The sequence below is a fragment of the Canis lupus genome, chromosome 1 (genome assembly GCF_003254725.2).
Source record: "Canis lupus dingo isolate Sandy chromosome 1, ASM325472v2, whole genome shotgun sequence".
Taxonomy (NCBI): Eukaryota; Metazoa; Chordata; class Mammalia; order Carnivora; family Canidae; genus Canis; species Canis lupus.
This window is the reverse complement of record NC_064243.1, coordinates 75,806,706-76,335,489: the sequence shown is the minus strand read 5'-3', so window position 1 is coordinate 76,335,489 and position 528,784 is coordinate 75,806,706. Positions and strand designations below refer to the sequence as shown.

Sequence of the window (528,784 nt, the reverse complement as noted above, 5' to 3'; positions counted from 1 at the left end):
CATCTAAATCAGGGAGCAGGGATGCCTGAGGGGCTCAGTGGTTGAGCATCTGCCTTCGTGATACCGGGGTCCTGGGATCCAGTCCCGTGTTGGGCTCCCCACAGGGAGCCTGCTTCTCCCTCTGCCTATGTTTCTGCTTCTCTCTCTGTGTTTCTCAGGAATAAATAAATATATGATCTTTAAAAAAAATGAAAAATAGATCAGGGAGCAAAAGAGGCAGTGACAGGACAACACCATCAAGAGCTGACCCTGGATTAAGGACTCAGAAAGTAGCATGAAGGTGGACAGGTCTTTCTGGAACTGAAGATCCAAAGGAAAGAAAGAGCCGCTAAGACCCTGGAGTTGGCAAGAGGGAGGCCAAGATATAGTCACATGACCCATATGGGAGGCGGCAGAGAAATGGGCAGGGAAAATGCCTCCCTAGTTCCCAGACCTGGAGGTGGACTGAGAACCAGCCACAGCTTAGTGCACTTGCGGGGAACTGATAACTGCACATAACACAATCACAACGGACATGGAACCCGGTACCGCTGCCAAAGACTGAGCCAGACCTGACTATTGCTATGGAAAGCCCTCCAAGCTGTGCTTAAGTAAGCAGACAGTGTGCTCTTTAGTGACGGTGTTTGTGATCACTTGTTAAGGATGCACATGCACACATATGTACCACACAGATGCATGAAAGGCTTCCAAAACCACTCACGCACACACAACCAAGAAGGCTTCCCGTCAGGGCCTTTGCACTTGTTGCTTATTGTCGTGATCTTCAGGAGGGGAGGGATGTTTTTGTCTGTTTTGTTTACTACATCCCAGTTCCTGAGGCAGTGTTTGCTGGTAACAGGATCTCAGGAAATTTGTTACATGAATTAGTTAAGTCAAGATGTTCCCTTTGTTGGGTCACCTGAGTGGCTCAGTGGTTGAGCATCTGCCTTCGTTCTGCTCAGGGTATGATCCCAGGGTCCTGGGATTGAGTCCCACATCAGGCTCCCCACAGGGAATCTGCTCCCTCTGCCTATGTCTCTGCCTTGCTATGTGTGTGTCTCATGAATAAATAAATAAAATCTTTAAAAAAATAGATGTTCCCTGAAGCATGAAGAGCTAGAAGTTACTTACAGTTACCAACGGAACGAGACAAAGGTGAAGCGGCTGCCGTGGACAGGATCTCTTGCTGACCTCTAGAATCCAAGAATCAATCAATTCTGTTGGGCCTTAGACTCTGGGCCTTTGTACCTCAAGGCTTTCACTCTCTGGAATATGTTTGAGGCAAACTTCTAACAGGGGAATGTAGCTACTCATAGACTTTTTAAAAAGACTTATTTACTTATTCATGAGAGACACAGAGAGAGAGGCAGAGACACAGGCAGAGGGAGAAGCAGGCTTCCTGCGGGGAGCCCCATGCAAGACTCGATCCCAGAACCTCGGGATCATGCCCTGAGCCAAAGGCAGATGCTCACCCACTGAGCCACCCAGGTGCCCCCACTCATACTTTGATGGAAAGATGGCCCTCCTCTTACTAGGAAGGTCATCTACTTCAGTCAATGCCACAGGTTTGGGAGAATCCTGGAGAAGGTGGAAAAGAAGGACACCTGCCTGGTAAGTCAAACCAGCCGACTGTACCCTGGCTTTGAAGGAATGGCAACTACCCTCATGTCTATCTGGAATGAAGTTCTCCTCCACCTAGCCTGCTTCATCCAGTCTCAGAATGCACCAAAAAGATACAGCAGAATGCCAAGAAACGGTCCATCCAAGGTTCTCAGCAGGGAGGGGAGGGACAAATCCTCCTATCATGGTATCTTGCTGAGGAATTGTCACAGCTTGGGTATTCTCTTTGCAGAGGTCTTGCTAATGGAGACACCTCCAAATACTAATTAGATTCTTGGGGGGGAGGGGGCGATTCCTTAAGCAATCTAGCCCCTGAAATGGGCTAGAAAAAAATTGTGAAATCAATGTTTTTAAGAAAAATTGTGCGAAATGTTTTTGGAATAAAATGTGTTGACATGTGGGCCAGTATATAGCAGTTGGGCTAACTGTAAATATTACTGGGACGTTTTTTCTACCTTTTCATTCCTAACTACAACTTAGTTACCTCCTGAAGATCTAGCTCTACTTAGTATGTAGATAGGGAAAATTACTTGGTGCAATTTCATGCTTGGTTTGTGTTCTCTTCAGTTCTATTTATCAAGTAGTTTGCATTCTATTTTAAATGCTTTAGCTACTAAATGCATGAATAAATATGGTAATATCTTTCTTCCCAGATTATCAGACCTGGGACTATTTCAAGCATCCAAAAGCCAGCTCAGGACATAGATGAGTGAAACTAAAATAACTCTGCATCATAGAACCATGCACTTTGCTCCTTAGGCTTTCATTCAAAGGCTTATTAACTCTTATTTAACACACAAGCTTAACAAGTATGTTTAATTAATTTCTAGATCTAAAGCAGATTGGAAGGAAAATAAGGCTAGGAAAAAGACATAATAGTAAGGCAGTTCAAGTGACTCAGCAACAAGAAAGATGATAATGATAAAAGGGCAAACAGAACTTGAGAGAAAGAGCACATGTTGGGGCGGGGGGCACAGAGGGAGAGGGAGAGAGACTCCTCAAGCAGACTCCCCACCCCAGAGTGCAGACCCTGACATGGAGCTGGAGATCCTGAGATCAAGACCTGAGCTGAAATCAAGAGTCGGACGCCTAACTGACTGAGCCACCCAGGTGCCCCTATTTCATTACATTTTAGATTAAGTTCCTAGAAAGAAGAAAATGGGTGCCTTGAGAGCAAATAGATGAATAGACGAGATCTAGTCTGAGAGTGGCAAGGTGTGGAGCTCCCATGGGGCTCTAAGCTCAGCTCTGGAGTGGTCAGCCCTTAAGTAGGTCAGCCCCTAAGTAGCCCTTATAACCAGTAAGTTGCTGGTGGTGGGGGGAGGGACTCCCAGCAGGGGAACAGCAAGTGTAAAGGTTTGGGGACAGGAGAGCATGCACTGTGGCCAGGGCCTGAAGAAGTCCCTGTGGGCTGCAGTGAGGAGGGCACCAGGCAGGGTGGAACCATCCTGAGCTCAGAGCATATGTTAGTACAGATCGTCTTCACTCTAAGGCAATAGCAGTCCACTGCAGTGACCTTTTAGGATGGTTGGAAAAAACCCCTTTGATGGCAGTATGAGGATCAAATCAAAGTAGAGGCCAGAGCATTTAAGGAGAACAAGGTAGGAGATTACCATAGTCTTCCTGGGAGATTACCAAAGTCTCACCACCCCTGGAGGATGAAAGTATGAGCATGAAGAGAAATAGCTGGAGTCAAAAATATTCAGAAGGCAAAAATAGCAGGATTTGGGATGGACCAAAATGGAAGGTAAGGAAGAGGGTGGAGTCAGGACTGCCCTCAGGATTCTGACCTGGACAGTGGGGTGTACACAGGTGCCAGCCACTAATGGAAGACACTACAGAGAAGCAGGGGTATTATGGGATGGGGAACAGGGACTCCGGGATGTAGTTTTGTACCTGCCTACTGTGGAGCTCCAGTGAAACATTCAGATGGGCAGATCAGTCAGGAGGGTGTATATTTGTGTCTGGAGTCCAGAACCCGGTCTGGGTGTAAGATAAAATCTTCAAGCCCCGCACTTCCACTGGTTATGGGTCATATGAACTTAGGGGAACCCCAGATTTTATTGCCAAACTAGCTACCAGAATAGAACTGAAAGTTCCCAAGGAAAAAGTTTGAGTGCTTTTGATACATTTGACTTCAGGAATTAAACCGCTTGCACTTTCCAAAGACATTGGATGAAGCAAGAAAAACGGTTTCCACGTCAGAAAGCTCAAATAAGACATGGGAGCATAGAATCTAATAGTGCGTGGTGGCTGTAATTTAACCTGAGGATATATCAACATGGCACAACATGCAGATGTCTTCATAGCAAACTATACTCAACCAAAAGTTCAAAATCACAGTCTAGGAGTGGCTTTCAGAACAACTGGAAACCGGAAGAGATTACTGCAGACTCCTTCCTATAGGAGTTTAAAGCTGTGGTGGCATGGGCATACACAGTAAGAAATGTGTGTTAATGATCTACAGGACTATAGAAAATCAGTCTGCAGAAAAAGGGGTTCAAAGCAAGAGTTCTCAAACTGGTTTCGCTGCCACTTACTAACCAGGTGACCCTGGCCGAGATCCTCACCTCTCTAATCTCAGTGACCTCTTCTGCAAAATGAACTGCTGGGAGGAATAAATGAGACACTGCATGAAACACGCTTGGCACACACAAAGTAAGTACTTTATAAAAATTCACTGTTTTGGTGATGAAGAGGAGGACTATTAAAATAGTCATGGGCTATTTTATAAAAGGGGTATAAACATATACTGAAAAGATATGTTCTAGGAGAAGTTGGGATTTATCAAATAGACGTACTATTAAAATTACTTTTACTAATCATATCTTACGTGTACGTAGCACTTTATAATTTTCAAAGTGCTTCCATATACTTTATTCAATTAACTTTTACAATAATCCTTCAAATAGGTAGGATAAATATCATGCCCACTATATAGGTGATGAAACTGACTCTCAAAGAGTTTTAGTAACTCAACAAAACCACTCAGTCAACAAGTGGCAAGGCCATAGTTCATATGCAAGTCTTTGACTTCAACTTCTATATTCTGGCACTGGTTAAAGGTCACAAAACAAGTGAGGAACCCTTTGGAGAAGACTACCTCCACACAATTTTGCCCCATAGCCAGATGTAATAGGAAAACGCATGAGGGTTCTTGCCATCTTGGAAGCAAAGCCAAGAAATGGGAAGAGGTTGAATGCTGATGTCATTGTGTGGAATTGCTAGATGAAACCATAAAAAATCCTCAAGTAAGCAAATACATTTTTTGTTACCCCACTAGTTTGAGCAGTGTTTCCATCACTTGCAACCAAAATAATCCTAATACATCCAATGCATTAGAAAACTCGTTGCTCCTTTAAAAAAAAAAAAAATCCAGGTATCTTACCTCTTTGTACTCATGCTATTTCCACAAACTATTATTCTTTCTCTTCCTTCCTTCCTTTCTTCCTTTCTCTCTTTCCACCTTTCTTTCTTTCTTTCTTTCTTTCTTTCTTTCTTTCTTTCTTTCTTTCTTTCTTTCTTTCTTTTTCTTTCTTTCTTTCTTTCTTTCTTCTTTCTTTCTTCTTTCTCTTTCTTCTTTCTTTCTTTCTTTCTTTCTTTCTTTCTTTCTTCTCTTTCTTTCTTTCTTTTTTTTTTTTTTGAGATGGAGAAAAATGATAGGGGAGGGGCAGAGAGAGAGGGAGAAAGAGAATCTTAAGCAGGCTCCATGCTGGGGATGTGGGGCTCAATCCCACAGCCCTGAGATCCTGACCTGAGCCAAAATTAAGAGTCAGACACTCAACCAACTGAGTCACCCAGGTATCCATGGTATTCCTTTTCTTACCTGTTGAACTCCTATCCATCCTTCAAGGCCTCTCTGAAAATCAACTAAATTATTCCTTTTCTGATTCCACCAGCATAACTTTTCCTTTTGCTCTCCAAGCATTTTATTTGCATTTTTTCTTAGAGAACTTCATACTCTGGAGTAACAGTCTCTTCTTCCCTTTTGTGTCCATTATAGCACCCTATATCTTGCCATGGTAGACTGTCAATACATAACTGATTTTACACTGTATCTTGCCATGGTTGACCTCCAACACAATTTTAACAAAGAGTTTACCACATTGTATAAACTAGCATATTAACTAATTTCTCAGAAGACTGCCAATATTGATACTTAGCTATTTAAAATATTAATATTATGTGACAGAAGAGAAGTCAAGGCTTGGCTTCACATTTCTTTGTGTATGAGATGAACATGCAGTATTAGATATATCCTGATATCTCCCATAGCTGGTCATTCTGGATGTCATTTTGGGTGAAGCAGAACACAACCTCCCTAAAAGTATAAAACAAAAAGTTACAAACCCATCACATTTCATATTAAGCATAGATTGTATTTTACAGATGCACTCTGTAATCTGCGCTGCGGCAAGTTATGCCACTCAGCTTCCCAGATCTTATGAGAATATTATAAGCATACTTGAATAATATGTATCTTCTACCATTTTAGCTGTATCTCAAAATAGCTTGAGTATTCTATTGTACTATTATTTATAACCAATCATGTAACTTTGTTCAAAAAAAAAAAAAGAATGAATTCAAGTAAGATTTTTTTTGCATAAAGGTCTAGCAAGGTGTTGTGAATTCCTAATCTGAATTTCTTCTATGAAATGAAAATGCATTAATCAGTTTCTATCTACACAGCACTCAAATTGAAGAGGCAGATTCTATTTTCTAATGCTTGGTTATTAAAATGTATTTTACATGAAAGGCATAAAATGCTTATTTCCACACAAATTACTAGACAGCAAAATGAATAGAATCATCCTGCTCATGAAAAATGCAGGCACCTAAGAGAGATAGCTCTCCCGCCAAGAGAATGCTGTAGCTTTGCTCTTTCCAAATAATTATTTTCCGAGATTATTTTTAATGAGCTAGTGGTTTTTGGTCTGCCAAAATAAAGCTAATATCTGCATAGTATCTTCACAGTTTATATTTTGACAGCTGTCCCTGATATGGACTGAATGCCTGTGTCCTCCCAAAATTCAGATGTTGAGACCCAGCCCCCCACCCCATGTGATAGTATTGGGAGGTCATTAGGGTTAGATGAGGTTATGGGAGGTCATGATGGGATTAGCACCCTTATAGGAGCCACAAGAGATCTTGCTTCCCCTTTCTGCTTCGCTGATGTTGAGAACATAGCAAGGAGACAGGAAGAGGCCCTCACTAGGACACTGGATTTGTGGCAACTTGATCTAGGACTTCCCAGCCTCTGGAACTATGAGACAGAAATGTTTGTTGTTTAAACCCCTCCCAGTCTATGGGACTTTTGTTACAGCAGCCCAGAGGGGCCAAGATAATCCCTATTTTATATTTATGGAAAACGAAGCTGAGAGGTAATACATTAATACACCAAATACACTGATGAAGCCAGAAGCTTGTGTCTTATCCCCAGTGGCCACATGACGTGTTATATAAGTGTCCATAAATTTGCTGCTCATGAAACCCTTTTCTCCAGCTCAGAGGAGGAATGTTTATATGGAATCAGTTTACAGGGATCCCTAAGTGAACCCCACATTATCTGATTCCTTCCTCCTTCCATTGGAGCTGTGACTGGGGTTCATACTTGAACCACCCCCACCCCCAGGCAGTCTCTAGATGGGATCTTCACCTCCGGAACTGTGAGCCTTGAACTGCACTGTGACATCTTTGGTGGTCCTCAGAGGGGACTCCTCTAGTCCTCTGCACGCCTTCTCAACTTTAACCTGCAGGGGTGCATCCCCAGGGAAGGAAGTACCACTTAGCACTGTGGTTTTCAACACTAGCATGCTGCCACTTGTGAGAGACAAGGCAATTCCTGAGAACCCTCTATACTTCCTGCCTAGAACACACCCTCTAGGTGTTTCTTTATTTTCTCCAGTTCCACATAAACATTCCTCCTCTGAGCTGGGCTCTGTCTGGTTTCCTCTAAAACCTTACTTCCTACACAGCATGACTGAGTTGTGGCTGGGGCCCTAGCCTCTCAGGAAATGTCTCATCCTCACTGGAGTCTGAATATAACCACCTCCCACTCTGGAATACTTTTGTTGAGCAGAACCTTCCTCCTGAAGACTGTCAGGTGGGCACTCAGCAGCTTTTCCCTCCCCCTCATTCCTGACTGTAGTCTCTTGCCACTCTTACCACTGCCAGGAAATCCTTCCTCAAGAAGGATCTTGGAAATTCTGAGGACAAGTCCACTTCTGACCAGTTATTTCAAGGGCTTAAAGAGTATCTGTGAACGTCTGGACTGGTCTTCTCTGAGCAGGCGTGGGGAATCAGAGGACCCCAGATGGGCATTTTTTCTTATTTCCTAGAGCTTTTGAACTTTGGCAAGGGTTAGACTGTGGGAATCCTAGAGAAGCTGTGGGACTCTTCAGTTGGTCTCTTCTGGAAGGTTGGAAAATAACTTCTTTTTTTAAAGATTTTATTTATTTATTCATGAAAGACAGAGAGAGAGAGAAACATAGGTAGAGGGAGAAGCAGGCTCCCTGCAGGAAGCCTGATGTGGGACTCAATCCCAGGCCCCCAGGATCATGACCTGAGCTAAAGGCAGATGCTCAACCACTGAGCCACCCAGATGTCTCTGAGCCCAATTCATAACATTTTGCAACTTCTTTGTCTCAGGGACCAAGGCATCGGCCAGCAGCTGGACCCAGTTCTGCTGAGTGGTTCTTTCTCCTGGCCCTTCCTGGGCCCTCTGGTCCTGATCCTACTCTGCTTCTTCAGGAACCACTTTGGACACTTCCTGGAAGAGAAGTTTCCTTCCAATTGCTAAACAACACCATGACATCTGCAGGCCTCTCAGCCCAAAGGTTTGATTTTCTGAGAAATTCACTCTGGTGTCTTGGGAAGCTGACCGCACTGGTTGGCTGCTATTTCTGGAAGCGTCAGCTATGATCATCCCAAAGCTTTCAAAGTGAGCCACATTCTTGACTCGTAAGTGCTTTAGGTCATGAGTTCAAGGAGTGTCTGCCTCTTTCCACGGAGAATCTCTAGTCAGTGTAAGGGGTACGGAACCCATCTGCAAATAAAAAGACAGAGACAATTAAAAAAATAAAAGAAAACTAATTGATGATTCTTCTACCTACAATGTGGCCCTACTGTATTCACTAACATCCTACAACACAACTAACATTTTTATAAGAATTTGAGGGCAAGTTTTGTAACTATAGGAACAAGGCAACTAATATATTAAGAGAACGTAAGAAAAATTTCACCGCTAGTATTTACCATAGTCAGTCATGCTATGGGTCTTAGTCACTGAATGAGAAAGGTTCGTTTGTTTTTTTGAGGGAATATATGCCAATTAAGTGAATATAAAATAGAAGATGATTTTTAAATAAAGGTAGCCTGGTAGATTTCACTGGTTTTCTACAGTTTAATTTTTTTTTTTTTTACCAAGTATATAAGTTCTTTTGATTTGTATAAATTCCCTAAGAATTTAAAAAGAACCAAAGAGAAGGGATCCCTGGGTGGCGCAGCGGTTTGGCGCCTGCCTTTGGCCCAGGGCGCGATCCTGGAGACCCGGGATCGAATCCCACGTCGGGCTCCCGGTGCATGGAGCCTGCTTCTCCTTCTGCCTATGTCTCTGCCTCTCTCTCTCTCTCTCTCTGTGACTATCATAAATAAATAAAAATTAAAAAAAAAAAAAGAACCAAAGAGAAAAGTCTAAAAAGGGGAGGAAGTAGGAAGAGGATAAGACAGATAAAGAACACTTATTCAGACCCACTCAGTACAACCATCTCATACCAATTTAACCTTCCTACATACCTGGCCAACCCAGGCTGGGGCAGGGAGACACACAGGTTGATGAAGATGAGACAGAAATGCTCCAGGTCAAGCAAAAAAGCCAGCAAGTCACAAGTTCACCTGTCAATCAAATATGCTACTCACCAAAACTGGACTCCTAACAAACTCCCACTTAAGAAAAAATTAAATCATTGCAGCCCTTTATTCCTAATATAAGGCAAATTTTATAAAATAAAACTTCTTCTTCCTCTCTTCTCTGCCTAATTTGCCAGTTTCCCTTGAGGCAGCTCCAGTAATTTGAAAATTATTGATAAAAAAAAATACTTTTCAAAAAATACTATGCATAAGGTTCTTCAATATCTTTGTTATACAAGGTCAGCCCCGGGAAACTTCTGAATGAATGGATAAAGCAGTGAATGCAAGCATGGCAGACACTGATAATTTAGAGATGTGACAGCACTGAATGCAGGGCCATGCTCCACAGGTCCCTCCTTGATTGTCAACAATGATCCTTAGAGCACTTCAGGTGTTGGTAAGTGAGGTGCAAGGGTGTCGGTCATTTGTTGAGACACAGATTCACACCTGCTAAGCAAAGACCAGAAGGCACATCATCTGGTCCCATCCAAGGTACTCAGTGGTTAAGAACTCCCTGTGGGACCCAGGAAATTTAACGAAAATCCCCTACCCTGGGCAAGCAGAGCAGGACTGATTCCATTTTGTGCTACACCCGCCACCTCCCGTCTGACCCCCACAGGACCTGCTTATTGCTTAAGGCGCTGCCCCACCCTAGTCAGGCCGCTGGGCACACCCTAATCGGACATCGGCTCATAACAATGTAACCCCGCCTTGTGCCCGCCAAAACTGCGCGCCGATTCTGACCTAAGTGATAGGCCAGCTCAAAGGGACACTATAGGGTAAGGTGTAATTCAATCGGCCACATGCGTGTGGACCGACACGACTGTGCAACTTTCTGTGTATCCCATGGGCCACTGGCCCCTATAAAGGTAGGCCTCTTAGTCTCGGGGTCCAAGTCCCTGCTCCGCTGTGTCGTGTACACTTGGACCCAAGCTCGAGCTTGTAAATAAACCCTCGTGTGTTTGCATCGGTGTCGGCTCCTCGGTGGTTTCTCGGATTGGCGATCTTGGGCACAACACTCCCCACTCCCCACTCTGAGGGCAGGACCACCTGTGCTGCGAGAACCCCAGAGAACCAGGACATTTTGTATTTTCTTTTAATTTTTTTAAAATTTATTTATGATAGTCACAGAGAGAGAGAGAGAGGGAGAGACACAGGCAGAGGGAGAAGCAGGCTCCATGCAGGGAGCCCGACGTGGGATTCAATCCCGGGTCTCCAGGATCGCGCCCTGGGCCAAAGGCAGGCGCTAAATGGCTGAACCACCCAGGGATCCCAACCAGGACATTTTGAAGGGCCTTTTGATGTTTAAAAACAAACAAACAAACAAAAAATAACAACAAAATACATTTAAAAAATTACCAAGGACTGTGTGAAATAAACATCTCTGAATTTCTCATCATGCTTGCTCCCAGGCTGGTCATGACTCTGAATTGAGGAAAGTGTCTGTCCCAGACATTTTTTAAGTACCCATTCAACCTTGTCAAAATGGTCCCAATTTCAAAATGTTACTTGAAATATTTGGTACCCACTCCATTCTCTGATCTAGAACCAAGGTTCTTAATTCAGCTGACTTCTTTTTTTTTTTAAAGAGTTTATTTATTTATTCATGAGAGACACACAGAGAGAGGCAGAGACATAGGCAGGGGGAGAAGCAGGCTCCCTGTAGGGATCCTGATGTGGGACTCGATCCCAGGATCCCAGGATCATGACCAGAGCCAATGGCAGACGCTCAACCACGGAACCACCTTGGCATCCAATTCAGCTGACTTTTTACTGAGGGTCTATTATGTGATACCATAGGAGGAACAATGCTTACATACTTAGAGTCTAGAGAGATAAGCAAACAGATATCTGATGTATGGCTGTTTCCTCAAACATGCTGGTGATTCTACTTTGGCCCCATGTCAATCAGTACACAGAACTTGGTCCCTCCCTTTTTTTTTTTTTCTATTAAAAAAATCTAAGCACATCAAGTACTTGTTGGTTTGTATAACCTTTCCAATTTCCCAGAAGCGACAGGCTACATGACCCAGAGATACAACTCCATAAAATCCTGTTCAACATGAAGTACCCCTGAGTTCCAATCAATAGGGTCTTCTCCTTACCTCTCCACCATTCCCCAAGAGGGACATCATCCCAGCTAATCACAGTTGCTCAGGACGCTGGGGTGCCATTGGAGAGGCATATCAACAGACTTCTGGTGAGATAATATCTCAGTTGAGACCTGAAGACTGTACCAAGTTAGCCTAGTCAAGAGAAGGGAGTGAAGAATGTTCCAAGCAGACAGAACAGTTGATGGGGAGGTTTCCAGGTAAAAGAAAATTTACTCAGAAGGCTCTTGGCCCAAGCCAAGGACTGCAGATCCCTGGAAGTGGGGTGAGTCACAGTGACTCCAAGTAGTTGCAGAATCTTTATGTGACCTTGTATGAGAATGGCCAGGATAGTAAACAAATAACCCTGGAATTCATAAAATACATATTCACAAAAACAACTTCTGAACTCAGAGAAGTATTTTGACATTGTGATTTTTCTTAATCTCTATACTAGAAATATAATGACTGTCATGTTGTCTTTGGAGAAAAACATTTCCAGTTGGAACCAAGACCTTATATTCAAAAAGTCATGTTCAATGACCTAGACTTCACCTCTACCTTCCGCTTCTCCAACCCCGGTAAGTGTCTGCAGGCTGATCTGACTCTCTGCCCAATAGGAAATCAATCTCATAAATAAATGCATTCCTAGGTGTTACTAAATGACAAATTATACTGCCATACAAATAATGCTGATACTAAATAGTACTAAATGGACACTTTCTCTTAAATACGCATTTATGCACTTTGACAAATAATTCCTGAAGATGCCATGTCTATCCTGCAAGAAACAGATAGTGGCATCATGAAATGTTCCAGGGGAAAGGGGCGCATCCATCTTAGGAGGCAAGGAAACCGCTGTACCGTTTTCCATAGCGGCTGCACAAATTTCCATTCCCACCAGCCGTGCACAAGGGTTCTCCTCACACCTTCCCCATCTTTTGTTTTTTTAACAATAGCCATCTGAACAGGTGTGAGGTGACATCTCATTTGGTTTTGATTTTATTTCCCTGATGATGAGTGGCATTGAACATCTTTTCATATACTGCATGTCTTCTCTGAAGAGATGTCTACTCAGATCTTCTGCCCGTTTTTAAGCAGGTTATTTTAATGTTATTTTTTGCTATTGACTGCACCCTGTGGTCACTCAGCTTGAGACTGCAGGGTGCAGGCTCCAGTGCACGCAGGGTGCATGTGGGGCAAGAGAGGAGCTCTCAGGCTGCAGCACCCTGCCGGCCCTCCCTCTCCCGGAGTGCCATCACCTGCCTCTGACCCGCCCAGCTTACCCTGATCACTTCCACCAACTACACAGCTTCCTGTCTGTACTATTGCTTGGAAACTAATCATGTACTGCTTCTTCCCCCCCTTTTTTAAAGAATTTATTTATTTATTCATGAGAGACCCAGAGAGAGGCAGAGTCATAGGCAGAGGGAGAAGCAGGCTCCCTGCGGGGACCCCAATGTGGGACTGGACCTCAGGATCCCGGGATCACACCCTGAGCCGGAGGCAGATGCTCAATCGCTGAGCCACCCAGGTGCCTCCATGTACTGCTTCTTTAACCATGCTTGTATGGGTCACTTAAGTTATTATTACTTCAATTATTTTAATTTTTACCAATTTTTTAAACGTTTACTTCTCTTTAGAAGTCAAGAACATGTTTATTCTAGGCTGACCTCACAAGCCCTGGCAGCACTGGACTAACTGATCAAGGACTGAGATCCTTGGACTAAGGAAATTAGTCAGAAGGACATTTACAGTCTCAACTTTTCACCCATTTCTAATTATATTGCATGTTGCCTTGAATTGAACTTATTTTTGCCATGATGCAGATTAGAGAGTCATTAGGGCCACAGTGGGGTAAAGATAACTTGGCTCTTGCCCAGGCCAGTGGTGCATCTCATTTATTAGAGATGGACACTCAAATCCAGGGAGAATAGGACCACAGCTATGCCCACAGGGCCAAGTTGCAAGAGAGGGGCGAAGTTTCAAGGGAACCTATGGTTTCTGAAAGCCCAGTGCTCTTTCCACAGTTTTTTTGACCATAAACAATGATGGCATGAAGACCACTGTCAGGAAGTTACATGTCAATTACATCAGAAATCCAGAAACCAATAACTTAAAAGGGGGAAAAAAATCTTTGGATGTGTGTTATATCCATCTCTATATCTATAATCATCAGTCCAGGGTATCTATGGACAACTGTGTAATCACAATAACAATAATTGCTTATATGTGTCACTTAATGCTTTGAAAATAGAGGTACAGAGAACCTAAGTAACTTGCCCAAGGTCCCACAGCTCAGAGGTGGGAGGGCCAGAGTTCTTGCTCTTCACTCTTGGATTATACTACCTCCCACTTAATTACTTACTTGGCTCTTCATTGACATAACCAGTGAATAGCCCGGATTGACAGGTGATTAATTCAAATACAGACTGGCCTGCTCATGAAAAAGAAAATAACTGAGGCTAAATAGAATAAAACAAATGTTATAAAATCATGGCTGGCAATGACTCAAGAGCGTGGTACAGAACAGACAGTGGCAGTACATGCAGATCACAGATGTCTACTTAATAGGCTTGTTTCTCATTCCTTGGTAAATGTCAAGCTTTCTTTCTAGACTTCAGGGCTTCATTGTTTCAATACTGTCTCTTGCAATCCACTGAAATCTGAAATTTTGGCCCTACTGCCCAACCCCTCCACTAACTGCAGTCTACACATGCCACCTACAGGCATAAGAGGATGCTGGTTTTCTCCAGGGCAGCCAACAGGATTGCTTAACTGAATCCCATTCCCAAAGCCCCCAGGAGGCAGAGCGGAAGCCGAGGAAAAGGCAGGGAGGGGATGCTTAGCACAACAGCCAGCAACATTAAGAAAGCCAGCAGAGGAAAATAAAGGAAATGACAACCAAATGGGAAATGGGAGGGAAGGACACAAAAATGTTAAATACATTAAATTAATGGCTGGGAAAAGTAGAAGAGTGTATCAGTTACAGACCAGAAACGGAGCTTGGCTTTCACCACTAGCCAAACCACATGCATCCCGGTAAGTGATTAGAAGGCAAAAGAGAACCTTCTAGGAAGATAAACCTGGAAACACAACACAAACTTTAAAGATACTCCACAACAAGCCTTCTCCCCACAAGTCCATCAGAACCCACTGCTCTGTTTCTGGAGCTTATACAACATCTTCTTAGTTTAAAATAAAACAAAATAACCTGCAATTCTAATCTCAGGCCATCCTATGATGGAAGGAGCTGATAGATAAAACACTTCTATTCCCAGCTCCTATTTTCATGTGGAAGCTTCAGGATTCTCTAAGCCAGACCCAAGGAAACAGCAGTATAAGAGGAGCTCTCCTGCCCTCAGCACTTTGCTATTATTTACATGCTTTCTCTCTCTCGCCATGCATGTGCTTATCAACTGGCTAAAGAATAATACATCCACAGTCAAATTTTCATTTTTCAGTTGTCACTTAGGAAAAAACCTCTACCTTCACCTTGGCCACTACTACATCATTCTAGATGCTCCAGGAGGCAGTGTGGTATGTGCGAAAACTGCAGATTTTGGATTCTGGCAAACAATCCAGAGTTTAAATCCTAGCTCCAAAAGTGATCAGTGTCTCCTAATCCTACTTTCCTCATTCATAAAAAAAAGAGAGAAAAACAGTACCTATCTCATGGTGTAGAAATAAGTGAGGATAAAATATCCTAGGTGCCTAGTCCAGGAAAGGTAATTATAAATCTGTTATGTTTTCTGCTTCTCCTAATTTATGCAACAAATGCAAAATCTCTGAAGTGCTCATTCTCTTTGTTCTTTATTCATTGACAAACTTTCCTAGGAGACTTCTGTAGGACAAACTTACCATGGATGTGGTTGTCTCTGTCCCCATGGAACTACTGTGAAGGGGAAGGGGGGAGCAATGAAACAGCTCACTGTTAAATGAGGGATGAATTTGCTTGAATTAATGAGGGGGTGTGGCTTGAATTAAACCCCATTAGGGCCAATAAAGATGAACCCAAATTTAGAGGACTGAGTGAGTGTGAGCTTATAAGTCAGAGTGGGTTTAATTCTGGACTCCACCACTAGGCAAGTTTCCGAAATTCTCTATGCTTCACTTTTGTTGCAGGGTTCTTGTCTCACTGAGTCAAAGAATGAATCTCCCCTACAAGAGGGTGAAGTGAAATGAAGTGAAAGCTTATTAAATGAAGGAGAACAGTAAGGAAAGTAAAAGAGCGCTCTATGGTGAAAAGAGTCCCAAATAGGTTGCTGCTGAGGGCTTTTATGGTCAGGACTTTTTCTATTTTATAGAAAACTGACCTGTAAGTATCTTGTCTGTAACACTTAAACAAGGGGGATTTGTAAATACTATGAAAATATTTCTTCCATATTTAGAGTAAACCAGGTGGATTTATTATGTTCCCTTCTCACTGGTTAATATCTTGCCTATGTCATCTCCCCACATCTGGGATTTCTGTGAGCCAGGTTATTGGCCGCCTTGGGAGCCTAGTCACCTAGCCCGCTACTCTGTCTCTCCCTACTTAGCCCTGCCTGTTCCTTGCTTTCATCTTTGCTAAACTGGAGAGAATAATTCCAAATGGGTGACTGAGAAAAGTGAAAGCAACACCGCTCCCTAGAGTTCCCCACTTCTCCCGTTTGGCACTCACTCAGCGAATCAACTGGCTTCCTGGGATACCTAGATTTCTATTTAGCTTCCATGCATCTTGAAATGCCCCAAGGAACCATTTCAGAGGTGGTCCAGGGATCATTATCAATAACCAATAATAAAAGCTGACACCTACCCCACCCACTCCAGGCCCCATGGTAGGACCAGACTAGCTGAAATGTGCAGACTAGCAACTTATGGCAGCTTTAGAGGGTTTGCTCAGGCCTAAGGGTTGACAGCAGAAAACCCAGCACTTCTTGAAGCTAGACCCTCTCCAAAGGGAAACTGACTGGAATGAGCTGGGGATCATTGATTAGAATTAATCAGGCTCAACCCAGATGTATCTGATTTTACAGTTGTCTTTGCTACCCTACCATCCTGAGAAACTGATTTCTGCCATCTGGTTCAGCTGAGTCAGCAGCCCTTGAAAAGAAAGGTAGGGGGGATCCCTGGGTGGCATAGCGGTTTGGCGCCTGCCTTTGGCCCAGGGCATGATCCTGGAGACCCGGGATCGAATCCCACGTCGGGCTCCCGGTGCATGGAGCCTGCTTCTCCCTCTGCCTGTGTCTCTGCCTCTCTCTCTCTCTCTCTCTCTCTCTCTCTCACTGTGTGCCTATCATAAATAAATTAAAAAAAAAAAAGAAAGGTAGGATTGAAAGGCACAGGAAGTCCACAGTCTGGGAATCACCACCTCGGTGAGGCCGGTTACTGGCACAAATGGATAAACCACATGCCTGAGTGTCCTCCTGCATCACAGGAGCACCGTGCAAAGGTAAATCACTAGGACATGTAGAAATCATAGATTCTTGCAGCCAGGGAGTCAGTCTGTCCCAAGCATTTGAACTGAAGGTGAAATTTACATTAAGGTGCCAGAAAAGCATGTATTCCTCTTCCCCATCCCTCTCAAACAAAAAACTCTTAAAGCTCATTTTAAATAAGCATAGGCACAAAACTACTCAGCTCAATAATAGTAATGATGACGATGATGATTGATTTAGGTTTTAGCCTGGCTGTTCTGGACCAGAATCTCCTTTTCAGTAGGGTGCTGGGCGCTGGGGCAGACAGGTGGAACCTGACGTGGTCCTAAGGAAGCAGCTCTCTGCGCGGGCCTGGGTCTCCATGGAAACCGCCCGCGGGGAGGGGGTCGGGCTGTGGCTGCGGAGATGCAGAGGTTAGAAAGCTCCTGACTTCTGGTTCCCTTGACCTTCAAGAGCTGGGCCTCTCCCCGAGCCCCGGAAGCAGAATTTGCTTCTCATCGCAGAATGTCCAAATTTGCCAGATGATTAGAATCACCCGATTAGAAACTAGAATCACACAGGTTAGAAACCCAGACCCCCGCCTCCACTCCTGGCCTGCAAATCACAATCTCCGCAGCGAGGACCTGGAATCTGGATTTAACCAGGGGCTTACATAAGGTAGGGAGGTTGGGACACGCTGGGTTCGCCTAATTTTTTCTCCACGCCCGCCCCCAGCCGGACACACACACACCACCCCGGTGGTTAAAGAATCTGCACCCAGGGAAGCCCCGGTGGCTCAGCGGTTTAGCGCCGCCCTCAGCCCAGGGCCTGATCCTGGAGGCCCCAGATCGAGTCCCACATCGAGTCCCACATCGGGCTCCCTGCATGGGGCCTGCTTCTGCCTCTCTCTCTCTCTCTCATTAATAAATAAGTTGAATTAAAAAAAAAAAAAAAAGAATCTGCACTCAGTTTTCTCCCCAGCGGCTCGCCGGGTTGGGAGGGAGTCCTAGGAGCTGGAAATGCAGAGCCCTTGTTCCTTGAACTAAAGCCTAAACTGATAGGAAGCGTTGCTGCTCTTTGTGGGTTTTCCACTTGGGGGCAGCCTCGTCCTTTGCTCTGTTCATTCCTCAAAACAGCAGCCCACGTGTTCCAGTTTATTTCTGCTGCAGCCACCTTAATGTATGCTGTTCTAGAAAGCTGAGTTTGGATGCAGGGAGAAATGTCTCCCTAGGAGGAATGGGGCAGTAGCCGGGCCTAGGAGTCTAAATGTATGAAGCTCTTGGCTTCATTTGCTGGTTTACATGTAGGGTTCAGACCAAAGAATCTATTTTTATAAAGCAATGTTCTCCTTGAGCATAATGCCCTGCACTGGACGTCAGATTTCTTAACTCTTTGAGCCCTGTCTTTTATTGCACAACAGAATGAGACCTCAGGATTGATGCCAGCCTTAGGCCTGGACTCTGCAACCATGTACCTCACCTGCCCACTTTCAGGAAGTGGCATGGGGGTGAAATGGGAGAAGGGGCTTGTTTCTGCACCAACGGGATCCCCAGTGTCATCATCCCTGAGGACCAAAGTGGGAACTGTAACATTTGCAGAAGTCCGGGGAGGCTCAGCTCCATGGAGGGGGAGTTATCTATGGGTCTCCAGGGCCCTATGCATTTGCCATGCCTTATGATGATAACCTGTTCATAGATCTGATTTCTGTTGCATGCATGGCATATAAAGGCAGATTGTTCCAGATTCACTTAGAATGTACTTCCTTCAATTCAAACTTTCAAATCAGAACTATTGCTAAATGAGTATGATGGGGCTGGGATGATCAAGGCCAATGAGAAGACCACAATATGTCCCTTGGGATAATAAAAGATGTTTTATGCAAGAAAAGGGCTTTCCTGATCCAGTGTCTTCTGTGATTTTTTTCAAGATAAAGCTCCAGCAATGCAGCATTTCTTATTTCTCATGGTACCCTTTTTCTAGGAGTGACTTGCAGAGCAACTATGCTTGCAGAACACCCCCAACTAGAGGAACAATGTGGTGACCTCCCCACAAAGTTTGGGTAAGGTAGGATGGTACAGAGCTGTTGGACACTTCTAGTTTTCAGCATGGCGATGGCAAAATAGATTAGGGCTGCCTTCTTCAGGCGAGGGATAGGAGAGGTCATTTGAAAGAGAGGGGATAAAGAGCTAAATTGCTGGGGGACACGCTAATGGGTATGTTTCAGGTGCTTGATATTTTTTATTCCTCGCAAGCACTCTCTGAGAAATTGGTTGATCCCCATTTTAGAGACAAATTGACACAAGTTACTCCAAAGACCTATCCAACCTTAAGGAGGCAAGAGGGGATGGGGCTGATATTCAGAGGCAGAGCTTCCTTAGTACATGGCGGAACCCAGGCCTAGCTCCACAGTAGCTAGCAGGACTTGGGGAGGACAACAGGTTTTATTTCCACGGTCAGCTAAGTAATTCATGGTGAAAAGTAGAAGTAGAGAACAATCGGCTCTAAAATAGTGAGCTCCCAATGTAGGCTTGTGATAGCGGGTCGGAGATAATTTTTCAAAATATAGTTAGGTAAATTAGAAAACTTGTTGGAATAGCATCAAAGCAGTGACTTCATGACTAACAGAATTTTCATAGAGTCAAAGTGGAAAGTTTGAATTTCCTGATTTCACTGAATGGGAGAAGGTAATGCCATTAGGCTTAGCATGGAAGGAGAACAAGGATTTTTTTTTTTTATTATACATTTGTTTTGTTTTGCTTTTTCAAAATTTACTTATTTCAAGGGAGAGAGGAGGGAGAGACTCTCAAGCTGATCTCCCTCCCCTCCCCCCCCAGTGTGAAGCCTGACTCTGGGCTTGATCTCAGAACACATGAGATTACGACCTGAGTAGAAATCAAGAGTCTGACGCTTAACCAATTGAGCCACCCAGGTGCCCCTTGTTTTGCTTTTTCAATTTTGTTTTCATGGAATGAGAATGAGTTAGCCTCAGATAGCATGAACCCAAACCCAAAGAACCTGTGGAATACTTAGGTGGACCACACAAGTGTGAAAGTGGGTCTTGATTCCGGATTATACTAATTTGGATTGCAGGTGCTAGTTAAAATTATTGGCACAATAGTATCAGCTGCAGAGAAAGTGTTTTGGGGAGTAAAGAGAACAGACATTTTTCAGGACCCCTGAAAAAAGAGATTTTGAGGGTGACACCGATGGGCCTGTGAACTTTTTCTCAGTTTCCAATCTTTTTGCCATCCTCTACCCAGACACAAAAGCTATTTTATCTGCAAAAGAGAATCTAAATGGCAGAAATACAGAGGGATTTCTTCATGCTAAGACTCGGTTTCTGGAAAGCATTAGGACTTTTTAGAAGCCTAAGAAATTCTTCTCTTTCAGGTTTTAGATTCAGTCAAAGAGAAAGGCTGAATCCCTGAAGTGAATGAATCAAAAGTTAAAAATAACATAAAAGTCTGTACGTTGAGCTTGCTCTTAAATGTTTGCTGTCGTGTGTACTCCTGCAGGGCTCAAATGGAGAGCCCATTCAAGCACAACAGAGATGCTCTGGAGCTCGGGAGGCTGCCGGGTCAGCTGGTACCGAGTTCCTGCTGGAGGGCTCCTCCTATCCTCAGGCACGGCCAGAGTGTCTTTCAGCCCATAGAGTTAGCCGGGCTCAAAGCACACATGTGCAGGGAAAGAGAGAGAGTGAGCCAGCAGTCCACGTCACTGTGTGAAACCGAGTAAGAAGTACAGCTGAAACGTGAGGATCAAAGCTTAGAAGCTGGCCAAGGCTCATACTCCCAGCTGCTGAAAGAAAGGGCCTGGGGCTTGCCTCTTTCAGTTAGTCATTTTACAATGATTAACTAGCAGGTATCAGAAAAGACCTGGCAGCTCTTAGGCTTCAGTAACTCTGATAACAGGCAGTACTCCGTGTTCAAAAAAATTTATTCCCAAAGTCATTTGTATGTCAGCTGTTTGAACCTGACGATGCTTGATTCTCAGGACAGGTCCTCAAAATTCTTTACCCTGGTAGGCATTCATTCATTCTGTGGTCACCAGCGGGTATTTAATAAGCTCCTACTGTGTGCCCGGTAGAGGGTGAAACATACAGCGGTGAACAAGCAGATGAAAATCCTAGCTAGCATGGAGCTTCTATTCTAGTGAGAGGGGACAGGCAAGAAATAAATATGTAAGAAAAGTGTGTTGTATATTAAAATAGTGACAGATACAAAAGATAAAGGGCAAGCAGGGGTGGGGATAGAAGTGTTGGGGCATGTGGCCTCACTGAAAGGGGGACATTGGAGCATGGACCCTGGCAATTAGAGAAGCTAATTATGTAGTATGTGGAGGATTGGCATTCAGAGCTGAGGAGAAAGCAAGTGCAAAGGCCCTGTGGTGAGAACATGAGAGCATGGTTGAAGAGCAGAAGTGTGGCTGGAGCTGACTGAGCAGGTAGGAGAGTGATAGGAGGTGAGGTCAGAGAAGCAGTGGGGAATCTGACTTTACAGAGCTTTGTATTCCTTTGACTTTTTCTCTGAGATATGAGGCTGTTGGAGAGTTTTGAGAAGAATGGTGTGATCTGACTTACTTTTTAAAGTATTGAGATATAATTCACATACCATTAAATTCACCCAAAGTATGCATCTTAGCGGTTTTAGCCTATTCAGAGTTGTGCAATCCCCAGTGCTATAAGTTCCAGAACATTTTCATCCTCCCAAAAGAAGCTCTGTGCCTATTAGCAGTCGCTCCCCATTCTCCCCTCCCCCAGGTCCCTGGAAGTGACTATCTGCTTTCTTCTCTGTCAACTTGCCAATTCAGGACATTTACAAAATTAAATCTTATGTGGACTCTCATGTCTGGTTTTTCTTTCACCTAGCACATTTTCAGGATTCATTCATATTGTACCATGCATCAGTACCTTATTCTTTTTCATGGTTGAATGATAGTACTTTATATGGCTATACCACATCTGTTTCTCCATTCATCAGTTGATGAACATTTGAGTACTTTCCACTTTAGGGCTTTTACAAATAATGCTATTATAAATACTCATGTGCAGATTTTTATAAGTATGTGAACATGTTTTTAATTCTCTTGGGTATGTACCTAGTAGGACAATTGCTGGGTTATATGGTAACTGTGTGCTTAACTTTTTGAGGAATCTACTAAACTTTTTCAGACAATGTAACTCAGCAATGCATTAAGGGTTCCAATTTCTCCATATCCTCACCATCTGTTTGGTTGTTTTTTTGTTTGTTTGTTTGTTTTGTTTTTGTTTTGTTTTTTTTTTGGTAGGGTGTGAGGTGGTATCCCATTGTGTGTTTGATTTGCATTTCCTAAAGACTAATGATGCTGAGCATCTTCTTATGTGCTTATTAGATATTTGGAGCTCTTTGGAGAAATATTCATATCAGTTATCTTAAAATCGGGTTATTTATGTTCTTATTATTGAATTGAAAACTTTTTCATATATTTTAGATACTAGATTCTTATCAGTTGTATGATTTGAAAATATTTTCTCCCATTCTGTGGGTTATCTCTTTTACTTGATGGAGTCCTTTGAAGCATAGAAGTGTTTAATTTTGATGAGATCCAACTTACCCATTTTTTATTTTGTTGGTAACACATTTAGTGTTATATTTAAAAACCAATGCTTAGTCAAGGTCACTAAGATTTACACCTATGTTTTATTTTAAGAGTTTTATGGTTTTGGCTCTTACATCTGGGTCTTTGATCCATTTTGAGTTAATTTTTTTTTTTTTTTTTACATGCTGTGAGGAATGAGTCCAACTTCTTTATTTTGTATGTGGATATCTGTGATCCTAGTACCATTTGTCAAAGACAAATTTCCACCCATCTTTGAATTGTTTGGGTACCTTTTTTGAAACTCTATTGTTCATAAATGTATGGGTTTATCTCTGGAGCCTCAGTAACATTCTATAGATCAATCTGTTCTTATGCCAGTGCACACTGTCTTGATTACTGTAGCTTTTTTGTATTAAGTTTTGCAATCCAGAAATGTGAGAATCCAGTTTTGTTTTCAAAATTGTTTTGGCCATTCTGAATCACTTGCATTTTCATATGCAAAACAGGCAGCTGAGATTGCCTTGAATCTGGAAATCAATTTGGGTGGTATTGCCATCTTACTACTAAATCTTCTATCCCAAGAACACGCAGTGTCTTTCCATTTACTTAGGCCTTTAATTTCCTTCAATGATGCTTTGTTATTTATAGCATACAAGACTTGTACTTCTTTTGTTAACTTTATTATTGAGTATTTTACTCTTGTATATTGTAATTAGAACCGTTTTCCTGATTTCATTTTTGAATTGTTCATTGCTAGTATGTAGAAATACAATACATTTTTTGTGTATTGATCCTGTATCCTATAACTTTGTTGAACTCCTCTATTAGCTCTAATATTTTTTGTGTATTTTTTTGTGTATTTTTGTAGGATTTTCTATATATAAGATCATATCATATAAAAACGGAAATAGTTTTAATTCTTTCCAATTTATATGCCTATTATTTTATTTCCTTGCTCAATTCCCCTGGCTAGAACCTCTAGTACAATGTTGAATAGAAATGGCAAGAGAGAACACATTCTTGTTTCCAATCTTTGAGGGAAATTTTTCAGTTTTTACTGATTGTTATATTAGCTGTGGGTTTTTCTAAGATGCTCTTGACAAAGCTAAAAAATTTCTTTTTCAGGCACCTGGGTGGCTCAGTCAGTTAGATATCTCCCTTCGGCTCAGGTCACAATCCTAAGGTCTTAAGGATTGAGTCCTAAATTGGGTTCTGTGATCAGAGGGAAGTCTACCCCTCCCCTCTGCTCATTCTCTCTCTCAGATAAATAAAATCTAAAAAAAAATTTTTTTTAATTTATTTTCCTAGAGGTTGTGTGTTTCTATCATAAAAAGATGTTGCATTTTGTCAAATACTTTACTAAAATGACCACATGGGTCTTTTGTCCTGTATTTTATTAATATTTTGTATTACATTGATTTTTCATATGTTAAATCAACATTGCATTCCTGGGATAAATCTAACTTGGTCAGAGTGTATAATCCCTCCTCTATGTTGCTGGAGTCAGTTTGTTTATATTTTACTGAGGATTTTTGTGTCTATATTCATAAGTGATATTAATCTATAGTTTTCTTGTGATATATTTATCTGTTTTGGTAGCAGGGTAATGAGTTGGGAAGTGTGACTCCCTCAGATATTTTTTGCAAGAGTTTTTTAAGGATTGGTATTAATTCCTTTTTACTGTTTGGAAGAATTCACCAGTGAAGCCATCTGGTCCTGGACTTTTCTTCATGGGAAGTTTTGTTTGTTTGTTTGTTGTTGTTTTAAGATTTTATTTATTTGAGAGAGACAGAGATAGCTATAGAGATAGCAAGAAAGAGCAGGAGCAGGAAGGAGAACAAGCAGCTCCCTGTCGAGCAGGGAGCCTGACATAGAGCTCCATCCCAGGACCCCAAGATCATAATCTGAGCTGAAGGCAGATGCTTAACCAACTGAGCCACCCAAGTACCCATTTCATGGGAAGTTTTTGATTATTAATTCAATCTCTTTATTTGTCACAGGCCTATTCATATATTCTATTTCTTCTTGATTCAGTTTTGGCACCTTATGACTTCCTAGAAATTTATCAATTTCATCTACATTATCTAATCTAATGGCACATAATTGTTTATAGTATTCCCTTCTAGTCTTTTTTATGTTTTTAAGGTTAGAAGTGGTTATTTTTCATACCTATTTTTAGTAATTTGAGTTTTTCTGTGTTTTTTTTTATGTATGCCTACCTACGAATTTGTCACTTTAGTTTTATCTTTTCAAAGGAGCAAATTTTGTTTTTTGTTAGTTTTTCTCTATTATCTATCCTCTATTTAATTAATTTCTGATCTAATATTTATTATATCCTCAATTCTGCCTGCTTTTGGTTGAATTCTACTTTTTCTAGTTTCCTAAGGTAGAAGGTTAGGTTATTGGTTTGAGATCTTTTTTTTAAAACAGGCATTTATAACTTTTAATTTCCCTCTGAGTACTGCTTTTGTTGCATCTATAAGCTTTGGCATGTTCTGTTTTTGTTTATATTCATCTCAATGTATTTTCTCATTTCCTCTCTCCTTTTTTTTTTGATATAATAGAACAATTGCTAGCCTGTTTAAAATTTCATACTAGGTTTGATCCTGTATATTTTTCTAGAGTTTTACTATTAGTGTACATATCTATTTTTATGAATCTAATTTTTCCAACTAGGGATCCCTGGGTGGCGCAGCGGTTTGGCGCCTGCCTTTGGCCCAGGGCGCGATCCTGGAGACCCGGGATCGAATCCCACGTCGGGCTCCCGGTGCATGGAGCCTGCTTCTCCCTCTGCCTGTGTCTCTGCCTCTCTCTCTCTCTCTCTCTGTGACTATCATAAATAAATAAAATTAAAAAAAAGAAGATCTAATTTTTCCAACTATTTGGAATATTTTAAAGAAGAGAAATGTCTATTCCTCTTTCCACATTGAATAGCACTAGAGTAATGGCAAGGTGTGTGTTCACCTGCTCATTCTCTAGGTATTTTATGCCACCATTCATACCAGAATGCAGTTATATCAGGGTCTTAAATGAAGCAGGGAAAAAAAAAGATGAATTGGTTTAGGCACTAATTTCATCTTTTATATCCATTGAAAGTGCCTTAACTAACAAGATCACAATTTTAAGTAATTTCATTATTCATTTGCAATCCATAGGAGAGAGAAAATTGCTGAAATGCTCACCATTTTCTGAGCATGGGATGGTGCATGTTTCATTGTCCATTATTAAGCTAACAGAACCTTGACCTTACTCACTGAACATGGCCTCCCCTGGGTAATTTGCACTGTTGCTTATTTATCATGGAAAAAGAGTTACAATAAGAAATGTAAGAAATAATTGATAATTATTTATGTATGCCTACCTAAAAATTTGTCACTTTTGTCTATCTGTAGCTGGCCAAAAATTATGTTTTATTGTTTTATGAACACTATTAGTAATCTGTTAAGATTTTCTCATTTTTCAGTCTTGATTCAGTCTTGGTAGGTTGTAGACTTCTAGGAATTTATCTATTTCTTCTAGGTGGTCCAGTTTGTTGGCATATCATTGTTCATGTGGATCTCTTTTGGTTCATCCCTATTTGGAAATCTCTAGGCTTCCAGAGTCTGGATGCCTGTTTCTTTCCCTAGGTTAAGAAAGTTTTCAGCTATTTTTTCTTCAGATAAGTTTCTGCCCCTTTTCTCTCTCTTCTGGGAGTCCTTTAATGCAAATGTTTGTCTGTTTAATGTTGTCCTATAAGTTTCCTAGCCTGTCTTCACTTTTTCATTTTTTTTTCTTTTCCTGCTCTGATGGGGTGAGTTCTACTGCCATCTGCTAGAGTTCATAGAGTTTTTCTTCTGCTTCATCTCCCCTGCTGTTGAACTCCTCTATGGTATTTCTCAGTTCAGTTATCATATTCTTCATCTCTGTAACTTCTCTTTGGTACTTTCTTAATATTTTCTATCTCTTTGTTGAACTTCTCACTTAATTCATCTGTTCTTCTCCTGAGCTTGGTGAGCATGATTATGGCCATTTTTTTTTAATTCTTTATAGGCAAACCACTTATCTTCATTTTATGAAAGTCTTTTTTTAAATAAGATTTTATCTTTTTCATTTGGGACATATTTCTCTGTTCTTCATTTTCCTTGACTCTCTGTGTTGTATGTGTTTTTTTTAACATATTTGAGAGACAGAGCATGAGTAGAGGGAAGGGGCAGAGGTAGAGGGAGAAGCCCCAATGTGGGGCTTGATCCCAGGACCTTGGGATTATGAGATGGGCTGAAGTCAGATGCTTAACCGACTGAGCCACCCAGGCATCCCTCTGTGTTGGTTTCTATGCATTATATAAAATAGCCACCTTTCCCAGTCTTGAGCGAGTGGCCTTGTGTTGGAGGTGAATGTTCAACCCTTCTCTAGCTCTTGGTTGTCTCTCAAAACTTTTTGATTTTCCTAAGCAGCCTATTTTATTCTTAGTGACTCCCAGTAGTTGATGGTGGGCCAAGACTTGTCAGTGTCTCAAAAGGGAGTATCTTAGTTAGCACCTACATTCAGGCTGCTTGGAAGCAAGACCCTCAGGCAGAAACTTTTAAAGTATACAAATATACTTCTTTCAGGGGAAGAATGGGAAATGGATGTTTCTGTGAGCTCCCTCTGCACTGAGCCCTGGGGCAATAGCTAGTTAAGAACTGTTTCTTTGCTATTATTCCATTGAATTGGTGCACACAAGCTCTGCTGGCTCCCAGAGCCAGGCAATTAAAGGGTGCCCCCTGGGTGACAGCCTCAAAAACTGTGACAGCAGACACATGCATAAGCTATTTCTGGGAGTTACCAGCAACCTGGAGGGAGGCAGAGGGAGAGCCTGAAGGCAGCACCCACTTTCCCTCCATGCTGATAAACTAAGAGGCCTCCTTCACCAAATACTAGGCAGCTCAGTCTTTGCCCCTCTGCTGTGCTCTGGGGTGTAGCTGGTTAAGAACTCTTTCTCCATTTGCTGTAATCCCTATGGGACCCCTGAACATAAGCCTACTGGCTATGTGTCCATGAGCAGTAGCTACAAAAACCTGCCTGATTTCTTTTTTGAAAATATAAGCACCTATGATTTTCTTCTTTGACCCACTGGTTGCTTAAAAGTATGTTTCTTTACCATATAATTGTGAATTTCTCATATTTCATTCAATAATTGATTTTTAATTGTGATTGAGGAACAAATTTTGTATAAATTTACTGAGTCTTGTTTTATGAACGGACATGTGATCTATCCTGGAGGATGATGTATTTTTAAAAAAAAATCTATTCTGCTATCACTGGTTATAGGCCTCTCTAAATGTCTTATGGTCTATTTGGTTGATAGCAGTATTCATTTCCTTGTTAATCCTCTGTTACTGGTTTAGCCATTATATAGGTAGAGATATGGAGGTTCCCAATTACTATCTTTGAATTTTCTTTTTCTTTTTTTTAAGATTTTATTTATTTATTTGAGAGAGAGAGAGAGAGAGAGAGAGCGCAAAGGTGGGGGGGGGGAGAGGAACAGAGGGAGAGGGAGAAGTAAAAGCAGATTCCTTGCCTAGCAGGGAGCCTGATGTACACTAGCTACCCTGACTGCTATGCGGTGATACCTCATTGTAGTTTTGATTTGTGTTTCCCTAATAATTAGTGATATTGAGCATCTTTATGTTTCTCTTGGCCATCTATATGTCTTCTTTGGAGAATGTCTGTTCAAGTACTCTGCCCATTTTCTAATTGGACTTACTTTATATTAAGTTATGGGAGTTCTTTATTTTGGACATTAAGCCCTTATCAGTTACAGCATTTGCAAATATTTTCTCCAATTCTATATGTTGTCTTTTTCTTTTTTTTAAGATTTTATTTATTTATTCATGAGAGACACACACAGAGAGAGGCAGAGACACAGGCAGGGGGAGAAGCAGACTCCACCCAGGGAGCCTGACATGGGACTCAATCCTGGGACTCCAGGAGCATGCCCTGGGCCAAAGGCAGGTGCTAAACTGCTGAGCAACCCAGGGATCCCATCTTTTTCTTTTGTTAATGGTCTTCTTCACTGTGCAAAAAAAGCCTTTTAGTTTAATGTAGTCCTATTTACTTATTTTTCTTTAGTTGTCCTTGCCTGAAGAGACAAACTCAAAAAAATATTGCCAAGACCCATGTCCAAGAGCTTACTATCTATATTTTCTTCAAGAAGTTTTATGGTTTCCAATCTTACATTGAAGTCTTTAACCCATTTTTTAGTTTATTTTTGTGTATGGTATAAGAAAATGATCTAGTTTCATTCTTTTGCATATAGCTGTCCCATTTTCCCAACACCATTTGTTGAAAAAAGTCTATCTTTTCCACATCATATGTTCCTGCCTCCTTGTTGAAAATTAACTGACCATATGAGTGTGGTTTTATTTCTGGAATCTATTCCATTCCATTGATCAGTCTGGGTTTTTTTGCCAATATCCTACTCTTTTGATTTCCATACCTTTCAGTATAGTTTGAAACCAGGGAGCATGATTCTTCAAACTTTATTCTTTCTCAAGATTGCTTTGGCTACCTTGGGGTTTTTTGTGGTTCTGTATAAATTTTAGATTTTTTTTTTTTGTTCTAGTTCTGTGAAAAATGACATTGGTATTTTGATAGGGATAAAATTGATTCCATAGATTGCTTTGGGTAGTATGGGCTTTTTAACAGTATTAATACTTCCAATCCATGAGCACAGTATATCTTCACATTAATTTGCATCATCTCTAATTTCTTTCATCAAACTGTATACTTTTCAAAGTACTGGTCTTTTATCTCCTTGGTTAAATTTATTCCTAGGTATTTTATTTTTGATACAATTATAATAACTATTATATTCATTATTAGCATATAGATGCAACAGATTTTATATATTAAATTTTTATCTTTACTGAGTTCATTTATTAGTTCTAATAGTTTTTTTGGTGATATCTTTAGGGATTTCTTATATAGTATGCCATCTGAAAATAGTGACAGTTTAACTTTTCCAATTTGGATGCCTTTTCTTTTTTTTTCTTTTTCTTTCTTTTTTAGTGGTGTCTGATTGTTGTGGTTAAGATTTCCAGTACTATGTAAATAAAAGTGGTGAGAGTGGGCTTTGTCTTATTCCTGATCTTAGAAAATCTTTGAGCTTTTCACCATTGAATATGATGTTAGCTCTGTGTTTGTCATTATGGCTTTTACTATGTTGAGGTATGTTCCTTCTATACCCCATGTTGCGAGTTTTTATCATAATGGATATCAAATTTTATCATATGATTTTTCTAAATCTATTGAGATGATTATATTCTTTTTATCATTTTGTTAGTGTGATGCATCACCTTAATTAATTTGTGGATATTGAACTCTCCTTGCATCCCTGAAATAAATGCCACTTGGTCATGATGTATGATCCCTTTAATGTATTGCTAAAGTAGGTTTACTAATATTTTGTTGAATTTTGCATCAGTGTTCATCAGGGATATTTTTCTGTAATATTCTTTTTTTGTAATGTCTGTGTCTATTTTTGGTATCAGGATAAAGCTGGACTCCTAGAATGAGTTCAGAAGCATTCTTGGCTCTTCAATTTCTGGAACAGTTTCAGAAGGATAGTTATTAATTCATCTTTAAATGTTTGGTAGAATTTATCTGTGAAGCCATCTGCTTCTGGGCTTTTATTTGTTGGGAATTTTATGATTACTGACTCAATTTCATGAGTAGTAATTGGTCTGTTCAATTTTCTATTTCTTTTTGATTCAGTTCTGAGAGATTGTATGTTTCCAGTAATTTGTCCATTTCTTCTAGGTGGTCCTATTTATTGGTATATATATATATGTTCCTAGTAGTCTCATGATCTTTTCTATTTCTGGGCTGTTAATTATAACTTCTTTCATTTATGATTTTATTTAGGCCTTCTTTCTTTATTTTTTTTTAATGAGCCTGGATAAAGGTTTATTATTTTATCTTTTCTAAGTAGCAGCTCTTAGTTTCATTCATTTTTTCATTGTTATTTATACTTTATTTCATTTATTTCCATTTTCATGTTTATTATTTCCTTCCTTCTACTAACATTAGGCTTGATTTTCCCCCCCTATTTCCTTTAGGTGTAAACTTAGATTAAAAAATTTTTTTGTTGTTTCTTGAGGTGGACCTGTCTCACCATAAATTTCTTAAAACTGCTTTCCCTGCATCCATGACATATTAGACTATTTGTTTTCCCTTAAATTTATCTGAAGGTATTTTTTTAAATTTCCTAGTTTTCATCATTGACTCATTGGTTATTTGGTAGCATGTTGTTTGGTCTCCACATTTGTATTTTTTCCAGTTTTCCTCTTGTAATTGATTTCTAATTTCATACTATTGTAATCATAAAATATATGATTTCAATCTTCATAAATTTACTGAGGCTTATTTTGTCCTAACATGGTATTTATCCTGAGAATGTTCCATGCACACTTGAAAAGAATATGTATTCTGTTATTTTTGGATAAAATATTCTACATGCATTTATTAAGTCCATATAGTTCAATGTGTCACTTAATGTTTATGATTCTGTATTGATTTTCTGCCTGAATGATCTATCCATTGATGTATGGTATTAAAATCTACTGTGTGAAAACTGTACAACTACATGCAAAAATGAAACTAGACCACTTCCTCACCCCATACACAAAAATAAACTCAAAATGGAGTAAAGACCTAAATGTGAGACATGAAACCATAAAAATCTTAGAAGAAAACATAGGCAATAATCTTTTTGACATTGGCCCTAGCAACATTTTTCTAGACAGGTCTCTTCAGGCAAGGGAAACAGAAGAAAAAATAAACTATTGGTATTACACAAAATTAAAAAGCTTTTGAACATTGAAGGAAACCATCAACAAAACAAAAAGGCTACCTACTGAATAAGAGAAAGTATTTGCAAATGATATATAAAATAAGTGATTAATATCTAAAATATATAAACAATATCCCAAATATGTAAACAACCCATACAACACAACACAGCCCTCCAAATAATCCAATTAAAAATGGGCAGAGGACCTGAATAGTGATTTTTTTTCCCAAAGAAGACATACTGATGGCCAAGAAATTAAAGATGCTTCAAAGCATCTTTAAAAAGATGCTTGATATCATTAATCATCAGGGAAATGCAAATCAAAACTACAATGAGATATATTGTACCTATCAGAATGGTAGTCTCAAAGAAGAAACAAGTGTTGGTGAAGGTGTGGAGGAAAAGAAACCTTTATGCTCTATTGGTAGAAATGTAAATTGGAGGCAGCCCCGGTGGCACAGCGGTTTAGCGCCGCCTGAAGCCCCAGGCGTGATCTGGAGACCCTGGATCGAGTCCCACATCAGGCTCTCTGCATGGAGCCTGCTTCTCCCTCTGCCTGTGTCTCTGCCTCTCTCTCTCTCTCTCTGCATCTCTATGAATAAAAAAATTAAAAAAATGTATAAAAAAAGAAATGTAAATTGGCGCACCCACTGTGGAAAGCAGTATGGAGGTTCCTCAAAAGATTAAAAATAGAACTACTATACAATCCAGTGATTCCACTACTGGATATTTACTCCAAAAAGCTAGCACACTAACTTAAAAAGACATATGCACCCCTATATTTATTAAAGCACAATTTACAATAGCCAAGATATGAAAGAAACTATTTTCTCCATCACATATGCTTCTTTTGTCAAAGATTAACTAGCTGTATAAGTATGGGTTCATTTATGGTCTCTCTATTCAGTTCTGTTGATCTATGTGTCTGTTTTTGTGCCAGTACCATACTGTTCTGATTACTGTGGCTTTGCAGTATATCTTGACATCTGGAATTGAGATAACATCCAGATTTGTTCTTCTTTCTTAAGATTGCTTTAGCTATTCAAGGTCTTTTGTGGTCTCGTGCAAATTTTAGGAAAAATTTTGTGAAAAATATTGATATTTTGGTAGGGATTGCATTGAGTCTGGAGATTGCTTTGGGTAGTATGGACATTTTAACAATACTAATTCTTTCCATGAGCATAGTATATCTTCCCATTTGTTTGTATTGTCTTCAATTTATTTAATCAGTGTTTTATAGTTTTTAGAGTATAGGTCTTTTATTTCTCTGGTTAAGTTTATTCCTAGTTATTTTATTCTTTTTGGTGCAATTATAAATGGAATTATTTTTTAAACTTCTGCTACCTGTGATTAGTGTATAGAAAGACAGCTGATTTCTGTGTATTTATATTATATCCTGAAACCTTACTGAATTCATTTATTCTAATAGTTTTTGGTAGAGTGTTTATGGTTTTCTATATATAATATCATGTCATCTGTAAATGGTGACAGTTTAACTTCTTCCATTTCAATATATATGCCTTTTGTTTTTCTTTTGTGATTGCCATGGCTAGGATTTCCAGTACTTTACTGAAGAAAAATGTTGAGAGTGGACACCCTTGTCTCATTCCCAATCTTAGAAAAACAGATCTCAGATTTTAATCGAGTATGATGTTAGCTACGTTTATGTGTATATATATATATATATACACACACACATATATACATTATATATACATATATACATTATATACATATATATACATTATATATATATATGTATATAATGTAGCCTTTCTTATATTTAGGTATATTACCTCTAAACACACCTTATTGAGAGTTTTTATCAGGATTGAATGTTGAATTTCGTCAAATGCTTTTTCTGCATCTATTGAGATGACCATATGATTTTTATCCTTCATTCTGTTAATGTGCTGTAATATTGATTTGAGGATATCAAACCATAGCTGCATCCTCAGAATAAATCCCACCTGATCGCGGTGAGTGAGGCTTTTCATGTGTTGTCAAATGTGATTGGCTTGCTAATAACATTTTTGATAATTATTGCATCTATGTTTATCTGGGATATTGATCTGTAGTTTTCTTTTTTTTGTAGTGTCTTTATTTGGTTTTGGTATCAGGGTAAGGTTGGCCTCTGAATATATTTGGAAGTTTTCCTTTTTTATTTTTTGGAATAGTCTGAAGAGAACAGGTGTTAACTCTTTTTTCAAAGTTTGGTAGAGTTCACTCATGTAGCCATCTGCTCCTGCACTTTTATTTTTTTGAAAGTTTTTTTTTTTTTAATTGCCAACTCAAACTCAGTCTCATTCCTAGTAATCAGTCTTTCATATCTATTTCTTTCTGATTCAGTTATAGAGGATTGTGCGTTTCTAGGAATTTATTTCTTCTACATTGTCCAATTTGTTGGCATATTACTTTTTTGTAGTAGTCTCTATAATCCTTTATATTTCTGTGGTGTAAGTTGTTACTTCTCTTTTATTTCTGGTTTTATTTATTTGGATGCTCTTTTTTTCTTGATGAGTCTGACTAAATCTTTATTAAAATTTGTTAAAGTGGTTTATCTTTTCAAAGAACCAGCTCTTGGTTTCATTGCTATTTTCTTTTTATGTTGTTATTGTTTCTATTTCATTTATTTCCATTCTGATCTATATTATTTCCTTCTTCTAACTTTGGGCTTTTTTTTTCTGGTTACTTTAGGTGGATAGTAAGGTTGAGATTTTTCTTGTGTTCTGTGGTAGGCTTGTATTACTATGAATCCCACTTAAAATTATTTTTGCTGCAGCCCAAAGATTTTGGACCTTTGGCTTTTCATTTTTATTTGTCTCGAGGTATTTTTTCCTCTTTTATTTTTTTCATTGACTCACTGATTGTTAGTAGCATATTGTTTAGCCTCCAAGTATTTGTGGTTTTTTTCCCCTTATAATTGAGTTTTAATCTTGCATTGTAGTCAGAAAAGGTACATACTAGGATTTTAGTCTTTCTAAATTTATTGAGACTGGATTTGTGGCTTAACATGGAATCTTCCTTGCACTTAAAATGAATGTGTATTCTGTCGTTTTGGACAGAATGTTCTGTATATGTCTAAGTCTGTGTTGTCTAATGTGTTGTTTAAATACACTACTTCCTTATATATCTTTTGGATGAATCTAATCCACTGATGTATATGGGGTATTAAAGTTCTTGACTATTATTATATTATTGTCAATTTTATCTTTGTGTTTTTGTTAATATTTGTTTTATATATTTAGATGCTCCAGTGTAGCATGCATACACATTCATACTTGTTATAGCCTCTTGTTCAATTGATCCTTTTTACCATTCTGTAATCCTTTCTTTGTCTTTCATTATATAGTCTTTGCTTTAAAGTCTCTTGTGTCTGATATAAGTACCATTACCTCAGCTTTTTTCCCCCACTTCTATTAGCATTGGAGTATCTTTTTTCTATTTTTTCACTTTCAGGCTGTATGTATGTATCTTTAGGTCTGAATTGAGTCTCTTGTAGGCAGCATACAGATGGGTCTTGTTTTGTTTGTTTTTTACTCATCTTCACACCCTAAGTCTTTTTATTGGAGCATTTACACTATTTACATTTAAAGTAATTTGAGTGCCAAGGAAAAACCAGCACACAAGAGTTACAACTCCAGCTGGTCAGCCAAAGTCAACAAGCACACAGAGTTTACACAGGGGATGACCATACACAAGACCATCCCTTCAAATTTAGGAGAATTAGCTGTTCTGACTAATTTATAGAAATAAAGAAAGTCAAGAAAAATGAGGAGAAAAAAAGAATATTCTCCAAACAAAGAATGAAACAAAAACAAAAAGAACTTATAAGAAAGATATAAACAATCTGCCCAATAAAGAGCTTGAAGTAACGGTCAGAGGAATGCTCACTGGAATGGAGGGAAGTGTGCATCAACTCAGTGAGAACCTAAATAAGGAGAAAATAGAAAAAAAGAATGAAAGTTGAAGAATAACTGAAATGAAAAATACACCAGAGGAAATCAACAGATTAGAGATGCACAAGAATGGATCAGTGATCTGGAAGATAAGGTTCAGCACTAAAGATGAACAGCAAAAAGAAAAAAAGAATTTTAAAAAATGAGGATAGTTTTAAAGGACTTCTTGGACAACATCAAGCAAGCAATCACATTACAGGGCCTGAGAAGGAGGAGAGAGAAGGGGACAAAAAATGTATTTGAAGAAATACTAGCTGAAAACTCCCCTAACCTAGGGAAGGAAACAGACATCCAAGTTCAGAAAGTACAGAGAGTTCCAAACAAGATTAACCAAAGGAGGTGCACATCTGACACATGAAAATTAAAATGTCACAGATTAAAGATGAAGACAGAACTTTAAAAGCAACAAGAGAAGTGTCTAGTTATAAACAAGGGAAACCCCATAAAGCTATTAGTTAATTTTTTGGTAGAAACCTGGGAAGCCACAAGGGAGTAGTATGATATATTCAAAGTACTGAAGGGTAGGGGGATCTACACCCAAGAATACTCTATCCAAAAAGTTTATGAATCAGAATTGACGAAGAGATAAACAATTCTTCAAACGAATTAAAGGATTTCATCACCACTAAACTGGCCTGACGAGAAATGTGAAAGGAACTTCTTTAAGTTGAAAGGAAACAGTTATAATTAGGACAAAACTATGAAAGAAAAAGTTCATGGGTTAAAGCAAACATACAGTACAAGTAGTAGATCAAACACTTATAAAGCTAGTATGAAGATTAAAAGTCAAAGTAGTAAAATAAATTATATCTAAAGAATTAGTTAAGGGTACTCACAAATAAAAAAGATGTAAAATATAACAACATATACATAAAATGGGGAGAGTAAAAATAAATATTTTTGAATGTGCTTAAACTTAAGTGACTTCAAAATATATACTACTACATATTTAGGGTGTTGCCAATGAACCTCATGTAACTATAAACTAAAAATCTTTAATAGACTAAGAAAAAAAAAAAAAAAGGCAGCCAGGTGGCTCAACGGTTTAGTGCCCCCTTCAACCCAGGCTGTAATCCTGGAGTCCCGGGATCCAGTCCCCAGTCCCACGTCGAGCTCCCTGCATGGAGCCTGCTTCTCCTTCTGCCTGTGTCTCTGCCTCTGTCTCTCTCTGTGTCTCATGAATAAATAAATAAATTAAAATAAAAGAACACTAAAAACAGTTATCAATCATGAGGAAAAAGAGCAAAGGAAGAAAAAAGGAACAGAATGACAAAAATAAGAAAATTAATAATTATAATAAAAATTTAATTATTAAAAATAAGAAAATAATTAATAATTATAATAAAAATAATTAATAAAATAGCAATAAGCATATACCTATCAATAATTACTTTAAAAAATATTTTATTTATCTCTTCGTCAATTCTGATTCATAAACTTTTTGGATAGAGTATTCTTGGGTGTAGATCCCCCTACCCTTCAGTACTTTGAATATATCATACTACTCCCTTGTGGCTTCCCAGGTTTCTACCAAAAAATTAACTAATAGCTTTATGGGGTTTCCCTTGTTTATAACTAGACACTTCTCTTGTTGCTTTTAAAGTTCTGTCTTCATCTTTAATCTGTGACATTTTAATTTTCATGTGTCAGATGTGCACCTCCTTTGGTTAATCTTGTTTGGAACTCTCTGTACTTTCTGAACTTGGATGTCTGTTTCCTTCCCTAGGTTAGGGGAGTTTTCAGCTAGTATTTCTTCAAATACATTTTTTGTCCCCTTCTCTCTCCTCCTTCTCAGGCCCTGTAATGTGATTGCTTGCTTGATGTTGTCCAAGAAGTCCTTTAAAACTATCCTCATTTTTTAAAATTCTTTTTTTCTTTTTGCTGTTCATCTTTAGTGCTGAACCTTATCTTCCAGATCACTGATCCATTCTTGTGCATCTCTAATCTGTTGGTTTCCTCTGGTGTATTTTTCATTTCAGTTATTCTTCAACTTTCATTCTTTTTTTCTATTTTCTCCTTATTTAGGTTCTCACTGAGTTGATGCACACTTCCCTCCATTCCAGTGAGCATTCCTCTGACCGTTACTTCAAGCTCTTTATTGGGCAGATTGTTTATATCTTTCTTATAAGTTCTTTTTGTTTTTGTTTCATTCTTTGTTTGGAGAATATTCTTTTTTTCTCCTCATTTTTCTTGACTTTCTTTATTTCTATAAATTAGTCAGAACAGCTAATTCTCCTAAATTTGAAGGGATGGTCTTGTGTATGGTCATCCCCTGTGTAAACTCTGTGTGCTTGTTGACTTTGGCTGACCAGCTGGAGTTGTAACTCTTGTGTGCTGGTTTTTCCTTGGCACTCCAAGTTGGAGCCATCTTGATGGATGGTCAGAGCTGAAATGGGCACAAACTGAGGCAGTCCCAGGCCTTGCTGTGTAGAGGGTGCCCTAGCAGTACAACTGAAGCAAAAGTGGGCATGGGCTAGAGTGGTACTGTAGTTCTTTATTCGGAAAGTACTCTGGCAGGATAGTTGAAGCCTTACTGTGTGCAACTTGGGCAGCCCCAAGGTTTTCTGTGCAAAGTGCATCCTGGCAGGATGAAAGAAGCTGAAGTGGTACAAACTGGAGTGTCCCAGGGAGCTCCACATGTGGGCACCCTGTCAGGCCAGCTGGGGTAGAAATTAGCATGGACCAGGTGGTTCTGGAGCAGTTTGCACAGCACATCTTCTTGTAGGGCAGCTAGAGCCAAGGTAGAGCCAAATGCAGTGGTTTGGGATGCTCTGCACAGGGGCACCCTCATGGGGTGGCTGGAGCCAAGGCAGGTGCATTCCAGGGTGTTCTGGGGCACTCTGCACAGCATATATCCTGGCAGTACAGCCTTTGTTTTGATGTCTATTCTGTCTGATATAAGTATTGCTACCTCAACTTTCTTTTCATTTCCATTTCCATGGAATATGTTTTCCATCCCTTTGCTTTCAGAGTGTATATCTTTAGATCTGAAAGGAGTCTCTTGTGGGTAGCATATATATGAGTCTTTTTTAATACATTCAGATGCCTTATGTCTTTTGATTGGAGCATTTAGTCCATTTATATTTAAAGTAATTATTGATCTGTACTTACTGCCCTTATACTTTGGTGACTTTTAGTGTTGTTTGTATCACTTTATTTCTTCTACATCTATTATACATATTTGTTTTGTGATATCATGAAGTTCATATATAACATCCTATGTATATAGCCATCTGTTTTATGTTGACGATTACTTAAGTTCAAGTGTGTTCTAAAAGCACAACACTTTTACTCCCTGCCTCTCCTTTTTAAGTTTTTGACATATTTTTGACATCCTATTTTACAACTTATTATTTTGTGTATCCCTTTACTAATTATTTTAGGTGTAGGAGTGTTTACTCTTTTTTCCTTTTAACCTTTATACTAACTATATGGGTGGTTCATCTACTCCCTTTACTATATGTTTACCTTTTCCAGGATTTTAAATTTTCATATTTCTAGTAATGGCCTTTCCTTTTCCATTTAAAGAAGTTCCCTTAACATTTCTTGTAAGACCTATTTGGTTTTGATGAACTTTTTAAGCTTTTTCTTGTCTGGGAAACTCCTCCTCAATCCTTGAGTTCTGAGTGGTAACTTTGCCAGTTGGAGAATGCTTGATTGTAAGTTTTTTTTTTTCCTTTTAGCACCTTGAATATATTGTGCCACTCCTTTCTGGCCTGTAAAGATTCTGCTAAAAAAATCAGTTGATAGTCTTATGGGTGTTTCCTTGCATGAAACTAGTTGTTTTTCTCTTGCTGCTTTTTTTTCTCTTCTCATCCTTGACTGTTGGCATTTTGTTTATAATGTGTCTTGATATGAGTCTCTTGGTTCATCTTACGGGAGACTCCCTGTATAATTCCTAGGCTTGGATGTCTGTTTCCTTCACCAGGTTAGGAAAGATTTTAGCCATTATTCCTTCAAATAGACTTTGTATCCCTTTATCTCTCTCTTTTCTTACTGAGACCCCATATAATGTGAATGTTAGTACACTTGTCCTAGAGGTCCTTTAAATTATATTCATTTGTTCATTCTTCTTTTTGCTGTTCTGATTGGCTAATTTCCTCTACCCTGTCTTCCAGATTGCTGATTTGTCCTCTACATCATCTAATTTGCTGTTCAGTCCCTCTAGTGTATTTTATCTCAGTTATTGTATTCTTCAGCTCTAATGATTCTCTTTTATAGTTTCTATCTCATTGATGAAGTTCTCACTGTGTTCACCCATTCTTATGTTTGGTGAACATTTTTATGACCATGACTTTGAACTCATTATTGGTAGGTTGCTTATCTCTGTTTCATTTCATTCTTTTCCCTGAGATATATCTTGTTCTTTAGTTTGGAACAAATTCTTCTGTTTCCTCATTTTTCATAAGTCTCTCTTTCTAGATGTTGGGTAGATCAGTTATGTCTCCCTGTCTTGAAGGAGTGGTTTTATGCAGAAGGTGTCCTGTGGGGCCCTGTACCTCCTTATCACTAGAGCCAGGTTCCGTAAGGATGATGCCTGTATGAGCTGTACAGGCAGGATCACAACTGGTGTGGAGTTGCTGATGTGCAGGACTGCCTCCCTATGTGGTTGGTTGTGTGCCAGGTTTGCTAAGAGCATGCTGGTGAGCAATGCTTGTCCTCTTTTTGTCTAGCTGTGAGGCCTGACTGTGACAGCTTTGGACATGCTGGTGGGTGGGGCAAACCTTAGGTGCAGCTTGCTGCAAGGTCTAGAGCTACAACTGTTATAGGTGGTCTGGTTCGCCAGGTTAGCCCCCCTGGTGGGGGCAATTGGGAGAGATTTTCACCCTAGCCAGTAGCAGTTTCTGAGAGTAGTCAAGCAGGGAGCCATTTAGGGGTCTTTGTCTTGGTTAAGGGTACCCCTTGAGGGCATCTACCAGGTGTGACATTTTTGGAAGCCACTAGAGAGGGGATCCAGCCAGGTGGGCAGGTTGAGTAAGGGGAGTCCACAGGGAAATGCTGGGACAGAGTGAGAAGTAACAGAAGAGTAGATGGAGAGCATCAGAAATGTTACTAGGCCACCTAGATGGGCCAGGGAAGGGAAGGAAAGAGAGAAAAAGTGAAAAAAAAATGGTGCCCACTAATGCTTCCACCCCATGAGACCATTCCAACAGATCCCTATTCCTGTAGTATATGCCCTAAAATTAGTGGATCTCCTTTACATGTAACCTAGGGTCTTGTCAAATTGCTGCCTTTGTGCTGGGATTTAGTGCAAATGAGATTGTGCACACACCCTTTAAGAATGGAGTCTCAATATCCTACTGCTTTCTGGCTCTCCCATACATAATACCCTTTAGTTTTCACAGCCGGAGGTTATAGGGTTCATCTTCCTGGTATAGGCCCCTCTGGCTCTAGAGCCCAACATGGGGCTCAGAACCCTTGTTCAGGGAGGGCCTCTGAAGTTGTGATATCCCTCCTTCATGTGGGTCACTACTCCCAAGGGTGTGAGTCCTGACTAACCCATGTTTCCACTCTTTCTGCCCACCTGGATATAGATTTTTCTTTATATCCTTAGTTGTGTATGATCTCCTCCTGTCCTAGGTTTTGTGTATGTAGTTGTAGATTTTGATATATCTGTGAGAAGAGATGAGCCTAGGATATTCCTATTCTGCCATCTTGATCCTGCCCCTCTACTTTTTAATTAATGTTTTAGTGTACTTACACTTAATATAATTACTGATAACTTTCTTGTCTACTATTTTCCTAGGGTTTTTTTCTACATATTTTATAATTTTTGTTTTTCTCTTCCTCCTTTATTATGCTATTTCATCCTGAATATATATTTTCTAGTGTACAATTTTAGTTGCCTGTAATTTCTTTTCCTATATATCTTTTGAGTTATTTTCTTAATGTTTGCCCAGGGTGTTACAATTAACATCTAGTTATAATAATCTGGTTCATATTAATAGAAAGATGTGAAAAACAGTATATTTACATCTAATATTTATGTTTGGTGATTATCAGAGTTCTCATGTACATTGGAATATCATCTCGTGTATTTTCATTTCAATATAAGGGATGCCCTTTAGTATTTCTTTCAGGGCTATTTTGTTGGTAACAGATTCTCTGTTATGGAATGATTTAATTTCTTCATTTTGAAGGTAGTTTTGCTGAATATAGAAATCTTGGTTTATACCTTGAATATGGCATCCCACTGCATTCTGACTTCCATGTGTTCTAATGAGAAATCAGATATTAATCTTAAAAATCCTTAAACCTCATGAGTCACCTTCTCTTGTTACCTTTAAGACTCTCTTTTTAACTTTGTCTTTCATGATTTTGATTATGATATATCTAAATGTGGATTTCTTTGCATTTATCCTACTTGGGCTGGTAGAACTTTTTGGATGATTAATGCTTTTCATCAAATTTAGGATGTTTTGTCATTTCTTCAAGTAGTCTTTCTGCTTTTTTTCAGTTATTTCCTTCTGGATCTCCCATTATGTTTATGTTGATATGCTCAATGGTGTCTCACAGATCTTTTAGACTATATTCATGATTCTTCATTCTTTTTATTTCTCTTTCTCAGACTGGATAATCTCAATCAGCCTATCTTCAAGTTCACTATTTCTTGCTGCTAGTTCAGATCTGCTGTTGAACCTTTCTAGTGAATTTGTCATTTCTGTTATTGTAATTTTTAAATCCAAAGTTTTGTTTGTTTTTTAATTTGTATCTCTACTGGCATTATTTATTTGATGAGACAGTACTCCTATATTCCTAATTTTTTAGACATGATATAGACATTTAAAGTAGCTGATTTAAAGTCTTTATCTAGCAAGTCTAATATCTGACTTCCCCTAGGGTCAGCTTTTATTAATTCCTTTCCTCCTTTGTTTATGGGCTATATTTCTTTCTCTGCTCTTAGAATGTCTTGTTAAAAAAACTAGACATTTCAAATAATATATTGTGGAATCTGTGGAATTCAGATTTTCGTCCCCCTCAGGGTTTATTGTTGCTTTTTGTTGTTTATTTAGTGACTTTTCTGAACTAATTATGTTATTTGTATTCTTTGTCATGTGTGGCTACTGAAATTTTTGCTTGCTTAGATTAGTGCTCAGCTAATGATTGGGCAGACATTTATATAAATTTTGGGAAACAGTAAATTTCTCAGTTTTTACCAATGGTGAGGGGTGTGTGCATGTGTGTATTGGAGCATATGGTACATTCAGCCAGGAAGTTGAAAACTCTGCATTAATGTTTACTTCTTGCTTTCCAAGGGCTTAAAGTGGTTTTCTTAGATCTTTCTGAAACATGGGCACAGCCCTATATATACTTGTAGCTTTCTAGATTAATAGCAATTTGTCAAGCTTTTTGAAGGCCCTTTGGGTGTCTCATTCCGCACATTTTCCTTTTAAGCTTTTAATAAGCCTATTTCTTGCCACAATGGTTGTCCACTGCTTTGGGCAACCCTGAAGTTAAACAATTGAGTCTAAATATGTTAGACAAGTGTCCCTGGAGAAGAGGCTTTTTTTTTTTTTTTTTTTTCAGTCAATGAAAACTGAGTCAGGGAAAGTAGAGACAGCATTTCAAGTGAAGTCTTCTGACAATTCTTTGAGAATGAGGCTTGGAAGAAGCTCTACCCATGTTCCGCCCTCCTATGGCTTCTAGGCTGCTGATTTTCATCATAATTTAAAGCTGTTGGGATGCCTGGGTGGCTCAGCAGTTGAGCATCTGCCTTTGGCCTAGGGCATGATCCCGGGATCTGGGATGGAGTCCCACATCAGGCTATGATAGAGCCAGAGAAAGAAGGATGGGATTAGGGGAAGTTAAAACACCACACACCTTCTTACTCTCACCTAAATTGAATTGTTTTTTCTGGAATAAATGCTCCCCAAATTGCTGCAATTCTTTGGTTACTCTCCAGAGTTTTGGAAGAATTGATTCTGACAATTTTTGTTAAATTTTTTTTGGTTTTATGGTGGAGAGAATTTTAAGAGGTCATTATTCTACCATTATCACCTGTCCATTTAGAAGTTTCTTTTTAGTTTTTCCTGTCAAACAGAAACTATTTGATGCCTTTCTCTTCCATAACATTTACCCTAGTGTCCTTACTTGTTTCCTTATCTGTGTTTTTACTCAGACAGTGGGCTTTTGAGGGGAGAGACTGTGCACTAGTCTTCTCTACATCCCAAGGGCCTGGTAGAATGCCCAGAATATAGTAGAACTAATAAATATTTGTCAAATAATTGAGTAGTAGCTATCCTGTGTTGTGGAACAGAGGTTAAGGAAAGCATGAGAAATAGGCAGAAACCTGAGGGCCTGGGTGAGGAATCAGGAGAAGATCAGGGAAACAAGTACCTTTTGCTGAGATCTCTTCCTTTCTTCCTTGACTGAATTATAGGGAGTCAGAACAACCAGAACCTCCTAGCTTTACTTTTCCTACCACTTTCCAAAAAAGATACCAATTTTTGGGATTTTTCTCAGAGTGCTACTTTTGGAAACCAACAGAGATTTTTTTTTTTCCTTTCCCTTTCCTTCTTTTTTTCTGCTTAGGTTCTATTTAGGCCATAGATACTAATGAAGCATATTTCTACATGTGGGAGGGGGAAACGCCTCAAATTTATGAGAAAACTGGAGAGTTAGAATCTTCTGGGTTGGGTCTGGGGGAGAAACATGGAGTGAAGAGTAGGATGGAGCCAGAACAGGGACAGGAAGGAGATGAGTGGTATGCGAGAAGCTGTGATAGCTGGATAGGTCTTCTAGTTATAGACTAGGGACAGGTGGAGTGTGGGGAGGAAGTACAGAGCAATCCTTGGGCCTTCCAGTTTTTAGATCTATCCCCTGAGCCACAGCTATAGAACTTAACTTGCTTCTGGACCTAGAACTTAGGAGCAGAGAACAGATAAAGGATAGCGAAGCCATCCGAAGGCAGGGAGGAAGGCCCAATGTAGGGCATCAACATAGGACAAGGAAACTCCAATAGCCCCCTATTCCATTCCTCCATGCTGCTGACAGTGTGACCAGGATGGTTCCTGGAAGGCTAATGCTGGCCCCAGAGATTCAGTTAGCAATGGATCCTAGGAGAAACATTGTATACAGAAGTCTCTCTGCTTTCAACAAGGAACCTGGTAAAAGATATTTTTGAAGAGAGAAAGTAGCCTTGGGTATAAGGGACTCCAGAGAAGGATGGAATTTAGGGGATTAAATACTATATATAGTCAAATTTAGCTTCTGTATCTTGGTTGTGTGAGTTGGTTCCTATGAATTGGAGAAGTTACCTAGAAAAGTGTAGCCATTGCCACCTTTAAGTACTTCTCCCTGTAAGTACTTTTAGGAGGGTCCAGCTGGCTGCAAAATTTCCTTTCTCTTCGTTGGGGTAGTTTCTTTAGGTTGTGCTGAATGTTCCTTGCTTCTTTGTTTTCTATCTCTATAAAAAAAAAAAAAAAAAAAAAAAAAAAAAAGGCCAGGCATTTCTATCACTCATTCTCTAAACTTCACTTATTTTGGATCTATTATTACAAAAGACATTCTGTGTTCTTTCCAATTAAAATCATTGATAGAAAAAGAATTCCAATCCACGACAGTAAGCTTGAAAAAGAATATTACACAGAATAAAATTTTGAAATTACCCATGTTATTACTCTAAAATAACTCTACTCCACAGGAATATGCAATATTAACTTTGGATTTTTATTTTTTCAGAATTAGAATAATGCTAAATCCTTCAATGTGGGGCAAAGGGACCAAGCAGAGGGTCTTTTAAAGTGTTATATTTTATAGTTTCTCACAATAAAAATACCCTTCTGCCTTTATCCTAAGTTTTCTGCCTCTATCATCTGTCCCACCCCTACGCTTCCCTATGATAGCACTAGCCTCTCATTTTGGGATATCCTTTTCCTGACTGCATGACTTCTTTCCCTTCTATTCTTGCATATCACATAGTTGGCTCCAAGCATCCAGTTCTTCTGATAAACAGCTTTGCATGTAGTCCTGTCCTTGATCAGCTGCTGGCTATCCTAGAGGCCCTTTGGCCTAGTCCATTGCTTTGGCCCAACAACATTAGATGTCAGTTTTCTTTTCAGTCACATTCATTTTTGGCTTCTCTAAACAGCATGGCTATTAGATCTCTGGGCTCCAGCCCACAGGTCATGCCAGAGGATTAAGTTTCCACAAGTTTGGCCTGTGATATCCAGATCAAATTTAAATTGGGTGCAAACTGCTCCCTTTGCTAGAGTCCCCATGGGATGCCCCTGCTCCTTCCCCAAAAGTAGATCTCTAACCTTGGTTAAATATTTTTGCAGACAGGCTAATTCTAGCTTGAAGGATTCTGTGTTCTTCCAGGGGAGAATTCCATAAATAGTGTCATCATCTGCTCCAAAGTTCAGAGGAAGGCATGCATTCTATACTCTTCTTAGACATTCCTTTCCATGTAAGGAGGACTAGGCCTCCTTTGATCTCTGCTTCTTTGCTTGACTAAGAATTTCCTTTATTTGCAATTCAGCTTCTAACAAATTGATTTCCCAGTTTTTCCTGACTGTATATCTTTTGAAGAAGGATTACCTCATTAATCAAAAGCTGACACTGAAGGCTTTCTTCTGCTCTTTGATGTCTGACTGCTCTCTACTCCCACTTTTCACCATTACTTACTCAGATGACTATAAAAATGAAACCTATTGTTCTCCCCACCCCCTTGCTGTGCCTGGGTCTGGGTCAGCCATGAACTGAGGATGATCTGTCTCCAAATAGCCCTATCAATTCCTGGATATGTGAGCTTGGATATTTGAGTAATTCGTGTGTATCCGTTTCTTTTGTTTATGACACAAAAAAATACCAGAAAGGACAGAGTTGCACAGGAAGAGAAATCTGAGATCTGTAGAGGGTCCTTCTCAAGTATGCAGCAGAGTAATGATCAACACATGTATATAACGAAGCTACTTGATAACCAAGAAAGAATTAACCAAAGTAATTAGAAGAAATAGTGTCTGGCTCTGGCACTCACATAGAGAATAGTGCCTGTTCCCATCAGCAGTGCTGATAAGTTCCTAAATCTTGGGGCTTTCATTAGAATACACAGACGATTCTTGCCTCAGAAGTGGGAAGTTATTAGCCCTACAATAATTTCTGCTCCCCTCTTCCCTAACAAATCTTAAAAGCAAGACCCGAAGGCTCAAACTATTTCTAAGAAACCTAGACATACCTCAGAATAAGCAAAAGAAAATTTATAGGAATGCAAAAGTATCTAGCACCCAACAAAGTAAAATTCACATTATTATCCAATAAAATGTTATTTAAAAAGTTACCATGCATATAAAGAAGCAGGAAAATATGACACGTAATGAGAAGAAAATAAACTCAGAGCTGGCAAAAATGTTATAACTAAAAGCTAAGACTATTAAACATGTTCTGTATGTTCAAAAGTTAACTAGAGATAGGAAAGATAAATTTTTAAAATTTTTCTAGGGGCACCTGGATGGCTTGGTCAGTTAAGTAAGCATCTGACTCTTGATTTCTACTTAGGTGGTAATCTCAAGGTCATGAAATTGAGACCTGCATCACACTCCACACTCAGCGGGGAACCTGCTTGGGATTCTCTCTCTCTCCCTCTCCCTCTCCCTCTGCTTCTCCTTACTGCTTGTGTACTCTCTCTAAAATAAATAAGTAAATCTTTAAAATAAATAAATAAAGTTTCTGGAGATGAAAATGACATTGTGTGAGATAAAGCATAGATATACCCTTGATAGGACTAATAGCTCATCATATGTTACAGAACACAATTTAGTGAACTTGAAGACCCAACAATAGAAACTCTCCAAAAGGAAACACAAAGAGAAAAAAAAAGAATTTAAATAAAAGAGCATGAGTGGTACTATACTTGCAACTAGAGTCCCCAAGAAGAGAAAAGAAGGCAGGAAAAGTGGACCTCGGAAGAAAATGTATAACCCAAAATAATAAAATATCAAGAAGAAAACATAAGAGCAGATATTTCTGTCCTTCAGTTAGGGGAAGACCTCTTTGCTGTAACACCAAAAGTATGAGCCATTAAAAAAAAAAATCAATAAATTGTGCTTCATCAAAATTTAAAACTTATACTCTTCAGAAAGTACTGTTAAGAGAACAAAAAGACAAGCCACAGACTGGGAGAAAACATTTGCAATGTGTATGTGATAAGTAATTCTATCCAAACTATATGAAGAACTCTCAAAATTCAAAGTAAGAAAACAAACAACCTGGTACAAACTGAGTGAAAAATTTGAATACACACTGCATCAGAAAATATCTGTGAATGGCAAGCAAACCATAAAAATATCCTCAATATCCTTATTCATTAGGAAAATGAAAAATGAAGGAGGCACCTGGGTGGCTCAATGGGTTGGGCACTCAACTCTTGATTTAGGCTCAGGTCATAATCTCAGGGTTGTGAGATCAAGCCCTGAGTTGGGGTTCTTCTGAGCATGGAGTCTGCTTGAGATTCTTTCTCTCCCTCTGTCCCAACCCTCTGCTCACATGCATGCTCCCTCTCTTTTTCTCTCTCTCTCTCTAAAAAAAAAAATCATTTAAGAAAATGAAAAATGGGGATCCCTGGGTGGCGCAGTGGTTTAGCGCTTGCCTTTGGCCCAGGGCGCGATCCTGGAGACCCGGGATCGAATCCCACGTCAGGCTCCCGGTGCATGGAGCCTGCTTCTCCCTCTGCCTGTGTCTCTGCCTCTCTCTCTCTCTCTGTGACTATCATAAATAAATAAAAATTAAAAAAAAAAAGAAAATGAAAAATGAAACCACTATGAGATACCACTGTCCACTATTAGAATGACTAAAATTGGAAGGATTGACCATACCAGCTGGTGTCTAAGATATTGAGGAATTAAAACTTTTCCTTGTATTTCTTTTTCTCTTCCTCTTCCTCCCTTTTCCCCCTTCTTCTCCCTTCCCCTTTCCTTTTTTTATGAGCTGAGTTTCTTTCACTTCTGATTATAAGCAAATGAAGTGTAGATACACATTTGTCTAAGAAATTCTGCACAATGTGGATTTTATCATAGGTATCATGCACAAGATTAAAATAAGACCAAAAAGTGGAATGACCCATCAGGAACCGAGGTTATGGGGCCAACCACCCTGGAACATGCAGAGGTAAGTGAATCTGGAGTCACAGCTGAGATCTGTGTGCCTGTGGACATACATGGGTAGAACTGTGGACATACACTGGTAGGAATGGTCATTTTGACAAATTGTCCAGGTTCAGTGTGGACAAAATCACCTTGAGGAACTCCAGGCCCTGCTCAGGGGAGTTCTCATGCTTCCATGGGTTTTACCTCCACGAATGTCATCAGGTCCTCATGATGAAGAACCTAGAAAGGTCTCTAAGGATGGGAGGGGAAGAGTAAACATTGGGAAATACAACAGGAGCATTCTCTATAGCAAAGGCTTACTCTAGCAGGAAAGAACTACTTCACCAGAGCCTTTCCCAGGTGGTAAAAAGCATTCCTCCCACATCATCCCTCTCTAGCCTTCTCATCTAAGGAAGAAAAGAGCTAAGGAACATCATGGCCCAGGAACAGAGGCCCACAGAAAACCTGAAATTTAACCATAATATTGTAGAATGCTTCCCCTCCCTAGTATCGCACCACCACAAAAACAGGACACCAGTATAATAATAGTGAATTACAACAGTAAGAGAGGTGTTTAGCGAAATCCACTACAAACAGGTGTGGTAAAAACAAGGACACTGGAAGAGGTGAATCTTCTGGCGCCTGCAGCTACAGCAACCATCAAATCCAGCCAACTGTCAGGCAGATTACTGTAAAAACTCACACCAAAGATCTACTTGCAACATTTCTTATTATCTGATCTGTTACATCTGACTTTGAACAAAAAACCTTAAAGTATGATAAAAATTCTCTACAAAACATAGTCTGATGAGTTTAAAGCACAGTCTAAAGCAGGCATTAGAATCAGACTAAGACAGGGCACACATGTTATAATAATTGGACAGGGAATTTAATGATTCCCTGATTCTTGATTAATATGTCAAGGGCTCTACTAGAAAAAGTAAATGACATGCAAGAACAGATGGGTGATGTAAGCAAGTGGAAGATATTGTTGGGAGGATTTAAAAAGAAATGTTAAAAGGGCAGCACCCTGTAAGGGAAGTGAAGAATGACTTGATGGGCTCATCAGTAGACTAGACACAGCCCAGGAAAGCATCAGGGAACTCCAACAGAGGCCAGTAGAACCTTTCCAAACTAAAATGCAAAAAGAAAAAAGGAAAAAGCCAACACCCCAGAACAACAATGGACAGGAAGGAGGGATTGGGAATACTGTTATAAGGTACCTGTACTGTTCATGAAGTGGTATATTGTTGTTTGAAAGTTTTTTTTAAAGATTTTATTTATTTGAGAGAAAACAAGAGACAAAGCATGAGGTGAGGGAGAGGAACAGAGGGCGAGGGAGAAGCAGACTTCCTGCTGAGCAGGGAGCCCAACATGGGGCTCTATCCCAGGACTCTAGCATCATGACCTGAGCTGAAAACAGGCATCCCTGTTATTTGAAATTTGACTTAGATTAGTAATAAATATATACTACAAACATTAGAAGAACTACTAAAAAATTGTTTAAAGGAAGTACAGTTGCTATGCTAAGAGAGGCGAAAAATGGAATTATGAAATCTATAAAGTCTTCAAGAGATTCCTAACTGTGGGAAATGAACAAGGGGTAGTGGAAGGGAAGGTGGGCAGGGGGATGGGGTGACTGGGTGATGGGCACTGAGGGAGGGGCACTTGATGGGATGAGCACTAGGTGTTATATGTTCGCAAATCAAACTCCAATAAAATAGGAAGGAAAAAGGAATGGGAGAAAAAAAATAAAACTAGGGAATGTAGAAAAAGGAGGAAAGATAAAAAAAACAAGTGCAACAAATAGAAAACAGTTATAAATATGGTAGGTATGAATCTAGCTATATCAATATCCTCATCCTTGGCCCCCTGACATCAATTTGAACATTAGCCTATCTCCAACACACACCATTGCCCACGTGAATAAAGACTTCAGCATCTCTTTTCATCCCTCTGAAAGAATGCACAGTTGCACACTATCTTTTAATAAGGCTTCTGTAGGGGCACTTGGGTGGCTCCATTGGTTAGGTGTCTGACTCTTGGTTTCACCTCAGATCATGATCTCAGGGTTCTGAGATGGAGCCCCGCGTTCGGATCCCCACTGAACACACAGTCTGCTTGAGATTTTTCTGTCTCCCTTTCTATCTGTCTCTCCCTCCACTTATAGTCACTCTCTCTCTAAAATAAATAAAATCTTTTTAAAAAAATGATTCTTTAGTGCAGACTAATAGGAGCTGATATCATATGACCCAAAGAGAAAAATTATAAATTTATATTAATGTTTCTTTTCTGCAGATTTTCCATTTGGCCATTCTGTTACTTAGATTTTAGTTTTTGCTTCCTTTCTTGCCCTTTCTCTTTTGTGAAACTGTATTTTGCTTCTCTTATTTTTCACTTTTCTTTCTGGTTCATGGTACCGCATCAAGTCCCTCTGACTTTTCTCTCTACATTCCCTGAGTTTCTGGACCCCCACCTGCAACTCTATTACTTTCTACTTTACTGTGCAGGGTAGTTTAGATCTGACCCAGTTTCTACCCCAAACTTTGGGTGAACAGAAACTAAGAGCTCCAGCAGCAGGACAGCCTCTTACTTAGGAGACAGTTTATACTCCCATTTGTAACATGACCTTACATTTTGTAATATACTCCCTGCCCCAAAACAACTTATCCAAGCAGTTTTCTTATTTTTTTTCTTCCTGAAAGGAATTTTGATGTGTTACTTCTTCTCCATCTTGTACATTAATATTCCACAGGGATCCAGAATCTAGGGTAGTTTCCCTTATTCTTGACATGTTCCACACTGAAATTGCAGAAGTACCATGCTTTTGGACCATGTGGCTGTAGACACCTTCTTAGCACTTTAACTTTGAGCAGAATTAAAACAATTTTGGATGCTTTTGCACTTTACAGGTCACAGTATGTGTGGTTTATAGGTGAAGATAGAAGAAAAACAGATGTTTGTGTTTAAAAAGCAAATTCTGATTCTTGTTATATCTTTCTCTGCAGCTTCCACATCCAATTTTGTTATTTTTGTTTCAAGGATGCTATTTCTTTGGTAAAACAGAAGGTTCTAGATAACTGACAAGACTACCATGAGTCTGCAATGCCCTGGTGGTACAGGACTGTACACCCCAACTGCTAATACTTCTAGAACAGTTACTATGTGTCCAGTGCTCTTTTAAAGGATTTACAAATAGGAACTGGATTAAACCTCATAACAACTCTAAGATAAGTGCTATAAATCATGTCATTTTTAAGGTGAGGAAATCAAGACAGAAAGATGAAACCACTTGCCCAAGGTCATGCCTTAGAAGAGCAAAGCTGAGATTAGAAGCCAGGCCATTTGTCTCAGAGCCCAAGTTCTTCATCATTATGCTACGATGATTTCTTTTCCAGGTATACCAGATGCTTTATTACTGCCTTCTAGGAACCATTTTTATACTCTGGTCTTTTGTCATTATTACAAAAGTGTGAAATCACCATCATCATCATTATCACATTATTCAAATTGCAATATTTTATTTTACTTATTATTTTTTAGGTTTTATTTAAATTCCAGTTAACATACACTGTAATATTAGTTTCATGTATACAATATTGTGGCTCAAAATTTTATACAACACCAGTGCTCGTCGTAACAGCTACATTCCTTAATTCCCAATACCTATTTCACCCATCCCCCAGCCTACCTCTCCTCTGATAACCGTCAGTTTGTTCTCTATAATTAAGAGTCTGTTTCTTGGTCTGCCTCCTTCTCTTTTTTTCTACCTTTGCCTGTTTGTTTTGTTTCTTAAATTCTTAATCGTTTCTTAAATTCCACATGTGAGTGAAATCATATGGTATTTGTCTTTCTCTGACTTATTTCACTTGGCATTATACTCTCTAGCTCCATCTATGTCCTTGCAAATGGCAAGATTTCATTCTTTTTTTATGGCTGAGCAATATATATATATATATAATCTCAAACATCTTCTTTATCCACCATTCATCAGTAAATGAGACTTGGGCTATTTCCATAATTTGGCTATTTAGATAATGCTGCCACAAACATCAGGGTGCATGTGCCCCATTCGTATTTTTGTATACTCTGGGTCAATACCTAGTAGTGTAATTGTTGGATCATAGAGTAGTTCTATTTCTAACATTTTGATGAACCTCCATCTGTTTTCCAGAATATCTGTACCAGTTTGCTTTTCCACCAGCAGTGTAAGAGGGTTCCCCTTTCTTGCATCCTTGCCAACACCTGTTGTTTATTTTGTTGTTGATTTTAGCCATTCTGACAGGTATGAGGTGATACCTTACCGTAGTTCTGATTTGCATTTCCCTGATTATCAGCGATTTTGAGCATCCTTTCATGTGTCTGTTGGTCATCTGTATGTCTACCTTGGAAAAAGGTCTATTCATATCTTCTGCCCGTTTTTTAATTGGATTGTTCACTTTTGGGGTGTTGAGTTTTACAAGTTCTTTATATATTTTGCATACTAACCCTTTATCAAATACGTCATTTGCAAATATCTTCTCCCATTCTGTAGGTTGCCTTTTAGTTTTGTTGATTGTTTCCTTTACTGTGCAGAAGCTTTTTATTTGGGTAAAATAGTTCATTTTTGCTTTTGTTTCCCTTGCCTTAGAAGACCTATCTAGTAAGAAGTTGCTATAACCAATGTCAAAGAGGTTACTGCCTGTGCTCTCCTCTAGGATTTTTATGGTTTCAAATCTACATTTAGGTCTTTAAACTATTTTGAATTTATTTTTGTGTATGGTGTAAGAAAGTGGTCCAGTTTCATTCTTTTGCATGTTGGTGTCCAATTTTCCCAACACCATTTGTTGAAGAGACCATCTTTCTTCCATTGGATATTATTTCCTGCTTTGTGTAAGATTAATTGACCGTATAGTTGTGGGTCCATTTCTGGGTTTTCTATTCTGTTGTTCTGTGTCTATTTTTGTGTCAGTTCCATTCTGTTTGATCACTACAGATTTGTAATATAACTTGAAGTATGAAATCATGATGCCTCCAGGCTTGCTTTTCTTTTTCAAGGTTGTTTTGGCTATTCGAGGTCTTTTGCGGTTCCATACACATTTTAGGATTGTTTTTTCTAGCTCTGTGAAAAAATGCTGTTGGTATTTTGGTAGGGATTGCATTAAATGTATAGATTGCTTTGGGTAGGATAGACATTTTAACAATATTTGTCCTTCCAACCCTTCAGCATGAAATGTTTTTCCATTTCTTTGTATCATCTTCATCAGTGTTTTATAGTTTTCAGAGTATGAGTCCTTTACCTCTTTGGTTAGGTTTATTCCTAGGTATTGTATGACTTTTGATGCAATTACAAATGGGATTGATTCCTTGATTTCTCTTTCTACTGCTTCATTGTTAGTACCTAGAAATGCAACAGGTTTCTGTACATTGATTTTTGTATCCTGTGACTTTACTGAATTCATTTATCAGTCCTAGCTGTTTTTTGGTAGTCTTTCAGATTTTCTATATATAAAATCATGTCATCCGCAAATAAGGAAATTTTTACTTTTTCTTGCTGATTTAGATGCTTTTATTTCCTTTTGTGGCTAGGACTTCCAGTACAATGTTAAATAACAGTGGACATAGTTAGTGGACACCCCTGTTTTGTTCCTGAAGGTAGAGAAAAAGCGCTCAGTTTTTCCCCATTGAGGATGACATTAGCTGTAGGTTTTTCATAGATAGTCTTTATTATGTTGAGGTATAGTTTTTTCTATCCCTACTTTGTGGAGGGTTTTTATCATGAATTGATGTACTTTGTCAAATGCCTTTTCTATGTCTATCGAAATGATCATATGGTTCTTATCCTTTCTTTTACTAATATGATGTATCACATTGATTGATTTGTGAAAATTGAACCACCCTTGCAACCCAGGAATAAATCCCACTTGATTGCGGTGAATGATTTTTTTAAATGTATTATTGGATTTAGTTTGTGAGTATTTTATTGCATCCATGTTTATCAGGAGTATATTAAGTAATTACTAAAATATTAAAATAGTTGAATTTACTAATAAAAAGATAAAATTTTATTAGAAATCATCGCTTAGTGTTACAAGTGAGATTATTCTTTATTCTATATCCATTGAGAAATACCACTATTGCTAAAGCACATCTGGGTTCAGTATCAATATTTCTCATTTCGATAGAATTAAGTGCTGAGAAAACTGCTGACAAGTAGATGTAAAGGAAAGATGTGGTTATAGTATTGCTGCTCAATTATGAACCCTTTATAAAATGTTACAAAAATAACAGGGAACTATAAACAAATGTAATTTTTATAACAACTTTATTAAGACATTCATATACCATTAAATCACCAATTTAAGTATATGATTCATTGGTTTTTAGTCTATTCACAATTGTATAAGTGTCCCTATCACCACTACATAATTTTAGAACATTTTCATCATCTGAAAACTGTACCTGTTAGTGTCACTCCACCTCCTCCCTTCCTGTAGCCCCTAGAAACCTGTAATCTACTTTATGTCTTTATAGATTTGCCTATTCTGGACATTTAATATCAATGGAATTCTATAATATACATAATGTTTTCAGAGTCATGTTATACTATGTATCAATACTTCATTCATTTTTATGGTATGGATAGATCATATTTTGTTTATGAGTAGATGGATATTTGGATTGTTTCCATCTTCTGTTAGCATGAAAAATGCTGCTATGAACATCTGTGTTCCAGTTTTTGTGTGAGTATGTGTTTTCTGTTCTTGTGGGTATATACCTGAGAGGAATTGCTGGCTCATTTATTAACTTTACCCTTAACTTTTTTGTAGAACCAACAAATAGTTTTCCAAGGTAGACGCACAATTTTATGTTCCCACTAGCAATGTGGGAGGGTTCCAATTTCTCTACATCTTCTCCAGCACCTGTTTTTTATTATAGCCATTCTCATGGGTGTGAAGTGTTATCTCACTGTGGTTTTGATTTGCATTTCTTTAATGATGTGAAACATCTTTCATGTATTTGCTATTTGTATATTTTCTTTGGAGAAATGACTATTGTGATCTTTTGCTTATTTAAAAAATTGAGTCGTCTGGTGGGTTTTTTTTGTTTGTTTTTGTTTGTTTTTGTTTTTTGTTTTTTTGAGAGAGAGAAAGCATGTGTGTGCATGGGTGGCAGGGGCAGGAGCAGAGGGAGAGAGAGAATCTTAAGTAGGCTCCACACTCAGCATGGAACCCAATGTTGGGCTCAATCTCACAACCCTGAGATCATGACCTGAGCGAAATCTAGAGTCAGATGCTTAACTGAATGAGCCACTCAGGCACCCAGGTTGTCTTTTTATTATTGAGTTGTAGGTGTTCTTTATTATAAATATAAAACCCTTATCACGTATATGATTTGTAATTATTTTTTTCCATTTGTTGGGTTTCTTGTCACTTTTTTGATTTTGTGTCAATTGAAGCACACAAGTTTTTAACATACTACCATCCAGTTTACCTAGGCTCTAGTGCTTTTTCTGTCATATATAAAGAAATCCTTGCCTAACCAAAGGTCATAGGTTTTTCTAGTTTTAGCTCTTAGACTTAGATCTTTGATATTTTAAAATACTTTTTATATGTGGTATAAGGTTATGGGTCTAAAGCATTGTTTTTCATGTAGATATTCAGTTATTACAAATATTATCCTTTCCCAATTGAATTATCTTGGCACTCTTGTCAAAAATCAATTGTATGTATACAATATATGACTTTATTTCTGGATTCACAATTATATTCCATGGATCTATCATTATACCAATACCACACTCTCTTGATTAACAGATTTGTATTAAGTTTTGAAATCAGGAAATATGTATCCTCCAACTTTGTTGTTCTTTTTCAAGATCAACTTGTCAATTTCTGCAAAAGAGGCAGCAGGGATTTTGATAAGGATTATCTCGAATCTGGAAATCAATTTAGGAAGTATTTCTTTCTTAATAGTACTCAATCTTCTGGTATTTTTTTCATTGTTTTAGGCTGTCTTTCATTTTTTTACCATGATGTTTGTTGTTTACAGTGTGTAAGATTTGTATTTACTTTGTTAAATTGCCAAATATCTTATTCTTTCTAATGATATTATAAATTGAATTATTTTTAATTTCATTTTTGGACTATTTATTAATAGTGTATAAAATTTGATTTTGTGTGATCTTATATACTATAACTTTATTTATTTATTTATTTTTTAAACCATATACTATAACTTTAAATTTGTTTGTTAGGTTAATAGGATTTTGTGAATTCCTTAGATTTTCTATATTAAAACATCACTTACCTCCCAATCTGAATGCCTTTTCTTTTTCTTGCCCAATTGCTCTGGCTAGAACTTACAATACAATGTTGAATAGAGGTAGTGAGAGAGACCTCCTTGTCTTGTTCTAGCTTTGGGAGAAATCAGAGTTTTGTTTTGTTTTGTTTGCCTTTTTTTTCACATGCTCATTGGATAATAGCACAATCCCAAGAAAAGAATGGTTGAAATAATTCAGTTTTTGACCATGGAATATGATGTTAGCTGTGGATTTTTTCATAGATAGTCTTGATCAGGTTGAGGAGCATTTTTTTCATTTCCTAGTTTATTGAGTATTTATGATTATGAAAGTATGCTAAGTTTTTTTCAAATATCCTCTCTGTCTATTGAACATGCAGTTTCTATACTTTATTCTATTAATATCATGTATTACATTTATTGATTTTTAATATGTTAAGCAACTTTGAATTCTTGGGATGAATCCTACTAAGTCATGGTATATAATTTTTTCTATATGTTTGCTAGGTTCAGTTTGCTTGTAATATTCTTTATGATATTTTATCTTATGAGATATATTAGTCTATGCTTTTCCTGCCTTGCAATGTCTTTGCCTTATTTTCAAGTTAGAGTAATACTGACCTTAGAATGAATTGGGAAGTGTTTTATACTCTTTTGTTTTTTGAAAGATATTTCCAAGTATTGGTGTTTTTTCTTAAAACTTTGGTAGAGTTGATCAATATAGCTATCAGGTTCCACATTTTTTTATTGTGGGGTAATATTTTATTACTAATTCAATATTTTTACTTATTACAGATCTATTGAGATTTCCCATTTTTTCCTAAGTTTGTGCAGTTTGTGTCTTTCTTGAAATTTGTCCATTTTATCTATGCTAGTTAAATTGTTGGCATACTTCGGTTCATAGCATTCCTTTAAATTCCTTTTTTATTTCTGTAAGGTCTATAGTGACATCCTCCATTGTGTTCTTGATTTTAGTAATTGGAAGTTTCTTTTTATTTTGATTAGTCTAACTAAAAGTTTTTCACTTTTGTTGACATTTTGGAAAGAACTAATTTCTGGTTTCATTGATTGTTTTCTATTGTTTTTTCCTATCTCTGTTACATTTATTTCTATTCTGATCTTGATTTTTCCCTTAAAGCTCTTTTATTGAAGTTTAGTTTATTCTTTTTCATAGTTTCTTATGGAGGATGGTTTTTGATTAGAGATCTTTTTTAATAAGGGTACTTACAACCATTAATTTCCCCCTCATCACTGTTTTAACTGCATGTTATAAGTTTTGGTATGTTGTGTTTTCATTTTCATTCATTTCAGCATATCTTTTTACTTTTTCTTATGATTTCTTCTTGACCCATTGGTTATTTAGGGATATGTTATGTTAATTTCTCCAGGTTTATTGAAGTACAATTGACAAATAAAATTGAAAGACATTTCAAGTGTAGAACATTATTTTTTAGATATACATATACATTGTGAGAGGATGCTCCCGCCCATCATGTTAATCAGCATATCCATCATTTCACACTTTTACTCTATTTTTTTGGGGGGGGTGAGAACATTTAAGTTCTACACTCTTAGCAAATCACAATTGTACAATACAGGGTTATCATCTGTAACTAGCATGTTGTACATTAGATCTCAGAACTTATTTATTTTATACTGAAAGTTTGTACCCTCTTAGCAAACTCCCTATTTTCTCCACCTCCTCTGATCATGGCAGTCATCTTCCTACTGTATGTTTCTATAAGTCTGACTTTTTAAAAAATGTTTCACATATAAGTAAGTAATACCAGGCAGGCAGTATTTCACTTAACATAATGCCTTCCATGTTCATCCATGTTGTCACAGAAGACAGCATTTCCTTCTTCTTTTTCTTCTTCTTTTTTTTTTTTTTTTAGATTTTACTTATTCATGAGAGACACAGAGAGGCAGAGACATAGGCAGAGGGAGAAGCAGGCTCCTTGAGGGGAGCCCGATGTGGGACTTGACCCCAGGACTCTGGAACCACACCCTGAGCCGAAGGCAGATGCTGAATCACTGAGCCACCCAGGAATCCTCATTTCCTTCTTTTTAAAGACTGAAAAATTCCTCTGTGTGTGTGTGTGTGTGTGTGTGTGTGTGTGTGTGTGTATACACCATATTTCCTTCTGTTTATCCACAGGTGGACTCTTACATTGTTTCCATATGCTGGCTACTGTGAATAATGCTGCAGTGAATTTGGAAGTAAGTATCTCTTAAAGAAAATGATTTCCCTTAAAGAAATGGTATATCTAGATCATATGGTAGTTCTATTTTTAATTTCTTGCTGAACCTCCATACTATTTTGCTTGGTGGCTGTATCAGTTTATATTCCTACCAACAGTGCACAAGGGTTCCATTTTCTCCGCATCCTCCCTCACTAACACTTGCGATCCCTTGTCTTTTTGGTAACAGCCATCCTAACAGGCGTGAGGTGATATTTCATTTTGGTTTTGATTTGTGTTTCCCTAATAATTAGTGATGTTGAGCATCTTTCCATGTACTTGCTGGCAATTTCTGTCATCTTTGGAAAAAATGTCTATTCTAGTCCTTTGCCCATTTTTTTAACTGGATGATTTTGTTTTACTTTTTTATTTGCTTTTGAGTTATAAAATTTCCTTGTATGTTTTTGATCTTATCCCCTTATTGAATATGTGGGTTGCAAATATTTTCTCCCATTCCACAAGTTGACTTTTCATTTTCTTTCTTCCTTTTCTTCTTCTTCTTTTTTTTTTTTTTTTTTTTGGTTGCCTTTTCATTTTCTTGACAGTTTCCTTTCTTAGGAGAAGCTTTTTAGTTTGAAGTAGTCCATTTGCTTTTGTTACCTTTCCTTTTGTATCAAGTTCAAAAAATATTATTGTAAGACCAGTATTAGAAGCTTCCTCCCTATGTTTTCTTTAGATATTTTTCACTTTTAGGTCTTCCATTCAAGTTTTTAATCCACTTTGTTTTGATTTCTATGTATGATGTAAGGTGAGGGTCCAGTTTCATTTGTTTGCACCTAGCTGTCCTGCTTTCCCAACATGGTTTATTGAAGAGGCTATCCTTCCCCCATTGTAAATTAGTTGATCACATATTCATGAGTTTATTTCTGCGCCCTATCCTGTTCCTGTTGATCTATTTGTTTATTTTTATGCCTATAGTATACTATTTTCATTATTATGGCTTTGTAACATAATTTGAAATTGGATGTTTGATGCCTACAGCTTTGTTCTTCTTTCGCAATGCTGCTTTGGCTATTTTGGAGTCTTGTGATTCCATACCAATCTTAGAATTATTTCCTCTAGTTCTATGAAAAATGCCATTGGAATTTTGACAGGGTTTCATTGAATCTGTAGATCATTTTGGGTACTATGGATATTTTAATATTAATTTTTCCAGTCTGTGAACATGAAATATCTTTCCATTTATTTATGTCTTCTTCATTTCTTTTATTAATGCTTATGGTCTTTAGCATATAGATCTTTCACCTCCTTAGTTAAATATATTTCTAATTATTTTATTCTTTTTTATTCAATTTTATATGGGATTTTCCTTAATTTCTCTTTCTCGACTGGTGTAGTTGACACATGTTACATTAGTTTCAGGTGTACACCATAGTGATTTGTCAACTCTATACATTATGTTATGTTCAACAGAAGTGCAACTACTTTCTGTCACCATACAATGTTATTACAGTACCATTGGCTAAATTCCCTATGCTGTATCTTTCATCCCCATGATTTACACATTCCATAACTGAAAGCCTGTACCTCCCATTCCCCATTGCCTATTTTGGCCATCCCCAACTCCTCCCCTCTGGGAACCATGAGTTTCTTCTCTGATTTATGGACCTGTTTCTGCTTTTTTTGTTTGTTTGTTTGGTTTGTTTTTATATTCCATTCCACATACAAGTGAAATCCTATAGTATTTATTTTTCTCTTTCTGACTTACTTCGCTTAGCATACTACCTTCTAGGTCCACCCATGTTGTTGCCAAATGACAAGACCAAATTCTTTCTTATGGCTGTGTTATATTCCACTGTGTGTATATATATATATGCCACTTCTTTATCCATTCATCTATCAGTAGACACTTGGGTTGCTTCCAGATCTTGCCTATTGTGAATAATGCTACAGGAAACATAAGGGTGCATTTGTCTTTTAGAATTAGTGTGTTTGTTTTCTTTGGGGAAAAAAACCCATTATTGGAATTACTGGATTTTATACTATTTCTATTTTTAATTTTTTAAAGAAACTCCATACTGTCCACCACAGTGTTTTTCCAGTTTATATTCCCACCAACAGAGCTTGAGAAGTTCCTTTTCTCCATATCCTTGTCAACACTTATTATTTCTTATCTTCCTGATACTAGCCATTCTGACAAATGTAAGGTAATATTTCATTGTGGTTTTGATTTGCATTTTCCTGATGATATTGAACATCTTTTTATGCATTTGTTGTCATGTGTCTGGCCATCTTATGTATTCTTTGGGAAAATGTCTATTCAAGTCATCTGCCCATTTTCTATCAAATTATTTTAAAAACATTTTTTTTGTTGTTGAGTTGTATGAGCTCTTTCTATAGTTTGGATATTAACCCCTTGCCAGATATATTATTTGCAAACATATCTCCCATTCAGTAGATTGCCTTTTCATTTTGTTGATGGTTTCCTTCATTGTGAGAAAACTTTTTATTTTGGTGCCATCCCAATAGTTTGTTTTTGCTTTTGTTTCCCTTGCCATAGGAGACATATCTAGAGAAATGTTGCTAAGGCTGAGGTAAAAGAGATTATTGTTCATGTTTTTTCTAAGAGTTTTATGGTTTTGGGTCTGACATTTAGGTCTTTAATCCATTTTGAGATTATTTGTGTGTATGGTGTAAGGAAGTGGTCCAGTTTCATTCTTTTTCATATAGCTGTTGTTTTCCCAAAACTGTTTGTTGAACACTCTTTTCCCGATTGTATATTCTTGCCTTCTTTGTAATATATTAAGAGCATATTAGTGTGGCTTTATTTCTGGGCTCTTTATTTTACTTCCTTGGTCTATGTGTCTATTTTCGTACTATTACCATACTATTTTGATTACTACAGCTCTGTAGTGTATCTTCAAATCTTGGATTTTGAGACCTCCAGCTTTATTCTTCTTTCTCAACATGTCTGGTTATTTAGGGCCTTTGCAGTTCCATACAAATTTTAGGATATTTGCTTTAGTTTTTACAAAAATTCTATTGGTATTTTGATAGAGATTGCATTGAATCTCTAGATTGCTTTGGGTAGTATGGACATGCTACTAATATTAACTCTTCCGATCCCTGAGTGAGGTATATCTTTCCATCTATTTGTGCAATCTCAATTTTTTTTATTAATGTTTTATAGTTTTCATAGTACAGGTCTTTTACCTCCTTGGTTAAATATTCCTGGGTATTTTATTCTGTTCCATGCAATTGTAGAAGGAATTGTTTGCTTAATTTCTCTTTCTGTTATTTCACTATTAATGTAATTTCTGTCTATTAATTTTGTATCTTGAAACTTTATTGAATTCATTTAATTTTTTCTAAAGTCTTTATGTTTTTTTCTACACATAGTATCATATTATCTGCAAATAGTGAGGGTTTTAATTTTTTCCTTACTGATTTGAATATCTTTTATCTTTTTTTCTTTCCTGGTTGCTATGGCTAGGACTTCTAATACTATGTTGAATAACAGCAGTAAGAGTGGATATCCTTGTCTTTATTGTGATCTTAGAGGAACAGCTCTGTTTTTCACTGTTGAGAATAATATAACCTGCGGGTTTATTTATGGCCCATACAATGTTGAGGTACGTTCCCTCTAAACTCATTTGGTTGAGAATTTTATCATGAACAGATGTTGAATTTTGTCATATGTTTTTTTCTGCATCTATTGAGATGATCAGGATTTTTATCCTTCATTTTGTTAATGTGTTGTATCGCTTTGATCGAACCATCCTTGCATCCATGGAGTAAATCCCACTTGATCATGATGAGTGACTCTTAATTCATTGTTGAATGTGTTTTACTGATATTGTGTTGAGGATTTTTAAAAAGATTTTATTTATTTACTTATTCATGAAAGACACACAGAGAGAGACAGAGACATACAGCGAGGGAGAACCAGGCTCCTCACAGGGAGCCCAACATGGTACTTGATCCCTGGACCAGGATCATGCCCTGAGATGAAGGCAGATGCTCAACTACTGAGTCATCCAGGTGTCCCTGTGTTGAGGATTTTTGTATCTATGTTCATCAGGTATATTGGTCTGTAGTTTTCTTTTTTTATTTCTTTTTCTTTCTTTCTTTCTTCTTCTTTTTCTTCTTTTTATTTTTTTTTGTTAGTGTTTTTGTCTGGGCTTGGTATGGGGGAAATTCTGGCCTCAGAGAGTTTATTTAGAAGCTTTTATTCCTCTTCCTTTTTTTTTAGAATAGTCTGAGAAGAATAGGTATTAACTGTCCTTTAAATGTTTAGTAGAATTCACCTGGACTTTTGTTTGGGTTTTTTTTTTAATCACTTATTCAATATTGCCACTAGTGATGTTGGTTTTACCTTTCCATTTCTTTCTGATTCAGCTTTGGAAGGTGTATTTTTCTAGGTACTTATCCATTTCTTCTAGGATGTCCAGTTTGGTGGCATATAATCATGTAGTCCCTTATAATCCTTTACATATCTCTGATGTTGGTTGTTATTTCTTTCAGTTTAGGTTTTGCTTAATTCCTCTCTCTGTTTTCTTGATGAATTGGGCTAAAGGTTTGTTAACTTTGTTTATCTTTTTGAAGAACCAATGTTGGTTTCATTAACTTTTTTCTATTGTTTTTTAAGTCTCAATTTCATTTATTTTCACTCTTATGTTTAGGGTTTCTTTCCTTCTACTAATTTAGGGCTTGTTTGTTTTTCTATTTCCTATAGGTGTAATGTTAGATTGTTTACTTGACAATAGCCAGTATTGCTATAAATTTCCCTCTTAGGACTGCTTTCACTGTGTACCAAAGATTTTGGACTGTTGTTTTTTCATTTTCATTTGTTTCAAGGTATTTTTATTTCCTCTTTGATTTCTCCACTGACCTTTTCATTTTTCAATAGCATGTTGTTTAGCCTCCATGTGTTAAGGCTTTTTTCTAGTTTTTTTTTCCTTGTAATTGATTTCTAGTTTCATACCATTGTGGTTGCAAAAGATGCTTGATATGATTTCTATCTTTTTACACTTATTGAGACTTGTTTGTGGCCTATATGTAATCTGTCCTAGAGAATGTTCCATCTGAACTTGAAAAGAATGTGTATCCTTTTGTTTTTAAATGGAATATTCTGTTCAATACCTTTGGTCTAATGTCTCATTCAAAGCTACTGTTTCTTTATTGATTTTCTGCCTGGATGATCTATCTGCTGATAAAAATGGAGTGTTAACTCTCCCTACTATTAGTATTACTCTCAGTTTCTCCCTTTGTGTCTATTATTTTATTCATGTTAGATGCTCCAATGTTGAGTACATAGTTATAATTGTTTTATCTTTTTGTTGGCTTGAGCTCTTTATCTTTTTAAAAAAGATCTTATTTATTTATTCATGAGAGTCACAGAGAGAGAGAGAGAGACAGAGGCAGAGGGAAAAGCAGGCTCCATGCAGGGAGCGCGACCCGGGCTCGATCCCGGGTCTCCAGGATCACGTCCTGGGCTGAAGGTGGCGCTAAACCGCTGAGCCACCCGGGCTGCCCCAGAGTGCAGTATTCTTGGTTGTGGTATTTTCCTTTCAGCACTTCATAGGCCAGAGGAAGTGGCATTATATATTCAAAGTTTCTGCTGAAAAATCAGCTGATAGACTAATGAGGTTTCCCTTGTATGTAACTAGTTGCTTCTGTATTGTGGATTTTAAAATTCTAGTTTCATCTTTCATCTTTGACCTTTTAATTATGTATTTTGGTGTGGACATCCCTTGAGTTCATCTTTTTAGAACTCTCTGTGTTTTCTGAATCTGGATGTGTTTCTTTCCTCAGGTTAGGGAAGTTTTCACCTATTATTTCTTCAAATAACCTTTCTTCCCCTTTCTCTCTATATATAATTTCTGGGATCCCTATAATGTGAATGTTTCTTTGTATGATATTGTTCAAGAGATCTCTTCACCTATCCTCATTTAATTTTTTTTTCTTTTTGCTGTTCAGCTGGGAGCTTTCCAGTACTGTCTTCTAGACTGCCAATCTGTTTTTCTGCATCCTCTAATCTGGTAATTCCTTCTAATGTATTTTTCATTTCAGTTATTGTATTCAACTCTGGTTCTTTTTAATATTTTTTATCTCTGCTGAAGTTCTCACAGAATTTACCTACATATTAGTCCACTGGGCATCTTTATGACCATTACTTTCAGCTCTTTATCAAGTAGTTTAGTTATCTCCATTTCATTTAATTCCCACCCCACCCCAAGATTTTGTCTTGAGCTTTCATTTGGAGCATATTCCTGTGTCTCATTTTGTTTGATTATCAGTGTTTATCTGAATTAAGTGGGACATTATTTCTTCTAAACTTGAAGGAATTACCTTGTATGTGATTGACCCCTGGGTAGACCATGTGTGTCTGGTGACTTTGGCTGGCTGGCTCATTCTGCAGCTGGTATGGGCTTGGTGTCCCTGGGAACTGTGTGCTGGGGCTTCCCAGTAGGATGGCCTGAGTGAATTGAGCATGGGCTGGGGAATTCCTGGAGCTCTCCATATAGAGAGTGCCCTGAAAGGACAGCTGAGCTAAAGCAGGTACGTACTGGTGGGCTCCAAGATTCTCTGTACAGAAATTACCTTGGTAGGACTGTTGAAATTGAAGTGGGCATGGGCAGGAGTGGTCTTATGACTCTCCACCTTGAAACTGCTCTGGCAGGACAGTGAAGCTGAAATAGGTACATGCTAGGATTGGGGGTCTCAGGGCTCTCAACTTAAAGTGTGTCCTAAGACAACTGAAGCTGGGTGCAAGCTAGGGTATCCTGGTGTACTCCATATGAAGAGTTAGTTCCCTGGTGAGTTGCCTGGAGCTGAGGCAGGTAAGCCTGGGATGTCCCAGGGCACCCTGTGCTGGGAACACCCTGGCAAGTCATTTAGAGACAAAGTGGTACAGGCATGGTGTTTTCTGGGATGCTTTGTGCACATATCACCTTGGCAAAACAGCTAGAGTTGTAATGAGCACTGACTAGGCCTGTCCTAGTGTACACTGTGCTGGGGACAGTGTGGGCTAGGGACTTGGGGCTCACTTAGGCATGGTAGTAGGCCAGCTATTGGACCCAGACCCTGCTCCTGTCTGTGCTGTCAAGGTAGAGTTGGAAAGTAAATTCTGGTGCTCACCAGCCCCTCTGACTGGAGAGATTTTCAGCAATTCCCCTGCCATTTGGTGTTCTATGGTTCGATCCTTTATATTCTAGTTTCTCTTTTAAATCATGACTTTCTTCCTAGGCTGCAGGAAGTACCTGAGTCTAGTGTGGGCTAAATGCGTGGGGCTTATTGAGTTGGCAGGCCAGCTGTGGCATCCGGGACCCTGCTCCTGTGTGCACTATTAAGTGGAAGGGGAATGTAAAGAGTGATACTGGCCAACCCACCTGACCAGACAGAATTCCAGCAGCTCTCCCGATGTATGGCAGGATTATAGGGCTGGTTTCTTCATTTTTTAGTTCCCCTTTTAAGCCATGGCTTTTTTTTTCCTCTGCCTCAGCGCAGACAAATCAGCAGTTGGCAGTGTCAGGGCTCTCCTTATCACCATGTCTCCATCCCTCTTGCTGTTTCCTATGTGTTTTTTTGTTGTATAGAAGCTACTCATCAGCCCTCAGTTATTCGTCAGGAGGAATGACTCTAAATAGGGGTATATCTGGTATGTCTGAGAAGGAAGTGAGTTCAGGGTTTTCCTACATTGCCATCTTGGAATGGAACTGTTTTTTTTTTCTCTTCCTGAGAGTTCACTGTTACATAAAAACAGCTTATTTCTGTATGTTTACTTTGTATTCTGTAACTGTACTGAATTTGTTGATTAATTCTAATAGTTTGTGGTGATTTTTTTGTGGGGTGGTGGTGTGTGTTTGTGTGTGTAGTCTTTAGGATTTTCTATGTATCATATCATCCACAAAGACTGTTTTACTTATTATTTTGCAGTTCAGGTGACTTTTATTTTTTTCTTGCCTGATTACTCTGGGTAGGACGTCTGTACTATGTTGAATAGGAGTGGTTAGAATAGGCACCCCTGTCTCATTTCTGATCTTAGATGAAAAGCTTTTAACCTCTCACCATTATGTTAGCTGTGGGCATGTTATATATGTCCTTATTATGTTGAGGTATGTTCCTTTTAAACTACATTTGTTGAGGGTTTATCCTGAAAAATGGATTTTATCAAATGCTTCTTTGACACCTATTGAAATCACCATATGGTTTTTTTTAATCTTTCTATTAATGTGATGTATCACATTTATTGATTTGCACATGTTGAATCATCCTCGCATCCCAGGATAAATTCAGCTTGATCCTGATGTATGATCCTTTTAATGTGTTGAATTTGGTTGGCTCATCATATTATGTTGAGAATTTTTACACCTATATTCATCAGGGATATTGGTCTGTAGTTCTTACCTTATAGTGTCATTAACTGGTTTTGGAACAGGATAATTCTGATCTCATAAAAGGAGTTTGAAAGTGTTTGTCTTCTGTTCTTTGGAAGAACTTGAAAAAATGGCATTAATTATTTAAATGTTTCACCGAATTCACCAGTGAGACCGTTTGGTCCTTGGCTTTTCTGTGTTGGAAGATTACTGATTCAATCTTCTTGCTTATTATTGTTCTGTTCATATATCTTCATGATTCAGTCTTGGAAAGTTGTATATTTCTAGCAATTTATCCATTTCTTCTAGATTATCCAGTTTGTTGGTGTATAATTGTTCATCGTAGTCTCTCATGATCTTTGGGGTTTTTGTGACACCAGTTGTAATGTGTAACTTCCCTCCTAGAACTGCTTTTGCAGCATCCCAGAAGTGTTGGTATTGTTGTATTTCCATTTTCATTTGTTTTAAGGTGTTCTTTTTTTTTCCTGTTGATTTCTTCTTTAGCTATTCAGGAATGCATTTAATTTTTTCATGTCTGTAATTTTTCCTTATTTCCTCCTGTTACTGATTTCTAGTTTCATACAATTGTGGTTAGAAAAATTACTTGGTATTATTTCAGTCTTCTTAAATTTGCAAAGCCATGTTTGTGACCTGTTGTATGATCTTTTCTGGAAAATGTTCCATATGCGGTTGAGAAAAATATTCTGCTGCTGTTGGATGAGATATATTCTACATACAATAGGCACTTTGTGTCTGTTCTACAGATATTTTCTTTATGGTTACCATTGCAATTACATAAAACATCTTAAAGTTATAACAGTCTATTTAAAACTGATTGCTATTTAACTTTAATCACATATAAAAACTCTAACATCTGCATCTCACTCATTTTATGTTGACACAAATTACCTTTTTATATTGCATATCCCTTAACATAGATTTATAATTACTTTTATGCTTTTTAAAAGTTGTATGGTAGGTTTTTAAATTACTTATATACCTACATTATGATATTTCAGGATTCTATACTTGCCTATGTATTTACCTTTATCAGAGATTTTTATATTTTTATATGGTTCTGTGTTGCTTTTATCATCCTTTCACTTCAACTTAAAGGACTCCCTTCAGTACTCCTTGTAGGGCAGGCCTAGTGATGATTAGCTTCTTCAGCTTTTGTTTATCTAGAAACTTTTCATTTCTCCTTTGTTTTTGAAGGACAGTTTTTCCATGTATAGTATCTTTGGTTAATAGTTTTCTCCCCCCAGCATTTTGAATATGTCATCCCACTCTATCCTAACCTGCAAGTTTTCTGCTGACAAGTTGCTAATAAACTACTAGGAGCTCTTTTGTATATGATTAGTCACTTTTCTCTTGCTACTTTCAAAATTCTTTGTAAATTCTGACAGTTTGATTATTATGTGGTATAGTATAGAACTCTGTAGATTTTCCTAGAGTTCTTTGAGCTTCTTGGATTTGTATGCCTATGTCCATCCTCACATTTGGCAAATTTATCCATTATTTTTCAAATAGGCTCTCTGCCCCTTTCTTCCTCTCCTGGAACTCCCATAATGTATATGTTTTTCTGCTTCTGACGTTCTGTAAGTCTCTTAGACTATCTTTACTTTTCTTCATTCTTTTTCCCTTTGCTCCTGGCCTTGGTAATTCTGAATGTTCTGTCTTTGAGTTCACAGATTCTTTCTCATGCCTGATCAAGTCTTCTGTTGAGTCCCTCACGTGAATTTTTCAATTCAGTTATTGAATTCTTTAGTTCCAAAATTCCTTTTTGGTTCTTTTTCATAGTGTCTATCTCTTTTTTGATTTTGCTTCTTTTTCCTGATTTTGTTTAGTCGTCTGTGGTTTCTTTTCATCACTGCTCATAGTTATGGTGAATATTTTCAATACTTTCTTTTGTAATTCATATATCTCTGTTTCTTTAGCATTAGTGTCTGGAGATTTCATTTGTCTTTGGGGATGCATTTCTTTGTTCTTTATATGCTTTTTTTTAAATCTTATATTAGTTTCAAATTTATAAAATCTTCCACCTTTTTCACACTTTGCATTTTTATTTTGTACAGGGAGGACATTCTCCAATCACCCTGGTTAGAAGTTCTAGAGACCTCTGAATCATCCCTTTCTGAAATGTGTCCTCTCTGGGCAGCCTGGGTGGCTCAGCGGTTTAGCGCCACCTTCAGCCCAGGGCGTGTGATACTGGAGACCCAGGACTGAGTCCCGCGTCAGGCTCCCTGCGTGGAGCCTGCTTCTCCCTCTGCCTGTGTTTCTGCCTCTCTCTGTCTCTCTCTGTGTCTCTCATGAATAAACAAATAAAATCTTTAAAAAAAAATGAAATGTGTCCTCCCTGGGCATTTTTGTGTAATCTCCTAATTAAAGAATTTTGCCAGTTTCTACTGAGGAGCTTCCCCTAATGTCTTCCTCTTTTTTTTTTTTTTTAATTTATTTATGATAGTCACAGAGAGAGAGAGAGAGGCAGAGACACAGGCAGAGGGAGAAGCAGGCTCCATGCACCGGGAGCCCGACGTGGGATTCGATCCCGGGTCTCCAGGATCGTGCCCTGGGCCAAAGGCAGGCGCCAAACCGCTGCGCCACCCAGGGATCCCATGTCTTCCTCTTATACTACGGTCTTTCTGATGATACCAAAAGCTGTGATACTGGATCTCTACCCAGTGTATGTATGTGGTACTGTGCTCTGGTGCACATTGATTGTCTTTGTTCTCAACTTCCCCCTACCTGTTCCTGTCAATACTTAGATTCAAGCAACACAGAAACAAGCCCCTTTGATAGTTTCATGAAAAGTCAGAACATTGGATTTATGTTCTACTCTTCTCTTTCTCTCTCAAAGGTCAAGAATTGGGAGTTTTCTTCCAATTATGTCACATACTAAAGGGAGGGCCTCTGGTAAGTGATTACAACAAATTTTCCTACAGAGCTTCATTGTAGTTGACATCCTTCTCACCTGAGATACAGATGCTTCTTAACTGGTTTTTTGATTGCTCACAAAGGTGACTGGTTCAGGTATTATTGGTAAGTCAGTCACTACATGAGAGGACGGTCTGGGGTTTCTGGTTTCAATATCTTACTCTGCCACTCTTCTTTGTTAAGTTCTTTTTAGACTCATCTTGGATTATCACCTCAGGCAGCTGCTAAATTAATCCATTGCCACTAGCTGTTTTTCAAGAAGTGCTGTGGGAGAGCTGGGAGCACAGATGGAGCTTTGGGTAAAGTCAAATAAAGAGAAGTTTGAGAATGGATCCTTTCAGGGAACTGCCATACAGGTTGAACACTTCCTTGTAGGTGGGGCTATTGGGGAACTCACACCCATTCTATCCCCTTCAGTGGCTACAATTCTGCTATTTTTCATAGCTTTCATAGTTGTAAGGCTGTTGGTTTTCAAGGATATTGTAGGGCTGGCTAGGAGATGTGAATAGGGCAGGTTAAAATGCCACAAAGCTCACTGATCTTATTAATACTCAGCAGGTTTTCCTTGAATAAATTGTCTTAGTTATTGGAAGCTTGTGGTTAATTTCCAGAGTTCTGGAAAAGTTGATTTTCACAATTTTTGCCACTGTTCTCATTACTATTATGGAGGAAAGGATTTTTTGAAGTCTACTCCAGCACTCTAGTAGTTTTCCATAAAATAGAATTTTAATGATCACATAACTATTCTAGTTGTTTTTACATTTTATTGAAAGAAAAAAATTGGTAAAGACCTGATCTGAAAAAGGATGTGTCATACTCATTAGGATCATTCACTTCCTCAGTTATACAGAATTATATACCAAAAAGGCTTTACCAAATTCTAGATGCTGAAATTAATTTTTATCCATTCTTTCACTTATAGGTACCTTGTTTAACCTAATTTAATCACTAGAGTTTGAGAAAATCGAATTATTCACAAAAAGATAATTCCCCCACTTATTGTTTTCATATAGAAAGTAAAATATTTTTATATATAGACACTTTATCATTATTTAGGTGGTTTTAAATTCTTCAAAGAAAGAAAAATTAGCCATATGCATTTAGCTTTTACCCTCAAATCTTCAATTCTGATCACCAAAATATTCATTTCCAATGCTCTGTCTCTCCATTCTTGTAAGCCAGTCAGGATCAGTGACATAATTTGCATGACCCAGAGCAAAATGAAAATGTGGAGCTTTTTGTTCAAAATGCAGTGGAAAAGTACAGGTAAAAGTATAAAAAGTTTTTCTTTTAAAAATATTTTGTTACTTATAAAAGGGTGATAGTAATACATGAGTAATGATATTTATGTTACAAATTACAAAGAACAATATTTTAATCCCATAATTATGTGTAATAAAATAATGATTACTTGTTATATTAATATATATCAATATATAAGTATCTTGATCATAACATTTTTAGGGTTCATTTTTCTGCAAATTCATTTATTAAGTCATCAAAACAATATTTTAAAACTCCGTTTTTCAATTAAAGTAACAGTCACTCTTGATAAATGTAAGATCACAAATAAGTTTTGATGATTTTTAAAGAAGGGTCTGCTTATACAACTGTTACTGGTACTGTTAAGAATATTTTATAGACCTTAACAATATTCAGATAAAGTTCTGATAAATTATTTTGAAATACAAATTTTAGTACATCCAGCCTTGGTTATTCTTGCAGAATAATTTTTCTAAAAGATTAATTTTTTCTAAGTCTGAATTTAGGTTTAAATGTTAGTCTAATGGCATTTTAATGTTTCCTCTAATCTTTGCTGTAACTTGTAGAGGTTGTACAAGAAGCTTAAAGTTGGTTTCATGATTTATATCTAATTTAAAATACTATTTATGAATTCTAATGCTATGTCTTCAATCACAAGGGAAAACTATTTTAAAATTGTCTATTAGTTAATAATTGGTCCATGAAAGTTTTTATATGAAAATAGCTGGGGGTGGATAGTTTCTGTGGGATGTGAGGATCTTTAATTTCTATTTCCAAGCCAATGGATATTTGCTTTGCAGTGTTGCACTGTTTTTCAAAATCAGAAATGCTAAATCTCTGAAGAATTCTAATGACTCTCTGGTATAGTTTGTTATAATGTCTATGTGTACACTTTTATGTTGTGATAAATTACTAACAGTTTACTGCCTAAGTGGTGACAGATATTGTTCCAGTGCTCAGGGCAGAGTCGATATCCATGCAGATGCTCCAGGGATGGATTCCAGGGATTGATGGGCAAGCTGGCCTCCCACCACGGGTTCCAGAACCATCTATATATGGAGTACCTCCTATCTCCAGGGCTGGATTTTGCTGCAGCTGCCTCCTTTGCCATTAATCTGGGCTCAGATTCTGGTGCAGGAAGTCCCCTCAGGGACTGCTGGTACCCTAGACTGCCCCATTTATGTATGTGTGCATGCCTGTACCCAGGCCAACGGTACCATATGGGAGTGCTTATTGTTGCCTGACTGATCTCTTTCAAATTTCATTGTCCCATTGGACTTCACTTATAAAACAACTTCAAAGATAAAATTATTAAAAATTTCAAGATGGTGATAGCAGAGCATTAAACCAAACCTTTGAAAGCCGGGTTATTTATAGGTTCACAGGTCACATGCCCATGAAATCAGTCCTGAATGCAGTAGTTCTCAACCAGGAGTGAGTTTGCCCATCAAGGAGGGCTACCTTGGGTTCTAATAATGGACTATTCCAATTGAGCCCCTGAAAGCAAAAGTGATAAGACACATTAGCACCAAATGTAGGGCCCCCACCCAGGTTTGGCACTCTCAAGTGCAGAAGGGTATCTCCTCCCCTCTGTAGAGTGGTTCTCTGACAGAATCTTCTCAGAGACTCCAGTGCTGGGGAGTTCCAACACCTGTTTTCATCTGTACTCTCCTTCACTTGGTGAGACAGCAAACTGGAATAGTAGGAGGAGTGGTAGCAACAATGGACTTAGAAATTCCCCAGTTGGGACTTTGTTGGTCAAGTGCTCCAAGACAGGCTTGATTTAGGGTGAAGTGGGAGGTGCTCTGCTGCACACAGTCATTCAAGCATCCAAGTTGTTGGCAGCTCTAATATCCTCAACTGGTGGCGTCAAGGTCACCGCAGGTGCTAATACCCAGTGACAAAAGGAAGGCCTACACCAAATCTAGGGCTTGGAAGTGATATAGATCACTTCCTATCCAAATTCCATTGGCCAAAACTCAGGAATACAGCATACCCAAGTACACAAGGGCTGAGAAATGTAGTCTAATTCCATGCACAAGATGAAGAGGAAACTGTTTTGGTGTTCAGCTGCCAGTCTCTGCCACAAGAAATTTATAAAATGGGAGATTTGTAGTAAAATGTGTATAATGTGTCCCCAGGCCTCCTAAGATAGGCCTGTCCCTGGGAACATCTGGTGTGTTGAGGCAGACTGCCTTGAAAGGCAGCTTTCCAGCCATGATTCCTTGTGCTTGATAATGTTTGGTTCATATTACAGCTTATGTTCTGGGAAAAGCACACATGGAGCATTGAGCATCAAACAAGTGTCAAGCTGGCTGACATTTCTCAGTATAAATGATTGAGTTGGCTTGTGTGTACCTGGTGTGAATGGTTATTCACAATTAAACTGATCATCAGTGTTCTGTATCAGTGTTCTGTACAGATCAGAAATGTCAAAATCAGGGCTATGGAAGTAAAAGGAGCATTGAGATCATTCTAACCTTCTACCTGCCTCACATTAAGCAAGAAATTTAACGTTATAAATGGTGAGTAATTTGAGTGTGTAACATTAAAGATTCAGTGCCAGAGGCTCATTTAAAATGATCTGTGTAATTTGTAGTCTTAGACCAAACCACATGATATGACTATTTTTGGTAAATTTCAAGCAGTATTTTGTGGCAAGGATGAGAATATGAGTAACAGGCAATAATCCTTCTCTAACTTTGTCAAGAGCTTTATTTTAGAGAAAGAACCTGGAGCAGTTTTTGAAAGAGGGCACCTAGCTATTGAGCAAAAAAGCCTTACAGGTAGAGTATCTGGAGCCATCCTAGTTAATACCTGATGTTGTGACATAATCACTAAAAATACCCCCTTTCACTCTCCAAAGAGTTCTGGAAAATAAATTACATAGGAACCCTAAGACCAGGGAGCAGTATGTTTATGTGGCCACCACTGTTCAAGGTCTGGTTTGCAACTTTGCAGAACCAGCAGTTCAGGATTGTTGGGACACTTGGGCTGATCCAGGATGGGAGGCAGTTGATTCTCACCAAGTAAATTACAGGAGATTGATGCTGAAACCAGAATGCTGAATTTTTAAATTATGAAAACTGTCAAGCAGAGTGAAAATTCACACAGGTTTGTTAGTACGTTCTCTCCCCTGAGAGGCTTGAAGGCTAGTCTCAGAAAGCCAATTTTCGTAATCCTTATTCTTGTGGATGAGGAGTTTCAAAGTGACCAGGGTTAGCTGGAAGAGCTGCTGTAATTCATAAGACATGTTTCAATACTTAGTACTCACCTAAAGTATATCCTTTGTCTTTGTAGGAGTTTTCCTTTACAACCAGAAAAGTGGCCTTGGTTCTCTTTCCAAGGAGATATGTGGGGTAAGCATCAGCTCTAGATTAACAGGGATGTGGGGTTCCAACCAACCCTCTTTTCCTTTACTAATATTGACTCTCAAGTTCCCTCAGCCACTTGCAAGGCCAGTCAGGTCTGGTGGCAGACAACCCCTGGTACCTGAAGTTCAGCCAGAGCAGACTTCTCGTTTCTTTCCTTGCTGGCAACATTGGAGGTTGCAGAGACCCTAAATATTCTTGAGTGTCCTTAGTGCAAATCTTGTCCCCACCCAACACCCTGGTTCCCAGTAGACAATAGACACAAGGGTCAGGAGAGGAGTAAAATCAGTTTTATTAATTGATTAGACAACACAGCTGGAATCTGAGACCCAAGTGAGGCTTCTTTCGTCCTCTTGGAAGTGATGACCGCTGAGCCCACTGGGCAGTGCTCGCCAAACTTACCCACCCCATCACAGACCGAGGCTGGAATGTGGAGAGCCGAGTCCTGGCTGGGCCCACCACGGGCAGGTCCTGCTGGGTCTGTTTACTGCATGTAGACTGGAAGCCCAAAAGCAGGTCCGAGAGAGAGAGAGAGAGAGAGAGAGAGAGAGAGAGAAAGAGAGAGAGAGAGAGAGAGAGAGAAGAAGCAGGAGGACAAGTAAGCAGGGACTTTTAGTACATTATCTCCACCCAGTAGAGAAAGATGGCCCAAAGAGGCTCACATTCATCAACCACAACCATCCCCAGAGATGGAAGCTTCTCCCCAGTACTTTCCTTCCAGGCTGGAGTGTGGTTAGATCTTTTCCCTGTTTGGCTAAGCAAAGAATGGAGGAATAAGGAAAACGGTTTCTCCTAAGAGGTGAGGTTGGGTCAAGAGCCTGGACTGCTCAAGGAATAAGTAGCCGAGGGTCACTTTGTATGAACCTTCCAGTCTGCAGACACTAAGCCAAACAAAGGTGCTGGCTACAGCCACTGGAGCTGGGACTGTAGGTCCCTAAGTCACCTCATACCTGAAGAATAGCCACACAATTCTTTTTCTTGCCTGTACTCTATAACCTGGGCCTCTGATGACTGCTGTAAGAACCTGACAGATCTTCCCTAGCCACTCCCTACCCCCCAGGTGGGCGAAATGGATGAAGATGATCAAAAGGTTCAAACTTCCAGATAGAAGTTCTGTCTGGAGATGTAATATACAACATGGGGACTCTGGCTAACAATACTGTATTGTATTGAAAGTTGCTAAGAGATCTGCTCACAGATGAAAGTTCTCATCACAAAAAAAATTTGTAATTCTGTGAGGTGTTGGAGGTTGACCAAGCTTCTTGGGCAATCATCTCACAACATATACATATATCAAATCATTATATTGTATACCTAAAACTCCTAGAATTTTGTATATCAATTATCTCCGTAAAACCAAGATTGACAGGACTTAAGGGGCCACCACAGCTGAGGTAAATTTGGCTTGACATTATGGTGTTCCTATTGTATAGAGAGCCCCTTCTGCTTCATTCACAGTAACACCTTCTGATCTAGCGGTCAGGCATGGAGTTGTTAGCTTTGTGTTAAACAAAAGCAGTGGGCCTTCTAGGCCATGCTGTATGGAGGGGAAGACCAGAATAGAAGAGTAAGGTTCTTCCAGGGTCCATGAACAGATTCAAGTTTCATGGCAAGTGTTGGAGAGTTGAGTCTGACGTAGTTCTCTCTGGCATAGGAAAGCACCCTTTTCTGTCAGAACTGAGGACCTACTAATTTTTATCAGTCTGAAATCCTTCCTCCTATGTGCAATGAAGAACACCTCTCTGTTTTTCCATGCTTTGCTATTTCTCTAGTTAGCTATAGTTTAGTTAATGAAATTAAGATATCTTTTATGTTTGGGTCCATTTTCAGTACACTCAATATTCCTGGTTTTAGCCTGAGTGATTTCTTTTCTTTTCTTTTCTTTTTTTTTTTTTTTTTTTTTTTTTTTTTTAGCCTGAGTGATTTCTGCAAAGGACTAATCCCATCAATTACCTGTGATTTTTTTTTTTTTTCAGACTATCACCATTCAAGGGTGACCTACCTTTCTGTAGTTTCAACAGGCTATTAATGCAACTTTACTTTGAATAAAACTAAATGATTGCAGAAACATTTTTCCCCAGAGTATTTTTATTAGGGATTCCTGCCACCATATTAACATATAAAACAATCTGGATGTTGACATAGAAATGCAGATTTCACTATACAAAGATAAGGCTCCAATCACAGGTAACATGGCCCCCGTATCTCTAGTATTTCAATGAAATCAACTTTTGAATTCTTCCCAGAGTTGTCTTTATAAGTATTAGACAAACCACAAAATATATTCCAAATACATAACATTTTACAGTATGCTCCAAGCACAGACAGAAATACACGATACTTTACCTACATTTTTTTCATGATCCAACTTGCATTAGCACTAAAGACAAGATTGTGTGTGTATATGTATGTGCCATATATGTGTGTATATAAAACCACAAATGTACACACAGTTTTCATGGAAAATTGAAACCTTTGAGACTGTGGGTTTTATCCCATGGTATCTGAGAGGGAAAAGGATAACAACATGTCACAAACTCCTCAATTGGGGAAAAATAAATACAACTATGTATGAGGGGCATATCAGTTGTGTGTATACAAATACACACATATATACAGATTCATATATAAACACATCTATACCAATAATATGGAATATACATATACTCACACACTTGCTTTGAATTCTGTATCTCTCACTATATTATATATTCTCCATCTTTGGAAGCACTTTTCTCCTCATTAGATTCAGGCAGCTGGTGACTGTCTCTTAACAAAACTGAAGTGGATATTTCTAAAATGCTGATTCTATTCTGACAAATGGCATTTCAGGATCCCAGTTTTACATTTAGTAGCTATTGCTTAAATTCAGCAAGCCCTATTCTGTTAACTCCTTTGCTTAAAAACATTTCTATTAATGTCTTTGCCCAAAAGAGATGTTACCTGGAAATGTTAAAATATGTTGATTACTCCCTAACATAAATCTGCATGGTTGGATTATGTGTGGTATTTATCCTGTCAGTATTTTTCAGTGTTGTATGATGGGCAATATATTACTTCCATAATTAAAAAAAATATTTAATGTTACTTTTAAAGGGCAAGGACTAGGCTTGTTATGGTTAGAACTTCAAAGGAAATGATAGGAAGCATGATTACAAGGGGGACTAATTTTGTGCAGACTACACTGGGGTAGCCTTTTGTCAGAAAGTATGACTTGGAAATCATTAACAAAGAGGTAAAAAAAAAAAAAAAAACAACCTTCAATGTCAATGCTGGCCATTTGAAAACTTCCAAAATAAACCATAGAAAATATATTCTATGTTGGTATCAAATTTCAGGTACTAAATATTCTTCAATAAAAAGCAAAATAAGTTATGAAAGCACAAGAGAGAACACCCTACAAACTTAATAGCAAATGTATATTATAGTTTGCTCAACTGAATTCTTTGAAAGCTAACTCTTAAAACTTATTTTAAAACAGATGTCTAAAAAAAAAAATAAATAAAAAATAAAACAGATGTCTAATAGAGCACTCAGAGCTCCATAAATGAGTAGGACAGGCATGGCCAATTTAGAAAGGATGCTAATAATAGAGCTGGAGCATCTATTACAGCTAAGGAGAGACTAAAGGTGCCCAATTTCTTTGTAAATGAAGGTAATGGAATATTCTCAGTCCATGGAGAAATCCCAGTGCACTATCCTAAGCTCCATACTCTTTTCTTTCTTAATTATACCACAGTATCGGTAAGTACTCTGCATGGGGAGGCATCAATCATTTATTGTGGATTTTATGGTATGAAGGAAGGTTCTAGAACATTTGTCCCCTCTGCTATCTGGTTAGGGAGTCATTTTACTGTTTAATCCAACCTGAAATGCTAGATCATCTAATGAGTCTCTTCTACTCTCTTAATGGGAGCCCCAATCAGGAATGAGTTAAGATCTTTAAAAATCTGAGAAAGAAAAAGAGTATAAGGGCCACCACAAAGGAAAATCATCAGCATTTATCAAAAAGCCAAATTCCATTCTTTTCATATCCTCTCTGTCTCTCTCATTCTCTCTCACACAACTTTCTTTTGAAATTTCTCCCACCGAATCCAATGAATGGCATGAGGGACCCAAAAAATTATGCCTTAAAGTTTCTCCACTTTTATTTAGATCCATTTACACATATTCGTGTCAACTCAGACAGCAAGTGCACATTCTTTACATCATCCAATACCATGCATCTCCACCACTTTCATAAAAGATGGTTTGTCTGCCACCCCTAGCCTCACCAGAACTCCTGTTTTGCTACTTGCCCAGTTCCCATCTGCTTCCACTCTTGGGTTAATGTACGATAATATGCAATTAACTAGCATACCTTTTAACCTTTTTCCTTTAAGGTTTCACTTTCTTTTAAAAACATTCTGTTTCCCCAACCAAAATATATGAACATAATGCAAATGAAAGTAGTAACTCATCTTGTCCAAATACTCTGAAAAAATGGACCATCCTGTGTCCGCTTGAGTATTGTTTCTACATCCTCCAGTTCCATCATCCATTTCAAGAGCTTACTTACTACAGTGTCTTTCTACCTATTTTCTATCTTATATGCAGGTAACAACAAATTATGCAATTGGTTCAGCCAAAAATATTTTAAAAAACAAACCAGTGCCAAAACATTAAAAAAAATTCCTGACATACCCTTTGTGCATTAATCTTACAATCTGTACACTTAAATAACTCCAGGAGGCTTCTTTTTTTGCTAAAAATTTACCAAAATATTTTGAACACATAAAAATATTTTTAAAAAAACAGAAAACAAAAGCCCAGCATAAATTTAGTTGTATAGGCATCGGTTAGAGGACATTGTTTTCACTAAGGATTATATTCAAAAACTCTCTTGGGTTTTTACTAAAATTCTGATTCTGAACCTTATAATGGTGCTATTAAAAAAGGGGAAATCTAATTCAGCTCAATGTATTATGTATTATGATAAAGAGTATGTCTGTAGTATAATAAAAAATAAATACATTTTTGGTTATTGAAAGGCCATCTTCCTGACCTGTAACTAAAATAACTATTTGACGTGAACTTATTTAACTGTAGTGAATTATGGAAAGCTAACTTAAAATTTTCAATAATCAGTTATAAGTAAGGAACACCTGTTCATGGCCCTGTGACCATTCAGAACTAGGCATTTGCTGAAAAAAAAAAAAACTAAAACAACAAAAACAAATCACTAGTATTGAATATAGCCCTTAGTCATATGAGTCACGACCTTTATGAGCAACCCAGCATGTAGAGGATGAGGTTTACTTTGCCAGCCACCCACTCCTTTAGAGGGCAGTAGTATTCATAGTGAAACTGCTCAAACTCTGGCGTCTGGCGGATTTCACATAAGAAGGAAAGATCAATACCTGACTCCAAAAGGAGGAGGAGCAGGGGGAATACAAAGAACAGCAGCCCCAGGCCCACCACAAGGAGCCTGGAAAAACTCTTGACCAGTGGGTTCACCCGAATATGGCCGCTCAGAATGTCATAGCTCCACGACAAAGCTTGGTGAGCCTCTTTCAGCTCTTCTTCTTCGGCCATCAAAAAGGCATTTTCATCTGCTTCCAGTTCCTCAAATGAATCTGTGTCTTCTCTTTCCAACTCCAGCCTGGATGGACAGTCAAAGAGCATGTCAATCTCATCATCATCAACAGGGGTGGGGAGCAGGCTGGCGCTTGGGTTGTACGCCAGTTCAGAGATAGTCAGGGGCTCTTCTTTTATTTTATCTTCCTCTTCACTTGGGGGGCTTTCATACTCCCGGGCTTCCTTCACTGGTGAGCTAGAGATCAGAGGGGCAGAAATGTCTTCTTTGGGTAATGGAACACCTGTAAAGAGACATTTTTTCCCCTTAATTTTAGGTTTCAGGTTGTTTTTTTTTATTCCCACAAAGATCTATAGATGGACACTAACAAAACAAAACCCCCCAAAAAAATGGAATTCAAGGAATCCATGAAATTATTCTATGGAATCCTAACTTTTAACAGTCATTTTAATAAAAGACCCTAACGTCAATATGCTAAACCTAAAATAAGCAACACACCTCAAATGGTTGACAATATTTACAATATTTATGTGTACAATCATGGTCTGCAAACCTCCAACTTTGGTCATGTCTGCAATAATAAGATGACAGTAAACCACTATTCTAATTCTGAGTGAACACTTACTGTATTACTTCATTGGATGACAAATTACAGAATCTACTATCCAGTGATAGTCTACTTTTATGTATTCCAGTCTTCATTCTAGGCACAAGCTAGTTTTCTAGTTTTATATAACTGCAATCATGTATGCATAAACTTGTATCTTGCTCCCTCCATTTAATGTTTTAACTTAGACATTCTCTATTTGAAATGAACTCCAATAGCATTATTTATAACAGTTGCCAAGTTCTCTAATACAATAAATTAATTGCCTACTGGCAAAGATTTAGATTGCTTTGTATTTGTAAAAAAAAGGTGGGGGGGGAGATGTTAGGAGACATCTTTACGTATAAAAGCTTTTTTACCCTCTCATTTGAGTTCATTTGCCACAATTATCTAAAAGGAAAATTGCTTGGTCAAAGAGTATGCAACTTATTTCTTAAAGTTTATCAGAGGAGAAGTGTTTCTCAACTCTTCGTGTTAACAGATGGAAAATGAAGTTGCGTAAAGCCAGCTTTCCTCATTTTGAGTCTTGGGTTCTTAGTGGGAAATGAAGGTCTGGCTTTATTAAAGCCATGTTCCTCAGGGTGGATCTACAAGGCAATAAAGTGGTAGTGAGGTGCATTAGTCACTATAAACCAGCTTTTAATTAATACATTTCAGGATTTCTAAGATGTGTGAGAAGTGATATCACCAAGATGCCGACATTGGTCATACCTGACTTAGTTGTTTGCTTCCCCTCATAAGAAACAGCTATTTCTGGACAAGACACCAATGAGAGAATCCTAGAACATGAGAGTGAGGCTGAAGCAGCCCACTGCACCACAGAGAACAGACCGACCACACTAGAAGGGTGGAGGAATGGCTACATGCAGACCATATTGCCCCTTCCCTGGCCAGTGCAGCACCATGCTGGGAAGTCTCCCCCGAGCTGATACACACTCCAGAAAAGAGAGACCAGAGGTGATATCCAGGATTGTGGGTTGCTTCAAGGGAGCTGGTTTTGCCCCGTGGGGATCATAGGGGGCTCTGTGGGGCTCAAAAACTGGGAATCTGTGACAGAAGAGCAGAGGAGGACTTCCCACAAGCAGCACTTGGATCTCGGGAGAGCTAGCGCGTACCTGCAGCGCCTAAGTAGTAATCCCAACCAGTGGCTCTGTTCATTTGCAGAACCAAGTCAGGGATACACTCTGGGAATGCTGCAGGGTTCAGGTCTGCTTGATTTGGGTTCTCAGATGAGTTTTATCATCCCTGGAGCCTGGTCTGACCCTTCTTCCCTGGTCAGAAAAATAGTCATAGCCTCACACTCTGTAGAACCTGGCTCCTGGCCCCTCTCAACCAGAAAGCCTGATGGGAAAATTTAAAAGTTGCCTGAAGGGGGCCCTCCCAGGCAAAAGAGTTGAGTCACAGCTAGCAGCTATGGAATTTTCCCCAGAAAACTGTTTCCCCAGAATGTGATAGGAAGGGCTGGTGAGAACACCTGAAAGCTACATTAGACCACCTGGGCAACACTCAGCCTGAGGGATAAGTGGGCAGAGCTGACTGAGCAAAGTAAGGGTCCTCAGAGCAAAGTAAGGGTCCTGTTTGGCCAGAAAATCTGTGGCATGAGTCCACTGGAGTAAGAACAACCAAGAGCCTTACTGGTCTCTGAGCTGCTTCTCCTGCGGGGAGAACTAAGTCACAGTGCTTCTCATTGCTGAATAGGCTTCAGCCCCCCCCCGACCAAGGAACCTCATGAGAACACATCAGAAACTGCTTAGCCCTTCCAACAGCCCTGCTCACAGTGGCACTTTGCAGAGCAAAACTGGTAGCCTCACCTGCCCAGGGTATCCTTGCTTGATTCAGGTCCCCAGACAACAAAGAACACAAGGGTCCTAAGTCCTGTCCTGCTGCCCTGGCAGGACAGGGAAACTAATCCATAATCCCACTTTAACTGCTAAGCATAGCACCCAGGCCTGACCATCTAGTAAGACTACCCAGAGAATCTAGACAACTGTGATGCCCACCCTACAGCCTCACTTGGGCAAGTACCAAGCCAGCAGTCCCATCCAGCTATTCTCAGTGGCATACCCACCCACCCATGACCTCAGAGTTTATATACGTGCCATGCCCCAAAATAGCCCCTAATAGCAGGCCCACCTGCCCAATGATGTTACCAGTAGCCAGATCCAGAAACCCAAACCAAGCTGTTGAAGAACCCTCTCTGCCAAAATGAACCTGCAAAATCTGGGAGAGGAGATCACTTACAATTTGCAGATAACAAAGTATCTCACTGGTGATCAATAATCACAACAAGTCAGGTAAATATGACCTGTCCAACAGAAACTAATTAAGGCATTAATAACTAACCCTAAAGAGAGAGAGAGATCTGTGAACTGTTGAAAAATTAAAAATAATCCTTCTAAAGAAGTTTGGTGAATTACAGGAACACATAGGTGATGAAACAAAATTAGGAAAATGCAAAACTGAACAAAATGAATGCAACCAAGAAATAGAAACCATCAAAAAAAATTCTAGAGCTGAAAAATACAATAACTGAACTGAAGAATTCAATAGAGTGCTTCCACCACACATTCGACTAAGCAGAAGAAAAAAATCAGCAACCTGGATGATTGGACATTTCAAATTATCCAGGCAGAGAAACAAAATGAAAAAATGAAAAAAAAAAAAAAAGGGAGGTTAGCTTACAGAACTTATGAGACACAATGAAAAGAAACAATATTGGCATTATGGAAATTCAAGAAGGAAAGGTGGGGGAAGGATAGAAGGTATATTTAAAGCAACAATGGCTGGGCTTCTGGTCTGAGCAATATAGGGAGCCCCTGAACTCACTTCCTCCATATACACACCAAATCTATAGCTAGTAACAGAGCAGTTCCTCCTGAAGAACTGAGGTCTGAACGAACAGCTTCTGTACATGATAGAACACAGAGAACGGCAAGAGAGGTGGAAACATTGTAATGAAGGAAATCCCTTTCCCCTGATACTGCAAACTGCACAGGGGAGGAACAGTACTGAGGGACTGTGAGCATACTCATTGCTCTGGAGCACAGAAAACAAGCTACGATTAAAAGACCAATTAGAATAAGCCCTAGAACTCTGCCAGATGGCAAGAGAACTGCTGAAACTCTTGGGTCAGAGGGACTGGCAAGTGCCATGGTTTACATTCGCCCTCCACCTTGATAGCACAGATGGGAGCAGGGTCTGGACAGAATAGCCAGCCTGCCACCCTAGCAAGCTCTGAGCACCCAGCCCCTACTCATCCTGGATGCCCTGGGACACACAGAGAGAGCTATGGTTTAAAAGAGCAGCAAGGATATAAAGGATCCAGCCCTAGAATTCTGCCAAATGTCAGGAGAGCTGCTGGAACTGTCTCTAGGCCAAAGGGGCTGGTGACCACTATAGTTTACGGTCTCCCTCTGTCTTGATAGCATGGACAGGAGCGGGAGCTGAGAGCCCTAGTTTACTGCCTCAGTGAGGTCTTGGGATGCTAGCCTACACCACCCCCAACTGTCCAAAGTGGCCCTGGCACAGCACACTCTGAGACTTGCCTGATCGATGCTCACTATACCTCCAGCTGTCTCACCAAGGTATCACAGGAGCAAAGCAACCTGGAACCCTTCAGGCCCATACTACTTCAGCTCCAGATGACTTGTGAGGGCATCTTGACTAACACCTGCTTTGGGTCCAGCCACTCCACTCAGGGAACTCCCTGTACAAAGCATCCTGAGAAAACCCTGCTAGTACCTGCCTCAGTTTCAGCCACCCACCAGGGTGCCCCCTGTGTGAGCACCTCAGGATCCACTGGCTTGTACCCACTTTAGCTTCAGCTGTTCTGCCAAGGTGCCCTCAGCAGAGAGAGCTCTGGAACCCCAGCCTACACCAGCCACAGAGTGAGCCAGCCAAAGCAACCAGGAACACACAGTTTACACAGGGGATGATCAGATATAAGACCATTCCTTTGTGTTTGGAAGGAGCAATTGTTCCATCTAATTCACAGAGACAAACACAGAAAGTCAAAATAAGGAGGCTTATTTTGAATTTCATTTAAATGAAACTTATTCATTTAAATGAATTTAAATTTATTCATTTAAATGAAATTTAAAAAGTAAGAGAACTATGAAAGAAAACAATCTTCTAACCAAAAACAAAAATTCAGTAAAGGGAGTAGAATGAACACTTATTAAGCTTAAAAAAATGTTAAAAGAAATAAAATCAATTATATCTTCAAAGTTAAGGGAACTCACAAAATAAAAGGATGTAAAATATGACAACATATATGTAAAAAAGTGGAGGAGGTAGTAAAAATGAAGTTCTTTTAGGCTATGTTCAAACTTAATATTGGTTGCTATACATGATATATTATATATGAGCCTACTGGTAACCACAAATTAAAAATCTGGTATAGATACACAAAAAATAAAAAGAAAGGTATCGAAACCATAAAACTAAAGAATGTCATCAATTACAAGGGGAGAGAACAAGAGAAAAAAGGGAGAACTACAAAACAACCAGAAAGCAATTAATAAAATGTCAGTAAGTATATACTATCAGTAATTATTTTAAATGTAAATGGGCAAAATGCTCCAGTCAAAAGACATCAGGTGGTAGGATGAATAATGAAAACAACAAAAACCCAACCCATTTATATGCTGCCTACAAGAGACTCACTTTAGACCTAAAGATACATAACAGACAAAGTGAAAGGATGGAAAAAAATTATATGCAAATGGAAGTTAAATAGAAGGTGAGAGTAGCAATACTTAGACCAGAGATGTTAAAACAAAGACTGTAATGAGACAAAAAAGGGCATTACAAACGATAAAGGGATCCACAAGAGGATATAACAACTGTAAATATACATGCAACCAATGTTGGAACACCTAATATACAAAGCAAAGATGAACAGACACAAAGGGAGAAACTGACAATAATAAAACAGTAGTACAGAACTTTGACACCGCATTTCCATCAATGGATAGATAATCCAGGCGGACTATCAATAAGGAAACTATGTCTTTGAACAACACATAAGTCCATCTGGTCTAAACAGATATATACAGAACAGAATATACAATTCTTTAGAGTACACATAGAACATTACATGAAATAGATCACATGTTAAGCCACCAAGCAAGCCTCAATAAATTTAAGAAGGCTGAAATCATCTTGTATCTTTTCTAACTACAGAGGTATGAAACTAAAAATCACAAGAAAAAAAGCTGGTGGAAAAAAAATAAAAACATGGAGGCTGATCAACATGCTCCTAAACCAATGGGTCAATGAAGAAATAAGAGGAAATTTAAAAATACATCAAGACAAATTAAAATGAGAACACAAAGTTTCAAAATCTTTGGGACACAGGAAAAGCAGTTGTAAGAGGGAAAGTTCTAGCAATACAGGCCTATCTTAAATAACAAGAAAAATCTCAATCTAACCTCATATCTAAAGGAATTAGGAAAAGTACAAATGCCAAAGTTAGTTGAATTAATTAAATAATAAAGGTAAGAGCACAAATAAGTGAAAGAGAGACAAAATGACAAAAAAACAGAAAAAAATCAATGAAACCAAGAGCTGGTTCTTCAAAAAGATAAACAAAATTGATAAACCTTTAGACTTATTTAAAAAAAGAGGAACCAAATAAAATTCAGAAATGAAAGATGAGAAGTAACAACTAACACCACAGAAATACAAAGGATTCGAGACAATCACAAAAATTATATGCCCACAAATTAGACAATATAGGAGGAATGGATAATTTCTTAGAAACCTACAATCTTCGAAATATGAATTAGAAAGAAATAGAAAATCTGAACAGACCAATTACAAGTAATGCAATGGAATTGATTGTCAAAAAACTCCTGACAAAAGCCCAGGACCAGATGGATTCACAGGTGATTTCTTCCAAACATTTAAAGAAGAATTTATACCCATTCTCCTCAAATTATTTTTAAAAAATTGGGAGAGAAGGAAAGTTTCCAAATATATTCTACAAGGCCAGTATTGTCCTCATACCAAAACCAGACAGACACCATGCACAGATGGATGGATGGATGGATGGATGGATGGATGGATGGATGGATAGACGGATGGAAGGAAGGAAAAAAGAAAAAAGTACAGGCCAATTTTCCTGATGAATACAGATACAAAAATCCTCAACAAAATATTAGCAAACCACATTCAACAATACATTAAAAAGATCATCCACTACAATCCAGTGGGATTTATTCTGGGGATTTATTCAGTATTCACAAATCAATGTGAAACAACACATTAAGAAAATGAAGGATAAAACTCATATGGTCATCTCAATAGATACAGATAAAGCATTTGATAAAATTCAACATCACTTATGATAAAAACTCTCAACAAAGTTGGTTTAGAGGCAACATACCTCAACATAATAAAAGTCATTTATGAAAACCCACAGGTAACATTGTATTCAATAGTGAAAAACTGAAAGCGTTTGCTCTAAGATCAGGAACAAGAGAAAAATGTCCACTCTCCCCACTTTTATTCAATGTAGTGCTGGAAGTCCTAGCCACAGCAATCAGACAAGAAGAAGAAATAAAATGCAAGGAAGAAGTAAAACTTCCACTGTTTACAGATGACATGACACTATCCACAGAAAACCCTAAAGCCTCCACCCAAAACAGAATATATGAATTCAGTAAAGTTGCAGGACACAAAAGTAATATACAGAAATTGGTTGTTGCTATACACTAATAATGAAATAACAGAACACAATTCCATTTACTATGTGCACTAAATACCATTTACAGCTGCACCAAAATGAATAAAATACCTACAAGTAAACTTAACCAAGTAGATAAAAGACCTGTATTCTGAAAACTACCAAACACTGATACAAGAAATTGAACACAACACAAACAAATGGAAAGACATCATGTGCTCATGGATTGGAAGAATATCATTAAAATGTCCATACTATCCAAAGTAATCTACAGATCCAATACAATCCCTATTAAAATACAAACAGTATTTTTCACAGAACTAGAGCAAATAATCCTAAAATTTGCATGGAACCACAAAAGACTCCAAATAGCCAAAGCAATCTTAATGAAGGGACAAAGCTGAAGTTATCACAATTCCAGATTTCAAAATATAATATAAAGCTGTGGTAATCTGGCACAAAAACAGACACATGGATCAACGAAACAAAATAGAGAGCCCAGAAATAAACCCACACTTAAATGGTCAATTAATCATCGATAAGGGAGGCAAGATACACAACAGAGAAAAAACAGTCTCTTCAATAAATGGTGCTGGTAAAACTGGACATGCAAAATAATGAAACTGGACCACTTTCTTATACCACACGCAATATAAACTCAAAATTGATTAACAACCTAAATGTAAGAACTATAACCATAAAACTCCTATGCCTTAACATTTTACTAGGTATGTCTTCTGAGGCAAGGGAAACAAAAGCAAAAATAAACTGTTAGGTCTACATCAAAATGAAAAGTTTTTGCACAGCAAAGGAAAACATCAACAGAAGGAAAAGGCAACCTACTGGAATGTGAAAAGATATTTGCAAATATCTGCTTCTCCTTTTCCCTCTGCCTGCCTTGCAATCTCACTCACTCACTCTCTCTCTCTAATAAATAAATGAAAATCTTTAAAAAAAAAAAAGAAAGGCTAATGGAGGGTCTTTTAGTGGAAATAAAAGGATTCTAATTAACATTAAGAGGGCAGTGTAAAACTCACTGGTAGTGGTAAAATATAGTCAAAGTTAGATTGTGTAGTATGGTAAAGGTGGTACATAAGTCACTTAAAACTTTAAAAAATTAAAAAACAGTTAAAATAATCATAACTAAAATAATCTATTACACAATATAAAAATATGTAATTATAATTAAAATATGTATCATAATGATAACTTAAAATGTAAGGGAAAGAAGTCAAAGTGTAAAGCTTAGAAATTTTATTAAAGTTAAATTGTTTCCCTTTATTCCCTTTCACTAATTTTTATATTCACCAAATGAATGAGATCATATGTTTGTCCTTTTCCGATTAACTTATTTCACTCAGCATAATACCTTCCAGGGAAAGGAGAGAAAATGAGTGAAAATATCACTGAGGGTGACAAAACATGAGAGACACCTAACTTTGGGAAATGAACAAGGGGTAGTGGAAGGGGAGGTGGGCAGGGGGTTGGGTTGACTGGTGATGGGCACTGAGGGGGACACTTGGCGGGATGAGCACGGGATGTTATGCTATATCTTGGCAAATTGAACTCCAATAAAAAAATTGTTTTTTAAAGTTAAATTGTTATTACTTTCAAATAAGATGCTATAATTTTAAGATGTTTTATGTAAGTGGGGCACCTGGGTAGCTCGATCAGCTAAGCGGCTGACTCTTGATTTCAGCTCAAGTCAGGATCTTGGTGTCCAAGGATCCAGTCCTGCATCAGGCTCCAGATTTAGTGTGGAGTCTGCTTCAGAATTCTCTCTCTCTGCCCTCCCCCACCACTCTCTGTCTCTAAAATAAATAAATCTTTTTTAAAAAGATATTTTATGTAAACTTCATGGTAACCACAAAGGAAAAATCTGTAGCAATCACACAAAAGAACATGATAAAGAAGTCAAAGCTTGCTGATACCACAAGATACCAAAAATAAGGAACAATGAACAAAATGGCAATAGTAAGCTCTTCCTTAGCAACAATTACTTTAAACATAAGCAGATTAAATTCTCCAATCAAAAGACATAGAATGGTTGAGTGTATTTTTAAAAAATCCAACAATACGCTGCCTATAGGATGTTCACTTTAGCATTACAGACACACATAGATGGAGAGGACAGGATGGAAAAAGATATTTCAAGCAAATGGTAACAAAAAGAAAGCAGGGGTAACTATTCTTACATGAGACAGAATAGTCTTGTATGATCCTTTGTATTTCTGTGGTATGGGTTGTAATGCTTCCTTTTATAAAGCTGACATTTCCCTGTTAACAAAGCCAGAAAAGGACACTGCCAGAAAACTACAGACTAACATCCCTGATGAATTTAGATACTAAAACTCTTAGTAAAATAAGAGCAAACCAAATTCAGCAGTACATTAAAATGATCATTCACCATGATCAAGTGGGAGTTATACCTGGGATGTAGGGATGGTTCAACCTGGGATGCAAATCAATCAGTGATATATTACATTAACAGAATGAAGAAATCATATGGTTATTTCAATAGCTACAGAAAAGTATCTGACAAAATTCAATATCCACTTATGATAAAAACTCTTAACAAATTAGGTTTTGAAGGAATGTACCTCAACATAATAAAGATCATGTATGATAAGCCCACAGTTAACATCATACTCAATGATGATTGCTTTCCCTCTAAGATCAGGAACCAAGATAAAGGTGCCCATTCTCACCACTTCTACCCAACATAGTGCTGGAAGGAAGTCCTTGCCAGAGGGACTGGACAAGAAAAACAAATAAAAGGCATAAGAATTGGAAAGGAAGAAATAAACCTGTCTCTATTTACAGATGATGTGATTTTATAAACAGAAAATTCTAAAGACTCAACTAGAAAACTGTTAATAAATTCAGTAAAGTTGCAGGATATAAAATTAACACGCAAAAATTAGTAGTATTTCAATACAGTGAGTTATCTGTCAAAGAAATAAAAAATCCCTTTTACAGTAGCATCAAAAACAAGTATGCTAAAGGAAAGAAGACAGACACAAAAGGTTACATAATGTATGATTCCATTTATCTGAAATATCCAGAATAGGTTAGTCCATAAAGACAGAGAGCAACAGGTGGTTGCCAGGGGCTGAGGGAAGAGAGGAATGGCGAATGACTACTTAATAGGCTTCATCATCCTTTTGGGGTGATGAAAATGTTTTGAAACTAGTCAGAGGTGTTAGTTGCAAAACACTGTGAATTTACTAAACACTACTGCGTTGTTCACTTTAAAACGGTTTTATGTTACATGAATTTTGATTCAATAAAAATTTAAAAAATAAATGTAAGCCATAGTTTTTCTTCTACCGTATAATACTCCATGAAGCCTGAAGGGTGAAAATATTCACCGTGTTGGAAGAGGATGACAAGAGTTCTGACTCTGTGAAAAGCTAAATCCCAGGATGCCTTGGTGGCTCAGTTAAGTGTCTTCTTTTGGCTCAGGTCATGCTCTTGGTATCCTGGGATCAAGTCCTGCTTTGGGCTCCCTGCTCAATGGGGAGGCTGCTTCTTCATCTCCCTCTGCCCTTCCCCACCACTTGTGCTCTCTCATGCTTGCTCTCTCAAATAAATAAAATCTTTAAGAAAAAAAATCTAAATCCTTACATATCTGGTATTCCATATCCCCAGAATGTACTTTCTTCTTCAGGAAAATAGTGAAAATAATATACATGAGTGGTACTACTGCTCTAGAAAGACCATCCCCATCCTCTGGCTATTTTCTTTGCTCTTGTGGTCACACAGATCTCCCATGCTTTTTGTTCTAGCAGCATTTCCCATGTATGGCTTTTCCTAAGACACAACCTGTTCTCCTCTGTCTTATACTTCCAACATCCTTCTCCTGTAATGAGGATAAGGGAAATCTCACGTTTCCACACGCAGTATTTTGTTGACGGCAACTCCATTCTTCCAGTTGTTCAGGCCAAAAGCCTTGACTTTCCTCTGCTCACACCCACACTACACCTGTCAGCAACTTCTAGATCTCTACATTCAAACCTCTCCATAATCAGACTATTGCTTGCTACCTCCACTGCTACCACTCTGGTCCAAGCTGCCATCCTTCCTCACCTATGTTACCTCAATAACATCTTACCTGGTCTCCCTGCTTCATCCTGTGCCTGTGTTAGGGCCACTGTCAACAGAGCAGCTGAAGTGATCCTTTGAAAACAGGTGGATTCTGCCATTCTGTTCTGCTTGCTCCAGTGGCTTCATCTTACTCAGAGTACAAGCCAAGTCCTTGCAGGAGTGTCTATGGCCCTCCTCAGTGTGTTGCCTCCTTCCCTCCTAATCTCTCTGACCTTGTCCTCCTATGGCTCTCTCCTTTGTTCACTCCATTTCAGCCACAGAGATGCCCCATTGTTCCTCAAATACGCCAGTCATGCTCCCACTGATGGGCCTTTGCACTCACTGTTCCCTCTGCTTAGAACTCTTCCTCCAGACTGGTTCACACTCTCTCCCTCTTTGCAGGTCTTTAAACAAATCTCACTTTCTCAATGAGACCCTTCCTAGCCACATTAGGTAAAATTTCAATCCCTATTCCCATTGCTCCCTATTTCCCTTCCCTCATTTATTTATCCTCTGAGAAGTATAAGATATAAGGAGAAAAAATAGAGCATAAGCAAAAGGTAAAGCCATTAGCTTCTGGGGAAGACATAAGTACAGTAATTAACACAGGGTCAAAAGGCAGTACCTCCACAGCCCAGACAGGTACTTAATGTGAAGGAGTATGGGACAATAGGGAGTGGTGGGGACCGGGGAAAATTGACCAGATTGAGCTCCATCTGAAAGCTTTAAAACTCAAATTTAAAAAAATACCCATTCAGCTCACACAAAATGTGCTTGCAGGTCTTTTTAGGCATACAGGCTGCTAGTCTATAAATGCTGCTGTGATAAAATGAGTGAAATTGCTGATGTTTCAAAGTCACCCAAGTATTCTAGAACTTTCATCTCAATAACAGAAATATTCACTTATTTTCCTGGAAAGGAGGAAGTAGGCAAGGAAATAAGTGCTTTCTTTCCTTTCATAGTTTTTCTAGTCACTTCATATTATTTTCCCCTCATTTTTATGTTCAAACTAAGTAAGGCAACTGGGGTAGAGTGGTAAGGACACCAGACAAATATTAGAAAACCCTGGGTTTAAGTGTTATATTAGCTATATAAGCTATATTAGTTTGTAGCTTACTTATAAGACTTTAGTTATTAAGTAACTTCAATTAAAAGCTAATATTCTGAGAGTGTTTGGGTGGTGTAGTCAGTTAAGCGTCCAACTGTTGGTTTTGGCTGCGGTTGTGGTCTTGGGATCATGAAACTGAGGCCCATGTCCAGACCTGGTGCAGAGTCTGCTTAGACTGACTCTCTCTCTCTCTCTCTCTCTCTCAAATGAATAATTTTTTTAAAGCTAATATTCTTGGAACTCAAGATGCTTCTCTAGAACACAGGCTGCTTCCTTAGAATACCTCATAAGGCTAAAGTGATGGTTAAATAAAATGATGGATGCACAAGTTTTCTCTATGGCAAAAAAAAAAGCTATAGAAATTAGATATTACTATCTTAGCAAAAATCTGATCTACTATGAAGCAATATCATCTTATCAACACGTAGATCAGTTTTCTAACAAGTCTACTATTTATAGTACAAGGAGAATAACATTATAGTTGGTTATCCGTATTTTCTCAGTGTTCTTTATATGATAGATACTTAAAGTTTCCCACACACCTATTCTGGTGAATTCTAACAAGAATATCCAAAGAGACCAGAAAAATTAAGTTAGTTAGATTTACCTACACTGATTTATTACATTTGTTTTTACTTTATCCATACATGAGAAGCCGCCTGAATATAGTCACAAAGCTCAATGATGGACAAAATCTTTAGAAATGAAATGATAGTAATACAGGAAAAGGAAATAGCTTTCAAATTTATATAACTATGCAGCCCGAGTTAAAATTACATAATAGCTGTAAAGTTTCTAACATAGAAGAAATGCTCAATAAGTTTAACTATTATAATTATATATTAGTACAATAACATAACTGTTTTAATGCCATTATTGTCATCATTCAGTTTGAAGAAATACTCTATGAAGTGAAACAGCAAGAATCAAAAGATACCAATGGAAAAGACTGGCCACTGATGATGGATAGGCAATGCACCTGCCACGTACAGTCAGGCAGGTTGCACACTGCCTAATCCATCTAACACGATTCACACAATTCCCAGTATGATGGTGCTCCTGAAAGATACACCATGCACCACAAAACAACCCATGCAGCAGGATTCTGACAGATGGTATCACTGAAAATGTTCTTTATCTCAGTGCTGAAGTGAGAATACAGAGATCTTTTAAGTACACAGCAAAATTAGTGGCAGGTAAAAATGGAATAAGTATTGCCCACATTTACATTCAGAAATCAGCCCCTCTATTAACTAAACATATAACAGAATCAGCTAAGCTGATTCTAAGCTACAGCTAAGATCACCAGCAGCCTGTGTGTGTACAAAACAGCTAGAGACTGCTAATGCTCTTTATCTAATTTGCCTGCGTGTGATGATGTTTGTGAATGAAGCAATATAGTAACAATTGTCACCAGACTAAATCTCTTAAAATGAAGATAACAGTGACCCTAATTATCTCAGGAGTTTGCAGAAAGGTTCAAAAGTGTGTAGGGGAAAAAAATGTGAGAAAGCACTTTAGGGAAAATATCATAACTGTCATTTGCATTTATCTACACTAACCTCATTAACAAAGACTGTAGTGTTTGGATTACTTGGAGGAACTTTAAACCCAGTTGGCAATAACTTTTCTATTTAGAATCTGCCAATGCAATTGCTGTCATTGGCTGAAATCAAACCAGCTTGCTTTGCAGGAGATACTCCTGCAGGCTCACTCCTCGCTCCTCCTGCCGTTGGCCTTGGCACTCACCCTGTGAGCAACATGCCTTTCTTGGTGTGGGCTTTGGGAAATGGCACCATTGGAAACCACCACTCTGGTTCCCTGTAAGGCACCCCAAGTCACCCTTGTGCTGATTTCCAACTACAGAATGCCCCTGAAACTATGCAGAGGTGGGGTACACAGAAAGTGGTATGGCCACTTGTCAGAAAGGAGGGTAGTTAGAAAATCATAGAGGCTAGTTTTGGAAGTCACAATGACTAGAGGGGCCAGCATCACTCAGTGGGTGAGGGTCAGAAGTGACAGATATCCTAGACTATGCAGGATGGTCCCACAAAATGAACACTTATTGTGCATCCCACACAACTTTCAGATGCCCTATCACATATTACCCATCTAGCAAAAACTTACAATGATCTGAAACTATAACCTGTCTCTATTTTTCATTTAAACTTAAGGCGTCTGGGTAGGATAAACATAATTTGAATTTTTCAGGCATCTAACCACTGGAGGTTTTTGGTTTGTGTGGGGGTTTTGCCAAGAGTTATTTACCTGTTCAGAGTATCACATGGCTGCCAACCAAGATACCTACATAGTAGCACACATCCTTGTGTCTATGAGTAGTGTCCTTGATGCCCGTGTCCTACCACTGTGTGTACATAGGGACCAGCATCCCACTCCATTCTGCCCCCCGTTGAGTCATATTTCAGACAAACCTTTGGAAAGACTTAGTATTTTATTATAAATTACTTCTAATTTTTCCTAATATTACCATTAAAGCATTAATTTGACTTTTAAAGGTGTGTGTGAGTAGACTGTTTTCTGAGTGTTTCATCTCAGGATGGTAGAGAGAGAGTCACAAAATCTTTGTGACTAAATGGGAACACTGGATCTGAAAGGGTTGACCACCACAGGTTAGACACACACGAAACTGACAGGTCCTCATGGAGGTTGCATATTTGTGGCCTAATGACCAGAACCACCATCCTTTTGAGGGGAGCTAACTTCTAATTAATCTCCTTATGCTGATGGACATAGCCATACTGGCTCTGGGAAGTGTGCCTTATTTACTCTTAAACTGAGGGCAAGGGCAAGAAGAGTGAAGGAAGAGGGGGAGAGGATAAGGGAACAGGTCATCACTCCACCTTTAGGAAATATGACGGAGTGGGAAGAACAACGGCCTGGGATTCTGGCGACCTGGATTCAGTTCGCAGCTGAGCTGGAACGCTGTGTGTCCTTAGACACACCTCAGTTCTCTCTGTCTTGGACTTTTTATCTGCAAAGTGGACCAAATCCTTTCTGGTTCCAGTGTTGTGTGGCTCTTTCTTAGTCTATGTCTATCAAAATGTCCCACTGAAAACTACATATACACTTTCCCTAAAAGCACCAATCACCTATATGTAATAAGCAAAGCTATTTCTCCTTTAACTATTGAAAAATGTGGGAGGCGGAGAAAAGACAAGGTGCTTAGAGTTTTAAAAAACTTTGACAGGGCTGGACATTCTAAGTACATGATCATGTGACATGCCTAAAAGGAGAGGAGGAGACAGACTCAGGTTAAGTAACTTGGCCAAAGTCAGGAGGCCAGGAAGCAACAGAGCAGAGTTAGTACCCAAGCCTGTCTGACCCAAAGTTTGTTCCAAACAATGAGAAAAGGGGATCTGAGAGGCCCCAAGAGACTCTTACTTTGTAATGAAGAAGGAGGAGTCTTCTTTGTTACTGGCCCAATTTCATTTGCTAAAACCAGTGTCATCATATGTAGGGGGATCATTCTGGGATCTGCCCAGAACAGTCCTATTGTATGCTGTTGTCCTAGCAGCATTATGTTAAAAGATCTATTTATTTATTTGAGAGATAAAGTAGAGAGAGGGGCACAAGGAGAGGGAGAGAAATCTCAAGCAGATTCCCCACCACGCGCAGAGCCCAATGTCCTTGGGCTCTAGCTACCAAACCTGAGATCATGACCTGAGCCAAGACTAAGAGTCACATGCTTAACTGGTTGAGCCATGCAGGGACTGCCTAGAAGCATTATTAAAGTTCCCTTTCACTCTGAAAAGATTTGCCTAATAAATTTTACAGTCACTTAATTATATTTCAGATCTGTGACTGTATCATGACCAGGATAGAAGCCAAGAGAAAAAAAAAAAAATCACTTCCTGTTGTGAGGATTAACAGTTTGGGTTAGAGATAAAATAAACTTTAAAACTTACTACATTCTGCATGTGCATTATCAGTTCTTAAAATGTTTTCTATCCACATTCAGCAGGATGTAGCCTTCTAAAATGTGGTAAGACAGTAAACCACTAACCTCCTATGTGAATCTTTTATCTTTCCTTTGTTAGGGATAAAGTTTAATTCTTCAAGTAAGCTCATGTCCCACGGGTTTAAAGAAAAGATCCTAAGAATGATGTTACTTTTTCAGATGAGGGTTTTTACTTTCATACATGGAATTGCAAAATATCTCATAGAGAAATGTACCTAATGCCTCTGAGTATCCTTGGGAGGCTGCCCATTCATTCTATTTAAAACCCATGAAGAGTCATCCCAGTGACTCAGGAAAGTATAGATGACTAGAAACTTACACACACACACACACACACACACACACACACACGCAGAAATCCCAATGTTTTTCCCATCTAGGCATCCCAGTTTTACTTCTACATATGGTCATTATCTACGAACCTCCTGGTCATGTCTCTAAGAGTAGCTGAAATTTTGACACTCTGTCAAATTGTACCACCATTTTGGGCAACTTCCATATCTAAAATTCAAGATGATTCACTCAGTCCTTGTTCTTCTGTTGTAGCAGTCAGCTGTCCCCCCCACCCCAGCCCACTGAAATTGGCTCTTACCAGAATTGTCAATGACAACCATATTGCTAAAGACAATGTGTGTTCTTTTTTGCCCTCCTATTGACCACTTGATCTCTGAGACTCCACAAAATCTTGGTTTTCATCCAATGATTCGGAGTTACCTCTGTCTTCTTCAAAATCTCACCCTTTCATGAGCAAGAGCCCTCTGATTTTCTCATTCTGTACTCTCTCCCTTAAGAGTCTCAACCATATATGCATGGTTCCAATATGCTACTGCACCTCTGCTCAACATAGCTCTGTGCATCACTAGTGTCCCTTATAGTTCTGACAGTTTTTTTTCAAGAGTGTTCTATGGGGCATTGGGTGGCTCAGTGGTTAAGCATCTGTCTTTGGCTCAGGTCCTGATCCCAGGGTCCTAGGATTGAGTCCCTCATTGGGCTCCCTGCAGGGAGTCTGCTTCTCCCTCTGCCCCTGTGTCTCTGCCTCTCTCTCTGTATCTCTCATGAATAAATAAATAAAATCTTTATTTATTTTTTATTTTTTTTTATTGGAGTTCAATTTTCCAACATGTAGCATAACACCCAGTGCTCAGCCCATCAAGTGCCCCCCTGAGTGCCCGTCACCCAGTCACCCCCACCCCCCACCCACCTCCCTTTCCATCACCCCTTGTTCGTTTCCCAGAGTTAGGAGTCTCTCATGTCCTGTCTCCCTCTCTGATATGTCCTACTCATTTTCTCTCCTGTATATGTATACAATGGAATATTCCTCAGCCATTAGAAATGACAAATATCTACCATTTGCTTCGACATGGATGGAACTGGAGGGTATTATGCTGAGTGAAATAAGTCAATCAAAGAAGGACAAACATTATATAGTCTCATTCATTTGGGGAATATATAAAAAATAAATTTTTTTTAAAAGAAAAGAGTGTTCTATGGACTTAATAGTTTGAGAAACTGTGCACACAACCCTTTTAGACATTATCATCAAGGTTAGAAGTACAATGTCATATGGTTATTAACCAAACTAGAAGATATGGTAATGGAAGTCATCCAAGCTGCACAGCAAAAAGAAAAAAGAATTTTAAAAAGGAGTACGGGAGATCCCTGGGTGGCTCAGCGGTTGAGCATCTGCCTTCAGCTCAGGGCATGATCCTGGGGTCCTGGAATTGAGTCCCACATCGGCTCCTTGTGGGGAGCCTGCTTCTCCCTCTACCTATGTCTCTGTCTCTGTCTCTGTCACTCTCTGTGTCTCTCATGAATAAATAAATAGAATCTCTTAAAAATAAATTAAAAAAATAAGTAAAAAGGAGGACGGGGCACCTGTGTGGCTCAGTTGGCTAAGTGTCCAACTCAAATCCAGCTCAGGTCATGATCTCAGGGTCATAATATCGAGCCCTGTTTCAGGCTCTACACTGGGCATGGGGCCTGTTTAATATTCTCTCTCTCCCTCTCCTTCTGCCTTTCCCCACCCCCTGCTTGCACGCTCATGTGCTCTCTATCTCTCTTTAAAAAAAAAAAAATGAGAACAGATTAAGGGACTTCTGGGACAACATCAAGTAAGCTAACACTCATATTGTGGGGCTCCCAGAAGGAGAACAAAGGGAGAAAGGGGCAAAAAACTTATTTGAAAAAAAAAAAACTTATTTGAAGAAATAAATAATAGCTGAAAATTCCCCTAACCTGGGGAAGGAATCAGACATTCAAGTCCAGGAAACACAGAGATCCTCAAATAAGATGAGCTCAAAGAGGTCTACACCAAGACAATTAATAATTGAAATGTCAAAAAGAAAACAAACAAAAAAAAAAGATAATCTTAAAAGCAGGGAAAAAAAGCAACTAGCTATTTACACTAGTAAATAACACTCCATAAGTCTAGCCACTGATTTTTCAGCAGAAACTTTGCAGGCCAGAAAAGAGTGACAAGATATATTCAAAATGCTGAAAGGAAAAAATCTGTAACCAAGAATACCCTACTCAGCAAGGTAATCATTAAGAATTAAAAGAGATACAGTTTCCAAAACAGAAGTTAAAAGTTAATCACCACTAAACCAGCCTCACAAGAAATGTTGAAGAGACTTCTTTAAATGGAAATGAAAATTCCATAACTAGAAGATAAAAATTATGAAAGAAAAAAATACAAAATTCAGTTAAGGGTTTCACAAAATTTAAAAAAAAAAAGAGTAAAATAAGACATCATACACATAAAACACAGAAAGAATAGAAATGTAGTGCTTTTATAATGTGTTCAAACTTAAGTGACCATCAACTTAAAATAGACTGCTATATATATAGGGCACTGTGTATGAACCTCATCATGACCAAAACCCTATAATAGGTAGAAAAAAAATTAAAGAGAAAAAAATACAAACATAACACTAAAGAAGTCACCATTTTACAAGAGAAGAGAGCTAGTGAAAAAAGAAAGGAATAGGGGAAGAACTCCAAAAACAGAAAACAATTAGAATGGCAGTAAGTATAGGCATGCCTGGTACCTCAGTCAGTTGGGCAGCTGACTCTTGGCTTTGGCTCTGGTAGTGTCTCAAGGTCATGGGATGGAGTCCCATGTTGGGCTCTGCACTCTGTGTGCAGTCCACCTGTCCCTCTCTCTGACCGCCCTTTGCCTGTGTGCTCTCTCTCTAAATTAAATAAATTAATTCAAAAACTTAAAAACTGGTAATAAGTATATACCTATCAATAATTACTTTAAATATAAATGGTCTAAATGCTCCAATCAAAAACACAGGGTGACAGAAAGGATAACAAAAGAAGACCATCTATATATTACCTACAAGAGACTCACATCTGACCTGAAGACACATTCAGACCAAAAGCGAAGGGATGCAAAAAGATATTTCATGCAAATGGAAGCAAACAAATGCTGAGATTTTTTAACCTTAAGAGTAACATGTAAATTCAAGTGAACTAAAACATATACCTTTTCTATTTTATTACTTTCTCCTCACCTTCATGAACTTAGTACACCATTGGTCATTAAATAGGCAATTGAAAAAAAAAAGGCTTGGATAGCAATACTTAGGCAAAATAGTCTTTAAAAGAAAGACTGTAATAAGAGACAAAAAAGAGCATTACATAATGATAAAGTGATCAATCCAGCAAGAGGATATAACAATAATAAATACCTAAGCACCAACATAGAAGCACCTAATATGTAAAGCAAATATTAATAGACATAAATTCTTTTAAAGATTTTGTTTATTTATTCATGAGAGACAGAGAGAGAGAGACAGAGAGACAGAGAGAGAGAGAGAGAGAGGCAGAGACATAGGCAGAGGGAGAATCAGGCTCCATACAGGGAGCCTGATGTGGAATTTGATCCCAGGACTCCAGGATCATGCCCTGGGCTGAAGACAGGTGCCTAACTGATGAGCCACCCAGGCATCCCTTTTTTTTGTTTTTTAACTTAACAGACATAAATTGACAGTAATGAGTAATAAGGGGGATTTTACTACCCCAGTGGGATCAATGGACAGATCATCCAGAGGAAATCAATCAGAAAACAGTGGCTTTCAACAACACATTAGACCAGATGGATGTAACAGATAAATACAGAATATTCCATCTCAAAACAGAACATACATTCTTTTCAAGTACACATCAAACATTCTCTAGCTTAGACCACAATGTATTTTAAAAGACTGAAATCCTGTCAAGCATCTCTTTGGACCACAAACCATGAAACCAGAAATCAATTACAAGAAAAAAAAAAACTAGACAAAAACACAAACACGGGCAGGCTAAACAACATGTTACTAAACAACTAATGGGTCAATGATGAAATCAAAGACAAAATTAAAAAATACATGGAGACAAATGGAATGGATACACAGTGTTCCAAAAAATCTCTGGGATGCAGCAAAAATAGTTCTAAGGAGGAAATTTATAGTGATACAAGGTCTACTTCAAGAAACAAGAAAATCTCAATCAGACCTTATACCTAAAAGAACTAGAAAAAGAACAAGGCCCAGTTAGAAAGAAGGAAATAATAAACATCAGAGCAGGAATAAATTAAATAGAGACCCCTCCCCCAAAAATAAAAAAGATCAATGTAACTAAGAAGTGGACCTTTGAAAAAAGATAAACAATACTGATAAAACCTTAAGTCAAAGTCAAACTCATCAAGAAAAATGAGAGGACTCAAATCAATAAAATCAGAAATGAAAGAGAAGTTACAACTGATATCACAAAAATACAAAGAGTCATAAAATACTACCAAAAAATTTACACCAGCAAGTTGGACAACCTAGAAGAAATGGTAAATGCCTAGAAAAGTATAATCTTCCAAGACCAAATTAGGAAAGAAAAATCTGAACAGACTGATTACTAATAACAATATGAAATCAGTAATTAAAAAAAATGTTCAGAACTAGAAACTGAAATCTACCAAGCATTTAAAGAAGAGTTAATACATATTTTGCTCAAACTATTCCAAAAATCAAAACAGAAAATTTCCAAATATATTCTATAAGGCCAGAATTACTTTGATACCAGAAAACAGATAGATACTAAAAACAACAACAACAAAATTACAGGCCAACACCCTGATTAATATAGATATAAAAATCCTCAACAAAGTATTAGCAAACCAAATTCAATAATACATTAAAAGGATCATTCATGGTAATAGAGTGGGATTTATTTCAAGAATGTAAGGATAGTTTAATACCCACAAATTAATGAGCTACATCCCATTAACAAAATGAAGGATAAAAATCTTTTGATTATCTCAATAGATGCAGAAAAAGCATTTGGCAAAATTGAACTTCTGTTCATGATAAAACCCAACAAAGTGAGTATGGGGGGAACATACCTCCACGTAATAACAGCCATATATGAAAAGTCCAGAGTTAAATGTCATACTCAATGGTGAAAATCTGAAAGCTTTTCCTCTAAGATCAGGAACAAGACAAGAATGTCAACTCACCACTTTTATTCAATGCAATGCTGAAAGTCCTATCTATAGCAATGAGACAAGGAAAGAAATAAAAGGCATCTAAATTGGTAAGGAATAAGTAAAATGGTCACAACTGGCAGCTGACATGATACCATATGTAGAAATCCTAAAAATTCCCAACAAAAAAACTATTAGAACTAATAAATGAATTCAGTAAAGTTGCAGGATACAAAATTAATATTTGGTAATGTGTTGCATTTCTACACACTAATAATGAATTATTAGAAAGAGAAATTAAGAAAGCAATCCCATTTACAACTGCATCAAAAATAATAAAATACCTAGGAATAAATTTGACCAAGGAGGTTAAAGACTGAGACTCTGAAAACTATCACACACTGATGAAAGAAAATGAAGATGACACAAACAAATGGAAAGATATACCACGGTCATGATTTGGAAGAATATTGTTAAAATGTCTATACTACTCAAAGTAATCTACAGATCCAATGCAATCCCTATCAAAATAACAATAGCAGTTTTCATAGAACTAGAACAAACAATTTTAAAATTTGTATAGAACCACAAAAGACTCCAAATAACTAAAGCAATCTTAATAAAGAAGAACAAAGCTGGAGTTATCACAATTCTAAATTTCAAATTATACTGCAATCTGGCCAACCAGCAAGAGCAGTGCAGAGAGATTAAATGAACCTCGGCTCTCAATCCAGGAATCCTCCCTGACTCTGGACTTCGTGATAATAAATTACCTTATTATTTAAACTAGTGTTTGTTAGAGCTCTCTATCACTTGCTGCTGATGGCATCCTCGCTGATGCAGCTGTCACCCCATCTCTTGAATCTCTCTGTCATCACAATCAATCATCACACAGCAACGTGACAAAAAACCCTTGCTACTCTTCAGTCTTCTGGTAGCCCTCAACAACACAACATGATAAAGACAAAAAATACTGTATTGTTAATATCTGAAAGGAAGGCACGAAACTATCACTCTTTTCACGTGACACTATTATCCACAAGAAAGGGCAAATGTTTCAAAAGAGAAGCTATGGAAACTAATGAGAATTCAGTGAGGTGTTCAAATGCAAGATCAAAGCAGGTGGTTTACTTCACACAAGCCAAGACCACATAAAAATATGATAATGGAAAATCTCATTCACAATAGCTAAATACACAAATTAGCCATATAATATTCAGAAATATCAGTAAGAAATATCGAGTATTTGCACGAGAAGAGTATTAAAACATAGCTGAATAATAAAAAAAGAAAATCTGAAGAAAATGAAGAAACATAATCATGTTTCTGAATAAACGAACTCAATATTTTAAAGATCCATATCTTTTCTAATTAAACCAAAATTCACTGCAATTCCAGCACAAATCTCAACACGTTTTCATAAATGGCAAACAGAAAAAGTACACATGACCGTCAAGAAATTTTGGATAAAAAAAATATTCATGTGGGGGGAACTTGACCTGACATTGAAACTGTTTAAGCTTCTTCATTAATCATAAAGAAGAAAACACTTTTTATAATCTTGGAATGAGGAAAACTAACATTAATAAAAGAGGTGGACTTAGACCACAGAACATTGGAATTATCTGCACTTGTAGAAGTCCTCTGTGCACATGAACAGTCCCGGTCCCTCAAAGTCAGCATTAAAATAAATTGAAAGCTAAGAAGAAATTGGGAGAAACAGTGAATATCTACAAAAGGCCAAGGATTAATATGCAGATTACAAGAGAGTTTCTACAATCTGTAAGGAAAGGATGAAAAGAAAACAGAAATGTCCAAAGTAAACAAGCAATTCCTAGGAGGAATGGAAATGAAACTTTGCCTTTGAAAAGATGCTCACCCTCACTAATAAAAAGGGACATGTAAATCAAAGCAATAAGATCTCATTTTTCTTTTAACCATTTTTGCAAAAGAAACTGGTTACATCAGGGTTAGTGGTTATGTAGGGGAGTAGACATTCTCATTGCACACATTATGAGTGAATGTTAGTTTAAGAGTATAATTTGCCCGTTTCCGTCAAAATTTAAAACGTGTGTATCTTTCAACCCAACAATTACACTTTGATGAAACTATCATAGGAAATGCCTGTGTGTGCACAATCATTGCAGCAATTTTTGTTAAGGCCAATAAATACCCCTTTCCAACAATAATTTGGAGATTAAATAATTATGGTTACACTACGTAATATTCTTCAGCCTTTTAAAAAGATATAGATTAATACGTATTGATATGGAAAGTATCACATCATGATAAAGTGAAAAAACTATATCGTGAAATAATACAGAACAGTTCCATTCATGAAAAAAAAAAATTCTGTATCACGCATGTCAAAATGCACTGATTGGCGACTGGGAGTATTGGGGCCAAGGCAAACATCCTGTGTCATTGTACTTCTAAGGCTCATTTATGGTAAGTACACATCACCTACGTCATTACACAAATTCAAATTAATTTCAATTCACTTAGAATTCAGCTCCACATGTGTGTATGAGGTATGGCCAGTTCTAGACAGGGCTCAGGATTTCTTTTGTTCTAATTAATTGGTGAAAGCCACATATCTGTATCTAACAGCATCTTCTTTTCTACTGATTTAAGTTCTGAGTTTTTAAATTCCTCTTTCCCCCAAGGACCACAAAATAAGACACAGAATATATTTTCAATGAGAAGGAAATTGACAGAACAGCTCCCAATTCTTTAACTGATCTCGCATTTCAGTAACGCCCTGCTTTGAAGATAAAGGGGGAGTTATGCCTCACCCAGGAAAGCACCCTTGAAGGTTTTATCCTTTAAACAGTGAAAGGAGTGGGGAGCACATTGGGTCATCTAGTCTGCCTTCTCCATAATCTTCCATCCTTCTCGAGCAATCTGCGTGGGACACACGACCACGGTCTCCTCTCTGAGGCTGCCAGCGGGAGTGTGATGTATTAGCCTCTATGACTTCACACCATTTTCAGGCAACAAGAGTCAGGACCCCCACTGCAGGCCCTCCCGTTTTCCCTTTGCTCTTGCTTGCTCGGTCTGCCTTTCTCTCTGCCTCCTTCTCTCCCGAACAGGAGGTTCACCCTTGGCTTCTCTGCCAGCTGCTAGGGGTGAGCAGGAAGCTGGAAGCCCATACCTTCCCCAGGCACGGAATGCCAGCCCAGGGCAGGGCACATACCGGCATTTCTAGCTGTGATCTTGGAGCTGTGTCTCAGCAGGCGGACAAACACGTTGCTGTTACAGTGGTTCACCATTTGCAAGCGGAGGCCCCTCCGAGTCTGGATCTTGACCAAGCATTTTGCCATAGTTGTTCTGCAGCTTCCCTCTGTTCTCCTCTGCCTGTTAGGGCCCGGGGTGGCCACCACCAACCATAGTGGCTTTGACCTTCCACTAACTCTCCATTCTGTTTTAAAGGACTGAGGCAGGGCCCACTCAATGAATCAAATGTCAGGTTCCTAATGCAGCCAACAGAAATAACTCAGGAGGGATCAGCATGGGGCCAGCGGAGGGAGGGGGGGTGCTATTTATAAACTCTTCACTCACTCTCCTAACAAACAATGAAATATTATGCATCATCCCTCCCCCAGCCTCTTCTAAACCATCAGATGAGAGCCCCCCCAATGCCTTACAGCAGCTTAAGAGCCAAATGCCCCCAGGGGATAAAACAAGTGGGCTACTGCATAAAGGAGAAACACAACTGTCTTGATTTCTGTTTACAATTTTTTTTTAATTGGGCCTTTATTTTGTTTGAGAGCAGCTCTGCCCAGTAAAAATATAATGCAAGCCACATTTAAAAAGGAAAAAGACACAAACAGTAAAACTATATTAATCAGAATAGTGTCTTTTATCTGAAGCCAAGGTATCCAAAATATGATCATTTCACCATATAATAAAATAGAAATTAATAGTTTTGGTTCTTTTTTGATACTACATCTTTGAAACTGGTGTGCCTTTTGCACACTCAGAGCACACCTCCGTTCAGACGAGACACATTTCAAGTGCTTCAAGTGTCATCACGTGGGGCTGCCTTACCAGACGGATAGCACAGCTATGAATGGAGTGGTGAGCTCCTCTGAGCATTTTCTGCATCCTTACAACGCCAATATTTTTTTCATCTTATAGAGAAGGAAACAGAGTAACCGATCTGACCACATTCACAGTAAGTGACAAAGCCCTGCTTTGAACCTGGGCTCCAATTAACATCAGTTGACTACAAAAACAGTTCTCTGGCCTGAGAGCTATTAATGGTACCACCTCTCACCAAATGTTTTAAATGCAGCATCCAAACGTCACACTGTAACTCTCAGCACTTGGAAAGTCCTATACTTGTACATCTGTGGCATAAAAGGTGCTTGCACCCCAGTTTAAGTGCTCAGGGAGTAACTGATTTTCAGATTGAACAAATCTCAACTGATAATATTAACTGTGACCCACATACTCTTCCTGGTATATTTCCATTATTTTTTCCTTCACACACCTACAATTTCATCATGTGTACATGCATTTTTCTACTTTAAATAGTGACTGTGGCCAAAAGATAATTTTCTAATAAAAATGCTCTATTTTTTTCTTTCCTGGCAAAGCATTACATTCAGGGCAGTCGGCTGAAATTCTGCATTGTTACACTTCACTGTGGGACTATAAATTGAGCATTTCTGGAAAGAAGTTTAACAAAATACATTGAGTTTTATAGGTGGTATATTCTTTGACCTAGAAATACCACCTTTAGGAATTTATTCTGAAGAAATAATTGGAAAGGTTGACAAAGACTTTTGAACTAAGATGTTCATCAGAGTTATCACTTGTTACAGCCACACACATACACACACACACACACACAATATATATATATATGTTTCCTCTGGGAAAATGATTAAACACATGTGATGGGACATGTTTAGGAATTACATTTAGGAATTTAATAATGTAGGGGAAGACTTGCATATATCAGTAAGTGAAAAAAGCAGTTTATGTGCAATAGGGCCTCAACTATGTAAAATCCTACATTATAGGCCAGACTATAAATCTTGAAAGGACAGAAAGGTGGCAGCCAGCTGTGCACCGTGAGCAGAGGTCACCTCCACAGGCCACCCAGGGGGTCTCTGGCAGCCTCCTCCCAGGGTACCAATTCTAGAAAGAGTAGGGGGTTAGTCAATTTCCAAATTTGAATCTTGAAAGGAAAACACCACTAAAAATTCACCCTTGTGAATTTTTCAACCCTTTGCAGCTCCATTTGTGATATAATTCAGAGCAAAATCCCCATATATAAAACAGATACACTACACAAAAGTGGGGCCCTGGGATAGAACCTACTAGGCCTCTCCTCACTAGCCACCAACAATGAATCTTAAGGAATTGCTGAAAATCTTTAGGATACTAAAGAACAAATAGAAAATCCCTGTTCTCAATAAATCAATCCTTTGTAGCGACACAGATGAAGAGTTTCAATAATTCATGTGGGTTCATTTGCATGGTAGTGGTCCAGGCTCAAATAACAAGAAAATCCCCCTTGCCTATAGATAAATCCATGTGCCTGTCATTCTGTTAATACAACATGTGACCTGATCCAATAGCACACTGTAAACAAACAGACCTTCCCCCACAAAGAAGGCAATGAGAAAACCTGAAACAACACACTGTACTTTATTTCTGGTTTTGTTTTGTTTTGTTTTGTTTTGTTTTGTTTTTTCCCACCAAGAGTTACTCTCCCTTGATTCTCAGGCTTCAAATCTCACCAGTTCTGAAATGTCTCCTCCTTTCATTAACTACAACTAGTCACAATATTCTGCGTTTCAGACATTTAAAATTTTTCCCTCTCTTGTATTTGTTCTCTCTTGATGCTACTTTTTCAGAGATCTGAAATAGATTCTTTAATCCTCTTTCTGCTGGAGAACTTCTTTTATTTAGACAGAGAGAGAACCCAGTGGGACCAGCATTCCATATTGTCCTAGCATTTCTCTCAACCCTTGCCCAACTCTACCCAAAGGCTCAGCAGCATTTCAAGAGGGAGAAGCAAAGAAGCGCGGGGATGCAGATCTAGCTTGAAGATTCTGCTAGGTACCACACAGGGAGGGTTGTTCTTGGCCAAGGTGCTCTGCTCAGAAGAGCAGTATCAACAGCACAGCATTTGGACGCCCTTGAATACTCTTCCTGGTCAGATCCATCTGTTTGAAGACTCGGGAGTGTATGTCTGAGCAGTGACAAGAGGCTAAAGAAAGTTGAGGATATGTGAAGAGGAGAATCGATTTTCCATAATGAGATGCCAGAAGCACTGATAAATCAAGCAGAAGCCAAAGTGGAGGGAGAAGGCTCAACAATAAGAGCTGTTCACAGGCCTGAATTCCATGTCTACTTTAGTGACAAACTTCCTGACACAGATTTGGCATAAAGGAACAAGCTTGCCTCTGCTGTGGGTGACTGAGAACTACTGGGTAAGCTGGAGTCCGGTGCAAGTGTAACATGGAGACAGTGCTCCTCTCCTGGTTGTTCAGACCATGAGATCATGCATAGCAGCTGCCTGGTATAGTGCTGGTTCCTGGTCAATGAACTGGAACTTTTTATGCATTTGTAGAAAGCAAGGTTTAAAGCACAGGCTCTGGGTTCTAATCCTGACAGGACTGTTCATTACTTCTGAGCCTCAGTTTCCATGCCTGTAAAATAAGCAAAAGCAGTACCTACCTCTGAGGGTTGTTGCGAGGATTAAGGTGGCAAGCTGAGATCAGTGCCTGACATAGAATTATTCAAGAAGTATTAGTAATTTTTTCCCCAATGGTGGGTGCTCATTCCTTTCTCTCCCTTAACTACTCAAGGGGAAGACAGTGAGGATTTTAAACAGTCTGGATTCTCTTCCTTCTGTCAACCATCTGTCTCGAGCATTTCTAGTTCATTCTCCCCAAAAAGTAGGGAAGCAGTATTGTTGGTTGTTAGAGTTTACCTGACCATACCTGTAACTGTGGGAAAGTTATACAAGCTTATTGAAATACATTTGTTTTCAGCTTTGTAAAATGATGGTGATGTCGGCACTTATGCAACTGGGTGCCTGATAAGTAGTAAGTACTTAATAAATGCTAACTATTCTACTCTGTCATCATCAATGCGTGAGTACCTTAGCTGTTTTGATAACACAAGCATAGTGGATTTGGCTATTAGTTGGTCACGTATCATCAATACGTGAGTACCTTAGCTGTTTTTTTTTTAATTGTTTTTTATTTATGATAGTCACACAGAGAGAGAGAGAGAGGCAGAGATATAGGCAGAGGGAGAAGCAGGCTCCATGCACCGGGAGCCCGACATGGGACTCGATCCGGGTCTCCAGGATCACGCCCTGGGCCAAAGGCAGGTGCTAAACTGCTGCGCCACCCAGGGATCCCCGACCTTAGCTGTTTTGATTTCACAAGCATAGTGGATTTGGCTATTAGTTAAAATAGTTGTAGAGATTCACTAAAATTGTAGCTGTTAACTCCAATTAAAAAGATAATTAAAGGGATCCCTGGGTGGCGCAGCGGTTTGGCGCCTGCCTTTGGCCCAGGGAGCGATCCTGGAGACCCGGGATCGAGTCCCACATCGGGCTCCCGGTGCATGGAGCCTGCTTCTCCCTGTGCCTGTGTCTCTGCCTCTCTCTCTCTCTCTCTCTGTGACTATCATAAATAAATAAAAATTTAAAAAATATATTAAAAAAAAAGATAATTAAAAAGTATTACATAATTAAAAAAAAAAGTATTACATAATTTAAATGTACTTTGTCAGAAATTTAGACTTTACCCATAATTAAGAGTCCTTGGGATTATTACATACCATAGAGAACTTTTCTAATATTTTTTGACATAATAACAATATAATAATGATATAAAATATTTTAATAGTTTATTTGTGATATGATGAGTATATTCTTGGGTGTACAGTAAGGAGAAATGGAGGCACTTCCCACCACTGGAACAGAGCTATTTGGCTAGATAGTCAATTACTGTAGAATTCAATTTCCTCATTTGTAAAGTGAGGCAACCATGTCTGTCCTATCCATTTGAAAGAAAAAATCATGAGTGTCAAATTATGATAATTGACATGAAAAAACTCTGAATATATATAAGATGCTTTGGCATATTGGATACTCATAGATTTATTGTTCCCCTTATCAGATAGAGGCAGTCACTGAATGTTTCCTGCCTATAAAATGAGAACACTGCTCGGTGGGGCCAGGCATTGCCATGTAGTGGCAGGAGAAAAGCCAAATGAAAACCCTCTGGAGAATTATAGTTGCAAACAGAACAGAATTCAAGCCGTGCAGCTGGGCTCTCCACAGCACCCATGTGGGGAAAGAGAATACTCTCTGCAGGAACTCCATGGCTGCAGAACGTTCGAGCAGAAGGGCTCATCCATCTGTTTTCCTGGCGGTCTCATACACTGAGAAGCATGGCATCTCTAAATAAGCAGCTGATGCAAGCTATGCCTAAGGGAGCAGGAGAGAGGCAGAGAGGCAGAGCCCTCTGTCTGTCTGTTGGGGCTGCTGGTGATGATTTCTAAATAAAGGTAGAAAATCCAAGACAGAGAGATCAGGGAAGAACCCATCAGATACTGCTCTGCTCTCACTTCCTTTATCAATATGGAATAGACTGCTATGTTCTGAGCAAGAGAAACGGGGTCCTGAAACGAAGCTGTAGCAGCAGGCTGGAGAGCTGGGGGCAAATGGAATGGATTCTGCAATGGAATGGATTCTGGTGACTGTGTGGATGGGAGCACAGGAAGGGGTAAAGGGGCAAGGCCGGCTTCCAGGTATCTGGCTGGGAAACTGTGTCAATGGTAATGTCACTAACCAAGTCAGAGCAGGAATAGCTTTGAGTTTGGGACTTGAGGAAGGAAGAGAACATGAGCACAGTTATGCATCCATTAAGTTGGATGTATCTGGTGTGAGCTGTTGTGTGGCTTCCAGGCAGAGGTGACCAATAACCAGCTGACAGTTCAGGATGGCAGTGTGGGACCGAGCACTTGTCTCTCTCCAAACAGTAGTGAGTAAGGGACAGGTAGGGCTAGGTAGGGAGAGATAGATAGGGGGCTATGTGATCAGGCTCACAGAAATCCCAAAAATGCTGACATGTACAGAAATCAGAGATAAGGGAATACACCAGACCACCTGATCCTGGATGTTAGGAAGCATTTTTCTTTGGCAGCTACAATGTAATAAGAGAAAATGATCAGACCACAAAGAAGTCAGTCATTAAGGGTGTTATCAATAGTCCTTACTCAAACCAAGACATAAGAATCTCAAGGCCACAAGCTTTCCAGTCAGTTCTCAATAAAAGACTGCCACTAAAAGCCCTCAGTGGTAACCCTGTCAGGATCCCTCTCACTCCTGAGAGCTTTTTCTGTATCCTTGCTTAATAAGCTTCTATCGCTTTACTCACTCTCCTTTGCCCACGAGATTCATTCTCTGACTCTGAGACAAGAACCTAGCTCTCCCACTTCACTAGCAAAGAGTAAGCTTTACTGTCTCTAATCAGGTTAAGATAATATTCTGAAATGTTCATTGATGGGTTTCTCCTTCCACTCAGAATTCCTGAAGGCCTTTTCTTTATCCTCAGCCCAGAGAGCACAGCTAACCCATCCATCAATAAAACAATGACCATGAATGCTTGACCATTCATTTCACAAACCATAAATTCAAGACAGAAAGACCTTCCCCACCTGCAGATGGACAAAAGAATCCATATTCTGAGTAAAGGAGAATTGAAGGGGCCATGGAGAGGGTGACAATAGGGACCAAAACCTTCAATCAGTATCAGCTGCTGACAGCACCAAGGGGCTTCATGGGAGTCATTACCCAGCAAGCCAACCATAGATTGTGCAGCAACATAACTCTCCATCCCCTGTCTGACTTATCTATTCTAAGAGACACACTAATTCTCCAGCCCAAGGCACTCTTAGAACCTATGATTAGGGGCACCTGGGTGGCCCACTCAGGCATCTGACTTTTGATTTCAATTCAGGTCATGATCTTGGGGTCTCGAGATCAGGCCCCATATCAGCTCCATGCTGAGAAAGGAACCTCCTTGAGATTCTACCCCTTCCCACCCTGCTTGCATGCTCTCTCTCTCCTTAAACATAAATAAAAGTTAGCTTTTAAAACAACAACAGCAACAAAAACCCTATGGTGGTACCTGGGTGGCTCAGTGGTTGAGCGGCTGCCTTCAGCTCAGGTCACCATCCTGGGGTCCTGGGATCAAGTTCTGCATCAGGCTCCCCACAAGGAGCCTGCTTCTCCCTCTGCCTGTGTCTCTGCCTCACTCTGCATCTCTCATGAATAAATAAATAAAATCTTTAAAAAAAAACCAACCCTATGAATAAAGACAGGACCTGAATACCTGTAGTTCCCCCACTATATGGGGTTGAGTAACATAAAGGGGAAACTTCCCTAGCTGTCCATAGATGAAACCAGCAAAAATCTCCCACAGAAGTTGGACAGGGACTAGAAATTTTACAACTTCACTGCATTTTTCAGAAGCAGACATGACGATCTCCCTTACAGAATTCAAACTATTTGGCTGACCAAGGCTACCTATAATTCAGATTCTTCCTTTCATATAAACACAGCATTTTCCCTCTATCCTAGTTGAACCTCGGGCTTAAACGTTCTTTGATGTTCTATGACTTAGATATAGCAAGGCAATCTATTGGATAGTGCACTTTATCAGATGCCAGTTCAGTACCCAGAGATTTCCCTGGAAGAAATGGGTGACAACAGTGCCCCTACCACCTCCAAACAGAACAGCCTCCTTTGGTCTGTGTTTAGTACTTTCTACCAAGAATCTAGTTTCTTTGTCTCTGGACAGAATGAATTTGTTTTCTCACCACTTCTACTTTATTATTTCACTCCCTCCAGGCACAAGTCACCATTACAGATAAGCCTTTTTTTTTGGGGGGGGGGAGTAAAGGAAATTAAACTCAGCTGCATTAATAAATGGAGCTCTAACTTTTTTGTTCCATTTTTCCCCCAACAGCTTTGCAGACGGTATTCAGGAACAAGGCATCTGTATCTCCCTGTGGGGAAAAAAAACAAAAAAGCAAAAAACCCAGGCTCTTCTGGAACCATGGGCTCCCTGTGTAGCTGCTGTGTAATCAAGAAGCTAGAGGTACCAAGACCCAATACACCTTGAGCCCAATACACCTTCTGCCCAATACACCTTCTGCCCAATACACCTTGAGCCAAGAGCCTCTTTCATACACATTCTAGTTACACGCTCAAAGGGAAACACATTTGTTATTGGTCAACAAATAAAAGAAAAATGTCTGGCCACCCTAAGTTTTTACCTTTCACATTATCAAAGATTTTTAAAAAGTGTTATACTTGGTATAAGGATATGTTAAGACATTCATATATAATTTGGTGGGAGGTGAGGGAGTAAGATATTTTTGTATATTTATGTGATTGAATAATGTATGTCCATTAAAATTGAAACTGAGGAAGAATATTTAATGTCATAAGGAATACTCCTCTGATATTAATGAAAAAGCAGATTACAAAATAATATCTCTAGTGTAAGTCTGTGTTTCTGAAACATATACGGATGGATTATACACAGGAAACCACAGTTTGAACATAAAAGATGGCACATACTTTTAAACTTTTTTTTGTAGTTCTGTATTTTCCAAATTTTCTACCATGACTGTGGTATGGCTTTTAATTTTAGATTAAAAAGGGCATCTGGGTGGCTCAGTGGATGAGCATCTGCCTTTGGCCCAGGTCATGATCCCGGGATCCTGGGATTGAGTCCCACATTGGGCTCCCCACAGGGAGCCTGCTTCTCCCTCTGCACATCTCTCATGAATAAATAAATAAAAATTTTAAACATTTTTAGATTAAAAAAGCAAAACAAAGTGGAACATTTTGCTGGAACATTCTCCTGGTAATACTAGTCCCAGGAGAATAGCCTCCTTACATGCTTTCTCTTATATAAAGAAAAGCTGTCCTGGTTGTAGTTAGAAATCGTACATTCATGCATTTGCTTATTTGCCAAGTATTAATTTAGTCCCTACTATGTATCAGAACATCTCTAAGTGCTGGTGATAATGTGGGGGGTGAGGGAAGAGGCACCAAAGTCTGCTTTCATGGAGCAGACATTTTAGTCAAGGGAGACAGTCAACAAACAGGACAACTAATCAACAAGTGTTCGACAGTGCTAACCACTTTAACAAAACTCAAACAGGGTGATGGCATGGGAGAGAACAAATGGGTGGGTTGGGAAAACTAACAGAATTGGGTAGTTAGGGAAGCTGAAATCTGAGCTAAGGTTTAAAAGAAACAGCCAGTCTTATGAAGATCAGAGGAAAACCTCTTCTAGTTAGCTGAAAAAGCTTGTGCAAAGGTCCTGAGGTAGCAATGAGCTCAGCATAGTTGAGGGAGAACGGGAAGACCTGTATGATAGGAAAACAGAGATTCAAAAGGAGAGTAGGAAATGGTCTAAGGGTATGTAGGGGACAAAGTGTAGCCCAGAGCAAGGAGCTTGATTTTATCACAATTAAATCTGAGTTCCATTTATAAAAAATCACTTGCCTGCTGTGTATGAAGTATGGGTGGGGGAACTACGGGATTGGAATAGAAGCAGAGATACTACTGTCTATTTAAAAAATAAAATAAAATTGATTCCTCTACTCAAGATGGGGCAAGCACCAGGAAACGTGGAATGTGGCCCTAACAGAAGACAGGAAGGGAGATCCGTGCAGGCTGTTAATCCAAAGAACAGGGCGGGGCTGCTGCCAGCAGGGTCAGGGTTGGGAGTATGGCCCAGCCCTAGGGAGAGGGGCCATTAAGGTCCTAGAGGGACAGAGCACCCGGGGCAGCACCAGAGCAGAGACTCAGGAAAAGGAACAAGGCTGGCATGAGGACCAGAAGAAGACGGGGCAAAGTAACAGCAAGACTAGAAGCCTGATCCAAAGCACTAGGCTTTGGCTTCTCAGTTCCCTCCCAGGTCAGGACATGGTTGGCTCTCGGGTCAGAGCAAGGCTGAGCCTGTATTTAGGGGCAAAATCATGCAGCTGTGGCAGAAGGGCTCAGGCAAGGAGTGAGAAGCCCATAGATCACAAGGGACACTTTATTATTTAAATATGGATACTCCTTCCTTTAACTACAAAATCCAGTCTACATTCAGATAATCAAGTGCGTCATCATGAAATCCCTATTTATTTCTCTTTCAGCCAAAGCATCTGCCCATTTTCACATTTCCTATGCTGAAGTGGAGATTTGGGGGTTAAAAAGCTTCCAAATTGGACTTCTCTTCTAAAAGGAGACATTAAAGGATGTGAGAGTTCTTTCAAGTGGGGAAATACTTATTTTCTATTCCCTTTTAAACTAGCTGCTATTAATTTTCAATTTTATGCTGGCAATTTGCAACTCACAGAATGAAAGGGGGAAAAAAACGTAACTCTGCTTTTATAGATGATTGTGCCCCATGCTTACTGTTTCGTTAGCCACATCTGAGAAGATGTGTATAGTTTGTTTCCCAAGGTATGGACAGATGATCCAAAAGCACATTTTTAAGAACAGCAATTTTGGGGGAGAATTATGAAAGAACAATCAGGGTGGTGAGGAAAAATCATCTCATCTTGTTTTATAAAAGAGGAATTAAGATCCAAGTGATATTAGTCTCCAGCATGTACCAGATAAGCAGTAAATGTTTATTGAATGAATGAACAAAAGAATGAACGAATGATGCAAGCCCTCTCTCTCTCTCTCTTTATCCAGTAATATCTCCACCACCACTCCACTAAGACTGTGTCCTGTGCCCACTCACAAAGTGGAGACTGGCACCCTTGTAAGTCAGGGACATGGGGCTTCCACAGAACACTTCAGGGGGAGTGACACAGCACCTGCCATGTGGCTTGGCAAAGGCCTGGCCTGTGCTTGGGTGACTCACCCTGGTTTGCCAGTGCGAAACACCAAAAGCGTGTAACATGGCATGTCACCACCGTAACTAGAGCAGATAGATTTCACATCTATTTTAGGAATCTGGGGGTTTGGCATGAACAGGGATTTCAGAGGTTCAAAACATGCCCTGCCTTTTCTTGTTTGTAGACTCATCTGGAAGATCTGCTGCAGATGTATCTGGACCTATTTAGCTGGGAGCAGGCGGGGGGGCAGTGGGGACAGGAGAATGCTTGTACATATTTATGAATGAATGCATATTTGTTTATAAATTAGATACATAGGGTATCCCTGGATGGCTCAGTGGTTTAATGCCTGCCTTTGGCCCAGGGTGTGGTCCTGGAGTCCTGGGATCGAGTCCCACATCGGGCTCCCTGCATGGAGCCTGCTTCTCCCTCTGCCTGTGTCTCTGCCTTTCTCTCTCTCTCTCTCTGTGTCTCTCATGAATAAATAAATAAATAAATCTAAAAAAAATTAAATATATATACAGTTGTCTTCATATATTATGGCCATTATAAAAGATATTAATAGAAGCTTCATAAGGTGATACAAGGAAAATACCAATAGAAGTCTGAATAGTTTCTCCATCCCAGTGGATGATGGTATGCATCCATGGTATATGCACCCTACTCTGGAAGCCATCACTCTAGGGCCTCCAATTCACCATTTGCCAAACCAAGCAAGAGGCTGTACCCCACTGTAGATGACATTGGATGCACCCCAGTGGACACGCCAACATTCATTCTGTGCCAACTGAACAGAGCCTCTTCTTTCTTTTGTTTTAGTTACACATTTATTACTATTTGGTAGAATCTAGAAACTTCTGAGATTATAAAATCAACCTAGAATATGTTATTCTAGGGCACCTGGGTGGCTCAGTTGGTAAAGCCTCTGCCTTGGGCTCAGGTCATGATCCCAAGGTCCTGGGATGGAGCCCTGCATTGGGTTCCTTGCTCAGCGGGGCGCCTGCTTCTCCCTCCCCCTCTCCCTACTTGTGCACGATCTCTCTCTCTGTCAAATAAATAAAAGCTTTTTTAAAAAAAGAGCATGTTATTCTTGCCATTCTGTGAACATATTATAATTTCCTTATGTAACTACCTTCCTCTGTTTAACTGTGGCAACACAGACCATTCCTGCAGACACTAAATATTGTAATGTGTGCAAAATGTTAAAACTATTTTAAAATAAAACATTTGGAGCCTCTTTTCCAAACCCTGCCCACACTGCTCATATTGCCATGGACCTACCATTACAGGTAGGTCTTGTAGGTCTCCCTACAAGAGTGGATCTAGCCCAACACTTTTTTCCACTAATTCTGGGTTGTGACAGAAGAGCAGGAAGGGAGATCCTACCTCAAGCTAAGCCTGGGTATCACAGAGTAGGTTGATTTCATTCTACCAACCCACTACCAAAAACACTAGAAAACAGAACCCCATGCTGATTCTGGAATGCATCTAAAATTCAGAGGATTATAGCCTCTGCTTCCTAATGACAATGGTTTAGTAATATTTTCACTTTTCCCCTTCTGCGGTTTCTTAGAGATGTGATGGGAGTGTTTACTTGCCTAAGTGCCAAACAAAATGTCTCTCCACCACAGACCACACTCTGGCTGTCACAACTACTCACACTTACACTCTTCCCCTGGCTCACATCCCAACCCTCAGAGACCATGACCGGATTACTTCATGGGACGCTTGACTGACACATTTTTTTCCACCCCAGCTGAATCCTTTAAAGCAATTAATTGTTACTACTTAAGTACAGCAGCAAAGTGCCAACCTGAGCAGGAGCCGGGATTTGGGAAATTCTGAAGTGAAGGGCTTTCACTAATGAAACAAAGATCCGGGATCCCTGGGTGGCGCAGCAGTTTGGCGCCTGCCTTTGGCCCAGGGCGCGATCCTGGAGACCCGGGATCGAATCCCACATCGGGCTCCCGGTGCATGGAGCCTGCTTCTCCCTCTGCCTGTGTCTCTGCCTCTCTCTCTCTCTGTGTGACTATCATAAATAAATAAAAATAAAAAAAAAATGAAACAAAGATCCTTAACAGAGAGTAATGAACAAATGAGTAATTAGAACTTGGCCCAAAGTGAGCCATTCCTTATTTAACAAATTCAACTTTAAAATCAGAGTGGGATTCCCAGAGGGCAACACACTTAATGTTCAAAGTCTTGGGGTTTCCCCTGCAACTGGGCTCTACTAGGAATTTTTCCTGGTGTGGCACAGTCTGTCCACATTCCAAGGTGAGGTGACACTGCAGTGTGCTGGAAGTCTCCGAGGGGTCACTAGGTCCTGGCATGCTGTGATTGAAAACCAAAGGCTCAAATCGTGCCCCAACCATGCAGCAGCTCTTCTCACTGAATCATAGATTCCCTAAATTTACAAAAGTCATCTCTTTTCACAATTTATTTGATATAATTGAAAAATAAATGCAGTTCTTCAGTTACTGGTTCTGTTTTAGCCAAAAGATACTGAGCCATTTTAGGTGTGTTTGATGTCATCTAAGATACCTGGGCCAGAAATTAGACAACCAGGACCTGATCCCAACCCAAGTACTTACCCAGCTAGTGACTTTGGACAAACTATTTCCCCTCTCTTGGCTTTGTCTTTGTAGAATACCAAAGGAGTAAGGAGTGCTAGGCCAGGGACTGGCAAGCTTGTCCTCTAAAGGCCCAGAGAGCAAATCTGAGGTTTGCAGGCCAAGAGGTAAAATCAAGGATATTATGTAGGTACTTATATAATCATTTAAAATGTAACCATTAACTCTTGGGTCAGGAAAAAAAATGGGCACAGGCCATAGTTTGCTGACAACTGTGTTAGACCATCCTCAAAATCCCCTATAGCCCCCAAAAGCTGTGAAAAACCTTCCTATCTCCAAGTTCCCATTCTCATTATAAAAGACAGCAAGCCATAGTCTTGGAATTTGACATTGATATTAAGCAAAAGAATTGAGTTTAGAGCCAGAATGTTTTTGAGAGGTATTCAAGTCCACTCTTCTTATCTTATGGCCAAGGAGAATGAGGCTCCAAAAGGTAGAACATCCTGTCTGTGGTCACCTACCTGCCTGGTGGAGGTGCTAAGACCAGAGTTCATATTTCCCCACTTCACCAAGGTGTCAGTGCAGAAACAGAGCAGCTCCCTAAAGCATTGCTATGTTTACACTGATGAATACAGTATTTCATAAAATGAATAGTTAATGGGACTTAGCCAACTTTAGAACTGCAATGGTGCACACTGTTTGTGTCCTATGATGTAACATATAAAATCTTTGCAAGATAAAAATGCATGTAAATTGCATCAGAAATAAGGCATTCAGCTTCCTTACAGTAGAAATTTTAAATACTTAAAATTTCAAAGACCTCCTTCAAGGGAACAAACTTAAGAGTACTTGAGTAGCCAGTAAATACCAGAAACCACAGTTCCAACTTATGAAACAAATCCCAAAGAAAAGCACAAAAAGGGACAGTGAAAAGCTTTTGAAAAGCTCACAAATGTGAACTTGCAGAGCTCGTTCAGGCCTTTATCTTGGCCCTTGACTTGTTCTTGGTATCTCCTACCCTAGGGGAATCGTGACCCCAAACCATGGTTCTTTCTTCCAGAATTCAATAGATATTACAAATTATGAATTTTGACTTTGCTGATCCAACACTACAGTTATAAATAAACCCAGATTCTATCCTCTGCTCTGTGGAGGCTCCTAGCTCCTACAGAAGCATGTTTGGCTGCTGTGTATCTATCATCAGTGGAAAACTATGGATGTTATTAAATGAAAAAGTTCAGGAGAGCGTACACTTGTGCAATGCTGATGATACTTGAAAGAGCCTTTTTAGGAGTGCCTGCTTATTCAGAATATTAATCCATTTATTTGCATTTGTGTTAAATATGTTACCAATTCATTGTTTGACCTATAGTTCAATTTATGATATATCTTCAGCCACTAATGTTTTCAATACCAAGAAAACAAAGCAGGAATTTCAAAAACCATATACACAAGTTAATTGCATGGCATTATAATGCATAGGGAAGGAAACTGCTAACACATTAATACTGATTGCTTCTAAGAACTGGGACAATCCGGGAGATGATTTTTTTTCTGTCCTATTACTTTCTACATTTTCTAGATCACAATCAGTTTTATAATAAAAAATATAACATAGTAACCACAAACCCTGTGGCAGGGACAAGTACAATCAGAGTTGGGACTATCACCAGACAGCAGTAACCACAAGGGAAAAGGTGGTTCCACAAGATTTATGAACATCTCCTACTGCTTAATGAAACACAACATAAAAGAAATCTCCTAAAGACCAGTGCAGTACTCCTAATATACATCTTGACCTGCCCTAAACCAAGGGAAGAAATTACTTAGCACAAGGTTGAAAATAGCAAGGAAGAAAGACACTGAAGCCATAAGATGAGGGTACATTTGTCTGAGACATAGCCATGGTATTCCACAAGGGAAGAAAAGAGACAGAATTGTCATATCTGATCATCAGGAAGTGGACCATACTCAGTGGAGAGTGGAAAAAAGAATTCAGAAGTAGCATAACCATAGCAGCCCTGAGTTGTTAAAGACTTCACCACTGATGTGACTGGAGTAACTGTGTTAGTGTATGTCTGGCTCTGCCTTGTATGATGTTGAAAGACTCACACATGGAGCAGAATGGAAAAAAAAATCCATCTGCATGTTGTCTACAAGAGACTCACCTTGGGCCTAATAACACATGCAGACTGAAAGTGAAGGGATGGAAACACATTTACCAGACAAATGAAAAACATGCTGAGGTAATAATGCTTACATCAGACAAAATGGACTTTAAAACAAAGACCATGTAAGCAACAAGGGCATTACATAATGATAAAAAATGATATTCAACAAGAGGATATGATAAGGTAAATACATATGCACCCAATATTGGAGCACCTAAATATATAAAGTAAATATTAACAGACTTTAAGAGAGAAATTTATGGTAATATAAGAATAGTAGGGGTCTTTGAATATCCCACTTACATCAACGGATAGATCATCCAGACAGAAAATCAGCATCTTTGAATGACATTAGACCAAACAGACATAATATATGCACAGAACATTCCACCCCAAAGCAGAAGAATACACATTCTTTCCAAGTGCACATGAAACAGGTTAGATCACATGTTAGGCCACAAAACAAGTCTCAATAAATTTAAGAATATTGAAATCATGCCACATATCTCTTCTGACCACAATGGTATGAAACTAGGAATCAATAAAAAAAAAAAAAAAAACTGGAAAAAAACCCACAAACATGTGGAAGCTAAACAACATGATACTAAATCACCATTGGGCCAAGAAAACAATCAAAGAAATTTTAAAAAGAGATAAATGAAAATGAAAACACAACAGTCTAAATTGTGGAAATGCAGTGAAAGCAATTCTAAGAGGGAAATAAAATGATAATAGGCCTACTTCAAGAAACAAGAAAATCCTCAAACAATCTAACTTTACACTTAAAGCAACTAGAAAAAGAAGAACAAATAAGCCCTTGCTAAGTAAAAGAAATAATAAAGATGAGAGAATAACAAATTACTGACTCTTGATTCCATCTTAGGTCATGATCTCAGGGTCCTGGAGCAAGCCCTATGTCAGGCTCCTGATCAGCGGAGAGTCTGCTTAAAGATTCTCTCTCTCTCTCTCTCTCTGCCTTTCTCCCTGTTATTTATCTCTAAAATAAAAAAATAAATCTTTTTAAAAAATGCATCTATACTGCTAAAGAAAAGTTATGCTGTCACTGTTTGCAGATGACATGATACTATACATTGAAAACCCTGAAGCCTCCAAAAATATACAAAAAGTAATAAATGAATTCAAGAAAATTACAGGATACAAAATTAATATCCAGGTATTAATATCCAGATGATAAAGTACCTAATCAGTACTAATTAGGTACTAATAACAAAGTAGCAGAAAGAGAAATTAAGAAAACAGTTACAATTATACCAAAAAAGATAAAATTCCTAGAAATAAACTTAGCAAAAGAGATGAAAGACCTATACCCTGAAAACTATAAAATGCTAATGACAGAAACTGAAGATGACACAAACAAATGGAAAGATATCCCATGTTCATGGATTGGAAGAATTAATATTGTTACAATGTCCATACTACCCAAAGCAATCTACAGATTAAATGCAATCCTTATCAGATAACCAACAGCATTTTTCACAAAACTAGAATAAATAATAATATAGATTAATAAAGCAATCTTGAGAAAGAGGAACAAAGCTGGAGTATCACAATTCCAGATTTTAAGATCTACTATAAAGCTACAATAATCAAAACAGAATGGTATGGGCACAAAAATAGTCACATAAATCACAGAATAGAATAGAGACCCCAGATATAAACCCATGATTATATGGTCAACTAATCTATGGCAAAGGAGGCACGAATATCCAATAGATAGCCTCTTCAACAAAAGCCATTAGGAAAGCTGGACAGTGACATGCAGAAGAATGAAATTGGACTACTTTCTTACACCATACACAAAAATAAACAAAATGGATAAGAGACCTAAGTGTGAGACCTGAAACCATAAAAATCCTTAAGGAGAACACAGGCAGTAATTTCTCTGACATAGGCAATAACAACATTTTTCTAGACATGTCTCCTACTAAGGCAAGCAAAACACAAACAAAAGCAAAAATAAACTGTTGGAATGACATCAAAATAAAAGGCTTTTGCACAGGGAAGGAAACTATTAACAAAAAGAAAAGGCAATTTACTGAATGAGAGAAGATATTTACAAATGATATATCTGATAAAAGGTTAGTATCTAAAATGTATAAGGAACTTACATAACTCAACACCAAAAAACCCAAACAATCCAATTAAAAAATGGGCAAAGGACTTGAATAGACTTTTTTTCCAAAGAAGATATACAGATGGCCAACAGGCATATGAAAAGATACTCAACATCACTAATCATCAGGAAAATACAAATCAAAACCACAGGAAGATATCACCTCATACCTATCAGAATGGCTAAAATAAAAAAGAAATAACAAGTGTTGGTGAGTATGCAGAGAAAAAGAAACCCTTCTAAACTGTTGATGAGAATGTAAATTGGTGCAGCCACTATGGAAAACAATATGGAAATTCCTCAAAAATTAAAAATAGAAATACTATATAAATAAGTAGCTTCACCACTGGATGTTTACCCAGTAGAAATAAAAACACTAATTAAGGAAAATATATGCTCTATGTTTATTGCAGCATTATTTACAATATCCAAGATAGATACAAAGGCAAGCTAAGTGTCCACCAGCAAATGAATGGATAAGGAAGATGTTGTATGTACATATACTATGCACCCATAAAAAAGGATGAAACTGTGCCATTTCTGACAACATGGACAGACCCGAGGTATTATGCTAAGTGAAATAAGTCAGACTGAGAAAAACAATTACCATATGATTTCATTCACATGTGGAATCTAAAAAATAAACGAGCAAACAAACCAACATAAAGTAAAATCAGACTTAGAAATACAGAGAAAAAACTGATGGTTGCCAGAGGCTTGGGGGGAGGTATGAGCAAAACAGATGAAGGGGAGTGGGAGATTCAGGCTTCCAGTTATGGAATGTATAAGTCAGGAAGTATAATGCACAGCATAAAGTCAATGATAATGTAATAGTGTTGCAAGGTGATGGCAGCTATGCTTGTGGTGAGTGTAGCATAATGTACAGATTTGTCAAATCACTATGTTCTACATCTGAAATAATGTAACATGGTGTGTCAATTATATTCAAATAAAAATAAAAGAAAGACAGACCTCAAGATGGAAAAATACAGTAGGCCCCACAGGTCACCTGTTATGTGTTGGGTTGGAGGGGGTGAGGTCAAGGTTATGGCTTGCTTGATGAGCAGGACAATACTCCTTTTATATGCTCAAAATGCTTTCACAGGTTCACATACAGACTTTCTAGAATTTCAATGATATCATCTTAAGCAACCTATGGTTAGGACTAGACACTGTAAACAACCCTTTAAACACACCCTCACCCCTCCACACACAGAGCCACACCCATGACACATCCACACACTAGAAAACATACAAATATGTACAGGGACACACACAGAAACAGCTAAATGGTGTCACAGGAGAGCTAGTTTTACCATACTCTCCTTAATTTCCATCTATTCTATTTCATCTATTCCATCATCTCTTTAATTTTCCAACTATTCAACAGGTATAGGCACATTCTCAATCATATGCAAATCCAAGCCACCCTCAATCCAACCACATTGACACCCTGAAGACACTCCTTTATGGAACTTCTGGTGTCTCCACTGTGCTTTCACTTTGCTAACAGGAGGGTGTCAAACACTTGGAACTTTTACTTAGTTTTTTCTACCAAGGGGAAGAAAGCATTGTTTCCTGCCTGTTTATTTATGCCAGACTGCACCATTGCCCTGGTAGACAAGAATTATGTTCACTGGGTGGCAGTAATTGCCAGCTGTGAAGTCCCACATGATTGATGTTTTTCACTTTCTCTACCATAGTCCAGCACTTTTCCATAACAAAAAATACACTCCACCAAGCATTTTGCTGTTTACACAATGGAGACTCTACCTTCCATAGTGCATGTGATTTTACTCAGATTATTGACTCCTTAAAATGTCATTTTTACCCAGAACAATTTCCACTTTCAATTTTTTCTTCTCCCAAAATTCTCATAAGCTCCACATGACACTTTGCAAATGGTCTGCTGTTCTCATAGAAGGTTTTCCATAGTGCTAATCAAGTTGGATCCTGTAACTGAGCAACTTTAGGGTAATAATGAAAACTTCTCCTGTTGCTTAGTGGTGCCTAGGAGCTGATTTTGTTTTTTCTCTACCCAGACACAGCCAACTTCAGAGCTAATCCTCCAGCTGTCATTTGAATGAATGGGGTCACATGTTCTCCCAGAGAGCCACTGCGCTAATATGGGCAGTGATGATCTCCACAGCTGTCTCTGAGAAACATGAAGCTCTAGGAAGAATAAAGAGCTTATCAGACAAATGAGTTGTTATAACCCCATAGAGTCATGATGGCAGCACAGATGCCACCACCACAGCACCCATGTGAGACTCAGGTGCCAGGATCTTCCCAGGACTTCACTGAGATTGTGTCTCCAAGAGTTAGGAGTTAGGACCTTCTCTCCTCCCAACCTGATTTTTAAGAAATAACCAGACAAGTCTTTTAACAGAACTCAGGCTGCGGACCTTGACCTGTTCATGGGTCAAGTTCCAAAATGTTTGATTTGAAACTCCCTAAAATAAGAATCTGAACCATTATACAGAGTTGGGGAATAGTGTCCAAGTGTCCTCCACTCCCTATCTGAAGCTCAGCAAAGCAATGCACAGTATGTAACTCTCTCAATGTCTCCAATGTTTAAATGAAATCATTTTTGCCATTGACTCCCTGTGTGATACTGACATGTCATGTAAGCCTTCCTGTGCCTCAACCATGTCATCTTTAAAGAGGCTGAAATCAGGACACCTGGGTGGCTCAGTGGTTGAGCATCTGCCTTTGGCTCAGGGCATGATCCTGGGGTCCCAAGATTGAGCCCCACAGCAGACTCCCCATAGGAAGCTTGCTTCTCCCTCTGCCTATGTCTCTGCCTCTCTCTGTGTGTCTCTCACGAATAAATAAAATCTTTAAAAACATATAAAAAACAAAGAAAAATAAAGAGGCTGAACTCTTTTCACTCTCAGAGTCTCTTACCAAGAAACACAGTCTGTTCACAAAAGTGGAGATATCTTTGTTTAAACCTGTGTTCTCTGCCTCTCTTCTCTTTATATACCAGAGAAATACCAATCGATAAAATAAGTATTTATCCCTATGGATTGTCTAAATCTCATTGCATGATACTCAAAGACAAGACACATGGAGCAGAATCAGACTTTAAAATAGTAACAGAGATATATTGGTATCAAGAACACAGAGCTACGTTCACTATAGGAATCATAACTTTGAATTTCATGGGACCTAAAATGATTTTGTTCTCTTTCTCTAGATTGAGAAGGTCATTCCATCTACTGGACATTTAATAATACTGTCATTTTTACTTCTTTTCCTTTTAAGTTGATTCTATATCCTGGAGATTAATAGGATTTTCCCGAGCTTCGAAACCCACAAGATGTCCCATAAGGGGATTGTCTAATAAAAAAATTTTATTAGACATTTATAGAGCCATTTTGGATTTTTTAAGAGAGTAACTTATCAGTTTGACTTTATAGCTTGTGAAAGAATTTAAGATTCTTCTTTAAAGTAACTGGAAACATTGAGAAGGTGGCTTATGGGTTCTTATCACATATCATGAACATTTTTATTTTTATTGCAATTAATTATAATGTATGAGTCTCTTGTCCACAGCATTCATGTTAAAGTCAGGGCTAGGATTTAGCCATGGAATGTCATTATAGAAAATGGAGCAAAATGGAAGCCTTTATTTGAATGAGGTAAAGGGTCCAGGGGAAAGCTTGTCTAGTTACCTGTTATATCCTGCGGATGACACCTGGAGCCACAGTGGCCTGACTTCCATATTCCCCATGGAATCTTCATTCCCAACTAGATTTCCATCTTTCTAGACAAGACACAGTTACAACTTTTCCTTTCCTTTCTCCATTCAATCTTGGGAGAATTGTGATCTCCAGAAAAGGCAATTTCCACTAAACCAAATATTCCAGGTATATGAGCGGGTAGAGGTCCATGGTAAGCCACCCAAAATGTATCACGTTGCATTTTATTTTGAATTGAAGCTACTTGGGAAGCAGCTAGTGCAAGGACACTCAGACCCTCCTCTGTCCCCCTGTGAGCAGGAAACAAATCTCCCTTATGAAAAACACCCTCCCTATAATGAGAAGTAAAAGATATCCTTATCACCAGAGATGGGGACTTCAAAGCTGAGAAAGCTGTAGGAACAAACCTTGTTGTTTTTCTAATCTTTTTTTAAAGATTTTATTTATTTATTCATGAGAAACACAGAGAAAGAGGCAGAGGCACAAGCAGAAGGAGAAGCAGGCTTTTCATAGTGAGCCTGATGTAGGACTCGATCCCAAAACCCAGGATCACACCCTGAGCCAAAGGCAGATGCTCAACCACGGACACCCAGGCATCCCATTTTTTTTCTAATCTACTAGACCTTAGCCTAAAGTTTGCTTGGAATTCCCTATTAATTAAAGCTCCCAAACACCTGTTTTCTTTACCCTGTCACTTCCTCCTCAATTTATTGTCTCTTTGTCTAAGATGTATACAAACTGCCTGCCTTCATCATTTCTTTAGGTCTCAGTTTTATTGGGGGGCCTCGTGCGCACATAATGAAACTTGAGATATTTTTCTCCAGTTAATTTGTCTTATATAAATTAAATCTTGGTCCAGCTGAACGACATTGAAGGGGAAAACTTTTTCCTTCTCTACAAGAGGAAGCCCAGAAAAATCACTGGGGATCAGAAATGAAAGCTACTTTTATTATACTTGAAAAACATACAAAAACAGAGAGGGTACTAGAAAACGTAGACAAGCAACATGGGCCCAGAAACCCTTGGGCTAAGAAGACTAACTTCAGTATGGAACTTAGAGAGTTTGTTGTTAAGGCCATGATTACACTAAGACCATCCTCATTGTCATCATCTTATAACTCAGCTAGGGATAAAGGCATCTCCTAAGGCCCCACCCTTTCTGTTTTGCATGCTTTCCTTCTACTCATGGAATTTGGGGCATCTACCTGTCCAGTTCTCCTTTAAAAAAAATTAAACTTCCTTTCAGTGCTAATGGCACAAAAACAGACACATAGATCAATGGAAAGAACAGAGAACCCAGAAATGGACCCCCAACTCTATGGTCAACTAATATTCAACAAAGCAGGAAAGACTATCCACTGGAAAAAAGACAGTCTCTTCAATAAATGGTGCTGAGAAAACTGGACAGCCACAAGCAGAAGAATGAAACTAGACCCTTCTATTACACCATACACAAAGATAAACTCAAAATGGATGAAAGATCTAAATGTGAGACAAGAATCCATCCAAATCCTAGAGAAGAACACAGGCAACACCCTTTTTGAACTTGGCCACAGCAACTTCTTGCAAGATACATCTATGAAGGCAAGGGAAATAAAAGCAAAAATGAATTATTGGGACTTCATCAAGATAAAAAGCTTCTGCACAGCAAAAGAAACAGTCAACAAAACTAAAAGACAACCTACAGAATGGGAGAAGATATTTGCAAATGACATAGCAGCTAAAGGGCTAGTATCCAAGATCTATAAAGAACTTATTAAACTCAACAGCAAAGAAACAATCCAATCATGAAATGGGCAAAAGACATGAACAGAAATTTCACCAAAGAAGACCTACACATGGCCAACAAGCACATGAGAAAATGCTCCACATCCCTGGCCATCAGGGAAATACAAATCAAAACCACAATGAGATACCACCTCACACCAGTGAGAATGGGGAAAATTAACAAGGCAGGAAACAACAAATGTTGGAGAGGATGCGGAGAAAAGGGAACCCTCTTACACTGTTGGTGGGAATGTGAACTGGTGCAGCCACTCTGGAAAACTGTGTGGAGGTTCCTCAAAGAGTTAAAAATAGACTTGCCCTATGACCCAGCAATTGCACTGCTGGGGATTTACCCCAAAGATACAGATGCAGTGAAAGAACGAGACACCTGCACCCCAATGTTTATAGCAGCAATGTCCACAATAGCCAAACTGTGGAAGGAGCCTCAGTGTCCCTCAAAAGATGAATGGATAAAGAAGATGTGGTCTATGTGTACAATGGAATATTACTCAGCCATTAGAAAAGACAAATACAAAAAAAAAAAAAAAAAGACAAATACCCACCATTTGCTTCAACGTGCATGGAACCAGAGGGTATTATGCTGAGTGAAATAAGTCAATCAGAGAAGGACAAACATTATATGGTCTCATTCATTTGGGGAATATAAAAAATAGTGAAAGGAATCAAAGGGGAAAGGGGAGAAAATGAGTGGAAATATCAGAGAGGGAGACAGAACATGAGAGACTCCTAACTCCGGGAAACAAACTAAGGGTTGTGGAAGGGGACGTGGGCAGGGGGATGGGGTGACTGGGTGACAGGCACTGAGGGGGGTGACATTCACGGACGGGATGAGCACTGGGTGTTATGCTGTATGTTGGCAAATTGAACTCCAATAAAAAAATATACCAAAAATAAATAAATAAAAATAAACTTCCTTTCAGAAAAAGATTTACTAAAATCATTTACACTTCAGTGTGAAGTAGCTGCTGCTTCTCCCAAGGATATCTACATTCTAAGCCATATTTTCATTACAAGCTGAAGGGTTTTCCCCTATAGACAAAATTCTTCAATTGAAGCTGCAGGTGAAAGAGATCTTTTGGAGACAGACAGACCTGCACTCTTGGAACTGCCCAGTACCCAAAGTCTAAAAGATGAAACCAAAGTCATTTAAAGTTAAGGAAAGCATGTTATATTTGTGTTCAGGGTTCCAAGAACTTTGAGTGCATTTTCAAATATACTTTGAAATTCATGTGTGAGATTACTTCCCGAGGTGTCTATAACAAGCAGTGTGGGAAGATTCTTCCCTGAAGTAAGTCCTTAAAAGCAAAAAGCTTTTGCTTTTTGTACAGTTGTACAGTCCTTAAAAATACAACTTTTGGGTTGAAGTGGACTATGTGTATTTTAGCTTGTATTAAAACTATCAGAGAAAGGCCTCTGGAAAAAGGGAATATAAGTAGAAGAAATATTCAGGCAGAGCAGAATGACCAGTATAAAGATACTTAGGAAAAATTCTTTACAATCACTAATTTAATTATAATAAAAACTTACCACTCAGTAGAACTTTCTATAGTGATGAAAAAGTTCTTGGTCTGATCTTTACATAATGGTAGCCATTAGCCACATGTGGCTATTACTCATTGGAAGTGCAGCTAATGTGGCTAGAATTGAGTTTTTAATTCTAACGAATTTAAACAGCCACACATTGCTAGTGGCTACCCTGCTGGACAGTGGGGGTCTAACACCATTACTCCTTTAACACATAATTTTTAAGACTACTTTGTATCCATGGCCTTTCTCCAGGGGAAACTGATAGAACTCTCAAAATAATGCAGTCTTCCAGCTGGAAACAGTTTATTTTCTAGGAACAGTTTGTGACCCATTTGATTCCCCACCCCAACCATTACCTAGGTGCCCAACCATTGGTGCCTCACTCGTCCCTTTAGGGTAAGCCTGCAATGCCAGCTTCTGGAAGGAAGGGTACTTACCTTCACCCAATGGAAGTTCTTCTTCTTGCTCACTGGGGGAAGGCAGCAGGGGCTGCAGGGGCTCCATGTTAATGATGAGCTGTTTGTTCAAGGAGTAGGAACTACGGCTCTGAGTAATGTTGGCTCTGAAAACAGACACAAACCGGGGGGAATTGGTCTCCGAGGCAAACACCAGCCGGTCCATCTCAGTCGGCTTCCTGAGTTGGGAACTGTCTCTGCACTCACACACTGGATGAGGCCAGTGGTAAAGGCAACATAACACTGAAGACACACACAGCCCTCTTCATCCTTAAGGTTCTGACAAAATGTTCACATGTTCTAATGCAATGCAGCGAAGGAAACCTATTTCCCCATATGTCACCAGATTCAAGCGTACTAGGTGACACCGAAAAACACAAGAGGCAGGTGTCACTGACCTAGATATGCAGACAGGTGAATTAAAGGCATCACTCAAGTAATTTAATAACCACCAAAAAACCAAAAACGAAAACAGAACCCAGTCAGAGAGATGGTACAGGCATTCTATGGCTCTGAGCTACCTTGGTGTTGCTGGATGTCCAACATTTAATATCAGTGTTTAATGCTCACATTCAAATTCACACTCCTCTCACCAGCCAGCCACAGACACCCTGCTTCTGAGGCAGCAAACACGTGTCATTGGCTGTGAAGGGCAGCAGATGGCAAGGAAAAATGTACGAGTGTCATGTCAAGACTAGTGGCTGATAGCAGGAAGCCTGTCTACACTGCCTGCTGCAAGGAGACCAGCTGTCTGCCTTGAAAGACAGGGAAGTGGGGCTCCTCTAGTGGTGTTTCAGCACCTTTCCCCTCCCTAGGTTTCCTGTCAAAACCCCAACCAACCCACCCTTTAAAGATGCTGTGAAATGTCTCCTACCTACCCTTTGGTGCCCCCTTGGATGGGCACCTGACAACACATTTTCACAACACATTTGCACATTCTCTCTTTCTCCCCTCAAACTACTCTCCCTTCTTTCACAACTCATGGCATTCAGCACCTCTCTCTGTATTTATTGGTGTACTAATCAGTCCCACCTTGAGAAGCACCTTAAGGGCAGAAACTGATCTATCCATTCTGATGCACTTTACAGTGCCTCCCTAGCTGTCTTATTAAGGGCCATTCACATTTGAAATCGAAGTAAACTAGGACACCTGGGTGGCTCAGCAGTTGAGCATCTGCCTTCAGCTCAGGGCATGATCCTGGGGTCCTAGGATCAAGTCCCACATCAGGCTTTCCTTGGGGAGCGTGCTTCTCCCTATGCCTGTGTCTTTGCCTCTCTCTCTGTGCTCTCATGTATAAATAAATAAATAAATAAATAAATAAATAAATAAATAAATAAATCTTTAAAAGAAAGAAATCTAAGTAAACTAAATGCAATCCTGGCTTGACAGAAGCTGCCATTTCAGATTGACATGAGTGTTGCCCCTGCCTTATAGCCGGGGCATTCCTATTTGGCATGGGACAGGGATGGAGAAGAACATGGTACCCTCCACAGCTGGCACTGGCTGGAGAAAAAATTACGAGGACTAGCTTTGCCATGGACTCCTGTCCTTCATTATTTCACTTGCCAACCACTTACTTGCAGCTAATACGTATGCAGCATTGGATGGCCTGCCTCGTTCTGGTGAGCCATGGTCCTTGCATTAAGGAACTCACTCTCTAGCACTATGATTTTCATACTTTTTGATGGAGACCCACATTAAGAAATGCATCTTATATCATTTCTCTGTACACACGTGGGGAGACATACAAGTAAAGTAAATGTTTCATGCAACGACAGTAACTCTTGTTATGTGTGATTCGCTTTTTCCCCCCATTCTAGTTTATTTTGCTTGAAGTGCTGGTCTTTTTTCATTTCGTGACTCATTAATGTGCTATAGCCACAGCTGGAAAAGCACACATCTCATGGAGGAGACTGATGGCCAAGGGTCTTCTGTAAACTCTAAGGAGGGGCACCTGAGGACCGTGGAGCTTTCCGACCTCAGAAAAGCCCATTTTCCATTGCTACTCAAACTAGATCGCTCTGACCCACCTCTGACACCCATGCCAGTTGACTGGCAGCAGTTCCATCCTCCAGAAATTACTGCATATCATCAAGGAGGGCCTGTAATGAGCCTTTATGGTGGATCTTTTGCTCCACAGCAGTGCCCCCCCCAACACTCTTCAATTGGAGATGTAAAGCATCATGCCCCTTGCCCCATGCCACCCCCTCAACACTGCAATATCTGGGGATGCCTGCATGGCGCAGCGGTTTGGCGCCTGCCTTTGGCCCAGGGCGCGATCCTGGAGACCCGGGATCGAGTCCCACGTCGGGCTCCCGGTGCATGGAGCCTGCTTCTCCCTCTGCCTGTGTCTCTGCCTCTCTCTCTCTCTCTGTGTGTGTGACTATCATAAATAAATAAAAATTAAAAAAAATTTTAAAAAAACACTGCAATATCTGGGCAACTGCTCTGTGTTTAGACAGCCTGAGTTAACTAAGAGTGATCTCACAGGTGTGAGCCTACCAGGCACTGGCTGGTCAGGAGGATGCTGACTCAGCATGTATGCCCACAGGCTCCTGCTGTCACACTGTAGCAGAGGCCTATGGCCAAGGTCAGAGAGGTTAGGGTCTGCTTAGGGTTAGGCTAGATGAACCCTACAGAGAATTACAATCCTGAGACCCTGAGTTCTATGATTCAGAGATGAACACTGCCTCCCAATAAGTCCAAGACTCAGATAAACCCAAAAGTGGGCACAGCTAGAGTTTCCCTAGAGCACAAAGAATCTAGGGCTCCAGGCCTGGGTGTTGGGCCCTGGGACAACTAGAGAGTAAGATTAAGCAAAATTAGAATCAAGAGGCATGTCTCCTATCCTTTCTCTACTAACTCCTGCAGACTATAGGTTACCTTTTTATATTTCTCTCCTTGTGACCTTTTTAAAGGTGCAACTGATCCTGGCTTCATTTAAATCAAGAGCCCACCAGCACAGTTATGCTAATAATAAATATAATGCCAGAATTTGATGGTTTATATATATGACCATATTTGTCTTTCTCAGTGTACCTGTGAGACAGGCAAGAAAAATACCATATTCACAGATCAGGACATCGAGACTCAATGAAGTTATAGAACTTGACTAAAGAAAGACACTTAGAGTTGACTAACTCAGATCATCTGATTCTCAACAGTGCCTCCCTGAACTTTCTGCATGATTTATCCTATAGTGCCTGAGAGAGGACTCTGTTCACTACGGCTAATGTCCACTGTGTCAGGTGATCTTCTAGAAGATATGCCAACATCCTACTCAGCTCCCACCCTGCCCTTATGCCTGGGCTCCTGATGCAACAGCTTCTCTGGCTGGAGTCCCCTCAAGCCAGGCAAGGGTCAGTGTTGTGTTTCCCATTCTCAGAATCTATCCGTCAACTGATTCTGCAAAATGCCTGACCCACTTTGTACTCAGCACAGAACAGTTTTCTAATGAAACCATCACTAGGAATTCTACTGAGGTAAAAAGGTTTTCTTTTGAAAGTGCAAGTACATTCTAAGATTGGCTTCAAAAACTGAAAGCATAATATAGAGCAACTGAAGGCTTGTGGAATTCCTGCACTAGTCCTTGCAGTGAAGCAAGTGCTGTTGGCCCATCATCAAAACTCCATCTGAAGAAGCTTTAATGAGGACACGTCTGTTAAATTCTAGCTTCGTTTTTGGATGAGAGTTATAACACCATCATCTCGCATTCGTATGGCACTTTCTAATTTTTTAAAGCACTTTATTTTAATGCCCATAACACAATCTAGAAGTTGGGCAAAGTAATATTCTGAATCTCATTTTACAGATGAGTAAATTGATGATCAGAGAAGTTCAGACTTACCCAAGACCACCCAGCTTGTAAGCAACACAAACTAGATTAGACTACACAGTTTATAAGCAACACAACCAAGTTCATGACTGGTGGGCAGCCCGGGTGGCTCAGTGGTTTAGCACTGCCTTCAGCCCAGGGCATGATCCTGGAGACTCGGGATTGAGTCCCTGCATGGCCTGCTTCTCCCTCTGCCTGTGTCTCTGCCTCTGTGTGTGTGTGTGTCTCTCATGAATAAGTAAATAAAATCTTTTAAAAAAATTCATGACTGGTGCTTGTTTCAGGTCCAAATGCTGCCTCTGGGTGTGTCCCAGTAGTGGCTGCTATGCCCAGGTGGCTCACACAGTCAGCCCTGGGCTCAGTGAGCTGCAGCCTTCTGCCTCACGGCCCCTGGCATAAGTGGTTGATTCTCACCAGGTAGCCAGCCCAGGAGGACTTTGCTTAGAGACCTTGTCATCAGTAAAGATCAGTGAACTATCATGAGAATTAGCTTTTTCTCTTTTTGAAAAAAAAAAATTCCTAAGACAGTGTTCTCAATCTGTGTTGTGTCTCTCTAAATACACACATCTCAGCAAAAGTTGTATTCCATGAACTTGCTGTTCTTTGAAGAGTACACTCTCAAGTGGGAAGAAAGACAACTAACTAAAGCCTTACTATCACCATTCTAAAGGAGTGGTCATCTCTGAACACAGCAGAGAAAGGATTCATTACTATATTCTCACTTTTGACAGCCACATCAAAGAAGCCAAAATAATTCAAAAATAATTGTTTGGGATCCCTGGGTGGCGCAGCAGTTTGGTGCCTCCCACGTTGGGCTCCTGGTGCATGGAGCCTGCTTCTCCCTCTGCCTGTGTCTCTGCCTCTCTCTCTTTCTCACTGTGTGCCTATCATAAATAAAAATTAAAAAAAATAAAAAAATAAACTCTCAAAAACTTTAAAAAAAAATAATTGTTTAAGGGAAAAAGTGTCCTTCCACACAACTGGCCACTGGAAAGAAATGAGAAATTGCTACTGGAAGGATCTATCTCCATGGCTCTGATAGCACTACTGCCTCCTAGCAGGTCAAGGTCCCCAGGGCAGCACGTTGGACAGATCTCAGGTCTTCTCAGAAAATCGCAGGCACATTGCTGTCACCTCACACCCCTGATTCATATACGCATTCAACAAATATGTACTGACCTCTACTATGTGCCCAGTGCTGTGTTAGGTGTTGGGTGATACACAGATGACCAAATAGGCACAGCTTTTCCCTCCCACAGCTTGCTTTGTATTATTACTTTAAACAAATCTTCCTTGTATTGTCAGATTTGAGACATACTGCCACAAAGCTGAGGACCAGAGAGGTGTCCTGAGCATGTGGACTCAATAGGCTTTCATATACACATAAAAGGGTTCAGTGGAAAGGCAAGAAATACCATATGAACCAGAGTCTCAAGGGCCCATAGGTCCTTGTTTGCAGTAACATCCCTGGGGGGCTTTAGAAGATTCCAGAAAAGGGAAACTATAAATTGATGCCTCATTTCCCAGCCCTTCTGGCGGTTTGGTTCTGTCCATTCTGGAAAAAGATTCTCACTATGGCCACTCTGCTCCTTTTACACAGCCTGGCTCCTCAAAATGTGGTCCCTGAATCAGCATGGCCACCATCTTGGAGCTCATTAGAAATGCCAGATTCATGAATCGGGAATCTGATTTTAAAAGACCTGTAGGTGATCCCTGTCCAAGTTAAAGTTTGAGAAGCCCTTATCTAGGGATCCTTGAGTCCCATAAACTATGCAAATCTCAGTCAAAAAGAGAATTTTTTCAAATTATTTCTGATCTCATTATCTATCTATATATGATAACTATGGGATTCATGGAAAATCTTACATATTGAGAATATGAGCCTCTGAAAGCATATTGTTAAAAACAGTTTCCTTCTTTGTATTTGTGCTGTCAAAAGAACTCCCCAGCATCAAGTATTTCTTTTTTCTTTTTTTAAAGATCAAATACTCGCACTTCAAATTAGAAAAATAAAACCCAAGCGGAGCCCCTGAGGTGGTTCTGCCTCCCAGCTTCTAAGAGAATGCCAGAAGCTTTCTGGGTAGCAAATGCTACAAAGAGAAGAATACAGGCTTAGGTCTGCCACACACACAAAAAAATTTACAACTTGAGATAAATCATTTAACTTCTCTGAGACTCAAGTTCCCTTGTCTATAAAATAGAAGCATCAAATTAGATGATACTTAAGGTCATTTCTGGCCCAGAGTCTAGAAAAGTTCAAATGATACATTTTATCATTTCATCTTTTTCATTTCTGCCAGAGTGACTACGATTTGTGGTAGAAGAGGGACTCTAAAGACTATATTAAAAAGAAGTAAATAACAAATAAAAGACCAGTGTCATCAGTGGGTAGGCTCTAAGACTTTCACAGTTTTGCACTAAGGTACCTCCAGACAATGTGCTCCAGCTTCCCTAGCCCTACATCTTTCTCCTGCTTCTTAATGCAGGAAAGACCACTTCTACAGACGTGCACATGACAGCTTCCACTGGGTCACCCAAACCAGGAAGGAATTATTCTCTGTAGACATCTGCATGGGATCTCGTGCCAACTGTAGTTCTGCTCCCTCGTGTGGGAGAGAAGTGTTGTCTGGACCCCCATGCCAGGCTGGTTGCGCAACATTTCCAAGACCCAACAACCCGGGAAATAAGGAAAGAAGCACCCAGTTCACTGGGTCATGCTGGAAACAGAGGAGACTGGGCAAATATGAGCAAATATGAGCCTAAGGGAGACTCTGCCAAGTCCAAAGGCGGGGAAGGAAGGAAAAGGTGCCAACCAGTGTGTGGCAGCCTCCTAAAAAGCATAACTTAGGATGATCTTGCCTTCAAAAAGGAAAATGTCATGATGAGAATATTCAGCTTTAGATATCTAGCATGTTTAAGGTTGAGAATACGCAATGATCTGTGCATATTGTGGTGATATAAAGTCCAACATGACAAAGGGAATATTTAATTCCTATGAACTGCATAGACTGCCACATTATGAAGATGCATACCCTTGAACTGCTAATGACTACATTCCTCATTCCCCTGAGTGAGCTTTGGGAGTAAGAAGCCCCAGGAGTGATGAGCACCCCCAGCCTTCCTCCTGTGAAACAGTCAAAGAGAAGTTGGGCCAATGGGAATTGGCCACATCTGACGAGGCAGGAACAGAAGAGTGTTCTTAGACAGCAGGATGATAGCTTCAGCCAGGAGACGACACCCCTGTGCCTCACACACTGTTCATGTGGCAATCCAGGCCCAAGCAAGCCAATGATTCCTCCCCACAGAGCAAGCAACTCAAAATGGAGTCAGGCTGCACTCACACCGTGGCCCTGTCAAGTCTGTCCCACAAAGATTTCCAGGACAGCAAGAGTGCCGTGCCTGGAAACAGATGTGCCCAAAATGACACAGGCAGAGGCAGCTGGTGCCCTTATGCCCTTTCCCATTATAGAGGATTTGGCAAAGCAGGCTTCTAAACCCTTCCATCCATCCCAGAAGCCTCCCGGAGCCCTGGGGATGACCCCACATACCTGTGCACCTCTGGAGGCTCCCTCTGGATTTTGGAGCTGGCCTCTACCACCTCTTTGGCAACTTTACCACTGCAAAAGAAAAACACAATGTCTGTGCACAGATACTCAGAGCAGAAGGGGAGTAGTGTGTGTGTGTATTTTTTTTTTAATTTCACAGTAGCCTGATCCACTCTAGAATCTATGCCTTCTCTTCCTCCATGAGAGAAGTTACTATGGAATTTGAGGGGAGTTCATGAGTGTAAGACATGAGTGGAGTAGAAATGGAGGATCAAAGCAGGTGTACAAGCCAAAATACACTGATTTATAAGCAAAGTATTCAAAAAATCAATGGCTGGGATGACTGGGTGGCTCAGTGGTTGAGTATCTCCTGTTGGCTCAGGTCGTGATCCTAGGGTCCTGGGATAGAGTCCTGCATCAAGCTCCTCATGGGGAGCCTGCTTCTCCCTCTGCCTATGTCTCTGCCTCTCTCTGTGTGTCTCATGAATAAATAAATAAAATCTTAAAAGTAGAAGTCAGTAACTGCCCCCACCCCAACTCATCATCAAAATGGAACCACAGGTACCCACCTATATCGAAATCTACTTCCTTTAAAAAATATCTTGCTGCTTGACACAGTCTTGATCTGACTGGATTTCGCGTACCTATAAGAAGCAAAACAGAGTTGGTAGTGATATTGTAAAGTCCAAATGAGACATGCTATATAAAGTGTGATAACTGTCAAATATTAGAGTCAAATTAGTCAAATATTTTTGACTCTAAGGAATACATGCTATTGGAGGATTGCACATGTGCACACACACCTGAAAGAGAAGTTTCACCAAAAAAACAAAACAAAACAGTGTATTTCACTATATGTATACTCTGCTATCTCTTCATTTTTTTTAAAAGTAGGCTCCATGTCCAACATGGGACTTGAACTCGACCTGGAGATGGAGAGTGACATGCTCTACCTACTGAGCCAGTCAGGTACTCCTCTTTTCTTTCTAAATGCTGGTGGTAGCCCACACAGTTTGGTTTCATAATCCGTTAAAGGGGTCAAGACCTGCAGAAAGGACCAGGCAATACTGATGATCAAAAGGGATTCTTTCCCAATTTCCATTTGGAAGATACAGAGAAGAGTGGGGGTGACTGGGTGATGGGCACTGAGGTGGACACTTGACGGGATAAGCACCGGGTGTTATTCTATATGTTGGCAAATTGAACAACAACAAAAAATAAATTTATATTAAAAAAAAGATACAAAGAAGATGGATTGTGTCACAAGGTATCAAGTTTCCAGTTGTGGGGGTGGGGGTGGTGAGGGGAATTTTCCTGCCTGAGCTGAACCAACACTGCAGTAGAAGACAGCTTCCTGGTGACACAGGTCACTCACCATGTCTCAAAGAACCCACCTACTGTGTACTGCCCAAAAGAGAGCACAAGGGCTCTTGTGGACACAGTCACTGGCTTGGATATGTTCCGGTTAGGTCGCCATGACCCAGTGCCCTTTAAAAGAACCCAGGCTGGTAAATGACTAAGACACACGTGGAATAGGAAGCCCAGCCAAGCACTGATTCAGCAACTCTGAGTGTGCCCTTAGCCATGAACAAAACCACAGCACTCTGAAAACAATGAGACCGTGGGCTGCATACAGGCCACACCCAGGGTGCCAAATTGCTGTGAGGCTGACGATGCCTCTTGGTCAATAACTTTAAGCCTTGTGCAACTGAACCCAACCTAGAAAGAATGGTCTCCAAGATTTCAGGACCATTTAAAATACTGGGAGTCACAAAATCTTAACAGAAAAACCACCCAGAGCAATATGCTGTATAGAATTCTGAGCAAAGATGTGCACACAGCCAGAGCTCTGGTTAGAAGTTTCCATGCGGGCAGCAATCCCCACCACTGGGCCTGGTTGAAGCCCTGGTTCATCTGTTCAGCAATTGTTTTTAGTTGTTGTTGTTGTTGTTGTTTTATGATAGTCACAGAGAGAGAGAGAGAGGCAGAGACACAGGCAGAAGGAGAAGCAGGCTCCATGCACCGGGAGCCCGATGTGGGATTCGATCCTGGGTCTCCAGGATCGCGCCCTGGGCCAAACGCAGGCGCCAAACCACTGCGCCACCCAGGGATCCCCTGTTCAGCAATTGTTAACCGAATGCCAAGCCAGCTCCGCACACTGCCGCTAGGTTTAGGGAAGACACACGGCCTCTGCATTCATGGAGTGTAAGGTCTAGAAGGGAAATGGATATTAATCTAAAAACCAGACACATAAGTGAATAACTCTATATTGTGGTGGGGGGCATGAAGGAAAAGATGCAATGATTGCACGGGAGGGGGAGACTAAGCCAGCGTAGGAGCCAGGGGTCTGAGCTGAGATCCGGGGAGGGGAAGGTGTTAGCCTGGCAGGTTGTGGGCAGTGTTCTGGGCAGAAGGCTCAGCAGGCATAAAGCCCAGAGAGCTTAAGCACTGGAGGAACTAAAAAGATCAGATGTGCATCTCCCCACGTTATTATTATTATTGTCATTACAAGCCCCAACACATACATTTTCCCCCTCATTTAGCAGGACCTGACCTTGAGCTATGCTAGTTAAGGATTTTGGCCTTTTCCTCAGAACAATGGAAAGCCAGAGGAACGCTCTTTTGCAAAGAAGCCCCTTCTCCCCTTCCACCTCTGCAAAGGGACTGAGACAACACAGAAGGGCACTGGGGACAGAAAAAGCACAGGGAGAATGAGACAGGAGGGGAGGGGGTAACCTGGGGAGGGAGGTACAGCCTATGAGATCCCACCCAGGAGGCTCCTGACACCTGGTACACGCAGTGCGGGCTGCTGGCCAGAGCTGGGCTGTGGATCCACACGCAGTCAAGAGGATAAAAATCCCCAGCAAGCTGTGCTAACATGGGACAGAGTCCCAGGGGGCCCTCCTCCTCCAGCGAGGACACACATGCCCGGGGTGCACCTGCCCCCGCCACCACCACCCCAGCCCCAGGGAGCCGTGAACCCAACACGTTGTTATCTACGTTTCTCAGGGAGCCTGAGAAAAGGGCCGTCTTCATCTCCTGCCCATCTTCTTGGCAGGGTGGTTGCTCCCAAGCCTCAGAGGTAGGCGACAGGGACCTTTAAAGAGCTTCTGCTTTTTTCAGTGTTTGTTATTACTGTTCTGGGGCAAGGTAGTCTGCTAAAAAGACAAAGAGACTTAATTGGAGTTTTTAACCCATGAAAGTAATGTTACATTGTACCGACTATACTTCAATAAAAACATTAATTAAAAAAGAAAAAGAGCCTTAATTGGAGTTTTCAAAGGCAGCTCTGTGCCCAGCTTATAGAAGATACCAAAAGCATAAAATGGTGAGGTAAGCCCAGCTGCTGGAGGGAGCCCCTTGTGGGGAGAGGGAGCGGCTCTGCTTTTCAAGGGTTCAGCCCCAGCTCTGCTCCTCCAGGGCCTCAGAGGAGGCCGCTGCCTGTCCCACCAGAGCAGCCTCTTGGTGGGAGGCTCTCAACTGCGCTGCATCTACACAAAACCTCAGAGGACATGTTTTGCAGAAAAAGTGAACAGCCTGCCTGCTCAGGACGTGAGGAGTAGAAACGTCATTAGCTTCTTTCAGGCAGCTGATGAGTGCTTGTGTCATGTCGTTTGCTCAGAGACACTCTCCCCAGAGCTTTACCAACTCCTCACCCTTCCAAGCGTGCAGGTAGATGCCCAATCGCGTTGGGGTTGGGAGCTTCAAATAAATTTGAACAGGGAGGGGGTGTATACCAGGAGGGTTATTCCGAGAGAGCCTGAACAACAGAAACCCCCAAGAAATGGGAAGCACGGGAGGATGGAGGGAGATGGTCAGGGGAACAGAAAGGTGGCCACGTGATAGGACACGCCTCCAGCTGTTCCCAAACCTGGCTGTATGCCAGCAGCACCTGGAATAAGGGTTAGAATGCCAGTGCTTAGGCTTGGTCACTAGAGATTCTCATTCAGCAGGTCTATAGTGAGTCCAGGAGTTTGTTTTTTCATCAAACACCCTGATGTCATTCCAACCTCTGAGTCCCCAGATTCTCCTTGAATGACCCAAGAGGGGGTGTTTTACCTGGAAGAGCAGAGGCCCAAGGATCCTACCCGCTTTTGGTCCTGCGACCTTGGGCAAGTCATATAGCTTTTCTAAGCCTTAATTTCTCCATGACTTTTTTAAGGGGGGGAAGGTATGACAATACTTAATTACAATGGTATTCTGAGGAGAGTTAAATGAGATCAAATCATTTGATAGCACCTATTCATTGTTTAAGTTTCCCTCCCTTCCTAATATCACTCTCAAAACCTCTCCATTGACTTCTCACTAATCAGCCACCTAAGCCAGTCCTCTGGGCCATGAAGATTCTGGGGGAACTGTTCCAAACCCTCTGCAGCCAGTAAGAGACCCTTTATGCTCTAAGGGTACCTGAGTGGCTCAGCGGTTGAACATCTGCCTTTGGCTCAGGGCTTGATCCCAGGGTCCTGAGATCGAGTCTTGCATCAGGCTCCTTACAGGGAGCCTGCTTCTCCCTCTGCCTCTCTCTCTCTCTCATAAATAAATAAAATATTAAAAAAAAAATCCCAACTAGCTGATAAGCACTGATGTTCAGTTCACCAGGCTCTCACATCAACAATGAGCCCAGAGCAAAAGTCTGCCCACTGCAGGCAAGAATGCATAACCTAGCTAAAAAGAAATTCTCTCTCCTCCAGCCTTCTTCCTCACCCACCCTCTCCCCACTGCCATCTCCAACTCCCCATCACAATCCCAGCACAGAAGCTACAGAAGACTGTTCTCAAACATCTGACCTCACAGAGAAATCCACAAGCTCCCCCATTTACCAACACCTGGCTTGACAGCAACTGTGTATCCACATGGTGGCCTTGCCACAGCTCCCCACCACCCCTACCCCAGAACTGCCAGGGCAGCCACTGGACCCAGAGACCTCCTCCCCCCGCATTAGGGAGCTCTGCCCAGTCCTGAGGCTGAAGCTGTGTTTTGAATGTGGTAACATGTGTACAATGTGCCGTGCATGCAGATGGTGCCTGGGATGTGCAAAGTGCTCAGTCAGGAACAGCATCCTGAGATACACACACAGCCCAGCCCTGCACCAGCACACCGCCCCTCGCCCCTGCCTCTGACCTCTCCCCTGGCACCTGCTACTATACATGCTGGGGATGGAGGTCAGGCTAGGTGCTGTGGAGATCCTGGATGGTGCTCTAAGAATTCACTTCTAGAATTAACAATATAATTTCCCATTTTATCACGGGTACAGCTTCTGGAGTAACCACCGCAGTAAAAACAGGTTATTACTGAGCACCTACTATGGGCCATATGCCATCCGAAGCATCTCAAACATATTAGTTTATCCTCACAGCGCCCTCCTCCACCTTTTTATGAGAGGAAACTGAGGCATAGAGGGGTTAAGTCACTTAATGGTAATACAATAGAAGCTGGAGGAACTTGATTGCAAATCCAGGTCTGTCTGTATTTTTATTTTTTTATTTATTTTATTTTTTTTTTTCTGTCTGTATTTTTAAAATAACGTGTTAGCCATGCAGGTTCTCAGACTTCAAAGAGCATCAGATTCACATGGCACGATTCTCAAAACACAAGTTTCTGGTTGTGAGGCTGGGGTGATGCCCAGGAATCTGCATCTCCAGCAAGTTTCCAGGAGATGCTGATGCGGATTTACAGTCCCTACTTTGAGAATCACTGGATTAGAGCATTTAACCCTAGCCTGCACATTAGCACCACATGTAAAAGATTTATTTCTACCAATATCTAGATCCCTCATCCCAGATTCTGATTTTTTTAAATAACAAATTGATTGAGATATAACCCACATAGCATGGGGTTCACCCTTTTAGACTGCACACTTCAGTGGTCTTTAATATAATTCACAAATTTTTTAAAATGAGAAATCATTTTCATTGCCCCAGGAAAAACCAACCTCCCATTACCCTCCTCATCTCGTCCACTCCCAGGGCTAGACAAGTGCCAATCTACTGTCTGTCTCTTACATTTCTCTATTCTGGACATTTCAAACAAATAGAATCGTACAATATGTGGCCTTTTATGTCTGGCTTCTTTCCACTTAGCGTAATGTTCACAACTTGGTGTTTTTTTTTAAAGCTCCCCCAGGTGGTCCTAATGTGCAGTCAGTGCTGAGAAGCACTGCTTTAGAACATTAGTACTCAAAGTGTGGTCCATGGGCCTGCAGCGCAGCTTCACCAGGGACCTTATTAGAAATATGGACCTCAGGGGTGCTGGGGGAGCTCGGTCAGTTAAGCATTAGGCTCTTGATTTCGGCTCAAATCATGATCTCATGGGTTGTGGGACTGACCCCAAATCGCCCTCCACACTCAGCAAGGAGTCTGCTTGAGATTCTCTCCTTCTCCCTCTGCTCATCCCCCTCCTGTCTCTCTCTTTCTCTCAAATAAATAAATCTTTAAAAGAAGAAGAAGAAAAAGAAGGAAGAGGAGGAGGACAAGGAGGAAGGAGGGAGGAGGAGGAGGAGAAGAAGAAATATGATGCCCCACTTGGATCTACTGAATCAGAATCCACATTCTTACAGGATTTCCACATAAGTCATGTGCTCAATAAAGTGTGAGAGGCTCTGATATAGGGAGTTCTCAGGATCCTTACCTACCAAGTGTTCTGTTTCTCTGACAAAACGCATACCAAACTCTGGGTAAGAAATTTCTTAGGGACTGCCTTTATGCCCTACACAATCGTGGACAAAGTTGGGGACTAAGAGCATAATTTGAGCCTGTACAGTGTCCCCAGTGCCTAGCACAGTGCATGGCATAAAGCAGGTGTGTGTGACAGACTCACTGAATGGAAACTCCCTGAGCCACTGAAATCTTCAGTGAATCTGTGTGCTTTCAGGGAACCAGCACCCTGGGGGTGGCAGCACCTAGAAAACACATGGCATAAAGGCATCTCTGAAATGGTGACTGTCTACCAGAGTTTTGGACTCCATTCCCAGGCAGCAGATCTCAGAGCCAGGGTTTTCAAATCAGATCGGTGGCCCCAGGCCAGCCAACAACTAGCAGCACATTCATATCTTAAAAGCACACAAGGGAATTCTTAGACTTGGGCTACCGGGCCTGCCTGTTCCTATGACAGGTGAAGTAGAAAAAGAGGGAGCAAATCACACCCAACCCAAGAAACAAAATCCGGACCTTGCTCTGCCAGCTGAAACCATTACAATGCAGTACCAGTTCAACAGAGCTAGAAACAGGCACTTGCCCTTGAACTTAACAGAATCAGAACCCATCAGAGTCAAAGGACAGGGCTCTGGGACCAACTGGCACTCAAAACCCTTTTGTCATTACTGGAGGGGGTAGTGGTCATGGTCACTGCTGCAGCCACCGTTCATCGACGGTCACTGTGCCTGGGACAACTAATCACTGCCCTGCAGGTACTACCGATCACCTTTTACAGATGAAAAACAAAATTGGGGCTCAGAGTGTAAGGGCTTTGTTCCAGACCACAGTACTAGTGACAGTCAAGACTCTAAGCCAAGTCTTTCACTTCCAAGGCCCATGCTCATTAACACTAGGAGAAGGCTGAAGCCAGGTTTGTCCAAGGTCATATAGTCTGGTCAGTAGTAAATTGAACACCAATAAAAAATAAATTAAAAAAAAAAAGAACAGGTGACATCTTTCCTTCTCCATAAGGAACAGAGATGATTATGGAACAATAAAGAAACAAAAGTTTCCAAGAAAACTCAGAGCAGTACAAATATTAGGGATTAGATGTCTTCATGAGAAAATGGGGTAGCCTGACCTAAGCAAAGCAGAACCACAAGGACTTGGTCACCTCTGTACAAGAACCTCAATGGAACCTCAATGTATGTGGTTCCATGTATGGTATTTTAACTTAGAATGGGTTTATCTGGCCCCATGGTAAGTCAAGGGAAATCTGTATACAAAATTTGTGCTGACTACCAAACCACCAGGTCTTCAGAAGCAGCCACAGAAGACTGAGAGGGATTCCTCTGATATGCCTAGTTGGCCCATCTAATGATAGAATTACCACACTGACCTCTTTACTAGTTGCCAGTTAACGTGTATACCCTAAAATGTGCAAAACAAATTCCCCAGTCTGCAGGTTTTTCTCCTTCTTTCCCTCCTTTCAATTCTGTTTTTTTTTGTATATTTTTTTATTGGAGTTCGATTTGCCAACATATAGTATAACACCCAGTGCTCATCCCATCAAGTGCCCCCCCTCAGTGCCTGTCACCCAGTCACCCCATTCCCCCTCCCACTTCCCCTTCCACTACCCCTTGTTCATTTCCCAGAGTTAGGAGTCTCTCATGTTTTGTCACCCTCTCTGATTTTTCCCACTCATTTTCTCTCCTTTCCCCTATAATCCCTTTCACTATTTTTTATATTCCTCATATGAGTGAAGCCATATAATGATTGTCCTTCTCCTAATTGTCCTTGTCCTAATTGACTTACTTCACTCAGCATAATACTCTCCAGTTCCATCCATGTCGAAGCAAATGGTGGGTATTTGTCCTTTCTAATGGCTGAGTAATAGCACTACTGGGGATTTACCCCAAAGATACGGATGCAGTGAAAAGCTGAAACACCTGCACCCCAATGTTCATAGCACCATGTTCACAATAGCCAAACTGTGGAAGGAGCCTCAGTGTCCATCGAAAGATGAATGGATAAAGAAGATGTGGTATGTATATATATACACAATGGAATATTACTCAATTCTGTTTTTGTCTTTGATTCCATCAATTCATAACTCCCTCACACATGATAAAACAATGTGTGTGCAAAAGAACTAATTTATGTCCTAAATCATTCTTTGATAGAGATCCTATGATTTCACCTAAAGGATCTTCAAAACTGTGCTAAACTCCTCCCCAGAAAGGCTTATTGAGAAGCCTCTAAAAGGTCTATCCACTGGGTGTTCTCTTCTACTCTGGCCCCTTCCACTGCCTGTGGTCAGCAACCATCAACCACACCCTTCGCTCCTCTGTTGCCTGTTTCATGATGGCTGAACCCTCTGTGTCTGGCCCCTCATCTCCTCCCTGTCTACGTCATGTACCCTCTACTCCAGCATGCGTAGCTGCTCATCTTCCTCAGTGTCTTCCATCTTTCTGCCTTGGTCTCTTACCCAGAATGTCCTTTCTTCATCTGAAAAAGACTTCCACCTCCTGGCTCCCCTGGCAGCAAGACTCGCCCCTCCTCTGGGGTGCCCTCCAGCATTTTATTTATACTTCCCTTTTGGTTCCCTATGAAACACAAATCTCCTGAGGATAGGAATCATTTCCTCATCAATTGATCCTCATCAATCGATCCAGGAAATATTTTTTGAAATATTTTTACCTGGGGTCTTTGGCAAACACAAAGATAAACAGAGCCTAGTTCCTACCATCAGAGAGATCTGATGTAGTATAAATATGTACATAAAAATCTACAATGAAATAGGTCATGATCCATCTTGTTTTGCTTTGTTTCTAAAACTCCATCTACCAGCTCGATCATTTGTGAGAAAATATTCATTCAAAATGACTAACTACATGAGTCTGAATTATCCCCTGACAGGAACCAGATGATTTCATTAAAGGAGGAACTTAAGACTTCCAAAAGCTTAAGCTCCAAAAATAGTTTGTCAGTTCCTCAGAAAAATAAGTATAGAGTTACCCGATGATCCAAAAACTTCATTCCTAGGTATAAACCTAATAGAACTGTCCACAGAAAAACTTTGCTATGAATATTCATAGCAGCATTATTCATAATAGCTAAAATGAGGGAACAACCCAAATGTCCATCGGCTGGTGAATGGATAAACAAAATGTGGTATAGCCAAACCATAGATTATTATGCAGTCATGGAAAGAAATGAAGTTCTGATGCCTGTTACCACATGATAAACCTTGAAAACATTACCTTCAGTGAAAGAAGCCAGGCACAAAAGGCCACAGAGTTTACAACTCTGTTTATATAAAATATCCAGAAGGGGTGAATCCATAAACATGGAAAGTAAACCAGTAGTTGCCAAGGTCTGGGGAGAGGGGGAATGAGGAGTGACTATTAATGGATGCAAGGTTTCTTTTGGCGGGGATAAAAATGTTCCGGAATCTGACAGTGGTGATAGTTGCGTGACTTTGTGAATTATACTTAAAACCACTGAGTATATACTTTAAAATGGTGACTTTAAAAAAAAATAAAATAAATAAAAAAATAAAATAAAATGGTGACTTTTATGGTATATGATCTCAATTTTTCAAATAATTAAGAACAGCAGCAAGCTGTTCTGTTATGTATGCACAGGCCTCCACTAGACAGAGCATCAAACCGTCTACATCTTCGTCTCTCAGCTCTCGTGGGTGTGAACAGGCCTGGACATGATTTCAGAGGCAATCAGTTGCCCTAATGTACAGTTCCCAAACACCTCACGGGACCTACTGGTGGCTTGAGGCGAAGATGGTTGCAGGAAGGTCTTTTGATACACAGCATTTTGGAGGTCATCTCATCTAAGGGCTTTCAAACTATGCCCCTGATAGGATCTTCCAGGACTGAGGGTTCTCCCAGGACACAGGACTCTCAATGCTAAGACTGGGGAAGCCTGAGCAAATGCAGACAACTGGTCACTCGAGCTCCTGAGAAGCAGTGAACAACAGGTGAAGGGTCTCCAGTCTCCAATCCCAACTCTGGTCCCCAACAACCATAGTTCCTCTATTTTTATCTTTTTTTCAATTTGAGAAAAGAGTTCTGTGGATAAAAAAGGATTTGAAAAAGATTGTCCAAGCATTCATTCTCTTGATCCTTGTCAGCCAAAGCCAGAGAGGTTCAGAGAGTCAGCATTTTCAGAGACATGAGTCTAATGAGCAAGGCAGAAATCAGGGCAGGGGGGCAGGGGGAGACCAAGCAAAGGTTGCCTGAATGAGCACCAGGGGCCAGTTGATACCCTGGGCAGGGCTGGCCTGGGCTCCTGACTGCATCCTTCACCACCGCTCTTCCAAATCAACAAGTGTGTCTCAAAGAGGAGAAGCTGGAATTCAGTGGGAAGATCCTAAATTTGAAGCTCTTTAGAAACCTGAGAGCTGGGCACCTGGGTGACTCAGTGATTGAGCATCTGCCTTTGGCTCATGTCATGATCCTGGGGTCCTGGGATCCAGTCCCTCATTGGGCTCCCCATAGGGAGCCTGCTTCTCCCTCTGCCTATGTCTCTGCCTCTCTCTCTGTGTCTCGCATGAATGAATGAATGAATGAATGATGAATGAATGAATGAATAAATAAATAAAATCTTAAAGAAGAAAGAAACAAACAAATAAACCTGAGAGCTTTATGGATGGTTTCTGAAGTCCTGTCCAGTACTGACTTGCCAAGATCCTAGATTCCACCCGCAAACTTTTGGCTCTCATCTCTGTATGCTGCAGGCTTCTTTACTATAAACACCTGTGGCTCTCTGCCAAAGCTTGATTTCTCTGGTTGTGAGAGCACATTCAGCCCACACTCCGAGTAAGCCAGAGAGTATTACTCTGCCCTCTGAAATGGCCTTCAACCAAAATGAATGGAGAATTGGTAGACAAATAGCCCAGGCCCTTTGCTGGTCAGTGGGAGAACTGGGAGGCATGTTCCACAGTATGACAGAGTTCCCCAGCAGAGCTAAGCACACTGCTCTCAGCAGTGACCTGATCGATCACGAGCCCTGTGCCACTTGCTGCTCTACCTCCCTTCCCAATTGTCCTATGGGTATGTTCAGAAACCACATCCCTAAGAAACCACTTGCACTCAACTTTTCTCAAAGTCTGCTTCCAGTGGGGGCACCCAACCAAACACAGATTCTGTGACATGTTGGATGGAAATAGCAATGCAAAAAAAAAAAAAAAAAAAGTGCTCATTGCAATTCTATGGGCATCACTCGTGGAGCTCACGGCTGGATGGGCCAACAGTGGTTGAGAGTCACCCTGCACAATGCACCAAATTTACAATTCCCTTAAATACAATAAAAAGAACTGATTTAAAAGAAATGCATATGCAGCTATTTGCAGAACATAAATGGTTCGATGGATGCTTTTACAATCTATGATTAAATGAATAAAAGCTACGCACTTATAAAAGGCCTGGTTCTCCACCCCACACTTCCAAAGATGTTTGCAGGCAGCTGGTGTTGAAGTATGGAATGCCAACATGGCTTTTTTCTAATAAAAAAGACAAAACAAGAAAGGGCATGTGAAACATAGTTTATCTTTTAAGGTATTTACCAATCTGTAACCCCACACCTGCCCAACATGTTAAAAGTAACTCGGGCATTACTATGGTCTTAAAAGTGTTCTTGAAACGGTGCCCCCTGCCTCCCTCACTCTTTGCAGATATCATGAATCTAGCTGGGCCCTGTTTCTAACAAAAACCAGCATCACAATCCTTCTTGACAACCCAGGAATCACCTGCCTCGTGATCAGACTTGTACTCGTTTAAAAACTTATCTGTCACTGCTGAATAACTGGTGCTTTATCTGAAAACTATGGCCAAGAAAATCTGCAACCCTCCAGACCTAGCTCTGAGGCTCAAAGCTTCCATGCTGGCCATCTCTCCAGATGCCTCTTCCCTGATGAACCCAACCTGCATCTGGTCTTAAGACTCCTGGGATGTCTAGATTCTATTTCTAAAACTCTCACCAGCAGTGGTTGAATATCTAGATTTGGAAGTATTCTTTGCTTGTTTCATAAATCTGTATTTTGGTAGATTACAGAGGTAGAAGGAGGTTCCATTTTCTTTCTTTTTTATTAATTTAAATTTCAGTTAATTAACACACAGTGTAATATTAGTTTCAGGAGGAGGTTCCATTTTCTATCCCAGTATATTTTCTACACAGCAGTATACTGTCAAGCATTGCTCACGGACTTTCTTTTCTTTTTTAATTTTTAATTTAAATTCAATTTAGTTAACATATAATGTGTTATTTGGTTCAGGGGTAGAATTTACATACCTTCCTTAATGCCCATCACCCAGTTTCCCCATTCCCCACTCAACTCCTCTCTAGCGACCCTCAGTTTCTCTCCTAGAGTTAAGCTTACCATTTGCTTCCCTCTGTTTTCATTTTATTTTATTTTCCCTTCCTTTCCCCTATGTTCATTTGTTTTGTTTCTTAAATTCTACATATGAGTGAGATCATATGTGCATTTGTCTTTCTCTGACTGATTCATTTCACTTTGTTCTTAAATGTGCAAACCCACTATTTGCTTATCTCTAAAATGTTTAGCATATAGCTTCTATTACATCATAAACTTCAAAGTGGTGGGCTACAATACTAAAGGCACATTTCATGGTCATGTCTTTCTGGTGCACACACACACACCCTCACACATGTACATACAACTACACGTCATTAGAAAAGCAGTCACTGACCTCCTTCTGGGTGCCAATCACATAAAATGTCTTCCCTTCAAACTTCAATTTGCAGACATCTGGCCTAAGAAAAGAAAATCTCTTTGGGTGAGGAGAAAAAAAAAAAAAAAAAAAGTGGCAGCTATCCAAGGTACCTTCGTTTCCCCTAGGAATCTGGCTGACTCGCAGATACCAAGCTGGCTGCAATGAAACAAGATATTATCTTATTATCAGTGAAGGCCTAATGAGCAGTGAATAGCCCCCAAATGAATTATACAGCAATTTCCTTCCTAAGAGAGGATCCAGAGGCAGCTCAGAATTACTTCTTCCATTTTTTACAGTCAAGCAGCATCTTTCTTCCAAGGAACTCTGGAGATTTTGTGAACATTAACGACCAAAACAATATTAATTGACCAGCCCACTTTGCGAGGTAGGAAGAATGTGATTATTTCAGGTTCGGTAATGAAACGATATGGATTCACAGTATCAGTCTCCCTCACCCTTTCACATTCATCTTCAAGGAACACACACACAAATTTTCATTTCTGCTCTCCCTGCTTGTGGTAGAGTAAGTTTTTTTGTTTTTTGTTTTGTTTTGTTTTTGGTTTTGGTTTTGTTTTTTTATGATAGTCGCACAGAGAGAGAGAGAGAGGCAGAGACACAGGCAGAGGGAGAAGCAGGCTCCATGCACCAGGAGCCCGACGTGGGACTCAATCCCGGGTCTCCAGGACCGCGCCCTGGGCCAAAGGCAGGCGCTAAACCGCTGCGCCACCCAGGGATCCCTAGAATAAGTTTTATTAAATATTGAGATGCTCAGAATTGTGAGGACAGCTTGACACATTGTAGCCAAAAGAGTGACTTTAGGTTTTATCTTAAGGAGCTGCTCAGTTAAAATCTGCCTGAAATAGGGAACCTAGGTCACCTCCTTGGTGAGAAGATTTGTGTAAAGAGAGAGACAATTCTATTTTTATTCCTTTGATCTAACTTCTAGAAGAGGGATTTCTGCTCCTGTGTTTTTCCTGAGGGAAAAAGAACAGTGTGGCCACATTAAGCTGCTTGAACTTCGGAGAGGATTTGCAAGAGTGACAAAGCTCAGTGGATGTTAAAAAACAAAAACAAAACAAAACCAGGATTAACGTGGGAATAAAATTTGTTTTGGTAACATATCCATGGCTGTTCCAGAGGCTAGAAGGATATGGGGATGACAGCAACCCACCAGGAACACCAAGATGCAGAATCCAGGAACAAATGGTCTGGGTATTGTCCGTCTCAACTCTTTAGTGGACCCAAGAAGAAATAGAAGCCCAAGGGAGAGAGACATGCAATTAATCTGCACTTGAGACATGTCAGGCTCTCCCCTAATTACTTCAAAACTCAAGCAATTCATAAACCTGAGGATCTAACCCTCAAGTCTTCTGTGGTCCTGGGTAGGATGGGAAAAGTCCCCAGATTATCCATGCTTCCCAAAGTCAACAGGAATCCCTAGGGAGATTACTCTGGAATGACCTGAAGAGTGATGAATACCCTTTTTTCCAAGGTGCAGGAAAACAGAGAAGAAAACTGTTCACCCCATCATGCCACACGTATACGAGATATCAGAATTCACGAATCCCACCGCTCACAACACAGTTGCATTTTCTTCTCCCCCAACCACTTTCTTCCCTGTAAAACAGACAGATGTAAGTGATTCCCATCTTATGAATAAGTACACAGAGGCTCAGAAAAGCTAGGTGATTAAGAGTTTTGAGAGTGCTCATTGTGGAGAAAGAGAACAAGTGGGTGCAGAGAGGAGCACAAAGTATGAACTGAACAAAAGAGAGGTTAAGGAAGAGATTGATGAAATCGGGGACCTCAGAAAAAAGAGGGCTGGTCATAAAGAAGAGCAGAATGTATAAGAGTGGAGTGGGTATTAGCTGACTGATGCTAGCCCAGCAGAGAAGATTTGAAAGGGAGCTGGGAGGTACCAAGAGGACAGTGCACAAGTGGGGGTGTTGATAAAGGGGTGCTGGAAGAAACCCTCAAGCTAACAGAACCACTAAACAGACGTTTAGGTAAGTGCAAGAGCATTTCCAATCCAGGACTGAAGGTGGATGCCCACTGGCCCATCAGGAAGAACTTCAGGCCACAGGAGGGGCCCACCACCCAGTTAGACGTGACAGGAGTGACAGACTGTCAGGGGCCATCGGGGAGGAAACTGAATCAAGCTGAAGGTATGAACAAGACTGAGCCTTTACCATATCACACGTATGTTCAGCCTTCTCATTCTTTGCCTAAACCGTTCCGCTCCTTGATTGGACAGTGGGCCCTGCTGGTCACCTACCCTGCTCCATCCTCCCACTTCTGTACTGACATGACTCAGACTTTTTTCTTCCTCAAAGTGACATGTTCATGGGGATCACACTCTTCTCAACAGCAAGAAGTGGGTCTTGATTTGACCAACCCAATCATGGAGTTCCCACTCTTCTCAGAGGGATTGGTTTAAGTGGGTGCATGTGACCCAATCCTGCCCTATTAGATATACGAGAAGTCTCCTACAAGGCTTCTGTAAAACAAGTCCTCCTTGTTTTAATAGGAGACACACACACAAGCAGATCCTCTCCTCTAGTCTCCAGGTGGTGCTGTATGATGATGGGATGCACAGAGTTACTTGCATGGCCACCATATGAGCATAGGCCTGGGGACAAAAACCACTACCCTGAGATGACAGAGAAGAAAAGGGAGACCTAGGGCCTTCATGGTGTTGTCAGGGAGTTAAGTTAAAGGATCATGGAAATGCCCGACCTCTGGAACTTCTGCTGTGTGAAATAATCAGTCTTCTTATCTGTAAGCCAATGTGAACAGATGTGTTTTCTGAGCCAAAAGCATCTTCACTGATATACTGGGTAACACAGGATGAGTCTGCAACAAGGACTCAACAGAAGAAAATGGAGAGAAGGGACCGGAAGAGGGTCCTGAGTTATTCAAGGGAAATTGCACTTTACCCTGCCCTGCCCTACCCCATGGTCACCCCTTTGGCCAGAACAGTAGCTGCTGGTGAAGAAACACTCAACACCCCTTTAAAGACACAGCTCCTGAGCCCAAGACACACATCTCTGGGTCTTCTAAGGTCTAGGGCAACCTAGATCAGCTTTTATTTATAAGTGAATAATCCTTTTATAATGAAGTTCCACAGCAAAGAAATGAATAATAGTCATTCTGCTGGACATTTCCAAACCAAACCAAAAAAAAAAAAAAAAAATCAAAGGCTGGGAAAGAAAAGCAAGATTGAGGAAAATGGTAAGCTAGTTTCCCAAAGAAGTCCTTACCATTTTATCAAATGGATTCTCTTATTTCCCTGGAATACCACAAAGCCTGCTGCAGTGAATCCTAAAAACGTTGTTGTGCCTGTTGAATCCTGAAAAAAGAGAAACAAAAACATTTGGATTAAGAAATATAAAATAAGTGATAAATTGTATTCTCATTCATCTTCTCCCTAGGTTAATTTCAGGTTAATTCCATTGATCATGGCAATAAACTAAGCTTCTGAAATGGAACTTCCATGAACAGCACTTCAAAAATCTGGGGAAGGTCTGGAAACATGTATCTTTTTCCTTGGAGGAACAGACCTTCTACCTCTCCAGGAACATCCTGGGAAAATACAGATTAGTTCCGAACCACTATGTCTATTTCCAAATGTGTCCTGGGGCCACCGGAGTTCTTGGATCTGCCCTATAGTTTGGGCAAACCATGCTTGCTCATCATTAGCCCTAAAACCAAAGATGCTATGATACCAAAGCCCTTAGCATCTAATTTAATTTGATTAAATTCCACACAAGATTTCTGGCCATTCTAATGTAAAGATATGTCCAGAAATTCCTACTCTGTTTCCAGCCTCAACCAGAAAAACTAAGCATAGATCAGTAAAAGCAAAGGAATGACAGCAACAAAGATCAAGTCTATCTCCAAGTAATAAATAAAACAAACAGGGTCAAAATTGCAGAAAACATTTAATTCACTAAGTGGAACGAACTGACTTATATTACTAGGAAGAGGATTCTGGCAAATATGCTAAAATCATTGTGCCAATAAAAATTAAAATGCCAAAGTGAACAAGTACCACCCGCTCTCTGCCTCGGCTGCACGTTGGAATCATCTGGAGAGCCTGGTCTGTTCCCCCCCGATCCTGATGTCACTGGGTGGCAGAAGTGTACGAAACTCCCCAGGTTCTTCCAATCAGCAGCCTGAATGAAGAGCCGGAGATCTAGTACTTCACCAAATACTATTAGCTGATCCCATATGGGTAAAGAAATTTGCCAGCAGGACTCAAGAACTTATCTTTAAGAGCCCGGCTGAGAGAAATGCTTAGTTTAGGATTCTGCTTAGCATCTGGTTGATGTGTGCTTAGTTTAGGGTACAGAATGGAGAAAACAATTTTCATAAAACATTTCTGGAAAATGTGTGCATCAACTTGGGGGCTTGTTTAAAAAGCATATTACCCAGATGTACCCCCAGTGACTCTGATTTAGTGACTCTGATACATGCTTGAGAGAAATACTGTCAAATAATATGAGCAAAGGAAACAAGAAAAAAATATTCCTAATGTCAAAATATAATTTTAAGCCTTTTTTTTTTTGCTTCTACTTTCCCAATTTTTAAGATTGCCCTCTTGCTGACAATGGTCTTAAAAGTAAATCTGTTGGGATCCTATAACTTCTTAGAGGTAGAATCATCTACTTGATGGATGAATGAATGAATCATGTATGTTAATTTAGGAAAATGAGGCTACTATAAAGCAATTAGCAAGCAATTGGAAGGCTTGCAATGGAGAAAATCAACCATCAGGCCATAGGACTGCAGTCTGCTGTCACCCCTTCCAGTTAGGGACAACGGATCAGCCTGTAGAAATATCCTGCACACTAACTCTCTTGTGAGCAAAACAATCATTACAGGTCAGCCTGCTATGAGGGACACTCACCTTGCATGGGTGGGGGTCCACCCCATAGGTTTCCAAAGTGTGAGCTTTTAGGAGTAAGTTAAATTCAGCAACTGGTGGGCTCTGGCCTCTAGAACCACACAAGAAAAGTTTAGGGTGTTAATACAGAAGATAACAGAAACCTAGAGTCCCTTTGTTCAATAAAATGGGATATTCTAAACTAAAAAAAAAAAAATCCCTACATAAATAATAATCAGTAAGACCAATCACCATTCCTCCTCATAAGGAGCTCTTCTCTAAGGAATCTGAGCTCGTGTTCCCTGGCTAATTGCTCCATAATAAAACCACATGTACTCTGAGGACTCCAGTGACCCATACAGTTAATCAAGGTGATCAAGTTACCAATAAGTAAGCCTTGCAAATTCAATCTTAATATGAAATAGAACTCAGCATCTGTTCTTTCCAACTCACTTAAAAAGATTATCCAGGGTAAAGAGCATTCCCTCTTGCTCAGGGTACAATATGGGCAGTCCTGGTATGCTACCAGCAAGCCTGAACAAAGCCATCGTGCCGGAAGAACTGTCAACCATTCCAATGGAAAGCCCTGGATTTTGAAAGGAAATCTCACCCACTAATCTTAGCTGTGCCCTCCAGGGTGGCAAACAAGGTCCTGGCCTCAGTGAGGGGGAGGGGGTTGCAGTAGAGATGACTGTGAAGCCTTCTGGGGCTAACTTCCAAAGCAGGATCTTACAGCATTTTAAAGACTCCACTTTGACTAAATCCCATATGTACCTTAGAGAATCCAAACCATTCTCCAAGGATAAATAGGTCACCCTAACAAGTGAGAAGAGTTTGCCAAAGAAAACAACAGGAATTTGTTTTCATTTCCAAAATGTAAAATTACGTTGTAGTACTGAATCTACTTCCACCCAAGCTTCTCCCCATAGATGGATTCCCTTCCTCTACCCCTCAAGAGTCAACATGCCTCTAAATCCTTTTGAGATCTTCTCTTTACCTCCAGCAACTGAAATTTCATTATGATAGTGAGGAGTGTCTTTATTTACTTATTATGATCAACACTGTGGGGACACTTTTAATCCAATAATTTGTATCTTTTCCCTGGTTGCTTGATTCTTCTCTTCCCAACCTCCATCCTCACCCCCAACCATCCTTTCTTTTCCTCTCCTCTCCTTTGGGAGGCCTAAGTAAATGGTTCTTGAAACCCTGTCCTCCATGCCTTATAACCTTTGTTTCATTCTCTAAATTTTTTGGTACTACATTCTGAATGATTTTTTAATTCGAACATCCAGCTTGCTAATTTATTTTTCAGCTGGGTGCATCCTGCCTTTCTTCCCATTTACGAGTTTTTTTTTTAATACCAATTAAATATTTCACTCCAAATATATCATCTATTTGGCTCTTGAAATAGCTGCCTGTTCCTATTTTATGCAATAAATTCCTCATATTCCTCTGAGGAAATCCCACTTTCTTTCCTTTAAAGTCCAATCCCGTTTGCTCTGTTAATGCTACTTTCTCGGTGAGGGTCCTTTGGTTTGGAACAACAGTCAGACTCTCGCATTCACGGAGTTGATGTTTCCTTGTCTGGTGATTCATGGATGGATATTTCTATATCTTTTTTTTAATATATTTTTAAAAATTAAGATTTATTTATTTATTCATGATAGATGTAGAGAGAGAAAGAGAGAGGCAGAGGCACAGGAGGAGAGAGAAGCAGGCTCCATGCCTGGAGCCTGACATGGGACTCGAACCCGGGACTCCAGGATCACACCCTGGGCCAAAGGCAGGCGCCAAACCGCTGAGCCACCCAGGGATCCCCGATATTTCTATATCTGATGTTATCTGTCTAATGCAGTGGCCTCCAGAGGTTTGTAGGGAACTGGTGGATGGCAGGGGCATGCCATCTGGGAAAAGTATATGTGATAACTTGATTTTAAACTGCAAGTTGTAGTTCCTTCCGGATGTTGCCCACACATGGGGTACCCTCCAGCTCAAGACTGCTGTTGCCCACAAGGAACCAGAGAAAGAGGTCAGAGCTGCCCAACTGTGCCAAATGCAGTTGCCCACTCACCATGGTGGCCACCCTGTGTATGTTTCCTGACGCACCCAGAACCACTCCTACCCTACATGTGTTTAACCTGGATTTGCTCCATCTGTTTCCCATCTTCCAGAGACACTGTTGGAATTCTGATCCAAAAATTGTATTCTCTCCTGGATCTGCTTTCTAGGACTTTTTCCATTATCTATAGGGCCTTGGAGAAGGAAGAAGAGGTAGCCATATGTGTTAGTTTTTTCTTTTAAAAGAAGAGATAATTTTTTTAATTTATTTTTTATTGGTGTTCAATTTACTAACATACAGAATAACCCCCAGTGCCCGTCACCCATTCAATCCATCCTTGATGGAACATATTTCTGAAGGATTAACTCAAACACCTGCTTTAAGAAAATAAAGTCTTTCTAAAGCTTTTTAGGCTTTCCTCTTTAGCCTTAGTGTTCTACAGTTTCACTGTAATATATATAAAGGCAGCATCTTTATTTATTCATCCTGACCAGCATTGTATGGATCCTTTCAATACAATTCCTATCTTTCTTTGATTCTTTTTTCAAGTCATAGTCACTGTTACTATTTCTCTTCTTGATACCATAACAATAGGTTCAAAAAAGTTACAACTATATATTTTTTAAAGATTTTATTTATTTATTCATGAGAGACACAGAAAGAGGCAGAGACATAGGCCAAGGGGGGAGAAGCAGGTTCCTTGCAGGACCCCAGGATTGCGACCTGAGCCAAAGGCAGATGCTCAACCACTGAGCCACCCAGGTGCCCCAGTCACCAACTCTATTGATGAAAAAGGGAAATGGGATTTTTGAAAGTTTTCTCAATACATACTATGATTTCTCCATAGCTCTCTTAAGTTCTAGGAGTAATATTTTACCTTTCACTGAAAAATCAATTATTAATATTAAATCCAAATATTGGTTGCTACTTCTCTCCCTGCCATATCCTCACCGCGTGATGAGGGACAAAGCACAGAGCGGAGCTGTCCAGCATGTTACTAACCAGCACCCCCACTCTGATGGCCCTCAATGCACAATCTCAGCCTAATGACCCCAGACAAAGGCCAAAAGGAACCAGGACTGGAGCCAACGGAGCCTAAGCCGTTAGTTCTGCTCCAGGATAATCCTCCTGCTTGACATGAAAGGACTCCACTCTATCCTACACTAATAAGAACTCCTCCACTCCAAGGAGCTGGCCATTTTCCCTGGTGGTTAAATTATCAGCATCTTTGTATAAGCCACACATTGTTTATTCTTAAATCCAAGCTCGGTTTTAAAGCTCACCTTTCTTTTGTATTCAGTCTGGGAACAAGTTAATCATGAAAGGTTGTAATTTGGAAGTTTGTTTTGGAAAGTAAGTTCTGTTTGCCTAGGTGGTCTGACTACTTTCCTGTCCTTTGTAAATCCAAAAGGCATCCAATTTCTAACTGAAAACAGTCAACCACAGATGGCAGCAGGTGCAGTGCTACACAGCTTCAGAGGATATGCCATTAAACTCAAAGACCTCTGGTTCATTGGGACATCTCATTCAGGGTGTGAAACGGTGAGCCCCAGTACAAGGAAAGATTTCAGTAACATGTACAACTAAAAAAAGGGACTTCTATGTAGAATTTTTTTTAACTCCTATAAATCAATAAACAATAAAATTAAATATATATATATATATATATATATATATATATATAACTCAGAAGAAAAATCAGCACAAGACTTAAATAGGCACTTCATAAGATATCCAAATAGCCTACAACTACATGAAAATGTGTTTAACCTCTTTATGATCAGGAAAATACTCATTAAAACTATGAGAAATAGGGAAGCCTGGGTAGCTCAGTGGTTAAGTGTCTGCCTTTGGCTCAGGGCATGATCCTGGAGTCCTGGGATCAAGTCCCACATTGGGCTCCCTGCATGGAGCCTGCTTCTCCCTCTACCTGTGTCTCTGCCTCTCTCTGTGTGTCTCTCATGAATAAATAAATAAAATCTTAAAAAAAAACTATGAGAAATAATTTATACATCCATCTAAATAGCTAAAATTTAAAACATAGTACCAAGCACTCATGAGATTTGCAGCAAGAGCAATTCTTATAGTGCTAGTAGAGCAGTAATTTGGTAGAACTATCTGCGAAGCTGGCATTATCTATAAAAATTCAACGTGTTTACTCCATAATACAACAGTTCTATTAATAGTTCCATATGCAACAGAAACTTGTGTTGCACCAAGAAATATATAGAATTTTCATAGTAGTGCCATTTGTAGTAGCAAAAAATAGGAAACTCAAATACCTACCAACAGGAGAATGGATATACAATGGAATGCCATACAACCACTAAATTAAATGAATTAAAGCTACACATAAGAAGGGTGACTATCACAAAAATAAAATTGAACAAAAGAGGCCAGATATAAATGAATACACAAGGAATTAATTCAGTTTATACGACTTTCCAAAATGAGCGAAACACAACTAAAGTGTTAAAAGTCAAAGATGTGATCACCTTTGGGGAGGAGGGACAGGTAAATACAGAGAAGGGGCAGAAGAGAAGTTTCTGGGGTGTTACCAATTCTCTCTGACTTGGGTGGTAGTTACTTACATGCTTGCTTTGTAATCATTGATCATGCTTTATATTTATGCTTTGCACACTCTTCTAAGTCTGTTATATTTCAATTTTTAAGAACTTAACAGAAAAGAAAAAAGGTTATAAAGCACTGGGAACCCTCATGTATTTCTGGTGTGAATGTAAGCTGGAGTAACCCCATTAGCAAACAAGCCATCATTTCCTAGAAAAGCTAACACTGTATAAACTCTATGGCCCTCTAAATTCCACACTTAGGTTCATACCTAGGCTAGGAATTCCTTCACATACTCCCATGAGAGTTATTGAAGAAGCTATACTAACTTTGTCATAGTAAAATCCAGAAATAACCCAAATGCCCATCAAAAGAATTGATACATAAAATGTGACCTGTTCGCATCATAGAATCTTAGATACACAGAAGCGCAAATGAAGACCTATGGCTATATGCATACATACTGAATGGGAACCTCAAACACAATGCTGATGGGCAGAAGTGAGATGCAAGAATAGAATATGATACCATTTATACGAAAGTCAAAAACATGCAAAAACAAAGCAATGCATTACTTAGTGATAATATGAAGTATGCTTAACAACAGCAAAATAAGAGATTGAAAAACCTCAAATACAGAATAGTGCAGAGAAGGGAAGAAGGTGATCTGGGAGGAGCACAAGGGTGATTTCAGAGCATCTGATGATGTTCTAATTCATAAGCAGAGTCAGGGGGTCATGGGTGTTTTTTAGGCTATTCTTTAAATTATACACATATTGTATACTCATATATATTTGCAATGATACAAGAGGAACAATTCCTGTCTTTTTAATAAAAGAATTATTGAACAGAATACTGTAGAGTCCAAAAGCACTGCTGAACTAAAGAGAATTGGTCAGGAACCATAACAGATATGCATGCAGCTACTTTTTACTAAACTCTACTGTTCTGAGCAATATAGAATCATTTATGTTGTCAAGCAATATATGTATTCCGTCACTTAGTATTCATAAAGGAGGAATTGTCATCTTCCTTTTGTAGATGAGGATTCTGACACTCAGAAAGGAAAAGTAATTTGCTCAAAGTTACTCAGCTAGTAAATGCAGAAGAGAGGTTCAAATCTAAGTCTGCCTGGTTCCAAAGCACGTCTCAGTGCCTGAACCACCATCACGACCAACGTGATATGGTCAAGAACCATCTGCCTGCCTTCCTACATGCCATGGCAGAGCATATCAAAATAACACGGTTTCTATCAGTTCTTATAGAGAGCTTTTCTCAAATTCTAAACATCGGTGTTTAGATTGGTGATGAGGCAATCCACTCCAGGTACCTGATATTCAGACCTGATGGGAGAGCAGGAAGGTCTCAATTTTAAATGAGGTCAAAGACTCCCAGATTAAAGCCCACAGGTGAATCCTGACCATCACCAGGTTTTGTACAGCCCTTGAGCTAAGAGTGGTTTTTCCATTTTTAAATGGTTTAAGACAATCAAACGAAGAATAATAGTATGTCATGACCCATGGAAATTATATGACATTCAAATTTCAGTTCCAACAGATTCTCTTTAATTTTTTTAATTTAAATTCAGTTAGCCAACATAAAATACATACTTAGTTTCAGATGTACTGGGCAATGATTTATTAACTGCATATAACACCCAGAGCTCATAACATCACATGCCCTACTTAATTCCCATCATCAAATTACTCCATCCCCCCACCCACCTCCCCTCTAGCAACTCTCAGTTTGTTTCATATAGTTAAGTCTTTCATGGTTTTTATCCCTCTCTGATGACTTCCCATTCAGTTTCCCCTCCCCTCCCCATGATTCTTTGCACTGTTTCTTATATTTCACATATAAATGAAACCAGATGATAAATATATTTATCTCACTGACTTTTTTGCTCAGCATAACACCCTCCAGTTCCATCCACATTGATGTAAATGTTAAGTATTTGTCCTTTCTGATGGCTGAGTAATATTATTCTAACAGGTGGGTGTGGCTGTGTTCCAATAAGAACACATCTGTGTACTGTCTATGGATGTGGTCATGCTCCAATGGCAAGAGTGAATAATTGCAACAGAAATCCTATGTTCTACAGAGCCTAAAGAATTTATTAAATGGTCTAATATAGAAAAAGTTTGCTGAGCCCTGAGCTAGGAACTGCACACAGGAATGGAGAACTGCTAAAGCTATAGCTCCTTGATTCCATAAAATGAAGATAAAATTAGTACCTATCTTGAAGATTTGGTATATAGAGTAAGCAGCTGACAGATGAAAAACCATTAAACTAGTGCCTGGCACAGACAGTGGTCTCTCCTCACCCTCAGAACAGCATTTGTTCCCCCTCCTAGCCCTGCACATGACTGAAATCAGAATTATGACATTGGGGGAAATGTCAGGAAGCATGTCAAGACAGTCACAGCAAAGCAAGGACCCCTCTTTAAAATAAAAGTCCTCAAATTATCCATTGCTTTGGGTTTGACTGCAGCTCTCCAACAGCTAAGCACTGAAAAGATTTTATATAAGAAATCACATTCAGAGAAAAACTAACTGCAAATGTTCAAGCCCGGAAAAGCATTCAAAACCAGTGGAAGAGGGAAACCTGGGTGACTCAGTGGTAGAACGTCTGTCTTTGGCTCAGGACATGATCCGGAGTCCCGGAATCAAGTCCCACATCGGGCTCCCTGCATGGAGCCTGGCCTGTGTCTCTGCCTCTGTGTGTGTGTCTCTCTCATGAATAAATAAATAAAATCTTAAAAAAAAAATGGAAGAAAGGTAGAGACCCCACTGGCACTAGAAACTGAGTCTCCCTGAATCACCGAGTAAGAAACCATTTAATGATCATGTTTTCAGGAAGACACTAAGACCAATCAAACAAAATTCTTTTTGTCTCCTCAATCTCCCATTGGATAGTTCTTTCTGGTAAAGACACTGTTTAGTAATGGAAAATAATGATTTTCTATCCTTTAAATCTTGCATCAGGAGCTGTTCAACTATGAATAGTGTCTCTAATGAGGCATTTAGATGTAAAAATCAATGATCATTTGAATTCTTTAAGAGCTAACAATTCTCCAAAAATATGCTTTTCTAATAAAGTAGGTGAGGTCGAGTAGTTACATATTTAGGCATGTATTTCCCTTCTGCCTACCTGGTACTCTTTTTGCCAAAAGGAGCACTTTCTTATTGACCCTCCTTTAGCATACCATCACATAGACTACAAAAATATATAGCACCCTAAGAATGTGTGTATATTATTAGTATACATTAATTGTGCACATTATTAGGGTACATTAATTAAATAAGGTGTGTGTCTTGCCCTATACGAATTGGATTGCTGGGAGCACAGTTGGCAGGAAAGGGTGGATTTGGCTCCACCTTATCCATTTGGGTCTTTGTGTTGTAGAGTTAAACAGGGCTTCAGCAGGGCTTGGGATCATAGCCCATTAGACTCTGGAGAGTTCTCTACTCTTTACAGCCTTGTTGTCAACTTTTTGAGCTTCAAGGAGTCTCCTTTGCTCAGTCCCATCACGGGCTCTCAGCACTTCAGAAGGATCTCCTTGTGGCCCTTTCCCTGCTGTTGGCAAGAGCTACCCTGCCCTGGATGAAGGCCTGGAGTGCCTTGGAAGAATTTCACTCTGCTCTCCAGCCATGTCTGACTTCTTCCATCTTTGCTTGGTGAAGGCCTAGAGCCAAATGGTGGTGGGAAAGTATAACTCACTCTGCAGCTGGCATCTTTGCAATCTCAATGAGCTAAGTCATCCCATCCATGGCCATCAAAAGCTTGCTAAAGACTTGACTAGTTCCCCTTGACCCACCTATGGCATCCTCCTCCTCCTCCTCCTCCTCCCACACCATCAGAAGTGAAAGCAAGTGTATGTCTCCAGTGTCCTAGGAAAGACACTCTGAATTTTACTTTAGGTTTCTTTGCCTTCAGATGTGTTTTAAAACTATGATTCTGTAATCTACGTGGCTTGTTGTGTTATATTGGTATTGGGGGAAATGGATGTCTCATGCTTCTCTACATCCTAACTAGAGGAGTCTCCAGTCTGTCGTGTCTAATTGTTTAAAGAGGAACGTGGTCTCTTAAAAACTCCTTGGACCTTTAGGAACCATCTTTATGAGAACATTAGATAGAACACTACTAATCTGGGTAACTCCCATACTATGAGGGAGACAGTGGTAATGCCCTGTGGCCAGGCAAGGACAAGACTTCCAGGAGAGCAGTCAGTTAGAAAGATATCAGAACACTGTACAGGAAAACATGGGTTTCAGGTCAAAGTCTATTGCCTTCAAATTGTGAGGCCTTGGATAAATTAATTTCTCAGACATCTGTCTCCTTATTGGTACAAGAAGGTGGTCTCAAACTCAATACCAATGGAGGCAGAAGGTGAACTGGCCAAGCAGGGATGGTGGCAATTTAGAGAGCAAATGGGTCTCTTACAGAGCACTGCTGCTTAGCTCTAGCTGAGTGTTATCATGTGGGGCAAGGCCTAGTGTTACCAAATCTCCCAGGTGCAAGTAAAGCTGGAACGTTTTGGCAACTGATTCCATTTTTAAAGACTTAATTTGGCCCCTTCAGTAAATGGTGTTAGAAAAATTGGACAGCCACATGCAGAAGAATGAAATTAGACCACTTCCTTACACCATACACAAAAATAAACTCAAAATGGATTAAAGACCTAAATGTGAGACAGGAATCCATCAAAATCCTAGAGGAGAACATGGGCAGCAACCTCTTTGACCTCAGCTGCAGCAACCTCTTGCTAAACATATCACCAAAGACATGGGAAACAAAAGCAAAAAATGAGCCACTGGGACTTCATCAAGATAAAAAGCTATTGCACAGCAAAGGAAACAGTCGACAAAACTAAAAGGCAACCTATGGAATGGGAGAAGATATTTGCAAATGTCTTATTAGATAAAAGGCTAGTATTCAAAATCTATAAAGACTTTCTCAAACACAATACCCCCCCAAAAAAAATCCACATAAGAGATGGGCATAAGACATGAACAGACATTTCTCCAAAGAAGATATACAAATGGCCAACAAACTGAAAAAATGCTCAGCATCACTCAGCATCTGGGAAATACAAATCAAAACCACAATGAGATAACTTGGGAAATGACAGATGTTGGCAAGGATGTGAAGAAAGGGGAACCCTCTTGGTGGGAATGCAAACTGGTGCAGCCACTCTGGAAAACAGTATGGAGGTTTCTCAAAAAGTTAAACATAGAGCTACCCTATGACCCAGCAATTGAACTACTAGGTATTTATCCAAAGTATACAAACATAGTGATTCAAAGGGACACATGCACTTCAATTTTTATAGCAGCAATGTTCACAATAGGCAAAATATGGAATAATGGAATAAGCCTGGATATCCATTGACAGATGAATGGATAAAGAAGATGTGGTGTGTGTGTGTGTGTGTGTGTGTGTGTGTGTGTGTGTGTGTATATTTATAATAGAATATTACTCAGCCACCAAAAGAATGAAATCTTGCCATTTGCAATGATGTGGGTGGAACTAGAGGGTATTATGTTAAGTGAGATAAGTCAGAGAAAGACAAATACCATATGATTTCACTCATATGTGTAATTTAAGAACAGATGAACATAGGAGAAGGGAAGGAAAAATAAAGTAAGATGAAAATTGAGAGAGAGGCAAACCATAAGAGATGCTGAACTCTAGAAAACATACTGAGGGTTGCTGGAGGGGAGGCAGGTGGGGGAAAGGGATAATCAGGTGATGGGCATTAAGGAGGGCACTTGATGTAATGAGCACTGGGTGTTTTAGGCAATTGATGAATCACTAAATTCTACCTCTGAAACTAAAAAACAAAAACAAATACTAAAAACTAAAAAACAAAAAAACAAACAAAAAAACCCCACATTATTTGGCCCAAGAAACATACATCTGGGTCAGAGTGTAACACAACAACTGTCATTTTATAACCCCTATTTTGGACTCCAAGAGTTCCTCAAGTATAATAATTGGGGGTCAAGTTTTTTACTTTTGGCTGGTGACCTCTGGATATTCAAAGGCTTTGGGTGATAGTTGTAGCTGTGTATGACAAATAAAAATTAGGAAGCAAATTAATTGTATTTTTTTTAGATAAGTATAGATGAGGAAGAGGATCCCAGTGTTGTGGTAAAGCAGTTGAAGATTAGTGGGCTAGGTCATCCAACATTTGCATAGTTCCTGACACAGAGTTGCCTTTTAATAAATATTGTTGTATGAACAGATGAATGAATGGATGTATGGATGAATCGTGAATGGGTGCATGGATAGATGGATAGGTCTATGCATGAATGTATGGATGCATGGATGAGTCATGAATGGGTGCATGGATAAATGGACAGGTAGATGCATGGATGAATCATGGATGGGTATATGGATGGACAGAGGGATGGATACACTGTTATAAGCTCATCTAAAGTTCAAAAAAGTCTTTGACTATGCATACTTTACATGTCACATGTCAGAGGGGATCAAAGAGTATATTATTATGTCATCGCTGATTCAAGCTGTCAATACTATTCCTCTCTCTTTCTTAAGCCATGTTGCACTTCAGTGACACCACTCTTTCTCCTTTCAAGTCACCATAACCAGATTTTACCTGTGTAGAAATGTTGGTAACTTGGGTGCACACATGATTTGCCCCTGGCCCAACCCTCCCCAGAAACATCCCTGACTCCAGGCCACATAATACAAGGATTCAGTTTTTATAGGAGGAGCATGTGATACTAATAATTCCCTCTTCCAATTCCTATGCCAAATAACAACAGAGAATGGAAATGAATTTGATAACCCACCAGAGAGAGAGAGAGAGAGAGAGAGAAATTCAGGGTTTTAAAGTAAGAGACTTGAAAAAAATAAAAAAAAATAAAATAAAATAAAATAAAATAAAGTAAGAGACTTGAGAAGGGAAAGGCCAAAGGAAGGGGAGGAGTAGAGAGGATGGAAAGCGTATCTCAAAAAAGATTAGAAGTTTTAAAGTAACCTGATCTTTCCCATTTTCCTTTAACACAATATATGCTCTTCCCAAAACCCACACACAAACACCTCCTAGGGGGGCTCCTGTGATCTCTTCATCAGAAGCACAGGTAGAGGGTATTTATCAATGCAGGTCACTTATCCCTAGAATACTAGACATTTTTGAAAGTGTAAAGCCTTGCCAGGATGCACATGATTTACACAGAATGTGAATTTTGAAAAATAAAAAGAGATAATGACTTTGTCTGAAATCCACTCAGTATCATTATTGCTTCTAGCACAAGCCTCACTGCATCAGATCTTTATCATGGTAGCTAATTGGATGATTTTTCTGCTTTTTAAGGACATGAATATACTTCATCAAAACAACTTCACTCCCAAGTGAGATTTATGAATATTTGAAAGCTGATGACCTGTGCCTGAAGCTAATCCAAATGTCTTTGCGTCTAATGAGAAATCTGATAAACTGGTATGGAGAGAACTAGCTGAGTAGAAACTCTAGGAAAAGCTCCAGAGAAGCCTCTCAGGGTTCTTGATAGTGAAATCAATCATATTCTTGATCTTCAACCCTCCCTGTGCACCCTCAGGACTAATGGGATGGGTTTTCCCTTCTAACCCACATACATGGCCGTGATCAAAGCTGTGTGGAGAAGAGCAACCAAGACCCTCAAAAGGAAGAGAACTGTCACATCCCTGGGGATGGTGGGGTCAGCTTCTTCCAGCCACCAGAGGGCTCTGGAAGGAGGGTTAACCTATTTCTAAGCAGTCCCAATGCTAGAACCTCATCCCTGTGTACCAAACTGAAATGAAATCTGTAAATTTTAAGATTCTTTTTTATACGTAGTTTTAAAAACAAATACAGCTCTTTTGACTTAAAATTATCTACAGAGACAGGCAGTGAAGCAGAAATTAATTCCAGACCTGCTCTGCCATGTGTTTAAGAGTCCACAAGCTAGAACCCCCAGGTAAAATCTGGCCCACCATCTGTTTTGTCAACCAAGTTTCATTGAATCATAGCCCACTAACTTAGGTGTGGTTTTTGTCTTCTTTTGCTCTACAAAGGCATAGCCACGTGACTGCAATATTTTATATATATATATATATATATATACACATACATATATATACATATATATATATACTCTGATCTAGAAGAATCATTCAGCCACAGTGAGTTCTAGCATTAACATCTATTCAATAATGTGAATCATACATCCCCAGATCTTCTAGTTTACAGGATATTAGGAGGCCCAACGATGCCTCTATAGAATTTTTCTGAATAAAGCACTGTTCACCGCATGCTTATTAGAATGACCAAAATCAAGAACACTGATAATACCAAATGCTGGTGAAGATGTATGGGAACAACAGAAACTCTCATTCATTGCTGGTGGGAATGCAGCTGCTTTGGAAGACAGTTTGAGGACTTCTTTCAAAACTAAACATACTCTCGCCATACAATCCAGCAGCCATGCCCCTTGATATTTACCAAAGGAGTTGAAAATGTATGTCCACACAAAAGGCCTGCACATGAGTGTTTATAAAAGCCTTATTCATAATTGCCAAAGCTTAGAAGCATCCAAGATGTCCTTCACTAGGTCAGTGGAAAAATTGTGAAACATACAGACAATCAAATATTATTCAGCAAGAAATGAGCTATGGATGGAAACACATGGAGGGACTTTAAATGCAGGTTGCTAAGTAAAAGAAGAGAATCTGAAAAGGCTGCATACTGTAGGATTCTAACAATATGATACTCTAGAAATGGCAAAACTGGGGGGACAGTTAAAAGATCAGTGTTTGCCAGTGGCTGGGGTTGGGGAGGAGAAGGAGATGAACAGCAGAGCACAGAGGATTTTTAGGGCAGTGAAAACATTTTGCATGATACTATACATGTCATCATACTATTGTCCACAGAATGCACAACCTCCAGAGTGAGCCCTAAGGCAAATTATGGATTTAAGTGATAATGATGTGTCAGGGTAGGTTAATCAATTGCAACAAATGCATCACTCTGGTGGAGATGTTGATAACAGGAGAGGCTATGCAGGGAGAATAAGGGAAATCTCTGTACCTTCCATTCAATTTTGCTGTGAATCTAAAAAATAAAGTTTTTTAATAAAAAAAGTTTAAAGAAGCCTATTAGCTAATGAGATTACAAAGCCCATTAAGAGCTGTTTGCTAGCTATTTCCAGTTTGTACTTTCCTTGCCATTAGGTAGGAACATGTGACTAGTTATGGCCACAATCGTTAAGCGGAAGTGATGTGTATCACATCCAAGCTGAAGCAAGACTTTCCAGAACTCTCTTTTCCCTCTGGCTCAACAACTGGCAAATTCAAACCTCTGAGTGCCCTGAGTGACAGTGGTGAGCAGAGACTCCCAGCTGACATCTGGTAGACACATAGCAAGACAAACGATAAGCCTTGCTTGTTCTAAACACTGAGCTTTCAGGATTGTTTCCCAAGCAAAATCTAGTTTATCATGTCTAATACAGAGATGATCAATAACTATACTATTACATTTGCAAAACTGTCACTTCTCCCTACCCTATCCTCCTGTTCAGATGGCACATTTAAGAAAGCAAGGTTGGCCCAATCATACATTTCAATCTTCATTCACAAATCTCTTAATGCTGAAGGAATCTAAGTTGATGGAAATTCTAACTACACTTTTGGTCTTTTATTTTCAAGCACCCCAAAATTCCAAGGAGTCTCTCTTTCTTCCTCCTAAAGAAATCTTTCATTCATGGCTGTCTATCACATCACCTTGGTCCCATCTTCAAGCAATTCGTAGCCTCCTAGACAGAGAGGTTCTTTTCCTCCCTGGTTACTTTTCTCCCAAGAATCACAGCTTTTTCCCCTTCCTTAGAAAGTACAGAAAGAGAACAATTACAATCAAGGAAAAAGGCAGAAGAAGGTTGGGAACCCCCACAGGTAAGTATGCTAATCTCACTGTAAATCATCATCACCATTATCATTTGTATGTTGCCTGCCATCTCTTGTTTTCCTTCTCCACTGGTTCAGAAACCAGGCAGGAAGCAGGAGGTTAACTTTGGGGGCCCCTCAAAGCCCAAGATAGGCCAGCTGAATCCTCTCAGGAAGTTTCTGTAATAGTTCAATGATCATACATTATCCCTTTGTTGTGTGGGAGGGTCATGGGTGAGGACCTTGGAGAGTAAGATGGTAACATCTTGGTACAACCTCATATGGTTCTCTTCCACCTACAACTCCTTTCTGACACTGTTGGTTTTGCAAAGCAATCCAACCAAAGGTCCAGTTCTCCACACTAGAATTTCTCTGTGCGTCTCTCATGCACAAATAAATAAAATCTTCAAAAAAAAAAAGTTTAAAAAGTCTCTCTCCCTCTGCACTGTCAACTTGTTCTGCTCTTATTTTCCCTTCCAAACCTATAATCTCTCTCTCTACTGCACGATGCCAAAGAAAATGCACAACTACTTGAGAATGAGCAAAAATTCACTGGAAAATACCCTCTGTATCTCTCCATGCAATGTCCATAATTTCTGGCTATTTTGTTCTTCAATATACAACTCTAATTTCTTCACAAGGGCTTTCTGGATGTTACAAATGCCTAGTGCTTCAGAATGCAGCTTCGATCAAGCCATGGCATTTACTTCCAAGATCTATAAACCATGGCTGATTGATGACCCCTTCTCTTCTCCTGGTGTATGATGTTCAGGGTTATCAACAAAGGCAGGTGCTGGCACGAGGTCCAATCTACAGCTTTCTGATTATAAAAAGCAATCTAGAATCTTCTCTGATTCATTCATTTACTCATGAAATTCAGTGGGCCATTGTCTTGATATAATATTACTTAAAACTTTCTTCTTTCAATTCTCTACTCCTATTCTCTACTCCATGGCATCTCTTGTTTGGAGAGCAGAAGTAACTAATTGGTCCTCCTGCCCACAGTCTCCACCCTGTGGCACCACTGCCATGTGACTGCTATGAAACACCAACATGACTACTTGGTTGCCTTATGATTGCTCAGCAGAATGAATAAGAGCATGGATGTTGTTGTCAAGTAAGAGCAAGGTTCAACTCCTGACTTTGTTGCTAACAGGGTGAGTCCTTTATCCACTGCACATTGCACCTTCTTCACCTTGAAATGGGAGCAACAATAGCACCTTCCTTTTAGAGTTTAGGAGGACTGAGTGGACATACGTAAGAATCTTTGCACAGTGTTTTGGCATCCAGTAATGCTTGATAAATGTTTACTAATGTCATATGTTTTGAACATTTAAGGTCCTGCAATTTCTGGTCACAGTAGACCTTATGATTCCTATCTCTCACCAATCCACACAGTGGGTATGACTCCCCTCCCCAGAGGTCCCCTCCCCTGTGCTGCCCAGACACTGCTTGTCCACAAACTCCTCAACTAGAATATTGGAGCTTTATTTTTACCTCTACTAATTCTCATCCCCCAAATGTAAAAAAGAGTAGTCAATGTTCTATATTTTCAATAAAGCTTTTCATTAGGAGACAATACCCTAAAATTACCCATAGGGATGGCATGTTGCTTTCTGAAATCAGTACAATTTTTGATGTTTAGTCATCTTTATTTGTTAAGAACAAAGGTCATCTTTCCAGAGCTGGAATATGCTGCTGCCTTTACTGCCCACATATATACTATGCTCAGATTCACCAGAAGGGGGAGTGCCTGCGTAAAGTAGGGAATTCGAGCACTGTCTCAAGGGGACAGTTTCTTGTTCCAGAATTCATAATCTGGTGACACTATTTTTCTTTTCTATAATTACCAGAGGTCCCGAAGATGAAGGCATCTGAGTTCCTCCAGGTCTTCATCCATGCTTGTCCTAACATAGCCCATGTTTATTATTACCAAAGTGAATTTTTCCATGATTTGCATAGCTCTAAATTTTAGTTACACACTAGAGTACTAGTTACCTGATTCCAAGTTGTCAGTGACTCCTACCCATGCTCCATTTCATACCTGGTAGCCTATGCAGAGCAGGAGCATCACAAGCATGAAGAGCACAGACTCTGGAGCCAGGCTGCCTGGATTCAAATCCTGGCTCTGCCACTTGCTAGTCTGGGTAAGATGCTTAATCTCTCTGTGCCTCAGCTCCCCTATCTGTAAAATGGAAACAACCATGGCACCTATCTCCTAGATATTGTGAAGATTAAATGAGTCACTATGTATAAGTACTTAGAATGGTGCCTGGTACAGAGTGAATACTGTATGCAGTTTTGCTGATTCTACCATTATTACTATGTAGTTAGTCACAATCATCCTGGAGCACCACAGACAAGAAAGAAAGCAGACACTGAATCTGTCATCTTGAAAGCAGCTCAACGATTTCACCCTACTTGGAGTCAAAGCTTCCAGCAATGCCATAGGAGAGGAAGAGGCAATGCAAAATTCAAAATAGAAATGATTACTTATTTACCCTAGATTTCACTCACTGAAACTCAGGGTGTTAAAACCCATAGGAAAATATATGGTTCTAATAACTGGATGGTTCATAGACAGCCACCTAGGGGACCTCACACTATGGAGATTGTTACTGGTGGAAGATCTTGACAGTGCCCAGAAAGATTGCTCTGCCACCTGGAACAGTCCTCATACATTACCAACATTCTTACTTCACAACATGATTTCCACATTCCCTGCAGTAAGAATACCTTCTTCCAAATGTCTACCCCTATTACCTGAGTTCATTTTTATGGATTTCCACTATTTTTCTTTCCAGCTTCTGTGACTGCTTAGGGAAAATCTCAAACTCATTGATGTAATTCTCAGGATGCTCATCAGGATCGTAATCACCGAGCTCAGCTGTAACGAGTAAAAAATAAGAGAGAAAGATTAAGAACAAGAATAGGGTACTTGTGGAATGGTTTCTGCCACCCAAATGAAGAGCTGGCAATAGCTCACCCAACAAAATGGATTTTTATCCATGGGAGGACCACACCCTGAGTGTCTAGAAGCCTATATTCTAGCTCAGATTTAGCCATGAGCTTGGGCACTTGTCAACTTCTTTGAGTCTCATTTTCTTCATCTACATAACAAGGAAATTTAGTTGTTTTTCGATGAGGCACTATTGGCACTTAGAAAGCCAAACAATTCTTTATCTTTTCAGATATTTCAAAGCATGATAGTACATTCATCACCCTACCCATCAGGTATTAAGTGTTAGTAGTACACACAGTCATTATGACCAACACAGATGCCCCCCAGTATTTCCAAATGCTCCCTAGGATATTAGTTGGAAATCACTGGATGTCCCTCAAGGTTCCTTTATAGCTAATTTTCTGAGTCTGGGAATTCTATGATTCATACAAGTATAGGTGCATCCCATAAAAAAAAATTCACAACATGAAGGCAACCAAGAAGACTGCACTTAAAAATAAATGGAATCTTTCTCCAATTAAAAGTGTAAATCTAAGCATGGGAAGTATACCAGATGAAGATTATTCTGGATTCTAACACAGAGCACCTCCAGGGGGTCTTTAATGGCACAAAAAAAAAAAAAATGCTGGCACATCTCTGAGCTCCCAGAAGGTCTAGGAGAGGATGGACCTAGAAAGTACATCAGTCATAGCTTGGAGCAGCAAAGGTGATGTTCTGGCAGTGGGGATACTTTTTAGTGATTGCACAAGCCTGCTAGGGAAAATGTACCAAAAGGAGCAAGTGTCTCAGGCAGAAATGGCCCGGGAAAGAAGATTAAAAGATGGTAGGAAAATTGTATTAGAAGAACTTGATCACCAACATGACTTTGTAGTAGATAAGAATCAATATGCCTTAAGCACATCTGCAAAATCACATCCAACTCTGTAATTTGTACCTACTGTCCTTTCATTGTTGAATCATCTAATGACTACAAAAGGACAAAACTGGGAGGAAAGCAAAGCTCTTTAAAGCTTCCTAATAGAATTCAAATTACAGAGTTCTTAAAACTCCCTAAAGTATATATCCTACATGAGGAAGGACTTTAAAAATAAGACCCAAAATACCATTAACCATAGGAGGGAAACTAGTTGGAAAGTGTCAAGATTAAAATACTTCTGTTCATTAAAGGTAGTCACAGTCAAAATAACAGACGACAAATTGAAAGAATATATTTACAAAGTCCGAAACTGACAAGGGCTAATATGTAGAATAAAGAAGAAATCCCTACCAATCAATAAGAAAATGGCCAGGAGGACCAATGGGAAAATGGTCAAAGAATATAAACAGCCAATATAGACAAATGTTCAAACTCATCAGTAATCAGAACTATGGAAATCAAAATCACTCCACACCTAAAAAATTGGCAAAATGTGTAGAAGTGGATGATTTTATATGTTGGCAGAGATATAAGGAAATGAAAATACTTGCACACTTCTGGATGATCCTTGATGCACGCAGCTCTTCTAAAGAGCAAGCTGGGAATATTTAGTCAAACAATCCCACTGCTGGGCATACATTCTAGAAAAACTCTAAGTACCAGAAAGGATTCGAAGGCAACTTTGGTGTTCATTGTTGATAGGAGCAATAAATAAAACATGAGCAATGTACCCTACCAGATACTCTGTAGCAATTAAAAGCAATTTATGGACACTAAAAAACCTGAATAGATCCCCAAAACCAGGTTTTGAGCATAAACGGATTAAAATACGTTTTACAGCCCCATTTAATACATGAAACTTAAAAGTGTATACATACAAAACAATGTTATCATTTATAAGGTTGTATGGAAAGTCAAAGATCTATATGAACCCCATTGTTGTCTTAAGGAATGGAAATGGAGAATAATAAAAAGGAAAATCAGAGGAGGAGGGGCACGATGGGGGAAGAGTAGGGTCCCCAAGTCACCTGTCCCCACCAAATTACCTAGATAACCTTCAAATTATCCTGAAAATCTACGAATTCGGCCTGAGATTTAAAGAGAGAACAGCTGGAATGATACCGTGAGAAGAGTTCGCGCTTCTATCAAGGTAGGAAGACGGGGAGAAAAGAAATAAAGAAACAAAAGGCCTCCAAGGGGGAGGGGCCCTGCGAGGAGCCGGGCTGAGGCCGGGGCGAGTGTCCCCAGGACAGGAGAGCCCCGTCCCGGAGGAGCAGGAGCTGCACCGACCTTCCCGGGCGGAAAGGGGCTCGCAGGGAGTTGGAGCAGGACCCAGGAGGGCGGGGGTGCCCTCGGGCTCCCTGGGACACTAACAGACACCTGCGCCCCGGGAGAGTGCGCCGAGCTCCCTAAGGGCTGCAGCGCGCACGGCGGGACCGGAGCAGCTCGGAGGGGCTCGGGCGGCGGCTCCGCGGAGGGGGCTGCGGCCCGGGAGCGCGAATCCAACAGCGCAGGCTCCGGAGCACAGGGCGCCGGGACACAGCCCAGGATCCCGCCTCCCCCGGGACAGGCAGAGGCCGGGAGGGCCCAGGACAGCAAGGACGCTCCTGCCCCGAGCTGAGCAGATCAGCGGCCCCGCCCCGGAGCCTCCAGGCCCTGCAGACCGAGAGCTCCGGAGTTACTGCGGGGGCTGACTCCAGGGCTGCAGAGCTGGCCCCGCCACTGCGGTTGTTCCTCCTGGAGCCTCACGGGGTAAACAACCCCCACTGAGCCCTGCACCAAGCGGGGGCAGAGCAGCTCCCCCAAGTGCTAACACCTGAAAATCAGCACAACAGGCCCCTCCCCCAGAAGACCAGCTAGACGGACAAGTTCCAGGGGAAGTCAAGGGGCTTAAAGTACACAGAATCGGAAGATACCACCCCCCCGTTTTGTTTTTTTTTCTTTTTTTTTTTCTTTTTTGCTTTTTGATTTCTGTTTGCTTCCCCCACCCTTTTTTTTCCCCTTTCTTTCTCTTTTGCTTTTCTTTTTCTTCCTTTTATCTTTTTTCTTTTTCTCTTTTCTTTCCTTCTTTCTCTACTCTCTTTTTCTCCTTTTCCCAATACAACTTGTTTTTGGCCACTCTGCACTGAGCAAAATGACTAGAAGGAAAACCTCAGCTCAAAAGAAAGAATCAGAAACAGTCCTCTCTCCCACAGAGTTACAAAATCTGGATTACAATTCAATGTCAGAAAGCCAATTCAGAAGCACTATTATACAGCTACTGGTGGCTCTAGAAAAAAGCATAAAGGACTCAAGAGACTTCATGACTGCAGAATTTAGATCCAATCAGGCAGAAATTAAAAATCAATTGAATGAGATGCAATCCAAACTAGAAGTCCTAACGATGAGGGTTAATGAGGTGGAAGAACGAGTGAGTGACATAGAAGACAAGTTGGTGGCAAAGAGGGAAACTGAGGAAAAAAGAGACAAACAATTAAAAGACCATGAAGATAGATTAAGGGAAATAAACGACAGCCTGAGGAAGAAAAACCTACGATTAATTGAGGTTCCCGAGGGCGCTGAAAGGGCCAGAGGGCTAGAATATGTATTTGAACAAATCCTAGCTGAAAACTTTCCTAATCTGGGAAGGGAAACAGGCATTCAGATCCAGGAAATAGAGAGATCCCCCCCTAAAATCAATAAAAACCATTCAACACCTCGACATTTAATAGTGAAGCTTGCAAATTCCAAAGATAAAGAGAAGATCCTTACAGCAGCAAGAGACAAGAAATCCCTGACTTTTATGGGGAGGAGTATTAGGGTAACAGCAGACCTCTCCACAGAGACCTGGCAGGCCAGAAAGGGCTGGCAGGATATATTCAGGGTCCTAAATGAGAAGAACATGCAACCAAGAATACTTTATCCAGCAAGGCTCTCATTCAAAATGGAAGGAAAGATAAAGAGCTTCCAAGAGGCAGCAACTGAAAGAATATGTGACCTCCAAACCAGCTCTGCAAGAAATTTTAAGGGGGACTCTTAAAATTCCCCTTTAAGAAGAAGTTCAGTGGAACAATCCACAAAAACAAGGACTGAATAGATATCATGATGACACTAAACTCATACCTTTCAATAGTAACTCTGAACGTGAACGGGCTTAATGACCCCATTTACAATTGCACCCAAAAGCATAAGATACCTAGGAATAAACCTAACCAAAGATGTAAAGGATCTATACCCTCAAAACTATAGAACACTTCTGAAAGAAATTGAGGAAGACACAAAGAGATGGAAAATATTCCATGCTCATGGATTGGCAGAATTAATATTGTGAAAATGTCAATGTTACCCAGGGCAATTTACACGTTTAATGCAATCCCTATCAAAATACCATGGACTTTCTTCAGAGAGTTAGAACAAATTATTTTAAGATTTGTGTGGAATCAGAAAAGACCCCGAATAGCCAGGGGAATTTTAAAAAAGAAAACTATAGCTGGGGGCATCACAATGCCAGATTTCAGGTTGTACTACAAAGCTGTGGTCATCAAGACAGTGTGGTACTGGTACAAAAACAGACACATAGATCAATGGAACAGAATAGAGAATCCAGAAGTGGACCCTCAACTTTATGGTCAACTAATATTCGATAAAGGAGGAAAGACTATCCATTGGAAGAAAGACAGTCTCTTCAATAAATGGTGCTGGGAAAATTGGACATCCACATGCAGAAGAATGAAACTAGACCACTCTCTTGCACCAGACACAAAGATAAACTCAAAATGGATGAAAGATCTAAGTGTGAGACAAGATTCCATCAAAATCCTAGAGGAGAACACAGGCAACACCCTTTTTGAACTCGGCCACAGTAACTTCTTGCAAGATACATCCACGAAGGCAAAAGAAACAAAAGCAAAAATGAACTATTGGGACTTCATCAAGATAAGAAGCTTTTGCACAGCAAAGGATACAGTCAACAAAACTAAAAGACAACCTACAGAATGGGAGAAGATATTTGCAAATGACATATCAGATAAAGGGCTAGTTTCCAAGATCTATAAAGAACTTATTAAACTCAACAGCAAAGAAACAAACAATCCAATCATGAAATGGGCAAAAGACATGAAGAGAAATCTCACAGAGGAAGACATAGACATGGCCAACACGCACATGAGAAAATGCTCTGCATCACTTGCCATCAGGGAAATACAAATCAAAACCACAATGAGATACCACCTCACACCAGTGAGAATGGGGAAAATTAACAAGACAGGAAGCCACAAATGTTGGAGAGGATGCGGAGAAAGGGGAACCCTCTTACACTGTTGGTGGGAATGTGAACTGGTGCAGCCACTCTGGAAAACTGTGTGGAGGTTCCTCAAAGAGTTAAAAATAGACCTGCCAGGATCCCTGCGTGGCGCAGCAGTTTAGCGCCTGCCTTTGGCCCAGGGTGCGATCCTGGAGACCCCGGATAGAGTCCCACATTGGGCTCCCGGTGCATGGAGCCTGCTTCTCCCTCAGCCTGTGTCTCTGCCTCTCTCTCTCTCTGTGACTATCATAAATAAATAAAAATTTAAAAAAATAGACCTGTCCTACGACCCAGCAATTGCACTGTTGGGGATTTACCCTAAAGATTCAGATGCAATGAAACGCCGGGACACCTGCACCCCGATGTTTATAGCAGCAATGTCCACAATAGCCAAACTGTGGAAGGAGCCTCGGTGTCCATCAAAAGATGAATGGATAAAGAAGATGTGGTCTATGTATACAATGGAATATTACTCAGCCATAGAAATGACAAATACCCACCATTTGCTTCAGCGCGGATCGAACTGGAGGGTATTATGCTGAGTGAAATAAGTCCATCGGAGAAGGACAAACATTATATGTTCTCATTCATTTGGGGAATATAAATAATAGTGAAAGGGAATATAAGGGAAGGGAGAAGAAATGTGTGGGAAATATCAGAAAGGGAGACAGAACATAAAGACTCCTAACTCTGGGAAATGAACTAGGGGTGGTGGAAGGGGAGGAGGGCGGGGGGGCGGGGAATGGGTGACAGGCACTGAGGGGGGAACTTGACAGGATGAGCACTGGGTGTTATTCTGTATGTTGGTAAATTGAACACCAATAAAAAATAAATTTATTAAAAAGAAAGAAAGAAAGAAAGAAAGAAAGAAAGAAAGAAAGAAAGAGAGAAAGAAAGAGAAAGAAAGAAAGAATTTCAGAGGCAGAACTTTGGAGAAGAAATGTTTGAAATTTTTAATTTGGCAAAGTCTCTGCAAATCTGTATTAAAACCACTACTTTAAAAAAATTTTTTTAAATAAAAAATTAAAAGGAAAATCAATCAATCAATCAATCAATCAACTGATGGACCCAGAGGGACTAATGAAGAGAATGAGCCATCCACTGATGATTAACCTAACCTGAGTTTCAAAAGATACACACATGATAGACCTATACCACATCCATACATATGTATCACCCTGTGAGCTGGCTATGCACCTAAAAATTTAGGAGATGGTATAACTCAATGCTTCCATTTTCCATAGCGAATGGACCACCAATACAAAACTAGGTCAGTTTCAATGCAAATGTCAGCTTGCATGGTGGTTGGTAAGGGAAGACATTGGTGCCAGGGGTGGGGTGGTGGGTCCCTATCCAGGGAAATGAGATAAAATGAACTTGTACTGCTAAACACTGCAAATGAAGAGCTTGGAAAATGCCATAAAACTAAGAGAAGAAATGCCATGGAACCTGCACTTAGGTTGCTAGCAAGGTAAATGTCAATGCTCTCGCATCACGTGCCCTGCTTGGTTGTCCCTTAAAGCTGGTCTTTGCCTGACTTCACCTGAAGTGAAGGCAGTTCACAAATGATTCAGGACTTTTAAACATTCAGACTTTGTCTTCCCTATCAAGAGGAATTGGGTAAGCGAGGGTCAAGTTGTGACAAAATGCACATCAGATGGCTTGCAATCTGAAACGGGCCCTGGTGGGTTTCTAAGGGAATTTAACTGTCAGAAAAATCCAAAGAGTTGAAGCAAAAGGATGAGTGCTATCAGGTGATGGTAAGTATAAAGGGCAAGCTCCGCAATGCATTTCCCCTGGTTTGGAGAGGATTCATTCCAAAAGAACATGAGAGACAGGATGTTCCAGGGGCCACTCCTCCAAGAGCCTTCCCTGATCCCCCTCACTGGGTCTGGAGCCCTCCTGAAGTCAAAGCAGGCACTTGGGTGTCCCTCTATTGAGCCATTAACACACATGTTACACCTGCCTGTTTACTGTCTGTCCTTCCCCCTCCTCCCTCCCAACCAGGGACTTTGGAATCCAGTGCCTGCCACATACCAGCTGCTCAGTAAACATTCAGAGAACATGAGCAAATAAATACATGAGGGTAGGGGATCAATCACTCTTTCCCAAGCAGAGAAATAAAGCACACAGTGGTGCAATTTAGGCAAGTGCCCTGGTTCACTTAACATCATTACTAGAGAACTTGCTACATGCCAGACACAGGGATATTATGGTGAAAAATGCCCCCAGAGCTCTACTTCCATGGAATTTAGATTCTACATAGAGGGAATGCATAAGAAGTCACAAAACAACTCAATAATGTAATTTCCAGTATAAGTGCTTAAAAGGCAACAAAACAGGTATGAGACAGAATGAGGTGCAGGAGACAGGCTACTTGAGTAGGCCAGGAAGACTTCTCAGAAGTGATATGAATTGAGATCAAACTGAGTTCTGAATATCTGCAATGCAAGAGACAGAAGAGAGAAGAGTGACAATCCCACCATGTTGCTGTTCTGTAGAAGGAACAGGAAAGATACCATTTTTACCAAGAAAAAGATATAAACAGATACCTAGGATTTTGTGTATCTGTGTTACCATTTGTATTATGAAAAAAAATGCACTGCATGCATTGAATACGCTCACTGTGTTCAGGACGTACATGTAGCAACACTCTGGGTGCTGCCTGTTTTTCATGCGCTGAGAATATTCTGAAGCTTCAAATCCACTCCTTAAGAGGTGGTTGGCAAATGAGAAGCCAACGAAATGTCATATGGCCTCCCACTTTCTAATAATTCCCTCCCTCTCTCTGTAAGCATATTAGGTCCACCAAAGCAGATCTTTATCTGTAGGGCCGCTGAAAGATCACCTCAAGCACCAGAGAACATCAAGAATCCAGCTTTTACTCAATTTGCTACAGATGGCCCATGGAGGCTGCTGTATCTTAGCGCTGAATGGTCCTTCCCAGATCTGCCGGTCCATTTCCAGCTCTACTGTCTCCACAGCATCTGTGCATGATCAGGGTTAATAGCACCAAGGGCCCTGACTGTCTGGACGGAGACCTTGTGACTTTATTTCAAACATAAAACAGGATGGCGAGTTTCCCGTTACAGATCCATATCGAGCCGGTCTGTCCTTGGAGACTTGACCATGATTCACTAATGCCTAAATGAGTTCTGAAATGCTCATGTGCTGGTCTGATGCTTGGATTAGTATTGATCTGCTTTTCCCTTATAGAGGACACTGCACCCTAACCAGGAATTTGCAACCTCACAGGGAAGGAGGGGGGACTATGGGTTATAACATCCCTAAGCTCTGCTGTAAGAGAGGTAGTTTGGGGAAGCACATGCTCCACACTCCATCTCGGGGCAGACGGAAGGACCATTTCCCATCACCGGACCACTGTGGTTCTGACTTTAAACTTGAGTATCTCCAAGGGTTTTAACACCTCTGCCAAAATCTGCTGTGCAGCTCACTAGATGGATCCCAGGGGAAGGGGACGGCAACACAGATACACTCTTCAGAATTCTCAGAAAGCACACACACCCATAAACAGGGCCCAAGGAACTATTTCACAGCACAGAGCACCCCACGGGGACAGTGGTGAGTGACAGTGAAACCCAGGCGAACGATGGGTGTCTTTCTCAAGCTGTGAATGAAGCTTGGCATTGAGAAGGCAGACGATCGTCATGATCTGCTTATGACCCATCAGAAAATCCCATGTTATTCCAGACTTTATGAAGAGGACCGCTCACTTTTTTTTTTTTTAATTTTTTTTTATTGGTGTTCAATTTACTAACATACAGAATAACACCCAGTGCCCGTCACCCATTCACTCCCACCCCCCGCCCTCCTCCCCTTCTACCACCCCTAGTTCGTTTCCCAGAGTTAGCAGTCTTTACGTTCTGTCTCCCTTTCTGATATTTCCCACACATTTCTTCTCCCTTCCCTTATTTTCCCTTTCACTATTATTTATATTCCCCAAATGAATGAGAACATATAATGTTTGTCCTTCTCCGACTGACTTACTTCACTCAGCATAATACCCTCCAGTTCCATCCACGTTGAAGCAAATGGTGGGTATTTGTCATTTCTAATAGCTGAGTAATATTCCATTGTATACATAAACCACATCTTCTTTATCCATTCATCTTTCGTTGGACACCGAGGCTCCTTCCACAGTTTGGCTATCGTGGCCATTGCTGCTAGAAACATCGGGGTGCAGGTGTCCCAGCGTTTCATTGCATTTGTATCTTTGGGGTAAATCCCCAACAGTGCAATTGCTGGGTCGTAGGGCAGGTATATTTTTAACTGTTTGAGGAACCTCCACACAGTTTTCCACAGTGGCTGCACCAGTTCACATTCCCACCAACAGTGTAAGAGGGTTCCCTTTTTTCCACATCCTCTCCAACATTTGTTGTTTCCTGCCTTGTTAATTTTTCCCCATTCTCACTGGTGTGAGGTGGTATCTCATTGTGGTTTTGATTTGTATTTCCCTGATGGCAAGTGATGCAGAGCATTTCTATACACTAACAATGAGACTGAAGAAAGAGAAATTAAGGAGTCAATCCCATTTACAATTGCACCCAAAAGCATAAGATACCTAGGAATAAACCTCACCAAAGATGTAAAGGATCTATACCCTCAAAACTATAGAACACTTCTGAAAGAAATTGAGGAAGACACAAAGAGATGGAAAATATTCCATGCTCATGGATTGGCAGAATTAATATTGTGAAAATGTCAATGTTACCCAGGGCAATATACACGTTTAATGCAATCCCTATCAAAATACCGAGGACCGCTCACTTGATAACTTTCTCTTTCTCCCTCCCCTCTACTCCCCTCACCATCTCCATCTCCCCTCACCATCTCATCCCCCTCCCTCTCCCATCCCCCCTCCTTGTCCCCCCTCCCCTCTCCCCATCCTCCCCTCCCCTCTTCTCTCCATCTCCCCTCCCTCCTCCTCCCCTTCTCTCATAAACATGTCATAGCATTCACACCACAAATGGCCACATCACCTGGGTCCCTCCAAACAAGACTAGCTACCAGCTGCCTCCCAACTGGCCCAGGGGAACAGAATACCTGAGTCATTCTTCACTTGGATTCGGGGCCCACCCCCATGGCCATGCACCACCTTGGGCCAGGAGACTGCTTTCCAGGTGGTTTTTTCTTTTTCTTTTTTTTTTTTTTGTTTTGTATATTTTTTTATTGGAGTTCGATTTGCCAACATATAGCATAACACCCCGTGCTCATCCCGTCAAGTGCCCCCCTCAGTGCCCATCACTCAATCACCCCATCCCCCCACCCACTCCCCCCTTTCCACCACCCCTTGTTCATTTCCCAGAGTTAGGAGTCTCTGTTGTTCTGTCACCCTTGCTGATATTTCCCACTTAATCTTCTTTCCTTTCCCCTTTATTCCCTTTCACTATTTTTTATATTCCCCAAATGAATGAGACCATATAATGTTTGTCCTTCTCCAATTGACTTACTTCACTCAGCAGGTGGTTTGTTTTTTGTTTTTTGTTTTTTGTTTTTTTCTTATAGGTAGAAACATCCAGAAGCCAAGCCAAGCACCCATGTGCTTACTGTTTCCCACTGCCCCACCCTCTGGGGCTCATTCAACCCTGAAAATAAGTCTCATGAAATCTTCACACAGAAGTTAAAGAGGTATGCCACTCCATTTAATATATGCTTAAATAATTGAAATAATTTGTCTGTGGTAAAATAGCCAGTAGACAGGAAGTGAGATTCGACCTGAGTATGATGGGCCATGAGCCTGGCACTCTCCTCATCATGCCATGGCTAGAAAAGCTGAAGTGTTCAATATGCTGCACATGTATTCATCTATACATATAGGAATATAGTCAGGAATAAATAGAATTTATATATATATAAACACATTTATATATATAAATGCTTTGACATTTCACTTCAAACTGTTTGACATCTACCTCCCTGGCCAGACTTTTCCCCCTCAATATACCCATCAGACACCATGCCTGGCACTCAGAGCTCAGAACATACAGCACCCCACATCCCTTCAGAGGGGGTGAGCAGCTGCGGCCACCTTACCTTGAACGATACAGGCACCCAGGTAGGCAGCATCTGAAAAGGAGCAGAGCAGTCGACCATGGAAAATATCTCTTTTAATTTGCAGGTACAAAAGATACCTGCAACACAAAATGAGCAAGAGTCACCATAAGTCTTGCCTGAGGCCTGGAAGAAGTAGAAGCATTGTTCACACTCCATCCACTTGGGCCACCCGAGCCACACCCAGCCCCTCTGAGGGCCTGCAGGAGAAAATGAGGGGGCCCTCCGATTCAGGAAATCTGAAGTGACCTTGGCACCTTCCAAAGCAGGGGGTTTGCCCCTTTTTAAAGAGACAGGAAGACAGAGGAAAGCCACAGGGCCCAGCAGCCACCGTTTCTAGAAGGAACTGCCACATGGTGATAACCACCCCCACCCCTGGTACTTGTGAAATGGAGCGTTAGAAAATAGACTCAATCAGTATCCAGAAATTAGTCTCAGGGGCAGACAGATTCACATTAATCAATCTCAAAAGGACTTGGTTATGAGGCCAGAAAGCCAATTTATTCACAACTAGTGCTGTCATCTGTTTAGTGCCCTGTCCCCACCTCCAGGGATGGCAAACTCAGGGACGCATCAAGCCAGGCAAACCTAATAATGAGCAAAACAAGCTGGTTTAAGGGGGTCCAGAGGGCAGAATGGAGAGCGCTGGCTCCCAAGAAGGGTCAGCCCAGGGCCAGTGATGCAGTGCAGAAAAGTAGACCAAGCACAGCCCACTTTTCCAGAAAAATCAAAGAGACTGGATTTAGAAGTAAATCCCTTTGAATTTTAAATATTGTGACAAACTCTGTTTTTGAAAACACTGTACTGTCGAACAAAATATAAGCCAAGGCTCTATTCAGCCAGGGGAAAGGGGGAGAAGTGGGTTTACAACCCCTGGCTCAGGCTCATCTTATTACCATCCCTTTTGTTCTCCAGGCTCATCAAGCCCTCTTTCGATTTACTCCTATTTCTTCACCAAATTGGTTCTTCCCTTCAACGTTCATGCCTGGGGTCTACATTTTCTGACTAAAGTGATTTTGCACATGTATGCAGATTCTTTGTTTATTTTCCTTTAACTCTCAGAGACCAATCTTTTTTTTTTTTTTTTTCCTTCTTAATTCTAGGTTCTTGGAGCCAGGTGGGGCAGCAGTCAACTGGTTCCAGTTATCGCTTCCAGTGCTCTAAAGGATCTGATCTTTACTCGGTCTATGAGGAGCCATGCATACAAGTTCACTCAGAGGGCATGATTAACGTGCTAGGATCACACAGGTGCTGCCAGCCCCAGAACACCGGAGCTGCCCAGCTCTGGGGGCTGGATCACCTACAGCACACACTGGACACACCGAAGTATTCAGAGGCTCTTTGCTGTTTCCATTTGATGAATCTTTATCCCACACCCACTTTATGCTGTATACTGTACTTAGGCACTGGGGACACTGTACAGCTTCAAATGACACTCTGTCCCTGACCTTGTACAGGATCGTCTGCAGGGGATAACGGCAGTCCCTAAGTAATTTCTTACCCAGAGTCCAGTACGCATTTTGTCAGAGAAACAGCAGAACACATGGTAGGTAAGGACCCTGAGCGCCCCCTACGTCATAGCCTCTCACTCTTCAGTGAGCCAATGAATTGCTCGGAGATCCTGAGAGTATGTGGAGTCTGATTCAGTAGATCTGGGTGGGGCTGGAGCATCAGAGTCCATATTTCTAATAAGCTCCCTGGTGAAGTTGTGCTGCAGGCCCATGGTCCACACACTGAGTACCAAGGTTCTAAACCAGTGGTTCTCAGTACTGACTGTACATTAGAACCACCCAGGGGAGCTTTTCAAAAAAATACCAAGCTGTGAGCCCTGCCCCAAATCCAATAAATCGGAATCTGGGTCCTCACAAAAACATGTACACAAAGATTTATAGCAGCATTATTCATAATAGCTAAAAAACAGAAAAATCCAAATACCCATCAACTGATGAAAGGATAAAAAAGGGTAAAAAGAATGTGGAATATCCACACAATGGAATATTATTCAGCCATAAAGAAGGATGAAGCATGGACACCTGCTACGAAATGGATGAGCCTTGAAACATTATGCTAAGTGGGAAGAAGCCAGACATGAAAGGCCACATATTGTATGATTCTATGCGTATGAAATGCTCGGAATAGAGAAATCTTTACAGACGGAAAGTAATTAATGGCTGCAGGGAGGGGAAAACAGGGAATGACTGGATGGGTACTAGTGATAAAAAATGTTTTGGGATTAGATGGCAGCAACAGTGGCACAACTCTGAACACATGAAACTCACTGAGGTGTGCACTGTAATGTCTGCCAAAAGAAACTGATACTTTTGAAAATCAACTGCCACAGAGTAGTTCTCAAATTTTGACATGCTCTAGAAATACCTGGAAGGCTCATGAAAATACAGATTGCTGAGTCCCATCCCAGGTCTGGACCAGGGGTCAGGTACCCAGGTACTATGGCTGCTGGCCTGGGCCCTCACTTCAAGACCCTCAGCCATAGACCATTCAGACTACCAAGGTCACACAATATGATCAAATATTTAAGGACTTTTTAAAGACTGTAAACTTCCAGGGCAAATACCATGAAGCTTCTTGTCTACTTGTTAAATGTTACACATTGAACAAGAAGCATTCCTTTCTATCTTTGATGAGTTTTGTAGAGAAAAATAGTTTCAAATAGTTACGTACTGATGAATGAGAGGTTTGGATTCTCATATCATAACTCTGAAATCAAGCTTGATGGACACTTCCAGAGAAAAGAAAATCTGCTTTTACATATCCGAGCTGGGGTCCTTGCTCAATATCAGTGATCTCTAGAGATAATCATGGATTACTCTGCATTCAACATAATCCACTGAGACTTACAAATAGCTTCAGGTTCAGATACTCATTTTTTTAATATAATAGCCACCAAAAAATAATAATATTGTATCTCCTTTTAATATCACTCCTGTATGAAAAGGTTAAGCAATAAAAGCACAAAAGGATCTGGGAGACACATCCTTGGCCACCATTAACAATACTGCTTTTCTATCTAACATGAACTTAATGATGGTTCTTATTTAAAAAAAAATACTTTGATCACATTCAGTTGTATACAGCATTTACAAAAGCCCTAGAAATGTAAAGGGTTGTAAGAGGACTGTGTAAATGGAAAGATAAATGAAGGATAAAAAGGGATCTCAAATATCCTTTTTTTATGAATATTTGTTGCCTTTTCCCCACCTGCCTTTTCCCCAATGTTTCTTTACCCCTAAGCATAGTCATGAATGTAATCCTAAATTCTCACGTTAGCAAATTCTTCTTAAACTTTATTCTTACAACAAAATAACAAGTTATCAAAAGAAAAATGAAACTCTTTCAAGATAGAATTTAAACCATAAGTACTGGGGCATTCCACAGTTTCTAGATTCGTTTGGCAGCCCCTGTGGCGCAGCGGTTTAGCGCCACCTGCAGCCTGGGGTGTGATCTTGGAGGCCCAGGATCGAGTCCCATGTCGGGCTCCCTGCATGGAGCCTGCTTCTCCCTCTGCCTATGTCTCTGCCTCTCTCTCTGTGTGTGTCTCTATGAATAAATAAATAAAAATCTTAAAAAAAAAAAAGAATTCTAAGGATAGTATTGACTAAGAAAGCATTGTCTTAGCACTGTCTTAGCATTGTCTTAATTTCCTTTGGAGACATTAAATGTTCACAATCTTCCACCATTCATACCTCAGCTATTCAGTCAAATGCAGGGAAATGTTAGCAAATTCAACTGAGAAGAATTGAACTGGCGTTATTAACTAACACTTCGTAATCTTTTACTTTCAAACGGGAGTCTTCTCAACAACAAAAGATCCATCCTTAACTTGTATCATGACACATATTCAATTTTTATCTTCCAGACAAGATTATAAAGAAAACAAATGACAAAACATCTGACTAAATAATGCCTGACATTAGTATTGAATTTGATCTTTCCAATTACATTGTCGGCACCCGGAGGGCAGGACAAATGTTTTTGTTTTGTTTTTGTTTGTTTGTTTGTTTTTTTTTTTTTTTTGGTAGTTCATGCAGCCCCTGCCACATATCACATGACTCCACTTTAGGAAATGTCCAGAACAGGCAACATGAATGAGCAGATGAGTGGTTGCCAAGGGCTGGGCAAAAGGAGAGTGAGGTGACTGCTACTGGATACAGAAGTCCTTTCTGGTGATGAGAAAATGTTTTGGAATGAGATACGGGTGATGGTTCCCAACAATGTGAACATACTTAATAACACTGAATCATACACTTGGAAGTGGTGAAATTAGTTTATGTTACATGAATTCTACCTTAATATTTTTAAAAAGCAGGCCAGATTGCAAAATGTCAGCCACCATTTATAATGTCCATTATTTATGTGTCCCTCATTTTCACCTACCCCCACCCTCAAGCACAAAGCTCACTAATCGTTGTGTGCAAATTAATAATAGGGAATGGAACCATCTGCTCCCTTACAAGGTCACTTGGTGCCACAGTGGTAAAGCTTTACTGGAAACTCATGAATAAGGAGAAAGCAAAATATCCAAGGCATCACCTTGCATCTCTGTTGCATTCAGATCTCTGCTAATTATTTCAAAAGATGATCATGCACAGTGATCTTTATAGTCACCTAATCAGAGTCCCGTTAAGGACTAAGCACACATTGCCTCTTCACTATTCACCAAGTTGGCCTTCCTGGGACCCCGCTCAGCTGAATTGGCTGGGGCTGTTCTCAAAAGCAAAACCCCAGGAGGAGGACTGAATACGGCCCCAGTCCAGAAAGATCAGAAGGGAGGAGACCGGAGAACCGGAAAATTCAGAGTCAGTCTGACAACAGTCTACAAGTTGAGGGAAAACAGCCCACAGTTGGCCATTCAGCAAGAGGAATGTGGGGTAACAAACAGTTCACACTACCTAGTGATCTTTTCCCTTTCAGAACACTCCAGATCCAAAAGATTGTCCCTATGTGCTACACTAGCTATGAATTTGCCCATATCCTAAAGACAGTCGTCTTCTATTTATTTTTAGCACCCCACTGTCAGATGTTTTCAGAGAATACCTCCTCCTTATAACCAACTGCTTTTTTGTGTGCAGTTAATTACACTCCCAATGACAACTATTTGAAAAATCCCAAGATAATTAAGTGCAAGAGAAACATTCCAAGCCAAAATTCTGAGCTGAGTCTGCTTGGTTGAGATGTTCTGCTCTAGACAGGAGGCACCTCTAGCCTGGAGGACTTGGGAGGCCCTGGCTGGTTAAAGGTGCATGTTAAACGTACAAACAAACGAAAAATACCTTGTGAGCTCTTCTTTAATCTTCAAGGGTTCATGTGGGTAGAATTTCACTCTAAAGCACATGGTGTATGGTGGATGAGCTGAAACATCATAAAGAAAAGGCATGAGAAAAGCAGCAAAAGACCATGGACTCCAACACACACAGGAAAGTCAGCCGTGAAGTTACAGTCTAGCCTGAGGGGGCAGGGACCAGGAGAAAGTGATTTTTCTGGAGGAAGCAGATCTTATGCTCAAGAAAACAAAGCCACAGTGACAATTAAACTTAAAAAAAAAAAAAAATGCTTGACAGGACACCCAAAGCAAATGCAGGACACAGGCAACCTAGTCAGCATAACTTTCCACCTCACATTTTCTCCAGATCATAGCTTCAAATTCAAGTAACATTTTTCCTTCTGATTCTTCCCACCCCCTTGTGACAGATAAATTGCCCACTCAGGTCTGGGCCTAGTGAGATATTTTTCAGACTGTGAGGTGGAAAAATGTCACTGCACATGACTAGTTTTCCCAAAATGATGGTGCCTTTGAACTAAAATCACAATTTTAGTGATTGTGGAGTCTAGCCATGCACAGATCCTACTTTGTATATTTTTAGTATTATTTTAGTATTATCTATCTATGAGGCAGTCACTATGAAAACAAACATTTTATAACTTCCTGATTTGTATGAATCAAGATAGTACGACGCTGACTGAAGTTCTGATTGAGGTTCATGATTCTAGAATGTTCTAACTGCATCAAATATCTGGAACTCAAGGACCAGCTGAGTGGAATTGACAGGATTTCTGACACCCTTAATTATAAAAAAAAGTATTGATTTAACAATATTAACCTAATAAATGCACACAAGTGTAGTAAGAAGCATTTCAAATTTCAAATAGCATATAAAATGAACACCTTAAAATGAAAGAAATATGATAGTTAGCATTATTATTTCTATGGATCTTACATACCCACTCATGTTTTGCCCTTATCTCACTATGGCTACTTGGGATCAACTCCGAGTCTCCATCCAAATGCAAATATGAAACAGCATCCTATTCTTGCCCAATCCTCTTTCATAATAAGGAGGGGTTAAATCCCCAGCCATCTCTATAATGCCTGGGGCTATTCTGTATGTAGACAAATTCTTTATGTAGAAAGAACTACCAGCATTAAATATGAATGCATAATGAGTATAATCTAATATGGAAAACAGTTCTTAAAAATAATTTTAAAGAAAGCATCCAAATCACAGGAAAACACAGAAGCATCTTTCTGGCCTCTCAGCAGAGAAAAACCGATTACACACATACACCCCCACACACAGATGTCAGAACTCTTCCCATTCAATGCCCTACTTCTCCACCAGAAACTAACAAATTTCTTAACTGAGTTGGCTGCTCCTAACCTAACCCTGTGTTCCCCAGATGTAGGGAAACATTTTTCTGGAGCACCAGGAGAAAATAAACACCATCTATACAGCAAAGAATGAAGGAAAAAATACAAATAAGTTTCAAGTCATTCATCATTCATGATATCTAGAATTTCAGTTTTGACTCAAAATATTTACTTTTTACACATTCCCCATATTTCTTTTAATTTTTTTAGGTCACCATCTTTAAAGGATTAAACCTAATTGTTTTTTATCACAAACCTCTGGATTGTCCTTAGTAGAAAGGTTGAGACAGTTTTTATAAGATAAGAACCACAGAGCAAAAAAATGGAAATAACATAAAAAATAAAATAAAAGGGGATTTTTATTTCTTCTTTATTAGTCTTCAAAATTAATACATGTCTAAGCATAGCCAATGAAGATGATTGGTAGATAAATAATAGTAGATAGATGGATGGATAATGGATGAATAGATAGATGGACAGATGGATGGACAGATAACAGGAGGGCAGACAGAGAGACAGATGGAAAGACAAGTAGACGAATGGATAAACCATCCCCTTTCACTTTCCTTCCCTTTGTCCTTACTGCTGCCCCTCTGTCCCTCAGGGCCCCACCTACCTTATTCCAAACTCTCCCACCACTGTCAACAACTTCATCTTATCTTTCCACCCCTTTTGCCATACTCATACAAATATATGCCAATATGATTACATATGTGAGAGATTTTTTTATAATTTAGTTTTACAAAATGAGATCACAATACATGTTTCTCTTGCTTTTCTCACTTACCTCTGCCCATTCCTCTGGCACAGCAGTCATAGATCTAACTCACTGTCTATACTAACTGCATTATAGTTCATATTATGGATACACCAGAATTTATCCCACTATTCTCTCTTAATTATCATACAGCTTGTTTCCATGTTTCTGCAATACAATTTTGTTTATATTCTTGTGCACATATCATTAAATATCCATATTTTTATTTCTAAAATTTGAATTTTGGGGTCAATAGGTATGGACAAATATTTTCAAGGGAGCTGAAAAATAAAAACCCACTGAAGGTAAGTTGGGGAAAGAAGGGTCACAGAAGATGATCCCAAACCAGAGCTGTTACTTTCTCTTCCTCCTAGTCAGTGATCTGGTTACTATGCCCTACACACATCTGTGTGGCTACAAATCAGGACTGGCAATCTGCCTAAGGAATCAGGCACTGAAACAGGAAGCTCCCGGGGCAGCCATCTTTGAACACTCTTTACTATAGGAAGCCCTTTAAAGTAGGCATCCTCTTTCCAAGCTCTGAGGCTCCACATGGAAGGCAAGGAAGCTCCCTTTCCATCAATTGAAGGAGGCTCTTAAGCAGCATTTACGGTTCTTCTGAGTCTTCTTTATAATAAACATCCTCCACCCCGTCAACTGCTCCTCATATGAAACAGTTCTGAGTGTCCTCATGATAAGTAGATTCTTGGCTCTGTTTCCTCAAGTACAGGGCCCCAGGGGTTGCCACATCCACTTGGGTGAAGAGATCATCACCAGCCTTGTTGTGGACATAACTGTCGCTCCCCCTCAAGAGCCTCATCTCAAAGCTGAGAGTTTATAATAGGCCAACGCTTTTAATCCTTTTCATATATGCTGTTGCTTAGCATATGCCTATGCTATATGCTTTTCCTATATGCTGTGACACAGAAAGTCACATCTGACATCTCCTTCCATTTTCTAGGATGTTATCATAGAAGAAATTAATAAGGTACTAGGAGTACACTCACCACTAGATCCATTATCAGAGAAGGGATGAGAGCAGGCAACAGAAAAAAACTTAGAGACACTTCAAGTCTGAAATTTTCTATACATTTTCCTTTACCATCATATACACCCCTACTGTGTCTTTTACTCATATTGACCCAGGATCATTGACCCCATGTCATCAATAAAAAAAGAGTTTTCTGCAAGTTACAAGGAACACATGACCATGACATAGTAAATCACGTGCAACACCAAGACCTGCGCTGACCAGAAGCTCAACCTCACAGCCCAAGCCTGAAGAAGCCAATGTGGCAGTGGGCTCCTCCTTGAGAAACTCTCTTAAGATTCTGGATACAAAATTATATTACAAAATAAATAGTAAAAAAAAAAAAAAAAAAGTAAAAAATAAAAATAAAGAAAAAACAAAGTAAATAGTAAAGTTAAGGAATGTTTCTTGACAGAGTTGGAACAGTCTGAAAAGATAAATGATTCCCCCCCAAAAAATGTTGATCTAGTTATGGATGAGCAGACTTATGAGAGTATGGAGCCATATATCTTGTACAAATTTTTTATCCCTAGAGCTAATGACTAATAAAAGATGTATCCTATCTAACTGAATGAATGATTAAACCCAAGTTTTGAGGCAGATGTCAAAGAGAAAAACCATGTCCTGCCATCACATTCATCCCATTAGAACACTGGTCTAGAAGGTCCACAGTCTGAATGACTGGCAATTCTTTTGATTTAGATTTTGAAAGCCTCTGGTCCTATATCTTCAACTTCTGTCCTTCAACATGTGAAACAAATTCAGGAACTCTGGAGGTGGTTAGAATAGCTATTTCTAGAAGGAGTATTAATTCAATCAACAAATACTTATTGAGTACCTTCTAGATACTAGGTACAAGTTTAGATGGACAAATAGCAGCTATAAAAAGATAAAAACTGTGTCTTCTTGGAAGACATTCTAGTGGAATAAACTGGTATAAAATCAAAATTAACAAATGAAATATATAGGACATTTAGAAGGTCATAAATGCTACAGTCAAGAACAAAGCAGAAAGATTTTGAGGGGTAAAAAAAGACCACTCCCACCTCTGTTCCCTTTTCTCCTCACCACTATAACCAAATCCATGCAAGTGAGGTGCAATTTTCTTTACTACCTTCTAGAAAACCAAAGAAGGGAAAAAATATAGTTTAAAATGTTAAGTCATTAAACAGAAGATATGGGGAAAGTCACCACCAAACGTGTTGGCACTGGTTTGGGGTCAAAAGTCCAGCTTTGGGGCACTGGCATGCACCCATACCAACTGGGTAACTGCCTAAAAAAGTGAAACAGATAACCAGAGTTAATGGGACTCCTAAGTGCAACTCTAACTTTTTACCCAAATCCTTTTGTTCTCAGAATACAGCCTGCAGCCATGTTTCCATAGATGACATTCCTAGACACCGTGATAACAAAATGTTGATTTAGTTGTTTTGCAGAGACGCAAGGCTTCACCAAGAAACGAGCCAGAGATGGTCAGGACCACTGGCCACCTCTTTGAGCATGCACTTGAGTCCAACGGATGAACTTTTGACACGGAACAGCCTAAAACTCAACCCTTCAGTCATACTATGGATGCCACTGATGATGTAAGCAGGTAAAAAAAAAAAAAAAAAAAAAGTACAACCCTCCCCTACTTATTATCTAATTCTGAAGTCACATAGCTCTTCTGCCCTCTACCCAGATCCTTGATCCTTTGCCTTTAAGCATTCCTGAGTCTTCCACTTTGGGGAGGCATGTATGCAGCTTGCCTTCTTGTCTCCCTGTTTGGCTGCCTCTTAAATCTTTTCCTTGCTGCATTTTTGATGTGCTAGGGATTGGCTTTGTTGTGCATTGGGCAAATGAACCTGGATTCATACACAAAAAGGACCTTCCCAGGGTCAACCTGGCAGCTGGCTGGGACGTGTGGGGAATCTCCTCATGGAGATGAGCCCATCTCCTTCTCCAAGAGACTACGGGTCTCTGCCATTCCAACTTAAGGTCTTCTTACTCTTAAGCTACAGGGCAAAGGGGATGAAGTAAAGGATTTTACTCTTACATGTGTCAACTATTTGGTGCACAATCAGTAGCTAGAAACATCTGATGAAAGAGCTACCTGTGGAATAGGAAGCACATGGAGCCCATGCCCTACACTGGGACCCTACACCACAGTGTCATCGTGAACAGCCTCTGTGTGTCTTCATTAGACCAGACAGCATGGTCACCCCATGGGGGAAGACATCGTAGCCCATTTTTGCCATGGTACTAAGGCTTTGGCATCAATGATGGGGACACATGGCATGGTAGCAACCCCAAATCCCCAGGGAATGAGTCTCTATATTTTGAGGGGAACATCCAACAGTGACCTTGAACAAGCCACCCAAAGTCTCTCTTCCCTCTTCTGGAAGAGGGGACAACACTAGGGACCACATCTTTCTTCCACAGGTGTTTGCACAGGCTCTTGGCAAGTGCACACGGCACAATGCCCTAAATTGAAGCTTTTGTTTTGTTGGGATGTTTATCCTACTCCTACTGGAAAGAGAAGGAGATGGGGAGTTGGAAATGGGAGGAGATGGAGAAGACTGAATTGAAGTCAGTCGAGAAATATTTACTCAGCTATGTAAGTGCTAAGAACAAGAATACTACTGAGGAGCAGAGGAAGGGGAAAAAAAGCAGAACTCCAGTTTAAAAATGCTTAGAGCATGTAACTCTGCTGAGAACAGCAGGTCCCTCCCTTGCAGACGTCTATTACCTGCCATACAAGGGCTGGGGAGGCAGAGGGTCTCCACAGGGCAGCTGAGTGGCCCCTTTCTGCATGGGCAGATCCTGGGGTATTATCATTTTGCTAGTTGGTTAACAGAACATGGGGAGAGGAACAGCCATTTACAAAGCAGAGACAGATTTTCTCATCTCCATTTTGAGATTCTGCCCAGAAATGGGGTTGGGGACACTTGATGATTAGCTGAGTAGGGTCCTGGGTAAAAACAAAGAAGACGGCTTTCTAGTTTTAACCAATGACCATTCTCAAATCTTTGCAAAACAAAAACAAAACAAAACAAAACAAAAATAAAGTTTTGGGGGCTTTTTTCAGAGAGAAACATCACTTAGTAGCCTTTCATAAAAGGCAGGAGTCTTCCTCCAGTTATCATACAGAGCTATAGGAAAACAAAAAACATACCTTCAGGAATATACATGTAAACGCATGATCTTTATCAGGTACACTCAGGCTAACAGCTACGAAAACTCCTACATTATTTTTTTTTATTTTTAAAATATTTTATTTATTTATTTATTTATTTATTTACTTACTTATTTATCTATGAGAGTATGTGAGCAGGGTTGGAGGGTCATAGAAAAAATCTGAAGCTGTGACTGCAGAGCCCAACATGGGGCTCAATCCCAGGACCCTCAGATCATGACCTGAGCTGAATCCAAGAGTCAGATGCTTAATTGACTGAGCTGCCCACTCAGGCACCCCTTCCCAAATTCCTTTAAACCCCAACTGAAGCTTAGAGACAGTGACTTCAGCAGATGTTAAACTAGTGCCTCGACCTGAACTATGTCTCTCCTGTGCCTCCTTCCTCTAGGAGTCCATGGAGGCGGGGGGATGATCCTTTTGTCAGATTTTAAGACTTGGGAGAAACATAGCAAGGAGCTTGTGGTTTCCAGGAAGACCTCTACTCTCCTGCAAATATGAGGCTTATTCTCCAAAGGGCCCCAAGCAGTCATCAGGGTTCCTCACCTTTGTAGCACAAAAGATACCATTTTTTGATTCCTAAACAAATGAACAGTGTCCCTCCCATGTCTTTTGGGGAGTGGGGTGGAGGCTTCACAGTGAAAACCAAGGGGCACACCTCACTTTGTTCATACAACCCACTATGCAGCATGCATAGTGACACCAATGTTTTTCACTGGTGCTGCTTCTTCCAAGATAAAACCACTCAGGAGCACATTCTGCACATGCGCAAAATGACACTTGGGTACCAAAAGGGCAGAGCATTACTCACTCATTCAACAAACTATAACTCTTAGGATATGTTTTAATGAGCCAGCCGGAGAACTCCTCTCATAAGGATTGCTCTATTCTTGTTGGAAATGATTATGATCATTCAGCAACAACTGTTACTATCATCATCATCAAGAGTGATAATCCCTCCATCACTCGTCTACTGAAATGACAACCAGCACCCTCCAAGATGCTACTGGCACTGTGTTGCCTCTACTTCCAAAGCAGAAAGGGTTTTTTCATTGTATTTAATTCATCCTCCTCCTGCTACAGTTCTCTTGGGTTGGAATCATACACACAGGCACACCCACCCACCCACATGCATGTAGGGGATCCCAGATCTCCAAGTTTTTACCTCACAAACACTTGTTCTGGGAATCTTCTGGCTGCCTGTGCTGTTCAGGAGAAGCTCTAATAAGGACTTTGGGATCCAACATTTCTTTTTTTTTTTTTTTTATGATAGTCACAGAGAGAGAGAGAGAGAGAGGCAGAGACACAGGCAGAGGGAGAAGCAGGCTCCATGCACCCGGAGCCTGATGTGGGATTCGATCCCGGGTCTCCAGGATCGCGCCCTGGGCCAAAGGCAGGCGCTAAACTGCTGCACCACCCAGGGATCCCGGGATCCAACATTTCTAACCCAAGTTCAGCATTTGGACAAATTGCTCTGACCAAACTGAAACCATTCAGCTTCCATTTCCCCCTTTGTAAAATGAAGATAATAATGGAACCAATTGCCTAGAGATCAGCGAACTTTCTCTGTAAGGGGCCAGAGAGTAAACACTTTTGATTTTGCAGGCCTCAAGGTCTCTGCCTCCACTACTACACTTAGCAGGTATGGTGCAAAAACAACCACAGACAAGGCATAGACCAATAGGCATGGCTGTGTTCCAAATAGGACACTGAAGTCTCATTTCATGTCATCATCACAGGTCACAAAGTCTTGTGTTTTGCTTTTTTCCCCTATCCATTTAAAACTAGGACACCTACTTCTAGCCTATTAGCCTTACAAAAAAGCGATGGCAGGCTGCTTTTGGGCCAGGGGCCATAGTTCATATATCCCAGATACAGAGCTCATGATAAGAATGAAATGAGTTAAGGACATAAGGCACTCAGAAGACTGCCTGAGACCTAAGAGTTGTTACTACTCTAGAGGGCAAAAAAGAACTTAATGCGGATGAAGGGGAGCCCTTAAACTTGACCTAGCCCTATATGAGCAGACCCCAGAGACATTGAGGGTTCCGTTCTAGACACCACAATAAAGCAAGTATCTCCCTAAAGCAAGTCAGAATGAATCTTTTGGTTTCTCACTTTGCTCCCTGAGTATAGGGTAATGACTCAAGAATTTTAGGAAAGGAAAGGAAAGGAAAGGAAAGGAAAGGAAAGGAAAGGAAAGGAAAGGAAAGGAAAGGAAAGGAAAGGAAAGGAAAGGAAAGGAAAGGAAAGGAAAGGAAAGGAAAGGAAAGGAAAGGAAAGGAAAGGAAAGGAAAGGAAGAAAGGAAGAAAGGAAGAAAGGAAGAAAGGAAGAAAGAAAAAAAGAAAGAAAGAAAGAAAGAAAGAAAGAAAGAAAGAAAGAAAGAAAGAAAGAAAGAAAGAGTGAGTTAAACAAAAATACATGAAACTGAAGGCAGGAGATCCAGGTGCTTGCTTGCTGCGGATGTTGTATAACTACACCCTCAGGAGTCATGTTGGTAGGTGTGACTCAACTAGTAATAATGATAATTATAACAGCCAAATTCAATTACTTATGTAACTTCACCCTAAAACTTTACACTATAAAATCACATCCAAAAATGAGGCATTATAAAGGGTTTCCAACCAAAGGGAAACATGAATAAAACTGCCCACTTGACCCATGTTTGAATCACCTCTAGTACTCCTACACCAAGTATGGAATCTCTTGGTACATCAGGGTTCTCATTCAGACATTTAGACTACCAATACAAGCTGTAGTTTTGAATCATGCAGTCCATCATGAAAAAACATGGGTGCTCCTGAAGGGAAGCCCCTGGAAGTACACCCCAGTGACATATGGGAGATGCTCTTTTCCTTCTGGTTTCTTCGATACCCCATTAAATTCCCTCCTTCTAACAAGGAAGAATTCTGGGTTCTCCATAAAGCCCAAGAACCCACCACTGTACCCACTCAAAATGGCCTAAGTGTCGCTACCAACCATAACATAAGGATAAGGTTAAAAAAAATTATGAATCTGTGGCTTATCAACTCTGCATGCCATTTAAAATTGCACACCATAAAGAGTTTTTTTGTCATTACCTATTGTTACCATTATTTTTTTCCATATTGGAAAAAAAAACAAAAACAAAAGAATGCAACACTAAAAACCATTTATCGGCCCAAACAGCATGAACTTTCTGATACAAGGTTCAAATACAGAAATCTTCGATGAAACATTTGTACCTGGAAGAAAAATAGTTGCTCTGCATACAGTAATAAGAGCTAGCTTCCAAAACTGTATAGAAACAATGGAATGAAGAAAACTAGAAAGAACAAAACCAGCCAAAACTAAACCACAAAAATGGGGACATACAGTTACTTGATCTATGCAATGGGTTTTGTTCAGGTGTGTGTTTTGATTTGCTTTTAAAGAACATGGTGGTTAAACATCTTTTACCTGCTCCCTAAAAGAGTATTTTGATTCTAGTCTACAAGCATTGATTGTAAATTGATTATATGCATGGATCAGGTGAAGAAATTTTCCAAACTAAACACTGGAGATAGGACTAGACAAGTATATGAATGAGGCCAATGGGATAGGTTGCCCCAAGAGGTCAGAGATGGGGTTACTATCACTATGGGTATTTTGAGAAGTAAAATATGTGAAGCTTTACTAACAGAAGCATATGATCAAGTTCCACAGAAAAAGAACACACACACAAAATGAAGAAACGAGCCACAAAGCAAGAGCATGAAAGTAACCAAAATAATAAATAGAAATATTAAAACATGTGGGAGATCTGAGTGGAGGCCACTTGGTATAGTGGGCTGGGCAGCGTTACCTGGAAATTCCTGCCCATCTAGAACATCAGAATGTCACCCTATTTGGAAATAAGGTCTTTGCAGATGTAATTAACATGAAATCATATGGGGTTAGGGTGAGCCCTACAGCCGATAACTGGTATGTTTCTAAAAGAAAGGAAAGAGAGACTTGGACATAGAGACAGAGAATTGCAGAGAGAAGGTGATGTGACGAGGAAGACAGGGATTGGAATGAAATATCTACAAGCCAAGGAAGGTATGCCAAGGACAGCCAGCAACCATCAAAAGCTGGAAGAGGCGAGGAAAGATTTTCCCCAAGAGCTTTCAGAGGGAGCATGGCCCTGCTGATACCTTGAGCTCAGACTTCTAGTCTCTACAACAGTGAGAGAATAGATTTCTGTTGTTCTAAGCCAACCAATGCGGGTAGTTTTGTTATGGCAGCCCTTGAGGAAGTTAATTACTCAGCAAGAGGAGTCCTTGGAAGAACAAAAGTGGTGGAAGGCAGACATCCAAACTGGCCTCATGAATAGGCATGGGACCCATGGTTTTTCTCCTTCTGTTCCTTACACCAGAGCAAAATCTAGGCTCCTGGTATTCTCTCAGTATGCTACAGAAGAAGATGTGTTCTCCACTGATGAAATTATTTAGCAGCAAGGGGAACTGTTCATTAAATTAGCCTCAAGGGGTGCTGGAAGGCTAAAGAATGTGACAATAACCAGGCAGAGCCATTGTAACTTCAGCGAGGGAGCACTACAGACACCAGCCAGCAACCTGACTCAACAGTGCTCTAGGGCCCAGTCGCACCAGGTATTATGCAGAAGATGGGGTTCCTCTCTACCCTGATTTGCACGCAGAAGTCATTTTCAAGCACCCCTATCCCTTCAGGGTGCTTGGCAACAGCACAGTATCTGATAAATAGAGCAAGAAGGTGATCTTAACTTCCCTGCTGGGCTAATCAGGTCCCAGCCAGGATTAAGCAGAGAACCTCTCTGGAAGTGGGTCTTCTTTCATCTAAGTCTGTATTTTTATAGTACATTCTTTTTAAAAAGATTTTATTTATTTATTCATGAGAGACACACAGAGAGAGGCAGAGACACAGGCAAGAGGGAGAGGCAGGGTCCCTGCAGGGAGCCCAATGCAGGACTTGATCCCAGGACCCAGGTTCACGACCAGAGCCAATGGCAGATACAAGACACTAAGCCATCCAGGTGGCCCTTACCTGGATGTACCTTCTTAATCTATAATGCACTTTGATTTCTCCCTTCCTCTCTCCCCTACTTTCTCTCTCCCTCTCTTTCTCAATGTTTACATAAAACTCTTTCTCTTTTTGTTTTCTCTTTATTACCAAGTGATCTAGGAAAATATATTTTACTCAGATCTTCCTAATGAGAATAACTATATAATAAAATACAACCATATACTATATTAAATATAATGTGTGTCCTCATCTCCCTCTACCCTACTCTCTTCCCCTGAGGTAAGTAGTTAGTATACACCTTTGTGGCCCTTCTCTGCACTTACATGTTCATCTCAAATAATCTGTTTATTTTCAGATAGATAGATAGATAGATAGATAGATAGATAGATAGATAGATGATAGATAGATGTTAGATATATAGATGATAGATCATCCTACATGTGGAATTTTTACTTGCTTTCTTAACTCTAAGATATATCTAATAAATCTTTCGATATCAATACTATAAGTCTGCCTTGTTCCTTTTATTTTTTTTAAGATTTTATTTATTTATTCATGAGAGACACAGAGGGAGAGAGAGAGAGGCAGAGACACAGGCAGAAGGAGAAGCAGGATCCATGCAGGGAGCCCAAAGTGGGACTTGATCCCGGGACTCCAGGATCATGCCCTGGGCCGAAGGCAGGCGCTAAACCGCTGAGCCACCCAGGGATCCCTTATTTTTTTATTTCTTTTAATATTTTATTTATTTATTCATGAGAGACACAGAAAGAAAGAGAGAGGCAGAGACACAGGCAGAGGGAGAGGCAGGCTCCACGCAGGGAGCCCGACGTTGGACTCGATCCCAGGTCTCCAGGATCAGGCCCTGGGCTGAAGGTGGCACTAAACCGCTGAGCCACCTGGGCTGCCCTGTCTTGTTCCTTTTAATGACTGTATGTATTCCACATAATTTATTTAGCCTTGTCAAAATTACAGGCTTTTTATTTCTTACAATTCTCAGTGCTATAAGCAATGCTGCAATATATATACCTTGCATAATATATACCTGGGCTTGGATAAATTTCACTTTCGATAGATTCATAGAGATGAGCTTGTTAGATCAAGAGACATAGGTTTTTTTAAAAACACATCTATACTTTTATTTCTGATTTATACTTTAAATATCCTAGACACTTTCTCTGAATTCATTCATCTCATAAATTCTGATGTTGAATACTGTTAACCATTCTAAACTAACTCATGAAGCATATCATTGCACACTGCAAAATTAAAATTCAAGAATCTCATATAGGAGGTAGTTTATTCTACATGGAGAAAAACTTAAAACTAATTAGCTGAGTCCAAATGAGTGATGGCTGATACCTTTAGAGAAAATTTAAATTCAACAACAAAAATGTAATCAAATCATCCAAATTTTTATATTACCTTCCAGCTACTTTTTTGAGCACTTCAACAAAAATGCAAGCACAAATTGTCCTTAGCATGTGAAGAAACACATACATTTTTAATTTAGAAAGATATGGCCAGATTTCCCTCCTAAATGGTTTTACCAGTTTATATGCCCCCGCTGGAGGTGTAACTCTCATCCTCATCAACTGGATATTATCAGTATTAACCATTTTCTCAGTGTAACAAAAACACCTTGTTTTAATTTACATTTTCCTTGTTGCTAATGATATTGAGCATCTGTTCATGAGTTTATTGGCCATTTATTTTTATTCCTTCTATGGGTCTTTTCACATTTTTTATTGAGTTGTTAATCTTCGGGTTTATACCATCACACTTTATATATTCTGTATATTTAGTACTTGTTATGTATTTGGCAAATGTTCTCCCATTATTTACTTTGTTTTAATTTATTTATAATTTGTCTTATACTCATTCATTCAACAAATATTTACTGAAAATCTACTCTGGGTAGTGAGCAAATATTCTTGTACATGAGTTTAATTTTTACACAAATTTGTCAGCATTTTGCTTTGTTATTTGTTTCTATTTTCCTTAGAAAGCCCTGTTTGACTCCATAATTATAAAAAATAGTCCTAAATTTTTACCTAAAACTTCTATATGTTATTAAATATATTGGGCTTTTGAATACATCTGGAATTAACTGCATATATGCTGTGAGGTAGTCTTTAGCTTTTTTTTTTTTTCTTTTTCCAAGTGGAAAAGCAGTCCAAAAAAAATCATGGCTTGAATAATCTTTCTATTTCTGATATGAAATACAATCTTCATCATAACCCATATCCTCACAAATAATGGGCCAATTTGAGATTGGGGCTTTGTTTCTTTTCCTATTCCTATGTCTATCTTAATTACTATTTGTGTCTACCATGAGGATTCGACTATTATAGCTCATATGCCTTGATTTGCTACCTAATAAAAGAAGAATCCTATCCTATCATTGTTCTTTTTTCACAGATTTACTGGCTTTTCTGGAGCATTTTCTTTTACAAATGAGCCTTAGAATCAGTTTGTTAAATGCCATAAAGAATCTCACTGACATTTTGATTTGAAAATTATTTGAATGTATATACTAATTTGCAAAGAACTGACTTTAACAATATCAAATGGAAAACATAAGAAGTCTCCATTTATTGAACTCCTTTTTCTTGTCTACAGTAACTCCACAGTAAAATTTCATAGTTTTACTTATTTAGATTTTGCATATTTCTTGTTATGTTTATGAGAAATTTAGGTTTTTCCTTGTGATTGCTATTGTGTAGGTAATAGCCCTTTTTCCCATTACATTTCAGAAATAGCTGCTGCTTGTATATAAGTATTGTTTTAGTATATTAATCCTGCATCCAAGGATAAAAGCCATTATTAATTGTAGGGAGAGGGTGGAGAAGGAAGGCAAGTAGAGAGCTTGGAGAGATCCAGAGAGGACAAAACCACATTTAAAATGCTATCTGCCACTATGAGAAGGCATCCACCACCCCTCAACACCCTAGCTTGGCTAAACAGGGTGAAGCATAAAAACAAGACAAATAAATCCCGTAGGAGTTTGGGGAAGTGTTCTGTTATGACTTTGGAGAGCACTGAAGAAATGGCCCCATACTACTTTTAAGCAGAGAAGGAGCCTTATATAGGGGACATAAGTTTTCCTGAGGCTAAAGTGAAGCACTGCACAGAAGAGGCTGAGTAACATCCACCTGTCCCAGTGGTAAATACAGAATTGCTGAGAGCCAACGAGTGAAAGACACCTGGAATGGGGATCACCAGAGGGCACAGTCTGTAGACTTGCAGGACAAGACCATGATCCGGGGCAGCAGTCTCAACAGCACATGGCCAATGTAGACTGAGAAAAGCCAAGTGGGACCAGTTACATTCAGAGAGGATGCAGTGAAGAAAGATGTCAGCAACCAAAAGCCAAATCACCTAAGACAGGCCAGGGGAAGATTCAAAGGACTGAGCACAAGAGAGATGTCATCCTTGCTGCCATGCTGATACATAAGCATCCCCTGCCTCATGATGCCAATCTGGGAATGGAGAAAAAGGAAAAGCTATTGGTATGGGAAAAAATACCCCAATATAGAAGTATGCACTTTGAAGTGATTATGATTAAATAATTAATTCACTGAGTAATTTCCTGAAAGAGATGAAATTCTAAACTGGCAGATCTTGAGTTACCCTGAAATGGCAAGATTGAACTTTTTGCCCCCAGAGGAAAGAGGCTCACTGAAAACTGAATTCAGTCATGGGGAAATAAATGTCACACTTATGCACATCTGAGTCATAATGTGTAACTTTTTAAAAATCTCTTGACTACATAGATCCTGCAAGACATGAAAGTTTTGTTCTTTTGATGCATGCCACTCATGTATACACACTAAGCTACATTCCACAGTTATGGGAATGAAGCTAAAAGCTATAGGTTATAAGTGAGAACACTCACTATTCCTACTTGGAAAACAAATTCTGAAAATCAAACATCCAAAATACGCCACTTCATTTAATACTTTGTTTGTAGACAACCTTCTATCTAAATACTCTGAAAAGGAAAAGATCAAAGGTCATTTCATTTCACAATGGACACACAATGATGGAATAGGGCAATGAGGAAGACATTTCCCTCAACACTGCCCAAATCATGTAGCCTACTTCCATTTTGACCTAGTTGACAAGAAATGATAAAAAGCTTGATTCAAAGTTTCCAATTCCAGGAAGTACTGACTAATTGTACTCACCCCACCTTTCCCACTGAATGCATAAAACCTGGACAGTAAATAATAGCAGGCAGAGTGGGAAAGGTCAATAATTCACAAGATCACTGAACTGGTGTTGAAATCTCCACATTTTTCCCTCTGGTATCCCCTGGACAGAACTCAGAGATACTGGAAAGGCATCACTATGGATGGGGAAAGCTCCAGGAGAAGCTCCTAGTTAAGGCAAAGGGGGCTCTGGCAGCAACATAGCAACAGTATGTTGCTATCATGGGCTGGAGATTTTCTTATCTGGAAATTTATCCTCTTTTCTTTGATAATCATAGAACTACTCAAGTTATGTATTTCATATCGTGTGAGTTTTGGTAATTCATGGTGTTTGAGGAATGAGCCCATTTCATCTAAGCTGTCAAGCTTACATATTCAGAGTTGTTCTGTGGGGCCTGTAGTGATAGCCTCTTTTATTCCTGATATTGGTAATTTGTGTCTTCTTTTTTCTTTATCAGTCTTACTAGAGGTTCATCACTTTCTTGATATTTTCAAAGACCAACTTTTATTATTTAATAATTTTCTGTATCATGTACTGACAAACATAGCAGCTTGGCTGAATCTCAGAGCTATTAGAGCTGATTAAAGCTGATCTCAAATGATTACATGCTACATGATTACATTTATCTGACAATCTCAAAGGAACACAAACTATACTGACAGAACAAATCAAGGGCTGCTGGTGCTTAGGGGTGGAGGTTCATGACTACAAAATGGAGCACAAAGGGAGGTTTTTGAGGTGATGGATCTATTCTCTACCCTGATTCTACTGGAGGTTATACAAAACTATATGTTAAAATTTACAGAACTATACACCAAAATAATGTCAATTTTACTACATGTTCACTTACAGAATAAAATTTAAGTTCAGAGGAGAAATAAGACCTTGGTTTAAGAAGTTTTTCAGCTTTAAAATGTACACCCTGGGGCACATAGGTAGCTCAGTTGGCTAAGCATTCGATTCTTGATTTTGGCTCAGGTCATGATGTTGGGGTTGTGAAACTGAGCCCCACACTGGGTTCCATGCTTATCAGGGAGTCTGCTTGAGATTCTTTTTCCCTCGCCCTCTGCCCCTCCCCCATTCACATGCACTCTCTCTAGATAAACAAAATCTTTTAAAAAATAAAATAGAATGTATACCAAATTAAGGAACTGTCCAATTAATTATTCTTTCAATTAAATATTTCTTCCTTAATAAATTTGAAGTCATCATAAAAATAAGTGTGATTCTATCTATTTTCAACAAGATTTGGGGGAAACAAACACTCTCACATAATATTACTGGGAGTAAATTACTCTAAGGTCTTTAAATGGATATTTATCACTAAGAAAGGTAAAATATATACCTTTTCATCCAACAATTTCACTTCTAAAAGGAATTTCTAGTATATATGTACTTGCAAACATGCAAGAAAATATATACAAGCATGTTTATTACAGCATAATGCATAATAGCAAATTATTAGAAAATACTTTGATGTCTGTTCTATATTCATGTAATTATCAGAAAGGCATTTTTTAAAGATTTATTTATTTATTCATGAGAGACACAGACTGAGAGAGAGGCAGAGACACAGGCAGGGGGAGAAGCAGGCTCCTTGCAGGGAGCTTGATGTGGGACTTGATCCTGGATCCTGGGATCATGACCTGAGCCAAAGGCAGGAGCCCAACCACTGAGACACCCAGGCATCCCCAGAAAGGCATTTTTAAAATGATACCAATATTGATATTTTTAAAATCTCTAAAGCTATTTAAAATAGTAAGATATAAAATAATATAGAGAGATTGATTCAGTTTTGTTTATAAAGGATCTTATATATGATGGGGAAGCTTACATATATACATAAGAAATCTCAGAAGGATATGTAAAATATTGTTAAGTTATTTCTTTGTGGAGTGAGCTTGGGGATATAAGTGGAAGAGAAAAGAAATAGTTTGGGTTTTCATTTTAAATTCTTCCGAACTAAGAAAACTTATGGACGTCATTTAAAACCTGTTTTAAGGGATCCCTGGGTGGCGCAGCGGTTTGGCGCCTGCCTTTGGCCCAGGGCGCGATCCTGGAGACCCGGGATCGAATCCCACGTCGGGCTCCCGGGCATGGAGCCTGCTTCTCCTTCTGCCTATGTCTCTGCCTCTCTCTCTCTCTCTGTGTGACTATCATAAATAAATAAAAATTTTAAAAAAAAATAAAACCTGTTTTAATACATGAGGTATGAATGTCTATGTGAGGTAATGGATGTTAAATAATCTTACTGTGGTAATCATTTTGCAATAGACACATATATTAAATCATTATGTTATAGATCTTAAACTTCTACAATGCTACATGACAATTATATCTCATTAAAAGGGAAAATTTTAAATAGCAAGTAAAATGAAAATAAACTGTCTTTAAAAATACTATTAAGAAATAATACTGCCTGAAAGTCTGCCATCAAACCATTCTTCCAAGAAATTTTGCCCTCATTGGATACTCAAAGGCAATCAAAGAATTAAAGGTATACACATACCCATGAATAAACTTGCCTGGAGTTCTGCAACTATATAATTTTGATAGATTCATGGATGAGTCCCAGGAGTTGAACCCAGTTTCTCTAGGTTAATAATACACAAATCTTAGTTTAAAATTTGTTCTAATTTACAGTAAAGTTAATATTTCTGGGAGATATATAGATATAGATACATATATGTACATACATATATATACATACACATATTTGTATTTATATAGGTACATATATATATGTATATATACATACACAGAAATTCTTGATACTAAAAGACACCGTCATCAACAAAATTAGATCTGTGACCCTTAGAAAATTACATGATTTCTTGTTCAGTTATGCCCTCAAAAATATAACAGAAGACTGGGTGATGGATAAGACCTTTACCAGTTCCTAGAACCAATAAGTATACCAGTCCGGTATAGAAATGGAATTTTACATAGTTCTTCTTTCCAGATTCAGATTTCATTTGTCATTAGATTGATATTGGCTACCATTCAAATGTCAATCTTTAAAACATTTTTACCAAACCTTATAAATTTTCAGTTGGTTGTTCAGATTTACTTCGCATGGGGACAAAGCTCATAAGCAGCAAATTCCTCACAAATTAAAAGTTTTGTCTTCCATTAAGTGCTGAAATACATCTAAGGGATAAATTTATATTTTAAAAGTGTGTATAGCCTAAGGAAAATATCGTGTGACATTTAAGAACCAAAATCAAAGGACCATTTACTATAAATAAGCTTACTGGAAAATTGTCTAAACATTTTAAAACACATAAACAAAAATATCAAAACTTAGTAGCTAAGGATAAAAGCTAGGCATCAGCAATTTTTTAAAGATTTTTTTCACTTATTTATTTTAGAGACAGAGTGTGTGTATGCACATGCACATGTATGCAACTAAGGGGAGGAGCAGAGGAAGAGAGAGAATCTCAAGCAGATTTCCCACTGAGTAAGGAGCTCAGATCATGATCTGAGCAGAAATCAAGAGTTAGACACAGGGCACCTGGGTGGCTCAGTGGTTGAGCATCTGCCTTCAGTTCAGGTTGGGATCCCAGGGTCCTGGGATCACGTCCTGCATCAGGCTTCCTGGGAGGAGCCTGCTTCTCCCTCTACCTGTATCTCTGCCTCTCTCTCTGTGTCTTTCATGAATAAATAAATAAAATCTTTAAAGAGAGAGAGAGAGATTTAATTGACTTAGCCACCCAGGTGCCCCAGCAATATCTTTAGACATACTAATTCATTCTTATTATCCTGCATATCATTCTATATAGAGCTTCCAGATACTTCTGTCCTGCTATTTCTTTTTAGATTTTTGTCCCAATTCTATTCCAGCTTCACCACAACAGACTGACCTCTCTGGACTTCGCATGACCCCTGCTGCTTCCTGTTTCAACTTTCCTGCCAGTTCCTTCAACAGCCATGGCTCCCAGCAGCCATGGGTATCAGCCTTCCCCAGAACGACCTGGCTGTCTTTCCTGCACTAATCAGACAGAGTTTGCTTCTGAGAGATGGGTCAGGGAAGGAAAAGGAATGGAAAGGAACAAAGAGAAGAAGAGATAAGAGGGAGGGAACAAGAGGGGGAAAAAAAGAAGGTTAAGGAATAGATGTATTGGTTGCTAGTTTGCCATCGGCATTCAGTTTCTGCCTTCTCCGACTTAAAAGCCCTGCCCAAAATAATTTCTTTATATTTGAAAAAGGAAGGAATCCCTTGAATAATGGTAAGTGACATAATATGTGCTAAACTGATTTCCGATGAGAAACTGATTTATCTCCTATATTTCAGAGCCCTGGGAAAGTTGACATGGAGGGATAAATGGATTTCAGGGCAGGCAATGAATTTCTGAAGTGCATTTCAGAAGCCCTCCTCCAAATCATAAATAAAAGCAGGCTGACTACAGCCTTGCACAGATTACCAAGACAAAACACCATATCATCCTGGATCCAATCACAACACCCTCCTCACAACACCCAAAGTGGATGACCAGATGTTCTAGAAAGATGTTTCCCAAGGCAACTTCCCTAAGAGTTCATCAATTAAAAAAAAAAAATAATAAAAAAAAAAGCAGTTCAGAACAGGAGGGCTTGAAAGCAATTACTTGGGGGAAGAAATTATTGTAGGGAGTTTGAAGAGTAGAAAAGAATAATACAATCTTCAGTAAAGTCAGCGGCAAGAATCTAGTTTCAAAATACACCTAACTTTTCTCATCCCCTTAAAACTGCACCTCCCACCCTCAACCACTTACTAGCAATTCCCACAATCCAAAGGCACCTGGCACCTTGTGGTTATGTTTAACAGATCCTCAACCTAATTCCAATAATCCTGTTCAAATTTGAAATATGAAGGTAGGGTGATGGTAATAGTAACTGCAAGGAAGGCAAAGGCTAGCAAATAAGAGAACTCACTCACTCTCTCTCCAATGGGAGAGAGAGGCCCCCACCCACAGATCTTCAACTCCTGCCATTTCTTCCCTGGCAGCAGAAACTTTGTCGAGAAACAGAACCTATCTTTGGACATTTCACAGCAAAAGTGAAACCAGAGATTGACACTTACATTTCATTTGCTTGGAGATGGACTTGTTAGGTTCAAGCCAGTGCTAGGGAGAAAAAAAGCAGAGATTATGGGTCAAATGGCTGAACCATACGATGCATACTTAATAACTAAAAGAAATTCAATACAATCTTTTTCCAAAGCACAGTCTTGGTTCCCATAGATATTCCTCAAGGTTCCACCTTCTTCAGATCAACACAAATGATTCCATAATAAAAATACAACAGGCAAGGGTATAAATTACAGAGAATTAACACTATGAGTAGTATTTGAGTCATACTAAGAGAGAAGAACTAGGGAGAGAACATACACTTCAACTGGATATTCTCGTGGCTCTAGTGGATCCTAGGTGATGGGGTTCCATTGCTCTGGGCAAGCCACAGATGGCTAAGGACTTTGATGTCCATGACCTCAAAGAGCCACAGTCCAAGACAGCTACAGTACCCTATTTCCCTGCCAGGTAGCCTCTGTTGTGAACAGTGGGACAAGTGAGCCTTAGCCCAATCATACAGAGGCAATTCTTCCTTACAGTAGGGAGGAACAAATGACTTTAAATATATCACTTCAGAGGCCTGAGATCATCCAGAAGAAACACTAGCTGTATCACAAAACAAAGAAGCCCAACGACCTCAGTAGCTCAGAATGGCATTTAGTGACAAGCATTTGAAGCAGATACCATGCTGATCCCAGCAGCCAGTTCACTCTACATGCTAAGAGCCAGGTAGCTTTTGATATCCCTAACCATGATGTCCCTGAAGCCACTTAGGGCATGCCAGGAAGCATCACTCTATACATCCACAGTTTATAAAGACAATAGGAGTGCCATTGGTATCCATCAGGAGGTTAGAGAACCCTCACTTGCCAGGCACTCATCACACTTGATACTAGAGAGGAAAGGAGGACACTTACCATCAGTGGAGGCTTACACCCTTGTGTCATCCAGTTAAGCCTCAGAGTTCTGTAACACCCCTACCTTTTGATATAAATGCATAACCATAAAATCTAGTAAGAGCTAGCATATGCTGAGTGCCTCCTAAATGCCAGGGCCAGTACTACCACCCCATTTGCAGATGAGAAATCAGGAGGCTTGGGACATTAGACAACTGGCCTGAGGTCACCTAGAGAATAAATGATAAAACCAGTGCACAGTGGGATTCCAGAGCACAGGCCCTTCGCCTTGGCCATGCTGCCTCCCCAGAAGGTCTGCTCTAAAACACACTACTCTTGATAAACATTCCTTCTTTCCCCAGGAGTAGATAAATTGAGTGGCCAAATCAATAGTTTCCAATCCAGGGGGTAAGATCTCTGCAGTCTTCAAAAATTAGAAGAAAGGTCTTTTCACTATGTCAACATCAGGAAGAGTTTGACAGAAAACCACACATTCACTTCTAATGTATTACACAAACTGAAATAGCAAGTTTCTTTGATTCTGATCAAAATTATGTCTGTTTATTTTGAGAACCCTGTTTTTCTCCTCTTTTCATTTTTTTTAAATTGTGATAACATATACATCATATTCACCATCCTAATCATTTTTAAGTGCATAGTTCAGTAGTATTAAATGTATTCAAAACAGTGCACAATCATCACCACCATCCATCTCCAGAGCACTTTCACCTTGTAAAACAGAAACTCAAGTCCTAATAAACAGTCACTCTGCAGCCCCCTTTCTCCAGGCCCTTGGAAACCACCATTCTACTTTTGGTTATCTCCTTCTAGTCAAAAGTGATGTTTGGCATTCACACAGTTATCATTTAATAGTGGGGAAATTTCTTGATTGGACTACTTACTACCTGTATAACCGTGTACAAAATGTTTAACCTCACTCTCAATTTCCACAACTATCATATGGGAATAGCAATCATACCTACTTCACAGGGTTATTGCAAGGATTTTAAAAGTTAGTAAATACTAAACGTGAGACACTTAAACGGTGCCTGGCACATGAAAAATATCAATAAGTCCTTGTTTGCTGATGCTTTTGTTAGTTAATAAGTATGGTTTCATTAGCAGACCACATCCCATGGAGGAGAATAATAAAAGGGGCATCAGATGATTATGTTCTAGAAATAAATAAGATAATTTAGAACTAAGGCAAGAAAAAATACCTACTGAGATCAGTATCTACTGCTACTGTCTCACAGAGAAAAATCACTAGTCATTTGGCCAATAAAGTCTGAAATACATTTTCTGAATTCCCCTTGCTTGGCATCCTTTGAACTCCTTAGCCCTTCTCTGCCTAACTGCGACCTGCCTCTCCTCCTCATCTCTGCTTACATGGAGGACAAGTACATTTCATTTGATATGCCCATACAAGTTAGTGCCAATCTCCCAGGGCTGCAAAGAAGGATCCAAGTCTCAGTGAGAATGAGTACCACGATGGAATGGCAATATCTGCCATGGAGGGATAGGGAACATGTAAGGGATGCCTGCAAGGTATCTTACCATCTGTGCCCTAAATAAATTATTTATTTTAAATGAACTGGCCTCCTCATTATCCTATGAAATACAGTTTCTGATGGATTCTGACCTTCCTCATCCTCTCAGCCTATTCACACCCTACCCTTGCCTCTCAAACCTTGTGCATCTTAATTACTTATGTCTATAGTGTGACCACTACATACTTTTCCCCAGGACAACTATTCTTCTGCAGTGAGATAGTCATGGGGTATAAAGCCCTAAGAAAAATAGGCTAGCAATAGTCATGTTTCAAGGGATTATAGGAAATCATTTCTTCAGAGAGGGTCAAGCTCAGTTCATGAACTTAATTTTAATTTTTATTAAAATTTAAAAATCTGACTGACCTATGGCCCAACAATCCCCTTATTTCCTAATTTGCCCATATGAACACAGAGGAACATAACAAGGATCCTCATTGCAAGATTATATTAAATTATAAAATATTAGAATATTAATGGCCATCATCAGGAAAATGGTAAATAACCTATAATCTGTTTATGTTCTTGATGATTCTTCAGTGTATTATAGGAGGTAGATCTTGATGTGTAATGTTATTAGACCTCTAAAGCACACTGCATGATGAAAAAAGTGAACTGCAAAATTTATAACTATGGCCACAGTTCCCAAATCATGCACTGACGTGCCCCAGGGAAAAGGAGTCATTCTAGACATCTTTCAGATATCCACCGTGCAAACTATAAGCTCAAGGAAGTTCCCAGCTCCAATATCAGATCATGCTATATTCCTTTTTATGTCATACTTTTTGCAATTCTGAGTTGCTGGTGATTGCTGTGATAAAAAGCAAGTACTATGCTAAAAGAGGCATGAGAGGTAATGAGTATGGAAGTATTTGATCTGGTCCCAGATTCTGAGGAAGCCAGGGGGCAGCCAACAGGGGACACATCCTGTTCCTGGGTAATGGTGGTTAAGAATGAACTGGAAATACTATTTTCATGTAGGTCATGTTCTAAATGGCCCCAAGGTGTTAGGATATAAATACCAAGTTTGTTGTCTCTAACTCTTATTACAGAGGGCACTATGAAATAAATACTTTTGACCTAGGGCACCATGAAATCATTACTAAGATACTAAGAGAGCCATAAATCAACAAAGTTTGGGAACCTCTGAACTATGGTATCATCGAATTAATGTGTTTTCTTTTTTAAGTAAAAAGTACAAACACTACCCTATATTTTCAAAGAATACATAATAAGTATCTAAATGTATTTTTAAAGATCTGAAATGAAACATGATAAACAGATAAGAGAGAGAAAACAGGAATTTAGAGGTGCTGCTCAAAAGAAACTATGACTTCTGTTTTATCTGTGATGTTTTAACTTCTGCTTTTTACATGTATTCATGCATTACATGAATAATTAGAAGTCAGTATTTTTAAAAAAGAAAGCTAAGCTCTACTCAGGATAAAGGTGGATTTTTATGTAGTTTAGACTTATTGAGACTCAAGAAGAATTTCATATATAACAGGCAGATGTCAAGTCCAACTAAGCCCCCCAGCTTTGGCACTGCAGTCCAATACAGAAGCCAGGAGGCATGCGTTCAAATCCCAATTCTGCCACTTATAGTGATGTGACCTCCAGTGAGTTTCTTCCTGTTTTCCCACTTACAGCATCATCGTACGGTATAAGTAGGTTAACACATTAAGAAGTCCTTAGAACAGAGCTTAGAGCATAGTGAAGGCTTAGTAAACCCCAGCTGTTCCCACCTTCTTTGTGTTCACTCAGACACTCCCAAGTTGATGCAATGACCCCTCCTAGTGGGCCCACCTCTGGAACTCTCTTCTTCTAACACTCCCACCCCATCTGCCTTCTGTTCTACATGAAAGGTAATTAATTCTCCTCCCTTTTTTCCTTCTTCCTTTTAGAGTTGCAAGTTGGGCAATGAATTCAAATCTGAACTACACCAACAACTCCTGCTGTTACTACATGTACAGATGGATTACACGCCTTTGAAAAAGAAAGAACCATGATTCTGCGTGCTTGGCAATTAGACAGGAGGCTCAGAACATACACTGCATTGCTATTTCCCTTTCAATTCCTACTTGGAATATATGCTAGTTGTTGGTTTTGTTGGGTTTTTTAAAATTCTGCTTCCTTACTGGAAAGTGAAATTCCCTAAGAGAGGTAGAAAGAAAAGCCTGCCAACCAAATATCTGAATTTGCGGCTGGTTTACTATAGCTGAAACCTTTATTTCTTCAACTTACATTTAGAATAAGAATTCCAAAGACTAAAGAAGCTAAGATCCAATTACTGATTCTATCTAATGAGCTTCAGAAGTCAGATAAACCTGAGGAGGCATTCCTTCAGCATGATCTGAAGGTATCAGGAAGGTAGGTCTGCAGGGATACTGCCAGGGTTCTGCCCAGATGCCCTCAGAGGCCCTTTTCTCCTTAGTTATACAGCAGCTTGATCGTTCTTAGGAAGGCTGCCTCAGGTTCCTGGAACCCAATGCAGGGGAGAAGGAGCCTCCTCCACTCACATCTTCCCTGTCAGGTTAAGAAGTGACAGGTGGGGGAGGATAAGTACCTCTGCTCCCTTGCCCCTAGGCCAGGACAATTCTAAGGCATGACCTACACTCTTCCAGAGCTCCTCTGTGGCTTTCAGCCAAGTTCTCCTCTGTACAACTTTGTTCAACATCACACACTTGTGTGACCATCCACCCTTCTTTGTCTCAATCCCCCCAAGCTCCTAAAAGTCTTTTTTCCTGGGAAGATTTCCTAATAAAACTGAAATTTTCATCTCTAGATCCACTTCTGGGTACCACAGTCAAGACAGCCTCCCTAACTCCCCACCAAAAACTGCCCTCTCTCCATGGCTTGACCCCCAGTAACCAGTATATCCTGCTATGAGAGGTTCCAATTTATTTTTTATTTAAACTCAATTTGCTGGGCAGCCCGAGTGGCTCAGTGGTTTAGTGCCACCTTCAGCCCAAGGCCTGATCCTGGAGACCTGGGATCCAGTCCCACATCAGGCTCCCTGCATGGAGCCTGCTTCCCCCTCTGCCGTGTCTCTGCCTCTCTCTCTCTCTCTCTCTCTCTTTCTCTTTCTCTGTGTGTGTGTCTCATGAATAAATAAATAAAATCTTTAAAAATAAAAAAAAATAAACTCAATTTGCCAACATACAGTATAACACCCAGAGCTCATCCCATCAAGTGCCCTCCTCAGTGCCCATCATCCAGTCACCCCATCCCCCCACCTTCCTCCCCTTTTGCAACCCTTTGTTGGTTTCCCAGAGTTAGGAGTCTCTCATGGTTTGTCTCCCTCTCTAATTTTTCCCACTCAGTTTCCCTCATTTGCTTAGAGAAGTTCCGATTCAAACAAGGTTTTCAGTCTGGACAATCTAGCCTGACCACATTTCAAGCCACCTCTTAGAACAAATTTATTTTGACTGATAGCAGCTTGAAGCAAAGAGAAGTTGAATGAAGCCTCACAAAGGGGTGAAAAGTAGGGTGCTGGCTAAGCCCTCTACTCTCTGATTCCCTCTTCTGTGGTCTTGGGGGACAGATTCCAGGACTCCTAAAATTCCTTCAGCTCTCACATTCTACATTCTATGAACCTGAAGTATGAGAACATTACCAACAAATGGTTCTTTTTAATTTTGCTAGGCTCTGTTACACTTAGCCTTAGATCATTCTTCTCTACCCCATCATAGAAATGGGGTATTTCTTTCATATTCCAACTTTGGCTTGTTTGGTGAGGGAGAGGAAGATGGGTGTGAGGTGGTGATTATGACTAAGTAGATTGATTTTTAATTTGGTAGCTGCTGAGCTAGGAAAAAAAAAAAAAACTAAACAAAAAACCTCCCCAAAGTAAACAATATAACACACTTGGTTATCTTCAAGTGTTGGGCTTCTGTTGAAATTGATTCAGCCTGTGATTACAGAATAAATTACACACCCTTGGTGCCCTACACCAGAATAATGCATAGCTCCAATAAATGTCTCTTATCTCTTATCTTTCTTAAAACCCTTGGTGCCCTACACCAGAATAATGCATAGCTCCAATAAATGTGTTGAGTAACAAATGGGGCTTCAAACAAGAATGAATGCACCTCCCAAGCAGGAGTTTGTTTTTCCCTTCAGAAGTAACCAGATCCATAATCTACCAATTCTCATCCTAGCCCTGAAAAGATGGCCTGATTCTCACATCTCACCTGGATAAAGCCCCAGAGTAACTCAGTCTCCCTGCATTATCTAGCCAATTTATGCCATTTCTAGGCCCTCTGGCCTCTACAGGGGAAAAAAAGAATGCCATCCAAATGAATGCAGCCTAGCAGTGTTCTGGGTCAGCCAATCAAAACTAGGCCCTAGCTCATTAGCTACCAGTAACCAATGGTTTTCACTCCAGTTTCTTTTTTTTTTTTTTTTTAAGATTTACTTATTCATGAGACACAGAGAAAGGGAGAGAGAGAGAGAGAGAGAGAGAGAGAGAGGCAGACACAGGCAGAGGGAGAAGCAGACTCCATGCAGGCAGCCCGACATGGGACTCGATCCCGGGTCTCTAGGATCAGGCCCCGGGCCAAAGGTGGCGCTAAACCTTCTGAGCCACCTGGGCTGCCCTTCATTCCAGTTTCAATGAAATCTATAACACAATGGCAACAACAGCAAAACTATCTACAGACTAGGCATGCTCACAAGTTATTGTCCTCCTGGCAGTAACCTAGGCAAAGAAACCTTTACTGCTTCAGTGCAATGTTTTTATTTCTTCAACCATAACTGCTCCTGCATTCTGGGTCCTTAGGGATAAGCAAAATAGAAGTAACAGCTGGGAGAAGAAACACCTAGGAAACAGAGGCAGAAACAGGAAGCCTAAGAAAGCATAAGCACCATTTTTTTTTTTCGTAAAGTATCAGACAGTATAAATATTTTAGGTTTTGTGGCCCATATGGTCTGTCAGGACTACTCAACTCTGCCATTGGAACACGAAAGTAGCCAGAGACAACACATAAATGAATAGAAATAGCTGTGTCCCATAAAATGTTATTTACTAAACAAATGGGGGCCATCCTGACACCTGTGTGCCAACCCCTGTTCTACATCCAAGAAATCCTTAATGTATGTATACTTAAAAATAAAATAGTCTGAAAATACAATAGAGGTTATAAAAACACTCAGTGCTGTTTATTTTAAAGTACATGAAAACACCAAAAATGCAATTACAGAGGAAATGATGGGATTCCTTCAGGCTTGTTACATTGGAATTTACCACCATATAACACTTGCTGTCAAGCCACAGAAATTTCACATTGTTACCAAACTGTTCTTTTTTTTTTTTTTTTAAAGATTTTATTTATTTATTCATGATAGACACAGAGAGAGAGAGGCAGAGACACAGGCAGAGAGAGAAGCAGGCTCCATGCACCGGGAGCCTGACGTGGGATTCGATCCCGGGTCTCCAGGATCGCGCCCTGGGTCAAAGGCAGGCGCTAAACCGCTGCGCCACCCAGGGATCCCTTACCAAACTGTTCTAAGGTCAAAGATCTTCTAGCTGAAAGAACCATGAACCTTTCAAACTCTTTAAAGCATGTAGTAAAAAGACCCATCACATGTTGATAATATTGACTAATGCACTTAAATAACAACCCTATGGCATAGTTATTATTATTAGTGTTCCCATTTACAGATAAAGTAATTGAGGCATAGGTTAAGGAGGCTGTTCAAAGTCCTACAACCAGAGGTAGGATTTAACCCCGTCTTCCTGGCATCAAAGCTTTCAGCACCTGAGCAGTAATGTCCTCCAGCCTCCTTCCTTCTTGATGTTTTACACTATAGCCCATTCTTATAGTAAGTCTACAGCTACCATTGCTTCCAGAAGGTCTCTCTCTCCCCATTCTTTTCTTTCTACTCTGTATGTTCCTGGTCAATATCCTTTGCTGGTTTCTCCTTCTAGACATCCTTTCTAAAAAATGGATAGTCTTTAGCTTTCAGATACTCGTCTTATTCTATATTCTTTCCCTTGGCTGTGCAGTATATTTCCCAAGGTTTATGGAAGTGAAAACCTCATGGGGTCCAAAATCTCCATGGGGGGCCTAAACCTCTTCATTGAGCTTCAAATCCATATTCCCAAGTATAGACTAAACATCTCTACCTCAACATTTCATAGGTACCCCAAATTCAACATGTCCAAAACTTACTACTTCCCGCAAAACACTCTTTATATGATTTACTTGGTTAAGTGGTTCCACTTGTACTTGGAGCCCAAAGGGGCCCTGCAAGAAGCTTAGACACCCAGCTAGACAGGCCATGTAGAGAAGCTCTGAGATCAAGAGTTGTATATTCCAGGATGCCACATGCAGAAGCAGGAGGGCCCCCAGCCCTACCTTCCAGCCATCTCCATCAAGGTTCCAGGAATATGAATGAAAACATATTGGACCCTCTGCCCCCCACCCAGAATAGATCAACCACCAGCTGCATACCACTGAGAGAGCCCAGTTAACACCATGTCAAACAGAAGAATCACTTTGCTGAGCCCTCCTCAAATATCTGACCCAAACAATCCTAGAATATGATAAAATTGTGTTCATCTAAGCCCCTGAGTGTTTGAGGAAACCTGTTACACAGCAATAGATAACCAGAACTCTTACTCCTTATTATGGAATGAATGGTTGCTCCCGAACCCCCACCAAATTCACATGTTGAAGACCTGACCCCCAATGTGATAGCATTTAGAAGTGGGACCTTTGAAGGTAATAACATTTAGAAGTCATGAGGGTGGAACCCTTGATAGAATTAGTGCCCTTATAAGATTAGTAAGAGAGGCCAGAGCACCTACATGCTCTCTCTCTCTCTCTCCCCACCCTGTGTGGACACAGGGAGAAGGCAGTCCTCTGCAAGCCAGGAAGAGAGTTTTCACTAGGAACCAAATCTGTTAGCATCCTGAACTTGAACTTCTCAGCCTTTAGAATTGTGAGGATTAAATGTCCTGCATACGCAGGTGTTTTCTTATAGCATCCCAAGCTGACTAAGACACTCCTCATTATTACTCTCCATGGATATAACACAATTACAATTGAACTTGTAAAAGACATTTGCTTGAGCATGCATGAAAAAGAAAAGTCTGGTCCAATTGCCAATCCTTACTTCTACTGCTTTTATTTCTCCAAGTTTTATACATCATCTTTACAGTATAGTCTTCCTCTCAGCTTGACTTAAAAACTGTCTCTAGAGCTATTTGAAACTTCCAAACCTGCTGGTCTCCCATCAGCTCTGATGTTCTTGCCTGCTGGAAGCCTCTGGTGAGTGCTTCTCTGTCTACTGATGGAACTTAAACCTTACCAACCTAATTAATTCCTGCCCTCATCTGAACCAAGTCCAGGAGCTTCCCACCACCAAGGAGGAAGACTATCTTACCCTGAATATCTTCCTGTTTTTCCCCCAACTCAATAAGGATAAAATGGCATTTTCGCCACGCTTATTCCTATGTCTGCCTATTGGCCCAAACAAGATAACCAGTTCATGTACTTGCTCCTTCCTCCACTAAAATTTGGACATCCCAGTTACCTATGACTTACAGATTACAACCTGTCATTATCAGGCATCCTCATACCTCCCTAGGAGAGGACATCAGGTGTAGACAGAGTCAATTATGAGCAACCATTTTAGTTCTGCTCTCTGCCGAAGACTATGACAATTTCCACAAATCTGTCAAGTTAATACCTTGGGCCACAATTGAACCATTAGACAAAATATCCAATTTTCAAGCTGTTAAGATACTGCTATGCTCCTTGTAATTTGAGTACTCTAAGTCTTTTCCCATAAAGCCAAGTTACTTGTCCATACCTCCTCCCCAAATAGGCATCCAAGTAGTCTTGATTTTTAATACCCCTGAGACATTAAAAACAAAAGTAGACTCATTAAGCAGACAAATTCATGACCAGTGACCTAAAGCAGCAGTACAATCCTTCTCTTCAGTGCAGGGCTGCCCTAAATGTAATGTACCACTCTTGATCCTATGTACAAGCATCTGTGAAGCAATTGTCCCCAAGAGCAAGAAGCAGCCTTCCAAAGGCAGGAGCAGCTGGTGGGACATAATGCTGTCTGGCTTCCTGGCATGAGCCCCAGAGTGAAACCTAAAATCATTGGGATTTTTTTTTCATTCCATTCCATGTCCTCCTCAAAGGTACCTTTAGAAAAAGCAAACTGCTCTAACAGAAAAGGTCTTTTCCCATTATTAATAAAACTCATTGATAGGTTCACTAGTTCTTTCTGGCTACCAACATAGAAACCTCAGGGCTGTAATTCTATCCGGGGGAAGAAGGCATCAGGGTTCAGGATGCCCTTGCATTTATGACTTTCCAGGTCATCCTATCAAAAGTATAGCCAGTGGCCACACGACATAAACTGCCCAAACACAAGAGTGTTGGAGAAGATTGCCACAGAGATGTTGATTTCCAAAGTGAATTTGTTGTCTTAGGGTATGAGCCAGAATGGTCCTTAAGTGAGAAAACTCAATGATACTGATGTAGTCAATGATACTGATGTAGGTCCTTGAGTGAGAAAAGTCAATAATACTGATGATCCCTTAGAAATAGGGAAGTTAAAATCAAAAGCACTGAGTCCAATCTTCCTGCAGACTGTAAACCAACACCCACAACTTAGTCCCAGTATAATTCCTCCTCTGACTAGGCTGGTTGGAAGGACAGGGAAGGGTACTTCCTGCCTTCTCAGGCCCTGGGAGTGACTTCTCTCTAGCTGGATTTGGGAAATGGGGAAAGGCAGAAAGAGGGAAAAGCCAGGACAATGGACAGCCTAAACCATAGTTATAGAAAACAGAATTACAAGGGGCACCTGGCTGGCTCAGTCAGAAGAGCATGGGCCTCTTGACCTCAGGGTTGTGAATTCAAGCCCCATGTTGGGTATAGAGATTACTAAAATAATAATAGTAACAAAACAAAGTAAGAAAACTGAATTATGAAACCCAGTTCATCATTTCCAAACTTCATATTCCCAAAGAGAAGCTACTCAAACACCTGAGAAGCAGTGGAGAGAATATGTTACATTTAAGAAAAAAATACCTGGACTTAAGTCAAGTACTACCTTCTCCTTTTAGAATTGTTTCTTCAAAGACTTCTAAGCTTATAGTCCCAGCTTTCTCTTTCAGTAAAATGAGAGGGACACCTAATCTCAGGCACTAAAATGATATGAGTTCTTCAGAAGAATATGGTAGAAACTCGAGGGGATTTTTACTGACTGGTGTTCAATCTGCCTCTCCCTACATCAAAACTAATGGAAATTCTGAGCCCTTGCCATTAAAATAGCAAAAGACAGTCATCATTTACTGACTCAGTCTTCATCACTCTCAGAGCATATGGGGCATGAGACATCTTGTCAAACATATGGTGTTCCAAATGTAATAGTGCTAAATATTTAATATTCCCAATGGTTTACTGTAAATCAAGTTGTGAAGAGTTGTAGGCAAACCACCAACTCCCACACCAAAGGTAAGTTCCACTTCAGTTTTTCTAACTAACTTATTTTCTCTGTTGATTAGCTTTCTATCCAAATAATTCATCAGTTTTATTTTCCATTGAGAAAAAGTATGAGACCTGGTAAAACCACCAATGCTGGTCAATTGATCTCTGCTTAAAACTCCCGATCAGCATGTCTGTGTGCTTCTGGGCCCATTTTTCTAATTACTCAAGGCTCACACTTGTCTACCCAAAGATCATAATAATGGCCATCCTGCCTTTAAAAGAAGTTCTGAACATTTCTAGATTTTAGAGTTGCTAACCATGTTGTATTTCCTCACATGAATGCCTCACCTATGCCAAGCCAATGCACAATAATTATAAGAATCACAACAAAAATAGCATATACCATGTACTCAATATATACCATTTGTTAAACATTTGCATACTTTATCTTGAATTCCTATATCAACCCTACCGGTAGGTACTGTTATCTGTTTTAACCATCAGGACAGGGACTCGAAAAGGCTCAATAACTTGGTCAAGACCACACAGTTTATCCTTCAGGAGGGGTGGGATTTAAGGCACATCTTTCTGAGTACAAAGTCCATGTGGTTTCATGTAGCAACTATTCTGCAACCCAAGTGGAAGCTATAGTCATACTGAATCCTCAGAATCAAAAGTCTCTAAAGGCTATGATGCGGGGGGAAAAATGACGATTCAAGCAGCCCTGTAAGCAATTTAATGGATACATCAGATAAGACAGTTTTGTTTTGAGTGCAGCCCACATTTTTTCCACTAATCTACTACCCAAATCTGGACACTAAACATTAAGCTAAACCAAGTCAAAATACTAAGAACAATGAATCACATCAACCTAAACACTTCTTTTTAACTTTAAAAAATAATTTTAGACATATGAAAAAGGTACAAACATAAGCACCCTCTTCCCCTAATGTTAGCATAATACATAACCAGACTACAATTATCAAAATTAAAAAACTACTACTAACACAATGCTAGTAACTGAACTACAGACTTAATCTGGAGTTCACGAATTTTCCCATGCCAGATTTTTCTCTGTTCCAGGATCCAGTCCAGAATCCCACATGGCCTTAGTTGATCTGTCTCTCTAATCTATGAGAGTTCCATAGTCTTTCATTACCTCAATACTTTTGAAGAATATAGGTAAGTTGCTTGGGAGAATATCTCTAGCTTCAGACTTTCCTATTTTTCCTCAAGATTTGAATGAAGTTATGCATTATTGGGGAGTATACCACAGGGACGATGTGCCCTCCTCAATGAAGGATAATCAGGGGATATGTGACATTGGAATGTCTTCTCACTGGTGATGTTAACCTTGATGGCTTGGTTAAAGTGGTGCCTACCAGGTTTCTCCACTATAAAGTTAGGCTTTCTCCCTTTATAATTAAAAGATATCTGGAGGAGGGTGATGGGGAGAGGTACTTTGAGACTATACAGATATGTTGTTTCTCCTCAAACTTCTGCCCACTGATTTTAGCATTCATCAATGAATCTTGCACACAACTATCATTGTGATATTCCCTCAACCCTCCCACACTTATTAATTGGAATTCATCTGTAAGGAAGAGCTATCTCTTCTCCCCCTTTTATTTATTTATTCAACTACTTATATCAGTATGACTCATGAGTATTTTACTTTATAGATTATAATCCAATAGTATTGTTATTTATTTTTGTCACTCTAATTTTCCAGTTTCAGCTACTGGCAGCTCATTCAGGTTAGCTCTGTGACTTTCTAGTGACCTTTTATTTTTGATCAGTTTCTTACTTTCTGGCACCACAACATGCTCCAGGCTTATCTTGTGATTTTCCTGCCTCTGCCCTAGAATCAGACATTTTTTTCAAGCAGCCTTTGTTCCTTTTATTAGAAAATGATATTTAGAAACCAAATCTAGGGGGTTGGCGTGCTCATTGCTACTGTGGTGTCATTGCTTCTAGGCCATCTCAGAAACCAGAACTTGGAACAGCATACATATGCGTACTAGCCCACATGCACACATGCACATCTATATTTCTGTATCTATGTATATATTTTTTAAAAACCATGAGTTCATACCAACATCTGATTCCAATTCTAAAGATTTCTCTTAATAGTTTATCCAGTATCTCCCTGATGACTCAAGAAATAAGAAAACAACTCTTGCATTTAAGTGGTTTCCAGATATTATCTACTCTAAGAGTCAGCAAATTATGGCTAATTGCCTATTTATAAAATACTTTTATTGGAAAGAAGTTTCACTAGAACACAGTTATATCCATTAATTTTGGTTTTGTCTATGGCTGCTTTCCACTAGAATAAAATAATTGAAAAATTATGACAGCAGTGGTATGCATCACAAAAATGAAACCATTTTCTACATTTTCTATCTGGTCCTTCACAGAAAAGGTCTAAAAATCCCTGGTCTAGGTTATGTTTCAGATTTTCACTTGGGAGATAATTAGAAAGAGTGTGGGTCCAAATACCATCCTTCCACCATTAATGACTAGCCCTGTAGCCTTAGACAAGCCACTGACTCTCTGCACCTCAGTTTTCCCCTTCCTTACAGTGTGGGGAAGACTAGAGACCATGACAGTAAAATTCCTGGCATATGACAGATGCTCAACTAATAGTAGCTAGAATTACTTCCACGGGCTGCTTGTTTAGAGTTTAGGATGGAATTTTGCACAAAAAGAATCTATATTCAGTGGTTATAAAACTAATATAGTCCACAGAGTCTGTTTGCTCTGCAGGGGTTTGAACCATAATCCTAAACTAAATACTTACTCCATTACTTACTAGCTATAGAACCTTGGGCAAGTAACAATATCTTTGAATCTGTTTCTCTCTCCATAAAAGGATAATATCTTCATAAGCCACAAGAAACTATGTCTATGAGTATCTTTCTGCCATGATCCCCAATACCAGCCTGAAGACCAACGCTGGGATGGCTATGTCAAAAGTAGAATCAGCCACCTGGGTGGCTCAGTAGTTGGGCGCCTGCCTTCAGCTCAGGTCATGATCCCGGGATCTGGGATCGAGTCTCACAGCAGGCTCCTTGCAGGGAGCCTGCTTTTCCTTTGTATCTATGCTTCTCTCTCTCAGTCTGTGTCTCTCATGAATAAATGCATAAAATCTTAAAAAAAAAAAGTATAATCAGTATGTGCTAAAATACATGTTCTTGGTCCTAGCCCCAAGGATTCTGATACAGGAGGTCCAGAATAGGGTCCACACTCAGCATTATTAGTAAAACCCTAAGGTGATTTTGTTGCGGAGCCAGGTCTGGGAACCACTGTCAACAGTAGGAAATGCCACATGAATCCCCTCTGTGACCTCACGTCAGCCCTACATCCTCACTAGTATCCTGCTACTCCCTCTCATTTGGGTAAATGTTTGACCCATTAGAGAGTTCCTGCAAGTGCTATAGGAAAGCAAAATCTCTTTCTGAGCCACTGCATTGTATATGTTTATAGAAGATTAGGTCTTACTGGACTCTAAAAGCTAAGTATGATTCTCCACATTTCAGAACAAAATCTAATCTATTCCTTAAACAGCCTGTTCCTTTACAAAATACACTCTGTAAGCTTCTCCTCATTGTATTGGGTCAGTAAATATGAAACTAAGAGCCAAGTGGAAAGGGAAGAGAGGAGAGAAAGATGACCAGGAACACCCACAGGAGGACCAAATTAAAGAAGACAGAGTGGACCCGTCTCCGCCCCCCGCCCCCCGACTCCAGACCACCTATAGCTAGACCCTTTCACACACACTGACTTGCTTGGCAGTGGGGAAGGGTAAGAAGCAGAGATCAAAGAAGGTATAGGGCCTCCTAATCCATATCTAGGAACCACAGAAGGGTTGCAGAAATGGGAAACCTCAGGTGGTGGGAGCTGGGATGGATATTCCTGGGACCTTTTTTTTTTTTTTAATTTTTATTTATTTATGATAGTCACACAGAGAGAGAGAGAGGCAGAGACACAGGCAGAGGGAGAAGCAGGCTCCATGCACCGGGAGCCCGACGTGGGACTCGATCCCGGGTCTCCAGGATCGCGCCCTGGGCCAAAGGCAGGTGCCAAACCGCTGCGCCACCCAGGGATCCCTCCTGGGACCTTTTGGATGTAAGGGACATATATCCAACATATGTCACAAACATATATATGCTGGTACAGTACCCAACTCAAAAAGTAAGACTCCCCTGCTCACTCTAACAAAAATTAACAGATAGCAACAAGGGCAGGTATACCCAGGAACAAGGATATAATGAGGGCTGTTAAAATTACTGGGTTTCAAAGAGCAGCTTTGAAACTATCATGATTGCTCTGAAAGGAACTTCTTTGGTCACCCACAGTGTGAGTCACTCCCCCAAATGGGTCCAGACAGAGGTTGGCTCTTACCCGTTGCTTCTCTGGGTCCACAAAACGAATGCCAAAATAGTCCTTCTCCAGCAAGCTGTAGTAATTGCAGATGTGGTCAATAAGAAACTGCCCTTTGGTCTCCCTCTGCAAAAAAAAGCACATTTAAGTTTCAGCCAGAGCTCACCTTGTACATTCATGTCTAAAATGTGCCTCATTTACCCCATAGGTCTGCACTTAGAGAAATGGATTAGCCCACTCCAGTCCCTGAAGCAGGGGCTTCTACACTCTTAACTACAATCCACAGTGAGCAATGTATTTTTACACTGTGGACCATTACACACACACACACACACACACACACACACACACACAAAATCAAAGGAATGCTAAAAAGAGAGCCAAAGAGACACCAAACCACACCCTCCACAGATGCAATGTACTCTAATATGTTCTATTTTATTCTGCTATGGGCCATTTAATTTATTTAAAGCTGTTTATGACTCTGAACACTGACTTAACAACTCAGTACCTAGTGGAGCCCCACAGTTCACAAACCCACATATAGTACACCTGAGTGTTTGTCATAATTGCACAGTAGGTATTCATTCATTTAGTTTTCATAACAATCCTAAAGAAACAGATGCACTGAGAGGTTAGGTGGCCTGCCCAAAGTCACACAACCTGTACAGAGCAAGGTAGGATTTGACCCAGGCCACCTGGCTATAGAATCTGGGTTCCTACCACAACACTTTGTCTCCACTGCAACTCTGCCAAAAGGCCCAACCTGGATGGCATGAGACTACAGTGAATAGTATTAGATGGAACACCCTGCTTCTCATCAGGAAAGGTAGAAAATCTGCTGCTTTGGGCCTCAAAGCCAGTGCACCACATCCATAAGGGATGTGGTATGTGGCGGGGGTGGGAGAAGGGCAGACTGGGACAGGCCCAGGTGACCTTGGGCAAACCCCCCAGCTGTTTCACATGGGCAAAATGACCCCGTTAGATTATTTTTCCTTCTAAAATTCTATAAATGAAAGATTTGTCAGCCGAATCTGATTAAGATGAATACCATTACCAAAAACACCCTGTTAATAGCAAGGACTCTTCCAAGCCCTCATCAGGATATTTGATAAGATTAATTTCTGCTTCCATCAAAGTTGCTGACAGACCCATGGAACATTTTAGGGGTGGAATGTGACCTATAAAAACAAAAGAAGAAATTAGAGACATTAAGTTAGCCACTCTTCCAATCCACTAAAAATAATTTTGGAAGAGGTTTGATCGGTTCATTAAAAACTACTAGCATCAGCTCAAGAAGTTGATGAAAAAGCCACTCACTGATCTGGGATGTACCACTCTGAATAAAGAACAAGGGCATATAAGCACATATTGTGATACAAAGCCCAGATTCTCCTGAAATCATGTTGAGTTCAATTTGGAATAAACTTTGAGCCTTTGCTTCCTTTATAAGAGAAACCATCTGATGTAGCTCAAAAGGGACAAAGCATTAAAATGGAATTTGTTTTTAGATTTCTCTAATTGTTTTTAACCCTGGAAGCTCAAATGGCAAGCTATATCTGATGACAGCTGAATCTACTGCCCAGAATATAATCAATGGATTTAGTTTCTGTTACAGATTTACACTGTAATGCATCCATAGTTAAGAGGCTGTTGAAGAATCAAATCACTGAATATAACATGCGAGTCTGTCATTTTCTGATTGTATTGCCAAGCTCTCTGCATTAAGATTTACTATGGTGGACGGCCCCCACCACATGCGAGACACACAAGATTATGTGGGTCAAACCAATGCTTTGTAATGATGTGGGATTGAGCAGAACTTGATTGTGCCTGACAGCTAGCATTTTGCCCTGAGGATCTACTCAAAACAGCAAAGTTTTTTTTAAAATGATTAAACACATCAACCAATACATACTCTCATATTATATAAGACCCTTGAGAAAAGGAAATGCCACTGTAGACATTGTGTTGAGTAGAATACACAAGTGTGGCTGAAACAAAATTGATACCTTCCACAAAAGCAAGTGAGGCCAGTTTCCATGCTTCCAAGCCACCAAGCCCCTGTTCCTAAAAGCACTGCCCACAGACCAGCAATACTGCAGAGCAGTAGCCTCAGCATCACCCAGGAGGGAGCTTGTTGCAAACACAGAATCTCAAGCACAGCTCAGACCAACTGAATGTAATATGCATTTTAGCAATAGCTCCTGGTTATTTACATGTTCATTCATTTTGAGAAGCACTGGTCTAGGGAAATGTCCCCCATGTGTGAGAAGTGCAAAAATTGTACCTGTCTGCAGACTGCACTAGAAAAAAACAAAAACAAAAAACAAAGCCCTTTTTCCCCATGGAAAATTGTCTATTCCTCAACTCACAAAAATGGAACTGTTTTCCATTCTCAGGAATAAAAATTGCCCCTGCATCTACAGGCTGCCAGCCAGCCAGCCTCGTCATCTTGAGATGCTTTTTGTCGCTGATTCATGCCAAGAAAGCCAGCTTACAGCCTCGCATTCTGCTCTGCTCTGCCTGGAAATCTGGACAATGTTCTTTAGGCACTTAACTTCATATTATTATCAGTTCGGTGCATGAAGCACAGTTCTTACACTAAAAAGAAAGACCACCCAGACCCAGTACCAAGGATCAGAAGAGCTCATTCAGTGCCAGGTGTGTGAACCCAGGTCCAGTTGCCAGTTCCATATATCTCATAGCAGGGGAGGGCCTTGGGATGAACAAGGCCTCCCAACCCCCACTCCTGGAACTCTGTTGAACTGACCTAAATCTTCCATTTGCTTCCTCCTGAGCTTCCTGAGAGTAGAAGCCACTGCTCACCACCCTGCCTGGCACACTGGAAGTTATTGAAGGAATAAATGAGGCATTGCTTTTTCTCATAGAAAACCTGGGATCTAGGAACAGATGGGTAGCCAATGGAAGACACAAACATCCTCGAGGAGATGGAGATCCCACAAACATAGTGGAATTAGCCAGCTGTCACCTAAATCCTTCAAGGTCTATGCAGAGAAGTAGTTATCAAAGATTTCAAGTGCAAGACTTCCATTTTTAATGTCAAAATTTTCATTCTCCCACAAGACAGCAGCTGTACGTTCAAACTGACTGAATGGAAGAGGGGGGAATCCAAAAAGCTTATATTAACTCTTTAAAGCTATTACCCAAGTTGTGTTTTACCACAACAGTAGCACATAAGAAAAACATTAGGACATAAGTATGTGATATGTGCCTTAAGACAGTGCCTTAGGTTTAGACTTTAGATGCTACCTTTAAATGAGGTTATACAGTAGGTCTCAGAAATGCCCTGACATCATTGAAGAAACACTGTATTCACCTCACATGTTTAAACTTATGTCCCAGTACTGGTTGTCATCACCTAGAGCACACTATGGATTGATTTACAAATACGGTGCTAAAATATCATAAATAAAATCATATTTTTTTTCAACTGTAGTTTATTTAATGTGTTTAAAAAAAAAAAAAAAACACAGGAGAGGGCCAGGTCCTCTCTCCACCTTCTCTGCCCATTTTCTGATAATTCTTGGTGTGTGTGCATATCCCTGAATTTCTTGCAATAATCCCATATTCTCTCAGGGCCTTCTCTCATAGGTTGGAAAGGAATCTAATTTTTGTAATTACAAACTAGCTGTTTTTCAAAAAAAAAAAACCCACCTCTCATCTCCACCTGAAAGTATGTACTGGAAAAAAAAAAAAAAAAAAAACAGCCACTATGTTAGAGTTCTGTTAGTCGGCTGACCTAAAGCAAGTCATGAAATCTGAGACTTCGTTTCTTCTTGTGTAAAAGAGAAATAATGGTAACTTACAGAGTAACCTATTCGGGTAGATTTGAGACTCATTCATATATTTGTTAAATATCTATTTTGCAAGACATTGGGATGGGCATTTGAGATAATGAATGAAACACAATTTTTAATCTCACAGGTCTTAAAGCTCTAGTTTGTATAATATGAAAGCATTTTGCAAATGGCAAAGCACATACCATGGTAAAAGGTCATTAACAATAATATTCATTAACAATAATAATCTGAATCTTAAATCTTTGTATCCAATTTCATAGATCCTTTTAGATACAAGGAAGGTAAGAGGAACAGTCTTTTCCTCCCAGGCCTGGCCTCTGGGGAAGGAAAACTGAACAAAGAGACTAAGAACTCAATTCTGTTGCTTAACTCCTCTTGCAACTAATTGCTGATGATGCATTTAGATGCATTTAGATGATGCAACTCTAGTTCTACTGAAGTAAAAACAACAAAATGTTTGTGCTTAAAGAAGAAGAGCAAGAAAAGAAGAAGAAGAGCAAGAGAACTCAATTGGCTAAATCAGCTATGGCTGGTCTTCAGAGAAAAAGCATGGCAGATTTCAATCCCTACTTCCTCAATCTCTAAACCAAGACATTTCACTACCTTTTAGATACTGGTTAAGTGAGAAGAGTACCAATCCCAAACTACTTAATGTATCGCTATAACTCAAGGTTTAGAGTTTGAATAGGTACCTTCAGGAATAAAAGTATAAACCTCATGATAGGTACTATTCATTGAACACTTATCATACACCAAGAATTGTGTTACATACTTTGTATTTAATATCCTGACAACGCACTGATGTAGCTAACATTCTCCCCATGTTATAGACATGATGCTCACTTTAACTGTGAACTTTCAGGACTGCCAGCAAAATTCTTTGTTGTTTCAACTAGTAAAAATTGGGTTTTCTGCTTATTGCACCCAAAATTTTCACTCAAGAAAGAAGGTGAATCAATAGGGCCAGCAGGAAACACTATCACAGAGATTATCAACTAATGAACCAAGCAGCTGAGTCCATCTACCGTGTCCTATTTGACCAACATAGTATTTTTGTATCTCCAAAATGAGAACCTGCTCAGAAAATCTGGATCCTGGCTGCTTTTGAAAAGCTGGAGGATCTAGAAGCTGGACCATAAAGGTCTGCTGGAGCTCAGTTGCAGATCCCCTTTCCATGCAGAGTGAACCTTGCAGTTTACACTCCCACCTGCCCTAGGGTCTTCTACATCTTCCATTTCTCACATTTCCCTGACCCTTAGAAAAATTTGAGTTTACAACCCTGATCTGAGGCAAATTAGACGCTTTCAAAGTGTTCCTTAGGTTTTCCTTGAAAGTACTTAGGAGCATCCTCACAGCCAGAAAAGGTCCTCAGTGGATGCAGCTTGAGCTGCTCCCTAAGGCTGTGTAGCCACTGAAGTCCTAGGACCCTTCAGCAGGGAAGAAGGGTCCAATACAGACCAGAGACTTTAGGGAGGAGCACAGGTATGAGGGGAGTAGGCAACAACTACAAGAATCTGAAACACAAATCTAGGACACTGGGAATAGTTCACTCTGGGGCAGGAACTAAACCTCTCCAGGAATCCTCTATGACAAACACAAGTGGGACTACCAGACCTTGTCTGCTAGTAATTAAGGCCTTGAGACTTTTGTTCAAAGGGCTCTGTTGCTCAGAATCCTATGTTCACATGAGTTACTCCTTTTGAAAGGGGCAGCCTGTACAGATACACATTTGGGGGAAGTACAGAATTATCTGTCTCTGCTGATTCTTTTACAGGAAAGGAAGAATTCAATTCCCATCTGGATATCTAGAAACTCCAAAGGGGCTTCTAGACAATTATAAGGCCCTGAACAGTAAACTGAATGCCATCAGGGGTAGGTCTTCTCCCTAGAAGTTGCATTTCTTTTGTGAATTAAGGTCCTCATTCCATTGATTTTCACAGAGAGATAAACAGTAGTTTATCAGAGAAACTGGTAAACTAAATAGTTCTGCTTCTATTGTAAAGGACAAGCATTAGTTAATTTAAGAAGTATTGTGACTTGAAGCATCTGGGTGGCTCAGTCAGTTGGGCATCTGACTCGGTTTTGGCTCAAGTCATGATCTCGGGGGGGTCATGGGATCAAGCCCCCATCAGGCCATGCACTCAGTGCAGACCCTGCTTGCCCCTCTCCCCCTGCTCCTTCTCTCTCTCTCTCTCTCAAAAAAAATTAAATAAATAAATAAATAAATAAACAAATAAATAAATAAATGCAATATTTTTAAAAAAGAAATATTGTGGCTTGATTAAACCTTTTTATAAGCACTGTTTATTTCTCTGCTAAAAAACTTCAAGCATATTTGCATAAATGTGTACATTTTGTTATGGTAGGCACCATGGATTTAACCAAAACAGAGCTTTTCTTTAGAAAGAAATTCACTTTTATAATTGGATTTTAAGTAGCAAGTATTACTTTGTTAATTGTTCCTTCCCATTGTAGACATAACTGGTATTTGATATCTGGCTGGGACATTCATTCAGAAAATGGCAGTATCCCAAGACAGTGAGGAGAGAAGTAATATTAAAGCTGTTTAAATAGGAGGAAATGTAAAGAAAGAACAGAGGGGACCCTCATGGTTGAACCTGTGATTCTCATACAGATTAAAAGTTAGTTTTGATTTGATGGGGAAAAGAGTCTCTTCAATAAATGGTGCTGGGGCAGCCCCGGTGGCCCACGGTTTAGCACTGCCTTCGGCCCAGGGTGTGATGCTAGAGATCTAGGATCGAATCCCACATCGGGCTCCCGGCATGGAGCCTGCTTCTCCCTCTGCCTGTGTCTCTGCCTCTCACTCTCTCTGTGTCTGTCATTAATAAATAAATAAAATAATAAATAAATAAATAAATAAATAAATAAATAGTGCTGGTAAAAGTGGACAGCTACATGCAGAAGAATGAAACTGAGCCACTTCCTTAAACCATACACAAAATAAACTCAAAATGGACTGAAGACCTAAATGTGAGACCCGAAACCATAAAGCTCCCAGAAGAAAATAGAGGCAATAATCTCTTTAAGAATGGCCATAGCAACATTTTTCTAGATAGGTCTCTTAAGGCAAAGGAAACAAAAACAAAAATAAACTATTTGGGCTACACCAAAATAAAAAGCTTTTACACAATGAGGGAAACCATCAATCAAAGGCAACCAACCAAACATGAGAAGATATTTATTTGTACATTATATATCTAATAAGGCGCTAATATCCAAACTATATGAAGAACTATGACTCAAGACCAAAATAACCCCAAATAATCAAATTTTAAAATGAGTAGGGGAGGGGCACCTGGGTGGCTCAATCATTTAAGCATTTGTCTTTAGCTCAGGTCATGATGCTAGGGTTCTGGGATTGAGCCCCATATCAGGCTCCCTCTATGGCAGGGAGCCTGCTTCTCCCTCTCCCTCTGCCCCCCCCACACACACACTTCTCTCTCTCTCTTTCCCTCTCACTCCATCTCTCTAATAAATAAATAAAATCTTTTTTAAAAAAATGAGCAGAGGACCTGAATAAACATTTTTCCAAAGACTTAGAACAAGCTGTGTGGTCAACACACACATGAAAAGATGCTCATCATTCATTATCAGGAAAATGCAAACAATGGAATATACTCAGCCACTAGAAATGACAAATACCCACCATTTCCTTCGATCTGGGTGGAACTGGAGGGTATGATGCTGAGTGAAGTCAATCAGAGGACAATCATTATATGGTTTCACCCATATGAGGAATATAAAAAATAGTGAAAGGGATTATAGGGGAAAGGAGAGAAAATGAGTGAAAATATCATTAAGGATGACAAAATACGAGAGACACCTAACTCTGGGAAATGAACAAGGGGTAGTCGAAAGGAAGGTGGGGGGGGGAGCTTGGAGTAACTGGGTGATGGGCACTGAGGGGGGCACTTGGCGGGATGAACGCTGGGTGTTATGCTATATGTTGGCAAATCAAACTCCAGTAAAAAATATATTAAAAAAGAAAAATGCAAACCAAAACCACAATGAGAAATCACCCCACACCTGTCAGAATGGCTAGAATCAAAAAGAAATAACAAGTGTTGGTGAAGATGTGGGGAAAGAGGAACTCTGGTGCACTGTTGGTGGGAATGTAAATTGGTAGAGCTATGGTGGAAAACCATATGAAGTGTCCTCAAAAAATTAAAAATAAAAATACCATATGACCCAGTAATCCCACTACAGGGTGTTTACCCAAAGAAAATTAAAACCCTAAATCAAGAGGACACAAGTATCCCTCTATTTATTGCAGCAGTATTTACAATACCCAAGATATGGAAGAAACCCAAGTGTCTAGCAATAAATGAATGGATAAAGATGTCAAACACACACACACTAGCCATAAAAAATGAGATCTTGCCATCCACAATGACATGGATGGACCTAGAATGTATTATGCTAAATGAAATAAGGTGAATTAAGTCCGAAAACTATCATGATTTCATTTATATGCAGAATCTAAAAAACAAGACATAAATAAAAAGCAGAAACAGACCCATAAATCATAAATACAGAGAACTGATGGTTCCCAGAGGGGAAGGGTAGGTGGGCAAAATAGGTGAAGGGAGTGGAAGATACAAGTTTTCAGCCTTGAAATGAGTAAGTTACAGTAATAAATGGTAGAGCATAGGGAATACAGTCAATGGTATTTTAGTAGTGTTATACAGTGACAGATGGTAGCTACACTTGTGGTGAGCATAGCATAATGTATAAACTTGTTGAATCACTATGGTATACACTTGAAACTGTACTATTGTGTGTCAATAAGTGATATTGTACGTCAACTATACTTAAATTTTAAAAGTTGCTTTGATTTTTATTATTCAAGTATCTTCAGATGTATAAAAGATAAAGCCAAGGCTTCAGGAAGCTGAAGTACCTAATTCTGAATATATATCTTCTATATAGTAATTGTATATTGTGGCTAAGATAAATGAAAATACAGGCTTAGATACATTAAAGACATTTTTGTGCACAACAAATAATCATATGTTAGGGGAGGGGAGGATTATAGCAGTGACCTGAAAACCAAAAGATAACAAAACTACCAAAGCCAGACACTCATGGCAGGGAAGAAGGCAGGGAATCAATAGTTTCCTGAAAGTAAGTATGTGGCTGCAAAAATAAAAGGCCAAACACAAGTGGCCACCTAGCCTGTTGAGGCTCACTGGCAGAGGCAAAACCCAACTGCTTACCTCAAGTCCCTGGTGGCCTCTACACCCTCTGAGAAAACAGAAATATACTGCCTTTCTCACAGCTAGAGGCTTAGTAGGCTGGAGAAATTTTAATAAGCCCTAAAGAAGAAAAACAAAGAAGTAGTACATCCATGAAAAGAAACAGCAGCCACAGCAGGTTGACTACTTTATTGTCTGGGTCCTGAAAGGTGTCTCCTGAAGGACTGTCACAGTCAAATAAGCCAGCAGGGTGCTTTGCACTTGGTGATGTTTCCTTCTCTTTGCTTTTCTTTGGGGTGTTTTTGCCTCTGTTACCTCGTCTATGATCCACATCTTTCATTATTTTTTTTAATTTAAATGCAATTTGCCAACATATAGTACCTCATTAGTTTCAGATGTAGTTTTCAATAATTCATTAGTTGTGTAAACACCCATTGCTCATCACATCACATGCCCTCTTTAATGCCCGTCACCCAGTTACCCCATCCCCCAACCCTCCTCCCCTTTCAGCAACCCGCAGTTTGTTTCCCAAAATTAAAACTCTTGGTTTGTCTTCCTCTCTGATTTTTCCCCATTCAGTTCCCCTCCTTCCCTTATGGTCCCTTGTGCTATTTCTTATATTCCACATATGAGTGAAACCATATGATAATTGCCTTTCTCTGATTAACTTATTTCACTTAGTATAATACCCTCCATTTTCATTCTAAAGGATGGGCTGTGTGTCTACACTCAGTCATAGGGTCATTTCTCTTCTGACTGACACACAGATCCATCCCAATGCTTGAAGAATCATATTTGATGTTTCAGCTCTTAGAAATTTCTGTCACTTCTCAGTACACAAAAGATTTTTCCTTCTCCTGCTTTTTTTTCCTGTTCCCATTTTTGGGTTTGGTATCCTTGTCAGACCCAACTCCTGAAGGCACTCACTTCAGAATAATTTTAAAGTTTTCCAACTCCAATCCTTTCTGCAATGTCAATGAAGTCTTTCCCCAGCTCCCCTCATGGTGTGGAAACAGGCTCAGAGAGACTATTGACTAATTACCCAACATCAATACAGCTAGAAAGGAGCATAGTCAATATTTAAGCCCAGGTCGGCTTAATTTTGTTATTATACTCAAATTTTCAAATAGTTGAAAAGAAATACCTGGATAATATTAACTTGATAACATCTACAAAACCTTACACTTAACATCATACTTAATGAAAAGAAACTAGATGCTTTCCTCCTAAGATCAAAAACAAGGCAAAAAAAAAACAAAAAAACAAAAAAAAAAACAAGGCAAGGATGCTCCCTCTCACAATTTCTACTCAATATTATACTGGAAGTTTGAGCTAATGCATTAAGAAAAGGAGGGGGAAGGCATACAGATTGAGAATGAAGAAAAAAATTTTATTTGAAGATTATATGATTGTTTATGTAGAAAATTGAAAAGAAACAACAACAAATTTTCTGGAACTAATAAGTGGTTATAGCAAGGTTGCAGGATACAAAGCTAATATACAAAAGTAAATAGTTTTCCCATATTATTAGCAAGAACAATTGGGAGTTGAAATTAATAAACACAAGATCATTTACATTAGCACCCAAAAAATGAAACCCTTAGGTACAAATAACAAGTATGTATAAAATCTAGATGAGAAAAACTACAAAATTCTTATGAATAAATAAAGACTAAATAAATGGAGTGATATCCCATGTTCATAGATAGGAAGACTCAATATTGTTAAGATGTCAGATTTTCCTAACTTTACAGGTTCAATACAAGCCAGTCAAAATCTCAGCAAGTTACTTTGTTTATATAAACAATGTGATTTTAATGTTTATATGGAAAGGAAAAAGATCCAAAATAACCAATACAACATTGATGAAGAACAAAGTCAGAAGACTGACATCACTCAACTTCAAGACTTACTATAAAGTTACAGTGATTAAGACAGTGTGGTACTGGCATAAGAATATACAAATAGAGCAACAGAACAGAATAAAGAGCCCCAAAATAGACCCACACAAATATAGCCAACTGACTTTTGACAAAAAAAGCAAAGGCACTTCAATGGAAAAAAGATGGTCTTTTCAACAAATGGTGCTGGAACAACTAGATATTCACATGCCAAAAATCATCCTCATCGTCATCATCATCATCATCTAGACATATACATTATACCCTTCACAAAAATTAACACAAAATAGATCACAGACCTAAATGTGAACCACAAAACTATAATACTTCTAGAAGATATCATAGGACAAAATCTAGGTGACCTGGGTTCGGTGATGACTTTTTAGATACAATGCCAAACCATGAGAAAAAAATTGATAAGCTGAAGTTCACTAGAATTTAAAATCTCTGCTCTGCAAAGAAACTGTTAAGAGAATTAAAAGACAGGCCACACAGACTTGAAGAAAGTATTTACAAAACACACATTTGACAAAGGACTTGTATCCAAAATTTACAAAGAACTCATAAGATGTGATAATAAGATAGAAACACCCAATTTAAAAGTGAACAATTTTAACAGACACTTTACCAAGGAAGATATGCAGATGAAAATAAGCATATGAAAAGATGCTCCACATTACAGGTCATTAGGGATTTGCAAATTAAAACAATGAGATACCACCACATACCTACTGAATGACTAAAATCCATAACACTGACAACACCAAATGCTGATGACATGGATGTGAAGCAAAAGGAACTCTCATTCACTGCCAATGGAAATGTAAAATGGTACAGGCACTTTGCAGGAGAGTTTGACAGTGTCTTGCAAAACTAAACACAGGCTCAATCCAGCAACTGTGCTCCCAAATGAGTCAAAAACTTATGCCCACACAGAAACACAGAACATTGCACACAAATGTTCATAACAGTTTTATTCATAATTACCAAAGATTGGAAGTAACCAAGATGTTCTTGAATAGGTGAATGGATAAACATAGGATATTATTCAGGGATAAAAGGAAATTAGCTATCAAGCCATAAAAAGAAATGAAGAATATTTAAATGCATATTGCTAAGTGAAAGAAGCTAGTGTGAAAAGGCTACATACTGTATACATACATATGGCACTCTGGAAAAGGCAATACTACAGAGATAGTTAAAAAAAAAAGATCAGTGGTTGTTGAGATTGTGGGGGGTGGAGAGAGATGAATAGGTGAAATACAAAGGATTTTTAGGGCAGTGAAACTATTCCATGTGATACTTTAATGGTAGATACGTGATACTTTTGTCATAATGGGGTTGTCATAATGGGGTTGGCAGAAAGAGAGTAGATGGGAACTCTGTACTTTCTGCTCAGTTTTTCTGTAAACTTAAAATATTCAAATATTAATTTAAAAGTAAGGAAGAAAAAGAGAGGAACCAGAAAAGCGCCTCTGAGGATACGAACCTAAGGATTGCAACTCATGGGGTGCCTGAGTGGCTCAGTTAGCTAAGCATCCAATTCTTGATTTTACCTCAGGTCATGTCGTCAGAATTGTGAGATCAAGCCTTGTCAGGCTCTGCACTGGGCATGGAGCCTGCTTAATATTCTCTCTCTCTCTCTCTCTCTCTCTCTCTCTATATATATATATATATATATATATATATATATATATATCCCCATCTCTCTCCTCCTCCTCCCACCCCCCACCCCTGCTCCTCCTTGCCCCTCATTCTGTCACTCTTAAAAAAAATTGCAACTCAAAAAAAAAAAAATTGCAACTCAAGAGACAGACCAAGAAAATAAGTCAAGAAAAATGTTGTAATTATCCAAAATAAAAGTAGACACAAAGATATTTTCTTGGGGTGCCTGAGTGGCTCAGCCGGTTAAGTGTCTGCCTTTGGCTCAGGTCATGATCCCAGGGTCCTGGGATTGAGCCCCATGTTGGGCTCTCTGCTCAGCAGGGGGTCTGTTCTCCCTCTCCCTCTGTCACTCCCCCTGCTTGTGCTCTCTCACTCTCCCTCTCTCAAATAAATAAATACAATCTTTAAAAAAAAAAAAAACAAGGATATTTTCTTTCATTATTTAAAGTTCAAAGGGGAAAAATACATTTAAGTGATTCCTCACTCTGGTAGCTGAGACAAGATTCTAAGCACAGTACTTTCATAAGGAAACTATCTACATTAATCAATACTTCCAAAATTTAAATACATCTTCTTCTAATATCTGCCTTTTCTTCTTACTGCAACCTATGATATGCAACATTTATTACTCTAACAAACATTCTGAAATAGACAGCCCAAGCCCTCTGGGCCTTGCAGTCCCCCTGAGCTACATCAGGGAATAGGAGATGCTAGCATCACCTCCTCTTCTCATATTGGAATAGGCAGGCATTTGCTTAAAGATTCCTTAGTTCCTGGCACTGTGGGCCATATTCTTTTTAAAATTATTTCAACTATTCATCTGATTTAATCCACATGAGCCCAAGGAGCAAGCTGCTTTCTCGTTTTTTAGGAGAGGAATATAAAAGTTAGAATGGTTGAGCAACCTGCCCAGAGTCATATAGCAAGCAAGTGGCAAAATTTAAGTTTGAACTCTAGCCTCTCAGAGTCCACATAGAGAGGACTAGAATTATTAACAGGGAACAGCACTAACTTTTGTATTAAAAAGAGCAGAATCACAGAATGTTGGCGTTGGAAGGTACTATGGAAAGAATCTGCTCCAAACCCCTCATTTCAGAAATAGGAAAACTGAGGCTAAAATACCTCTGGAATTTTAACAAATACAAAATCCACAAATGAGTGCTAAAATTGAAATTTAAAATCAAGAGTTGAGAGTCAAGATGTATCAGTCAGGATAGGATTAGTTAAGCTGCCGTAACAAAGAATTCCAACATGTCAGTGGGTTAACAGCACATAGGTTTATTTCTCACCTATAATACACAGCCAAAGCTGACTGGCAGGGGAGAGCTTTTCTTATCATAGCTTAGAGATTCAGAATGATGAAGGCTTCCTCTTGACAGCAGTTCCAACTATCACCACAGCAGTGGGAAGGGAATGTGGCAAATCCCACACTAGCTTTTAAACATATGTCACTTTAGCTCATTAGCCAACAGAAGTTAAAAATCTCGCCTGACTTTAAAGAGGATAAGGAAATGAAATTCCACCATGTGCCCATAGGGATACAAAAAAGAATATTCATGAAATTTTCGATACCTATCATCCCAGGACTGATCCAACACTTGGCTTAATTAGCACAACATGCCAGATTTACTCCTTCTACCCCCACCCCTGCCAGGTATTTTTAAGAGACCTGAAACAATAGTAATGCCACCCATTTTACTATCCTTACCAATTTACCTTGGACATCTCTATTACAATTCAGTTTTTTAAAATTGAGAGTACAGAGCTCCAAGAAAAATATGACAAGAGTCAATTAGGAGTTTCCACTCATATACAGGGAGAACAAAGAGATCATTTCTGTTTATGAAATTCTTTTTTAAAAAAAATATTTTATTGGGGCAGCCCAGGTGGCTCAGCGGTTTAGTGCCGCCTTCAGCCCGGGGCGTGATCCTGGAGACTCAGCATCGAGTCCCACATCAGGCTCCCTGCATGGAGCCTATTTCTCCCTCTGCCTATGTCTCTGCCTCTTTCTCTCTCTCTCTCTGTGTATCTCTCATGAATAAATAAAATATTTTTAAAAAATATTTTATTTATTTGAGAGAGAGAAAATGTACAAGAGAGCAAGAGAGAGCATGATAGGGGTGGGGTAGAGGCAAAGGGAGAGGGAGAAGCAGGCTCCCTGCTCAGCAGGATTGATGTGGGGCTCAATCACAAGACCCTGGGATAGAATCATGACCTGACCTGAACACAGATGCCTAACAACTGAGCCACCCAGACACCCCTCTTTATGAAAATCTTAATGCACCCACAAACTTAATAAGATAGAATTTCTCCTGAAATTGCATACACAAGTCTACAATGAGCTTAAGAGTTTTAAAAGCAAAGAAACAAAGTACTTGGGTCCCATTAAATGCAGAACTACTTCATAGTCCTATCTGTCAAGAGCCTTGGGAAGAAGGATCCCCAAGTTTCTAAGAATAGCCTTACAGAGCAGCTCTTGGCCCATCTAAGATGGTGAGGTAAAGCAACGAAACAAGAATTGTTAAATGGTTATGGAGAAATTCAAAACCACTTGCACAGTTAGCTAAGACTGCTCAGGGCGGGGGGCGGGGGGAGAATCCCTTCAACCTAAACCAATAAGAAAAGAAAGCTAAATAAAGGCAAAAGATGCTTTCAAGAGATTGTACACATGTAGCCCTAACATATCTACAGGAGTCCACATGGCTCAGTCTACGCAGCTTAGACACATTCAAAGAGGGGCAGGTCAATAGCAAAAGTACTTAAAAGCAATTCAATTCTTTATTATTAGTTCTTAAGGAACATTTCAGAGCACCAAAGGTTGAACTCACATTTCCTTCAGCCTTCCCAAATCTTCTTGTATCTTCCAGGTGTTATGAAAACTCTGACCCCCACCCCCAAAAAAAAAACTCATTCCCCAATGCCAAACCCACAAGACTTTATGTCCCACCTACTAGGTTAGTAGCCTTATTTGCAGCAAGAAAAATTTTCTCTCCAAGAGAGAGGAAGGAAGGAGAAACAAGAAGGTCAAGGCAGAAGGGTGGCTTGAATACTCATATACACTTAGAACTACAAAGGTAATGTGGTTTGGAAGGGCACTCTAATGGCCCAAACCATACCACTGTCCTATTTAGCCATGCTTGCAAAGAAACATTCCTGGCAAAAGTTAAAAGGCCAGGCCAAGAAAGATGAGATTCCACTGGACAACAAATCTACTATGTTGGCATACATGTCTGGACATGGTCACCCCATAGGAAATTGTAACTCAGTGTGATAAGTAGCATGGCAAAGGTTGCAAGTGAAACAGGCATAACAGCTACAAATTACTGAGTGCCAACTATAAAGGAGGGCTCATGCTAAGAGCCCCACAAGAGATTATGCCATTTGCCCCTTCCAACAATCCTAGCACCAACCATATTTGGGCAGATGACCTTCTAAAAATGTAGGCTTCCCACCCACCTCCATTCCTAATTCTCCCAAGCTGCATTTTTTTCCCTCTGAAACTCTACTCATTCTAGCAAAAGAACAACCTAGCATGGCTCCATAATTTCTACTTTACAAATGCCTGATGCCTCACTTCAATAGTGTCATTCTCGAAGATTCTCCTATCAGTAGTCAGACCATGAGCTAGTCTGTACCCCACACAGCCCCTGAAACAACCTTTTGTGTGCTGGGATGAGGGGATTTTTGTGTACACACACACACACCAGACCATTTATCACAAATATTTAGAGACTGGAAGGCGTAGGCTGGGTTCCCCGACTCTCACACTCCCCCTTTCTTCAAGTGATTAGTCACAAAGGAGGAAAAACATCTTGGTTATATTTACATCTCTTCTGACTACACAGCAATCCAAGTCAAGGGTGCTTCGCTTTTTATGAGACTAAAAATATAGAGAATGATTGATGTGAATTTTAACAGCCATTGTTATCTATTACAATTACAAACCAGCTTTCATCTTTAACTCTCCTCTGCCCTTTTTTTCCTACTCTTTACAGCAGACAGGGGTTTCCTGAGGGAAGGAAAAGATCAGATGCAATCTACTAGCACTTTATACTCAAAGAACGTTTCAATCCATTGTTTAGCAGTGCTCAACACAGATCCTGATGGCACCATTACCAACACAGAAGAACACGCTCAAACAGTTGCCCAAATGGAGCATAGAAGTGAGAACCCCACCTCAGGAATTCACTCTTAAGAACACATGTGAAGGTGTCAAGACACAACATAAAGATGGGGGGGGGGGGATGATTTTGATAAAATTCCTATTTTTACATATGTGTGCATATTTATATATACAGTTACATACACAGACACAAAGAATAGAGACTTAAAGGCTAAATGTTGATGGTGCTATCTGTTTTAGAGAGGAGTTATTTTTAGTTTTTCTTTGTGCCTATTTGGATTTTCCATATTTTTTTAACAAATAACAACCATTAGATTGGTTATCAGTATGATGTGTTTCTTTCTAATCACTTTTAATCACTTTTAGTCAGGTTTAAGCTCTGGTTTACCCTGAGGGTAACATACAGGCTAACATACTGGCCAATGGCTAGAAGTATCCTTAAAACCAGAATCCCAGTTATTGTCATTGTCCAGAAGTGCCACCTCCTTTACATCTAGAAAGAAAGAAGCAAGAGTCTGGGTATAATGAAGATGCTTCTGATGTTGTAGTCTGTTATAGGTCTAGAGTTCCCTGCCTCTACCAACCAATGGCCCTGGGCCAGTTAGCAACATTTCTGGGCCTCTGGGTACCCAGGTGTTCATTGGTGGGCTGGCCCAGATGATGGCAAGGGTCCATCCCAGACCTGAGCACCAGCTTTTCTGGATTTCCACAGTACTTTTCTGGATTTCCACAGTACTACACTCAGAGGGCTGCTCTGCCTTAGCTGGCACTCATGATAATTCATTTGCAAGTTCAGGTGGGGGGTGGCTAAAAGTGGGATGAGATGAGGAAGGGACGGCTCTGGGATAAGGAGAGATGATGTGGAAAGGTGTCCATCACCCCTTCAAACCAACACTTGCAATGAGGGTAGGACCAGGGCTGATTGAGGTGTTTAGCTTGGCAAGTTTGTTGAAAGTGGGCCACGGCTGCAAGATTGGCTCTTACTTACAGTCCTGATGAAAAATCTGCCAATTTTGCTCAGTCACAGATTAAACCAGACAGTAATGTAGGTTTCATTTTACATAGCCAATTTTTTATCTTTTGCGGCAATTCTACCACATTCCATATCCCCACTACACACACACACACACACACACACACACACACACACTGGGAAGTTGGCTGTAATGCTTTTTTGTAAGGCAGCCAGGTTTAGGAACCAGAAAAACAGATGAACAGTATAGCTTAGGAACTGCATGCAGTATTAGCCTTCCTCAAGCACAGAACACAATCCTCCTCTGCTTCTTCTGCCTCCAGTCACTGAACACTAACTTTCCATGCTTCCCTCTACTTCCCTCCACCTGACACCTGCCAGCTCCTAGCTCTAGGCGGAGCTTCCTAATCTTCCTTCACCATCTACAGATCCAAAAGTTGGTAGATGAGAAGGATGAAAATCAGAGGCCACCAAAGCCAAGGAATTTTTCGTGATGAACCGAAAGGTCTTCAACAACCAATCGGGAAAGCTCACTCTGGGTCCAGTGCTCCACTACCAAGTTTATATACACATGCTTTATAGAAACAAGGATGATCAGTACCCCCTGAAGATTCTATCTAGGCTCCCTGGGAGGCCTAGATAGAGGCCTTGCAGGGAGCAAGCAGCTGGCTAACTGTAAAGATCCGGAAAGGAAGAGGACATAGCTTGACTCCTGCAAGCCAAGGATAGGTCCTGATGATAACCCTCCCAGATCAGAAGACACCTTTCAACCCATGAGCACTGCTCCTCCAAGTTATAAGCTACATCTCCAAAAGTCACTTCCTTGGGCACTGGATGATGAACAGGATGTCAAGGAGTATTTATGTGGTAGTCAGTAGATACTAGTCAATGCCAGTAAGGACATACTTCACCAGAGAGAATAACTGAATCCACAAACAGAAGTAGTACCTATCTGCTGCTCAAGCAACTGGAAGTTTTCCTGTTTATTTATTTTCCACATTTTTCCTCCAGTTCATTTTTTCACTCAAATACTCTGCAAAATGCCCTACTGCCATGGATTCACTCATGTTGCTCCTCCACATGAACAAAGCCCTCCCCTCTACCTACCCAAGTCCCCCTGGCCACCCACATTAGAGAACCTGCTACAGGACCTGTCTCTCCATGACAGCCCACACAGATGACCCACACCCTCAAGGACACCTCCATCCTCCTCTGGAAATTGATGGAATGCTCCCTGGTCGTCAGCACTGTCATGTAGTACTGTGTTCAACTCTACTTTATCACTTTTTTCAAGCTTAAGATAACTTATTCATCTTCAAATTCTTCCTTGGACCTCACAGAATAATTTATATTGATTAAATGGCCATAATAAAATGCCGTTTTTACCTACCAACTTCACAAAGCCAAACAAAATTCTAAAAGTAGCCAAGGCTGCAACAAAGAAATTATATCCCAACAGGAGCCAAAATTAACATGGGTGTTAGTGAAAGTTTGGAGCTATTTAGAGAATTTTTTAATTCCCCACTTTTCCTCCCCTTACCCAGACTTCTCCCCAGTGAGGAGGTAGCAGTCTCTGCAGTCCCTCAGAGGATCTAGTGGACAGAGTGAAAACTAACAGTTGACATCACCTCCTGGATTCTGTTTCCAAGTCTTTAAACCCATTGAACTGAACAGAATATAAGGAATGTTCCAGTTATTTGCTGCTCTGTAACAACTCATTTTAAAACACAGTGGCTTAGAATGATGATTTTAATATTATCTCTCGTGGTTCCATGTATTGCTGAGCTCAGCTGGTTGGGTCTTGCTAGGGTCCCTTACACTACTGCTGTCAGATGGCAGCTGTGGCTGGAAGCATCTGAAGATTCCTTCACTCACATGCCTGGTGCCTGGTGCCTAGTGCCCAGTACCTGGGGTGGCTGAGGCACAGTGATGGGGCTAGTGAAATCCCTCTCTCCCTCTCTCCCTCTGTGCCCTGACACTCCCCTCTCTCTTCACCCCTCTTTTCCTCCCCTCCTCTCCTCTTTCTCTTTCTTCCATGCAGCCTCTCCACACAGCTGACTTGGGCTTCCTCATAGCAGGACAGTCTCAAGGAAGCCAGACTTCTTGAGTGGTAGCCTGTTTTCCCCAGGGTAACCATTCCCGAATGGCTCAGGTAGAACTGCCTTCATACATGTCACTTTTGCTACATCCTGTTGGTTATAAGTGAGTCCTTAAGGCCAGCCCAGACTCAAGGGAATGGCAGTTAGACATTGCTTCTCGATGGGAGGAGTAGCAAAGTATTTATGTCTGTCTTTAATCTATCACAAGGAAAAAGACTTTTTCCAGATTAAAAAGAAGGAGAAATGCTCTGTGGACCTGAGCTTGCTCCCTGGATGTGGTCTGTGTTGGTAGAAAGAGATTAGGAAGGACAGGTATGGTGTATCTAGGAAAACACAATCACAGGCACAGGGTTTTCTGGCCTCACCAGGTTGCCAGGTCACAAGAATATCTACCAAGTCTAAGGAACAAACTGATATGGACATCATAGCCAATGATGAACATGCCTCCCAAAGTCGGGGAAAGTTTAGGAAAGACCAGGGAGGAACTCCCAACCACCCCACCAGGTTGTGGGATTGGCATCAAAATTAGTTACCTGGTTGCCATCTCCCTTCCAGCTTGGGTTTGGGGACTGACACTCCTTGCCATGACACCTGGCATTAGATCCCAAGTTTTCTTTCTCCCAACCTAACTCCAGTGAAGAGGCATTCTGTCCCTCAAAATTGAATCTTCTGGTTATCTCCTTTCATCACAATTACCTGAGCAGAGTTCAACCACCCACAGGCACCCTCACAACAGCACAGGGATTCAAAGCTCGACCATTCAAGGGCAGAGAAGACAGAGGAGAATGATCCAGCACTCAGCTTGGAGATGGATTTTCCTTCCCATGATGGGAAGGAGAAAAGAAGGAAGGAGTAGGACTCGGAACCAACACAATGCCCAACCCATTGTCCTGAAAGTCCCAGCTCCGAGGCAGCTCCAAGAACCCTGCAATAGATTACATGCCCCACTCTGTTGCCCCACAACAACCAGTTCTGCATGGGTCAGCAACACATGTGGGAGTACAAAGGTGACAGGTCTGCAGGCCTGAAGGTTGACTCTTTCTTTACCAGGATCTCAGAATGTGACCCCCATAGAAGTGGAAAGCTGAACCCAAAGGCCATTGAATGATGCAGAGGTGACTTTTTATACAACAGCCAACCCAGGATAGGAATCTGGGCGTGTGGAACTGCATGCCCCAGCTCCCTGGTTTTACATCAGACATTACCAGTTTGAGAAGGAGATCAGCTGCCCTTCTCTTGTTGCCCTCAGCCTGTACCTTCCTTTCTAGTACTTCGTTCCATTGGACACCCATTTAATAAGTTGCTACTTGCTCTCTGCCTGTGGCTCTCTGCCTGTCACCCAACTGCTGCCCTCCTCCAGGGGGGAAAAAAGCTCTCTCCATCAGCAAACCTCTACCTGCTTCCCATGTCGGTTCAGAAAAAGATAAGAACTTTTGTAAAAGAATGTGAGACAACACAGAGAAAACTGGCCACAACACACTCTTGTATACAGTGACAAACCATCCAAGTTTCTCCATAAGAACATACATTTTTAGTGGCACTGTGCTAAGACACTACCATGCATGATTTATCCAATCCTCTCAATCATTTCTGTAGATAGCACTGTTTTCACCCCAGTTTACAGATGGAGAAACTGAGGCTCAAACAAGTAGAAGTGGGACCAAGACTAATTCTCTCCTGTGCCTCTCTAAAGCTTCTGCTCTTTTATACTAAGTTACAGGTCTTCAAACGGTGAGAACACTTCTTTTTCAGTAAGTTCTTCCATTACCCAACCAACTAATCTCTGTTTTCCTGAGTATTCACTGACCTAAGTATAAAAGGGATAGTAGAAAATTAAAGGGTAGGTATCTGACAGCCTCTCCTCCTCTTCTTCTACCACACAAGGGACACATCAACCTTGTGTCTTAGGATTTTTTACCAGGATCTCCCCTATCACGAATGGAAAAAGCAGGAAACCCTAAATTTTTGAACAACAGATTTGCTCCCCTCCACCACAGGCTAGAATAATGAGGCCAGGGCATCCCAGAAGGGCAAGTTGTTCAGTAACCGGAATCACATATCCCTGTGTCCAAGAGGCAAGTGGTACCTTTTACTGACCCTCCGGGGGTTTCTGAAACATAATTCTTAATGACACAGCTCCTTGCTGGGATGCCTCAGAAGATTTGGGGCAAGAGTGAAAAATCCTCATCTTCTCACCTTCCTCTAGGGCTGTAACATCACCTGCCTGCTAGATGCCTGGCTTATTAAAATAGTCCATTCCCATCTGGGCCTCAGGCTTCAGGCCATTTCCCCTTTTAACAAAGTCATATTGGAGTGGGTAAGATGAGGCTAGCCACAATAATTTCAGTTAATATATTAGAGATTCAACTTTTCAATGCCAGCATGTTTGCCCCATGAAAATGTATTAATTCTCTTCTGGAACAGACTTCCTGAAATCTCATCCTATGGCGGTTGGTCCCTATTGATGCAGGAAGGAAGTGACTAGAGAGAAAGATAGGGAAAGTCTGTTATTGAGACCTGCCCTGCACAAGCCCTGGGTTAGGTGCTCCACCTACACTATCCCATTTAGCGACGACACTGTGAGGTAACCTATTTAATGTTTGAAGACATGGAGACCCAGAGAGATACTTTAGGAATCGCCCCACCAAGATCCAACAGCTAAATTTCAAGCTCCAGTTTGATTTAGTTACAAAGTCTATGGTTCTTCCACTCCGTCATGCCATCTCTTTACATGCATCCAAAAATTTCTCAACAGTACAGGGAGGGGCTGAGAAATACAGGTTGGAGTTTTAAATAAGATGGTCAGAGTAGGCTTCGTTAACTCAACGACATTTGAGCGAAGACTTGAAGGACATGAAGGCATTAGGAAATGAATGAGGGAAATGCATCCCAGAGCAAACAGGGCTAAGGTGCTAAGGCTGGAGTGTTGGGACAAGTGGAAGGAATACTGGGGAGGCTGAACTAAACTGGAGCAGAACTAACAATGGGGACAGGAGTAGAGGAGGTCAGACAGGGGAAGATGGCCTGGTCCTGTAGGACTGAGAAGGCAGGCACCAATCTGCACCAAATGATGCAACTCTCAACTCAAGCTAACAATGACCTTGAGAGGAGGAAGAGCAAGGGAGGCAGGGGAAAGGAGGGAGGAAAGAGGCCCTCAGAAGACCATTATTCTGCTATGCATTCCTTTGTAAAACTAGGCTGCCTTTTTGGTAGGTGAATAGAGAAGTAGAAGGGATGGCTGGGAGCTACAAACCAGAGCCTCTTAATTTTTTTTTAAAGATTTTATTTATTCATGAGAGACGAGAGAGAGGCAGAGACACAGGCAGAGGGAGAAGGAGGCTCCCAGCAGGGAGCCCGATATGGGACTCTGTCCCAGGACCCCGGGATCACAACTGGAGCCGAAGGCAAATGTTCAAACACTGACCCACCCAGGTGCCCTTCTTAATTTAATATCTTAGGTGAGAAGCAAGCAGTTTTAGACAGAACTATTTCACTGAAACTCACTATTATACATTATTTCTCACCTGCATATCTGATAGCTAGACACAGCACATGGTTCCTAGTTTAATAAACACTACAGCTAAAAGTTGAACTCACGGGAAAAAAAAAGTTGAACTCATAGAAACAAAGAGCAGAATGGTGGTTGTCAGGGGCTGGGGGCAATGGGGAGATACAGGTCAAAGGGTACAGACTTCCAGTTACAAGAGGAGTAGCAAGTTCTGGATACCTAATATACAACACGGTGACAACAGTTAATAATACTGTGTTGTATACTAGAAATTTGCTGACAGTAGATCTTAAGTGTTCCTGTCACACAGGTACACATGCAATTAACTCTGTAAAGTGATGGATGTGTTAACCCTGTATATGTGTATCAAAACATCACAGTACACTTTAAATATATGCAATTTTTGTTAGTCAGACTTTAATAGAACTAAGAAAAAAAATTTTTAATGACTATGATCTTCCCTGGCCAAAGCCCTGCTTCAGATGTGTAGTATTTGCCAAAACAATGCTGCCTGCCCATGATCTAGTCTCCTTAGGTTCTTGCAGTGCATTCATTTAGATCATCAGAAATTCACAGGCATCAGCACCACTGTAGCTTCTCTCAGAAGTACCTGCACCAATCTCAACTGGGTGAGAGACAATTCCTTGACTTTTGGAGAATGGCAAAAGGAATAACTATTCAAGATCTCTAGATACCCTGCCAGAATACAGCCAGAGAGATTGCCCATGACCCAGTGCCTTTTATAAGATGATACAAATAATTCTTCCCAAAATGACAGAAATGAGGTCCTAGCAGGAAACAGTCTTGAGGACCATGCAAAGCATTGGGATTCCCTTTTTGCTCTGGCTTCCAGAGAACTTGGAGTTGAGGTTATTAAACAAAAAACTATGCATCTCACAGACATACACACAGATACACACACCCCTGAAAGACAAATCTATTAAGACAGAAAGTGGAACAGCGGTTGCCTGGGGCTGGGCAAGGGAAGGGGGAGTGAATGTAAATGGGCATGAGATTTCTTTCCTGAGTGAAGAAAAGGTTCTAAAATTTGTTTGTGGAGATGGTTGCACAACTTTAAGTAAATTTGCGAAATCATTGTACTCTTAAAATGAGTAAATTTAATAGTATGTAAATTATACTTCAATAGAGCCATAAAAAAATCAATCCAAGGTGAATCATAGACATAAGTATGAAAGTAAAAACAATAAAGCTTCCAGAAGAAAATATAAGACAGTATTGTCATGATCTTGAGAGTAGGCAGAGATTTCTTCAACAGTATGTGAGAAGCACTAACCACATAGTAAAAATGATGAAAAAAAAGGCCTTCATTAGAATTAAGAATGTCTGTTAGACAAAGGACATCAATAAGATAATTAAAAGGCAAGCCACAGGCGGAGGAGAGATATCTGCAATACCTGTATCTGACACAAGACTTGTGTCTAGAATGTATCTTTAAGACACTCCTACAAGTAAGCAAAAAGATAACCCAATTCTAAGGGCAACAGACTTGAACAGGTGTTTCACAAAAAAAGATATCCATTTGGCCAATACACATAAATAGGCATACAAATGTCATGGCGAACTCCATTCCTAGTTCTGTGTTTCTATGCCTTTCAATTTGTTTAATAGCGTTTATCTCTTTGTTATGTTTTGGCATTCATATCTGCCAAAATCCCAACAAGAAACATATGGCACAATTTAGAATATTTTAGTAAGTTTTCCTTTCTGAAGAAATTGATTATAAGAGTGTGAGTTGGATGGAAGGGCACCACCAGAGGTAGTGTTGAAACCCAGTAAAGAGCAGCAAAACTCAGGATGCCTGGGTGGCTCAGTGGTTGGGCACCTGCTTTCGGATCAGGTCGTGATCCCAGGATCCGGGATCAAGTCCCACATCAGGCTCTCTGTGAGGAGCCTGCTTTTCCTCTGCTTGTGCCTCTGCCTCTCTCTCTCACATTCTGTGTCTCTCATGAATAAATAAATAAATAAATCTTTACCAAAAAAAAAAAAAAGCAGCAAAACTGTTACCCTCAACACACACACACACACACACACACACACACACACACACACACTGGATGAAGGAGGCAAATACTGGGACCCAGTAGAGAGTATCATGCAGAATAATAGCCTCAGAAGGAGTATAGTGACCATGGATCTAGGAACACAACCAGCCTGAAGCCACCTCAGACCTTACTTCCTGGAAGAAGCCTGGTGAATAAAATCTCACTCTCTCATCCATGTGGCCTCCTTTCAGGGGCCTCCATTGGTCAAATCCAACTGGAAGCCAAGAGGACAAGGTAGCTCTTGCACCAATGTGATTGATCAGGTCAGCCCTCCAGGGCAGAAGAGGCAGAGTATGGCTCTGGATGGGGTGAATGGAAGATAGCTCGCACTCTGTAATAAGCTGCCTGGAATCTCTTTTTAAATATGCAGGAAATAAATAACGAGCAAATACCACAACCAGTAAAACTATGCTCCTGTAACAGAAAAAGGAGATTCTTTGGAGACGTTATGTTTGTGAAAGAGAAGATGGAAGAAGTAAAAAAGGTAGTGGTTCATTACATGCCCAACCAAAATAATGCCTTGCAAAATTTGTTTTCTACTGATTGGACACACAGCTGACTCTTGTCTAAAAATGAATTAGACACCCTTAGGAGTAAGTGATATAACTTCTCAATATCATTTAAGAGTTAGCATCGGGATACTTGGGGAAAGTTACAAAGTGAGTCTCCTCTTCTACAGCTGCCTCCATTTGAACAGCTTGTTAAGGAACCATCCAGCCTTTCCCTGGTCTCCCCTACATCACAAGCTTGCTCAGCTGCCCCATCCCACCCCAACAAATCCATTCTCTTCATCACTTACTCTTAACTCAGTTCCCAACCACAGTTTCCATTAGTGCAAGACACAAGATGTCTACATCGATTTTCTTAAAAGGCTTTAAAAGTGTCCATCAAGAAGCACGTTGATAGCATTTTTCAGTTTCATAAGCTTCGGCCCACAAGGTAACCTGGGACATTGCTCAATTGCTTTCTATTCTAAACCTCTCTGTATTGTTGTGCAAAGCAAAAATCAAGCTTCCATGCAGAAGGCTCCTCTGAACCTGAAATAATCTTGCATATTTACAGTGTGTATGTCTGTTGTCTCCTCTATTAGAATGAAGGTTCAGGTGAGCAGGGATCTTGTCTATCTTGTTCACTTTGCATCCTATCTTGTCTCACACAGCACCTGCACCTGGTAGGATAAATATATGGTAAATGAGTAACTGAATGTGACATCCTTTCTTTGAATTCTTCTTTGGTAGCACACGGCCTAAGTCTGCCACTCATTCTGACTACTTTTGCAATAAAAGTCCACTTGTGCGGTACCTGGGTAGTTCAGTCAGTTAAGTGTCTGCGTTTAGCTCAGGTCATGAACTCAGGATCCTGGGATCAAGCCTGGCATCAGCAGGGAGGCTGCTTCTCCCTTTCCTTCTGCCCCTCCCCCACTCATGCTTATGCTCTCCCTTGCTCTAAACATGTTTTTCTTTTTTTTTAATTTTTATTTATTTATGATAGTCACACAGAGAGAGAGAGAGAGGCAGAGACACAGGCAGAGGGAGAAGCAGGCTCCATGCCGGGAGCCCGACGTGGGATTCGATCCTGGGTCTCCAGGATCAAGCCCTGGGCCAAAGGCAGGCCCTAAACCACTGCGCCACCCAGGGATCCCTCTCTTGCTCTAAAATAAATAAATAAAGATCTTTTTTTAAAAGAAAAAAAAAAGTCCACTTGTGGTAAGTTAAGGAAACTGATGGATGTCCCTAAAATATCTCTTTGAAAAGCTGGTTAGCCAGCTGGTCTGCCATCTTGTTTCACACAAGAGTGTTCTAAGCTACTCAGCTCAATAGCGAATCCACATACAGCCATCTAACCACATTATTCATCTAGCCCAAGGCATCTTCCTGATCACATTCATCAAATACCACTCCTTTCTCTCACTTCTGAGACCTCCCCAATGTTTCAAGCACAAGTGAAAATAAAAAAAGTTCTGCAGAACCCTCGGTCACTGGTAACCAATCACTCAAACCACTGAGCACTGAAAGAAAAATACAATCACTTTATAATTTTTGAGTTGAAAGGGACATTAAAAGTCATCTGGTCCAGTAGCTTTCAAATTTTTTGACCACAACCCATAACAGGGATATATGTTTCATATCACAACAGAGTACACATTCATTCTTTAAATAAATATAGAGTTGGTACACACGACAAACACTGCTATAGATGCTAGAAATAAAACAGGAAAAAAAAACAATTTTAAAAAAGCAAAAACAGAAACCCTGCCTGTTCTAATGGAGCTTACCTAATGTGATCTAATGGTATGTAAACTCATCTGTGTATATATCTTTTGTTTGCTTGCTTGCTGATTTCTTTGTGTTAATGCTGACTACAAACCTCTAAATTATTTCCCAAGCTCACTAACAGGTCACAACCCATAGCTTGAAGACTACTCATCTGATCCTACATTTTTATTTTGTAGGTTTAGAGAGGGTGACAGTGAGTTTAAATTTGAACGCATTAGTTGAAAGTACCTGCAGATATCCAAGTAAATATACGTAGGAGACATTTAATATAGGTGTGAAGCTCAGAGAAGATGTTTAGAATGGAGACACAATTTGGGAGTCAGGTAGTTAAAGCCATGAATGAACAAAGCATTGCAAAGAAGGTATATACATTTTGTTTATTTGTTTTTAAGGGTGTTCTGTAGGATGCACTGGAGAACAGTGACATTTAAGGAATGTGCAGAGGATGTCAAAGAAGACAGTCAGAAAACCAAAGGAGAGTAATGTGAAGAAAGTTCCAAGAAGGGTCATAGTGTCCACTTTGCAAAGAGGTAATATAAGGCCAATAAGCATGCATTATATTTGGCAATTAAAGACATCTGGTGACCATTTCTTCCCTGAGCAGTTATAATGAGACTTGGGCAGAAGGTAGGCTGAAGACAACAGAGAGTGTAGGAGACATTAAGTGAAGACTAGGCTTTCAATAAGCTTGACAAGAAAAGGAGTGAACAACAGCACAATAGCTGGAGAATGGGGAGAGACTGGAGGGGAGAAGAATGATTCTTTTTAAGATTTTATTTATGTATTCATCAGAGACACACAGAGAGAGGCAGAGACTAGGCAGAGGAAGAGGCAGGCTCCCTGTGAGAAGCCTGATGCAGGACTCGATCCCAGGACCCCAGGATCACAATCTGAGCCAAAGGCAGATGCTCAACCACTGAGCCACTCAGGCACCCAAGAAAGATATTTAAAATAAGAAAAGATATTCACAGGGCTGAGGGACAAGAGCCATTGGAGATGGAGCGGCCCAATATCAAGGAAACCAGAGCAATGGGATATTATTAGACAAGGTTGTTACAAAAGCACAGGTAGAGACAGAAGGAAATTTCTGCTGAATTATGGGGGAAGAAGAAGAGCTTAAAGGCAGATGCGGTGAACTGAGGTGATCATTTCAACATATACACTTATCAAGTCATTATGTTGTACCCCTAAAACTAATATAATGTTATATGTCAACGGTACTCAATAGAATCTATTTTTTCATCATTGCATACCATAATGATAAAAAGCTTCAAAACTCCTGTGATACATAACAAATGGAATACACAACCAGCAGCCTGAATGCTGCTGCATTCAGTGAATGAAGGACTGTAGAAACACCACTGCTGCAAGTCATCAGATTGAGTGTCCCAGATGTCACATCCAGGTCTAAAAGCATAAGTGAATATACACTTTCTTGCCCACTTTTCCTCCTGTAAAGAGCTCCATACATCCACAGCTGGCTCTTCCATTCACTCGGCCTCCATTAATTGATGCTCTCAAGGGAAAAACAAACAGATACCCTAAGGCAGAGATTCTCAAACTTAATGTGCATCAGAATTCCTTGGGGAGTTTGTAAGAACACAGATTCCTGGGTCCCATTCCCAGAGTTTCAGATACAGTGGATCTGGAATGGGGGTATCTTAGAATATTCACTTCTAAGTTTCCAGGTGTATTAGTTTCTACACAAATTTAGTATGGCAATTTAAAACAACACAACTAAAAAAATAAAAAAATAAAACAACACAACTTTACTATATTACAGCTCTGGAATGCAGAACATTAAGTCCAAAATGCATCTCATTGGGTGAAAGTCAAGGTTTTCTACAGAGGTTCTAGGGGAGAATCTACTTTATTGCTTCTTCCAGTGTTGAGAAGCCACCTGTATTCTTCGGCTCACGGACCCCATCTTTTATCATCAAAGCCAGAGATGTCTGGGCAAGTTGTTCTCACATAGCGTCACTGTACGACCATTGTTTCCCTTCTCCACATTTAAAGACCCTCACGATTACAATGGAACCAACTGGATAAGCCAAAAAGATATCCCCCCTATCTTGAAGTCAGCTGCTAAGCAATCCAATATCACATGCCACCTTAATTCCCCATTGCCATGTAATTTCACAAACCCATAGGTTCTAGGGATTAGGAAGGAGACCTCTTTGGGAGGCTATTATTCTGCCTACCACACCAGGTACTGAGGCTACTAGTCTGGGACCATACTTTGAGAACCACTGGTATAGTGTGACGCTAGCTATGATGAAATTTAATACCACAGGATCCAGTGAGAACAGGAATGGAACAGAACAACAGAGGAGGCTAAAAAACAGGGAGAAACAAACTGCAGGAGGACTTAAGACAAGAGAGATGGGGCCAAGGACTGTAGAAACATCACCACTGCAAGTCATCAGAGTGAGTCTCCCAGATGTCACACAAAGAGAGACGAAGGAGAGCAACCCCAGGAGTGGTAATTATGAAAGAAATTCTTCCCAGGTGAGAAAGAAACAGTGCCCATTGAAATTGTTCCTTTCACCAGTACTGCTCTGTCAAGGAAGGTACTGAATATTGACTAAAAACATCTAGGTCTAAAAGTATAAATATCTCCTAAGGGATCCATCAGTTCAATACACTTGGGGGGTACAATAAGACTCCTGATGGCAGCAAGACCCATAAGCCACTGCTAGTTTTTATTCTGAATTGGAAGTTTTCCATTTCTAGAGAATTTGACTTTGTAAATATGTTTTGCTTTTAAATAAAACTTACTGTTGACTTTGCTTTAATTTCTTCTTTTTAATTTGGGAATGGAGAATACTTAAAATATCTGTTAGGAGTAGTTTTATCAGGCATTATGATGGGTCCCGAGATTTACAAGTGTGTCACATACCAGAGAAGTTGTCACAGGTTTCATGATCATGAGGGGCTGGTGTGTGTGTTTGAGTGTGTGTGGGGAGGGTTGTGGATGTATGTGTTTTGTGGGTATAGTGGGGAGCAGGATCAGAAAGATCTGGGAGGTCTGATTCATATTCTGTGTTCACCTTATTCTAAGTACTTACATCAGCCAACTTAACTCTATCATCTACATTTGTTTTATTATTATTATTATTATTATTATTATTATTATTTTAAAACAAATGTTCATTTATCATTAATACCAACCCTTAGAGACATTTTTCTTTCAAAAATGAGAGAAAGTAAGTTGATGCTATGCTACAAAATAACCTACAACAGACCATGGGCTAGAAACTGTGTGTTCCCTTAACGTGAAGATTCATCTGTGGCCTAAAATAGAAATTCATATCCTTCTCCTATTTCTCCCTGTAAGACAGATCCATGCTTGCCAAAAGCACAATGTCTTAATGACTCTGTTCCCAAAATGATATGTCCAGCCAGCACTTAACTTCCTATAAGATCATATGCTGTATTTTCCTGTAAACTCTACTTCAGGAAATGGAATTCCAGAAGGCAGATGGGAGTGTTTCACGGATGGTGATAGAGAGTGGAAAAGCTGGTGAAGAGAAGAATAATCCACCACATCAACCTCAAGAATAATCCACCACATCAACCTCAAAAGGTTGAACAATGAAAAGTGGACCACTTGGCTTCACAGATCAGACATTATAAGCAAAGACCATTATACTTCTGCCTCTTGCATTCTCGAATTAACAGATACAAATATTCCATAATCCCATTCCCCCAGTAAGCTTTCCCAGGAAAGTTTCCTTAGCCACCCACTACTCTTTTTATGACAGTGATAAACCCAAATGGTGTCTTTGCATCTAGAAAGACCCACCCAGGTCCTCTCTCAGCAGCTCTGAGATGGTCAGCAGACAGTAATGGGAATGGTTATCCTTTGTGGAAGGTCTGCTATGTGCTCAGCACTCTACATGCATCCTTGCACTGAATTCTTACCACAGCCCTGCAAAGCAGGGATTAAGCCCTATATGTTTAATATGAGGAAGCCGAGGTGCAGAAGAAATAAATCTTTCGTTCAAGGTCATACAGCCAGGAAGTGGCAGATCAGAGCCCCAAGCATAAGTTGTCAGGATCCAAAATCTTAAACCACTCAAAGAGCTATTCTTCAAATAAAAGGATGGACTGCCATCTCCTCATCAATAAGCTGACAGCTGAGAGTTATCACGGTGATGGGTTTCCTCTGAATAGGCAAAATATTCTTGCCCTCTCTTCCTCGAAGCCAGTAGTCACCAATGGCAGAATGGTGTGTAAAACTAACTTCTCTGCATATCATCATGATCTAGCAAGTGTCCTATATGTCTTATCCTTATCCTAAGTCTCTGAAGTCAAAGTAACCACCAAATCAGAAGAATTCAAAAGGACAAGGATAGTGTGATGCAAGTAATGAAGTCTTTTGAGACTCTAATAAACACTTTGGATTCTCTGTCCTAACACTGAACATATACACAAAACTCTGCTATAATTTTAGGGGTTCATGGACCCCCTGAAGCTTATTTATAGAACAATAAATAAGAGACCCAAGTTTTCCTAAACTGGCTTTTCTGCCACTACCAGGGAAGCCCCATAGAAGAACCTTCACTCCGTACAATGAGATGATCGCACCAATCCCTTCCCACTCACAAGGTCTAAATGTGGGTGCATCCTAATGAATCAGGCAATATTTAAGGACAAAAATTGATATAAGGAGATGACAAGCTCCCCTATACCTGATGATGAAATATTTCTGAGATGTAATCAAATGTAGATTTGTCAATAATACTTCCATTTGAGAATAGAAGTTCTTTGCTATCACATCAAGCTTCATTTAAATTCACCAAATGGCTCTTTGATTTCTCTCAACTTAACAGAACCCTGAGGTCATATGGGAGAAGTGGAGGAGGTCAGATGGTCACAGAACTCCATTTGGTGAAAAATGAGGGCGACTACAGCCTGAACAAATGTTTATTTACCTCATTGCTTGACCACGTATCACCAGTGAACAGCTGGAAGTGTTTTGAATTGCCAAATTTGATAAAAAGAATTTCAGTTTGGAATAATGATTAGAGATTATCAGCATGGAGGAGGAAGAAAACAAAAGAAATCTTAAAGATACAGAACCTGTTTAAATCACCACAATACACAGGTGAATTTTACATAGCAGATGCCCTCACCTGAGCTGTGCTCAGGCCAAGAGGACAAAGATGGTATGCCGGAGCAAAGATGTAGAAACAGAAATTTCTCAATACTCCTCAGGGAACATAACTAAAATAATTTAGGGTACCACTGAACTAGAGAGTTCCCCATAAAGGAAAAGTAATATTAAAGGAGAAGTAAGGCCAATAGAAAGCATCAATTTTCATCTTGTAAGCCAGATACATTGTACATAAAGCAAAATAGGGAAATATGTCTTCTGATCTTCAGGGCTTTATGAAATAATAGAAATAACACAATTAGAAAAGGAGATCTTTCGATGTATTGTGTTGGTTTAGTGCAGGTTTTTGGTTGTCAGGTTTTTTTTTTTTCCCCTATGCAGTTCTGAGACTGACCAACTAACCATTCTTAGCTTCTAGAGAAGAAAGTAAGTGTGTCAGCAATGCTGGGCTCTTGCACTGTTTCCAGGGATTATGCATAGAACCACAATCATGGATAAGGACCCCAGAATAAAAAAAGGACCCCAGAATATTCAGTGGTACCCCTTGGCCATGCAAAGACTATCTCCTGGCAGTGATGGGGGCTGACATTACCATCATGAGGAATGCTTTAAGCAAAACCTGATAGAATCTCATATTGTACTGCCTAGTTTGGTAGCCACAAAATACATGTGACTACTTAAGTCTAAATTACACTTAATTAAAATAAGCTGTAATTTATCTTGATGAAGTCCCAATAGTTCATTTTTGCTTTTGTTTCCCTTGTCTTTGGAGACGTGTCTAACAAGAAATTGCTGTGGCTGAGTCAAAGAGGTTCCTGCCTGTGTTCTCCTCTAGGATTTTTATGGATTACTGTCTCACATTTAGGTCTTTAATACATTTTGCATTTATCTTTGTGTATGATGTAAGAAAAAGGTCCAGTTTCATTCTTCTGCATGTGGCTGTCCAACTTTCCCAGCACCATTTATTGAAGAGACTATCTTTTTTCCATTGGATATCCTTTCCTGCTTTGCAAAAGATGAGTTGACCATAGAGTTGAGGGTCCATTTCTCTATTCTGTTCCATTGATCCATGTGTCTGTTTTTGTGCCAGTACAATACTGTCTTGATGATTACAGCTCTGTAATATAGCCTGAAGTCTGGCATTGTGATACCACCAGCTTTGTTTTTCTTTTTCAACATTCCTCTGGCTCTTTGGGGTCTTTTCTGGTTCCATACAAATTTTAGGATTATTTGTACCAGCTCTTTGAAAAATGTTGATGGAATTTTGATAGGGATTGCACTGATGCGTAGATTGCTCTGGGTAGCATAGACATTTTAACGATATTTACTCTTCCAATCCATAAGTATGGAACGTTTTTCCATTTCTTTGTGTCTTCCTCAATTTCTTTCATAAGTTTTTAGAGTACAAATGCTTTACCTCTTTTGGTAGGTTTATTCCTAAGTATCTTACGGTTTTTGGTGCAATTATAAATGGGATCAATTCCTTAATTTCTCTTTCTTCTGTCTCATTTTTAGTGTATAGAAATGCAACAGATTCCTGTGCATTGACTTTATATCATGCCAAGTGAAATAAGTCAAACAGAGAAGACAATTATATGGTTTCAGTCATATGTGGAATATAAGAAACAGCACAGAGAAAGGATCACAGGGTAAGGGAGGGAAAACTGAAGGAGAAGTCATCAGAGAGGAAGAAAAACCATAAGGACTCTTAATTCTAGGAAACAAACTGAGGGTTGCTGGAGGGGAGGGGAGTGGGAGGATGGGGTAACTGGGTAATGGGCATTAAGTAGAGCACATGATGTGATGAGCACTGGGTATTATATGCAACTGATGAATTACTGAACATTAACATCTGAAACTAATTATGTACTATATGTTGGCTAATTGAATTTAAACAAAAAAATTAAAAAATATAGTTTAATTTTAGTTCCTTAATGGCACTCGACCTATTTCAAATTCTCAGCCACATATGGTTACTGTCTACCATATTAGATAACACAAATATAGAACACCGCCATCACTCCACAAAGTTCTATTGGACAACGCTGGCCAAAAGCAAAGCTTCTTTAATGTAAATTTGAATCTTGTGAAGATCTTATTAAAATGAAGCCACCTGGGTGGCTCAGTCGGTTAAGCATCAGCTTTTGGCTCAAGTCCTGGGATTGAGTCCCACATCAGGCTCCCTGTTCAGTGGGGTGCCTGCTTCTCCCTCTCCCTGTGCTGCTCCACCCTTTTTGTACACTCTTGCTCTCTCTCTCTCTCTCAAATAAATAAATGAAATCTTTTAATAAAAATTAAAAAAATAAATGAAGCTTCTGAATAAGTAAGTCTGGGAAGAGCCTGTGATTGCATATCTAACAAATTCTGGGTGATGCCCATGGTCCTGGTCCATGGACCACACTGAGAGGCTGGAGAAGATTCAAAGCAACTCTGTTAAATTCACCCTTGGGCTGAATAGTAAATGTTTTTCCTACTCTAGTATAGAGAGCACTTTTTATGTTCAAGTTGCAGTTCTATGAAACAATAAACGAATGCTAGGCAACACATAACTTCTCCCTTGCCTAACTCTCTATCTTAGCACTTTCTGCTTTTAAATTTTTCCAGAAAAAACAGCGTAAATGTGCAGAGCACTGAATCTCTATCTTTGCTACATTACCACTGTCTTCAATGGAGATTTCCTTTAAAAAGCCTGGCCTGGTATAACTGAAGCAGCTCTGTTTTCAGAAGAACAGTCCTTTTATATCTCAACACGGTGGAACTCAAAGAAGAGCAGTCACACATGTGCAGGGATTCAGTGTAGCTACATTAGCAAAATATATTCAGAGTAATGAAAGGGGAAGAAAGAAGCTCTCTTGAGTTAAAACCAGAACATTGCATCACAATTAAAAAAAAAAAAATAGTGCCACAAGTAAGTACCAAATAATTTACTTGTAGCACGACCACTGTTTTCAAACAGAAATAACTCAGTTGGTGTAGTCTGAAAACAAGGAGAAAGTCTTAACCTGTGGTATGCATATTCAACATTTCCACATCTCAATTAATCATTATAACTACCCACACAAAGTAGGATTTATTATTTTCATTTTTGCAGATGTGAATACTCTCAAAGGAATTAGGAAACCACCTGGGACTCATTCAGATTTCTCTAGCTTTGCGACTGACACTCTATCCATTGTCCTGAGCTACTGCTCCAACCAGCACTGAAAAACAAGTTTATGAATAGATGAGAAGAGAGTAATTGCATCCTTTAGGCAAAATAACAGCCTTCTCTAACTACTCCTTACCCACAAGTAGAATTCCTCGCCCATCAGTCCATTAAAGGATTAGTATGATCATTAAGAGATCTCTACTAAAAGTGAAGGAAAATAGAAACCATTGTGTTCATTATTTGAGTTTGTTGGGTTTTAGAGAATATTGGAATTATATGTTAAAATAGACACATATTCTAGTTTACACAATAACCATCATAGTAAATGCAAGAGTGAACTGGTAACAAGGTCCCCTTTGTAAGAATCAGCAGCCAGAGCTTGAAGCCTCGAACCTGACAAGTGGCCATGGGAAGAGGCCAGAGTCAGTAACTAAAGGGTGCCAGGAGTAGGGCAGTCATCATTCATCCTCCTGAATGCACCTTTGAGAATGAAAGGGGCACTCAAGGTCAACAGGAGTAAGTGTGGACCGTCCTGGGCACCCTATTCATGAGCCAGCATGGGAGATTTGGACTTTTTCCTAAAGGCAGAGGGAGCCACCAATAGTGGCATAACTCAAATTTGCATTTCAGAAAGCCCATCCTGGCACCTGTGTAAAGAACAGATTTAGAAGAGAATGAGGTGGTTAAATCTCAGACTTACTCCATAAGAGACGTGTATATGTGTGCTCACAAGCATGAGTTGAACCATCCAAAGGAAACACAAAATCCAGGCTAATTTTAAACCCACTAATCTTGACCTAAATTAGGCATAAAAAAAGTTGAATTCTTCCAATGCCAAAGCTAGCCACCCACTCCTCTGCTCCTCCTTTGGGAAGGTCTGTTGCACTATAGAAAGTGGAGCCAAACCTTCAGGCCACAGGCCACCATCTGGAAATGCAACGAGTCATTGGCCTCAATAGGGAAACAACCACAAACAGCAACATACAAATATCTGTCCGGATTATTGGAATCATTGGTTTATTTAACAGGTCTTTGTTAAATATCTTCTATACGCTGGGCACTGCAAATGTAAATGAAGATAAACAGGGCATAATTGCTACCCTCAAGAAATTTATAGACAGACAAAGCAGTTATGTTACAGTGTGAGAAGCATGGCAGAGGTTGGCCCAAGTGCTAAGAGAATAAAGGAGGGGCAGTTACAACTCAAGAAGGAGCAACTGATGCTTCAGAGTTTTAGACTCTTATGACTCTAAGTGTGGTCCCCAGACTTAGCAACATCCTGTAGCACGTGAGAGCTTGCTAGGAATGCGGAGTCTCAGGCCCCTTCCCAAACCAACTAAATCAGAATCTGCATTTTTGCAAGATCCCCAAGCTTATTTGTGTGCACATTAAAGACTGAGAAGCACTGTCTTAAAGAATAAGGATGAGTTAGGCCAGAAATTCTCCTACACTGCTGGTAAGGCTATAAAGAAGCCCAAACCACTTTAGAAAATGGTTTGGCATTACTTAGCAGAGGTGAAGGTGTGCATCATGAGAAAGCCTAGAGTCTAGCACATGTGCACTGGGAGATATGTATAACAATATTTAGAGTAGCATGTTTTGTAATAGAATAAAACTGAAAATGGGGATCCCTGGGTGGCTCAGCAGTTTGGCACCTGTCTTTGGCCCAGGGCGCAATCCTGGAGTCCCGGGATCGAGTCCCACGTTGGGCTCCCGGCATGGAGCCTGCTTCTCCTCCTCCTGTGTCCCTGCCTCTCTCTCTCTCTCTCTCTCTCTCTCTCTCTGTGTCTATCATAAATAAAAATAAATAAATAAATCTTTAAAAAAAACAAAGAATAACACTGAAAATAATTCAAATATCCATGAACAAGAGGATGGAAAAATAAGTCCATCTATACATACAAACACAAATCACATGTTTATTATATATACATTCTTATATTTGTCTGATATCTTTCAGAAATAGAAATATTTAGTCCTCAGTTCATTTAGTCAATTATTCTTATTTCCATGATTTAAGACAATACTAGATGTTCTTCACATATTTCAAATTATTATAAAAACATTACAAGATATAATGATTACCTTATAGCTGGAAAAAATTAAAGGATGCCTTTAGCCTAAGATCACACCACTGGGAAAAGCTACAGCTCAGATTTGTTCCCATAACTCCAAAACTTAGGTTTTCTTGCATTGCATTTTTTTCCAGAAAAATCTCAATCACAATAGTATGTGTTAAACCCATTATCTTGATAATGATGTAAGCACAATAACAAATTAATCCCTGCAATGTTGCTCTTGATATGTGGCCCTATTCTTCACTGAAACTAAAAACAAAACCAGAAACAAAAGAATTCATGTGCCAGCAACTAATAATATGGTCTACTTGAAGGAAAAAAAAATGAAATCTAATTAAAGTCATCTCTAGTTAATCTTGACTACATTTATTTGTGTTGAATTATCTATAATTCATGAGAATTAACATGAGTGATCCACAGAAAATGTTCAGATAAAAAGAAAATAGATAATATTTCTTTTCAGAGTAATGATTACTTGGCCATCAGCTTCCAGAGCTCCCTTCAAATCTGAAGCTCTCCTACTATGATGTCCCATCACTGCTCAGGGCTGAGGCATTCTGTCCATAGAGAGCTTCCTCTCAGTTTCCTGTCACTCTGAAGATTTCTTTTGACCCTATCTATGCCTCTGCTTTTTGACTCAGGCCCACCAATTATTGTGGTGGTATACCTCATATACCCCAACACCAGTTTTCATCTTTAGTATTTCCCTCCCCCTTTGATCCTTCCCGTCAGGTGACAAACATGCTTCCCGTGACATCCCTGACATCTGCAGAGGCACCTTTCTTTTGCTCTGATATGCACCTAACTAAGCTCTCCCTCACTCCCTTTACCACCCTCCTGACTGAGTCCAGCATGTCCCCCAATCCCATTTCTAGTCTCTAATTGATTCTCCCTGTTTCCTCACCTACAACACTGCACAACCATATCTCTTCCTGGGCCCAGTGAGAACATTTGTATGATGCCAGGTACCAAGCAGGAGTTCATCAGTCCCCTATTTGAAATCTTTTCTCTCTTGGATTTCACTGAGCTCCCTATTCTTTTCCCTGGACCTGGGTCTTTGTCTCTTACTTCCATCTGTCAGTAGCTAAGGGAACTCACCAGTTCCCTAGCTCCAACCATGACCTCTCTGCTGAAAAGATGAAACTCAAGCTCTATATCTGGACTTGAGGTCTCATCTTGTAAATCAAGAGATCCCAAGCCAAACTCATCACCCTTAATCTTCCAGAACCCCGCTGCTTACCAACTGCTCCTGGACACCACTTGCCAGTTTCTTAGACTTGAGACTTTACAACCAACATGAACTCCTCTGTTTTCCCATCACTTACTAAATCTTATTCTGTAAAACCCATAATGCTTTCATCATGCTCTTCCTTATCACATTGAAGTTACTTGCCCCTACTTCTAGCCTCAACAGCTCTAGTTGAAATTTCAAGAGTGTCTTGCCTAATTAATCTCCCTGCTCCCTCATCTCATCCCTCCTCCTTATCCTACAAACCAGTGCAAAGAGATCTTCCTAAAGTACAGACCTACTTCAGCCACTACCCCCTCCTTCTGCAGCCACTGCATCTGCCAAAGGTCTACCTGACTAATGCTCAGAGTTGAAGAGTAATTAATAGACTGACACACTCTCTTCACATATCTGTTCAAGTTGTTAAAATTACAAACTTAGGACCATGAGAAAAGAAAAATTCTTTTTACTTTCACAAACTTGCTTTTTTTAAAATTCTGTCTTTGCACACCAAGGAGCCAGGATACATTTGTCTGTTATATCCTTTAAAGTTTAAAGACAGAAGCAATTATACCAAAAAAAAAAAGGAAAAAAAACACATCCACACTGGTAAAGAACATGGCTGTCACTACTTGCAGATGACATAACAATATATAGAGAAAACCCTAAAGATTTCACCAAAAAAACTAATAGAATAAATGAATTCAGTAAAGTTTTGGAACACAAAATTAATACCCAGAAATCTGTTGCATTTCTATACATTAAATAATGAAATCACAGAAAGAGAAACTAAGCAAACAATCCCAATTACAATCACACCATAAATCAATCAATCAATCACAATTCCTAGGAATAAACTTTCCCAAGGGAATGAAAGGCCAGTACTCTGAAAACTATAAAGCTGTGATGAAAAAAATTAAAGATGACACAAACCAATGGGAAGATACTTTATACTCATGGATTAGAAGAATCAATATTGTTAAAATGTTCATACTTCCCAAGGCAATCTACAGATTCAATGCAACCCCTATCAAAAAACCAATAGCATTTTTTACAGGACAAGAATAATACTAAAATTTGTATAGAACCACAGAAGACTTCAAACAGCCAAAGCAATCTAGAAAAAGAAAAACAAAACTGGAGGTTCTAAATTCAAATTTCAAGATATACTACAAAGCTACAGTAATCAAAACAGTATGGTACTGTCATGAAAACAGAGACGTAGATCAATAGAACAGAATAGAGATCCCATAAATGTACCCACACTTATATAGTCAATTTTAACAAAAAATACAAGAATATACAATGGGGAAAGGGCAGACTTTTTAATAAAGGACACTGGAAAAACTGGACAGCTACATGCAAAAGAACAAAACTAGACCACTTTTTTATACCACACACAAAAATAAACTCAAGGAATTGAAGACCTAAATGTGAGACCTGAAATCATAAATCTCCTAAAAGAAAACATAGGCAGTAATTTCTTTGACATTGGCTAGAGCAACATTTTTCTAAATATGTCTCCTCAAGCAAGGAAAACAAAAGCAAAAATAAACTACTGTGACTACACCAAAATAAAAACCTTTTGCACAGCAAAGAAAACCATCAACAAAAGAAAAAGGCAACCTATTGCATGGGAGAAGATATTTATAAATGATATATCGGACCAAGGGTTAATACCCAAAGTATCACACGCACACATACACACACACACACACACACACACACACACCAAATGATTAGATTAAAAATGGACACAGAACCTGAATAGACTTTTTTCCAAAGAAGGTACACAGATGGCCAACAGACACATGAAAAGATGCTCAACATCACTAATTATCAAGGAAATGTAGATCAAACAATGTGGTTTTATTGTAATTTATATAAAATGTCACTGGAGCCCCTTTGCCACACAAAGTATGTCCAGCAAGTTCACACTGAGCAGCATGTCCTTGTAGATGGGATCCATTGGCTCTTCATGAACCCATCTAAGAAGCATCCCTCAGATGATGCATTTGTAACTTGTTGGGACTGTCCAATAGCAGGGTGTTTTATGTCATCAGCCACTTGAGATGTTCTACTTCCCTCATCCAACAAGACTTCCAGCCATAAATGATTATGACATTGGCGTAATATATTTGTTTTGCAAAGTGAAACTTATACCATGTGTGCTTCCAAATGTTTATTATTCCCTTGTGAAAAATTTATCTTAGTACATTTCTAGAATTATGAATTAGGATGACTTGGTCTGCTCTCCAATATCATCTTCGTTTTCTTAAAAATGCTAGAACAAGCTTAATTAAATTCCAAAGTTTTAATTTATCCTAATTTGTTTCTAATCCTTTTCTTCCTTATTCTATTCTTTTATTCCTATTCTATTTTTAATTTTTCACTTTGTATTTCACAGGTTATCATCTTAAACAGCTTTGTGGTTTAGCTTGGTGTGTTTGTGTGCTTTTTTTTTTTTTTTAACACTGAGGTTAAATATTTGTCATCTCTGCTATTTTAGTTCCAAGGAGTATCACCTTTTGCTGAGCCTCTAAAGGTATCCAAAGTGTCACTTGCCTTGACCTTCCCTCTTCTCTGATTTGTTGATTCCAAAGCTCATTTTCACTTCTGCAATCTTGCTGCTCCCTTATTATCTTGGCTTTCCCAGTTTTGTGCCTGCATTTGGTGTTATTTCTCCATAATCTCATCCCATGACCTGGCCTGAGTTCTATTCGGAAGTTTCCATTTGCCTTTCAGGAACGAGCTCTTATCAAAAAAAAATCACTGAGTCATAAACATGCTTGCCTGCCAGCTGCCAGCACAGCACTCTGTAGGGAGAAGACACTCAGTTAATGTGGGGCTTTGACTGATTCAGAGAAACTCTGCGACTCTTCAGAGAGAGTCCATGGCAGCTCTGGACACAAACAATCCTCACTAGGCACTGAACAACCCATGTGTTTATTATCTACACCTTTCACCCAGGCCCCTTTCCCGAAAGCAGTCCCAGGGCAGCTGGGTGGGACCGGGCCACACTACTGGCAGGGTGGGGATCAAAACACTGCATTTCTCAAGTCTTCCCCATGTTCCTACCCTCTGGAGGTCTCACCTCCTCCCAGGATGATGATCCTTTCAGAAGCCCTGCAATCTCCTCCAGAAACTGATTCTGCAGCTCTGGCCTCATCACTAAGCCTGCATCACTGTGCTTCCCCTGCATCAAGGAATCCAGGAATCCACTCCCAGGAGAATAGCAGAGAGCACTGCCAGATGGCAGGCAGCCACTATGCTTGTCGGATGGCTCCGGAGGAATGTGACTGCATGCCCTTTGTGTGGCTGCCTCTCCACACGGCCTGGCCAGCCCACGCTCCCCAACAACCCACCCACATTCCAGGGTCTTCTGTATGAATCATAGTGAACACCACCACCACACTGCAGAAAATGTCACTCATGGCTCCAGGCCCTCTGGAACTTTCAGAGCTGTCCAGCCCAACAGGTTAAACAAAGGCCATAAATCACAAAAGCAAAACCTGCCGAAATATCTGGTTCCAAGTACAATATAAAAGGGATATAAGTTCGCATGCAATATAAGTCAAGTGCAGTATGAAAGCACTTGAATCACTTTTGTTCTTAAAATATTTCTTCATAGGAGAAAAAAACTAGGGACAGTAAGAAGGCCAATGAGAGCTTGTTTACAGTTATTATATTAACAAAGGACATGGAGTAGAAGTGACATTGAGCCACATCATAAAATTCCATTTTGGGGCACCTGGGTGGCTCAATTGGTAAAGTATCTGCCTTCAGCACAGCTCATGATCCTGGGGTCCTGGGATTGAGCCCTCCATCGGGCTCCCTACTCTGCAGGAAGCCTGTTTCTCCCTCTCCCTCTGCCTGCTGCTCCTCCTGCTTGTGCATGCTCTCTCTCTCTATCTCTGGCAAATAAATAAATTTTTTTTTTTTAAATCTGGTTGTTCAGTGATAATGATGGAAGCAGGAGGTTAGAAGAGACCATAAGATAAGGGGTTAGAAGAATTAGGCCTTCTCCCAGAACTATGCCTTGTCCCTTTGCTGTCTTCCTTATGGCAACACTTTTTAAAGGGCAGGAGTTTTCAAAAGCCACTATCTGGCTCAGCTTTACCTTTACCACCTCCTCTCCAAAGCAGCAGGGGGCACAGTTTGAGGCTCCTGGACTGAAGGGAGATGGAACACTTTCAGAAACTTCTTTCCTCATGGCTACAGCCTCAGCGATTTGATTCACAAATATCAGATTCTCCCTAAACTAAAAAAGGAACAGCACTCTTGGCTAGGGTGTTCTGTGCCTTGGTTACTGGCCTCTTGGCCACCTGCATCTTTTAGAATGTTGCACAGCTGGTCTCCAGAGGCCAGGGGAAAAAAAGAAAAAAGGAATTTGACCTGCTGTCCCAGGCAGTGATGTCAGGCACAATGCGACTTTAGTTCCCATCCTGGCCCTGGTCCTTCCTGGCTGTGTCACCTGGGACAAAGCACTGGCTCTCTGAGACTCAGTTTCCTCAACTGTGAATTGAGGCAAATGTCCCCCATTAAATTATATGGTGCACATGCAACATTTGGCACCATACCTGGCACATGGCATAAGCCCAATAAACCACAGCTCAACTATCCTTTCATGCTTTACCAGCTGTGCAGCAGTGGGGTTTCTGAATCATTAGATCATCTTGACAAGCTTTTTTTTTTAAGATTTTATTTATTTATTCATGAGAGAGAGAGAGAGAGAAGCAGAGACATAGGCAGAGGGAGAAGTAGGCTCCATGCAGGGAACCCAATATGGGACTTGATCCCAGGACTCCAGGATCATGCCCTGAGCCCAAGGCAGATGCTCTACCGCTGAGCCACCCAGGCGTCCCTTAACAAGCTTTTAAAAGCAAACTAGTTCATACCAAAGCAGACACAAGCCTGTTGATGAAAAATTCTCTCCTAATGTCTTAGACTTAAAGTTCAGGGAGTCATATGGTTTCCAATGTAGAACAAGGGGTGGATCAATCAATCATTGCACCACGATCAATCATTTTGACCTGTCCTTTAAAAAGGAAACTGTAATTAACACAGGATGCTAGCCTCTGAATCCCTTACATGGTGCTCCTTAGTACTTCAGTTCTACTTACCCCCATGTAGAAATTGGAATATCACTCCAATGGTAGTTTTTTCTCTGTGTGTGTTGATATAGTTATAAAATATGACTCCATCATCACGTACAATATATATTACATGCACATGTACATAAGAGCACATACACACACGCATCCATGCGGAATGACAGTAAAGCCTGGAATACACACACCAGGTATAAACATGTTTGGCTCTCAGGACATAACATGAGCATCACATACAGACTTCCAGTTTATTTCCTCTCAGTCAATATGTACCCAGTGGTCTGCTGAACTCAAGTATCCAGGCACATGCAGGAAATCCTCTTGTCCGGCCTAGTTCGGATAAGAGAATTTCTCATGAAATCAAGTACTCTACTTAAGAGAAAGTTGGTACCTCTCAAAAGTGAGTCTAAAGCCACTGCAACCCAGGAAGCCAGTGGGGAATGCTCATGGCTCCCAATCAAAAAGCTTCTTACTGAATGCCAGGCCTCACTGGTGAGTCACCCTGGATAACAAAACCCTTCCCTAAACCACAAACACCCTCTGAAAGACTGTCTTGTCATGTACTCTTTGGTATGAATGATTTTAACTGAAATCTTTTGCCTTAACAAGAAGTCAAGATGATTTCAATAAAAGAATGTTTCATTTGTTTTGTTTTTATTTGGGACAAGATTTGAGGGGTGACGCAGAATTAACACAATATCCATTTCAATGGTTCTCAAATTATGAGAATTGCTTGGCAGGTGGGGGTTGTTTAAAATGGTGATTCCCTAACCCCAGATTCCAATTTAGTAAATCAGAGGTCAAAACCAGGAATCTACATATTTTTAACAACTCCCTCCCCCAATGACCCTAGTGTGGTCCTTAGACCATAATATGGAGAAACTGGACCAGGCTGTATCACTGTAAAATCCCTAGAACCTAGAAGCTGGCTTAAAATAAAAGTTAAATCCCCACAACCTAAATTATTGGGAAAAGAGCACCAAGTAAATGCACATGTCTGGGGATTCCCAGAGCACCAATATCTCCCTGGCAGTCCCACATCACATCAATTCCTTTTATCACAATCCCATTTCTGAGAGAGGGGTATTAAAGTTTCCAACCATAATAGTGGATTCATCTATTTCTCCTTGCAGTTTTTTTTTTAAGATTTTCTTTATTCATTTTAGAGAGACAGAGAGCAAGCGGGCGTGGGGGGAAAGAACAGAAGGGGAGGGAGAGAATCTCCAGCAGACACCACACTGAGCAGAGAGACCAATGCAGGGCTCAATCTCATGACCCGGAGATCATGACCTGAGCCAAAATCAGGAATTGGATGTATAATCAACTAAACCACCCAGGCGCCCCTCTCCTTGTGGTTTTATTAGTTTTGGTTCATGGAGCTTAATATTCTGTTGTTAGGTTCATACATGTTGAGGATTGTTATATCTTCTTAGAGCAAGTGGCCTCTTTATCATGTAATGCCCCCCCATCTCTATTTCCTTGCACTGAAGTCAGCTCTGTCTGCAATTAACATAGCTACTCCCTTTTTTTTTTTTTTTTTTTTTTTTTTTAGTAGTGTGGGCATGGTTCATCCTTCTCCATTCACTTACTTTTAATCCAAGTATAGTTTTTATATGTAAAGTATCTTGTGGACAATACAGAGTTGGTTCTTGTTTTCCCACTCATTGCTCCTAGCCACACTCTGACTCCCATTTACCCTGCCTCTATTCCCAGAAATCCTTTTCCTGAGGTTCTGATCTTGGACCCTGACTTTGTAGCATCTTTCTCAAGATGTTCCTTCCTCAAGCAGTTCCAAAAGAAAGAAATGACCGTAGAAATCCATTAATGCCATTTGTTGTTCTCACACTGGGGGTCAAATCATAGCTCCTGAAACATAATTAGATCAAGTAATTGACACATAAAACAGTCTGCACAACAGACATTACAAAGCACTCAAAGGGCTTCATGATATTTAGCCTTTTACTAAATAAGAATCTAGCATGTCTGAATTAATCACACATTTTTCTTTGATGAAGTCTAAATTAATAAGATTTATTGTATGTGCGTCTATGTGTTATGTGCCTGTGCATGCATAAGAAATAAACCCATTAGCAAAGAAAACTTCGCTTCCAGAGGCAATAAAAAAATAATTTGAAAGTCTTCAAGGATAAAAAAAAAAAAAACATTGCTTATAAACTTAAAGATATAATAGTCATTTCCTTTATTGAAACCAGCCACTTCATAAGATTTGTTTAAAACTCTGTTCTGGACCTAGATAAAAATACAATCTTGTTTCTAAATCGTACCTTCCTCAAAATAATTGTGCCATTTAAAGATATACATTTTTACCCTGTGACTGAAGTTTTCCAATCTGGACCAAGAGAAAAGGGAAAAAAAAGAAAAAGAAAAAACAAGAGAGCTGGACAGGAAAAGAATATTGATCCAGATGGTTTTCCTAGGAGCCATCATCCTGAAATTAGTCACAATACACCACACTGGGAAGAAAGAGAAAAACAGAGACAACATTCAGGCCATAGACACCCATGAAAAAGCTACCATTTATAATACATATCAAACAAGAAATCAGAAGACTGTCTAATGGTCCCATAGGTAGTGTCATACTGTCAAGAAAAATTATCTCAAATTTGGAAATAGGGCACAATGATGACCAGGTACCTTTTCCAGGTCACACAGAGCGTTGTCTGACAAAGCCTAGTAAAACTATTTGAAGCTTTACAGAAGATACTGCCGGGACTTGACTTAATATTTACCACTCCTTAGGGGCCAGACTCTGTAAAGTTAGACATTAGCTTATGGACGATGGACAAGCTACAAATGATTTCTGCCCCCTTTTTGTCCCAAGAGCCAAAGATTGTGATTTTGTCACCTCAGACAACATTGTGTATCTCAGCTGTACCTCAGCAGATCTTATCCTGGAATGTGGTTTCATGGACTATGTGTACACCTAAGTCTCCATACTCTTCCTTGGAGACCTAAGTCTCCATACTCCATACTCTTCCTTGCCACCTGTTAGTTGTTTCATTAATGAATTAGATAAATCTGTGACACATGCTTAGTGTATGTTTTTATAAGAGTCATAATGCCAATTTATTAAAAATTATACATCGAGACTTTACCATTCGGTCCACCCATCTTCCTGTACTGGGAACAAAAGCCTGTTCTATTCTTTCTTACTGAAGTCTGAGTTTTAAAATTATTTCTAAAATCCCAGGAAGCCTAGGAAGGCTCCATCTGGCTCACACAATTGTCTCTGGTCAATCACCACCAACTGAGGTCACAGTTACTCCTCCTCCAGCCAACACCAAAAGGCTCTTTCCAGGGACCTCACTGTGGAAGATCTGAGTCTTTCACAGAAGCAGAACAAATGCAAAAAAGAGAGACAAGACACACTTGCATCTATTTCTTTTTTGCTCCTGGGCATTTAGCTTCTATCAGACTTGCCATTTTGGAAGGATGTGTATGTCATTGGAAGTGACAGACCAAGGCTACATGAATGAAGCAGGGGGTATTCTCAAGAGCACAAAAGGCAGTGTGGAATAAAAGGAAGTGAGAGAAGAAAGAATGAGGGCATGTGAGGGCACATGTGGGAAACACACTTAGTTTTGAAGAATCAGCCCCCACTCTCAGCCTTGCCTCCCACACACTGGCTGTTCTGGTGCTATAAGCAGACTCCCCAGGAGGCTGCAAGTGCCGGTGCAAGGCTAAAAATTTCTGCTAAATTACTATTAAGCATACCAGGAAAAGATCTGACTCAAGGAAACACCTTATTGGATTTTCCCCAACAGAAAAAGATGTATCTTCCAAAGCAAGCCACAAAGTATGGGGTAGCTATGTGCATACAGCATTACCCCCAAAAGGACAAAACCTACAAATTCCATTTTTGAAACTGCTGAAATAAACCCTTTCCAGCTATCTGGGGGAAATCATGTTTGGTATTTACCGAAGAAGTCCTAAAATTGGTTCTTGAACATGAATGCTTAGGAGGAGTCACAGATAGTTTCCCTCTGTCCAGTGTACGAGTCTCAGAAAAGAGTGAGTTTTCTCCATACAGCACCTGAATTAGGCCAAACCACCTCACCGAGGGCAAGATGTAGAAACAACCTTCCTTGACCTGTGCATTGTGTGGGTCACACAGTTAAGAGGCCATCAGGAATCGCTCTTGCCTCTAGGCTGTGCCTCAGTATAGCCTTCCTCCCCGACAAGGAATAGCTACAAAAGGCCACCATCCAGAGGGAGAAAACTCTTCTGGATAAAGGGAGGAGATGCCTGCAAACTCCAACCCACATGTGTGAGCTGCATCTCAGGCACATTTGAACTTCCTTTAAAAGGCATCTGTGAGTAAGTGCTGCTTCTTTCTAGCCCCTGACCTGGGTCATGTCAAGGAGAGCACTTCACCTATACTCTAATTCTGCGATCCAACTCACACCCAAGGAAATGTCTTGATGAAATTGTCATTTAGATAAATAAAACACAGAGCTTCCCTTGTAAATGTAAACTAAATCATGTCGGTTTAACGTGGTGGTCCCTAGTCCCAATGACCAAGGAGAGTATTTGCCCAGTTTCTGACTGTCCCCAAACACCTCCATTACTTCTCTAATGACCTCAGGATTCTCCATATCCCTGCAGACATGAAGGGGTGAATGAGCTCCCAGCTGGACCACTCTCACAGAGCTATCAGCAATTGTCACACTCAGCCTCCCAGGGCAACTTTCAATAATCATAGGGCACATAAAAATTGATCACAGGGGGAAGATTAACTGGCAACATCCAGGGGAAATGTCCAGTTGGGGGAAAAAGGTGAAAGTCTAAGCTATCAAAGGCAATGTAACATAGAGGGAAGTATATAAATTTTAGTATCAAACAGACCAGACTTCAACCCCTACCCTCCATGCCCACGGGCAATTCACCTTACCTCTCTCTAATACTGTTTTATCATCTACCAAATGGAAATATGAACCTGTAGCTTACAGAATTAGGGTGAAGATTACAGATGATAAATGCAAGGCACCTGACATAGTCTGGTACCCGGGAGGTGTGGTGATCATTAGGACAACTCCCATGCATTCTGGTTCTCCTCTCCTTCCAGGTCCATGGCAGAAGTGAACTTTCAGCTTCATTTGAAGTCGATCTTGGCCATGTGTCCTGTTTTGGTCAATGAAGCTTAAAGGGCCAGTGAGGGATTCATTCCATTCATCATACCCCCTTCAAACTACTATGGTAGTCAGAGAAGCATGCAAGATGGAACCTCTGTAATTCTGGATCACTAAGAGACCATGGTGGGCAAAAAAATCCCCTACAGACCTACATACTGCATTATAGCATGAACAAGCAATGTTGTATTAAGCCACTGAGATATGGCAGTGCTTTTGTTACTGCAGCATGACCTAGCCCATCCTGACTAAGAGAACAAGTACTCAATGAATTCTAGCAGTTGTGATTCTGTTTTTATTATTTTCAAAATGCCACCCTTGAAAAGAAGGTGGGAATGCCTAAACAACCAAAGATTTGGACTCAAGTGAACAGATTGATCCCAAGGCAGTTCTCCAGGCAAGGACCCTAACACATTAGTTATTTAGACTTAAAAAGAGAAAAGATAGAGAATGCCAGTTCCTGAATCTGAACTATGCTTCCATGAATTAAGGATTTAAAAGGTCACTTTGAGCACAGTAGGATAAATACACAAAAGAATTTCTGCAGATTAAAAGCTCTAGAGCACTGGGCCCCAGCCAGAATAATCATAATCCAAGAATTGAGGTCAACAGCCCCGGAAAATAACTCTTAAGTATTTGCAGCCTTTAAAACTCTTCAGTGGACCAGAAAACATCTGTTTCCTAATCTAGTGGAAAAAAGCTTCATTGCTAAAGAGTAATAAGCACCCCTAAGCATGAAATTCAGTGCCATTTTTCTAGGCAAAACAAACACACACATTAACCCTTCTCTCTTGTTATCTGTAGATGTCATCATCTCTAGATGCCACTGCAAAAGGGAAGCTTTACACTCAACTAATGAACAGAATGCCAGAAAAGGTCTGAAGTTGCCAGAAAAGGTCCATATGAACTCCCAAGCACTGGCAGTCAACCCCTACAGATGTTTAATGTGGAAGAAATGAAATACATGGAACTTTCGACTGAATAAATATAATCTTTTTTCTTAGTCATTGACCAAGTGCAATATAATGAATGTGAGCTCCAAAACCTTACGGACTGGAGTTCAAGTCCTATCTTAACCACTTACCAGCTGTGTAATCTTGGGGCAAGCGCCCTCTCTGGCACTCAGCTGACTCATATTTAGAATTATAATACTGCTACCGCTTTGTGAGGGCCGGCTGGATGGAGGTGTAAGTGCTTCTTGTGCATTACATCTTTATACAATGACCATACGAAAGCTTTACATGGATCTCACAGATGAGAAAAATAAGGCTCTAAACTAGCAGGAAATAAAGCCACATGCAGATCTGGCTCCATCTGGCCCCTAAGCCTGAGCTCTTATCCCTGGGGATCCTGACTCTGTAAGCCTACCTCTCAAAGTAACAAATGACAGACAGTGTGGAAGGTAAATCCCCTGCACTATCCCCATCTGAAGTCAACACTCAGCCAGTGTTCATCCCCCCCACCCCCGGCCTCTTTTTTTTTTTAAGATTTTATTTTTTCATGAGAGACAGAGAGAGGCAGAGACATAGGCAGAGGGAGAAGTAGACTCCCTGCGAGGAGCCCTATGGGGGACTCAATCCCAGGACCCTAGGGTCATGACCTAAGCCGAAGGCAGACACTCAACCACTGAGCCACTCAGGCATCCCATTTCCTCCTTTCTCATTTCCCTTCTCTGTCCATCCCATTTTATCTACTAGTAAATCTTTACCTTGCCATCCTTTTTCCCAATGGTGTATCTGGAATATCCCTTTGGAACCTCAAATCTTCAATAGCTTATACTAATCTCATTAATCTATGAAGAAACACTATTGGCATAAAAATATATATGGCTTTAGATGTATATATAACGAGATATAAATACAGGAAAAAATGGAAGGAAACATTAACTGATTATCTCTGAGTAGTGGAATTCCCAATGGCTTTTCATAACTCCAAGTTTTATTGTATTGTGTCTAATTAGAGTATTTCTTCGATAAGCAAGAAAAAATAAATACTTTTCAAAGTCATGGAAGGAGATTACTGGGCTCCTTTTAATTTTTTCGGCATTCGCATTTATCGCTTCCAAAATAAACAAGGGTATTAGTCACTAAAAATATATTTCTTTGTTTTTGCTTACTTAAAAAAAATGTTCAAATGCTGCAATTAATGCAAAGGGAAAAAATCTAGTCTGCACTTAGAGCTGATTAGCCTGATGTTCCTTGCACATTGTGAACAGGCTGCAGTAACCACAGTGGACTCAGGACAACAAGCATTTACCAGTGGGAGGTATGGAGACCCATTAGCATGGCCACGGCTGGAGTTAGACCTCCATCAGAGGCCTGAACCTTCCAAACGCCTCCTGACAAGCCAATGATCTTCCCCTGCCCTTGGCCAAAGTGACCATTTCTATACATAAAACCAAACTTAGGTCTGGTTTAGCCTCCATGTCACCAATACAATGACTGATGAGTCCCCAGACAGTCAGGATTGCCAGACTTCCTTGGAACATTCAAGCCAAGAATGAGATACAGCCTGTCCTCTTCAAATCTTCCCAGGCACAATAGGAAGCATTATGGGCTATCGTTAGTATTTCCTTCAAAAATCATGCATCCTTTAGCTCTGCGAAAGTGAAGTCTGTTCTCAGTGTCCCAAACCAAAGTCAATACAGCCACAGAAAGCTGTACACTTAGGTTGAACTCACCCTAAGTGGCAGGCTACCATTAACAGCAGGTTTGGGAAGTTGTATGGCAAGAAACAGGAGGTGGAAACCTGTTTCTGATTCCAGTGTAAGATGTTAAGACCACTGTTGACTATGTCTCCTATGGTCTGCACAGCCCCGGGGTGGAGTTAAGCATTGAGAAATCTTTACCTTCCAGAGTAACCAATGAATTTTTTTCTCTCGTGCCTAGATAGCATTTCTTTTTTCTTTTATTTTTAAAATTTTTTTAAATTTATTTATTCCTGAGAGACACAGGGAGAGAGGCAGAAACATAGGCAGAGGGAGAAGCAGGCTTCCCACTGGGAGCCCGACTTGATCCCAGCGGGACTCAATCCCAGGACCCCAGGATTACGCTCTGAGTCAAAGGCAGACACTCAACCACTGAGCCACCCACGTGCCACTGCATGTCCTTTTTCAAGGTGCCTTCCAGAAAGTTCATAGTCAAATGCATGCCCTCCCCCGCCCCCACAACTGTGCAGATCATATAGCCTACAAACTAGCATTCAGCTTTGTCCCATGATCCTGACATTCCATTTAGTCTACATTTATCCTGATTCTTACTTTGTATTCTTTCTTAATAGTTTAACACTTTATTCTAGTACCCCTCATTAGCTAATGCAAATCATACATATAAAAAAAAATTCGATATGAATTAACCAGACACTGCTAGTGGGCACCAGCCATGTCGAAAGGGTGCCATCCAAAGGGTATGCCGCAAAGAGCACCAGAAGGGTACTCTTCTCTCCTCATCAAAGTCTCATCTCAAATGTATGGAGTTCACCGTTGAAATCCACATTCACTTACAAAACTATTTTCTTCTGTTCTTGGGAGAGAAAGCAAATACACTCAGAAAAGATGCCTTACTGTTTACCTTTGCAGAGAAGTTTATGCTGACCCTGTCTAATCATATGTAGCTCAGCACAGGTGTGGATTTAGGAAAAGAGAAGATGTAAGGAGAAGGATAATTGAGTTTGATGAAAGATTTAGGAAATGTTTGGAGATCAGGAATATTTACACAGTGGGGAAACTGCTTTTCTGGGACAAGCAAGCTGATGGACTACAGGGCTTTTTTGATAAGGGGAGGGGAGGAGGGAAGGAACTAAGACTCATTTACCTACTTCATAATTTGGTACAAACACCCAAACTCAAGCCTAACAGCCTGTGGTGAAGGCCTCAATGCTTGTAGTAAATAGCTCTCAGAACATCTCAGAGTTCACAGGGAACGCTTTATAGATATTTAATCTTCAAAATGGCCTTAGAAGTTTCCATTATTCTCTTTCTTAGTAAGTATGAGAACTGTGGCTCAGAGAAGTTAGGAACTTGTCCAAGGGCACACAACTTACTTGGCAGCAGAGGAGAGATAAGAACACAGATCCTGGGGCAGCCCAGGTGGCTCAGTGGTTGAACGTCTGCCTTCAGTTTAGGCTGTGATCCTGGAGTTTTGGGATCGAGTCCTGCATCAGGCTCCCAGCAGGGAGCCTGCCTCTCCCTCTGCCTATGTCTCTGCCTCTCTCTGTATCTCTCATAAATAAATAAATAAAATCTTTAAAAACAAAGAACACAGATCCCTGGCCGAACCCAGCAAGTGGAGCTCATGAGCAGGAACAGGAGCACCCAGGCCAGGACGTTCCCATGCAGGAGGTCTGATCCCACCATGACTTCTGCAAAAGCCCGGCACTCCACTCTGTCCATACAGTCTGCCTCTAGGTAACCCTAAACACAGATCTCCCAGCAAAACTACAATCCATCCTTGAAAAATCCACCTGTCTGCTCGGCCAATATCCACACCCAAGGAAACACCTGCCAATTAGGAAAGTCCTTTCCTGGTACTTAGTACCGATTGCCCTTCACTTGCCCCATGTACAGGAAAGCATTTCTAGGGCACTTGAGGAGGAGGTGTTAAATTTACTGGATTCTAAGTGTTCTCATTTATTTATAATCGAGAATATGTGAAAGGGGAGGCAAATGCAACCCTGAACAGTGAATTACACCTTCCTGCCTCAGACACACTGCCAACTCCCAAGCCCTCCTCGCAGATGGCAGATCACGGTTCAGATGAAATGAGAACAGGACAGCTGCCCTCCTCTGCAGTGTGGGTCTTGGGAATGGGCCTCCAGACCCTGAGGTCATGGCCATGGTCTATGGGCAGAGGTTCATACTCATGCCTAGCAAACACCTACCCCAAGCAGACAGGGATCCAAACCTGAGGAGACCTGACAGGTGATCAGACCTGAGGACTGAATCAGGCTGGATGAATGCCAGCCACAGGCCCAAGGTGCCATGGTGGCAGGGGGAAGATCCACCACACGGCAGAACAGGGATCAGCTGCCAGCACTGCAGGGAACTGGAGTGTAGATGTGAGCCTGGACCTTGGGAAGTCAGAGAGTCATCCCAAAGTACACAGGCTCCAATTCTGGAGGCAAAGGGCACCCACAGCAATGGAGGAGCCAGAAGGCAGCAGAGCCACAACCCCAGCTACACCATAGTGCAGGGTAGAAGCTTTGAGACTGGAGACAGAAGTCAAATCTTAATGCCACTGTGTTGTGTTGACTCCAAACAACTCCTCCCTGTCCCCAAGTCCCTTAATCTAAGAATTAGAGATGAGATACCTACTTCACAGGATTGCTGTGAGCCTTAAGTGAGATTATATTTACAAAAATGCCAAGGCATAATCTGGTACATCGTTGGTGCTCAGTAAATATTTCCTTTTATTTTCAAACTCTACTGGAAGTAGCAAATTCTCAGTACCCAAGCTAAATACCCTCAGGGGTGAGTTTGGGTTTTACTACTATTGGGCTTTTGTAGTTTTAATACCTAACAGTTGATTATTTAGTGTATATGAGTCCAATGTCAATGTTACTTCCCCTACAGCCTTCACACCTTCATGATCTTCCTAGAGGAATTCCTACATACCTTTCTCTGAGCGACATGATATCATATACCTAAAAATCAGCATCTTCATCTAATGAGGGGCATGCCCATCTCTGCTGCAGTCCCCACTACTCCCTATTGTCTTTCCCTGTTTGTACTTTGATGCTCCCTGCCTGTCAGTGTAAGGCATCTGCCCTTAAGCTGAGGATCAGCGCAAGTAGCAAGCAGAGGCATATGAGAGATAAAGAGCAAGAGCTCACATAGCCTACCCTCAAACCCAACCTCAGTCATGATTCCACAATGACCACCCTACCCCTGAGAGTAGCTACATTCCATAGCAGCAGAGCCAAACCCAGAAGAACACCAGTTCCTCAGGGACCACCAAGCAAATGGAAGCCCTGGTGAGATGAGGAGGAAGAGGAGGTGCATCAGCAACCTTTTTGGGGATAGCCTAAAAGGTAGCAAGTCAGCATCAGCTGAGTCTCCAAACTGATGAATCTCAGAAACAATCACCCAGGGGGCACCTGGGTGGCTCAGTCAGAGCCACCCTTGGTCAGGTCATGATCTCAGGGCCCTGGGATCGAGCTGCAAGTCAGGCTCCCTGCTCCCTGGGAAGTTTGCTTCTGCCTCTCCCTCTCCCTCTGTGTTCTCCCTTTGTATGTCCCTCTCTCTCTCTCTCTCTCTCTCTGTTTCTCTCTCTCTCTCTCTCTCTCTCTCTCTGTCATAAATAAATAAATAAATAAATAAATAAATAAATAAATAAATAAATAAATAAAATCTTAAAAAGAAAAAGAAACAAACACCCAGGTGTTTGGCCCACAGCGTGGGGATAAAAATGCTTGAAATTAGATTTGATTTTTTTTCAAGCTTCTGCTCTGTTTTGGTTATGATGATGAGCCATCCAAACCTCTGAAGCACCTAGTCTCCACAAATTCCCAATTACCGTTGCAGCAGTGGAGGGAGCAGTGACCAAAAGTTTCTTCCTAGGATCTCCTATGGCTCTACTGGTAGGGCTGGAAGACATGAGGGTTGAACACACCCAGAGAGCATATACCCCCTTGTGAGAGGTTCCCAGGCCTCCTGCAGCCTGTGGTCTTGCTCAGCTCACAGTAGTGATGTAGCCACACAGGCCTTCGAGTCTCATTCATGTGAAACATGACTGTGTTCGCAGGTGGAGGGTTTGCTGAACTGCTGTGGGCAGCAGACCTAACAGGGAGAACAATACTGGGGGAATGTTCTCTTGGGGGGGGGGGGGTCTCATCAAATGCCCTCAGGGGCCACATTCAAGATATTTAACAATAGGTACTGCATGCAGGCACTGCCAAATCAGAAAGAAGGTCCCACCAGTCAGCAGCCCCTTGCGGAAGTTGTATTATTAGCCACATTTTACCCTTTTGAAAACCCAGTGCAAATATCATAACAAAAAATTAAAACCCTAACACACAACTAGTGAAAGGCTCCCTAAACTTCCATCCAGCCTCCTGAGAGGCCTGGCCGCTGCCTCCTTGGGGAAGATAGAATGAGGCCAGCGAACAGCTGTAAAATGTCTTTTAGAAGAGAAACATCTGGTCTGGTTCCCGAATCACATAAGTTTTCCTGGTTCAACTCTGAGGTTACTAGGCTTATCGTTTTCACATGAAGGGGCATAGGTCCACTGGAATCATAAAGCCCTCAAACTGTAGAGAGGACCTCAGAAATCAAACCCAAACACAGAGTGACTCCCAGCGGGCAGTGACAGAGCTGGGTCCTCCGGCTCCCACTCGAGGAACTCTCGAGGCAACAAATTCTGCCCCTTGCTCATGACACACATGCACAAGCCTCAGCTTCGTTCAAAGTGAAAGCAGGTACATAGAGATCTCAGCTATGGAGTCACTTTGTTGGTTGGAAATCATGCGAGGTGCCAGGCTTCACCTCAGAAGCTTTATATGAAGATTTAGGAACTGGGAACTGGACCGGCACGGGTCGGGAAGGGTAGCAGTGATACACTGAGACAGGAGACTCACTATATTCCTAAAATGATCGCATCGAGGCCCCACCCATCCAGAGTATGGAAATACTCTCATCTTGATCTGCGCTGTTGGCTTAAGAGAGCACACTTGAAGCATTGACTGCATGCATTTTGTGCTGCAATAAAAAAATAAAGCAAAGCCATAATAGGTCTATTCTTCCCAGTGAATACCCCTCTAAAAAGCCTAAGCTGAAATTTAAAGACATTCACAGAAGCACTCATAAAGAAAAATAACCAAGCCTGATGCAACCCAACTGACAATTCTTTTAAAGCAAAGCAAGTAAATTACACAGCACAGCTTGAAATGCCTGCCCCACCTCCAGGCGCACAAATACACATGCACAAGCACACAGTTGCACACTCACACACACACACATGCAGTTTCAGCTCCTTAGACACAGTCAGCCAGCCACATGCCGCAACCTCCTTCCCAGATATACTGTGACAGCCACTAAGCTAATGAGATCCCAACTGTCACCCTCAGTTTCTACAATTGTTTCTCATGTTTTCTTCCCAAGACCATTGCCCATCAGGCAGTTATAGGCAAAATGCATATCATCAACATTCTTCTTCCTCCTCTTCAGAGTCTCAGAGCCCCAAGTGGCAGCCTAGAACAAAGACTCTCAGCTCCCCGGGAAGGGGGAGAGCTGGGACCCCAGGGACACGACAGAGCCAGGTCTCTGTGGCCACCAGGCTGCGTATTAATCAGCTATGGCTGCTGCTGCTCTGCAGGAACTGTCTGCCCATCATCTGGGGCAGGAGAAACAAAATTAAGAAACTGCAGCTCCAGAAAAATATTGGGCTGGAAATCAAGTGCCAGCGCCAGCAACAGAGACATCTGAATGCTTACACTTGTGAGATTATTCAAAGTCAAAGCAGTGTAAAAAGACACTATTTCAAATTGTAGAAGGGAGAAAGGTGATCTTCCCAAATGGATGAAATGTAGGAAATGAGGTTCTAATGAATGCCCATTTCATAAGTACCTGAACATGAAATATGGCATTCAGAGAAGCTCTGAGGCATAAGCAATCCATTGCAAAATATTCTCAACCCAAGAGCACTGAGTACAGATCCTCTAAGCTATAAGCAAATTTGTTTGCTTGGTTTTATGACAAAAAAAAAAAAAAAAAAAAAAACACTACACCTTATCTTTTAAGACAAAATTACTGGGTTTTCTCATAAAGGATCGTTTCATAAAGGAGGTCAACAGGCTGCTTCAGTGACTGTCTTGAGGTAGGGAATTAACAGAGGTTGTACTGTCCTTTGCAGTTTTCCATATTTTCCATAATAAACATATATTTATCAAAAACTGCAGTCATTCAACTTTTTTTTTTGATGGATAAGCATACATTTCTTTCACTGAAGTATAGTTGACATACAATATTATGTAAGTTTCAGGTATATAACACAGCAATTCAACAATTATATATAAGGCATATATATTTTTTGACCTCTTTTAAGAGACACTCAACTGCCCCAATGTGCATGCATGAGCACACACAAGCCATACATATAAATAGTGAGAATTTCCATGCTGTCTCTATTTTATTTTTTTAAGATTTTATTTATTTATTCATGAGAGACACAGAGAGAGAGGCAGAGACATAGAGAGAGGGAGAAGCAGGCTCCCCTCTAGGAGCCTGATTCGAGACTCGATCCCAGGACCCCAGAATCATGCCCTGAGCCAAAGGGAGATGCTCAATCACTGAGCCACTCAGGTGCCCGTCATGTCTCTATTTTAACAGGAAACAATGATTACCCATCGAGTTGTCTGTCATTGCGCAAGGTGACAGAGCCACAGTGGGGTATAGACTACTTCTTACTACAAGTGCTCTGAAAATCAGGCTGAAGGTTTAACTAGGCAAGAGGGTGAAGGGGAAGTTGTCAGGGACGAAACAGAAAGAGAGCAATTCCTCTCCTGCAAATGAGTAGTCCATAGGAGTGACACTACAAAATAGTACTCAAATCAGATTTGGTCCCTTCCCTGCCCCTCACTTTGACAGATAAAAATGCCTGTCAAGGTGTCTATACATTATTAATACCTAGCTCAGGGATCCTGATGAATTCTTGGCAGAGTGTGAGTTTAAGAGGAAGAACTAATTCTATTTCCTATGAAAACCTCAAGTCCCCAGACTTCATTCCTCTTAACAAGATATCAACAAGGAGACAGGAGCACAAAAGACCCTTGCCCCTTTCTCTGGGGTCTCAGAACATTCCAGCAGCCATACTGATGGGGGAATAAATAATTGTGGCCTTCCTCCAACAGTTCTCATCTAGTTAACTGGAACTTTGACACAAGAGGCTGTTCATATCTACATTAATATTCTCCTACATGATATGAGAGGTGTCAAGAATCTGGAATACAATCTATACTCAAAATTAGTTTGGTGAGATGGGTGAAATAGATGAAGGGAATTAAGAATACACTTACCATGACCAGCACTGACTAACGTATAGAATTGTTGAACCTCTATATTGTAACACCTGAAACTAACAGAATGCTATATGTAACTACACTGGAATTAAAATTTTTTAATTAAAAATTTTTAATTAAAGGTTTTTTAAATTTCAAATTCTTTTTTTTAAAGATTTTATTTATTTATTCATGAGAGACAGAGACAGAGAGAGAGAGGCAAAGACACAGGCAGAGGGAGAAGCAGACTCCATGCAGGGAGCCCGATGTGGGACTCGATCCCAGGTCTCCAGCATCATGCCCTGGACCGAAGGCAGTGCTAAACCGCTGAGCCACCCGGGCTGCCCTAAATTTCAAATTCTACTAGTATATGCTCAGTAGTTAAATTAGCCATCACCTTGTTAACCAATTCTTGAAATTCACTTAAACCGTGCAATTATATTTTCTATATTTTTGAAGTTCCATTCAATCATTTATGGACTCATTTATGTTCAAATGTATTACCTTCTTTTCTCTAAAAACTGGAAAGTTAGGTATCATTTCTTAGGGTTAGAGCTACTCGGATTTTTTTTTTTTTTGACCTGCGCTTAAGTGTACTTTTGAAAGAATGATCATCCAGAGTTTTATTTGAGTCCCAAACGTCAAACCTGAGTTCTCAGAATTGGGTTCATCAAAACAGGTGCAGCACTCACTCAGGAAACTAATTTAACCCAAAACAATATGGACATCTGCTTTTTTCATTTATAATCTACTCAAGAGTAAGAATATATATCTAATTTTTATTATATACCCTCAAAAACATATTGACAGATTCTCTCAGAATCAAGAAAGAAAGTCTAATATATAAGTTCATGAATGAGTTCCAACTCGGCACTGTATGGAACACTTGAAATGTGGCAAGGGAGACTGAGGAGCTAAATATTTAATTTTAATTAATTCTAACTTAAAAACGGATGCCCAATTCAGTTACTGAAAAATCTTTAAGTATGTATGGAAGTTGGGTATGTGAATCTACTTTTTTAACTGTCCAGTTCCTAAAATCTAAATCCCTATCAAGTATTTCTGATAAAAATTTAGCATCCAACCAGAGATGTAAAACACATATAGGATTTCTAAGACTTAGTACAAAGAAAAATAATATAAAATCTCATTAGTAATTTTTACCATTAATTTTGTATTGAAATGAAAACATTTTTACATTGAATTACATAAAAATATATAATTAAAATTAATTACTGATTATAATTATTTATCTGTTTCTTTTTTATTCTTTTAATGTGGCTACTAGAAAATTTTAAATTTCATATGTGAATCGCATTATATTTTTATTTGACAGCACTGTTCTACCTAACTCTATATTGTGGGGTAACCGACAACAATAGTGTATTGTTCATTTATTATCTCCATATATTAACACATACAGTTATTGTAGGATAATCATGTTTATTTTCCCACACTCTTTTCATCCTGTCTGTAAATATTAAACAAATATGTGAACCAAATGACTGACTGCTCCCCAAAGAAGCAAAGGTTATTCTCCCATTGTAGTGGGCAGTAGTAAATGCCAGTCATTCTAGCCACTCCCATGCCATCTGGCCCAGGGGCTGGGCATACATTCAAGAGAAACAGCAACAGGATTGCTTAGTGGAATTCAAGAGTCACCCCCACATTAGCCATCCTAACCAAATCTATACAGTACAGTTGACTCTTGTTCAACATGGGGGTTAACATTGCTCCTGCGCAGACAAAAATCCACGTATAACTTTTTTGAAAAAGATTTTATTTATTTGAGAGAGACAGCAAAAGCGATGGGGAGGAACAGAGGGAGAGGGAGAAACAGACTCCCCGCTGAGCAGAGAGCCAGAAGAGGACATGGGGCTCCATCCCAAGACTCTGAGATCATGATCTAAGCCAAATGTAGACTCTTAACCAACTGAGCCACCCAGGCATCCCCATGTATAACTTTTGACTCCCCTGAAATCAACTACAAAAAGCCTACTGTTGACCAAAAGCCTTACAGATAACATAAACGGTTAACACTTTTTTTGATGTACTGTATTCTTACAACAAGGTAAGCTAGAGAAGAGAAAATGTTGATAAAGTCATAAGGAAGGAAAATACACTGTATTTATCCCAAATATCCACATTTAAGTGGACCTGGGCATTTTAAACCCGTGTTGTTCAAGGGTCAACTATATTTGTAAAGAGGGTCACTGACTATGACACATAAAGAAAACATCCAGTCTTGGTGTGAAACATAAAAAAAAGGTCTTTTCCAATCTATATGCCCTGGAGAAGAAGTGGCAAATAAATTTTATTATTGACCCAATAACCTCTTTATATTTCATCTTTATTTCCAGTTACTGAGAAAATTCCCAAGGTTTTTTGTTTTTTATTTTTCCTACCCATCTGGAAAGTTGTAGACATCATCAGTTGTGTGCACTTCTTTTCCTGGGGTCCCGTTACACAAGATGACGTGCCAGAAAATTAAACACTACCCATCAGACTCCATTTCAGCATCTCAGAGAGTTTTTGTGACTATTTATTCATTTTTATAGATATTTTATGAGGGGGCACTTGGGTGGTTCAGTCAGTTAACCATCGGATTCTTGATTTCGGCTCAGGTCATGACCTCAGGGTTGTGAGATCGAGCCCTGTGTCAGGCTCCATATTCAGCAGGGAGTCTGCTTCTCTCTCTCTCTCTCTCTCTCTCTCTCTCCCTGTGCCCCTCCCCTTGCTCCTGCTCTCTCTCTTTCTCTAAAATAAATAAATAAATCTTTTAAAAAAACATTTTGTAGGGCCCACCCTCTGCCAGGTTCTCTCTCTTCTGTGTATTACCATGATACAAAGAACAAGGATAATAAAGGTCCTTGATTCCCAAGCTATTTCTACATCTTCTAACAATTTCGTGGAACTCAGACTATAATATCATGGCAGTAAATTAGAAACATGTATTAACTTTTTGCATTATGATGCAATGTTTGAAACACGCAAGAAGACATAAAGAAAAATGTGATGAACAATCATGCAGCCATTCCTCCTGAACTCCGTATCTCCATGGACCTCACTGAATCAGTGTTTACAATGTTCAGGCATTTCTTTATATTTTCAGTACATATTCATGTGTCCCTAAGTAATATGTGGTTTGAGATGTTTTTAAATTGCATATACATAACTGTGTTTTAAACTGATATTTTTAAAAAAAATAAAAAATAAAAAAATAAATAAATAAAAAATAAATAAATAAACTGATATTTTTAAAAACTTCCATAAAGTTGAGATAAGCCACTGTCTCTGACTACACTTGAAACCTCAACAATTTACCATATTTGTGGATAGAAAAATAAGTTTTTCTTTTGACTCATCACATAAGCCACATACACATGAATATAAATTTAAATATTACATATGATTGTCTTGTGCAGATAGATAACACACAGAGTTCATACTAAATAATAGAGTTCAGTGTATTCTATAATAATTAAAAACCTTTAATGGGCAGATTGGAAATCACTTGCATATGTGCTTCTGTTCCCTAAAACAGACTTTTTTAAAAAGATTTTATTTATTTATTCATGAGAGACACATACAGAGAGGCAGAGACATAGGCAGAGAATAAGCAGACTCTCTACAGGGAGCCTGATGCGGGACTTGATCTCACCTGAACCAAAGGCCGACACTCAAACACTGAGCCACCCAGGTGCCCCCCCCAAATAGACTTTAAATCAGGATTTTTAAGTGGCACAAAATATAAAAAAAAGAGTTTCTAGGGATCCCTGGGTGGCGCAGCGGTTTGGCGCCTGTCTTTGGCCCGGGGCGTGATCCTGGAGACCCGGGATCGAATCCCACGTCGGGCTCCCGGTGCATGGAGCCTGCTTCACCCTCTGCCTATGTCTCTGCTTCTCTCTCTCTCTCTCTCTCTGTGTGACTATCATAAATAAATAAAAAATATTAAAAAAAAAAAAAAGAGTTTCTAGATAAAAGAAAGCCTCCTCCAGCCTTTGCTCCCAAGCCCCGGATAGCCCTCCTGTAGGCAACCAGTATTTTTTTTTATAAGATTTATTTATTTATTCATTCAGAGAGAGCGAAGAGAGAGGCAGAGACACAGGGAGAGGGAGAAGCAGGCTCCCCGCAGGAAGCCCGATGTGGCAACCAGTATTATTGCTTATGTATATGACCAGAGATATGACACATATAAACAAGTAATTGTGTATATGCTCTTCTCTTTTTAACACAAATAGTACCACTTTGTTGTTTTCAATTAATGGAATATCTTGGAGATTTTTTCATACTGGTGCATAAATAGCAATATCCATTGTTTAGATATGCCATGATCGATTTAGCCTTTCTCCCATTGATTGGGAGGTAATTTCAAATCCTTTGAAACAGTGTTATTCTGAATATACCCATATACATGCAAATGTGCAAAAATATCTACAGCACAAAACTCCAGAAATCTAGAAATGGATTTTTGAGTCAGAGAGATTATCACATATAGGTATATATGTGTATATATGTGTGTGTATGATTAAACATAAACACATATGTAATATTTTGATGGATATTATAAAAGTATCCTCCATGGAAGTTATACAATTTAACTCCTACCAGCTATGTATACGAACATCTTTTTTTCCTGCCCCCTTACCGACATAATGGATTATGCGTCCTATTCACCAAGCTAAGTGATAAATGGTATCTCCTTGAAATAGTACTTTATGAATGTTTTAAATACTTTAAAAATTCTCAATTTTAAAGGTCATAAGTACAACTCAAAACAAATAAGCTAAGGGACAGAAGAAGCCTAATGAATGAAACACTGACTTGTAAAGAAGAAGGTCTATGGGCAGCCTGGTGACTCAGCGGTTTAGCGCTGCCTTCAGCCCAGGGCCTGATCCTGGAGACCTGTGATCGAGTCCCATGTCGGGCTCCCTGCGTGGAGCCTGCTTGTGTCTCTGCCTCTCTCTCTCTCTCTCTCTCTCTCTCTCTCTCATGAATAAATAAATTAAATATTTTAAAACAGAAGAAGGTCCATAAAATTCAAGGTGTGACACTACTCTCTGTAAAAGGATATACTGACTTCACATGAGCAATAAAGACAAACATCTAATGACAAAATTGCCCAACCTCTTACAATAAACTAATTCAGAATGTTGACACATGTACAAGCTTTACAAAGACTCAGGATGGTTTCTATCATACATAAAGAACCACCCAGCCACTGTCTAAAGTTCAACTACTCAGAAATATAGTGGTATTACTATACATGAGAATCTGCTTTATGCTTTATGACTTTCCTGGACATAACTAGTGAAAAGAATAGATGAAGGATCAAGTTGCCTCAGTGGCTCAGTTGATTAAGCAACTTCAGCTCAGGTCATGATCTCAGGGTTGTGGGATCAAGCTCTGAGTTGAGCTCCACATCAGGCTCCATGCTCATTGGGGAGTCTGCTTGAGGATTCTTCCTGCCTCTACCTAGGCCCTTCCCCCTCCTGCACTCTTTCTCTATCTTCCCTAAATAGGTGAATATTACAGAAAAAAAAAAGATGAAAGACAAATCAAGGGTAAAAGAAAGTGGTTCTTCCCAATGCCACATATACCCTCAATGACCCCAAGAATGTCCTACCCTGCAGATCAACAATGGATTTAGAGTTAAGTCACCTGTGTTCAGAACCAGGGCTGGGCTACTGCATCATTGCATGAACCTCATCAAGTCACCTGATCCCTGTGGCTTCAGGTCCTCATCTATTAAAATGAGAGGACCTAAATGCCATTCTCCTGAAGGGCCCCGCTGCCAAACTGAAAGATGTTCCTGATGCGAGTTAATATGTCCCGAGGCCTTCACCTACCTTCATTATAACTTGCAGTTGTTAGACTCATGGCTATAGCTTAGGGGTGGTCAATAAGCTCTGAAACCAAATAACAGAAATTTCTTTGTGTATCAAGGGTACTATAATAACCCAGGATGCATCCGAGAGTCCACTGATAGGGGTATCTGCTCTTTCACATTCCATGAATCAGAGAGATGAGCAAATACATTCTGAAACCTGAAATCAATAAGCTCAACAAGAATTAAAATCAGTGAGACATGGGGATGCCTGGGTGGCTCAGTGGTTGAGTGTCTGCCTTTGGCTCAGGGCATGATCCCAGATCCCGGGATCAAGTCCCACATCGGGCTCCGTGCAGGGAGCCTGCTTCTGTCTCTGCCTCTCTTTCTCTCTCTCTCTCTCTCTCTCTCTCTCTCATGAATAAATAAATAAATCTTTTTAAAAATTAAATTAAATTAAATCAATGAGACATGGAACTCAACTCAAGACCCTTGCAATGGGATGATGGGTCCTGAGGATTCCCAGAAGCTGTGCTATCCATAGAAATGAAAAGCAAGAGGATTAAGAAAAAATTACCATCTTTAATGAAATTAAAATGCAGAAAAATGGAAACAGTAACAGAAATAATTTTATCCAACATAAAAATCCAGTCGTGACCTTAAGGACATCACACTAAGTGAAGTAAATCAGATGGAGAAAAACAAATACTGTATGATCTGAATTACATGTGGAATCTAAACATCAAACTCATAGAAATAGAATAGAATGGTGGTTTCCAGGAGCTGAGGGGTAAAGAAAATGGGGTGATGCTGGTCAAAATGATACAAAAGGTACAAGCTTTCAGTTATAAGATGAATAAGTTCCAAAGATGTAAGGTACAGCACAGCACAATACTGTGTTGTGTATTTGAATGTCGCTATGAAAGTAGAGCTTTAATGCTCTCACCATACAACAACGATGGTAATTATGTGAGATGAAGGAGGTGTTAACTAACCTTCTGTGGTAAACATTTTGCAATATTCACATGTGTCAAATTATCACTTTGTAAAATTTAAACTTCCATGATGTTATATGTCAGGTATATCTCAATAAAGCTGGAAAAAGCAGTCATAATGGTCATCTTCATCAAATATAGAAATTCCATAGGTAAAACAACAGATGCTAAATGAAACAAGAGACTTGGTGGGGAGAAAAATCTAAAGAAACAAGAAGAAATATGGTCTGTTGGCCAAGCACCAATTTCCATTTATGAATTAATTATTCATTCATTCAACAAATGTTTATTAGTCTTGACATTTTGTTATACTCAGCTACCTTGCTGCCACCTGCCACCAAGTTATTTCACTCTTCATTAGCTGCCCACCCCCCTGCCAAAAGAGGGAAAAGTTCAGTGTCTGGCAGTTGGTCTTACTCAGGTAAGCAGCAATAGAAAAAGGTTGTGTGAATAATGCAAAGGTAGGAAGAGAAAAAATTGAACTCAAGTTCTGTGGAGAATCTAACATTCCATTTATTTGTCATTTAAGAGCCCACATACTCTGCAAAGCTTTGGCCACTGGACCCTTGCCTCTACCATCCCACCAATGAGTTCAGCCTGCTGCATATTCACTTCCTCTCTCCTAATCCTAAGCCTCCCAGCCCTCAGCTTGGGTCATTTCCAGGTATCCATGAGCAGACACATCTGGTACACCCACTCCCATGCTCTTTGCCTCACCCCTAATTTCTTTTTTTTTTAATTTATTTTTTATTGGTGTTCAATTTACTAACATACAGAATCACCCCTAATTTCTACCCAGTCTCATATAGACTCCAGCTTGCTTCAGGCCAACAGCATGTGGCACATGCTGTGCATCCTCACTTCAGCTCCTGGGTCTTCCCTAAGACCACCAAGGCTGTGAGGAGATGCCCAGGCCTGGGGAAATACACGGTCCACCAATGTAGAAGAGTTAACCATCTGATAGCCCATGCTCCACCAATAGGGGAGAAGCCAGAGTAAATGCCTGCCCCACCTTCTCTTTTCTGGATGGAGAATTCTGAAGCCTCCTCATCAGGAGATCTCAGCAGGAGTGAGATCCCTGTCCACAATGCTTCTGTATTAGTCTGTTGGGCTGTCCTAAACAAAACATCTCACACAGGATGGCCTAAACAATAGAAATGTATTTTCTCAGAATTCTAGAGCCTGGAAGTCCAAGATCAAGGTGATATAAGGTGAGAGCCCTCCCTGCAACTTGCAGATGGCTGCCTTTCCTGGGAGCTTCCAAGAGAGAACTCTCTGGTGTCTCTTCTTATAAAGACAGTAGCCCTATCAGATCACAGCCTCACCCTTATGACTTCATTTAACTCCGAATACTTCCTTAGAGGCCCCATCTCCAAATACAACCATGCTGGGGGTTAGGGGCTTCAACCACAGGAATTGGGGGGACACAAATATTCAGTCACAGCAGCATCTCTATCTTGACTCTCCTCCTCCTCCTCTGCCTTAGGCTCCCTAACCCCTCATTCCAGCTCTGTGGCATCACTTCTCAAACCAATCAGCTGTGCAAAAAATTCTTTCCTCAGGTTCCGCGTCCAAGACCCAGCTAAGATGGCCTGTCACCTAAAACCATATTTCGATCCCACCTGCTCAGATGTTCTCTGCCAGTCCCCCTCACAGGCCAGTCTTCTGTTCTAGCTCCCTCCCAATCCAACCCATCCCATCACCTAAGTTTTAAGTTGGCCACTAAGTTATTCATTCATTTGACAAATAAAGGTGGGGTTACTAATACAGGACAGGAAACTAATGCAAAATGCCCATGGGTCTTGGGAAGTTAATGCATATGACCAATGAGAGCCAAGTGAGAGTGAAAAATCCCCTTGTATCACATGTCCAACGTTGCCAAGTTTTGTGCTTCTCATTAAAAAGGGACTTGCAGTTATTATACAAAGTCTCCCAATTTTTAAATGTTAGTAACAAATTTAAATCTATTCATAACACTGCATAGATCACGCCATCTTCTTAAAGCTTCCAGTTTGAAGTATCTGTACAAATTGCTGGGAAGACAACAGGGAACAAAAGACTCTGAGCTCTAGAAGTCTAAGAAGGAGACAGCCAAGAGGAGAGGAAATTACTACACAGTGTGACCAAAGCACTGATGGAGGGTGACAGGTAGCATAAGGGCCCCCCAGCGATGTCCATGTCCTTACTCCCAGGACTCATGAATATGTCAGGTTACATAGCAAAGGGGAATTAAGGTGGCATGTGGAAGTAAGGTTGTTAATCAGATGACCATGAGATGGGGAGCTTACCCTGGATTTCCCAGGTGGGCCCAATGCAATCACAGGGTCCACTGATCTGGAAGAAGGCAGAAGTATTCAGAGTCAGGAAGATATTTGAAGATTCTGACTTTGAAGATGGGGGAAGGGACCACAAGCCAAGGAATGTGGGAGACCTCTAGAAGCCAAAAAGGCAAGGAACAGATTCTCCCCTAGAACTTCCAGAAGGAATGCAGCCCTACTGACACTTTGATTTTTAGCCCAGGAAGACACATTTCCAACTTCTGAGCTCCAAACTATAAAACAATAAATGTATCTCAAACCACTAAGTTTGTCATAATTTGTTACAGCAGCAATAAGTAACTAGCACATGGGGTAAACCCAGGAGGCTAGGAGAGATAACTAACACAGAGGTAAGGGTTGTCAGGGAAAGCTTCTCAGGGAAGATAACATTTAACTGAGTCCTAATGGATGAACAAGCTTTGGGAGTTGGGAGTGCCAAGGAGTAGCATATGCATGTGCAAAGGCCCTAATTGCATTTAAAATGGCAAGACTACAGATTTTGTTAGCCAAATTCCCAATTTTTTCATTAATTTCTCAAACAATTCGCTTAGGAATTCTATTAGGGAATTCCCTTTATTGGACAAATCATGAATAAAAGACCTAAAAAGAATGCAAGACCTCAGAAAGTTACATAGCTGTGTGCTTCACTGTCTTTATTTGTGAAATAAGGAAGTTACATTAGGTGAACCATAAGCTTATCCATGACTACTTAGTAGATAAGCTCAGGTATGAAAGAAATATAACATTTCTCTATTTTTGCCGTATAAATCTGGCTCTGGTTCCCCATACTCCCTGAGCTAGAGGTAATTTCAACCTCAGCTGTTACTGGTACATACCCAGGCCCTCTACTCTGGCCAGGGTTGTGCCAAGGTCCTAGGGTCTCTGAAACATCTAAGCATCAAAGAGGTCCCTGTGTTCTTGTCAGTCAGGTTGCTAGCACTCAGTGGTTATGGCTAAGATGCCCATTGTTCCAGCCAGCATCTCAAGTCCAGTGGCTTCAATGCTTTTAGGCAATGCTGGGAGCCCATGTCCCTAGGTCCACCCTCAATGGGATCATATGATGCCATCTCCATTGTGATACTCCCCCCAGGAAAGACCTACTCAGTGTAACATTTACAAGAGAGCTCACAGCAGGGACACCTGGGTGGCTCAGCAGTTGAGTGTCTACCTTTGGCTAAGGGAATGGTCCCGGGATCCTGGGATCAAGTCCCACATCAGGCTCCCTTCAGGGAGCCTGCTTCTCCCTCTGCCTATGTCTCTGCCTCTCTCTCTGTGTCTTTTCATGAATAAATAAATAAAATCTTTAAAAGAAAAAAAAAGAGCTCACAGCTGGTGGAATGCCTACCTGCCACCCACCTTATAGAGAAATTGGGCCCTTGCCCCTGGATGGCCAAGGTGTCCATTTGAGTTTTTGCTCCCAGTCAGGTAGGGCAAGGGGAAGACAGGTCATCTGACAGGGCCACCAAGTCCCAGGAGAACTTCAGCCTCCTCTCCCCACTTCTCCAGCTCCACTGCCGCCCCCCTGCTCCCAGGATTCCTGAGCATCTCTCCCAATTCTCAGCACATCCATCCAAGTGCCCAGCCCTAATTGCACACACTCAATATGCGACTGATCATTATTCTTTGGCAACCAGTGCTATCAAATTTTCTCCCACTGTGACACTTGCCAGGAGTGGCCAGCACCCTTTGAACTTCAGATTGGACTACTCCTATTGTTATTGCTAACAGCAATATTCATGAATTATTCAACAGCTTCTTTATCTGGGCTGGCATGGAAAGGCTATTCTGATTGGAGGCTATAGTGTCATCCAGCCATCACATTCTGGATCTTCATCAGACCAGACAATTGCCTTCAGAACTAAGCCCAAATCCTCCATTGGGTCTGCTGGTTCAGGAGCCAGAGATCTATCCCAAATGGGGCCAGCTGGGTTCTCGCTCTTGTCCTGTCACATCAGATGATGGAGGATAGAAGATCTCACAGGTCATTGTCACAGCTGTCCAGTCTGAGATGAAATCCTCTCACTTGCCCACAGGCCAGACTGGTCAGCATTTCCTGGGGAGAGAAGGCTCTCAGAAAGTAGGCTCAAGCTTCCCAAGTACACAGGGGTCTGACCAGAACTCACAAGGCAAGAACCTGTGTTGGAGAGGCAGTTTAATGACCGACAGCTCTTTCTGACAGATGTCCTACTCCTGTGTCAGGGGCTTTCACTCCCTTTGGGGTTTTCTTCTTTTTTGTAATTTTTTTATTAATAAAATGTCTTAGCTAGTTATAGGCTGCTGATTGTGTATGTGTTCAGCAGTAAGTCCTGATAGTTTACATCTTTTTATTTCAATATTTTTAAGGCTTTCATGTATTTTTTAATTTTTTTATTAGAGTTCAATTTGCCAACATATAGCATAACACCCCTTTCACTCCCTTTGAAAAGCACTCTCCATTTGGGACCTTGAAATTGATCAAAGATTAACAAGATTCTCTAGGATAGGACCAGCAGATCCTAGGAAACATGTTAAGTTCAACTGGCACTTCATTCTTCATTTCTATATGCCTTCCTTTCCATAGCACAACTCTGTGAGGTCAACAGGAAGCCTTGTTAGATGAGGAAGCTGTAATGAATTATGTCCAGAAGTACACAGCAAGTCCATGACCACTGAGCATCCCAACTCCCTTTCTAGGCTTTTCCCAAAGCTCCAGTCTCCCTTTCTTCCTCTCCTTCCTCACTCCCTCTCTACCTCCTCCTTTAGCATAGATGTCACACGAATCTTCCTCCAGGATTTTTTTATTTTCTTTTGCTTTTCATTTTTCCAGTATTCTACAATTTTATGACATTCTGCATGCCTCAATTCCTTGGGATAGGTAAATCTGTACATATGTCAAATAAGTAAAGGTGACCTGAAGATAATAGAAGACCTAACAATGGGACCTGTCTACAAACTGCACCTTGGCAGCTGGCTACCTTCCATAAACTGAATTTGTATCTTTCAGCTTTAAAGTCAGCAAAAGGTGGGAAAGAAAGTACTAGAAACTATTGCCTATTTTCTACTGAACTAATTAGAGCAGTGTTCAACTCATTTTTTTAATTCAAAAAAGTCTTAATCATGGGCTATAATCCAACCAACAACAAAATTCTCAGGCTCTTAAGATAAATCATAAAATGCCTGAAAGCACCCATCTGTTTAGACCACACTGGGATTTTCTATAAGAAATAGTTACCATTTGGAAGTCCCTCATCTCATTCATAGCCACCAACCACTATGACTCAGGCAGCAATCAGTTTCCTCAATATCCTGTAACATGAGGAGTGCAAGCACCCAGTCCTAGGAGCAAATAAAAGGGAACAGAACAGAAGAAGACAAGCAGGTCTACCAAGGCCCCATTACACAATCTGGCCATCAGCATCCTTCCCTGGAATTACTGAGGGACCTCTTGGGGAAGCAAGCTCCTGTCTGACAAATTAGCACAACCAGCAAGGAGGGGGGGTTAGTTTTTGTGCATTTTATTTCTTTACAAATTTACATTTTACTTTAGGCCATATACTTCCAAAAGACAGTATGCTCGTCTTTCATCAACAAAAATTACCTATCATGCTGGGAAAATTGGACATCCACATGCAGAAGAATGAAACTAGACCACTCTCTTGCACCATACACAAAGATAAACTCAAAATGGATGAAAGATCTTAATGTAAGACAAGATTCCATCAAAATCCTATAGGGCAGCCCCGGTGGCGCAGCGGTTTGGCGCCGCCTGCAGCCTGGGGTGTGATCCTGGAGACTCGGGATCTAGTCCCACATTGGGCTCCCTGCATGGAGCCTGCTTCTCCCTCTGCCTGTGTCTCTGCCTCTCTCTCTCTGTGTCTATGAATAAATAAATAAAATCTTTTTAAAAAGTCCTAGAGGGGAACACAGGCAACACCCTTCTTGAACTTGGCCACAGTAACTTCTTGTAAGATTCATCCAGGAAGGCAAGAGAAACAAAAGCAAAAATGAACTATTGGGACTTCATCAAGATAAGAAGCTTTTGCGCAGCAAAGGATACAGTCAACAAAACTAAAAGACAACCTACAGAATGGGAGAAGATATTTGCAAATGACGTATCAGATAAAGGGCTAGTTTCCAAGGTCTATAAAGAACTTATTAAACTCAACAGCAAAGAAACAAACAATCCAATCATGAAATGGGCAAAAGACATGAACAGAAATCTCACAGAGGAAGACATAGACATGGCCAACACGCACATGAGGAAATGCTCTGCATCACTTGCCATTAGGGAAATACAAATCAAAACCACAATGAGATACCACCTCACACCAGTGAGAATGTGGAAAATTACCAAAGCAGGAAACCACAAATGTTGGAGAAGATGTGGAGAAAGGGGAACCCTCCTGCACTGTTGGTGGGAATGTGAACTGGTGCAGCCACTCTGGAAAACTGTGTGGAGGTTCCTCAAAGAGTTAAAAATAGATCTGCCCTACAACCCAGCAATTGCACTGTTGGGGATTTACCCCAAAGATACAGATGCAATGAAACGCCAGGACATCTGCACCCCGATGTTTATAGCAGCAATGTCCACAATAGCCAAACTATGGAAGGAGCCTCGGTGTCCATCGAAAGATGAATGGATAAAGAAGATGTGGTCCATGTATACAATGGAATATTACTCAGCCATTAGAAACGACAAATACCCACCATTTGCTTTGACATGGATGGAACTGGAGGGTATTATGCTGAGTCAAGTAAGTCAGTCGGAGAAGGACAAACATTATATGGTCTCATTCATTTGGGGAATATAAAAAATAGTGAAAGAGAATAAAGGGGAAAGGAGAAAAAATGAGTGGAAAATATCAGAAAGGGAAACAGAACATGAAAGACTCCTAACTCTGGGAAACGAACTAGGGGTGGTGGAAAGGGAGGTGGGTGGGGGGCTGGGGGTGACTGGGTGACGGGCACTGAGGTGGGCACTTGACGGGATGAGCACTAGGTATTATTCTATATGTTGGCAAATTGAACACCAATAAAAAATAAATTTATAAAAAAAATTACCTATCAAGGTGTGTATCTGATTACCAGGGCTGCCATGACAAAATCCCACAGACTGGTGGGTTAAACCACACACATTTATTGTCTCACAGCTCTAGAGGCTAGAAGTCCAAGATCAGGGTGTTGCCATGGTTGGTTTCTTCCAAGGCCTCTCTCCTTGGCTTGTAGATGGCTGCCATCTTCCTGTATCTTCACAAGGTCTTTCTTCTGTATGAGTCCTAACCTCCATTATGATATCAGCCATATTGGACTAGGGCCACCGTATGACCTATTTTACCTTAATAATCTCTGTAAAGATTAGTCAGTATAGGGGTTAGAACTTCAACATCTGAATTTTAGGAGGACATAAGTTGGCCCATAACAGGGTGGAAAGGTTCTTGTAAATTGCTCTATGCAGAAAAACTATGAAGCTGGGTTCTACAATTCTGCGGAGCTCAAAGTACTAGGACTCTGCAACAACATTTGTTCACTAAGCATTTCTGAGAAAAAAATCTCAATATGGTCACCAGGAGAAATAACAAGTTTACACATTGTGTGCTGAGCATTTACCTAAACAGAGGCTGCATCCCACCAGGCCACTCTGAGAGCCAACCTTTTTAGGTATCCCAGTTCATAGAAAAATTGCAAAGGAAATGTATACCAGTTGGTATGGGCAAATATTGAGAGCTTGAAACAGCATCTGGAGGTGTGTCATTTCAAAACAGACCTCTGCCATGTTGAGTTGCAACTGTGATTCCCTGTGAGCAATTTAGAATAATTCTAACATCTCTCTACGTACACAGCTGTGCATGTATACAAGGCATATATGGGCAATTAACTGCAAAATGCCCAATTGTTCAAATAAGGCAGAGATGGTGAGTGTTCATGAAAATGTTTAAAATGAAAGAATGTGGGCCAAAAAGATGCTGAAAATCTGGGAAAATCACATTCCAATTGCTGATAGGCAAGGCTCTGTTTACCTTTTCCCTCCCTGAAGTGGGGAACTGGTTCCCAAACCTCAGTCTGATAAAGAAACCTTAAGACCTGCATTATAATATCCAGTAGGTTCTTAAACAACCAAAATAATTTTAAATTTGTTAATCCCTTGGGAAGCCACCAAACTATTTACCATGAAGATATCCGAAAATGAAGCATTAGTGATACAAAGATTTCTTTCACTAATCACAGATACAAATGGCAGGTGTTATCCAAAACAAAAGATGTCGCTTGGCTAATTTTTAGGAATTCTATCTCAGTCTTGACCTTAGCAGGAAGCCCAGTGGTTGAATCCCTGTTGTCTATACTTGGTCAGGAAACAACCTCTTTCAGAACTATTATTACCATAGGAACTTGAAATTTTACTCTGAGAGGAAAAGATAATATTACACAAGAGTTCTAGCCTGGTTTCTCAAAATATCATTAAGCAGAAAGAAAAGATTCCTCCAAGATACTTGTTAGAAGCTCTCCAAAAGATCTTACTGAATTTCACACCTCCTTCTAATTTGCTTCAAAAAAATAATGCACAGTAGTCAATGTTGCCCAGCATGTTAAATAAAAGTGTGCCTGAATTGATTACACTTTAACTGATGAACATGTACTTTTGAAAACTGTCCAAGCAAACCTCCTTTTACCTTGCCAGGGCCTGCTGGATTTGTTTGACCATGATTGGCCAGTACTCCAGAGTACTGCCAACTGGTCTCCAGTCTCCAGGAGCTCTGGGGACTCCACTCAATGTTTCCCTCAGTTTAAATATTGCATAGCTCACTCACAGAGATCTTGCTACCACCAAAATCCTATTTCTTGATTTCTCTCTTTTTTTTTTTTTAGATTTTATTTATTTATTTGAGAAAAAGAGAGTGCACAAGGAGGGGGAGTAGCAGGAGAGAGGGAGAAACAGACACCCCGCTGAGCAGGGACCCTGGGATCAGGACCTGACCAGAGGCAGCCACTTAGCCAACTGGCCTACTCAGGTGCCCCATATTTTCTGATTTCTGTCACAGTAAACAGTTTGGTGGTTTTCTAAAGAATTAATAAACACATGATGCTTTTAATCATGCAGGGACCTGTTGGATATTAAGATGCAAGTTTCCTCATTCTTCCATCAGACAGCATCAGATGGCTGTGGGTCATCCTTAAGTCTCAGTTCCAGCTACCATTAGAAAAAAACAAATCTTAAAAATTCAGTGGGAATAAAGACATCAGCCAGAAAAAACACTTACTTCTGAGCCCACTGTCAATAAGACATCCTGTTAGAAACCAGCTTAAAGGGACACCTGGGTGAGTGGTTGAGCATCTGCCTTCAGCTCAGGTGGTGAACCCAGAGTCCCCAGATCAGATCAAGTCTCCCATCAGGCCCCCTGCAGGGAGCCTGCTTCTCCCTCTGCCTGTGTCTCTGCCTCTGTGTGTCTCTCCTGAATAAATAAATAAAATCTTTTTTTAAAAAAAAAGAAAGAAACCAACTTAAAAATGACATTGTATAGCGCTAAGGCCATTAGATTTAATGTAGTTTTGTGATATCAGTAAGAAATTGAAATGTTGGTTTTGGAATCATTTGAAACCATTTGCAGAAGAAATTGAAAGACAGACCCCAAGAAAACCCCTCAACAAATCTTATTTCCATAAAAAAAAATGATGTGCCTTAAGTCATTTCTAGTTATGTATCTTTCCCAGGAATATCATCTATCAAAACCATAACAACCACCTGAAGCTGCTTTCTCAAATTACATTAAATGAATGCTTACTATATAACGAGAAGCAACCAAACCAGGGAATTTGGGTGTGCAGAGTTCAGAACCAAAGGATTCTGGAAGCATATGCCCACAGGATTTCAGGGTGAGGTCAATACAGCTGGTCTAAACTTCAGGTTCTGAAAAGGTTTGTTTCTTCTCTTTATTAGCCATAAGGAATGACTTAGACTCAGGGCCCAGACAAGACAAGTCTTGGATTTATTCCCAGAGCTATGACCCACCTCACAAATCCCTACTGTCCCTGATTTCTCAGGAAACACGAGGCTTGATTAATTGCTCCCACCCTCCCCAATGGCAGGATTAGTGTGCTTGTCTGTGGAAATCTTTGGACAATTAACAGAAAGGAAAAACACAGCATGTGCTCACCACAGGGTCTGCTGACCTCTGCTTCAGCTCTGGGACAACAGGGACCTGGGAGGTAAGCCGAGAAAAACAGGGAAACTCCTCTCCAGGGCCAAGCCCATGATGACAGCCAAACAGCTGAGTAGCATCCAAGGCTTTGACTTCTAGCCACACCCTGGAGCCCCAACAGCACTCTGGCTGAGTAAGTCTATGTCCAAGCCCTCCAGCTTGATAAAAGTCAGGACAGAAGCACCCAGAGCTGAGAGGCAGCCACCACTGAAGCTAATTCAGGCACGCTGCCCTAATATGGTCTACAATGTCCAGCTACATAGCAAAGCATCCAAAGGAGGTTAAACTGAAATATGACAAGATATGGATGAGAAGAGAGATGAGGAATTACTCTGGAGAGAGATAATCCAACACCAAGCCAATAAAAGTCATTTAAGTCAGAGATAGGCAGACAAAAATTAAAACTCCAGTTTGCCCAAAGTAAGCTGGGTGAGGCTGGAATCTCACCTCCACAGCTGGTAGATAGAAGTTCATTGCCAAGGGTTAACTACCATCCAGGACACTCTAAGAGCTCAACTGTGGCAAACTGAATCTAATAAAGACTCAGTCAAAACATTCCCTAGGTGGGGTGCCTGGGTGGCTCAGGTGGTTCAGCATCCAACTCTTGATTTCAGCTCAGGTAGGGGAGGGGCAGAGGGAGAAGGAGAGGGAGAGAATCTCAAGTTGGCTCCATGTTGCTGTGAGGCTTGATCTCACGACCCTGAGATCATGACCTCAGCTCTCACTCTTTCTCTCTCTAAAAAAAAAAAAAAAGAAAAAAAAGAAAAAAGAAAAATGCCCCTGGTAAAGCCAGTACTAAGAAAGTCAGCATGCTTCTTAGAAAATCACTAGGTGGTATATCTACAGGTCAAGAGGCTTAAGGATTTCACATGTGCCATAGAGAATGTGAATTTCCACAGGGCAAAATAGCAAAAGCAAACTGGAGTAAAGGGAGGCAGAGAAGAGTCTGGTGAGAGAAAGGAGTCATGTCTTATTCATGAGGCTATCAGTTGCAGCGGAGAAACTCAAAACCAAATAATTGCACCTTCTCAAAGTCATTGATTAAAGATAAAAGTACATAAGCCACCTCACTGAGAGCATGGGAATTAAATAAAAGCAAGAACATCCTTTTTTACCAAGAAAAAAAAGAAGAAGAAGAAGAAGAAGAAGACGACGACAACGACGACTAAATTAGGGAAGAAAGAGATGAGTGAATTCAAAGCCAAGATGGAAATTAGAAACCAACAGTTGTCAGGTAAAGGCCCTGTGGTCATACATAATTAAAACTCATAGGGCCAGTATCTCCTCACCCATGGGATGTCTCAGAAAACTAAGACCAGGGTCAGAAGGGACCTGGATGAGCAATAATGAGTTAGAAATGCCAGAATGAGTCATTGCAGGTCCGCCTGTTCTCAAACTCCGATGTACGCTGGAATCCCCTGGAGCTTTGTAAAAGCAGACACTTCTAGGACAAGGACCTCTGGGAGGACTGGGCAGCTGTACTTTTTACAAGTGCAAGTGATCCAGGGTGTTGAAGCCATTAAGGCTGGCTGAGAGGACCTATGAGCTCATAACTACTTTCAATTTTCCAGGAAAAACTGATGCATAATGTTTAAAAGATTTTTTTTAAATTAAGGAGAGGTTCTACTACCCATAGTCCCCAATTCCAGCTGCCTCAAAGCTCCATTTGCCATTCACCCTCCTCCAAAGCACATCAAGAAAAGCCCAGAGAAAGTTCTGGAACCTGTTCTACTGCACTTCAAACCAGAGATGCCAGTGACAACCCAGCTTTCCAAGTCTGTGGGACACCAGCATGTACCTCATCGGGAAGGTAAGACATTTTGACATCCCAAGAAGGTCTGGATTCAGGAAAGAACACACAAACTAATCTGGTAGCATTTGATGCAGTGATTCTTGGTGTCCAAGATCATGCATAGCATCCTGAATGGTACAAATGAGTAATGAATGAATACTTAAGGGCCGAGTGGCCCCAAGAAGGCTTGAGGATAACCTGTGAATTGCATTTCAGGGCAATCCTCCTTTTCCCTCGCTTCCAATAAAAGTAACTGAAAGAGTCTTAAACAAGCTGGAACATTTTCCCCCATCTGTTTAGTTTCTAAGTCTTTAAACTAATTAATTGTTACTAACAGAACATAGAGGCAAACAGTTGTCGAGCGATTCAATGGTCCTACCTAAATGCTGGAGGAAAACTGCTTACATTTGACTTTATTCTATAAAGCTCCAACTTCAGGGATAGCAGTACCATCCTTCTGCCTCTTTGAAAGGTAAGAGAAGAAAGGATAAACAAACACTCCCTTGAGAAGGTGCACTCAGAACAGACCCAACAGCACACAGCTGCTCTGGCGTCTTCTCTCCTGGCCAAACAGGGACATGTCCTGAAAAGAAGATGCAGGAAGAAGAAACGGAAACATTCTAAGCAACTCAGAGTTCGTAGGACCATCAGAGAGTTCTGCAACCCATCAAGCAATTGGGAAAACAAGTCATTATCTGAATATCCCTGTGCCACCTCCACATGTCCATGTGCGGCCTTATGCTGGGATGCTTAGGAGGTGACTGTGCTTCTCTGGGGCCATTCTGAACCAGCACTGACAGGGGCAGGAACACGTGGCCATGGATGAGTGAGGACGGGCAGGGCACCAGCTCCGGGAAATCAAAAGAACGAAGGTAAGGGCGGAAGGAGCAAGTCCACAGGAGTCCACATGGTTTAGTGCAAAACAAAGGAGGTGTCAGTGGGCACTTGGAGTCCTCTCCTATGGGAAGAGGTTGAAAAGGAACCATTAGAGACTCACTTAGTTCAGAGCTTCTTTTCTAACCACAGAAAATTAAATAGATCACTTCTGAAAATACCCAGGATGCGTATTTCACCAGCACAAGTTTTGTATTTGTCTAATTGGTGAAGCATGAAAACTTCGTGATGCACAGCTGCTGTTTTACTTAAAGACCCTAAAATCCCACCAGACAGCTCACAAAGAGGTCCTCGCTGGGCTTGAGTTGGTCTGGATTTGAGTTCTGGCGCTGTCATTTCCTACCATGGAACTTTAGACAAGTGTCCTAACTCACTGAGCCCCGGTCTCCTTAGACCTGCTCCAGAGGGGTGTCATGAGGTTTGAATGGGAGAATACATGTAAAGCCCTTGCCGAGGGACAGCACAGAGAGGCAGCCTCATAGACATTCCCTTGCTCATTCACTGATGGGGCGACGCTGCCATCAGGGAGGCCACCAGTATGGACTGCATTCCCCACCCAGGATTTCCAGCCCCTCATGTTAGTAAGTGTAATGCAAAAATAGTGTTCCCTGGTCAAACAGTATGGGAGATAATGGTTTCTACATTGTTCAGCCAACTTCACAGAGCCATTAAATATGCTAACGTGCACTGGGATCTTCTGAGAATACTCAGGACAGTGAATAAAATATGCAGCAGTTCTCAAACTTGATTCTGTAAGGAACTCATTTTCTGACATACACATTGACATACACACTAACCCAGGAGAGTGTTTCATGATCCTCCATTCAGGAAATGTTCATCCAGAGCAAAGGTCAGTAATGCATAGGAGAGTGGCTCACTCAGCCACCCTGTGGGGTGTGGTATTTCCTGAGTGGCATTTACCCAGGAACCATCACAACAGAAGAGACATTCTGGAGTCACGAATGATGGTTATGCTACCAAAAAAGGAGAGCACCAGCCAGAGGAACAGCACACAAGCCCACGTGAGGCCCTGAATATCAATCCAGGGGAGGCCAGGCCCACCCCAGCAACTCCTTATTAGAGGCTCAACACAACATCCATTAGGGGCCCTTCTTTTTTTTTTTCCCAAGAGAATGTATCACTAAATTTACAATGCATATCAACAGAAAAATCAGACTTTCCTTACTGAAAAAAAAAAACAAACAAACACTTTTTGTGTGAGCAGATCCATTTTGTAAAGTATGGAATAAACCTGTACCATTAGAGTTGACTATTTGTCACAGGTGAGAAGAAAGGGTTTAGGATTATTTGAAAATGTTTCCTGTAAAATAACCTTTGTTAATATGTTTATGTTGTACTACTTCAAACGCACATAATTTACATTTGCATAAATCTGAACAGTTTCTGTTCCTAGCCAATCAGTCACCAGTGTTCTTTCAAAAGCATTCCCCAATCTGCCACTTCATTTTCCTGTTCGTGTCACCATCCCTCACCACACTCACTGGGATTATAGAGAAAACTCCTACCCTCCATGCCTACAATATTTCCCCTTCCAACTCATTCTGTGTGCTGCTAGCTCAACCTCCCTAAAATAATCACTGCACTCCCCCATTCAGAGACTCTGATGTCCGCCCCCCCCTTTGCCTATGGGATGTCCAAACCCAATCTAGCAACTGGCATGTGAGATTCTCCACAATGGCGATTCAGCCTCTCTGCCCAGGTCCTCCCAGTAATCTTATATGACACTTTCTGAGACCATAAGCCTGCCTTGCTCCTCCATATCTCAAAGCTTTGTGCCTCCAGTCGCCCTAGCAAACATGTCCATCCTGAGCCTTGCCAACTCTAAATCCTCAAGGACTCTCAATCCTCACATCTGGAGATCTTTCCAGGTGACTCTAGTCCACTCCTCCCCTAATCAAATTTCTATAGCAGGGCCTGTACTCTCCATTAAGTATTTCATCCTGTATTACCTTCTGTTGCTATTTAATTTTTTCTATTGATATTTAATTTTTCATAGCTCTTGGCTTGGATCCACACAACTAAATTCCAAGTTTCTTAGGGACAGAAGGCCTATCATCTGCTTTCTTTGTAATCCCACTAACAATAACAATAATGGGGAGAAGGAGAAGGGAAGGAACAGGTTAGTAAGCTTGAGTGGGAAAATTCAGCCTCTGAAAGAAAGCATTCACGCCAACCTCCAATTTCCAAAGAACTGGGGCTTCTCTCTCACAATTATCACAAGAAATTGCAGCTTGGCATCCTTTGGGTTCTAGGTTCACCACTGGCAAAGAAGGAAAGAGAAAAATGAATAAACAGGGGCAGGTGTAGCTGCATCAAATAAGACAGCAAGGTGATGAAATCTCACAGCCACAACTCCTGCCAAGGTTAGCCACTTCTTGGTTTCATTTTTTTTGCCTTTCCTAAAGGCTGAGATTGGAGATAACTTTTTTTTTGGCATTCAATGACTTCTTGAGAACAGGGGATCCAAAAAAAGGGCCTGTGGTACCGCATATGTGTTAATGAGACACCAACACAAATGCAGAGAAATGCATTGAAAACTCTTCAAAACTTATTATCATACCCTTCAAAACTGCAAACCTTCAAAGGTACAAAGTACAGTGAAAATATCAGCATAGTGAGGCCGCTATAAATTACCACAGTCTTCTGTTCCTCTGTAGAAAAATTACTACTCTTTGTGACTACTTGGGACACCAAATTAGGGATCTGAATCTCCTGAGTTACCTCTTTCGGTATCATTCATTTAAACCCGTTCCCTGCTAAACAAAACTTCAGACTACATCTGATCAAGCACGTAATATTCATTTCACTCATTTTGGGGGTTACCTCCTCAGAATACAAAGCAAAAGTTACAACAAGGGGAAAAGCCAAAGTTTCTTATGGGACAAGCAGGTGGTGGACTTGCCCTCAGCTTAAGCAAAGATCTCTCAACTGCATATCTAAATGGCACCCTTTTGGGGGACAATCTAATGAGTCAAAAACCAGCCGCATCTATTTAAATTCCAAAGCTTTTCTATAAAAAAATAAATAAATATCACCTTCCAGCAATAATAGACAAGCATATAGAAAAACTGGATAATATCAAAAAAAAATCTCTTTGAAGGTGTCTAAAAGTTATCAAAACAATCAAAACGTGAAAGGCTAGTTCCCAGAGTAAAGAGGCACAGAAGTTGCCCAAAACTCTCTCCCCACCACCACCACTTAGGCATTTGCTCATTTGTCAATTTCCCTGGCAGAGAGGAGAGAAGCAGAGCAGAAAACAGCTTCTAGAGGGACGATAAACTAAGTAGAGCTGTCACCCCTAATAAGGAATATAACTGGGAGGTCAAAGCCTAGCAATGTGGAAGAGCCCTCATATACACTCCAGGCTTTCAGTTGGGACCTCTGAAGAGTTTCACCTTCTGTGTAAGGGAGATTGAATTAAGATAATCTGCTCCTACTATAAAACGGTGTCCATCGAAAGATGAATGGATAAAGAAGATGTGGTTTATGTATACAATGGAATATTCCTCAGCCATTAGAAATGACAAATACCCACCATTTGTTTCAATGTGGATGGAACTGGAGGGTATTATGCTGAGTGAAATAAGTCAGTCAGAGAAGGACAAACATTATATGTTCTCATTCATTTGGGGAATATAAATAATAGTGAAAGGGATAGAAGGGAAGGGAGAAGACATGGGTAGGAAATATCAGAAAGAGAGACAGAACATGAAGACTCCTAACTCTGGGAAACGAACTAGGGGTGGTGGAAGGGGAGGAGGGCGGGGGGTGGGGGTGACTGGGTGGCAAGCACTGAGGGGGGCACTTGACGGGATGAGCACTGGGTGTTATTCTGTATGTTGGCAAATTGAACAACAATAAAAAATAAATTATTAAAAAATAAAAAAATAAAAATCATTTGTATTTCCTTGGTAAAAACAAAAACAAAAACAAAAACAAAACAACAACTCTGCTTGCCTGCCAGAAGCTAAAGAAAAAAAAAAATCCTCTGAGAACATCTCATCAAGAGCCACCATAGTTTTTCATTTAAAATGCCCAAGATAGGGACACCTGGGTGGCTCAGCGGTTGAGCATCTGCCTTTGGCTCAGGGCGTGATCCCAGGATCCTGGAATGGAATCCTGCATCGGGTTCCCCACAGGGAGCCTGTTTCCATTTCTGCATCCCTCTGGGTCTCTTATGAGCAAATAATTAAAATCTTTGGAATAAATAAATAAATTTTAAAAATGCCCAAGATTCATTTAAAAGTTACCAGGCATACCAAGAGATAGGATCAAGAGGAAAAGAAAAACAACTGAGATGATCTCATGGGTGATCCAGATGTTGGGGTATTAGAATAAACTGTATTTTATTTATTTATTTATTTATTTATTTATTTATTTATTTATGATAGACATAGAGAGAGAGAGAGAGAGAGAGAGAGAGAGAGAGAGAGGCAGAGACACAGGAGGAGGAAGAAGCAGGCTTCATGCCGGGAGCCTGATGTGGGACTCGATCCCGGGACTCCAGGATCACGCCCTGGGCCAAAGGCAGGTGCCAAACCGCTGAGCCACCCAGGGATCCCCCAGGATAAACTTTAAAATAACTGATGAACATAATTATGAAAATAGATGACAAGATATGACTCTCACCAAAAAAACTGGAAAAAAATATATATATATAAATGAAAGAACCAGATGGAAATTCTAGAACTGAAAGATACATTGTAACAGAAGAAACTAAGAATGCTATAGATGGATTTATAGCAGAACAGACCCAGCTGAAGAGAGAATTAGTGGTCTGGAGGATGATAGTTCAGTAGAAAATATCCAGAGTGGTGCATGGAAAGGAAAAAGAAAAATCCAAAGAAAACCAACAGAGTATTTGAACCTGTGAAAAAAGGACAAATACTTACTGAATACATGCCACAGGCTAAACACAATTGTTTTCAAGTAGCTATAAGTCTGATTTCATAAGACACACTGATTTGTATTTACAAATTTGAGGAAAAAATTCAGAATTGATATTTAAAAGAGACTTTATTTTTAAAAATATATTCATAGTAATAACAAGATACAGAACACCTTACCATGAATGAAGTGTGAAGCCTAGTAAAAGAACATGACGGTCTATTTTTAACTCTTTGAGGAACCTCCACACAGTTTTCCAGAGTGGCTGCACCAGTTCACATTCCCACCAACAGTGTAAGAGGGTTCCCTTTTCTCCGCATCCTCTCCAACATTTGTGGTTTCCTGCCTTGTTAATTTTCCCCATTCTCACTGGTGTGAGGTGGTATCTCATTGTGGTTTTGATTTGTATTTCCCTGATGGCAAGTGATGCAGAACATTTTCTCATGTGCATGTTGGCCATGTCTATGTCTTCCTCTGTGAGATTTCTCTTCATGTCTTTTGTCCATTTCATGATTGGATTGTTTGTTTCTTTGCTGTTGAATTTAATAAGTTCTTTATAGACCTTGGAAACTAGCCCTTTATCTGATACGTCATTTGCAACTATCTTCTCCCATTCTGTAGGTTGTCTTTGAGTTTTGTTGACTGTATCCTTTCCTACGACCCAACAATAGCACTGTTGGGGATTTACCTCAAAGATACAGATGCAATGAAATGCCGGGACACCTGCACCCGATGTTTATAGCAGCAATGTCCACAATAGCCAAACTATGGAAGGAGCCTCGGTGTCCATCGAAACATGAATGGATAAAGAAGATGTGGTTTATGTATACAATGGAATATTACTCAGCCATTAGAAACGACAAATACCCACCATTTGCTTCGAAATGGATGGAACTGGAGGGTACTATGCTGAGTGAAATAAGTCAGTCAGAGAAGGACAAACATTATATGTTCTCATTCATTTGGGGAATATAAATAATAGTGAAAGGAATAGAAGGGAAGGGAGAAGACATGGGTAGGAAATATCAGAAAGGGAGACAGAACATGAAGACTCCTAACTCTGGGAAATGAACTAGGGGTGGTGGAAGGGGAGGAGGGCGGGGGATGGGGGTGACTGGGTGACGGGCACTGAGAGGGGCACTTGACGGGATGAGCACTGGGTGTTATTCTGTATGTTGGCAAATTGAACACCAATAAAAAAATAAATTTATTATTAAAATAAAAGAACATGATGGTCTATAAAGTTGGAAAAAACTATGTTCACAAGCTGCTGCTTTCTTTTGCCTGGACATACTATGGGCCTCAATTTCTTTATCTATGAAAGGCAACAATACCTTCCTAAAAAGCCATTGGGAAAATTAAATAAATTAAAGTACATAAAATACATAGCAAAAACCCATAGGCTAAATAAATGTTAGTTCCCTTTCTTCCCCCAAGTCTCGCTTATTTAAACAGCATTCAGTATGTGATTTATTCCACTTAGGTCACCTGTGAATCAAACACATGTCATACACACCCTTTTCAGATCCTATGGCAAAAATATATGCCACCCTTGGCCCAACAATAGTCAAGGCCGTATAGTTAAAAAAAAAAAAAAATGCTGGGTTTTCCCTAGTGGTGGCATGTCAGAAATGTTGGAAAACTGGTTGGTGAAGAGGATAAGGAGTTTGTCCTGAAATACGTTGGATTTTAGGTGCTAACATGTCTCCTAGTTGGAGATGTCCATCAACAGTTGGAAACCTGAACCTGGAACTTGGTAGAGAGGCAGAAGTGGAGACTGACTGGATAAAGAAAGCCAAGGAACTGGCTGAAACCACCATGGGAAAAATGTACAGCAGGAAAAAAGGGTCAATATGCTAAATATAGCCAGTGCTTTGGGAAGCTTCAGGAAGAAGTCAGTGAGTTCCCACAGCCCAGAATGAGCATCAGAACACAACATGGGTCTCTTGGGGCTTACTTTACCTCATGAGTCACAATCATGTTCCACAAACTAGATCAAGGCCCCCTACCATATGGTTTCATAGCAACCTATGGATTTCCTTTGGGGTCCTAATCCTAAATGTATTTAAGTAATTTTTGTGAAATGGTTGGTGTATTGCCTTTCCTCCTAGATTTTATGATCCTTGAAGGCAGGGGTTGTCTCTTTCTTGTTCACTACCACATCCCCAGTGCCTAACTACCAAAGTGTCTTGCAGATAGTACCTTTCAATAAACGTGATAAATAAAATAATGAGTAAAATCAGCTCAATGGTTATGAGCCTAAAATCCTGCTTCTCGAAGTGTGGTCCAGCAGCATCACCAACACCTGAGTGCTTGTTAGAAATGCAAATTCTGCTGAGTGAAGTAAGTCAGTCGGAGAAGGACAAACATTATATGTTCTCATTCATTTGGGGAATATAAATAATAGTGAAAGGGAAAATAAGGGAAGGGAGAAGAAATGGGTGGGAAATATCAGAAAGGGAGACAGAACGTAAAGACTGCTAACTCTGGGAAACGAACTAGGGGTGGTAGAAGGGGAGGAGGGCGGGGGGTGGGAGTGAATGGGTGACGGGCACTGGGTGTTATTCTGTATGTTAGTAAATTGAACACCAATAAAAAAAAAAAAGAAATGCAAATTCTGGGGATCCCTGGGTGGCTCAGCGGTTTGGCGCCTGCCTTTGGCCCAGGGCCCAATCCTGGAGTCCTGGGATTGAGTCCCGTGTCGGGCTCCCGGCATGGAGCCTGCTTCTCCCTCTGCCTATGTCTCTGCCTCTCTCTCTCTCTATGTCTATCATGAATAAATAAATAAATATTTAAAAAAAAAAGAAAAGAAAAGAAATGCAAATTCTCACACTCACCCCAGACCGCCAGACCTATAACCCCCAGGTTATTTGTATGCACATAGAAGTTTGAAAAGCACTGGCTCAGTTAAGACACTTGATAACTAGGCCAAGAAAACCTCCCCTTGAGAGACTGGAGGAGGATGAGGGAAATGATTTTGACTTGGTAGCCTGTTTTCAACCAGAATTATCAGGGAACTAGTATTTTTCAAAGACAACTACAATGTATAATGACTATCTGACTGTTTGCCCTCAAATCAGAGGTTCTCACTTTGGCTACACATAAGCACCAATGGGAAGATTTTAAAAATACTGATGCCCACCTTCCCTTCCCAGAGATTCTGATTCAGTGGGTCTGGGAGGTCTGGTTTTCAGTGGACTCTAAGAACTCAACTCTCAACTCAGGTTGAGAATCACTTCCCTAGGTAATCCCAACTCCTACAACTGGAGCCTCTGAGCCAGGTGTACCCCAGATGGTACCAAGCCTCTCTCTAGTTATAGGTTATGCGGAGCCCCAAGGGAAGTGGATGATGAGCTCAACTTCAACCCAGCTAGCTGCTGGTCTCACTCAGAACTTGATCATATTATGATTCACTTCCAAGAAACATGAAGGCTTTGTTGCCAAGCCCTTCAATGACTGCACTTCTCCCAGTCAATTACCAAGACCTTCCCATGGCAAGGTTCTATTACTGATGAAGGAAAGTTTGGTCTCACACACCAGCACCATTTGAGTGAGCTTACAGAGCAAAAAGTATTCTGCTATGCCCTAGTACTTCCAGATACCATCCATGGCTCAGTTATTAGCTTCTTGGTCCTATATCCTCAGTCTTCTTACCATTGCCATCTCTGCTTTCAGCCTTTCTTGACGCTGCCTGCCTGGACTTCCAGTTGTCCACACTACTCCCACTTGGTTTAGACATTCCAAGTCTTTGACTTTGTTTGGATATTTCCTTAAAAGAATTCACATATTGCTTGTCCATTCCCACAGTGACCTGAGCTCACAGTGTGAGAAAAGCCATCAGACTCTTATCTCCCCTCATGAGTTCATCTCAAAATTCAAAATGTTTGCCCTGCTCTAATGTTTAGGCAAATTTTCTTTGTCCACACCACAGCCTTACTCATTTTCTCAGAAAAAACTTTTTCTTCAAAAAAGGTTTATTTATTTTAGAGAGGAGGATACAGAGGGAGAGAGAGAGAGAATCCTTAAGCAGACTCCCCACGGAACTTAGAGCACAACACAGGGCTCAACCTCACAATCCTGAGACCATGACCTGTGCTGAGATCAAGAGTTAGATGCTTAACTGGCTGAGCCACCCAGGCACCCCTCCTCTAATAAGCGTTCTTTTTTTTTTTAAGTTTTTTTTAATTTATTTATTCAGAGAAAGAGAGAGAGAGGCAGAGACACAGGCAGAGAGAGAAGCAGGCTCCATGCAGGGAGCCCAACTTGGGACTCGATCCAGGGTCTCCAGGATCACACCCCAGCGCTTAACCACTGCACCACCAGGACTGCCCTCTAATAAGGGTTCTAAACCTGGGCCTGTAGCTCCCCATATGGGCATCAGGGGATCTGTGATATCCTCCTCTTTGTTGTCATGCAAAGTGTGTATGGTGAACATACGTACACTTTTCTGTGCAGAAAGTCCATAATTTTCATAACATCTTCAAAAAAGTCCTGAAGCACATTAATCATTTGGAAAATGCAAATCAAGCCCACAATGAAATATCCACTTTCCAGCCATCAGAATGGCTGTTATGGGGAGAAAAAGAAAAGAAAACAAGTGTTGGTGAGGATGTGGAGAGATTAGAATCCTTATACATTGCTGGTAGGAATGCAGTGGAAAACAGTGTATTGGTTCCACAAAAAATTAAGCATATAATTACCATATGATCTAGCAATTCTACTTCCAGGTATATATCCAAAAGAACTGAAAGCAGAGTCTCAGATATTTGTATGACCATGTTTATAGCAGCATTCACAATAACAAACAGGTAGAAATAACCCAAATGTTCATTGATAAATAAACCAAATGTGACAGATTTATATAATGGAATATTATTCACCCTTAAAATGGAAGGAAATTCTGATGCATGCTACAACATGAATGAACCTTGAAGTCATCATGTGACATGAAATAAGCCAGACACAAGGAAAAATATTGTATGATTCCACTCATATGAGGTACCTAGAATAGGCAAATTCAGAGACAAAAAGTAAAATGGAGATTAGTAGGGGCTAAGGGAAGGGGTATGTTGGGATTTACTGTTTAATAGGTCCAGAGTTTCAATTTGAGAGGATGAAAAATTTCTGGAGATAGACAGCAGTGATGGTTACATAACATTATAAATGCATTTAATGTCATGAATTGTACACTTAAAAAAAGTTAAATTGGTAAATTTTATGTTATATATATCTTACCATAATAAAAAGTGGCTTAAATGGTAAATTTCATGTAATATGTATGTTACCACAATAAGAAAAAGAGTCCTAAACCCCAAAGAAATAGAAGTCTCTACCTTAATAGAAGGGAGAAACTGAGCCTCAGAACCATTCACCTATCACATATATTTGAAAGGCTTGAAACATTCTCCCACTGCCACCCTGACTCATCTGTTTGGTAAATTATCCTTCAAGACTTGGCTCAAACATCATAGCCGGCATGAAGCCTCCCCAGTTGCCTTCAAGTAGAGTAAGGTACCTCTTCCTCTGAATTCCCCAAGGCCCCTCAGAAAGAACTCCTATACATTATATTGTAGAACATGGCCTAATCAGTAAATGATAATTGAATGAATTGTTGAATGAAAGAATGGACAAACTTACATATATATTTGCTCCTTTTATCCTCGACAGGGAAAAATAATTACAAAATTTCCAAGTTGTAAGAGATCTTAGAAATAATTTTCCTAATATATCAAGTGACTTCAAAGAAAAAAGCATGTAATTCTTAAACATTTGTTTTCTGTTTCCTGTCCTCTCTTCCTTCTAATTTTATTTCTCTCACCATAATCACTCCTAGTCACCAATGTCTTGAAGGTCCTAGCCACTGAAATCATACAATAACAACAGCAACAATGGCTACAGGACTTGGAAATGTGGAAATAAAATTGCCATTATTTGCAAATGATATTATTGTCTGCCCAGAACACTGAAAAGGATCTGTAGACAATATATTAAAAATAACAGAAAAGCTTAGCAAAGTTGCTCAATATAAAAATAATATACAAAAAATAAAATAAAATAAAATAAATAATATACAAATGTCCGTTGGATTTCTATTCAAAAGGAACAAACAACTAGAAAAATTAATTGAAAGAAAACATCATTTACAGTAGCACAAGAGAATATAAAGTCCCTAAGAATAAATCTAATGAAAGACGGTATGATTTCTTTAGAGAAATTCATGAAGCCTTATTAGGAGACCTTAACTTACCATTATAAATATGCCAATCTTCTAAAAGAAGTAAAATTCTAATCAAAATCTCAACAGGGTTTTTCATGATACTTAAGAAGATGATTCCAAAATGTATATGGAAAAGCAAAGGGCTAAGAATAGGCAGAAAACAAATGATTTTTTTTAAAAGTAAACAGAGAAAAGATACTTGCCCTACAGGTATCAAACTTACTGGGAGCCACAGTAGTGAAAATAATGGGTATCAGCACAGAAATGAACAAAGTAACCATTAAATAGAATGAAGAACCCAGAAAGAGACATTTACACACATGAAATCTTGTACTGAAGTCAATATACGATTGTAGTGACTTGTAATATTGGTGAAGACAAGTTATTTTTTACTTTACAGAGCTTGAAAAACTAGTTCCCCATGAGAAAAAGTATGAAACTGGATCCCTACCATACTCCATATAAAAAATTAACTCCAGATAAGTCAAGAATTTGAATGTTGCTATTAAACTGAATTTTTGGAAATGCTAGTGTAAAAAACAAAAAAAAAGCTAATCAAAACCAGTAGTGCTTAGGGAAATGCAATGCAAACCAAGACCACAATGAGATATCTTTTTAAAGGGTTCAACTGTGGCAGCCCAGATGGCTCAGTGGTTTAGCGCTGCCTTCAGCCCAGGGCGTGATCTTGGAGATCGGGATCGAGTCCCACGTCAGGCTCCCTGCATGGAGCCTGCTTCTTCCTCTGCCTCTGTGTGTCTCTCTATATATATTCTCTGTGTCTCTCATGAATAAATAAATAAAATCTTTAAAAAAATAAAAAATAAAGGATTCAACTGGCAAGTTTTAAAGCCTAATACTAAGTGTTCAGGAGATGCGGATCCACAAGACCTTTTACACACTGCTAGGGAGCATATAAATTAGTGCAACCTTTGGGGAAACTTGTAATTAGCTACTAATGTGGTACATTTTCACTCCAGTAATGCCACACTTACACATACACTTCAAGAGATTACTATTTTAAAGTACAACAGAAGACATGTATAAAAAGTTGTACAGCACCACTTTCTTTTTTTTAAGATTTTTATTTATTTATTCATGAGAGACACAGAGAGAGAGGCAGAGACATAGGCAGAGGGAGAAGCAGGCTCCCCTCTAGGAGCCCAAGGTGGAACTTGATCCCAGGACCCTGGGATCATGACCTAAGCTGAAGGCAGACGCTCAACCACTAAGCCACCCAGGCATCCTTGCATAGCATCACTTTCATAAGAGTAGAAACCTAGGAGCAATCACAGTGTCTATCAACAGGACAGAAAATGAATAAATTGTGGTCTATTCATATAACATTATTCAGCAGTCAAAACAAATAAATTCAGACAAACACTATGACTGAACCATAGCAACACAGGATTGAGAAAAGTTAAGTTCCAAGAGATGACACACAGCAGAATATAACCATTTTATAAACTGAAAAACAACCAAAAATTTTAAATACTTTATGGGAAAACATATAAGAAAGAAAATTAAATTCAAGAAAATTAGATAAAAAGAAATGCAAAGGAACGATGAACTCAGAAGCCAGAATGATAGTACCCTCGGTAGAAGGAAGCAGGGAGATGGGAGTGAGGAGGGCACATACAGTCAGATGTCCCTTATTGTTAAGGTTCCAGGTTTAGGGATGCTTATTACATTCTTATAAACAGATTAACAAATAAAGAAGAAGGAGGTTTGTCATGTTCCAATCATATGAGAGTGTCGCAAACGAGGGATTACAATTAATCCAATTCTCTGTACTAAAGGTATTTCAAGGAAAACAAAAACCAAAGGGGAAAAATGGCTTTTCTAGGGGTATAATGAAAAAACGACAGTTCTATTCTATTCTTAAGAAAAAGTCTGCTTCCAGCTTTTTAAAGTGAGCATTGTTTAGAAAGCTATCCATACACAAGACAAAGAAAATACTACAATAACATCTTTAAAGGAAAATCAATACATGATCATATGAATTTATATTTAAAAACATGGAAGGAGAGACTAATCATGTTGAAAAGAAGTCGGATACTAACTTTTTTACAAGGTAAATATCCTCATTTTTTTTAAAGACTTTATTTGAGAGAGAGAGAAAAAGAGCACAAACAGGGGGCGGGGGCAGAGAGAGGGAGAAGCAAACTCCCTACTGAGCAGAGAACCCAACAACGTGGGGCTTTGATCCCAGGACCCTGGAATCATGACCTAAGCCAAAGGCAGATGCTTAATCGATTGAGCCACCCAGGTGCCCCTGCTCATTTATTTAAACCCAAATTTCATATATAAAACTTAAGTTTATCCAAACTTTCCAGTGTATTCAACTTAAGAATAATTCAAAAGAATGTTCAAAAGTTATCTGGAATGGTGGGGGGGAGGGGTGGCAGTCTAATAAAGAAGGGAAACTCTGAAGGCTAAATAAAATTAAACCAATTTCTTCTTCCTGTAGGGCTTCCTACAACACTTTACATGCAGTGTGACCCCCAAGAGGGGGACTGTAGCGTTTCCCAAAGGTATGTGACCACAGAACCCTTTTTTACAGACAGCCCATGTCCTGCCTATAAAACATACTTGGGAAATGCTGTCATGTTTTTTTTGTTTGTTTGTTTTTGGCTTCTTTATAAAATAACTTCATGAGGACAGTGAAGGAGAGAAACCTAACAAATGAGACCTAAAAGCAAAGCAAACAAAAAAAGCTTTCAGCACATCACTTGCACTTTGCCAGGAAATCTTCTTTTGTGGCTCTTTGCTATCTCCAGGATGGCTGTTGGGCCTCAGCCATTGTAGACAAGGCTCATCATGAGGAAAGTATTCATTTACTGGGAGTTCCACCAGGTACATTTTTGGAGGTGGCACTCCATCTGTTTGAAAACTTCATAGAATATTTATTTGCTTGATTCTCTATGCTAGGATTTCAACAAAAACTGTGAAGCTTTTTACAACAGTGTGTAACTCACAAAATAGTAACAAAGAGTTTTCTTTTTTAAAGACATCAATAGGTACTGTCTGTTAGGAGGTTAACATTATCTATTAAGCTCTTAAACAGGGCCAGGGGGATGTTCCAAGAGAAGTTAGACTCCATGCTTTCAGTGATTCCAGTTCTTTATCGCTAATACCTATAGGTAATTTACAGTAGATTCTACTAGGCTTACTGGATGAAAACAGGTATAAAATGTGGGCTTACAAGCTAGTCAGAAAGACAGGAAATGTAAACTTGTTTAATATTAGAACAAGACAGAGATGCCTGAGTGGCTCAGGGTTGAGTATTTGCCTTTGCCTCAGGTCATGATCCTGGGATCCTAGGATTGAGTCCCATGTTGGGTTCCCCACAGGGAGCCTGCTTCTCCCTCTGCCTATGTCTCTGCCTCTCTCTGTGTGCCTCTCATGAATAAATAAATAAACTCATTAAAAAATATATTAGAATAAGACAATGATGGGTATATACAATAACTATTCTGTTGGAGTGACTATTACCAAAAAGATAAAAGATACCAAATGTTGCTGAGGATGTGAAAAAAAGGGAACTCAGGTGCACTGTCATTGGGAATATAAATTAGTATAGCCATTATGGAAAACAGTATGGAGGTGCCTCAAAAAATTAAAAATAGAGGCACCTGGATGGCTCCGTCAGTTAAGTGTCTGACTCTACTCAGGTCATGATCTTAGGGTCCTGGGATTCAGCCCTGTGTTGGGCTTCGTGCTCCACAGGGAATCTGCTTGTGGATTTCTCTCTCTCTCTCTCTCTCTCAAATAAGTAAATGCATGTTTTAAAAAAATAATAAAAATAGAACTACCATACAATTCAGAAATCCCACTTCTAGGTATATATCTGAAGGAAATGAAAACAATATTTCAGAGATACCTGCATTCCCATGTTCATTCCAGCATTATTCACAACAGCCAAGATACAAAAACAACCTAAGTGTCCATTAACTGATGAATGGATAAATTGTGGTACAAAGACACATACACAGTGGAATATTATTCAGTATTTAAGAAGGAAGGAAATCTTGTCATTTGCAACAATATGGATGAACCTGGAGGACATGATGCTAAGTAAAAGAAGCCAGACATGGAAAAATACTGCACGATCCCACTTACATGTGAAATCTTAAAATGTCAAATTCATAGAAACAGAGAGTAGGATGGTGGTTAGCTGGGGCAGGAGGGTGGGGGAAGTGCTGATCAATGGGTACAAAGTTTCAGTTATTGCTGGAATAATAAATTCTAGAAATCTAATGTACAATTTGGTGTCTATAGTTAAAACTATGGTATTGTACACTAAAATCTGCTAAGAGAGTAATCCTTAAGGGTTCTTACAACAAAAAAAATGCTATGTCAGGTGATAAATACATTAATTAGCTTGACTATTGTAATTTCACAGTTTATATGTATATCAAAGTATCATGTACAATTTAGTATACATGATTTTTATTTTTAAAAGAAAAGTTTTGTAGGACATTATGACATAGGAAAGTTTCTGAAGTTGAAAGCTGTTGAAGATGGACTCTTGAAAGAAGTAAGACATCTCAGGCTATGTGTCAAATGAAGAATGATGGTGGTCAATCAGAAGGGAAAGCACAGAGGTCCTGCAGGTAGGTGGAAAGGCTCATGTAAAGACACAGGCAGGAAGGAGCATGGATGCCACCAGTAGACCAATTTGAGTCAAAGAATCCAAGCTTGACCACTGAGCCTGTGCCTGCCCCTGAGAGCCACATGAGTTGTGTCGATAAAAGTCTACAAAGAGGCAGGGAAGGAACAGCTCTGGACCAGGAGCTATTGCAGGGGCATCCTAGAGTGATCATGGCAGGAGCTGCAATACTATTGGCAGTCTGGTTCTGCTTTTGAGTCCCTCCTGGGAGCTCAGCCCAGAATGTGTTTTCAACCCTATCAATGAGCCTGTGAGCTATCTCCATCACTTGGTAAATCCTTTTGTGTTTAAAGGAACTATTGCAGATTTTAAATTTCAGAGTTCAAGAATAAATGCCTATTCTTTAAGATATTATGTTTAAGGGCCTTTGTAGTAATCAGTATAAAACTTTCCTCCACAATCCCTAACATCTTTCTTAAAGATTTTACTTAGATCAATTGCTCCTTATCTGTTTCCACACTGGCTGTGGGAAGGGATGTTATAGAAGTCTGAGCACTGATGTGAGCATGTTTCTAAATGATATTCTTCACCAATACAGAATACACACATATACTGAAATTTCTGCGAGTCATAAAATTCCCCCATGGGCACCTGGGTGGTTCAGTGGTTGAGCATCTGCCTTCAGCTCTGGTCATGATCCCAGGGACCTGGGATGGAGTCCCACATCAGGCTCCCAGGGGGAGCCTGCTTCTCCTTCTGCCTATGTCTCTACCTCTCTCTGTCTCTCACGAATAAATAAGTAAATCTTTTAAAAATAATAAATAAGTAAGTAATAAATAAAATTCCCCCAATCATGGAAAAATGTGGTAAAGGACAAGGCAGTCCTGTGTAGACACAGGTGTTTATAATGTGCTGCCAATTTTTAAAGGGGTATAAAATATCAATTCATAGACAAGCAAATGTCTCAGATCTACTGAAAGGGAAATAATTCAGGTTTGGGAAATATTCACATCCTAGTAAAATCAAAGCAGTTGCAAAAAGAAACTATACAGAAAAACACTCTCTTGTAGACACAGTTTAGGGACACAGTCTGATAATTTTTCTTAAAAGCAAAATAAAGTCCACTGCTGTGGATGCTAAATAAATATATTTCAATGACTTCGCTTCCATGTATATTGAAGGACTGTTGTAATTCTGTCCCTAAGGCCTCAGCCAGAGAAACAAATATCGATGACTGGCTCTGTCTGGGAGTTCACTAATAAATCCTCATCGAAATACCAGACAGATGAACCTAAATCAGAATTCTACACTGAGGGCCTAGGGAAGATCATACATAGACAACAAACCTGAGTTATAGTGTTTGCTCCCTGGTGTGTAGAATTACATGTACTTACAGTTTATATTTCTGATGTTAAAATACCCTTCAGTAATCCAATGTGGAGAATCAGCTAGTTTGCCTTCAACACTAACATCCATCTCATTAGACTGTAAGGTAATTCATAAATCATTTAACAAGCACATGACTAATTTTCCAGTTCCTTTTTGATCCTTAGGAGATGAGAAATCTGTAAACAGTGCATCATTCTTTACTGCTGCAGAGCACTTAATTACATTAAGCAATTTCATTAAACCCAAGAAACATAATTTAGAAGTATTTAAGTCCTTCATGTCATTAAATTCTGAGCAAGAGATATGTTGTGTCTCACATCGAGAACTGGCGTTCCTGTCAAACCCCCAGGGATGCACTGCATCCTACACTGATCCTCCATGTCAGGAGAGTATGGGAAATACCGTCTTGAATCACTGAGTTCACTATGGGAGTCCCATTTCCCAAATGTGATCAGATCAACCAGAGAAAGGCAAAGAAAACGACAAGTTAGTGTGAAATAATATAAAGTATCTAAGGCTAGACATCAGAAAACTTATAATCCAGCTCCCATTCAGGCACAAATGTACCATGTGATACACACACACACAGACACACACACACAGAAATGGCTTATCCTTAAAAATTAGATGAATTTAACCAAGAGAGTTCAAAATTCTCTTATAGGCCAATGACTCTAAAACACCTTCAAAAATTATTTAAGGAGGGCAGCCCGGGTGGCTCAGCAGTTTAGCGCTGCCTTTGGCCCTGTGTGTGATCCCGGAGGCCCAGGATCGAGACCCACTCCAGGCTCCCTGCATGGAGCCTGCTTCTCCCTCTGCCTATGTCTCTGCCTCTCTCTCTCTCTCTCTCTGTATGTGTGTGTCTCTCATGAATAAATAAATAAAATTTTAAAAAATTATTTAAGGGAAGAAAAAACTCTTTTATCAGATTCTAATATGTTAATGTGTATAATGTATATTGTATGTTATATATAATATTTATAATGTAACATATAATACGTGATACACATGTTAATATAGTAATATATAATCCTACAGAAAAGAATTACTACCTCCTTGCAGGAGCATATATTCATATTGATCAACAGTGAATAATATCTTATGCCTACTTCTACCAAAATTCCACCCAAAGGCACAATTTTGAAATTTGAGACCAACAGAACTAGGAAATCCTATTTTGCCTACTCATGATTCTGAGGACTCACCAAGGCTGACCATCACCAAGCATTTCTTCCTGGCTGTACACTTTACAAAAGGCTAAGGACTTGACCATCAGGGTCTCCATCTTCCCTCAGGAGCTACATTCCATGGTCAGCAGGCAGCAGAGAAATGTCCTTTCCCAAATGATGGCACTTCAGGGTACCTGCCATTTAAGGGGCCAACCCTTCCCCAGCCCATCCTCTCAACTTACATATTCTTGTAGGCCCACCTGGTTCCACTGGCCCATGAATCTATGTGAAAGCCATTAAAATCTGAAACATAATGGAGGCTTACTCTGTGCCTTTGCTTAAAGGCACACTGTTAATGTTATAATTTACAAACACACATAACCCACAAAGAACTTTGATAGCAATCACTGAATAATCAGCTCTATGTCTGAGTTTTAAAACATGAAAAATTGAAGTAAATACCCGCATTAACAATGACATCTTGAATCAACATGATGCCATAAACTGATTATGAATATTATCCCAAGAGACACTGTGAGCATGTTTTGTCTAAGCATTTGGTTAGCAGAGATCCTTGCAACACTGTTTGCATGGCAAATAGCATTATTTCCCATCTAACCCCTGCCATTCACCTCATTTGACATGCTGCTCATTTTCAGCAGAGCAAGGAAGAGAATATTAATGGTGTCACCCAAGTTGTCATCACCAGGAAGCAAAATTTACACCAGTGGTCACAATCCTGTGGGGAAAATACCATTAATGATGGATTATAGGAAAGGTCACTGAATAGTCACCTTCCAAAATGAATCAAATGAGTTTTGTTAAAAGCACTTCTACATTTTTCTTTTGTGCCTAAAAACCAAGACTCATCACCTCCCTCCAGCTCCCCACCCCTAAAGCTGATCTGATAGAATAAGAGAAAGCTAAAGACCATATGTGGTATATTTCTCTCTACTTGTAAGGAATTCAATTTTAATATGAACCACCTTTCGCTCATCTAAGAAATCTGCTGAAAGACTTCTGAAGGTATCAGTGGGATGTTCAAACATATCTCCAGGATGATGCTGGAGGTGAACTTCAAACACTATAACGGTAGCTAGGCTCTCAACAAACACATTTAATGCAACAAATATTTACTGAGCACTATCTAGCTGGCAGCCCTACTTCTGCAGACTAAGGAATGCAGGTGTACTGGGAGAGCCCTCAATTAATCCAGCCGAGGAGAGAGATTTCACCAAAGATTACTCTATAAAAGAAACTACAGTGAAAATATAAACTAGCACAGAGGAGAAAATTAATTGCCTCAAGGGAGTATGAAGAGACATCAGAAAGGCTGTGGGACATCAATACGGTTGGAGTTTGAAGGGAAATGATGCAATACCCCCAAAACGATAAAAATTTCACCAAAATGTCTTCACAATCTTGCCATGGGTTAACTGCCCATTGCAGTGATGTAAGGCTTGCTGAAAATAAATTTACATTCAAGTTCCAAACTAGAATAGACACTGAATTTTCACCAATTGTTGGCTACAATCAATATAGAAATAGGCCCCAGTGGTGCCTGAGTGGCTCAGTCATTAAGTGTCTCAGAGTCCTGGGATGGAGCCCCGTGTCCAGCTCCATGCCCAGCGGGGAATCTGCTTCTCCCTCTCCCTCCACCAATCTCCTCACTCATGCTCATGCACTCTCTCTCTCAGATAAATAAAATATTTAAATACAGGCACACACACACACACACACATAAATAGACCCCAAGCTATTGTCTTGGATTGTTTTCCTATCAGCATCACTAGTCATGAGACTATCTGGTTATACCAAAATATATACTGCTTTTACTGCCTTTTAAAAGAAGCACATTTTTAAGAAAATTAAAGAAATGGGCAGCCCGGGTGGTTCAGTGGTTTAGCGCTGCCTTCAGCCCTGAGCCTGATCCTGGAGAGCCATGGAGCCTGCTTCTCCCACTGCCTGTGTCTCTGTCTCTGTCTCTGTCTCTGTCTCTGTCTCTCTCTCTCTGTGTCTCATGAATAAATAAATAATAAAATCTTTTTAAAAATTAAAGAAACACTTAACCACTGAGGTGTTCATACAAGTCTATTACAGTTACCTAATTTACATACAACTAAATAATTGGCATTGAGAATGCATAAACATATCAGTGACATGCTCCTTCAGCTCAGCTGCAGAAGAAACAGCAATGCTCAAGAAGGAAGAACAGAATAAAAGTATGTCATGTGGAGCCCCTATGAAACACCTCCCTCTGCATCAGTCCTGAGTTAACATTAATTTTGCACAGCTTCATTGACTTAGCCATCGTTAAATGCAAATTTCGTCATGCCTGCCACTGAAACCCTCATGGAAGTTGATCAACAGTAAAAGAAAATGCTCCATTACTTAAAACTATGGACTAAGACACATTGGCTTACAGAAGAAGATAAGTGGTCAATGAAGCCATACCAGAATGTCTACAATTTAGAAAAGGGGAACCCTGGTTTTTAAAAAAGTTGGATGCAATACTTTCACTTTCCTGATTATTTGAGTCATCCTCTCCATTTCATTCCACACTCAAAGTTCCACATTTCCACAAAGACCCTCTGGCTAATCAGAGGGCTACCCACGCAATGGTGAGGTTTACAAGGGCATGCACCTTTTTCATTGACAAGCCTCCTTCCCACTCCCCATAACTGATACTAGACCATCAACATCACCTTCACTAAATGTTTGACCTATTAGGTAAAGAACATGAGCAGCAAATGACTTCAGACATTGTCCATTTTACATAATGAAGAAAACCCTACAAGGAAAATGGAAAGAAATTATGCAGGCTTTGAGAAATGGTAGATTTTCAAACCATCTGGATGTCTTCCATTTCCCTCTCAGCTGGAGCTCAGTCACACAGACATATGTGTATTTTTTAAACGACAAGAAGAAACTCTGCTCAGGTCTCAGATCATTTTAACAATCCTCTCAAGTGGCCCTGCGGTGACCCATGGCAGAAACCCGCAGGGTCTCAGATTAGGTAAGCAAAGATGGAAGGAAAGAAAAGTATTCCAATTGCTGTGCTATGGGGACTTGGCACCATATTTTAGGACCACTTGAGAGAGAACCATTTAGAATAAGAAACCAAAACCAATACGAATTCATCATGAAATTCAGCAAAAGAACCTGGACAGTTTGGCTGCCCATGTGGTCAAAGAGGCTCTTTCTCTCAGTTTCAGACATTTTATCATTGAACTTATACACAGTCCTACTGAATTCACCACTTTTTAAGTTATTATGTGTGATTCGATCTCTAATAACAGTAGAAAAATGATTTTAATAACTGCTGTTAAAAACAATACTATTAAAAATGTTTAAATAAATTATATTAAAAAGATAGCTGTGAGCTATCCAGGTAGATAATTTGCTAATCAGAATCTCAATAAATGTAAGAACCAAGTACAATAAACATAGAGAAATATGGGACCTCATGTCTTATACCTTGGCCTCCCCAGATCAGACACCCCTAGTCAGCCACGCATTGAGATTTCAAACACAAGAGGGTAGCCAAACTTTGTCCCAATCCTAACACATTTGATTTATGTTTCCTGCCCTCTTGCTCTTCAATTCTGCAAACCCCAAAGGACATAAACACCCAAACTTTTTTTTATATTCTGTCACCTTGCTTTTTCTCTGCTAATTGTGCCTCCTCCCCACCCCCGCCCAGCGCCCCGTCATTACAGCAACTTCCCTGGGGCCTGCTAGCTCATCCCAAAAGCAGAAACAACTGCAAATCTGTCAAAAACACTAGATCATTAGCAGCAGAGTCCATCGGAAGATGGACGCTCCTGGGAAAGACTGCAGTGGAAAAACAAACAGGCATTTTTCTAACTTCCTTTTGCAGTTCTACATCCTATAATGGAATTAGCATTTAATCTATTTGGCACAAAAGAGATTTGGGAAATGTAGGAGACACAAATACTAGGAAAACAAAATCCTTTGGGGGGAAAAAATGCCTTTAATGAGCTTTCTATAATTTGCAGACTGAAAGCCTGATTAACCAGTTTGTGAAAAGATCCAGTTTGTTTCTCTCTCTCTCTCTCTCTCTCTCTCTCACATACACACACACACACACACACACACACACACACACACACACACCGTTCCTTGCTATTGCCAGTAGCAGCCATTTAGAAAGCAAGCATAACAGAGTGAAAAGAGCATGGAAAATCCAACGGTCCAGTCCAGCAGATCCCAGTGTGCTCTGACCCCCTTGTTTTATGAGATGCTTCATTTTTGAAAATTCCAGGCCACATGACTTTGATAATCACCGTGTGTATATTTCACTCCTGGAGAACCACAATAAGCATTACCATATTGAAGGCTCCATGAAGTCCTGCCATTTCAAAAAAAGGGGGGGAAGGGAGGGAGAGAGAATTTATTTAAGCCTTATTTATTTTCCCATGAAATCCCTTTGTTAAGAGAATACCTAGACTATTTCAGGACATATAATTGCACTCACTTGGTGCTCTTTTAGCTACCTTGATTAGATTTGAGCACAGAAACTTGAGATAAAAGAAACCTTACTCATTAGTTTACTTGTCCTACCAGGGGCAAGAGGAGAGGGTTGTGATAATAAACTGAGCCCCAGGGGCACCTGGATGTCTAAGTCGTTGAGTCGTTTGAGCCCTCTGCCTTTGCTCAGGCTGTGATCTCGGGGTCCTGGGATTGAATCCCACATCAGGCCTGCTTCTCCCTCTGCCTGTGTGTGTCTCTGCCTATCTCTCTCTCCGAGTCATGAATAAATAAATAGAATCTTTAAAATAAATAAACAAACGGAGTCCCAATCAAGAAAGCATAAGTGTGACTGGAAATAATGTAAACATGATGCTTGCTATGTTTCCTGACTCCCTGCTGGGGACTGGGGGACATGCATGCCATGGAGCCTCCTCCAGCCAGCAGTGGGACCCCCGCCTGAGTGAAGAATCTCAGGACACACCAGTCAGTGACACCCCCATCCCTCAGGCTCCCTCAGAAAGAGATGCCACACATGGCAGAGGGCACCAACCAGCATTTCCAGTCTGCACTGAGCCAAGCCAGCAAGGGTCACTTGCCTGGAAGATTCTGTCATGGTGGCAAAAAGCCTTGTCCTTCCACACAAATCCTTGCCAGCCCAGCACAATGGAAAAAGGGGAAGTCAGCCAAGAAAACCACCATGAAGGCCTCCTGACCCCGACCACTAGTAGGAAAGCAATTGCGTTACACCGAGTCGGGACGTAGTATTTTAAGCTCTCGTCTTCTTCACTGGATATGGTTGCCTGGAAAAGTTATCCCCCCCAGAGAGAGTCAGCACGCATCTGTAACACCAAATTCGGGATGGCAGGTGGTGCTGGGAGAGGCAAAAGGAGACGAGAAGGGACAGGCGTCTACAGGGGACTTACAATGTGTGTTAATATTTTTTAAAATATTGGCTAATGTGCTATTGCTCAAGCTGGATGGCATGGATGGTGTTTGTTATCATCCACTCTTGTATTTGTGACATTTTTAATTTAAAAACATAGATGCAACATAGATGCAGGGACATCCAGGTGGCTCAGTGGTTGAGTGTCTGCCTTTGGCTCAGGTCGTGATCCTGGGGTCCTGGGATCAAGTCCAACATGGGACTCCCGCAGGGATCCTGCTTCTCCCTCTGCCTGTGTCTCTGCCTCTCTCTGTGTGTCTCTCTTGAATAAATACATAAAATCTTAAAAAAAAAAAAAGATGCAGTACACTTTGGGCCCCCAAGGAAAAAAAGTCCCATACACACCAGGAGTCAGTCAAGATTTCTGTCACTCTTCCAGGTCACTCCGGGACAATCCAGCTGTAAATTAATTACTGCCCTACATGAAAGATGATTTGATTAAAGCTTCTTCCCATTGGAACCTACAACGGATACACCGAGAGAGTGAAACTGAAAAATGACAAGGGTACTGTGAGTCCTCCTCCCCCACGGAAGAGATACAATAAAGCACCTGCACTTATCCATTGAGAAATCTCATCTCACTGGGCTACAAACATGGCATGGGGGTGGGTTGGGGTTTTTTCCCCCAAAATTGGCCCCAGATGTGCTGCATCAAACTACTTTTCTACTAAGTTCCTTAAAGGTAATCAAATTCCCTAACTTTCCAGTCACTCTCACACACTAGGACAGGTCCCTGTGGACATTTCAGACACAGTCACGGGGCACCTGGGGGGCTCAGTCAGTTATGGGTCCAACTCTTGATCTTTACTCAGGTCTTGATGTCAGTCAAGCCCCATGTTGGGCTCCATGCCCAATGTGATGCCTACATTTAATAAAAGACACAGGCCCAATGAATTAAAGAGTTCAGCCTCAAGCTCAAGTCAAAACCCATGACTCTAGCGGCAGACTGGAAGGACTCTTTTCATACCTGACCCTTCTTTCCACCCTGGCTCTTCCAGAGTAGAGGCACGGAGGAGCCACAGAGGGTGCAGTAAAATGCTTATCTCCCTCATCTTGGCTGGCCACCGAGGCCTCCACGGGGTAGGCATCCTGATGCTCAGCATTAAAGCATGCTTTGAAGGGTTCTACTGGGATCAGTCTCACCGCTCCACACAATTCCAAGGCACAGTCAAAACAATTATGTGCCCACCTCTCCCGCTGCCACAACTTACCAGAGTCCCCGGCCTCCTGGGACAGCCCTCCTAGTGGATGGCAGTTGTTCAACTACAAGGCTACAAGCTCCACTACCATCTCAGTCACCCAGTTGATTAATGGAAGATTATCCAAGCTTGCCTTTAGGGCACCCCCCCACCCTCTCTAGTCCCCTCCTCCTCAGTTAAGGGAGCACAGAGGTGGGATAGCAAGTTAGTTACAAAATGAGTCTCCCTTCTTATAGATGCTCTCAACAGCACAGGTGACCCTTCTGGAGTCCTGCCCTCAACTTTGGGGAGGAGAAGCACCTGCTGCCTCTCTGTTCCCCTTTCCATGGACACTGCCCTCCCCCAGACCTCTTGGCCCACCCACATCCCACCCCATATTCTTGTTCCAACCATCTCCTTGCAGTCCCAAGAGGGTGCACTGAGTGGGGTGTTGATGGTGGTAGGGTTCCTTTTCTAAACTGGCCCCTCCCCATTAGTCTTCAGGGAGGGGCTGGCCCCAACCGCTGGCACCTCTCATGCCTATATGATCCTTGCCATCCTCTGCTCTCCAGCTAATCTAGCACTTCCCAAAACCTGTTCCAGGAAACACTGGTTCAACAGATTCATAGCTGATATATATGAAGAGAGCTCTGTGGCCAAATACTTTTGGGAAATTCTGAGTTAAACATGGTCACATAGTTAATAGTTTAATAGATTGTTTTTTTAACTTCAGGACTTCTCAAAGCTTTTAATATGCTAATGTGACTTGTGAATTTACAAGACAGGTATATAATGCACAGCAGTTCTCAAACCTGTGGTCCACAGAACACCTAAGTACCTAGGTGTTTCCCAAAGTCTCAAGGAACAGACTTTGGGAAATGTAGATCTTACCCAATCCCATCATGCCCCATTCAAGCCCCCCCCCCCCCCGCCCCCGCCAAAATCTTCAGGAAACTTCAGTTTTCTTGCTGAGGCACTTCCTATGATGCTGTGGCCATCATTAGTTAAGGTGGATGTGCTACCATGTAATTCTTTTACACTAAGCTTATTTTGCTATAACTCAAAAGCCATTTCCAAATCCCTTCTCCTTCATCTTTTACTATAGAGGCTGGAAAAAACTCAATAGTCACTTTTCTAGCCTCCCTCCTAGAATAGTCCATGTGACAACAGTGCTAACAGAGGAGGGGTTCTGGGAAAGGCCTGCAACCTACCCTTCTTCTTCCTGCCTTGAATAACGATGTGATGTCTGCAGCTTAGACAGCCATGTTGTGACCATGAAGAAGTCCAGGGAATTTCAAAGAAATGGCAACACTGCCCTCTGTAAGCCCCTAGAGAGGGCTGCAACCATCTACCTCCAGATTCCTAGTTCTGTGGGAAAACTAAACCTGTACCTCTGTCTAAAGCCACTAAAAATTGCCTATCACAGCTGATTTCCTTCCTAACTAATACATTCACCGATTAAAATTATAGCTACACTGTGGCAAGAATTACACCATGTATTTGTTTGCGTGCTGCATGGTAAACAGTACAGCACGGTTCTTATTTCCATCTATTAGGGGATTATATTGATTTAAAAAAAAACACTAGATGCACTCCTCTCTCACTTGACTTGCATATGTTCATACATGATCATATTATTATTTTGTCATTAGGGTGTAAAAATGGGAAGGCAGAGAAAATAAATTTATTTAATCATTCTTGTTCTCTAGAGTGTGGAGGAGTGGTATGGTACTTTTCAATTACTTGTGTTAATGAAATGGAGCAAAATATTTTAAAATAAAGGACTCAGAAAATCACATTAAGTTTTTCCACATGTATTTTTCTTCTAACATAGAACATGAATGTGTGTGTTATCCTTGGAATTCATGACAATATATTGTTACCAAAAGGCAACATCAAAAGATGTGATTCAGTAAGATCTGGAATGTTTCCCCCTTGTCCTCCTGCTCCATGGAAATCAACCCAGGGAAGCAGGTCTTTCTCAGATCTTTAGAAGTTTTTCTTTCTTTTTCAAAAATTATTTTCTTTATAATAATAATATATATTCCCTTTGGGATTTAAAAAAAATAGTTAACATCTGTTGAAATTGTGATATATTTATACCCGCCTTTTCGTCTACACATATACGTACTACATATGAGGGTGTATGTATATGTGTGTGAATATGGGTACAGGATCTTCTATAAAATCGCCTAATCCTATAAATATAGTTGCATATCCTACTTTTATTTAAAAGACCACTAAAGGGACACCTGGGTAGCTCAGTGATTGAGCATCTGCCTCCGGCTCAGGGCGTGATGCCGGGGTCCTAGATTGGAGCCCTGCATCAGGCTCCCTGTGGGGAGTCTGCTTCTACCTCTGCCTGTGTCTCTGCCTCTCTCTGTGTGTCTTCCATGAGCAAATAAATAAAACCAAATAAATAAATAAGCAAGCAAGCCAGTCTTTTTTGTTTGTTTGTTGTTTGTTTAATTTTATTTATTTATTCATGGGAGACACAGAGAGAGAGAGAGAGAGGCAGAGACACAGGCAGAGGGAGAAGCAGGCTCCATACAGGGAGCCTGACGTGGGATTCAATCCCGGGACTCCAGGATCGCGCCCTGGGCTAAAGGCAGGCACTAAACCACTGAACCACCCAGGTATCCCCAAACCAGTTTATTTGAAAACAGTATTTTTTCCCCATGGTCACCATAAACAAATAGAGATGGGCATACCCAGCTAAAGACAGGGTCAAACAAATGATTAAACCTAAAAATGACTTCATGATGTGACATTCATTATCAGTTGAACATTGGTTAGTGTAAATATTTTGCTTTAATTAAGCAAATGGCTACAATGGCTACAATGAAAAGTAAGTGTTTGAATCTTCACAAGCATGTTTGTATCTCTCAAGCTTATAGGGTGTACCTCCCACAAAAAATTCATAAACTGCTACTTCATAAACAAGAGGCCTTCTTACATTGGAACAATGAATTACTTTGCACCATGTGACCCAAATACAGTACACGCTTCATAATGAGTACTTGAAATAATCTAAACATTTTTTAGTGGTAACATTATGATTTCATAGCATAACATATCCAATTTAAATAAGTTGGTGTATGTAATTGAAAGAAAAATGTAAATAACTGTAAAAATGATATGAGACCATGCAAAAGTTGTAGAAATGTCAGAGCAAGGGCTGAATTCAGGAAGTGGATGAACTCCAACTCAACATGTCAACTCTTCTTTGGCAAGGACACTAACTGCCTGTGTTAGATACTAGTTTTTTGTCATTAACATGACTTACTTGAAAAAAAAAAAAATCCAACCTTCCAATCCTAGTTAGTGCCTTAAAGATAAAGAAGAGTCCCCAAATAATGCTAAGAATAATCAAAAAGTACTTATCAAATATACATTTTTAGACCCTATCTCGGATCCACTGAAAACAGAGTATTTTGCATTTTTGACAACTGCCTTGTGATTTCTATGATCAGGGAAACTTGGGATATAATGACAGAAAGTACATCTCTATAAGTTCCACGTGATGCTAGAAAAATGATAGTTGCAGAAAGAGGAGATTTAGGAAATGGTTTGCCACTTTAAAGCTGGCTGTTGTGAATGAAGAATGCATTTTACCATGATCCATCATACATGGAGTTTTGCAAAACTAAAAATAAACAAAACAAATCACAGAGTACTTTAAGAATGTTGTAGTAATGCCCAAGTTCAGCACAAGCTTGAAGAAATTGCGTATGATACTCTTTCCATGTGTGTTTCAGTTCACATCCCGAAAGATGTGAACCAAAATTGTTCAGCTAGATAGTGAAGTCATTACCATAACTTTTTTTATTTATGTGCACCTGCGCCTGAAGAATCTCAGAGTGAATTAGCACTGTAAAAGCAAATGTTAAAAAAAAGTCAAATTTACTGAGAAATTAAAGGTATCCAAGCAAATTCCAAAGAAGGACTAAAACCCAGAAATAAAATATCCTATACAACTTAATGGAAATAATTTAAAATTCCAAAATCATTCTAGAGTGTTGGAATTTTTTAAGTGCCAAAGATTTAGTGTGGAAAAGACATTTACTACATTTACTATTCACCAAATATGCACAGGCTCCTCCATATTCCCCAACCCTCTTGTATGGTCAGGGCCATGATCAAATGCTGGCCAAAGGAGTGTGACCAGAAGAGAGTGGGTCATTCTGGGTCTTAACACTTAAGAGCTGGAGTGGAACTCTCCTGTGCTCTCTGTTTCTCTCCTGCATGGATCTTGGTGACTCCAATGATGAAAAAACAAGGTGGAAACATCCAAGATCACTGAGTGACCTCATGGAGGACAAATGCCCAAATGCATAACTTTTTGGAAGAGCAAGAACTGAGACTTCATGGTGGTGGCACGGCCCAGAGAGTCCAGGATGAACCTGGTGCCACAGCATAACCTAGCCAATCCTGACTAATAAACTCGGCACTCACCTGACTTCTCTAGTTTCCAAATCAGAATTCTCCAGAGCAGAGGGAATGCATTCAATGGCTTTGCCCATGTCACATTCACCACTGAAGCTAAATATCTTGAGAATGTGCTCGCTGTGGTTCTCATTATATGTGGGAAACTGAAGCTCAGAATGTTCCAGTTCCTTGTCCTGGGTCATAGAGCACACCAATGTAAAGACTGAGAACTTTGTGCTCCTCAAACCTCTGCATCATTTACAAACTTCTTGAGAACCATATAAGGCCTGACTTGATGCAGAAAATCAAATCAAGAAGCATTTTTAAGGAGTCACCTCCAATTCCACGATGGAAAATAACAGACATTAAGTTTTTCAGATTTAGTTTAGTTATATCTCCCTTAAAATCTCTGCAATTCTACCAAAGGGAAGAGCAAGCTGCTTGACAAGCAGTTTATGCACTCCCCTACATTCCTCAGCTGCTAGCCACAGGAGGCTACTTACAGTTATATTTAAATTAATTAAAACTAAATTAAATGAAAAATATACTTCCTCAGTCATACTAGCTGCATTTCAAATGCTCAATAGGCACATGTGGCTAGTGGCTACCATCCCAGACATTTCCATCATCAGGCAAGTTTTATTGGGCAGTGCTGGCCTAAAATACCCTGACAACATTCCCTAAAAGCCATATACAGTTGACCCTTCAGCAACACAAGTGTGAACTGTGAGCAACCACTTAGACACAGATTTCTTCTGATTAACACTGTTCCATACTGTAAATGTATTTTCTCTTCCTTGTGATTTTCTTAATAACATTTTCTACTATGCAAATTTCCTACTCCATATGTGTCGATGCCTCTCTCTGCTCTCATTGTGGAATGGTCAACTTTACATATATTTGAAGCAAAACAGTGCACTTGCCATGTAAAAGCAGCTCCGAGACAAGACTCCCAGCCCCCTCTCCCAATAAATGTTACCATTATCAACGGGGTAAAACTGAGAAAAGCAAAACTTAGAAATATGCGTAACATAAAGAAAGGCTTTAGCATAAGACCTGCCATGTCAGCTTTTCAAACAGAGGTCAGAGATAAAGCATGATGTGCAAGGTACATACGTGAGGTCTAACATGGCAATCGCCTTGTAGGTTTACTGAGTCTCTGGTTTTTATCACCACAATGCAAAAGTCTTACTGAAACAGGTAGAGTTGGTGAAGTTGATTATCACGACTGTTACTGACACTGACGGGTGTCAGGCACCAAAGCCAACTCAACCGAGCAAGTACCGTGGGACTGTCTATAAACAAAACTCTGTGTGAGGTACTGTCCAAAATGACAGCGGAAGACATCTTACAGCAAGATGTTTTTCCCCTGAGGGCAAATCTGCTGCAAATTCACTGCACTGACAATAAGATAAAAACCCCAACAGGGCCACTTCTTTAGAACCAAGGAAGTGTGAAGGATATGCTCTAAGAAGAAACTCAGCTAGAACAAGAGAGTTGACGAGGGGGCCTCAAAGAGTGCTCACCATATCTGACACTTGATGGGAAAGAGCTAGATTCGTGAGTAAAAATGAGGAGGAGGAAAATTATCTTCTGAAACATACAGGGTTCAGTGTACATTAGTATGTCATAATTTTCAACTCCTGTCTACCCGTGCAAGTGCATATATGAGGCTCACATGCCTCGCATGCTTTGTCAAAATCAGTCTACAAGGAGATAGCGCTTCACAGCCATTAGCTAAAATCCAAAATGCAGAGGATGCCAGATGCTAGTGGGGACATGGGACAACAGGAACTCATTCACCACTGGTGGAAACATGAAATGATAGTCCCTCTGAAAGACAGTTTGGCAATTTCTACAAATCTAAACCTGCTACCATCCAGCAGTGGGCTCCTTAGTAGTTAGTTACTCAAGTGAATTGAAAACACATCCACAAAAAAAAACCTGCATGTGAATGTTTATAGAAGCTTTATTCAAAATTGCCAAAACTCGGGATCAACCAAGATATCCTTCAGCAGGTGAACAGATAACTGTAGCACACCCAGACAATAAAATATCATTCAGTGATAAAAACAAATGAACTATTGAGCCACAAAAGGACATGGAGGAAACTTAAATGCATATTGCTGAGTAAAAGAACATATATAGAAAGGATCCCAACTATATGACAACCTCCAAAAGGCAAAATTACAGAGAGAACATAGTAAAAAGATCAGTGGTTGCCAAGGGTCTGGGAAGAGGAAGGGAGGGATAAATAAGTAGGAAATACAGGCCTCGTATCACGATTCTTTACGACACTATAATGGTGGATTCATGACATTAAACCTTTATCGAAACCAAGAGAGGGCAGCCTGGGTGGCTCAGCAGTTTAGCGCAGCCTTCAGCCCAGGGTGTGATCCTGGAGTCCCGGAATCAAGTCCCAGGTCAGGCTCCCTGCATGGAGCCTGCTTCTCCCTCTGCCTGTGCCTCTGCCTCTGTGTGTGTGTGTGTGTGTGTGTGTGTGTGTCTCATGAATAAATAAAATCTTAAAAAAAGAGAGACCTACACAGCAGGAAAAGTGGTAAACTATGGCTTTAGTTAACAATAATGTATCAATATTGGTTCATCAATTGTAACAAGTGTACTAATGAAAAATGTTAATAATAGGGGAGAGCCGAGACAGAAAAGAGGGTAGATTTGAACTCTGTGTTTTCTTTACAATTTTTCTGTATACATAAAGCTTCCCTAAAAAAATAAGTCTATTAATTTTACTGAAATCATTCTGAATGTCCATTTACTACTCTAGCATATTCCAGGGCTGTCAGCATGTACACAGTACATGCACATGTGCACACGCACAAACATACACACATACAATGTCAATATTGGGGTAAGACCACACTTTGAGAACAACTGGTCTACAGATTCATTAAAGGTAAGGCTCCCCTCTGTGAAATCACTATATCAAAGAGATGTCTTCCTCCCCCCCACCCCGTTGACTGCCACATTATTCACAAGAGCCAAGACATGGAAACAACCTAATTGTCCATTAACAGATGAATGGATAAAGAAAATGTCCTAATAGAGAGGGAGAATATTATTCAGCCATATAAAAGAAGGAAATCCTGCCATTTGTGCCAACATGGAGCAAACCTGAGGGCATGATTCTAAGTAAAATAAGCCAGAGAAAGAAAATACTGTATGATCTCACTCATACATGTAATATATAAAAACTGAACTTAGAGAAATAGATTGGTGGTTGCCAAGGAGCTGGAAGGCGGGGGAAATCAGAAGATGTTGATCAAAGGATTCAAACTTCCAGTTATAAGAGGAATACGTTCTGAGGAGCTGATATATGGCATGATGACTACAATTAACAACACTGTCTCTTATACCTCAAAGTTGCTAAGAAAGCAGGTCTTAAATGTTCTCCCAACAACAAATTTTTAAGGTAAAGCTGCTCTATCTTTTATAGTGTGTTTTCTTCTCTCCATCTCTGCGGCTGTAATCTAAACAAAGGGAAGGCCCAGCACAAGTTCTGGATGAGTCAATTAACTACTCAGTGCAGTCGGCTAAAAAGGTTACAGAATTAATATATTCTTTGGACTCTAACAATGTGCAAAAATCTAGAGACAGCAAAATATGTGTTTGGAAGACAGAAGAAGAGTGCAGAATAAAGGTTAGCATCTCTCTAGCACTTTATAACTTAACAGTTCAGTGCTCTGTAATTATCTGTCAGATAATTATTAGTCACACTATTGGGAAAGATAACAAACAAAGAAAGAATTAAGCAACCAAAATCCCCTCCTTAGCATGGTTAGCTCTATTTTAAAAACTGATTTGCATAGTATGTGTGAAAAATGTCCAGATCAAAGTTGTCAAAAACAAACTAATCTAGCTTATTCTGATGTTTATCAAACATTAAGAGATAATAAATGACTGTTATCTGTAATTGCTTTTCTATAGATCTTATAAGATACAACTACAGATCTTCCTTGAAAATCCTACTTAAAAACTGTATTCCTTCACATATCACAGGAATCAGCAAATATCATTGGAAGGAGCAAAGATAAGTGCTATAAAGATGAGGCAAGACCCCTTATTTTATATATAAGGTACCGCATTAATTTTTCAGAGAGCAAGATTACACACTCAAATTTTTATAAATGTGGAATGTTCTTTCTTGGGAGCATTACAATACATTCAGGTTTTATAGAGCTGAGCTACCGAGCTAATGGCTATAACTTGCAATTTCTTGCAGATAAAATTACCTACATTCTTCCAGTAGAAAGATGAGACCAATGTGTCAATAACGACATTATACAAAACCACGCATTTTAAACCAAGCAGTAATGCTCGAATATTGCAGCAGATACCCACCCTGAAAACCTAGATTTGCTGCCTCTAATAAGGTGATTGCCATATACCCAAAAGCAAGGCAATCGCATCTCTTTTTCTTGGGAGGAATTTCTTATTGTTAGTGGGGGTTGGTTTTTAGCTCTGCAGCAAGTGCCCACATTGAGAGATGCATTTGATTAAGTGACTCCTTGTACTTGAGAGACAGGAGAAGGAAAACCAATTCCAAGTTTAATATGATCCTTTTTTCTCTGTAATGGATTTACCTCCTCCTTCTCACTGCAACACTAAATGAGGGACAATTTAAATCAAGCACCAAAATTTGCTACTTAAGAAAGCAACTTCTCTCAAGTGCCTGAATCATTAACTGGTTTTATTTATCTATTTATGTGCCTTGTTCTGGAAAGGATGTAAGACAGAAAGCATTAACTATTTCTAGGTGGAGACCAGGGATGGCTCACGAGACTGAACAGTATCAATCGGACAGACACCTCAGTTCCAAAGGAGAGCACACCCCATCAATTGGTACCTTATTGGTACCTACTACATACAATGTGATGATGTGATGTCCTAGGAACCAGGGATACGGAGGTGAGTACAACAGAGCCCACATTCTAAAGGTGTATCCAGCACCAGGAGCAAACAAAATGTGCCAGGTTGCCTGTTAAAGCCGGAGTCTAGTTAGAGAAAAGATATTCCAAGTCTTGATATCTGCCTCTACACATCTGAATAACCATAATTTATAAGAGAAAAGAGGCATTTGTTGTGGCTCTGGGCCATACATGGATGGGTAGGGTAAAAGTCAGAAAGAACCTAATAGGGGCCAAGCATTTTTTAATAAATAAACCTGTCCAAGAACAGAATACACTGCATTATAAGGTAATGAGCTCTCAGTTGTGGGAGGCTCCAACAGCGTTGGTAAGCTATCAGAAAGTTGGCTATGATGGGTAAGAGCAGGTTAATGGGAACATTAGAAGCTACTTCCTACTTTATGGTTCAGAAGGCTCTAAATCAAACCCCAAAAGTACCCTGAATACCTCAGGCCTCAAAATGTTAGCCTTAATGATCAAATAAGAAGCTTTAATGATCATATGATAATATAATAGACCAGAATGTCCTTGGTTCCCTGCCATTCAGAGTCAGACAGAAAACACTAGGCGTTGATTTCTGATTGCTATGCCGGGTTCTGGGGCATCAAGTGTCTTCGGAATGCCAACAGTCTCTCTAAAAAGCAAGGAACGCAGGTCCTGGAAATTAAAGCACACTGTAGTAACTGCCAGGTACACCAGCCACGAGAGCAAGACAGGTAAATGAACACTACCGGTATCGTAAGCAGAAGAATGTGTCAGGGTAGGCAGCTTCCAGAGCTAATAAATGGATGTGTCTTTAAGGCACTCAGGATACAGTCATGTTATGAAGCAAGAGAAGCAATACAGAATCCAAATGGTGAAATGAAGCACTGTAAGCTGGACCTAAAGCTTGGAATGAATGGCCGACACTCAAGCTACACCTCCATCAGCTAAGTAAACCAGGTGAGTTCTAACCCAGAGAAGTCTGAGGAAAGCAGCACCACCATTGACTTCATTGAAGTCATAGACAGAAAGGGCACAACTCCACCTCACACCTGTTGGAATCGCTATCGTAAGAAGACAAGAGGTAACAAGTGTCAGTGAGGACGTGGAAAAAGGGGAACCCTTGTGCATTTTTGGTAGGAATGTAAACTGGCTCAATCACTATGGAAAACAGTATGGAGGCTGGTCCGTCAAAAAATTAAAATAGAACTACCATAAGATCCACCAATCCCATTTCTGGACATAGATCAAAGAAGTAAAAATGAGGTATTGAAAGATATCTGTACTCCCCTCTTCACTGAAGCATTATTCACAATAGCCAAGGTATGGAAACAATCTAATCATCCATCAATGGACAAATGAATAAGGAAGATGAGGTATATGTATATATGTTGGTAAGATGTTATTCAACAATGAGAAAGGAAGCTATCCTGCCATTTGCAACAACATGGATGGACCTTGAGGGTATCATGCTAAATGAAATGTCAGACACAGAAAGACAGATATATCATTAACATGTGAAATCTAAAAAAAGCCGAACTCATAAAAACAGATATTAGAATGGAGGTTACCAAGGACTGGGGGTGAGGGAGCAGGGGGGATGTTGCTTAAGGATACAAACTTACGATTAGAAGATGTATACGTTCTGGAGAGCTAATGCAAAGCCGAGTGATCATAGCCAACAATGTTATTTATTATATACTTTAAAAATCACTAAGACTAGATCTTAAATGTTCCCACCACAAAAAAAGAAATGATAGTTTTGTGACATGACAGAGTTGTTAGCTAACTACCATATTAATGGTGGTAATCATATTGCAATATATAAATGTATCAAATCAACTCAATATGTTGTACACCTAAAATCTACACAACCTTGTATGTAATTTCTATCTCAATTAAAAAAGAAAGAAACTTATCTTGGCCCAACTTACTTTGGCAAGAAGGGGAAGGAGGAACTCTGACTTGGGAAGCTCTGTGTGATTATGCTAGGTGAAACTCTCCTGCTACGTAGGGGAGGGGACTGCCCTGCAGCTTGTGGCAATGGGGGTGGGGGTGAAGGACAAGGATATACTTGGGGTCCTACTGAGATTTTGGGTGTTCCCCAAGGGTAGATGACACCCAGATGCTACACTGCTTTGCTGGGGTCTGTGCCCTGGAGTGCTCTGTGGTGATGGCCCTCAGAGGGGAAGAGGGGCAGGGGGCTGCAGCCCAGGGAAGCCCTTACTGGCTCCCTCTGCAAAGACAAGATAGTGTTCATTGAAAATCACACAAAGGTAGTGTAGCATATTCTGGACCACTGAACATTCCTGGCAGCCTTGGATCTTCAAAACTTCTCACCTGGAGTCATGCACTGGCCTTCTCATTGGTCTTCCTACTCTTGCTCTGTCACCGTAGGCCTATCCTCAGCATAGCAGCTGAGCTATCTTCTCAAAAGACAGAGGTCTGACCATGTGATCCTCTACCAAACCCTTCCAATGGCTTCTGCAGTACTTCTAGTGGCCTGTAAGACCTTGAAGGTTGACCCACCATCACCTCCATGAGCTCCTCTCCCCTCATGAGCTCCTTTCTCATGCTCCTCACAATACCACACTCTCTTCAGCTTCAAGATCTTTCAACCTCTTCTCTTTTCCTGGAATGCTTCTCTCAGGTATCCACTTGCCTCTATCCTTACTGCCTTCTCACCCTGTTCAAATATCACCTTAATTGACCAGAAAGATCATCCCAGACCACCCCATAAAGAACACTACCTCTCCCATACTCTACTTCATTCTCTAATCCCCCTTACCCACTTTTTTTTCCACATGGAATTAACCACCATCTGTCAAAAAATTTCTTGTATAAGTGCTTGGTTATTGTCAGCCTCTCCCCTCTTGACTATAAGCTCGGTGAGCTTGTATTGCCTTATTCACTGCTTTTTCCCAAAATCCTCTTGTAGTACCATTCAGAGTAAATATTTGATAAATAAATAAACAAGTGAATGGATGAATGGTGGGAAGCCTAAGAGATGTTGAGTGATCAGACTGAGACAGTTAGCAACAAGCAACATTGGATTCAGGAGACCCCAATATAGTGGAATGTCAGAGTTACTACAAGATATTCAAAGACATACTTTCCTTATTCAGCCTTTCAGCAAACAATTTCCACACATCTACTCTGTGCCAGGTATCTATTCCTGTCACAAGAATTTCTCCCACATGGGAGAAGGAGAACACCCCTCCTACAATAATGCACCATGAAAGCAGTATTTTACAACAATTCTTGTAGTAGCAATGGAACAGTCTTGAAATAGCCACACTATTAGGAAAATATAGCACACATCTATAAACAGGTGAGAGCACTCGGAATTGCCAAGTTAGAAAGCTGCCTTCTCTCTTGTTTCCTCTGCTCTCCTAATTTCCTCAGTCTACCTGCTTGTCTTCTTGGGCTCCTCAGTTTAGAATGAGTCCACAAGAAGGAATGTTCCCCCTCTAGTTGAATCAAGAAGTGCTCAAGAAGGACACAGAGGCTGCACAAGCCCCATGTGGTGGCTCAAGTATATTCTGGAACTAGCCAAGTTCATGGGTTCTAGGGTCATCAGATGGGCATCTGGGGCCATGCTGTTTACCAAGAGGATGGCTTGCAGATGGTGGGGGGAAGCATTGCTGGCTGAGCAGAGGGGTGATAGGACAGGTGGCCTGAGAGGTCAGGGAGAAACAAGAGAGCCACTAACATCCTCCTAATACAGTGATCAGATTTCTGTCTCATGACTCCACAGCTGCAGAGTACACCTGCTCTGCATTTTCAGCACAAGGACCAAGTTTTCATAAAGGTCAGCTTCAAAATCATCAAAAAGGGATCTGCTCATGGCACTGCTTGGGCCCTTCACAAAGAGTGCTCACACACCTCTTCCCTTCTCGGGGCAGATCCCACCTTGAGATGCCTATGTTCTTACATTCCTTCCTTGGATGGGGGAAGTGTTTGTGACCTAAAAAACATACTTTTCCTGCCTTGCGGGTTTACAGATTTAAAGAATAGAGGTTCTCCACGACCCCACGGATTATGGTTGTGGAAGAAGACCCATCACACAGGAGCCTCACCATGCAACAAACATCTGCTAGAGGAATGTCAAAGGGAAAGGCAGAGTGTCCTAACAATGGCTTGAGCAAACCACATCAACTCATGATGCATGTCCACTGTACAGCTAGGCCCGTGGGCAGCTGTGTGGCTGGCCGGCTCTGACCTCTTAAGCTGCCACAGGAAGCCAAAAACCTCATCCCTGGATGAGTCTGGGAAGGTTTGGGCCTGTCTTATTCTCAAACATTTAGAACCATTTTCCAAACACTCTAAAATCGCCTACTTGCCTGACTCTGTGGCACTTAGGAGCCTATTACTTATTTTAAAATAAAGAGTTAAAGTTAACAAAGCAGGTTGTAGTGGCCAAAACTGGAAACAACCTCAATATCTATCAACAGTAGAAGAAGTAATCTGGGGTGCTTGGGTGGCTGAGTTGATTAAGCACCCGACTCCTGATTTTGACTCAGGGCATGATCTCTAGGTCATGGGATCGAGCTGAGCGCAGCATCTCTTTCAGATTCTCTCTATCCTTCTCCTTCTGCCCCCCGCCCTGTCAAATAAATAAATAAAATCTTTTCTTAAGTAACTAAATAACATCATATTCATAACTGACTCCCATATGTCAATGACAATTAAAGAATTATAACCATAAGCAGCAACAAGGATGAAACTCAAAAACATAATGCTAAGCATAAGGGAGGGACCAGATGCAAGAAGACACCAGAGTGCATGTTGCACAATGCTTTTTATGGAAAATTATATAAAATTCAACAATGAGCCTGACTACTCTATGGTGTGAGAAGCGAGGCTGGTAGTCACCCTCTGGGAGCAGTGCCTGAGAGGAAGCACAGGAGGGCTTCCAAGATGCCAGCCCTGTTGTGTTTCTGGATCTTGGATCTGGGTGATGTCACCCAAGAGTATTCACTTCATAAAAGTGTGTCATGCCATACACTTGAAATTTTGCATACGTTTCTGTGTGCATGTCATGCTTCAATTGTTTAAAAAAATGGTTCATTGATTGTCTGAATATTCTTAATTAATTAACATGTATTAAGTTTACATCAGCCTACAAATCCCCATGGGATGGGTCCTACCACCTCTTCCACCTCATCTACACTTCCACTTGTTCAGTCAACTCTTATGCCCTCTCAAGTCATCCACAAACATACCTCAGGGCCTCTGCACTGTCTGTTGCTTCTGTTTGGAATGTTCTCCCCACAGATATCCACAGGGCCTACCATACAATCCACTACCTCAAAAAGATCTTGTAACCCCATGTTATTGCAGCATTATTCACAACAGCCATGACATGGAAATAACCTAAGTGTCCATCAACAGATAAATGAATAAAGAAGGTGTGGTATACACATGCATGTGTGCACAAGCACAATGGAATATTTCAGCCATGAAAGAAGGAAATCCTGCCATTTGCAACATGAATGGACCTTGGACATACTATGCTAAGTGAAATAAGTCAAACAGAAAATGACAAATACTCTATGTTCTCACATATAGAATCTAAAAAAAAAAAAAAAACCTCAGATAAAGAGAATAAATTGATGGTTATTAGAGGCAGGGGTAAGGGGTAGGAGAAATAAGTGAAGGGCATCAAAAGGTACAAACTTAACTTATAATTAAGTCCTAGGCATATTATATATAGCATGATTGTTCCAGAGAATATATTACATATAATAATTATATTCTGGAAAATATAAGTTCCATGAAGGCAGACATTTCCATGTGTTTGGTTCTCTAATTGTATCCCCAGCACCTCAAGCAATGCCTAACACAGAGTTATAACTTCATAAATACACATGGAATTAACAAGAGTGTCACATTCAAATGATCCGCCAGGTATCACACTGACCAATTTTATCATCTTTAGCTCATTTACACTCTTTGCTTCATTTAAAGGATTTTTATTTCCCCAGTGTGAGTAGTTCTAAGTTAAAATGAGATCTTTGCCAGGCTTAATTTCCCTTAAAAGTTCAACGGATTCAGGGCAGCAGTAGCAGCCACGGCAGGGAAGATTCAACATTAGCAACTGACCCTTAAGAATGGGGATGAGAAGAGAGGGATAGCATTATTAGGTGTGTCTACTTTAAGCCAAAATCAATCAAAAAGCTGAATAACTTCTGTCAATAAATAACCACTCCTCAAGAGCAGCTCATTTGGATATTGGGTCCTATAGTCCACATCCTGGGAAGAGCAGGTAACTGATGGCTCAGAAATAGTTTGAATTCTTGGCACAGTTCCAAACATATCTTCCAGTCCCTCAGTAAATCACTTTCTCCCATAGTTCAACAGTTCCAAGGATGGGATCTCTCGGTATTACTTTTTTCAGCTGTGCCTGAATCTACACCTCACAATAAAGAATGTAACTTTTAAAAATAAAACTTATGGAGCACCTGGGTGGCTCAGTGGTTGAGATGCCTTTGATTCAGGTCGTGATCCCTGGGATACTGGGATCGAGTCCCCTACAGGGAGCCTGCTTCTCCCTCTGCCTATGTCTTTGCCTCTCTCTGTGAGTCTCTCATGAATAAATAAATAAAATCCTAAAAAAAACACACACACAAATAAAAATAAAACTTACTCTAAGGACTTGGCTCTGTTAATCTATTCATTTTTTAGAAAATACACCTTTTTCAGTGCTGTGGGCTTGATGTATATAGTGTCTTCATAAAAACACTGTGACTTTAGAAACTTCCATAACTTTAGTTGTAGGTATGACAGGATAACATCTGTACCCGACTTTAAAAAGAAAATTGCTTTAACACTTCATTTCTCTTGTGGACGATGGCTCAATCAAAATCCACAACCTGACAGCCCTGCAGTTGGGAAGGCTCAAGGGTGAGGGATGTCCCACGGACTGGAGGCTGCCTGAGGAGAAATGGGCTCCAGAAACAGCCACACTGTCTTCACCTGTTTACATGTTAACCCCCAAAAGAATATCCAGCCGCCTAGGAAAAATGTATCATCCAGATGCTGGTTGATACCATCAGGAAAATGCAAATCCAAGCCAGACTGCAAATCCACTTCACACCCACTAAGATGACTACAATAAAAAAATCCAAAAAACATTAATTTAAAAAAAATTTCAGATTGTGAAAAGTGTTACTTGTGAGAACATGGAGTAATCAAAACCTTCATGCACTGCTGGGTGGATAACAGTCTGCCAGTCCCTCAAAAAGGTAAGCAGAGTCACCACATGACCCAGTGATTCTGCACCTAGGTAAACGAAAACAAATGTCCACATAAAAACTTGTACACAAAGTTCCTAGCAACATTATCCATAATACCCAAAATATGGAAACAACCCAAATGTCCATTAAACAGTGAACGGGTAAACAAACTATAGTATATCCATGCAATGGAATACAATTCGTGATAAAAAAGAAATGAAGTATGGATATACACGACAACATGAAGAAGCTGGAAAACAGTGAGCTAATTGAAAGATGCCAGTCTTTGTGTGATAGAGACAGAAAGCCAATCCATGGTTGCTTAGGGCTGGGAGAAATGCAGGGGTAGATGGAGTGACAACTAAGTGGTCTGGGATTTCTTCTGGGGGTGATGAAATGTTCCAAGTTTGACTGTGGTGATGGTTGCACAACTCTGTAAAATAGTTACATATAAAGTGTGTAATCACTTAAAACAGGTGAATTGTAGGGTGCCTGGGTGTCTCAGTTGGTTGAGAGTCTGACTTCAGGTCAGGTCACAATCTCAGGGTCATGGGATTGAGCCCCTGCATCAGGTCCTGTGTTCAGTAGGGAGTCTGCTTGTCCCTCTCTCTCTGCCCCCTCCCTGCTTGTGTGTCTGCTCTCTCTAATAAATAAAATCTTTGATAAACTAGACACATAAATAAATGGATGAATTGTATAATATGTGTATAATATCCCAATACAGCTGTTTTTAAAAAAATAGATTTGAGAGACACTGAACAGCACCAGCCCCCATGAAGAAGATGCATTTGGTCCCTCTTGAGAAGGCTGACCTCACCAGGACTAACTCACTAGAATAAACAGGGGTGTTGGGCCTGGATTCCTCAGAGTTCTCTTCCTTCCCTACCTCATGATTTACTTCGAAAATGACCAGTAAAGTGAATACAAAGCATTTTACAAAATATAATGTGCTGTATAGATTTATAACAAGAGGCTCAAATGATCCTCAAATAGTACAGCAGTCGAAGAGGCAGGAAAGCAAGTGAGGCCTGGAGACACCCAGGAGTGAGGGAGTTTGCCATTACGAGGGTGCTCGTTGGGCCTCTGATTTCTCTCAGTTGAAGCTCTCCTGGCAGAAAAATGGATCAAATGGAGCTAGCTCTGGCCACCTATACTGGTGAAAATGGCTCTCAAGTATTCTACAAAATACAACATAAAAAAAAAAATAAAAAAACTTACAAGCACTGAGGGGCCCTTTTGAGAGCCAGGAAAGACTAACAAAAAGGTGAACCATATGGCTGATTGCTGAAGGCTTGCTTTCTCTCCCTTGTTAATTAACAGAAAAATAAATAACTAACTGCTGAACTTCCTGACTTTAATTTCATGCACAGTGTTTGTTAGGATTCAATGCCAAGAAGTGTTTCTGCCTCAGCACCTAAATAATTCACAACTGCTCAGAATATCTACCCAGAACCCATATCAGTGATAAACCAGCTCCCCAGAACCATGTTGGCAGGCTGTGTGGGTGTCTCCCTCCAAATTCCTGAAGAGCCGGTGCTGGGTCTGCTATCAACCACCTGACACTCATCTGGAAGGCACAAACCTCCTCCTTTGGGCAGGTCCCCCTTCTTGAAGTTTTTGCCCAAGGTTGACATCTCTGGGGATTATACCTTAATTTACTGAATTTGGTGGTCTTGGACAAGGTTCAAATCTCAGCCCACTACTCGGGCTGTTGATTTGGGACAGGATGTTTCTCTGTGGCTCATCTTCCTAACCTTTAAATAGGGATTAAATAAGATAAAAGGTGCGTGCCAAGGGGGTCAGCACACAGTAAGTGCTCAGCAAATGGTAGTGATCACTGTCATTATGATTTGGTAAAGTGTATTCACTTATTTTTTCTTTTAGCTAATCAACATTTGTACCTAGCACCTACAATGTCCTAGGCACTGGACATGTTCACGGGGATACAGCAGCAGCCCTGCCCTCACAAAGCTGCCAGTATGGTAGGGAAGCCAGAGAGCACACCCAACCACCACAGCGTTTATGAATTGACCAGGAGCAACGTGATTTGGAGTGTCACTTTAGAAAGAAGGCTCAGCTCATGTGTGCAATGGGGCAATAAAATTTTGTGGCTTTATTAAATGTTTACTGGCTGATCAACTGATCCATTGGGAAATCTTTCTAAGCCCTCCAGCAAAAATGAGCACAAAGTCTATCCAGGTCACATATGCAACCGATATGCCCACAGCAAGTCACACTCCCAGGCTACCTGAGTAAATCTCTTCCTTCTCTGGCTCTCCTCCTCCCAGAGGCCAGGCCTCCTTTCTTCTCCAGGGTCCTCTGGGATCTAAGTAAGTAACTATTTCTCTGGGAGGAATGTCACACGTCAGATGTCTTTCAACATCTCTGACTGTTCTTCACACATCACTAAGGGCGTAGAATTTTAAACAGAGCCCTTGGGAGGAAAGGTCTATCTTTGAAGACATCCTAAGTCTGCAGGACAGGGAGGTGAGTAGAGAAGGGGGAAGAGCATTTATTCCAGTCACACTGCAAAGGAGGGAACTAAATAACAAGATGGAAGAAGAGGTGAGGACACTCCAACCCCGAATGTGACTATCTGCCGTACAGCACATACACACAAGCCCACCAAAGGGAATAAAGGAGCTTAGAGAAACATTAAATGGCTCCAACATTTCTGGAAGCATTCAGAGCAGAAAATTCTTCTTTTTTCAGAAGAAAAAAAAAATGTCTTACCTCTAGTTCTAGAAGTGTAGCCAAGCTAGCCCTATAAAACAATTTTCCAGGTTACGTGGCCCACACAAACTAAACCCCAATGGGTTGTCACTACTCTCTAATAAATATCGTTTTCTGAAAGGAAACAGAAAATTCTGGAAAGATGTACCAAAAAAATCAGTAGAAATTGTGACCTCTAAGGAGTACATCTGAGGTGAGGTGTAGGAGGGTTTATATTTCATTGTGTAATCTTTTACATGATTTGAACTTTTACTATGTATTCTATAATAATTATTAAAGATAAAATATATTATCTCTAAAATAAATGATGGAGGGAAAACTGCTGATTTGAGAGGTGCTGTTTATTTATCAATAATTACAAGTTTCAGGACTTAATTTTGTCTGAATCACTAGATGATCCAACAATTATAAAAAGAAGTACATACCATAACCAACTGGGATTCATCCCAGGCACACAAGGCAGGTTTGACTTTAGAAAATCAATTAATGTATTCTGTCACAACAAACTAAAAAAGAAAAATCACATGATCCTATCCATCAGTTCAGCAAAAGCATTGGACAATATCCAATACCATTCATGATAAAATCATCCAGTAAACTGGGAATAGAGGGGAATTTTCCCAACTTAATAAAAAAAAAAAAAAAAAAAAACTCTACCAAAAACCCTACAGCTACCATCATACTCAATGGTGAGATTCTCAAAGCCTTCCCACTAAGATCAGGGACAAGGCAAGGATGTCCCCTCTTGGGACCTCTTTTCAAATTGTACTGGAAGCCCTTGCTAATGCAAAAAGGCAACAAAAGAAGAAGGACGGAGGTAATAAAACTGTCTTTGTTCACAGATGACATGATTGTCTACATAGAATCTGAAAGCACCGACAAAAAAGCAAGGTTAAGGGGCACCTGGGCGGCTCAGTGGTTGAGTGTCTGCCTTGGGCTCAGGTCGTGATCCTGGGGTCCTGGGATCAAGTCCTACATCAGGTTCCCCACAGGGAGCCTGCTTCTTCCACTGCCTATGTCTCTTCCTCTCTCTTTCATGAATAAATAAAATCCTTAAGAAAATAATGCAAGGTTAGCATACAAAAGTCGACCTCTTCCCTATATACCAGCAATGAACAGTAGAATTCGAACTTAAGTCATTGTATGTCACTTATTTCTAGGTACAGAGGCAAAACAGCAACACTGACCAAGCTCACATGAACCATGCTTTATCACAAAGTCAGGAGAATGATGAGAATGGATGTCTGGATCCCTGGGCCCCGGCCCTCTCGGTGACTCACCAGGTGAGAGCCTTCTCTTCTCTGGGCCGCAGGGGCTCCTGAGAAAGATATAGGCATTGGACTAAAAATCGAAAATCCTTTCCAATGTTCTAAGTGCTCTGGGAGAATAAAGGCACATAGATCTTCCTCAAAATGTCTTATGCTTTCAAAATTACAGAAGTAAAAAAACATAAGCCGACCAGAAGTTCAAATGGTACAGAAGTATATAGAGACAAGGAAAAAGGCTTTTTCCTGTGCTGCTCCCCTGCTCGACTCTCAATTCCTCTCTCCTTTCTTAATTAACTGCCACTAAGATGCTAACACCATGCTGTCCAGTATGATAACCACGAGCACGTGGAGCTATTTATATTTGGACTTTTAATGAATTAAAATGAAATAACATCGGAGTTCCGTTCCTCAGGCACCTATGTCACATTTTACCAGCTCAACAGCCACCACAGGCTAGTGACTACCAAGGTGGATGGCACAGATGTAAGAGTTTCAACATCACCAAAGCTCTATGGGACAGTGCGTGTCCAAAGTGCATCAGGCGCATCTCATTTGTGTTCAGCACTTACTTCCTGGAGCCCCCACAATGACTCCCATCAGGCCCTCCCTGGCTGGACTCAGAACCACCATAAGTTAATGGGCTGAGTTGCCTTGGAAAGGTCTGTCAGTTTCCTGATTTCCAGTTAATAAAGACTTGCTTTATCACTGGGCTCATTGAAGGCCATGGAACCATCACCACCCCAATGACACATAGAAGTTTAAAACCTTCACTAAGAACTGGAAAACTTTAGTGTTCCTCAGGGTGGCGCTTTTCAGGGGCACCTGGGTGGCTCAGTCAGATGACAATCTGCCTTCAGCTCAGGTCAGGATCCCTGGGTTCTGGGATCAAGTCCCACATAGGGCTCCCTGCGCAGTGGGAATTCTGCTTCTCCCTCTCCCTCTGCCTCTCCCCCTGCTTGTGCTAGCTTGCAAGTGCGCTCGTTCGCTCTCTCTCTCTCTCTCTCTCTCTCTCTCATAAATAAATAAAATCTTTAGGGGGAAAAATGGTGGTGCTTTTCAAGAAGCACTGAGGCATTCAAAGCCTGAGATAAAACCCTATGTGTCTTGCCTCTGGCTCTGGAAGTGTAGCTGAGCTGCAAAACAATTCTCCAGGTCATTGTGGCCCAAGCAAACTACACCTCAATGGGGTAATCTCAATTATCCCCTAGTAAACAGTAGCCATATTGTTTTCTAAACACCAACTCTCCACTCTAGTGTCTACACAGTCTGAATAGGTAATTGCCAACTTTCTACTGCATAGTATAGACCTCTCTGTGGATATATAAAATCATAATGCATTTCTTTTAGCTTCCCATAAACACCATGCCTTTACCTATTCTCAACCCTCTACCTTCTTTCCTCGCTTTACCCCTTCTGAACACATTCCCCCAATTTATTGGCTAGACAATGCTTACCTTTTCTTTAAGACCCATTTGAGATGTCATCTCCAGAAAACCTTTGCTGTCCTTCTTAGGCTAGATTAGGAGCCCCAGTGGCTACTCCAGAATTTCTCTATAGGAGACACTTGGCAGGTGAAAAGTTGGTAGGAAGTAGTGAAGGGAGTTTGTGACTTCTCTTGAAATCATATTTTATTTTTTTAAAGATTTTATTTATTTATTCATGAGAGACACAGAGAGAGAGGCAAAGACACAGGCAGAGGGAGAAGCAAGCTCCATGCAGGATGCCTGACGTGGGACTCGATCCCGGGTCTCCAGGACCCGTGGAAAGGCCCTGGGCTGAAAGGCAGCACTAAACCGCTGAGCCACCTGGGCTGCCCCGAAATCATATTTTAGAGCAAGGTACAATTTTTGCTGAGATATCTGCAAGAAGAGCAAAGTTATTTAAGATGTTCTTATCTACAAGTAAATGTGAGTAAGAAAATATCAGTGATCCCTTTCAAAGAACATCCTTTTGAGGAGTACTGACTTTGGAGGAGAGCAACCAGAGTTTAAAAGAAGGACACATCCTTCCCCAAGCTGCACTTCAGCCCTCCTATTGGCTCATCTATGTGCTCCAACAATGTCCTGATGGGTGTTCTTCTATCATAGCAGTACCGACTTGAGTCTGTTTATGTATATGTGCATCTTCTCCATTAGACTGCAAAGGACCATACTTTTTATTTATCTCTGTATCTCTAATACTCAGGCCAGTGTTTAAGCAGAGGTGCTCAATAAATGTTTGTTGGATGGATAGGTGGGTGGATGGATGAATGTGTGGGTAGGGCTGATGGATGGATGGATGGATGGATGGATGGATGGATGGATGGAAAGATGGGAAGAGATGCTTTCTCAATATTCAATTTTACCTTCAGACCAAATCTTCTAAAGGATAAAGACCAGGGATTTCAAAATCAACATCTCTCCTGTAACCTCTCTCTCTGTCTCTCTGTCTCTCCCTTCTCTCTTTGTCTCTCCCTGTTTCTTTCTTTCCCTGTCTCTCTCCATTTCCAGTAACACCAAAAAAAGAGCTTTATATTTAACAACCACTCAATACAAAGGCTGGCATTCCCCACCTAGTGAGTATACTAAAGAAAGACTGGGGGAAAAGAAGAAAGAAATCTTTAACAATAAATATTGGATAATAGCATTAAAAGCCTCCCCTTCTCTAATGGAGGCACAATTTGGAGATAAACCTAAACCACCTTCCTCTCTGTGGCATATGATTAAAATCTGCTTTGTTCTTCTAATTTGCTATTCTCAAATTACCACACTGCTGCTGGCACTGCAAACTCTCAGACCTCATGGCTGCCCTTGAATTACTGTACAACTTTTTCTCCCTTTTTTTCCCTTTTAATCAGCGCTGAACCAAGAAGCTGCCACCTACACCTGGTGGAGAAATAATGTCTCCAAAACCGGAGACAAAAGGTGCCATCCAAGGTGCCCCTGCCACCACCACCCCCGTGCCATGTTGCCCCTCAGCAGAAGCACATCTCCCTTGAGGTTTGGGAGCACAAAAGGTGAAGTCATCCTTGACAAGGCTCCAGGTGGTACAAAGTGTTTTTTCCACCCCGACTCCAGAGATTTTATACTGCCTCAGCTTTCAAAACAAAGAGAGCCTGAAAAGGATGTGACTAGTGCCTAACTATCAAACACTTTGTTTTCATATATTTCCAGAAGTCCTCTAAATACCATGGTCTGGGATTGCTAAGATTTCAACTCTCAAAGCCAATCTCAAAACTACAAGGTAAATTACCGTGGAGGATAGAAAGAAAATTCTTTTTTTTTCCCCCCTTAGGAAGGCTTTTATTTATTTTTTAATAAATTTATTTTTTATTGGTGTTCAATTTGCCAACATATAGAATATTGACATCATCCTTCCTCTTTCTTTTTCCTTTCAATTTCTTAGAAGTTAATTTGAATTTCAAACTACAAGTAATGTCTATACCAAGCCAAATGTGTAAAGAAAAGATATCTTTCAATGATCTAGTATGTTATACGGCAAAATACTCATAAATACATGATAACTTGATCACAATTTTCATGGGGACATCCACTGACCCACACACTGACTAAAAGAAATAGAGAAGAACTAAAACTGTGTCCTGGGATGACAATTTTAAAAAATCAACATGCTTTTTTCATCCAGAAATGTGGTCAGTGTATGGTTTCTCCCTTTTGCTATTAGAAAAGTTGCCAGTTAGGGGCACCCAGCTGGTTCAGTTGGTTGAGCAATGGACTTTTAATTTGGGCTCAGGTCATGATCCCAGGGGCAGGAGATCAAGTCCCACAACGGGCTCTGCACCCAAGCAGAGTCTGCTTGAGATTCTCTTCTTTTCCCTCTGCCCTTCCCCTTGTTCACATGCTCTTTCTTTCAAATAAATAATTTTTTAAAAAAAGAAAAAAGTTGTCAGTGAAAAAGAATCGTATCACTTCGACTACTAAAGAAGATTCAAAGACAAAATGATAGCATTTAATATAGTAGGAGCAAACTTAAAACTCAAGACACCAGACCTCATCCTAATTTTGCTAAGTCTGTGACCTTAGGCAAATCATATCACCTCTTTGGATCTCAATTTAATCTACTAGCTAATGCACATTATTAACATACTACTCAAGAATATCAAGCAGCATACGAAGGAAGAGAAAGGATGCTACTAAACAAAGAATAATAAATACTCCACACCACCATAACATTGCAGGCAACACCTACATACAGACACAGATCACAAGGACTAGCATTATGTTCAGAACAATGAGCATCCATAGGTATGTAGACCAGCCCAAAAAATAACTGAACTACTGACATCAAGGAAGACTCATCAGTCAGCCTATTAATTAGGTTTTTGGGGACATCTGGGTTGGCTCAGTGGTTGAGCATCTGCCTTTGGCTCAGGCTGTGATCCTGAGGTCCTGGGATTGAATCTCCACATCAGGTTCCCAATAGGGAGCCTGCTTCTCCCTCTACCTATGTGTCTGTTTCTCTCTGTGTGTCTCTCATGAATAAATAAATAAAATCTTTTTTTAATTAGGTTTTTGTCCTCTCTTTATTAATAAGTCTAATGAGTTGCTGATAGTTTAAGACTACTTATTTTTATTGCCAATCCATTAGTAAATGATACTGTGTTTGAATCTTCAGTTTGTGTGTCAAGGCAATCCTTTCCAGGCCAATGTTTTACCAGCAAGCCCTCGTGGCTCAAAGCAACAAATTACATCTCTGAGGGGAGACATAATAAACCAAACCCTAATCTCTTCCGTGCTAATTGCTTTTCCTTGTTACAGAATAATCATACTTCAAACTTCAGCATGATACATAGATATACATTCAGACAAAAATGTTACACCTAACATCCAGGTCATTGCATTACTCAGATTAGATTAATTTTTGGAGTGATTTTTACAGAACTTGAATTTACTTTAACTAAAATTGACAATAATCCCCTGGGAACTAATTAGAAAACAAAATTTGCTGGAGGGGATATCCAAGATATAAATTAATATTAAATAAAAGCTAAATTATTACAGCATAACTTTAAAAACTGCTCCTCATATAACACATTTACTTCAATTTTGTACCAAGTTGATAAGATTTTAAAATGTATTATCTACTTAATGTTCATGACGTTGTCTCAAAGGGTGACTTCCTAGAGTGCAAATCCTATGCTTTGTAACTCAGAACCTTCCAGCTGAGAGAGGACTTTTTTCATTTGATAGTCCAAGCAAGGAAATGAGGATGAAGAGCAGAAAAATGCTTTTCTACCGGTAACTCTGTTTTGGCTGTCCTAGTTGCAGAAGAAAATGGAGATGCTCCTATTCTGGTCAAAGTTGCCTAACAAAAAAAAAAAAAAAAAAAAGATCAAGTACTCTTGGGAAGAATTTCAGAGCTCAGAATCCATTGGCTTGATCTACAAGGATGCCCTAAGCAGAAAGATGGACAAAAAGGACCTATCCTGATGGTTTCATTCACACACCGACATGGCTTCTACTACCAATTGCATGAACACTAAGTATCCCCTTATCTGTGTCTCCATGCCAGACCTCTATGCTGACTTTCTTTGCTTATTTCCAGGTATCTACTGGGAATTCTCTGCTAAGATACTCTCCAGACTCCTCAAAGTTAAAAGCCCAAAATGAATCTCATCATCTCCTCCCCCAACCTGCTTCTCCTTGATTTAGTCCTTTCAGGGCCAGCTTCATGGATGAATAGCCCATGCTTAGAAGGGCTCCACAGTTGGTTTAAATGTCTGCTACTGCATTCTTGAAATTTTTTATTTTTGAACAAAAGGTTCCATATTTCCACTTTGCCCTGAGTCCCAAAAATTATGTGGCCAGGTCTGTCTTTCCTGGGGGGGGGGCATGGCCATTACGTTTGTTACGGAAACCAACCTCTTGGGACTGAATCCCAAATCCTCCCTTCCTTCATTTCTGTATCTGATCATGCTGTTTCATGTTCAGGGTTTTATATCAAGCAGAGGCTCTCCTTACTTGAAATGCCTTTTTCTCCTTCTTCAAAGAATTGATTTCCACTTGTCCCTTAATTATTAATCAAGTTTGTCTATACCAGAAATAGTTTTTGATGCCCCAGTCTAATATAGATACCTACCTCCTCCTGGTCTGCCACTTCCATATACCTATCCCTACAGCTGTCATTTGGTCCCTGTACCACTATCTTGTCTCTCTTCCCCCAAATGACTGGGAGCTTCTTGATGCTCATTATTTTTTCCTTACCTAGTTCCCAGCTCTGTACTTATTAAATAAGATTGATGTTATTTCAAAAAAAAAAAAAAACTTCATTAATTCACTTTTGGAAAACATAATTGCTTGATCTATACAATTGTTCTTTCCTCTCAAAATAATTTTTTCCCCCTAAAGTTATCCTCTCATTTCCCTCCTGAATCTTCAGGCAAAGCCACCAAAACAAACAGCTTAGGTTTGTTACCAGAGCTTATGTTACACCTCAAATGTATTTTTCATTGTCATCTAGGGTCACTGTCCCCTGGGGTCACTTCCGCAAGTAAGGACAGCTGGGTCCCGTATGCCTTTGGGAGCTTGTAGGCACTGCCAGCTTATACACAATGATCTGTTTGTGCCAAGAAGGTGCCAGAATTCCCCTGCAATGCCACTAAGAGTCCAGGATATGGGAAATCAAGAGTGGGAAGTGTGGTCCAGAGGGACAAGAAGTCTCTTATTAACCCTGGGCCCCCATGTGCTATCAGATGTTCAGCACTTCAGGTTGGCCATCAGAGGAAATCCTGCTTGAAAAACAATCTCATGATTTGGCTGCAGCTGGGAATCAAAAGGAATCATGCCAGCCCCAGTATCAGTGTATAATCAGTATTTCAGTCTATCATGATACATGTACCTGGATGGATTCTTTTATTCATTCATTCACTTAAACATTGATTTACCATCTACAGAGGGAAACATGCTGGGTGAATGTTTATCAAGGGAGAGGCTAAAAAGTCCCCACACTCAAGAAAATCAAAAACTTTATTATGAAACAGATAAATTCCCCTAACACCTTACTATTCCAGGTGTGGGGCATAGACCAACAGCAGCATCTGGAAGCCTGTTAGAATGCTGAATTCTAGGGCCCTCCTCCAGAACTCCTAGATCAGAATTTGCATTTTAACAAGAGCACAAAAGATCCACAACAATATCAGAGACCAAGAAGCATTTACACATCCCTCCCAAGAGCTGAACACCAACTCCTCTGAGTCTGAATTAAGTTCAGCTCTCAGTTGCAAAACCTGTTCTAAGGATTCCTCATCATAATCCCACTTTTCCCCATCTCTAGACTCCATGTCTAGCTCTCTGCTACTTCATAGAAGCAACTTGAATCACCTAAAGTGGAAACTAAGAGGAAGCCGGGCTATGTACCAAATGCCTATCACTCCTGCCCATGAATCTCGTATTAGACTTTCTGCAGGACACATTCTGGTATTTCCATTCCTGCAATCTTTTAAGTTTCCCCAAAATGCCTACTCAGAAAAGGACGTAACCACTGAAGGACGCATTCAAGTACTTTACATTTTAAACTCTTAATGTATTGTTATTTTACAATTTCAACAATCAAAGGAGGGGTCTCAAGACTTGGCTTCATCGAATTGTTGGAGGTGAAAGATTCAGCTGGAGAGCAAGTACAGCTGGGAAATGCTCACCACAGTGGAGCCAGGCCTTGTCCTTCTCTCAGCATTGGCATGCTCATATGCACACACTTGCACACACATGCGCACACACATACACACACAGAGAAGTATATGGTTACTACTAAGAATTCCAAATACACATATACAAATTTTCCTTGGATGTACACAATGGATTTAGTCGATATCATTTAGTTGATATCATTTCAAATACCTGTAAGTTGTCAGGCATCTCTCAGATCTCCCAAGATGCACTGGGAGTTGTTTTATTTGGTTGTTTTTTTTTTTTTTTTTTTTAATATTTCAAGACATCCAGTAAATTGAGAGTCACCAAAACCTACAATTCTTAAGCTTCTTGGCCTCAAATTTCCCTTACACTCTGGAGGAGCGATAGAATTTTTATTTGTGTCAGATATATCAGTTTCCCGCGAATTATTTTGAATATCAATTTTTTTATTCATGTAAAGATAATGAACCACTGCACGTTAACAAAAAATGCATATTTTATGAAAAATAACTTGTATTTACAAACTAATAACTGATTTAATGAAAAAGTAGCCTTGTTTTACATTAATGCCTGGCTCAAAAGAAGACAGGTAGATTCTCGCATCTGCTTCTACATTTACTGCATGTCTATATCACATATCATCCGGCCTCTGGAAAACTCCACTGCACACTTGTGAAAGAACAATAGTGGAAAAGCAAACAACATCTCAAAAAGGATGACAAGACAATTCAGCAGGAAAGAAAATTGTTTTTGCAAATAATGGTGCTGGGACAGCTGAATATTCACGTGGAAAAGAATAAATTTGGAGCCCCTACTTTACACCCTATACAAAAGTTAACTCAAATTGGATCAAAGATAAGAAGTAGCTGTGTGCTACTGTGAATTATAATCAGAAATATATATTTTGTCTTTGTCCTCATTTCCCCACCAAAGCTCCTAAAACCCTTGTAATTTCCTATAAGTGACATGAGCAAGAAATGTGTCTTTTGTTATGTTAATGAGGTGACTTTTGGAAATCCCCTGTGGATGAAGGCTGGTTGCCAGGGGAACCGACCACGTGAGTAGAGGTCCCGAGGCCCAGACCTCCAGGGAGGGGAGAGGGGGTGGAAATTAAGTTCAACCATCAATGGCCCATGATTTAATCAATTTTGCCGGTGTAATAAAGCCTCCATAAAAACCCAAAAGGACAGGATTTAGAGAGTTTCTGGATTAGTGAACACATAGAGGTGCCTAGAGATCAATACTCCTGGAGAGAGTACACCCTTTCTTTCCCCTGACCTTGCCCTATGCATCTCTTGCAACTGGCTGTTCCCAAGTTACATCCTTTTATAATAATTGTGATCTAGTAAGTAGAATGTTTCTCTGAGTTCTGAGAGCCACTCTAGCAAATTAATCAAATTCAAGGAGGAGGTCTTGGGGACCTCTGATCTACAGCCAGTCAGTCAGAAGCCTGCCTCATGACTGGCCTCTAAAGTGGTGGTGGTCCTGTGGGACTGAGCCTGTGGGATCTGATGCTACCTCCAGGTAGACAGTGTCAAAATGGAGTTGAATTGTAGTTGTAGGTGGTGTCAGAGAATTGTTGGATACAATGGAATTAGAACCAAAATACTCTCCATACAATGGAATTAGAACCAAAATACTCTTTCGTTCTCTATACAATGGAATTAGAACCATTCTAATACAATGGAATTAGAACCAAACAATGGAATTAGAACTAAACATACAATGGAATTAGAACCATACAATGGAATGTATTCCATTCAATGGAATTAGAACCAAACAATGGAATTAGAACCAAAATACAATGGAATTGTATTCCTTCTCCGTACAATGGAATTAGAACCAAAATACTCTTGGGCTGTTAATGGTACAAGTTTATTCGGGGGAAGATGAAGTCTTCTGGAAATAGAGAGTAGTCATGATTGACAACCTTTTGAATATACTAAAATCCACTGAAATATATACCTTAAAATAGTAAATTTTGTGGTACATGAATTGCATATTAATACAATAATGAATCAAAAACCTAAATGTAAAACTATAAAACTGTTAAAAGAAAACATAAGCATAAGTCTTCATGACCTTGAATTATGCAATAGTTTCCTAGCTATGACATCAGAAACACAAGCAACAGAAGGAAAAAAAAAAGTGAATTTCATCAAAATTTTAAAACTTCTAACACTATCAAGAAAGCAAACAGCCCAAAGAAGAAGAAAAATATTTACAAGCCATGTATTGTACAAGTATCCAAAATATAAAAAGAACTCTTATGACTCAATAATAAAAATACAATCCAATTTAAAAATGGGCTAAGAATCCAAATAGACAGTTCTCAAAAAAAGATACACACGTGGCCCACTGGCACAAGAAAAGATGCTCAACATCATTATCCATCAAGGAAATACAAATCAGACTCACAATAAGATATCACTTCACACCCACTGAGATGGTTATATCAAACAGATAAATAATAGCAAGTGTTGGCAAAGATGTACAGAAATCAAAATTCTTACACACTACCGATGGGGATGCAAAATGGCATAGCCACTTTGGAAAACAGTTTGGTGGTCTTCCAAAAGTTAAACACAGATCCAGTAATTTCATTTCCAGATATACACACAAAAGAAATATGTGTCCACCCAGAAATTTTTAAAGGAATGTTCGCTGCAACATTATTCATAACAGCCAAAAAGTGCAAATAACTCAAATTTTCACCAACTGATGAATTGATAAAAAGTGATCTAGCCACACGATAGAATATTATTAATATTATTCAGCAATAAAAAGGAAAGAAGTACTGATCCATGCTCCAACACAGATGAACTTTGAAAACTTGCTAAGAAGCCAGACATGAAAGCCCACATATTGTACGACTCCATTTTTATCAAATGCCCACACCAGACAAATCTATAGAGACATAAGTAGTACTGGTTACCCAGGGCTGGAAAGTTTAGGGGGAAATGAGGCAATGGCTGCTAAAGCACTGGGTTTCTTTGGGGGATGGTAACAACGTTCCAAAACTGATGGTGGTGATAGTTGCACAGTTCTGTGAAAATATCAACATCGTACACTTTAGGTAGGTAGATTTTGTGATATATGAATTATATCTCAATAAAACTGTTACCCAAGAAAGGCAAACAATATTTTATTTTAATATTACTTTGAAAATAGTTTGAACCTTGAAGACCCCCTGAAAGGATCTCAGGGATCCCCAGGGGTCCCCAAAACACAATTTGAGAACCACTGACCCAGACAAAACTATTCTAGGGTTTATCCAGATATTCTAGGGTATTACAGGTTATCCTCCTATCAGCCATTTCTACACACCCCCAATCTTCCTTCTCAAGAGAGCCTTAATTTTTAGGCATTGAACCCTGCCCCATGCCGACCACCACCAGGAGGGAAGTTGATGCCATGCTGAGGTCCCACGGCCAGGTTCTGCTCACTTTGAGGGAAGGTACATTCCCTCCGACTGATCACAGTCACTGGGTTCAGGGGTGGGCATGTGATTTGGGTCTGATCAGAATGCTGCAGGACATCTGCTGGGAATTCTAAATTGGAAGTAGTTTCTCTCTGCCTCTGAAGCAGGCCCCATGAAAATGTGAGGATCAAAACTACCATAACAATTTCACTGTCAGTCTGTCTGAAGATAAAGCCTTACAGAAGGCAGAATAGTCATTGAATGAAGCCCTACACTCGAGACTTCAGGATATACGAGCCAGTAAATGTTCTTAATGTTCAAACTAGTCTGAATTAGAATTTGTTAGATGTAGTTACAAGCACCCAGCTGATAGACTGTCCAAATGATGTGGAGCCAACAGGATTACATTCTCTCTGCAGTCAATACACTTCACCTTTGCTCTGAGGACATCAAGAGATAAGATCTTAGCAGACCATTGAAATAACATTAGTTTTTTTTTCCACAATATACTTAATACAAAGACCTGGCCCATATAATCTAGGCCTAAAAACGTCAGAGCTGGGCCATGGTATTTAACAAAGTGTTTCTCCCTGCTATTCCTTTTGTGTCCGATTTTCAGTGGACTCTGAATGGCATTCTAGATGAGTTTGATAGAGAAAAGTGTTGGATTGTCCTTATTATCAGAAGAGGTGTGGCTGTCAACTGGACCTCACTTGGAATTCACTACCAGGATCACCATGGGGCCTGATATTTAAAATGTTTGCATGTGATCATTCAGTTCCTGTTCCAATAGATAAGAAACTCAAAGATCAGTAAACTACTTGCTCCCCCACCCCCGCCCCACCAGCTAAATTAATTAGAATGGTGCTCTAGAGGCAGCCAGGGTGGCTCAGCAGTTTAGCACCGCCTTCAGCCCAGGGCCTGATCCTGGAGACCCGGAATCGAGTCCCACATCGGGTTCCCTGCATGGAGCTTGCTTCTCCCCCTGCCTGTGTCTCTGCCTCTCTCTCTCTCTCTCTCTCTGTGTCTCATAAATAGATTTTTTTTTTTTTAAAGAATGGTGCTCTACCTTTGGGTGACATTTTGACATTTATGACATGCTTTCACATACATCATCTCAACAACACAGTGGAGGTTGGCAACTGAGGAACTATTGTGTCTATTTTACAGATGAACAATGGGGGGCCCAGTGACTTGCTCAAGGTCTTACACCATCATAGAATGATGGAATTTAGACTTCAAGATGTTAGCTTCTAAGCCAAAGCTTCCCTGCTAAATTACCTCAAACATACCTCCACATAATAGAAAGATAACAGTCAATATTGTTTCAGCTCTTACTGTGGGCCAGCTACCAAGCATCGCAACAGGGCCATGAGGTCTGGCCCATTATAATCCCCACTTTACAGATGAGCAAGCAAACTGAGACCCAAACTGGTAAAGTGACTTGCCCAAAGACACCTGGCTAGTCAGTGGCCTAGCCGGGGTTCCAACCCAAGTGAGTAGTGCTCCAGAACATGAGCTCTCAACCTCTTCATCTTGGCCACTTCAACAAGAGTAGAGCTCTACCAGCTGTGCCTGCTCTATATCAGATGACTCAGAACTACCCAGAACCCACCAGTTCAGTAAGGACCAAAGTGATATTTAACAACACAAACAACAAAGAACGATCCAACAATTTTTCTTGTTCTGGAATTTGATCACACAAAGATTGCCTATAATAAGCCAGGGCTTAGATAACATCTTATTAAACTTTCCTGACAATTTTATTGTAATAATAATTATAACTCAATTTGACTGATTCTGAAAGACACCACTGCTTGCTTAGCCAACAGATGTCTCTGCCTTTCACCACAGACAGACACACGCGCACACACACACACACACACACACACTTCTCTATTGATTCCATAATGCCAAACCCCACCTCCTACTATAGGGAGTGAAGAGCCAAGATACCAGATGCACATATTCCTAGACTCTTTTGCAGGTAGGGCATGGGTATATGATCCAATCCTGCCCAATAAGATCTGATAGGAAGACTGATGGCGGCCTCTAGAAAAGGTCTTCCTCTGTGACAAAAAGAAATGCATGAGGAGGCACCACTTCTTATACATCGGAAATGGTAGTGCCTGACTCACATCCACAACTACTGCAGCCACCTTATAAGAATCACCGCTCTATGCAATATAGCTGATGTGCTGAGGATGACAGTGTGGGAAGATGGAAAGCACCTGTGTCCATGCAGAACCGCTGAGCAACCCTGAGGCTACCCTACCTCTGGACTTCTCATTAGGTAAGACAATATACTTATTACTTAAACCACTTTAATTTGGTTACTCTCTTACTTGCTGGCAAAACCTCTTAAGCCTCAAGAGGTAGCCACAGAGAAGAAAGAACTCTGGATTTTCAGTCCAACAACCTGGGTTCTAATCTATTTACTTGCCAGGTGACCCAAATCACTTTATCTCTCTCACCCTTATTTTCCCTATCTATAGAATTGAGGTGACACTCCATAATACAACATCAATAAAATGGAGACATGAAAATCCTGAAATAATGCGTATCCAATCACCTCATTAACAACACTGTTTCACTCAAATGCAACTGGTCTGGGTAGTAATTAAATTAGATTTATTAAATTGGAACTATCCATCTAACCCAACTCCTTTATTTTACAAAAGAGGAAAGGAAACATTGACTCCAAATGTCAAGTGACTCGCTCAATGTCACAAACTGCATGGTAACATAATTAAACCATGCATCTCCTGATCCCCAATCAATGTTGTCATGCTACTCTCATACTGATAGGTAATGAGCTAGATTAAGTACTGGGCACTCATTCAATCAACAGGTGTTTGTTGAATATGATTACGCGCCAGGTACTACCCTAGGTATTGGGGAATCCCTAACAAAAAACTAGCACCACCACGAAATGTTCCTACTCTACAGATTTAACTGTCTACAAAGGACAGTATTCAATCTACATTTATAAATATGAATTGAATGCCTAATATGTATTAAGCACTATGCTACGATTTCTGTTCAAACACAAATCAGAACTCCCAGCCAACTCCAATAATACCAACCATGTTTACCAGCCTTTGCTAAAGAATGTACAATGTGAAAAGTTTACATTTTACTCAATAAAAGTCAATATTGAAAAATGACAAGTTCATTAGAAGGAGCTGTGAATAACCATGCCAACATCTGAAAAAGGTGGGTAGAATGGGGAAGATGGCTCGGACTCCACTTTACTTGACGCAGCAAGACTGAATAAAAGAACTTAGAGTTACCTCCTGTCCTTCTACACTGTCCAGACTACAAGGGCTGGCTCAGCTGGAAAAGCCCAATAGGAGTATTCAGTCACTCCTTCCATTCCCCCAGGCAGCCTTCTGGTGCCCTGCCCTCTCTTTAGGCTCCCTGTTCATCTGGAATTCCTCTTCCTCAGACCTAAACACTCACACCCTAATGACATCATGTGACAACATCCTAAACTCTGGAAAGAGACAGGGCAAGTGACTTTCAGCATCTCCTCTGGAAGTGGATACCAGGTGGCTGCGACTGGGCCACTAGGTGGTTTCTTTGAAAGTCTGTAAATTATATAATTTGGAACAGAATAATTAAAAGCTGTTGTTTTGAAAAAAAAAATCCATAACTCATTTCATGCAGGTTATGGAGGGAGGATGTGTGTGACACTGTATGACAGTCCACATACTCGTTTACCTTTGTGATTTCTGGAACGGAGGAAAAAGGCAAGCAAGGAAGGAAGAACAGATGGATTCCCCGGGGCATGGACTGGTGACTCCAAAAGGTTTTTTGTTTTTGTTTTGTTTTTTTTCAAAATACCATTTTGTTCTAACTTTAAACAATTGGATAGTTTTTTATGACCCTGTACCCAGTAGTGCAATTTCAAATTCCTGGGTTTGAAAAAGTCTAGGAAGATAAGGTCCAAAATTATCAATATAGGATCTTTCCATTCATCTTAATGGTGAAATAATCACCATTTGGGGCCAGAAGGAGTAGAAAAAAGATATGCCACAAAATGAAGTGTTTGATTTTTTAAAAAAATTCCAAAAATCAACATTTTGGAATATAGCATTTTAACCTTTTTGGCACCAGCTGGGCCATACAAACTGTAACTTTCCAAACTATTATTAGACCAGCTATAATTTATTGTTTCCCAGGACACCAAACAACAAATACATGCCCTTTGGGGACTGCTTATCTATTCTAAGAAAGACTAAGTCCCGAAGGGGATAAAACCTAGTGGTATCAACTCCAAATGGGACAGGACAGGACACACAGAGGAGGGACAGAGCAGAGGAGAAGTCAAAATCCCTCACTCTCTGTTGCTGGTTCCTCCATTTATTACATATTCGATATGGGTGAAATGCTCTGTACGGTACATCCACTTTAGAACCTAAGGCAAAGTGCACAATTATCTCTAGATCACAAGACAGTACATGCAGAACGTTTCTGTGCAACCCTGTGGCAGGAGAAAAACTGCCTAACCTGCTAATCCTTTTATTATTAAGTTTAGCAGCGCTGCTTAGCTCAGAATGAAATTCAAGATCCTCCAGAAAATTCACTGGGAGCCTACTCTCCTGGGAGATAATGGGGCACCACATTCCTTTGAAACTTGTCCTACTGTCTGCTTACAAATTAGTTTCCACTGTCTCTGTGTCACAAACTCCCATGGCAAACAAATGGGAAAGACCTTTCATTCATTCATTCATCTGGGGTTAACACAGCCCAGAGACCTGTTCCTGCCGCTGAGAGACGCTGCCTCCATTCATCTCTCAACGGAACTGCAGAGTGGGCTCTGTATTTAAAAAAAAAAAAAAAAAAGACAAAAAACAAAAACAAACAAACAAAAAACAGCTCAGTCCTGAAGCCTCAAGACTCAGGTAGGCAAGAAGAGGAAATCCCTGAGATAAATAAGCAAATAGATTTAAAAGTCAGAAGCTAATCGTGCTGAGCCCTGACACAACCTTTCCAGATTGTGCTCGCCTAGTGGGTCAAAGGAGAGAGCGCACCGAAAGTGCACGCGCGCGCGCGCACACACACACACACACACACCCTTGCAGCTCACACTACATCTCCTGCAAGCTCAAAAGCACTTCGAACCCGAGGAGGAGGCTGCCAGGAAAGCTACCTTCGGCCAAAGAACTCTTGCTTTGTCCAACTTGGGCAAGAGCAATGTCTACCCACATGCCAAGGGGCGCTTCTTCCCAGGACCCAGGTCCTGCGAGGCTCCCTCCCTCCCGGCCGGCCTCACAGCCCTTTTCCTTTCTCTGAAACACACCGATTTCATGATTCCTTGTGGGGTAGCTCCAGTTCCGCGCAGCGCGCGCCCCATCCCTGAAGGCTGAAGCCCGAAGCCCAGGTCTGCCCAGCCTCTCTCACTCCCGAGAAACTTCCCCGCCGCCCCACGCGGAGTAAAGGCCATCGGTAGGGGGGCGGCAGGGAGTGAAGCGGGCCCCCGGGCTGAGGGCACCTTCGGAGCCCGGGCGCCAAGAGAGCTGAGTGAAGCCGAGCTGTGCATGCCTTCTCCACGTGGAGGAAGGGAGGAAGGAAGAATGGGCGACAGGCAGGTGTCCCTCTCGGCTCTCCGAGCTCCCATTTCCTGGCGGGGGAGGGGATCGGGGGGTTGGCCTCTCCCTGGAGGCAGCTGCCCCGCGCCCCCAGCCTAGGCGCAGCGAGACGTGCGCGCAGCTTGCACGCCAGGCAAGGGGCCCCGGCGCGGCTAACGCGCCCTGCGCTGGCTGGGGCTCCCAGGCTCGCGGGGCGGGGAGAGAGAAATCCGGCTCGCTCGCCAGCAGGCCCCCGCACGGCTTCTCTCGCCCGGCCCGCGCACGCCCACCCGCAGAGGGCCCCGCGCCCGCGCCCGCGCCCCGAGCAGCCCGCACCTGGATGTGGCAGGAGATCTCCGAGTCGTCCAGCAGCCGGATGGTGCATTTCATGTCCTGGCTGAGCGATTTGATGCTGGAGCTCCGAAAGTGGATCATTTTCATGGTCCTCCTGCCTCTCGGCACACAGTGGCAGGAGGCGAACATGCACCGCGGCCCGGGGGAGCGAGCGGGAGGCTCGGGGCCGGCGTGGCGCTCGCCCGCGCGGACCGACACCCTCGCGCACGCACCGTCCCGGACCCCCGGGTGCGGCTCAGCCCCGGGACAGCGACGGCGACGGGCGCCTGTGGCCACACATGCCGGGCGGCCGGGGCGCGGCGGGCGGGCCCCTCCCCTCCCCTCCCCTCCCTCGCCTCCGCCTCGCCCGCTCCTTTCCCCGCCTCCGCCCGTCGCGCGCGCTCCTGCGCCTCCCTCCGCCCGGGCTAGCGCGCAGAGGGTGCCCGGCCGGTGACCCGGGGCGGCCGCGCGACGCACTCGCTCCCACGCGCGGGGAGCCGCGGGAGGCGGGGGCGGGGGCGGAGGGACGGCTGGCGCCGGGGGCCGGGGGCCGGGGGCCTGGCAGTGGCCTGCTTCGCCGCCGCCGCCGCTGCGTCAGGCTGGGCCCGGCCGCCTCCTCCCTCCCCGGCCGCAATCGCCCGGGCTCCTCCTGGTCACGCTCGTCCCTGCCCCGGCTCCCCAGGCGCCCGACAGCGCCCTGCTCCGCTCGGCCCCGGGGACCTGGCCGCGCCCGGGCGGAGGGCGAGCCTGAGCTGCGCCCGCAGCGACGATTCCGCCGCGCGAGGGGATGGTTGGACCAAGGACTAGCCCCCTCCCCCCCGAAAGTGGCGTGAGGCCCTGGTATGGCTACCCTAGGAATACGGCTAATAGTAACGATCTCTAGTACTCGTGGGTATTTTTAGAAGCCTTTATTTAATATTAACTGGGAGTTCATCTCCTTAAAAAAAAAAAAAAATCAAGGGTGCCTGGCTGTCTCAGTCAGTAGAGCAAACTACACTTGATCTTGGAGTCGTGAGTTCGAGCATCACCTTGGGGGTAGCGTTTACTTTAAAAAAATTTTTTTTTTTTAATCAGAGCTTTCTTTAAGCAACTTCTTATTTATAACTCCCAACATCTCAATATGATCTGTGGAAGCAGTACCGTAGACCTCGGTAAGAGGGTCTCTATCCTGCACCGCCCCCTTTAGGGACCTTCCTCCTTCTCCCCTCCCAGCTCCGTTGCCCAGGAATAGAGATGTGGCTGTTCCTGTTTTAGACCAATCCCTGGGTACTGGGGACCCTGGAATTCCCTGCCCACTGCCAGGGTAGTAGGGATAGAGGAACTGCTGCCCCTGTGTCTTCCCCAGGGTGGATCAAACCTCTTTCAGGTATACCCATAGGCCCAAGGGGTGACCAAGGGCCGTCTGTGGAGGCAGGTCTGCGGATGTTGGATGTGGGGTCAGGCACGTCTGGGAGCAGGAAGAGAAGGGCTACTCATCCTCCTGCCCTTTCTGAGCTGGTCAGCATGTTCAAGTCAGTATTAAGGAATATTTGTTAGAGGAAGAACTTTGCCCAGCTGTCACCTCCTGCTGCAACTGACAGATCCCCCCTCAACCAAAGGTGAGAATGTGGGAGTGAAGCCCAGCCATCTCACCTAACCTTGGTACATCTGATGGGCTGGGTGTGCTCTAGAACACCCCCTGGGATTGGCCGTGGCTTGGCGGCACCCACATTGCAGTTGAACTTCTCCCTCTGCCTACTCTTTGCTTCTTCCCCCTGTTGCTCACTAGTAAATACCCTTCAGCCAAACTCAGCCTCAGTATCTGCTTCTGGAAACTCCAAATGATGACAATTTGTCACGATAGGAAGATGTTTTATTTAACAGTCAATAGCTTGATTATTGCTTTTAAATATGATAATAGCATGTGGCCCTCTGTGTGTACTCTTGCCCTGGGCTGGTGAATATTAGAGCAGGGCCTACCAAGGAGGTCAGCATGAAGTGTCTGGGAAGATGAAGATTTGATTCTTGTTCTAGCTCCTGGTCAACCCTTGCGACCTTGGGAAAGCCTTTTCACGTTTCTTTTCTCAGCTTCAAAGGTGAGCACATCAGTGTCTAGTCTCCACATCTCACAGGTGGCTGAGATACTGTGATGAGGCAAGGCCAGTGGGAGATAGATTATAGTCTGTGAAGCCCCATATGCATGTATGAAGTGGCAATGATGAGCCCCAACTGCTACTGGGCTTGAATCATCTCTCCTAACCCAAGAACAGATCTAAGATAGCCTGGAGATCAAAGAAAAGTCACCGCCCAAAACAGTCCAAGCTTTTCTTTTGAGGCTACTTGTCCATCCTTATTATAATGGCACTTTGGCTTCAAAAGAGTCATGCTCAATACCCCAAAACTGGTATCTCAAATTTCAAGGAGCAGAATTAGACCAGCAAGGACAGTAGGAAAGAGGATAGAAGAAAGATCACCCTAAGTGGGATTGCAAGCAACAGTATTTTGAGGAAATGAGAATTGAAAAGAATCTGGGGTTGGTTGTCTGACCAGATTTGGGATGAAGGCTGAGTTCAGCTAGCATAAAGATATACTCGTTGGCCTATATGGAAAAAAACTAGATAAATTACCATATATATTCACTTGAATTAAAGTATCCATTGAAGACAAGGCTTTGGGAAACCAAGCGGCCATGTTCAAAAACTAATATGAAAAGCAAGAGGAATTCAAAGAATGAACTTAAGAGCTGAGTTTAAAACTGGACCACTAAAAAAAAATAAAAGAGAAGAAAACAAATTAAAATAAAATAAAACTGGACCACTTAGGGATATTTGACTGACTCACGATGCAACTATATATCTTGCATATATAGTTGTAAGTTCAAGCCCCAGGTTGGGTGTAGAGATAACTTAAAAAAAAAAAAAAAAAACCTGGACCACTTAAAGCAGTGGTACACTGAGAGTCCTAAACTCTCAGCTCAAGACTTTTAGAAATCTTTATTCTTTCTACAGCAGAACTAAAAGTTTTTTTTATTAATTGAACTGTAATTGAAAACCAAACTCAAAGTCAGTTGAATTATCAGCCTCACCAGATTTCATGTATGAGAGACAATTACCATTGAGAAAAGAGTGGGAATCTGGAAATAGAGATGGGACCAGGGGTGGCTCAATGGTTGAACGTCTGCCTTTGACTCAAGTCATGATCCCAGGGTCCTGGGATAGAGTCCCACATCAGGCGGGAGCCTGCTTCTCCCTCTGCCTAGGTCTCTGCCTCTCTCTGTGTGTCTCTCATGAATAAATAAATAAAATCTTAAAGAAGAAAGAAGAAAAGAAAGAAAGAAAGAAGAAAGAAAGAAAGAAAGAAAGAAAGAAAGAAAGAAAGAAAGAAGAAAGAAAGAAAGAAAGAAAAAGAAAAAGGAAGGGAGGGAGGGAGGGAGGAAGGAAGGAAGGAAGGAAGGAAGGAAGGAAGGAAGGAAGGAAGGAAGGAAGGAAGGAGAGAAAAGAAAAGAAAGGAAAGAAAGGGAAGGGAAGGGAAGGGAAGGGAAGGAGAAGAGAAGAGAAAAGAAAATAGAGAAGGAAATGGGACCATGAAAGAGGATATGGATAATTCCTAGTAACTCAAACTCCCAAAACACAATTGGCAGCAGAAGCAAAGCTTCTCCCTTTATATGATGAGGCTGTTGCTGCCCTGTTTGAAGACCCTGTTCTGGCCTCATCTGAGGCAGTAACCATGTGAAGGAAAGCCAATCTCATCGCCACCCCTGGCCCACCACCTCTGAATATTCTCACTGTTAATACTTGAATCAGATCCAGGCACACTGTAGGAGGCCAATTACAAAGTCACCCCCAGGAACAGAAAGAATTGCAAGGTGTTACTAATTTAAATTGAAAAGGCTGTATGTGAATAAACCTGAATCTGTTGATGTGAGTGCACTTTCCAGTGATTCTGGTTTCAGTGTACCAACTAACTGAATGACTTGTACCCAGCCAAATGAAAATGAGGAGGAAATATCCCAATTGTTGTACAGAAAAGAGCCCAAAGAATCAGGGAGAAGGAAATACTCTAGCGGATTTTCATATGTAGCCAGCTCACCTCCCTTGCAACCTTGTCTCCAGAGGCGGCCTCCACCAAGGCTGTCAAAGAATCAGTGGTGAAGGAAGCAGCACCATCTTTGAAAAATTCCATGGTGACCAGGATGTCATGAAAGACGCTATAGTTGAAAGGAGCTCCCTGATGTAAATGCAGATGATGGGAGCCTAACTTAGCAGAGGACAGATATTTAACTGTCAGTGCTGAGAAGGACACTAGGACAGTCATGAGCGGTGGGACCCAAGTAGATTTCAGAGTGATGTGACCCACAGGGATTTGGCTAATATCTGAGCATCCAACTAAGATCCTGTCTCGTCTGTAAGACAGACATTTCTAGGTCTAGCAAACAAAAGTGTGACTACCCCACACACATACACAGGCAAAATTCCCCAATCTGACCTGGTCTCACAACCAGAAACACTTGAATGAAGAAAAGTGGATCTACCTGAAGAATAAGAACATTGGCCATGGCAGTGAAGAATTGGCAAGGTCTCATTCTTAATAAAGAAGCGGCAGTCAGGGGGTGCCTGGGTGGCTCAGTTGGTTAAGTGTCTGCCTTCAGCTCAGGCCATGATCCCGGAGTCCCAGGACTGAGCCCCACATCAGGCTCCCTGCTCAGCAGGGAGTCTGTGTGTCCCTCACCCCACTCGTGCTCTCTCTCTCTCAGTTAAAAACATAAAATCTTAGAAAAAGAAGAAGGAAGAGAAGGAGGAGGAGAGACAGAGATTACAGTAATCTTATGCTCAGTGGTTTTAGCTGCTGCTCCTTGTCAAAAAACTTCGCATCCCATAGGTCACACAGCATTTTGGTGAACCAGAAACAGAAAACAAGTGATCTGACACAAAAGATTCACAGTTATAAATACTGTGTATTGATAGAAAAAAACATTTTTCAGCATTTTTACAGCCATCAAAAATTGATAATTGAAAAAAGAAACACTTAGATATAACTCTAACAAAATCCATATGAGATCTTTCTGAGAAAACTAAAGCTGATGACAGACATCAAAGAACTAAATAAAAGGAAAGATACTCCATGTTTGTGGATGAGGAGACTCAACATTTTTAAGATGTCAGTTCTTCTCAACTTGATCTAGGGACTCAGTGCAATTCAAACCAAAATCCCTACAGGTTATTTTGTGGATATTGACAAACTTTTTCTGAAGTTTATATGGCAAGGCAAAAGACCCAAAATAGCCAACACAACAGTGAAGATGAAGTCAGAGGACTGGTGCTACCTGACTTCAAGACAACATAAAGACAGTGTGGTGTTGGAGAAAAATAAAATAAAAAGACAAATAAATCAATGGAACAGAATAGAGAGCCCAGAAATAGACACACACTGACCTATAGTAAACTGACCTTTCACAGAGAACCAAGTCAACCCAGTAAAGAAAGTACAAGGTTTTTTACTATTGTTATCTTTTTATGTGCTGGAAAGCAAGACATCCACATGCAAAAAAATTAATCCCAACACAGACCTAAGCTATTTATAAAAATTAACTCAACTCAAAATGGTCCATAGACCTAAACATAAAATGCAAAACTATAAAATTGCTTGAAGTTAATACAGGAGAAAATCTAGGTAACCCTGAGATTGGTGACAACTTTTTAGATACGACATCAAAAGCACAAGAAGTTGAACTACATTAAAATTAAAAACTTCTACTCTGCAGATGACACTGTTAAAATAATGAGAAGACAAGCCACAGACTGGAAGAAAATATCTGCAAAACACATATTCGACAAAAGACTTGTATCCAAAATATACATACAACTCTTAAAACTCAAAATAACAAAAACAAGTAATCCAGTTTTAAGATAGGCAAAGATCTAAACTGCACTTCACCGAAGATATAGGGGCGGTAAATATGTATGTGAAAAGATTCTCAACATCATGTCATTAGGGGATTGCAAAATTAACACTATTGAGACACTACTACACACTTATTAGCTAAAATTCAGAAGAATTTTAGAAAAGTTAAGCCAGCCCCTAATCTGTTCACTGCCTCCCTGCATGTGGATGAGGAAATTATACCAGACACACAGCATTTAGGAGAGCAACTTACAGTAGAGGAATTGAGATAAAAAAATGGAGGATATCATGGAAACAAAACATTTTTTTTGACAGTTCCTAGGAAAACCTGCATAGTAATACTTCAGATGTGCCAGATGGCAAGTTGTTGGGTATTTCTATATTAATACAGTTTGTTTTAATCAATAAAATAAAAATCTCTCATTTTAAAAAAATAGCTAAAATTCAAAACATTGATAACACCAAACGAATGCTGGCAAGGATGTGGAGCGACAGAAGGTCTCATTCATCACTGATGGGAATGCAAAACAGTACAGCCACTTTGGAGGACAGTTGGGTAGGGTTTTGTTTTTATTTTTGTTTGTCATTTTATTTAGTTAGTTTCAGAGGTAGAATTTAGTGATTCATCAAATGCCCTCCTTAATGCCCATCACCCAATTATCCCTTCCTCTCACCCACCTTCCCTCCATCAACCCTTAGAATGTTTCCTAGAGTTCAGCATCTAGTATGGTTTGCTTCCCTATTTTCATCTTATTTTTCCTTCCCTTCCCTATGTTCATCTGTTTTGCTTTTTATTCCACATATGAGTGAAATCATATGGCATTTGTCTTTCTCTGACTGATTTATTTTGCTTAGCATTATACACTCTAGCTCCATCCACATCCTTGCAAATGACAAGATTTCATTCTTTGGCTGAGTAATTTTCCATTGTATATATATAAACCACATCTTTATCCACTCATCAGTTGATGCACATTTGGGCTCTTTCCATAGTTTGGCTATTGTTGATAATGTTGCTATAAGCTTTGGGGTGCGTGTACCCTTTTTGAACCTGTATTTTTATATCCTCTGGGTAAATACCTAGTAGTGCAATTACTGGGTTGTAGGATAGTTCTATTTTTATTTTTTTGAGGGTCCTCCATACAGAGTGGCTGCACCAGCTTGCATTTCTACTGTGTAAGAGGGTTCCCCTTTCTCCACATCCTCTTCAACATCTGTTGTTTCCAGTGTTGTTAATTTTAACCATTCTGACAGATGTGAGGTGATATCTCACGATGGTTTGGATTTGTATTTCCCTGATGATGAGTGATTTGAGCATCTTTTCATGTGTCTATGGCCACCTGAATGTCTTCTTTGGAAATATGTCTATCCATGTCTTCTACCCATTTCTTAACTGGACTGTTTGCCTTTTGGGTGTTGAGTTTGATAAGTTCTTTATAGAGTTTGGATACTAACCCTTTATCAGATGTGTCATTTGCAAATATCTTCTCCCATTCTGTAGGCTGCCTTTTAGTTTTGTTGATTGTTTCCTTTGCTGTGCAGAAGATTTTTATCTTGATGAAGTCCCAATAGCTCATTTTTGCTTTTGTTACCCTTGCCTCCAGAGATGTGTCTAATAAGAAGTTGCTGCAGCCAAGGTCAAAGAGGTCACTGTCTGTGTTCTCCTCTAAGATTATTATGGTTTCCTGTCTCACATTTAGGTCTTTCATCCATTTTGAATTTATTCTTGTATATGGTGTAAAAAAGTGGTCCAGTTTCATTCTTCTGTAGGTTGCTGTCCAGTTTTTTTTAATCTTTTTTTTTTAAGATTTTATTTATTTCTTCATGAGAGACACAGAGAGAGAGAGGGGCAGAGACACAGGCAGAGGGAGAAGCAGGCTCCATGCAGGGAGCCAGATGTGAGACTTGATCCCATGACTCCAGGATCATGCCCTGAGCTGAAGGCAGACACTTAACCTCTGAACCACCTAGATGTAGCTTTAAAGAATCTTTAAAAAAAAAAAAAAAAAAAAAACCAACAACAACATTTGACCATCCATGTAAGTTTATTTCTGGGCTCTCTCTTCTTTTAGTCTTTATGTCTGTCTTTATGCCAGTACCACACTGTTTTGAATATTGTAGCTTTGTAGTAAGTTTTTTTAAGATTTTATTTATTCATGAGAGACACACAGAGAGGCAGAGACACAGGCAGAGGGAGAAGCAGGCTCCCTGCAGGGAGCTAATGCAGGACTCAATCCCAGGACCCCAGGATCACACCCCGAGCCAAAGGCAAACACTTAACCACTGAGCCACCCTTGCGTCCCTGTAGTAAGTTTTGAATCAGGAAGAATGGGTCCTCCCATATTGTTCTCTTTAAATATTGCTTTGGCTATTCAGTGTCCCTTGAAATTCATTTGATTTTTAGAATGGGTTTTTCTATTTTTGCAAAAGCTATCATTGGGATTCTGAAAGCAATTGAATTGATCTACAAATTGTTTTGGGCAGCATTGACATGTAAACAATATTAAATCTTCCAATCCATGAACATAGGATGTGTTTTCATTGACTTATATCTTCATTATTCCAGCATGTTTAATAGTTTTCAGGGGCCCCTGGGGGGCTCAGTGGTTGAGCGTCTGCCTTCAGCTCAGGGCATGATCCTAGGATCCAGGATCAAGTCCTACATTGGGCTTCTTGCAGGAAGCCTGCTTCTCCCTCTGCCTGTGTCCCTGTCTCTCTCTCTCGGTCTCTCTCTCTCTCTCTCGAATAAATAACTAAAATATTTTTTAAAAATAGTTTTCATTGTATAAGTCTTTTTCCTCTTTGGATAAGTTAATTTCTAAGTATATTATACTTTTTGGTGCTATTGTAAATGGTATTGTTTTTGTAATTTCCATTTCAGATTGTTCATTTTGTATAGAGATGCAACTAATTTGGTATGTTGACTTTGTACCCTGCAACTTTGCAAAATGCGTTTATTTTCCTGTGGAATCTTTAAGGTTTTTTGCATGTGAGAATATATTATCTGCAAACAGTGATAAATTTCATCTTCCTTTCCAATTTGGATGACTTTGTTTCTTTTTCTTGCCTTACTGTTCTGGCTAGAACTTCCAATACTATGTTAAATAAAAGTGACAAGAGTAGACATCCTAGCCTTGCTCCTGATCTTGGAGGAAAAGTTTTCACTCTTTCACTAGGGAGTATGATGTTCACTGTGGGTTTTTCATATATAGTTTTTATTAAATTATAATCTCCTTATATTCCTTGTTTGTTGAGTGTTTTTATCTTGAAAGGCTGTTGAACTTTTTCAAATACTCTTTCTGCATCCATTGAGATGATCCTGCGGCTTTTTCCTTTCATTATGTTAACATGATATATTACAGTGTTCAATTTTCATATGTTGAACCAGCCTTGCATTCTGGGATAAATTCCACTTGATCATGGTGCATAATACTTTTAATATGCTACTGAGTTCAGTTTCCTAATATTTTGTTAAGGATTTTTGCATCATTGTTCATAAGGGATATTTGTTTGTAGTTTTTATTTTTCTTGTAATATCTTTGCCTAGTTTTAGTATCAGAATAGTGTTGGCCTCATAGAATGTGTTAGGAAGTATTCCCTCCTCTCCAATTTTTGGAATGCTTTAAGGAGTGGTATTAGTTCTTCTTTAAGTGTTTGATAGAATTCACCAGTGAAGCCATCAAACCCATAACTCTTTGTCAAAAGATTTTGGATAACTGATTTAATCTCCTTACCATTAAAGGTCTACTCAGATTTTCTATTTCTTTTAGATTTATTATTGGTAGATTTTATTGCCAGGAATTTCTCCATTTTATCTAGACTATCCAATTTTTGGCATATAATTGTTCTCAGTACTCTCTTATAATCCTTCTTACTGTAGAGATGGTAGTAATGTCCTCATTTTTGCTTCTGAGTTTAGTAATTTGAGTCTCCTTTTTTCCCAGTTCATCTAGCTAAAGGTTCAAAAATTTTGTCAATCTTTGCAAAGAATCAACTTTGTTTTACTGATTTTCTTCATTGTCTTTCTATTTTCTATTTCATTTAACTCTCCTTTAATCTTTACTATTTTCCTACTCCCACTAGCTTTGAGTTTAGCTTCTTTTTCTAGTTCCTTTATCTGGAAAATTAGTTTGTTCATTTAAGATATTTCCTGTTTTTTTTTTTTTAATGTAAGCATTTATGGCTATAAATTCTCCCCTTAGCACTACTTTCACTGTGCCGCATAAGTATTGGTATGTTTTCATTTTCATTTGTTTCTAAGTATTTTCTAATTTTCCTAGTGATTTCTTATTTGATCCACTAGTTGTTTAAGAGTGTGTTGTTTAGAGGCACCTGGCTGGTGCAGTCGACTCTTAGTTTCAGCTCAGATCGTAATCTTGGGGTCATGAGATTGAGCCTGTGTTAGGCTCCACACTCAGTGTGCTTGGGACGCTTTCTCTCTCTCTTCCCCTTCCCCCTAAGCGCTCTCTCTCTCTCTAAAACACATTTTTTAATTTTTTTTTTAAGATTTTATTTATTTATTCATGAGAGACACACAGACACACAGAGAGAAGCAGAGACATAGGCAGAGGAAGAAGCAGACTCCTCACAGGGATCCCAATGCAGGACTTGACCCCAGGACCCCAGGATCACGACCCAAGCCAAAGGCAGACACTCAACTGCTGAGCCACCCAGGTGTCCCTAAAAAATTTTTAAGTGTTTTAATTTATACAATTTTGTGAATTTTTAAATTTATTTCTCCTTTCCTTGTATGCATATTTTATAGCCCTTTCCCCTGAGATTCCATTTAATGCCCTAAGGTTTGAATTTATACCAGCTTAACTTCAATATTATACAAAAACTCTGCTTCTATAAAGCTCCATCCCCACCCCTCTTAGCTGATGTCACAAAATTATATCTTTATGCATTGTGTGCCCAAACCATAAATTAATCATTCTTTTCAATGCATTAATATCCTAAATTGCACAGAAAACAAAGTTTGTAGTTACAAACTAAAGTTACAATACTATCTTTTAGACTAATAATTGTTTTCCTTTAATATATTAGTCCCTCAAATCATTTAGAAATAAAAAGTAGAGTTACAAACTGTTGTTATAATACTACTAGCTCTTCTAGCCATCCATGTATTTACTTCCATTGATATTTTTATTTTTTCATACAAGTTACTGCCTAGTATCTTTTCACCCTACAAGACTTCCATAAGCAGTTATTGCATGGTATCTAGGGTAATGAATTCCCTCACTTTCATCTGGGAATATATTCATTTCTCCCTCACTTTTGGAGGACAATTTTTTCAGATTTGGGATTCTTGGTTGACTGTTTTGGTTTGTTTTTTGTTTTTGGCATTTTGAATGTGTTGACTCACTGCCTTCTGGCTTCCACAGTTTCTGATGAGAAATCTGCTTGTGATGTTATCAAAGATCTCTTGTATGTGATATGTTGCCTCTCTCTTGCTGCTTTCAAAATTTTGTCTTCAGCTTTTGAAAGTTTGATTATAATGTGTCTTAGTATGCATCTCTGAGTTCATCTTTTTTTTAAAGATTTTATTTGAGAGACAGAAAGCATGTGTGAGCAGGGGGAGGGGCAGGAGAGGGAGAGAGTGAATCCTAAGCAGACTTCACACTGAGCGTGGAGCCCAATGTGGGGGCTCAATCCCACAACCCTGACCTGAGCAGAAATCAAGAGTTGGACGCTTAGCCAACTGAACTACCCAGGTACCCCTCCTTGAGTTCATCTGACTTGAACTTCTAGGATATTTATATTCATGTCTTTCATCATATTTGGGGATTATTTTTAGCCATTGTTTCTTCAAATATTTTCTTTGCTCCTTTTTCTCTTAGGATTCCCACAATGCATATGTTGACCTACTTGATGGTACCCTCAAGTCCCTGGGGCTTTGTTACCTTTTCTTTGATCAGATTCATAATTTCCATTGCCCTATCTTCAAATTCATTTATTTTTTCTTCTGCCTGCTCAAATCTGCCTTTGAATCTCTCGTGAATTTTTTGTTTTAGTTGTACTTTTAACCTCTAGGATTTCGTCTTTTTTTTTTAGGTCTGCAATCTCCTTATTTATTTTTCCGTTTTGTTCATGCATGGTTTTCTTGGCTTTCTCCACATGTTCCTTTAGTTCTTTGAGCACTTTTAAGATTGTTGTGTTATTAAAGTCCTTGCCTAGCAGATCTGCCATTAGGTCTTTATCAGGGACAATTTCTGTTGATTGATTTTTTTCTTTAATGGACCAGACTTCCCAGTTTCTTTTATGCCTGTTGCTGTTGTTGTTGTTGTACACTGAAATTCAAATCTAATAATATGGTAACTCTAGAAATAGATTCTGCTCCCTTCCCCAGAATGCTGAGTTTTTGTTAGTTTTTGTTCATTGTTTCTGTTTGGCTTTTTGCTTTTTCACTTTTGATAATTTTAGGCTGTCTCTAAAGGACCAGACTGAGGTATAAATTTAAGGTCCTCTCAGGACTTCTCTGAGCTTGTGCCTTTCCCTGAGCATGTGTAGTCACTATCTGATTTTCCCTATATGGGCAGTTGTTTAATGTCCTAGTCTTTAATGAGGAGGGAGAAAATGGGTGCTGGTCTTTTAAGTCTCCTGGAAGTTACTTCAGCCTGAAGGGGAGGAGCTTTCAAGAATGAAGGGAGGTACAGCAATGACCACCTTTTTTTCTGTATGTCTGTGACCAGAAGCATCAATCAACAATTGGAGCGCAGATCCCCGATCTGTGGAAGACAAAGTACTTACCATCCTAGCTCCTGAGAGCTGTGTGCAGACAGCTTCAGCCACAGGTGTAGAGCTTCTTCCATGGGGCTGGGGGTGTGGATGGGTAACTGTTACTTGCTAAGAGCTGAAATTGACCAAAATTAACCAAAATCTACAATTTACTGTCCAAGGTCCCCTAAAAGTTGCAAACCTTTAATAGACTTCTGAATTCTAAATTAGTTATATCAGATAGAATCTGCCAATGCAATTATTGTCTAGGCAGGGAGAAAGATTATTAGTCCTTCTTATTCCCCCATCTTCCCAGAATCCTTCCTCCATAGTTTGTTAAAAGACCCTAAAAATGATAACCTAGAAATACATTGATCAAAAGATTTTCTGAAACCATAAAGGCCTCTAGTTCCCTGAAGTGTTCTAGGGTTTTTTTTTTTTTAAGATTTTATTTATTCATGAGAGACACAGAGGAGGCAGAGATATAGGCAGAGAGAGAAGCAAGCTCCCTGCAAGGAGCTTGATGTGGAACTCGATCCCAGAACCCCAGGATCACGACCTGATCCAATGGCAGATGCTCAGCTACTGGAATGTTTTATATTTAAATATTTCTTTTTTATACATTTATGGAAATTTTTAATTAAATTTTAAGCTATTAGATATATAAGAAAGACATAGCAGTGAAAAAAAAGATTTTGAGCCCTTAATTAGTAATTTCTAAGGAATGTCTCAAATTTGGATTTGCCCCACTAATCTTTGCATTCTCAGCTTAGAGGTCATATTTGCAGCTAGCAAATAAAGCAACATCCCCATGCAAACTACACCACCACTTCAACCCAGGTCCTCTATATTCAACAGAAAAGGATACAATTATTTCCAAATATCAAATACTCAAAATGAAAAACAAAGTCTTTTAGGATACTGGTAACAGTGCTAGAGCACTGGTCATAAAATTAATACCTAAAGCTAAAATGCCTCACACAAATGCAGACTTGCCCTTTTTATGTGCTTGTGTGGAAGCTATCCAGAGCTAAACTGGCACTGCCAAAAGTAAAAGAAACAGAAAAAAAAATACCTCCCCATCAGATGGTACTATTAGCAGACATACAGATGACATTATATTATGACGGAGAAACCACACTAATGCAGAAGTTTATTAATTGATTGTAACTACAGATATGAGTAAGCGTGTCTGTTAATAGCACTAATTAGAAAGCCTAAAGAGAAATGCTTGGAAGAATAGTATTTGTTCCACAAAGTGCCAAATCAAACTACTACAGATGAAATATTTGAGATAATAAATATTTTTTAATTATGTGTGATGGAAACATTGCAAATGTTTGTGCACTCACAATTTTGCCTCAATGTCAGGAATGTAAAGTCCCTACGTGGCATGAATTTTATCTAAAATCTTGAGATTCAAGTAACACATGTTGCTTTATTCAGAAAAGCTCTCATGTAAATGTTTGTCTTTAGCTCTAAATTGCCTGTCGAATGATGAAACCAAATGGGGAAATCTAACAAAATACAAGTTCCTAGGGTCCATCTGGTTTCAGCAATCAGTGAATAATGAGCTCAAAGTACCACTGTTTTTCATACCAAAGTGTGTTGGTCAGCAAAGAAACAAACAGTCCAATAATGAAATGGGCAAAAGACATGAACAGAAATCTCACAGAGGAAGACATAGACATGGCCAACAAGCACATGAAAAAATGCTCCACATCACTTGCCATCAGGGAAACACAAATCAAAACCACAATGAGATACCACCTCACACCAGTGAGAATGGGGAAAATTAACAAAGCAGGAAACCACAAATGTTGGAGAGGATGTGGAGAAAGGGGAACCCTCCTGCACTGTTGGTGGGAATGTGAACTGGTGCAGCCACTCTGGAAAACTGTGTGGAGGTTCCTCAAAGAGTTAAAAATAGATCTGCCCTATGACCCAGCAATTGCACTGCTGGGGATTTACCCCAAAGATACAGATGCAGTGAAAGAACAAGACACCTGCACCCCGATGTTTATAGCAGCAATGTCCACAATAGCCAAACTGTGGAAGGAGCCTCGGTGTCCATCAAAAGATGAATGGATAAAGAAGATGTGGTTTATGTATACAATGGAATATTACTCAGCCATTAGAAACGACAAATACCCACCATTTGCTTTGACATGGATGGAACTGGAGGGTATTATGCTGAGTGAAATAAGTCAATTGGAGAAGGACAAACATTATATGGTCTCATTCATTTGGCGAATATAAAAAATAGTGAAAGGGAATAAAGGGGAAAGGAGAAAAAATGAGTGGGAAATATCAGAAAGGGAGACAGAACATGAGAGACTCCTAACTCTGGGAAACGAACTAGGGGTGGTAGAAAGGGAGGTGGGCAGGGGGTGGGGGTGACTGGGTGATGGGCACTGAGGGGGGCACTTGACGGGATGAGCACTGGGTGTTATTCTGTATGTTGGCAAATTGAACACCAATAAAAAATAAATTTTAAAAAAAAGTGTGTTGGTATGCAAAGCAAGAGTTGTCAAGAATGAGTGAGTTTTCATTTTCTTTTTTTTTTTAATTTTTATTTATTTATGATAGTCACAGAGAGGGGGGAGGGAGGCAGAGAGAGAAGCAGGCTCCATGCACCGGGAGCCTGATGTGGGATTTGATCCCGGGTCTCCAGGATCGTGCTCTGGGCCAAAGGCAGGCGCCAAACCGCTGCGCCACCCAGGGATCCCAAGTTTTCATTTTCTTTAGGTAAATACCCAGCAATGAAAGTACTAGATTATACAGTATTTCTATTTTTAATTTTTTAAGGAATCTCCATACTGTTTTCCACAATGACTGCACCAATTTATATTCCCACCAGCAGTGCATAAGGGTTCCCTTTTCTTCACATCCTTGCCAACACTTAACTTGTCTTTATGATACTAGCCATTCTGACTGGTATGAGGAGATAAGTCATTGTGATTTTGATCTGCATTTCCCTGATGATCAGTGACATTGTTCATCTGTAATGTCTATTAAGTCCTCTGCCCTTTTTATTTTTTTAAATATTTATTTATTTGAGAGAGTGCGTGAGCATGCATGAGCAGGGGGTAGAGGTAGAGGAAGTGGGAGAAGCAGACTCCCTGCTGAGCAGGAAGCCCAATTACCTGGGCTGAAGGCAGACACTTAACAGACTGAACCATCCGTACACCCCTTCTGCACTTTTTACTTGATTATTTGTCTTGGTGCTAAAATTTGAGTTCTTTATATTTTTTGGATATTAACCCCTTGTTGGGTATATCATTTATAAATATCTTCTCCCATTAAGTAGGTTGCCTTTTCATTTTGTTGATTTGCTTCACTATGCAAAAGTTTTTTGGTTGGAAGTAATTCCTACAGTTTATTTTTGTTTTTGGTTTTCTTACCTAAGGAGATATATCCAGAAAAATGTTTTTAAGGCTGATGTCCAAGAGATTACCGCCTATGTTTTCTTTTAGGATTTGTAGTTTCAGGTCTTACATTTAGGTCTTTAATCCATTTTGAGTTTGTTTTTGCATATGGTACAAGAAAGTGGTCCCATTTCATTCTTTTGCATATAGTTGTCCAGTTTTCCCAGCATCATTTATTGCAACATTATTTACAATAGCCAAGATATGGAAGTAACCCAAGTATGCAAAAAGTGATGAATGGACAAAGAAGATGTGGTATACATGTACAATGTAATATTTCTCAGCCAACAACAAAAGAATAGACTCATAAATACAGAGAATAAACTAGTGATTGCTGGGAGGGTAGTTTGAATTAGGTGAAGGATAAGAGGTACAAATTTCCAGTTATAACTTAAGTCACAGGGATAAAAGCCTAGCATAGGGAATATAATTGGTAATATTGTAATAATATTACATGGTGACAAAATAACTGCATTTATCATGGTGAGCATAGCATAATGTATAGAATTGCTGAGTCACTGTGTTAAACACCTGAAATATAACACTGTACATCAACTATACTTATTTTTAAAACCGAGTTGAAATGACAGTTTTTTACAAATGAATCTCACTTTTTCAGATTTGTAAAGGATATTCCTAGCTTAAATAAAATAGCTTACTTACTAACATTTCAGTTTACCTAGTCAAATTGAAATCTGCAAGTTTTTAAAATTTTAAAATGTGTAAAATGTAGGGCTGTGTTAAGTATTATGAATTCAAAACAAATGCCAACTTTGGTGCAATGTAAGTTAAAATGGTTCACATGTGATACCTAGCCAATGTTATTAGTGAATTGCTAAGATTAGAATATTGACATCAATATGTGCTGCAAGAAAAAGCTTCACCTTTATTTTGAAATACAATCAAACTTTGTCTAATAAAGTATTAGCTTGAACCATATGAAATTGCCATTTTTGCAGGTCAAGAAAGACCTCATACTGACAAGGTCATATGGTTCAAGCTATTATTCGAGATCTATCACCATTATTACAAGAAATTTCTGCAGAATTTGAAAGTAATGTTTTCAGGTATAAAATATGATACCAGAAAGTCATGTATCACATTGTCAAAAGTCATTAAATTGTACACTTTAAATGGGTATATTTTCTCTTTTTTTTTTTTTAAGATTTTATTTATTTATTCATGAGAGACAGAGATTGAGAGTGAGGCAGAGACACAGGCAGAGGGAGAAGCAGGCTCCATGAAGGGAGCCTGATGTGGGACTTGATCTCAGGACCCCAAGATCAGGCCCTGGGCTGAAGGCAGCGCTAAACTGCTGAGCCACCCGGGCTGCCCCAAATGGGTATATTTTCATATGTAAATTATACATCAATAAAAGAATTAGGTTCACAGAAGCAAACTCCAGTTTCTCATGTAAAATTGAAAATATTTTATTTAGACAGTTTATAGTTATTCAATATTTAATATCTTCCCTGATATTTTGTATTTTATCTTATTATAAATATATACTGAGTTTTTTTTACCAAGTCCCCAATAAATGGTCCCAAATTCCTCCTAATTCATTCTAGTGTGCTATGCAAATACTATGAACGCCAAAAAATGAACAAGTTAGATTTGGCACAGATTTCTATCCAACAAAATACATTCTTCCCTTAATTCACAGAGTTTAAGTTGAATTACTGTTCTTGACTCTTCATGTGCTCCTTGTATTAAAATTACACACCCACACTTTTGCTATAGGAGTTTGTAGTATCTCCCAATAGAGAAGACAGAGTATTTTTTCCAGTCTGTTGATGCTGGGCTTGTTCCTGTGACTTGCTTTGACCAATGAAATGTGGGTGAAAGTAACACTGTGGCACTTCTGGGCAGAGTCTCCAGACTCAGCCTCCAAGCATTTCTGTTCACTTCTGTGCACTTCTAGCATAAGAAGAAAATGTCCCAAAGAGACAGTGATCTTTCAGTCTGAGCCCCAGAACAAACATATGTGGAGCAGACATACACCTAACCCACAGCCTAGCACCACGCCCAGCCAACCTGTAGCCTTAATCTGAGTCTGAGCTTAGCTTAGGTCAGCTGAATAGTAGCCAACATGCAAATTTGTGAGGGTGAGAATAAATGCTTGTTTAAAAGCATTTGTGTTTTGTTACGTGGCATTATTGCAAAGATAGCTGACTAACACACATATAATACTAATCCTTGAATGCATGGCTACCTCTACCTATCATGTGACTAGACTATAGTCACATGTCTATACCTAACTGCAAGGGACAGAATTTCTTACTAATGAAATATAAACAGAAATGTAAGATACCACTTCCAGATTTGGGCAAGACTATAAATGTGCTTCCCTCTCTCACTTCCCATTGGCTAGAATCTCGATATGGAAGCCACTCAGCTTTAATAGTTCAAAGACAACAACACCCTAAGGGATAAGAGAAAAATGGCTTGCTAGCATTCTGGGTCTCTGAATGACCACTAACCTAGATCGCTCACCTGGAACTGTTACATGAAAGAGAAGTAAGTTCTATATAACTTAAAACCATTGGATTTTGAATGTCTTTATCACAGCCATTTATTTTTAGTCTTACTAATGGAGTTGGGAGACAGTGCCTTCTCAGAGAAGTTCTGTGGTGTTCTTGGAAACAGCCCCAAGTCTGCTTCTCTTCCCCACTGTCGCCTCCCCAATGATTTTGTGAGTTACCCAATACCCTCTTAATATCACTGCTTTTCTGGCTCATCAGCAGAGTCTGCTTCCAAAGCTTACATGTGACATGGCAAACAAAGAGAAGACATAAGAAGAATCAAAAGCACTATGAGCCTTTCCTGTCAAGTTCATTTGGAAAAGTTCATGGCCAAGCTTCTGCTGAACTTCACAAAAGGCCTTTCAGACCCCACTGATCCTCTCTTCCTCACTCTCATCAAGCCTATCTAATCCCTTAAGCATTTCAGTCATTCAACAGCTTTTATGGAGCAGCTACTTCACACCGGACACTGGGACACAAAGACAAAAGTGTATCCGTCAGAATTGACTAGGTTATGTGGCACTAAAAAAGGATCCTGAAACCCTGATGGCTTTAAACAATGGATTCCTTGCTTAATCTGCATGACCATCCCAATGTGACCTCCACTTCATGGCCCAGACTGCCAGACCACCTGGGATTCTTAGTAGTCATCATGGCAAAGGACAAAAGGAAAGAATATGGCAAAATGATATATGTCACTGAATTGGCCAAAGCAAGTCCCATGGCCAAGCCTGACATTAATACAGGGAAGTACATTAACAATAGTAGGGGAGTATAATCTTGGCTGCAGAGAAAAGCAATGTGCATCTGCAAAGAAAAACACAGTTTATCACAAAGAGCTCAGCCCCTCTTTTCCTGTGCTTCTGTTGTATCTCTTGCTTTTCTATCTGCACTTAGCTGCTATAGCACAATTACTTGTATATGTGTCCGTCCTGTGGGCGACCACGAACTAGCTGGAGTAACTGAACCAAACCAGGCCCGGACTTGCGTCCCTCATTCACTCAAAAGGCTCAAGAGCCTAAAGGGTGAATGGTTGGTAGACGCTTGAGAAAGGGCTTGAGCAATGGTTCTCAGGGCTCGCTTGTACGTGATCGCCCACATAACACAATAGATACAACTTATTCTGACCTGGTCATAAATGTAAATAAGGGTCTGTCTGTCCTTGCTGGTCTGTTTACCATACCTAATATTCCTTTGAAGTATGCACATCTGGAGCAACAAGCTTATCTATTTACCAAGGTCTTCTGGAACCCGTGAGTCTGTCTTGCATGCTGAGAAAAGGGAACTTTGGAGGTTTTCACAAACCTGCTAAAAATAAACACCTTCTCGGCTTTGTTTTGCTCATGCTATAAAATGTTGTAAAATCTTAAATAAAGCTGGCACTGCTTGGACATCATCCACTGTGTCCCTCCTGTCCCATCTCTTTACTTTTCTTTTATTTTCCTCATCCCCTTATCCTCAGGACCCTGATCATGTTGCCGCAGCGCGTGCAACACCGTCCCTTCTCTAGTATTGTGAGTTTCACAAGACAGGGATCATGTCTTTGGCATCATCCCAGCCTAGTGCAGGTACCAGGTACCTATTTTTTATTGCAGATAAAGGGAGTAAGCGAGTGGATGGAAATAAGTGCTCCTAGTCTAGAGAAGGGGTGATATATGCAAGTGAACAGCCCCAGAACAATCTGACTAGATATTTAGGAAGTACTAATGGAAGGACAATGGTTTCTCCAATTCAATAGGTCTCTTCACCCAGAAGGCTGGAAGAACACCTATACAGTGAGATGAGAGGAGGCATGTAGTTAATGGTTATGACGAGTGGGTTCCTCGATGGGTCATCCTTTATTACTTGAATCAGCTGTCACTCTTTGAGGGGAGTTGGGGAAGAGGGAAGGAGAACAAAAATAGCACCAGCTCCGGCAAAGGCAGAGCAGCTGAGGATGAAGCAGGCCACCAGGATGACCTCCCTGGTGGGGGCTGCCCACAAGCCGCTGGGAGGCTCGCACTCGGGCACCAGCAAGCTGTGCTCCAGGGAGGTGAGGTGAACCCTTAATGAAAACCACATCCTGGACTGACCACCGTGAGGCATTCAAAAGCCAAGCTCAAGGTGACATCGAGCAGAAGCAAATACAGGACCAGAACTCCACGGCCGGGCCACCTGGGCTTGGCCTCCTTTCTATGTCTTCACTGCCTCTTCCAGCACAAGTGGCTCCAAAAGACCTTTAGCCATTTCTAAGTATTGAAAACTATCTCCTGGGGCAAGAATTTGTAATTGAGCCATAGATTCTATGATAAAAGGGTCGGGACACCTGGGTGGCTCAGTGGTTGAGAGTCTGCCTTCAGCTCGAGTAGTGATCCTAGAGTCCTGGGATTGAGTCCTGCATTGAGCTCCCCATGGGGAGACTGCTTCTCCCTCTGCCTATGTCTCTGCCTCTCTCTCTCTCTCTCTCTCTCTGTGTCTCTCTCATGAATAAATAAAACCTTTAAAAATTTTTTTAAAAAAGAGTTTTGCTTTTTGTGTGTGTGCAGGGTGCAGAAGTGGAAGACAAGATATGTCAAACTTGCTGTAATAATAGAACTACAGGACATCAGGATTGCTGGGGACTCACAGACCAATCACTTATACTCTCTCACTTCAGATCTCTGGGCTAGAAGTTTCTAGATGACAGAACCATGTCTGTGTATACCCAGGGGCCAATACAGGATCTCACCTATGACTGGTGCTCCACAAAGTTTATCGAATAAGAGTATGTAAATACTTGTGGGGGTTTTTGTGGGTTTGTTTTTTTTTTAAAGAGACCTCTAACTTTCTCTACTTACCACCTAAATCTCCTGTCCAATTTTACTCCACATAAGTATGAGGAAAGGGAAAGAGGGAAGGAGGAATTTCTACATCCCTAGTAAAAGCCAGGTCCCGGAAAGCCCACAGGGGCAGACCACCAGCCTGTCTCTCCTTATGTTTGCACATTTGCAAGACTATGAAGGCTCTTGCAGGCTGGCTAAAACTTGACAACTTAATAAAGCCCAATGGAGAACAGGATGTAAATAGCGGGGCTGATTTTCCTAGCTAATGCACAGCAGGAAGAGGAGTCCTGGACCCCCGCGTTTCAGGGAAACACATCTCTCATCTGCCTCAGTTGCTCAGATCTTCCTGTGGCCTGGTCTCTGCTGAACTGGCCGATGTTGGACCATTTATAGAGAACCACACCCCCTATCTGTGCTCAAGAGCTAGCACTGCAGCCACCAGGTAGTTCTGGGCGCTGGCACAGAATCCACAGAATCCTTTAAAAGCTTCTGCTTGGCTTACCAAGGATGGGCTTGGGGCCACATGAAGGAGGTACAGCCCAGGAGCCATATTATTCACTTGTTAACCCCGAGAGGCCGTCGGTGCAGCAGGCTGGCCAAGCTGGGGGCAGAGCCAGCCCCAAAGATGGAGCGTGATCACCTCAGAAGGCAGAGGCAGCAGATGTTAGGAATATGTTCTATTTGAGGCTTTGTGGCTGCCCGGGTGGCGCTGGCTGGTAGTCAGATCATGGACATCAAGCACATTTAACTTCATTTCCCCCATATAAACACCGTGTGAACTCACTAAGCCAGAGAGCCCATTTCCCAGGAATAATAATAATAATGAGATTTCACCAGGCACACGATTGTTCCAGTTACCTTCCTTCCTCCATTGTTCTGCTGAAGTATTCCAGAGACCAAGGATGCTATTTTTGAAAAGGAAGCAGATCATCGGCCAACACACAGGCAGCCCATCCTGGATCCTTCCAGTACATTCTGGGCCCCTGCTAGACCAGGGCATTGCAAATGGATATGAAAATGCCAAAGATGGGAGATTTTCTATTGATTCTGAGGTCACTTTGGATTACTGAAAGTACATGCAATCGTCTTGGAATTCAACAATAAGGAAGAGCAAGGACGAGAGGAAGTTGGTTACCCAGAGGCTACCCCCAGATCAGGAGTCATCTTCTTCCCTTGAAGCCTCACTGCTGGACACAGGGCTCCCAAGCCTGAGACATTTGCCCCTGCAGAGATACAGTTCTTGGCCCCATGACAAAAACCTGACTGTCCCCAGGGCCAGAGCCTCCCATCTGGCAGGTGCATGCTGGGTCTACCCCCTGGATTAGCTGGCATCCAGGAAGCCATGAGTGGTGATGCAGGTGTTGTCACTCCAAATACAAGAACATGCATTTAACTGAAGCTTAGCCTTAACCCGACTTTTGCTGATGACTGAGGTTTTAGGCAATACAGCAGGCTGATAGAGAAATGTTTGGGACCAAAGATTTCATTTCATATTAAATAAACCACCAATTATTCAGCTGACATGTGAAGCCAGCTCTTCACACCCCACCTGTGAGAGGAACAGAGGCTCTCAGGTGGGGTGCTATAGCACTATTTACAATAAATGGTCCAACTGAAGCAATCATGTAGAAATATGCCAAAGCTCATTTTAAATTATACTGAGAAGAAAAACAAAATAGTATGTACCCTATTATTGTAACTTTTTAAAAAGATTTTATTTATTTGTTCATGAGAGACACACAGAGAGCAGCAGAGACACAGGCAGAGGGTGAAGCAGGCTCCCTGTGGGCAGCCTGATGCAGAACTCGATTCCAGGACCCCAGGATCACGACCTAAGCCAAAGGCAGATGCTCAACCATTGAGCCACCCAGGAATCCCTCACTGTAACTCTTTTTAGAGCACATAAATGTGGGTAATATTTGACACAGTATTAGAAAATGTAAACAGCTGATCTGAGCAAGGGGTATGATTATAGAACCAGTTTTGTTTCCTTGAAATTTTCCAGTTAAATTTTTTTTCTTGTTACAAATTATCTTAGAAAAGGAAGGACATGGTCTAAAACATTCTACCCTGAATGTTCCAGAGATTCTCTGAAGGTAGATCAAAGAAATACCTATGCTCAGGTACTGAACTGTGCTGATGAAACAGATATTTAATGCCATTTTTTTAAAGACTTGCACTATTTTTTTAATGGAGCATGTTTGTATTAGATAGACTGCTGCAGGACCCCATCTCCCATTAGAGGAGATCTCTCTCCTCCTGCAGATGGAACTTTCCAGATAAATAGATTCTCTTGCACACCAATGTAAAGAGCCCCCACCCATCCACAAGCATCCATCTGTCCTGCAGGGGAGGTGAGAGCAGGCTGCCAAGTTCCCAGCCTCTCCTCAGAAGCATGTGGTCTTTCCTTCCTGTCATGCCATAAGCCTCAAATCGACGAAGTGACAAAAATGACCATTTAATTGTTGTTTCCATTTCTAATTTTCCTTCTTTCCTTCTTCCTTTTAAGCAGGCTCCGCACCCAGCATAGAACCCAGTGTGGCACTTGAACTCATGACCCTGAGATCAAGACCCAAGCTGAGATCAAGTGTCCAACATTTAACTGACTGAGCCACCCAGGCACTCCTCCATTTCTAATTTTCTAAATTTGCTAGCACGTTTCTGACCTGGTCATCTGAAAGTAAAATCTCTTGAATATTCCATGTAAGGTTTTTTTTCATTATTTGCCTTCAATCAAAAGCATTTTGAATAAACTAAAATTCCCTAGAATACTGCTTTCTGGAAACTCCAAAGTCTAAGGGCGGGTACAGAACTCCTGGGGTTGGTTGGTTGGTTGTCTTTTTAAGTTCCCACCAGATTTTTTGGGATGAGGTTTTTTGTCCAACAAAGTGGTTTCTGTTGACTCCTACTTCCTCCTGCTTTCATTCACTCATGTAACATGCTATTTTATTTTTAAGATTTTTTATTTATTTATTAGAGATAGAGAGAGCAGAGCAAATGAAAGAAAAAACACAAGTGGAGGGGGAACAGCAGAGGAAGAGGGAGAAGCAGGTTCCCTGCTGATCAGGGAGCCCAATGTGGGTCTCCATCTCAGGACCTTGGAATCATAACCTGAGCCAAAGGTAGATGCTTAACCCACTGAGCCACTCAGGTGCCCCTCATGTGACATTTTGCAAACATTTACTGAATATCTACTATTTGCCACACATTTCTCTAAGCAAATATACAACATAAACAAAACACAAAGTTCTCTAGCCAACTTATAGTAATAAATCACAAACAGAAAAATAGTAAACTTGATGGTGATTCATATTCTTTGTGGGAAAATAAAGAAATTTATTTTTATTTTGAGAGTAGGGGTACACACTGCAAATTATTAGGTAGAACTACAGGAAACTGCCATCTTGGAGGTCAGTTATGGTTGATTACCTGAAACTTCCTCTCATTCAATTTGCATCAGTTTTCTGTTGTTGCCTAAACAAATTTCCATAAACTTAGTGCTTTTAGCAAAAAGTGCAGTGAGTGCGATGAGGCACCTGTGTGCCTGGATTAAGGTCTCTGCAGCTGGAATGGAATGAGAGAGAAGAAGAAGAACAGGACCCCAAGTCAGGAGGCACTGTGGGGTAAGTAGATCATGTAGAAACTTCTAGGTAATTGAAAGGATTTTGGCTCTTACTCTGTGTGTTGGGAAATCAATAAAGGATTTCAAGCAGAGAGGGGACATGATCTGACTTAAAAATTAATAAGATCACTTGCTCATGTGTTGAGAACAGATTGAGAAAGTCAAGGGAAGAAGCAGGGAAACCAGTTAGAAATCTGATTCTGTTATCTAGACAAGAGATAATGGTGATTCAGAGCTCGGTGGAAGCAATGGACATGGTGAGGAGTGACTGGATTCTGGATATATTTTACAAGTAGAACTGAATTTTTCTAATGGTAGGAGGTAGGAGAAAAAGAGAGAAGTCAAAGAAGACGCCAAAGTTTTGGCCTGAACAACCAAAAGGAGGACATTGCCATCATGAAAATAGGGAAGACTATAAGAAGAGCAGGTTAGGGGTAGCCCCGGTGGCCCAGCGGTTTAGCACCACCTTCAGCCGAGAGCGTGATCCTAGAGACCCGGGATCCAGTCCCACATCGGGCTCCCTGCATGGAGCCTGTTTCTCCCTCTGCCTGTGTCTCTGCCTCTGTCTCTCTCTCTCTGCACCTCTCATGAATAAATAAAATAAAATCTTTAAAAAAAAAAAGAGCAGGTTAGTGTGGGAGAAATCAGGAGCTCAGTTTTGGTCAGGGTGACATCCAAGTTGAGATTTCATGTAGATACTCTGTATACAAGTCTGGGGTTAGAGAAGAGGTCTACCTAAGAGAGGAATGGGGTCTGTGAATAGCACCTAAAGCCACAAAACTGGATGACATCATCAGGGAATGATTTCTAGACAGGAAAACATCCAAAGATTGAGCCCTGAGACATTCCAGTGTTCAGAGGTCAGAGAGATGAGAAAGTATTGGCAAAGGAGACTAAGAACAATTAGCCAGTGAGATAAAGAGAGAACCAGGGTCCATGGTATTTTGGATGAAAACTTTTTTTTTTTTTTTTTAAGGCATCTTGCCACTTTCTGGCACTACAAGATGCCCCAGTTCTTTTTCTACTTTCCCTGCCCCAGCCTAAAATCAGCTGTTCCTTCAAAGGGCCCTGACTCCCTTTACTAGAGAATAGTAATAAAAATCAAGCCTAGACCTTGACTGTGCTCATTGCTACTGGGGTGCTCATTACCCCTCAGGCCTCTCAGCAGATAGGGCTAACAACATATATATGTGTGCTCATACATGAATATGCACGTACCTACAATTGTGTCTATACCTACCTGTATCCACATATGGTTATGTTAAGCCAAGTCTAAGTTCATACTGCTGTCTCTTGACTCTACTTTAGGACCACAAGATTCACTGTAGTCTTCCTGTCTTCCTTCTCTGACTTTCCTCCCTTACAATGAGAAGTGTGGCTCCTACTAATAAAAGTCATTCTTGACCTTTTCCCAGCAGTTTCTGTCATATGCAGGCATCTGGAATGTTTCAGAGAGAATGAGAAGAGAGAAATTAGAGTCCACAACTGTATGTTAAACAGTGGTTCTCAACTCTTAGCCTGCATCAAAATTACCTGGAGGATTTATTATAGCACAGATTGCTGAGCCCCACTGCCAGAATCTTTATTCATTAGATCTGACAGGGAGCCCATGAATCTGTATTTCTAGCAAGCTCTCAGGTGATGCTGATGCTGCATCTCAACGTGCACTTTGTGAACAAATGGACTCAAAAAATTCTTCTTGAAAAGGAAGATAAGAATAGAGCAGTAAGTAGAGGATGAAGTAGGTCAAGAGAACTTTTTGGATGTAGGTATAAGTATGCACATGTGCTAAAGAAAGAAGTAATGAATGACATATCTGTAGTCTAATGAGAAGAGTCAAGTAAAGAAGAAAATAATAGTGGGGCTCCTAGATGGCTCAGTTAGTCAAGCATCTGGCTCTTGATTTCAGCTCAGGTCATGATCTCAGGGTGGTAAGACTGGCCCCATGTCGGACTCCACACTGAACATGGAATCTGCTTGAGATTCTCTCTCTCTCTCCCTCTGCCCCTCCCAGCCCCACTCACTTGCTCGCTCACACTCTCAAAAATTCAAAAACAACAAAAAAAAATTTTTAAGAAGAAAATAATAGTGATGCAAGAAGATAAAGGTGATAGGGATGGCAGGGAACTAACGGCGCAAAATCCTTGAGCTGGTGAGAGAGGATAGATTCAGTGCCAGGAAAAGAGCTAGCCTTTGGGAGGAGCATGTTCAGTTTATTCATAGTAACCGAAGAAGAAGCAGAAGTACATTGAACAAATGGAAGAAGGTGGAGAGGTGGAGTTTTATAAATTCTCTTCTAGTTTGCCTCTCTCTAGTTTGCCTCTCATTGTTCAGTAAAAGAAAATGCAAGGTTATCAGCTCAGATAGAGGCTGGAGGAGACAATGCTAGAGGCTGGAGAGCCAAGAATGAAATAATCACGTAGGATAATGGGAGCGTGAGTCCATTCAGAAAATGTGAAATGATTGCTGCATAACATCAAGGGCCCTCCTGGGGGTAGTGATCGGGAACTGAACATGAGACCAGACAGTGCAGCTGGGTTTTATTCTCCAGCTACATTCAGAAGTGAAGAAACAGTGTGGTCTAAGAGAAAAGTTGAATTTGAGCAGGATGTGGTTCTTGCAAGAGAAAACAATGCAGTAAGGAAAGTAGGAGATTTGCCTTGTCAGCTGTGATGAAAGCACTTTTCACTTCTGTTTGCCTTATGAAATATTCAGTATAAATACTTTATGAAATTATTTTTTCCCAAATTGAAGCAATAATAGCAATTCTGAAGGCTGTGAACATCGTGGAAAGATAATACATTGTTTGGGAGGGAAAAAGTGGAATACAAAAGTAGGTCTGTCCTTGGACTATACTTGAATAAAAATAACGAAAGAATGTGGACAAATAGGATGTTAATCTCTTTAACAGAATGCATTAGGTAATATTCTCCTGGTTGTAAGCAGCAGGAACCCACTAAGATTAACTAAAGCAAAAAGCCAGATCTGTTCAGCATAGAGCCTACAGGTAATATGGTATTGCAAATTTGAAAGTTGCAAAGGGATGCGACCCAATCTCAATAATATGAACAAAAATCAAGGATTTAATCCTAATCAAACCTCCACCTTCATTTAGCTTTACCAGTGCTTCTCACTGCAGAATGGTTTCCTCACTTTTTCAGGCAACAAGATGGCAAATGTGGTGCCAAGAGCTTCTAGGCTTACATGTTACTGGTCTACACAACTAGAAGGAAAATAAGTCTTTCTTATCTCTGGTCAGACAGACCAAATCAAGGGTAGCTAGGTAGCCTGGATCACACTGTATTAAGCATGGCTAGGGAACTCTGTCACTATAACCAGAGAGAGGGAATAGACAAGTTCCCAGATACACTTGGTCAACAAATACATAAAACCGTATTTCAACAAATTTAGATGACTTAGATGAAATAAATTCCTAGAAAGACAAAAACTATCAAACTGACTCAAGAAGAAGTAGAAAATCTGAATAAACCTGTAACAAGTAAAGAAATTGCATTAGTAACTTAAAAACTTCCCACAAAGAAGAGCCCAGGTCCCAGATGGCTTCATTCATGAATTCTTCCAAGAGTTTAAGGAAAAAATTGCCAAGTGTTCACAAACTCTTCCAAAAATACAGAAGATATAGGAACATTTTCCAACTAATTTTATGTGGCCTGATTCCAAAGCCAGACAAAGATAGTAAAGGAAAATTACAAACCAATAGAATCTTACAAATATAGACATAGAAATTCTAAATACTAGCAAACCAAATCTGGCAACATATAAGAAGGATTAGTCACTGTGACCAAGTAGGATTTATCCCAGAATGCAAGATTGGTTTAATAGCCAAAATCAATGTACAATATCATATCAAAAGAATAAAGGACAAAACCACATAATAATCTTGTAAGGTGGAGAAAAAGCATTTGACAAACTAACACCTTGTCTTAATAAAAATACTCAACAAACAAGGAATAAAAGGGAACTTCCTCTACCTGATAAAATATATCTACAAAGAAGCCCAACAGTTAATGGTCAAAAACTGCTCTCCCTGTAAGATCAAGAACAAGACAAGGATGTCCCTTCTCACTACTTGTATTCAACATTGTACAGGAGATTGTAGCCAAGGTAACTAGGCAAGAAAGAAAAGACATCCAGATCGAAAAGGAAGATAAATGAAGAACTACCTCTATTTTGAAATGATATTTTTATAGAGAAAATATGATGAATCCACCAAAAAGCTATTAACACAGATGAACAAGTTCAGCAAGTTTGCAGGGCACAAGAACAACATTTTTTTAAAAATCAACTATTTCCATATGCTAGCAATGAACAATCTGAAATTTTTTAAAATAACTCCATTTATAATATTATCAAATAAGATAACTAGGAATAAATGTTTAGAAACGAATACAATCTCTGAAAAGTATAAAACATTATTGAAAGAAAGAAATTCACCTAAGTGAATAGAAAGACATCTGGTCCCATGTTGATGATAGGAAGAACACTGTTAAGATGGCACTATTCCTCAAACTGACCTACACGTTTACTGCAATCCTTGTCAAAATCCCAACTTGGTTTTGTGGGGGTTTTTCTCAGAAATTGACAAGGTTATTCTTATTCATCATATTCAGAATAGCCAAAACCATCTTGAAAAAGAACAAAAGGTAAAAGACGCACACTTTCCAATTACAAAACTTACTACAAATCAACAGTAATGAAGACAGTGTGGAAGGGACAACAGATGACAATAGATGATTCTATTACATCAATAGATGGAGTCCACACACCAAGCTTCATATTTATGGTCAGTTGATTTTCAACAAGGACATCAACACAGTACAAGGAGGAAAAGAATGGTCTTTTCAAATTGTGGCTGAGACCAATGGCTATCTACATATAAAAGTATGATGATGGACCCAATTCTCAAATCATACACAAAAAGTCCAAATGGGTGATCATTATATCAGAGACCTAAATGCAAAAGCTAAAACTATAGAACTTTTCAAAATAAAAATAGGGTAAATCTTTGTGAGCTTAGGTTAGACAAAGCCTTCTTCAATAAGGAACCACAAGTACAAGCAGCAATAGAAAAAGTAAATTAGACATCAGCAAAATTTTTAAATGTTATGCTGCAATGAAGGCCATCAAAAAAGTGAAGATCAAAACCACAGTGGTATACTACTTCACACCTACTAGGATGGCTATAATCAAACAGACATAATAACAAGTGTTGACAAGGGTGGGGTAATTGCAACCTTCATACACTACTAATAGGAATGTCAAAGGATGCAGACACTTTAGAAAACAGTTTGTCAGTTCCTCAAAGATTAAACATAAACATGGTGCCAGTGATACTCAAGTTTTTTTAATCTTTAAAAAAAATTAGAGGCACCTAGGTGGCTCAGTGGTTGAGCATCTGCCTTTGGCTCAGGTTGTGATCCGGGATCCTGGAATGGAGTCCCGCATTGGGCTCCCTGCGGGGAGCCTGCTTCTCCCTCTGCCTATGTCTCTGCCTCTCTTTGTATGTATCAAATGAATAAATAAACAAAATCTTTAAAAAAATAATAAAAAATAAATTAAAGGGGCACCTAGGTGGCTTAGTGGGTTAAGCATCCAACTCTTGATTTCGGCTCAGGTTGTGATCTCAAGGCTGTGAGATCAAGCTCCACACAGAGCAGAGTTTGCTTAAGACTCTCTCTCCCTCCCTCCTCCCTGGCTTGCCAGCTCCTGCTCTCTAAAATAAGTAAATAGGGACAGCCCAGGTGGCTCAGCGGTTTAGCTCCACCTTCAGCCCAGGGCCTGATCCTGGAGACCCGAAATTGAGTCCCATGTCAGGCTCCCTGTGTGGAGCCTGTTTCTCCCTCTGCCTGTGTCTGTGCCTCTCTCTCTTTGTATCTCTCACGAATATATAATTAAAATCTTTTAAAAATAATAAAATAAGTAAATAGCCACCTGGGTGGCTCAGTGGTTGAGCATCTGTCTTTGACTCAGGGTGTGATCCCAGGACCCGGGATCGAGTCCCACATCGGGCTCCCTTCAGGGAGCTTCTCCCTCTGCCTAGGTGTCTGCCTCTCTCGCTCGCTCACTCTCTGTCTCTCATAAATAAATAAACCTTTTAAATAAAAAAATAATATTAAAAATGTGATTCAGCAATATCACAACTAGGTGTATACCCAACAGAAGTAGGCCTACGTCCCCATAAAAATTTACACACAAATGTTCATAGAAGCATTATTCAAAATACCAAAAAAGTAGAAACCCAAATGTACACCAGCTGATGAATAGATAATATATAGTATATTTATACAATAGAATATTATTTGGCAACAAAAATAATGAAGTTCTGATAATGTTGTAACATGAATGAATCTTGGAAACACTACACTAAATGAAAGAAACCAATCACAAAAGACTACATATTGTGTGAGTCCTTTTTTATGAAATAACCAGAATGGGTGAGAGAGAAATGGAAAAGACTACTAGTGGATACAGGATTTCCTCTTGGGGTGATGAAAAGGTTCTAAACCTAATTTTGGTGATGATTGCACAACTCTGTGAAAAACCACTGAATTGCACACTTTTAATTGCATAGTATATGAATTATAGCTCAACAAAGATGTTATAAAAAATTAAAAAGCAGTATCTTAAATCACAACTTGAGATCAGAAAAAGTTGAGACTGGAAACGTTCTAGGTTTAGTGAAAAGATATCCAGTGGATATTCAAGAAAATTTCCAATTCTTAAATTCAATTGCAGTGATACTACATAACTTATTTTCTCTTAAACTTGCTTTACTACAGAACTTAGCATTTGTTCAAGCTTGAATATTTTAATAAAGAGTTGTATTTTTATTTTAAAGTTTCAGGATAGGAAGAGATGTTAACTCCCCTTACACTGGGACACCCCCAAATCACTCATCTTTCACATATGTGCTCTGACTATAAACTTGAAGGACTTACAGAACTGGGTAGAATGGAACCTGTTAACTTAAATGAACAAAAACACAACAAAAGTTACTCATGTAACAGATCACTGATGATAAACGTAATGCGAATTAAATTAAAGTAGTTAAGAAATTAAATGAAAAGTTTGTGAGATGTTAGATTTTAACATCAAGACCCTGGAATTGGTAGCATTTGGAGAGCTTCCAAACTTGATTCTACAAGGCCAGTCAGTTCTCAAACTTAATTTCATGACTTAGAGCTGAAATTAGGAACAACTAGTAAAAAAATTTCTCACACACATCCAGAAATTAATCTCAAATTGTAAGATAAATTCTGAGATAGATAAGCTTGTAGCCTGTTTGCCCATAAAAGGTTTGAACATGAAGTCAAACCTCAGTCATAAGGAACCAATGTGTTTTAAAAACTGAAATTGTTCTGCTAAACACTAAGTCCTTTTCAGGTGATATTTAGAATCATCACTGGCCAGGACTTAAAGGATTCATTTCCAGAACCAAGAGTAATTATTTTTCATCCTAAATAATTCTGTGACTTTCAAATCTCCTCTATTTTTGAGAAGTCATTTTAGTGAAACTTTGCTTTCCTAGTTTTACTGCCTTTTCTGTCCTTGTAAAAATTTAGTTTGCTTATATTATACTTCTCCAAAAAAGAATATACTGGCTAAATTTCACTTTGGAAAACTTCTGTGTTAAGGACTTAACCCTATATTACTCACACTTGGTCCCCCAGAACATAGCACCAGCCATGCCCAATCCCTACCACTAGAGGGAGAAGCACAGGTCCTTTCTAGCTATACTTTCTGCAATTTTTAAAATGGAAAAAAGATTTTACTTCTTCTTCAATTTTCCCATTGTACTGGGCATATTTCTATTATAGTTGTTACAAAGGCAAAATGCATTTTTATCACTTTTCTCAAAGAATAATTTAAGTTGCATTACCAGATCCATGGGGCACACTTTAGTCCAGGCCTTAGATGGTTGGTAGCTCCCTTTAGAGCTTTCTCTTTTTCTCCCACCTCTCTGGCCACACCTCCTCAGTCTCCTTTGATAGACTCCTCATCTGACTCTTGGGACTCCACAGGTTTTGTTCAGGATGGAGCTCTTGTCTTCCCCCATAATCACCTTACTCCTCCATTCTTCCATGCCTCAGGATACAGCATCTCCACCCACCTGGTTTTTTAAAAGCAGAAACCAGGGTGTCATTCTGAACTCCTTTCTTTCCCTTCCTGTCTCCGCATCCAACCAATAACCCAGTTCTATCAACTTACCACCTAAATGCATCTGAAATGCATTGATTTTCTCCCAGGACCTCCCCTGCCACCACCTAGGTCAAAATCATCAGCATCCCAGCCCTAATCCTCCCTCTGTCAGGCATCACATCACAGAAGTTTCCAACTTCAACTTTGAGCCCCCCAACTTTAGTTTACCTCAGTTACCAATTTCTAAGTATTTATTAATAAGTGTATAAACAGTTTCTAGTACCAGTTCCCGTGGGGGTGGCGGGGTAGGTACCTCACACCAACATCACCAGCAGGGTCTCAGAGAATCCAACTCAATTCTGACACACTCTCCCTGGAGTCAGCAGCAGATTCCACACGTTAGCTCAGTTAAGAGCTCAGAGCCACAAGACCGTCCCACACGCCCGACTTCAGATACCAATCGCAAGCCCAAGCTGTGACCTGTGTTCTGACCAACTCTAAACCAAAGGTTTCCAGTACCTTCTCCTCTGGTACAATTAATATGCTAGAGCAGCTCACAGAACTCAAAAGAAACATGTCACTTACTAGATCACCGGTTTATAAAAAGATATTAACTCGGGAACAGGCAGGTGGAAGAGATGCATAAGGCAAGGTGTGGGGAAAGGGTGCAGAGCTTCCCACCCCCCTCCAGGCACGCCCCGTCCCCAGCAAGCCCCCTCCAGCCACACCCCCTCCGGGCACCTCCACCTGCTCTCCCAACCCAGTCCTTTGGGGATTTTAGGGAGCCTTCATTACACAGGCATGATGGATTAAACCACTGACAGCTGGTGACTGAACTCCATCTCCAGCCCTTCCTCTCTCACTTTGGTGCTTTCCAAAGATCACTCACTAACGTAAGGAAAGACACTTTACCATTCTCAACACTTAGAACATTCCAATGGTTTGGGGAGCTGTGAGTCAGAAACAGGGACGGAGGCCACATATATGTCTTATTATAAATCACAATAAAACAAGGAGGGGTTTTTCTTTTGCTTTGACGATTGCTTTCTTCTCTATACCAGTGCTATCCAAGAGAAACAGAATGTGAGTCTACGGCCATACCACCTTGAACACACCGGATCTCGTCTGATCTCAGAAGCTAACCAGGGTCGTACCTGGTTAGTACTTGGATGGGAGAAACAGAATATGAGGCACGTGTGTGGTCTAAAGTGCTTTAGTAGCCACAGGTGAAATTAATTTTAATACGTTTTATTTAACTCACTATATCCAAAATACCATTTTATCTTGTAACCAATATGAAAATTATTAATGGAATACCTTAATTCTATTTTTGTTCTAAATCTTCAAAATCTGTTGTATATTTTGCATGTACAGCACTTCTCAATGTGGATGAGACAAATTTAAGTTTCAATTAGCCACTAGTGGCTAGTGGCCACAATATTGGAAACTAGACTGTAGCCTCCTTAGTGATTAAAGAAAAAAACTAAAGACTCAAAATACGAGCAAAGCCATTTTAGATTTTTAAGTCAGCATGATTGTTCATAAACTTTGCTTACGCCAAAAGTCCAATTTATGGTCTACTATGAATGCATTGCATACCTGCATAATTTGTGAATGAGTAGTAATCCAAAGGAAAACCATCCTGTCCTTAAGCTATCCATCAATGCTCCTACTCCCTGCATTTCTTAATGTTAAAATTCATGATCCCTGCCTATCTGCTAATCTAGAATTCTTTGAGCTTTTAGAAGATGTAAAAAAAAGTATATAACCTTATAAAAACCTTTCTTCTCCAGACAGCTTTCTTCCTAGCAAGGAGTGTTTCCTGGGCAGCTGTCCTAACTTGGGCTCCAATAAAATCTGAGACTCTAAAAGGTTTGTTCATTTTGTGTCTACACCAAAAACAAAGACCATATCTACTTCGTTCTCCATAGCAGCACCAGCACTTAACAAGTGCCTGAATATAGTAAGTAGGCAATCAACATTTATTAAATGAATGAATAAAATTTCCAAGCACTTCACAAGATTGCTTTCAGGGACGTGCATGCTAATGTGACATCTTCGCCTTTCACCAGAATCCTTCCCAGGAATTAACCGTATTTAATCTCTCCTCTGTATATTAAACTGCTGTCAAAGATACTGTTATCATCTCAGGATTTCTTGCATGGTGGGGGGGGAATGTCTATTAAGCATTTTGAAAACTTTTCTTTAACAATTGCTATAATTCATCATGATAGCAAGGGCTCTATAACCTTCCCTCTACCTGGAACTTTAAGAGAAGGATGCCCAGGCACATCACAGGTATTAACCATTTTGCCACTGTGTTTTAGTCTTCCTTTTAATTATCTTGGTTTTTCTGCCTTTTTCCATCTTATTGTTTAAATATGTCCCTTCTTGTAAGCCATCTCAAGTCTCTTTTTAAAGAGTATTTAGGTGGGGTGCCTGGATGGTTCAGTGAGTTAAGCTACTGCCTCTGGCACAGGTCATGATCCCAGGGTCTTTGGATCAAGTCCCCACATCAAGCTCCCTGCTCAGCAAGGAGTCTGCTTCTCCATCTCCCTCTGCCCTTCCACCCCATTCTCCCACTCTTGCTCCCTCCTCTCTCTCTCTCTCCCTCTCTCTCAAATAAATAAATAAAAACCTCTCTTAAAAAAAAGTATTTAGGTAGGGGCACCTGGATGGCTCAGTCTGCTAAACATCTGACTCTTGATTTTGGCTCAGGTCATGATCTCAAGGTCCTAAGATCAACCTCCATGTCCAGCTCCACATCTGGCTCTGGGCTCAGAGCAGAGTCAGCTTGGGATTCTCTCTTTCCCTCTCCTAGCTTGTGCACTCTTGCTCTCTCTTCTTCTCTCTCTCTCTCTCCTAAGTAAATAAAATCTTTTTCAAAAGTGTTTAGGTGCAAATTTTTTAAGTAGACAGGTATGAAAATTAAGTCATCTGCTAGGGTTTGGTTGATTTGCTCATCATGCATTCTCCCCTCTAATGGTGACAGCATCCCTTTCCTTTTGGAAACTAGTCACTTCCTTATAGGTTCATTAAGGTTACCTTGTCCAAGCTAGGTGAATTAGATATCTTGTCCTTGGAAGCCAACCCTTGAGCAGAGGAACAAGACTGACAGAAGAGGATGGACGTGTCCATTTTCTCGAAGCACTGCCTGAAATTTCCAGTGGTTCCTGCCCTCAAGTCCTTCTGGTTCCTCTCTGTTTCTCAGTCTGTTCTCCAGCTGCCTGTGGGTACCATGGGCTTCCAGCCACCTCTCCATATTTCCTCTGACTTGAGTTCACAAAAAAACTCCAGTTCAAATATGTGACCTGCAGTGTGAAACCTGGAAGACGGAGCCCTGGAGCCGGTAAGGGGTTGAGGGAGGGGTTGCTCAGGCAGAGGCTGCTTACCAGTGCTCTTAGAAGCATTTTGATAGGTCAGTAACTGGTGCAGCCCTAGAGCTGGGAGCCAGCCAGCTATCAGGCCTGAATATGTGCTCAAAGATATATCCAAAGGAAACCCTTTAGACTTTAGCAGCAGGTGCCTCGGGAAGAGGAGACTCATTGTGTGCTCTATACCCGTTGAGCAACGGTTCACACCCACTGAATTTTTTACAACGATCATATTCTACTTTGTGTGATCTTTCTTTTTTAACCTAGCAAAAATGGCAAAGATTTACTGCTCTCCATGAGCTTCCAGAAGACCATCCCAGGATCCCAGTGAATTACTAACCAGGCATTGTGTATAAAATACGAGATCTACACTTTCATTGCTCCAGACCATAGTGAGAGAGTACTTCAAGTACCTACCTCCATTTTGGCCTCAAGTCTGTACTTTCTAATTAAGTTTTTCTGTCCAGCTTATCTCTTAACTCAGGCAAATGACCCCAGGACAAAGCATCCCCTGATGGGAACTGAACTACACCACCACCACCCCCCACCACCCACCCCCAGCAAGCAACAGGGACTGCCCTAACGCCAGCAAATCCCACCTGACTGAGCCCAACACAATGATGCACCTGACCACCTGCATGTACCACCCACTTCTGTCCCACAGCCTGATTAGGTAGACCTACCAGAATTTTCAGCACTTCAGAGACAGGCTTTGAGACATATACTCCTTTCTTGTTTCACCCGCCTGCCTTGTTTATTTCTTTAGGTCTCAGTTGCATTACTGGACCTCCATGACCAGGTAATAAAACTTTTTTATCCTGTTAATCTGTCTCGTGTAAGTTTAATTCTTAGTGCAGCTGGAAGGCCCTGAGGGTAGAGAAGAATTTCTTCCTTCTCTTCAAGAGTAAAGAAGGAGGGCTCCTTGGGTCCCACAGAGGGCTCCTCCTTCAGGTGACCTCCAGCAATGGATTCCCTTAAGATGTTCAAACTTGACAAGGGTCAGAGTGCCCTGGGGGGCTTATTAAAACATAGATTGCTGGGCCCTGCCCTCAGACCTGCTGCTTCCACTAGTGTGGGGTCTGAGATTCCCAAGCCTGGCAAGCTGCAGGTGAGGCTGCTGCTGCTCTGGAGGTAGACCCCCAACTTCCTGATGCTGTAACTGAGCTTCCCCCAGTGGCCAGGGCCAGCGGTGCAGCCAGCTGTCCCTGTTGTCTCCAGCCATACAGGCATTCCAGGGAGCCCAGCGGTAACTCGAGCATTGCCCAACTTTGTGGATGTTCTACGTCGTTACCCTTGTCCTCCCTCTGTCATAGGAGTAGGGGAGAAAGGTGCCAGGTGACAATTTTCAAGTGTTATTTTCAACATCTTGCCACTTGGCTTAAGTTAGAGGAACTCAATGCTTACTCAGTGGCCCCAAACTTTCCTTCCTCTTTATTTATTTATTATTAATACTATTGTAAAAGGGGCACAAGGTGCAAGAGTGCCTGGCCCCAGGGATCCCAAAAAGACCAGGTCTGGTCACACACCACTGACGAATTCCAAAGGCCAGGAGACTGCTGGTGGTGACAAAAGAAAGGAGCTTATTTCAGGGAGGCTAATATCGGGAAGGCAGTGGACTGATGTTTCAAAGGCTGTCTCCGAAGTGCTAAAAATCCTGGTAGGTCTATCTAACCAGAATGTGGGACAGAGGTGGGTGGTATGTGCAGGTGGGCAGTGAAGGTCAGGTGCATCACTGTCTTGGGGTCAATCAGGCGGGATCTTGCTGGCGTCAAGGCAGTCCCTGCTGCTTGAGCGGGTAGTTCAGTTCTCATCAGGGGATGCTTTGCACACAGGGTCATTTGCCTGAGTTAAGAGATAAGCTGAACAGAAGAACTTAATTTGAAAGTACAGACTTGAGGTCAAAATGGAAGTAGTTGAAGTCCTCTTTCAGAATGATTTCAGAAGGGACTTTCTGAAGAAACAGCTCCTACCTGCCCAGGCTTCATCCATGCCTAAAAGTCAATGGCCAGATCTCTGCTTCTTGGGCATGTCCACCTCCTCAGAGACAGCCAGCCAGTGGGCGTGGCCACCTCAATGAGAAGGAGGAGGGTTGAGCTGCTGAAAGGAAGATGAGAAGTGAAATGATAAGTGAGGTACCCTCTTGGCTGCTCTAACTCTAAACCTCAATGGAAATGAAAGTGAAACGAGGGAGAAAGCTAAAAAGCTACACTGCTTAAAACCAGTGTCTTGGGAGATTTCAAGCAAGTTGCACTTTGCTTTCAAAATTTTCCTCTAGAGGCAGTATGAAGGAGCTCTCTCTCTCAGGAGATGAGTTCAGGAGTCTGCCACTTACTGGCTGTGTGATCTCAGGAAGTTACTTAACTTCTCTGTGCATAGGTTGTTTGGTGTCTGAAATGGGGCAATAATAGTACAAGTAAGATGCCCAGCATGTAACGTTAGCTGTTATTATATCAAGACTTCTGTTACTGAATTAAAGGAATCAAGACTTCACAGCAAACCACTGAAAGACAGGGGCAGCCTGGGAACAAGAATAACGCATTTCAATTCACCTTGTGTTTATGTCTGGGGTTTCTTAAACTAGAACCACATTAAAACCCTGAAAAGATCTACTTTTGTCATTTGGAGCCTCTCAGGGGGCCTGGCAACATCCCAGGTCCTCCCATGTTGTGGTTGTGAACTTTGTAGGGAGTGACCTGTGGCCTGCTGATCCCCTCACTGGCAGCACTGTCTCTGGCAGGTGAAGGAGATGCAAGTGGGGAAACTACAGGATGGCTACAGGTCAGCCTCATTCTATACAAATTGCAGACCTCTCTCCCAAGGAGGAGTGAGGTGGTCCCATTCATAAAGCAAGACAAGTGGCCCAGGACGGAAAGCCTGAGGGCCAAAAGAAACCAACAAGAAAGGGAGCAGTCTTGGAAAAAACACTAAATAAACATGGTAACAGAAACTGTTATATATACACCCATAAATGAAGATGACAGTTCTCAGGATTCTTTGAGATGGATGTCCCTATGCATCTAAATTTTGACCAATGGGATGTAAGCAGAAGTGAACTTATACTCTTCTCTCTTCTTCCCTGCTGCCTGGAATGCAGACATGATGGCTGGAGCCCCAAGCAGCATATTGGACCATGAGGTAATCTTAAGTCTGGAATCCTCTGCTAACAGAGACATGAGCCTGAGTCCCTGAGAATTGTGTGAAACTGCCATCTTGTCCTAAACTGCCTACTTCCAGGTTTCTTTTATATGAGAGAGAAATAAAATGGCAATTTATTCAATCCACTGTTATTTTTTGCTTTTCTGGTACAGGGAGACCAATGTAATCACAACTATACAGAAATTTGATACAAGTAAGTTATCTAACAAAGATTTTTTTAAAGATTTTTATTTGTTTATTCGAGAGAAAGAGCAGGAAGGCAAGCAAGCAAGACCCGGGGGAGGGGGAAAGGGTGGAAGTAGACTCCACGCCCAGCAGGGAACCCAACACAGGGCTTGCTCCCAGGACCTTGGAATCATGACCTGAGCCAAAGGCGGAAACATAACTGACTGACCCACCCAGGCACCCCAGTTAAGATTTTTTTAAGTTTATGTGTAACAACATAAACAAGGAACCTAGATATTGATGCTGGTTCTGTAGAAAGGGATAATGAATATCCCAAATGGCAAATAAGGGATAAAGAAAGAACTTTCATAATAATAAAAGAATAATCTCATTAGGAAGATTTTTTTAATCTTAAATTTGTATGTACTTCACAGCTTACTATAAAATAAAACAAAAACTGACAGACTACCAAGAGAGATAAACAAATCCACAAAGTTGGAGATCTTAACAATTTCTCTTAGCAACTGATAGAACAAGGAAGCAAACAAGCAAACAAAAGAAAGGCAAGAATAGAAAGTTTAAACAATCCAGTTCCCTCTTGGGTATATTCCAAAGAAATGAGACCTTACATGCTCCCAAAGACATATTCAATAATATTCACAGCAGCTTTAATTAAAACAGACCCGAAACTGGAAATCTACATGGTTCTCAGTAACAGAATAAATAAATGACTTGTGTTATGTTAATTAATAGAATATTACATAACAAGGAAAAGACAATACAGTTCATTCACCGATCATACAGATGTGATGTTGAATGAGAGAAATCAGTTACAGAGTGCATATTCTATGATTCTGGGTACATGAGGTTCAAAAATAGGCAAAAATTCTGACACAGGTCAGAATGGCATTTAACCCTTGAGGCTTATGAGTTAGAAGCAGAGCAGAAGGGAATCTCTTCGGATGCTGAAATGTTCCATATCTTTATCTGGGAAGTGATTATATGGATGTACATATGTGTAAAAATTCATCGTAGTTATCTGTACACTATAAGCTATGCCTCAATAAATTAAAAAATGGAAGAGGCATTATTTGGAAGTTACATGCAAATTCATTAATCCATACACCCTCAAATCCCTCTACTTAACACTTAGGTGCAATAAAAATGTTAATTCTCTCTATGTGCCTTGACAGGGAAAGGCTTGAAATCCCTGCTCTGGGTAACAAGAAGCCAGTTAGGTTATTCCGGCAGAGCCTGAGGGTAGAGGACCACTACAGAGGATACTGGGAATCGACTGGGGAAGGAGGTATGCTGGTCAATTTCATGTGTCACCTAGATGGGGCCACAGGATGCCCAGATCGCTGCACAAACATTATGTCTGCGTGTGTCTGTCAGAGGTGTTTCCAGAAGTGATTAGCATTTGAATCAGTGGACTTGGTAAAAATAGATGGCCCTCCCCAAGTAGAGTGGGCATCAGCCAACCCATTAGGGTACAAACAAAAGAAACAGGCAGAGGAAGTTTGAATCCCCTCCCTCAGCCTGACTGCGCGAGCTGACATATCAGTCATCTCCTGCCACTGCCTGCTATGGAGGGATATTTAAGAACGAGCCATGTGAAAACTGCTATTGAATTGTCTGTAATGAAGGAATGGAGGATGGGGGCTTCAGCATCTCTGAGAGTCCCCTAGGTAAGAACTTGTCGGGAAAACCTCTCTCTCTCTCTCTCTCTCTCTCCCTCTCTCAGGCATAGCAATGGGGGATTTTGCTCTTTTGAGAAGCTGGTTTGGGTTTACCTTACAGTAAATGATTCTTTTCCCCACTTTGTCTTGGCTGCTACCCAGCTTGCAGCCACAGCAACTGGAGAGGACTCAGAAATGCACCTGTGCACCCCACCCCACCCTTTCCTGTTAGCTTCATCTTCTTTTTCTCCTTGTGCTTTCCTTCACCCCAATTTCATTTCATCTTCCTACACCTATCTTTGGAGGTTGCCACAACTCCTCTTTTAGGATACAGGTGGGGCATAAATAAATAAGAAAAGGGATGGATGAGGACAGGGGGAGGCAGTCCACTCAGATGGAGAAAGAGTGTGTAAAGTAAAGGCTGAATAGATATTACTCCAGATGATCTACAATGCCAACAAACATATAAAAGGAAGCTTAACGTCACAAATACTTTGGGAAATGCGGATCCGAACCACAATGAGACACTGAAACATCACCTCATACCCATTTTGATGGCTTCTATCAAAAAAGGAAGGAAGGAAAGAAGGAAGGGAGGGAAGGAGGAAATAAGCGTTGGCAAGGATATGGAGAAAAAGGAACCCTCACCCATCACTGGTGGGAATGTAAACCAGCGCAGCCATTTTGGGGAACAGTTTGGAGGTTCCTCAGAAAATTAAAACTAGAACTACCATAGTATCCAGCAGTGCCGCTTCTGGGTGTATATCAAAGGAAATGAAGGGTGGATTTGGAAGAGATTTGCACACCCATGTCTATAGTGTCATTATCCACAAGAGCCAAGAGGTGGAAGCAACCCCAAGGTCCATCAACAGATGAATGGATAAACAAGTAGGATATATCCACGTACAGGAAGGTGGTTCTGTCACATGGTACTGCATGGATGAGACTTGAGGACATTATGCTAAGTGAAATAAATAAGCCAGTCACAAAGAGACAAATATTGTATGAATGCACTTATGTAAGGGATCTAAAGGGATCAAATTCACAGAGACGGGAAGTAGAATGGTGGCTACCCAGGGAGGTGGGCCGGGGTGGGGGCGGGGGGGTGTTGTTTGATGAGTACAGAGTTTCAGCTTCACAAGATAAAATGTTATGGAGATTGGCTGCAGAGCAATGTGAGTGGACCTAACGCTACTGAACTGTACACTTAGAGATGCTTAAAATGCTCAATTTTATGTTGTGTGCCTTCTTTTAATTAAGTGTAATTTTTTTTAAAGTAAAGACAAGAAAGACTAGCTTATCTTTTGACAAGTTTGCTCAGTGTGCTTCCTGGTGTCAAGTTGAAAGTAGCCAGGGCTTCATTTAGAATCTGTCCATCCCATCCCGGTCACTCAGGAGAGAGAGGAGGTATTTACAGCCAGCCAGTGAGGGTAAGAGGAAATTCAATCACCTGGCTTGGATGTCAATAAACATTCAGGATTTGCATGATAATTCTTCTTAGGTTTCTTTTTTTCCTAAGTTAAGATTGCCAAACAATTTTAACTGCTCTCCTTGAATACATAATCAGAACCACGTTTATGAGACAGGATTTTTTCCCCTTTCTACTCTCTCAACATCTACCCCCTTGTTACTATGTTCTTGTGACAATGTACCTCCCACACACAACCAAAGAAGCACAAATTTTAAATGAAGTGGTTTATATCGAGGATCTTGGTTATTTAACATGCCATGTCACCGAAGCGAGCTAATGGAGTAAGCAGAGGAGAATATAGGTTAGTGAGTCAATACTATTAGAGTTCATCTGAGGCCGAGCAGTGCTTTCAGATGATTCATGTTCCATTCATTTTCATTCTGTCACAGATGCTCTACTCTTCGTTCCGACCTAAAGGCCACGCTAGTGGCTGGTCCTCGTTCCATGGCTTTGTGCAGTTTTGTAGAAGGTTAAAACTTGATAAGTCTGGCTCAGATATCTGGTTTTAATGTCACGTGATAAAAGCTGGAAATCAACAGACAAAACCAGGAAAGAACTTCTAAAACAAACTGAATTTCCTGTAAATTAAAGAAGTGAAAAACTGTTTGCTCCACCTGACACACATCACTCCACACCCAAGTATAGAAACTGAGTTAAATTCAGATGGAAATCATACTTGTTCTGTGACCTTGGGAGTGTCTTCCACTTTCATCTAATTTCTTCCATCCATAAAATGATCATTAATAATATTTACTTTTTTTTAAGATTTTTTTTTAAGTAGGCTCTAACTTGGGGCCTAAACTCATGACCATGAGATCGAGACCTGAGCCGGGATCAACAGTCAGATACTTAACTGGCTGAGCCACCCAGGTACCCTAGTAATATATACTTCTGACTTAAGACATCCAAATCTGTTTAAAAGAGAGAGGATGGGGTGCCTGGGTGGTTCAGTGGTTGAGCATCTGCCTTTGGCTCAGGTGGTGATCCCGGGGTCCTGGGATTGAGTCCTGCATCGGGCTCCCCTCAGAGAGCCTGCTTCTCCCTCTGTCTGTGTCTCTGCCTCTCTCTGTGTCTCTCATGAATGAATAAATGTAAAATCTTTTAAATAAATAAATACATACATACATACATAAAGTAGAGAGGATGCACCAAGGTTACCAGAAGCACTGAAATTGCAATGTGCTAGACTGGCTGGCTGGTTATAGTCTCATTAACCCAGTCTGACAATCATGGCCCTAAGGAGTCCTCCCATCTTGTGCCCATGGTGAAGACAGCTTCCAGTCCATTAACATGGGACTGCAAATACCATCCACATACATAAGTGGTCTCCAAAGGTCTGTCAAGTGGTCTTTGATAGTTTGGTCATTTCAGAAGAAAATGTGATCAAATTATTTTGTTTACAGAGATTTCATAAACTTGGAATGTAATATTAAAGCACATTTTTGCAGGCATCCTATTACATGATTTTTTTTCAGGTTTGAAATCTTTTTATTTGAAGAGTCAAAATTATGTGTTCCAATAATTAAGATCATTTGAACAATAGCAGCAACAAAAAGAAATGGCACTGATTAAATTGCATTTTACAGCCTGCAGGACCCCTTGGACCAGCTTGGTTTTTACTTTAAATTTCACTGTCATCCCACCAGCTTCTTCCTTCACCAACATGCAGGCTCTTTTTCTTCCTTGCCAGCCAGCTGGCAGATGGGAGAGGCAGGCAAGGCTTGTTGTCAATAGTTCTCAGTTCTTTGATGTGAAAAGGTGTGGAGTAGTCATTTAAACTTAATCCAACGTCTTTGCATTTTACAAAGTGAAACAGCTGAAAGGGACTTGTGGAAGGTACAGTGCATGCAGGCACATTCTGATTCACTTGCTCACTTCTCCTGTTCAACGGTTTTAAAGGTAGTGGGTTTTTCTCTTGTGTTTCTGTCTCCTTCAATTTCTATTTGACGAATTTCTCAATCTCAGCCACATTGGGTTAGTCTGTGCACTGGCCACCGAGTGACCACCCTACTACATTCTTAATAGTTATAGATTTTTTTTAAGATTTTATTTATTTATTTATTTATTTATTTATTTATTTATTTATTTGAGAGAGAGAGAATATGAGCAGGGAGAGGGATAGAGGGAGATGGAGAAGCAGACATGTAGCTGAGCAGGAGCTCATTGGGGCTTAATCCTAGCACCCTGAGGTCATGACCTGAGCCAAAGTCAGATGCTTAATGGACTAAGCCACCCAGGTGCCCCTTAACAGTTAATTTTTTAGAAAGTTGTACATACACTTCAAAGATCTTGTGATTAATCTTGGAGTATTTTCACCTCACTAGCATGTTCCTCTTAATAAGTAATATAGTAATAGAGACCATGGAAATATATAGCAATATAGTATAGTACTGTATACTACCATAACATAGAGTATGTACTACTATAAATAATATAGTAAGATCTAATATGGTAGCTAAGAAAGGAATAGACTTAACAATCAAAGAATTTCCTTCTAAATTGGTATCAACTAATATATGCCACCAGTATTTCTATAGCATTTTGCAGTTTATAAATGCTTTCAGTTTCACTTCAGCAAACTGTGAAGGAACTAAGCTCCCAAAATTTAAGTGGTTGAGATAGCCCACGTTTGAGACAGCTCCAAGCCATTAATGGTAGCTCCATCAAAATTTGAAATACACCGCTAGAGAACAGAGAAACTAACTTTTTTTTTTTTTTTTTTGAGAGGGAGGGAAGGAGAGAGAGTACGAGTGTGAAGGGGAGTGCAGAGGGAGAGAGAGAATCTTAAGCAGATCCTGGGATCATGACCTGAGCCAAAATCAAGAGTCGGCCCCTTAACCAACTGAGCCACCTAGGTGCCCCAAACCTAACATTCTTTTCACAGAGATGCATGATTTAGAGAATTTGGGTTTTTCTTTCAGATCACTTTGTACTGAGGATGAGGAACTAATTTCATTTGAACTGCCATCAAAATATGATTTTTTGTTTCATTATACTGTTTATGAATTAACTGAGGCATAATACTTTTCAAAAACAAGCATTATTTTATGATACCAAAAATGCAAACTGAGGATTCTTTTTATCATTTCAATTGACCCATTTAATAGTCCTCAAGTGAATTGTCTTACCCATTCCTTTGGGGCTAAAATTTCTCATTTTAATGCAGGGGAATACAGTGAGGGGAGGGAGGGAAGGCTATCAGGATACCTTAAAAGTAAAGGACAATTGTGCAAACAACTAATTGTGAAGTTTGGCTCTTTCCCCACAGTTGATGGTTCTTCATTCATTCAAGAATAAAATCAATGGCATGTTGTTGGGCATATTTTCACACCATATGCAGATGCTTGTAGAACATGAAGAATGACTTTCCAGGACTAAATGAAGCCAGACTGGAGTAGGAATCCTTCTCCATGGCAACATATGCATGACATACTGGTTGGATTACTATCTGAATGCAGTCACCAGCGAGCTCTGTCCATGATGTCTGTGCGATCCAACGCCATCTGACAGGCCCCCAGCACCTGCTGTCATCCTGACTCATCAGGAGTGAATCTCTATTCTCTAAATCCACAGAAGTCAATTCTAAGGAAATAAACTAATAAAGGTGTTGAACTTAACCTAGTACTGAAGATTTCATCAAAGTGTAGATAGATACCCTGCAAGAGATATCAGTGTAATCCCTCCCATCATTATGAAACCATTATCACTAATTTTTTTTTTTAAGGAGGCTCCATGCTGGGCTCTAATGTGTGGCCTAAACTCACAACATCAAGATCAAGACCTGAGCTGAAATCAAGAGTTGGACACTTAACCAACTGAGCCATGCAGGTGCCCCAATTATCATTAATTTTTAAAGATTCAGCTTCATGTTTATTATTTAAAAATTTGTGACAAATATATTTTTAATTAACTGAAAATTTGGGAATTACACATTTCTTTAATACCCATTAGAGGCCCTACAGAGAGCAAAGATTCAGAATTATGACATAGAAGTTTATATACTACATTCACAAGAAACACTCATTTCCCCATGAGGTGGACAACTAAAATCATACAATGGCAAGTCATATTTTACCAATCCACAGAATTGAAATAAGTTTATGAATGGAATTTTCTCAAGACTCGGGCACCTGGGTGGCTCAGTGGTTGAGCATCTGCCTTTGGCTCAGGTTGGGATCCTGGGATCCTGGGATCTAGTCCCGCATCAGGCTCCCTGCAGGGAGCCTGCTTCTACCTCTGCCTGTGTCTCTGTCTCTCTCTCTGTGTCTCTCATGAATAAATAAATAAAATCTTTAAAAAAATAAAGAACTTTCTCAAGACTGTATTTTTTCTTCCATACATTTTCTTTCCCTTGACACATGCTAATCTTGTCTATAAATGAGCATCGCCAGTAAATGATTAAAATTATAAACTGATAACAAAATATTTACTAAATCTTTTAATTATGCAACTTTTTTGACATGCCTCAACATTTTTCTAGGGTATCTGGGTGGCTCAGTCGGTTGAGCATCTGCCTTCAGCTCATGTCATGATCCCGGGGTCCTGGGATAGAGTCCCAAGTTCCAAGTCCTTCTCCCTGCTCAGAGTAGGGTCTGCTTCTCCTTTTGCCCCCACCCCTGCTCATGCTTGCTCTCTCTCCATCTCTGAAATAAATTTAAAGATGTATTTTTTTAAAACATTTTTTCGGGGATCCCTGGGTGGCTTAGCGGTTGAGCGCCTGCCTTCTGCCCAAGGGCATGATCCTGGAATCCCGGGATCAAGTCCTGGGATCGAGTCCCGCATCGGGCTCCCTTCCTGGAGCCTGCTTCTCCTTCTCCCTCTGCCTGTGTCTCTTCCTCTGTGTGTGTGTGTGAGTGTGTGTGTGTGTGTCTCATGGATAAATAAATATAATCTTTATTAAAAAATAAATAAAAACATTTTTTCTACTGTTAAAGTGATTCCTACTTGATATGGCAGAAATAAATATCAAAATATTACAGCATATTACATAAAAATGCCCATGATTTCTAGTTTCATTCAAAAAAATAATTCAGAATATACATTAGATAAAAATCTTAAGTTTCACCAAGCCAAAAAGAAAATACTGTAAATAAAGTAATAAAAGACAAATAGGAAAATATATTACATTAGAGGCTTTTCCAACACAGTAAGAAAAAGAAACAAGCAAGAGAAAATGGAGGAAGGCCATGAATGGGTGTCATTCTGAAGAGGAGCTACGAACACCGTCTCTGGTGATTCCTGGTACAGGAAATTGTGCACAACACAGAGTAATGAACTAGGGCTCACTAGACTCTTTATGGCTTGTGGTAAATATCTGCTGAGCCCATTCAATACTTTTTCACCCTGGATCCCTGCCCACCAAGAAGCTTCTGATTAATAATTTGTTTTGTTAGTTTTCTGGAACCTGAGTAGGATGAGCTGAATTATAAATCATGAATGCATTAATTAGCTCTGGGACCTATACACAGTCTCATAGTAAAAGAAACTAACAGGTGAGGGAACTAGGGAGGTGTTCAAGTGTACATACTTGCAACTACCAGATAAATAAGTCCTGAAGATCTCATGCACAGCACAGAGATTACAGACAATACTGTATTATAAACTTCAAAGTTGCTAAGAGACTAGATCTTAATTGTTCCCACCACACAAAAGAGATGGTAATTATGTGACACAATAGAGGTGTTCCCTAAGGCCACTAGGAATCATATTGTAATCTATAAAGCCTACCGTAAACTTACACAATGTTATATGTCAATTGTAACACTTTTTAAATAAGATCTTATTTATTCATTTGACAGAGAACAATAGAGAGTACAAGCAGGGGTGGAGGAGATGGTGGAGCAGAAGGACAGGGAGAAGGGAGAACCCTACTCCCCACTGAACAGGAAGCCCAATGCTGCTAGATCGCTGGACCCTGGGATCAGGATCTCAGCTGAAGGCAGACCCTTAACCAACTGAGCCACCCAGGTGCCCAAAACTAACACTTTGTAACAGAAATTTATAGCTAACAAAATACCTTCACATTTGTTGCCAATTGTGAGTTTGCATCAAAATCACTTCTCTGGGCCTAATCAATTCTGGAGACCAATATTAATCAATTTTATGGACTTAAAAACTCAGGAATCAAATCCTTTATTAGTAAAATGTTGATTCCTTGAGAAGTAAGAATGCTGTGGGAAATGCTCGGGATTTTGCCCAGGGACAGAGAAAAAGAAGCTAACAGAATGGACTTGAAGCAGTCAAGGTGAGAAATAATGAAATTGCTTGGTTCACAACATTCCCAGTTGGGCTTATCCAACAAACCAGTTCCACTAGGGGTCAGGCTTTACTCACAGTCTATGCCAGTCCCTGCCAGTGAGGTATCAGAGGTGGGTTCCCTTCCCTCCCCGTCCCCCCTGCCCCCCACATCCTGCCCTTCCTTCCTTTCTTCATTCCTCCCTTCTTCCCTCCTGGTTGTTCATTCAGCATGTGAATTTTGAGCACTGGCTATACACCAGGCACAGTAGCAGATACTAAAGGTACAGGTAAGAGCTCCCACAGTCACAAAGACAAGAGTAGCAAAAGGACTTTAACAAAATAAATTGTAGAAACAAAATTACAAACCCTGTATTCTTGAACTCAACCTTGATTAGAAAAGGTAATTACAGCAGAAGTTAGCCACCTCATCAGCAGTTAATATTCAATTCTTAAAATAGTTCTCAAAGTGAGGTCCACAAAACCCTAGGGTCCCTTGGGAGCTTGACAGCTTCCCAAGATTTGAAGACTTTTCTAAATAAACAAATAAACACAATTTTCTAATGAGATCAATGGTGATATTTATTTTATATCCAAATCTGTTAACATTTGCATGATTTGCATCAGTGAACCAATATTTTCCAAATGATCAATGTTAGAAAATCATTGCATGAGTAAAAGATCCATTCAAAGTATAAGACAGGTGAAGGGATTTTTTTTTTTTTTTAGGTGAAGGGATTTTAATGTAAGAGAGTACAAAAGTTCATTTGTGTATGGGTTCAGATTCTACATCGCAACTAGGCTTTAAGAAACTACCATTTATCAAGTTTCAATACATCAAAGAATATAGTCAACTGTCTCTTAAAAGATTTGTAAAACAGCCCCACCTCCACCTCAACCGACATTTTTTTTTTATTTATTTATGCATTTGAGAGAGAGAGTGTCTGTGCATGAGCAGGAAGAGGGTCACAGTGAGAGGAGAGAATTCCCAAGCGGATTCCGGGATGAGCCAGAAGCCCCACGTGGGGCTCCATCCAGGACCTCGAGATCACAACCTGAGCCAAAATCAAGAGTCAGCCATTCAATCAACTGAGCCACCCAGGCGCCCCCCACCCCCCATTTCGAATGCACGTCCACATGAGACCATATTTTCTCCATAGATGTCAAACAAGAACAACTTATCAATTGAATGCAGAAGCAGGTATTCTATTGAACAGTCTGTTAAGCCAGACATGAAAGAGGTTTGCAAAAATGTAAAATAATGTCACTCTTCTCATTAATAATTTTAGTTTTAGAAAATACAGCTATCTTTTTTTTAAAATAGGTTATTTCGGGATCCCTGGGTGGCGCAGCGGTTTGGCGCCTGCATTTGGCCCAGGGCGCGATCCTGGAGACCCGGGATCGAGTCCCACATCGGGCTCCCGGTGCATGGAGCCTGCTTCTCCCTCTGCCTGTGTCTCTGCCTCTCTCTCTCTCTGTGACTATCATAAATAAATAAAAATTTTTAAAAAAATAAAATAAAATAAAATAAAATAAAATAGGTTATTTCTGTTAGCATTTAATGGAGGTTTTTTTTTTTTTTTTAAGATTTTATTTGTTTATTCATAAGAGACCCAGAGACACTGGCAGAAGGGAAGCCAGCTCCCCACTAGGAGACTGATGTGGGACCCCGGGATCATGACCTGAGCCCAAGGCAGATGCTCAACCACTGAGCCACCCAGGTGCCCCCATGTAATGGGTTTATTATTTCCATTTTTAAATGAATTAATAAGTATTTTTACATTTTTCAGTGGTAATTTTTAATACAGTTAATATGATGTCAGGCCTATATATAGAAGTTCTTTGCAGTCATCAATAAGTTCTAAGAGTAAGAGAGTTCTGAGATTCATACCTCAGCATCACAATCTTTTTTTTTAAGATTTTATTTTTATTTATATGACAGCGAGCATAAGTAGGTGGAGTAGCAGGCAGAGGGAGAGGGAGAAGGAGAAACAGACCCCCCACCAAATGGGGAGCCTGACCCGGGCTCCATCCCAGGACCCTGGGATCATGACCTGAAGGCAGATGCTTAATCACTTAACCTCTTAACCACTGAGCCACCCCGTGCCCCTCAGCACCACCATCTTAATGGAATGGTGGGAGGAAGCAGAGGTTTCTTTCTTCTCTCTGCCGATGGGCAATGGAATTCAGTTCTCTGTGGACAGTGAAGAAGGCTGTGGGCAGAGGGCAATCTGAGATTTGAGAAGACGCCAGGAAGTTTGAGACGGTTGCTTTGGAAACCCAGGAGGGTGCTGGAAATTCGGTGTGCTCGTGCCCTGAGGCTCCTTAGGTTCCTCCTTTTGGACACTCTTTCTGAAGCCAGTGGCATGTGTGCAGGGCCTTTCTTGCCTGCAGAGCTGTCTCCAGATAACCCAGGGCTGCCAGCCCTCCTTGTTGTCACAGAGCCAGAGCCATGCTGAGATTCAGAGATTCAAGCAGAGGTGGGCAGGGCATGGGTCTTTTTGATTCTAGTCATCCTAGTGGGCACAAAGTGGTTGGTATCTATGGTCATTTTAATTTGCATTTCCTTCATGGCTAATGATGTTGAGCATATTTTCATGTATTTATTTTCCATTCGTATATCTTCTTTGGAGAAGGGTCAACTAAGAGCTTTTGTCCACTTTTTAATTGGGCAATTTGTCTTGTTATTATTGTTTCCTTTACATATTCTAAATATAAGTCCCTTATCAGATAGGTGACTTGCAAAAATTTTCCATCATTCTGTGGGTTGTCTTTTCACTTCCCTAATTGTGCCCTTTGCAGCATAAAGTATTTAATCGTGATGAAATCTAACTTGCCTTTTTTTTTTTTTCTTTTACGTCTTGTGTTTTTGGTTTCAGAGTCAAGAAATCAATTGCCTATTCCAAGTTCACAAAGATTTATTCTTATGTTTCCTTCTAACAGCTTTAGGGTTTTAGCTCTTACATTTAAGTCTTTGATCCATTTTGAGTAAATTTTGTCTACGGTTTTTAGGTAGGGGTTAAGTTCATTTTTATTCATGCAGACATCCAGTTGTCCCAGCATCATTTGTTGAAAAGACCATTCTTTCCACATTGCGTTTTCCTGGCACCTTTGTTGAAAATAAATTTCCCATGACTGTATGGATTTATTCCCAGACCATCAGATTTAGTCCATTGATCTGTATGTGTATCCTTACACCAGTACCACATTGTTCTTTATGAGTACACAAGTATAGCATGTTTTGTAATTGGAAAGTGTGAATCTTCCAACTTCGTTCTTTTTCAAGATTGTTTCTATATCCTTTGAATTTCCATAAGAATTTAAGATCAGTTTGCCAATTTCTGCAAAGAAGCCAGCTGAGATTTTGATGGAGATTGCACTGAATTTGTATATCAATTTGGGGAGTATTGCCATCTCAAAAACATTACATCTTCCAAACCATGAAAAGGAGATGTTTTTCCATTTATTTAAATCTTTAAGCTTTTAAATAACACTTTATAGTTTTCAGAGTACAAGTTCTATACTTATTTTATTAAATTGTCCCCTAATTATTTTGTTCTTTTTGATGCTGTTGTAAATTTTAATTTCATTTTCAGATTGTTTATTGCTAGTGTGTAGAAATACAATTGATTTTTATATGTTGATCTTATAGCCTTTAACTGCTGAATTCATTTATTAACTTTAATAGATTCATCATGCATGCTTAAGGATTTTCTACATTACAAACTCACATCATCTGGAATCACAGTTTTATTCATTCCTTTCCAATCTGAATGCCTTTGTTTTTCTTGTCTAACTACATTGGTTAGAACCTCTAGTAGAATGTTGAATGGAAGTGGTGAAAGCAGACACATCCTTGCTTATTCCTCATCCTAGAGGAAACAATCTACCACTAAGTAGGATATTAGCTGTGGTGCTCCACAGATGCCCTCTGTCAGGTTGAGGATTTTGTATCCCTAGATCATGGAGTATTTTGGCCATGAAGAGATGTTGAATTTTGTCAAATGCTTTTTACTGCATCTACTGAGGTAATAGAAATAATTTTGCCTTTGTGTAAACTTTGTTCTGGGCCTGTCATGTGATCCTTTTTAGTTATGAAGATGCGAAGCAAGTACACAGCCATTACCTCCAGAAGGGCATGTAACAGGCTACTCTGGAGATTAGCTATGATCCTGGGTTGGATCTGTGGAGCTCTCCCATGCATCTAGTTGGTTTTCATTTGTTTTTAAAGATTTTATTTATTTACTAGAGAGAGAACATGAGCTGAGGGTAAGGGGCAGAGGGAGAAGGAGAACCAGACTCCTTGCTGACCAGGGAGGCTGATGTGGGTCTAGACTGACCCCAGAATCACGACCTGAGCTGAAGGCAAACGCTTAACTGCTTAACCTACTGAGCCCCCCAGGCACCCCTCCCATGCATCTATTTGAATTCTCAAAATTTAATCAGTATCAAGCACTCTTCTGGAAGGGAAGAGGTACAAAGATATTGCCTCTTCTTAATGAGATATATCAGATTTGTAAGGCACCTTTTATGGGAATATCTGCCCTACCCAGCCATTCTAGTAGCTGATTTGCTTCCCAGGGAAGGAAGGTGGCTCAGTGGTTAAGAGCATCTGCCTTCGACTCAGGGTGCTATCGTAGGGTGATCCTAGAGTACCGGGATTGAGTCCCACATCGGGCTCCCTGCATGGAGCCTGCTTCTCCTGCTGCCTGTGTCTCTGCCGCTCTGTCTCTGTGTCTCTCATGAATAAATAAATAAAATCTTTAAAAAAAAGAATAGAAAGTGTTCCCAACTACAACCCATTTATCCTGTGGAAGGGGTAGCTGCCTATAGAAGCTCTTCCACATCCACCATTTACTAGACAGTGTGGGTTGTCCTCAATATGGGGGTGATCTGGATTTGGGTCACCACGTAGCACATGCAGGAAGCTTCATCAAGGGTCTTTTCCGGTTCCCAGGGTACCATGTGGCTCAGCTATTAAAGCAGTTCCTGTAGTATACAGACGGGACCTAATACCAGATGGATGTTCAGCCTCAGGGTTGCCCATTAGTAACATGTGAGAAGCTCTGAGACTACCAGGACCACTCTTCAGAACCCAAAAACAACAATAACAACAAAAAGGTGAAATTTAGCTCAAAGGGGCACCTCTGAGTTTTGTCCTGGAAGCAAGCACAGGAGGATTATTTCACTGACTGGAGAGCAGAAGTGCTGACTATCTTTCCTGTGCCATACACTCTCCATCTTTCTCTTCCCTGCTCTGTGCCTGGGAGATGGGCATGCATGGGCCAACTCAACAGACCCGGACTCTGCCTTCCAATTAGGTTTAGATGGTGAGGTTTGATCACTAGCAGAGGATCAGAAGACCAAAGAAGGGGAAGGGAGGTCATTTATTCTCCTGGTTTTCTCTTTTGGGTCAACAAGGGGGTATCTGTCTCTGTCTTGCTAAGGCTATTTTTCCTGTCGGTTACTGGAAACAGGACACTGCCCCTTGGTGCTTTAACGGACCCCACCTGCATCTCTGTAAACAGTCCCTTTGTTAAACCCTTTACAAACAACCCAACTTGAGTGTGCTGCTTCCTGCCACTGCCTGGACTAGTAAAGCAAATTTGAGGTCCTTGAACTTATCTTGGGAGGAAAATTTGGGGAGAAAAACTTGACTTTCTGCTATTCATTCTGATTTGAACTTTGAAAGAAATGTGAACTTATTTTATTGTCCATGCCAAAAAGCAGAGCACAAGTTACAGCATTTGCTTTCATCTATTCCCCACCTACCTGGCAGCATCTGGACAGCAATATTCATATTTGGAGTCCTGTGGGTGATAGATGTTCAAGATATGTTCATCAGCCATAACTGAATTGTAAGACCTTAGGCAGGTCACCTCCTCTCCAGGATTCAACTTTTTCAGACTGGTGCCTATCCAGGAACACCCACTCTGGCTAAGTAGGAATAAAACAAAGTTAGTATAGGGCTAATTGGAATACTCATTAGATAAGTGCTTTATGTCAGCTTTATTGTTTTTGAGGACACTGTAATATGAACTTGGTTAACAGAGGAGGTTGGACAGAATGTCAGCGAAGTGCTTTTAATCAAATATTTTAAATGACACATAATTACCACAGTGTTCTAGAGCAAATGGGCCTTCAAGGGGATTGAGTCCCCTTGAGTCCCCAAAGGGATAGTCCTACCCTTAAGTAATTTACCTGAGAACAGGAGCCAGATTAAAGAATAGAGCCGTGCAGCCCTGGTGGAGTAGTGGTTTAGCGCCGCCTGCAGCCCAGGGTGTGATCCTGGAGACCGGGGATCGAGTCCCACGTCCGGCTCCCTGCATGGAGCCTGCCTCTCCCTCTGCCTGTGCCTCTGCCTGTCTCTCTCTCTGTGTATCTCTCATGAATAAATAAATAAAATCTCTAAAAAAAAAATAAATAAATAAGGAGCAGAGCCATACAGCCAGGACATGTGCCACTATGGTCCAATCTATATACGACACCAGAAGATGCCTGCCTCTTATAATTGTAACAAAATGCCCGTTTATGATACTCTGTACAGCATGATCCCAATTTCATAGTGTTCATATCCACCTGTTTATACGGGAGGAGGGATCATTTTAAGAATGGATGTTTACACTTATGATGAAAACCCGAAGAAATGAATTTTTAAAAAGGGCGATGGATGTTTATTGCTGCATGGTGCGGGAGAGTGTGAGCTTATTCTTTCTATAATTAAAAAAAACAAAAAAAAAACAAAGCTATTTGCATTTGGTGGAGGAGGACCTGGGCGAGGCTCCCCTGCAGGGGTATCGGAGGAGGGGCTGGGGTCGGCTCGCTCCTGCCGGCCTGTAGCTCCACTTCCCCGCCACCGCGGGCGACCCAGTGGGGCACGGAGCCGGGGACCGGGCGGGGCGGGGCGGGGACGAGGGGCGGGGCGGGGGCGGGGGCGGGGCGGGGGCGGAGTCGTCCAGCCCGCCCCGCGCCCCGCGCCCCGCGCCCAGCGCTCGGCCCTCGGTGCCCGGGAAGGCGGGGCGGGCGGCCGGGCCCCGGAAGGCGGCGGGAAGGAGCGCGACTGCGGGCCATGGCGGCGCCCGACGTGCTGCTGGTGATGGGCGTGAGCGGCTCGGGGAAGTAGGTCGGGGGGGCGCGCGGCGGAGGCGGGGGCTGTCACCGCTCGGCGCCCGCGGGGCCCACGGGTCCTGGGCACCCCCGGCTTGGCCTTTGCAGCCGAGGCGGCTGAGGCCCGGGGCACGCTCCCTCTCCCCACCCTCCGACCTGCCCGGCCAGAGCCCTTTGTGCAGAAGCACCTGCTGGGGCGCCGCCCGCGGTGACCCCGGCGGTCACAGGGCCCGGGTTTGGGAGCCTGTTGTCAGAACGAGGCGGAGGGTGGAGGGTGGAGGGTGCAGGGGTGCAGGGGTGCAGGGGTGCGAGGCCCGAAGCCCAGGGGCAACCCCGGTCCCGGCCTCCGCAGGCCTCGGGCGGGCCGGGGCGGGCCGGGCCGAGCTGCCGCTCCCTCCCGCGAGGTGCTGGACTTCCGTCTTGAGACTTTAGAAAGAAAAGGAATTTCACCTTGGCGTCTGTTTTCTCTGCTGTGATCAGCGTTTTTCAGCTTTAACTGGAAGGAGTCAGTGTTAATAACAGGGAGTCACAAAACCCTCTAAGGGTGTGCAAGGAGGAACACGGCCTGGCCGGCCGGGGGGCTGGGAGCTAGACTTTGGCTTCTTGATTAGACCAAAATCAAACTGTGCCCTTTACGGGAAAAGGCAGCTGCTGCCGCATTCTGCCACAGGCAGCAAAAGACACACCGGAATCCGGTGAAATAGCATAACTTCAAAGGCCTACAGTATCCTTCTAGAATCTTCTGAGCCAGGACCCGCTTGTGTGGTCAAATGTATAATTAAAGACTCTTTCTTGCTCCGGGTTAGGAAAGTATAGGTTTTCAAAGTTATTGAGGCATTTTTAGCCTTATCTCTTGGGGAATTATTTTGGAGAGTCTTGAAATAAAACAAGGAGCCTGAGAATCCTTAGCTGTTGTATGATTTGAAGAAGTTGAAGAATGTAAGATTGCTTCTATGTTGGGATGTAGTGGATGTTAAGCACCCAAGGCCTTGTTCTGATGCTGCTGCCTGGGTGTGTGAGCTTGGGCAATTCACGTGCCCCTCTCTGCCTTGGGGGGGGGGGGGGGGGGGAGTCTGAACCATATGATTTATATGCTTCCAATATTCATGCATTCAGTAATTATAGAGCCCAATCCCGACTCTGTCACTGATATATAGTGAAGAGTACAGGTAAAATTCCTACCCTCAAAGAGTTTACATTCTAGGGATGCCTGCGTGGCTCAGTGGTTGAGTATCTGTCTGCCTTTGGCTCACCGGGTGTAATCCTGGTTACCGGATCAGTTCCCACATCTGGCTCCCTGAGGGGAGCCTGCCTCTCCTTCTGTCTCTGCCTCTTTCTCTGTGTCTCTCATGAATAAGTGAATAAAATCCTTAAAAATAAAATTACATTCTAGTATGGGAGACAGGAAGTGAATAAATACATGTATATAGTGTGCTAGGCTGTGGTAGGTGCTCCAGGGGAAAATAAAGGAGAGAAACTAGGACAAAGAACAGCAGGCAGGATGGCGAGGGAAGGCTCTTCTGAGGCAGTGGTATTTGAGCAAGACCCATAAAAAGTGAGGAACTAAGCCTGATGGCTAGCTAGGGAAAGGACAGTATAGGCAGAGGGAATCTAGCAAGTGCAAAGGCCCAGGGGCTTTGTTGTATAGTGGACTACCAAGGAAGCCATTGCAGCTGAGTGATGGGAGATGAGGTCAGAGAAACAAGGTGAAGAGAAGTGGTCATATGCAGGGGATGTTCTGAAGGCAGAACCAGAAAGGTGTGTTGGACTGGATGTGGGGTAGGAGAGAGGGAGAAAGGTGTCAAGGATGACTTAAGGATTTTTGGCTTTGGTAACCAGAAGGGAGTTACTATTGATTGATGGAGAAGCAGGAAGCAGAGCAGGTTTGGAGAAAAAAATAGCATGAGCTCAATGTGGGATGTGGTGAATTGTCTGTCAGTCATCCAAGCGGGTTTGTCAAGTGGTGGATGGGATACCCAAGTCCGGAGTTCAGGAGGGGAACTTCAGATACAAATGTAGGAATCCTTGGTTCAGATATAACTTAAAGACGTAAAATGTTAGATCGTCGCAGGAGTAAAGATAAAGAAGCTGGCCAAGGACTGAGCCCTGAGCCTTCTGATGGTTAAAGTTTAGTGTCAACTGTCGCTGAGGGATAAATGAGTAATAAAATGAGAATGATTATATTGATCAGTGGATGTAGCAACATTCAGTTCTTCGGGGACTTTTGTGAACCCTTGTTAGGGCCTGGCAGGACTTTAAATCATTCTCCGTAACATTTGCGAGGAAAGAAATGACTCCAGAGAACAAGTCTCAAACCAGAAAGATTGTAGTTAAACAAGTAACAATGTCAACCAATAATTTGACTTATTTACTATGTTTACTGCCTCCCCCTCCCATACCTGAATTCAAGGGATCTTTTTCCTTTTCGTTTACTGACCTGTCTAGAACAATGCCTGGCATGTAGTAGATGCCCAGCAAATATTTGCTGACTTAATGGATGAATGAACAAATGACTGAACAGAGCTATTTGAGTAGTTGACAATGTTTGTTTTCTTTATATTTTAACAGCCTTCGTGAAGCCACTCTCAGCTTCCAACCTTTTGAATATCTTTCGTATCTAATCTATGCCCCAACTACCACTACTGTCCTACAGTCTTTTTCAGTCTCCTTGATCCTGCTTTAGACCAATACGCTTAGAGACATTTGGGCCCCAGACTGGTGTGTGATGCTTGCTCCAACCAGTCTCCTCTGAGCGAGCACTGTGCCTTATTTCTGCCGCAGGTCCCTTCCCATGTCCATGTCGAGTCCTGTTTTCTCTGGTTTAGGTTTGAATAGAGCAGGAGATAGTGGCTTTTTCTTTTCCTTCTTTCTTCTCCCCACCAGTCTACACCCAAATCTAACTGGCACTTTTTTATTTTTATTTTTAATTATTTATTCATGAGAGACACAGAAAGAGAGAGAGAGGCAGAGATATAGGCAGTGGGAGAAGCAGGCTCTTCACAGGAAGCCTGATGCGGGACTCAATCCCAGGACCCCAGGATCATGCCCTGAGCTGAAGGCAGATACTCAACCACTGAGCCACCCAGGCGTCCCTAGCACTTCTTTTAAATTGCGATTGGTGGCTGACATCTTCATCCCTGGCTGATCTTAGACTTCAGTGTAATTTCTGGTATGCACAGCTCCGGCTTCACCAGCCATGGGGCTCATCACCAGTTGGCTGCGATATGTCACCCGACGCAAGCTTCAGCACAGTGAACCTAATGGGAGAAGTTCCAATCCTCTTTGGTCCTTTGGTTACATCAGGGAGCAGGTCTCAGCTGGTGTGCTTTAACACCCACCCCCATACCTCTTCACAAAAAAGAGACAGCACCCCAGAATCCAGCTAGACTATAAGCAGGGTCTTATTTTCGTTATTTTCTGTCCTAGGGACTAGCAGGTGCTCAGTAAGTACTGGCTGAGTGAAACGAGCAGTGAGTGGATACATGTAGTTCAGTTCCCTGTTCTGCAGGTGAGAAAACAGGTTTAGAGGAACAGGTGACTTGCACACAAGCATGTGGGCAGGTAGTGGCCAAAAGACCGTGACCAGTGGTGAGGGGCTGAGACCCCAAGCCCTTCTCATCGAGAGTGCTGCCTGGAAGGGCAGCAACAGATCCTTGTCACACGCATTGCACAAAGAGCATTTACCTCCCAGGCTGACTTCTCATTCTGATTTTTATTTTATTCTTTAAGAGGGTGTCTCTGTTAAACCCCAAACACGGTGTTAATGCTTTTATGAGCTCCTTAAACCTTGTGCTGGGAGGTTAAATGCCCAGTCAGACCCCTCCTTCCAGTACCCTCAGTAAAACCTTATCTCTATTCAGTATTTTTTTCTCAAAATATAATTATCTCTAAAACAGGGACCAAAGAACTTAAGGAGTTTAAGGAGATCTTACATATTGCTTTTTGGAAGAGAAAATTAGTGGTAACTCAGTAATTATTTAAATTCCTGAAGAACACAAATGTCATGCTCTGGATTCCAGGGCTGAGAGCATTACTGTCACTGCTTCAATATCAAAAAAGTATGGGGTCTCAACACGGCAAGGTGGCTGTCTGTCTCCCAAGGCACCCCACATGGTGGGAGGCACGCAGGGCTTGGGCAGGGCAGTCACTCGAACCTTTGTGTCCTCTCTGCAGATCGACCGTGGGCGCCCTGCTGGCATCCGAGGTAATGTGTTGTGCTGCTTCCCAAAGGCGAGGCCCATTATGCTCTTTGCTTCTCTCCCTTCAGCACCCTTCTTCTGGCCCATAGTGGTTTGTAAAACTCACCACAGATGTGGCTTCTGAAACCCAGTGGAGGCATGTTGGTCTTCTTGTGATCACCAAGAGTGATGAATGAAAGGAGCAGCAGCCCAGGGAACAGGGACAGTGAGGTGGCATCACAGCCCCTGTTCCTGCGTCTGGGGGGAGGAGGGGGAGGGGAGACAGGGATGGTGGGTGGTCCTCAGGCTGCCCGTTCCCACACCTGCCCGGTAGTATCAGTCATGGTGGTTGTCACATGGGCCACACTGCCTGCCACGTACACCCTCTCACTTTGCTCTTAAAGCTAGGATGGAAATTCTATGATGCGGACGACTATCACCCAGAGGAAAATCGAACGAAGATGGGAAAAGGGATCCCACTGAATGACCAGGTAACATCTGGCCTCTGTTTCCAGCCGGGAGCCGCAGGTAGAGCTCTCTTGGTATAGAAGGGCTCACGCCAGAGATGATCATGCACAGGCCGGGGTCCTGCATGCATGTCAGCTTTGGTCTTGAACTTGTCCTGAACAGAGTGAGGAGGGGTCCCACCTCGCCCCTCCTTGGGCAGGGCCCACCTGGATGATGCATCCTTGCAGGTTTTAACCTATGGGATGTAATTCCCAAGAGGGCAGAGGCCCTCCTGTGCGGACACATGCCTTCTCCCCTCCTCAGGCCTTTCAGCCACCGGCGCAGACTCGTATCCACCCCAAAGCCAGAAAGATCATTACAAGTTCAAATCCAGCCTTTTGGAAGTTTCCCATCCATCTCAAGGTCAAGACCAAATACCCAAACGCCTCCAAATGCCCCACTCCAGTATCTTCGGTGCTGTGCCCACCCTCCTTCCTCCACCAGAGCCCCTGGGCCCCTTTCAATCGTTCCTACTGCCTTGCTCCTCCCCACAGGGCCTTTGCATCTACTTTCCCACTATCTGGAATACACTTCTGTCCCCTCTTCTGTTAACCCCACTCCTATATACTCACAGCTCAGCTCCCATGCCACTTCTTCAGGGAAGCCCTCCTGGACCTACTGAATGAAGTAAAATCTCCTGCAATAAGCCCTCCTAGCACCAGGGGCCCGTGTAGCCCTGGTCCTGGTTGCAACTTGGCATTTGAGAACTTGATTCATATTTATCTCTGCAACTAGATTTTCCTTCTGAAAGTGCAAGGACTGGGGCCTGTTAACTGTCCTATACCCCCAGGGCAGGCCACACAGCGAAGGTCAGAAGATACTTGTGACTCAGTTGTGAGTGAACGCGTGATGGAGAGAAGGAAGGAAATGAGGAGTACTGTCACGAGGCCATTTCCTAAGGGCCCCTCCCAGAGCAGAGGTACAAACTGGCCTGGCTGGCGTAACTAGCTGTGGCCCAGGAGACACAAAGGTATCATCCACACCGTGGCTGAGAGCAGGGGACGTGTCCAAAGGGCAGGAACAGAGCGGAGCTGGCCAGAGCCCAAAACTGCCACTACGCTGCCACTAGCTCACTCTGTCCCCTTTGTCCTGCCTCAAGGCATTAGAGCCCCCACCATTACTGGGTCTAACTCTAGGGACTCTGAGTGTACACTTCTGGGAGTGCGGCCTGTGTTGGCAAAGATTCAGACTTTGGACCATCAAAATTAAGTTTGTGGCATTTGATTTTAGAAGACTGGTAGAGGGAACCATAAAAGAGATACAGAATAATAACTGAGGCATAATAATGTTATACCAGAGATAAAGACTTGGTGCAGATAACCTGGCTCCTGTGTGGCCTTTGGCACATGACTTAGTCTCTCTGTGCCTCATTTTCCTCCTGTGAAGTACGGATGGTAACAGGACCCATTTCAGTGGGTTCTTGGATTAAATGAGATTCTACTAAAAAAAAATATGCACAGTGAAGTACCCAAAGCATTTAGTAAATATCACTTATGCTTGTCACTAATGAATCCATCCGTACTTTATGGGTATTTCTACCGAGTGTGTGAAATATGACTGTGCCAGTGTTATTTTTCTCCTTGGTGAATGCAAATAAAAGTTAAGTTAAAGAACGAAGTAAAGCAACCCAAATGCGATTTGAACACCCTTCATCTTGTTCACAAGCGAGGCTTGTTAAGTGGGCAGGATGGATGGTGGGGGGACAGGGAGGTAGAGTTCAGAAGAGGAATTTTTTGTATGGAAGGAAAGGTTATTGGTCACTGGAAGAAACATTATGAGTCACTAAATACCTTCAGGAGAAACTGCACCTTTTAGCCAGACTTTAGACTTGCTCTTTCAGGGAGAGAAAGCTGGGATGGCAGAGGCATCACGTTCTTGAGGAGAGCTCAGCCGAGAGTGAAGGTGTGGGCTTCAGCCAGGCTGGCACCCAGGGCCCCTGCGGGTCACCTTAGTGACCCCGTGAGGAGGACCAAGGGGAAAGTCAAGGCAGAGGTACAGGTTCCTTGGGGAGGCTCGGGCAGGGCTGGGGTTTGAAGAGAAAGAACCTGCGTTGAATATTCCAAGGGCTCTGTAAGGCTATTTAAATGTACATGAATATACAATAAATGTAAGCTCCAGTTCTCAGGTCACGCCGCCACATTTCAAGCGTGGCTGGTGGCCACCATCCAGATGGCACTGAGGCATGACAGAAAGCTCTAGTGGATGGCCCTGGCCTAGAGAAATGTGCCCCCCAGGCTGTGATACGATGTTAGTGTGATGATGATAATGATCAAGCATCTGCGAGCTCCCACCCCCCGACCCAGGTCCGTGTGTCCGGACGCCCACGGTGACATGTAAGCAGACTGCAAAGTCTGTTCAATGAGGGTTTTTTGAGAAAAATTTTCCTGATTATAAATTTAATACTTGCTCTGTTTATAGAAAATTTGGAAAGTACTGGAAAACATCTTTACAGAATATGTCACCCTTGGTTTTATCTTTCAAAAACCCCTACAAATTTTGGAGGGTTTTTTTCCTATCTTTTTTGGGGTATATATTCTTTTTACATGCTTTCTTCTGTGGTCTCACGTTTATTTTCACACCAGGTAAAAACCAGTCCCTGCCCCTGCTCTTCCCCTCCTCCTCCTTCCTTCTGCTCTGTCCGCCTCCCACAGCAGTGCTGGACATACTTGGCCTCTGAGTTGTTCCTCTGAGTTTAGCTCCCCTTCTCCCTCTAATCACCATCCCCTCCCAGGAGACACCACAGGTCTCTAGAGGTTTCCATCATATCACTCACAGGCCCAGGAATCTTTCTCTGTCCTCTTGATGCTCTAACTCCTGCATGAACGCCTGCATGCACAGAACTGGCGCTGGGGGCACACCACCCACAATGAGATGACATTGAATGTCAGACCCAGCAGGCAGAGATGGGTCTGAATGAGCAGAAATGCTCATTTCAGTTATGTTGTTTCCTCTTCTCTTCCCCTAAGACTCTTTGTGTGTTTGACTTCCATAATTTATCCTACCATCCATAGTAACTACTCAGAATGAGTGAATCTGCTCTAATATCTCCTTCTTGTTTCAATTTCTGCTTCTGTGAAGAGATCTCAGTCACTCCCTTTTTGTCACAAATGTGAACACAAAATTTGGAGCTCATGCCCCAAGTCCTCCCTAAAATCCTTATGGCAAAGTCCAACCTCTTTAACAGGTCACTCAGGTCCTTGACCACCCGGTCCACAAGGTTTCTCCTGACCTTCCTTACCCCCACACCTCCTGTTCAGCAGTGCTAAGCAGCATCTGCTTCATTCATTTACTCAAGAGTCTCCGCACACCATCTTTAATACTCCTACTCTTAGATTATGCCCTTCCCTCTATTTAGAAATGTACAACAAAAAGTGCTGTCAGGACGCCTGGACAGCTCAGTGGTTGAGCATCTGCCTTTGGCTCAGGGTGTGATCCCGGGGTCCTGGGATGGAGTCCCTCATCAGGCTCCCTGCAGAGCGCCTACCTCTCTCTCTGCCTGTGTCTCTGCCTGTCTTTCATGAATAAATAAAATCTTAAAAAAAAAAAAAAAAAAAGTGCTGCCAACCAAAACTTATGGGATGCAGTTGAAACATTACTTAGAAGGAAATGTATGCCCTATGAATGCATTTCTGGAAAAACAGTAAGAATGGAAAGTAATGAGCTAAGTGTTCAAGGAGGAAAAACAATAAACAAAAAGAATAAGAAAAAAATAGAAGTGAATGCTGAAATTAACAAAATATAGAACAAAGGAACAAAAGCTAATCCCATTGTTAGTGATGAGCAATGCTGACTCAAAAAATAAAAAGACAAATCTCTAATAAGACTGACCAAGAGTGGGGGAGAAAAGCACAATTAAGACTAGGGATGAGGGGCAGCCTGGGTGGCTCAGCGGTTTAGCGCCGCCTGCAGCCCAGGACGTGATCCTGGGGTCCTGGGATTGAGTCCCACATCGGGCTTTCTGCAGGGAGCCTGCTTCTCCCTCTGCCTGTGTCTCTGCCTCTCTCTCTCTCTCTCTCATGAATAAATAAATTTTTTAAAAATCTCAAAAAAAAAAAAAAAAAGACTAGGGATGAAAAGAGGGCTGTGAATAAACCGTTAGTAAATTTAAAGACTTAAATTGGACAACTTAGAAAAATATAAATTACTGTGGGAAAATGGGCTTGGATGGCAGTGACCTGGTGCTGGGGACGAGTCTGCTTCTCCCCCCACAAATGAAAATAAGACCTTGCTGATGCTGCATCTGGCTTAAGAATCAGAAGATCTTAAGTCCAGAGATCTAACTGTATGTGTCATCCCTTCCTGCTACCTTAGATACCAAAACTGAATCAAGAATAGAAAACCTGAACATAACACGATGTTCATTAAAAAAACTGAAGAAAAATAAATAAAATTAATAAAATTAAAAATTAAAAAACTGAATCTGTAATCAGAGATCTCTCCTCAAAACAGCCCCAGGCCCAGATGGTTTTTCAGATGAATTTTGGTCAGCTTGGACCTCTGTAACAGGATACTACAGACTGGGGGCTTAAACAGGAGACTTTCAGTTCTCACAGTTCTAGCGTCTGGAAGCCCAAGATCAAGATGCCAATATTGTCAGGTTCTTGGTGAGGGTCCTCTCCCTGGCTCACAGGTGTGGGAAAGAGGAGCGGTTACAGCACAGGAGAGAGAGCACAAATTAGCTCCCTGGTCTCTTCAAAGGGCGCTAATCCCATCATAATGCTGCTGTGCTTAACTGCCCAGAGACTTGACCCTGCAGCAGCCTTGTACATGGCCTACTTCTCAAAATCACTAAGATTTCTCACTGATGAACATGATTAACAGTATTTCTACACAAATAAACAGTATCTGGGAAAGTCACTTTTGTGTCTGCTTTAATTTCAGGACAGGATTCCATGGCTCTGCAACTTACATGACATTTTACTAAGGTAAGAGAGCATCAGGCCTTGATAGCCAACAGGTAAAGGAAACTAAAGGAGAGGCATGGGGATCCCTGGGTGGCTCAGTGAGTGGTTTAGCGCCTGCCTTCGGCCCAGGATCCTAGAGTCCCAGGAATGAGTCCCACATCAGGCTCCCTGTATGGAGCCTGCTTTTCCCTCTGCCTATGTCTCTGCCTCTCTCTCTATGTCTATCATGAAAAAAATAAAATTAAAAAAAAAAATACACTCCTGAAGTCACAACTGGCTGGTGACTAAGGATCCCAGAAATGGAGTGGACTTCTGTTAAGTAACCAACAATGATTTAAATCAGCCAGAACCCACCTGTAATTTATTTTTTTTTTTTTAATTTTTTTATTTATTATTTATGATAGTCACACACACAGAGAGAGAGAGAGAGGCAGAGACACAGGCAGAGGGAGAAGCAGGCCCCATGCACCGGGAGCCTGACGTGGGATTCGATCCCGGGTCTCCAGGATCGCGCTCTGGGCCAAAGGCAGGCGCCAAACCGCTGCGCCACCCAGGGGTCCCCCCACCTGTAATTTAGTTGGGTTCTGGAGATGAACCTTCTAGATAGCTTCACAGTTATCATCTAGAAATCTTGGTCAGCTGGCTTCCATAAGCCCATTTCTTCATTTGAAAATAGGGATAAATATAGTTCTTACTCACAGATTATTGTGAGAATTAGTGAGATGAAGTATGGGAGGCACTCAGAACGGTATCTAAAACACAGTAAGTGCTGGAGAGGTGGTAACTGATGCTACCACGGTTCTAGTCACATCTTGGTCACTACTTCTTCCCCCTACTTCAAGCTGTGGCAACCAGGAAAGACCTGGGGTCATTTGTAAATGAACAGATAATTGGTCACCAGAACTGCAGTCCCAAATTGTCCTGCTCTGTATTGTGCCTCTGGTCCCCTCCACCCATCTGGGGACCTGACCCCTAGGAATCCTGGTTGGGATGTGGAGAAGGATAAAGAAAAGGCGGGGAATAGCTTATAAATCTTGCTTTCTAAAATCTTGCTAGCTTTTTTTTTTTTGTCAATGCAATTTATATAACTTTTAAATTTTAATACAGTTTCAAATTTACAGGAAGGTTGCAAGAGCAGTACAGAATTTTTACATATCCTCCACCTATTAACATTTTGCCCCATTTGCTTCATTATGAATGCAATTTATAAACATGATCATGCTTAATAAAACAATTTTATAGCAATTTATAATTAATCAATATTAGTAAAAATGATTTAAACCCAAGCTAAAAAAATACAACTTTGCTGCCAGGGTTAACAAATAAAAATCTAATCAGATATAAATTGCAGCCTTTGAATTGGAAAGTTCATTGGATTTTGCCCTATCTATAACCCACACATAATTATGGGTGACAATGTTAGGACACCCAAGGGTGACCACAGTGATGTTCATTTCAATGTGAGCTTATTTTTCAAAGGAGAATCACTCTAAATGGCCTTTGAAAAAAAAAGCTGTTAATGCCAAAACAATATTTGTTTTTGAGAGAGAGAGAGAAGTGTGGGGAGGGGCAGAAGGTGAGAATCTTGCTTTCTTCTAAAATGAAGCAAGATTTTAGCAAGCAAGCAAGATTTCATTTAGCAAATGAAGCAAGATTTTTCTAAAAGCAAGCAAGCAAGCCTTCTAAAATTTCTAAATGAAATCTTGCTTTCTAAAATGAAGATATTTTTCATATTTTATAAATCTAAAACCATCTGCACCATACGCAATTAGAATATACTTCACCTTAAAAATTCAGTTTACTTTTTCACATGGCACCGACGCAGCTGGCAACCCTGTCTTTGCAGAGGTTTGGAGTTTAGGGCTTCAGGGTTTGAGAAATCCTACCCACCTGAGTCTCTAATACAAATAGGCTTGTCAGAGATCAAATACACTGACCTGTGATGGAAGCAGAAGTGAAGATCCTCAGGAGAGCAGTGATCAGACCCAGAATAACCAAGCTCTCACCCACGGCCTCTGGGAAAAGCCAGAAGGCTCAGGTACATAAGTTTGTTGCTTATGATACATTCCATCCACTGAATCTCAAGTGTATACTGGCTGTAGGTCAGAAGCAGACCCCTTCAGAACTCTCCATTCTAAAGCAAACATTCTACCAAGTTCCCAAGTCACGGTTTACCCTTCACGTCTTGAGTCCCTTCCCAGCCAAAAACGACTGCCTCTCCTGCCCACAGACAGGGGGGCACACAGCAGCTTGGTGGAACTGGGGGCTCACTTCCTTGTGCAGTGTCGGCGCACGCTGCTTTCCCTTTTTGGTGCCTTATCACTCTGCGTCTATTTCTGGCTCAGGTTTTTTTCTTAGCACATCCCTGGAAGCTTCTCATCTCTTGCTCATCTTGACCACACAGAGTCTGATACTCCCTTTTTTCCTGCTTTCTCCAATTCTCCACGGGTAACTTCACCCGACTTCCAGCATAGCGGGAAAACCCAGTTGTAAAATTCATATCACTGAACACCTGTAGAGAACCTGAGCCGATGTGTGTGTCCATGTCCACAAGTGGTGGCTGAGCCACATCCTACATTCACAGCACAGCTGACACCTACCGAGCACTTCCTGTGACCTGGCCACCTTGATAAACTTTTTCTCACAATTCTATGGACAGGTACTCTATGTAGCCCCATTTAGCAGAAAATGAACTGATGCTCAGGGAGGTAAATACCTTGCCCAAGGGATGGCTCAGTTCACTAGCAGAAGGAAGAGCTTTACCTTAAAGCCTGGACTGCCTAATACTTGTCTGCCATTTTGTAATGCCTTCCACTGGCAGAGAAGTAGGACCGGAGTCTTCGACCTAGAATTGACACCAATGATTTTCAATGTCCTTATTCTTAGTCCCACTCCCCCTTTTTTAACAGAGATGTAGCCTCCGGACAGCATGTGGTTCTAGCCTGTTCAGGTCTGAAGAAAATGTACAGAGACATCTTAATACGAGGAAAAGATGGCACACCTCTGAAGTCTGATGGGACAGGGAAGGACAAACAGCCAGCCGAGGTGAAGCTCCTCGTGGTCCATCTGAATGGGTCGTTTGAGGTCATCTCTGGACGCTTACTCAAAAGAAAAGGACATTTCATGCCTCCTGAATTACTGCAGTCCCAGTTTGATACTCTGGAGCCCCCATCAGCTCCAGAAAATTTCATTCAAATCAGTGTGGACAAAAATCTTTCAGAGATAATTGCTACAATCGTGGACACTCTAAGATAAAAGGAGAACAGTTTCAGATTGGCAGTCTAGAACAATCAGGAAACCTCTATTCCATCCCAAACTATGTTCTGGTGTCTTTGCCAATACTGTATTCTAAATTCCTAAGGTGAACAAATCATAGTGTACTGAGATACACTTTTGGGGGTATATTTTTAGGAATTTGTACTCTGACACACTGAGAGGAAACAGCAGGGAACTCTGAAAGTAAAGCTTCAGTAGAAATTCAAATTCCTATGACCTAATCAAACGATCAGAGGGAAGCCCGTAATCGATGCTGTAAACCACCACCTTATTTAGAACATTTCTTGATCATACCTATATTTGAACAAATAAATCAAACTTGGCTATCCTTGGTATCCCCTAGAAATTGGTCCCAGGAGCAGAAACGTGTACAAAATCAACCACTCACCACCAAGTCATGTCACACCACACACTTCTAATCCTCTCCTCTCTCCTTGGATTATCTCAAGGTAAATAAATTAAAAGCACAGTGGATGAAGCATGAGACTCACTGACCAGCCGTCCCCACTCATTTTGCAGAGACCCTTGTGAGACCAGGCAGGTGTCAGCCACCTGCCTTCCTGCTGCAAAAGCCATCAGCAACAGATCCTAGGACAAAGAAGGAACACCACAGCTGTTACAGCCCAGACATGAAATGAACCTTTCACATGGGCAGCAATGTGCCAGGGGCAATGGGGCTAGGGGAGGCCGTGTAGGACGTTGGGAGGCACGGGTGCATGCCAGTCTACTCAGCACAGGAGAGCAGCCAATCTAGTCAGCACAGGCTGGGTTTCAGCCCTTCCCCCAGAGGCTCCAGAAAGAAGTTTCTTTATCTCTTTATCATAACCAAAGCCACAGAATGCAGCTACTCTGCAGGGCCACCGAATAGCCCTGCCCTGAAAGTGAATTTTGGAACCAATAACCTGTTTTTCTCCAAGGGCATGCAGTCTGTCTTGAGAACCAGAAATAGAGTATCTGTCGGGGGTGCCAGGGAGTGAAAGAACCCTTCTGGGTAGACAGACCTTGCTTAAGAAAACTGAAGTTTAAGCCTCAGGTTTTCCTCTCTGCCAGGTGACTAGAGAGGCAGCTCCTGCCTGGCTTCAGTCTCTGTCAACCGTCACTGCTCAGCATCTGAGCTCTCCAGTAGGCCAGTCAACATACTCAGGCAGGCCGAAAGTCCCCCCAACATAGAGGAAGGACTCGGTGATTGTCCATTGCACTCAGTGAGTCTGGATTGAGTACTGTGATAGGCATTCTGCAGGGTCTAAGGACCTGCAGGGTAACACAAAGCTCTGGTTCTCAGCTGGCTTCCATTGGGGTGGAAAGATGGGGTATCTCATAGCCTCTGGCCCAGGCCAGAGTTCTCGGTGAAGGCAGCTACTCCCAAAAAGGAATTGATTTTCATCCTGCTGGACTGTCACGTAGGACCTGGTGAAAAAGCCTGTTTATGATTATAGGAACACAGAATCTATCATATCCCTCAATAAAAATGTTTTTTGCAGTTGTACCATACAATGAAGTTTCTGAGAATACCATAGGAGCAATTGTATTCCTTTTTTTTTTTTTTACCACAAATTGTTTACCATTTCAGAAGATCATGGTGTATTTTCCCATCACGAATATAACCTGCTCCATCACACTCCATCGACACCCTTACCTGCCCACAGGCACAAGCACCCAACTGCTCCACTGGGTTGCTTTAGGGTAACTGTGTCCAAATGTTACATATTGAAACTCATTATTACAAGTTACTTTCCCTTTGTTAGAGTTAAGGTGTCCTATTCAGTATTTGCTGGGGTTTTTAGTAGCCATCAGTCTCACTGCAAGGTGGTTATGGGGGATATCAAAAAATTGCTGTTAAAAATAACCAGAGGCAGGGACTCTGCTGGGGTTGAGAATCACTGCTCCGATCTTCCCAAGACGGCCACACGGAGGCCAAGGCATGGGCTAGTACTGCCCTCTGGTGGCCTGGGGAGCACGGCCCGCACACTTGAGCTCCCAGCCCTGGAGAATACCTCCCGCAGGCAGCCGCTCTGTCCTGTCCCTGCCCATACCCTTGCTCAGCCTCCACGACCTGGGAAGAAGGGGCCGGGGAGACTTGTTTGCTGTGGCTCAAAACAGACGCCAGTGATTTTCCCCACCCTGCAAATACCACTTAACACCCCTCTGGCAGGACTTCTCCATCTCACCCCCCACTCCAGTCGGTACTTTTTCCTTTCCTATAAAGCACCACCTGCCTCGTCAAGTTAGAACTGAGAGAATACACGCACAGTGCGGAGGCCGAAATGGACACAACTAGCCAGCCCTTGTTACAGCTGTCACTCCCTGGAGGCTGACGGAGTGTGGCCATAGGACAAACCCCACTCCTCTGCTTTTCAGACTGTGAGGAGCTTATGAACCCCTGCTTAGAATGTGAATCTTAAGTCTTTGGGATTTAACAGGTCCTCCTCCTTAACTGCTGCCAGGCTCTGCTAACACCCCTGCCGAGCCCTCAGAGCCTGTTGAGACTGAGATGGGCTGTGCACAGGCTCTGGAGTCAGGAGACGCTGAGCTCCAGGTAACAACACTGCCATACACTCACTGGGTAACTATGGGCAAGACACCACTACGGGGTGTCACCAGTGTCCCAGAGGCCCAGAACTCATACCGTCAGGCCAGGATTCTCTAGAGACTGCTCTGATGAGCAATCTATCTTCCCTCGAATGGAAGGGCCAGAAGGGAGAGATTAGAACAGGCTGGCTTTATTTTTCTTTTTAAGATTTTATTTATTTATTCATGAAAGACACAGAGAGAGAGACAGAGACATAAGCAGAGGGAGAAGCAGGCTCCATACAGGGAGCCTGATGCCAGACTTGATCCTGGGGCTCCAGGATCACGCCCTGGGCCGAAGGCAGGTGCTAAACCACTGAGCCACCCAGGGACCCCAACAGGCTTGGCTTTAATCAAAGGTACCATCACCCAGATTTTCATGTTTTGACACTACTATGCAGGTTTATTCTCCCTTCACTGAATGGCAGATCTGTATGTTCAAAATGATTGAAATTTAAGTATTAACTGTTTTGTGGGCATAATGAATGCCCAGCCATTACCAAGGAAGAGAATACTAGACATCCAGCCTACAAGTTGTGTTGGGCCTCCAAGTAGGGAGGGGTTTCAACCTTTATAGCATCTCAAGTGTAAAATGTAGCCTGGTGTCAATTTCCAGACAATCTTCAATCCCTCCAGTGAAGTCTTCCCCCAGCAACCTTAAATGCTGCAGAAACTGAATTTTACTTTCTGGGTTAAGGTTGTAAAGTCATGGGCCATCACTCAGGAGGACCCAAGACCTAATGTGAATACCTAACACATAGCTCAACTAAGGATCCAATGAGGTGGTGGTGGAGGTAGTGGAGGGTATGTCCCCAAATCATGACAGTCAGTGGTAGGACCCACACATTTGAATGCCCAGAGGGCCTAGAAAAAACAATAATGGTGGTATATAGCAGACATCAGGTAGTGTCAAGGGCTATGACACAACAGATAATGCGTGCCTTATCTAAAAAGGGCAGCCACTACTCAGCCCAATGATATAGGAACACACCGGCATTATACAAGTCGGGTTTATTGCTCATTGAATAAGGGAGAACAAACCTTCAGAATCACGGGGGGGGGGGGGGGGGGGGCAGTTAAGATGTCACAAAAGGGGATGCCTGGGTGGCTCAGCAGTTGAGTGTCTGCCTTTGGCTCAGGGCATGATCCTGGTCTCAGGATCAAGTCCCGTGTCAGGCTCCCAGAGCCTGCTTCTCCCTCTGCCTGCGTCTCTGCCGCTCTGTCTCTCTCATGAATAAATAAAATCTAAAAAAAAAAAAAAAAAAAGGATGTCACAAAAGGACTTATGTTTTAGATGGACACATTAGGTGATTTGAGGGAGGATTCAAGGAAGCTGCAGAGGAACTGGAGAATCACTGGGATCTTAAGGTGAAAGAAATAAACTGAGGCTAAAGCTATCACTCATCAAGAAGTGTATTAGCCAGGACAGGGAGGTACTGGTCATTTTTGTGGACTGGATAATGTTCATGGTTTTCTCTGTGAGCAGGCACAATTGCACAATGGGTCTTTTGACTTTGGTCACTGAGCAGTCTTGTAACTATGTAGGTATTTGGCAAAATTCAGCAGGACAAAGAGACCTCAATTTTAGTAGCAGGCCAGCTCCTTGATGACAGGCACTGCCTTTCTTCCCTCTAATCATCAGAGATCATCATCACTAAGATCTGTTAGGCCTAGATGTGAAGTAGTTGAGGACACATATATCTGTAGGACGCAAGCAGAGCTCAGTGTTTAACTTGAATTTCCCTTCTCAAGAAGTGAGAATTTGGTAGGCTTTCCATCTTAAGTAAGGGTCAGGTAGCAGCAGTTGATTATACTGAGGTCTGAGTAACAGAGAACTAGTGGATTAATCTCTCAGGATCTATATCACTTCCTTCTGTAGTTGGAGCTCCTGTGGTTAACCTTTTAAAAGACTGCTGAACTGGTTTCCAAGTAGCTACATCATTTTACATTCCCACTAGCAACCCTACCAACACTTGTCACTTTCTATCTTTGTGTATATGGCCATCCTAGCAGGTGTAAAATGGCATCTCATTAAGGTTTGGAAGTGCATTTCCCTAATGATGTTGAACATCTTTTCATGTGCCTATTTGGCTATTAGCTTATCGTCTTTGGAGAAATGTCTATTCAAATCCTTTGTGCCTTTTTAAATGGGGTTGTTTCATCTCTTTGTTGCATTGTAAGAGTTCTTTATATATCCTGAATAGTAGAATTTATTCATTTATTCATTTATTCATTCATTCATTTATTTATTTATTTATTTATTTATGAGAGGCGCAGAAACACAGGCAGAGGGAGAAGCAGGCTCCATGTAGGGACTCCATCCCAGGTCTCCAGGACCAGGCCCTGGGCTGAAGGCGGCGCTAAACCGCTGAGCCACCCGGACTGCCCTGGATAGTAGATTCTTAACAGATACACCGTCTGCCAATTCTGTGGGGTTGTTTACTTATCAACTTTGAAGTACAGAATTCAAGTTTGCTGAAGTCCAACTTATTTTTCATTGGTTGCTTGTTTTTGGAATCCTAGCTAAGAAACCACTGCCCAGTCCAAAGTTGGGAAGATCTACACCTTTGTTTCTTCTCAGTGTTTTTATAGTTTTAGCTCTTACATTTATGTCTTGGATCCATTCTGAGTTAGTTTTTGAATATGAACACACATTTTAACAAGACCACAGGTCACACGCACAATGATGTTGAGAAACACTGCCTTAAGTGACTAATAAATTCTCATTTCCCTTTAAATCCGTGGGTCTAGTGCTGGCAGCATATTACAATCACTTCAGCTTTACAAAATCATGCTTGACTTTAGCCAGATATAACAATTCCACTTGGTCTGGGGTGGGCTTATTTTTTAATCTCTTCAGTTGCTTCTGATGTGAAATTAAGAGTTGAGAAATACTACGTCTTCACAGATTCTGTGTGGATTTCACTGACATAGCTTTGCTAGGCTGGTTTGCAGGTACTACCTGCTTAGTATGTGATGTCTGGACTTCTAACAGAGCCACAAGCAGACTGGGATCAGTGTTCACAATGTGTACGTAATGTGAGATTGTAAGCTTAGAGTCTGGATAGGACACAAATCACACTTGATCACTGCAAGATGGAGGCCATATTGAGTGGTTGTATATGTAGACAGAGTGGAGACAGGTATGAGAAGAGGAAATAAAGAAGGTCAACACTGTTCTAGGAAAACCAAAGACAGTTATATTTTAACCTTTGGTTATCATGTTTTGACTGAAGTATTACTTGTCCTTGTTCTTTTTCTTTTTTCTTGAAAGAGAGGAATGGATATGCATTGAATCTTACCTTTCCTTTGCAAATCTAGAACCACAGAACCAATTCAAATGGATCAATGATCATAAAAGCTAAGCTGATAAAATTCTTGTAAGAAAAACAGGAAAAAAATCTTCATGACTTTGGACTTGGCAATGGATTCTTATATATACCACCAAAAACAAGAGCAACAAAAGAAAACATGAAACAGATAAATTTGACTTCATCAAAAATTAAACACTTTTGTACAAAAGACATTAACAAGAAAGTGAACAGACAACTTACAGAAAAGGGGGAAAATATTTGCGAATCATGTATCTGAGATTGAGCCCCACAGGTCAGGCTCTGCACTCAGTGCAGAGTCTGCTTGAGATTCTCTCTCTCCCTCTACCCCACCCTGCACTTTCTAAAATAATAAAACTTAAAAAAAGAAATTCTCTCCCTCTGCCCCTCCCCCCACTTGCTCCCTCTCACTCAAATAAAGAGTTGGCAAGGATGGAGAGAAAACTGAAGCCCATACACTACTGGTAGAAATGTAAGATGATGCAGCTGCTATGGAAAACAAGCAATTCCTCAAAAAAGTTAAAAATTAAAAACTATATAGGACCCAGCAATTCCACTCTAGGCATGTACCCAAAAGAATGGAGATGCAAATGGATACTTATATGCCAATATTAGAAGCATTATTTGCAATATCCAAATGGTGGAAGTGTCCATCAACAGATGAATAAAATGTGTCGTACCCATATAACGGAATATTATTCCACAATGGAATGAAGTACTGATACATGCTACAACATCAATAAACCTGGAACACATAAGTGAAAAAAGCCAGACACAAGTCTACCTATCATATAATTCTAGTTAAATGAAATAACCCAGAATAGGTAAATCCAGGGAACCCTGGGTGGCTCAGCAGTTTAGCTCCTGCCTTTGGCCCAGGGCATGATCCTGGAGTCCCGGGATTGAGCCCAGCATCGGGCTCCTTGCATGGAGCCGTCTTCTCCCTCTGCCTGTGTTCTCTGCCTCTCTTTCTCTCTCTCTCTCTCTGTGTCTCTCATGCATAAATAAATAAAATCTTTAAAAAGAAAAAAAGAATAGGTAAATCCAGACAGAAAGCACACTAGTGGTTGTCAAGCTTATGGGGGAAGTGGAAGTAAGTGCTTAAGGACTAAAGGGTTTCCTTTTGGGGTGATGAAGTTCTGGATGATTGTGATAGGTTGCACAAAACTGTGAATATACCCAATATCAGAGAACTATACACTTTAAAATGGTTACAATACATTTTATTACATCTATGTTACCACAATTTTTAGCAAAAAAATAAAAAACCACAACCCCTCCCCACAAAGCAGAGCCCATCTCACTAACCCTACTAACATATGCCATGACATCAGACTAGAAAAGAGACTCAGTCAAGTGTATATAATTTCTTCTACGGTATTCTATAAGTAGACAAGTTACTACTTATTCCTCAGGAAAGAATAAACACTGGAGAAGAAAAATATGCTCCTCTAACTTTTATCCCCTCCTGGGATCAAACTGTATAGTAGATTGAGATAGTTACAAATTCTCTGACATTCTACCCATCAAGAAGTGGGGCCTATGACCCTTAAATCTAGCCCAACTAAGACTGACCATTAAAATACAGGAGAAATGACATTGGATCAATTTGGGGCCCTGACATTTAAAAGCTAACAGCTTTCATGTTTCCTGAAATACTCGGTCTTTAAACCTATCAACCTATGTTGTAAAGAAGCACAAATAGCCCTGTGGAAGAGGAACTGGGGCCCCAACCACACACTCCCAGGTGAAGGCATATAGCAATTAAACAGCCATGTAAGTTCTCTTGAAAGTAAATACTCCAAGACCCAGTCAAGTCCTCTAGCAGGATTCACCAAGCCCTGCCAAAACTGCAGGGTAATTTGTTATGAAGCATCAGATAACACATCACAGTGGAAATTCCCTTCCCTCTCTTGGAGCAGATAATCTATCTAAAGAGCTTTTTTTTAAAAAAAAAAAAAAAAAAAAAAAAACAAACTGGCTTGAATACACAGCAAATACTTCAGCTCTGGTCTTTTGACTTTTGAGGAAAACTACACCGGGAGCTCTAATATGTGCCTAGAGGTTTTAAGCACAGAGTGGGGCAAGCAACACACACTGGTGCTGTGGACAACAAATCTTAACATGTTTAAATTGGAACTGCAGTCTGAGCATGTGCTTCATTGCTGGCTAGCTCTGGAAGAAATTTCAACCTCATTCTCTTCAATCTAACCAAAGCAAAGTTGTGAGGAGGGGCTTGCTTTTGTTCCACTTCGGAAAGGGTTGCCCATAAAAAAAATACTTCAGATGGGCTGGGAAGGTAATACTCCTGCAAGCAAGGAAAGGCAGCTCTAGCTAAGGAAAATGATGGTGTGTGTGTGTGCTTGCTTATTTAATTTATAAAACCTACTCTGGGGATCAAATGCTAGTAACTCTTTTCTCTTTTTACTCTTTGGGAGAAAACAATGACTCCATATTCTCTTCTTAAATCAAGTCCTCTCCACACACCAGGATCACTCACATTAGAAGACAAATATACTGCATTACTTCCCATCTTAAAATTCAAAAGGTAAAGTTCCTCAATACCGCCACTACTCTCTTTACCACTTACTGCCATTTCACTGACTCTCTTTGCTTCAAAAACTGTGTTTCCTGCTATCGCCGCACAATTTTACCCTCATCACTCTATAAAACCCCTCTCACAGTCATGAGAGTGGTAGCTCCCTTTATGGATCCACCAGTTAATATTCAAACCATGACAAGTATGTAAAGCAAGAACATTTTACACAGTTCATTTACCATCTTTCTCCTTGTGAAAAAGTGCCTTGCTTGCTCTAAGGTCTACTTCGCTGGTTTCCTCTCCTCTCCTTGAACGGAAGTTGGGAGTAAAGTGGCCTCAATCCTCCCAAAGTGTGTTTATCAACATTCTCTACAATTCATCTGGTCCGGATTTTCGGGATCCCTGGGTGGCGCAGCGGTTTGGCACCTGCCTTTGGCCCAGGGCGCGATCCTGGAGACCCGGGATCAAATCCCACGTCGGGCTCCCGGTGCATGGAGCCTGCTTCTCCCTCTGCCTATGTCTCTGCCTCTCTCTCTGTGTGACTATCATAAAAAAAAAAAAAAAAAAAAAAAAAAAAGGATTTCCCAACCGTAGCACTGGAACATTTTGGACCAGAAAAATGTGTTGTGGGAGCTGTCCTACACACAGCAGATGTTTAGCAGCATCCTTGACCTCTACTCACTAGACACCTATAGCAGCCCCAATCATGTCAAGAATGTGTCTCCAGATAAAGCCTATTAGCAATTGCCTCCCCTTGTGTGTGGGGGTGGGGGGAGGAGGAAAATCGTTTCTGGTTGAGAACCACTAGCTTAGTTCTTTGGCTTTCAATACCAGATATGCACACTGTAAAATGGCTACAGTTTGAATCTCTCTCCTCCAACTGCCTTCTCATTGTGTCCACTTACAGGTCTTACCAAGTATATCCCACTTACCGTGTCAAAAATAAAATTCTTAATACTCCACATCGTGTATGCCTGTACCTAGCTTGTCACCATGCTTGACACCTCTGCTGCTCTTTGAGAACTTCACAATTTTATCCATCAACAAATCCTACTGGCTCTGCCCTCAAAATATACCCCAAATCTACTACTTAATACTTCCAACTGCTATCAAGCTCAAGCCCATATGATCCCTAAGATCATTACCTCATTCCCTATTCTACCCTGGTTCCCCTAGTCCAGTGGTTCTTACCTAGGAACTTGTTAGAAATGCAAATTCTCCTCCAAACCTAGGCAATTAGAAACTCTGGGGATGGGACACAAAACCTGGGGTATTAAGTCCTCCATATGTGAGGGCACTCCTTGCCCATGTCTCTCCAATCATATTCCCTATACCACTTTCTCCCTAGCTCACCTCACTCAGTCATACTAACTCCCTGTGTTCTATAAACACACTCAGAGCGCTTCCACCACTGGGTTTTTTCAATAGTTATCCCTCTTCCTGGAAAGTTATTCACCCTCGAAGATAATCTTCAAGTTTCTATTTAAATGTCACCGTTTCAATGAATCCTTCTTCCTGGACTACCCTACATAAAATAAAAACGCCTTCTTCCTGAACTAGCCTCCTTGCTCTGCTTTTTCACCACCAAAGCACTCCGTTACTATCTAACCAGGCTATGTATCTGTTGTGTTTATTATTGTCTCCCTACACTCTACTATGTAACCTCATATGGACATGTTTTATTTACTGCTACACTTTGAGCAACTAGGAAAGAACCTTATACTTAACAGATGTTCAGTGAGTGTTCACTTTCTGAGGCAATGGCTTCCTATGGTCCATTAGAGGAATGATACAAAGAAGTCAAGGAAGAGTATTTAATGTTACTTAAATAACTACCAAGAAAATATCAGGGAAGAGAAAGAAAAAAAAAAAAAAACACAAAGCAAAAACATTAAACCAAACAAACAAATCCCAAACTCAGAGCTGTAGGGTGACTGAGAGGGATGGATGCAGCAGCTGAGAGTAAATTAATCACTGGTCAGCAAAGTTTAGGAAGACTTCAGAACTGAGCCCAAAAGGAACGGTCAGCCTTCTGTAAACCGAGGATGACCGATGAAATTACAGAGAGAGGACCATGTGCAATACCACAGAAGTGGAGGCTGGCTGGGCAGTCTTCCCAAGGTGTGTTCATATGGCATATCCCTGAGGAACAATTTGGTGAAGTGAAAAGGATGGTGGAACATAAGAGAAGGCTGGATTTGACAGCTTTAAACAGATTTAACACAGGTCTTCTTGGTTAATGTCAATCTCTAAGAAAGGAAGTAGAGTATGTAGTATTTCCCTGCCTTAGCCACATAATCTTTTCTCATTTTGCACAAGCACACAGACATGAAGCCAAGCTGAACTTTTATTACTAATGTGACATTTTTCCCCACTTCATTTTGCTGTAATTTGCCTACTAAATTAACACAGTAATAATGTGTCCCCAAACTAAAGACTCCCTTCATTAGTGTATTTAAACCAAATGTGCAACTCCAATTCTGAACATGCCCAGAAGCCAGCTGTCATTTTATCTGATCATGCTCAATATTCACTACACATTGTTTAGGGTATCACAAATCTTCCACTTGGGAAATAAAATCCTGAAATGTTATTTTCACCACTCCATTCTTTATTCAATTTGCAATAAATAACCCACTATGAGAACAATTTAAGCCTATAATATTTTAAGTGTCTTTTTTAATGCTTTTGAGAATTTTAGATATTCTGACCTCTTAAAAAGATATTCAGATCTAAGATAAACATATTAGAACTAAAAAACAACAACAACGAAATAGTAGTGCTTCAGCAGCTGGAAGGCACTCAAGAGACTACACAGTCCAGTGTGCTGAAAGGCCTCACCAGCCCCATTACAGCAAAGAAATCATATGTCTTTACTCAAAGTCAAATAACGAGTTAGGTACCAAAAACAGCAAACAGAGCTCAGGTCACCTGACATCCTAGTTGGTTATCTTTTAAACACACAATACAGTGTATATACATATTTTACTTAAAACCTGATAAAGAATGATCTAAAGTGTGATAAAATCTGGGTAAGTCAACTCCAGTGGTCTTCAAAAGACATAAAGAAAAGTTATCCTGAAGACATCCTTTTCTACAAAAAAGGCAAGACAAACCAAATGTAAAAGCTAGAGATTTATTGTTATTTTGTGATTAATAAATTGTCAAATTGGTTATGACACTATCCCACACTGTATACCACCATTCGCCAGTACAGAAGTTTTTTAACCAGACTGAGGCATACGGCAGAGAGAGCAAAGACACATGAGTACCATCCTTAACAACCTCCTCTAGTCATGCCTCCACCTTGATCATCACTCATGTTTTCCTCCTAGGGAAAGTGTCAGAACAGTGCACGGGCTGGTGGGCAACCTGGCCTCTTGACCTTTTTTAATAGCAAGCAACTTACAGAAGTAATGGAATTCAACTTGTATTTCCTTTGATTTTATTGGTCTGAACTCATTTTAGATTAACATTTTAATTTCCTGTAACTGTACATGAGAGTATATAACGACCTAAGAGAATACTGAACCAGAGTCAGCCAAATATATTACTGACCCCAAAGTTGTGTTTTAATTGGTCCTAAAGGAATGTACCACACCCCAACAGTTTGAGAGTTAGGCAAACAGAACTTCTTTGGGGAGGGAAGAAAAAGGCTGTAGAACAGCCAAATGTACTCAACATTGTTAAAACGGCTCTTTGTTTTTCACCCCTGAATGATACCTCTTTACTACACTATATGCACAGAAATCCTAACAGAATCTTGGTTGCCAGTATTATTTAGGCTGGCCCAATCCAGGATAGATCCCCACCCCCCGCCCCCAATTCCCCTTTTCTGAGGCTCTGGAAAGCACAATATTTAACTATTTCTTATTAGAACTACCAAAACACTTCAGAAACAAGTGGCTCACAAATCATTTTAAATTTGTGTATTGCCTGTGCATGAGAAAACTGATAAACCCAAAAGATAGTTCTATTTTTATATGGCAATTAAAAATAACTGAAACATCAAGACACTTTCAGTGAAAGCAACATTTCAATTACAAATTGTAATGCCTGTTGAACTACCTATGGGAGAAGCTGAAAGTCCTAGGCAAATGCACTTTTGGGTTATACTACAGTGCTCCTTCAGTCTGCACAAAGATGATAATTTACAGTCAATCTGTGAATGTTGAGACAATGTTACATTTTGTTGTCTGTACAATTAAATGTCCTTAGAGAGATAACCAGAATCAGCTTTTCTACTATATTTTCGACAAACCTGACTAACCGGCACTTTTGCTGAGAGATGTTTATCAAAGATGCTGTAAGATTCTACACAATTAAGAAATACTCAGCTTTAAAATATTTCCTTATCTTCACTTTTTTTGGTTATAGGTGCTCTGCTCAGATAATCTATTGCAGTTTGTTTCTAGAAATGCCATCCCCAATGTGCATACTACACTGTATTCAAATAAAGCAAAAACTGTCAGTAGTATAAATCTTACAGCATTTTTTTTTGCAAAAATACATGCCAAAGTCACAATAAGCAATATTGTACCACAAATTATAGAGCGCAAATGATTTGCTTCTTTTTAATGCTTTTATTCTACATAAATTACTACCATAGGCTAATGTTTAAAAAGCAAATAAATTGGACAGATGCAAAACAAAAATCTGTTCACCCAACTATAAAAGGTGAGGTTTTTTTTTTTTTTAAAATTACCATAAATGCAGAAGTGTTTGATGCATGCAGTAGCCTTAAATGAAAAAGCATTGATTCCCACTGTTAAAAAAACAAAAACAAAAACAAAAAAAAACACAGAGAAACCCACACATCTTACTGCACTCCACCTTAAAATGCATCATATTGGGTTTGTTTATAACAGCACAGAATCCCAAGAGTCAAAATGAAATAAAGCGGGTATTTTAAAGATTTAAGAGCCGTTATCAAAAATAAATTACATTTTTTCAAGATACAGAAATGCTGCTATGATGGCTGGGAGCCCAGTAACCTTTCAATAGCAGCATTGATATCACCTCCTGTTGCTATTAGCGCTTGCAAGTTTGCTTCACGGTTCAAAAATCCCATTGCACTGAGCTGTTCCAGTTGTTGCTGAAATCTGACTTCTGGATTCTGTAGCTGTTAAAGGGAAAAAAAAACACACACAAACCAAAACTCTAAGGAAAATCAGTCTGTATCACGCCTAGATAACCTCTAAAAAGTTTTAAATGCTCTTTTACAAATATGCTGGTCTACTAAGCTGTAAAAGCACTGGCCTCTCTTGAAACATAGTCAACATTTTTAAACTTAAAGTAGCACTTAATGTTGTTATTTTAAATAATTTTAAAAGTATTTAAAAGTATTTTAAAAGTAGCACTTAATGTTATTTTAAATAATTTAATTTAGACTTAATCCTGTCAAATAGAATACAAAACTCTGCTCTTAAAAAAATTGCTTTTGGGGCAATTCTGGGAGGCTCAGTAGGTTATAAGTCTGACTATTGATTTTTGGCTCAGGTCATGATTTCAAGGTCATGAGATGGAGCCTGGCTTCAATGTCAAGAGTCTGCCTAAGATTCTCTCTCTCCCTCTGCCCCTCCCCCTGCTTGCACAAGCACTCTCTCAAAAATAAAATCTTTTAAAAACTCGCCTAATAAACCTCATCCATTACATTAGGTCTATTTAAGAAGCCGCTGAAAATGCAAGAAACTTAAAAGTATAGATATAAACAGCTCAGAACTAAGGATTTATTTTGTAGCTATTGACCAATTGGGTCAATATAAAAGCTAGTGTCCTCACATTCTAAAGGTAGAATGAGGCTTAGACTGTACACTCAATTTTGCACTGGCTGGTCAAGTCTTCAGGAGAGTTCCATTTCCATTTCCAGGCCCACAGTATATTATATACTCCTGATATTTCAGCTCCATCAAATCTTTCTTCAGAAATGAAGTTAAGACAAAATACATAAAGGATCAAACAATCCTAGCCAATCTGATAATGAGGAGGCCTATAGCCTGTTCAACTTAGGTAACAGTTCTAATACCTAACATCTTTTTTACTTACTAATTCCATGAATATTATACTGAGCCAGAGCAATGTTAAGTACTGGGAATACAAATAGTTGTATAGGATAAAACTCTGCCCTGTTTATTAGATTTAATAAGGCTTAAAATCAGAAAGCATGCTCTATTTTTTGCCATGCAGAATTACAGGGGGAATCTACCATTAACAGGTTTGACTGGCTCTCATCTTTGTACAACAGCAGATTCTTAGTAAGGCTAATTAATGTTTCCAGATGTGAGAACATTATTAGAAGTCCACATTTTTAAGCCATATGTTTGTGAGGCTTATGTATGTAACACAAGTTACCACACGCAGTAGTAGTGGGCAGGGAGAGACAGGACATTTTCTTTAAGACAAAATACAAGGACAAGATAGAACTATAGTTACAGTTGTTCAGGAGGCATTTGGGATAATCAAGCTTCTTTTTTAAAAAAGATTTTATTTATTCATGAGAGACACACAGAGAGAGGCAGGGACATAGGTAGAAGGAGAAGCAGGGGACTCGATCCTGAGACATCAGGATCACAACACCTGAGTCAAAGGCAGACGCTCAAACACTGAGCCACCCAGGTGCCCCTGGAATAATCAAGTTTCTACGCCAACCTGACAGACTTTTAAAAAATACAACATACTTCAAATAATTTCCCAAGATGGACTCTAAAAAATGCACTTTAAAAGGCAACTTCCAAATAAAGCAAAGTTGGAGTTTTTCCAACCACAGTTTCCTTTGATGTCTAATAGTACACCAAATAATTTTGTAATGCCTATTCTACAAGACTATGTTTTTCACTATACTCTAAACCCTGAAGGACTGCCTCTTTCTTTTTTGGTTGTTTGTGGAAATTTCTAAATTTCCAACAAGGAATACAAAATGTGAGCAGAAAGAATCTTTACCTGAGGATTTACTCCAGCAAGAGCCTGCAGCATCTGTTGGATAAACTGCTGGTGTCCGGGTTCAGTGGTTCCGGTCGTGGGACTTGGGTTGTCAGTAGGGGCAGAGTTAGACCCGTTGCTTCCTGAAGAGCCTCCAGTGCTTCCTAATGCCCCCAGGCCAGGAGTAAACCTAGGGAAGCAAGAATTGGTAAAATAAACCTCAGGTCCTGCAATAAGAGGCCAGACCAGGCCCCTGATGGTAAATCATTTATATTTTTAAAATAGTATTAGCCGTTATCTTCTTAAAATGAGCATTTTTAACTTTGAAAACTCAAGTCTTGAAAACAATCTCAACAAAAATGGGCACAATAATACATAAGTATAAAATGCTCAGAAAGAATAAGTAAGTACTATGCACTTTCACAGTCATCCCCAAATGAGCCTACCCTGGGATGAGGCCAGGGGCTTCCGTTGCTAATGTCTGTAAACCCTGCTGAATTTGTAACAAGGCCTGCATTGCTCTAGGATTTGACATTGCCGATAATGTATCAGGATTCTGCATCTAAGGAAGAAAGAAAACAGGTGGTTAACAAAGGAATTAATTACAATCAGTGAAAGTAAAATTTAAATGTTTCTTTGCTACATTTCCGGAGAAAATCTAAAACCTTACTCCCAGACACTGGTAATCCATAATCTTTCCCCAGATAAACACAAGCACCTCTTCCTTGACAGCAAACCTAGAGGGCAAATCCTGAACTAACTTGCTCCCAAGTCCATCATGAAAGCCATTTTTCATAAGGAAAGATAATCAGGAGCTACTCTGGAAGCCACAACTGTTCCCCTTCTCCAACAGAAGACAGAAGTATTATTTCTAAGAGACAACCTCCAACTGCACAATTTGTATAACATGGTAAAATATGGTGAAAGCTACAGATTCTTCCCAACCAAGTGTTATCTGTTGCCGATATAACAATTTTACCAGTAAGATATACTCTAAAACAATAGTTCCAAATTTGAAGTTAGTTTGTGTATTCTAATGTTCAGCGTCACTACTTCCAAACATAACACCACCTGACTGACCAAAAAAGATAGGCTAACATTAACATCATTACAATAGATCAAAGGACAATAACTAACCTTGGATAATAGTTTACAGACCCAAGAATCATTTGTATAATATTTAAACACCCTAGAACTACTAGTTTCAAAACACCAAGACTGACTTCTCTTTTGTCTTTTTAAGTAATAAAATACCATTCCAACCTCAAGGTTTTGTTTTTTTTTTATAATAAAACCTTCCTTGTAGGACAACACTGACAATTTTAATCATGCTAATTCCGAGTCTGAGGAAATGAGATCTACCCCTCAAAAAAAGAAACATTCCATTAATTTGGAGGAATTAAAACATTACAAAGAAACCAAACCTGTGAAGAAACAGAATAGGGTAGCTCCTTCCTGCTACTCGAGATTAGTTAAACCACAAAGCATAACATAACACAATGGAGCACTTCAAAGTTAGTAAAGTGAAAGGAAATGGTTTATGGTATTAACGAAGCATTCCAAATCCTAAATCCTCAAAAGCAAAAACAAAATGGTTCTTTCCTCAGAATTTAAGAAATATGAGCAAAAGGTCAGCAGTGAAATGGGGCTCAGTTAAGATCAAGCCGAATTCTCTGTGAATTGACAGCAGTATCAAACTAACATCTATGGTTTGCTATCAGCCAGAGAAGAGCAAGGAAAATGTTTATCACCAAACTTTTTCAAGCAAATCATTACCGAAGATAGCTAGCATCTTTTCTTACTCACTTGTTGGAGGAAAGTTGGGAGCTGTTGTCTCATTTGTTCTTGAAGCTGAGGATTTCCAGCAAATAGGGGATTATTCAGCATCATCTATGGGGCAAGTGTTCAAACATTTTTAACTGGAAATATCTGAAACAAGTAATGTACCTTGTTTAATAGTCTATCTTCCCCCAAGTGCCTAATCTGGCACTTACAGAGAGGAAGGTAGAACATGAATAAAAAAGAAGGGAAGATACTATCCACAAGAGGGATCTCCAGAAAACAAAACAAAAAAATGAGGCATCTTCTCTCTCAATGAGAATGGTGAGTATGATAATGACATGCAATATCCTAAAAAATAAAAACAATCGTTTTCTTTGGATTTTCCTTGAGCAAAGGAAAATATATGCCCTTAAAAGAAAAATAGGGATAGCTGGCATTCAGAAGGATACAATAACTGCTACACTGACAGAATAAACATAAGCATCAATACATGAAACAATACATGGCTTGCTTAGACACCTCAACACACAAGTGGCAAGCACAGAGAAAAATCCAGATCTGGAACCACTATATCTATCTACCTGCCTACTGCAAAACAGCTAGTATTAGGTCCAGAAAAATAACACTGCAGAACGGCAATCACCCTGCCAGAGAAATGGAGCTGCTAGGTGAAAATCAGTCAAGGACTAGCACCAACAGATCTCTGGGTAAAGTATTAAAATGTGTTAAGACCCGAAAGATATAAATCTGTTTGAGAACACCAAGATTAGCCTCTGGATTTCACCTCACTACCACCAGAGATGAGAAAAGTGGCATGCCTCCTAACATTCACATAGGTGTTAAGAATTCAAGTCAGGGTCAATATTAACGTTAATACCCGAAAATAAGATTATGATACACAATCAGCATAACCAGAAACTAATTCTCATGGCTTTGAAAAAGACGAAAGTTTTATCACTTTCCCAGATGGTATGAAGTCAACTAACAATGATTTACTGATCACCTATTTACCAGTCCAAAGTCTGGAGGGTAAAGTAAAATCATCATTGCCCTCAAGTAGTTAACCATATTTGAGAGCAATTAATTATATGTACACACTAGAAATAGAATTCCACTTTCCCTCCTTTATTCTTACAAAATGAATTATTTAATTTCAACAAAATGAAGAAGTGTTTTACGGATATACAAATATTTGTTTCAAAGTGACCAATAAATTCACAGTAAATAATACCTACTTGATATCAACAAACCTGCTTCATTATTGTCTCCATTAAAATGCTTTTAATTATGAGAACAGATTAATAAAGTTATCACATTTATCTTCCAGGATTCATGTCATTTGAGAAAGCATGACATCTTAAACCCATTCATTCTTTCTCAGAAAATCATTATTTTGTTTGCTTAAGATATTTTTCCTAACTTACCTCACTATAAACAATAGTTTTTATACTCAGACTTTTTTGAATATCTAAAAAACAAAATCAGCATAGAAAAACTACAAACTTTAATTTGCTGATAACCAGAGTATGTTGTAAACATTTCTAAATTGTATATAATAAAAGACATCCATATCTAGCCTTCTGTTAACATTTTACTTTAGAGTGAAAAACAATATATCGAAGTGCTCAAGTCACTGTATAATGTAGTTAGTTTAAATGGCTGGAAATGTGCGTATTAAAATCAAACTGTTTTTTAAGATTTTATTTATTTATTCATGAGAGAGAGAGAGAGAGAGAGAGAGAGAGGGGCAGAGACACAGGCAGAGGGAGGAGCAGGCTCCATGCAGGGAGCCTGATGTGGGACTGGATCCCAGGTCTCCAGGATCACGCCCTGGACTGAAGGTGGTGCTAAACCGCTGAGCCACTGGGGCTGCCCAAAATCAAACTTTTAAGTGACATGCACATTCAGTGCTAATTAGTCAAACAGACTTTTAAAAACATATATATTTTCCACATTTATTTTAAACAAAAGTGCCATGATCACAGTAAGTTGAGCATTTAATACTAGTAACTCATAATTTTTATATGAATAAGAATATACAAAAATTCAAATACAAAAACTTGTTCTTTATTTCTAATTCTACAAATATTAAGAGGGTAGAAGTTATCTGCTATATACTTGAATCAATATGGTTCCAGACTTCAGAAAACAAAAACCATTTTGTTTGACATAATGAAGAAAGTGATTAAAAGCTTTTAGAATTCTGAAAATAGGAATACACTATAAAGGAAAAGATTTAAAGTCCCTAACACTCTAAGCTTTTAATACCCAGTAAATATAAACTACAGATGATCAAGGTTATTTAACATCCTCCAAGGTTTTTTTTTTCAAGCCCACTGGTTCCTAACCTAGGGACACATCAGAATTGCCCAGGGAATTTGGGGATAGGGGAAATGCAATGTAATTACAACAGAATCTCTCAGGTTAGAAAGATTTTTTTTTTTTTTTTAACTTTAAAGCTCCCAAAGTGACTTTTTTTTTTTTTTTAAGATTTTATTTATCCATGAGAGACAGAGAGAGAGAGAGAGGCAGGCAGAGACACAGGCAGAAGGCGAAGCAGGCTCCACGCAGGAAGCCAGATACGGGACTCGATCCCAATCCCAGGACTCCAGGATCACGCCCTGGGCTGAAGGCAGGCACCAAACCATTAAGCCATCCTGGGATCCCCTCCCAAAGTGATTCTAAGTGTTCAGCCAGAGTTCAGATCCACTAATTCCCCTAGTTATAGTCCTTTCAAAACGAATCAGAAAATGAGTAAATTAATAAAAGACCATCATACTAATTTTGGAGAGGAATCTATAATGGAAAGAATGAGAACACTGTTCCACAAATCTCCCCCTGCATTTTAACAAATGATTTCAGACTATTTTATAACTTCTATTTTTTTTAAAGATTTTATTTATTTATTCATGAGAGACACACAGAGAGAGAGAGGCAGAGACACAAGCAGAGGGAGAAGCAGGATCCATGCAGGAAGCCCAATGTGGGACTCGATCCTAGGACTCTGGGATCATGCCCTGAGCCAAAGGCAGATACTCAATCACTGAGCCACCCAGGCATCCCTATAACTGCTATTTTGAACATGACTATTTCCTCAAAGATTTATATGATCTAATAAACACAAGTATTCCAAGAAATGTATTAACACTGTACTTAATCACTTTCAAGATTTACATTTCACTAAATATCTTCCAGAGAGTCATCCAAAACTTTGTATTCATCTCCTAAATTAACATATATACAAATTAAACCTTCACTTCTTTCTAGCCAATGAATAGCAGATATGAAGCTGTTTTAATTATACATGAGGAAGTTAGTTTACTGCAAAGAAACAAAGTATCCAAAATATTGGAGGTGCAGTTTACCTACTTTTCTAGGTAACACAACATAACCCAAACATGCCAAAATCACATTTGATTAGGCTCTTTCAATTCACACTGCACAGTCCTTTCTAATACAATTACAAACTCACCTGTGCAGCAAGGTCAGGGTTCTGACTTAGTGACTGCATCATGCTTCTCATGTAGGGGGCGGACAACATATTTTGCATAAGTTGTGGGTTTTCAGTTATTTGTTGCAACAAGCTCTGCATTCCTGGTGTGTTGAACATACTAGCTGAAAGTTAAAAAAAAAAAAGAAAGAAAGAAAGAAAGAAAAATGACACTGTATCAAGGAAAAAACACATAAACAAAAGTGAAAGTTTTAAAGTACAGTACATACCATGTGTAATTTTAGGAACTACAGATGAGCACACATATTACTAATCAATTGAACTAAGAATTATAAAAGAATATCTCCCAAACTACATGCTAAACATATACCAGTAAAGGAAGGCTTATGATGTTAAAACATTCTGCTTATGTTTCCAATAAAATCACACCTAATGGAAAGGGCTAAGTTCTAAAGTAAACTTAAGAGGCAAAAATTAGGTATGGTCAAAATTACTAACTGAAAAATCCCACATAGTAAATCCGGGCTAACGTTTCCTCTAGGACTGCCTGATTAGAACCACATCCAGCACCTGATACGCTCACACTGAACCAAACCCTCTCTCTTCTCGCCCAGATTTCCTCATGGATGAGCCTCCATTCCACTTTCACCCAGGACTGATACGGAATAAAACAGCAGGCACATTTAACGTATCAGAGCAAAGACTAAGTAAGAACAGTGATCAGAGCCAGATTACCTGGGTTCAAATCTAATTTATGTAATCTTGGGCAAGTTATTTGGCTTCTTCATACTTCCAGTTTCCCCATCTGTCAAATGGAATAAATAGTATCCACTGCATGGACAGGTTGTGACAGCTAATGTGCCTAAGTGCTTGTTAACTTTTTTTAATGAGACCTACTGCTAAATTTATGCAAATTCAACCTTCTATGAAAACTAATCTGTTCAACACATAACCAGATTTTCACTTGCTGACTAGATAAACTCAAATATATTCTCAAACTCATTATACGCAAACTTAACTCCTTAGTTTTTTCATTTCCCTCCTGCTCTAACTCCAGAGTCATTTTATCAGGCTTAAAACATTCAACAATTCCCATTTATCTTTCTGGTTTATTAGAGGTCTTTTGGGATTTTTTTGGTAATCATTCTTTTTTTCCTATTTTCTCAAGTTGTTTCAATTAGGTTATTTTCCACATCCTGGAGTCTAAGAATATTCTAACACAAGTGTTGAACAAACACTACCTGCAAAGCAAATATGGCCCATGACCTGTTTTTGTACAACCTACAAGCTAAAAATGTTTTTTAAATTTTTGAATGGTTAAAGAAACATTGTGAAATGTGAAAACTATATGCCATTCAAACTTCAGTGTCCATAAATAACATTTTCTTGGAACACAGTCTTGTTCACTTGTTTACAGTCCACAGACACCTATACCTAGTAGTTCCCATGAGGCTGTGGCCAGCCACCCCTCCCCTGCTACTGCAGATGCTGCTGAATGCATCACACACCACGGGGACTCAGTCACGCCTCACACCACACACATCACTATAGCATGTTGTTATTTTTTTTCTCTTAACTACCAGAACATACCAATCACATAAGCACACAAAGAAAAAGAGTTGGGACTATAAAAATTGTGCTTCTAAGGTACAATGGAGCAAGGGTTATTTTATCAAATGAGACAGCAAAACACTATTTTATGCAATAACATGAAGGAATACAAAATACTTCAACATTGCTAGACTAAGCACTCATCACAGTATTCCCAAATCAAGAAAACAAAAAATTTAAAATGCAGCCATCTACTCACAGATTTCTTTACAAAAATAAAAAATGAAAATAAGGCTACAACCAGTAAAGTTTTCAAGTGGCTTCTTTGTTAGCCAAAAAGAAAAGCAGGATACTAGTAGTGATTAATTGGCATACTTAATGAAATCTTGATTGCAGCAGCCAAATACAAATCTGTCCAGAAAAAATAAACTCGTTTAAGTCTCTCAAGGAGAAGAGTTTCTCAAGAGTAAAGGACACTGAGCTCACAGCATCAATATTCAATTAAAAAAACAATGGAAATTATTCTGTGTGGTATTTGTTCTTAATGAGTTGACAGATGTTAGTGTTTAAGGAGTCAATGTCAAGCTTAAAGTGACTGAAAAATTAGCCTTTGTAAACAGTCTGCATAGAACTACACACAAAACTATTTTCGAAGTCCAGAAAACACTAATACAATGCATCCTGAAACAGAATCTGATAAAATGTGCCTATCTGATGATGATGAAAACATATGTGGAAGACTGAAAGGATTACTTAGACAAATACAGAAAGCTTATAAAAATATAAAGTATTTAAAAACTATGGTTATTCACAGTCTTATTAATCAGTAGGTAGACCGGAAGATATTTTGAACTATCATGTTATCCAACCAGTAGGAATATCAATGGTGAATACCATTTCACTCCTGTGAACTTCATATAGTCAATTCCATGAATTTTTGTCAGAAATATTCTGACTTGCCCAACCACACACCACACAGCAGCAATTTAATGGCTTAGCAGAGGTAAAGTTTTTGTTTTGTAGGAGGTAAAGTTTTACTTTTTTTTTTTTTTTTTAAGCTAAAGGCTAAGACTGAAATTCTTCTGAACCACTTAACCACCATAACCAAACACCAAATGACTCTGGAAATTACCTTTTGCTAGAGACTTTAGTAATATTTCCCAATAAATTCAATCCATATAATTAGAAGGCAAACAGCATGCAAACAAGTAAAACTCATACTGTAGTGATTGTGACAATAACAAATTATTCAAATGACAATGTTAAGCTGCTTTATACATTCTCTTGCTGTCAAAAAGCTGAAACAAGATCTCCATTCCCACAAATTTACAGTAGGTATATATTTTTAGTTCATACTACTGTTCCAGCAGCATTTTTTGGACCTCAATGCAAGTGCAAAGAAAATTTCCACATTTCAAAATTCACTTAACTGTGTAATTGAGGTCCTACCACCAAACATTCAATTGCAAGTGATCAGACCTACAAATAACATGTTAAAAGCAATGAAGAATCTAACAATCCTATAAATGCTTCCAACTGATGACTATGCTATTAAAACCACATGCTTTTGGAATGAGTACATATTTAAGTAAAAACTCATTATATATTATACTAACAGATGAACATAATTTGATTCTGACAACAGGAAAAACTGTGAAAATCAATTAAGTATTATCCCTAAAAAAGAATTCCATTCCTATCATTCATAGATATATATATGAAACAGTATTATACTCAATTATTATTATATTTTCACTTATCATAATGTGTTTTCTCATAGTATTCTCAACTTTGCTCTTGGCCTGCAGGGCCTAAAGTATTACTTGACCTCTTGCAGGAAATTTGCTGACTCCTGCTCTAAGATTTCCTTACCTTCTAGAGTAAATGCTTACAGGGCAAAAGAGGAGTCAAGAGTTTTATCTTTATAGGTATATGTGGGTACATACATGTGTATGTAACTGCAAAAAGTTGAGTAAAAACACAATAGTGTACACTATGCTAACAAATCATTAGGCTAGCAGAGTCTTTTCATTTTTGCTGTTTTTTGTTCTCTTTTGATAGACACAATAACATGAAATCAAGCCATTAAATAAAAAATCTGAATTAAAAAGTTACAAAACTGATTTTTTACAAAAGTTGTTACCATAGATAACCATGTTATAATTTAAAACAAAACAACAACAATTCTCCTATCAGGAGATCTGCCTAGTCTTTGCTCTGTCTGGTCTGAGATCTTTGAAATGTGAATAAAGTATCTCTCTCAAATGATAATAAGAGTCAAATAAGCAGTAAGTAAGATACAGAGCAGGATAATTGTTTTGCTGATTTAAAAACGGTATTACTTCAGATGTGAACTAGACTTACTATGGTGATCATTTGGGAATACACACAAACATTGAATCATTATACCGTATATTTGAAACACTATGCCAGATATAGTCCAATTTTTTAAAATGGCAATACTTCCATTTTTACAAAATTTGTATTACATTCAAAAACTTCATGAAACCCACTATAGTCTATAAAGAATATATCTTGGAGTGACCACCAATGACTTCCCCTATTATGATTTCTTCTCTCAGTAATGACCTTCCTAAAAATTCCTCATCCAGGGGAACCCTGGGTGGCTCAGTGGTTTAGCGCCTGCCTTTGGCCCAGGGTGTGATCCTGGAGCCCCGGGACCAAGTCCCACATCGAGCTCCCTGCATGGAGCCTGCTTCTCCCTCTGCGTGTGTCTCTGCCTCTCTGTGTGTGTGTGTCTCTCATGAATAAATAAATAAAATCTTAAAAAAAAAAAAAAAAAAATCCTCATCCAGCACCTCACCTTTCCACTTCCTCCGCCAAACACCAGGTATCTTTTAAAGCACATCCAAGTCCTCCTCAACTTTAGGAAGTAGCCCCATGCTTTCATTTCTTCTCATTTCCATGCTAACCACTAGGACTAAAACCATTACTCTAGCTACATATTTTAGATTTAAGTCTTAGCATCTGAATAGCTGACAAAAGGATTTCTATTTATTAAGTCCAGTCTACAGAGAAATGATCAAAAGTAAATTTCTAATCTGTTCACACATCAAAATCTCCAGCAGCTTTATGCAAACATAGATCTTAAAGCCACTGTGAAGATTCTGATCCATGAAGGCTGAGGTTAAGACCTAGGAATCTGATTTTTAACAAACCTGGCAAGTGCTCTGATGCAGCTCACTTAGCCCTGGTCCCAGGACTGGAGTTTGAGAATCCACTGATCTAGAATACAAACTAAAGCCAAGAAACATGTGCTCCAGTAGGAAGTCCACAGGTAACTATATTCCCTCAGCATTCTTGCTGTTGAAATGAAATGACCACCTACTACTTCTCCCAAAACCATTTTATGAGAACGGAAAAACACACCACAATCTCTGGAAATCTTCAGTAACCCTTTAACTATAATGCACACAAGTGATTAATACTCATCACTATATATTCAAAACCCATTTAAAAACCTGCAACATGAAAAGATAATTCATAAAAGCTACTTGACACACACAAAAGCACAAAAATTAAAAGCATAAAAAAGTGTTTTCATTATTCAAAGAAGGACAACAAAGAAAAAAATGAATTGTTATGAGCCTACCTCCTACTCCAGGCCCCAAATTTGGCGCAGATGAACTCTGCCCAGAAGTGCCACTGGCAGCACTACCACCAGTGCCCCCGACAGCGCTGGTGGTGCTACTGGAAGCTGATGAACTCTGGGAAGCTTGTGGAGCCCATGGATTGGGCAATGGATCTCTATTTTCTGTACGGGAAGGTTGACTACCTTCACCTGAGGATGTATTGCTCACTAGGGAAGCAAATGGATTACCACCAAACTGTAATAAAAGACACAAAAATCATAAAGAATAAACTTTTGTTTTAAATAACAGATATGGAACTCTTTTCTTAATGAAAACTGTATTTCCCATATAAAGGTACCCTTCAATCACACACATATTTATATTAAAATAGGCACTACCCTTGGACCTAAGCCTTGGGGGCCAAGGTTATCACCTGTTCTTGTGCAGCGCTCAACATTGGTTCCTGAATATCCGTGTACATGCGCCGTAAAGCATTATAACCCCCTGGGATGCTTTCTAGGTTGCTCAAGGCTCGGTCCTGGTTTCTCATCATTTCCTGCATCATTGCTGGATTCCTGGCAAGTTCCAATGTCTAAGAAAAAGATATCCATATGAAAAGGCACTGAAATACACATGAATTAATTTAGCTATTAACCACTACAGCTGATTTGTTTTCAAGTTTTCTAACTCTATGAAGTAGCAGTCTTTGATATTTAAATCAGAAACTTATCTTAAATAATTCCTGCCGGATTTCACCTCAATCTAACATTCAAGTCACACCAAGAAAAAAGCACTCTATTGTGAGTGAATGCCTATCTCCTGAACCAGATTCTTTTTGTTTCTTGAATCTGTAAAATAACTGTTCAGAGTGATTTTTAAAATACAGCAGAAAATTCAAAGTTCAAACAGTCCAAATTAGTGTGTTGTTGAGTTTTCCTGAACAAATATCAGGAATCTTTATGGAGCTTAGCCATCTACAAAAGGCAAGCCCCTTAAGTATAGATAATTAAGAACTAAGTACATAATTCCTTAGCTAACGGAACTAAAAGAACTGTCCACATACTTGTCTCATAATATCTGGATTATTCAGCATATGACTAATTTCTGGATTTCTCTGAATCAACTGCTGCATCTGTGGATTGGCCATAATTAACTGCCTCATCAGGTCAGGATTTGAGAGCATGCTCTGGACAAAGGGATTCTCCATAATCTGGACCATCATTTCAGGATTGGACATAAGTTGCCGCTGCATCTGACTTTGTAGTTCAGAGAAGTTAGTAGTATTCAAACCCAAGCTACTCAGGCCTGCAAGCCCTCCAAGGCCACCTAAAGAGATAAAGGGAGAAAGATACATAAATAAAAGTCAGAAATTTTATCACTGTGCTAAAATATGAAAATGCAATAATACTGACTCAATAGTCCCATTATGGAAAACCATTTTAAAGCAACAGAATTCCTATTACTTCTATAAATACATGTTTGATTTCTGTAATTAATATTAGCCAAAACCCATTCACTTTGTTAATTTAAGATTAAATAATAAAACCAAATAAAATGTGTATTTCCTATGTGTGGTATAATACAATATTTTTGGTCTTTCTCCCAGATTCCTGGCATAGATCTCCTAAAAGCCTTAGAATCTCCAGAGTGAAGGGAGTGTCTTTTGTTATACCATTACAAGCCCCTTTAAATCATACTTCACTTATGCTAATTAATTACTTACTGTGGGGCACCTAGACAGCCTCAGGATTGGTGATCACCAAAAAGACCAAGTAACAAAAGAGCTGGTACTTCCAGCCCTACCCACCAACCTCCAGAAAGGGGAGGGAAAAGAACTAGATGAGAGACTGAGCTCTAACAAACTCTTGAGCAATGAGATGCAGAGACCTTCTATGTTGGTGAACACTTCTAGGGCATGGGAACTCTGCACTCTCCCATACCCCCACATTTCTTGCCCTATGCTTCTCTTCCATTTTATATTTCTGAAGAGTATCCTTTATAATAAACTGGTAAACGTAAGTAGGGTTTTCCTGAGTTTTGTGAGCCATTCTAGCAAACTACCAAACATGGAGGGGAATTGTGGAAAGCCCCCACACACACACAATTTATAGTCTGCAGGTCAAAACACATGGTCCAGTCCCCAGACTGGTCTGAAGAGGCAGTCTTGGGGGACTGAATGACTCACTTTTAAACCTGTAGGATAGGACACTACCTCCATGTAGGTACTGTCAGAACTGTACTACTACAAGACACCCAGATGGTGCTGGATAATTGGCTGATGTCACAGAGATACCCTAGAATATGCCCATTCAAAAAGAGATGAAAATATGCAGGGTTTATACTTGTAAATAATCTCTTTCTAGGAGACTAGCTTAAGTTCAGCAAGAAAAATTCACCTACAAACTCTGTTTCGAACAGAGGTGCTACCAATCAAGGAGAGAAAAGGACAGGACATACTACAGGTGTCTCTTTGGAGGAATTAAGTCATAGAAAAACCTAATAGACCCAAGAAGATGAAAGAGTGATCATCATAAAATGTTAACTTTGTAAAAATTGCATAACCAACCAAACGCATTCATTCAAGGAAATAACAACAGGGAATAGCTGCATGGGATGGGGCAGAGAAGAGGTATGGAGATTTAGTGGGGAAGAGGTAGTAGTTTAAGGAGCAAGAGAAGAGTTTTTGCATTTGTTTTCCTTATTTACTGAGCATTTTCTAATAGGCCAGGGACTGTGCTACACATATAGGGAAAAACGTGACAAGAAACAAGTACTACATACAGAACTCAATATAGTAGGAAAGACAACACATGGAAAATAAATACAGAATAAGTACTTTAATAGAAATGGTCACAAGATAATATGGTGATGCAGTACCTAAGTGGAATGGCTGCTTTTCATAAGATGACACTTAATGAGTATAGAGAATGAATAAGCTGTGAAGAAATGGGAAGGACTGGAAGAAAGATTTAATACTAAACACAACAAACTCTATATACAAAAGGCAGAGAGACAAATAGGACTACTGATGTATTCTTGAAATCAAAAAATTCAGTATCACTGGAATGGCAGAGAGTAGTGCTTACCAAACATTCCACGTGCAGTCTTTTATTTCTTTTGCAGTTGGACAGGCCCAAGTGACTAGTTATGACCAAAGGACTTTAAAACATGTGTGTCACTTCTGGTCAAAGTACAGAAGGTCCAGCATGGGACTCTTAGCTATCTCTTCTGCCATGTCCCAAGTGGTGCAGCTATAAGATGGCAGGATTCCATTAGTCTTTGTCCCTGATGACTGACCATGTGGATGAGAGCCTCACTGACCAGTGAAAAACATGCAGAATGAAGGAAAGCTTTGGAGCAAGAAATTAAGCTTTGTGTTAAGAAGCCACTGAGTCTGCAGTTATCTATTACCAAAGGATAGAGACTCTAATAAAACTGTTGAGCTGAGTTAAGAAATAAGAACAAAGAGGTAGGTAAAAACTAAATCATAAAGCCTTGAAAGATTTTAGGCAGAACAGTCACTTCAGATGTTCTTCTTCTATTAACAGTGTGGAAATGACTCAGAGTAAACATTACAGATTTGAAAAGTCCAGGAACTGCATCAAGGAAGTAACAACAGGGGATAATTATTGCATGGGGTGGGAGAGAGAAACAGTATGGAAAGAGATTTAATGGGGAAAAGATAGTAGTTTGAGGGGCAAGATGAGGGTTTCTGCATTTGTTTTCCTTTGCTTTCTGAAGACACACACACACACACACACACACACACACACAGGTAAAGTACTTAGAGAACATCAGGTATATCAAAGAGGAGTGCTTAATACAAGACGTGGAATTCACAAGTGCCATGGGTTGACATACAGATTTGAAAGTTACCAAGATACAGGAGGAGGATAATGTTATAACAAGAAAAACAAGGCAGAACTCTGGGGAACAATACCAATCAAGAGAGACCCATAAATGAGAAAGAAAAAAAAAAAAAAAGTCTGGAATTAACCAGAGAAAAACAGGAAGAAAATTTCAAGGACTGGTAAGCACTGAGAAAAACTGAATTAAAACAAAAATGTGTCCCTTGAATTCAGCAAGCCAAGAGGTCAATGGTGACTTTATCAAAGTAATTTTCAGTGAAGTGACGGGGGAAAAAAACAGAGCACAGCAAACTTAGTGAAAGGGAAATACAGACAAAAAAAATGGAAAATACCTCTTCCAAAGACAGTGAAGAACAAAGGAAAAGGTGGTGGTGAGATTCTGTAGCTTTTATACATAGGATAGGCCTTCATGACAAGAGGCATCAAAAAAGGAAAGCTAACTACTTAGGGTAAATGGAATAAATGATGAAAGAAAGCAACTCAGACAGGAGGTGGTAGGAATGAGACTGGAAATGAAAGAAATGTAGGAAATGAAGGAGATGTATGGCCTCAAACAAATTAACTAAAAGCTTGTCTGGGCTTCAATTTCTTTGCCTATAAAATGAGGGACAAGGGGAGAGATTTACTCCAACAATACCTTTCAAGACCCTGAACTCATCATTTCACCCTAATCTCTCTAGATTGTTCGTGCCAATAATCCTGCCATCTAAAATTTACCAAAAGAGACACATTTAACCTAAGATCATTTCAGAAAACATGAGCAGCAAAAATGTAAAAGTTAAAAAAAAGAAAAAGAAAAGCAATTATGAATCCCTGCCATGCCCTAAAATGATTCCAACATAGTTGTACAGAACTAAATTACTAACAAACTTAAGGAAGGAAGGAAGGAAGGAAGGAAGGAAGGAAGGAAGGAAGGAAGGAAGGAAGGAAGGAAGGAAGGAGAAAAGGAAAAGGAAAAGGAAAGGTATGATCCTTGATATGTGAAAACTGTACATATTTTTTTTTTAAATGTCAGTTCAGAAATGCCTGGGTGGCTCAGTGGTTGAGCATCTGCCTTTGGCTCAGGTTGTGATCCCAGGGTCTTGGGATAGAGTCCTGCACTGGGCCCCCCAGAGGGAGCCTGCTTCTCCCTCTGCCTATGTCTCTGCCTCTCCCTCTGTGTCTCTCATGAATAAATAAATAAAATCTTAAAAAATAAATAAAATTTAAAAAATAAAATGTCAGTTCAAAATACTATTATACTTATCATACAACCTAAGAACTGAAAGAAGCATCTAGCCATTTATCTATCCAGTTCAGTGTGTGCTTCAGAATACTCTTTTTTCCCCAACAAAACGTTCCACAGAACCTCAGTATAAAACTGATATAAGAAAAGTGGTTTTGGCTGATGCAGGAGCTCCTTAGCCAATGGACTTGCTCCTAAGCCCCAGCCCTCCTCTGTAGTTTCAAGACACTAATGCAATCTGAGTCCTTCATTTTACAAATAAGAAAATCACATTCAGGGGGTTAACTTAGCTTATGATCAATAATTAGCTAATCTTTCTCAGATTCAATGATGTGGCAGTCAGATCAGGTACACATATACTAGATCTGTTTCACAATTAAAAAAAAAAAAGTGCTAATTTATCACTTCTTAAATGTAAATGTAAGCTAACCAAGCACATCTGTATTCCCAACTACTTTCCTTAATACCTACACTTAAAGAAATAAGCTATAGAAGCAAGTGTCATTGTTGTGGAAGTGATTTAACGTTTAATTCTATCATTTTACCCAAAACCACCCTGAGGGTGAAAAGGAGTTTCCTATCTCTATAAAATAACCAAAGGCATTTACCTAAACCAAAAGGGTTGCTAGTGGCAGAACCAGATGTGGAGTTAGTACTAGGCGCTGATGATGTGGTAACGTTGCTTCCACTGGTATTTGTTTGCTGAGCTGAATGATCCTGCGGCCTAGGAAAAATAATCAAATCATTGTGTAAACAGTGGAGCTAATTATTTTTAAAAGAACCTCTGAAATTCCAGAATTCTCAGAAATAAAAGTGTAACTTTTCAGACTAATTCAAATTATCATAAGGTAAATAACCTGAAATAATTAAGCATTAAGAACATAAACATAGCAAAAACCCTATACAAATTTAAACTATACTTCAACTGCCCCCCCTCCAGTACATGTACATAATAAATATTTCATTTGGCATAATAATAATGTAAGATATGGAGACAGGTCAACTCATAGAAGAGAAATCAATGACTAGTCATATCCACAAAGCTGGACTATATAAGCAACTTTTTATCTACTCCCTTCTTTCTTAGTTCTTGAGGATTGGGGGGCAGGCAATTCTACTCAGCCCCTTTAAATTGTTAGAAGTTAAAAAAAAGGCTGAGAAAATACCAGTAATAACCTGTATTGATATAATTACTTAATACTATCTTTATGTTAAAAAAAAAAAAAAAAGATACTTTATTGGACACCCCTTCCACCTGATACCAGTTAAGAGTTCTGAATCACTCACTGCTTCATTCATTGTTCTAAGATGTACGTTTTTTTCATTCTGGCATTTCTGCAATCAAGAAGTCTTATAATTGCTGACAACCAGGCATCAACTGTCATGCCTGCACACAGGTATTCTGTATGACTTCAACTGAGTGATTATACCAGACATGCTGTGTTTAATAGCACAGAAAATGTCTTCAGGAAGATTTTGCCATTAATTGGTACTAATAGTTACTAATGTGTATACAGAAAAGTATAGAAACAGAAACAGAATAAATGAATTTCCATCAGAGAAGCAAATATTTGCTGTTGGGGTAAAACCAGCATAAAATATTGTAGAATGAGTGTCAGTGGCTTGGAGAAATGCCTGGAGAAAATACTGTAGCAAATCTTTACAAAATGCTATACCACAAACTCTCAACAGTAGAGGTTCACCACATATGTAAAAATGTGAATATTTATGATGAAGTCAACATGATTCAAAAGAATCACTCAACATGAAGTAGTGTTAGGAAGACTTTAACCGATTTATTTCATGTCTATTTTCTATGTATGCATAAGAGTTATATGATAAAATATATCCAAAATAAGTCTAAAGGAACTTTCACTAAATATAAAAATTTCAAGTGAAAAGAAAATATAACACGTTTGGCAGAATCTTTCATTAGTGATACAAAATATAAAAGTATCTTTTAAAAACTGATAATGAGGTACACCTGGGTGGCTCAGTTGGTTAAGCATCTGCCTTCGGCTCAGGTCATGATCCCAGGGTCCTAGGATTGAGCCCCACGTCAGACTCAGTGGGAGTCTGCTTCTCTCTCTCCCTCTGCCCACCCCCCCCCCCATCTGCCACACATGCTCTTTCTCCCTCTCTCAAATGAATAAAATCTTTTTTTTTAAATTTTTATTCATTTATGATAGTCACATAGAGAGTGAGAGAGACAGAGACATAGGCAGAGGGAGAAGCAGGCTCCATGCACTGGGAGCCCAATGTGGGATTCGATCCCGGGTCTCCAGGATCGCGCCCTGGGCCAAAGGCAGGTGCTAAACCACTGCACCACCCAGGGATCCCAAATAAATAAAATCTTTTAAAAAAAATTGATAATGAAATATGGCTACTCATTTGTGGGTTACCAAGGAAATAGACACCTTTGATCTTATCCAAAAATCACTCTACACCAGAAAGCATAGCTAAAAACATATCTGCTTGTTCTATAATTCAAATAATTTAGAATTATGACCATTCAGAAATATGACGATACTGATGAACTCCTTAAAATATCAAACGTGAAAGCATCAGCATTACTGAATCACATTTTTTTAACTTATCAACAAATAAGTGAATTTTAATCGATTTTAATATTAACGGTAGAGAAAGCCATTTAAAGCCAAGACTAGGGCCACCTCGGTGGCTTAGTGTTTGAGCATCTGCCTTTGGCTCAGGGCATGATTCCGGGATCCTGGGATGGAGTCCCGCATCGGGCTCCCTGCAGGGAGCCTGCTTCTCCCTCTGCCTATGTCTCTCTCATGAATAAATACAAAAATCTTAAAAAAAAAAAAAAAAAAAAAAAAGCCAAGACTAGTTATTTTTTAAAAAGAAAGTTAATTAAAAAAAGAAATACAGTTGACTCTTGAACAACACAGGTTTGAACTGTATAGGTCCAATTATACATAAAGATTTTTTTCAATAAAGACAGTAGAGTACTAGAACTGTATTTTCCTAATAACCTTTTTCTCTAGCTTATAGTATAGAACCAGTATATAATACATATAACATACAAAATAAGTTTGTTCAAGTTCCCAGCAAGGCTTCCAGTCAACAGTAGGCTAGAGTAATGAAGATTCTGGGGAGTCAAAAGGTATACTCAGATTTTTGATTGCATGGGGGTTGGTGCCTCTAACACCTGCATTATTCAAGGATTAATTGTATAAACATTTATTCACAGTTTAAAGCTCTAAGTCTTCTAAAAACATACCTGTTTTGTGTTTTGATGACAAGGTGAACAGTAAGTCCATCATGAATTCCATGCTGACTCAAAGTATCTTGATCTTTTAAAATTTTTCCAGCAAATATCAACACAAGTTGATCAGTATGTGATTTGAAACGTTTAGAGATTTCTTCCTTGAACTAAATAAGATAAAAATAATTATTATAGGTGTTTACATAGCACCACCTAGTCTAGTTTCTACTAGTACTTCAAAAAGGTACTACAAATATTGCAACAATTCAATCAGTATAAAGATACATCTTTTGTCTGTATCTTGATCACAGTGGGAAATGAGTATTAGCACTTCACACTCATCTCCAACACTAAGGTTTTGTTTCTAAGTACACATGTCCTATTTTCAACTTTCTGCTAAGTCCTGACAACTCATTTCTTCCCAATATTCTTGTTCTTTCTACATCAGTGGTGCTAACTCTAGGTCAAGTAACATAGCTGTTACCAAATTTACAATAATCTATGCCTCAGATTTCCACTCCAGTCCTGCTCCATTCTAGATGAATACATATACAGCCAACCTCATATTCTCAGCCTATTATACTTACTTTCAATTCAATATACCTATTATACTTACTTTCCTCCCTCATTCAACATTTATTAACAGAAGCATTATCTACACACACACACACACACACACACACACACACTATCCACATGCAAAGATACAGAGCAAAAAATCTTTCCTTGAAGGACAGCAATTAAAGTGTTATTAGTCAAGTAACACAAAGTACAGAGGGCAGTTAAAGAAAGCTTTCCAATGAAAACTGAAGAAAGATTAGGAACTAGCCAAGAAAACCTGAAGAAGGGCTTTCCAGAGACCAGAAAAACATGCAAAAAAACAGAGAAAAGAGCTTCATACTACTAAAAAAAAAAAAAAAGCCCTTATTTATTCGATGTTAATTCAGTGTTTTTTCAGATATTTATCACAATCACCTATATGCTAGGGTTTACTTCACTGTCTAAATCAGGAGATCTCAGAGTAGGCCAAGGAAACTACATTAAGAGACTACCTCAGAGAATCAGTCCAAATTCAGAAAAGAACTACATCTTAAACCATTCTACCCCAATGCCCTACAAAAATGGGTATCAAGAGATGAAGGCACTACCACCAAGGGAATGTTTTGGAAATATAAGGGAGTATTTTTGGTTGTCATAATAAGTAGGAAGATACATTAAATAATATCTGAAACATTATAAAATCAGAAGGAAGGGAAGGGGAAGTGTAGAGGGATATAAATAAAACACAGGCAATATATGACAATAATTGTTGAAAATGAGAAGTGCATGAAAGTTCATCATACGCTATCTTTGTGTATGAATGAAATTTTCCATAATCAAGTTACAACACTCAGTGTAAACAACTGTTTTATCATAAAGATGATGCAAAATTATGCCACAGTAAATATTTTAGAGTTTTTCCATCTAAGCTCTTTCTCTTTTAATCTGTAACTTTTTTTTTATCTAAGATAACAATTTCCAAATAACTAAAAAATCTTTGTAAAACACCATTTGTTAATATCCTCTGGAGAGGCCAATCAATAATTTAACTATTTTCCTATCATTGACACTTCATTTCTCTCTTTGGTAGCTACTAGAAATAGTAATAATGTAAGGAGCAGCAGAACACATGGTTTCCTTTTGTTCTTTTTTTTAAAGATTTTGAAAGAGAGAGAGAGCATGATCAGGGGGAGACAGAGGGAGAAACAGACTTCCTACTGAGCAGGAAGCCCAACTTAGGACTTGATCCCAGGACCCTGAGATCACGACCTGCGGTGAAGGCAGATGCTTAACTGACTGAGCCACGCAGGTGCCCCAGATAACATGGTTTTCTAATGACTGAATGACAATGTATGTAAAATGCAAGCATCAAGGACATTGCTGGTGGTCAATAAATAGTAGCTACTACTATGCCAAGCCTTTTAACCCTCAATATCTCTGAGGTAGATAGATTTTAATCCTAGTTCAGATACAGAAACAAAGAGAGGTTCAATATGTCCCTCTCAGTAACACGGCTAATAAACTGCCAGGTTAGGATTCAAACTTGACTTCAAGAACCAACCTACCTAGATAAACTATGATACCTATTTTATATTATAAAATGGGATTAATTTAAGTCTAAATGTTTCCTAACCTTAAAGAAAACCTTTTCAGAATCTTTAATATCCCTCATGTGGGGGGGGATTTAACTAAGTATAAAATTACATAGTATATTTTAGGATTTGAAGGTAAGATGCCGAACTAAAAAAACACATCTACTCTTACATCCTAACTTCCCACTAAAATAGTAAAGGATTTTTTAATGCTTTATGGAGGTATAACTCACATACCATACAATTTTTGCCCATTTAAGGTGTACAATTCAATGGTTTTCAGTATATTCACAGATATGTGCCATTATCACCAATTTTAGAACATTTTCATCTTCTCTAAAGAAACCATTACCCTTTAGCTATCACCTCCCTATTCCCCCATCACTGCAACCCTTAAGAAACCACTAATCTACTTTCTATCTCTACAGATTTCTCTATGCTTGACATTTCATATAAATACAATTATATAATATGTGGTCTTTGTTAACTGGCTTCTTGGCATTTTCAAGGTTTACTCATGCTGTAGCATGTATCAGTACTTCCTTACTTTTTATAGCCAAATATTCCATTGCATGGATATACAACATTCTCTGTTTGTATTCTTAATCAACTGATGGGACATCTGGGTTGTTTCCACCATTGGGCTTATACATAAATGCTGCTGTAAACATTCATATACAGGTTCTGGTGTAGACACAGGTTTTCATTTCTCTTCAGTATATACCTAGATATAGAATTACTGGGTCATATGGTACCTCTTTATTTAACCATTTGAGGAACCACCAGAGTATTATCCTAAGTGGCTGTACCATTGTATATTCCCACCAGCAGTGTATAAGGGTTCCAATCTCTCCACATCCTCACCAATATTTATTATCTGATTTTTTAAATTATAAGCTATCCTAGCGGTTTTGATTTGCACTCCCCTGATAGCTATTAAATATCTGTTAATGTGCTTAGTTATAAATCTTCTTTGGAGAACTATTTATTCGGATTTTTTGCCCTTTTTTGTATTGGTTTGTCTTTTTATTATTGAATTGCAAAAATTCTTTTTTAAAAGTTTTGTTTATTTAAGTAATCTCTACTACCCAATGTGGGGCTCAAACTTGCAACCCCACGATCAAGTCACATGCTCTTCTGAGCCATGCAGGCACTCCTCAAAAGTTCTTTATATATCCCAGATACAAATCTCTTTCTGGGACAGGATTAGCAAAAAGAGATAACAGAAAAAACTGAGACTTTTCAGTCTCAACTGGAACAAAATTTTAAAGCTGGACATCGGATGGACACCTGGTCAATTAATTTAGCAGACTCAAGAGAACTGAATCCTAAACTGGCAATGCAGAAAGCAATAGCTAATTCAATCCCCAGAATCTGCAGAATTCCTAGAAGACTCAATACTGGTACCACCAGAGGCTGAGGGCAGGGGGTCATGGGTTGAGAGACGCATAAGGGCTAAAACACAGAGGACTATTTGCAAGTCTCAGAAGCAGACATATCCTCACTTCACACCAAGCAACAACTGCCCCTCCTCAAATCCATCAAGAGACTAAGGGACGTTTTTCTTCTCTAGAAAGGGAACAGAGAGTCTCTGGACTAAAGAACACACAAGGCACAATGAGACTGGGAGTACAATATAAAATGAAAAAAACTAAACATGACACATTAGATGCTGAGCCTTTCCCTCCTTCACTACACATCTATGAACCCCTTCACCATCAGGCAGTTAGACTATATTATTATAGCATCTCCAAGGAAAATCTAACTATCCTAAAAGAAAAATACCTAAAGATATGGATGTAAGAGTTTTTTCCAGGCACCCTAGAGGAGTGGTACCCAAAGTGGGTGGATCCACTCTGGGAAGCATCTGGCAAACTCTGTAGACATTTCTGCTTGTCACAACAGGGGTTAAATACCACTGTCATATGGTGGGTGGAGCCCAGACACACTGCCATACATCCTACAATGCATAAGATAGTCCCACCCAACAACAAAGAACTATCAAGTTCAAAGTGTCAATAATGACAAGGTTGCCAAACTGCCCTAGAGCTGTACTTCTCAAAGGCCCAGATAAGCAGCATTCACCTTTACCAGGTTAACTTGGTAGAAATAATTTCTCAGTTCCCACCCCAGACCAACTAAATCAGAAACCCCAGGGATGGAGCCCAGCAATCTAGGGTTTAACAAGCTTCCCAGGTGATTCTGATGCACGCTAAAATTTAAGGACCACTGCCTGCTCTAGGTATAACAACAAATGTTGCCAAAAAAAAATGATAAAGGAACATATCAAATGTCATCAAAAGGATACAACCACTCCCACACAAAAAATCCTCAACAAACAAACCTACAAACCTGTAGATGAAAATGAAACTTTCTTTTAAAATAGGCTTCACGCCCAGCACGGAGCCCAATGAAGGGCTTGAACTCATGACCTGAGATCAAGAATGGAATGCTTAACCAACTGAGCCACCCAGGGGCTCTGAAAATGAAAGTTTTTAAGTACATGCGGGTTGCTCACCAAGCTAGACCATAAAGTGGATAATAGAAAAACCTTGGTAATTTAAGATAACTGAAATCATGTAAATATATTCCCTGGCAATTTCAGAATTACACTAAAAACCAGTAAAAGATGGTTACCAGGAAAATCTGCAAGTTAAACAAAATACTTCTAAATAATTCAAGGGTCAAAAAGGAAGTCTTGAGTAGAAATTAGAAGTACTTCCAACTAAATGAAAATTAAGCTACAATATGTCAAAATGTACGTGATTTGGATAAAGCAATACCTAGAGAAATTCACAGTATTAGGCTTACATTTAAGATCACAAATCTATAATTTAAGTTTTAACCTTTAGAAACTCGGAGAGCAAATGAAACCCAAACGAGGTATATAAAAAAAAGCAGAAATCAGCAAAATAAAAACAGAAGAGAAACATTTTTTAAAGTATCAGTAAAACTGATAAATCTCTAGCTAGACTGACCAAGAAAAAGCAGAAATACATAAATTAATATTATCAGGAACAGAAGGGAAAGTCTACAGACTTCATGTACAGTAAAAGGATAAGGGACATTCCACACACGCGTGTGACAAGTTTGATGAAACGACTCAATTTCTTCAAAGACTGAAGCTACCAGAACTCATTCAATCTCTTTTCAAAATACAAGCAGGGAAACCTGGGTGGTTCAGTGGTTGAGCGTCTGCCCAATCAGGGTGTGATCCCAGAGTTCTGCTTCGAGCTCCCTGCAAGGAGCCTGCTTCTCCCTCTGCCTATGTCTCTGCCTCTCTCTGTGTCTCTCATAAAAAAATAAAATCTTTAAGAAAAAAAAAAAGAAAGAAAAAACAATTCTCAACTCATTTCATGAGGCTAATACCACCCTGATAACCAAAGCAAAAAAACAAAGTACAAAAAAACTACCGACCAATATCCCTTATGAACACAGATGTAGAAATCCTCCACTAGGGGATCCCTGGGTGGCTCAGCAGTTTGGCGCCTGCCTTTGGCCCAGCTCATGTTCCTGGAGTCCAGGGATTGAGTCCCATATTGGGGTCCTGCATGGGGCCTGCTTCTCCCTCTGCCTGTCTCTCTGCTTCTCTCGCGCTCTCTCTCTGTGTCTCTCATGAATAAATAAAATCTTTGAAAAAAAAGAAAGAAATCCTCCACAAAATACTAGTAAATCAAATCCAGCAATATGCAGAGAACCAGCAGGCTAAGTCAACATTTGAAAATTAATGTAATTCACTTTATCAACAGACAAAAGAAGGAAAACCAAACAATCATATTATCAGTCAACAGTAAAAAAGCATGTGACAACATTCATTCATGACAAAAGTCTCAACAAATTAGGAATAAAAAGGAACTACCTAGACCTGCTAATGTGCATCTAAGAAATATGTGCAGTTAACATCATACTTAATGGTGAATGCTTTCCCACTAAGATGAGGAACAAACCAAGAATATCTCACACACACTCCCCCCACCCAATCACCACCACCACTCTGCTCAACATGGTATTCAAAGTCCCAGTCAATCCAACAAGGCAGTAAAAGAAAGGCACAGATACTGGAAAAGAAAAGGAAGAAAAAAAAAAAAAGAAACTTATCAGTCACTTGTAATGTATGAATCTTATCTGTATCCCACTTCAAAACTTAATCTTTTTAAACAAATGAGAAACAAGCCAAACTGAGTGAAAATATCTGCAAAAAAACCCACATCTATCTGATAAAGGACTATTATCCAAAATATATGAAAAACTAAAACTCAACAGTTTAACAACCAGGTAAGCTGATTTTAAAGATAGGCAAAAGACTTTAACACCTCACCAAAAATGATATACAAAATGCAAACAAGCACATGAAAAGATGCTCCACATATATCATTAGGGAACTAAAAAATAAAACTTGGAAACTGCACTACACTCTTACTAGACAGAATGACCAAATCCAAAATACAACACTAGATGCCAGCAAGGATATGGAACAGAAAAACTCTTATTCATTGCTGATGAGATACCATTTGGTACACTCTGGAAGATAGTTTGGCAGCTTCTTGTAAAGCTAAACATACTCTTACCAATTGAACCAGCAATCACACTCCTTGGTATTTACCCCAAAAAGTTAAAAACTTAGGTCCAGGGGATCCCCGGGTGGCTCAGCAGATCAGCACCTGCCTTCAGCCTAGGGTATGATCCTGGAGTCCCGGGATTGAGTCCCATGTCGGGCTCCGTGCATGGAGCCTACTTCTCCCTCTGCCTGTGTCTCTACCTCTCTCTGTGTGTCTCTCATGAATAAATAAAATCTTAAAAAAAAAAAAAAAAAAAAAAACCTTAGGTCCACACAAAAGGAGAAAATCAGAAGCTAAGTAATATTAACAAATGATAAAAGCTGCAAACTTATGTACACACAAAAATCTGCACACACGTTTATAGCAGTTTTACTCATTACTATCAAAATTCAGAAGCAACCAAGATATTCTTCAATAGGTGAATGAATAAACTGTGGTACATCCAGACCACAGAATATTATTCTGTGCTAAAAACATTATATTTATATGAAACCATATGTATGTATGTATGTATGTATGTATGTGTATATATAGGAAACGATAATGAATAGGCAGAGTACATGTCATTAAACATTTGTCAAAACCCAGAACAGGGACACCTGGGTGGTTCAGCGGTTAAGCACCTTTGGTCAGAGCGTGATCCAGGGAGTCCTGCCTGGGGCAGGAGCCAGGGGCTCTCTGTTCCTGTGTCGGTCTCTCTCATGAATAAATAAAATCTTTAAAAAAAAAAAAAAAAAAAAGGCCCACAGAATGTAAAAACAGCAAGAATGAATCTTAAACTATGAAGGAGCCTGGATAGCTCAGTCTGTGGGTGTTTGACTTCAGCTCAGATCATGATCCCATGGTCTTGAGATCAAGCCCCACATCAGGCTCCCTGTTCAGCAGAGTCGGCTTGTCCCTCTCCCTAGGGCTCTATCCCTGCTGGTGTGGTCTCTCAAATAAGAAAAAAAAAATCTTAAAAAAAAAAATGTAGAAGAGTGAATCTTAAAGTATGGACTTTAGGTGATGCCCATCAATTTTAAGAAATGTACAATTACAGAGTAGGATGTTGATGCTTTGGGAGGTGGGGGGATGTGGAGCAGGGGGTATGGAAACTCTGTACTTTCCATTCAATTTGCTGTGAGTCTAAAACTACTCTAAAAATATACAAGTCTTTTTTGAAAACAATTAAAATATATAATTATTCTATCATTATGCTAAAAACTCATTTTGAGATAGCAAGGAAATCCTGAACTGATGAAATTAAGGAATTACTCACTACAAAGGCAGAATAATGTATCGATTTTTAAAAAGGTCCTTTAAAAAAAAAAAGATTTTATTTTTCTCCCTCTGCCTGTGTCTCTGCCTCTCTCTCTCTCTCTCTCAATCTCTGTCTCTCATGAATAAGTAAATAAAATCTTTAAAATAAAAAAAGGACTTTTTTTTTTAGGACCTTTTTTTATTTTAAAGATTTTATTTACTTATTTGACAGAGAATGTGAGAAAGCACAAGGGGAGCAGCAGAGAGAGAGGCAGAAGCAGGTTCCTGGCAAGCAGGGAGCCCAATGCAGGACTCAATCCCAGCACCCTGGGTTCATGATGTGAGCCAAAGGCAGACACATAACTGACCAAGCCACCCAGATGCCCCAGAAAGTCCTCATTTTTTTAAAGACACATCCTGAAATATTAAAGGATGAAATGATATCATGCATGAGAGATGCATCAAAATAATGGGAAAGGTAGGGTGCCTGGGCAGCTCAGTTAGGTGTGTGCCTTCAGTTCAGGTCATGATCCCACGTTCTGGGATTGAGCCCCACATGGAGCCTGCTTTTCCCTTTCCCATGCTCATGTTCTTTCTCTTGAATAAATAAATAAAATCTTTAAAAAAAAAAAAAATGATGGGGAAGGTGCCTTAAGGGAAAGTATACTTGAAACAAGGATGGCTTTAAGATTAGCTGTCAAAGGTAGGTACAGGATTCCTGAGGGTTTAACTAATATCTATTCCCCATATACTTGAAATCACCCATAAAAAAAAAAATTTAGAAGAGGGAAGAATAACTGGCCTAAAATTTTACATACAGTAAAAAAAGTCCCTCAAAATGAAACATTTTCAGACATACAAAAACTAAAATATTACCTGGCATATACAGACTATAGGAAATGTTAATGTATTCCTCAGACAAAAGAAAATGACCCTAAAAGAAGGAATAAAAAGTGGAATATATACATGGGTAAATCAAAATAAAATTTTGATAAAGCATTAATAATAATGCCTTGTGTTATATGAAAGAACGTCTAGTCCAGAGGCAGGTGGGAGTTTAACTGTTCCAAGGTCCTTAAACTAAATAGGAAGAAGTACAAGTACTTATTTAGTCATTTTACAAATTAAGATGCATATGGTAATCTCTAGAACTACTAAAAAAACTAGTAAAAACAGAATACGTCCACCAACCTAACAGAAGAGAATAAACAGGAAAAATAAATAATGTAATGGATAAATGTAAACCAAATTTAGCAGCAATTACATAATAGACTATATATTAAAAAGACAAGGAATACCAAACTGGATTTAAAAACTCAACTTCATGCTGCTTAAAAATGGTATTCCTAAACTGCAAAGAAAGATTGAAAAAAAAATGGGTATAACCAAAGAAAGTGAGTGAGGTTATTCTAAACAACAAAACAGACTTTAATACAAAAAGCAACAAGACATTTCAACATTCTGAAGTGTTAAATTCGCAAACCAAAACTTTATATGTATACATATATAAGACAGCTTCAAAGTACATAAAACCTAACATAACCACAAAGAAAAACACACAAATCCAAAAGTACAGTAAGATTTGAGCACATTTACCTCAGTACCTGATAGAATAAAATAGGAAAAAGAAAAAAAGGTAAGGATATAAAAGATTTGAACATAATTAAATAGTGTCTTAACTGGAATGTATAGAAAACTGCATCCAACAACTACAGAATAAGCATTCTAAGTACATTTATAAAACTAGACCATATGCTGTGCCATAAAGCAAGTCAGCATATTTTAAGTTAAAATCTTACCAAGCATGTACTATGACCACATGGAAATTAAACACTGCCATGCAATTAAACAGTCCCCAAAATAGAAATCAATAAAATTCTATACAACTGGAAAAGATTTCCTAAGCGGGACACAAAAGGATGTAAGCATTTGGGGGGAAAAAGAAAAAAAGAGGCACAATAGGGACGCCTGGATGGCTCAGTCAGTTAAGCATCTGCCTTTGGTCAGGTGCTCTAATCAGGACCCACAGCTGCTCCCTTACTCAGCAGGGAGTCTCTCCCCCCCCCACCCCCCCACACACACTCATGAGGCACAATAAACTGAACTATCATTAACAGAGATAAGCAAAAGAGAGAAAATATCTAAAATACCAACAACCAAGAGGGCTTGAATCCAGGTTTTATACAGGATATGCACAATCATCAAGACAAAACCCAATTAAAAAACAGTTCAAGAGACTAAAACAGGAACTTCACAGAATGAAAGCTAAATGGCTAACACAAAGGAAAATGTGCTTTTTTCCTAACTTAATTATCAATTAGGTAATTTTCAAATCAAAACCAGTGATACGGGACGCCTGGATGGCTCAGCAGTTGGGCGCCGCCCTTCGGTTCAGGTCAAGATCCCGGGATCCGAGATCAAATCCCACATGGGGCTCCCTGCAGGGAGCCTGCTTCTCCCTCTGCCTGTGTCTCTGCCTCTTTCAGTCTGTGTCTCTCATGGATAAATAAATAAATCTTAAAAAAAAAACAATGATACATTCAACCTAAAAGACTAGTACAGAAAGTCGTAGATGATGTGGAACAACTGGAATCCACATACATTACAGGTAGCAGTATAAATTGTTGTATTTTGGAAAAATATTTTGAGGCAGAAGTTGAACCGATGCTTACCCAACAATTCCACTTACAAGATTTTATCTAACAAATTACGGGTCCATAGGTACACCAAAAGATATGCTCAAGGAAGTTCAAACCAGTATTCTTTGTTATTAGCCAAAAACTTTAAATAACCCAAGTGTTCTTTAGAAGAAGAAATTGTGTTATACTTACTTACTAAGATATTAGTAATGACAATGACAACACACTATGACAACAAACTATACTCACGTATCATCACGGATCCCTCAGTGGAGAACAAAAGCCAATCACTAACGAAGATAAACTGTGTGATCTGACTTATATAAAGTTGTTTTTTTTTTTTTTAAAGGAGGTAGGAGGGGGCAAAATCCATATTGTGAAAAGAATAGTAGCTACCTTTAGGAGAAGGTGGTGATTTTAAGGGATCATAAGGTGACTTCTGAGGAATTGGACCTTTGTGCTTAATACATGAAACCACACATTCATGATGAGTGCATTCTTCTGTACTACAAACTTCAATTAAAAATATGTTTAAAAGTTGACTGTAGGGACACCTGGGTGGCTCAGTGCTTGAGTGTCTGTCTGCCTTTGGCTCAGGGCATGATCCCAGAGTCCCAGGATTGAGTCCCACATCGGGCTTCCTGCACGGAGCCTGCTTCTCTCTCTCTGCCCCTCTCTCTCTCCCTCTCTCTCTCTCTCTATATATATCTCATGAATAAATATCTCTCTCTCTATATATATATATATATCTCATGAATAAATAAAATCTTTAAATAAAAAAATAAAAGTTAACTGTAGAGACACCTGGGTGGCTCAGTGGTTGAGCAGACATCTGTCTCCGGCTCAGGGCATGATCCCGGGGTCCTAGGATCAAGTCTTACATCGGGCTCCCCACCGGGAGTCATCTTCTCCTTCTGCCTGTGGGTCGCCCCCCCCCCCCGCACCGTGTGTCTCTCATGAATAAATAAAATAATATTAAAAATAGTCGATTGTAAATGCCCACTACGTAAGAAACAACAGGAAAGCAAAACACAGGAGACCAACTTTCCTGGGCATTCCAATTTCAAGTGTCTCACCTAGCCAGAAAGCTAACATAGACCTTGCCTTTGGCAGCTCATCTGAAAGGAACTGACGATGAAGATGCTCTAGTTTTAGGTAGCGGACCAGAGTAGATACGAGACCTAGAAATCACAACAGAGATGATCACTCAAGAATAAGAGATGATCACCTGTGAGCACTATATCTGACAAAGACAGATAAGACAGGCTGTACAAAACAGCCATAACCTCAAAAGCTTATAGAACAGCTATGAAAAGTTTAGTTGAGCCCTTAGTAATATTGAAGGGCTGGAGTCCTCCTAACATCAGTATCTTGAGGATAATCGGGACTTTCTGGACAGACTATAGGCTGATCAATGATGCCCCGAAGCAAGAGAGTAAAATCCCATGGCACAGTTCATAAAGCACTTACACGAATCATTTTTTGATTAAGCAGCTACACTGCTCCTGGCACCATATACTATCTCATTCAATCCTCACAACAAAACCTCAAAAAACTAAACCAGTCCTGACCCATTACCAAAAAAAAAAAAAAAAAAGCAACTCTTTTTTTTTAAAGATTTTATTTATTTATTCACGAGAGACCTAGAGAGAGAGGCAGAGACATAGAGGGAGAAGCAGGCTCCATGCAGGGAGCCAGATGCGGGACTCCATCCCGGGAATCCAGGATCACGCCTTGAGCCGAAGGCAGACGTGCCTAACACTGAGCCACCCAGGCATCCCCAAATCACTTTCTCTTACAGAATTTCCAGTGCTGTTCAAAATTAGTATCACTAAATATAGGATTCTCCAATCTCATGGAACTCCTGGTTTTCGGGGGGCACCTAAAGCAATTCAATATGAGTTCACAGCACTTCATAGTGCAAGTTGGAAAGCATTATGTTAGAGATGGTGATAGAGTTCAACTATATGTCTAGTACTATACAAAGGAAAAATGTATAATCTGACTACCAATTCTAACTCAGTTCTTATAAATTTTAAGTTTCAAACCAATGTCAAAATACTTAGATATTAGAACCACTCCCCAAATAGAAGACTAATTTTTTTTTTAAGATTCTATTTATTCATGAGAGAGAGAGAGAGAGAGAGAGAGAGGCAGAGACACAGGAGAGGGAGAAGCATGCTCCATGCAGGAAGCCTGATGTGGGACTCAGTCCCAGGACTCTGGGACCATGCCCTGATCAGAAAGCAGATGCTCAACTGCTGAGCCACCCAGGCATCCCAACAGAAGACTAATTTGATTCTGAATAAATGATCCAAAGCTTTGAACAAACTAGCAAAAACCAAGGGATTCAGCTGCCCACTACTCCATAAACCTTACTTTTATAATTGTATCATCTCAAATAGATAAGATATGCTTTTCCAAATATGCATTTTAGAAAACTTTAACCCAAATATGATCAATGTAAATAATGTTGTTTTTTCATTTTTTTAAAAAAGATTTTATATATTTGTGAGTGTGTGTGAGAGAGAGAATGAATGGGGGGAGGGGCAGGGGGAGAAGCTGACTCCTTGCAGAGCAGGGAGCCCAAAGCTGAACTTGATCCCAGGCCCCTGGTATCATGACCAGGACAAGAGGGCAGACACCTAACCAACTGAGCAACCCAGGGGCCCCAATATTACACTTTTACAGAATAGCCGAAACTACATACTTCAGATTTCCTTAAACTCCTAAACACTATTTAGGTAGAGGGGAATAGTTTCAGCTTATAGTGGCTTCAAACTTTCCAAAAATTTTCTAACATTTGAACTTTACTTCCATGTCTGTTTTATTTACTACAATTTTGTTGAACACAACAAGAGGAAATCAGAGGCTAAGTAGTACTGCCAGAAAAAAAAAAAAAAAAAACAATTAGCAACCTTGAAAACTATCAAAGCTGTTTTATATAAAAGCAGTCCACAGATACTATTTCTCCTATTTCTCTGCAGAAACATAAAACTTATGTAACAAATTATATAAAATGTTTTCATCTATCTAGGGAAGAATCTTAACCAGAAGGGAAAGATTTTTCCTAATTTCCTTTACTTATTTCTAGACTATCTAGATATTTTTGTCCTAAGGCCTACACTGGCACCACTAATCCAAAATGAAAAATACATGCTAGAATGGGCCTCTACGGGTCTATATTTCCTATAAATGTATGTTTCCTACTCTGCTCTTGCACTGACAACCTACAGTAATAAACAATAGGCCAAATAGCTAAAAACTTAGGAGTACTACATGTTTTCCCAATAACCAGAAGAATCAAAATTCTAACGTACTTCAAATAATTTAAGCCAACGGTTTGAAATCAACCCAGTATGTACAAAACAACTGTCACTAGCCTGGTCTCTCAACCTCACCCAAAGTCAGGTGTTTCACATCAGTGGATTCTCCAGCTAATTTATGTTTACCTGGGTGTGATCAGAACGCAAGTTTTTGAGAATGCTGAGTTACTGCTGCATATATCTACTGCTGTTCTGCAATACAGTGACACTATTCCAAACTCTCAAGGTGTCCAGTATCTGCTTTTTTCGCCAGACTGTCAGCTCTTATCTTGACAGCATACCTCCCCGCCCCTCTAAATTTACTATTTTTAATTTTTTTTTTTTTTTTATTAATGACAGTCACAGAGAGAGAGAGAGAGAGAGAGAGAGAGGCAGAGACATAGGCAGAGGGAGAAGCAGGCTCCACGCACCGGGAGCCCGATGTGGGATTCGATCCCGGGTTTCCAGGATCGCGCCCTGGGCCAAAGGCAGGCGCCAAACCGCTGCGCCACCCAGGGATCCCCTAAATTTACTATTTTTAATCAGGGAAGAAGAGGCAAGTAAGCAATTAAGAATTAGAAAACCAAATAAAATAGAATGCTGAGATAATTTGAAATGCTCTCCTGACATGAAAACGTATGATCTAGTATATCAGCTTTTATGATACCAATCTCAGTGGTTCAGGACCCACTTATTTCCTGTTCTTGATTGATTAGGGGAAGAAAGACACACCAGGTGAGGAGAGCAAACAAAAATGGTTAAGAAAAAAATGTTTTTGAAACATTTAGATTTTAATTCAAATCTTGGTTTTGTCACTTTCAAGCTGTGACCTTGAGGATGTTACTTAAGTGTCTCTGCCCCTAAAATGGAGGTATTTATTCTGTAGGGCAGATGGGAGAATAGAGAGAGGTATGGAAAATGCCTGGGGGCAGCAGAATACTCACACACGTGCACACACTCAGATATTCAAGCATAATTATGTAAAGATAAACCCTGAATCGTAACCACTTTTTAAAATTAAGTTAATCTGATTTTTAGATTACCTAAAACAAACACTGTCATCCTTTGCAAATATCCCACAACCCAAACTTGCCTTTAGTCATCTCTCCGCTATTAAGTATCCTCAAAAAAATATTTTTGTGACCTTTAAAAAAAAGTTCTGATTAAAACATACATATTAGTTGAATTTCTTGCAGAACCACACATTATTAGCATTAGCAAGAACTCTCTAAACAGTTGTCAGAATAATATACTTCAAATATTTGCTATTTTAGTATTTTAAGTTACAAGTATTTCTTTTTTTTTAAGATTTTTATTTATTTAATTCATGAGAGAGACAGAGGCAGAGAGAGAGAGAGAGGCAGAGACACAAGCAGAGGGAGAAGCAGGCTCCATGCAGGGAGCCCAATGTGGGACTTCAGGATCATACCCTGGGCTGAAGGCGGTGCTAAACCACAGAGCTACCTGGGCGTCCCCAAGTTACAAGTCTTTTAGTCAGTTCCTCATTCCATACTGCTAATACCTCTAAAGAAAAAATCCATATTCAATAAATCATCCTATGTAATATTTCACCCAGTTATCACTCTCCAAACACCTATGTCCGAGTAACATTAATTAGTACTCTCATTAAAAAACATTGCATAAATCTAACACAAAGATATCGAATATGAGCCGTAACTAGAGACATGAGCAGCTATATGAGAAAAGCACTCTCTTTTCTTATAAAGTTGAACATTCAGCCATAAATGTTATAGTGCGTTAGCTATAAAACATACTATTTTTAAAGTTTCTATAATCTAAATCTGACAAAGAATAGCAAACTAAATGTTTCATTATTCACATGCTAGATACTATTAGAGCTTCCTTCTACTGCAAAAAATTAAGACTCAACTCACTGTCAAATAAAAGGGTGCAAGAGGAAAGAAACCAATACAAATAGAGCATAGAAACCCTAAGCCAAATACTTTACACATATTATCTCATGAAAGCCCCCATACGGTCTTGTGAATCAAGTATTATTATCGCATTTTAAAAATGCTACCAGTGAGGTTCAAAGGAGTAAAAGCATCTTGCTCAAAAATCTCTCCAATTCCAATGTTCACATTGTCTCAAAAATGCAGACCACATTTCAATATACTTAAATTTGCCAATAAACACTTCCCCCTTTCTCAAAATCCTAACAAAAATTTTACGAATAATAAATAAGAGTGGAATAAGTTAGTTCCACACATGCCAATATGGAAAGACCACAACACAAATAAACAAGTGAAAAGAGAGTAAAGAAAAATGAGGCTAATGATCCATCTGCTTAACAAAAATAAATAGAAAATTATATATGGGTATACAGATAAGTGCTTTTCTGAACAGAATCCACTGAAAGAGTTTTAAAGGTTGTTTTGGGTTTGTTTGTTTGTTTGTTTTGGGGGGGGGTTGTTTTACCAAAAACCATTACACCCAAGTCTCAAGTCTAGAAGCCTATAGCAGCTGCTTAACCAGTAATAAGTAAACTAAGCAGTCTATGTTGTCTTATCAGTAAGAAATCAAACCAGGTCATAATGGCATAAGTTTACCGGGAAAGACCAAAGTTCAGATTTTCTGGGGTAATGAAAACATTTTGCGAAATACTAGCACACACACATTTATATATACACACTTTATCATACATATAATAGAATGTTTTGTATGCTAACCCAAAACTTTTTGCATCAGATTTACAGATGTTACCAACTTAAGTCTCCAATCCTAATTTAATGAAATGTTCTTTTTTAAATAGAAGCCGCTCTTACAGAAAAACAGATATGCCATTAGACACTTCAACTAAAAATAAGCATCACATTTTTCTAAGTAAATCACAATTAAAAATATCTCCAAATAAGTACAAAGTATTGCAAATAAAACTTTAAGACATTATTTGTTCACTCAATAAATACATGCACTACAGGGGATCCCTGGGTGGCTCAGTGGTTTAGCGCCTGCCTTTGGCCTGGGCATGATCCTGGAGTCCCGGGATCAAGTCCCGCATCGGGCTCCCTGCATGGAGCCTGCCTGTGTTTCTGCCTCTCTCTCTCTCTCTCTCTCTCTCTCATTAATAAATGATAAAAATAAAATTAGAAAAAAAAAAAAAAAACATGCACTACACAGTATGTGCCAAGCACTACGGGATTAGGAGGTAAGCAAAACAGCCCCTACCGCTTGCAAATCCAGTATGAAATGGGAAGGATAAAAGCCCATATATATTAATCACAAAATGGTATCACATATTATAATTGTTGAACTCATTTAGTGAGTCCAAACTCTGATCACTCTAACATTTAATTTTAATCACTGTATTATACACCTGAAGTTAATATTACACTGTATGTTAACTAAAATTTAAATAAAAACTTTTAAAAATATAAATAAATAAACTTTAGAAAAGTCAAGGCAACCTGGAGTAGTGGTTAGATTTGAATCTAACCAACACCTCCAAAGTTAGTCACTGAATTTGAATCTAGGCTCCACTATTTAATGGGTATCTGAACTTTTTTTTTAAGATTTTAATTATATATGGTATCTGAATTTTTTTTTTTTTAAGAATTTTAATTATTTATTCGAGAGAGACATGGAGAGAGAGGCAGAGATACAGTCAGAGGTTTTCCCTGCAGGAAACCCGTTGTGGTTGGAGAGTGATAACCCAAGGGGACAGCAATTTAAGACAAGCTTTGATGAGGGCAAGAAGCCATGAGATCATGTATATATTGCACCCAATGAAGGCTCAATAACAGGCAATTATTATTAAATACATGTTATTGTACATAATGGGTCTAAATTCACTTGTAAACAAATATTTACTGAACCCAAACTATGTGTTATGCTTTGGTAATCAATGGTGAACAATCAAAGACCATCTCTAGCAGAAGAAATAAGCTTTAATCAAACACCACATAAATACTGAATTTAAATTGTGACGAATTATGACCAAAAAATAGTGCTGTGAGAAAATACAGCAGGAAATCCCAGTCTAGACAATCAGGGATATGAGCAAGTGACCCTCACACTGAGATTTAAGGTAGGGGTGGGAACAGGCAGAGTAGGAGGCTTTCCAGGTAGCAAGAACATATTCCTGAGGCAGGAAAAAAAATTAACAGATCAAGGAACTAAACAGTCAATGTGGAAAGAGCAAGTAACTGAGGAGGAAAGAACACATCAGAATGGAGTGGTAGGCAGGAACTATATAGCACATAGGGCCCCATGGCTGAGTTATGTAAGTCTAAGATCAGTGCAGAACTATTGGTAGTTAAATAAAGGATAACATCTGATTAAAATTTCACAGGGACTGACCCAGGAATGTATGTTGGAGGGAAGGCAGTGAGGTGGGAGACTCATCAGCAAGCTACTATGGTTTCTAGGCAAGAGGCAATGGCAACTTAGTGGAATCTGGAGTCAATCCTCCATCTTACAAGTACCTACTTAATGTATTAAATATTCAGAGCAATTTTTGGTCTTTAGGACATCACTCTCACAAATCTGAAACCCAAGCTTTTGTTTATGTACATTGTATCTACTGATATTTGCTTTATTAAAAACTAAAACTGAGGTATCTTAAAAAACATTCATTTAAAAATAACAATAAACCTGGGACGCTTGGGTGGCCCAGCAGTTAAGCATCTGCCTTCGGCTTAGGGCGTGATCCTGAAGGCCAGGGATCGAGTCCCACCATTGGGGTCCCTGTGTGGAGCCTGCTTCTCCCTCTGTTTACATCTCTGCCTCTCTCATGAATAAATAAATAAAATCTTTTAAAAAGAAATAAATAAAAAATAACAATAAACTCATTACATATTAATATAAATAACATTCTTATGAAAAGTAACTATATTTCTCCAGTGTGAAAAGTAGCACTGTTTTAATTTTTTGCTAATCACTTTAGTTTCATAAAGAAACTAATATCCCATCACATCTTACAGCTTCTAAGAAAGTGTGCTGCTGATTTTTTGGAGAATTAGAGTGAAAAATACAACAGAATTATTGTGAAAATAGTTTTGATCTCGTGGTCCTCCTAGAAAGGGCTTGAGGACTCCCAGACCACACTGAGTCATGTAATCACAATGAGATGCACTACACAGTAACTAGGATGGGCAATAATCAAAGACAGACAATAACAAGTGTTCCGGGGAATGTAGAGTAATTGGAATCCTCATGCACTCCTGGTGGGAATATAAAATGGTGTAGTCACTTTGGAATATAGTTTGGCAGTTCCTCAAAAAGTTAAACATAGACTACCACATGACCTACCATTTCCATTCATAGGTACACACTCAAGAAATACAAAGATATGTCTATACAAAAACTTTTGGGTTATTCACAGAGACATTATTCAGGCTGGTCGAAAAGAAACAACCCAAATGATTAACAACCCCTTAGCTGATGAATAAAGAATAAAATGCGATATATTCCCCTACAATGGAATACTATTCGGCAATAAAAGGGAAGAACTGATCCATGCTACAACAACACAGATGAACCTTGAAAATATTAACTGAAAGAAGCCAGTCACAGGTTTTCAAAATCTGTAAGTTATGCTTTCAGCATATTTCAAATCAATCCAACCACATTTTAAGTATTCAATAGTCAGATGTGGCTGGTAGTACCAAAGTGGACAGTACAGTTCTACACTCATCATAAAGTATGATGTTACATGATGTTTGTGGTAATGATCCTGACACACAGCAATTTCCCTTAACAAGAAAAGGCTCAAATCTATGCAATACTTGTTATATCTAAGTATACGAATATTCTAAAAGTTTCAAATGATAAAAATGTTTTCTAAGACTAGAATATATGTTGCCTGAATATTTCAGAGAACTAGATTTCAAAATCTTTTACTATAACCTAGAGCACTACAAAATCCCGGAACAAGCTAATTAGACACGTTACCTGGAAGCTCCCTTCTGCTCTCTGCACTAATTTTAATGAATGAATGACAACAGAAAGCACTTTTCAGAATAAAAATTCAAATGTCATCAGAATAAGTTGCTTCGGAAAAGCTTTAATTTAACCAATTTACTTTGGTTACAGAAAAGTAAAATTAAAACTCCCACAGGCTTTAAAATTCTAATGTCACTCTCACACACACAATATATATATAAATCCTAACAGACAGTACCTCATAAAATAACTTAAATGTACTTTTCTATTTATAAAATATTGACTCTTTCCAATCCTTTACAATAAAATGCTGAAAGCAGGCATGAAGGTGGAGACCTGAATTAGCAATCCTAGAAAGAAGATCTAAGGGCTTCAAAAGCTAATATACCTAGCAGAGCTAAAATGAAAAAGACTGACACTATCAAATGCTAGCAGGGATGTGGAGCAACAGGAACTCCCAAGAACCTTTGGTAGAACCTTTGGTGGAATACCGAATAGTATTCCATTGTAGGGGAATATATCACATTTTACTCTTTATTCATCAGCTAAGGGGTTGTTAATCATTTGGGTTGTTTCTTTTCGACCAGCCTTTAAAAAAGAGCGATAGAAGCTCTTTTTAAAAAGACAGTTTCTCATAACTAAGCCTACAACTACGCTATCACCCAGTCATTCCACTTCTAAGAATTTTAACAGGAAAAACTCCCTCTGTCCAACAAAAAAAGTTTGTATGTTCACAGCAACCAACTGCAAGAAGCCCATGTGGCCCTCAGCAGAATGCATTAATTAATGGCATATTCACACAGTGGAAAACACAGCAATAAACAGGAATTACTGGCATATACAAGAATGCATCTCAAAAACATTACACTGAGTGAAAAGACCTTACCCAACAGAATATATACTATATAATCCCACTTATGTGAAGTTCTAGAACAGGCAAAAACTAATGGTGAAAAAAATCAAAACAGTGATGTATGGAGGGGAGTGATTGAACTGTAAAGTTCTACATCTTGATAAAACTTTGGATCATATAGGTGTATTTGTTGAAAACATTTAATGATACTTGCAACTTACTCTAAAATGCATTCAAAAAGTAAAAGGAAGTAATACATGATTAGTTGCGTGATAAAGCAAATAAAACAAAGCGTCAATTGTAGGTGACGAACTATGAATGTTCACTGTACCATTCTTTCAACTCTGCTAGATGTTAGAAAATATTAAAATGTTAAGAGAAATTTTTATACAATTGGGGACCCCCCCCCACACACACACACACAAAAGGTGATTCAGTAGGTGGTAAAAGTTTCTCAGTTGATGGTACACTCTACTTACTGCTCTACTCTATTTACACCACTATTTCCTGCTCTACTCTACACCACCTTTCAGAACGATTATGTAAACCAATATCCCATTTACAGTTTATGAGAAAACTTACATGTACATTTCACATTGTTGTTCCCTCAAACTGTTCCCATTTTAGATCGTCAGAGGTCAACAACTATGCAAAATATTTTCAACAATAAGCTACAACAAATTTGTTGAATTCTTCAAGATTCTTAATTGAACAGCAAAGTTTGTACACCCGAACCCAATTTTAAGCAGTAAATTATCTGGCAATATTCTCCATTAACTCCAATTTTGTTCTCTTGCATTCGACTGCCACCGCTAATATCTGCAAAACGTGGCTACCATCCCTCTAAAATCAAACAAAAACCTTCCCGATGACTGGCACCTAAGGGATGATAAACACTAAAAAGAAAACCGCAAGTCATCAATGAAAGTCATCCACCTTTCTTCCTTAAGGCTAGTACTATTAAGATGTGGCTGAAAACGATTTCTACGTCATGGTTAATTTTTTTTTTTTTTGAAGATTAGAAGGTAGAAAAGATTTCAGCAATCAAAACGCAGAACTAAATGTACACGTGCTCCTCGCCCCAAAATCGACCTTAAGCTGCAAGCAGGTGAAACAATGGGCACCCACCCACCCTTTTTTTTTTTTTTTTTTTTTTTAACTCAGGAGACAAAACCGCAGAGGAGGCTACCGCGAACCCTCGCCCAGCCCGGCCTCCACCCCGCCCGGAGCGCGGCGGTGGTCCCTTTCCTTTGTGAGCAGCCGGAGGGAGGCGGCGGGGGGCGGGGGGTGGGGGGCGGGGGCGGGGGCTGGTGGTCCGCGGACGCGGGAGCGGGGGGAGGGGGCGGCGTCGGCGCGTCCCACAGCAGGCCGCGGGGCCCCGCCACAAGCCTCTGCGGTGTCCCAAGGAGCACACCCGGCAACTTGGGTGTGATCTGATTCGGGGCGAGACCCGCGAGGCGGGCCGACAGCACCTCGGGGGACGGTCTCCTCCCGCCGCGGGCGGAGGTCCCGCCGCCACCCCCACCCGGGCCCGCGGCCAGGGCGGCCCTCACCTGCTGCACGGAGCTGTTCTCGGGCACGGCGAACTCCTCCTTCTCCTTCGGGGTCTTCACGGTGACTTTCATGATCTTGGGCTCCGCGGACGCAGCGGCCGCGGGGGCGCCTGCACCTTCGGCCGCGGCGGCGCCGTCCTGGGAGCTCGGAGGGCCGCCGCTTTCACCACTCTCGGCCATGGCGGCGGCGGCGGTGACTCAGGCGCGCAGGAGGGAGCGGGCGAGCGAGGGGGAGCCAGCAGACGGCAGAGCCGGCCGGCCCGGGCAGCGGAGAACGCGGGGCACGCCGCCTCAGTGACAACCGGTGCGGGGCCGCCCTGGCAGGCGAGGGGCCGCGGGGCTCGGCGCGGGCTCCGGCGCAGGCCCGGGCTGGGCGCTCGGCAGCCGCCGTGAGTTCAGACGCCGCTCGGTCGCAGCGACATCCGCAGCCGCCGCCGCTCTTCCTCCTCCCCGCCCCTCCCCCCACGTCCCTCGGCCGGCGCCGCGCAGGGCACGCCGGGTAAGTCGGCTGGCGGCGTCGCCGAGTCATGCCCGGCCAGCCCCGCTTCCAGCCCCGGCCGCCTTTCTTTCCCTGTCCCGCTCCATGGCCCAGAGGGTAGGCGCAGCCGGAGAGGAGAGCTAAAAGCAAAATGGGGCGGGAGGGATCAGTTCATTTCATTTCATCCCCTTGGCTAAAAAACAAATTAGCGTGTTCTGGGAAGCACGGTAACGGCGCGCGGTGATGACCTCACGCCTAGCGAAGTTACTAGAAAGGAGCTCGACCACTGGGCGACGCGGACGCGCCTGCGCGCTGTGGTTCGGCGGCGGCCCCCGCCCCCTGCGGACCCCGCGGCGGCCGTGCCCGGCCCCTCCGCGCCGTAGCGCTCGCCTCGCCTTTCCGCGCACCCGGGACCCCGGGGAGGGCAGTGGGAGTGCCGGGTGTCGCGGTAACAGCCGTCCGCTTGCCCACTTGTGGCCTTTGAGATGCTTGCTCGTACTGCCCGGTGCGCGGGAGGTGGAAGCTACGTTAATGGAGGAAGGCGCTTCGTCGTAACGAAGGAAGAGTGGGCCGTAGCCACCCTGCGCGATCCCGCGGAGTCACTGCCCCGCGGCCCGGGCGGCCCGCCCTCGGGTCAGCCGGTTGGGTCTGGCGATCAGGCCACCTCTGCTGACAGGCCGCCGCCCCCCGCCCGGACAGCCTGCGCGAGCGCCCCGGATTCTCTGGACGCTGCCCCGCAAAGTACGGGGGCAGAAACGGGGGCCCAAGGGCTGCCCCCCCCCCCACCTGGGGCGCTTGAATGAAGCCGAGGTGTTCGTTTTACATTCTGTCAAGTTATTCCTGCAGTTCAGATTTTAGGTTCAAAAATCCTTTTTAGTAGAGTGTGGGTATAAATGATTTAATTATCAACCCCCCCCCCCCCGAGAACTCGGGCTTTGAAATGACGTCATTTGCCTTTAAAGATGACTTGCAAGGAATATAGAACCCAGGACATTAGCTTTATTAATCAGTATTGCGCAAATGGAAACCCAGACAGCCCACAGTGACCCAAATACGCAAAGACACGTTCTGTATTTGTGTTTTTAAACAATCCAGCCCTGTTCTGGCAATGAATACTGTCCCAGGAAGACTGCTTTTTAGCAGAACACCTTTGGAATCTGGGTGTTAAAAGAGTTCCAAAAAAATAAACTTCAATATAGACATCATTTGACATCAGCTAATTTCTGGCAGCATTGTTCAATAAGGTGAACAGGTTACCTTACAAGGCTGCCTGTTGAAGGATACACGCTGCTGACGGATGAAAACTTGCATATGTGAGGTAATCACTACTTCTCAAGGTAGAAAGTTCCACCATTGGAACCAATCATTATCTCTAACCCTGCTCTTATGAAATCGTCTGTAATTATCTGTGTATGCTTTAATTTATTAAAAAAAAAAAAGTATGTGCACAACTTATGAAATAATGCAACTTATCTCTAAGAATATACAATATATATGCCACTTTTTATAAATAATCCTACTAAGGAACCGTTGGCAGTTGGGGTCTAGATAGGGATCAGCAAATTTCCAGGGTAGACTAGATAGTAAATATGTTCGGCTTTGCAGGGCATACATTCTCTATCTCAAATAATCAGTTCTGCCCTTGTAGCACAAAGCAACCATAGACCACACATACATGAGGAAGTGGCTGCATTCCAAAGCCACTTAGAAAAGAAGCATTCGCTGGCGCCCGGGTGGCTCAGCGGTTTAGCGCCGCCTTCAGCCCAGGGCGTGATCCTGGGGTCCTGGGATCGAGTTGCGCGTTGGGCTTCTTGCCTGGAGCCTGCTTCTCCCTCGGCCTGTGTCTCTGCCTCTGTGTGTGTGTGTGTGTGTGTCTCATGAAAGAATAAAATTTAAAGAAGAAAGAAAAGAGGCATGGGATCCAATTTGAACTATGCAGCATAGGATCTGATTGGAACCAAAGGGTCTATGTGTCTACTTGATGAATTTTTTTACTTAATGGTCAGTCTGGAGAAAAATTACAAGAGCGTATCTCATTCATTCTATAAACATTAATTGAGCATGACCAATGTCCAAATATGTTGAGAATACAGGACAAATAAGACACGGCCTCTGCCCCCCAGAAAACCGATGCTAGTTGAATGGGGAATAGGAAAAGTGAGGGAGAGAGCAAGGACATGCTGGTAAACGTTTAATGACCAATTCTCCAGAAAACAAGCTTTGATTTATAGCATTTGCTAATTTCCTTGATGTAAATATTTGCAAAATGGCCAGTCTCAGTCTACCGACTTGAGGTCAACTTGCTCACAAAATTCCTGAAATTTTACCAGTCAGTTCAGTTCTCACAAACTAATCTGAGCCAAACTTCAAGTATAATGATAAAAGGTTATTGTTCACATGGTAGAAGGATTCTTCCTTGGCAAAATGAGTCAATTAATTCAGTCAACATGAATTTATTGAGCACATTTTAATACTGTGTCTGAGAACTTACATAGCTTCAACACAAGGTAATATACATGTCATGTCAAATAAGTAGTGTAAATAACATGCATTCATCATGTTACTCCCCTACTCAAAATCCATCGTAAGTTCCATGCTGCTTGGAAAATAAAGTCTAAATTTCTTTTAAAAAAAAAAAGATTTTATTTATTCATGAGAGAGAGAGGCAGAGAGACATAGGCAGAGGGAGAAGTAGGCTCCCTCTAGGGAGCCAGATGAAGGACTCGATCCCAGGACCCCAGGATCACACCCTGAGCCAAAGGCTAACACTCAACCACGGAACCACTCAGATGTCCCAAAGCCTAAACTTCTTTTTTTCTTTTAAAAAAAAAAAAAACAGACTCTTTTTTTTTTTTTTTTTTTTTTTTATGATAGTCACACAGAGAGAGAGAGAGACAGAGACATAGGCAGAGGGAGAAGCAGGCTCCATGCACCGGGAGCCCGACGTGGGATTCGATCCCGGGTCTCCAGGATCGCACCCTGGGCGAAAGGCAGGCGCCAAACTGCTGCGCCACCCAGGGATCCCCAAGCCTAAACTTCTTAATTAGAAATTCAAGGCCTTCCACTAACTCTCAATCTGTCTTTCAGGTTTCATTCCCATTACCCTGTAGATACACTCAACCATAGTCATGCATATTTATCACCATCTGTAGAAGCACTTGTACATTATATACTCTCCTCACCTCCGATCATTCCTTCAAGTGATTACATCCCCCTCACATTGTACCCATTATTGCTGCCTCCTCTGTAATACCTACCTTGAACACCTACATCTACAAAATCATTTTTTTCTCTGATCCTTCATCATAATTATTAGAACAATTCACATAACAATTCATCACTCGTAACATAGCTTCTATTATCTAAAACTATTCTTCTGCTACCAATCTAGTTCACACTCTTATAAGTTCTGGCCTAGATTACAACAATAGCCTCCTACAGAGGTTCTGCCTCAGTGTAAAGTCTCCACAAAAGATCTTGCTTCTCCTTCATAACTGACCCCCTAACCAAACGGGTCCCCTAAGCTCTCCACGCTTGTCCTGCACTTTCCTGCCTCAAGACTTTTTTTTTTTTAAGATTTTATTTATTTATTCATGAGAGACACAGAGAGAGAGGCAGGGACACAGGCAGAGGGAGAAGCAGGCTCCATGCAGAGAGCTCGATGTGGGACTCGATCCCAGGACTCCAGGATCACGCCCTGGGCTGAAGGTGGTGCTAAACCGCTGCGCCATCTGGGCTGCCCTCCTGCCTCAAGACTTCGACACAACATTGGCACTGCAAGTAGAAATTCTTCCCTCTCATGTTGACTTCATTGTTTGACCCACCCTTCAAGCTTCACCTGAAATGTGACTTTCCCTAGCAATTTTTCCCTGATAATCTTTTCTTGATGAGAAATTTTCTCTAAATACTCTCTATTTCCATCCAGTTTTATTACCCTTTGTGGTGTCATGCCTTGTACTACACTTAATTGTGTGCATTATCTCCTTTGTTAGACAAGTTCCTTGAAAACAGGGGTCAAGTCTTAGTCATTATATATACCACCTTGCCCAAACTAATCCTTGGCATGAAAGCATTCACTGTTGAACTGAAGTGTTGAACTGTCATGTTTCTACTAGAGAGGAAATTCATTTGAATCAATAGATCATTTATACTCTTTTGTCTCTCCCAAGGTTTATGGCATAGTGACATACAGATAGAAAGATAATAGATACGTACACATGCACCTTGAAACTTATTTGCTTTGCAATAGATTCAAAGGAAGGAAACAGTATTTATTCCTGCTTGGGGTATGGGAGGGGAAGGCGGGTGAGTCAGAGAAGAACTTTGAAAGAAATGATTTGAGCCAGGCATTAAGGAATGGGTATGGTTTTGTTAAGTGTTAACAGAGGCAACATCATGATGCAGTGGTGAGAAATAGAAATTCTGCTAGCGCGCAGATCTCGAAGTGTGGTCCACAGCCTATGGACAGTCCACAACTACCTTTAGGGCTATGTCAAAATCAAAGAGAATCGAGTAAAACATTCAATAAGTTTCTGAGCCTTAGGGCCAAGGAAGAGGTGGTAGTGAAGAGAAGTACTTACTTTATTAATTGGCCAACCAAAGCTGTAGACCACTGGGCGGAATGCAGTCACCACAAGCTTTGAATCAAGACTGCTAAGTAGGATCCCAGAGCTGTGCCAGGCACTGCATAAAACACAGAAGCAGAGAGAGGTCCAGCAGCACACCAGAGAAGGACATATGGCAAACCTCTGAAGAATATACCTTATTTTGGTATATTGTTGCATAATATCAAATAGGAAATTGACGTCAACTAGACTGCGTGCCTTATGCAGTTTGCACCATATTTTTTAACCTGTTTTCATTTGCATACGTGTGTGTTTGTGTGGTTCTATGCCGTTTTAGCCAACATACAGATTTAGGTAACCAAAATCACAGTCAAGACAGAGTGATTCTTTTTTTGTTTTTTTAAGATTTTACTTATTTATTCATGAGAGACACAGAGAGAGAGAGAGGCAGAGACGCAGGCAGAGGGAGAAGCAGGCTCCATGCAGGGACCCCGACATGGGACTGGATCCCGGAACTCCAGGATCGCGCCCTGGGCCGAAGGCAGGCGCGAAACCACTGAGCCCACCCAGGGATCCCCAAGTCAAAGTGATTCTACCGCTAGTCTCACTATTTTTTTTACTTTAACTTTTTTTTTTTTAAGTACTCTCTATACCCAATGTGAGGCTCGAACTCACGACTCTGAGATCAAGAGTTGCATGCTCTACTGCCTGAGCCAGCCAGGCACTCCAGTCTCCCTATTTCTTATCCTTCCTGTACAGCAGGGTTTCTCAACCTTGACACCACCAACATTTAGGGCCAGATAATTCTTTGTTATGGGGGCTTTTTTGTGCATTTAGCAGGATCCCTGAGATCTACTCATTAGATGCCAGTAGCACCCCCAGCCCAGCCCAGCCCACCCCTAGGATGATATTCAAATGACTCTAGGCACTGCCTAATGTCTCCAGGAGGCAAATTGCCCCTGGTTGGGAACCACTGCTGCACAAAGAATCATATTTCACTACAAAGTCTCTTTAATTCTGAGTCACCTTAATAACATGACAAACCTGATATATTTTCCCCAGTATTGTAAATATTTCCAGGATTCCATTATGAACTTGCATTTAACTTCAGCTGTTGCATTTCACCTACTCACCTCTTACCGTGAGTCTGGAATTTCCCCAGGCCTTCTGAAAATGCCTAAAAATATTCCAGGACTATTCTGCTTTGACCTCTCTTATGAACAGGTACTGCTGATATCTTGAGTGATATCTTGAGTCACAGTCCCCAGGGCAAAGCATTGAATATCTTACAGAAGTGGTAAGACTGGTTCTCCTGGAAACATATGAATACAACCGTAAATATTTTTATAATTAGCTCAAGCTTGGTTTTATTTTGCATAGAGTTCCAACCGCGGTGATCTCTTTTCAGAAGACAAATTTATTCAACACATACATATTTTGAATGTGTTTCCTGATCTTAGGAGGTTACACTACACAAAGAGTCTGCTTATTGTGTTGTGTAAACTAAGTGAAGGAGCCATGGGGAAATTTTAGGTGTTCTCTGAGGGTAGAGAGAAGTAGGTTAAAGTGTGCAAAATCTATTGTATGAAGCAAATCATTTAGGAATTCCAGAAGATAAGATGCTTTTGGGGAACAAAAATGCTTCTGGATGTTAGGGAGTTTTGTAGCACTCAAGAAGTTAGCCTGTTGAGGGCACCTGGGTCGTTCAGTTGGTTAAGCGCCTGCCTTCAGGTCAGGTCATGATCCCAGAGTCCAGGGATCAAGCCCCTCATCAAGGCTTCCTGCTCAGCAAGGAGTCTGCTTCTCCCTTGCCCTTTGCCCCTCCCCTCCCTACCCCCACTCCGGCTCTCTCTCTTGCTCTTTCAAGTATATAAATAAATAAAATCTTAAAAAAAGAGAAATTAACCTATTTAGATATGTTACAGAGGAAGCTTAGAGGTGTTAGAAAAAAAAGTATATAGTTCTATTTCATCCAAATAATTCTTACAAACTTAGTTCCCAAATAAGTTAAAAGGGAAGACAGAACAACACTGAGTTATCTGAGTTGTTCTATAAATCTATCAAGAATTGTGAACAGTCTGAGATTTTTCCCTATTTACAAGCTAACAGTTTCATGAATGCTGGCAAAAGATACAAGACTCCCAGGTCAGAAACACAGTACTTTGTTACAATAGCAGTGGCCCCGGTATCAGCATTTTCTTGCAGGTTTCCCAAGCTCTAACTTCTGCAGAGTGATGCCGAGGGCCCGTGACACCTGCACATGCAGTGGGTCGCATTCTAAGAGAGGAATCCCAGCATGGGAACCTTGGATTTTTTAAGTGGGCAGTGAACCTGCAGCCCTTTGCCGGGGGGGGGGACTATCTTCAAAGACTGTTCATTATATAAATATCCTTGAAAAATAAGTTCAGAACAAAGGCAGTATATTAGTTTTCTGTTGCAGCTGTGACAAATAATGACAAATTTCGGTGGCTTGAAACAACAGAAATTTATTATTTTATAATTTTGGACGTCAGAAGTCCAAAATGGATCTTTTTTTTTCTTTTTCTCCTTATTTTTATTAACTGACATATCACATAGTATAAATTTTAGGTGTACAACACATTTGATGTATGGATATATTGCAAAATGATTACCATGGTAAGATGAATTAACATCCATCATCTCACATAGTTACGATTTTTTTTCTCTATGATTAGAACTTTTAAGATATACTCTTAATAACTTTCAAGTATTCAATATGGTATTGTTAACTATAGTCATGATGCTGTACATTACATCCCTAGAGCTTATTTATCTTACCCTTGGAAGTTTGTGCCTTTTTGTTTTCATTTTTCGTCATTGTTCTATTCAAATTCACGTTAGTTAACATATAGTGTATTATTAATTTCAGGGTAGAATTTAGTGATTCATCAGTTGTATATAACTCCCAGGGCTCATTACATCACATGCCCTCCTTAATGCCCATCACTCAATTACCCATCCCTCCATCCCTCTCTCCTCCAAAATGGATTATATATACATATATATATATATTTTTTAAGATTTTATTTATTTATTCATGAAAGACACACAGAGAGAGGCAGAGACACAGGCAGAGGGAGAAGCAGGCTCCCCGCAGGGAGCCCAATGCAGGACTCAATCACGACCTGAGCTGAAGGCTGACACTCAACTGCTGAGCCCCCAGGCATCCCCCAAAATGGATCTTAAAAGGCAAAAATCAGAGGCTGTATTCCTTCTGGAGGCTCTAGAGGAGAATCTGTTTCTTGCCATTTTCAACTTGTAGAGTCTGCCCACATTCCTTGGCTTGGGGACAAGTTACTCCAACCTCTGCTTCCATTGTCAATCTCTGAGTTTCCTACCTTCCTCTCTTCACTTACAAGGACCCTTGTGATGACACTGGGCCCTCCTAGGTAATCCAGGATAATCTCCCTGTCTCGGGATCTTTAATCACAGCTGCAGAATGCCTTTTGTATTTCAGGTGATAGAATCACAGCTTCTGGGGATTAGGATGTGGACCTCCTGGGAGAGCCATTATTGTGCCCACCCCAGGCAGTCAGTGCCTGTATTCACAAGATGTGCAGAATTAGGAGAGACCCATGAAGAATTGTCTCCCAGTAATGTCTACCCATTTCTACACTTTCTTGGCTTCTGACAAACCTGCCCGTGAGTATGCCACTCTGTTCATCATTCTGATTAAACTCCCCACCAGAGGCTGGGGCAAAACCCATTCGACTTGTTTCCTATAGCCTGTAAGAAGGCCAATATCAACAGGATGCTAAGTAGCAGGATGAGGCCAACCTTTAGAATTCATAATTGAACTCCTCAGGGTCCAGACCCAATCAGCTGAATGAATCCCATAAACCATCAAGGTCTACTTTGGCTGCCTCCTAGGAATTGTTCTGTGTTGACTTTTCTCCTTGGCCCCACGGTATTAATCTAGGCGCAAGAGGATGCATTAGCAATTGTCCATACTTCGCCATGGCCTGCAAGAAGGAAATCTGGGGCAATTATATCCATGATAACAACCCTGAGCAGTGAGTTGAAGCTCACTTGAATGCCTTCCAGTGCCAATGCGATGCATTGATCTCTTCAGCTAAAATCAGGACACATTTTGTTCCATCACTTCTAATTAGGTGGTTCTCATCATAAGAATAACTGCACATGAGATGCACACACACAGCAAATAAGTCATCCCTCTGAGGAACTCCTCCAAGTAATCAAGGGCAGCATCATTTTGGATAGTTCTCCTGGTCATCTGAGGCCTCTGTGATCTACTAATGGTATTTTCTTAAACACTCAAAGGTCTTTAATGACCACCCCAAAGGAGTAAACCACTATGGTTTTCGAGTGGAAGCAAGTTAACTCCTGACTTCTACATAAGAAGCCCAGTCCTGGGAGCTCACATGGTGCACCTGTGAAGAAAATGTTGTTTCTGATTCTCAGAACCCTTCAAGGGTGATCTACAAGCAATTAGGGGGCACAGGTTGACACATCTTCACTATGGCCTCTCAGCTGTTGGTAGGCCTCTGGGTTCTTCAGTCTGTTTGAAATGAGTCTAGTCCTTATTTATGGAGTCTAGTTGAAACTGTCCTGTTTGTTCAGGTGGCATTCATCCAGTCCACAGGACTAGTGAAAGCAACAAGGAATAGGAGTGGGAAAGATACCTAGAGGAGTTGACAGATTTTGCATGAAAGGTGCAGGAGCTGGGCTATTCCCTGCCATTTTCAATGGGTTTCTTGTTAAATCTATGGAGAATGGTGATCAGGTGTGGTCAGAGCCATCTGGCGAAGTATAGCAGACTCAGCAGTAAATTTAGTATTAGTTCAGGAGACCCTAACCTGAGTGCTTTCCTTTATGAAGAAAGGTCCAGGGATAGCTTGGAAATATGGTAGATTACTAATGTCTCTCCCTCTCCAGTGCCTCCCAAGGTCCAAGATGTTCCCTTCCTTGGTGCTGGGAAGGCTTACTACTGGCGTGTTTTCCCTTTCACCTTTTTCCTAATCATCTCCCACTTACACCCAGACCTTTTGTCCAGAAGGTAAGGTGCAAAAGGGATGAAGAGATTTTTCTAAAACTTACGGAGACCCATTATGTCCTCCATTTGGGCCCTCATAGGCCACTATAAGGGAACTCGAGGGCACTGTGCTCAGCTATGTAGTTATTATCCTCATGCTCTAGCCCATGTCAGTCCAACTGGAGAATCCAAGTAGCTGACCTAGAATTAAATTCAAATCTCTTAGGCCCCCTTTTGGCAGGACTGCCACCAAGAGGGTGTACCATGCAGGCCTGCAATTGCCATTAGGGGAAAGAAAGAAACATCATGCCCAGGAATGCCCAGGGTAGATTTCCGGATTTTCAAAGTAGGGGTGTAAAGTAGGGGTGTAAAGTCCCCACCTCACCCATTTGTCCTTATCATAGTCTAGGAAGTGGCCAAGAGAACATGATTCCTTTCCGGGGACAGCCACATTCAGTGACCAAAATATCCCAACTAAAGTATATTATCCAGGAGGAGGTGAGGGATATAGAAAGAAATCTTATAGTAAGAAATCTTTTTGACTTGATTTCTGAAGTGAACTGTTCCAACACTCAATGCTACCAGATGCCTGTCAATAGTAGAAAGCATGGAAAGTCCATGAAGTAACTTGGCCATTAGCCCATCGTTGAATGGCTTTTGCAACAAAAAGTACACCATTGTCAGACCACAAATGGTCCAGAAAGCCTAACACATGACACAGATTAATTTCAAGAGCCACGCAGTGTGACTAGAGTCAGTTAACTGGACTGGAGCACTAACCCCAAAAGCTAAAAAAGTGTCAACAACAGTGAGGCACCACCAAGAGCCCTGAGGGAGGATCAAAAGACTAATGTAATCCAGGAGTAGGTGGGGGCTGCACTCATGCAGCGTGGCCTCATTCGCTGTGAAACAAATGTGTCACCTTTTGTCAGGAGGCCACATCTGGCAGGCAGTAGTAGCCTGTGCATAAGAAACATTAATTCCTATACTCTGCGCCCGCTCTGTGGTTGGTGTGGACTGTGTCCAACATAATGACAGACATAGACGGCAGTGGTGGTGCTTAGGGCAGCACAAGACTCTGCTGGCTGCTGGACTCTAGTCGGTGTCCTCAGAATGGCCACTTCCAGGGACATGTACAAGAGACACCCGTGTGACTGGCTCTGCAGCCGTGATTGGTTTCCATAGTTCATGTCCCCAAAGAAGAGGGCTATTTTCCATCTGCCAGTCTGTCGTTTTCCAAGTTTAGACCAAAGAGCCAGGCCATTGGCAACAGCCCAAGAGTCAATACAAATATGACAAGAGCACTATTGGGCAGAGGTAAAGAGAGTGGCCTTGAATTTTGCCCACTGAGTATCCCATTTTGGCTTCTACACGTTGACACTGAGCTTGAAAAGCTGTTACAGTTCTTTTTTTTTTTTTTAAGATTTTATTTATTTATTTATGTGAGACAGAGAGAGAGGCAGAGACAAAGACAGAGGGAGAAACAGGTTCCCTGTGAGGAGCCTGATGCGGGACTTGATCTCAGGACCCCAGGATCACGCCCTGAGCCAAAGGCTCAACCACTGAGCCACCCAGGTGCCCCCAGCTGTTACAGTTCTGAAACCTACCAGACTTTGGTGTAGCCAAACCATCCGTGAGTCAAACCCAGGCATTTAGGGGAAACTGTGATTCAACAGCTCCATTGAGCCAGTGGCTTTGTTCCCAACAGAAAAGTCAGGGAGCAGTAGGCAAGGATAAAGTTTGTCCTGCTGCCGGGGGCCGGGGGGATCCCACTTGTTTGTACATGGCCAAGATGCCACTGGGGCCAGAACAGGATCATTCTTAGATATGCCATTTCCATTTGATAAGCACGGCTTATGGAGCCCTTCTCACTCGGACAGTCATTCAGGCCAAGGTGACCCACCCCAAAATGAAAGTAGCATGCTGAGAGTTGCAAGGCCTCTGCCAAGTAGGCCTACATTTGCAACAAGAGCTCAGCAGCAAAGCCAAGAGCTGCGTTTCTGCTTTTCAAGAGGCGTGTATGCAGTAGCCGGGTTAGAGAGGCTGGGTCCCAAACCCCAAACTGGCACCTCTGATGGGCAAAATCATCAGTCCTATTGACTCGCTCAAATTGTTGAGCCTCAAAGTTACCAGCCTGTCTCTACGTGATAGCTCTCTACAGTCAGGAGAATCTCCTCTGACACCTAAGGAGGGTGACTACGTGCAGGAAGCAAGGTGCCTTGACTTTGTTCGAATTCGTGCAGTGGTTGACTGACAGTAGCTTCAGACTTCAAAGTTTTCAATCCACCCAGCCCTGTATTAAGAAGCAGAGTCATCATTGCTCACACTGTTCCAGCTTCAGGAACTGTGGCAGGCCACAGCCAGAGTTCCCAGGTTGGGTTGGAGGAAGAGGGGGGTCTGCCTTTTGGCTGATGACCTTTTTTGAGAAGTCCGGCTTAATCTGAGGCATCACCTGCCCGTTATCAAAATAACATCGCTTAAATTCAACGTAAGTAGTAGGGGAAAGTTCTCCATGATGGAAGGGCAGACTGTAAGAATTTAATCTATATTTCTTTTGGTCTGTTTCTCAATCTTCAGCGGGTCACCTCATCAGCATTGTAAACCCAGTCTGGGGCGGTAAGAGCCTTAATACTAATCTAAAATGCCACACTTATGGTTTCCCATAAGAATCAGTCTGCCTCAGAAAAACTGGAGAAGACCAAAGCTCCTTATGGCAGTTTGGATGAATAGTAAACAAACAAACAAACACACAACAACGACAAAAAAACTTCTGAGACTCTACTGTCATCTCTGGGTGGATCTAAGATTAGCATGATAGACTTAAGGGAAAGACAGCTCAGCTGTTGCAATTCCTTTTTTTTTTTTTTTTTTTTTAGTTTATTTATTTAGTAATCTCTACCCTCAACATGGGGTTCCAACTCACGACCCCAAGATCAAGAGTCGCTCGCTCTTCCAGCTGAACCGGCCGGGCGCCCAGCTGGTGCCATTCTGAACAGGCTCCTACGCCTGCTCCCTCATCTCCCAAGCCAGCAGCCAAAGATCTAAAAATCTGCCAAGTTTATGCCCCTAGCAGTTGTGAATTTCCCCTTCGTGTCCCATGTGGCTCATGTCTCTGTCACTGCTTTCTGAAGGAGGACTAAACTTAGTACTAGTTGTCACAAAGGCGTGAAGCTGAGGGTGATCTAATAGCCTCTCCTTGCCAACTTGCAAGCTGCCACGTGGGTCTGTCACAGCTTCGTGGGGAGACATGCGCAGAAGACACAGACTCCCAGGTCAGAGACGAAGGACTCCGGTCCCTTCCGTGAGAGCCAGAGGTAGAGGATCCAAGTCGCCGCGGCCCAGGACGTAAGCCAGGTGAGCCTGTGCCCCTACGCGCTCTAGTCCACTACCTTGGGTGAGCTGGGAGAGTCCAACTTGGATGAGAAAAAGTCTGAGTGTGAACATAGAAGTTGCTTTCAAATACGTGATGAGTAGTCATGTGGTTTCTGAGCACAGAATGAAGACCAATGCGTGGAAATGACAAGGAGGCAGATTCAGTACATCCTAAAGGAAAAGCCTTTAATAATTAGAGGTCCTTAACGATCGGCCAAATGGACTTGTGTGAATGTTCACGTAAAAGCCAAACAAAAAGTTGACATTACAGATGTTACAGAGGATTCATGCAGTGGCTGGGCCTGGTAACCTCCAATATACTCCTCACTTTAAAGTTCAATGGAGAGGGGGCACCTGGGTGGCTCAGTGGGTGAAGCCATTAGGCATCCTCCTTTGGCTAAGGTCAGGGTCTTGGGAGTCTTGCATCAACTTCCTACTCAGCGGGAGTCGGCTTTTCCCTCTCTGCACCTCCCCCCTGCTCATGCTCTCTCTCTCTAATAAATAAATAAAATCTTAAAAAAAAATCAATGGAGAAAACACAGCTAAAAATGTTCAGCACAAATACTGTTTTTCAACCTCCAAAGAAGCTGAGTTGTGCCCTAGTACTGGTGTAGTATCTATTCCTAGTATTGGGCAGTATCTGAATTTTTTTTAAGTGTAAAAAAATACATCTTTTAGGGAACTTAAGTGTCATTAGATCTTTATTGTAAATACAGGCTGGATTTGATAATTCAATGAAAACTTTACAGGATAGGTAGATTGGGCCTAGACCTATTTTTTGTAGGAGTTTAGACTCTGTAAAATAACTTACATAACGACCAGCTGTTTTTTTAAGAATGCTATGCCTTTAAATTCACTGCTGTTCCAGCTACCATAAGAGTGAGGAGAGAGGGGGAGGAGAAACAGAAAGGGAGAGAGAAGGGAGGAGGGGGGAGCATGCTTTGGGAGCTGCTGGCCAGCCACTGGGAGGTAAAACAAATATTTCAAAAGGGGTCGCTTCTGTTCAAAGTGGAAACTAGATCTATTGGGATCAGTACTAAGTACACATGAGAAGAGAAAGAGATTGTGTCCCAGTGAAAGGGAAGAGAACATAGACATCACTGACCTGTAAAAGGTGTTTTTGTCATTTGAAATTGGACTACTAAATCTATTTTACTACATTGTTCTTCAACACTGCATTCATTCCAAAGGGCTCCAAAGGATAAATCCAAACCTTCTGAATCGTAGTATCATCAGTATTTAAGACCTAAGACTTTGCAGAGACTAAGGCAATGCACAACTAAATGACTATCGTCAGGTACACCATTAACACAGCCAAAATGCACAGTCTGGGTTTACTGAGTTCCTAGTAGACAGATACTTGCTCGCTGAAGGTGCTGCATCCCACAATCATCTGCAACTCACTTCAGAAAAGTTAGAGAATTTTCCATCCAGTTAAAAGACTGGATAAGTAATACTTCTGAATCTCTGATTAATATAACAGCAATAAAACTGTAGGGACCTTTATTAAACAGCTTGAGGGAGCCAGGACAAAGAAAAAAGACTTTATATTAAATATTGAACACATTAGCCCCAAATTGCCTGATATTTGAAATAGGGGAAACTGCCCCCATGGTTTTACCCCCAAGATCAGAGGACTGTTTTATTCTCTCCTGAGTGAGCAGTTGGATGTGGAAATCAACTGTTGACCAAACAAAAGGGAAGAGGGTTTGTTTTGTTTTGTTTTGTTTTGTTTTTAGATTTTTCTTTATTTATTCATGAGAGACAGAGAGAGAGAGGGAGGCAGAGACATAGGCAGAGGGAAAAGCAGGTTCCCTGTGAGGAGTCCAATGTGGGACTCCATCCTGGGACCCCGGGATCACAACCTGAACCAAAGGCAGATGCTCAACCACTGAGCCACCCAGGCATCCTGAAGAAGGGGGTATTATTGCAATGATTTTTCTTTTTTCTTTAGCAACACTATTGGAAAGTGGCAGGGGCTTGGTGTAATGTGTGCCATCTTGTTTGTTCTATTTTATTTTCCACTCTTCAATTGCTTATTTTCTGAGATTTCCTTCAGTTAACTTCTCTTCCTTGAGCTGCTTTCTTGTTTAAGGCTCAGGAGGCACTAGGCTGTTGACAAAATCGTTTGTAAACACATTCGATTTCTCTAAAGAAAAGTTTATATTCAGCACTTGTAGTCTTCAAGCAGAAGCCTGCTGATGAGCTGGGTGGGGTGGAGGTGGGGCTGTTGATTTGTAGCATTTATCAGTTGCCAGTATCCATGCTGTAAATATTCCCTTCTTGGCCAATTTCGAGCTATCAATGTGATTGCAATATCACCGATTTTGGGGTTGGGAAGAAAGGCACACAATCAACTCTCAGCAGCCAGTAAAAGTCACAACCAACACATCACTATGATCTTAAGTCACAGATTACTACTCAACATAGAGTATTCCCATTTCAGCCTTTATACTTTTTAAAGGGTACTTTTAAAACTTATGTGGTGTTCAAAAATTCCCTGATAGTGGGGACGCCTGGGTGGCTCAGCGATTTGGCACCTGCCTTAAGCCCAGGGCGTGATCCTGGAGTCCTGGGATCGAGTTCTGCATCGGGCTCCCTGCATGGAGCCTGCTTCTCTCTCTCTCTCTGCCTGTGTCTCTGCCTCTCTGTATCTCTCATTAATAAAAAATAAAATCTTTAAAAAAAATTCCCTGATAGTATTTTTTAAATCACAAAAATGAGCAATGGACATTTAGAATCTTCAAGACACTCAGTCACATTCATAAGTCAGAGAAAGAGAGAGAGAGATACCTAGTTTTTCCTGGAAGGATTTAAATAGTTGTTTTTTTACCTCAGGGACTGAGATCTAGGATCCTTTTCATTTTCTAACATACCATAGAACTGCCTTAAGGAGAGTATTAAAACAAGAGATACTTGCAAACACCTTCCCTTTTTTACTAATTAATTTTGTGATATATAATGGACAGTGCAGATGGAAAATGCATTATATATATACATTTTAGACATATTTATGTAGAGATAGAATTATATCCAAGATCAGTAAATAGAATATTCTCAGCACCCCTGAAGACCCTATTAACTGTGTGTTTTCCTATCATAATCTTCTTCCATCTGCTAGAGATAATAAAATGACTTTCAGAATAATCATATATTTGATTTTGAGTTTTATCACCTAAAATATGCAATGAAGTTAATTTTGCCTGCTTTCAAATTTCCTTTGCATAAACTCATACTATTTGTATTTTTTTCTGTCTTCCTTCTTTCACTTACTATTATGTTTGTAAGATCCATCCATCAGGGATGCCTGGGTGGTTCAGTGGTTAAGCGTCTGCCTTCGGCTCAGGTCATGACCCCAGGGGTCCCCCATTGGTTCCCCGGGTTACCTGCAGGAAGCCTGCTTCTCCCTTTGCCTATGTCTCTGCCTCTCTCTGTGTGTGTCTTTCATAAATAAATAGATAAAATCTTTAAAAAAAAAAAAAAAAAAAAAGATGGGGCAGCCCGGGTAGCTCAGCGGTTTAGCGCCGCCTGCAGCCCAGGGCATGATCCTGGAGTCCCAGGATCGAGTCCCACCTGGGGCTCCCTGCATGGAGCCTGCTTCTCCCTCTGCCTGTGTCTCTGCCTTTCTTTCGCTCTGTATCTCTCATGATAAATAAAATGAAAAAAAAAAAAAAAAAAGATGGACATTTCCCCCCCAGTTTTTTCCTATTACAAACAGTGCTATTGTCAATATCTTTATACATTATCCCAGGGTATATATAAATATGGGTGGAACTGTTGGGTTATGGGGTCTCTGAATCTTCAGCTTTGCCAACTAATGCCAAAAGATTTTCCAAAGGGGTCGTAACAATTTACACCCCTACCAGCTCTGTATGAGAACTTCAATTGACCCCAAATTTCACCAACTATTGTATTATCGACCTTTACACTTTTGCCATTTAGTGGAATGAGTGGCTTTTCTCTTTTTTTTTTAAGTTTGTTTATTTATTTATTTATTTATTTATTTATTTATTTATTTATTCATAGAGACAGAGAGAGAGAGAGAGAGAGAGAAGAGGCAGAGACACAGGCAGACTCCATGCAGGGAGCCTGACATGGGACTCGATCCCAGGTCTCCAGGATCACACCCCGGCGCTAAACCGCTGCACCATCAGAGCTGTCCTGAATGGATTTTCTTATAGTTGGAATTTAAATTAATTTGGGCACATTTTCATATTATATTGGCCATTTGGATTTCTGTTTATGTATACAGCCTGATATTCTTGTGCCTATTTTTTCCTGTTTGGTTTTAACAATCTTCCAGGTACATAACTGTGATTTCCATTTTTATTTCCCTTATTATTTTTAAAGATTTTATTTATTTATTAATGAGAGATACAGAGAGAGAGAGGCAGAGACACAGGCAGAGGGAGAAGCAGGCTCCATGCAGGGAGCCCAACATGGGACTCGATCCCTGGTCTCCAGGATCACACCCCAGGCGGAAGGCAGGCGCCAAACCGCTGAGCCACCCAGGTGTCCTTCCCTTATTATTAATAAAGCTGATCACCTTTTTATATGTTTACTGGTCATTTGGATTTCTCTCCTCTTCTATAAAGTGCCTGTTCAAGTCTTTTGCCTATTTTGGAATTCTGGTCTTTCATCAGTTATATATATTGCAAATAGCTTTCCCCACTCTGTTGCTTGCTCTTTTGGTTTTCATAGTATCTGTTCCTGAAAAGAGGTATCTCTAATTTTATTTAGGATAGTTAATCTTTTCTTTAAAAGAAGTGTTAATGTTAGTGGCTAGTGGCTAGTGTTTTTGTACTTTTTCAGATTCTAGGGTCATGAAAATATTCTCCTATGTTATTATTTCCTAGAATTGCCATAACAAATGACCACAAGCTGGGTAGCTTTAAACAGAAATTCATTTTCTAACAGTTCTGGAGGCCAGAAGGCTGAAATTAAGGTTTTGGTAATGTTGATTCCTTCTGGAGGCTCTGAAAAGAGAATCTGTTCCATGCTTCTATCCTGGCAAGCACTCTACTTGCTGTAAGGAACTCTCGGGAGTCCTTTGGCTTATAGTTGCAGAAGTCCTGTCTCTGCCTCATGTTCACATGGCCTTCTCCCTTGTGTTTCTCCTGTGCATCTTTTCTTTCTCGTATAAAGACACTCATGCTTGGATTTAGCGTCCACCTTAATCTAGAATAATCTCATCTCGTGATTACATCTTACTTACTTAATTACATCTGCAAAGACTCTTTATACCAAATAGGTCACATTTGAGGTTCCAGATGAACATCTTATTTAAGCTACTACAATTATATCCTAAAAGTTTAGGGTTTCACTATTTACATATAGCTCTTCAATCCATCCATAATTAGTGTATTTCTATGTATATGGTATGAGTTAAGAAGGTTTTATTAAACTAATGAATATTTATTTATTTATTATTTTAGAGAGAGGGGAGGGGCAGAGGGAGAGAGAGAATCTCAAGCAGACTCCCCACCACTGAGCATGAAGCCCAACACAGGGCTCTCTCTCATGGCCCTGAGAGCATGACCTGAGCCAAAATCAAGAGGCAGAAACTTAACCAATTGACCCATCCAGGCACCCCCGAGGTAAACGTTTTTTGTCCAGTTGTTCCAAGACCACATATTGAAAAGACCATCCTTTCCTGTAAGAAATGATCTGCAGTACCATTCTCAGAAACCAAGTCCTGATACAGCTGTGCTCTAAATAACTCTCTATTCAATCTATTTTTCTGTTCCTGAGGCAATCCCACAGTTATAGATACCGTGATGTTATAAAAATTCTTGGTAGCTGGTGGAACAAATCCTCAAATAATTTTTCACCTTCAAGGATGTCTTGGCTTTCCTTGGCCCTTTCCTTCAGTAAGCCAAGTACCACAAAACAAAATAAATATTCTGTTGAGAATAATTGAGGTTATTTTAAGTCTATAAATCCATTTGAAGATAATTAAAATCTATTTTTTTTGAAGATTTTATTTATTCATGAGAGACACCGAGAGAGAAAGAGGCACAGACACAGGCAGAGGGAGAAGCAGGCTCCATGCAGGGAGCCTGACGTGGGACTCAATCCCGGGTCTCCAGGATCACACCCTGAGCTGAAGGCGACGCTAAACTGCTGAGCCACCCGGGCTGCCCAAAATCTTTAATGTATAGAACTTCAACTCCAAGAACATAGATACATGTATTTATTTAGATTTTTATTGCCTCCCAATAAACTTTCATACTTTTCTTTTTAGCAGTCTTGCACATCTCTTTTTGGATTCATGCTATACTTTTTTTTGTTATCTTAAATGATCTCTCTTAAACTTTTTATTTTAAATTATTTAATGGGATATGTAGAAATAAAATACAATTATTTTGTGTATGTGTGTTTGGCTAAAGATGACTTTTAGTTCTCTTTGCTTGCATAGATTATTTTTTAAGATTTATTTATTTATTCATGAGAGACACACAGAGAGAGGCAGAGACAAGGCAGAGGGAGATGCCATCTCCCTTTGGGGAGCCTGATGTGAGACTGAATCCCAGGACCCCTGGATCATGACCTGAGCCAAAGGCAGATGCTCAACCATTGAGCCACCCCGGCGTCCCTGCATAGGTTTTTTTTTTAAACATGGAGCATATACAAAAAGGAATTTTTAAATCTACTCGTTTTAAAATATCATTTATACACTATAAAGCACACTTAATTTTAAGTGCATGTTTCAGAGTCTTAATATATGTACATCTGTGTAACGACTACCACAACCAAGATATAGAACATTTCTATTACTGTGAAAAATTCCCTGAGCCCTTTCCCAATTAATCTTTACCCCTGACGATGGTCCCTAAAAAACTATTCATCTCTCGTCTGTCATTATATAGTCTTTTCTAGAGTTTCATATAAATTAAATCAGTATGTAATCTTTAATGCCCGGTTTTCTTTATTTAGGAAAATTTCTTTAGCAAATTGCATAAGACAATACATTAAAAACATCATTCACGGTCACCTTCCCACTGAGTCCAATGTGGTGTTCGATTGGAGGACCCTGGGATCATAACCTGAGCAGACACTTAACTGACAGAACCACCCAGGCACCCTCATGGTTTCAGATATTATCTACGAAAATTTTCATTTTACAAAGAAATCATTTTACAAAGGTGAATTTTACAGGTGAAATTGAAGTTTTGTGAACTTAAAATACTTGAGAAGTATTTTGAAAGTTGCCAATAGAAAGTTGCCAGTAAACTCTAATATGTATATCAGAAAAAGCAAAGGTAATGTGGTGATTATCAAATTGTAACATGTGTAAGCTTTTCCTGGGAGAGTTTGTTAGGATTTTAGATACCTAGGCCTGCTTCCAGAAATATTGATTCACCATAACTGGAGTAAAGACCAAAATTACATGTTTACCACTAGGTAAATAATGCAGATAATTTGCAGACCAGTTTGAGAAATAGTTATAGTGGAATGGAACTGCATTCAGAGTTCTAGTACCTGGCCCCATGATTTGGTCACTAGGTGACCTTGTGTAAATCATTATTTAATTAAAAGCTAATAATATCCTGCTTCCACACATGAAAGCAGGCTCCCTTTTATTCTTCTAGTGATCCATTTCGTAGAGAGTATAAACTTGTCCACAGGAAATATTGTTGCCTTCTGTGTTCTCAAAGGGAAGTCTAGATGAAGCTCCCTAGCCAAGGATAAAGAGAAGAGAGGTTCTTGCCATTCCAGGCAGATACTAGTCCCTGATGGTGGGAAGTACTGAAGAAGAGTTATTGTTCCATCACTTTGGGGTGGGAGGCATGCCTCTAAGGAAGTCAAGGAGGAACAGTTTATTTTCAGAGTTATGGCATATTTAATGCATACTAAGGTATGTGGCCTTCTTAATTCTAGCTGCCCAGAAGAGGACCACAGGGCCCTCTATTTTAGGCTAACTGGATGTACTACTAGCTCTTTGTGAGAGCTACTATATTTGTGGCTTGACTCTCCCTGTGTAGTTAAGTCACTCAACTTGTATGTTTCTATGATAGCATGTTTTTCTGAATTCAAACCACTGCAGTGTAACCAATTTGCATCACCTTATTACCAAAGCATATAGCTTTCGACCAATTTATAGGCTAATCTAGTGAGCAAAGAGTGAGAAAGTCTTTGTTACAAAGTGGCATTTGTGCAGAAAGAGGTGCCCCAAAGAAGAATATTCTAGGTATTTTCTACTAATAAAATTCCTGTAACTCTGGATTTCAGTTTCCTCATCTAGAAATTGAGTGGATACATTTGTTAAGACTAATTCAACCTTTAAAATTCTCTAGTTTTAGTGGTTGCTAGATTATGACTTGGCTGTTGAGGTGTTTGTTTTGTTTTTATATATGACACAGATTTTTAAAAAGATTTTACTTATTCATGAGAGACACAGAGAGAGAGGCAGAGACATAGGTAGAAGGAGAAGCGGGCTCCATGCAGGAAGTCCAACGTGGAACTCAATCCCAGAACTCTGGGATCATGCTCTGAGCCAAAGGCAGACACTCAACTGAGCCGCTTAACTGACTGAGCCACCCAGGCGTCCCTATGACACAGATTTTTAAATTAGCCTCAAAGTTGACTCATATCTCACTATAAACATCTAGAACATTGCATGACCTAAAGACTGATGGATTCATTCATCATTCATTAAGATATTTTTGTTAAGAATCCGCTACATGCCAGGGGCACCTGGGTGGCTCAGTCAGTTAAGTGACTGCCTTCGGCGCAGGTCATAATGCCAGGGTCCTGGGATGGAGCCCCATGTTGTCCGGCTCCCCGGTCAGTGAGGAGTCTGCTTCTCTCCCTCTCTTCCTTGCCCCACTGCTTGTGCTCTCTCTCACTTTATCAAATAAATAAAATCTTAACAAATAAAAAATTAAAGAGTTGAGGAAAGAGCACTGTAGGTAGAGAACATGTGTTTTAGTCTCATTTGGGCCGCCCTAGCAAAAATACCATAGACTGGGAGGCTTAAACAACAGATACTTGTTTCTCACAGTTCTGGAAACGAGAAGTCCTAGATCAAGGTGCAAGTAGTTTGGTGTCTGGTGAGACCCACCTTCTGGTTCATAGATGGCCCCCTTCTTCACTGTCCCCCAAGGCAGCAAACGCTCTTGCAATTCTTATAAGGACACCAATCCTATTCATGAGGCTCTACCCTCATGACATCTCCCAAAGGTTCCATCTCCAAATAACATCACGTTGGAAATTAGGTTTCAACATAAGAATTTGGGGCAGGGGGACATTGACATGCAGTCCACTGCAAAGTACAAAGCCCTGACTGAAGTAGGAAATAGTTGAGTGTATCCAGGGATCAAAGAAGGAAGCAGTATGGCTGGAACATTTATAGTCCAGGAGATTTGAGAAGCGGACAGAGAACGTCTCCTGCATATAGGGTCTTGTATGCCACAGAGGCCAGTTTGAATTTTATTTTCTGTGCATTGCAAAACTAATGAGGGGAATGACACGGTCTGATTTATAGTTTTGAAAAGTTGACATGGCTGTATGTGAATGAATAGTGTGGGAAGCAGGAAGACCAATTAGGAGGCTACAGCACTAGTCCAAAACAGAGATGATGATGACTGGGAACAGGGTGTTAGCAATGGGGCTGGAGAGATATGGGTGGATTTGAGATAGATTTGGAGGAAAACTTGACAGGGCTTGCTAAGAGATGATGTGAGGAGAGGCAAAGATCAATGACAACAGAAGCATGTGGATGGATATTTGCATCATTTACTGGGAGAGGAAAAGTTGGAAGGGTGATAAAATAATTTCTCTCTTAAAAATATCCAGGTGAGGGATCCCTGGGTGGCGCAGCAGTTTGGCGCCTGCCTTTGGCCCAGGGCGCGATCCTGGAGACCCGGGATGGAATCCCACGTCGGGCTCCCGGTGCATGGAGCCTGCTTCTCCCTCTGCCTGTGTCTCTGCCTCTGTGTGTGTGTGTGTGTGTGTGACTATCATAAATAAATAAAAATTTAAAAAAATATCCAGGTGAGGATAAATACAGGTGACCCTTGAACAACACAAGTTTGAACTGCATGGGTCCACACATATGTGGCTTTTTTTCAACATAGTACTATAAATGTATTTTTTCTACATGATTTTTTTAAAATTTTTTTATTTATTTATGATAGTCACACAGAGAGAGAGAGAGAGACGCAGAGACATAGGCAGAGGGAGAAGCAGGCTCCATGCACCGGGAGCCCGACGTGTGGGATTCGATCCTGGGTCTCCAGGATCGCGCCCTGGGCCAAAGGCAGGCGCCAAACCGCTGCGCCACCCAGGGATCCCTCTACATGATTTTAATAGCATTTTCACTAGATTATTGTAAGAATACACTAGATTAATACATTTAACAAACAAAATATGTGTTAATTGACCATATTAACGGTAAGGTTTCCAGTCAACGGTAGGTTAGTTATTAGTAGTTAAGTTTCTGGGGAGTCAAAATCATAACGCAAATTTTTGACTGTGCATGAAGTCAGTGCCCCAATCCGTGAGTTGTTTAAGGGTCAATTGTAATTGAATATGTCATCCGTAGCCAAGCTATTTTTGAGAAGTCAGGTATGGAAATATAAATTTGAGAAGCATGAATATATTGCTAGTATCTAAAGAACATTAATGGGTGAACTCATTAAGCAGACTGAGGAAGGTAAACCTTCAGAACTAAGTCATGGAGCACCATAGTATCAAGAAGTCAGCCAAGGAAGACCTCGCAGAGGAGGCCATAAGGCATAGCAAGCAAGGAAGGAAGAAAATGAAAATTTGAGGAGGTAGATGTTGTGCTGATGTATTTCCTAGGATTGCCATAACAAATTACCACAAACTTGGTGGCTTAAAATAACAAACTTATTCTCTCTAGTTCTGGAGGTTAGAAGTCTGAAATCAAAGCGTTGGCAGGGTCATGACTCCACTGAATGATCTTGGGAAGAATCCTTCTGGGCCTTTTCCAGCTTCTGTTTGCTCCTGGCAACCTTTGGTATCCCTTGGCTGACACCTGCATCACTCCAATATCTGCCTCTGTGGTATCCTGGCCGTTTTCTCCGTGTTTATGTGTCCCAACCCTCCCTCACCTCTGCTCTCTTACGAAGAGAAATTATTGGACTAGGACCCACTCTAATATAGTATGACCTCATCTTAACTTGATTTCATCTGCAAAGACCCTTAGCCCAAATAAGGTCACATTCATAGGTATTGAGGGTTAGGACTTGAACAGAACTTTTTTGGGGGGAGGGGAGAAGAGGGTGTGTAATTCAAGCCATTATGGCTGGATATTGTCAATTTGTGATCAGTACCTATTTCTCACTCTCTTCAAAAGGTAAAGGTAGAAATTGTCAGTCTCCTAAGGCCTGGGGTCATTCTGCTATATTCTGTCGATCAAAGAATACCCTGAACCACCCAGATTCGAGGGACAGGGACACAAACCCCTCACCTTTCCATGAGAAAAACATGAAACAATCTGTAGGCATCTCTAGTCTTCTATAGTCTGCCCTCTGACCATATATCATTTATATTCCTCCAACAAGCAAATATACTCATTCACTACCCTGATTCCCAAGGTTTAATGTTATTGCAGCCTCAGTCCAGGATGTCAGCATCTGAATCAGGCCCAGGTGTTAGTTCCTCTCAATTCCAATCAAGAGACAAGTCATCTGCCACCTGCCGATAAACGGGATAACCACAACAGACACTCCTACTGAGAAAGGAGAAAATTATGAGAAACTCAACGTGTTGTTACTGGTCTACTTAGCAAATCTGAACTCTAACAAGGCACACATTGCCAATCCCTTGATTAGGGCCTAATTCAGCTCTGTTCTTGGCTCCTCTCTGAGTCACCCTTTTTTCTTAAAAAAATAGCCCTTATTTACATCTGGGTAGCTTCCTCAGACTGCTTCCTGCCAGAAGTTTGATGATCCAAAGCTCTCTCTTTTGTATTGTTCTTATCCCTTCCAGTTCAAGCTGGTACAGTGCCTATAAATTTTTTGTGCATTTCTTGTAATCAGCTTCATTAGACAAAAAACATACCTGTATTTATTTCAGAGAAAAAATTCTCTACTCTGTGCTGCCCATAAGGCTGTAGCATAATGCCCTTAGGATTCTTTTTATAGCTCTGCCAGGGCTCCCTAAGTCTTTGAAATCTTAACCTAGGGTCTTAAACAAGTATACCTTTGAGATCTTTATCTTGAGATCTTTTATTGTTATTCCTCTGGATTTGATCTTTGCCCTGAAGCCATTTATTATTTTGAAAATCTCTGGCAGAGAAAGCCTGAGTTTATTTTTGTTTTTTTTTAATTTTATTTATTTATGATAGTCACACACAGAGAGAGAGAGAGAGAGAGGCAGAGACACAGGCAGAGGGAGAAGCAGGCTCCATGCAGGGAGACCGACGTGGGATTCGATCCCGGTTCTCCAGGATCGCGCCCTGGGCCAAAGGCAGACGCCAAACCGCTGCGCCACCCAGGGATCCCCGAGTTTTTTATTTTTGAATCCAACAATTCCTGGTTCCTTTATGTTTTCTTTAAATTGTGCTCAAGAGAGTGCCTGGGTGGCTCAGTTGGTTAAGCCTCTGCCTTTGGCTAGGTCATAATCCCGGAGTCTTAGGATGGAGCCCCACATCAGGAGCCTCCTTCTTCCACTGCCTCTGCTTGCAGCTCTGCCTGCTTGTGCTGTCAAATAAATAAGAAAACCTTAAAAAAAAAAATCTGCTGAAGAACGTGTTCCTTTAGTTCATTTCTTCCTGTATTGCAGCACAAGTCATTGCAACTCTCCATATTGTTGAAAAACCTTCCCAGCCAGACTTACCTTCGTGAGATTTTCCGTTTTCCCTCCTACTATAGGCAATGTTGCCAATCTGTCATTTCAAAACAAGAAGGCCCCCTTTTCTCCAGCTTCCAATAACCTTTGTCTCCCTGTCTTATAAGCTCCTACCAGAAGTCTCAAGTCCCTTCTGCACTCATTAATAAGCCCCTTAGGGTCTTTCCACCTTTTGCCTGCCACCTGGTGCCAACACCATTATCATATGTACTGAGTTTTAGTACAATATTACCGTTCTTCAAAGTAACAAATTTTGCTTTGGTTATTTATTGGCATATAACAAACTATTCTCAAACTTAGTACCTTAAATCAACAATTTGTTATTATCTCTCACTGTGCTGTGGGCTATCTGGACAGTTCTCACTTGACACCTCTCATGCAGTTGCAGGCAAATGCAGCTCAGGCTGGGGTCATAATGCAGACTTGACTGGGAGAGATGGCCAAAATGGCTAGCTCACGTGGCCTACCATTGCTGCTGGCTATTGGCTAGGCTGTGGTCATCAACCAGAGTATAGGTGGTCTTCCACGTGATTTGAATTTTTTATAGAAGAGGTCTCAAAATAGTTACACATTGTAGCTGGCTTTCCATACAGGGAACACTCCAAGAGCTAAGTAGATGTGGAAGTTCCCAGTGTCTTAGGCCCAGGTTTAAGAACAGGTATAGTGTCATTTTTGCCATACATATTCTATTGGCTAAAAACAGTCACAGAACCCATTCAGATTCAAGAGAAGGAACCATAAATGCCACTTCTTGAAAGAAGACAGGTCAAATAATTCACGGTCAAATTAGATGAAACAGCAGGTCAGAATATTTGTGTGTGATGAATTTCATACACACAGGTACATGCACACACACTCTTTCCCTGAATTTGTTTTTGCCTTTTAGCACAGTGGTTTTCAACCTGGCTGGCTGCCGTTTTTAAATCATCTGGAGAACTGATTCATCATAATACCACAATAACCGTTTGCGATCTTATAAGCACAAAAGGCTGATGATATTTAGAAATAAAAGACCTGACCAATTACTTTGCTAATAAGTCTAGATGTTAATAGTATGACTAGCATTTTCCATTATAGAGACCAAAAAGGGTACCTTAATGTATGTATTATTTCTTATTATACACAGGTGTTACTGACAGGGGAACTAGACATACATGTTATATCTGGTAAGATTAAAATTACTGGCTCAAAAGCGTAACTAAAACTCTAATTGTCAGCTGTTTTCCTCCGGCAATAGCTAGCTTCATGATAGGGCCCTGAAACAGTTATTTCAAAACGACAACCCAGTCTCTGCAATAAAACTTTGTACAATAAAGTGGTGGGTATAGATCCATTAAAGGGAAAAACAGAACTAACAGAATTTTTAGTTCCTTCTTTTCCAGGGATATGACAAACAACCTTGCTCAGACAAACTCTCCAGTTTAAAAAAGCTAAAATGTGGAATAATTTCTTAAAAGCATTGAAGGCCTGACAAAGGAGGAGGCCACCAAGTTAATTACTCAAAGAAAATGAGGAAAAGAGGTAAGCATAAATATAGAAACTTTGTCAGACTGGGATTTTAAAAGGTGTAAAATACTGTTCAGAAGAGAGTTATTTTAAATATAAGGACACTGGGACCTGTGTCGCTTAGCGGTTGAGTGTCTGCCTTTGGCTCAGGTTGTGATCCCAGATTCCCAGGATCGAGTCTCACATTGGGCTTCCTGCAAGGAGCCTGCTTCTCCCTCTGCCTATCTCTGCATCTCTCTCTCTCTCTCTCTGTCTCTCATGAATAAATAAATAAAATCTTTAATAAATAAATAAATGTATGTTTTAAAATAAATAAAATATAAGGACACTGAAAGATTGGTACCAAATATACCTGCAGATACACTAAGTGCAAGGAAACTAATTTAGCTATAATAATATTGGATGAGACACTTTTAAAATAAAATAGTGAGTCACTTTGTAAAAATAAAATCACCTGGAAAATAGGAAAAACTCAAATTTGTATGTACCTCAAGAGCAGAACTGGCAAAAATAAAGAAAAATAGACAAATCCACTATCACAGTCAAGATTTTAACATTTCTCTCAGTAATGGACAGAACAGAGGGCAGAATCATTAAGGATACATTAGATTTCAAGAACCTCAATCTAACTGGGCACATAGAGGATACGGCACCCAACAACTACAGAATACACGTTCTTTTTAAGCCCACACATAACACTTCTTAGGTAGTTCATATACTGGTGCCTAAGGCAAATCTTAACAAATATTAAAAGCATGTTTGGTTCGCTTATACCATTTATTATGTGCAGTTTTATGTGAATTATATCTCAATAAAGTTGTGTTTTAAAAAACTAATTTTATACAAGATGATACAATCAGTACTCTATATATATGAGGTATGGAGAAGAAAATTATTGCTTCCTTAACAAATTCACAATGAGGAGCATACGGTATTTTTTATAAAATAATTCAGATCTTATTTTGTAATATAAATATCAAAAAAGTTAATATTGAAAATGTCTCCAGAACAATAAGACATGGTTAATGGCAGTAAAACTTCTAAATTTTTTTTTCAATTTTTATTTATTTATGATAGTCACAGAGAGAGAGAGAGAGAGAGAGAGGCAGAGACATAGGCAGAGGGAGAGGGAGAAGCAGGCTCCATGCACCGGGAGCCCGATGTGGGACTCGATCCCGGGTCTCCAGGATAGCGCCCTGGGCCAAAAGTAGGCGCCAAACCGCTGCGCCACCCAGGGATCCCCCTTCTAAAATTTTTTAAATGGGAAGTAAAACAAGGGAAGCATCAAGCTGGTTAATTAAATTTTACAGGTTTTCTTGCAGCCTACAGTCATATGATTCTCAATGCTATCTTCTCTGCAGCAGTTCTATTATAATGAAGGGTTCTGGACTGAAAAGCAAAATAAAACTTCCACATCCAGGAGATGTCTCCTAATAATCAACATAATTCAATTGAACATGTCAATAAAATGGGTAAGTTAACACCTACTCCCATAGCAGCAAATTACTTAACAGGTAGTAGTGTTTTCCCTTTTTCTTAATCACACACAAAAAAAGTACATTAAATTTTTTGAGGAAAAAAATTTTTTTTGAAGAAAAAACAATTAACCCAATATTCCCTATAATCCCCCTATCCCCACATAAGCAGTTTTATTTCAGAATTACTACTTTTCAGTTTGTCCTTGTGCACATATATTTTCACACAGCTATAATCACTGTACAAGTTTTTATTTTGTTTTTATATTTAAACTTTGTTCAACATAGTCCATGTTTTTACAGTCATCCTAATTATACCTTTTTAAAGGCTGCATAATAACAATAACAATCCCCATTGATGTGTTATATGATTTAGTCATTCAAGTTGGACACTGGGTTGGGTTGAGGTTGGACATTTGGGTTCCTCCATGGCTTCCTACTACACATACTGTTACACCTGTATAGACTTTCTAAAACTTATTCACCTCTCAAATTATTTTCTAAGGGTAAATTATCCAATATTGGTAATTAGTGGGTATATTTTTGTGGCTCTTGAAAAATCACCATAGTGCTTTTCCTAAAGGCAAAAACCAAAGTACAAGATTGCTAGTAGTACATATATGGGCATCCACTTCATAACCACCCCACTAGCAGTGGGCATTCATGTTAGGTAACTTAGAATTCAATAAAAAATTTACCCCCGGAAAACTCCTCAATGACAGATTCTGGAGAATCTAGACTTTCACTTACCATCTTGCTTGTTGCTTCAGTAAGTTTTCATTCCCATAGTGTATAAAAGCTAAGTCAATGAAGTTTATTAATGTCTGTTTCATTAAATCATCTTGTGTTTCTTTTTTAAGTCCTTCAATTCTGCTCTTGTTATAGTGGAAAGGATTATTATAATTTTCACTAACAGAGAACAGCTACAAATTACAGAGGGTTGATAAGGCAACCAGATTGTGTAATGGCAAGAAAACACCTGGTTGGTGGGCTCACAAGACCATTCCTCACCCCACCCCCAATCTCTTTTGTGTTCGTGAACACTGGAAAGGCTTCCTCAGTCCCACATAAAAACAAGCCAATCCTCATTCAACCCTGTGGCCCCTTCATTTTACTCTGTTTACATTGGAGTCCCCTCCCCCCTTTTTAAATATTTTATTTATTTATTTATTCATGAGATACAAAGAGAGAGGCAGAGACACAGGCAGAGAGAGAGAAGCAGGCTCCATGCAGGGAGCCTGATGTGGGACTTGATCCTGGGTCTCCAGGATCACACCCTGGGCCAAAGGCAGGCGCTAAACCACCGAGCCACCCAGGCGTCCCATGGAGCCCCTTTAATTGCCAAAAGTGTTAAAGAGTTTAACTTTTTCCTCAATGCCTTGCTCTGTGCCACTGAGAAAGCTATTCTGAAGGTCATCAATGTGTCCTTTAGCTGTCCTATAGTTTTTCCTTGGGCTTATAACCTGAGACTTCTCTACCACAACATTCATGACCACGCCTCCTACCTTCCTGATTACTATTTCCTACCATTCCCAAAGTCTGTCCTCAGCAATACCACTCTTCAAAAACATTTTCCTTTGAGTGTGTCAGCTATTTATACAACTTAATTGTATGAATTACAATTTATACTGTTAACTCTAGCTTTTCCTCAAAGGACCAGAACTGTAATCCTAACTTAATGGACTCGACTTTTAGATGCTCTGTGGGCATATCCAATTTAACAAGTCAAAGCCCATTCTGTCCGTTGCCCTACATTCATTTCTCCATCAGCAGACTCTGCTAATGGCAGTATCATTCTCACTCTCAATTAGGTATGAGATCTTGTTTTCATCTCTGACACCCTTGTTCATTTTTTCACTCTACACAAGTTTGCTAGATTCCTCCCTGGAAACATTTTTTACTCCATTTTCTGAATCCTACTACTACCTCTCTAGTTCAGATCCTCTTTACCCCCCATTTCTATTATAGAAGCTTCCTTGACACTGTTTTCCAAATTCATTTCTTCTCTAATTTGCTATCACAGCACTGTCATTTCAATCTTCTTAAATGGCAATTTGGATTCCATCAGTCCTTTGTCTATCAACTTTCCCATGCCTACCAGATTATGTATAGACTTCTTAACCTGAAATTTAAGATGAATGATAGCTATCCCAAACCACCTCTCTGGTTGCCTTATTACTGTTCTGTACTCCAGGTAAAATGAAGGCAATCTCTTTCCCCAACACATTCTTTATCTTTCTGTTCCCTAAACACATTCATTCTTTTCCCCTTTTTCCACTTTTTAAAAATTTTCTTATTATATGACCTATACCCCTAAAAGCTGCCTGTCCTTCAGGAAGCAGTTAAAGAATATTACTTTTTTTTATAAGTAACGTCGGACTTTCCTAACAATATACTTTCCTTATGGAATCCACTATGTTGAATTTAAGTTACTTATGTGCTATGCTCTTTTATTCCTATTAGACTGAAAATAATTTGATGGAAGAGATTGAATCTTATTTAGTTTTTAAAAACCCATTACTTTCCCTAGCTGTTCTAATTTTACTCTGTTCAATTTTACTCTGTTCAATCATTTATTGAATATTTACTAGGAGCGAAGGTCTATAACTAATATAACTATAAGGTCATACAACAAATATAACTAATATGTAATAGAGAAGGGACTTCAAATACTCTAGTTCCTCTGGCTTTACTTACATACTACAGAAAATTTCAAAAATCCCACAAATGTCAAAAATATTTGAATTTAATTAGCCAGCTATATTGCCATAATCATTCATACTTTAAGTAAGACCTTATTAATGGAGTTTGACATATTTAAATTATCTAAGATACCCCTCTAAAATGGAAGATACATTTTCTTCTGTACTCCAACAGAATTCAAATATATCAGTATTATTTATTGGAATATTTTATGAGTATTTCTTTACATTTCTGTTTTCTTCCAATTGACTGTGGATATATTTGCATCTCTAGTACTTAGCACAACACCTGGCACAAGATAAACTATCAATAATCTCAATGAACTTCTGGGAAATGGAAAATAATCTAAATAATAATATTTATTTGGAGGTTCCTCAAAGAGTTAAAAATAGACCTGCCCGGGGATCCCTGGGTGGCGCAGCGGTTTGGCGTCTGCCTTTGGCCCAGGGCGCGATCCTGGAGACCCGGGATCGAATCCCACGTCGGGCTCCCGGTGCATGGAGCCTGTTTCTCCCCCTGCCTATGTTTCTGCCTCTCTCTCTCTCTCTCTCTCCCTCTGTATGACTATTATAAATAAATAAAATAAAATTTAAAAAAAAAAAGAACAACTTTAAAAAAAAAAATAGACCTGCCCTATGACCCAGCAATTGCACTGTTGGGGATTTACCTCAAAGGTACAGATGCAATGAAACACCGGGACACCTGCACCCCGATGTTTCTAGCAGCAATGTCCACAGTAGCCAAACTGTGGAAGGAGCCTCGGTGTCCATCGAAAGATGAATGGATAAAGAAGATGTGGTTTATCTATACAATGGAATATTACTCAGCCATTAGAAACGACAAATACCCACCATTTGCTTCGACATGGATGGAACTGGAGGGTATTATGCTGAGTGAAATAAGTCAATCGGAGAAGGACAAACATTATATGGTCTCATTCATTTGGGGAATATAAAAAATAGTGAAAGGGAATAGAAGGGAAGGGAGAGGAAACGTGTGGGAAAAGTCAGAAAGGGAGACAGAACATAAAGACTCCTAACTCTGGGAAATGAACTAGGGGTGGTGGAAGGGGAGGAGGGCGGGGGGTGGGGGTGAATGGGTGACGGGCACTGAGGTGGGCACCTGACGGGATGAGCACTGGGTGTTATTCTATATGTTGGTAAACTGAACACCAATAAAAAATAAATTTATTATAAAAAAATAATATTTATTAAAAGAGAATGCCCGAGAAATCAATTTAAAGGAAAACCACCATTTGACCACTGATTGTCTTTCCTCTCTATTACTAGATAAAGCTTCCCCTGATGAAATTAAAGTATCAGCCTAAACATGATAGATTAAACAATAGAAGTGGATATATCAGTCAAGGAAAAATTCAGGGAGGAAAACAGAGCTATGAATACAGTACTCCAGAGAATACTCAACTCAAAAGAGGATGATCAAGGTGCCCAGGTGATTTAAATCAATATACACCATTAGAAAATGGCATATCTGTTTAGCATCTACCATGTGCCAGGCACTGTGCTAGATGCTAGATAATGTACTAAATGGATAATGTGCAGGTAGATAATCAAAAGCAGATGATGATACAGTGTGCTTTGGTACTTCATAAAAACTACATGGGTAATTCAGTTATCACAAACTATTCAAGTTCTGTCTAGCTTGTTCATATAGGACAACATTAGAAATTTGATTTTGTTCATCACTGAATTGAAAAATGTGGTATCCTGGAGGGTATTATGCTGAGTGAAGTAAGTCAGTCGGAGAAGGACAAACATTATATGTTCTCATTCATTTGGGGAATATAAATAATAGTGAAAGGGAAAATAAGGGAAGGGAGAAGAAATGTGTGGGAAATATCAGAAAGGGAGACAGAACGTAAAGACTGCTAACTCTGGGAAACGAACTAGGGGTGGTAGAAGGGGAGGAGGGCGGGGGGTGGGAGTGAATGGGTGACGGGCACTGGGTATTATTCTGTATGTTAGTAAATTGAACACCAATAAAAAAAAAAAAAAAAAAGAAAAATGTGGTATCATGGAATATTATCATATATATTTAATGAATTAATTAGGTTCTGATGGCATCTATTCTTAAAGGTAAAATTAGGGGAAACTATCTAAAACAGCTTTATCATTTTACTAAATAATTTTTCAGTATCTATTCTGTGCCACACAAAGGACTATATGTGTCAGGAATGTGGGGAAAAATAAGTCACAATTTTTTTGCAAGGTTCATGTAACCTCATGGAAGAACCCAAAGATAAAAGCAATGATGACTTTAAGTATTTTTTCTTCAAACACTTACATGAAATAGAATTTTTCATATAATGC

General features: G+C 40.4%; 3 protein-coding genes and 2 long non-coding RNA genes across 15 annotated transcripts; 2 read left to right on the top strand and 3 right to left on the bottom strand.

The window, feature by feature from the left end:
• The first annotated feature begins 418 nt into the window (after positions 1 to 418).
• LOC112644657 (uncharacterized) lies at positions 419 to 10,524 on the top strand. The gene is made up of 3 exons (XR_003126616.3): positions 419 to 590; positions 4,147 to 4,257; positions 8,248 to 10,524. It is a non-coding gene; the product is annotated as an uncharacterized LOC112644657 (long non-coding RNA).
• Positions 10,525 to 75,100: 64,576 nt separating this feature from the next.
• Positions 75,101 to 369,421, bottom strand: FRMD3 (FERM domain containing 3). 3 transcript variants are annotated; one of them, XM_025423226.3, is made up of 15 exons: positions 369,104 to 369,421; positions 227,214 to 227,318; positions 210,920 to 210,962; positions 190,309 to 190,387; positions 185,000 to 185,097; positions 173,549 to 173,672; positions 156,258 to 156,345; positions 154,609 to 154,697; positions 151,325 to 151,388; positions 150,029 to 150,117; positions 138,534 to 138,608; positions 137,968 to 138,036; positions 130,567 to 130,691; positions 80,232 to 80,690; positions 75,101 to 75,330 (listed from the first exon to the last, which is right to left on the bottom strand). In XM_025423226.3, exons 1-15 carry the CDS (start codon positions 369,248 to 369,250, stop codon positions 75,317 to 75,319), a joined length of 1,668 nt encoding a protein of 555 aa, XP_025279011.1. In that variant the 5' UTR covers positions 369,251 to 369,421; the 3' UTR covers positions 75,101 to 75,316. The 3 variants fall into 3 exon arrangements, with proteins under 3 accessions (XP_025279011.1, XP_025279010.1, XP_048972323.1); XM_025423225.3 differs by lacking the exon at positions 75,101 to 75,330 and having other exon boundaries at positions 76,903 to 80,690; XM_049116366.1 differs by lacking the exons at positions 75,101 to 75,330; positions 190,309 to 190,387; positions 369,104 to 369,421 and having other exon boundaries at positions 76,903 to 80,690; positions 227,214 to 227,297.
• A 39,887-nt stretch (positions 369,422 to 409,308) lies between these two features.
• LOC118351126 (uncharacterized) lies at positions 409,309 to 425,151 on the bottom strand. Its single transcript, XR_004805971.2, has 2 exons — positions 424,082 to 425,151; positions 409,309 to 412,600 (listed from the first exon to the last, which is right to left on the bottom strand). It is a non-coding gene; the product is annotated as an uncharacterized LOC118351126 (long non-coding RNA).
• Positions 425,152 to 425,298: 147 nt separating this feature from the next.
• Positions 425,299 to 438,753, top strand: IDNK (IDNK gluconokinase). 8 transcript variants are annotated; one of them, XM_025423223.3, is made up of 7 exons: positions 425,323 to 425,428; positions 428,843 to 428,924; positions 429,590 to 429,620; positions 430,003 to 430,085; positions 430,366 to 430,464; positions 434,983 to 435,026; positions 437,915 to 438,753. In XM_025423223.3, exons 4-7 carry the CDS (start codon positions 430,056 to 430,058, stop codon positions 438,258 to 438,260), a joined length of 519 nt encoding a protein of 172 aa, XP_025279008.1. In that variant the 5' UTR covers positions 425,323 to 425,428; positions 428,843 to 428,924; positions 429,590 to 429,620; positions 430,003 to 430,055; the 3' UTR covers positions 438,261 to 438,753. The 8 variants fall into 8 exon arrangements, with proteins under 8 accessions (XP_025279005.1, XP_025279009.1, XP_025279004.1 ...); XM_025423221.3 differs by having other exon boundaries at positions 429,999 to 430,085; XM_049116340.1 differs by having other exon boundaries at positions 425,328 to 425,428; positions 428,843 to 428,859; positions 429,999 to 430,085.
• An 11,089-nt stretch (positions 438,754 to 449,842) lies between these two features.
• UBQLN1 (ubiquilin 1) lies at positions 449,843 to 494,987 on the bottom strand. Of its 2 annotated transcripts, XM_025423217.3 has the most exons (11): positions 494,523 to 494,986; positions 472,354 to 472,505; positions 469,718 to 469,833; positions 465,079 to 465,341; positions 464,449 to 464,607; positions 464,036 to 464,270; positions 458,893 to 459,035; positions 455,445 to 455,528; positions 454,085 to 454,200; positions 453,660 to 453,828; positions 449,843 to 451,842 (listed from the first exon to the last, which is right to left on the bottom strand). In XM_025423217.3, exons 1-11 carry the CDS (start codon positions 494,700 to 494,702, stop codon positions 451,690 to 451,692), a joined length of 1,770 nt encoding a protein of 589 aa, XP_025279002.1. In that variant the 5' UTR covers positions 494,703 to 494,986; the 3' UTR covers positions 449,843 to 451,689. The 2 variants fall into 2 exon arrangements, with proteins under 2 accessions (XP_025279002.1, XP_025279003.1); XM_025423218.3 differs by lacking the exon at positions 455,445 to 455,528 and having other exon boundaries at positions 494,523 to 494,987.
• Positions 494,988 to 528,784: the final 33,797 nt, after the last annotated feature.

Excerpts from the sequence above, each read along its gene's own strand:
- FRMD3 (XM_025423225.3), bottom strand. The coding sequence starts at position 369,250 with ATGTTCGCCTCCTGCCACTGTGTGCCGAGAGGCAGGAGGACCATGAAA. Across the intron at positions 210,963-227,213 it reads TGGACCCAGAGAAGCAACGG|CACTGGCTTGAACCTAACAA; the intron begins GTAAGAGCCAAC and ends TTTTCTCCCTAG. Across the intron at positions 190,388-210,919 it reads CATCTCCAAGCAAATGAAAT|CTCATCCACCATACACCATG; the intron begins GTAAGTGTCAAT and ends ATGATGTTTCAG.
- IDNK (XM_025423219.3), top strand. The coding sequence starts at position 425,379 with ATGGCGGCGCCCGACGTGCTGCTGGTGATGGGCGTGAGCGGCTCGGGG. Across the intron at positions 425,429-429,589 it reads GGCGTGAGCGGCTCGGGGAA|ATCGACCGTGGGCGCCCTGC; the intron begins GTAGGTCGGGGG and ends TCCTCTCTGCAG. Across the intron at positions 430,086-430,365 it reads GGATCCCACTGAATGACCAG|GCCTTTCAGCCACCGGCGCA; the intron begins GTAACATCTGGC and ends TCCCCTCCTCAG.
- UBQLN1 (XM_025423217.3), bottom strand. The coding sequence starts at position 494,702 with ATGGCCGAGAGTGGTGAAAGCGGCGGCCCTCCGAGCTCCCAGGACGGC. Across the intron at positions 469,834-472,353 it reads GTCATCAAAACACAAAACAG|GCCGCAGGATCATTCAGCTC; the intron begins GTATGTTTTTAG and ends TATTTTTCCTAG. Across the intron at positions 453,829-454,084 it reads GCCCCTGGCCTCATCCCAGG|GTTTACTCCTGGCCTGGGGG; the intron begins GTAGGCTCATTT and ends TTGCTTCCCTAG.